This window comes from Oncorhynchus mykiss, chromosome 13 (assembly GCF_057628025.1).
Source record: "Oncorhynchus mykiss isolate SJ-2025 chromosome 13, ASM5762802v1, whole genome shotgun sequence".
In the NCBI taxonomy this organism is placed as follows: Eukaryota; Metazoa; Chordata; class Actinopteri; order Salmoniformes; family Salmonidae; genus Oncorhynchus; species Oncorhynchus mykiss.
The window spans coordinates 72,696,371-73,161,370 of record NC_143034.1 but is presented as its reverse complement, the minus strand read 5'-3'; the positions used below and the strand labels follow the sequence as shown (position 1 = coordinate 73,161,370).

At 43.0% G+C, this 465,000-nt stretch overlaps 23 protein-coding genes, 4 long non-coding RNA genes and 1 pseudogene across 61 annotated transcripts in view; 16 read left to right on the top strand and 12 right to left on the bottom strand.

Moving 5' to 3' along the window:
* Positions 1-9,547, top strand: part of LOC118936529 (protein tweety homolog 2-like) — a 77,878-nt gene extending 68,331 nt beyond the window's left edge. For all 3 annotated transcript variants that reach the window (XM_090197564.1, XM_090197566.1, XM_090197565.1), the window contains 2 exons: positions 517-595; positions 7,882-9,547. In XM_090197564.1, coding sequence (XP_090053690.1) covers positions 517-595; positions 7,882-7,965 — 163 coding nt within the window. In that variant the 3' untranslated portion in view covers positions 7,966-9,547. The remainder of the gene's footprint in view (positions 1-516; positions 596-7,881) is intronic.
* A 4,113-nt stretch (positions 9,548-13,660) lies between these two features.
* LOC118936511 (charged multivesicular body protein 6) lies at positions 13,661-24,700 on the top strand. 2 transcript variants are annotated; one of them, XM_090197563.1, is made up of 8 exons: positions 13,661-13,939; positions 14,380-14,489; positions 16,717-16,804; positions 19,533-19,619; positions 20,167-20,232; positions 20,382-20,462; positions 20,732-20,807; positions 21,391-24,700. In XM_090197563.1, the coding sequence occupies exons 1-8, from the start codon at positions 13,874-13,876 to the stop codon at positions 21,438-21,440; spliced, it is 624 nt and encodes a 207-aa protein (XP_090053689.1). In that variant the 5' UTR covers positions 13,661-13,873; the 3' UTR covers positions 21,441-24,700. The 2 variants fall into 2 exon arrangements, with proteins under 2 accessions (XP_090053689.1, XP_090053688.1); XM_090197562.1 differs by having other exon boundaries at positions 13,685-13,939; positions 20,732-20,813; positions 21,391-23,265.
* Positions 24,701-31,093: 6,393 nt separating this feature from the next.
* LOC110487480 (BAR/IMD domain-containing adapter protein 2) lies at positions 31,094-163,264 on the top strand. Of its 12 annotated transcripts, none has more exons than XR_016486096.1 (16): positions 31,094-31,465; positions 73,690-73,765; positions 78,995-79,081; positions 114,822-114,883; positions 115,973-116,044; positions 120,431-120,568; positions 131,406-131,558; positions 133,335-133,610; positions 141,377-141,544; positions 142,314-142,383; positions 142,656-142,857; positions 143,278-143,341; positions 147,907-148,060; positions 150,189-150,229; positions 158,901-158,943; positions 159,562-163,264. XR_016486096.1 is itself a non-coding variant. In XM_090197538.1 (16 exons), the coding sequence occupies exons 1-15, from the start codon at positions 31,394-31,396 to the stop codon at positions 158,926-158,928; spliced, it is 1,668 nt and encodes a 555-aa protein (XP_090053664.1). In that variant the 5' UTR covers positions 31,094-31,393; the 3' UTR covers positions 158,929-158,943; positions 159,562-163,264. The 12 variants fall into 12 exon arrangements, 8 of the variants coding, with proteins under 8 accessions (XP_090053664.1, XP_090053667.1, XP_090053662.1 ...); XR_016486095.1 differs by having other exon boundaries at positions 143,278-143,346; positions 158,901-159,463; XR_016486097.1 differs by having other exon boundaries at positions 158,901-159,463; positions 159,562-160,115.
* A 10,488-nt stretch (positions 163,265-173,752) lies between these two features.
* Positions 173,753-237,161, bottom strand: LOC118938354 (uncharacterized). 5 transcript variants are annotated; one of them, XM_090197552.1, is made up of 4 exons: positions 190,591-190,881; positions 177,270-177,600; positions 176,601-176,796; positions 173,753-175,455 (listed from the first exon to the last, which is right to left on the bottom strand). In XM_090197552.1, the coding sequence occupies exons 2-4, from the start codon at positions 177,273-177,275 to the stop codon at positions 174,242-174,244; spliced, it is 1,416 nt and encodes a 471-aa protein (XP_090053678.1). In that variant the 5' UTR covers positions 177,276-177,600; positions 190,591-190,881; the 3' UTR covers positions 173,753-174,241. The 5 variants fall into 5 exon arrangements, with proteins under 5 accessions (XP_090053678.1, XP_090053677.1, XP_090053676.1 ...); XM_090197551.1 differs by lacking the exon at positions 190,591-190,881 and adding an exon at positions 183,535-183,780; XM_090197550.1 differs by lacking the exons at positions 177,270-177,600; positions 190,591-190,881 and adding an exon at positions 237,072-237,161.
* Positions 192,730-197,334, bottom strand: LOC110485290 (uncharacterized). The gene is given in 4 exon segments (XM_090197558.1): positions 192,730-193,022; positions 193,024-193,970; positions 194,186-194,369; positions 196,932-197,334. Coding segments are annotated over 4 exon segments (1,212 nt in total). The 5' UTR covers positions 196,941-197,334; the 3' UTR covers positions 192,730-192,950.
* LOC110485287 (uncharacterized) lies at positions 202,898-217,905 on the bottom strand. 6 transcript variants are annotated; one of them, XM_090197533.1, is made up of 3 exons: positions 217,323-217,462; positions 213,282-213,459; positions 202,898-204,791 (listed from the first exon to the last, which is right to left on the bottom strand). In XM_090197533.1, the coding sequence occupies exons 1-3, from the start codon at positions 217,329-217,331 to the stop codon at positions 203,200-203,202; spliced, it is 1,779 nt and encodes a 592-aa protein (XP_090053659.1). In that variant the 5' UTR covers positions 217,332-217,462; the 3' UTR covers positions 202,898-203,199. The 6 variants fall into 6 exon arrangements, with proteins under 6 accessions (XP_090053659.1, XP_090053658.1, XP_036797842.2 ...); XM_036941947.2 differs by lacking the exons at positions 213,282-213,459; positions 217,323-217,462 and adding exons at positions 205,611-205,791; positions 208,909-209,202 and having other exon boundaries at positions 203,159-204,791; XM_036941948.2 differs by lacking the exons at positions 213,282-213,459; positions 217,323-217,462 and adding exons at positions 205,597-205,791; positions 208,909-209,199 and having other exon boundaries at positions 203,159-204,791.
* Positions 220,163-224,396, bottom strand: LOC118937796 (uncharacterized). Its single transcript, XR_005035224.2, has 2 exons — positions 222,127-224,396; positions 220,163-221,923 (listed from the first exon to the last, which is right to left on the bottom strand). It is a non-coding gene; the product is annotated as an uncharacterized LOC118937796 (long non-coding RNA).
* LOC110513420 (uncharacterized) lies at positions 224,964-424,080 on the bottom strand. Of its 3 annotated transcripts, none has more exons than XM_090197544.1 (3): positions 423,815-424,080; positions 416,560-416,737; positions 224,964-226,745 (listed from the first exon to the last, which is right to left on the bottom strand). In XM_090197544.1, exons 1-3 carry the CDS (start codon positions 423,824-423,826, stop codon positions 225,331-225,333), a joined length of 1,605 nt encoding a protein of 534 aa, XP_090053670.1. In that variant the 5' UTR covers positions 423,827-424,080; the 3' UTR covers positions 224,964-225,330. The 3 variants fall into 3 exon arrangements, with proteins under 3 accessions (XP_090053670.1, XP_090053669.1, XP_090053671.1); XM_090197545.1 differs by lacking the exon at positions 224,964-226,745 and adding an exon at positions 414,319-415,984; XM_090197543.1 differs by lacking the exons at positions 416,560-416,737; positions 423,815-424,080 and adding an exon at positions 227,582-228,978.
* On the bottom strand, positions 242,259-251,913 carry LOC110486629 (uncharacterized). 2 transcript variants are annotated; one of them, XM_090197560.1, is made up of 4 exons: positions 251,086-251,630; positions 246,742-246,922; positions 245,599-245,626; positions 242,259-245,562 (listed from the first exon to the last, which is right to left on the bottom strand). In XM_090197560.1, the coding sequence occupies exons 1-4, from the start codon at positions 251,092-251,094 to the stop codon at positions 244,692-244,694; spliced, it is 1,089 nt and encodes a 362-aa protein (XP_090053686.1). In that variant the 5' UTR covers positions 251,095-251,630; the 3' UTR covers positions 242,259-244,691. The 2 variants fall into 2 exon arrangements, with proteins under 2 accessions (XP_090053686.1, XP_090053685.1); XM_090197559.1 differs by having other exon boundaries at positions 242,259-245,626; positions 251,086-251,913.
* On the top strand, positions 256,603-264,331 carry LOC110511881 (uncharacterized). Its single transcript, XM_036939306.2, has 4 exons — positions 256,603-256,925; positions 257,115-257,151; positions 262,670-262,847; positions 263,211-264,331. Exons 2-4 carry the CDS (start codon positions 257,140-257,142, stop codon positions 264,200-264,202), a joined length of 1,182 nt encoding a protein of 393 aa, XP_036795201.2. The 5' UTR covers positions 256,603-256,925; positions 257,115-257,139; the 3' UTR covers positions 264,203-264,331.
* On the top strand, positions 269,750-278,206 carry LOC110511879 (uncharacterized). Of its 2 annotated transcripts, XM_090197557.1 has the most exons (3): positions 269,750-269,950; positions 275,937-276,114; positions 276,507-278,206. In XM_090197557.1, exons 1-3 carry the CDS (start codon positions 269,942-269,944, stop codon positions 277,655-277,657), a joined length of 1,338 nt encoding a protein of 445 aa, XP_090053683.1. In that variant the 5' UTR covers positions 269,750-269,941; the 3' UTR covers positions 277,658-278,206. The 2 variants fall into 2 exon arrangements, with proteins under 2 accessions (XP_090053683.1, XP_090053682.1); XM_090197556.1 differs by lacking the exon at positions 269,750-269,950 and having other exon boundaries at positions 275,910-276,114.
* On the bottom strand, positions 275,072-284,494 carry LOC149979007 (uncharacterized). Its single transcript, XR_016486100.1, has 2 exons — positions 284,318-284,494; positions 275,072-276,072 (listed from the first exon to the last, which is right to left on the bottom strand). It is a non-coding gene; the product is annotated as an uncharacterized LOC149979007 (long non-coding RNA).
* On the top strand, positions 286,694-304,502 carry LOC110485288 (uncharacterized). The gene is made up of 5 exons (XM_090194544.1): positions 286,694-286,898; positions 288,045-288,967; positions 296,698-296,760; positions 302,634-302,811; positions 303,209-304,502. Exons 1-5 carry the CDS (start codon positions 286,694-286,696, stop codon positions 304,477-304,479), a joined length of 2,640 nt encoding a protein of 879 aa, XP_090050670.1. The 3' UTR covers positions 304,480-304,502.
* On the top strand, positions 313,302-322,908 carry LOC110513423 (uncharacterized). Of its 2 annotated transcripts, XM_036939293.2 has the most exons (3): positions 313,302-313,818; positions 320,672-320,849; positions 321,234-322,908. In XM_036939293.2, the coding sequence occupies exons 1-3, from the start codon at positions 313,810-313,812 to the stop codon at positions 322,502-322,504; spliced, it is 1,458 nt and encodes a 485-aa protein (XP_036795188.2). In that variant the 5' UTR covers positions 313,302-313,809; the 3' UTR covers positions 322,505-322,908. The 2 variants fall into 2 exon arrangements, with proteins under 2 accessions (XP_036795188.2, XP_090053674.1); XM_090197548.1 differs by lacking the exon at positions 313,302-313,818 and having other exon boundaries at positions 320,630-320,849.
* Positions 327,200-337,576, top strand: LOC110485289 (uncharacterized). Its single transcript, XM_036941915.2, is given in 5 exon segments — positions 327,200-327,799; positions 332,896-333,073; positions 333,478-335,861; positions 335,863-335,940; positions 335,942-337,576. Coding segments are annotated over 5 exon segments (2,718 nt in total). The 5' UTR covers positions 327,200-327,790; the 3' UTR covers positions 336,011-337,576.
* LOC110511878 (uncharacterized) lies at positions 337,974-344,025 on the top strand. The gene is made up of 4 exons (XM_090197534.1): positions 337,974-338,039; positions 338,192-338,228; positions 341,085-341,265; positions 342,085-344,025. Exons 1-4 carry the CDS (start codon positions 338,029-338,031, stop codon positions 343,674-343,676), a joined length of 1,821 nt encoding a protein of 606 aa, XP_090053660.1. The 5' UTR covers positions 337,974-338,028; the 3' UTR covers positions 343,677-344,025.
* On the top strand, positions 350,233-354,766 carry LOC110487483 (uncharacterized). Its single transcript, XM_036941933.2, has 3 exons — positions 350,233-352,114; positions 353,867-354,039; positions 354,435-354,766. Exons 1-3 carry the CDS (start codon positions 352,106-352,108, stop codon positions 354,505-354,507), a joined length of 255 nt encoding a protein of 84 aa, XP_036797828.1. The 5' UTR covers positions 350,233-352,105; the 3' UTR covers positions 354,508-354,766.
* LOC149979006 (uncharacterized) lies at positions 354,766-355,998 on the top strand (annotated as a pseudogene).
* Positions 358,959-370,450, top strand: LOC110513422 (uncharacterized). Of its 2 annotated transcripts, XM_036941929.2 has the most exons (3): positions 358,959-359,241; positions 366,307-366,484; positions 366,848-370,450. In XM_036941929.2, the coding sequence occupies exons 1-3, from the start codon at positions 359,233-359,235 to the stop codon at positions 368,311-368,313; spliced, it is 1,653 nt and encodes a 550-aa protein (XP_036797824.2). In that variant the 5' UTR covers positions 358,959-359,232; the 3' UTR covers positions 368,314-370,450. The 2 variants fall into 2 exon arrangements, with proteins under 2 accessions (XP_036797824.2, XP_036797823.2); XM_036941928.2 differs by lacking the exon at positions 358,959-359,241 and having other exon boundaries at positions 366,265-366,484.
* LOC110513421 (uncharacterized) lies at positions 371,513-379,938 on the top strand. The gene is made up of 5 exons (XM_090194543.1): positions 371,513-371,738; positions 371,840-371,911; positions 379,071-379,262; positions 379,612-379,743; positions 379,930-379,938. Exons 1-5 carry the CDS (start codon positions 371,730-371,732, stop codon positions 379,936-379,938), a joined length of 414 nt encoding a protein of 137 aa, XP_090050669.1. The 5' UTR covers positions 371,513-371,729.
* LOC110513419 (uncharacterized) lies at positions 383,861-391,603 on the top strand. Of its 2 annotated transcripts, XM_036941930.2 has the most exons (3): positions 383,861-384,195; positions 388,383-388,560; positions 389,104-391,603. In XM_036941930.2, the coding sequence occupies exons 1-3, from the start codon at positions 384,187-384,189 to the stop codon at positions 389,853-389,855; spliced, it is 939 nt and encodes a 312-aa protein (XP_036797825.2). In that variant the 5' UTR covers positions 383,861-384,186; the 3' UTR covers positions 389,856-391,603. The 2 variants fall into 2 exon arrangements, with proteins under 2 accessions (XP_036797825.2, XP_090053687.1); XM_090197561.1 differs by lacking the exon at positions 383,861-384,195 and having other exon boundaries at positions 388,263-388,560.
* Positions 392,318-405,009, top strand: LOC149979005 (uncharacterized). The gene is made up of 2 exons (XR_016486101.1): positions 392,318-392,389; positions 404,827-405,009. It is a non-coding gene; the product is annotated as an uncharacterized LOC149979005 (long non-coding RNA).
* On the bottom strand, positions 402,313-411,180 carry LOC110516947 (uncharacterized). 2 transcript variants are annotated; one of them, XM_090197547.1, is made up of 3 exons: positions 410,545-411,180; positions 404,779-404,953; positions 402,313-404,363 (listed from the first exon to the last, which is right to left on the bottom strand). In XM_090197547.1, exons 1-3 carry the CDS (start codon positions 410,551-410,553, stop codon positions 403,039-403,041), a joined length of 1,509 nt encoding a protein of 502 aa, XP_090053673.1. In that variant the 5' UTR covers positions 410,554-411,180; the 3' UTR covers positions 402,313-403,038. The 2 variants fall into 2 exon arrangements, with proteins under 2 accessions (XP_090053673.1, XP_090053672.1); XM_090197546.1 differs by lacking the exon at positions 410,545-411,180 and having other exon boundaries at positions 404,779-404,980.
* A 5,309-nt stretch (positions 424,081-429,389) lies between the features above and the next one.
* On the bottom strand, positions 429,390-435,475 carry LOC110487474 (uncharacterized). The gene is made up of 4 exons (XM_036939304.2): positions 435,326-435,475; positions 434,879-434,915; positions 431,362-431,539; positions 429,390-430,754 (listed from the first exon to the last, which is right to left on the bottom strand). Exons 2-4 carry the CDS (start codon positions 434,885-434,887, stop codon positions 429,922-429,924), a joined length of 1,020 nt encoding a protein of 339 aa, XP_036795199.1. The 5' UTR covers positions 434,888-434,915; positions 435,326-435,475; the 3' UTR covers positions 429,390-429,921.
* On the top strand, positions 434,112-440,816 carry LOC149979004 (uncharacterized). The gene is made up of 2 exons (XR_016486099.1): positions 434,112-436,795; positions 436,835-440,816. It is a non-coding gene; the product is annotated as an uncharacterized LOC149979004 (long non-coding RNA).
* Positions 440,817-440,881: 65 nt separating this feature from the next.
* On the bottom strand, positions 440,882-457,156 carry LOC110487491 (uncharacterized). 3 transcript variants are annotated; one of them, XM_090197555.1, is made up of 4 exons: positions 450,853-450,953; positions 450,538-450,680; positions 445,841-446,036; positions 440,882-442,391 (listed from the first exon to the last, which is right to left on the bottom strand). In XM_090197555.1, exons 2-4 carry the CDS (start codon positions 450,544-450,546, stop codon positions 441,205-441,207), a joined length of 1,392 nt encoding a protein of 463 aa, XP_090053681.1. In that variant the 5' UTR covers positions 450,547-450,680; positions 450,853-450,953; the 3' UTR covers positions 440,882-441,204. The 3 variants fall into 3 exon arrangements, with proteins under 3 accessions (XP_090053681.1, XP_036797835.2, XP_090053680.1); XM_036941940.2 differs by lacking the exons at positions 450,538-450,680; positions 450,853-450,953 and adding an exon at positions 457,014-457,156; XM_090197554.1 differs by lacking the exons at positions 450,538-450,680; positions 450,853-450,953 and having other exon boundaries at positions 445,841-446,175.
* Positions 454,409-455,954, bottom strand: LOC118938485 (uncharacterized). Its single transcript, XM_090194542.1, has 3 exons — positions 455,946-455,954; positions 455,738-455,810; positions 454,409-455,644 (listed from the first exon to the last, which is right to left on the bottom strand). The coding sequence occupies exons 1-3, from the start codon at positions 455,952-455,954 to the stop codon at positions 454,950-454,952; spliced, it is 777 nt and encodes a 258-aa protein (XP_090050668.1). The 3' UTR covers positions 454,409-454,949.
* A 1,272-nt stretch (positions 457,157-458,428) lies between the features above and the next one.
* The window catches only part of LOC110485323 (serine/threonine-protein kinase LMTK1), an 84,494-nt gene continuing 77,922 nt past the window's right edge, over positions 458,429-465,000 (bottom strand). For both annotated transcript variants that reach the window (XM_090197528.1, XM_090197529.1), the window contains one exon: positions 458,429-463,230. In XM_090197528.1, the coding sequence (XP_090053654.1) occupies positions 463,202-463,230 (29 nt within the window). In that variant the 3' untranslated portion in view covers positions 458,429-463,201. The remainder of the gene's footprint in view (positions 463,231-465,000) is intronic.

Sequence of the window (465,000 nt, the reverse complement as noted above, 5' to 3'; positions counted from 1 at the left end):
TCCAGGTCTGCGTGTCCCTGTCCGTATCTGTGTCCAGGTCTGCGTGTCCCTGTCCGTATCTGTGTCCAGGTCTGCGTGTCCCTGTCCGTATCTGTGTCCAGGTCTGTGTGTCCCTGTCCGTATCTGTGTCCAGGTCTGCGTGTCCCTGTCCGTATCTGTGCCCATGTGTGTGTGTCTGGAATAAGCAGCACTGTGTTTGTTTTATCAGATAAGTTGACTCTCTCTCTGTTTCTCTTTCTCTCACTCTCACTCTTTCTCTCCCTCTCTCACTCCCTCGCTCACTCTCTCTGTCTCTCTCCTCTTTCTCTACATCCTCTCTCTCTCTCTCGCTCTCTCTCTCTCTCTCTCTCTCTCTCTCTCTCTCTCTCCAACCCCCCTCACTCTCTCTTTCTGTCTGTTTCTCTCTCTCTCTTTCTCTCTCCTCTCTCTCTACATCCTCTCTCTCTCTATCTCTCTCTCTCTCTCCACCCCCCCTCACTCTCTCTTTCTCCTCTTCACAATGTCTCTCTCCTATAGGAATCAGTCCATGCTGTTTGGAGGGAACCCTCGTTATGAGAACGTTCCTCTGATCGGGAGGGGATCCCCGCCACCCTCGGTGCGTTGGCCACTAACATTAGAGGCCAGGTCCCTCGTGTGATGATGTCACTGACATTAACATTAACAGCGCTCCGTTCTACTGAAGGACCACAGACACACTCATGTATAGAGTTACTGTGTGTAGAGCCAGAGACCAGACAGGTCCCCTTGTTAGATAATGGCATCAACACTAACACATATTGTACTGAAGGACCACAGACATTCTCCAAGACACCGTGCTGCCTTCACTGTGTCTACCGTACAGTATCCACAACCTGACAGAAACCTCCTGTGGGAGGCAGGTAGCCTAGCGGTTAAGAGTGTTGGGCCAGTAACCGTAAGGTCACTGGTTCAAATCTCTGAGCTGACTATTTGATGTGCCCTTGAGCAAGGCACTTAACCCTAATTGCTCCTGTAAATCTCTCTGGATAAGAGCGTCTGGTCCAGATAATTGGCCCAGTCCTAAATCGTCTCCTAAAACCTGCGCCCTATGCACTTGTGATCCACCTTGCTATCTGATAGGCTATCTGGACGTTGCGTCATATTGCTTATACCAATCAAATACTCTCAGATTTCCACTAGTGTTTATTTGTGGGGTTGGTTTGGGATTGGCCCTTCCACTGCACATTATGGTGAAAGACTGCTCTCTGCTGGTCATGGACTGAAATACCGACAAAACAGTACACGTTCTGCTCCCTTGTGCCATTAATTGGCCTGATGCTCTGATGCAGGCCTGCTAATGACCGTAGAGAGATGCTAGCCTGCTAATGACCGTAGAGAGATGCTAGCCTGCTAATGAGCGTAGAGAGGGGATAGCCTGCTAATGACCCTAGAGAGAGGCTAGCCTACTAATGACCCTAGAGAGACGCTAGCCTGCTAATGGCTGTAGAGAGAGGCTAGCCTGCTAATGGCCGTAGAGAGAGGCTAGCCTGCTAATGACCCTAGAGAGAGGCTAGCCTGCTAATGACCCTAGAGAGAGGCTAGCCTGCTAATGACCGTAGAGAGATGCTAGCCTGCTAATGACCCTAGGGAGAGGCTAACCTGCTACTGACCGTAGAGAGAGGATAGCCTGCTAATGACCGTAGAGAGATGCTAGCCTGCTAATGACTGTAGAGGGAGGCTAGCCTGCTAATGACCGTAGAGCGATGCTAGCCTGCTAATGACCGTAGAGAGAGGCTAGCCTGCTAATGACCGTAGAGAGATGCTAGCCTGCTAATGATCCCAGGGAGAGGCTAACCTGCTACTGACCGTAGAGAGAGGATAGCCTGCTAATGACCGTAGAGAGATGCTAGCCTGCTAATGACCGTAGAGAGATGCTAGCCTGCTAATGACCGTAGAGAGAGGCTAGCCTGCTAATGACCGTAGAGAGATGCTAGCCTGCTAATGACCCTAGAGAGATGCTACTGTAATGTTACAGTATGAACCGACTGGTAATGTTACAGTATGACCTGACTGGTCATGTTACAGTATGACCTGACTGGTAATGTTACAGTATGACCTGACTGGTAATGTTACAGTATGACCTGACTGGTCATGTTACAGTATGACCTGACTGGTCATGTTACAGTATGACCTGACTGGTAATGTTACAGTATGGTAATGTTACAGTATGACCTGACTGGTAATGTTACAGTATGACCTGACTGGTAATGTCAGTATGGCCTGACTGGTAATGTTACAGTATGACCTGACTGGTAATATCAGTATGGCCTGACTGGTAATGTTACAGTATGACCTGACTGGTAATGTTACAGTATGACCTGACTGGTAATGTTACAGTATGACCTGACTGGTAATGTTACAGTATGGCCTGACCGGTAATGTTACAGTATGACCTGACTGGTAATGTTACAGTATGGCCTGACTGGTAATGTTACAGTATGACCTGACTGGTAATGTTACAGTATGACCTGACTAGTAATGTTACAGTATGACCTGACTGGTAATGTTACAGTATGATCTGACTGGTAATGTTACAGTATGACCTTACTGGTAATGGTACAGTATGACCTGACTGGTAATGTTACAGTATGATCTTACTGGTAATGTTACAGTATGACCTTACTGGTAATGTTGCAGTATGACCTGACTGGTAATGTTAGTATGGCCTGACTGGTAATGTTACAGCATGACCTTACTGGTAATGTTACAGTATGACCTGACTGGTAATGTTACAGTATGATCTTACTGGTAATGTTACAGTATGGCCTGACTGGTAATGTTACAGTATGACCTGACTGGTAATGTTACAGTATGACCTGACTGGTAATGTTACAGTATGACCTGACTGGTCATGTTACAGTATGACCTGACTGGTCATGTTACAGTATGACCTGACTGGTAATGTTACAGTATGGTAATGTTACAGTATGACCTGACTGGTAATGTTACAGTATGACCTGACTGGTAATGTCAGTATGGCCTGACTGGTAATGTTACAGTATGACCTGACTGGTAATATCAGTATGGCCTGACTGGTAATGTTACAGTATGACCTGACTGGTAATGTTACAGTATGACCTGACTGGTAATGTTACAGTATGACCTGACTGGTAATGTTACAGTATGGCCTGACCGGTAATGTTACAGTATGACCTGACTGGTAATGTTACAGTATGGCCTGACTGGTAATGTTACAGTATGACCTGACTGGTAATGTTACAGTATGACCTGACTAGTAATGTTACAGTATGACCTGACTGGTAATGTTACAGTATGATCTGACTGGTAATGTTACAGTATGACCTTACTGGTAATGGTACAGTATGACCTGACTGGTAATGTTACAGTATGATCTTACTGGTAATGTTACAGTATGACCTTACTGGTAATGTTGCAGTATGACCTGACTGGTAATGTTAGTATGGCCTGACTGGTAATGTTACAGTATGACCTTACTGGTAATGTTACAGTATGACCTGACTGGTAATGTTACAGTATGATCTTACTGGTAATGTTACAGTATGGCCTGACTGGTAATGTTACAGTATGGCCTGACTGGTAATGTTACAGTATGGCCTGACTGGTAATGTTACAGTATGACCTGACTGGTAATGTTACAGTATGACCTGACTGGTAATGTTACAGTATGACCTGACTAGTAATGTTACAGTATGACCTGACTGGTAATGTTACAGTATGGCCTGACTGGTAATGTTACAGTATGACCTGACTGGTAATGTTACAGTATGGCCTGACTGGTAATGTTACAGTATGGCCTGACTGGTAATGTTACAGTATGGCCTGACTGGTAATGTTACAGTATGGCCTGACTGGTAATGTTACAGAATGACCTGACTGGTAATGTTACAGTATGACCTGACTGGTAATGTTACAATATGACCTGACTGGTAATGTTACAGTATGACCTGACTGGTAATGTTACAGTATGGTAATGTTACAGAATGACCTTACTGGTAATGTTACAGTATGACCTGACTGGTAATGTTACAGTATGACCTGACTGGTAATGTTACAGTATGGCCTGACTGGTAATGTTAAAGGATGTTGCTGTGAATCAGAACCATTGTTCTAGTGCTGCTGTGTGCAGGGAGAGAATCAAACTCTTCAGAGTCAGAACACTTAGTCTCTTCTTACACACAGACACGCGCGTGCAAGGGAGACTACAGAGCACTTAAGTCTGCACAGAATTCAAGACAAGAGCACTTCTTGTTCTACAGAACAACAAGTGCTGCATACCCTGCCATGAGAGGAGAGGCCCAGTGGTGGTGTTATTAGAACAGAACAGCTACAATGTCAGCCGCTGTTTAATAAATGATACCGCTAACACACAGGGTCAGTCTCTGGCATCGGGAAACAAGTGGGACTAGATGATACCGCTAACACACAGGGTCAGTCTCTGGCATCAGGAAACAAGTGGGACTAGATGATACCGCTAACACACAGGGTCAGTCTCTGGCATCAGGAAACAAGTGGGACTAGATGATACCGCTAACACACAGGGTCAAGTCTCTGGCATCAGGAAACAAGTGGGACTAGATGATACCGCTAACACACAGGGTCAGTCTCTGGCATCAGGAAACAAGTGGGACTAGATGATACCGCTAACACACAGGGTCAGTCTCTGGCATCAGGAAACAAGTGGGACTAGATGATACCGCTAACACACAGGGTCAAGTCTCTGGCATCAGGAAACAAGTGGGACTAGATGATACCGCTAACACACAGGGTCAGTCTCTGGCATCAGGAAACAAGTGGGACTAGATGATACCGCTAACACACAGGGTCAGTCTCTGGCATCAGGAAACAAGTGGGACGAGATGCTAGGAAGCTGTCTTTTAAACAGATCCAATTCAGATGTGGATTTATGTGGATCGATGGAACCTATTTATTCATGAAGCGTTATATATTCCACTGGATGTTTTTAAGCCGTTGATGTTTTTAAGCCGTTGATGTTTCTAAGCCGTTGATGTTTTTAAGCCGTTGTTTCTAAGCCGTTGCCAATATGCAGTTGTCCATCCTATATTGTAAAAAATATAATATTTTTGGTACGAATGACAGAGACGAAAACCTGTTTGTGTGCCAATCATACTGGCCTTTTGTTTTTTCTACATCTACCATATAGGGTATGGGCCAGAACCTAACATATCTCTTCATGCTGTCTTTAAGAACACTTTGACATTTTTACAATGCTAGCCAGACATCTTACTCATATTTTGCTTCTAACTTTATTTTTTATATTTTCTGTTACCCGCAGACATTTAGAAACAGTAAGTGTTCTGTTGTACACTACACACAACCTTACTGTACCTTTACACTCCCCTTCCTTTGTTAAGGAGGATACACTACACACAACCTTACTGTACCTTTACACTGCCTTTCCTTTGTTAAGGAGGATACACTACACACAACCTTACTGTGTACCTTTACACTCCCTTTCCTTTGTTAAGGAGGATACACTACACACAACCTTACTGTACCTTTACACTGCCTTTCCTTTGTTAAGGAGGATACACTACACACAACCTTACTGTACCTTTACACTCCCTTTCCTTTGTTAAGGAGGATACACTACACACAACCTTACTGTACCTTTACACTCCCTTTCCTTTGTTAAGGAGGATACACTACACACAACCTTACTGTACCTTTACACTCCCTTTCCTTTGTTAAGGAGGATACACTACACACAACCTTACTGTACCTTTACACTCCCTTTCCTTTGTTAAGGAGGATACACTACACACAACCTTACTGTACCTTTACACTCCCTTTCCTTTGTTAAGGAGGATACACTACACACAACCTTACTGTACCTTTACACTCCCTTTCCTTTGTTAAGGAGGATACACTACACACAACCTTACTGTACCTTTACACTCCCTTTCCTTTGTTAAGGAGGATACACTACACACAACCTTACTGTACCTTTACACTCCCTTTCCTTTGTTAAGGAGGATACACTACACACAACCTTACTGTACCTTTACACTGCCTTTCCTTTGTTAAGGAGGATACACTACACACAACCTTACTGTACCTTTACACTCCCTTTCCTTTGTTAAGGAGGATACACTACACACAACCTTACTGTACCTTTACACTGCCTTTCCTTTGTTAAGGAGGATACACTACACACAACCTTACTGTACCTTTACACTCCCTTTCCTTTGTTAAGGAGGATACACTACACACAACCTTACTGTACCTTTACACTGCCTTTCCTTTGTTAAGGAGGATACACTACACACAACCTTACTGTACCTTTACACTGCCTTTCCTTTGTTAAGGAGGATACACTACACACAACCTTACTGTACCTTTACACTCCCTCTCCTTTGTTAAGGAGGATACACTACACACAACCTTACTGTACCTTTACACTCCCTTTCCTTTGTTAAGGAGGATACACTACACACAACCTTACTGTGTACCTTTACACTCCCCTTCCTTTGTTAAGGAGGATACACTACACACAACCTTACTGTACCTTTACACTCCCTTTCCTTTGTTAAGGAGGATACACTACACACAACCTTACTGTACCTTTACACTCCCTTCCCTTTGTTAAGGAGGATACACTACACACAACCTTACTGTACCTTTACACTCCCTTTCCTTTGTTAAGGAGGATACACTACACACAACCTTACTGTACCTTTACACTCCCTCTCCTTTGTTAAGGAGGATACACTACACACAACCTTACTGTACCTTTACACTCCCTCTCCTTTGTTAAGGAGGATACACTACACACAACCTTACTGTACCTTTACACTCCCTTTCCTTTGTTAAGGAGGATACACTACACACAACCTTACTGTACCTTTACACTCCCTTTCCTTTGTTAAGGAGGATACACTACACACAACCTTACTGTACCTTTACACTCCCTCTCCTTTGTTAAGGAGGATACACTACACACAACCTTACTGTACCTTTACACTCCCTCTCCTTTGTTAAGGAGGATACACTACACACAACCTTACTGTACCTTTACACTCCCTTTCCTTTGTTAAGGAGGATACACTACACACAACCTTACTGTACCTTTACACTCCCTTTCCTTTGTTAAGGAGGATACACTACACACAACCTTACTGTGTACCTTTACACTCCCCTTCCTTTGTTAAGGAGGATACACTACACACAACCTTACTGTACCTTTACACTGCCTTTCCTTTGTTAAGGAGGATACACTACACACAACCTTACTGTACATTTACACTCCCTTTCCTTTGTTAAGGAGGATACACTACACACAACCTTACTGTACCTTTACACTGCCTTTCCTTTGTTGTACCGCTCTCATTCTCCTTCCGCCCGTCTAATAAGAGGTGGTTCTAAGTCTTACTTGTAATTCTTAGTTCTAGTTCTTAGTTCTAATTATTGCTTTTGTAACCCTACACCTCCGGAAGGAGACTGACCATTATTAACCCGTTATTAACCCACATTATTAGCTCGTTTGGTCCTGACCCCAATGTGACCTCTCTAAGCTCTGTGACCTCTAACCTCCGGTGATGTTGTGTCCTCAGTGTGTTAACCTGTGAGTGGAACTTTTCATGTGATGTGCCCTCCCGTCACTAACCCAAATCTCGGCCACACGCCCCTCACCTTTGACCTCTGCCTGCCCTTCACCCGTGACCTGTGTCCTGCCGACTTTAACTACCTTGTAGTTCAGAACACTGAGTCGCACGACTCTCTAACTTACCCACCACCTAGCACCTCCTAATCAAAACAAATGTCTGAAAATGTTTCAAAGTTTGATTGATTGATTTGATTGAAACAATTTTTCTTTCACACAGTTATGGGATCTAACGTGTGTTTTGTTCCTTCCTCCTGCAGTATTCTCCCAGAATGAGAACTACCTACCTGTCTATGACTGACGCACAGATCAGACACTTTGGGACAGACTTCCAGCAGGTATAGCCCCCAACTATGGCCTACCGGTCCCCCTCAGGAAGGGTCTGTCTGGGACTACCACTGTACTGAGGAAGCAGAGTTTACAGATCACCCTGTCCATGGATGTCTCACCCTGCTCTCTTGGCCATCTGTTACTTAAATGCAGGTGGTATGGGGTCAACAACGGCTCAGGAACACACTGACACTCTCAAAGTCCTGTACTGTACGTGTAGAAACCAGGAGACTACATAGAACCCTGAGTGTAAAGTGCACTTGCATCTCTCCCCAAACAAACCAACAATTCAGTTATGTGTTTTCTTCAAATGTGAGTGTTCGTCTCGAGCCAGATCAGAAGACATGATTGTTATGAACCAAGTTGAACGTTTATATATTGTCCTGTGAGTGACGTCACCTTTGATGGATTTCAGGGGACAGCAAATAACCAGATCGATTTCCTTCACAGCCATAAATGGTTATTACATGAACTGTCTTCAGTCTTCCCCAACCTGTCATCGCTATTACAAGCTGTCATCTAACCAGTCTAGCATTCAGCTCCTCTTACACTTGACGACACAGCTCTTGCACTTGACGACACAGCTCTTACACTTGACGACACAGCTCTTACACTTGACGACACAGCTCTTACACATTGACGACACAGCTCTTACACTTGACGACACAGCTCTTACACTTGACGACACAGCTCTTACACTTGACGACACAGCTCTTACACATTGACGACACAGCTCTTACACATTGACGACACAGCTCTTACACATTGACGACACAGCTCTTACACTCGACGACACAGCTCTTACACATTTGACACAACCCAAAGTCTTCATGATGTCTTCCGTCAGAGTGATGAGTCAAACTTGATGAAAACGGACCACGTATTTATTGTCACTTATCTTCCAGGTTATTCATTGATATCGAGGAATGGCGAATATAATGGACTTATTTTTTAAATGTGACTGGAAAACAGATCATTCATTGAAATTGTGATGATGTCTACACTCTTAGAGAAAAAGGTGCTGTCTAGAACCTAAATGGGTTCTTTGGCTGTCCACATAGGAGAGCCCTTTAAAGAACCGTTTATGGTTCCAAGTAGAACCCTTCTGGTTCCAGGTAGAACCTTTCGGGGCTCCATGTAGAACCCCAAAAGGATGGAACTCAAGTGTTCTACCTGGAACCGGAAAGGGTTCTACCTGGAACCAAAAAGGGTTCTACCTGGAACCGAAAGGGATTCTCCTATGGGGACTGCCGAAGAACCCTATTTAGAACCCTGTTTTCTAAGAGTGTAACTCTATATGTATGTGTAAGGGGGACTGAGGAGAAAGGATGCATGATGATGTTTCTAAAGCCTTTATTTCCTGTAACCTGTTTCTCTCTGTTCTCCTATGCTGTGTCATCCTGCATGCTGTGTCCTGCTCAATTCTAGCCTGGATCTCCGACTGAATATCAGTCCGTTTCATTATTGTGTCAGCGAATCATCAAAAGGAATAAAACAGCGATATTCAGTTTCGGTTCCATGCCAGTTCATTTCAGGACGACGCCGAGGGCTTTACCGTAGCTTGGCACCTACACTGAATATTGCTCTGGTTCACTATTGTGTCACTTGAATCTGTGGCTGTGTCCCAATAATCTCTCACTTGTTCACTTCCCTGCATGGAAAGGAAATGACTGTTCCACTAACCCGAGTCTACACCAATCCAATGCGTTGGAACTTGTAGGGAGTAGTGAATGAGTTCACACTTCAGGAGGATGGAGAGAGCATTGGGTTGCACCGTCTGAATTACAGCGATATTTCCTTTGGATTCTAGACTTATCGGCCTACTGCCTGTACATTAGCGTGTTAAACATTCCCTGGATTAGGATGAGAGGAAACCATCAACAACGGAAATGGTGTTGATGGTGAATTACTGGTAAGTATTATCACTGATGTGATGTTTATTGGATGTTTGTTTGTTTACCACGAGTTGGACATAACCTAACATATCTCTTCATGCTGTCTTAAAGAACACTTTGACATTTTTACAATCCCAACCAGACATATTACTCATATTTTGCTTCTAACTTTATTTTTGTTTGTTTGTTTACTACGAGTTGGACACAATCACAGTACTGCAGGGGCCCTCAACAGTCAGATAACCCATCACAGTACTGCAGGGGCCCTCAACAGTCAGATAACCCATCACAGTACTGCAGGGGCCCTCAACAGTCAGATAACCCATCACAGTACTGCAGGGGCCCTCAACAGTCAGATAACTCATCACAGTACTGCAGGGGCCCTCAACAGTCAGATAACCCATCACAGTACTGCAGGGGCCCTCAACAGTCAGATAACCCATCACAGTACTGCAGGGGCCCTCAACAGTCAGATAACCCATCACAGTACTGCAGGGGCCCTCAACAGTCAGATAACCCATCACAGTACTGCAGGGGCCCTCAACAGTCAGATAACCCATCACAGTACTGCAGGGGCCCTCAACAGTCAGATAACCCATCACAGTACTGCAGGGGCCCTCAACAGTCAGATAACCCATCACAGTACTGCAGGGGCCCTCAACAGTCAGATAACCCATCACAGTACTGCAGGGGCCCTCAACAGTCAGATAACCCATCACAGTACTGCAGGGGCCCTCAACAGTCAGATAACCCATCACAGTACTGCAGGGGCCCTCAACAGTCAGATAACCCATCACAGTACTGCAGGGGACCTCAACAGTCAGATAACCCATCACAGTACTGCAGGGGCCCTCAACAGTCAGATAACCCATCACAGTACTGCAGGGGCCCTCAACAGTCAGATAACCCATCACAGTACTGCAGGGGCCCTCAACAGTCGGATAACCCATCACAGTACTGCAGGGGCCCTCAACAGTCAGATAACCCATCACAGTACTGCAGGGGCCCTCAACAGTCAGATAACCCATCACAGTACTGCAGGGGCCCTCAACAGTCAGATAACCCATCACAGTACTGCAGGGGCCCTCAACAGTCAGATAACCCATCACAGTACTGCAGGGGCCCTCAACAGTCAGATAACCCATCACAGTACTGCAGGGGCCCTCAACAGTCGGATAACCCATCACAGTACTGCAGGGGCCCTCAACAGTCAGATAACCCATCACAGTACTGCAGGGGCCCTCAACAGTCAGATAACCCATCACAGTACTGCAGGGGCCCTCAACAGTCAGATAACCCATCACAGTACTGCAGGGGCCCTCAACAGTCAGATAACCCATCATTGTACTGCAGGGGCCCTCAACAGTCAGATAACCCATCATTGTACAGTGTGAATTCTTTGTTGTGGTCATGCTTTTCTTCTTTGTTTGGAACCTCTCAACTACTGTTTATTTTCTGCGTTTGTTGAAGTATTGGACCAGGTGTATCCATTACATTAAACAAATACATTTTAAAAAGCTTTCTGTTTGTCTATTTTGCACATATACAGTCATTTAGATATACAGTCATTTATAGATTACACAATATTATACTGCACAAATATTACATATGAGTAATTTACCAGACACTCTTATCCAGAGTGACTTATAGTACATTCATCTTAAGGTAGCTAGGTGACACAACCCTATATTACAGTCATAGTAAGTACAACTTTCCCTCAATAAAGCAGATATTAGCACAGTCACTGATAGTAAGAAAAGACAAATGCAGGTGAACCCAAACCTATTCCAGTCCAAATCAAGCACTGCGTAGTTAATGTATCTAGCCAAGTGGTAAAACAGGTGAACTGGCATGAAGCACAAAGACAAGCCAGTATCAAAAGTGGTGTAGTCTGACACCTAGTGGACAGGTTGATGTTATTGTGATAGCTGGCCCACTACCAGGTTGATGTTTTTGGGGTAGCCGAGCCGGCCCACTACCAGGTTGATGTTATTGTGGTAGCTGGCCCACTACCAGGTTGATGTTTTTGGGGTAGCTGAGCTGGCTCACTACCAGGTTGATGTTATTGGGGTAGCTGAGCCGGCCCACTACCAGGTTGATGTTCTTGGGGTACCAGAGCCGGCCCACTACCAGGTTGATGTTATTGGGGTACCAGAGCCGGCCCACTACCAGGTTGATGTTATTGGGGTACCAGAGCCGGCCCACTACCAGGTTGATGTTCTTGGGGTAGCCGAGCCGGCCCACTACCAGGTTGATGTTATTGGGGTACCAGAGCCGGCCCACTACCAGGTTGATGTTCTTGGGGTAGCTGAGCCGGACCACTACCAGGTTGATGTTATTGGGGTAGCTGAGCCGGCCCACTACCAGGTTGATGTTCTTGGGGTAGCTGAGCCGGCCCACTACCAGGTTGATGTTCTTGGGGTAGCCGAGCCGGCCCACTACCAGGTTGATGTTATTGGGGTACCAGAGCCGGCCCACTACCAGGTTGATGTTCTTGGGGTAGCTGAGCCGGACCACTACCAGGTTGATGTTCTTGGGGTAGCTGAGCCGGCCCACCACCAGGTTGATGTTCTTGGGGTAGCTGAGCCGGCCCACTACCAGGTTGATGTTCTTGGGGTAGCCGAGCCGGCCCACTACCAGGTTGATGTTATTGGGGTACCAGAGCCGGCCCACTACCAGGTTGATGTTCTTGGGGTAGCTGAGCCGGACCACTACCAGGTTGATGTTCTTGGGGTAGCTGAGCCGGCCCACCACCAGGTTGATGTTCTTGGGGTAGCTGAGCCGGCCCACTACCAGGTTGATGTTCTTGGGGTAGCCGAGCCGGCCCACTACCAGGTTGATGTTATTGGGGTACCAGAGCCGGCCCACTACCAGGTTGATGTTCTTGGGGTAGCTGAGCCGGACCACTACCAGGTTGATGTTCTTGGGGTAGCTGAGCCGGCCCACCACCAGGTTGATGTTCTTGGGGTAGCCGAGCCGGCCCACCACCAGGTTGATGTTCTTGGGGTAGCCGAGCCGGCCCACCACCAGGTTGATGTTCTTGGGGTAGCCGAGCCGGCCCACCACCAGGTTGATGTTCTTGGGGTAGCCGAGCCGGCCCACCACCAGGTTGATGTTCTTGGGGTAGCCGAGCCGGCCCACTACCAGGTTGATGTTATTGTGGTAGCTGGCCCACTACCAGGTTGATGTTATTGTGGTAGCTGGCCCACTACCAGGTTGATGTTCTTGGGGTAGCCGGCCCACCACCAGGTTGATGTTCTTGGGGTAGCCGGCTCGGGGAGGCTTTGTACTTGTTATTTATAGAAAAGCAGGAACCACTAGAAGCCGATACAAGCTTGTTCCTGCAAAAGCAGGAACCACAGTTATAGTTAAGGCACACATCATTCTAGATTTTAAGGTACACAGCATTATAGATTGTAAGGTACACAGCATTATAGATTGTAAGGTACACAGCATTATAGATTGTAAGGTACACAGCATTATAGATTGTAAGGTACACAGCATTATAGATTGTAAGTCACACAGCATTATAGATGTTAAGGCACTCAGCATTCTATATTTTAAGGCACTCACACACATAAGAGTTAAAAAGTGTCCCCACTACAACAAACAAATACTTAAATACATGTAATTTTGTCCTTAAAATATTTAATTGAAATACTGTAGAATGATGTTAATTCCTATGGAGGACTGCTCCTACGCAAGGTTTTTTCACCTTTTAATGGAGCGATTGGTGGTTGATCGGTTGCGCCACTGGGGAGTGACAATATAGCCGACAGGTGGTTTCAAAGGCTCTCATTGGCTGATACATAGCATGCGCAATCCAGGGTTTACCGACGTCATTGGAATAAATGGACCCGTCCCGGATGCCGTACTAAACCCGGACAGGATGTGGCTTTCAATTATGTTACCAGAATGTGTTAGCTAAGAACCACGACTTGTAAGCATAATGACAAAAATATGTTCCCCCAAGAAAAAATAGATTTTGTATCAAAGTAGAGGATCGTGGCGGGGATGTGGCTACGTTATGGGAAACGTTTTCGGGAGAAAGAGTCGCCCTTCTCGAGTTACAGAACAAGACCGAGCGATTCTGGTCAGTTGTTGTTGCTAGCCTGTTTCAATAGTAGAGATGCTAGCTAGTTTGCTGGCCTGGATTAACGTTAGCTAGCTGTCTGATCTACACACTAACTTGGTAACAATGCCTGCTAGCTAACGTTAGCTAGTTATCAACACCCAGGCGCGATCATGGGACAGTCGCAGTTGTTAAAACGATGACGTGACGTCTCAAAGTGATCAACAGTAGCTAACTAAATTAGATTAGCCAGTTGTGATCGCATCAGCAGTGTCTGAGCCTGCAAATGACAGGGTGTGACAGGTATTTATAGCTAACTAGCTAGGGACTGTAGCCAGCTAACTATTTTCATGGCAGAATTATATTGTAGGTAACTAGCTATCTACATGGTAAACAATGTTCAGAAAAGAGTGTATTGAGACGGTGTCTGGTTATCCCGTTGTGTATGTTCATCTCTCCAGCAACTGAAACAGCAGAGAGATAAACTGAAGCACTACCAGAAGAGAGTCACCCTGCAGCTGGAGAAGGAGAGGAGTCTGGCCAAGCAGCTGCTGAAGGATGGAAAGAAAGAGTGAGACTGGATACTTCACTTGTTCAGGCATCATCTAGGCTATAGCCAGGTCCCAGATGTGTTTGTTCTGTCTTGTTGTAATGGGGTGTTTCCAGGTTAAATGAAGACCGGCACGGTTGTTGATGAAGTCAGTGGATTAGTACATGTTGCAACAGGGACACGCCTCCAGCACAGAAGCAGAGCAAAATAACGAGCCGTTTCTGAGCCCTTACATCCATTTCTAATCACATATGTTCTCTAAACACATGACCAAAGATAAGGCAGTGACTCACACAGTCTGCAGATACAACAATAATAACCAGTGTCCTCAGAACTGGCACCTTTAGACTGGCTCCCACACTATCAGCACGTATAACTGGCTCCCACACTATCAGCACGTAGAACTGGCTCCCACACTATCAGCACGTAGAACTGGCTCCCACACTATCAGCACGTAGAACTGGCTCCCACACTATCAGCACATAGAACTGGCTCCCACACTATCAGCACATAGAACTGGCACATTTAGACTGGCTCCCACACTATCAGCACATAGAACTGGCACCTTTAGACTGGCTCCCACACTATCAGCACGTATAACTGGCTCCCACACTATCAGCCCGTACAACTGGCTCCCACACTATCAGCACGTAGAACTGGCTCCCACACTATCAGCACGTAGAACTGGCTCCCACACTATCAGCACATAGAACTGGCTCCCACACTATCAGCACATAGAACTGGCTCCCACACTATCAGCACGTAGAACTGGCACATTTAGACTGGCTCCCACACTATCAGCACATAGAACTGGCACCTTTAGACTGGCTCCCACACTATCAGCACGTATAACTGGCTCCCACACTATCAGCCCGTACAACTGGCTCCCACACTATCAGCACGTAGAACTGGCACCTTTAGACTGGCTCCCACACTATCAGCACGTATAACTGGCTCCCACACTATCAGCCCGTACAACTGGCTCCCACACTATCAGCACGTAGAACTGGCACCTTTAGACTGGCTCCCACACTATCAGCACGTAGAACTGGCTCCCACACTATCAGCACGTAGAACTGTCTCCCACACTATCAGCACGTAGAACTGACACCTTTAGACTGGCTCCCACACTATCAGCACGTAGAACTGGCACCTTTAGACTGGCTCCAACACTATCAGCACGTAGAACTGACACCTTTAGACTGGCTCCCACACTATCAGCACGTAGAACTGGCACCTTTAGACTGGCTCCAACACTATCAGCACATAGAACTGGCACCTTTAGACTGGCTCCCACACTATCAGCACGTAGAACTGTCTCCCACACTATCAGCACGTAGAACTGGCTCCCACACTATCAGCACGTAGAACTGGCTCCCACACTATCAGCACGTAGAACTGGCACCTTTAGACTGGCTCCCACACTATCAGCACGTAGAACTGGCACCTTTCGACTGGCTCCCACACTATCAGCACATAGAACTGGCACCTTTCGACTGGCTCCCACACTATCAGCACATAGAACTGGCACCTTTAGACTGGCTCCCACACTATCAGCACGTAGAACTGTCTCCCACACTATCAGCACGTAGAACTGGCTCCCACACTATCAGCACGTAGAACTGGCTCCCACACTATCAGCACGTAGAACTGGCACCTTTAGACTGGCTCCCACACTATCAGCACGTAGAACTGGCTCCCACACTATCAGCACGTAGAACTGTCTCCCACACTGTCAGCACGTAGAACTGGCACCTTTAGACTGGCTCCCACACTATCAGCACGTAGAACTGGCTCCCACACTATCAGCACGTAGAACTGGCACCTTTAGACTGGCTCCCACACTATCAGCACATAGAAATGGCACCTTTAGACTGGCTCCCACACTATCAGCACGTACAACTGGCTCCCACACTATCGGCACATAGAACTGGCCATAACATTCAACCTTGCACCAATACAATCCTGTGTATTACAGAATGGAAAAGTAGAATGCATTGTGTTAACCACTTAACTGCATATGAACGTTATTCATCTTAGATGTCCCATTACACTAGCAAACAGCTGGGACTACTAAGATGTATCAAGTCTAGTCAAATCACCAATGCATGCATATCACCAGAATCTAACTGTTGAATTGTGGACTGACTGAATCTGATCAATGCATGACTTTATGACAAGCAAAATAAACACTTGTAATGTTAGGGACTTGGTTTATTGTGCAGTGCGTTGTTCTTCCACTCCGTAGGAAGGCACTGGTTCTTCTCAAGAAGAAGCGTTATCAGGATCAACTGCTAGACAAGACTGAGAACCAGATATCAAACCTGGAACGCATGGTGAGGCTGAGGCTCTTCTTGGGTCCTATGGTTTCACTGACTTTTATAGAATGTAACTACATTGATGTCATGTTTTGCACAGCCAACCTCTCTTTTAAACGGTTTCCTGGCTGGGTATATCTTGGATGTTCTGTATGGTGAACACTATCTATCTTAGCGTACTGATGTGTTTTTACAGGTTCAGTGCTGGGTTCTCCTATCTTAACGTACTCATGTGTTTTTACAGGTTCAGTGCTGGGTTCTCCTATCTTAACGTTCCTCATGTGTTTTTACAGGTTCAGTGCTGGGTTCTCCTATCTTAACGTACTGATGTGTTTTTACAGGTTCAGTGCTGGGTTCTCCTATCTTAATGTACTGATGTGTTTTTACAGGTTCAGTGCTGGGTTCTCCTATCTTAACGTACTGATGTGTTTTTACAGGTCCAGTGCTGGGTTCTCCTATCTTAACGTACTCATGTGTTTTTACAGGTTCAGTGCTGGGTTCTCCTATCTTAACGTACTCATGTGTTTTTACAGGTTCAGTGCTGGGTTCTCCTATCTTAACGTACTGATGTGTTTTTACAGGTTCAGTGCTGGGTTCTCCTATCTTAACGTACTGATGTGTTTTTACAGGTTCAGTGCTGGGTTCTCCTATCTTAACGTACTGCTGTGTTTTTACAGGTTCAGTGCTGGGTTCTCCTATCTTAACGTACTCATGTGTTTTTACAGGTCCAGTGCTGGGTTCTCCTATCTTAACGTACTCATGTGTTTTTACAGGTTCAGTGCTGGGTTCTCCTATCTTAACGTACTGATGTGTTTTTACAGGTCCAGTGCTGGGTTCTCCTATCTTAACGTACTCATGTGTTTTTACAGGTTCAGTGCTGGGTTCTCCTATCTTAACGTACTCATGTGTTTTTACAGGTTCAGTGCTGGGTTCTCCTATCTTAACGTTCCTCATGTGTTTTTACAGGTTCAGTGCTGGGTTCTCCTATCTTAACGTACTCATGTGTTTTTACAGGTTCAGTGCTGGGTTCTCCTATCTTAACGTACTCATGTGTTTTTACAGGTTCAGTGCTGGGTTCTCCTATCTTAACGTTCCTCATGTGTTTTTACAGGTCCAGTGCTGGGTTCTCCTATCTTAACGTACTGATGTGTTTTTACAGGTCCAGTGCTGGGTTCTCCTATCTTAACGTACTCATGTGTTTTTACAGGTTCAGTGCTGGGTTCTCCTATCTTAACGTACTCATGTGTTTTTACAGGTTCAGTGCTGGGTTCTCCTATCTTAACGTACTGATGTGTTTTTACAGGTTCAGTGCTGGGTTCTCCTATCTTAACGTACTGATGTGTTTTTACAGGTTCAGTGCTGGGTTCTCCTATCTTAACGTACTCATGTGTTTTTACAGGTTCAGTGCTGGGTTCTCCTATCTTAACGTACTCATGTGTTTTTACAGGTTCAGTGCTGGGTTCTCCTATCTTAACGTACTGATGTGTTTTTACAGGTTCAGTGCTGGGTTCTCCTATCTTAACGTACTGATGTGTTTTTACAGGTTCAGTGCTGGGTTCTCCTATCTTAACGTACTCATGTGTTTTTACAGGTTCAGTGCTGGGTTCTCCTATCTTAACGTACTGATGTGTTTTTACAGGTTCAGTGCTGGGTTCTCCTATCTTAACGTACTCATGTGTTTTTACAGGTCCAGTGCTGGGTTCTCCTATCTTAACGTACTGATGTGTTTTTACAGGTCCAGTGCTGGGTTCTCCTATCTTAACGTACTCATGTGTTTTTACAGGTTCAGTGCTGGGTTCTCCTATCTTAACGTACTCATGTGTTTTTACAGGTTCAGTGCTGAGTTCTCCTATCTTAACGTACTGCTGTGTTTTTACAGGTTCAGTGCTGGGTTCTCCTATCTTAACGTACTCATGTGTTTTTACAGGTCCAGTGCTGGGTTCTCCTATCTTAACGTACTCATGTGTTTTTACAGGTTCAGTGCTGGGTTCTCCTATCTTAACGTACTCATGTGTTTTTACAGGTTCAGTGCTGGGTTCTCCTATCTTAACGTACTCATGTGTTTTTACAGGTTCAGTGCTGGGTTCTCCTATCTTAACGTACTGATGTGTTTTTACAGGTTCAGTGCTGGGTTCTCCTATCTTAACGTACTGATGTGTTTTTACAGGTTCAGTGCTGGGTTCTCCTATCTTAACGTACTGCTGTGTTTTTACAGGTTCAGTGCTGGGTTCTCCTATCTTAGCGTACTGATGTGTTTTTACAGGTTCAGTGCTGGGTTCTCCTATCTTAGCGTACTGATGTGTTTTTACAGGTTCAGTGCTGGGTTCTCCTATCTTAACGTACTGATGTGTTTTTACAGGTCCAGTGCTGGGTTCTCCTATCTTAACGTACTGATGTGTTTTTACAGGTTCAGTGCTGGGTTCTCCTATCTTAACGTACTCATGTGTTTTTACAGGTCCAGTGCTGGGTTCTCCTATCTTAATGTACTGATGTGTTTTTACAGGTTCAGTGCTGGGTTCTCCTATCTTAACGTACTGCTGTGTTTTTACAGGTCCAGTGCTGGGTTCTCCTATCTTAACGTACTGATGTGTTTTTACAGGTTCAGTGCTGGGTTCTCCTATCTTAATGTACTGATGTGTTTTTACAGGTTCAGTGCTGGGTTCTCCTATCTTAATGTACTGATGTGTTTTTACAGGTTCAGTGCTGGGTTCTCCTATCTTAACATGTAGTGTAAATGTTTTCACAGGTTCAAGACATTGAGTTTGTCCAGATCGAGATGAAAGTCATTGAGGGGCTGAAGGTTGGAAATGACTGTCTGAAGAGTATGCATGAGGTAGGTTATGGTTCGCTTCTTAGTCCAGGGTTTTCTATGGGTGGGAATCTGCTCTTCCTCAGAATACAAGTGAGTCACATGACAGACTAAGCACACATTCACAGTCACACACTCACGTGTGGTTAGGCATGCACACACACTCACACAGGTGTAAGACATTCAGCTCAGTGTCCTAAGTGTTAATAAATAAACCTTCTACTGGCATGTAACCTTTTATGTGATCTGCACCCCAGACGGTGTGTTAGCTAGCGTCACTGTGCACATTGTTTGAAGATTAAAGGATTAAGTTCCAAATCCCTGACTACAGCGAGCCTAGTGGTGTGACTGCTGCTCCGTATCCTGGGTTACTCTCTGTCTGTCTGTCTGTCTGTCTCTCTGTCTGGCCACAACCTGCTCAGTGAATTATTCTCTTTCAGAGAGACAATGTTTAATCTCTCTCTCACACACACACACACACACACACACACACACATAGAGACACGGAGAATAAGTAAACTAGAAGACTTTCTGCTCCTAACTTGACATTGTCCCTGTCTGGTCCTCTCAGGCCATGTCACTAGAGGACGTGGAGAGGATCATGGATGAGACCCAGGATGCTATAGAATACCAGAGGGTGAGTTTCTCTGTTCCCATGGTGTCATCAATCAATTGGATATACCCCTTTTTACAGTCCTAACTCTTCATCCATCCCAAGTACTTCAGTCTTCAGTGTAGTGTGTGTTGCTGCCCAGCTGACATGCTCTGCTCTGGTTGATCCTACAGCAAATAGATGAGCTGCTGTCAGGCTCCCTGACTCAGGAGGATGAGGATGCTGTGCTATCTGAGCTGGAGGCTATCACTCAGGTGTGTATCATACTGAGCTACATCAGTCTCCTCTGGCTGTTATCTGAGCTGGATACTATCACTCAGGTGTGTATCATACTGAGCTACATCAATCTCCTCTGGGTATAATACCAGGAGGAAGAGGAAGAGGGTGGTGAAACAACACCTGCCATGGAGGACCAAAACACTTCTGGTTTTCTTTTCCACCTGGTAGTTAATTACACTTAACTGGTTGACCTGATCAAGTCCTGTTTAACCTGTGTAACCGTTGGCTCCCTCTACTGCTGCAGGGAGAAGATGTAGAACTTCCAGAGGTCCCCACTGAGCCTCTACCAGAGGTCCCAGAACCAGCTGAGACCGAGCCAGGTAACGGTACTGTCTACCCTGTTACATTACCTCAATCATTATGATGGTAGTAGTACTGTCTACCCTGTTACATTACCTCAATCATTATGATGGTAGTAGTACTGTCTACCCTGTTACATTACCTCAATCATTATGATGGTAGTAGTACTGTCTTTACCCTGTTACATTACCTCAATCATTATGATGGTAGTAGTACTGTCTACCCTGTTACATTACCTCAATCATTATGATGGTAGTAGTACTGTCTACCCTGTTACATTACCTCAATCATTGTGATGGTAGTAGTACTGTCTTTACCCTGTTACATTACCTCAATCGTTGTGGTGGTAGTAGTACTGTCTACCCTGTTACATTACCTCAGTCATTATGATGGTAGTAGTACTGTCTACCCTGTTACATTACCTCAATCATTGTGGTAAGTATTGACAGTCTCACAGTAAAAGCTGATCTAGGAACAGTTTGGCCTTTTTAGGTAATTTATTAATAGGATTATATGGACAGAGGGACCTGATCCTAGATCAGCACTCTTACTCTGAGACACATTGTAGATACAGTCCCTGACCATGGTTTCTTTGTTCTCAAGAGAGAAGACCAGCAAGGAACAAGGAGAACAGAGAGATGCTGGCAGCATAGAGACAAGACTCAACAATATCAACAGTAGCTGTGGATGGAGCTAGTCCAACTGACTCAATAACAGTAGCAGCTGTGGATGGATCTAGTCCAACTGACTCAACAAGAACAATATCAACAGTAGCTGTGGATGGAGCTAGTCCAACTGACTCAATAACAGTAGCTGTGGATGTAGCTAGTCCAACTGACTCAATAACAACAACAGTAGCTGTGGATGGAGCTAGTCCAACTGACTCAATAACAGTAGCTGTGGATGTAGCTAGTCCAACTGACTCAATAACAACAACAGTAGCTGTGGATGGAGCTAGTCCAACTGACTCAATAACAGTAGCTGTGGATGTAGCTAGTCCAACTGACTCAATAACAACAACAGTAGCTGTGGATGGAGCTAGTCCAACTGACTCAACAACAGTAGCTGTGGATGGAGCTAGTCCAACTGACTCAATGACAGTAGCTGTGGATGTAGCTAGTCCAACTGACTCAATAACAACAACAGTAGCTGTGGATGGAGCTAGTCCAACTGACTCAACAACAGTAGCTGTGGATGGAGTTAGTCCAACTGACTCAACAACAACAATATCAACAGTAGCTGTGGATGGAGCTAGTCCAACTGACTCAATAACAGTAGCTGTGGATGTAGCTAGTCCAACTGACTCAACAACAACAGTAGCTGTGGAAGGAGTTAGTCCAACTGACTCAACAACAACAATACCAACAGTAGCTGTGGATGGAGCTAGTCCAACTGACTCAACAACAATATCAACAGTAGCTGTGGATGGAGCTAGTCCAACTGACTCAATAACAGTAGCAGCTGTGGATGGATCTAGTCCAACTGACTCAACAACAACAATATCAACAGTAGCTGTGGATGGAGCTAGTCTAGCTGACTCAATAACAGTAGCTGTGGATGTAGCTAGTCCAACTGACTCAATAACAACAACAGTGGCTGTGGATGGATCTAGTCCAACTGACTCAACAACAACAATATCAACAGTAGCTGTGGATGGAGCTAGTCCAACTGACTCAACAACAGCAACAGTAGCTATGGATGGAGCTAGTCCAACTAACACAACAACAACAACAGTAGCAGCAGTAGCTATGGATGGAGCTAGTCCAACTGACTCAATAACAACAACAGTAGCAACAGTAGCTATGGATGGAGCTAGTCCAACTGACTCAATAACAACAACAGTAGCAACAGTAGCTATGGATGGAGCTAGTCCAACTGACTCAATAATAACAACAACAGTAGCAACAGTAGCTATGGATGGAGCTAGTCCAACTAACTCAACAACATCAACAGTAGCTATGGATGGAGCTAGTCCAACTAACTCAACATCAACAGTAGCTATGGATGGAGCTAGTACAACTAACTCAACAACAACAGTAGCTATGGAGGGAGCTAGTACAACTAACTCAACAACAACAGTAGCTATGGAGGGAGCTAGTACAACTAACTCAACAACAACAACATCAACAGTAGCTATGGATGGAGCTAGTCCAACTGACTCAATAACAACAACAGTAGCAACAGTAGCTATGGATGGAGCTAGTCCAACTAACTCAATAACAACAACAGTAGCTATGGATGGAGCTAGTCCAACTAACTCAACAACATCAACAGTAGCTATGGATGGAGCTAGTCCAACTAACTCAACATCAACAGTAGCTATGGATGGAGCTAGTCCAACTAACTCAACATCAACAGTAGCTATGGATGGAGCTAGTACAACTAACTCAACAACAACAACATCAACAGTAGCTATGGATGGAGCTAGTCCAACTAACTCAACAACAACAACATCAACAGTAGCTATGGATGGAGCTAGTCCAACTAACTCAATAACAACATCAACAGTAGCTATGGAGGGAGCTAGTCCAAATAACTCAACAACAACAGTAGCTATGGAGGGAGCTAGTACAACTAACTCAACAACAACAACATCAACAGTAGCTATGGATGGAGCTAGTACAACTAACTCAACATCAACAGTAGCTATGGAGGGAGCTAGTACAACTAACTCAACATCAACAGTAGCTATGGAGGGAGCTAGTACAACTAACTCAACAACAACAGTAGCTATGGATGGAGCTAGTACAACTAACTCAACATCAACAGTAGCTATGGATGGAGCTAGTCCAACTAACTCAACAACAACAGTAGCTATGGATGGAGCTAGTACAACTAACTCAACATCAACAGTAGCTATGGAGGGAGCTAGTACAACTAACTCAATAACAACAACATCTACAGTAGCTATGGATGGAGCTAGTACAACTAACTCAACATCAACAGTAGCTATGGAGGGAGCTAGTACAACTAACTCAACATCAACAGTAGCTATGGAGGGAGCTAGTACAACTAACTCAACATCAACAGTAGCTATGGATGGAGCTAGTCCAACTAACTCAACATCAACAGTAGCTATGGATGGAGCTAGTACAACTAACTCAATAACAACATCAACAGTAGCTATGGATGGAGCTAGTACAACTAACTCAACATCAACAGTAGCTATGGATGGAGCTAGTACAACTAACTCAACATCAACAGTAGCTATGGATGGAGCTAGTACAACTAACTCAACATCAACAGTAGCTATGGAGGGAGCTAGTACAACTAACTCAATAACAACATCAACAGTAGCTATGGATGGAGCTAGTACAACTAACTCAACATCAACAGTAGCTATGGATGGAGCTAGTACAACTAACTCAACATCAACAGTAGCTATGGAGGGAGCTAGTACAACTAACTCAACATCAACAGTAGCTATGGAGGGAGCTAGTACAACTAACTCAACATCAACAGTAGCTATGGATGGAGCTAGTCCAACTAACTCAACAACAACATCAACAGTAGCTATGGAGGGAGCTAGTACAACTAACTCAACATCAACAGTAGCTATGGATGGAGCTAGTCCAACTAACTCAACATCAACAGTAGCTATGGAGGGAGCTAGTACAACTAACTCAACAACAACATCAACAGTAGCTATGGAGGGAGCTAGTACAACTAACTCAACAACAACAACATCAACAGTAGCTATGGATGGAGCTAGTCATCATGCTGGTCGCTCACTGCATGGAGGAGCAGAATCCATCCATCCAGACTCACTCTGCTGGTCTGTCCAGTCCCTGATCCCCCTCTGTCTCATAGAATGGAGTGCAGGTACAGAAGTACACATTCCTCTTCGTAAAAACTTTATTGTCCCAACGCTGAACAATATGATTTGTAGCAAAAACGGGAACAAATGTGTACACACACAGATGTGTACAAGCAGACACACACACACCACGAGGCCTAGGAGAACATTAGTGCTGAAGTCTCCTCTGGTTCCCGAGGCCTAGGAGAACATTAGTGCTGAAGTCTCCTCTGGTTCCCGAGGCCTAGGAGAACATTAGTGCTGAAGTCTCCTCTTGTTCCCGAGGCCTAGGAGAACATTAGTGCTGAAGTCTCCTCTGGTTCCCGAGGCCTAGGAGAACATTAGTGCTGAAGTCTCCTCTGGTCACTCTGTTTTTAATGATGAATTAAACACAAAAGGGAAAATGATTGCCGTCTCTCAGTATATGGTTTGGATTGATTGGTAGCATGTTGTCACTGTACAAATTCCTTTTGTAATTCACACGACTGATAAATGAAGTTAGACGTAACCGAAGATAATGTCATTTTAAAACCGTTGTTCTCCGTAATTAAAAGGCGGAGCTGTGGTTTACAGACAACTCTGTGTCTCGCTCTTTTCACCTCATCTCCTGTTGTACTCTGCTAGGTCGATAACAAGCGAAACACAGCACAACTAATTACACTATATGTCCACATTTTACTATTCATGCATCAGAAACACTATTTTAAAGTCATATTTGTTGTTTTTTAGCAACATGATGATGATCCCTTTTCATAGATGCTCACTGAAGACCATATTCAGTTTGTAGTATATAATCTCACCACAAGGTGGCACTAGACACCAGTGAGAGAGTTCTCAGAACCAGTTTGGAGTTTGTTTTTGGCAAAGAAAAGAGAGGCGCAATCCCAAATCAACCCCTAGAACCTATTCAGAGAGGAGTTGATTGGTATAAGCAGTATGGTGAAACTTGGTCCAGGAACAGGGCTGCCTACCCCTGAGCTAGCCTATCAGAGGGCACATTGGTCCAGGAACAGGGCTGCCTACCCCTGAGCTAGCCTATCAGAGGGCACATTGGTCCAGGAACAGGGTTGCCTACCCCTGGGCTAGCCTATCAGAGAGCACATTGGTCCAGGAACAGGGCTGCCTACCCCTGAGCTAGCATATCAGAGGGCACATTGGTCCAGGAACAGGGCTGCCTACCCCTGAGCTAGCCTATCATAGGGCACATTGGTCCAGGAACAGGGTTGCCTACCCCTGAGCTAGCCTATCAGAGGGCACATTGGTCCAGGAACAGGGTTGCCTACCCCTGAGCTAGCCTATCAGAGGGCACATTGGTCCAGGAACAGGGTTGCCTACCCCTGAGCTAGCCTATCAGAGGGCACATTGGTCCAGGAACAGGGCTGCCTACCCCTGAGCTAGCCTATCAGAGGGCACATTGGTCCAGGAACAGGGTTGCCTACCCCTGGGCTAGCCTATCAGAGGGCATATTGGTCCAGGAACAGGGTTGCCTACCCCTGAGCTAGCCTATCAGAGGGCACATTGGTCCAGGAACAGGGCTGCCTACCCCTGAGCTAGCCTATCAGAGGGCACATTGGTCCAGGAACAGGGTTGCCTACCCCTGGGCTAGCCTATCAGAGGGCACATTGGCCCAGGAACAGGGTTGCCTACCCCTGAGCTAGCCTATCAGAGGGCAAGTTGTAGCTATTACCATATTGCTCCACTCTAGGGGTCAATGTGGGTTTGGGCTGTGATGTGTGTGAGACGTTTTATCCAGGTGAGAGAGAGCCACTGCATTGTTTACAGCCAGAACTACACTAAACAGAATACTTGGAATGAACAATGAGCTAACACCAATTACCCACTCTGAACAACATCACCCATGGACGGTGCTATGGAAAACAATTAGTTTGGCCCCATGGGTTTCCTACCTTACATAATGCTATTGTATACAGCCCTCAAACTTAGCTCAGGACCTTGAAGCCAGTTCCACTACATTATTTACATTGTTCCCCTCTAATCAGGGACTGACTTAGACCTGGGATTACATTGTTCCCCTCTAATCAGGGACTGACTTAGACCTGGGACACCAAGTGGGTACAATTTAATTATCAGGTGGAACAGAAAACCAGCTGTCTCTGGACCTCATAGGGTAAGAGTTGTATACCCCTGGTATAGGGTACAACGTTTTCTATCCAAATATGTTTATGCAGATGGTTGAATATCGTTATTGTAGAGCATGTTTATATGACCAGAGGATAAGGTATTGTTGCTGTATTTAAAGAGGATACAATATGTTGGACCTGTCTGACAGTCAAACATTGGAACATGAAGCTATGACGTCATTGTGTGGGTTAGTAGAACTGTTCCCACAACAGTCCACTTACTGGCCTAGTCATGGTGAGGACAGGAGTATTGGCACTGGCATCTCTCTCCCACTCTCTGACTGACTACCTGTCTCTCTCTCTCTCTGAGCACTACACCACAGCTCTGTCTACCTGTCTCCCTCTCTGGGCAGTATACCACAGCTCTCTGTCTACCTGTCTCCCTCTCTGAGCAGTATACCGCAGCTCTGTATACCTGTCTCCCTCTCTGGGCAGTATACCACAGCTCTCTGTCTACTTGTCTCCCTCTCTGAGCAGTATACCACAGCTCTCTGCCTGTCTGTCTCCCTCTCTGAGCAGTATACCACAGCTCTCTGCCTGTCTGTCTCTCTCTCTCTGAGCAGTATACCACAGATCTCTGCCTGTCTGTCTCTCTCTCTGAGCAGTATACCACAGCTCTCTGCCTACCTGTCTCCCTCTCTGAGCAGTATACCACAGATCTCTGTCTACCCGTCTCCCTCTCTGAGCAGTATACCACAGCTCTCTGCCTACCTGTCTCCCTCTCTGAGCAGTATACCACAGCTCTCTGCCTACCTGTCTCCCTCTCTGAGCAGTATACCACAGCTCTCTGCCTGGCTGGCTGGAGCCCAAGTCAGATGTGGACTGGATTCCACCCACAAGGCTTCGGCCCACACCGCTGCTGCCCTGAAGCCAGAACTACAGACCTCCTACTGCTGGTGACTAGCTGATCAGGAACAGGAAGTCTAGTTTCCTGAAGCCAGAACTACAGACCTACTGCTGGTGACGAGCTGATCAGGAACAGGAAGTCTAGTTTCCTGAAGCCAGAACTACAGACCTCCTACTGCTGGTGACTAGCTGATCAGGAACAGGAAGTCTAGTTTCCTGAAGCCAGAACTACAGACCTCCTACTGCTGGTGACTAGCTGATCAGGAACAGGAAGTCTAGTTTCCTGAAGCCAGAACTACAGACCTCCTACTGCTGGTGACTAGCTGATCAGGAACAGGAAGTCTAGTTTCCTGAAGCCAGAACTACAGACCTACTGCTGGTGACTAGCTGATCAGGAACAGGAAGTCTAGTTTCCTGAAGCCAGAACTACAGACCTCCTACTGCTGGTGACGAGCTGATCAGGAACAGGAAGTCTAGTTTCCTGAAGCCAGAACTACAGACCTCCTACTGCTGGTGACGAGCTGATCAGGAACAGGAAGTCTAGTTTCCTGAAGCCAGAACTACAGACCTCCTACTGCTGGTCACTAGCTGATCAGGAAGTCTAGTTTCCTGAAGCCAGAACTACAGACCTCTTACTGCTGGTCACTAGCTGATCAGAAACAGGAAGTCTAGTTTCCTGAAGCCAGAACTACAGACCTCCTACTGCTGGTCACTAGCTGATCAGGAAGTCTAGTTTCCTGAAGCCAGAACTACAGACCTCTTACTGCTGGTCACTAGCTGATCAGGAACAGGAAGTCTAGTTTCCTGAAGCCAGAACGCACAGACCTCCTACTTCTGGTGACTAGCTGATCAGGAACAGGAAGTCTAGTTTCCTGAAGCCAGAACTACAGACCTCTTACTGCTGGTCACTAGCTGATCAGGAACAGGAAGTCTATTTTCCTGAAGCCAGAACTACAGACCTCCTACTGCTGGTCACTAGCTGATCAGGAACAGGAAGTCTAGTTTCCTGAAGCCAGAACTACAGACCTCCTACTGCTGGTGACTAGCTGATCAGGAACAGGAAGTCTAGTTTCCTGAAGCCAGAACTACAGACCTACTGCTGGTGACTAGCTGATCAGGAACAGGAAGTCTAGTTTCCTGAAGCCAGAACTACAGACCTCCTACTGCTGGTGACTAGCTGATCAGGAACAGGAAGTATAGTTTCCTGAAGCCAGAACTACAGACCTACTGCTGGTGACTAGCTGATCAGGAACAGGAAGTCTAGTTTCCTGAAGCCAGAACTACAGACCTCCTACTGCTGGTGACTAGCTGATCAGGAACAGGAAGTCTAGTTTCCTGAAGCCAGAACTACAGACCTCCTACTGCTGGTGACGAGCTGATCAGGAACAGGAAGTCTGGTTCACATGCCTGTGAAAGGTAGTCTTCTAATGTTGTGGACATCTTCCTTCCTAAACTACGCTGGCTCCTTGTATAATGGATAATCTCTCTATGTAAAAACCATTGTAGCCATAACGGTGGGTGTGTTCCACACAGCGGTATCCTCCACTTGTCACATTATGACACATCCAGGACACTTAATGAAAACATTCCCTGGTGTTATTTTCCAGCAGTAACTGACCGTATTAATTATACTTCCCCTGTGAGAAAAGGGCTCGTGTCCTTCACCAGGTCTTTGTTCAGTTTCGTACAGTCTGAATTGGTGTTACATGACTTATGACTTGTAGGTTTGGTATGTGAGGCTATTGATTTTGTTTAGTAACAAATATTTCCATGATGATAGTGATTTAAAAAATAGTAATCGTCATTCTTTGTTTTATTTATTTTTTGTGATGTTTAATTTCACTATATCACCTGAAGTGTAGATGCAGTCACCTGAAGTGTAGATGCAGTCACCTGAAGTGTAGATGCAGTCACCTGAAGTGTAGATGCAGTCATAGATGCAGTCACCTGAAGTGTAGATGCAGTCACCTGAAGTGTAGATGCAGTCACCTGAAGTGTAGATGCAGTCACCTAAAGTGTAGATGCAGTCACCTGAAGTGTAGATGCAGTCATAGATGCAGTCACCTGAAGTGTAGATGCAGTCACCTGAAGTGTAGATGCAGTCATAGATGCAGTCACCTGAAGTGTAGATGCAGTCACCTGAAGTGTAGATGCAGTCATAGATGCAGTCACCTGAAGTGTAGATGCAGTCATAGATGCAGTCACCTGAAGTGTAGATGCAGTCACCTGAAGTGTAGATGCAGTCATAGATGCAGTCACCTGAAGTGTAGATGCAGTCACCTGAAGTGTAGATGCAGTCACCTGAAGTGTAGATGCAGTCATAGATGCAGTCACCTGAAGTGTAGATGCAGTCACCTGAAGTGTAGATGCAGTAACCTGAAGTGTAGATGCAGTCACCTGAAGTGTAGATGCAGTCACCTGAAGTGTAGATGCAGTCACCTGAAATGTAGATGCAGTCATAGATGCAGTCACCTGAAGTGTAGATGCAGTCACCTGAAGTGTAGATGCAGTCATACAGTGCCTGTAGAAAGTCTACAGCCCCCTTGGATTTATTCACATTTTAATGTGTTACAAAGTGGGATTAAAAATTCTACTTTTTTGTTTTATGTCAGCAAGCTACACAAAACACACACAATGTTAAAGATGAATGAAAAATAAAACATCTTGATTAGATCAAATAAATAATTAAACGCCATCTACACACAGTACAACATAAAGTGAAAACATATTTGTAGAACATTTAGTAAATGTATTGAAAATGAAATACAGAAATATCTAATTTACATAAATATTCACACTGCTGAGTCAATACTTTGTAGAAGCACCATTGGCAGCGGCTACAGCTGTGAGGCTTTCTGGGTAAGTCTCATTAAAGCTCTCCACACCTGAATTGTGCAACATTTGCCCATTCTTTTTTTTCAATGTGTTAAGTCATTCCATAGATTTTCAAGCAGATTGTAACTTGGCCAATCGGGAACATTCACTGTCTTCTTGGTAAAATATTCCGCTGTAGATTTGGCCTTGTGTTTTAGGTTATTGTCCTGCTGAAAAGTGAATTCCTCTCCCAGTGTCTGGTGTAAAGCAGACTGAAGCAGGTTTTCCTCTAGGATTTTGCCTACGCTTAGCGCCATCCCATTTCTTTTCATCCTGAAAAATTGACCAGTATTTGCCGATGTCAAGCATACCCATAACACGATTCAGCCACTACCGTGCTTGAAAATAAGGAGGCAGTTACTCAGTGACGTGTTGTTGGATTTTCCTCAAACATAAGGCTTTGCATTCAGGCCAAAAGGTGTCTGTCTTTGCCTTGTTTGGACTTTCTATAGGCACTGTATATATTTATAAAATATTAAGCTTTATAGAACTATAATAAATCCTTGCCACCGTGCTTCTGCAACGCTTGCTGTTTGGGGTTTTAGGCTGGGTTTCTGTGTAAGCACTTTATAAATCATTTTGGCGTTATAAATAAATTTGATTTGAAATCAATGTCAGAAATTCAAATGAATAATGCAACTAGTTTAACATATTTGGGCAGAGAGAGAAGGGGAGAGGCGGTGTTTCAGAGAAGGCGGGTGGTGCTCTTGTAATTGGAAAAGCTCCGCGATGTGACAAGACGCTTTGGCGAACACCGCAGAGATTGATTGCGTGAGAGGGATTTGAGTGGGTGCAACCGACCAAGAGAATCTTCCGGTTACTGTCTTTCTTTCAGGCACACGTACCTTCGCGGTAAATCGCATCACATCGTCTCTTCGTTTAGGCTACTCTCTCTACCCATTCGGCGTATTTCACTCGGATAACTTCTCTCTAAAGGAAAATACTGTTTATGGTTTTGACCGAAGATTTCAAGATGTCTCGCACCGACGAGGTTCACCGCATAACGGAGAATGTCTACAAGGTAAGCTTCTACAACTATAAAAAGTTTGATGCCACAGGTTATTGACGGACGATATAGGCCTACTCATAATATAAGTTATGTAAATATTTTGGAATGTGTTTTTATTAGTGATTTAATAGCATTTTTGCCCTCCCCCATTCGGTGCGCATCTTGAACTGCGATTAGAATCTCTTCATTCGAAGAGAATTCCCGAGGGAGCGTTCGATGCTCTTTACTGAAGGTCTTCCCTGTTCAATTATATTGGCCTACTTTTCTGAATAAATGTACTTTTCAACATTACGACCTACTTCCCGAATGACATTCTGTGCGTTACCATACGTATTTTACAGTCAATAGCGACGCGTAGCTTTCATTTTGTTGCCGTCCGTGGGGCATCAGGTAGGACTACATCTCTACAGTAAAATCAGCGCTCCTCGGCGCAGCCGCACAATGTAGGCTACACACCACTGTTCAGACATGTCATACTGCGCTATGCTTCTGCCATAATAACTAGATCATGTTTGTAATACGTTCAGGCTCAGTATTATGTTGTGAGAGATAGTGAACATGTAATGGACAGGCTACATATGACACACACCGTGGCACAGTCACATTTAATCAATAGATTCATTACACATTAACTTATTTCAATGTATTTCATGTTGGCACCCTACTGTGTCCACTAGAACAGTGTGTGTGTGTGTGAGAGAGAAAGAGGGAGACATTCCTACACATTTGTGTTTGGTTGACAGGGCAGGAAGGAGGAGGAGGAGGTAGAGGTAGGGCAGCTAGCAGGCTGTGTTGTAACAGGTACTTCAAACATTTGCCCTGGGGATTTCAACATCACAAAACCTGTTCAGCAAAAATAAGCCTGGGCTGGAGCCTCTGTGTTAGTTTCATATTGGGACGAGCTTCTTTCCAGGCGTTCATATTCCATTGATGACCTAAGAGAACAGCCTCCCAACTGATCCACTAGGACCGCTAGATCTGTGCATTACTAGCTAGTTCAGGGTTTCTCAGTCGACCCTGGGGATTTTTATTTATTTATCTGTTATTTATAGAACTATATTAAATTCTAGCCACCGTGCTTCTACATCTGCATTACTTGCTGTGTGGGGGTTTAAGCTGGGTTTCTGTATCAGCACGTTGTGGCATCTGCTGATGTAAAAATGGCTTTATAAATACATACAAGTCAGAAATTCAAAAGAATAATGTAACTAGTTTAACATATTTGGGCAGAGAGAGAAGGGGGGCAGAGAGAGAAGGGGGGCAGAGAGAGAAGGGGGCGAGAGGAGGGAGAGGAGAGCGAGAGAAGGGGGAGAGAGGGGAGGGAGAGAGGGGAGAGGGGAGAGAGAGAAAGGGGAGGGAGAGAGGGGAGAGGGGAGAGAGAAAGGGGGGAGAAAGAGAGAAAGGGGGGGAGAGAGAGAGAAAGGGGGGAGAGCGAGAGGGAGAGAGAGAAGGAAGGGAGAGAAGGGGAGAGGTGTTTCAGAGAAGGCGGGTGTCCTGAGCCCCCCTGGGTGTATGTTTATTTTTTCCCCCCAGCACTACACAGCTGATTCAAATAACCAACTCTTCATCAAGCTTTGAATTTTTGAATCAGCTGTGTAGTGCTGGGGGGGGGGGGAAACAAAATGTTCACTGGGGTCAGGACCACCTTTAGGAAAGCCTCAACTAGTTGACACCTGACGGCTGAGATTTCAGATGGGACAGAACCTTCCTTTTACACTGCCTAGAGCCCCAGGCCTATAGGAAACAAACTGGCTTACAGAATATGGAAGGGCCTTGGGGTTTGGACCTGGAACAAGGTATTTTGTTGTAGTGGGGCGTCTGCACATATAAGCCTACAGAAATACCTGGACTAAAACACTCAGTTCAGTTGTAACCATTTTAAAGTATGCTAAGGGTCTCAACTACCACATGTTGGCTGGCCATAGGGCTCAAGTTGACTTCATTGCGCTTGGCAACCTTTTTAATGAAACACCTGGTGCATAGTTGTTGTGGAATGCTAACAAAACTCTCTGGTTATGAGGATACTAACAACTTCCTGTTACACATGGAATCACATCACTATGATTCTACACACACACAGCCTCCATGTTCTCCTCTCAGCTTTTCAAGGTGGAGAGACCATGGCAATGTTAGTAGGGCCCACCGTAGAAAAAGGGTTGGCAAAAGAAACCAAATCTTTGTTCTTTTTTGGTTATTGTTCAGTTTCTACCATCTATATTACAAAATCCTTCAAACCGTTTTCTCTCTACTGAACACCACCCAAGCCCCAACATCCAACTAACCACCCATTTGCCCTGTTCACTGCAGTGCACCGACTTCCACACACCCCCCCCTCTTCTCTCAGCCTTCACCAGGCACAGTTCTACACTGAAAGAAGGACATGTAGGATCCCAGAATAGGGCTGAGGGGAGCTGAGGTCTCTCTTGCTCTTCTTTTGGGAATCTGTCAGACGTCAGAAAGGAGGCCAGATGACGAGAGGCTGGGAGGGAGATGCTTCTTTAAGAGACCCTGAAGGAGGGAGGGAGGGAGGCGGGGAAGTGTTTGTTCTCTGGATGGATACACACCTGATACTGTTTGAGTCTCTATATGCACTTGATGAATCATTAGTCCTCCAGTGTTGATAATGATGCCTCCTGGCCCTGTGTAGTAGTACTGGCCAAGTGTAGTAGTAGTACTGGCCAAGTGTAGTAGTAGTGGCCCTGTGTAGTAGTAGTGGCCAAGTGTAGTAGTAGTACTGGCCCTGTGTAGTAGTAGTGGCCCTGTGTAGTAGTAGTGGCCAAGTGTAGTAGTAGTACTGGCCCTGTGTAGTAGTAGTGGCCCTGTGTAGTAGTACTGGCCAAGTGTAGTAGTACTGGCCAAGTGTGGTAGTAGTAGTACTGGCCAAGTGTAGTAGTAGTAGTACTGGCCAAGTGTAGTAGTAGTAGTACTGGCCAAGTGTAGTAGTAGTAGTACTGGCCAAGTGTAGTAGTAGTAGTACTGGCCAAGTGTAGTAGTAGTAGTACTGGCCAAGTGTAGTAGTAGTAGTACTGGCCAAGTGTAGTAGTGGCCAAGTGTAGTAGTAGTACTGGCCAAGTGTAGTAGTAGTGGCCCTGTGTAGTAGTAGTGGCCAAGTGTAGTAGTAGTACTGGCCCTGTGTAGTAGTAGTGGCCCTGTGTAGTAGTAGTGGCCAAGTGTAGTAGTAGTACTGGCCCTGTGTAGTAGTAGTGGCCCTGTGTAGTAGTACTGGCCAAGTGTAGTAGTACTGGCCAAGTGTGGTAGTAGTAGTACTGGCCAAGTGTAGTAGTAGTAGTACTGGCCAAGTGTAGTAGTAGTAGTACTGGCCAAGTGTAGTAGTAGTAGTAGTACTGGCCAAGTGTAGTAGTAGTAGTACTGGCCAAGTGTAGTAGTAGTAGTAGTACTGGCCAAGTGTAGTAGTAGTAGTAGTGGCCCTGTGTAGTAGTAGTAGTATTAGTGGCCCTGTGTTGTAGTAGTAGTAGTAGTAGTAGTAGTAGTACTGGCCCTGTGTAGTAGTAGTACTGGCCCTGTGTAGTAGTAGTACTGGCCCTGTGTAGTAGTAGTAGTACTGGCCCTGTGTAGTAGTAGTAGTAGTAGTAGTAGTGGCCCTGTGTAGTAGTAGTAGTGGCCCTGTGTAGTAGTAGTAGTGGCCCTGTGTAGTAGTACTGGCCCTGTGTAGTAGTAGTAGTGGCCCTGTGTAGTAGTAGTAGTAGTGGCCCTGTGTAGTAGTAGTAGTGGCCCTGTGTTGTAGTAGTAGTAGTAGTAGTGGCCCTGTGTTGTAGTAGTAGTAGTAGTACTGGCCCTGTGTTGTAGTAGTAGTAGTAGTAGTAGTAGTACTGGCCCTGTGTTGTAGTAGTAGTAGTAGTACTGGCCCTGTGTTGTAGTAGTAGTAGTACTGGCCCTGTGTTGTAGTAGTAGTAGTAGTACTGGCCCTGTGTTGTAGTACCATCCCTGTGTTGTTTTAGTAGTAGTAGTAGTAGTACTGGCCCTGTGTAGTAGTAGTAGTAGTACTGGCCCTGTGTTGTTGTAGTAGTAGTAGTAGTACTGGCCCTGTGTTGTAGTAGTAGTAGTAGTACTGGCCCTGTGTTGTAGTAGTACTGGCCCTGTGTTGTAGTAGTAGTAGTACTGGCCCTGTGTTGTAGTAGTACTGGCCCTGTGTTGTAGTAGTAGTAGTACTGGCCCTGTGTTGTAGTAGTAGTAGTAGTACTGGCCCTGTGTAGTAGTAGTAGTAGTAGTACTGGCCCTGTGTAGTACAAAGCTCTCCCTCGCCCTCCATTTGGCAAATCTGACCATAATTCTATCCTCCTGATTCCTGTTTACAAGCAAAAACTAAAGCAGGAAGTACCAGTGACTCGCTCAATACGGAAGTGGTCAGATGACGAGGATGCTACACTACAGGACTGTTTAGCTACCACAGACTGGAATATGTTCCGGGATTCATCCAATGGCATTGAGGAATACACCACCTCAGTCAAGTGCATTGATGACGTTGTCCCCACAGTGACTGAACATACATATCCCAACCAGAAACCCTGGATTACAGGAAACATCCGCATCAAGCTAAAGGCTAGAGCTGCTGCTTTCAAGGAGCGGGAGACTAATCCGGACGCCTATAAGAAATCCTGCTATGCCCTCAGACGAACCGTCAAACAAGCAAAGCATCAAAACAGGATTAAGATTTGAATCCTACTACACCGGCTCTGATGCTCGTCGGATGTGGCAGGGCTTGAAAACTATTACGGACTACAAAGGGAAACCCAGACGCGAGCTGCCCAGTGATGTGAGCCTACCAGACGAGCTAAATGCCTTTTATGCTCGCTTCGAGGCAAGCAACACTGAATCATGCACGAGAGCACCAGCTGTTTTGAATGACTGTGTGATAACGTTCTCGGCAGCCGATGTGAACAAAACCTTTAAACAGGTCAACATTCACAAAACCGCGGGGCCAGACGGATTACCAGGACGTGTACTCAAAGAATGCGCGGACCAACTGTCGAGTGTCTTCACTGACATTTTCAACCTCTCCCTGACCGAGTCTGTAATACCTACATGTTTTAAGCAGACCACCATAGTCCCTGTGCCCAAGGAAGCAAAGGTAACTTGCCTAAATGATTACCGCCCCGTGGCACTCACATCGGTAGCCATGAAGTGCTTTGAAAGGCTGGTCATGTCTCACATCAACAGCATCCTCCCGGACACCCTAGACCCACTCCAATTCACATACCGCCCCAACAGATCCACAGATGACGCAATCTCTATTGCACTCCACACGGCCCTTTCTCACCTGGACAAAAGCAACACCTATGTGAGAATGCTATTCATTGACTACAGTTCAGCGTTCAACACCATAGTGCCCTCAAAGCTCATCAATAAGCTGAGGACCCTGGGACTAAACACCTCCCTCAGAAACTGGATCCAGGACTTCCTGACAGGCTGCCATCAGGTGGTAAGAGTGGGCAACAACACATCTGCCATGCTGATCCTTAACACTGGGGCCCCTCAGAGGTGTGTACTTAGTCCCCTCCTGTATTCCCTGTTCACCCATGACTGCGTGGCAAAACACGACTCCAACACCATCATTAAGTTTGCTGACGACACAAGTGGGTAGGCCTAATCACCGACAATGATGAGACGGCCTATAGGGAGGAGGTCAGAGAACTGGCAGTGTGGTGCCAGGACAACAACCTCTCCCTCAATGTGAGCAAGACAACGGAGCTGTTGGTGGACTAGAGGAAAAGGTGGGCCGAACAGGCCCCCATTAACATTGACGGGCCTGTAGTGGAGCGGGTCGAGAGTTTCAAGTTCCTTAGTGTCCACATCACCAACAAACTATCATGGTCTAAACATACCAAGACAGTTGTGAAGAGGGCACGACAAAACCTTTTCCCCCTCAGGAGACCGAAAAGATTTGGCATGGGTCCTCAGATCCTCAAAAGGTTCTTCAGCTGCACCATCGAGAGCATCCTGACCGGTTGTATCACCGCCTGGTATGGCAACTGCCGGGCATCTGACCGTAAGGCACTACAGAGGGTAGTGTGAATGGCCCAGTACATCACTGGGGCCAAGCTTCCTGCCATCCAGGACCTATATAATAGGTGGTGTCAGAGGAAAGCCCATAAAATTGTCAGACTCCAGTCACTCAAGTCATAGACTGTTTTCTCTGCTACCGCACGGCAAGCAGTACCGGAGCGCCAAGTCTAGGACCAAAAGGATCCTCAACAGCTTCTACCCCCAAACCATTAGACTGCTGAACAATTCATAAAAATCACCACTGGACAATTTACATTGACCCCCCCCCCCCCCTTGTACACTGCTGCTACTCGCTGTTTGTTTGTTACCTATGCAGCGTCACTTCGCCCCCACCTACATATACAGATGACCTCAACTAGCCTGTACCCCTGCACACTGACTCTGTACCGGTGCCCCCTGTATATAACCTCCACACTGACTCTGTACCGGTACCCCCTGTATATAACCTCCACACTGACTCGGTACCGGTACCCCCTGTATATAACCTCCACACTGACTCAGTACCGGTGCCCCCTGTATATAACCTCCACACTGACTCAGTACCGGTGCCCCCTGTATATAACCTCCACACTGACTCAGTACCGGTGCCCCCTTTATATAGCCTTGTTATTTTTATTCTTACTGTGTTAGTTTTTATTATTACTTTTTATTCTAGCCCACTTGGTAAATATATTCTTCTTCTTGAACTGCACGGTTGGTTAAGGGCTTGTAAGTAAACATTTCACGGTAAGGTCTACACTGTTGGTTAAGGGCTTGTAAGTAAGGAATTCACGGTAAGGTCTACACTGTTGGTTAAGGGCTTGTAAGTAAGGAATTCACGGTAAGGTCTACACTGTTGGTTAAGGGCTTGTAAGTAAGGAATTCACGGTAAGGTCTACACTGTTGGTTAAGGGCTTGTAAGTAAGGAATTCACGGTAAGGTCTACACGGTTGGTTAAGGGCTTGTAAGTAAGGAATTCACGGTAAGGTCTACACTGTTGGTTAAGGGCTTGTAAGTGAACATTTCACGGTAAGGTCTACACGGTTGGTTAAGGGCTTGTAAGTAAACATTTCACGGTAAGGTCTACACTGTTGGTTAAGGGCTTGTCAGTCAGCATTTCACGGTAAGGTCTACACTGTTGGTTAAGGGCTTGTCAGTCAGCATTTCACGGTAAGGTCTACACTGTTGGTTAAGGGCTTGTCAGTCAGCATTTCACGGTAAGGTCTACACTGTTGGTTAAGGGCTTGTAAGTAAACATTTCACGGTAAGGTCTACACGGTTGGTTAAGGGCTTGTAAGTAAACATTTCACGGTAAGGTCTACACTGTTGGTTAAGGGCTTGTCAGTCAGCATTTCACGGTAAGGTCTACACTGTTGGTTAAGGGCTTGTCAGTCAGCATTTCACGGTAAGGTCTACACTGTTGGTTAAGGGCTTGTCAGTCAGCATTTCACGGTAAGGTCTACACGGTTGGTTAAGGGCTTGTAAGTAAACATTTCACGGTAAGGTCTACACGGTTGGTTAACGGCTTGTAAGTAAACATTTCACGGTAAGGTCTACACTGTTGGTTAAGGGCTTGTCAGTCAGCATTTCACGGTAAGGTCTACACTGTTGGTTAAGGGCTTGTCAGTCAGCATTTCACGGTAAGGTCTACACTGTTGGTTAAGGGCTTGTCAGTAAACATTTCACGGTAAGGTCTACACTTGTATTCGGCGCATGTGACAAATAAAGTTTGATTTGGTTGGCTCTGCTATGCCTAACTGTGGTGGTGTCACCGAACTGGCCGTGTTCGTGTCACCGACTGGCCGTGTCGCCTGACTTGATGACTGGCCGTGGCCAGTTTCCTGTCTCCTACTAGTCTGGGGTTTCCCCAAGCCTCATTGGTTGTTAGCAGGACTGGGGATTGATTGTGACATGGTTTAGGAGACATTTGAATCCTGCTGGGTCATTTCACTACAGAATGCATTAGTGCGGTCTTGTGCACGCGTGCCTAAACAGCCGGCGGCTGCACCGGGTGGAGGAGATGCCAACACGCTGTTGTGACTCACATGACACCACTGTGTGTGTCAGAGTACAGGGCAGGGTTTGTAAGCACAGCAGTGTGTGTGTGTGTGTGTGGGTTGAATCTCATTGTGGCACTGTTTGTTCAGTAAAGGGGCACTCCTTGGTTTGAGTCCCTACATGAGTACAGGGCAGGGTTTGTAAGCACAGCTGTGGGGGTGTTGGAATCTCACGCTCTTCCTCAGGGATGTGGCCCACAGACCCCCTTTTATAGTGGATTCATCTCCCAAAACATAATACAGTGGGGCAAAAAAGTATTTAGTCAGCCACCAGTTGTGCAAGTTCTCCCACTTAAAAAGATGAGAGGCCTGTAATTTTCATCATAGGTACACTTCAACTATGACAGACAAAATGAGGGGAAAAAAATTAAGAAAATCACATTGTAAGATTTTTAATGAATTTATTTGCAAATTGTGGTGGAAAATAAGTATTTGGTCAATAACAAAAGTTTATCTCAATACTTTGTTATATACCCTTTGTTGGCAATGACAGAGGTCAAACGTTTTCTGTAAGTCTTCACAAGGTTTCCACACACTGTTGCTGGTATTTTGGCCCGTTCCTCCATGCAGATGTCCTCTAGAGCAGTGATGTTTTGGGGCTGTTGCTGGGCAACACGGACTTTCAACTCCCTCCAAAGATTTTCTATGGGGTGGAGATCTGGAGACTGGCTAGGCCACTCCAGGACCTTGAAATGCTTCTTACGAAGCCACTCCTTCGTTGCCCGGGCGGTGTGTTCGGGATCATTGTCATGCTGAAAGACCCAGCCACGTTTCATCTTCAACGCCCTTTCTGATGGACAAGGTTTTCACTCAATATCTCACGATACATGGCCCCATTCATTATTTCCTTTACACCGACTGGCCGTGGCGGTGTCACCAGACTGGTCCCCCCGTGTGGTTCTGGGATTTTTGCTCACCGTTCTTGTGATCATTTTGACCCCACGGGGTGAGATCTTGCGTGGAGCCCCAGATCAAGGGAGATTATCAGTGGTCTTGTATGTCTTCCACTTCCTAATAATTGCTCCCACAGTTGATTTCTTCAAACCAAGCTGCTTACCTATTGCAGATTCAGTCTTGCCCAGCCTGGTGCAGGTCTACAATTTTGTTTCTGGTGTCCTTTGACAGCTCGTTGGTCTTGGCCATAGTGGAGTTTGGAGTGTGACTGTTTGAGGTTGTGGACAGGTGTCTTTTATACTGATAACAAGTTCAAACGGGTGCCATTAATACAGGTAACGAGTGGAGGACAGAGAAGCCTCTTAAAGAAGAAGTTACAGGTCTGTGACAGCCAGAAATCTTGCTTGTTTGTAGGTGACCAAATACTTATTTTCCACCATAATTTGCAAATAAATTCATAAAAAATCCTACAATGTGATTTTCTGGATTTATTTTTCTTCTCATTTTGTCTGTCATAGTTGAAGTGTGCCTACGATTAAAATTACAGGCCTCTCTTCTCTTTTTAAGTGGGAGAACTTGCACAATTGGTGGCTGACAAAATACTTTGTTGCCCCACTGTAAAACAAACTTTTATTTGTATTTACTCAGTCGGTTTCTCAACTTACTGTTGAGAGGTCAAAAGGGAGGTCAAAATAAAATGCTTATGTCACGAACAGTCCCTCAATGAGCCATGTCAGGTAACAAGTTTTGGATTGGTAAGTTAGTATAGCCAGCTTTCTAAAATTGTAGTAATTATGATCAAATTATCGACCGGGGAGCCCCCATAGATTTTTGTTAGTTACTCTCACTCAGATATCATAATAAAAACTAAACATGTTCTCTCTGCCCTCAGGGCAACATGTGTAGAATAGCATTATAAAACTAAACATATTCTCTCTGCCCTCAGGGCAACATGTGTAGAATAGCATTATAAAACTAAACATGTTCTCTCTGCCCTCAGGGCAACATGTGTAGAATAGCATTATAAAACTAAACATCTTCTCTCTGCCCTCAGGGCAACATGTGTAGAATAGCATTATAAAACTAAACATATTCTCTCTGCCCTCAGGGCAACATGTGTAGAATAGCATTATAAAACTAAACATGTTCTCTCTGCCCTCAGGGCAACATGTGTAGAATAGCATTATAAAACTAAACATGTTCTCTCTGCCCTCAGGGCAACATGTGTAGAATAGCATTATAAAACTAAACATGTTCTCTCTGCCCTCAGGGCAACATGTGTAGAATAGCATTATAAAACTAAACATCTTCTCTGCCCTCAGGGCAACATGTGTAGAATAGCATTATAAAACTAAACATCTTCTCTGCCCTCAGGGCAACATGTGTAGAATAGCATTATAAAACTAAACATCTTCTCTGCCCTCAGGGCAACATGTGTAGAATAGCATTATAAAACTAAACATCTTCTCTGCCCTCAGGGCAACATGTGTAGAATAGCATTATAAAACTAAACATCTTCTCTCTGCCCACAGGGCAAAATGTGTAGAATAGCAGCAAACTTGCTTTAAAACTGCAACATTTTCTCTACACCCGCATGGCAAAGTGTGTTGAATTTAAATTAACTTAAAACATCAGTCTCTTCTGTCAAGGGGGTGCTAAAATGTTATGTTCGCGGGTGGACTGTTTAGCTCCGGTCCCCTGGCTCTGACTGCATGTGTGGGTATGGACGTGAGTACTCAGACCCGTGAGCCACTGTGGCCCCTCATGATGAGTTCAGAGTTTGTGGCCCCCACTCCCATCAGTGACCATCCCTCTACTACCTGAAGGAGAGACAGGCCTCTGAACCCTACAGTGACTCAGTATGGTGACTCACCCTCCCTCTACTTTGTTTGCCTTAGTGGGATACAGACAGTTACACACACACAGAGAGAGAGAGGGCTTGAACAGCTCTAAACATGGAGCTCCAGAACCCGGTCATCCTGACACCCACAGGCTTAGTAAGGCTTTCTGAGATCAGGGCGTCTCCAGACTGACACTCGTAGCCTAGGTTTGGTGAGTGTGTGTGCATATAGCCTAGGTTTGGTGAGTGTGTGTGTGCATATAGCCTAGGTTTGGTGAGTGTGTGTGTGCATATAGCCTAGGTTTGGTGAGTGTGTGTGTGCATATAGCCTAGGTTTGGTGAGTGTGTGTGCATATAGCCTAGGTTTGGTGAGTGTGTGTGCATGTTTGCATACGTCTGATCTCCACCAGGCCAGCTTGTAATCTCGTGGGGCGGGGCTGGGGGCGGGGATGTGTGTGGGTGTGTGATATTACTAGGCAACTTGGTTGTTAGGACCAAGGAGGGCAGACAATGGGGAAAGTCAACACGACACAACACTGTGGCAGGGGGATGGGAGGGGAAAAGAGGGGCTGGCCTCAAACCCTCAGGCCCAATTCAGAGTTCACAGGCCATATGTATCAGTGTCTGAGTAGGACTGCTGATTTAGGATCAGTTTAGCCTTTTAGAAGACGATGAAGAACAACACATGGACGGGGTGGGGGCATGATCCTAGATCTGTAGCAAGCTTTGTGGCTTGGGTCTGGGGGGGGGAGGGGTGGACAGAGGGCTGACCTCATAGGCCCGAGTAAGGAGCTGCTCCTTAACCACAGACTGTCTGATTAACAGCCCACTAATCCTCATTTTAACAGTTAGGGGGATGTCACATCTGGACTGATCTTGGCTTCCAAATAAGAGGAGGGGGGGGGGGGGGCAGATGGTGAGGGAAGGAGAATAAGGGAGGAGGTGTTGGGAGGTGATAAGGAAACAGGAGACAAGGTGAGGAGGTGTTGGGAGAGGTGGGGAGAGAATAGAAGGGGAGGAGTCTAGGAGAGGTGGGGAGAGAATAGAAGGGGAGGAGTCTAGGAGAGGTGGGGAGAGAATAGAAGGGGAGGAGTCTAGGAGAGATGGGGAGAGAATAGAAGGGGAGGAGTCTAGGAGAGGTGGGGAGAGAATAGAAGGGGAGGAGTCTAGGAGAGGTGGGGAGAGAATAGAAGGGGAGGAGTCTAGGAGAGGTGGGGAGAGAATAGAAGGGGAGGAGTTGAAGAGAGGTTGAAACCCCCTGTCTGCCATGCTCTGGCTCCAGAATGTGTCAACTAGGACAGTTTCCATCTGAGCCACGTAAACATCTCTATATATGTCTCTGTGTGGTTTACAGGGATTGTGTAACAGTGGTTGTGTTCCTAACCAACCGACCGCACCCTGCCAGCCTGGCCAGTAGAGAGGAGAGAAGGGTGTGTCCCATCGTTACCTGCCCTCAGGTGTTCCCTCCTTCCATTCCCTTCCCAGCACCCCTCCCAAACTGTCAACACTACCACACTGCCAGTGGCAAGGAACACTCAGACACAATTATACCCGACTAACTTAATGGTAGGGTATAGTGACCGGTTAAATATGAGTTGACCAAGGGAAGAATGGAAGTGTGTGTGTGTTTGGGGGGGTGGGGCAGAGCACATGCTAAGCTGTCCTGAATAACTGGGCCTGCTGGGAACATACGTGGCCCCATTATTATAGGACGACTTGGGAGAATGATGATCTGCAACAGACAGCAGTAACAATACAGCCAGACTGGCCTGCTACTGGGCCTTTCTACACGTTATCAAACGTCCAGAGTCAAACCACAACTGATGCAAATCAAATGAAACATACAAATAACATGGCGTTCATCAAAAGACATGTTCATTACAGCCTGGAGGAGACTAGAATGTTCTCACTGGAAAACAATCAGGCAACCATTCATTACATTACCCATAGAATAGTCTAGGATAACTGTTGTAGGATAGGATAACTGTGTTGTAGGCTAGGTAGGATAACTGTGTTGTAGGCTAGGTAGGATAACTGTGTTGTAGGCTAGGTAGGATAACTGTGTTGTAGGCTAGGTAGGATAACTGTGTTGTAGGCTAGTCTAGGATAACTGTTGTAGGATAGGGTAGGATAACTGTTGTAGGCTAGGTAGGATAACTGTTGTAGGCTAGGTAGGATAACTGTTGTAGACTAGGTAGGATAACTGTTGTAGGCTAGGGTAGGTAGGATAACTGTGTTGTAGGCTAGGTAGAATAACTGTGTTGTAGGCTAGGTAGGATAACTGTGTTGTAGGCTAGGTAGGATAACTGTGTTGTAGGCTAGGTAGGATAACTGTGTTGTAGGATAACTGTGTTGTAGACTAGGTTGGATAACTGTGTTGTAGGGTAGTCTAGGAAGGATAACTGTTGTAGGCTATTCTAGTTAGGATGACTGTGTTGTAGGATGACTGTTGTAGGCTAGTCTAGGAAGGATCATTGTGTTGTAGTCTAGGGAGGATCATTGTATTGTAGACTAGGGAGGATCGTTGTGTTGTAGACTAGGGAGGATCGTTGTGTTGTAGACTAGGGAGGATCATTGTGTTGTAGACTAGGGAGGATCATTGTGTCGTAGTCTAGGGAGGATCATTGTGTTGTAGTCTAGGTAGAATAACTGTTGTAGAGTAGTCTAGGTAGGATCATTGTGTTGTAGTCTAGGTTGGATCATTGTGTTGTAGTCTAGGGAGGATCATTGTGTTGTAGTCTAGGGAGGATCATTGTGTTGTAGTCCAGGGAGGATCATTGTGTTGTAGTCTAGGGAGGATCATTGTGTTGTAGTCTAGGGAGGATCACTGTGTTGTAGTCTAGGGAGGATCATTGTGTTGTAGTCCAGGGAGGATCATTGTGTCGTAGTCCAGGGAGGATCATTGTGTTGTAGTCCAGGGAGGATCATTGTGTTGCAGACTAGGGAGGATCATTGTGTTGTAGGGTAGTCTAGGTAGGATCATTGTGTTGCAGACTAGGGAGGATCATTGTGTTGTAGTCTAGGGAGGATCATTGTGTTGTAGTCTAGGTAGGATCATTGTGTTGTAGGGTAGTCTAGGTAGGATCATTGTGTTGTAGGCTAGACTAGGGAGGATCATTGTGTTGTAGGCTAGACTAGGGAGGATCATTGTGTTGTAGGCTAGACTAGGGAGGATCATTGTGTTGTAGGCTAGACTAGGGAGGATCATTGTGTTGTAGGCTAGGTAGAATAACTGTTGTAGAGTAGTCTAGGTAGGATCATTGTGTTGTAGTCTTGGGAGGATCATTGTGTCGTAGACTAGTCTAGGGAGGATCATTGTGTCGGAGTCTAGGGAGGATCATTGTGTCGTAGACTAGTCTAGGGAGGATCATTGTGTCGTAGACTAGTCTAGGGAGGATCATTGTGTCAGACTAGTTTAGGGAGGATCATTGTGTCGTAGACTAGTCCAGGGAGGATCATTGTGTCGTAGACTAGTCTTGGGAGGATCATTGTGTCGTAGACTAGTCTAGGGAGGATCATTGTGTCAGACTAGTTTAGGGAGGATCATTGTGTCGGAGACTAGTCTAGGGAGGATCATTGTGTCGTAGACTAGTCCAGGGAGGATCATTGTGTCGTAGTCTCGGGAGGATCATTGTGTCGTAGACTAGTCTACGGAGGATCATTGTGTCGTAGACTAATCTACGGAGGATCATTGTGTCGTAGACTAGTCTTGGGAGGATCATTGTGTCGTAGACTAGTCTATTGAGGATCATTGTGTCGTAGACTACTCTAGGAGGATCATTGTGTCGTAGACTAGTCTAGAGAGGATCATTGTGTCGTAGACTAGTCTAGGGAGGATCATTGTGTCGTAGACTAGTCTAGAGAGGATCATTGTGTCGTAGACTAGTCTAGGGAGGATCATTGTGTCGTAGACTAGTCTAGGGAGGATCATTGTGTCGTAGACTACTCTAGGGAGGATCATTGTGTCGTAGACAAGTCTAGGGAGGATCATTGTGTCGTAGACTACTCTAGGGAGGATCATTGTGTCGTAGACTAGTCCAGGGAGGATCATTATGTCGTAGTCTAGGGAGGATCATTGTGTCGTAGACTAGTCTAGGGAGGATAACTGTGTCGTAGACTAGTCTTGGGAGGATCATTGTGTCGTAGACTAGTCTTGGGAGGATCATTGTGTCGTAGACTAGTCTAGGGAGGATCATTGTGTCGTAGACTAGTCTAGGGAGGATCATTGTGTCGTAGACTAGTCTAGGGAGGATCATTGTGTCGTAGACTAGTCTAGGGAGGATCATTGTGTCGTAGACTAGTCCAGGGAGGATCATTGTGTCGTAGACTAGTCCAGGGAGGATCATTGTGTCGTAGACTAGTCTAGGGAGGATCATTCTGTTCTAGACTAGTCCAGGGAGGATCATTGTATGTCTCGTGTTTTCACTGTTCTTTCTCTGCTGCCTTTCAGCTATTCCTATTGGTGGTTGTCTTCATATTGAAGAACCAAACACCTTCATATAGGGGAGGCACATGCAAGCAGATGAGGACCATTTTCCAGGATGGAAACAGTGTTATAGTACAGCCAGTTAAATAACCTATTACCCTGTCCTGTAAAACAACTGTAGCTTAGACCACCAGGCGAGAGAGAGACCACAGTTATCAGCTGAACATAACAGTGGAAGTCAGGACAGTAGCAGATGACACAACTGAGGGTTGTGACTACTTTGATTTCTGATTGTAGACAATTCAATAGCAGAAATTCCATTTAGATTTTTCTGAAATTCTGTTACTCGGTAACAGAATTTTGAGATTGAATTACTTAATTCAAAAACAAAATTGATATCAGTAAAAATTTTATATCTAACTTGTTACTGCTGTGAACTTTCATTATCGTCCCTCATGAGGGAGAGAAGTAGAAAATATCTGAAAGATGTTTGTTTTGGTAACGGAATTCCAAGGCAATGTTTCTTAAACTTAAAAATGATCCTAAACTAAATATGTGTTGAATATTAGTTGGCATGAATTTTTACTTCAACATTGTGTTTTGATGTTTTTTTTTATTTTTTATACCTTAAGACTTTTTCTGGTTGATATTTTCCTAAAACTCCTTTTCCATCTGTTTGGCAAGAAATCAAAGCCTTTGTTTATACATTGTTTTGTTGTTGAAAGGACACATTGTTGGAAAATAAATATAAATAAATAAATATATGCCTTAATTTCTAGAATATAGACTTTAATTTGACATGCTGCTATAAACGTCACATGTTGGTGCTCATGGGTCCTTTTACATGGAAATGCCCATCTGTCTATGTGCCTAACAGTCTGTCTGGTACTACTGTGGTACTGCTGTCCATCAGCCCAATCCCATTATCTGTGCTTCAGTTTCCCTTACTGACATCTCTATATAATATCTGTCTAGTATATCTTCTCTGTTTTTCATCAATTACTAATTTGACATACCAGGATAGAGATGTCTGTCTCTGTATCAGTGGTCTTATACTAAATCTCATTATTTGTTGTCTCGTTTCTATCTCCGACATTAGATCTCTCTCTAGCGATACATTCTCTTTTTTCTCTCATGGAAACATTTGTGACATTTCCCTCAGCAATTGCTGATGACTGCAGACAGGCACACAGAGAGAGAAATGATTAGTTTAGAGCCAGTGATAAGAGGACTTCCCTCCCTCTGCGCTCGGTTCCACAGATCTCTCATGTGGGAGAGGAGAACAGGTGGTTTCTTAGCAACAACATGCTGTTATGCGTTTCTGTCATTCAGCTGAGAAGAGAGAAGATACCGTGTCTATGGAGGTTTAGAGAGAGTGTGTTTCTGTCAGCATCCTCGTGCTTTGTATGTATTTGTGTGTGTGCTTACATGCGTGTGTGTGGAGTGTAAAGACCCTGAAGAGACTAATGAAAAGCAGTTTCATCTCTCTCTAAAATACTTTAGTGACAAAGAGCATATAAACTGGCACAATATCTATGTCCCAAACAGCATTATATTCCCTATGTAGTGCCCTGCTGTTGACCAGGGCCCAGGTAGTATATTCTCTATGTAGTGCCCTGCTGTTGACCAGGGCCCAGGTAGTATATTCCCTATGTAGTGCACTGCTGTTGACCAGGGCCCAGGTAGTATATTCCCTATGTAGTGCCCAGCTGTTGACCAGGGCCCAGGTAGTATATTCCCTATGTAGTGCCCTGCTGTTGACCAGGGCCCAGGTAGTATATTCCCTATGTAGTGCCCAGCTGTTGACCAGGGCCCAGGTAGTATATTCCCTATGTAGTGCCCAGCTGTTGACCAGGGCCCAGGTAGTATATTCTCTATGTAGTGCCCTGCTGTTGACCAGGGCCCAGGTAGTATATTCCCTATGTAGTGCCCAGCTGTTGACCAGGGCCCAGGTAGTATATTCTCTATGTAGTGCCCAGCTGTTGACCAGGGCCCAGGTAGTATATTCTCTATGTAGTGCCCTGCTGTTGACCAGGGCCCAGGTAGTATATTCCCTATGTAGTGCCCTGCTGTTGACCAGTGCCCAGGTAGTATATTCCCTATGTAGTGCCCAGCTGTTGACCAGGGCCCAGGTAGTATATTCCCTATGTAGTGCCCTGCTGTTGACCAGGGCCCAGGTAGTATATTCCCTATGTAGTGCCCTGCTGTTGACCAGGGCCCAGGTAGTATATTCCCTATGTAGTGCCCAGCTGTTGACCAGGGCCCAGGTAGTATATTCTCTATGTAGTGCCCTGCTGTTGACCAGGGCCCAGGTAGTATATTCCCTATGTAGTGCCCTGCTGTTGACCAGTGCCCAGGTAGTATATTCCCTATGTAGTGCCCAGCTGTTGACCAGGGCCCAGGTAGTATATTCCCTATGTAGTGCCCTGCTGTTGACCAGGGCCCAGGTAGTATATTCCCTATGTAGTGCCCTGCTGTTGACCAGGGCCCAGGTAGTATATTCCCTATGTAGTGCCCAGCTGTTGACCAGGGCCCAGGTAGTATATTCTCTATGTAGTGCCCAGCTGTTGACCAGGGCCCAGGTAGTATATTCTCTATGTAGTGCCCTGCTGTTGACCAGGGCCCAGGTAGTATATTCCCTATGTAGTGCCCTGCTGTTGACCAGGGCCCAGGTAGTATATTCCCTATGTAGTGCCCAGCTGTTGACCAGTGCCCATAGGGACAGTAAACAATGTATTGAAACTCTCCATCCCAAATGGCACCCTAATCCCTTTTCCCCATAGGACTCTGGTCAAAAGTAGTGCACTACATAGGGAATATACTACCTGGGCCCTGGTCAAAAGTAGTGCACTACATAGGGAATATACTACCTGGTAGGGCACTAAGGAATAGTGTGATTTGAGATGCAGCCGTTTCCTCTGTGGTCCAGTGGGTTGACAACTATATGTCTCTGTGGTCCTAGTGGGTTGACAACTATATGTCTCTGTGGTCCCAGTGGGTTGACAACTATATGTCTCTGTGGTCCCAGTGGGTTGACAACTATATGTCTCTGTGGTCCCAGTGGGTTGACAACTATATGTCTGTGGTCCAGTGGGTTGACAACTATATGTCTCTGTGGTCCAGTGGGTTGACAACTATATGTCTCTGTGGTCCCAGTGGGTTGACAACTATATGTCTCTGTGGTCCCAGTGGGTTGACAACTATATGTCTCTGTGGTCCAGTGGGTTGACAACTATATGTCTCTGTGTTCCAGTGGGTTGACAACTATATGTCTCTGTGGTCCCAGTGGGTTGACAACTATATGTCTCTGTGTTCCAGTGGGTTGACAACTATATGTCTCTGTGTTCCAGTGGGTTGACAACTATATGTCTCTGTGGTTCCAGTGGGTTGACAACTATATGTCTCTGTGGTCCAGTGGGTTGACAACTATATGTCTCTGTGGTCCCAGTGGGTTGACAACTATATGTCTCTGTGGTCTAGTGGGTTGACAACTATATGTCTCTGTGGTCCAGTGGGTTGACAACTATATGTCTCTGTGGTTCAGTGGGTTGACAACTATATGTCTCTGTGGTCCAGTGGGTTGACAACTATATGTCTCTGTGGTCCCAGTGGGTTGACAACTATATGTCTCTGTGGTCCCAGTGGGTTGACAACTATATGTCTCTGTGTTCCAGTGGGTTGACTCTGCGGTCCAGTGGGTTGACAACTATATGTCTCTGTGGTCCCAGTGGGTTGACAACTATATGTCTCTGTGGTCCCAGTGGGTTGACAACTATATGTCTCTGTGGTCCAGTGGGTTGACAACTATATGTCTCTGTGGTCCCAGTGGGTTGACAACTATATGTCTCTGTGGTCCCAGTGGGTTGACAACTATATGTCTCTGTGGTCCAGTGGGTTGACAACTATATGTCTCTGTGGTCCCAGTGGGTTGACAACTATATGTCTCTGTGGTCCAGTGGGTTGACAACTATATGTCTCTGTGGTCCCAGTGGGTTGACAACTATATGTCTCTGTGGTCCAGTGGGTTGACAACTATATGTCTCGGTGGTCCCAGTGGGTTGACAACTATATGTCTCTGTGGTCCCAGTGGGTTCACAACTATATGTCTCTGTGGTCCCAGTGGGTTCACAACTATATGTCTCTGTGGTCCCAGTGGGTTCACAACTATATGTCTCTGTGGTCCAGTTGGTTGACAACTATATGTCTCTGTGGTCCAGTGGGTTTTAAAACGACCCTGACAACTATATAAAGATGCCATCCATCATTGTATTATAGTTAACCTATAGCAATTCATCACCCATGTTGTCCTGTACTGTCAACCTATAGCAATTCATCACCCATCTCCTCCTGTACCGTCAACCTATAGTAAATCATCACCCATGTTGTCCTCTACTGTCAACCTATAGCAAATCCATCACCCATGTCATCCTCGCTCTGCAGAACATCTAATAGAGTCTGAAATTACTTGTACTAGTCCCCAGAATGTGTTTCTGAAATGAAGCAGCATTTCAGCCCCATTACACCGCCTTAGGCCTGGAATATTGCATCTGTCAGAGATATCATAACGTGTGTGTGTGTGTGTGTCAGAGTGCCTGTGTAACTGTGTGTTCCTTTGTGAGAGAAGCTGTGAGGACTAGATGATCCACACACCCACCTTCTCTCCTTCGGGGGCGGATGGCTTAGACATTTTCTCTTCCACTCTTTCTCTCTTTTCCTCTCTCTCTGTCTCCATCTCTTTCACTCCATCTCCCTCTCTCTTTCCCTTTTTTCTCTAAAGAAATGCTAGAATAGCTGCCTCTCTGTCGCATCTTTCTCTGCATAGGCAGAAACCCAAGGCTGCACTGCTTTGTCAAAGGGCCTCGCCAGGGTGACTAATCAGTCAATCCACAATGAAGCATTGAAGGGATATTAGTCAGTGTAAATCTGAGTTGTGTGTGGTGATGGAGGCAGAGAAACCAGTGTAAATCTGAGTTGTGTGTGGTGATGGAGGCAGAGAGACCAGTGTAAATCTGAGTTGTGTGTGGTGATGGAGGCAGAGAGACCAGTGTAAAGGGAGATATGACCGTCAGAGCTGAGACAACGGTCTAGTGTGTTGGGAGGGTTGTATGATACACACGTTTGAGAGAGCAGCCAGAGGTTAACGCGAAAGAGAAGAGAGGCATGGCTGGGCTAGTCTCTACTGCAATGAGGGGGTGGAAGACCTGGCCAGAGGGGGACAGAGAGAGGAGAAAGGGGAAAGATAAGTGGAAATGGTCCCTTATTACTGGTGAGAGATCTGGTCTGTAATTACCCAGAGAGTGAGAGTGGGGGAAGGAGAGAAACAGAGGATCAGGAAGTGGTGTGAGACCTCTCTCTCTCTGTCATCGTGGGAATGGTTTGTTCACCTGTTCCTGACATGACACATCTGTGGCTAGCTGTGGTCACACCCACCTACCCAGCCAGCCAACCTAGCAGCAGCTCACCTTTAGGCTGGCCTGGTCTGTGGCTGTTGCTAGCTAGCTGTGGTCTGTCTCTGGTCACACCCACCTACCCAGGCAAACTTGCAGTTCTCTTCCAGTTCACTGCAAGGCTTTTAATGGGCTTTTCTGTGGGTTTTGTCGCTAGGAAGCTGTGGTTACAGTCACACCTACCCAGTCCAACCAAGCAGAAGCTTCCAGGTGACTGCAAGGCTAACGTACAGTAGCAGGCGTGAAATAAACTAGATCCCCTACATACTGATTTTGAGAGAATAAAAACATCTGGGGAGGTTATCTTCTGCACTCTAGGCTAGCTTTCACCTGCTATAACAGGTCTGGCTGTTGGAGACTCTGCAGAGGCTAACTTTCACCTGCTATAACATGTCTGGCTGTTGGAGACTCTGCAGAGGCTAGCTTTCACCTGCTATAACAGGTCTGGCTGTTGGAGTCTCTGCAGAGGCTAGCTTTCACCTGCTATAACAGGTCTGGCTGTTGGAGACCCTGCAGAGGCTAGCTTTCACCTGCTATAACAGGTCTGGCTGTTGGAGACTCTGCAGAGGCTAGCTTTCACCTGCTATAACAGGTCTGGCTGTTGGAGACTCTGCAGAGGCTAGCTTTCACCTGCTATAACAGGTCTGGCTGTTGGAGACTCTGCAGAGGCTAGCTTTCACCTGCTATAACAGGTCTGGCTGTTGGAGACACTGCAGAGGCTAGCTTTCACCTGCTATAACAGGTCTGGCTGTTGGAGACTCTGCAGAGGCTAGCTTTCACCTGCTATAACATGTCTGGCTGTTGGAGACTCTGCAGAGGCTAGCTTTCACCTGCTATAACAGGTCTGGCTGTTGGAGACTCTGCAGAGGCTAGCTTTCACCTGCTATAACATGTATGGCTGTTGGAGACTCTGCAGAGGCTAGCTTTCACCTGCTATAACAGGTCTGGCTGTTGGAGACCCTGCAGAGGCTAGCTTTCACTTGTTTAACAGGTCTGGCTGTTGGAGACTCTGCAGAGGCTAGCTTTCACCTGCTATAACATGTCTGGCTGTTGGAGACTCTGCAGAGGCTAGCTTTCACCTGCTATAACATGTCTGGCTGTTGGAGACCCTGCAGAGGCTAGCTTTCACTTGTTTAACAGGTCTGGCTGTTGGAGACTCTGCAGAGGCTAGCTTTCACCTGTTTAACATGTCTGGCTGTTGGAGACTCTGCAGAGCCTAGCTTTCACCTGCTATAACATGTCTGGCTGTTGGAGACCCTGCAGAGGCTAGCTTTCACTTGTTTAACAGGTCTGTGGCTGTTGAAGACTCTGCAGAGGCTAGCTTTCACCTGCTATAACAGGTCTGGCTGTGCCAAAGGGCACACTAATACCCTACTTTTGACCAGAACCCTACATAGGGAATAGGGTGCAATTTGGGACGCATTCTGTTTTCCAGAGAGGGGTGTTTTGAACAAAAAAAAACTAATTTCTGAATGTCTTCAGTTGGTAACAGTTAGCAGCTCAGAGAGAGTGAATTAGGGACCAACTGGAGCCCATTAAGCAGCAGCCCTTACTGTCCAGATCACTGTTGCCATAGAAACCAACCAGCGCTTTGTTGTTGCTTTCTAACTGAGCACTGTGGTTGTTCCAGGAGGTGTGTGTGTGTGTGTGTGTGTGTGTGTGTGAGAAGGGTTAGTAGTACTCCATAAACAGGAGATCACACAGCCGTCCCCCTCTAGCCAACGATCATCTGGTAGTGAGTGTTGGTACTGCAGCCTGACAGTGGGAGGATGTTGAGGAGGGCTGTTTATGGCAGGAGAGAGGCTTCCTTCTCACTACCTGAGCCTCTAGCTAATAGATTACTATGAGAGAGAGAGAGAGAGAGAGATCTCTATCTCAGACTACCTGCCGGAGTCTAGCCAGATGGCTGCATGAGACATCTCTGTACTAATGGTCAAATAGTCGGAATCGGAATTTTAACCAATTATGAAGAGGCATTGTCTGCTAACTGTCTACTGATTGGTTGATCATGTCATTGGAAACACTTTAGCTTCCTTTATCTTTCTTACTACAAAACATAGAAATGCGCAGATGTTGGTGATGGAGATGATATGAATCTGCAGGCCTTTAGTTGCTGTCTCTCTCTCTCTCTCTACTCCTCTACATCTGCCTCCCTGCTCACCAAGCCTGTTCACTCCCAACACTGAGCTGCTGTCTGCCTCCCTGCTCACCAAGCCTGTTCACTCCCAACACTGAGCTGCTGTCTGCCTCCCTGCTCACCAAGCCTGTCCACTCCCAACACTGAGCTGCTGTCTGCCTCCCTGCTCACCAAGCCTGTTCACTCCCAACACTGAGCTGCTGTCTGCCTCCCTGCTCACCAAGCCTGTCCACTCCCAACACTGAGCTGCTGTCTGCCTCCCTGCTCACCAAGCCTGTTCACTCCCAACACTGAGCTGCTGTCTGCCTCCCTGCTCACCAAGCCTGTTCACTCCCAACACTGAGCTGCTGTCTGCCTCCCTGCTCACCAAGCCTGTCCACTCCCAACACTGAGCTGCTGTCTGCCTCCCTGCTCACCAAGCCTGTCCACTCCCAACACTGAGCTGCTGTCTGCCTCCCTGCTCACCAAGCCTGTTCACTCCCAACACTGAGCTGCTGTCTGCCTCCCTGCTCACCAAGCCTGTTCACTCCCAACACTGAGCTGCTGTCTGCCTCCCTGCTCACCAAGCCTGTCCACTCCCAACACTGAGCTGCTGTCTGCCTCCCTGCTCACCAAGCCTGTCCACTCCCAACACTGAGCTGCTGTCTGCCTCCCTGCTCACCAAGCCTGTTCACTCCCAACACTGAGCTGCTGTCTGCCTCCCTGCTCACCAAGCCTGTCCACTCCCAACACTGAGCTGCTGTCTGCCTCCCTGCTCACCAAGCCTGTCCACTCCCAACACTGAGCTGCTGTCTGCCTCCCTGCTCACCAAGCCTGTTCACTCCCAACACTGAGCTGCTGTCTGCCTCCCTGCTCACCAAGCCTGTTCACTCCCAACACTGAGCTGCTGTCTGCCTCCCTGCTCACCAAGCCTGTTCACTCCCAACACTGAGCTGCTGTCTGCCTCCCTGCTCACCAAGCCTGTTCACTCCCAACACTGAGCTGCTGTCTGCCTCCCTGCTCACCAAGCCTGTTCACTCCCAACACTGAGCTGCTGTCTGCCTCCCTGCTCACCAAGCCTGTTCACTCCCAACACTGAGCTGCTGTCTGCCTCCCTGCTCACCAAGCCTGTCCACTCCCAACACTGAGCTGCTGTCTGCCTCCCTGCTCACCAAGCCTGTCCACTCCCAACACTGAGCTGCTGTCTGCCTCCCTGCTCACCAAGCCTGTCCACCCCAAACACCCAGGACATGGAACAGCAGTATCTGACTGAATAATGTGTCAGGCAGGAGGAGGAATAACAGAACAGTTACTAATACAGGACCATGTCACAGGCAGGAGGTATAACAGAACAGTTACTAATACAGGACCATATCACAGGCAGGAGGAGGAATAACAGAACAGTTACTAATACAGGACCATGTCACAGACAGGAGGAGGAATAACAGAACAGTTACTAATACAGAACAGTTACTAATACAGAACAGTTACTAATACAGAACAGTTACTAATACAGAACAGTTACTAATACAGGACCATGTCACAGGACCTATATCATGTCACAGGCAGGAGGTATAACAGAACAGTTACTAATACAGGACCTATACCATGTCACAGGCAGGAGGAGGAATAACAGAACAGTTACTAATACAGGACCATGTCACAGGCAGGAGGAATAACAGAACAGTTAATAATACAGGACCTATACCATGTCACAGGCAGGAGGAGGAATAACAGAACAGTTACTAATACAGGACCATGTCACAGGCAGGAGGAATAACAGAACAGTTACTAATACAGGACCTATACCATGTCACAGGCAGGAGGAGGAATAACAGAACAGTTACTAATACAGGACCTATACCATGTCACAGGCAGGAGGAATAACAGAACAGTTACTAATACAGGACCATGTCACAGGCAGGAGGAGGAATAACAGAACAGTTACTAATACAGGACCTATACCATGTCACAGGCAGGAGGAGGAATAACAGAACAGTTACTAATACAGGACCATGTCACAGGCAGGAGGAATAACAGAACAGTTACTAATACAGGACCATGTCACAGGCAGGAGGAATAACAGAACAGTTACTAATACAGGACCTATACCATGTCACAGGCAGGAGGAGGAATAACAGAACAGTTACTAATACAGGACCATGTCACAGGCAGGAGGAATAACAGAACAGTTACTAATACAGGACCGGCTCCAGACAGGAGGAATAACAGAACAGTTACTAATACAGGACCAATACCATGTCACAGGCAGGAGGAGGTATAACAGAACAGTTACTAATACAGGACCATGTCACAGGCAGGAGGAGGAATAACAGAACAGTTACTAATACAGGACCATGTCACAGGCAGGAGGTATAACAGAACAGTTACTAATACAGGACCATGTCACAGGCAGGAGGTATAACAGAACAGTTACTAATACAGGACCATGTCACAGGCAGGAGGTATAACAGAACAGTTACTAATGCAGGACCATGTCACAGACAGGAGGAGGTATAACAGAACAGTTACTAATACAGGACCATGTCACAGGCAGGAGGTATAACAGAACAGTTACTAATACAGGACCATGTCACAGGCAGGAGGAATAACAGAACAGTTACTAATACAGGACCGGCTCCAGACAGGAGGAGGAATAACAGAACAGTTACTAATACAGGACCTATACCATGTCACAGACAGGAGGAATAACAGAACAGTTACTAATACAGGACCATGTCACAGGCAGGAGGTATAACAGAACAGTTACTAATACAGGACCATGTCACAGACAGGAGGAGGTATAACAGAACAGTTACTAATACAGGACCATGTCACAGGCAGGAGGTATAACAGAACAGTTACTAATACAGGACCATGTCACAGACAGGAGGAGGTATAACAGAACAGTTACTAATACAGGACCATGTCACAGACAGGAGGAGGAATAACAGAACAGTTACTAATACAGGACCATGTCACAGACAGGAGGAGGAATAACAGAACAGTTACTAATACAGGACCATGTCACAGACAGGAGGTATAACAGAACAGTTACTAATACAGGACCATGTCACAGACAGGAGGAGGTATAACAGAACAGTTACTAATACAGGACCATGTCACAGACAGGAGGAATAACAGAACAGTTACTAATACAGGACCATGTCACAGGCAGGAGGTATAACAGAACAGTTACTAATACAGGACCATGTCACAGACAGGAGGAGGAATAACAGAACAGTTACTAATACAGGACCATGTCACAGACAGGAGGTATAACAGAACAGTTACTAATACAGGACCATGTCACAGACAGGAGGTATAACAGAACAGTTACTAATACAGGACCATGTCACAGACAGGAGGTATAACAGAACAGTTACTAATACAGGACCATGTCACAGGCAGGAGGAGGAATAACAGAACAGTTACTAATACAGGACCTATACCATGTCACAGGAGGAGGAGGAATAACAGAACAGTTACTAATACAGGACCATGTCACAGACAGGAGGAGGTATAACAGAACAGTTACTAATACAGGACCATGTCACAGGCAGGAGGAATAACAGAACAGTTACTAATACAGGACCATGTCACAGGCAGGAGGAGGTATAACAGAACAGTTACTAATACAGGACCATGTCACAGACAGGAGGTATAACAGAACAGTTACTAATACAGGACCATGTCACAGACAGGAGGAGGTATAACAGAACAGTTACTAATACAGGACCATGTCACAGGCAGGAGGAATAACAGAACAGTTACTAATACAGGACCATGTCACAGGCAGGAGGAGGTATAACAGAACAGTTACTAATACAGGACCATGTCACAGACAGGAGGAATAACAGAACAGTTACTAATACAGGACCATGTCACAGGCAGGAGGAATAACAGAACAGTTACTAATACAGGACCATGTCACAGGCAGGAGGTATAACAGAACAGTTACTAATACAGGACCATGTCACAGGCAGGAGGAGGAATAACAGAACAGTTACTAATACAGGACCTATACCATGTCACAGGCAGGAGGAATAACAGAACAGTTACTAATACAGGACCATGTCACAGACAGGAGGTATAACAGAACAGTTACTAATACAGGACCTATACCATGTCACAGGCAGGAGGAATAACAGAACAGTTACTAATACAGGACCATGTCACAGGCAGGAGGAATAACAGAACAGTTACTAATACAGGACCATGTCACAGGCAGGAGGTATAACAGAACAGTTACTAATACAGGACCATGTCACAGGCAGGAGGAGGAATAACAGAACAGTTACTAATACAGGACCTATACCATGTCACAGGCAGGAGGTATAACAGAACAGTTACTAATACAGGACCATGTCACAGGCAGGAGGAGGAATAACAGAACAGTTACTAATACAGGACCTATACCATGTCACAGGCAGGAGGTATAACAGAACAGTTACTAATACAGGACCATGTCACAGGCAGGAGGTATAACAGAACAGTTACTAATACAGGACCATGTCACAGACAGGAGGAGGAATAACAGAACAGTTACTAATACAGGACCATGTCACAGACAGGAGGAGGTATAACAGAACAGTTACTAATACAGGACCATGTCACAGGCAGGAGGAGGTATAACAGAACAGTTACTAATACAGGACCATGTCACAGACAGGAGGTATAACAGAACAGTTACTAATACAGGACCATGTCACAGACAGGAGGAGGAATAACAGAACAGTTACTAATACAGGACCTATACCATGCCACAGACAGGAGGAATAACAGAACAGTTACTAATACAGGACCTATACCATGCCACAGACAGGAGGAATAACAGAACAGTTACTAATACAGGACCTATACCATGTCACAGGCAGGAGGAGGAATAACAGAACAGTTACTAATACAGGACCATGTCACAGGCAGGAGGAATAACAGAACAGTTACTAATACAGGACCATGTCACAGGCAGGAGGAGGAATAACAGAACAGTTACTAATACAGGACCATGTCACAGGCAGGAGGAGGTATAACAGAACAGTTACTAATACAGGACCATGTCACAGACAGGAGGAATAACAGAACAGTTACTAATACAGGACCATGTCACAGGCAGGAGGTATAACAGAACAGTTACTAATACAGGACCATGTCACAGGCAGGAGGAGGTATAACAGAACAGTTACTAATACAGGACCATGTCACAGACAGGAGGAATAACAGAACAGTTACTAATACAGGACCATGTCACAGGCAGGAGGAATAACAGAACAGTTACTAATACAGGACCATGTCACAGGCAGGAGGAGGTATAACAGAACAGTTACTAATACAGGACCATGTCACAGGCAGGAGGTATAACAGAACAGTTACTAATACAGGACCATGTCACAGACAGGAGGTATAACAGAACAGTTACTAATACAGGACCATGTCACAGACAGGAGGAGGAATAACAGAACAGTTACTAATACAGGACCATGTCACAGGCAGGAGGAGGTATAACAGAACAGTTACTAATACAGGACCATGTCACAGGCAGGAGGTATAACAGAACAGTTACTAATACAGGACCATGTCACAGACAGGAGGAGGAATAACAGAACAGTTACTAATACAGGACCATGTCACAGGCAGGAGGAATAACAGAACAGTTACTAATACAGGACCATGTCACAGACAGGAGGTATAACAGAACAGTTACTAATACAGGACCATGTCACAGACAGGAGGAGGTATAACAGAACAGTTACTAATACAGGACCATGTCACAGACAGGAGGTATAACAGAACAGTTACTAATACAGGACCATGTCACAGACAGGAGGAGGTATAACAGAACAGTTACTAATACAGGACCATGCCACAGACAGGAGGAGGAATAACAGAACAGTTACTAATACAGGACCATGTCACAGGCAGGAGGAGGAATAACAGAACAGTTACTAATACAGGACCATGTCACAGACAGGAGGTATAACAGAACAGTTACTAATACAGGACCATGTCACAGACAGGAGGTATAACAGAACAGTTACTAATACAGGACCATGTCACAGACAGGAGGTATAACAGAACAGTTACTAATACAGGCCCGGCTCCAGGCAGGAGGAGGTATAACAGAACAGTTACTAATACAGGACCATGTCACAGACAGCAGGAGGTATAACAGAACAGTTACTAATACAGGACCATGTCACAGGCAGGAGGAGGAATAACAGAACAGTTACTAATACAGGACCTATACCATGCCACAGACAGGAGGTATAACAGAACAGTTACTAATACAGGACCATGTCACAGGCAGGAGGAATAACAGAACAGTTACTAATACAGGACCATGTCACAGACAGGAGGAATAACAGAACAGTTACTAATACAGGACCATGTCACAGGCAGGAGGAGGAATAACAGAACAGTTACTAATACAGGACCTATACCATGTCACAGGCAGGAGGTATAACAGAACAGTTACTAATACAGGACCATGTCACAGGCAGGAGGTATAACAGAACAGTTACTAATACTGGCCCGGCTCCAGACAGGAGGTATAACAGAACAGTTACTAATACTGGCCCGGCTCCAGACAGGAGGTATAACAGAACAGTTACTAATACAGGCCCGGCTCCAGACAGGAGGTATAACAGAACAGTTACTAATACTGGCCCGGCTCCAGACAGGAGGTATAACAGAACAGTTACTAATACTGGCCCGGCTCCAGACAGGAGGTATAACAGAACAGTTACTAATACAGGCCCGGCTCCAGACAGGAGGTATAACAGAACAGTTACTAATACTGGCCCGGCTCCAGACAGGAGGAATAACAGAACAGTTACTAATACTGGCCCGGCTCCAGACAGGAGGTATAACAGAACAGTTACTAATACAGGCCCGGCTCCAGGCAGGAGGTATAACAGAACAGTTACTAATACAGGCCCGGCTCCAGGCAGGAGGTATAACAGAACAGTTACTAATACAGGCCCGGCTCCAGACACAAACAACATAAGTGGCCTATTTTTATTTTGAAGATCTCAGTCGAGGTCTCAACATCCCATCGAGAGTTAAAATAGTCGAATACACCAGGTGTAATTTCAAAATGTGGCCCTGACCTCCAGGGGTCCTCCATTGATAGTTTGTCACTCACTCAGATATCATATTAACATGACAGAAGTTCTGGAAAAATGTGTAGAATTGCAGGAAATTAACTTTAAAACGTGTTTTTCTTTCCGCTGTCAAAATGTTTTAATGTGAAGTGGTTGGGCCCCGCAACAAAATCTTCCCCATCGTCCCCTAAAGGCTAGTAGTCAACAACTTAGAGCCAGAAAATGGTCGATGAACGACCCTGTGCCATCCTTTATTAATGACCAATAGACATCAAATCAAAGTTTATTTGTCACGTGTGCCGAATACAACAACCTTATCGTGAAATGCTCACTTACAGGCTCTAACCAACAGTGTAGACCTCACAGTGAAATGCTTACTTACAGCCTCTAACCAACAGTGTAGACCTCACAGTGAAATGCTGACTTACAGGCTCTAACCAACAGTGTAGACCTCACAGTGAAATGCTTACTTACAGCCTCTAACCAACAGTGTAGACCTCACAGTGAAATGCTGACTAACCAACAGTGTAGACCTCACAGTGAAATGCTGACTTACAGGCTCTAACCAACAGTGTAGACCTCACAGTGAAATGCTTACTTACAGGCTCTAACCAACAGTGTAGACCTCACAGTGAAATGCTTACTTACAGCCTCTAACCAACAGTGTAGACCTCACAGTGAAATGCTGACTTACAGGCTCTAACCAACAGTGTAGACCTCACAGTGAAATGCTGACTTACAGCCTCTAACCAACAGTGTAGACCTCACAGTGAAATGCTGACTTACAGGCTCTAACCAACAGTGTAGACCTCACAGTGAAATGCTTACTTACAGGCTCAAACCAACAGTGTAGACCTTACAGTGAAATGCTGACTTACAGGCTCTAACCAATAGTGTAGACCTCACAGTGAAATGCTGACTTACAGGCTCTAACCAATAGTGTAGACCTCACAGTGAAATGCTTACTTACTGGCTCTAACCAACAGTGTAGACCTCACAGTGAAATGCTGACTTACAGGCTCTAACCAACAGTGTAGACCTCACAGTGAAATGCTTACTTACAGGCTCTAACCAACAGTGTAGACCTCACAGTGAAATGCTTACTTACACCCTCTAACCAACAGTGTAGACCTCACAGTGAAATGCTTACTTACAGCCTCTAACCAACAGTGTAGACCTCACAGTGTAATGCTTACTTACAGGCTCTAACCAACAGTGTAGACCTTACAGTGAAATGCTGACTTACAGGCTCTAACCAACAGTGTAGACCTCACAGTGAAATGCTTACTTACAGCCTCTAACCAACAGTGTAGACCTCACAGTGAAATGCTGACTTACAGGCTCTAACCAACAGTGTAGACCTCACAGTGAAATGCTGACTTACAGGCTCTAACCAACAGTGTAGACCTCACAGTGAAATGCTTACTTACAGCCTCTAACCAACAGTGTAGACCTCACAGTGAAATGCTTACTTACAGCCTCTAACCAACAGTGTAGACCTCACAGTGAAATGCTTACTTACAGGCTCTAACCAACAGTGTAGACCTCACAGTGAAATGCTTACTTACAGGCTCTAACCAACAGTGTAGACCTCACAGTGAAATGCTGACTTACAGGCTCTAACCAACAGTGTAGACCTCACAGTGAAATGCTTACTTACAGGCTCTAACCAACAGTGTAGACCTCACAGTGAAATGCTGACTTACAGGCTCTAACCAATAGTGTAGACCTCACAGTGAAATGCTGACTTACAGGCTCTAACCAACAGTGTAGACCTCACAGTGAAATGCTTACTTACTGGCTCTAACCAACAGTGTAGACCTCACAGTGAAATGCTTACTTACAGGCTCTAACCAACAGTGTAGACCTTACATCGAAATGCTGACTTACAGGCTCTAACCAACAGTGTAGACCTCACAGTGAAATGCTGACTTACAGGCTCTAACCAACAGTGTAGACCTCACAGTGAAATGCTGACTTACAGGCTCTAACCAACAGTGTAGACCTCACAGTGAAATGCTGACTTACAGGCTCTAACCAACAGTGTAGACCTCACAGTGAAATGCTGACTTACAGGCTCTAACCAACAGTGTAGACCTCACAGTGAAATGCTTACTTACAGCCTCTAACCAACAGTGTAGACCTCACAGTGAAATGCTGACTTATAGGCTCTAACCAACAGTGTAGACCTCACAGTGAAATGCTTACTTACAGCCTCTAACCAACCGTGTAGACCTCACAGTGAAATGCTTACTTACAGACTCTAACCAACAGTGTAGACCTCACAGTGAAATGCTTACTTACAGCCTCTAACCAACAGTGTAGACCTCACAGTGAAATGCTGACTTACAGACTCTAACCAACAGTGTAGACCTCACAGTGAAATGCTTACTAACAGGCTCTAACCAACAGTGTAGACCTCACAGTGAAATGCTTACTAACAGGCTCTAACCAACAGTGTAGACCTCACAGTGAAATGCTTACTTACAGCCTCTAACCAACAGTGTAGACCTCACAGTGAAATGCTGACGTACAGACTCTAACCAACAGTGTAGACCTCACAGTGAAATGCTTACTTACAGGCTCTAACCAACAGTGTAGACCTCACAGTGAAATGCTTACTTACAGGCTCTAACCAATAGTGTAGACCTCACAGTGAAATGCTTACTTACAGGCTCTAACCAACAGTGTAGACCTCACAGTGAAATGCTTACTTACAGGCTCTAACCAACAGTGTAGACCTCACAGTGAAATGCTGACTTACAGACTCTAACCAACAGTGTAGACCTCACAGTGAAATGCTTACTTACAGGCTCTAACCAACAGTGTAGACCTCACAGTGAAATGCTTACTTACAGGCTCTAACCAATAGTGTAGACCTCACAGTGAAATGCTTACTTACAGGCTCTAACCAACAGTGTAGACCTCACAGTGAAATGCTTACTTACAGCCTCTAACCAACAGTGTAGACCTCACAGTGAAATGCTTACTTACAGCCTCTAACCAATAGTGTAGACCTCACAGTGAAATGCTTACTTACAGGCTCTAACCAATAGTGTAGACCTCACAGTGAAATGCTTACTTACAGCCTCTAACTAACAGTGTAGAAAAGGTATTAGGTGAACAATAGGTAAGTTAAGAAATAAAACAACAGTAAAAAGACAGGCTATATACAGTAGCAAGGCTACTTTTTTTTTAATCAGCCTGACTAACACCGGTTAGTCAGGCTGATTGAGGTAGTATGTACATGTAGATATGGTTAAAGTGACTATGCAGATATGATGAACAGAGTAGCAGTAGAGGCTATATACAGTAGAGAGGCTATATACAGACACTGGTTATTCAGGCTGATTGAGGTAGTATGTACATGTAGATATGGTTAAAGTGACTATGCAGATATGATGAACAGAGTAGCAGTAGAGGCTATATACAGTAGAGAGGCTATATACAGACACTGGTTATTCAGGCTGATTGAGGTAGTATGTACATGTAGATATGGTTAAAGTGACTGCAGATATGATGAACAGAGAGTAGCAGTAGAAGAGGGGCTGGTGGGTGGCGGGACACAATGACAGATAGTCTGCTATGATATCAGAGGAACATTCCTCATAATCTAGGACTTTTTTTGAGCTTCTAGAATGAGTTTTCTTTGTGCCAACAACATGAAGAACTTGACTCTATCGCTTGCCTGGATGCTGATCCTTAATGGACAAATAGAATAGTCCCAAAACCGCAAATCCTTTCTCCCTGGCAGACTAGAGCAGACGCTCGTTAAAAGAAGTTGAAGGATTGCAGTGTTTTGAATCGAGGTCTGCAGGCTGCTAGTTTCTATAGTCCTTTGCGCTCCCTCTCTCCGAGGTCACCCGTCAGTGTGTCTGTACATGAGAGCCCCTGGGAGTGTTGAATTCATTATAGCAGCTCAGAGGGCTCAAATTAAAGGAGCCAATCAGAGGACGTATGAGAAAGAAATGGAACAGGCCAGATCAAATGTTTCAGTAAGAAAGAGGAGGCTGGAAGGAGAACCAGGGAGGGAGACCTTGTCTTTTCAGAGAACAATAAAGAAAGACTATCACACACACAAACACACGCACGCGCACACACACGTTTTAAGTGCTGTAAGGAGGTATGATGCTGGAGGGGGGAATGATGCTGTAAGGAGGTATGATGCTGTAAGGAGGTATGATGCTGGAGGGGGGAATGATGCTGTAAGGAGGTATGATGCTGTAAGGAGGTATGATGCTGGAGGGGGGACTGATGCTGTAAGGAGGTATGATGCTGGAGGGGGGAATGTTGCTGTAAGGAGGTATGATGCTGGAGGGGGGAATGATGCTGTAAGGAGGTATGATGCTGGAGGGGGGAATGATGCTGTAAGGAGGTATGATGCTGGAGGGGGGAATGATGCTGTAAGGAGGTATGATGCTGTAAGGAGGTATGATGCTGTAAGGAGGTATGATGCTGGAGGGGGGAATGATGCTGTAAGGAGGTATGATGCTGGAGGGGGGAATGATGCTGTAAGGAGGTATGATGCTGGAGGGGGGAATGATTCTGGAGGGGGGAATGATGCTGTAAGGAGGTATGATGCTGGAGGGGGGAATGATGCTGTAAGGAGGTATGATGCTGGAGGGGGGAATGATGCTGGAGGGGGGAATGATGCTGGAGGGGGGAATGATGCTGGAGGGGGGAATGATGCTGGAGGGGGAAGCAGAGGTATTTTATTTTGTTATTTCTTTGTAGAATAAAGAAGGATAAATGATTTCCACTTCCATCCCAGGCAAAATAAATACCTCCCAATATAAAGGAACCAGACAAAATGAGGTCAGGCTCTTAAAGATAAAGGACTCTTTGTACCTGTGGGACGTTCATCTAACTGTGATCAGTAGTTAATGACTCCATCCTCCTGTATCCACCCACTCTGTGATCAGTAGTTAATGACTCCATCCTCCTGTATTGACCCACTCTGTGATCAGTAGGTAATGACTCCATCCTCCTGTATTGACCCACTCTGTGATCAGTAGTTAATGACTCCATCCTCCTGTACCCACCCACTCTGTGATCAGTAGTTAATAACTCCATCCTCCTGTACCCACTCTGTGATCAGTAGTTAATGACTCCATCCTCCTGTATTGACCCACTCTGTGATCAGTAGGTAATGACTCCATCCTCCTGTATTGACCCACTCTGTGATCAGTAGTTAATGACTCCATCCTCCTGTACCCACCCACTCTGTGATCAGTAGTTAATAACTCCATCCTCCTGTACCCACTCTGTGATCAGTAGTTAATAACTCCATCCTCCTGTATTCACCCACTCTGTGATCAGTAGTTAATGACTCCATCCTCCTGTACCCACCCACTCTGTGATCAGTAGTTAATGACTCCATCCTCCTGTATCCACCCACTCTGTGATCAGTAGTTAATGACTCCATCCTCCTGTATCCACTCTGCACACCTGTCTTCTCACACACATTAGCCCACAGTCAAGGACGCACACACACACACACACACACACACACTCACCCCTCTATTCACCATCACAGCATCCCCACAGAGTTTATAATGACATGAAAATAAGTGATTCCTGTACATTGCAACCAGCTGATGAGGACCTGGGGAAATCACCTCAATCACAACTGACATGTAAAACAATGTACCCCCCCCCCCCCCCCCCCCCCCCCCCATCCAAGTGACTGACTCACACAGCAGTGTACACACGAACACACAGTAGTTGATCTGGTTCACAAGAAGCCCTCAAACCACTGATTTTATTTTGTGTGTGATGAACAGACATCATACTGTGTCTACAGCAGAACGTCAGCCTTTTTTAGTTTTTTGCAAGCTCTATTCTGAGCAAAGATTATGATTTGTTTAGTTTTTGGACTGTTAGGTTTGAATTTGTAAATACGTCATCACAGAGGAATGTATGGGGACCAGAGAGGACATGGCGATAATGAGAACCGTATGGCTAGTCTGTTAATCACATCAGCCAGGAGAGGGAGGAGAGACGGAGGTACCAAGACGTCTTTGTTTGAAGGAGATCACCTACTGTAGCCTGATTTCCTAAACACTATTCTGGTGTTCTTCCTCCTATCTGTCTTTACTGTAGGGGTGTGTGTTCTGTTTTTATTGTAGGGGTGTGTGTTCTGTCTTTACTGTAGGGGGGTGTGTTCTCTGTCTTTACTGTAGGGGGGTGTGTTCTCTGTCTTTACTGTAGGGGAGTGTGTTCTCTTGCTTCCTGTATGTGACTTAATTGGAGATGTTGATGTAGCACAGGTATGACCTGCTCCTGTAGACTCAGGAATAACCCTGACATACACACTTTCTTCTCAGTGCCCTTCTCAGTGCCCCATTTTCCAATTAGCTCACACAACAAGGAGAGAGAGAATGGAGTGAGAGAGAGGGAGACTTTTCAAAGTGTTTCTTACATGGACGTAATATGCGTGGTATGTTGTGCTACATCAACAGATCTAGTGTAGGCTGATACATAGTGTAAACTAACACTGTTGTTGTTCTGAACTGTGAGAGAGTCTAGTTTGACTGGACCCCCAGACACTCTCAAAGCCCCCAGCTGTCACACAGCCATGTTGAGATTCTCAACCCTCTTACTATGTACTTATGGAGTTGGTGCACCACCTGTGTGTCTGTCAATCAGGGCAGCACGCTTTAGTGGATGTTCTTTAAGGAGATCTGAATCCTGTCTTTATTATTTCATACAGTACAGCAGGAAATGGTGGTAGGGGAGACCGGGTGGTAGGGGAGACCGGGTGGTAGGGGAGACCGGGTGGTAGGGGAGACCGGGTGGTTGGGGAGGCGGAGTGGGTAGGGGAGGCGGAGTGGGTAGGGGAGGCGGGGTGGGTAGGGGAGGCGGGGTGGGTAGGGGAGGCCGGGTGGTAGGGGAGACCATGCCTTCTCTCTAGGAGGGTGGGTCACCTCTACCCCTTTGTGTCCCACAGCTGTGCCTTCTCTCTGAGAGCATGTGTGTGTCTCTGTGGGAGCATGTGTGTGTCTGTGGGAGCATGTGTGTCTCTCTGGGAGCATGTGTGTCTCTCTGGGAGCGTGTGTGTGTGTCTCTCTGGGAGCATGTGTGTGTGTCTCTGTGGGAGCATGTGTGTGTGTCTCTGTGGGAGCGTGTGTGTGTGTCTCTCTGGGAGCATGTGTGTGTGTCTCTCTGGGAGCATGTGTGTGTGTGTCTCTCTGGGAGCGTGTGTGTGTCTCTCTGGGAGTATGTGTGTGTCTCTGGGAGCGTGTGTGTGTGTCTCTCTGGGAGCGTGTGTGTGTGTCTCTCTGGGAGCGTGTGTGTGTCTCTGTGGGAGTATGTGTGTGTCTCTGTGGGAGCGTGTGTGTGTGTGTCTCTGTGGGAGTATGTGTGTGTCTCTGTGGGAGCGTGTGTGTGTCTCTGTGGGAGTATGTGTGTGTCTCTGTGGGAGCATGTGTGTGTGTGTGTCTCTCTGGGAGTATGTGTGTGTCTCTGGGAGTGTGTGTGTGTCTCTCTGGGAGCGTGTGTGTGTCTCTCTGGGAGCGTGTGTGTGTCTCTCTGGGAGCGTGTGTGTGTCTCTGAGAGCCAGCATGCTGCTGACCTGCTGGACTGTAGTGGACTCTGCTTTATGTAATCATCCTACCAGTCAACAACACTCTACCACTGTTTACAAAGCTGTGTGTCAGGTTTCCTCTCAATGCCTTACATAAGGACAGAGGACGGACAGAGGACGGACAGAGGACGGACAGAGGACGGACAGAGGACGGACAGAGGACGGACAGAGGACGGACAGAGGACGGACAGAGGACGGACAGAGGACGGACAGAGGACGGACAGAGGACGGACAGAGGACGGACAGAGGACGGACAGAGGACGGACAGAGGACGGACAGAGGACGGACAGAGGAATTAACATTAGCAGGTCCCCTGTGGGGAGTGTTGTGGTTTATCTTCCTCAGAGGGGAACTGTGTGGCACGTATTTTTGAGGGACTGGAGTATGTTGTTGTGATTGTGAGGTGATTTCCCCAGGTCCTCATCAGCTGCTTGCAATGTACTGGAATCACTTATTTTCATGTCATTATAAACTCAGCAAAAAAAGAAATGTCCTCTCACTGTCAACTGCATTTATTTTCAGCAAACTTAACATGTGTAAATATTTGTATGAACAAGATTCAACAACTGAGACATAAACTGAACAAGTTCCACAGACATGTGACTAACCGAAATTGAATAATGTGTTCCTGAACAAAGCGGGGGTCAAAATCCAAAGTAATAGTCAGTATCTGGTGGCCACCAGCTGCATTAAGCACTGCAGTGCATCTTCTCCTCATGGACTGCACCAGACTTGACAGTTCTTGCTGTGAGATTTCACCCCACTCTTCCACCAAGGTACCTGCAAGTTCCCGGACATTTCTTGGGGGAATGGCCTTAGCCCTCACCCTCCGATCCAAAAGGTCCCAGATGTGCTCAATGGGATTGAGATCCGGGCTCTTCGCTGGCCATGGGCAGAACACTGACATTCCTGTCTTGCAGGAAATCATGCACAGAACGAACAGTATGGCTGGTGGCATTGTCATGCTGGAGGGTCATGTCAGGATGAGCCTGCAGGAAGGGTACCACATGAGGGAGGAGGATGTCTTCCCTGTAACGCACAGCGTTGAGATTGCCTGCAATGACAACAAGCTCAGTCCGATGATGCTGTGACACACCGACCCAGACCATGACGGACCCTCCACCTCCAAATCGATCCCGCTCCAGAGTACAGGCCTCGGTGTAACGCTCATTCCTTTGCAGATAAACGCAAATCTGACCATCACCCCTGGTGAGACACAACCGCGACTCGTCAGTGAAGAGCCCTTTTTGCCAGTCCTGTTTGGTCCAGCGACCGTGGGTTTGTGCCCATGTGACGTTGTTGCCGGTGATGCCTGGTGAGGACCTGCCTTACAACAGGCCTACAAGTCCTCAGTCCAGCCTCTCTCAGCCTATTGTGGACAGTCTGTGTGTTCTACCTGCAGTATTATAATTCCATCTGTGTTCTACCTGCAGCATTATAATTCCATCTGTGTTCTACCTGCAGCAATATAATTCCATCTGTGTTCTACCTGCAGCATTATAATTCCATCTGTGTTCTACCTGCAGCATTATAATTCCATCTGTGTTCTACCTGCAGCATTACAATTCCATCTGTGTGTTCTACCTGCAGCATTATAATTCCGTCTGTGTGTTCTACCTGCAGCATTATAATTCTGTCTGTGTGTTCTACCTGCAGCGTTATAATTCCGTCTGTGTGTTCTACCTGCAGCGTTATAATTCCATCTGTGTTCTACCTGCAGCGTTATTATTCCATCTGTGTTCTACCTGCAGCAATATTCCTGCTTGCATGGAATAACAATATAGAGTATCAACCTTGATCTCCCTGTGAGGAGGATCCTTCACCTTACTGTAACATCTCGATGTCTCGGTCTACCTGAGACGATGATCATTCCCTGTAAGATGGTTCCCACTCTCTTTCCTGAACATCTGTTTTCTGCATGGAACCCACCTAAGCCTGCCTCTGGCTCTCCTTTTCATTGAATACATCAACCTTCATGTGCCTGTGAAGATGTCTGTTTGCCGTACTGTTAGATCTAGTGCTCTCAGGCAGGGCTGTGTTTCAGCAGCAGCAGTCGTTATCTTCCTATCTATTCTACTTCATGTGTTCTGTATAAGCACTTTGTGAAAAAGGGCATTATAAAATCAGTTAGATTGATACTCACTCTGACGCTCTCTGTCTGTGTGCATGTGTGTGCGCCTGCCTGTGTGTGTGCGCCTGTGTGTTAGAGGTCGACCAATTATGATTTTTCAACACCGATACCAATTATTGGAGGACCAAAAAAGCCGATACCGATTAATCGGCCAATTTATTTATTTGTAATAATGACAATTACAACAATACTGAATGAACACTTATTTGAACTTAATATAATACATCAATAAAATCAATTTAGCCTCAAATAAATAATGAAACATGTTCAATTTGGTTTAAATAATGCAAAAACAAAGTGTTGGAGAAGAACGTAAAAGTACAATATGTGCTATGTAAGAAAGCTAACGTTTCAGTTCCTTGCTCAGAACATGAGAACATATGAAAGCTGGTGGTTCCTTTTAACATGAGTCTTCAATATTCCCAGGTAAGAAGTTTTAGGTTGTAGTTATTATAGGAATTATAGGACTATTTCTCTCTATACCATTTGTATTTCATATACCTTTGGATGTTCTTATAGGCACTTTAGTATTGCCAGTGTAACAGTATAGCTTCCGTCCCTCTCCTCGCTCCTCCCTGGGCTCGAACCAGCAACACAACAACAACAGCCATCATCGAAGCAGCGTTACCCATGCAGAGCAAGGGGAACAACTACTAGAAGGCTCAGAGCGAGTGACGTTTGAAACGCTATTAGCGCGCGCTAACTAACCAGCCATTTCACTTCGGTTACACCAGCCTCATCTCGGGAGTTGATATGCTTGAAGTCATAAACAGCGCAATGCTTGACACACAACGAAGAGCTGCTGGCAAAACGCTGTTTGAATGAATGTTTACACGCCTGCTTCTGCCTACCACCGCTCAGTCAGATACTTAGATACTTGTATGCTTAGTCAGATTATATGCAACACAGGACACGCTAGATAATATCTAGTAATATCATCAACCATGTGTAGTTAACTAGTGATTATGATTGATTGTTTTTTATAAGATAAGTTTAATGCTAGCTAGCAACTTACCTTGGTTTACTGCATTCGCGTAACAGGCAGTCAGTCTCCTTGTGGAGTGCAACGAGAGAGGCAGGTCGTTATTGCGTTGGACGAGTTAACTGTAAGGTTGCATGATTGGATCCCCCGAGCTGACAAGGTGAAAATCTGTCATTCTGTCCCTGAACAAGGCAGTCAACCCTCTGTTCCTAGGCTGTCATTGAAAATAAGAATGTGTTCTTAACTGACTTGCCTAGTTAAATAAAGGTATACAAAAAAATCAGGCGCCCAAAAATACCGATTTCCGATTGTTATGAAAACTTGAAATCGGCCCTAATTAATCGGCCATACCGATTAATCGGTCGATCTCTAGTGTGCGCGTGTGTGTGTGTGTGTGTGTGTACCTGTCTGCGTGTGTGTGAGTGTCTGTTTGCTGCAGATGCTGATAACGCTGAGCCACCACTCCTGGCCCTGTACACTGTTTTGCTCCGTCCCGACAAGTCTCTCCTCCAGTCCGTTCCCCCCAGACCCAGTTTTACTGAACATTCAGAAAGTTTGGCAGAACCAGGAAGGTGACCTCTGGTGTCAGCCAATCAGTGCCCAGGGAACTGGTGTCAGCCAATCAGTGTCCAGGGAGGGAGTTAGTGGAACTGAAGAGCAACTGCACTGACCTTGGTTTAACAGGCTACACAGGGATGTAGGGAATCACAAATGACTTGCCAAACTGTAGTGGTTTACACATTATGGTGTGCAGATACTGAAGGATTTTTCACCCTGGAACACATTGGTACCATTGCAGGGTATTATAATTGGAGAAGTACAGCAGAGTAAGGTACAGTACAATGGACCTGCCAGCAGTATGGACAGGGACTGAGGAAGCAGGGGGACTGCTTGGAGTAGCTGTCTTTACACACCTGTCAGACTGGGACTGGACTAATTGGAAGAAACACTGGAAGGAGGATGAGAGGGAGAGGGAGGGAGGGAGGAGGAGGAGGTGTGGATAGGAGATGTCAAGCCTGCTCCATGTTTGTAGTAATGGTTGCATTGTCATTGTAGAGAGAAGACTGGGCATGTTATTCTGTGTATATATAGGGGACATTGTTATTCCTTATCCACACACACCTCTGTTTCCATCACAGAGGGGTTGTTGGCATCTTGGGGAGGAGGGGCTCGTTGTAATGACTGGAGATGAATGAGGGGATTCCGCTTGTTTGATGCCATCCCATTTACTCCGTTCCAGCTGTCCTCCTCTTAGCAGCCTCCACTGGTCTTTCCATGTAATACTATGCAGAAAGACCACGGCATTATTTCAGTCCTCTGCAGTCTCTCTCTTTCCACCTCCATAATCAATGGTCCTCCCTCTCCTCCATATTCCTCTCCTCCCCTGCTACAGTCATTGATAACAGAACATGTTGAAAAGCACTGTAGGTGGACTATTGATTCAACAGGGTTATTCTAGAAATTGAGAAGTGCTGTGTCCCTACGATTGTTTATTATGTATGTGGGCAAGCACACGCGTGTGTAGGCAAGCAAGTGGGCAAACCTGTGTGTGTGTGTGTGTATTTATGGGCACTCTAGTAGTATGCCAGCTTGTTCTACTGTCATTGTCTGTTTCTCCTCTAACAAACTCCCCTCCCTTCTCTCTCTTTCAGTCCATCATGGAACAGTTCAACCCCTGCTTGCGGAACTTCGTTGCCATGGGGAAGAGCTATGAGAAGGCCCTATCCAGTGAGTGTTCTATTCTTCTTCTCCTCTAATCTGGTTCTGTGGCCTGTTCTTCTCTTCTCTGTTTGTCATCTGTTCCTCACCTCGCTCTCTCTTTCTCCTGCTCTGACTCTCTCCCTCTCCTCTCCTTCCACTCCTCTCCCTCTCCTCTCCAGGTCTAGGCAGCCAGTCACCAGCCTCCTGCTCTCACTCTCTCCTCTCCTCCCACTCCTCTCCCTCTCCTCTACTTCCACTCCTCTCCCTCTCCTCTCCAGGTCTAGGCAGCCAGTCACCAGCCTCCTGCTCTCACTCTCTCCTCTCCTCCCACTCCTCTCCCTCTCCTCTCCTTCCACTCCTCTCCCTCTCCTCTCCAGGTCTAGGCAGCCAGTCACCAGCCTCCTGCTCTCACTCTCTCCTCTCCTCTCCTCCCACTCCTCTCCCTCTCCTCTCCAGGTCTAGGCAGCCAGTCACCAGTCTTCTTTGTGCCGTCTCATTTAAAGAAAGAGATGATATTTCTCATCCTGACACCGTAGCAGTCACACAGCCAGTCTTATCATCTGGTCTGCAACCTCTGGCACAGCCTCAGGAGTGAGGATGTTTCCCAAACGGTATCCTGTTCCCTACATAGTGCACTACTTTAGCTCAGAGGGAATAGGGTGTTGTTTGGGACTCAGACAGAGAGGTGTGTTGCAGAGCAGCAGTACACTCAACGCCTGGGTCCTAATCAGAGCAGAGCAGCAGTACAATCGACAGCTGGGTCCTAATCAGAGCAGAGATGGAGCACTGTGTACCTCTGGTGGAGTGATAGACAGTTCACTATAAAAGATCTGATAGACAATGGAAGTGTGTGTGTGTGTTAGCTCACTCTTTGGTTTTACTAAAGAGGTTTAGGAGAGCAGACGAGTACAGATGGACTTATCACACAGAGGACAGAGTGTAGTTGAACCTAACTTGCTCAGATATCTCTCACTTTGTACCGTAGGTCAGGTCTGTCAACACCCCCAATACACACCACTGACACAAGAACACATTAGCTGACAGAATAGTCTATCACTGTCTCCTCAACACTGAATATATCCAGATAACTTGGTGGGACAATAATACATGAAGGAGTCTGCCCTCTGCAGTGGGATAATGACCCATGAAGGAGTCTGCCCTCTGCAGTGGGATAATGACCCATGAAGGAGTCTGCCCTCTGCAGTGGGATAATAACCCATGAAGGAGTCTGCCCTCTGCTGTGGGTTGGTGGGTCAGGGGGGTGTAGCTCCTCCTCTGACTGGCTGATCTCTGACCACCCCCCCCCCCCCCCCCCCCCCTTCACCCCATGCCAGTTGATCTGTTCTTGGTAGGCTGGGCAGGTCTAATAGGGAGACCTGGAGGATTGGTCCAGGCCAGTTGATCTGTTCTTGGTAGGCTGGGCAGGTCTAATAGGGAGACCTGGAGGATTGGTCCAGGCCAGTTGATCTGTTCTTGGTAGGCTGGACAGGTCTAATAGGGAGACCTGGAGGATTGGCCCAGGCCAGTTGATCTGTTCTTGGTAGGCTGGGCAGGTCTAATAGGGAGACCTGGAGGATTGGTCCAGGCCAGTTAGGCCATTAAGAGGTGAGTGAAGAGGAGGGGGCGTGGGTGGACACATGCTGTAAACCCATATGGTCGTGTTAGTCAGTAGTAAGTAACTAAGCTTTAGTCTGAGCCTCAACGGTCCATAGGGCAGGAGCCTGTCTTGTTTTTGTAATGTGAGGCAGCTTGGTGTACAAGTTCACCCCCTGGAAAGGACTCTTCTGTTGGCTGGGGAATGGGGACTGGGGACTGGGGACTGGGGGCGGGACTGGGACTGGGGACTGGGACTGGGACTGGGGGCTGGGGCTATAGGAGTCCATTTAGAATTCTGCATGTCAAGGGAGTTGCATCATAACCCTGAGGTAGATGGTGTCCTCTCTCTAAGGTAGCTAGGAAGTGGTGGATCACTACCCTGTCTGACCCTTCTCTCCCCACCCACTGTCTGCTGCCCAGTTATAGACCCTAATCCTCTGGTCTGTCCCTCTTCATTACGTGGTTCCTGTCTGTCCCTCTACATTCTGTTGGTCCTGTCTGTCCCTCTACATTCTGTTGGTCCTGTCTGTCCCTCTACATTCTGTTGGTCCTGTCTGTCCCTCTACATTCTGTTGGTCCTGTCTGTCTCTCTACATTCTGTTGGTCCTGTCTGTCCCTCTACATTCTGTTGGTCCTGTCTGTCCCTCTACATTCTGTTGGTCCTGTCTGTCCCTCTACATTCTGTTGGTCCTGTCTGTCCCTCTACATTCTGTTGGTCCTGTCTGTCCCTCTACATTCTGTTGGTCCTGTCTGTCCCTCTACATTCTGTTGGTCCTGTCTGTCCCTCTACATTCTGTTGGTCCTGTCTGTCCCTCTACATTCTGTTGGTCCTGTCTGTCCCTCTACTTTCTGTTGGTCCTGTCTGTCCCTCTACATTCTGTTGGTCCTGTCTGTCCCTCTACATTCTGTTGGTCCTGTCTGTCCCTCTACATTCTGTTGGTCCTGTCTGTCCCTCTACATTCTGTTGGTCCTGTCTGTCCCTCTACATTCTGTTGGTCCTGTCTGTCCCTCTACATTCTGTTGATCCTGTCTGTCCCTCTACATTCTGTTGGTCCTGTCTGTCCCTCTACATTCTGTTGGTCCTGTCTGTCCCTCTACATTCTGTTGGTCCTGTCTGTCCCTCTCCATTACGTGGGTACTGTCTGTCCCTCTACATTCTGTTGGTCCTGTCTGTCCCTCTACATTCTGTTGGTCCTGTCTGTCCCTCTACATTCTGTTGGTCCTGTCTGTCCCTCTACATTCTGTTGGTCCTGTCTGTCCCTCTACATTCTGTTGGTCCTGTCTGTCCCTCTACATTCTGTTGGTCCTGTCTGTCCCTCTACATTCTGTTGGAAAGAAGTAAAGTAACTCATCTTATCTACTCCAACACACACACACTGCCCACTATTAGCTGTGTGTTGATGCGGGCGCGCACACACACACACACACACACACACACACACACACACACACACACACACACACTGCCCACTATTAGCTGTGTGTTGAAGAGGGCGTGCGCACACACACACACACACACACACACACACACACACACACTGCCCACTATTAGCTGTGTGTTGAAGAGGGCGTGCGCACACACACACACACACACACACACACACACACACACACACACACACACACACACACACACACTGCCCACTATTAGCTGTGTGTTGAAGAGGGCGTGCGCACACACACACACACACACACACTGCCCACTATTAGCTGTGTGTTGAAGAGGGCGTGCGCACACACACACACACACACACACACACACAAAACCCCCCCTGCAGACACAAATATATATTGACATTTATATCAACACTCCCACATAATCAGACTGAGCATTTCAGTGGCAAAAGGAAATAAAGTATTACATATATATATTGTTATTGTCATGAAATAAACAGAGATTTATTAGACACTCAGTGATGATACAAAAATCAAATGAAAACACTACATGGGGGCTTGAAACTAGAAAAGGCCTGTTACTAATCAATCACCCTTAAAGAGTTAACAAACCTACTCCATCCTCATCTGATCTCTACTGTCAATCAATACAGCTAATACCAACCAGTGCTCCAGCTCTTCCACAAGGCAGGCTGTAACTTCCAATCCAGAACAATCTGAACCCAGATCCCCCTACCGGCTGTGCTGGGCTGGGCTGGGCTGGATATGGCAAGTGAGGGGTTGTTCAGGCGGACCAGAGTTAGCCACCGCTGCCAGCCAATCAGTCAGCCAGTCAGCCAGCCAGCCAGTCAGCCAGCCAGTCAGCCAGCCAGTCAGCCAGCCAGTCAGCCAGTCAGCCAGTCAGTCAGCCAGTCAGTCAGCCAGTCAGCCAGTCAGTCAGCCAGTCAGTCAGCCAGTCAGTCAGCCAGTCAGTCAGCCAGTCAGTCAGCCAGTCAGCCAGCCAGTCAGTCAGTGATGATGGATAGTGGGCTGGTTTGTTCATGTTCAGTCAGACTCGGGGCCAGAGTTGGCCACTGCTTCTGTCAGCCTGTTTGGGGAGCAGCAGGTTGGCAGGCAACAGTGGTGTCTGACTTTGACCCACTCTGGTTCTCACTTCTCACAGACTGTCAGTCCCATGTGAGTGTTGACAGCCACAGCAGAGGTCTGGTCTAGGTTGAATCCAGCTAGCTGCACTAGACAGCCCATAATAACACGCTGTTCAGGATCCAGCTAGCTGCACTACACAGCCCATAATAACTAGTTGTTCAGGATCCAGCTAGCTGCACTACACAGCCCATAATAACTAGTTGTTCAGGATCCAGCTAGCTGCACTACACAGCCCATAATAACTAGTTGTTCAGGATCCAGCTAGCTGCACTACACAGCCCATAATAACACGCTGTTCAGGATCCAGCTAGCTGCACTACACAGCCCATAATAACTAGTTGTTCAGGATCCAGCTAGCTGCACTAGGACAGCCCATAATAACTAGTTGTTCAGGATCCAGCTAGCTGCACTAGGACAGCCCATAATAACTAGTTGTTCAGGATCCAGCTAGCTGCACTACACAGCCCATAATAACTAGTTGTTCAGGATCCAGCTAGCTGCACTAGGACAGCCCATAATAACTAGTTGTTCAGGATCCAGCTAGCTGCACTACACAGCCCATAATAACTAGTTGTTCAGGATCCAGCTAGCTGCACTAGGACAGCCCATAATAACTAGTTGTTCAGGATCCAGCTAGCTGCACTACACAGCCCATAATAACATGTTGTTCAGGATCCAGCTAACTGCACTAGACAGCCCATAATAACATGTTGTTCAGGATCCAGCTAGCTGCACTAGACAGCCCATAATAACATGTTGTTCAGGATCCAGCTAGCTGCACTAGGACAGCCCATAATAACATGTTGTTCAGGATCCAGCTAGCTACTGTAGCATTGTCCTCTCTCTCTCTCTCTCTCTCTCTCTCTCTCTCTCTCTCTCTCTCTCTCTCTCTCTCTCTCTCTCTCTACGAGACACACCATTACTACTGTAGCATTGTCCTCTCTCTACATGAGACACACCATTACTACTGTAGCATTGTCCTCTCTCTACATGAGACACACCATTACTCTCTATAGCATCGTCTTCTCTCTCGACGTGAGGATGTGTGCGAACACTTCTATGTGTGCATCTTTATAGGCCACGGACCCTGATCTCATGCTGTTCTTCCTCTGTCCCCAGATGTGACGTTTGCTGCTAAGGGCTACTTTGATGCCCTGGTGAGGATGGGAGAGCTAGCCAGTGAGAGCCAGGGATCCAAGGACATGGGTGAGTAGTAGCCAATCAGCTGTCAGGATGTTGGGTCCCGCCTGTCCATTGGACCTAAAGGGGTATTCAGTGCTGGCCAATGCTTGTCTTAGTGTTTGTACTGTAAGTCCGTTTGTCCGTGTCTATCAGCTGCTACATATCTCTTTCCCTTCTCTGGAACTAAAGGGGGCTGTTAACTGGGCTCTCCTGCTGGCCAACACACACACAGTCACTTCCTGTGTTTGTGTCACAGTAATGTCAGGTCTGTAGAGAGACGACCCAGTCTTTGTTTTCCACGCAGGCAGCGTTGTGGGGTCACTCCTACACTCTAAAATGAAAAGCTTCCTGGAAGATCCTTTAGGGGTTCTTCAAATTGAACTGTGGGGGAACCTCTCAGTTCCTCAAATATCCCCCTTAATGGTTCCTCAAAGAACCCCCTTAATGGTTCCTCAAAGAACCCCCTTAATGGTTCCTCAAATATCCCCCTTAATGGTTCCTCAAATATCCCCCTTAATGGTTCCTCAAATAACCCCCTTAATGGTTCCTCAAAGAACCCCCTTAATGGTTCCTCAAAGAACCCCTTTAATGGTTCCTCAAAGAACCCCTTTAATGGTTCCTCAAAGAACCCCTTTAATGGTTCCTCAAAGAACCCCCTTAATGGTTCCTCAAAGAACCCCCTTAATGGTTCCTCAAAGAACCCCCTTAATGGTTCCTCAAAGAACCCCTATAATGGTTCCTCAAAGAACCCCCTTAATGGTTCCTCAAAGAACCCCCTTAATGGTTCCTCAAAGAACCCCCTTAATGGTTCCTCAAAGAACCCCTTTAATGGTTCCTCAAAGAACCCCTTTAATGGTTCCTCAAAGAACCCCCTTAATGGTTCCTCAAAGAACCCCCTTAATGGTTCCTCAAAGAACCCCCTTAATGGTTCCTCAAAGAACCCCCTTAATGGTTCCTCAAAGAACCCCTATAATGGTTCCTCAAAGAACCCCCTTAATGGTTCCTCAAAGAACCCCCTTAACCCCCCTTCTTTTTTTTTTACCCACCACTATTATTATTACTAATATGCATAACAATAACAGAATATTTGAGTGTTATGATTGTAGTGTAGAAGCAGAATTAAAAAATGTAAATATGAGGTAAACTCCCAGCAGAACTCCAAGTTCAATCAGTTTCTCCTCTGGCATGTTAATGTGTTGATGTCCTTTGCCTCCACAGCCAGAATGATTTGTCAGTGCATGATGATGGAACAGGTTTCCAGTTCTATTCATCAGCGATGTAGGGAGGGTGAAGTCTGAGAAAACAAAAATATGAATTATACAGATGAGTAACAAAACGTGCACATGACTGTATTCAAACCTTGTTATTTGTAGTAAATGAAAACATTGTTCACTTTTGACTGGTTTTCATACACACGTCTTGTCCGTAACGTAGAGACCTCTGGGATCTTCGTTGAAGAGGTCAGAGAGGAGGAAGAGGACTGCTGCTAGAAGGTTTTAGAGAAACCATTCATGCAAATGTAATGATAATGTAATGCAGATCACATGTAGGTTATGTGACAAACCAATACCATTTGTACATATCTTTGTGTGCCTTCTCGTCAGTACTCAAATCAAATCAAATGTATTTATATAGCCCTTCGTACATCAGCTGATATCTCAAAGTGCTGTACAGAAACCCAGCCTAAAACCCCAAACAGCAAGCAATGCAGGTGTAGAAGCACGGTGGCTAGGAAAAACTCCCTAGAAAGGCCAAAACCTAGGAAGAAACCTAGAGAGGAACCAGGCTATGTGGGGTGGCCAGTCCTCTTCTGGCTGTGCCGGGTGGATATACTCCTACAGACACATAAGTGGGCCGTTCAGTCATCTGCACCTATAGCCTTCAACATATTCTTATTTCTTTGTTGATTAACATCCTTTGAAATGGGTCCATTTTCTGATTATAAAGAATTTTAAAAGGGAGAAAGTGCCCGACCAACGCAGGGAGAAAGTGCCCGACCAACGCAGGGAGAAAGTGCCCGACCAACGCAGGGAGAAAGTGCCCGACCAACGCAGGGAGAAAGTGCCCGACCAACGCAGGGAGAAAGTGCCCGACCAACGCAGGGAGAAAGTGCCCGACCAACGCAGGGAGAAAGTGCCCGACCAACGCAGGGAGAAAGTGCCCGACCAACGCAGGGAGAAAGTGCCCGACCAACGCAGGGAGAAAGTGCCCGACCAACGCAGGGAGAAAGTGCCCGACCAACGCAGGGAGAAAGTGCCCGACCAACACAGCCATTTGACAAATATGAAATGATAGATGATATCATCATAAAATAATATCAATTTAGATCAGACGAGCTGGAGGTCGACCGATTTATGATTTTTCATAGCAGATACTGATTATTGGAGGACCAAAAAAAGCCAATACCGATGAATCAGGCGTTTTATTCATTTATTATTCATATATATTTTTGTAATAATGACAATTACAACAATACTGAATGAACACTTTTATTTTAACTTAATATAATAGATACAAATCAATTTAGTCTCAAATAAATAATGAAGCATGTTCAATTTGGTTTAAATAATGCAAAAACAAAGTGTTGGAGAAGAAAGTAAAAGTGCAATATGTGCCATGTAAGAAAGCTGACGTTTCAGTTCCTTGCTCAGAACAAGAGAACATATGAAAGCTGGTGGTTCCTTTTAACATGAGTCTTCAATATTCCAAGGTAAGAAGTTTTAGGTTGTAGTTATTATAGGACTATTTCTCTCTATACCATTTGTATTTCATATACCTTTGACTATTGGATGTTCTTATAGGCACTTCAGTCTTGCCAGCCTAATCTCAGGAGTTGATAGGCTTGAAGTCATAAACAGCGCTGTGCATCCCAGCATTGCTAAGAGCTGCTGGCAAACCAGGAAAGTGCTGTTTGAATGAATGCTTACGAGCCTGCTGCTGCCTACCACCGCTCAGTCAGACTGCTATATCAAATCATAGACTTAATTATAATAAACACACAGATTACATTTTGGTCATTAATATGGTCAAATCCGGAAACTATCATTTTGAAAACAAAACGTTTATTCTTTCAGTGAAATACGGAACCGTTCCGTATTTTATCTAACGGGTGGCATCCATCAGTCTAAATATTACTGTTACATTGTACAACCTTCAATGTTATGTCATAATTATGTACAATTCTGGCAAATGAATTACGCTCTTTGTTAGGAAGGAGCCAGGCGGCCCAAACTGTTGCATATACCCTGACTCTCCTTGCAGAACGTAAGAGAAGTGACACAATTTCCCATGTTAATATTGCCTGCTAACATGTATTTCTTTTAACTAAATATGCAGGTTTAAAATACACTGCTCAAAAAAATAAAGGGAACACTAAAATAACACATCCTAGATCTGAATGAATGAAATATTCTTATTAAATAATTTTTTCTTTACATAGTTGAATGTGCTGACAACAAAATCACACAAAAATGATCAATGGAAGTCAAATTTATCAACCCATGGAGGTCTGGATTTGGAGTCACACTCAAAATTAAAGTGGAAAACCACACTACAGGCTGATCCAACTTTAATGTAATGTCCTTAAAACAAGTCAAAATGAGGCTCAGTAGTGTGTGTGGCCTCCACGTGCCTGTATGACCTCCCTACAATGCCTGGGCATGCTCCTGATGAGGTGGCGGATGGTCTCCTGAGGGATCTCCTCCCAGACCTGGACTAAAGCATCCGCCAACTCCTGGACAGTCTGTGGTGCAATGTGGCGTTGGTGGACGGAGTGAGACATGATGTCCCAGAAGTGCTCAATTGGATTCAGGTCTGGGGAACGGGCGGGCCAGTCCATAGCATCAATGCCTTCCTCTTGCAGGAACTGCAGACACACTCCAGCCACATGAGGTCTAGCATTGTCTTGCATTAGGAGGAACCCAGGGCCAACCACACCAGCATATGTGGGGTCTCACAAGGGGTCTGAGGATCTAATCTCGGTACCTAATGGCAGTCAGGCGACCTCTGGTGAGCACATGGAGGGATGTGCTTTGATTAGATTTTGCTGTGCTTTGATGTCACAGAAGTGTGATTGACTTGGAGTTACATTGTGTTGTTTAAGTGTTCCCTTTATTTTTTTGAGCAGTGTATATACTTGTGTGTTGATTTTAAGAAAGGCATTGATGTTTATGGTTAGGTTTAATGACCGTTCTTTTTTCGCGAATGCGCTTATTAAATCATCACCCGTTTGGTGAAGTAGGCTGTGATTCGATGATAAATTACCAGGCACCGCATCGATTATATGCAACGCAGGACAAGCTAGATAAACTAGTAATATCATCAACCATGTGTAGTTAACTAGTGATTATGTGAAGATTGTTTTTTATAAGATAAGTTTAATGCTAGCTAGTACCTTACCTTGGCTCCTTGTTGCACTCGCGTAACAGGTGGTCAGCCTGCCACGCAGTCTCCTCGTGGAGTGCAATGTAATCAGCGTCTAAATTTCAGATTACTGATTGTTATGAACTTGAAATCGACCCTAATTAATCGTCCATTCAGATGAATCGGTCGACCTCTAATACAAGCAGAAACCCTTAACTGGACATAGGATGTCACTTTTGACCAGGGCCCTATGGGTAATGAGGTGCCATTTTCAACTCGCACCTTGTCAACGTGGAGGAGACCGATGTATGATGAGGATAGAGAAGGAGAGAGAAAGAGGAGACCGATGTATGATGAGGATAGAGAAGGAGAGAGAAAGAGGAGACCGATGTATGATGAGGATAGAGAAGGAGCGAGAAAGAGGAGACCGATGTATGATGAGGATAGAGAAGGAGAGAGAAAGAGGAGACCGATGTATGATGAGGATAGAGAGAGAAAGAGGAGACCGATGTATGATGAGGATAGAGGAGGAGAGAGAAAGAGGAGACCGATGTATGATGAGGATAGAGAAGGAGAGAGAGAGGAGACCGATGTATGATGAGGATAGAGAAGGAGAGAGAAAGAGGAGACCGATGTATGATGAGGATAGAGAAGGAGAGAGAAAGAGGAGACCGATGTATGATGAGGATAGAGAAGGAGAGAGAAAGAGGAGACCGATGTATGATGAGGATAGAGAAGGAGAGAGAAAGAGGAGACCGATGTATGTTGAGGATAGAGAAGGAGAGAGAAAGAGGAGACCGATGTATGATGAGGATAGAGAAGGAGAGAGAAAGAGGAGACCGATGTATGATGAGGATAGAGGAGGAGAGAGAAAGAGGAGACCGATGTATGATGAGGATAGAGAAGGAGAGAGAAAGAGGAGACCGATGTATGATGAGGATAGAGGAGGAGAGAGAAAGAGGAGACCGATGTATGATGAGGATAGAGAAGGAGAGAGAAAGAGGAGACCGATGTATGATGAGGATAGAGAAGGAGAGAGAAAGAGGAGACCGATGTATGATGAGGATAGAGAAGGAGAGAGAGAGAGCGAAAGGCGACGTCCTCTGCAAATTAGATTTCAAAAAGTCATTTCATTTTGTGACAGACAGCAGCTTGGTGGATTTGATTCAGCTCAGAGGGTGTGTGTGTGTGTGTGTGTGTGTGTGTGTGTGTGTGTGTGTGTGTGTGTGTGTGTGTGTGTGTGAGTGTGTGTGTGCTTGCGTGTCTCCTTCCTTGTGTTCTGGTCCATTTATAAAGGTCTACAGATCCACAAGTTGACAGGAGCTGCTGCCCTCAGATACAATAGTTGCCGTGGCAACAGCTGGCGGTCCCGATGTTTTATCTCCACTCTGGGGACATCAGTCTCTGTGAAGACATCAGTGTCTGTGATAGGATTCTCCTCTCCTTGATCCATGAACAACAAGCTGTTTATTCTGACAGGTTTTCATGGCTCTGTTCTGTAGGGGTGTAGTAGGACAGCTGGGGGGTGTTCTGTAGTAGGACAGCTGGGGGGGGGGGGGTGTTCTGTAAGGTGCGTAGTTGGGGCTTCCCTGAGCTAATCAGTCAGCCAGAGGGAAAGACATGAAAGTGATGTGTGGATGTTTTATTCAGTAAAAGAGCTTTTCATTTAACATTTACACGTTAGTCATTTAGCAGACGCTCTTATCCAGAGAGACGTACAGTTAGTTCATCTTCTGAAGAGGGCTAGGTGAGACAACCACATATCTGTCATAGTAAGTACATTTTTCCTCAGTAGCTATCAGTACAGTCAGCTCTAGTGGGGGAAAGTGGGAGTGTTAGTTCATGAAAGGTATGTTTTTGTGGGGGAGGGTAAGGAGGGAGGGAGGGAGGGAGGGGGGGGGGGTTGCTGTGGGATTTTCCACACCACACACACAGCCCTGAGCCCTGAGAGGTTTCCCATTGACTTCAAGGTGTTAACATGTGTGGGAATCAGACCATATCTCATATCATTTACCCAGCTCAGACCCTCTACAGGAACACGATGTCTGTCCCATAGAGGTGTGTCTTTCTCCAGGATAGCTATGTGTGTGAAACCGATCCCCCTCTTCTCCATAGATTTTCTCAACAGATTAAACTATATATTTGAAATTATTAATTCCTGTGTGTGCGTGTGTGTGTGCGTGTGTGTGTGTGTGTGTGTGCGTGTGTGTGTGCGTGTGTGTGTGTGTGCGTGTGAAATCAGTGTGAATAATTCCAACACATCAACATGTTTTTGATAATAACACTACGTAACTGTTGTTCCAATTTCTACTCTTCCATACTACGTGTAGACCACACCCACTTTCCCCTGTAGTTGTAGCTCCCTCTAGGTAGACCACACCCACTTTCCCCTGTAGTTGTAACTCCCTCTAGGTAGACCACACCCACTTTCCCCTGTAGTTGTAACTCCCTCTAGGTAGACCACACCCACTTTCCCCTGTAGTTGTAGCTCCCTCTCTAGGTAGACCACACCCACTTTCCCCTGTAGTTGTAACTCCCTCTAGGTAGACCACACCCACTTTCCCCTGTAGTTGTAGCTCCCTCTCTAGGTAGACCACACCCACTTTCCCCTGTAGTTGTAGCTCCCTCTAGGTAGACCACACCTACTTTCCCCAGTAGTTGTAGCTCTCTCTCTAGGTAGACCACACCCACTTTCCCCTGTAGTTGTAGCTCCCTCTCTCTCTAGGTAGACCACACCCACTTTCCCCTGTAGTTGTAGCTCCCTCTCTCTAGGTAGACCACACCCACTTTCCCCTGTAGTTGTAGCTCCCTCTAGGTAGACCACACCCACTTTCCCCTGTAGTTGTAGCTCCCTCTCTAGGTTGACCACACCCACTTTCCCCTGTAGTTGTAGCTCCCTCTAGGTAGACCACACCCACTTTCCCCTGTAGTTGTAGCTCTCCCTCTAGGTAGACCACACCCACTTTCCACTGTAGTTGTAGCTCGCTCTCTCTTTAGGTAGACCACACCCACTTTCTCTTGTAGTTGTAGCTCTCTCTATGTAGACCACACCCACTTTCCCCTGTAGTTGTAGCTCTCTCTATGTAGACCACACCCACTTTCCCCTGTAGTTGTAGCTCTTTCTCTCTTTAGGTAGACCACACCCACATTCACTTGTAGTTGTATCTCTCCCTCCCTCTCTAGGTAGACCACACCCACTTTCTCCTGTAGTTGTAGCTCCATCTCTAGGTAGACCACACCCACTTTCTCTTGTAGTTGTATCTCTCCTCACTCTCTAGGTAGACCACACCCACTTTCCCCTGTAGTCTTAGCTCTCTCTAGGTAGACCACACCCACTTCCCCTGTAGTTGTAGCTCTCTCTCGGTAGAACACACCCACTTTCCCCTGTAGTTGTAGCTCTTTCTCTCTTTAGGTAGACCACACCCACATTCACTTGTAGTTGTACCTCTCCCTCTCTCTGGGTAGACCACACCCATTTCCCCCTCTAGTTGTAGCTCTCCCGCTCTCTAGGTAGACCACACCCACTTTCTCCTATAGCTGTAGCTCTCTTTCTCTAGGTAGACCACACCCACTTCCCCCTGTAGTTGTAGCTCTCCCCCTCTCTAGGTAGACCACACCCACTTTCTCCTCTAGTTTTAGCTTTCTCTCCAGGTAGACCACACCCACTTTCCCCTGTAGTTGTAGCTCTCTCTCTCTAGGTAGACCACACCCACTTTCCCCTGTTGTAGCTCTCTCTCTCTAGGTAGACCATACCCACTTTCTCCTGTAGTTGTAGCTCTCTCTCTCTCTCTCTCTAGGTAGACCACACCCACTTTCCCCTGTAGTTGTAGCTCTCTCTCTAGGTAGACCACACCCACTTTCTCCTGTAGTTGTAGCTCTCTCTCTAGGTAGACCACACCCATTTCCCCTGTAGTTGTAGCTCTCTCTAGGTAGACCACACCCACTTTCTCCTGTAGTTGTATCTCTCCTTCCCTCTCTAGGTAGACCACACCCACTTTCCCCTGTTGTTGTAGCTCTCTCTCTCTAGGGAGACACCCACAGTCAGAGGTGAGGCTCCTCATGCTAGGTGTTTCCTGTTCCACTGCTACAGGGGAGTAGAGCATCAACAAGGCCTGTAACAGCATGTTTGTTCTTCACTCTCTCTCTGGAGTGTCTGTGGCTGGTGTGTGTCCAGGTGTGTATGTGTGTGTTACGCTGTGGTACGTCGACTGCCTGGGGGTGATCTGTATTTTTCAGTGTGTGTTTAGTGGCTGTTAGTCTGTTAAAGCCATTGGGTTCATTATGAGACTGACTGTAAATGGTTCCACCTACACATCTGAGACGAGGCAGCTTTTACTGTCATCCTTTCTCTCTCCTCGCTGTCTCTCTCGCTGTCTCTCTCGCTGTCTCTCTCGCTGTCTCTCTCGCTGTCTCTCTCGCTGTCTCTCTCGCTGTCTCTCTCGCTGTCTCTCTCGCTGTCTCTGTCTCTCTCTCCTCTCTCCCTCCTCTCTCTCTCTCTGTCTCTCTCTCTGTCTCTCTGTCTGTCTCTCTCTCTGTCTCTCTCATTATGCTTGAAGCGTGTACTTAAACTGCTTTCAGAGATAATGTTCTGTCATTATGCTTAAAGCGTGTATTTGTCTTTGAGAGATAATGTTCTGTCATGCCATTTTATTATCAGAACATCAGATATTCCACAGGTTGATTCCGTACAGGTTTCATTACATTGACATTATATCATCATATAAACTATAGTCCTCAGCTAAAACATAAATCTATGATAAATCATAGAATAATGTGACTTTGTGTGTGTGTGTGTGGTGTGTTGTGTGTGTGTGTGTGTGTGTGTGTGTGTGTGACTATATAGTGTGTGAGACGTTTGTGTGTGTATTCCCTGTGCCAAAGGAGACTGTGGTTCCTCCACCCCCACACACTCATTCCCCTCCTCGGCTTGGTCTAATCATCCCGTCACTCTCCCTTCCTCCCACTCACACACGCCATCTTTCTCCTTTCTTTCTTTCCCTCCTCCCAACTCTCTCCTGCCCTCGCTCCCACATCTCTTCTTTCTTCTTCTCTCTCCCTCCCCCAGCTTTCTTCTCCTCCTCCCCAGGTTCTCCCTCTCTTCTCTCCCTCCTCTCTTCTCTCCCTCCTCTCTTCTCTCCCTCCTCTCTTCTCTCCCTCCTCTCTTATCCCCATACCCAGGTTCTCCCTCTTCTCTCTCTCTTCTCTCCCTCTCCAAGCTCCCTTCTCTCCCACATTTCTCTCCCTTTTTTTCTCCTCCTTCCATCCCTCTTCCATCCATGTCTTCCTCTCCTCCACTAACTCCCTCCTCTGTAGAAGTATATGCTTAACAGACACTTATAACAATGGTGGCTATTCCCATCCACATATCTCAGTCATAGTAAATACATGTTTCCTCAGTAAAGTAGCTTTCAGCCGAGTCGGAGCTAGTAAGAGGAGGGGAAACGGTCATGTTAAAATGCTGTGGGATTATTCAAGGTGCTCTTTGACGAGGTGGAGTTTCACTTGTTTTCACAAGATGGACTCTGCTGTTATTTATTATCAACTGAAGTGACACGCCATGTTTTAGTTTTATTTATTAGACTTTAGAAGCCAGCACAGAGCCTGTGGTTATGTCTCAAATAACACCCTATTCCCTATACAGTGCCCTACTTTTAACCAGGGCCCATAGGGTGCCATAGGGCTCAGGTTGAAAGTAGTGCACTATATAGGGTATAGGGTGTCATTTGGGACGCAATGTGTGTAATTTATGATGCTCAGTGAAATGCTGAGCTCCATTTCCACGGTATATCCCCCCTGCTCAGGTGAAGAGTTCAGAGCTCTTCTCTGCTCTGCTCTGCTCTGGGCTCGTCTCTCGGCCCTGCCAGCTGCCCTACATGGTTAGCCTCAGTTTCACTACATTCTGAAGCTATGAGACACACAGGATTAACCATACAAATAGAATTACTAGATTGGGTAATTAGCCTCTCAGTTGAGGGTACCTGTTCTAATAATACTATTTCTATGGGGTTCACCCCCTACATTGAGCCCTTTTTAAACTCCGACAATGGAGGTTTGATCTCATCCATTTGGTTTGAAGATCCAATGCAGATGTTTTGATCTCCATGTCTAATCATTTCTGGGTAACAATTAAGTATTTAATAGCTTCTTAGCAAAGAGAAATTTCACAAGCAAGAATTTTGCTCGGGCTGTGTGGGAGTGTTTTGAGTTGTGGAGGGGAAAATTAACTGTTATTGGCTGAGGTTTTGAACTGTCTTTTCTTATTGGTCTATTAACTCATTTACCCCATAGTGATGTCACCATGGAAGGCCAAAACTCCCTCCCACCAAACAGGCTGCTTTTTCAGGTGGTCTTTTCAAATGGCTCTTGTGCTAAAAGAGCATTCTAATTATTTGAACAATTTCACAGTATTTTTCCAACCTGTGTGGAAATATATATAAAACACAGGAAAAACTCAAATAAATGAACTGCACTGGGTCTTTTAATAAAGTTCTGTTTAAGGAAGGATTTGAAAGACGCTACACACACACAGCTAGAGGGATAGCTACAGTCTGCAGGGGACTAGGCCAGCTACAGTCTGCAGGGGACTAGGCCAGCTACAGTCTGCAGGGGACTAGGCCAGCTACAGTCTGTGGGGGGCTAGGCCAGCTACAGTCTGCGGGGAACTAGGCCAGCTACAGTCTGCGGGGGACTAGGCCAGCTACAGTCTGCAGGGGACTAGGCCAGCTACAGTCTGCAGGGGACTAGGCCAGCTACAGTCTGCGGGGGACTAGGCCAGCTACAGTCTGCGGGGGACTAGGCCAGCTACAGTCTGCGGGGGGCTAGGCCAGCTACAGTCTGCGGGGGGCTAGGCCAGCTACAGTCTGCGGGGGACTAGGCCAGCTACAGTCTGCGGGGGACTAGGCCAGCTACAGTCTGCGGGGGACTAGGCCAGCTACAGTCTGCGGGGGACTAGGCCAGCTACAGTCTGCGGGGGACTAGGCCAGCTACAGTCTGCGGGGGTCTAGGCCAGCTACAGTCTGCGGGGGACTAGGCCAGCTACAGTCTGCTGGGGACTAGGCCAGCTACAGTCTGCGGGGGACTAGGCCAGCTACAGTCTGCGGGCGACTAGGCCAGCTACAGTCTGCGGGCGACTAGGCCAGCTACAGTCTGCAGGGGACTAGGCCAGCTACAGCTCCACCTCAGTCCTCACATTCCAGGTCGACTAGTCAGAATACAACACAACTAGCAGACGCCTTGTTTCCCTCTTCACCAACTCCCATGACATTCTCTGTTTACTTTACCATCAGGGTCTAATCATGGAGGAATCAGCACACTGTTATGTACTGTGGGAAATCAGGGCTCAAGTACCGTAGCCTACCTAGTGGTTGGAGGGAGTAGCACGTAATCAACATCTAACATCCCTCAGTAATTACCAACCAGACCTGGGTTCAAATAATATTTGTTTTCTTTCAGTGTAGGATTGAGCCTACCTGATGTGATAGGACCAATGGAATAGTTCCCAAAGTGAAAGTGTCCTTCGGGAACTGGAACAGACAGGCTCAATAAAACCTGTCAAGTCATTTGAAAGAAAACAAATACTATTTGACACCTGACACCTTAAGTAGCATCTAACGGTGATTACCTTAGTAATGAAGAACACACACACACACTGTAATGAGGATGACACAGGGGAAATTAGGCATAAAAAGTGACTTAGCGTAATTGTTTTTTTTTAGGTTAATGGATAGGATGCAGCTACAGAGCCTTCAGAAAGTATTCACACCCCTTTACCCAGATCTTGTTGTGTTACAGCCTGAATTTAAAATGGATTCCATTTAGTTTTTGTGTCAGTGATCCATCCCTATTACTCCATAATGTCAAAGTGGAATTTTGTTTGTAGAGCATTTCTGAAATTCATAAAAAAAATGAAAAACTGAAATGTTTTGAGTGTAAGTATTCAACCCCTTTATGGCAAAAGCCTAGAGTTACAATGTGCTTAACAAATCACATGAGTTGTATGGACTCACTCTGTTTTCAATAATAGTGGTTAACATGATTTTTGAATGACTATCATTCTCTGTACCCTGCATATACAATTATCTGTGAGGTCCCTCAATTGAGGAGTGAATTTCAAGCACAGATTCAACCACAAAGACCAGGGAGGTTTTTTAAAAGCCTTGCAAAGAAGTGCACCAAATATCCCTTTGAGCACGGTGAAGTTATGAATTACACTTTGGATGATGTAGCAAAACACCCAGTCATTACAAAGATACAGGCGTCCTTCCTCCCTCAGTTGCCGGGGAGGAAGCTGCCCAGGGACTTCCCTATGAGGCCAATGGTGATTTTAATGGTTAGAGTTTAATGGTTGTGCTATTAGAACAGAGGATGGATAAACATTGTAGTTACTCCACAATATTAACCTAAATGACAGTGAAAAGGAAGACTGTACAGATAAAATGTATTGCTAAAAATGCATCCTGTTTACAACAAGGCACTTAATTTCTTTGCCACATTGTTGCAGTATTACTTTACTTTTTGTCCTGAATACAAAGTGTTATGTTTGGGGAAAATCCAACACATCACTGAGTACCGCTTCATATTTTCAAGCATGTTGGTGGGTGCATCATGTTATGGGTATGCTTGTCATTGGAAGGGCTAGGGAGTTTTTTAGGATAAAAAGAAACTGAATGCAGCTAAGCACAGGCAAAACCTGGTTGTTGTCTTTCCAACAGACACAAGGAGTTGAAATTCACTTTTCAGCAGGACAAAAACCTAAAAGACAAAGACAAATCTACACTGGGATGGCTTACCAAGATGACATTGCATGTTCGTGAGTGGCCTAGTTAAATTTTTGATTCAAATTGACTTGATCCATACATACTATGGCAAGACTTGTTCAGAGCTCCAATCGTTGATGGGGCCGACCAATCAGCTGCTTAGAATCCAGGAAGCCATTTCTTGAAATACACACATACAAACACATACCCAAACAAGCCCACCCCAAAACCTGCAAACTCCCAGTTTGCAACAACAAAAACCAACACGCATCCCCAGTTACATTGCCTTGCGAAAGTATTCGGCCCACTTGAACTTTGTGACCTTTTGCCACATTTCAGGCTTCAAACATAAAGATATAAAACTGTATTTTTTTGTGAAGAATCAACAACAAGTGGGACACAATCATGAAGTGGAATGACATTTATTTGATATTTCAAACTTTTTTAACAAATCAAAAACTGAAAAATTGGGCGTGCAAAATTATTCAGCCCCCTTAAGTTAATACTTTGTAGCGCCACCTTTTGCTGCGATTACAGCTGTAAGTCGCTTGGGGTATGTCTCTATCAGTTTTGCACATCGAGAGACTGAATTTTTTTCCCATTCCTCCTTGCAAAACAGCTCGGGCTCAGTGAGGTTGGATGGAGAGCATTTGTGAACAGCAGTTTTCAGTTCTTTCCACAGATTCTCGATTGGATTCAGGTCTGGACTTTGACTTGGCCATTCTAACACCTGGATATGTTTATTTTTGAACCATTCCATTGTAGATTTTGCTTTATGTTTTGGATCATTGTCTTGTTGGAAGACAAATCTCCGTCCCAGTCTCAGGTCTTTTGCAGACTCCATCAGGTTTTCTTCCAGAATGGTCCTGTATTCGGCTCCATCCATCTTCCCATCAATTTTAACCATCTTCCCTGTCCCTGCTGAAGAAAAGCAGGCCCAAACCATGATGCTGCCACCACCATGTTTGACAGTGGGGATGGTGTGTTCAGGGTGTTGAGCTGTGTTGCTTTTACGCCAAACATAACGTCTTGCATTGTTGCCAAAAAGTTCAATTTTGGTTTCATCTGACCAGAGCACCTTCTTCCACATGTTTGGTGTGTCTCCCAGGTGGCTTGTGGCAAACTTTAAACAACACTTTTTATGGATATCTTTAAGAAATGGCTTTCTTCTTGCCACTCTTCCATAAAGGCCAGATTTGTGCAATATACGACTGATTGTTGTCCTATGGACAGAGTCTCCCACCTCAGCTGTAGATCTCTGCAGTTCATCCAGAGTGATCATGGGCCTCTTGGCTGCATCTCTGATCAGTCTTCTCCTTGTATGAGCTGAAAGTTTAGAGGGACGGCCAGGTCTTGGTAGATTTGCAGTGGTCTGATACTCCTTCCATTTCAATATTATCGCTTGCACAGTGCTCCTTGGGATGTTTAAAGCTTGGGAAATCTTTTTGTATCCAAATCCGGCTTTAAACTTCTTCACAACAGTATCTCGGACCTGCCTGGTGTGTTCCTTGTTCTTCATGATGCTCTCTGCGCTTTTAACGGACCTCTGAGACTATCACAGTGCAGGTGCATTTATACGGAGACTTGATTACACACAGGTGGATTGTATTTATCATCATTAGTCATTTAGGTCAACATTGGATCATTCAGACATCCTCACTGAACTTCTGGAGAGAGTTTGCTGCACTGAAAGTAAAGGGGCTGAATAATTTTGCACGCCCAATTTTTCAGTTTTTGATTTGTTAAAAAAGTTTGAAATATCCAATAAATGTCGTTCCACTTCATGATTGTGTCCCACTTGTTGTTGATTCTTCACAAAAAAATACAGTTTTATATATTTATGTTTGAAGCCTGAAATGTGGCAAAAGGTCGCAAAGTTCAAGGTGGCCGAATACTTTCGCAAGGCACTGTACTAAACCCGTGATAGAGCGTCGGCAACCACAGTTACTAAACCCGTGATAGAGCGTCGGCAACCACAGTTACTAAACCCGTGATAGAGCGTCGGCAGCCACAGTTACTAAACCCGTGATAGAGCGTCGGCAACCACAGTTACTAAACCCATGATAGAGCGTCGCCAACCACAGTTACTAAACCCGTGATAGAGCGTCGGCAGCCACAGTTACTAAACCCGTGATAGAGCGTCGGCAACCACAGTTACTAAACCCATGATAGAGCGTCGCCAACCACAGTTACTAAACCCGTGATAGAGCGTCGCCAACCACAGTTACTAAACCCGTGATAGAGCGTCGGCAACCACAGTTACTAAACCCGTGATAGAGCGTCAGCAACCACATTTGCCGAACCCGTCACATCGTGAATCTGTACATTATATCCTTGTACAATCAAGTCCACCGCATAAGGCGGCGGTTCTGATTGTACATTTGCTTCAAAAACACCAAAGGATTATGGTCTGTGAAGACCAGTATAGGCAAGGCACTCTAGCCCACATATTCTTCAAAAAAATAGCAATAGCAAGGCTAGCAATAAAGCCAGCGTCTCTTGTTCAATGGTGGAGTACCTTGACTGACACGAGTTGAACTTACGGGAGAAGAAACTGACGGGCCGATCCACTCAGTCTTCATCTTCCTGTAAGAGAACCACACCCACCCCCACTATACTAGCATCTACCTCCAATTTAAAAGGTTTTTCAAAGTTGGGGCGGCAAGCACTGGGGCACTACAAAGTAGCGCTTTAGCGGACTCAAAAGCATAGTTACAGTCCTTGGACCACTTGAATGGTACCTTGGGACTAAGCAGAGAGGAAAGGGGAGATACTACTGTTGAGAAATTCTTACAGAATGTACGATAGTACCCTACCATCCTCAGGAATCTGCGCAACTGTCGGCGAGTCGTGGGAGCAGGAAAAGCAACAATTGCTTCCACTTTGCCAGTTACTGGGCGCACTTGACCTCGTCCCACCTGCTTCCCTAAGTAAGTCACAGTAGCCTTCCCAAACTCACACTTGGCCAAATTGAGGGTTAAAGAAGCATCCACCAACCTCTGAAACTTTTCAAATAGATTAATTAATCACCACATCGTCAAGGTCACATACCTCTTTCACTCCATCTACAGTCACATACCTCTTTTACTCCACCTACAGTCACATACCTCTTTACCTCCACCTACAGTCACATGCCTCTTTACCTCCACCTACAGTTACATACCTCTTTTACTCCACCTACAGTCACATCCCTCTTTCACTCCATCTACAGTCACATACCTCTTTTACTCCACCTACAGTCACATACCTCTTTACCTCCACCTACAGTCACATGCCTCTTTACCTCCACCTACAGTTACATACCTCTTTTACTCCACCTACAGTCACATACCTCTTTACCTCCACCTACAGTTACATACCTCTTTTACTCCACCTACAGTCACATACCTCTTTCACTCCACCTACAGTCACATACCTCTTTTACTCCACCTACAGTTACATACCTCTTTACCTCCACCTACAGTCACATACCTCTTTACCTCCACCTACAGTCACATGCCTCTTTCACTCCACCTACAGTCACATACCTCTTTCACTCCACCTACAGTCACATCCCTCTTTACCTCCACCTACAGTCACATACCTCTTTACCTCCACCTACAGTCACATGCCTCTTTACCTCCACCTACAGTCACATACCTCTTTCACTCCACCTACAGTCACATCCCTCTTTACCTCCACCTACAGTCACATACCTCTTTACCTCCACCTACAGTCACATACCTCTTTACCTCCACCTACAGTCACATGCCTCTTTACCTCCACCTACAGTTACATACCTCTTTTACTCCACCTACAGTCACATACCTCTTTCACTCCACCTACAGTCACATACCTCTTTCACTCCACCTACAGTCACATACCTCTTTTACTCCACCTACAGTTACATACCTCTTTTACTCCACCTACAGTCACATACCTCTTTACCTCCACCTACAGTTACATACCTCTTTACCTCCACCTACAGTCACATACCTCTTTACCTCCACCTACAGTTACATACCTCTTTACCTCCACCTACAGTCACATACCTCTTTACCTCCACCTACAGTCACATACCTCTTTACCTCCACCTACAGTCACATACCTCTTTACCTCCACCTACAGTTACATACCTCTTTACCTCCACCTACAGTTACATACCTCTTTCACTCCACCTACAGTCACATACCTCTTTACCTCCACCTACAGTTACATACCTCTTTTACTCCACCTACAGTCACATACCTCTTTACCTCCACCTACAGTTACATACCTCTTTACCTCCACCTACAGTCACATACCTCTTTACCTCCACCTACAGTCACATACCTCTTTACCTCCACCTACAGTTACATACCTCTTTTACTCCACCTACAGTTACATACCTCTTTTACTCCACCTACAGTCACATACCTCTTTACCTCCACGGGAGGTGAGTGTAGCAGGGTGTTGCGTTCCCTCCTCCAAGAGGTGTATGTATGTAACATGTAGCGATACGCTGGCGCACACACACACACACACACACACACGTTCGTGTGTAAATGGAGTTTATGGCTCTCGTTTATAACTACCAAGAGCAAACCATGACATCAGAACACACACACACTCTCACGCACGTGCGCTCACATACACAGTGCTAGCTAGCGGCAATTTTTCCAGTGTTCCAGTGTTCTGTCAGACCTCTCTCCCTCTACCACCTCGCTCTGTTAGAATGGGAGCAGGGAGCTCTTTTCTTAGCTCAGCTCTGCTCTTTTCTTAGCTCAGCTTCTCACTCCCAGAGGTCCCTGCCTGCCTGCCTGCACCTGCTCTATATAGGTGGCACGCAGTGCATGCTGGGAGACCAGTGGCTGACACAATCGCGCTCTCTCTCTCTCTCTTTCTCTCTCTCTCTCTCTCTCTCTCCGTTGCTTTATTGTATTAAAATTATCAGTAATAATGAACTAATATAAATAACAGCAGTATAATGATAGCAGTAAATTGTACTAGAATAACAGAGTAAATAACAGGGACAATAAAAGGTCAAACATGGAAAATGAACATGCTACTATTATTACCACTAAAACGAATGCTACCACCACTATTATTAACACTAATACTATAGCTATCCATACGACTACCATTACCACCAAATGTCATCACAATTACATCAGCACTGCAACTACCACCATCATTACTACTACTACCATTACCACCAACTGTCATCACAATTACCTCAGCACTGCAACTACCACCATCATTACTACTACTACCATTACCACCATCATTACTACTACTACTACTACTACTACTACTACTACTACCACCATTACCACCAACTGTCATCACAATTACCTCAGCACTGCAACTACCACCATCATTACTACCATTACGACTACCATTACCACCAACTGTCATCACAATTACATCAGCACTGCAACTACCACCATCATTACTACTACTACTACTACTACCATTACCACCAACTGTCCTCACAATTACATCAGCACTGCAACTACCACCACCATTACTACTACTACCATTACCACCAACTGTCATCACAATTACATCAGCACTGCAACTACCACCACTATTACTACTACTACCATTACCACCAACTGTCATCACAATTACATCAGTACTGCAACTACCACCATCATTACTACTACTACCATTACCACCATCATCATTACTACTACTACTACTACTACTACTACTACTACTACTACCACCATTACCACCAACTGTCATCACAATTACCTCAGCACTGCAACTACCACCATCATTACTACCATTACGACTACCATTACCACCAACTGTCATCACAATTACATCAGCACTGCAACTACCACCATCATTACGACTACCATTACCACCAACTGTCATCACAATTACATCAGCACTGCAACTACCACCATCATTACTACTACCATTACCATCAACTGTCATCACAATTACATCAGCACTGCAACTACCACCATCATTACTACTACTACCATTACCACCAACTGTCATCACAATTACATCAGCACTGCAACTACCACCATCATTACTACTACCATTACCACCAACTGTCATCACAATTACATCAGCACTGCAACTACCACCACCATTACTACTAATACTACTACTACCATTACCACCAACTGTCATCACAATTACATCAGCACTGCAACTACCACCACCATTACTACTAATACTACTACTACCATTACCACCAACTGTCATCACAATTACATCAGTACTGCAACTACCACCATCATTACTACTGCCATACCACCACCATTATCATCATCGTTACTACTACCATACCACCACCATTATCATCATCGTTACCACTACCATACCACCACCATTATCATCATCGTTACTACTACCATACCACCACCATTATCATCATCGTTACTACTACCATACCACCACCATTATCATCATCGTTACTACTACCATACCACCACCATTATCATCATCGTTACTACTACCATACCACCACCATTATCATCATCGTTACTACTACCATACCACCACCATTATCATCATCATTACTACTACCATACCACCACCATTATCATCATCGTTACTACTACCATACCACCACCATTATCATCATCGCTACTACTACCATACCACCACCATTATCATCATCGCTACTACTACCGTACCACCACCATTATCATCATCGTTACTACTACCATACCACCACCATTATCATCATCGTTACTACTACCATTACCACCAACTGTCATCACAATTACCTCAGTTCTGCAACTACCACCATCATTACTACTACTACCATTACCACCATCATTACTACTACTACTACTACTACTACTACTACTACCATTACCACCAACTGTCATCACAATTACCTCAGTACTGCAACTACCACCATCATTACTACTACTACTACCATTACCACCATCATTACTACTACTACTACTACTACCATTACCACCAACTGTCATCACAATTACATCAGCACTGCAACTACCACCACCATTACTACTACTACCATTACCACCAACTGTCATCACAATTACATCAGTACTGCAACTACCACCACCATTACTACTACTACTACTATTACCATTACCACCAACTGTCATCACAATTACGTCAGTAATGCAAATACCACCATTATTACTACTACCATTACCACCAACTGTCATCACAATTACATCAGTACTGCAACGACCACCATCATTACTACTGCCATACCACCACCATTATCATCATCGTTGCTACTACCATACCACCACCATTATCATCATCGTTACTACTACCATACCACCACCATTATCATCATCGTTACTACTGCCATACCACCACCATTATCATCATTGTTACTACTACCATACCACCACCATTATCATCATCGTTACTATTACCATACCACCACCATTATCATCATCGTTACTATTACCATACCACCACCATTCTCATCATCACACCTACTACTTGTCCCACTATTTGTAGTAATAATAGTAGAGTTTTCCTGCTTCCTATGCAGATGTTATTATTCAGTGTCTCTCAGGCTGTGTCGGGGCTAATACATATATGGCTGCTAGAGGAGCTGTTGCTCCGTCACACATTAGTATCTTTGTTTTTCCTCTGGGAGTAGTAAGATAACATGTTTAGTATTTTCTGAGAATAATGAATCTCTTGGTGAGGAATATTTCTCACTGTAGTGGAGAAAGTACATCTCTGTCTCTACCTCCCTTGGTGTGAGGTGACCACATCCTGTTTGGGTAGCCATGTCTTTTTATGTCTGCCGGTTTCTAAGGCCAATTGGTGGTCACTCAGCCTGTACTTGGTAAGGATCGCTCTCTGCTTCGTATCTCTGACAAGAGTGGTTGGTGATGGAAGATCCAGATCATCCGTATATAGCAGGTGTTTTACCTCCGTGCCAAACAGTGTCCTGGGGCTGCAGAATGGTACAACATGTCTGCTAATTCATTGATGAAAATGGTGAAGAGGTTTGGACTCAAACTGCAGCCTTGTCTCACACCTCACGGAAATAATGATGTTCTTTTGGGTTTTGATTTTGTGTGTGCAAGTATTGTATTAAGTCAGAAGCCTTTACCACCAAGCCCACTTTGGAGAATGTTGAACAACAGACCTTCGTGCCGAATGGAATGCTTTTTTAAAATTCAATAAAGCAAGCAAAGATTTTGCCCTCTCTTTTAGGAGGGTGGACGTGTTTATTAATTAGCGAGTGTAAGGTGTGTGTGTATATGGTCAGTAGTGCGGCGGTTGGGAGAGGGCGAGTTATGTGGTGAATCACTCCTCTCCCCTGCTCCCTGATACAGTCGTGATTACTGTGGTAGAGGGTGCTGGGGAAATTACAGGCTGTCTGATTTCCATTGTCTTCAGACTGGAGTTTGGTCACACGAGAGGGATATTTCGCTCTCTTTACTCTCTCCATCTCGTCATGATTAGCAGTATCCTCTTCCCTCTGCTGTTTCCATTGCCTCTGTAGTCTGAATCAGAGAAGTAGGATCCTCCTGGACAACGGATGACTCTGCTCCTCAGCTGACTGAGTTGGAAATGTTGCTGGAGGTCATTTCATAGAGACAATTCTCAAGTCTTTTGTTGTGTCGTTCTCGTCCTGCTTTGCACTAAGGTTACTATCCCCGTTTATCTCTGTCACGCTATTGAGTTTGACTGGGTCTGTCTTTCTATCTCTTTTTCTCTCAATCTTTTTCTCTCTCCTCAAACTCTCCACGCTCTCTCTCTACTCTCCAAAATCTCCTCTCCTCTCTTTCTACTCCTCTCTTTCTACCCTCCTCTCCTCCTCTCTTTCTACTCTCCTCTCGCTTCTCTCCTCTCCTCTCTCTCCTCTTTCTACTCTCCTCTTTCTACTCTCCTCTCTCCTCCTCTCTCCTCTCTCCTCCTCTCTCCTCTCTTTCTACTCTACTCTCTTTCTACTCTACTCTCATATCTCTCCTCTCTCCTCTCTCCTCTCTTTCTACTCTCCTCTCTACTCTCCTCTCACTCCTCTCCTCTCATGTCTTTCTACTCTGCTCTCTCCTCTCTCTCCTCTCTCCTCCTCTTCTCTCTTTCTACTCTCCTCTCTTTCTACTCTCCTCTCCCCTCTCTACTCTACTCTCCTCTCACTCCTCTCCTCTCTCTCCTCTCTTTCTACTCTCCTCCTCTCTCCTCTCTCCTCCTCTCTCCTCTCTCCTCTCTCCTCTCTTTCTACTCTACTCTCTTTCTACTCTACTCTCCTCTCACTCCTCTCCTCTCTCTCTACTCTCCTCTCTCTCCTCTCTCCTCTCTTTCTACTCTCCTCTCTACTCTCCTCTCACTCCTCTCCTCTCATGTCTTTCTACTCTCCGCTCTCTCCTCTCTCTCCTCTCTCCTCCTCTCTTCTCTCTTTCTACTCTCCTCTCTTTCTACTCTCCTCTCCCCTCTCTACTCTACTCTCCTCTCACTCCTCTCCTCTCCTCTCTCTCTTTACATTGCAAATCTCTGCTTCTCATTTAAATTTCAGCGTTGCTACTTTTCTCTCCAGACATCCCCTCTCAAAACCACTTATTATCACTGTACATTATTACAGCTCCACTCCACTGTCACACCTCTGCATATCAGTACCCATAGCAGGTTTAATTGACAGATCCCCACAGACAGACCCCCACAGACAGACACTCATGCGCACAGTGTTTTCTGTCACAATCAACATCACTGCAATGTATCTGTATGTCTCTCCGCACACTGCAGTACTCTACTCCATACACTTCAATACTCTACTCCGTACACTGCAATACTCCGTACACTGCAATACTCCGTACACTGCAACACTCCGTACACTGCAACACTCCGTACACTGCAATACTCCGTACACTGCAATACTCCGTACACTGCAACACTCCGTACACTGCAACACTCCGTACACTGCAATACTCCGTACACGGCAATACTCCGTACACTGCAACACTCCGTACACTGCAACACTCCGTACACTGCAATACTCCGTACACTGCAATACTCCATAAACTGCAATACTCCGTACACTGCAATACTCCATACACTGCAATACTCCATACACTGCAACACTCCGTACACTGCAATACTCCGTACACTGCAATACTCCGTACACTGCAATACTCCATAAACTGCAATACTCCGTACACTGCAATACTCCATACACTGCAATACTCCGTACACTGCAATACTCCGTACACTGCAATACTCCGTACACTGCAATACTCCATAAACTGCAATACTCCGTACACTGCAATACTCCATACACTGCAATACTCCGTACACTGCAATACTCCGTACACTGCAATACTCTGTACACTGCGATACTCTGTACACGGCAATACTCCATACACTGCAATACTCCGTACACTGCAATACTCCGTACACTGCAATACTCCGTACACTGCAATACTCCGTACACTGCAATACTCCGTACACTGCAATACTCCGTACACTGCAATACTCTGTACACTGCAATACTCTACTCCATACACTGCAATACTCCGTACACTGCAATACTCCGTACACTGCAATACTCCGTACACTGCAATACTCCGTACACTGCAATACTCCGTACACTTTAATACTCCATACACGGCAATGCGCTGTACACGGCAATACTCTACTCCATACACTGCAATACTCTGTACACTGCAATACTCCGTACACTGCAATACTCTGTACACGGCAATACTCCGTACACTGCAATACTCCGTACACTGCAATACTCTGTACACTGCAATACTCCATACACTGCAATACTCCGTACACTGCAATACTCTGTACACTGCAATACTCTGTACACTGCAATACTCCGTACACTGCAATACTCCGTACACTGCAATACTCTGTACACTGCAATACTCTGTACACTGCAATACTCCGCACACTGCAATACTCCGTACACTGCAATACTCCGTACACTGCAATACTCTGTACACTGCAATACTCCGTACACTGCAATACTCCGTACACTGCAATATTCCGTACACTGCAATACTCCGTGCACTGCAATACTCTACTCCATACACTGCAATACTCCGTACACTGCAATACTCTGTACACCGCAATACTCTGTACACTGCAATACTCTGTACACTGCAATACTCCGTACACTGCAATACTCCGTACACTGCAATACTCCGTACACTGCAATACTCCGTACACTGCAAAACTCTGTGCACTGCAATACTCTGTACACTGCAATACTCTGTACACTGCAATACTCTGTACACAGCAATACTCTGTGCACTGCAATACTCCGTACACTGCAATACTCCATACACGGCAATACTCTGTACACTGCAATACTCAGTACACTGCAATACTCCGTACACGGCAATACTCTGTACACGGCAATACTCTACTCCATACACTGCAATACTCCGTACACTGCAATACTCCATACACTGCAATACTCTGTACACTGCAATACGCTGTACACTGCAATACTCTGTACACTGCAATACTCTGTACACTGCAATACTCTGTACACTGCAATACTCTGTACACGGCAATGCTCTGTACACTGCAATACTCTGTACACTGCAATACTCTGTACACTGCAATACTCTGTACACTGCAATACTCTGTACACTGCAATACTCTGTACACTGCAATACTCTGTACACTGCAATACTCTGTACACCGCAATACTCTGTACACCGCAATACTCCACACTGACATCCTCCAGACTGACATCCTCCAGACTCTCTGAACTGTACTTCAGACTGCACACTCCAAACCCTGTCTATATTTCCACTAGATGTCCCTCAGTCCATCAGTCTCTGTATGAATGTATACAATCTGAAGGTTCTGTAACGCTGTACCCTCCTGAACAGACCCTACTGTCTCTGTATAAATGTCTATCTGAACGCCCTCCTAAACAGACCCTACTGTCTCTGTATAAATGTCTATCTAAACGCCCTCCTGAACAGATCCTACTGTCTCTGTATAAATGTCAATCTAAACGCCCTCCTGAACAGACCCTACTGTCTCTGTATAAATGTCTATCTAAACGCCCTCCTGAACAGACCCTACTGTCTCTGTATAAATGTCTATCTAAATGCCCTCCTGAACAGACCCTACTGTCTCTGCTGTTGTCCTACATGCAGGGGTGATGACGTCATGGTAGAACAAGTTACTGGGTCAGTAGGCTGTAGGGAGCAGCCGTGGCCTGGGACTACACAGACTCTGACAAACAAACACACAGAACTACACAGCCACCAGGCTCTGACAAACACACACACACACACACAGAGAACTACACAGCCACCAGGCTCTGACAAACACACACACACACACACAAGGAGAGAACTACACAGCCACCAGGCTCTGACACTTTTAGCACTGTGCTATCATGCCTCACACATAGACATACACTATATAGACAAAAGTATGTGGACACTCCTTCAAATGAGTGGATTTGGCTATTTCAGCCACACCTGTTGTTGACAGGTGTAAATGTTGCGCCCACCCATGCAATCTTTATAGACAAACATTGGCAGTAGAATGGCCTTAATGAAGAGCTCAGTGACTTTCAACGTGGCACCGTCCCAACAAGTCAGTTCGTCAAATTTCTGCCCTGCTAGGGGTTCCCCGGTCAACTGTAAGTGTAAGTTATCGAACACCTTTGGGATGAATTGGAACGCCGACTGCGAGCCAGGCCCAGTCACCCAACATCAGTGCCCGAACTCACTAATGCTCTTGTGGCTGAATTGAAGCAAGTCCCCACAGCAATGTTCCAACTTCTAGTGGAAAGTCTTCCCAGAAGAGTGTAGGCTGTTTTAGCAGCACAGGAGGGACCAACTCCATATTAATCCCCATGATTTTGGAATGAGATGTTCGACGAGCAGGTGTCCACATACTTTTGGTTGTGTAGTGCGTTGATCAACAAGCTTCCTCCACAGAGGCTGAGGTCACTGGGAGAAGAGTTTTAAGAAGACAGTTGGATAGAAAGAGATGGGCGGGCTGAATAGAGAACTAGGGAAGGAGACATGGTTCATAAATAGAGTTAATGTGTGGGGTGCATAGAGAACTAGGGAAGGAGACGTGGTTCATAAATAGAGTTAATGTGTGGGGTGCATAGAGAACTAGGGAAGGAGACATGGTTCATAAATAGAGTTAATGTGTGGGGTGCATAGAGAACTAGGGAAGGAGACGTGGTTCATAAATAGAGTTAATGTGTGGGGGCATAGAGAACTAGGGAAGGAGACATGGTTCATAAATAGAGTTAATGTGTGGGGTGCATAGAGAACTAGGGAAGGAGATGTGGTTCATAAATAGAGTTAATGTGTGGGGTGCATAGAGAACTAGGGAAGGAGACGTGGTTCATAAATAGAGGTAATGTGTGGGGTGCATAGAGAACTAGGGAAGGAGACATGGTTCATAAATAGAGTTAATGTGTGGGGTGCATAGAGAACTAGGGAAGGAGACGTGGTTCATAAATAGAGAGATAATGTGTGGGGTGCATAGAGAACTAGGGAAGGAGACGTGGTTCATAAATAGAGTTAATGTGTGGGGTGCATAGAGAACTAGGGAAGGAGACATGGTTCATAAATAGAGTTCATGTGTGGGGGTGCATAGACACGGATCATGTGGAAAATGAGCTCAAACCGCCTCTGCGTAAAGATTAGCTCTGTTTGTTGTAACATGCACCTGCACACACTGTCTGTCTCTGTCAGGGGTTTCAGCTGTTACCTGTATCACACATTATTAATCCTCCCATTATCAGTATTCATGTCGGTTTCCCCCTGAGGGATAGAGACTGTGTGCTAGGCACACACACACACACACACACACACACCTTAACACACCACTCCCTGATTGCATCAGTGTGCTGTGGGACAGGGTCACCTGAAGAGAGATTGCTGATGTCATATGAAGGAAAAGGTGTAGGAGAGGACAGTGTTAACAGTGTTTGTTAATAGCTACACACACACTTTCTTTTTTGAAACCGCTCCCATGGCAACGACCCTAGCATTATGCTGCTTCCGTGACAACCTATAGTGATTCCTGTCTGACCTTCACTGATTGATTCACAGCTTACGCTCCTCTCAGGCTCTCCTCTCCTCTCAGGCTCTCCTCTCCTCTCAGGCTCTCCTCTCCTCTCAGCCTCTCCTCTCCTCTCAGGCTCTCCTCTCAGGCTCTGCTCTCTTCTCCTCTCAGGCTCTCCTCTCCTCTCAGGCTCTCCTCTCCTCAGGTGTTTTCTGTCTGTGATGGTGATGACTACATATCAGTGTTGTAATGAGAAAGCTTCCATCCACTAACCGAGGGGATGTGGAAAGGGTCTGTGTTTACTCCACTGAACTCTGTTTATATCTGGGACTGTCAGACGTGCTCACTTGTTGCTCTGCAGGTGTGGACTAAAATAAGCTCACCTGCAGAGAGAGACACACACACACACACACACACACACACAGGCCTATTGTTCTCCATGTTGCTGTGGTTGGTGTTAGGATGGAGAGGGGTGTAATACACTGATACATCACTGTGGTATTTATTAGTGGGGGGGGTGTTCTCCTATCAACCCGTTTGTCATAGCAAAGCTGAGTGGTGATTAGCTGGTATGCGGACATCCTTGTTGAAGCTGCCAAACCTCTCCGGTTTCTGCTGGCTGCTGGTTTCTGTCACACACACACCATCATTGCACACAGCCTAGTCGAACAAAGTTTCCTAATAACGTCATATATTGATTCTATCTCAGGCTGTGAGTCCCAAATGACACCCTATTCCCTATATAGTGCACTACTTTAGACCAGAGCCCTATGGGCCTATAGACTATAGGGTGACATTTGAGACACATGAATCTGATTCTGTCTAGTAGTCTCTGCAGTAACCATGCCAACGTGTTTTTTTTTTGTTTGCCCGATTTTCTGTTTGATACAAGATAAAAGTTGTCATGGCAACAATGAACATTTCCATTGCAATGTCATGCTGGAAACATCCTCATGTTATCCCAGTGAATGACATCTGAGCAACTCCAGCATCATATCTCCACCTGCTTGACATCTGAGCAACTCCAGCATCATATCTCCACCTGCTTGACATCTGAACAACTCCAGCATCCTGCAACGTGTCTCCACCTGCTTGACATCTGAACAACTCCAGCATCATATCTCCACCTGCTTGACATCTGAGCAACTCCAGCATCATGCAGCGTGTCTCCACCTGCTTGACATCTGAACAACTCCAGCATCCTGCAACGTGTCTCCACCTGCTTGACATCTGAGCAACTCCAGCATCATATCTCCACCTGCTTGACATCTGAACAACTCCAGCATCATATCTCCACCTGCTTGACATCTGAACAACTCCAGCATCATGCAGCGTGTCTCCACCTGCTTGACATCTGAACAACTCCAGCATCATGCAGCGTGTCTCCACCTGCTTGACATCTGATAAACTCCAGCATTATGCAGCGTGTCTCCACCTGCTTGACATCTGATCAACTCCAGCATCATGCAGTGTGTCTCCATCTGAACAACTCCAGCATTATGCAGCGTGTCTCCACCTGCTTGACATCTGATCAACTCCAGCATCATGCAGTGTGTCTCCATCTGAACAACTCCAGCATCATGCAGCGTGTCTCCACCTGCTTGACATCTGATCAACTCCAGCATCATGCAGTGTGTCTCCATCTGAACAACTCCAGCATCATGCAGCGTGTCTCCACCTGCTTGACATCTGAACAACTCCAGCATCATGCAGCGTGTCTCCACCTGCTTGACATCTGAACAACTCCAGCATCATGCAGCGTGTCTCCACCTGCTTGACATCTGAACAACTCCAGCATCATGCAGCGTGTCTCCACCTGCTTGACATCTGTATTATTCATTCCTGCTTTATTCCAAAACATCATGCAACATATTTTCCCTTCATCCTATAGGTCTTCTGTTGTAAACAACGTGCCTGTTGAGGAAATCCTGGGTTGTACTCCGTAGGAAACTGGGGAGTACTGTGTGTGTGTGTGTGTGTGTGTGTGTGTGACAACGTTGTCATGGTGTCTGTATGGCCATCCCTCCAATTGCTACCCATTTGTTAATTGATCCAGCCACTAAGACGCGGCCAACAGAATGCCCGGTTCCCTAAGCCCCTGGGGGCTGTGATCAGGGGATCAGTATTATCTGTAATCAGCTTAGCAGGCCTGCCTGACAGGATGTTATGGCCTGCTCTTGTGCTTCTTGGATCGACAGACGATCAGTGTTGTAACACTCACTCAGGAAACATCTCCATAGTCTTAGAAACGCTTCCTCTGCTTCGACAGACAGACAGAGCGACAGACAGACAGAGCGACAGACAGACAGAGCGACAGACAGACAGAGCGACAGACAGACAGAGCGACAGACATCATCTCCTTCATCTGCCATCATCTGTGAAGAGGAGGTCTAGCACATGGTCTCTCAAACACACAATGAAGAAGAAAACATCAGTCTACCTGGTACACCATTCAATCTAATCAGTCTACCTGGTACACCATTCAATCTAATCAGTCTACCTGGTACACCATTCAATATAATCAGTCTACCTGGTACACCATTCAATCTAATCAGTCTACCTGGTACACCATTCAATCTAATCAGTCTACCTGGTACACCATTCAATCTAATCAGTCTACCTGTTACACCATTCAATCTAATCAGTCTACCTGGTACACCATTCAATCTAATCAGTCTACCTGGTACACCATTCAATCTAATCAGTCTACCTGGTACACCATTCAATCTAATCAGTCTACCTGGTACACCATTCAATCTAATCAGTCTACCTGGTACACCATTCAATCTAATCAGTCTACCTGGTACACCATTCAATCTAATCAGTCTACCTGGTACACCATTCAATCTAATCAGTCTACCTGGTACACCATTCAATCTAATCAGTCTACCTGGTACACCATTCAATCTAATCAGTCTACCTGGTACACCATTCAATCTAATCAGTCTACCTGGTACACCATTCAATCTAATCAGTCTACCTGGCACACCATTCAATCTAATCAGTCTACCTGGCACACCATTCAATCTAATCAGTCTACCTGGCACACCATTCAATCTAATCAGTCTACCTGGCACACCATTCAATCTAATCAGTCTACCTGGTACACCATTCAATCTAATCAGTCTACCTGGCACACCATTCAATCTAATCAGTCTACCTGGCACACCATTCAATCTAATCAGTCTACCTGGCACACCATTCAATCTAATCAGTCTACCTGGCACACCATTCAATCTAATCAGTCTACCTGGTACACTATTCAATCTAATCAGTCTACCTGAAATACAGTTTAGATTTCTGTTTATAAACCACAATATCAAGGCTCTAGGTTACAACTACAACTTAGCTAATCACATGAGTATGGACAGACAGTCAAAACATGCCCTGTTTCTGTGATTATATGTAACTGTTTTTACTTTCAGAGAACGAGTAGTTCTACTGTGTTCTCCCTCTACAGGGTTAGAATGAGTAGTTCTACTGTGTTCTCCCTCCCTCTATAGGGTTAGAATGAGTAGTTCTACTGTGTTCTCCCTCTACAGGGTTAGAATGAGTAGTTCTACTGTGTTCTCCCTCCCTCTACAGGGTTAGAATGAGTAGTTCTACTGTGTTCTCCCTCTACAGGGTTAGAATGACTAGTTCTACTGTGTTCTCCCTCTACAGGGTTAGAATGAGTAGTTCTACTGTGTTCTCCCTCTACAGGGTTAGAATGACTAGTTCTACTGTGTTCTCCCTCTACAGGGTTAGAATGACTAGTTCTACTGTGTTCTCCCTCTACAGGGTTAGAACGAGTAGTTCTGGTCTGATGAGATACAGACCATTCTAAACCCCACTGATACGTTCTGTCTGATGAGATACAGACCAGTCTAAACCCCACGGATACGTTCTGTCTGATGAGATACAGACCATTCTAAACCCCACGGATACGTTCTGTCTGATGAGATACAGACCAGTCTAAACCCCACTGATACGTTCTGTCTGATGAGATACAGACCAGTCTAAACCCCACTGATACGTTCTGTCTGATGAGATACAGACCAGTCTAAACCCCACTGATACGTTCTGTCTGATGAGATACAGACCAGTCTAAACCCCCACTGATACGTTCTGTCTGATGAGATACAGACCAGTCTAAACCCCACTGATACATTCTGTCTGATGAGATACAGACCATTCTAAACCCCACGGATACGTTCTGTCTGATGAGATACAGACCAGTCTAAACCCCACTGATACGTTCTGTCTGATGATACAGACCAGTCTAAACCCCACTGATACGTTCTGTCTGATGATACAGACCAGTCTAAACCCCACTGATACGTTCTGTCTGATGATACAGACCAGTCTAAACCCCACTGATACGTTCTGTCTGATGATACACAGACCAGTCTAAACCCCACTGATACGTTCTGTCTGATGAGATACAGACCAGTCTAAACCCCACTGATACGTTCTGTCTGATGATACAGACCAGTCTAAACCCCACTGATACGTTCTGTCTGATGATACAGACCAGTCTAAACCCCACTGATACGTTCTGTCTGATGAGATACAGACCAGTCTAAACCCCACTGATACGTTCTGTCTGATGAGATACAGACCAGTCTAAACCCCACTGATACATTCTGTCTGATGAGATACAGACCAGTCTAAACCCCACTGATACGTTATGTCTGATGAGATACAGACCAGTCTAAACCCTACTGATACGTTCTGTCTGATATACAGACCAGTCTAAACCCCACTGATACATTCTGTCTGATGAGATACAGACCAGTCTAAACCCCACTGATACGTTATGTCTGATGAGATACAGACCAGTCTAAACCCCACTGATACATTCTGTCTGATGAGATACAGACCAGTCTAAACCCCACTGATACATTCTGTCTGATGAGATACAGACCAGTCTAAACCCTACTGATACGTTCTGTCTGATATACAGACCAGTCTAAACCCCACTGATACATTCTGTCTGATGAGATACAGACCAGTCTAAACCCCACTGATACGTTCTGTCTGATGAGATACAGGCCAGTCTAAACCACACTGATAAAAACTCAGATCAATCAGCATCTTAACATTAGATCTGAGATGGTTCAGTCTTAACATTAGAACTGAGATGGATCAGAGTCTTAACATTAGAACTGAGATGGATCAGAGTCTTAACATGAGAACTGAGATGGACCAGAGTCTTAACATTAGAACTGAGATGGACCAGAGTCTTAACATTAGAACTGAGATGGACCAGAGTCTTAACATTAGAACTGAGATGGACCAGAGTCTTAACATTAGAACTGAGATGGACCAGAGTCTTAACATTAGAACTGAGATGGACCAGAGTCTTAACATTAGAACTGAGATGGACCAGAGTCTTTTTAACATTAGAACTGAGATGGTTCAGTCTTAACATTAGAACTGAGATGGACCAGAGTCTTAACATTAGAACTGAGATGGACCAGAGTCTTAACATTAGAACTGAGATGGATCAGAGTCTTAACATTAGAACTGAGATGGACCAGAGTCTTAACATGAGAACTGAGATGGACCAGAGTCTTAACATTAGAACTGAGATGGACCAGAGTCTTAACATTAGAACTGAGATGGACCAGAGTCTTAACATTAGAACTGAGATGGTTCAGAGTCTTAACATTAGAACTGAGATGGACCAGAGTCTTAACATTAGAACTGAGATGGCCCAGAGTCTTAACATTAGAACTGAGATGGTTCAGAGTCTTAACATGAGAACTGAGATGGACCAGAGTCTTTTTAACATTAGAACTGAGATGGACCAGAGTCTTAACATTAGAACTGAGATGGCCCAGAGTCTTAACATTAGAACTGAGATGGTTCAGAGTCTTAACATTAGAACTGAGATGGTTCAGAGTCTTAACATTAGAACTGAGATGGATCAGAGTCTTAACATTAGAACTGAGATGGACCAGAGTCTTAACATTAGAACTGAGATGGACCAGAGTCTTTTTAACATTAGAACTGAGATGGCCCAGAGTCTTAACATTAGAACTGAGATGGCCCAGAGTCTTAACATTAGAACTGAGATGGACCAGAGTCTTTTTAACATTAGAACTGAGATGGTTCAGTCTTAACATTAGAACTGAGATGGCTCAGAGTCTTAACATTAGAACTGAGATGGACCAGAGTCTTAACATTAGAACTGAGATGGACCAGAGTCTTAACATTAGAACTGAGATGGACCAGAGTCTTAACATCAGAACAGAGATGGTTCAGGCCCCATCTTCTTAACATCAGATGGTTCTGAGGACTTGATGGACGTTGTTCTCTGATTCCTTTGAGTTCTCTGATAGAACTTTAAGAATTTAAGTTTTGACAGATATCTAAGGTTTGAAGACTTAGACCCTTTAATGTTCTTTAGTAAAGGGTCATCAAACACAGAACTATAAGACTAGTTTTGACTTTGTGGTCGAGGTTCTTCACAAATATTTCACACATTTAATAAATGTGCTATTTGAAAATGTATTTCCATTGTAAATGGCTTTGCTTTAATCAGAAATGGACTTTGGGTCTGGCTATTTTACCCATGTGTATTTAGAGTAGAAACGTAGTCTAGTCCATAGTCCTCTGGTGTTAAAGGAGGGTTTGGACTTGGTAATGGGAACCTGTTTCCATCCTCTTTGTAATGTCTCTCTCTCTTCTTCTCTCTCTCTCTGTCTCTCTGTGTGTATTTCTGTCTCTCTCTGTGTATTTCTGTCTCTCTCTGTGTATTTCTGTCTCTCTCTGTGTATTTCTGTCTCTCTCTGTGTATTTCTGTCTCTCTGTGTGTATTTCTGTCTCTCTGTGTATTTCTGTCTCTCTCTGTGTATTTCTGTCTCTCTCTGTGTATTTCTGTCTCTCTGTGTGTATTTCTGTCTCTTCTCTGTGTATTTCTGTCTCTCTCTGTGTATTTCTGTCTCTTCTCTGTGTATTTCTGTCTCTCTCTGTGTATTTCTGTCTCTTCTCTGTGTATTTCTGTCTCTTCTCTGTGTATTTCTGTCTCTCTCTGTGTATTTCTGTCTCTTCTCTGTGTATTTCTGTCTCTCTCTGTGTATTTCTGTCTCAAGGTCTGTCCTTCTCAATCTAGATATTGTGTTCCTTTTCTTTACAATGCATTGCATAATCAGAAGAGGCAGCGTGTAGGTATATTAAAAACACCAGGACACATCGTCCGCTGGCTGCATGACTCTCCCTCTCCTTCTTTAGTTCTCTCTCTCTTACTCCTCTTTTGTTTGGAGATTAACTGTTGTTTTTTGTTTATTATTTGTCATATTGCCAATATAAAGATCAACCCACCAATATGTTTGATCTTCACATAAAACAGCACCAGTTATATAAAGTTTGAATAATCTATATTTTTTGCTTGTACCACTTTTTGAAGTTTCTTTCACTACAACTTCTTTAGAAGATGTCCTTCTCGTTTATTTGCATCATTTCCTTCCCTTCTCCTTTCCTTTCTGTCTTGTTTAATGTGTCATTGTATTTTATTTATCTGTTAAATGTGTTTCCTGTTGAGACATCCAAATGTTCCACCATGCACCATCCTGGCTACCAGTCTGTCCTCTGTCTGTTAGTGCGTCTGTTGTGTCGTTGTGTTGCTGCATGGGCTCTCTGCACACTGGGATCTCTCTTGCTCTCTCTCCTCTCTCCTGCTCTCTCTCTCTCTCCCCTCTCCTGCTCTCTCTCTCTGCCCCCTCTCCTGCTCTCTCTCTCTCTCCCCTCTCCTGCTCTCTCGCTCTCTCCCCTCTCCTGCTCTCTCTCTCTGCCCCATCTCCTGCTCTCTCTCTCTCTCTCTCCCCTCTCCTGCTCTCTCTCTCTCTCTCTCTCCTGCTCTCTCCTGCTCTCTCTCCTGCTCTCTCTCCTGCTCTCTCTCCCCCTCTCCTGCTCTCTCGCCCCCCTCTCCTGCTCTCTCTGCCCCCTCTCCTGCTCTCTCTCCCCCTCTCCTGCTCTCTCTCCCCCTCTCCTGCTCTCTCTCCCCCTCTCCTGCTCTCTCTGCCCCCTCTCCTGCTCTCTCCTGCTCTCTCCTGCTCTCTCCTGCTCTCTCCTGCTCTCTCCTGCTCTCTCTCCTGCTCTCTCTCCTGCTCTCTCTCCTGCTCTCTCTCCTGCTCTCTCTCCTGCTCTCTCTCCTGCTCTCTCTCCTGCTCTCTCTTGCTCTCTCTCCTGCTCTCTCTCCCCCCTCTCCTGCTCTCTCGCCCCCCTCTCCTGCTCTCTCGCCCCCCTCTCCTGCTCTCTCTCCCCCCTCTCCTGCTCTCTCTCCCCCCTCTCCTGCTCTCTCTCCCCCCTCTCCTGCTCTCTCTCCCCCTCTCCTGCTCTCTCTCTCCCCCCTCTCCTGCTCTCTCTCCCCCCTCTCCTGCTCTCTCTCCCCCCTCTCCTGCTCTCTCTCCCCCCTCTCCTGCTCTCTCTCCCCCCTCTCCTGCTCGCTCTCCCCCCTCTCCTGCTCGCTCGCTCTCCCCCCTCTCCTGCTCGCTCTCTCTCCCCCCTCTCCTGCTCGCTCTCTCTCCCCCCTCTCCTGCTCGCTCTCTCTCCCCCCTCTCCTGCTCGCTCTCTCTCCCCCCTCTCCTGCTCGCTCTCTCTCCCCCCTCTCCTGCTCTCTCTCGCCTCTCCTGCTCTCCTCTCACTCGCTCTCTCCTCCCACTCTCTGCCCTGTCTGTAGTGAGGGATGTTTGTTGACATCTGCTCTGTGTGTTTCTCTTTAGGGGACGTGCTGTTTCAGATGGCTGAGGTCCACAGACAGATCCAAGTACAGCTAGAGGAGATGGTGGGTATATGAACCTTCATAAGGAATTTATGACACAATCGTAAGCAGATTGCTAGAGGAGATGGTGTACTGTAGGAATAGAGGTCAAATAACTTTGATTTAAATGCTGAGCTGTAGTCTAAGAACAGCATTCTCATGTAGGTGTTCCTTCTGTCCAGGTGGGAAAGGGCAGTGTGGAGTAAAGTAGAGATTGTGTCATCTGTTGGGGAGGTACGCAAATTAGAGTGGGTCCCAGGGTGTCTGGGATGATGGTGTTGATGTGAGCCATGACAAGTCTTTCAAAGCAGTTCATGGCTACAGATGTGGGTGCTACGGGGCGATAGTCATTTAGACTAGTTACCGTGGTGTTCTTGGGCACAGGGACTATGGTGGTCAGTGAAGACACTTGCAAGCTGGTCAGCGCATGCGCCGAGTATGCAACATGGTAATCCGTCTGGCCCTGTTAATGTTAACCTGTTTCAAGGTCTTACTCACATTGGCTACGGCGAGTGTGATCACACAGTTGTCTGGAACAGCTGGTGCTCTCATGCATGATTAAGTGTTGCTTGCCTCGAAGCGAGCATAGAAGGTATTTAGCTCGTCTGGTAGGCTTGCGTCACCGGGCAGCTCGCGGCTGGGTTTCCCTTTGTAATGCGTGATAGTTTGTAAGCCCTGCCACAATAAAGACACGCCCCCTCCCCTGAGCGTACCTGAAGCTGCCGTTCTGTCCTGTTAATAAAGACACGCCCCCTCCCCTGAGCGTACCTGAAGCTGCCGTTCTGTCCTGTTAATAAAGACACGCCCCCTCCCCTGAGCGTACCTGAAGCTGCCGTTCTGTCCTGTTAATAAAGACACGCCCCCTCCCCTGAGCGTACCTGAAGCTGCCGTTCTGTCCTGCCGATGGATAGAAAAAACAGCTGTTGTAAAACCAGCGTTATAAGCATGTATTTGTGTTACTCTAAGGCTTCGAATATATGATGTTCCTCCTATATGATCACATGATCAGGATGAACACCTGGTCCTAACTCTGTTCTGTTGTGAGAGTGATGTCACCGTTTAACCCTGTGCTTCTCTGCACCCCTCAATCTCTCCATCTGTCCGTCCATGCAGCTGAAGTCTTTCCACAACGAGCTGCTGTCTGAGCTGGAGAAGAAGGTTGAGCTGGATGCTCGTTACCTGACGGTGAGCATCTGACCAAATGGCTGAAACACACACACACTAGGGCTGTGACGATATCCGTATAGCAATGGTTTTTCCATGCCAAAAAATGAAAACACAAAGCATATTTAACTCTTTGTTCCTTTTAAAAACCTGCTGTAGAATATTGTGTGCTGTAGCTTGGGGGGAAATACAGGACTCTGGATGACAACAGAATGATGTTTGTTTCCAACATGCGGGCTGTTTTCCTTAAGAAGTTTTAAATCCGCTTTGTTTTCTGTTTCCTTCCCAACATACTAACGATTATCATCCCGGCCCAAACACACACACACACTTTGTTTGAACAGCTACCCTTTCACCTACTGTCCCCCGTCAGCACCACATTTATTCATCACCACAGTTATTCAGCACCACAGTTATTCAGCACCACAGTTATTCAGCACCACAGTTATTCAGCACCACAGTTATTCAGCAACACAGTTATTCAGCAACACAGTTATTCAGCAACACAGTTATTCAGACCATGTCTGTCTTTCACCTACTGTCCCCCGTCAGCACCACAGTTATTCAGCACCACAGTTATTCAGCAACACAGTTATTCAGCAACACAGTTATTCAGCAACACAGTTATTCAGCAACACAGTTATTCAGACCATGTCTGTCTTTCACCTACTGTCCCCCATCAGCACCACAGTTATTCAGCACCACAGTTATTCAGCACCACAGTTATTCAGCACCACAGTTATTCAGCACCACAGTTATTCAGCACCACAGTTATTCAGCAACACAGTTATTCAGCACCACAGTTATTCAGCACCACAGTTATTCAGACCATATCTCTCTTTCACCTACTATCCCCCGTCAGCACCACAGTTATTCAGCACCACAGTTATTCAGCACCACAGTTATTCAGCACCACAGTTATTCAGACCATGTCTGTCTTTCACCTACTGTCCCCCATCAGCACCACAGTTATTCAGCACCACAGTTATTCAGCACCACAGTTATTCAGCACCACAGTTATTCAGCACCACAGTTATTCAGCACCACAGTTATTCAGATCATGTCTTTGCCAAAGTGTTTGGTGTTCTTACTCTGGACCTCCATTTAAACAGTACGGCTCCTTTTCCTGAAAATGAAGCTTTTGAGAAAACAACTCTTTAGAATATTTAGAAACGACATAAGCAACAAGCAAAGAGAGAATTATAACATGTCCTGCAGCATGCATTGAAGTCTGAAGCAGCAGGAGTGATATACTTAGAATGAGTGGGCTGTGAGCGGGCTGCAACCAGCCAACTCCATGTGGAGGAGCAGCAGTGTGGCTGTGCTGCAGGTTAGGGGGACGAGGTGGTGCTGTCATCATCATACACCATTGTACTAGCTGTAGAATTAGACTGTTGGGTATGCTAGTTATAGCATTAGACTTTGTTGGGTACGCTAGCTGTAGCATTAGCCTGTTGGGTACGCTAGTTATAGCATTAGACTGTTGGGTATGCTAGTTATAGTATTAGACTGTTGGGTATGCTAGTTATAGTATTAGACTGTTGGGTATGCTAGTTATAGCATTAGCCTGTTGGGTATGCTAGCTGTAGCATTAGCCTGTTGGGTACACTAGCTGTAGCATTAGCCTGTTGGGTATACTAGCTGTAGCATTAGCCTGTTGGGTATGCTATGCCAGGGTACCCCAATTGGCGGCCCGCAGGGTTTCTATCTGAGCCAAAAAAAAGTAGTGTGTGTATATATATATATATATATATATATAAATATTTTTATGTTCATTGTTGGAAAAACTGTAAGACTGTAAAAACACCAGAAAATCATCTCCAAGTGATTTTATTTTAGAAATCTGTTCCCCAAGTATTCCCATGCATAACAGAGACGTGATCGTATACAAACGTAAGCAAGGTTTCCGTCTGTTTCTCTGTGTGGACATCCAGGTTTCCCTCCAGCAGCCCTCTCCTCTCCATAGCTTGTTTGTCTCTGTTCCGTCCGGCAGTCTGTGGTCGGTCTTTCTTAGAATTCTATTATTATTTTTAAGTCCATTTTATTTATTCTCTCTGTCACACTGTTCTGTTGGCAACGGTGTGTAGCTCCCAGTGTGTACCACCCTATTCCCTATGTAGTGCACTACTGTTGACCAAAATCAATAGGGTTCTGGTTAAAAGTAGTACACTGTATAGGCAATAGGATGCCATTTTGGATACTGCCAGTGAGTGTTCTGGGAACTCTTATGAAACTGGGTTCAAACCGAACCCAGCCAATAGCTGATGTTAAATAGGCCTCATTCTGTAGTAACTGGAGGCTATACCCACAATGAATCTCTGTTTTTTTATTGCCGCTATAGACCCATCAGAGATGTTTCTGTTCCGTTACACTGATAAGAGATCAACGATCAATTGGTTCAGTAATCCTCTGATGCTTCTTTTTTTCAATAGGGAAACACACACACACACACACACACACACACACACAGAACACACTTTTCCTTTCTGAATGCCATCTGTCAAACAAGCCAGAGTCCTTATACATTATCACCCATCTCGAATGGCACCCTATTCCCTATTATAGTGCACTACTACCCTATGGAATTTCATTAAAAGTAGTGGACTATCTAGGCCCCTCAAACTCAACTCTGGACCTTGAAGCCAGTTACACAACTTTTTTTTATTCATTGTTTCCCTCTAATCAGGCACTGACTTAGACCTGGGACATCAAGTGGATCTAGTTAATTATCAGGTAGGACATAAAACCAGCTGGCTCTGGACCTCGTAGGGTAAGAGTTGAGTACCCCTGGAATAGGGGGCCATTTGGAACCTAGCCTTGTTCTGGGTATTACAATGGCATCAATTCACAGTAATGAATTCCTTTAAAAATGGCATCAGCGATAATAGCAATAGCTTTGCTTTGTGAATTATTCATGTTTCTTCATTTCAGGAAAAACAGACATTTTCCATCAGGAACTTGTTGTAGCTACACTACTCCCCATGGAGGAATCTCTCCTCTCTCTCTCTCTCTCTCTCTCTCTCTCTCTCTCTCTCTCTCTCTCTCTCTCTCTCTCTCTCTCTCTCTTTCTCTCTCTCCCCATGGAGGAATCTCTCTCTCTCTCTCTCTCTCTCTCTCTCTCTCTCTCTCACTCACTGACTTCTACTCAGACAAAATCCCACTAATTTATCAGGCCTGCATTTTTAGAGCATATTTTTGGTCTATCTGAAAAGGGGTAGGCGGTAAACAACATGAACAAATAAAAGCCACCTGAAGACCTCGTCCCTTTTCCCCACTACGAGACATGAAGGAGAGTCTGAGAAACCGGGTGGCGAAAGAGAATTCTACTTTTCACATTACACCCTTACCTTTCGTTGTGGCTTGGACCGCAGCTCAAATTGAGCGTCAGTATCACAGGAGCCACTAGCCAGTAAAGCACAAACAATTCAACAATGACACACTTTTATTCTAAAAACATATTACACTATTGAATAATGCAATATTTCACACGTCTGTACGTGCAGATAATTAAAGGGTTTATTGTCTCTTTTGTAGGCTACACGTTACGTTTTATCAAGACAAAAGCACAGTTGCTATAGCAGCAAGTCTTCAAGTACCGTTTGCCTGTCGGAAATGAACGATTCATCCTCTCAAACCAATATAAAGTACAATAGGCTTACTTTACAACAAACCAGGCTTCCTTGACTTATCTCTCTCTCTCTCTCTCCGTTTGAAAAATGATTACTTGACCAGCATTTTACAACCGCTCTCAATCACTCACAGATGTCAGGGCTTGGACACGTCCCTGAAATGCCAAACGGTTGAACAGGAAAACTTACCATAGATTACCAATCCGCTGGACAAAGTTCCCATATAGATTGCTAGTCAGAGACCAGTACAAAGTTTACATTATCTCTATCCATAAAACCTCTTCCTGAGCCCCCCTCTGTTCCACACGGTGTGATCCTGATTCAACTGGTCAGCTCATCATCAAGCCCTTGATGAGTTGAATCACATGTGTTAGTCATGGAATAGGCCAGATTACTGGATGTGGCTAGGGTGGGAGTGGGAGATAACGTGTTGAAGTTAATGTGAGGGAGGATCAGAACACACACACACACACACATCATGGTAATCCTGATGAACCCTCCCATAATGGTCTGTCTCCAGCACTGCCACATGATAGACAGCTGTTGAGATGTGCTCAGACAGTTAAGATGACAGGGCTTCAGGAGGCTAATAGATAGTACACACAGGGCCTTAGAGAGACAAGCTCTAAAAGGGCAACTTGTTACATACTCTATGACAGATCCATATAGGGGGGCATTGCCCCCTAGACACTGACCTAAGATAAACTCTAAAAGGGCAACTTGTTCTCCCCATTGCTGATAAACTAACTTTCTGTGTGCTCTCTCCTGCCCCCTTCAGGCTGCGTTGAAGAAGTACCAAGTGGAGCACAAGAGTAAGGGAGAGAGTCTGGAGAAGTGTCAGGCTGAACTGAAGAAGCTCCGCAGGAAGAGCCAGGGCAGCAAGAACCCCTCCAAGTACGGAGAGAAGGAGATGCAGGTCAGTCTCTATGGAAGGGCCGACAGGCTCGGACGGACGCACGGCTACACGCATGGATGCACGCACACGCGGACAGACACATGGACACACGGCTGCTCTCTTTCTCTCACACGGCTACTCACTCACTCACTCACACAAGCAAGGGATAAAGGGTTCAACACACACTTTTGCTCACCTCAGGTCCAGGTCTGTTTGTGCCATCTTAGCTAGCTTTAGATGAGTAGTTGGTTAACAGTCTGATGGCCTTGGAACTACAGCTCCACCAGGCTGATGGCTAGCTTTAGATGGTTAGTTGGTAGTACAGCTCCACCAGGCTGATGGCTAGCTTTAGATGGTTAGTTGGTAGTACAGCTCCACCAGGCTGATGGCTAGCTTTAGATGGTTAGTTGGTAGTACAGCTCCACCAGGCTGATGGCTAGCTTTAGATGGTTAGTTGGTAGTACAGCTCCACCAGGCTGATGGCTAGCTTTAGATGGTTAGTTGGTAATACAGCTCCACCAGGCTGATGGCTAGCTTTAGATGGTTAGTTGGTAGTACAGCTCCACCAGGCTGATGGCTAGCTTTAGATGGTTAGTTGGTAATACAGCTCCACCAGGCTGATGGCTAGCTTTAGATGGTTAGTTGGTAGTACAGCTCCACCAGGCTGATGGCTAGCTTTAGATGGTTAGTTGGTAGTACAGCTCCACCAGGCTGATGGCTAGCTTTAGATGGTTAGTTGGTAGTTCAGCTCCACCAGGCTGATGGCTAGCTTTAGATGGTTAGTTGGTAGTACAGCTCCACCAGGCTGATGGCTAGCTTTAGATGGTTAGTTGGTAGTACAGCTCCACCAGGCTGATGGCTAGCTTTAGATGGTTAGTTGGTAGTACAGCTCCACCAGGCTGATGGCTAGCTTTAGATGGTTAGTTGGTAGTACAGCTCCACCAGGCTGATGGCTAGCTTTAGATGCTGATTAGATGCACACAGGGACAGGACTGAGGGTGGAGAGTATTGGAGAACCGTGGACACGGTACTGCTCTGCCCTGAGTGTGGCAGGGGGAGAGAGGGCCCACAGGCACACACACACACAGGAAATAAGAAAACAAACTGTTTGCTAGTCCTGTTTTGAAACCATCACTCAGCTTTTTTTCTGTGTCTGTGTTACTCTGGCATGTATCAGTGATTGAATCACTCTGCTCAAGTCCCCTGTTACTGTAGCTCGGCCCACGGGGTTGGGCTGAACGCTGTGTAAAAACAGGCCTGGTAGCTGTAGCAGGTTTGCTCTTGTAAATGTGTGATTTCCAGAGTTAGTGTAAAACCTGCAGTGTAGTGAGGAGTAGCCAGACATAACTGTCAGAGTTAGTGTAAGACCTGCAGTGTAGTGAGGAGTAGCCAGACATAACTGTCAGAGTTAGTGTAAGACCTGCAGTGTAGTGAGCGGTAGCCAGACATAACTGTTAGTGTAAGACCTGCAGTGTAGTGAGGAGTAGCCAGACATAACTGTCAGAGTTAGTGTAAGACCTGCAGTGTAGTGAGGGGTAGCCAGACAGAACTGTCAGAGTTAGTGTAAGACCTGCAGTGTAGTGAGGCGTAGCCAGACATAACTGTCAGAGTTAGTGTAAGACCTGCAGTGTAGTGAGGAGTAGCCAGACATAACTGTCAGAGTTAGTGTAAGACCTGCAGTGTAGTGAGGAGTAGCCAGACATAACTGTTAGTGTAAGACCTGCAGTGTAGTGAGGGGTAGCCAGACAGAACTGTCAGAGTTAGTGTAAGACCTGCAGTGTAGTGAGGCGTAGCCAGACATAACTGTCAGAGTTAGTGTAAGACCTGCAGTGTAGTGAGGAGTAGCCAGACATAACTGTCAGAGTTAGTGTAAGACCTGCAGTGTGGTGAGGGGTAGCCAGACATAACTGTCAGAGTTAGGAGACATCCAGCTGATCCACACTAAAAGCTGGAGCCTGACTGCTGCTGTGAGACGGAATGCGGAAGCTGTTCAGGGACCATCAATAACATTTATTTAAATCAATCAAATGTATTTATAAAGCCCTTTTTACATCAGCCGATGTCACAAAGTGCTGTACAGAAACCCAGCCTAAAAAAACAAACAGCCAGCAATGCAGATGTAGAAGCACGGTGGCTAGAAAACACTCTCTAGAAAGGCAGGAACCTAGGTAGAAACATAGAGAGGAACCAGGCTCTGAGGGGTGGCAGTCCTCTTCTGGCTGTACTGGGTTGAGGTTATAACAGTACATGGCCAAGATGTTCAAATGTTCACAGATGACCAGCAGGGTCAAATAATAATAATCACAGTGGTTGTAGAGGGTGCAACAGGTCAGCACCTCAGGAGTAAATCGCAGTTGTCTTTTCAAAGCAGAGAGTTGATAACAGCAGGTCCGGGACAAGGTGATTGAGTAAAAAGCCCCCACACCACTAGAGGGATATCTTCAAACCACCAACTTACTACCCTGAGACAAGGCCGAGTACAGCCCATGAAGATCTCCCCCCACGGCACGAACCCGAGGGGGGCGCCAACCCGGACCGGAAGATCACATCAGCGATGCCCCCCTCCTAGGGGGAGCTTTTCATGTTTTGCTGGGCTCCCCTGTTACCTCTCCTGGATGCTCCAGCCCTTCCTCTGGTGACAGGGACAGTCTAGAAGTGTTAGATGTGGCTTGCCACTGTGTGACGTTGGGACGAGAAGCATTTCGCTACATGTGTATGTGACCAATAACATGTGATTTGATTTGATGAGGTTCTATCTATTCAAAGCATAGTTCGAAGATATTGAGCATCAAAGTTTTCAGATCCCAGATCTCAGATCTGTTTTGTAGTGACTTCTTCTTTCATAACCCATGAAGGTCCTCACCTTAAAGGTTCCTAAAGTGCAGAGTATCAAAACCCTGAGACATTTGTAAATATATCATTTTTAGAGGGGTGCAATTGCAGATAGAACCTTTAATGTTGAACCCAGATTGATATTTCAGAGCCGTAAGGTCCTATCTGACTGACACAGTCCAGTTTTTAGACGTGTTCAGTTTTTACTGGCAAAGACGTGTTGTTCTGATTGGTCCGTCTGTATTTGTTCAGGCTTTTGATTGGCTTGCATTGGGGTTTATGCAGATATAACTTTCTAGTCTAGTACTTTTTCAAGAACCATCTGTATATGTATATGGGACTAACTCCTATGGGACTAACTCCTATGGGACTAACTCCTATGGGACTAACTCCTATGGGACTAACTCCTATGGGACTAACTCTTATTTGACAAAAATGTCAGATTGAAGCTTAGTCTCAAGGTGTCGGTATTGTGTCTGTCAGAGTACCAGGGAGAGATTGTTGAGTACTGTGATGCATAGAGCATTATCTAACACTGTCTCCAGCCCAATTCCTTTAGCAGACTTATGTTACCTTGTAATATGTATTCTACTACCTCACCCACAGCATACCATGGGTCATCCTCAGTCAGTCCCATCCTCCCCTGAAAGCTCGATTCAGTGTATTTTATTAGGGAGTCAAACTCCGACCAAGTCCTCTTTATACAGATGAGCTCTGAATGACAAAAATACACACAGGAAATGCAAAACAAAAACAATGTCACAGAAAACAAACACATCGGGCGTGTCCCAATTCCCATACTTGCATTCTAAATAGTAGGCATTTTAGGTTTTCGAGAATAGAACGTTTTAGTAGTGTGAAATTTAAACAATCAGGTATGCTTCAAATGTGAGGATGTTATACTCATTTTGGCTTTTCATCTAGTAGAATTCACTGAGGAAGAGAACGGTCTTTCCAGACTGTTTGACAACAGCTGTTAATGAGATAAGAGGACATGATGCACCCGAATCAACCAATGGTGCATTAGGGTTACACATTCTCTGTATGGGTGAGCCTAGTATGTTGATTAAAAAAGTATGGCTTGGCTGTTTGCTTGTTGGGCCCACCTGCAGACAGGTCCCAACTCATCTAGCCTTGGTCCTAATAACACACGGTACCTTACCAGGGAGAGGAGAAAGCAATCTCCCTTCTCATTTTCACACTGCTCAATTTTCCTGATCATATCACGTACAGTATGGCTGTGGGCGAGGGAGGGAGGGAGGGAGAGAAGGAGGGGGGAGTCAACTCATTTGTGCTGGAGCCCCACTGGGACTAAGCAACTACAGCTTACAGTCCCCCTCACACACACGCCCCACAGGGACTACAGAACCGCAGCCTACAGTCCGACACAGACTCTTATACCGCCAACATTGAAACAGCAGCCAGCTACAGTAGTACCTCACCAGCCTGGGAACAGCAGCCAACTACAGTAGTACCTCACCAGCATGGGAACAGCAGCCAACTACAGTAGTACCTCACCAGCCTGGGAATAACAGCCAGCTACAGTAGTACCTCCCCAGTCTGGGAACAACAGCCAGCTACAGTAGTACCTCCCCAGCCTGGGAACAACAGCCAGCTACAGTAGTACCTCCCCAGCCTGGGAACAACAGCCAGCTACAGTAGTACCTCCCCAGCCTGGGAACAACAGCCAGCTACAGTAGTACCTCCCCAGCCTGGGAACAACAGCCAGCTACAGTGGTAACTCACCAGCCTGGGAACAACAGCCAGCTACAGTAGTACCTCCCCAGCCTGGGAACAACAGCCAGCTACAGTAGTACCTCCCCAGCCTGGGAACAACAGCCAGCTACAGTGGTAACTCACCAGCCTGGGGGGACTTTATCTAACATAGTAATGCTATCAGAAAAACTGATTAAAAGCTGATTGATTGGAATGAATCATTCTAACACATACCTTCTAACAGGGTTGTGAATGTTGAACGCTGATGTTGTTTTTCCTCATAATATAATACACACTAAACATGTGTTTAAGATGGCGGTGGGTGTGACAGAATGTTTTCTTCTCTTCTGCTGTGTCAGGGAAGTAAATGATGTGTGAGTGCAGTCTGGTGGAGGACAGGAATGGTTAGGTTCTCTGTGTTTGTTGTTCGCTCTCTGTCTTTTTCACCATCTCTTTCCCTCCTCCCTCCCCCTCCTACATCCCTGTGCTCAGTGCTTTTTCTTTGCCTTTTGTAGCAACACACACACATACACACACACACACACACACGCGCGCTGCTTAGTAGCCCTGTGATGTTAATGTTGCTAATGATCTCGTTATGTTGTTGACTAGAGTGGACCAAGGCTAGGTGCAGCAGGAAGGACCTTTAGATGAATATTACACTCCCCAACACCACACACACACACACCCCAACACCACACACACACACACCCCAACACCACACACACAAACACACACACCCCCAACACCACACACACAAACACACACACCCCAACACTACACACACACACACCCCAACACCACACACACACACCCCAACACCACACACACACACCCCAACACTACACACACACACACCCCAACACTACACACACACCCCCCAACACCACACACACACACCCCAACACTACACACACACACCCCAACACTACACACACACACCCCAACACTACACACACACACATCCCAACACCACACACACACACACACACACACACACACACACACACACACACCCCAACACCACACACACACACACACACACACACACACACACCCCAACACCACACACACACACACACCCCAACACCACACACATACACCCCAACACTACACACACACACACCCCAACACCACACACACACCCCCCAACACTACACACACCCCCCAACACTACACACACACACCAACACTACACACACACACCCCCCAACACTACACACACACACCCCCCAACACTACACACACACACCCCCCAACACCACACACACACACACCCCAACACCACACACCCCAACACCACACACACACACCCCAACACCACACACACACTCACCCCAACACCACACACACACACTCACCCCAACACCACACACACACACTCACCCCAACACCACACACACACACTCACCCCAACACCACACACACACTCACCCCAACACCACACACACACACACACCAACACCACACACACACACACACCCCAACACCACACACACACACCCCAACACCACACACACACACACACACACCCACACACACACACACACACCCCAACACCACACACACACACACACCCCAACACCACACACACACACACACACACCCCAACACCACACACACACACATACATACCCCAACACCACACACACATCCCAACACCACACACACCACACACACCTCGACGCCACACATGCGCACACCCCCGACGCTGTCCTAACCGATTGTATATACAGTTGAAGTCAGAAGTTTTCATACACTTAGGTTGGAGTCATTAAAACTTGTTTTTCAACCAGTCCACAAATTTCTTGTTGACAAACTATTGTTTTTGCAAGTCGGTTAGGATCTACTTTGTGCATGACACAAGAAAATGTTCCAACAATAGTTTACAGACAGATTATTTAACTTATAATTCACTGTATCACAATTCCAGTGGGTCAGAAGTTTACATACACTAAGTTGACTGTGCCTTTAAACAGCTTGGAAAATTCCAGAAAATAATATCATGGCTTTAAAAGCTTCTGATAGGCTAATTGACATCATTTGAGTCAATTGGAGGTGTACCTGTGGATGTATTTCAAGCCCTACCTTCAAACTCAGTGCCTCTTTGCTTGACATCATGGGAAAATCTAAAGAAATCAGCCAAGACCTCAGAAAAATATTGTAGACCTCCACAAGTCTGATTCATCCTTGGGAGCAATTTCCAAATGCCTGAAGGTACCACGCTCATCTGTATAAACAATAGTACGCAAGTATAAACACCATGGCACCACGCAGCCGTCATACCGCTCAGGAAGGAGACGTGTTCTGTATCCTAGAGATGAACATACTTTGGTGCGAAAAGTGCAAATCAATCCCAGAACAACAGCAAAGGACCTTGTGAAGATGCTGGAGGAAACAGGCACAAAAGTATCTATCCACAGTAAAAATGCGTCCTATATTGACATAACCTGAAAGGCCACTCAGCAAGGAAGAAGCCACTGCTCCAAAACTGCCAGACTACGGTTTGCAACTGCACACGGGGACAAAGATCGTACTTTTTGGAGAAATTCCTCTGGTCTGATGAAACAAAAATAGAACGCTTTGGCCATAATGACCATCATTATGTTTGGAAGAAAAAGGGGGTTGCTTGCAAGCCGAAGAACACCATCCCAACCGTGAGGGTTGGCAGCCTCATGTTGTGGGGGTGATTTGCTGCAGGATGGACTGATGCACTTCACAAAATACATGGCATCATGAGGATGGAAAATGATGTGGATATATTGAAGGAACATCTCAAGACATCAGTTAAAGCTTGGTCGCAACTGAGTCTTCCAAATGGTCAATGACCCCAAGCATACTTCCAAAGTTGTGGCAAAATGGCTTAAGGACAACAAAGTCAAGGCCATCACAAAGCCCTGACCTCAATCCTATAGAAAATGTGTGGGCAGAATTGAAAAAGCGTGTGTAAGCAAAGAGGCCTAGATCCTGACTCAGTTACACCAGCTCTGTCAGGAGGAATGGGCCAAAATTCACCCAACTTATTGTGGGAAGCTTGTCGAAGGCTACCCAAAACGTTTGACCCAAGTTAAACAATTTAAAGGCAATGCTACCAAATACTAATTGAGTGTATGTAAACGTCTGACCCACTGGGAATGTGATGAAATAAATAAAAGCTGAAATAAATAGAGATAATTATCATTCTGACGTGTGTGTGTGTGTGTGTGTGTGTGTGTGTGTGTGTGTGTGTGTGTGTACAGTGAAGAGGCGACTCTGGGATGCTGGCCTTCTCGGCAGAGTTCCTCTGTCCAGTGTCTGTGTTCTTTTGCCCATCTTAATGTTTTTATTTTTCTTGGCCAGTCTGAGAGATGGCTATTTCTTTGCAACTCTGCGTGGAAGGCCAGCATCGCGGAGTCGCCTCTTCATTGTTGACGTTGACACTGGTGTTTTGCGGGTACTATGTAATGAAGCTGCCAGTTGAGGACTTGTGTGGCACCTGTTTGTCAAAGTGTTCTGTGAAGGGAGCAGTGCACAGCGTTGTACGAGATCTTCAGTTTCTTGGCAAATTTCTCGCATGGAATAGCCTTCATTTCTCAGAACAAGAATAGACTGACGAGTTTCAGAGGAAAGTTCTTTGTGCTTTTCTTTAAAAAACAAGGACATTTCTAAGTGACCCCAAACTTTTGAACGGAAATGGATGGATGGATGGAGAGAGAGATAGATGGATAGGATGGTTGTGTGTGCAGGAATAAAGCACAGGAACAGCATCATGTACTGTTCATTATTTTATTAGTCTTTGATGCCCAGCACTTGTGTATACATGGGCCCATCACCTACACACAGTTCAGAAATGAACCGGCTGTAAGTATTAGTGGAGCTTCCTTGGTCTGGAATAATGGACTTGACTATTGATCTCCTACTCAATCATTAAGTTTGCCGATGATTCAACAGTTGTAGGCCTGATTTACTAACAGTGACAGCCTACAAGGAGGAGGTGAGAGCCCTGGTGGAGTGGTGCCGGGAAAACAGCCTCTCCCTTAATGTCAACAAAACAAAGGAGCTGATCGTTGACTTGCAGCGATGACACACCCCCATCCACATCGATGGGGCTGCTCTGGAGAGGGTGAAAAGCTTCAAGTTCCTCTGCTTGCACATCACTGACAATCTGAAATGGTCCACTCACACAGACAGTGTGGTGACGAAGGCGCAATAGCACCTCTTCAACCTCAGGAGCCTGAAGAAATGTCACAGGAAGGCAGAGAAGATCATCATGGACCTCAGCCACCACCTGAGCCTGACCTCAGCCACCACCTGAGCCAGGCAGGCCAAAGCTCCATCCCACCAAAACAGGCTGAAATGTCAGTCTTTTCAAACGTGCTGGTCCAGATACTGTCTTTTCTCTCCCTCGCTCTCTCGCTCTGCAGTATGTAGCGTGACTCATTCCACAGCAGTCTAACTTTTTCACGAAACAGAAATAACTAATAAAGAAGAGAATAAAACCATCTTCATCTTGTCAGACTTCTGTATTCCATTCTGTGCTGTAATGGTTCATTGAAATGGTTCCCATCACGACTACTGACTCGCTTTATTGCTCTACTCTGGCTAGGGGACACGGACACACAGACACACAGACACACAGACACACAGACACACACACACACACACACACACAGAGACAGGAATCTCTAGTCATGATCCATCTCAGGTTGTGTCTGCTCTGAGTTGTTGTAAAGGATAGTTGGTGTGTTTATCCTAATGCACAAGCTATTTCATCCAACTAAAGGAGTTTTGATGTTGTTCAGTTTCATCTGTCTGGTTTTGTTGATTCCAACGCAGTTGAAATTACAATGTACAGGTGTCCACTGTTAGTCAGTGGGGAAACAGCGCCCAGCGCTGGTGAAGATGTGTAACTGCTCTGTCTCAAACACAACCAAACAACCTAATGGAAGAAAACTGAACTCTCCTTTTTGTTGCAAAGGTTTTCCATTTGGAGTAAACATTTTCCATTACAAAACATTTTTTTCAAATTTTCGCTCTGGTCTTCGTCTAATGAATACACCCCAGAGCTCAGTGTATAGTGGCACATTTCAAATCTAATCAGCCTCGTTCCTTTCAGTTCTAATCAGCCTCGTTCCTTTCAAATCTAATCAGCCTCGTTCCTTTCAGTTCTAATCAGCCTCGCTCTAATCAGCCTTGTTCCTTTCAGTTCTAATCAGCCTCGTTCCTTTCGGTTCTAATCAGCCTCGTTCCTTTCAGTTCTAATCAGCCTCGTTCCTTTCGGTTCTAATCAGCCTCGTTCCTTTCAGTTCTAATCAGCCTCGCTCTAATCAGTCTCGTTCCTTTCGGTTCTAATCAGCCTCGTTCCTTTCAGCTCGAATCAGCCTTGTTCCTTTAAGTTCTAATCAGCCTCGTTCTAATCAGCCTCGTTCCTTTCGGTTCTAATCAGCCTCGTTCCTTTCGGTTCTAATCAGCCTCGTTCTAATCAGCCTCGACTGATGAAGCTACGGGAGAATAGGGTATTATGATTGAATATGATTGTTGTGAGATTTCTGTATTGTGTGTGGATCGAGAGTGAGAGAGCGGTCTCATTAGATACTGTCTGTCACTCACACTGTAGAGATATGATACAAGTCAATAACAATGGCTGACTGGCTGGGAGCTGCACTCTTGTCTGTGTCTGTGTGTGTGTGTGTTGGAACAGAGTCATATATCTGATCTCCAGTGTGTCGGAGATGAATAAACTCTCTTTCCCAGAATGAGTGTTCTCACATGGGAATGCCACTGTTATTATGAAGTTCATTATCAACACACAGACAGACCTGCCACTGTTATTACTGAGTTCATTATCAACACACAGACAGACCTGACACTGTTATTACGGAGTTCATTATCAACACACCGACAGACCTGACACTGTGATTACGGAGTTCATTATCAACACACAGACAGACCTGCCAGACTGTTATTACGGAGTTCATTATCAACACACAGACAGACCTGACACTGTTATTACGGAGTTCATTATCAACACACCGACAGACCTGCCACTGTTATTACGGAGTTCATTATCAACACACAGACAGGCCTGACACTGTTATTACTGAGTTCATTATCAACACACCGACAGACCTGACACTGTTATTACTGAGTTCATTATCAACACACCGACAGACCTGACACTGTTATTACGGAGTTCATTATCAACACACACAGGGGCACAATGGCTGTTTACAACACAGTTTACATGGACTTAGTGTTTTGTCCTAACATCTAAAGGTGTGTTTTGGAGGGCCACTGTCTCACCTCTTGTCTCCTCTGTTTTGTCCTGTAGTTTGTGGAGACCATCAGTAGTAAGCAGAGTGAACTGGACACCTTCATAGCAGAGGGCTACAAGACTGCTCTGTCTGAGGAGCGCAGGAGGTACTGTTTCCTGGTGGACAGACAGTGTGCTGTGGCCAAGAACAGCAGCGCCTACCACGGCAAGGTAAGGGTTAACACAACTGGCTCTGTGGGGTGGTTGTGTGTGTGTGGGGGGGGGGGGTTGTTGTCCATGTGGCAATGTAAAATGCATGGGTTTGGTATCTGTCTGTCTCAATGGCGTAATCAGTAATATTTTCTGATGTTTATAATGGTCATGTAACTGAATGATAAGCCTATACTTCTCTGTAATATAATGTATATGTATACAATATAAATATATATATATATATATATATATATATATATATATATATATTGTGTGTGTGTGTATATATGTGACCACAAGGTCTGTGACCTTGGCCTGGGGTCATCTCATCACAACTCTATTTGACAAAACCGATTAAGGTATCATCCCAAATGGCACCCTATTCCCTATGTAGTGCACTACATTAGACCAGGGCCCTCTTTGAAAGGTTACCATTTGGGACATAATATATGACAGGCTGTTAGGAGATGTTCTGGCTTCATGATAGATCCAGTTGATATAATATTCATAGTCTATTTCATTGCTGCATATGAATAATACCGTATTTCCTGAGAAACGTTATGGAGAGGAGGATATGTAAAGAGGTTGTACAGGTGTGGGTGGATGGGTGGGTGTTAGTGCAGCTGTTTTCTGGGATCACTAAGGAGGGAGGGTGTGTGTGTGTGTGTGTGGCGGACGGGGCGACAAGTACGTACAAACACACACACTGCTGCTGACCATTTCTAGAACATGGAGTCCAGTGGTTTAATCAGCATGGGGGTGTGTGTGTGTGGGAAGAGCTCAAAGGCTGTGCTGAAGAGTCCTCTCGGAGAGAGGGGAAAGAGAGAGATGCACAGAGAGAGAGAGACTGGAGAGAGTAAGAGAGACTGGCGAGAGAGTGAGAGTACAGCTGGCGCAGCGTAGCATCTAGGTTGTGGTCTGAGTCACCTGGGACTCATTGGTGCAGCCTGGTTGGTTCTACACACACACACACACACACACACACACACACACACACACACACACACACACACACACACACACAGGGACACACACACACACACGGACACACAGGGACACACACACACGGACACACAGGGACACACACACACACACACACACAGGGACACACACACACAGGGACAGGGACACAGACACACACACACACAGGGACACACAGGGACACACAGGGACACACAGGGAAGCTGCTCTGCTCTCTGGGATGAATGGGGCTTAATAGAGGCTGTCTCTTAAATGGCACCCTATTCCCTACATAGTGCACTAGTTTTGCCCAGAGCCCATACAAAGTAGGGTGGGAATAGAAAGCCATTTGGAACCCAGAGAGAGAGGGAATATAAGAGAGGAACAGAACAGGAATGTTGGAGGGAGAGTGAAAGTTACCATGAAAGATGACTGGAGATCTTCAAGGTGATGATGTGTGTTAGATCAGAAGAGCTTGGTGTGGCAGACGTTGTAGTCAAGATGACAATGATCTAAAGAAGTGGATCTTTAAATCTTAGTCATGTGTTATAGCTTCCATCTCTAGAGAAGTGGATCTCTAAATCTTAGTCGTGTGTTATAGCTTCCATCTCTAGAGAAGTAGATCTCTAAATCATAGTCATGTGTCATAGCTTCCATCTCTAGAGAAGTAGATCTCTAAATCATAGTCATGTGTCATAGCTTCCATCTCTAGAGAAGTAGATCTCTAAATTGTAGTCATGTGTTACAGCTTCCACGTGTTACACTAATCAATGACTGTTGTCTATAGACTCATCTGGTGTGTGTTGACTTATTGATTGATCTCTATCTGTCCAGGGTAAAGACCTGCTGACCCAGAAGATCCCAGTATGGCAGCAGGCTTGTTCAGACCCCAACAAGCTACCAGAGCGGGCCATGCTCCTAGCCCAGCAGATGGGCTCCGGGTCCAGCACGGGCACCGCTTCCCTGACCATGGGGGGCTCCAGCCCCCTGAACACCTCCAAGTCTAACCTGTCCAACCTGGTCATCTCTGACCCCATCCCCGGGGCTCAGCCACTCCCTGTCCCCCCAGAACTGGCTGTCTTCATGGGTGGTGGGCTGGGACACCAGGCGGTGAGTGGTGGGGCTGGGGCACCAGGCGGTGAGTGGTGGGGCTGGGGCACCAGGCGGTGAGTGGTGGGGCTGGGGCACCAGGCGGTGAGTGGTGGGGCTGGGGCACCAGGCGGTGAGTGGTGGGGCTGGGGCACCAGGCGGTGAGTGGTGGGGCTGGGGCACCAGGCGGTGAGTGGTGGGGCTGGGGCACCAGGCGGTGAGTGGTGGGGCTGGGGCACCAGGCGGTGAGTGGTGGGGCTGGGGCACCAGGCGGTGAGTGGTGGGGCTGGGGCACCAGGCGGTGAGTGGTGGGGCTGGGGCACCAGGCGGTGAGTGGTGGGGCTGGGGCACCAGGCGGTGAGTGGTGTGTCTGGGTGAGCGGGCTGGTAATGTTGATGTCTGGGGAAGGTTTCTCTCACTCTGTAGGTGTTGGGAATATTAATATTCAGCTGTGAATTGTATTGTTTTTTATTAGTTCCTACCAAGACAGCAGCTACTCTTCCTGGGGTTTATTATGGATCCCCATTAGTTCCTACCAAGACAGCAGCTACTCTTCCTGGGCTTTATTATGGATCCCCATTAGTTCCTGCCAAGACAGCAGCTACTCTTCCTGGGGTTTATTATGGATCCCCATTAGTTCCTGCCAAGGCAGCAGCTACTCTTCCTGGGGTTTATTATGGATCCCCTTTAGTTCCTGCCAAGGCAGCAGCTACTCTTCCTGGGGTTTATTATGGATCCCTATTAGTTCCTGACAAGGAAGCAGCTACTCTTCCTGGGGTTTATTATGGGTCCCCATTAGTTCCTGACAAGGAAGCAGCTACTCTTCCTGGGGTTTATTATGGGTCCCCATTAGTTCCTGCCAAGACAGCAGCTACTCTTCCTGGGGTTTATAGTGGATCCCCATTAGTTCCTACCAAGGCAGCTGCTACTCTTCCTGGGGTTTATTATGGATCCCTATTAGTTCCTACCAAGACAGCAGCTACTCTTCCTGGGGTCCAGCAACATTAAGACAGTTATATACAAAATAAGAGGTTTAATGCAATCAGAGCGGTAAAGGTGTCAGAGCGGTAAAGGTGTCAGAGCGGTAAAGGTGTCAGAGCGGTAAAGGTGTCAGAGCGGTAAAGGTGTCAGAGCGGGAAAGGTGTCAGAGCGGGAAAGGTGTCAGAGCGGGAAAGGTGTCAGAGCGGTAAAGGTGTCAGAGCGGTAAGCGGTAAAGGAGTCAGAGCAGTTAAAGGTGTCAGAGCGGTAAAGGTGTCAGAGCGGTAAAGGTGTCAGAGCGGTAAAGGTGTCAGAGCGGTAAAAGGTGTCAGAGCGGTAAAGGTGTCAGAGCGGTAAGCGGTAAAGGAGTCAGAGCAGTTAAAGGTGTCAAATATATGAAGCACATGGAAGCATACAATATCTTTGAAGACGACAGAACAGACTCTAACATAACTCTAGAAGTACATATCCTGAAGAAAATGTGGTGTGCACGCTAGCTTGTGAAGGATCAATTGATTGACTGATAGCCTGAACATGTGAAAGTTGGTTTTGGTGCCTATAGCTTATTTGGCCAAGGAGCAGGATCATTTTAAATACCTACCACTGTATTACTGTGGTTCTCATTCAAACCCATGTAAATGTAGGCACGTTTTAAATGCTTATATTTGAAAAATATATAAACCGTATTAAATCTGAATGCGTGCAAACTAAGTTGGGTCAGTCTGAACATCTCTGAACAAACATTAGTTTGACATTGATCTCTTAAACGGTTTAAGAGCAGAGTCAAATCCAAATACCTCCCATTCAAGCCTATGGAGCTTTTATTGACATTTTAAAAATGGTTTCATGAAGTATAAACTGAATGCAATGAATCTAATTGGGGTCAGTTTGGAGTTGACAGTTTAAACGGGGAAAGAGGAGATGAATCTAATTGGGGTCAGTTTGGAGTTGACAGTTTAAACGGGGAAAGAGGAGATGAATCTAATTGGGGTCAGTTTGGAGTTGACAGTTTAAACGGGGAAAGAGGAGATGAATCTAATTGGGGTCAGTTTGGAGTTGACAGTTTAAACGGGGAAAGAGGAGATGAATCTAATTGGGGTCAGTTTGGAGTTGACAGTTTAAACGGGGAAAGAGGAGATGAATCTAATTGGGGTCAGTTTGGAGTTGACAGTTTAAACGGGGAAAGAGGAGATGAATCTAATTGGGGTCAGTTTGGAGTTGACAGTTTAAACGGGGAAAGAGGAGATGAATCTAATTGGGGTCAGTTTGGAGTTGACAGTTTAAACGGGGAAAGAGGAGATGAATCTAATTGGGGTCAGTTTGGAGTTGACAGTTTAAACGGGGAAAGAGGAGATTAATCTAATTGGGGTCAGTTTGGAGTTGACAGTTTAAACGGGGAAAGAGGAGATGAATCTAATTGGGGTCAGTTTGGAGTTGACAGTTTAAACGGGGAAAGAGGAGATGAATCTAATTGGGGTCAGTTTGGAGTTGACAGTTTAAACGGGGAAAGAGGAGATGAATCTAATTGGGGTCAGTTTGGAGTTGACAGTTTAAACGGGGAAAGAGGAGATGAATCTAATTGGGGTCAGTTTGGAGTTGACAGTTTAAACGGGGAAAGAGGAGATGAATCTAATTGGGGTCAGTTTGGAGTTGACAGTTTAAACGGGGAAAGAGGAGATGAATCTAATTGGGGTCAGTTTGGAGTTGACAGTTTAAACGGGGAAAGAGGAGATGAATCTAATTGGGGTCAGTTTGGAGTTGACAGTTTAAACGGGGAAAGAGGAGATGAATCTAATTGGGGTCAGTTTGGAGTTGACAGTTTAAACGGGGAAAGAGGAGATGAATCTAATTGGGGTCAGTTTGGAGTTGACAGTTTAAACGGGGAAAGAGGAGATGAATCTAATTGGGGTCAGTTTGGAGTTGACAGTTTAAACGGGGAAAGAGGAGATGAATCTAATTGGGGTCAGTTTGGAGTTGACAGTTTAAACGGGGAAAGAGGAGATGAATCTAATTGGGGTCAGTTTGGAGTTGACAGTTTAAACGGGGAAAGAGGAGATTAATCTAATTGGGGTCAGTTTGGAGTTGACAGTTTAAACGGGGAAAGAGGAGATGAATCTAATTGGGGTCAGTTTGGAGTTGACAGTTTAAACGGGGAAAGAGGAGATGAATCTAATTGGGGTCAGTTTGGAGTTGACAGTTTAAACGGGGAAAGAGGAGATGAATCTAATTGGGGTCAGTTTGGAGTTGACAGTTTAAACGGGGAAAGAGGAGATGAATCTAATTGGGGTCAGTTTGGAGTTGACAGTTTAAACGGGGAAAGAGGAGATGAATCTAATTGGGGTCAGTTTGGAGTTGACAGTTTAAACGGGGAAAGAGGAGATGAATCTAATTGGGGTCAGTTTGGAGTTGACAGTTTAAACGGGGAAAGAGGAGATGAATCTAATTGGGGTCAGTTTGGAGTTGACAGTTTAAACGGGGAAAGAGGAGATGAATAGAAATGACATATTTTACCATTCAAGACTATGGCCCGTTTCCTCCCCATTTGAAATGCATTAGGAGCTCATTTAAATATTGTTCTAGTTTTAAAAAGTATCAATGCTACCCAAAATATTTCTTCAAGCAACCCGAGTTGGGGCAGTCTGGAAGTTGATTTAGTTTGAATAGTTTAAGTCGTTTAAGGGTTAATAATAATATGAGTATATAAGAAATGTAGAGAATACACACCTAATTACAACAAATGAATTGATACTCTTAATTTAAGCTTGGATTTCAGGCGAGTGTGTGTGTGTGTGTGAATAAATTGTCTCTGCTTCCTGAGTAAACAGACTAAATCAGCCTGTAGCCAGAGACTTCTGGCCCTCGGTGGGGAAACTAAACTACTCATTTACATATTACACTTTTAATGATGCAGCTTATTAATTAGGTATTAAACTCGTGTTGTAAGATGAGAAGTGGAGGCTTTACATATGACCTATGAACAACACCTCTGTCTGAATATTCATTCTCTAACTGGATCTTTGCCAAAAGCTTTTATCCATCATTTCACTTTCTGAATAAACCAACAGGAAGTCAGTCAACAAACTGGTTAAATCGTCTCTGTGCTCCATGGCAGAAGATGAAGAATGGCAGGAAATTACCTCTAAAAGTTCTCTCTGCTGTCAAGAGGGGGCCGCTAAAATGTTTTGCTCACAAAGTTGCTGCATGTGTGGGTGCGGAGGTGGGTGCGGGTGTGTTAGTGCGGGTGTGGGTGCAGGTACGGATGCGGGTACCCCCATCATATTTGATTTGGCCCCACCCCCATCATATTTGATTTGGCCCCACCCCCATCATATTTGATTTGGCCCCACCCCCATCAGATTTGATTTGGCCCCACCCCCATCATATTTGATTTGGCCCCACCCCCATCAGATTTGATTTGGCCCCACCCCCATCAGATTTGATTTGGCCCCACCCCCATCATATTTGATTTGGCCCCACCCCCATCAGATTTGATTTGGCCCCACCCCCATCAGATTTGATTTGGCCCCACCCCCATCAGATTTGATTTGGCCCCACCCCCATCAGATTTGATTTGGCCCCACCCCCATCAGATTTGATTTGGCCCCACCCCCATCAGATTTGATTTGGCCCCACTCCATCATATTTGATTTGGCCCCACCCCCATCATATTTGATTTGGCCCCACCCCCATCATATTTGATTTGGCCCCACCCCCATCAGATTTGATTTGGCCCCACCCCCATCAAAGTAGCCTGTCCCTGTTCTAGACGAAACATTGAACGCAAGACTGTATATGGATATACTGTAGCTTCTCCCACACACACTATAGATACCAGACTGTATATAGATATACTGTAGCTTCTCCTACACAACCTACACACACTATAGATACCAGACTGTATATGGATATACTGTAGCTTCTCCCACACACACTATAGATACCAGACTGTATATGGATATACTGTAGCTTCTCCCACACACACTATAGATACCAGACTGTATATGGATATACTGTAGCTTCTCCCACACACACTATAGATACCAGACTGTATATAGATATACTGTAGCTTCTCCTACACAACCTACACACACTATAGATACCAGACTGTATATGGATATACTGTAGCTTCTCCTACACAACCTACACACACTATAGATACCAGACTGTATATGGATATACTGTAGCTTCTCCCACACACACTATAGATACCAGACTGTATATAGATATACTGTAGCTTCTCCTACACAACCTACACACACTATAGATACCAGACTGTATATGGATATACTGTAGCTTCTCCCACACACACTATAGATACCAGACTGTATATTGATATACTGTAGCTTCTCCCACACACACTATAGATACCAGACTGTATATGGATATACTGTAGCTTCTCCCACACACACTATAGATACCAGACTGTATATTGATATACTGTAGCTTCTCCCACACACACTATAGATACCAGACTGTATATGGATATACTGTAGCTTCTCCCACACACACTATAGATACCAGACTGTATATTGATATACTGTAGCTTCTCCCACACACACTATAGATACCAGACTGTAAATGGATATACTGTAGCTTCTCCCACACAACCTACACACACTATAGATACCAGACTGTATATTGATATACTGTAGCTTCTCCAACACACACTATAGATACCAGACCGTATATGGATATACTGTAGCTTCTCCTACACAACCTACACACACTATAGATACCAGACTGTATATGGATATACTGTAGCTTCTCCTACACAACCTACACACACTATAGATACCAGACTGTATATGGATATACTGTAGCTTCTCCTACACAACCTACACACACTATAGATACCAGACTGTATATGGATATACTGTAGCTTCTCCAACACACACTATAGATACCAGACTGTATATGGATATACTGTAGCTTCTCCCACACACACTATAGATACCAGACTGTATATGGATATACTGTAGCTTCTCCCACACACACTATAGATACCAGACTGTATATGGATATACTGTAGCTTCTCCCACACACACTATAGATACCAGACTGTATATGGATATACTGTAGCTTCTCCCACACACACTATAGATACCAGACTGTATATGGATATACTGTAGCTTCTCCTACACACACTATAGATACCAGACTGTATATTGATATACTGTAGCTTCTCCCACACTCACTATAGATACCAGACCGTATATGGATATACTGTAGCTTCTCCCACACAACCTACACACACTATAGATACCAGACTGTATATTGATATACTGTAGCTTCTCCTACACAACCTACACACACTATAGATACCAGACTGTATATGGATATACTGTAGCTTCTCCTACACACACTATAGATACCAGACTGCATATGGATATACTGTAGCTTCTCCTACACAACCTACACACACTATAGATACCAGACTGTATATGGATATACTGTAGCTTCTCCCACACACACTATAGATACCAGACTGTATATGGATATACTGTAGCTTATCCTACACAACCTACGCACACTATAGATACCAGACTGTATATGGATATACTGTAGCTTCTCCTACACACACTATAGATACCAGACTGTATATGGATATACTGTAGCTTCTCCCACACACACTATAGATACCAGACTGTATATGGATATACTGTAGCTTCTCCTACACAACCTACACACACTATAGATACCAGACTGTATATTGATATACTGTAGCTTCTCCTACACAACCTACACACACTATAGATACCAGACTGTATATGGATATACTGTAGCTTCTCCTACACACACTATAGATACCAGACTGCATATGGATATACTGTAGCTTCTCCTACACAACCTACACACACTATAGATACCAGACTGTATATGGATATACTGTAGCTTCTCCCACACACACTATAGATACCAGACTGTATATGGATATACTGTAGCTTCTCCTACACAACCTACACACACTATAGATACCAGACTGTATATAGATATACTGTAGCTTCTCCCACACACACTATAGATACCAGACTGTATATGGATATACTGTAGCTTCTCCCACACACACTATAGATACCAGACTGTATATGGATATACTTTAGCTTCTCCCACACACACTATAGATACCAGACTGTATATGGATATACTGTAGCTTCTCCTACACACACTATAGATACCAGACTGTATATGGATATACTGTAGCTTCTCCTACACACACTATAGATACCAGACTGTATATGGATATACTGTAGCTTCTCCCACACACACTATAGATACCAGACTGTATATGGATATACTGTAGCTTCTCCTACACAACCTACACACACTATAGATACCAGACTGTATATAGATATACTGTAGCTTCTCCTACACACACTATAGATACCAGACTGTATATGGATATACTGTAGCTTCTCCCACACACACTATAGATACCAGACTGTATATGGATATACTGTAGCTTCTCCCACACACACTATAGATACCAGACTGCATATGGATATACTGTAGCTTCTCCTACACACACTATAGATACCAGACTGTATATGGATATACTGTAGCTTCTCCCACACACACTATAGATACCATACCATATATGAATGTATGTACAGTATACTACTATTGTTAATGTGTCATGTAGTGCACAGTTCCCCAACTGGTGGCCCGTCAAATTTACAGTCTACAAATGATCATGTTCCGGCCCACCGATCATGCGCTCAATCATTTTTTTGTTATTGCCTGCAGCTAAATCTAGTTGATGATCCCTGCTGTAGTGCATGTTTCTGAATGTATATATTCCATGTTTCCAGAGGCTGATTAGTTCAGATGGGATGTCCATGGTGAACGGTACGACAGGACTCCACGGAGAGGAAGAGTACTGGACAGAGGGGGGGGTGTCAGTCTCCCAGCTCCAAGGAAGACCCTCCTCCCCCCAGGCCCCTTCCCTACCCCAGGGACAGGCCCCCACCCAGAGACAGGTCAGCACAGAACACAGAATTACATGGATAGTATATACTGGTAGTATATTGTACAATTGCTTGGCGATGGGAATTTAAAATTGATATCCTCCAGGGATCCATCTTAGTGTCTGCTAATGCTAAAATGTTATGTAAATGTGTGTCTGTTAATATTCAAGTGGATGCAGATGATTCTGTAACTGTTGTTTCTACACTGGGTCAAAACAAGCAATGTGATTGGTTGAGAAGCGTTCTATGTGATTGGTGATCGCTTAGGTCACTTTGTTTTTGCCCATTCTAACGTTCAATTGAACAGTAACTGAATGCCTCGATGCCTGCCTGCCTGCTTTATAAAGCAAGCCACAGCTACGTGACTCACTGTCTGTAGGAGTGATCTATTTTCATGAACGGGGTAGTGTACCTAATAAACTGTCTACTGAGCACATATATATATATATATATATATATATGTATGTGTGTGTGTGTGTGTATATATATATGTGTGTGTGTATATATATATGTGTGTGTGTATATATATATGTGTGTGTGTGTGTATATATATATGTGTGTGTGTGTGTATATATATATATGTGTGTGTGTATATATATATATGTGTGTGTGTATATATATATATGTGTGTGTGTATATATATATACGTGTATGTGTATATATATATGCTCAGTAGACAGTTTATTATCTACACACACTGTATGTAGATAATATACAGGTCATGTAGATAATATACATGTCATGTAGTTAATATACAGGTAATGCATGTATCTCTATGCAGGTCAGTGAGCACTACTCCAATACCCTGCCCGTCCGCAGGCCCCAGCCTGCCAAGAACAAGACCTCTGTTGGTAAGAGAACTTAAGCTAACACTGCTAGTCTCTGGAAGATAACTGTATTCTGTTACGTTACTGTCTGGTAAGAGAACCGTATACTGCCAGCGTCACGTAAACAGGTTAATCTCCTCAAAGCAGATAGGAATAACAATGACGTTGTGAATCAGCTAGTCTTAGTAACCAAGTTAGCACCTAACATAGCATCTTCCTTAGTAAAAACTCTTCCAGGAGCCACATTGTGCTGTGTAGCGTGACACTGATGTCCCCCTTCTCCACCCTGGCCCCAGGTGAGACCCGTACCCTGCCCAGGTCTAGCTCCATGGCAGCGGGGCTGGAGAAGAACGGTCGTGCCCGTGTCCAGGCCATCTTCTCCCACGCGGCCGGAGACAACAGCACCCTGCTCAGCTTCTCTGAGGGAGACGTCATCACCCTGCTGGTCCCAGAGGCCCGTGACGGATGGCACTATGGGGAGAACGAGAAGAACAAGATGTAAGTGTCTGTCTGTCACAGAGACATGGAATGATAGCTTGTGTGTTCAGTAGTACATATCAATGGAGGCTGCTGAGGGGAGGACGGCTCATAATAATGTCTGGAACGGAGTCAATGGAATGGCATCAAACACATGGAAACCATGGAAACAATGTGTTTGATACCATTCCACTTACTCCGCTCCAGCCATTACAACGAGCCCGTCCTCCCCAATGAAGGTGTCACCAACCTCCTGTGCTGCATATTAACCGGTGGACTGACATTCAGAACTGAGGATTTAGTTAAAAGTCTTTGGTTAAACATCAATGCGTGATTTCCACGGAAGTCAGAGTTAACCGCAGATCTCAAGAGGATTCAGATCTAATGTAGTTTCCAGCGTGCGTCTTCATCTTAACTAATTTTACCTGTTTCCCCCCTCAGGCGTGGCTGGTTCCCCTTCTCTTACACACGGGTGCTGCCAGAGAGTGAGAAGGAGAAGCTCCAGGTGAAGTAAGTAGATAATATCCTAGCCAGTACTACACCATTCAGGTGAAGTAAGGAGATAATATCCTAGCCAGTACTATACCATTCAGGTGAAGGAAGGAGATAATATCCTAGCCAGTACTATACCATTCAGGTGAAGGAAGGAGATAATATCCTAGCCAGTACTATACCATTCAGGTGAAGGAAGGAGATAATATCCTAGCCAGTACTACACCATTCAGGTGAAGGAAGGAGATAATATCCTAGCCAGTACTACACCATTCAGGTGAAGGAAGGAGATAATATCCTAGCCAGTACTATACCATTCAGGTGAAGTAAGGAGATAATATCCTAGCCAGTACTACACCGTTCAGGTGAAGGAAGGAGATAATATCCTAGCCAGTACTATACCATTCAGGTGAAGTAAGGAGATAATATCCTAGCCAGTACTACACCGTTCAGGTGAAGTAAGGAGATAATATCCTAGCCAGTACTACACCATTCAGGTGAAGGAAGGAGATAATATCCTAGCCAGTACTATACCATTCAGGTGAAGTAAGGAGATAATATCCTAGCCAGTACTATACCATTCAGGTGAAGGAAGTAGATAATATCCTAGCCAGTACTACACCATTCAGGTGAAGGAAGTAGCTAATATCCTAGCCAGTACTACACCATTCAGGTGAAGTAAGTAGATAATATCATAGCCAGTACTATACCATTCAGGTGAAGGAAGTAGATAATGTCCTAGCCAGTACTACACCATTCAGGTGAAGGAAGGAGATAATATCCTAGCCAGTACTACACCATTCAGGTGAAGGAAGGAGATAATATCCTAGCCAGTACTACACCATTCAGGTGAAGGAAGGAGATAATATCCTAGCCAGTACTATACCATTCAGGTGAAGTAAGGAGATAATATCCTAGCCAGTACTACACCATTCAGGTGAAGGAAGGAGATAATATCCTAGCCAGTACTACACCATTCAGGTGAAGGAAGTAGATAATATCCTAGCCAGTACTACACCATTCAGGTGAAGGAAGTAGCTAATATCCTAGCCAGTACTACACCATTCAGGTGAAGTAAGTAGATAATATCATAGCCAGTACTATACCATTCAGGTGAAGGAAGTAGATAATGTCCTAGCCAGTACTACACCATTCAGGTGAAGGAAGGAGATAATATCCTAGCCAGTACTATACAGTTCAGGTGAAGGAAGGAGATAATATCCTAGCCAGTACTATACCATTCAGGTGAAGGAAGTAGATAATGTCCTAGCCAGTACTACACCATTCAGGTGAAGTAAGGAGATAATATCCTAGCCAGTACTGTACCATTCAGGTGAAGTAAGTAGATAATATCCTAGCCAGTACTGTACCATTCAGGTGAAGGAAGGAGATAATATCCTAGCCAGTACTGTACCATTCAGGTGAAGTAAGTAGATAATATCCTAGCCAGTACTGTACCATTCAGGTGAAGGAAGGAGATAATATCCTAGCCAGTACTATACCATTCAGGTGAAGTAAGTAGATAATATCCTAGCCAGTACTGTACCATTCAGGTGAAGGAAGGAGATAATATCCTAGCCAGTACTACACCATTCAGGTGAAGTAAGGAGATAATATCCTAGCCAGTACTGTACCATTCAGGTGAAGTAAGTAGATAATATCCTAGCCAGTACTATACCATTCAGGTGAAGTAAGGAGATAATATCCTAGCCAGTACTACACCATTCAGGTGAAGTAAGGAGATAATATCCTAGCCAGTACTACACCATTCAGGTGAAGTAAGTAGATAATATCCTAGCCAGTACTACACCATTCAGGTGAAGTAAGTAGCTAATATCCTAGCCAGTACAATACAGTTCAGGTGAAGGAAGGAGATAATATCCTAGCCAGTACTGTACCATTCAGGTGAAGTAAGTACATAATATCCTAGCCAGTACTACACCATTCAGGTGAAGGAAGGAGATAATATCCTAGCCAGTACTATACAGTTCAGGTGAAGGAAGGAGATAATATCCTAGCCAGTACTACACCGTTCAGGTGAAGGAAGGAGATAATATCCTAGCCAGTACTGTACCATTCAGGTGAAGTAAGGAGATAATATCCTAGCCAGTACTACACCATTCAGGTGAAGTAAGTAGATAATATCCTAGCCAGTACTACACCATTCAGGTGAAGTAAGTAGATACTATCCTAGCCAGTACTATACCATTCAGGTGAAGTAAGTAGATAATATCCTAGCCAGTACTGTACCATTCAGGTGAAGGAAGGAGATACTATCCTAGCCAGTACTACACCATTCAGGTGAAGTAAGGAGATAATATCCTAGCCAGTACTGTACCATTCAGGTGAAGTAAGTAGATAATATCCTAGCCAGTACTATACCATTCAGGTGAAGTAAGGAGATAATATCCTAGCCAGTACTACACCATTCAGGTGAAGTAAGGAGATAATATCCTAGCCAGTACTACACCATTCAGGTGAAGTAAGTAGATAATATCCTAGCCAGTACTACACCATTCAGGTGAAGTAAGTAGCTAATATCCTAGCCAGTACTATACAGTTCAGGTGAAGGAAGGAGATAATATCCTAGCCAGTACTGTACCATTCAGGTGAAGTAAGTACATAATATCCTAGCCAGTACTACACCATTCAGGTGAAGGAAGGAGATAATATCCTAGCCAGTACTATACAGTTCAGGTGAAGGAAGTAGATAATATCCTAGCCAGTACTGTATCATTCAGGTGAAGTAAGGAGATAATATCCTAGCCAGTACTACACCATTCAGGTGAAGTAAGTAGATAATATCCTAGCCAGTACTACACCATTCAGGTGAAGTAAGTAGATACTATCCTAGCCAGTACTGTACCATTCAGGTGAAGTAATTAGATAATATCCTAGCCAGTACTACACCATTCAGGTGAAGTAAGTAGATACTATCCTAGCCAGTACTGTACCATTCAGGTGAAGTAAGTAGATAATATCCTAGCCAGTACTACACCATTCAGGTGAAGGAAGGAGATAATATCCTAGCCAGTACTATACAGTTCAGGTGAAGGAAGGAGATAATATCCTAGCCAGTACTGTACCATTCAGGTGAAGTAAGGAGATAATATCCTAGCCAGTACTACACCATTCAGGTGAAGTAAGTAGATAATATCCTAGCCAGTACTACACCATTCAGGTGAAGTAAGTAGATACTATCCTAGCCAGTACTGTACCATTCAGGTGAAGTAATTAGATAATATCCTAGCCAGTACTACACCATTCAGGTGAAGTAAGTAGATACTATCCTAGCCAGTACTGTACCATTCAGGTGAAGTAAGTAGATAATATCCTAGCCAGTACTACACCATTCAGGTGAAGTAATTAGATAATATCCTAGCCAGTACTACACCATTCAGGTGAAGTAAGTAGATACTATCCTAGCCAGTACTGTACCATTCAGGTGAAGTAAGTAGATACTATCCTAGCCAGTACTGTACCATTCAGGTGAAGTAAGTAGATAATATCCTAACCAGTACTGTACCATTCAGGTGAAGTAAGTAGATAATATCCTAGCCAGTACTACACCATTCAGGTGAAGTAAGTAGATAATATCCTAGCCAGTACTGTACCATTCAGGTGAAGTAATTAGATACTATCCTAGCCAGTACTACACCATTCAGGTGAAGTAAGTAGATAATATCCTAGCCAGTACTGTACCATTCAGGTGAAGTAAGTAGATAATATCCTAGCCAGTACTATACCATTCAGGTGAAGGAAGGAGATAATATCCTAGCCAGTACTATACCATTCAGGTGAAGTAAGTAGATAATATCCTAGCCAGTACTATACCATTCAGGTGAAGGAAGGAGATAATATCCTAGCCAGTACTGTACCATTCAGGTGAAGTAAGTAGATAATATCCTAGCCAGTACTACACCATTCAGGTGAAGTAAGGAGATAATATCCTAGCCAGTACTGTACCATTCAGGTGAAGTAAGTAGATAATATCCTAGCCAGTACTATACCATTCAGGTGAAGTAAGTAGATACTATCCTAGCCAGTACTGTACCATTCAGGTGAAGTAAGTAGATAATATCCTAGCCAGTACTATACCATTTAGGCTGGAACAATAATATGATAATGTCAATTTAAAATATATATATATATATATTTCACCTTTATTTAACCAGGTAGGCTAGTTGAGAACAAGTTCTCATTTACAATTGCGACCTGTCCAAGATAAAGCAAAGCAGTTCGACACATACAACAACACAGAGTTACACATGGAGTAAAACAAACATACAGTCAATAATACAGTAGAAAAATAAGTCTATATACAATGTGAGCAAATGAGGTGAGATAAGGGAGGTAAAGGCAAAAAGGCCATGGTGGCAAAGTAAATACAATATAGCAAGTAAAACACTGGAATGGTAGATTTGCAATGGAAGAATGTGCAAAGTAGAGATAGAAATAATGGGGTGCAAAAGGAGCAAAATAAATGAATAAATACAATAGGAGGAGAGGTAGTTGTTCCATCTCTTCACGTTCAGTAAAGATTGATTTGATTGGCTGAATGATCGCTGTCCCCTCCAGTCTGCACCATGGGAAGAGCAGCAGTACCGGAAACCTGCTGGAGAGCGACATGTCTCTGCCCATGCCCGACTACGGCCTGACTGCCCGCCTGCTGGCACAGAGCCTGGCACAGAGCAGACCCAGGCCCTACAGCATGGCAGGCTTTACCACACAGGTCAGTGTTTGTGAGCGAACACGCAGTCGGACAGATGCTGACACACAGATGGATAGACGCTGACACACACCAGGCCACGGCCCTACACCATTTTCTCTACACAACTGAAACAGACAGCCATATACTTCTAAAGACACACGACAAACACAATCTCCCACTCAGAACACGCCCTCTTCCCAGTAATCCACTGTGGTTGATTCAGTCTGGAGAGTAGAGGTGTCTGGTCTGATTGGCTATCTGGAGGACTCCAGACAGAATCTCCCACTCAGAACACACCATCTTCCCAGTAATTCACTGTGGTTGATTCAGTCTGGAGAGTAGAGGTGTCTGGTCTGATTGGCTATCTGGAGGACTCCAGACAGAATCTCCCACTCAGAACACACCATCTTCCCAGTAATCCACTGTGGTTGATTCAGTCTGGAGAGTAGAGGTGTCTGGTCTGATTGGCTATCTGGAGGACTTCAGACAGAATCTTCCACTCAGAACACACCATCTTCCCAGTAATCCACTGTGGTTGATTCAGTCTGGAGAGTAGAGGTGTCTGGTCTGATTGGCTATCCGGAGGACTCCAGACAGAATCTCCCACTCAGAACACACCATCTTCCCAGTAATCCACTGTGGTTGATTCAATCTGGAGGGTAGAGGTGTCTGGTCTGATTGGCTATCTGGAGGACTCCAGACAGAATCTCCCACTCAGAACACACCATCTTCCCAGTAATCCACTGTGGTTGATTCAGTCTGGAGAGTAGAGGTGTCTGGTCTGATTGGCTATCTGGAGGACTCCAGACAGAATCTCACACTCTGAACACACCATCTTCCCAGTAATTCACTGTGGTTGATTCAGTCTGGAGAGTAGAGGTGTCTGGTCTGATTGGCTATCTGGAGGACTCCAGTCAGTTTGCTGTATTGTTCTGTTAACACTATGTACTGTAAGGAGTAATACTGCAGGAGAACACAGGGATATAGAGTAGGAATGTGGCTCTAGCGCCATCTGCTGGAGGTTCTCTATCAATAACTGCTTTTATACGAGAGTTTCTGACAGTACATCTATAAAATAGACACTGTGTGAATGATCATACACGACCATACTTGTAGCTCCCGAGTGGCGCAGCGGTCCGAGGCACTGCATCTCAGTGCTAGAGGCATCACTACAGATCCTGGTTCGATTCCAGACTATCCCAACCAGCTGTGATTGGGAATCCCATAGGGTGGCGCACAATTGGCCCAGCGTTGTTAGGGTTTGGCCTGGGGTAGGCCGTCATTGTAAATAATAATTTGTTCTTAACTGACTTTCCTAGTTAAAATGAATTTTAAAAATGTAAAATGAAAATACAGTTACTCACAGTAATTGATGTATCATTAGGCCATGCTAATGTTATCTTTGTAAGGTGTTAACTATTAACGGCAGGATTTGTGAGATTTAGGAATGAGCTGTGTGTTAAGGAGTGTTCTAATGTAGGAATGAACTGTGTGTTAAGGAGTGTTCTAATGTAGGAATGAACTGTGTGTTAAGGAGTGTTCTAATGTAGGAATGAACTGTGTGTTAAGGAGTGTTCTAATGTAGGAATAAACTGTGTGTTGTGGAGTGTTCTAATGTAGGAATGAACTGTGTGTTAAGGAGTGTTCTAATGTAGGAATGAACTGTGTGTTAAGGAGTGTTCTAATGTAGGAATGAACTGTGTGTTAAGGAGTGTTCTAATGTAGGAATGAACTGTGTGTTAAGGAGTGTTCTAATGTAGGAATGAACTGTGTGTTAAGGAGTGTTCTAATGTAGGAATGAACTGTGTGTTAAGGAGTGTTCTAATGTAGGAATGAACTGTGTGTTAAGGAGTGTTCTAATGTAGGAATGAACTGTGTGTTAAGGAGTGTTCTAATGTAGGAATGAACTGTGTGTTAAGGAGTGTTCTAATGTAGGAATGAACTGTGTGTTAAGGAGTGTTCTAATGTAGGAATGAACTGTGTGTTAAGGAGTGTTCTAATGTAGGAATGAACTGTGTGTTAAGGAGTGTTCTAATGTAGGAATGAACTGTGTGTTAAGGAGTGTTCTAATGTAGGAATGAACTGTGTGTTAAGGAGTGTTCTAATGTAGGAATGAACTGTGTCATGATAATGCTCTTTTCCATTTCAGCCTGCCCTTGAGGACTATGACAGTCGCTTTGCTGCTGCAAGGTAAGAACCTTATTATCAACCTCCCTGAACTACTGACCTGGTAGTTACACTGAGTGGTATGAATGACTGATCACCATGTAGTATGAATGTGAACTACTGTACTGACCTGGTAGTTACACTGAGTGGTATGAATGACTGATCACCATGTAGTATGAATGTGAACTACTGTACTGACCTGGTAGTTACACTGAGTGGTATGAATGACTGATCACCATGCAGTATGAATGTGAACTACTGTACTGACCTGGTAGTTACACTGAGTGGTATGAATGTGAACTACTGTACTGACCTGGTAGTTACACTGAGTGGTATGAATGTGAACTACTGTACTGACCTGGTAGTTACACTGAGTGGTATGAATGTGAACTACTGTACTGACCTGGTAGTTACACTGAGTGGTATGAATGACTGATCACCATGCAGTATGAATGTGAACTACTGTACTGACCTGGTAGTTACACTGAGTGGTATGAATGACTGATCACCATGCAGTATGAATGTGAACTACTGTACTGACCTGGTAGTTACACTGAGTGGTATGAATGACTGATCACCATGCAGTATGAATGTGAACTACTGTGGCGGGCCAGGCGCAGTGCGCGCTAACCAAAGTTGCCAGGTGCACGGTGTTTCCGTGTTGCTGGCTTCCGGGTTGGATGCGCACTGTGTCAAGAAGCAGTGCGGCTTGGTTGGTTGTGTATCGGAGAACGCATGACTTTCGACCTTCGTCTCTCCCGAGCCCGTACGGGAGTTGTAGTGATGAGACAAGATAGTAGCTACTAACAGTTGGATACCACGAAATTGGGGAGAAAAAGGGGGTACAAATTCAAATTTAAAAAAATAAATACACAGCACTGACTAGACTGGGATATGAGAGGAAAAATAAAACTACAATGAACAAAAATATAAGCGCAACATGAGTTACAGTTCATAAGGAAATCAGTCCATTGGAATAAGTTCATTAGGCCCTAGTCTATGGATTTCACATGACTGGGAATACAGATTATGCATCTGTTGGTCAGAGATACCTTAAACAAACAGTAGGGGAGTAGATCAGAAAACCAGTCAGTATCTGGTGTGAACATCATTTACCTCATGCAGTACGACATCACCTTCCCATAGAGTTGATCATCTGTTGGTCAGAGATACCTTAAACAAAACAGTAGGGGAGTAGATCAGAAAACCAGTCAGTATCTGGTGTGAACATCATTTACCTCATGCAGCACGACATCACCTTCCCATAGAGTTGATCATCTGTTGGTCAGAGATACCTTAAACAAAACAGTAGGGGAGTAGATCAGAAAACCAGTCAGTATCTGGTGTGAACATCATTTACCCCATGCAGTACGACATCACCTTCCCATAGAGTTGATCATCTGTTGGTCAGAGATACCTTAAACAAAACAGTAGGGGAGTAGATCAGAAAACCAGTCAGTATCTGGTGTGAACATCATTTACCCCATGCAGTACGACATCACCTTCCCATAGAGTTGATCATCTGTTGGTCAGAGATACCTTAAACAACACAGTAGGGGAGTAGATCAGAAAACCAGTCAGTATCTGGTGTGAACATCATTTACCTCATGCAGTACGACATCACCTTCCCATAGAGTTGATCAGGCTGTTGATTGAGGCCTGTGGAATAGCTGTGCAAAGTTGCTGGATATTGGCGGGACCCCTGGAACGCGCTGTCGTACACGTCGATCCAGAGCATCCCAAACCTGCTCAATGGATGACATGTTTGGTGCGTATGCAGGCCATGGAAGAACTGGCACATTTCCAGCCTCCAGGAATTGTGTACAGAACCTTGCGACATGGGGGCCGTACATTATCTTGCTGAAACACGAGGTGATGGCGGTGGATGAATGGAACAACAATCGGCCTCAGGATCTCGACATGGTATCTCTATGCATTCAATTTGCCATCGATTCAAATGCAATTTTGTTCGTTGTCCTTAGCTTATGCCTGCCCATACCATAACCCCTCCGCCACCATGGGGCACTCTGTTCACAACGTTGACATCAGCAAACCGCTCACCTACACAACATCGTGTCTGCAATCTGCCAGGTACAGTTGAAACCAGGACTCATCTGTGAAGAGCACACTTCTCCAGTGTGCCATTGGCCAGCGAAGTCTGTTACGATGCCTGTCAGGTCAAGACCCTAATTAGGACTACAAGTATGCATATGAGCTTCCCTGAGACTGTTTCTGACAGTTTTTGCAGAAGTTCTTCGATTGTGCAAAGCCTCGGTTTCATCAGCTGTCTGGGTTGGCTGGTCTCAGACGATCCCGCAGGTGAAGAAGCTGGATGTGGAGGTCCTGGGCTGGCGTGGTTACACGTGGTCTGTGGTTACACGTGGTCTGTGGTTACACGTGGTCTGTGGTTGTGAGGCCGGTTGGACGTACTGCCAAATACTCCAAAACGACATTGGACGCGGCTTATGGTAGAGAAATGAACATAAAATTCTCTGGCAACAGCTCTTGTGGACATTCCTGCAGTCAGCATGCCAATTTCACACTCCCTCAAAACTTTTGGGACATCTGTAGCATTGTGTTGTGTGACTGCACATTTTAGAGTGACCTTTTATTGTCAACAGCACAAGATGCACCTGTGTAATGATAAGGCTGTTTAATTAGCTTCTTGATATGCCACACCTGTCAGGTGGATGGATTATCCTGGCAAAAAGAAATGCTCACTAACAGGGAGGTAAACAAATTTGTGCACAGAATTTGAGAGAAATAAGCTGTTTTGTGCGTATGAAAAAATTGGGGGAACTTCTATTTCAGCTCATGAAACATGGGACCAACACTTTACATGTTGTGTTTATATTTTTGTTCAGTGTAGATCATTAAAGACCAATATTGCTTTGATGTGGAAGTTTAGCTGTTTAGTTTGAGTTCAAACTTGGAGACACTGCAGCTCTTCAGGCTTTGGATAAAAGTGTCTGCTAAATGGCATATATTATATAAGACCAGTCTTGGATGTCCAGCTCTGAGGAAGCTTTCATTTCTCCTCTTTTGGGGTCTTGCTTGCTTTTTCCTCAGACTCCATAGCTGCTATATTGACTTGTCATTTAATGACAACAGCATTTCATATAACTAGTGTCTAGAAGGTTTATTCTCCAACTGTTTCTGAGTCTATGTTTGTCTCTCAAACTGACTCTATCCCAAGTGGAATAGGGTTTCATTTGGGACAGAGTTAGTTTCTGTAATCCAATCAGAAGTCAGATCCACTGCTCTGGGAGGAGGGGTTAACCTAGGTTCATCCGAAGAGATTGATTTATTTCTGTCTGTCTGACAATGGGGAAGGTGTGTGTTTACTTGTATGTATGTGTCTTGTGACATATCGAATGACATCATTCTGACCTCATGTTGACATCACTGCTTGGTGAGGCTGGAGCTCTGATGAGCTCTGGTCTGGCGCTACAAGTGCTTCTACATAGAGTTTGATAGAGAGCTCTTTTTTGCATCTTTGCCATATTGGCTTCTGTGACAGCATTGGTAGCACCATTGAGGGATTTCTCCACTTGAAAGGAAAACTCCACCCAAAAGTGATCTTTTTGGTATTTGTTTCATTAGTACATTGTTGACGTAGTACCAAAAATGTTTTACTTGTCAACAATCAAGTTTTCAACATAAGTAACTTAAAAAAAACTGAAATCATACCCATCATATGATGCTGTATTTTATGGGGATGATTTCAGTTTTTTTTTAAGTTGCATATCTTGCTGACATGAACAACTTTTTGGGGACTATGCCAACAATGGACCAATGAAACAAATACCAAAAGATGGCTTTTGGGTGGAGTTTTCCTCTAAAAGAAATAAGGCAATTTCATCTTCTTCTTCTATTGACAGTCGGTTAACAAACTGAAATGATCAACACTGCCACCTGTAGTCTGTTGTCTGAACAGGTATAAATCCAAGGTTGGCTACATACAACCGCCTCCATTTATGATGTTTGTTCCGTAGTATCATTCATTGGCTGATCCCTCCTGATGACCTGGATAGAATTATGTGATCCTTCCATAATCAATAGGAAGTCCCACCCAGTTGACTACTTCAAAATGGTGAATGTCCTCAATGGAGCTGTCCATGCTAAAACAGGCTTCGTTGCACTTGAGCTGTCTATCCAAGTCTATGGTCGTTTCACATACTCCTTTTGTTCCTGAATATCTGATTCTGGGTCAGATCTTGTATTTATAGATCTAACAGGCCCAGGGTGTCTCCACCCTAGAGGCACTGAACTCATCTTACACCAGACCCCCACTGCCAACCAGATGACTTGGATTACCTCATCACAAATGGCCTCTAGGTTACTTGGATTGAATTTGCATATTGTTCAAAAAGACAAGTGATTCTGTGAAACATTTAAATATCAATACATTCCATTTCTTTACCCTTCAAAAGTTTGTTTTCTTTCTATCATCATTAATATTCAGATAGATATAGAGGCCTGGGTTGTGTTCATTAGGTTACCAAATGGAGGAAAACTGACAAACAAGTGGTACGAACCTGGACTTGTACAATAAGAAATGCAAATGTCTGTTGCAAAGCGTTTTGTGTGTCCTAATGAACATGACCCTGATGAAGGGAGTCCCATCTCGGTAACTATGGCAGCCAGGTGTGTTTTGGTGTGGGAGGTTTAGGTGGGAGGGAAGTACTTGCTACTCGTGTGTGTGTGTGTTTGAGATGGATGACACTGCAGTCTGACTGTGCAGAATCACTGATCTTAAACTAACTACTGATCACTACTCATTGTGTGATCAAGATGAGTGATTCTGTGCCTTGCCTTGTTCAAACTGATCCACTCAAAACACACTGATGGTACAGCACCCCTCTCCTCCCTACACCGCTCCGCCCAAATCCACCCCTGCCTGCCTGCCCTCCTTGCCTTGTGGCTGTCTTGTCCCTCCATCTTCTCTCGAAGTGTGTCTCTTCTCTTCCCACCTGGCAAGCTTCCTTTCTCTTTGTTCCTTGTTCCACAGTTCTGATCCCGATGGCAAATTGATTTCGACAGTGTGAGAACAGACAGACAGAGACAGCTCCCTACCGGATAGCACAGGGGCCGCCCCCTCTCTCCCCCCCCCCCCCCCCCCCCCCCCCTTTCAGTCTCTTCCCAACAATCTCACCCCTTAGTCTCTCCACCTCAATCTCACCCCTTAGTCTCTCCCTCTTAGTCTCCTCCCTGTCTCTCCCCCTTAGTCTCCTCCCTGTCTCTCCTCCCTGTCTCTCCCCCTCAGTCTCCTCCCTGTCTCTCCCCCTCAGTCTCCTCCCTGTCTCTCCCCGTTAGTCTCCTCCCTGTCTCTCCCCCTCAGTCTCCACCCTGTATCCCCCCTCCTCCCCCTTGCTTCCACGCACTCCTTCTCCAAGTGGAAGAGCTCCAAGTCTCATCCCTCCTTTCTGTCCTTTCTTCCTCTCCTTGATCCCTCCTTCACTCCTTCCTTCCTCGGGTCGGTGGCGGTGACAGTGGCGGTTGGTGGGTAGAGGATGAGGAGGGCGCTGAGAGGGAGAGCCAGGGAGAAGCCCGTCCACCAATCGGCTTGCAGCGTTTCCCACTCTGAACTCTAAACTTTGAACTTCTCTATCTAATCAATGTCCGTGCGAGAGACAAAATGGACACTACTAAACTCTCAATCTCAAACAAGAGACTGCCTTTGCCACTGCTTGTCTTTGACTTTCATGCATGTACATGGTTGTGTCATTTTGTTAAATCTGAAAAGACATGTTCCTGTACGGTACAAGTGCCAAAAAGATCAACATTGTATACAGTCATTGTACTTCACTCAGCCACTGAACTGGACAAAACTGCTTTTCTAAAGCACGTGGAATGACTCAACATGATAATGGAGACTTCGGATGTGTCAAATGGAACCCTATTCCCTATGTACATTTGCCCAGGGCCCATTCTATGGGGAATAGGTGCTGTTTGTGACGTAGCCTTTGTTTGCATTGAGGCTGTGCAGATATTCTGTCTGTTGTTCCTTTGATATACACTATGTGGCGCTGCACTCATTGCCTGGTGTGACCTGTCAATGCTGAAGTCGATTTGAGGCTTTTTTTCTCGACGGTGTCATTATGCCTTACTTCTGAAATGTTTTTTTTTTTTCTGTGGTAGTTTAAATGTGCAACTTAGGTTGTGGAATATAAATATCTTAGTTTAACTTGGACACCCCTTTCAAATTCGACGCAAGAATCAACTTTTTGTTTTTATCAACTTTTGTCTGGGGGATCATTACCATCCAGGACGAATTTCGTATTTTCCTCTTTTTATGATTTTTAAAATCAAGATGATTATTTTGTTAAAAATAGAAATAAATGTTTCACAGTGCAAAATAAATAATATATCTGGTTTCAAATTCAGATCACACTATATACATCCAGTCCTTTCTAGGACCTCCTCCAAGCCATCCCATGAGTGGTCAGTCTGAAATATTCACTTTCCTTCAAATAGTCCTTGATGGAGCTCCGTTTGGACCTTTTCTGACCCCTGAATATGCTCTTTCAGCAGTTGGGGCAGTCATCATTGACCCCTCTACAACCATTTGAACCTTCCATGACCTTTGTCTAATTTTCTCCACAACTGCTGTGATCTAGTTGAAAGAAAGTACAAAACAATATGTTTAATAATATGATTATCATCGTATGTCCTGAGTGATTATGTCCTTTTTTTGGTCTTCATTTCTTTGAAAAAATGCGTTAAGTGTTGTTGTAAAAAAGATTTCCAGAAAAATATAAAATATTAATTTGAATAATATAAAAAGTCATTATCTTTGAGCATGCTACGGCGCAATGATCAGAAAATGTGATACTATTGAACTTTGACATTGAATGTATGGTGACTTTTTACAAAAAAAGTATTCTAAATAAAACATATCTATATATTAATAAACAGTTTGTTCAGAGGAGAGATCTGTTCTGTCAAATTAATGACTTAAAAAAAAATATATATATTTGAAATGATTTAATTTAATATTTTTTTCTATTTTGATTGACATCAGTATGTTTTGGACCAGTACTGGCCAAACATATGAAGTATTGTCTGTTGTCATGGCGTCTGCATCGTCCACACCTCACCCCTCCCTGTCCACCTCATCCTCTATGCACTACCTCTGGCGTCCCATAGCAACCAAGCTCTGATCGCCACGTCATCATGATGTGATTTGAACCATTTGAGTGTCAGTGTGTGTGGTGAATGTGTGTGTTTGTGAATGGCACTATAGATGTGTTCCTCTCCTTTCCTTCCTACCTCCTTTCCCTTCCTGCCTTCTCTCCTTTCCTTCCTGCCTCCTCTCCTTTCCTTCCTGCCCCCTCTCCTTTCCTTCCTGCCCCCTCTCCTTTCCTTCCTGCCTCCTCTTCTCTCCTTCCTGCCCCCTCTCCTTTCCTTCCTGCCTCCTCTCCTTTCCTTCCTGCCTCCTCTCCTTTCCTTCCTGCCCCCTCTCCTTTCCTTCCTGCCCCCTCTCCTTTCCTTCCTGCCCCCTCTCCTTTCCTTCCTGCCTCCTCTCCTTTCCTTCCTGCCTCCTCTCCTTTCCTTCCTGCCTCATCTCCTTTCCTTCCTGCCTCCTCTCCTTTCCTTCCTGCCCCCTCTCCTTTCCTTCCTGCCCCCTCTCCTTTCCTTCCTGCCCCCTCTCCTTTCCTTCCTGCCCCCTCTCCTTTCCTTCCTGCCCCCTCTCCTTTCCTTCCTGCCCCCTCTCCTCTCCTTCCTGCCCCCTCTCCTTTCCTTCCTGCCTCCTCTCCTTTCCTTCCTGCCCCCTCTCCTTCTTCAGACAGTATTTCTCTAGTTTTGCTGCCATGTGAATATAATCCTGGTTTGTTTGAACTTCCAGTTGTATTAGGGTTATAGCCTGAAGCCATAGGACACATCCTAGTACCCCCTGTGTATAGTCCTAGTACCCCCTGTGTATAGTCCTAGTACCCCCTGTGTATAGTCCTAGTAACCCCTGTATATAGTCCTAGTAACCCCTGTATATAGTCCTAGTACCCCCTGTGTAAAGTCCTAGTACCCCCTGTGTAAAGTCCTAGTACCCTGGTTGTGGAGACCTGTAGTAGAGAAGGTGCTGTGCTATAGCAGCCACACAAGTCCCATTGACAGCTCTGTGGTTAGGCTTTTTACACATCATCTCTGCAGACAAACATCAGGCTGTGACTTGGCTAAGTTGAGGGCATGAAAATGTGTATTGTCAGTCTTCCATCGTTCTTCACAGATCCAGTCCAAAGAGCTGGTTTCCCAGACACAGATGAATCCTGTAGTCTTGGAACAAAAAATAATCATTTCTCAAGCAACCATGATTTTTAAACCAGGAATAGTTTGCCTCCCAAATGGAACCCTAATCCCTTTATAGTGCGCTACTTTTGATCAGGACTCTGGTCTAAAGTAGTGCACTATATAGAGAATAGGGTTCCGTTGTGGACATGTACCAGGTTTAATTTGTGCCTGGGAAATGAACCCTATATCAGTTAACGTATGTTCATCTGACATCAGACTAACTAGCTGTGCCAATGCCTTTAAGAACTGTGACCTCACTATGCATGACTTCACTATGAGAGATGAGCTTTATGCACCCTATTCCCTACATAGTACACTCAAACGTAGTGCACTACATAGGGAATACGGTGCAGTTTTTGGATGCACACTAAGGCAGTCAAACCCAAGGGTTTTCTTTACCTTCCAGTTTGGGTCCAGAAATGTCCCGGTTCTGAAAGAACAGGACGTCAGTAAGTCACCAGCCTCCATCGCCGCTCGCTCACTCACTCAGCCAACCAACTAATCACACTCTCTCTGGTTCTCTCGGCTGTCATTGGCTGTCTGGCTTCAGTAAGGTGCTGGACATCCCTGTTTTGTTTTTTCCTTTTCCAACCTTCGACCTCTCTGATTGGCTTTCCTTCCTGAGGCGGGGTTTCTTCCGGCCAATCCAGGAGGCCCTGGGTTGCAAAATAATGTTTTTCCATGGAGGTAAACGTGTCAGAAGACTCTAAGTCCTTCTAACCCTGCCTGTCTGTTCTGTACTCTCAGAGTAAATGTTTAACACTTCACTCCAATAATAAGCACTACAGCATTGTTTGTTCTCGCCTGCATGCTGGCTCTAACATTCACTTTATAAATAATAACTACAGACACACATTGAGAAACAAAAGTATTTAGTCAGTGGAGAATGGCTACTGTTATTGTACTTTCTGGTTTCTATAGGGGTCACTATAATCTACCAAACAGAAAACTGAAGATAAATACCTTAGGGTGGGTGATGAGTTGGGATTAAGGGTTTGACCTAAGTGTCTTCCATGTGTGTTCTATCCAGACTAAACATCTCTCTTCCTTGCTCCCTCTCTCCACAGTGACCGAGCCCTGGAGATTTACTTCAGACAACCCATCAATGATGACAGATCAGCCCCTATATTCTACTAGCATGGGGCCTTCACAGCACCCCTGTAGGTCCCTGGCCTCTCACCCTCCCCCCACAGCACCCCTGTAGGTCCCTGGCCTCTCACCCTCCCCTGACAGCACCCCTGTAGATCCCTGGCCTCTCACCCTCCCCTCACAGCACCCTGTAGGTCCCTGGCCTCTCACCCTCCCCTCACAGCACCCCTGTAGATCCCTGGCCTCTCACCCTCCCCTGACAGCACCCCTGTAGGTCCCTGGCTTCTCACCCTCCCCTGACAGCACCCCTGTAGGTCCCTGGCCTCTCACCCTCCCCTCACAGCACCCCTGTAGGTCCCTGGCCTCTCACCCTCCCCTCACAGCACCCCTATAGGTCCCTGGCCTCTCACCCTCCCCTCACAGCACCCCTATAGGTCCCTGGCCTCTCACCCTCCCCTCACAGCACCCCTGTAGGTTCCTGGCCTCTCACCCTCCCCTCACAGCACCCCTATAGGTTCCTGGCCTCTCACCCTCCCCTCACAGCACCCCTATAGGTTCCTGGCCTCTCACCCTCCCCTCACAGCACCCCTGTAGGTCCCTGGGGCTCCCTGGCCTCCGATCCTCCTCTCACAACCCCCCTGTAGGCACCTGGGGGTCCTTGGCCCCCACCACCTCCCCCTAACCAGCTTGTGTGTCCCTGGCCCTTCGCCCTCCTCTTAAGACCCCTGTAGGTCTCTGGCCTCTAGTCACAATACTGATAATAATGAACATATATTTTTCATTTCTATGTTCCTGTAACTTAAATAATGTACAGCAAACTGTCTTAAGAGGTTGAAGGTAAATATTGAGAGGGAGGACAACGTGTGGTATGTATATAGGTTATATTACAGTAAATTGATAGTTACACTGGATGTAGATGTACAGTATAACATAAGTACATTTGTAAATACTTTTTTCATTTAAAACTATTACTTGATATTTTAAACCAAGTCTGCCCAACGCTCTTCCTGAAGATCTACCATCCTGTAGGTTTTCAATCCAACCGTAATCAAACATACCTGATTCCACTAGTTAAGGTCTGGGTGACCTGCTAATAATTAGAATCAGGTGAGTGAGTGAAAAAGTACAGGCCGGTAGGTCTTCAGGAAGAGGGTTGGGCAGCCCTGCAGCAGGCCTATATGCTAGCCTGGAACTGCTGTCAACTAGGATGGGCGTTAGGGAGGCTCCACCACTACACTTACACTGCCTTGCAAAAGTGTTCACACCCCTCGGATTTCCTCACATTTAGTTTGTACTAAGTGGGATTAATAATAAATAAAATATTTTTTTGTTGTCAACCATCTACACAAAATACTAAAATCAAAGTGTTTTATTGATTTAATATGAATAGAGATTACATAACGAAAATATCGTTGTTGCGTAAGTATTGAGCTCCCTAAGTCAATACATGTGATTTAGGGGGCGATTTACATCTGTGTCTTCCTGGGTAAGTCTTTTAAAGCTTTACACACCTGGATCATGCAATATTAGCCCATTTATTATGTTTAAAGTTCTTCAAGCTCTGTCAAGAAGTCTCAACTATTGATTTAAGCAGATTTATGTCAAACTGTAACTTGGCCACTCAGGAACATTCACTGTCTTCTTGGTAAAATACTCCAGTGTAGATTTGGCCTTGTGTTGTAGGTTATTGTCCTGCTGAAAAGTGAATTCCTCTCCCAGTGACTGGTGTAAAGCAGACTGAAGACTCAAGGATTTTGCATGTGCATAGCTTCATCCCGTTTCTTTTTATCCTGGAAAACTGCCCAGTATTTGCCGACGTCAAGCATACCCATAACATGATGCAGCCACCACCATGCTTAAAAATAAGGAGGCGGTTAGTTACTCCGTGTTGTTGGATTTGCCCCAAATGTAAGGCTTTGCAGTGTTTTTTTTAAAGTATAACTTAGTGTGCCTTGTTGCATACAACATGCATGTTTTGGAATATTTTTATTCTGTATATTTGTGCTGTTCTTTTCAATCTGCCATTGTAAGTCATTATTGTGGAGTCTCTACAATGTTGTTGGGCCAACCTCAGTTTTCTCCCATCACAGCTTTTTTTTTTATTCTGCTCCGGTGCCAACTTGTGTTATTTGTTAAGCCAAACTAATTTAGGCCTGAACAAAGGGGCTATATTTTAGTTATCTACTTTAATTCATCTTCAAAATAATCTTCCACTTTGACATTGGTGTATTTTGAGTCGATCGTTGACCCCCAAAAAATACAATTTGAATCCCACTTTGTAACACAAAATGGGAAGAAATCCAAGGGGTGTGAATACTTTTGCAAGGCACCGTAGATAGTTCATGTCTTCTTGCAGATTAAAAGGTGTCGGTTTGTTACACCAATCCATTTGTACATATCATGTTTTTTCCATAATAGACCTCAGTATTCTTTGATGAAAACACTGTACATTTGACATTGAACATCCTATAGATGGACTACTAACTTACAGTATGAGCATTGAATGAAGGCTTGCAGAAACCCAGTCAGATATGCATATCACCAACTCTTTCTTGTTCAGTCCATACCGATCTTCTTTGCAGTGAAAGGAGGTACCTTACAGCAATGTGTCCTCCAGCTAAGGCAGGGGGTCGTTTAGCAGCTCATGGAAATGCATAGTGATGTACAATGAATGTGATCAAACACAACTGCAAACATTAGCTAATGCTTCTGTACAGGCCATAGACCACCATAGATAACACCATATTGTCTAGGAGTCGTGAAACAGTATGCCCAGTAACATGGGGACTGTGCCTTCTGTCTGCCTGTCGTTTCCTATGCAGCTTCAGGGTAAATCATCATCCTAAAACACTGCTATAAGCAAAGGGCACATGTATCACTTTTATCTGGCTATTGTTTGTTATATTGTTTCTTCAGAATGTCACAAATGTTATTTTCTTTGATTTAGACTTTTCTAAAATGTTTGATCAGTCTGCTAAGTAATTCTACTGTAAACAAAATGTTATTGTTGCTTGAATACGTTAAACTACTACTGTACTGTACTACATACTCTAATGGTAGAATACAAAAATGGAGAAATGCTATGAATTCCCTTCTACATTTTTTTTTCTTTTTAAAGTGAATATTATAACTTTATAATAAGATGTTAGCTAGCTACAGTAGAAATAATAGCTGATATGATTTGACGTTCAGATCTAGTTTCCCCACCTCAGAATAACAAAATAGAATGTTATTGTCATAGTGTGATCATGCTGACTCAGTATTATACACTGTAGGCCTATCTGAAACCACACCCTGTTCCCTTTAGTGCACTACTATTGGTCAGAGCCAATCTGGGCACTACGTAGGTAATAGGATGCCATTTTGGACACTTATTGATTGTCTTCAATAGGGGTCAGAGAATGGACAGTAGTCACGCTGGTTAGTGTGGAGGTATGAGAGAGAGAGAAACTGATATGAGTGTAAGAATCGGAGTCTCAACAGATACCACTGGTTGGATTCAACTTTAGACGACTGTTTGCGAACAGGTAAACCACTGGCTAGGCACACCAGAAGGGTTTCAAATACATTTTATACGGTTTTATAATATTTTCTCACTCTGTTCCTGTATCTGTATATCTGTACAAAAATGACCTTTGTACACATTCATGACCTTGTATGAAATAAAACAATTGGACACAAGAAGTGTGTGCTAACTACTGCTATTCATGTCAGAAACAAAGGATGATGACCTGGGTTGTGTTCAGTAGAGCATACCATGATCTTATGAAGAACTGGGTTGTGTTCAGTAGAGCACACCATGATGATCTGGGTTATGTTCAGTAGAGCACACCGCGACTATATGAAGAACTGGGTTGTGTTCAGTAGAGCACACCGCGACCATATGAAGAACTGGGTTGTGTTCAGTAGAGCACACCATGATGACCTGGGTTGTGTTCAGTAGAGCATACCATGATGACCTGGGTTGTGTTCAGTAGAGCATACATACCATGATGACCTGGGTTGTGTTCAGTAGAGCATACATACCATGATGACCTGGGTTGTGTTTAGTAGAGCATACCATGATGACCTGGGTTGTGTTTAGTAGAGCATACCATGATGACCTGGGTTGTGTTTAGTAGAGCATACCATGATGACCTGGGTTGTGTTCAGTAGAGCATACCATGATCGTATGATGACCTGGGTTGTGTTCAGTAGAGCATACCATGATGACCTGGGTTGTGTTCAGTAGAGCATACCATGATGACCTGGGTTGTGTTCAGTAGAGCACACCATGATGACCTGGGTTGTGTTCAGTAGAGCACACCATGATGACCTGGGTTGTGTTCAGTAGAGCACACCATGATGACCTGGGTTGTGTTCAGTAGAGCATACCATGATGACCTGGGTTGTGTTGAGTAGAGCATACCATGATGACCTGGGTTGTGTTCAGTAGAGCATACCATGATGACCTGGGTTGTGTTCAGTAGAGCATACCATGATGACCTGGGTTGTGTTCAGTAGAGCATACCATGATGACCTGGGTTGTGTTCAGTAGAGCATACCATGATGACCTGGGTTGTGTTCAGTAGAGCACACCATGATGACCTGGGTTATGTTCAGTAGAGCATACCATGATCGTATGATGACCTGGGTTGTGTTCAGTAGAGCATACCATGATGACCTGGGTTGTGTTCAGTAGAGCATACCATGATGACCTGGGTTGTGCTCAGTAGAGCATACCATGATGACCTGGGTTGTGTTCAGTAGAGCACACCATGATGACCTGGGTTGTGTTCAGTAGAGCACACCATGATGACCTGGGTTGTGTTCAGTAGAGCACACCATGATGACCTGGGTTGTGTTCAGTAGAGCACACCATGATGACCTGGGTTGTGTTCAGTAGAGCACACCATGATGACCTGGGTTGTGTTCAGTAGAGCATACCATGATGACCTGGGTTGTGTTCAGTAGAGCACACCATGATGACCTGGGTTGTGTTCAGTAGAGCATACCATGATGACCTGGGTTGTGTTCAGTAGAGCATACCATGATGACCTGGGTTGTGTTCAGTAGAGCATACCATGATGACCTGGGTTGTGTTCAGTAGAGCATACCATGATGACCTGGGTTGTGTTCAGTAGAGCATACCATGATGACCTGGGTTGTGTTCAGTAGAGCACACCATGATGACCTGGGTTATGTTCAGTAGAGCATACCATGATCGTATGATGACCTGGGTTGTGTTCAGTAGAGCATACCATGATGACCTGGGTTGTGTTCAGTAGAGCATACCATGATGACCTGGGTTGTGTTCAGTAGAGCATACCATGATGACCTGGGTTGTGTTCAGTAGAGCACACCATGATGACCTGGGTTGTGTTCAGTAGAGCACACCATGATGACCTGGGTTGTGTTCAGTAGAGCACACCATGATGACCTGGGTTGTGTTCAGTAGAGCACACCATGATGACCTGGGTTGTGTTCAGTAGAGCACACCATGATGACCTGGGTTGTGTTCAGTAGAGCACACCATGATGACCTGGGTTGTGTTCAGTAGAGCATACCATGATGACCTGGGTTGTGTTCAGTAGAGCACACCATGATGACCTGGGTTGTGTTCAGTAGAGCATACCATGATGACCTGGGTTGTGTTCAGTAGAGCACACCATGATGACCTGGGTTGTGTTCAGTAGAGCATACCATGATGACCTGGGTTGTGTTCAGTAGAGCATACCATGATGACCTGGGTTGTGTTCAGTAGAGCATACCATGATGACCTGGGTTGTGTTCAGTAGAGCATACCATGATGACCTGGGTTGTGTTCAGTAGAGCACACCATGATGACCTGGGTTGTGTTCAGTAGAGCATACCATGATGACCTGGGTTGTGTTCAGTAGAGCATACATACCATGATGACCTGGGTTGTGTTCAGTAGAGCACACCGGTAAAGTAGCAAGAAAACAAACTGCAACAGAATGAAATTGGGTGCTGCCTGACTTGTGAGCTGAAAGAGACCGTTGCATGGTGGCATTATACGTCCTCCCCCTTGAACATGTAACAGACAAAAAAGTTAAGTTGATAGAGCGAAGAGAAGTGGACTTATTTCAGATACCATATTGCTTAGCTTTCCTCAAAATGTACACACACACACACAGTTGAAGTCAGAAGTTTACATAAACCTTAAACACATTAACTCAGTTTTTCACAATTCCTGACATTTAATCCAGGTAAAAAATTACCTGTCAGTTAGGATCACCACTTTACTTTAATGTGAAATGTCAGAATGATTTATTTCAGCTTTTATTTCTTTCATCACATTCCCAGTGGGTCAAAAGTTTACAAACACTCAATTAGTATTTGGTAGCATTGCCTTTAAGTTGTTTCACTTGGGTCAAATGGTTCAGGTAGCCTTCCACAAGCTTCCCACAATAAGTTGGGTGAATTTTGTCCCATTCCACCTGACAGAGCTGGTGTAACTGAATCAGGTTTATAGGCCTCCTTGCACACACACGCTTTTTCAGTTCTGCCCACACATTTTCTGTAGGATTGAGGTCAGGGCTTTGTGATGGCCACTCCAATACCTTGATTGTGTTGTTCTTAAACCATTGTGCCACAACTTTGGAAGTATGCTTGGGGTCACTGTCCATTTGGAAGACCCATTTGCGACCAAGCTTTAACTTCCTGACTGATGAGATGTTGCTTCAATATATCCACATAAATTTCCTTCCTCGTGATGCCATCTATTTTGTGAAGTGCACCAGTCCCTCCTGCAGCAAACCACCCACACAACATGATGCTGTCATCTCCGTGCTTCATGGTTGGGATGGTGTTCTTTGGCTTGCAAGCCTCCCCCTTTTTCCTCCAAACATAATGATGGTCATTATGGCCAAACAGTTCTATTTTTCAGACCAGAGGATATTTCTCCAAAAAGTATGATCTTTGTCCCATGTGCAGTTGCAAACCGTAGTCTAGTTTTATTTATAGCGGTATTGGAGCAGTGGCTTCTTACTTGCTGAGCGGCCTTTCAGGTAATGTCAATATAGGACTCATTTTACTGTGGATAGATACTTTTGTACCTGTTTCCTCCAGCATCTTCACATGATCCTTTTGCTGCTGTTCTGGGATTGATTTGCACTTTTCTCACCAAAGTACGTTCATCTCTGAGACAGAACGTGTCTCCTTCCAGAGCGGTATGACGGCTGCGTGGTGCCATGGTGTTTATACTTGCGTACTATTGTTTCTACTGATGAACGTGGTACCTTCAGGCGTATGGAAATTGCTCCCAAGGATGAACCAGACATATGGAGGTCTACAATACAATTTTCTGAGGTCTTGGCGGAGTTCTTTTCATTTCCCCATGATTTCAAGCAAAGAGGCACTGAGTTTGAAGGTAGGCCTTGAAATACATCCACAGGTACACCTCCAATTGACTCAAATTATGTCAATTAGCCTATCAGAAGCTTCTAAAGCCATGATATCATTTTCTGGAATTCGCCAAGCTGTTTAAAGGCAGAGTCAACTTAGAGTATGTAAACTTCTGACCCACTGGAATTGTGATACAGTGAATTAAAAGTTAAACCATCTGCCCGTTAACAATTGTTGGAAAAATGACTTGTGTCATGCACAACATAGATGTCCTAACCGGCTTGCAAAAACTACAGTTTGTTAACAAGACATTTGTGGAGTGGTTGAAAAACGAGTTTTAATGACTCCAACCTAAGTGTATGTAAACTTCAACTGTATGTGTGTGTATAAACACACACACACACACACACACACACACACACACACACTGGGGAGAACAAGTATTTGATAACTTGCAAAATCGGCAGTGTTTCCTACTTACAAAGCATGTAGAGGTCCGTAGTTTTTATCATAGGTACACTTCAACTGTGAGAGACTGAATCTAAAACAAAAATCCAGAAAATCACGTTGTATGATTAAGTAATTAATTAGCATTTTATTGCATGACAAGTATTTGATCACCTACCAACCAGTAAGAATTCCGGCTCTCACAGACCTGTTAATTTTTCTTTAATAAGCCCTCCTGTTCTCCACTCATTACCTGTATTAACTGCATCTGTTTGAACTCGTTACCTGTATAAAAGACACCTGTCCACACACTCAAACAAACAGACTCCAACCTCTCCACAATGGCCAAGACCAGGGAGCTGTGTAAGGACATCAGGGATAAAATTGTAGACCTGCACAAGGCTGGGATGGACTACAGGACAATAGGCAAGCAGCTTGGTGAGAAGGCAACAATTGTTGGCTCAATTATTAGAATTATTAGAAAATGTAAGAAGTTCAAGATGACGGTCAATCACTCTCGGTCTGGGGCTCCATGCAAGATCTCACCTCGTGGGGCATCAATGATCATGAGGAAGGTGAGGGATCAGCCCAGAACTACACGGCAGGACCTGGTCAATGACCTGAAGAGAGCTGGGACCACAGTCTCAAAGAAAACCATTAGTAACACACTACGCCGTCATGGATTAAAATCCTGCAGCGCACACAAGGTCCCCCTGCTCAAGCCAGCGCATGTCCAGGCCCGTCTGAAGTTTGCCAATGACCATCTGGATGATCCAGAGGAGGAATGGGAGAAGGTCATGTGGTCTGATGAGACAAAAATAGAGCTTTTTGGTCTAAACTCCACTCGCCGTGTTTGGAGGAAGAAGAAAACCATCCCAATCGTGAAGCATGGAGGTGGAAACATCATTCTTTGGGGATGCTTTTCTGCAAAGGGGACAGGACGACTGCACCGTATTGAGGGGAGGATGGATGGGGCCATGTATCGTGAGATCTTGGCCAACAACCTTCCCTCAGTAAGAGCATTGAAGATGGGTCGTGGCTGGGTCTTCCAGCATGACAACGACCCGAAAAACACAGCCAGGGCAACTAAGGAGTGGCTCCGTAAGAAGTATCTCAAGGTCCTGGAGTGGCCTAGCCAGTCCCCAGACCTGAACCCAATAGAAAATCTTTGGAGGGAGCTGAAAGTCCGTATTGCCCAGCGACAGCCCCAAAACCTGAAGGATCTGGAGAAGGTCTGTATGGAGGAGTGGGACAAAAGCCCTGCTGCAGTGTGTGCAAACCTGGTCAAGAACTACAGGAAACGTATGATCTCTGTAATTGCAAACAAAGGTTTCTGTACCAAATACTTATGTCATGCAATAAAATGCTATTTAACTACTTTAAAATCATACAATGTAATTTTCTGGATTTTTGTTTTAGATTCCGTCTCTCACAGTTGAAGTGTACCTATAATAAAAAATTCCAGACCTCTACATGCTTTGTAAGTAGGAAAAACTGCCGATCTTGTTCTCCCCACTGTATACATATATTATATTCATACACACATATATACAGTATATCACAAAAGTGAGTACACCCCTCACATTTTTGTAAATATTTGAGTATATCTTTTCATGTGACAACACTGAAGAAATGACACTTTGCTACAATGTAAAGTAGTGAGTGTACAGCTTGTATAACAGTGTACATTTGCTATCCCCTCAAAATAACTCAACACACAGCCATTAATGTCTAAACCACTGGCAACAAAAGTGAGTACACCCCTAAGTGAAAATGTCCAAATTTGGCCCAATTAGCCATTTTCCCTCACCAGTGTCATGTGACTCATTAGTGTTACAGGGTCTCAGGTGTGAATGGGGAGCAGGTGTGTTAACTTTGGTGTCATCGCTCTCACACTCCCTCATACTGACTGGTCACTGGAAGTTCAACATGGCAAAGAACTCTTGAGGATCTGAACAAAAGAATGACCATGAACATGACCCCCTCCTCAGGACCATCTGTCAAAACGCCCAGAACATATTCTATAAGTTGTGATAGGAGACTGTGCCAGACATGCCGGAACCAACCCTATGAACTCTGTAACGTGTCTGTAACCAGTCTATAAGAGCTCTAACGGGACTGCCCTGAGGGAGATACCTTCAGAACGGTACTTTATGCATCCTAAGTTTGACTTTGACCTCTAGAGCATGCTGATAATAAACAATGATTCCTTTAAGATTGACTTTGAGTGTACACTACATGACCAAAGGTATTTGGACACTTGCTCGTCGAACATCTCACTCCAAAATCACTGGCATTAATATGGAGTTGGTCCCCCCTTTGCTGCTATAACAGACTACACTCTTCTGGGAAGACTTTCTACTAGAAGTTGGGATTGCAATTCAGCCACGAGCATTAGTGAGGTCGGGCAATTAGGCCTGGCTTGCAGTCTGCATTCCAATTCATCCCAAAGTTGTTCGATGGGGTTGAGATCAGGGCTCTGTCCATGTCAATCAAGTTCTTCCACACCGATCTCAACAAACCATTTCTATATGGACCTCGCTTTGTGCACAGGGTATTGTCATGCTGAAACAGGAAAAGGGCCTTCCTCAAACTTTTGCCACAAAGTTGGAAACAGAATCGTCTAGAATGTCATTGTATGCTGTAGTGTTAAGATTTTTCCTTCACTGGAATTAGGATTCTGTGTTATGCACTATAGCCCGTTACCATATATGTGATTGAATATTATCTGCTGTTGGCTTGTGTGGATGTATGTAGGTGTTATGCAACATAGCTGACTTGAAGCATTGTTAACAGTTTCAGGGCCATGGGCCTTTCTCATGATGGAAAAATACAGAATAACATAAAAACGGACACATACAGAACATAGTGTAGCAAACCACAGACTGTTTTTGTTAGAACTCAAACTTAACAATAACAGAAACCAGATGTGATAATGGTATCTAGGGAATTAGCGCATAGATACTCGACAAGTTACATCTATCAACTGCAGCGCCCGGGGGCTGGTACCAGCTCGTACGACAACAATCAACAATAGGCTGGGTGAGTCTAAACCACGCCCAGTCTCTACTCTGACAGGCCGGCTCGGAAGCAGGAACTTTTTCTGTCAGGGTATATTTATAATATCTTTGTCAAGAACAAGTCAGTTCTCTGTTTGCCCTGCGAGGTGGGACAGAGAGCCCGTATATACGGAAATTGCATTTACCACTTATTGCTTAGCTAATAAAAAATACATAGTATACAATCGGTGACTCATTGTCATATTTATCCTGATACCAGATTCGAATTGACGCAAATTTAACAGAACTCAGGGTTCTAGCCCGAACTATGAAAAACAGCCCCAGACAATTATTCCTCCTCCACCAAAATTGACACTTGACACTGTGCATTGGGGCAAGTAGCGTTCTCCTGGCATCCGCCAAACCCGCCAAACTCAGTCGGCAGCGAGTCTTATACCACTCCAGCCGACACTTGGCATTGCACATCGTGACCTTAAGCTTGTGTGCGGCAGCTCAGTTATGGAAACCCATTATCACTCACGTTGCACTTTCAGACCATTATTTTCTTGCTTTTCCCACCTCTTGGATTTTTGTGCTTCAGTACTCAATGGTCCCGTTCTGTGAGCTTGTGTGGCCTACCACTTTTCGATTGATCCGTTGTTTCTACTTAACAAAAACAGCACTTACAGTTGACCGGGGAAGCTCTAGCAGGGCAGAAGTTTGACAAACTGACTTGTTGGAAAGGTGGCATCCTATGATGGTGCCACTTTGAAAGTCACTGAGCTCTTCAGTAAGGCCACTCTACTGCCAATGCTTGTCTATGGAGATTGCATGGCGGTGTGCTCAATTTTATACACCCGTCAGTAACCGGTGTGGCTGAAATAGCCAAATCCAATCATTTGAAGTGGTGTCCACATAGTCAAGAATACGACATTGCTCGTCCTAATATTATATTTCTTAATTTGATTATTTTACTTTTAGATGTGTGTATTGTGAATGGTTAGATATTACTCTACTGTTGGAACTAGGAACACCAGCATTTCACTACACCTGCAATAAGATCTGCTAAGTTTATGTATGCGACCATGGGAGTAGCTAGCTAGCATTGGAAAACTATTACATTGCATGCATTCTAAAGGTAGCAGTGTGACAATTTGGTTTTGAACAGATGTAGCTAGCTAGCTAACTAGTTATGTTTTGCGGAAAAACTTAGGCCTAGCATTTGGACGTGAACTTGCTATCGTTAACTAGCTTTTGTGTCGATGTCAGCTGTTGTCTGATAGCTAGCTAGTTAATGGCTATAGTTATTTGTGTAAAAGACATTCCATAAACAATTACAGCTAGCTACCTTTTCCATTTCGTTAGCTAGCTCGAGCGTACTTGTGTTAACTAGCTAGCTAGAGGCTACCTAGCTAGCTTTCAGCGTACTTGTGTTAGCTAGCTAGCTACAGAGGCCAGCTGCTAAAAGAAGCCAACCTTAGCTAAAGCAACCAAGTTGCCAAGCAACCAAGTTGCTGACCTGGTTAGAACGCTGAGATTCGTCTGAAACGAAGTTAGTCTTGTCAGAATTGCTACACAAATGTAGCACATTGTTGGTTCTTAATGGACACGTACGTGTATTTGAGTTGTCACTGCATAGGTGATGTTGAAGTTGAAGTTGAAATGGTGCTTGAATAGTGGAGGCAGCGCCTGCTTTATTTGCGTAACTAATGCAATAGTTGTTAAGTAGTCCGAAAACGTAGGGAACATTAACTTGCTTGACTGTTCTGTAGGTCATGCAACATTTTTTGTGAACCTAACAAGACAGATGTTGCTCTCCGGTTTCATGATTTAACAAAGGTGTGGTTGAAATGATTCTGCCACTGTCTTCTTGTCAAGGCATATGAAGTAACAGGCTAGAACAAAAAAACGCAATTATCACAACACGTGGGTTGTAATATGGCTTCCCAGGTGATTTTTACCTACACACCACTACTGCAAGTTGTAGCTTTGCCCTCATTATTTCTCCATGGTTCTGACTTTACCTGCTCATTACCTTGTATCAATCTGTGTGCTTTAGGCTAGTAGGCTACTTTGCTGAAGGACAAAATATCCCACGTGTTTATTACCACCATTGTTTATTTTGTCCAGCTGTTCAAATGGAACGAATGGATATGGAAGACACCACAGTAGGAATACTGTTAATAAGTAAACCAAATTTACCCGATCTGTAGTTAGCTATTCTTTCTTCAGCGTTTAAAAGTGACAGTAAATATGTAGCTAGCCTACACTACAGTTACTTTCTATTGTTATTATTCTATTGATATTGTTCTCCTCCGGAGTGCTGGAACAAAGGAATGGCTGGGACCAATTTGCGCCCTAACGCACAGGTATTTTCTCGCGGCACTCACTCAATTCACTCCCAAAGGGCCAAAACTCGCGGGATTTGAACGATTAAACGCTCTACTGAATGAGGACATCTAGTGGAAGACGTAGAAAGTGTCCCCAGATCCATAGCTGGTTGGGAAGAGTGGTTGCGATCACGTCAAAGTTGCCCCAACTTTCATGACCACAAAACTAGTTTGGAAGAATGCCTGCCCTGTGAGTTCTGCTATACTTACAGACATAATTCCAACGGTTTTAGAAGCTTTAGAGTGTTTTCTATCCAATAATAATTATTATATGTATATATTAGCAATTTTTGACAGATTTTTTTTCAGTTTACTATGGGCACGCAATTCCTCCAAAGGGGGCAGTATTCTGCCTAGCCTTAAGAGGATTTATTAATTCATTAAGTTTAAATGTCTGATGTGGGTTAATCTTACTTCAGAAAGATCCTGGATAAGATTTGACCTGATCTATTAAAGTCAAAACATTTAACACCCTATTCACCAATAATCCTGTTATCGTCTACCTCTACCCCAGCGACACTTGGAACAACGTCCTCTTCGAGAGTCCAGGTAGTTGTATTGTCTGATGCCCAGTAAGTGAAGCCTATAAAATACCAGACTGATTACCGCTGCGCTAGATTTGTGTCGGTTGACAATTAGTGGAGGGTGGTATGTGCATTAACATTAGGATAGTAACACATTAAAACATTGGTTTAGGTGTTATTATATGATCAGTTGAAGTCATTGCGTTATTCATAAATGATTACTCACCTGATAACGTGAAATGGAAAATTATTACTATAATAATTCACTATTTTATCATTAACAATCAAGTTATTACATTAACCGTTGTTACAAGATAGCATACATAGTTCTTGCCTTGATCTCATGGATATTATTACTCAATGTATAATTGATTCATTTTAGGAACAAATCCATTTAGATATTATTAAAGTTATTGTTTAGAAGATAATGGCTAGAATTGATTGATCAATTGAATTCATGAGTTATTTTAATTGAAACTTTATTTAGCTAGGAAAGTCAGTTAAGAACAAATTCTTATTTAGAATGACAGCCTACCGGGGAACAGTGGGTTAACGGCCTTGTTCAGGGGCAGATTACAGATTTTTACCTTGTCAGTTTGGGATTCGATCCAGCAACCTTCCGGTTACTCGCCCAACGCTCTAACCACTAGGCTAACTGCCGCCCAATATACACCTATTGTTGAAACATTCTACATAGTGACATTTGAATAATAATAATAGTGTCATAAGTATATGAAAGAAGATACAATTATCAACATCCCCCCTCCCCCCACAGGTTCACTATGACATTTCCTATGATAACATTTATCCATATAGATCAATGTGTGATATTACATAGACACAGTGGAGACCTGATCCTAGATCAGAGCTGCATATTATGCTGCACAGAGGTTACCATGGTGATCCGACTGAGGCAACTGTTTAAGAATGGGAGATGGATATGACTGTTCACTAGATGTTTTCTATTGATCCTTTATTTAGGGATCTGGAACAGTCCGGATAGGAGGGAGATGAAATATGGCAAATTTGAGCTTTCTGGTGTTTTTTCATTTGCCCTAAACGAGCAAAGCTCTCTCCACATAGACAGACATAGGGTTTCTCTCCAGTGTGTGTTCGCTGGTGTGAAATTAGGGTCCCTGACTCAGCAAAGCTCTTTCCACAATGATCACAGCTATAAGGCTTCTCTCCAGTGTGTGTTCGCTGGTGTGTATTCAGGGTCCCTGACTCAGCAAAGATCTTTCCACAATGATCACAGCTATAAGGTTTCTCTCCAGTGTGTGTTCGCTGGTGTGCAGTCAGGGTGGAAGCTAAAGCAAAGCTCTTTCCACACTGATCACAGCTATAAGGCTTTTCTCCAGTGTGTGTTCGATGGTGTATAGTCAGGGTGGAAACTCGAGCAAAGCTCTTTCCACACTGATCACAGCTATATGGCTTCTCTCCAGTGTGTATGCGCTGGTGTTTATTCAGGGTGGAAGCTAAAGCAAAGCACTTTCCACACTGATCACATCTATAAGGCCTCTCTCCTGTGTGTACACGCTGGTGTATAGTTAGTTTATCTGATACAGCAAAGCTCTTCCCACACTGATCACAGCTATATGGCTTCTCTCCAGTGTGTATGCGCTGGTGTCTAATCAGGGTGGAAGCTACAGCAAAGCTCTTCCCACACTGATCACAGCTATAAGGCTTCTCTCCTGTGTGTACACGCTGGTGTATGGTTAGGGATCCTGCATTAACAAAGTTTTTCCCACAATCAAGGCAGGGGTAAGGCTTCTCCCCTTCATAAATTCTCAGATGATATTTAAAGGTGTTATATGCAGCAAAACTCTTCCCACAATGATCACAGCTGTAAGGCTTTTCTCCTGTGTGTGTTCGCTGGTGTGTAGTCAGGTTGGAAGCTCGAGCAAAGAACTTCCCACACTGATCACAGTGATAAGGCTTCTCTCCGGTGTGAATACGCAGGTGAATTATGAAGGACCTCCGTGTAGTGAAACTCTTCCCACAGTCAGAGCAGCTGTGGTGAGATTTCTTCCCTGTACGTCTGTGCTGGTGTTTGAGGTGTTCTGATTGGGAGACACTCTTCTCTGCCTCGTCAGCAACATGTTGTTGTTGAAGCTCCCCAGATGATAAGTCCCTCCCACTGAGAGAGCAACGGTGAGGAGAGTCCCCTGTGAAACAGACATTGAATAACTAGGTTTTGGAAATATGAGTCCATAAACAAATATCAACAATATATTACTCAGTGGATAGTTCATTAGGTACACTCCCCAGTTCATGAAAATAGGTCACTCCTACAGACAGTGAGTCACGTGGCTATGGCTTGCTATATAAAGCAGACAGACAGGCAGAGGCATTAAGTTACTGTTTGATTGAACATCAGAATGGGCAAAACAAGTGACCTAAGCGACTGTGCGTGGTAAGATCGTCGGTGCCAGGCGCGCCGGATCCAGAATCTCAGAAACAGCCGACCTCCTGGACTTTTCACACACGACAGTGTCTAGAGTTTACCAAGAATGGTGCGACAAACAAAAAACATCCAGTCAGTGGCAGTGCTGTGGGGGAAAACAGCTCGTTGATGAGAGAGGTCGAAGGAGAATTGCAAAAATCGTGCAAGCTAACAGGCGGGCCACAAATAGACAAGTAACAGCGCAGTACAACCGTGGTGTGCAGTGTGGCATCTTGGAACGAAAAACTCGCAGATCCTCGTCACTAATGGGCTATTTCAGCAGACGACTACACTGTTCCACTACTATCAGCTAAAAACAAGAAGAAGCTGCTCCAGTAAGAACGCAATAACCAACACTGGACAATTTAAGGAGTGGAAAGAAATCAAGGTTCCTTTTGCTTCATGCTGATAGCAGTCAGAATTTGGCATAAGTAGCATGAGTTCATGGACCCATCTGCCTGGTGTCAACAGTACAGGGTGGTGTACTGATGTGGGGGATGTTTTCCTGGCACACGTTTAGGTCCCTTGATACCAACTCAGCACCACAGTGTATCTGAACATTGTTGCTGACCAAACCCAACAGAGTATCTTGGGGATGAGATGGAACGGGCTGTTGGCAACATGAATGTGGCGCTGTCCAATCTGCAGCAACTGCGTGATGCCATCGCGTCAGCATGGACCAACATCATCCCCGTGGTACGTTGCAGAATCCACACGCCGGACAATTCAGGCTGTTTTGGAGGAAAAAGGGGGTCTGTTCCGGAACCAAACGGGTGTACCTAACATACTGGCCACTGAGTGTATATTGTTTATAAATCAATTAATAGAATTTGCAGAATGAGATTGTAGTATAATTCACACACCCACCATTGTTCTTACTTGATGAAATCAAATCTCCATCTCCCTCCTCGTGTCCTTCTCTCACAGTTCCACTCTGCCCTGGTGTTTTCCTGCAGTCGACCAGCCGCACAGACACCCTCTTCAGACCCAGCAGTAAGGAGCTACCAGGAGAGTTGTGACCAGGGGACTCCGGCAGGTTGGAGGGGGACGGACTAGCTCTGTCCTGGTGACCACAGAAAGAATTGTACATAGAATATCATTAGACCAAACAATTGATTACTTTAGTCTAAATCTCTGATTGATTGGTGCATCCTTATAATACATCCTTTCTCCTGAAGTGTGTAATCACTACTAATTCACTACTTTCCACAAAAGTAGTTTTTTTCCAAATAACTTTGGCACATTTTTCAAATGGAAGAGGTTTATTTTTTCACTCTTAAAACAAATGTCCAAACTGATAACTCTTAATGCCCCGGCTTATGTTCACAACCTATGAGAATAATTGGAGTTCACCCCTGAGATAATATTGATTGATGCAAGATGGTGCAGACAGAGATGGTCACCTCGCTTCGAGTCCTTAGGAAACTATGCATGTTTTTTTAAATGTATTTCTTACATTGTTACCCCCAAGAAATCTTAAGTCTTATTACATACAGCTGGGAATAACTATTGGATATAAGAGCGACGTCAACTTACCAACATTACGACCAGGAATACGACTTTCCCGAAGCGGATCCTTAGTTCGGACCACCACCCAGGACAGTGGATCTAATCCCAGAAGCCGACCCAAAACAATGTTGCCGCAGAAAAGGCGGACTGAGCGGCCTCCTGGTCAGGCGCCGTAGGCGTGTACTTTGCCCACCGTTTCCGAGTATACTACTCGCCAATGTCCAGTTGCCTTCCAGAGGGACATCAGAGATGGTAACATTCTGTTTCAAGGAAACATAGCTCTCTTGGGATATGTTGTCAGAGTCGGTTCAGCCACCGGGCTTCTTCATGCGCCGCACCGACAGAGATAAACACCTCTCTGGGAAGAGAAGGGCAGGGGTGTATGCTCCATGATAACGAATCATGGTGTAATCATAACAACATACAGGAACTCAAGTCCTTCTGCTCACCCAACATTGAATTCCTTACAATCAAATGCCGGCCAAATTATCACCCAAGAGAATTCTCATCAGTTATCGTCACAGCTGTGTATATACCCCATCAAGCAGACGATGGCCCTCAAGGAACTTCACTGGACACCATCTATTCTGGGGCGCATTTATTGTAGCTGGGGATTTTAGCAAATAAAATTTAAGAACAAGGCTACATAAATTCTATCAGCCTATTGCAGCACTGGCAATACACTCAACCCCTGCTACTCTAACTTCCACAATGCATACAAGGCCCTCCCTTTGGCAAATCCGACCACAACTCCATCTTGCTCCTACAGTCTTATAGGCAGAAACTCAAACAGGATGTACCTGTGACTAGAACCATTCAATGCATGTCTGTCCAATCAGAATTCACGCTTAAAGATTGTTTTGATCACGCGGATTGGGAAATGTTCCAGGCAGCCTCAGAACAACATCAATCTATACGCTGACTCGGTGAGTGAGTTTATAAGGAAGTGCATTGAAGATGTTGTACCCACTGTGACTTAAAACCTACCCTAACCAGAAACCGTGGATGGATGGCAGCATTTGGGCAAAACTGAAAGCGCGAACCACCGCATTTAACCACTGGGAATATGGCCGAATACAAACAGTGTAGTTATTCCCTCCGCAAGGCAATCAAACAAGCGAAATGTCGGTATAGAGACAAAGTGGAGTCGCAATTCAACGACTCAGACACGATGTGGCAGGGTCTACAGGCAATTACGGACTACAAAAAGAAAACCAGCTACGTCACAGACACCGACGTCTCGCTTCCAGACAAACTAAACACCTTCTTTGCCCGCTTTGAGGATAATACCGCGCCACAGTCGCGGCCCGCTAACAAGGACTGCCCCCCCCGTGGCTGGCGTGAGTAAGACATTTAAACGTGTTAACCCTCGCAAGGCTGCTGGCCCAGACGGCATCCCTAGCCGCGTCCTGGTGTGTTTACGGACATATTCAATCGCTCCCTATCCCAGTCTGCTGTCCCCACATGCTTCAAGATAGCCACCATTGTTCCTGTACCGAAGAAGGCAAAGATAACTGAACTAAATTACTACTGCCCGTAGCACTCACTTCTGTCATCATGAAGTGCTTTGAGAGACAAGGATCATATCACCTCCATGTTACCTGCCACTCTAGACCCACTTCATACCGCCCCAACTGGTCCACAGACGATGCAATCACCATCACACTGCCCTACTGTTGATTTGCACAGATTTTGATTAAAAGGAGCATAATAGAATCTATTCTGGATGCTTGAAACTGGGTTGTCCTGATGTTAGCAAGAAAGCATTTGCTCACTGCAGTGGACAACATGCAGTTTCCATTTGTATTGTTTTCTCAGCTACAGTTTGACTTGTGTCCTGTCTGACAGTGAAATATGGCTAGATCTTACCGTAGCTTGGACTACAGAGTAGCTAGCTAGTGTTGCAAAAGCCAAATTGCATTGCAAGGTAGTATTTTGACACTTTCCACACAGTTTGATGTTGGTTTTGAACTGATGTAGTTAGCCATCTATGTTTTGTGGAAATATTTAGCACTGGCTATCGTTAGTGAACTAGCTATCGTTATCTACCTTCTGTGTTGAGGTTATATGTTGTCTAGCTCTAGCTAGCTAATGGCTGAAGTTATTTGTGTAACAAATCTTCCATAAACAAATATAGCTAGCTACATTTATTTGCCTGTTAATTTGCTAGCTTTCAGCTGACTGGTGTTAGCTAGCTACTATTTACAGAGGCTGGACTTAGGACAAGCAAGCTAGCATTAGCTAATAGCAGCTGTACCCTACATTATTCATCTCATATGTATACGTATATACTGTACTCTATATCATCTACTGCATCTTTATGTAATACATGTATCACTAGCCACTTTAACTATGCCACTTTGTTTACATACTCATCTCATATGTATATACTGTACTCGATACCATCTACTGTATCTTGCCTATGCCGCTCTGTACAATCACTCATATCTTTATGTACATATTCTTTATCCCCTTATACACACAAGTGTAAGACAGTAGTTTTGGAATTGTTAGTTAGATTACTTGTTGGTTATTACTGCATTGTCGGAACTAGAAGCACAAGCATTTCGCTACACTCGCATTAACATCTGCTAACCATGTGACATAAATTTGATTTGTCTGTTTCCCCCTGTTCCCTTTCCTGCCCATTTGATAATGGGCCATTCTAAATCAGAACAAGATTAAATTGAGAATAGTCTGATGGGTGAAAATCTGACCACTTGATGTGAGAACAGCTGTACAGCCTGAGGCAAGGAACAGAGCACAAGCTTCTTTCTTCTTTTTGTAACTGCCTGAAATCATCAACAGGCTACAGTCACATTGTTCCATCCCATATATGTTTGGATTTCAAATACATTCTAGAAGGTTTATCAATTCAGTTCAATTTGCTTTATTGGCATGATGTAACAATGTACATATTGCCAAAGCCTATTTTGGATATTTACAATATAAAAAATATAAAAAATGAGAATCAAAATTGTCAACAGGACAACAGTAACAACAATAACCAAGGGTCAAAATAACCATACATTCAACAATAACAATAAGCATGCAGTAGAGGACATGTGTAGGTTGACTGGTCTGTCAGACACTGTCCGTCAACTTATGGCAGGCAGCGATGTAGTGCGCTGCCAACCCACAGCTCTCTGTGTCCTCTCCCAACAGGACGGGTAGCCTACTCTCATCAGAGGGGTCTTTAAAGCCTTGAATAAGGGTTTCAAAATTGGGGAAATGACGCACTAATTGTTTTATATTTTTTTACATTTTGTCAGGAAATGCAGCTCCGTCTCAGGTTCTGCTGTTGTGCAGTGGTTGCACAGCCTTCCCTCTACAGGGAGACAGGTTCTGCTGTTGTGCAGTGGTTGCACAGCCTTCCCTCTACAGGGAGACAGGTTCTGCTGTTGTGCAGTGGTTGCACAGCCTTCCCTCTACAGGGAGACAGGTTCTGCTGTTGTGCAGTGGTTGCACAGCCTTTCCTCTACAGGGAGACAGGTTCTGCTGTTGTGCAGTGGTTGCACAGCCTTTCCTCTACAGGGAGACAGGTTCTGCTGTTGTGCAGTAGTTGCACAGCCTTCCCTCTACAGGGAGACAGGTTCTGCTGTTGTGCAGTGGTTGCACAGCCTTTCCTCTACAGGGAGACAGGTTCTGCTGTTGTGCAGTGGTTGCACAGCCTTTCCTCTACAGGGAGACAGGTTCTGCTGTTGTGCAGTGGTTGCACAGCCTTTCCTCTACAGGGAGACAGGTTCTGCTGTTGTGCAGTGGTTGCACAGCCTTTCCTCTACAGGGAGACAGGTTCTGCTGTTGTGCAGTGGTTGCACAGCCTTTCCTCTACAGGGAGACAGGTTCTGCTGTTGTGCAGTGGTTGCACAGCCTTTCCTCTACAGGGAGACAGGTTCTGCTGTTGTGCAGTGGTTGCACAGCCTTTCCTCTACAGGGAGACAGGTTCTGCTGTTGTGCAGTGGTTGCACAACCTTTCCTCTACAGGGAGCCAGGTTCTGCTGTTGTGCAGTGGTTGCACAGCCTTTCCTCTACAGGGAGCCAGGTTTTCCTGTGTCTACCCTTCTCAATGGCAGGCTGTGTTCACTGAGCCTGTACTTTGTCAAGGTTTTGATCAGTAACTATGGTCAAATATTTAGCCACGGTGTACTGTCGATTTAGGGCCAGATAGCACTGCATTTTGTTTTGTGTTTGTGCTTGTTTTTCCCAATAAGCAATGTAGTTCTGTTTTGACTGTGTTTGTAATTTGGTTTATTCTGATTGATTGGATGTTCTGGTCCTGAGGCTTCAGTGTGTTAGCAGAACAGGTTTGTGAACTCAGCCCCAGGACCAGCTGGATGAGGGGACTGAGGCTTCAGTATGTTAGTAGAACAGGTTTGTGAACTCAGCCCCAGGACCAGCTGGATGAGGGGACTCTTTTCTTTGCTCAGCTCTTGGCATTTATCATTTACAACTAAAGTTGCCAAATAACTCCAAATGTAGCATATAGGACCGGTTTCAAATGAACACTTTTACGCTCAAGATGGCCACTTCATATTCGCTCCAGAATGGGAAAAATATCCTATTTTATTCAGCTAAAATCAATTATATTCTTCTTACTATAAAAATGATTTAAAGTAAAAGAATGACATGGGCCTTAAGTATATTTTGTCAGCTAAATGAACAAGCCTACAGCCTTTTCCAGCAGCATACCACACTGCGTCTGAAGCTAAGCAGCTTTGGTCCTAGTTGGTCCCTGGATGGAAGACTGGATACTGCTGGAAGTGGTGTTGGGAGGCCAGTAGGAGGCACTCTTTCCTCTGGTCTAAAAAAAATATCCCAATGCCCCAGGGAAGTGATTTGGGACATTGCCCTGTGTAGTGGGACATCAGCTGACTGGAGTAAGCTAGCTATTTACAGAGGCTAGCTGCTGGATTTTGGACAAGCAAGCTAATAGCAGCTGTATTGTTGATGACCAGTTTAGATAACCTCAGAATTTATAATTCTCAGAAATTCTACAAAAAAAGGAACTCATTGTTGGTTCCTAACGTAATGCATGGAATGTGCATGTGAGCCATACATTATGAATTGTAATCAAATCTGTTGCACCTACAAAACTTAGTCAATCCATTTTTTTATGGTAGCTATATGCTGGTTTTAATCTGATTTCTAGACATTGAGCTTGGTGGGTGCAGAAAATACTCTGAAAACTCACCCAGGGAAAGTTGGTTTTCTATTTCAGACATTCGCCAAAAGCCATTTAAAATGGCAAACTTCAATAACTAATGAATTGATCGTCACAGAAACAAAAATAGATATGGTGTATTCTATAAATGCATACTTTTACAACCTTTGTTTTGATCTGATATAAATACATAATCTATAAAATGCCATTTAAAGTGGCATAGATCAATAACTAATTTGATACAGGCCCTCTATCAAATCAAAACTGAAATTTCTACTCAAAGCAAAGGTTGTAAAAGTATACTGGACATTTATAGAATAAATCATACCTAGCTTGATGATTGTCATAATCAATGAAAACGTTGATTTATATAGATTTTATGTATCTATATCCAATTTAAACTGTAATGTTTACTCAAAAGGTTGTAAAAGTATGCTAGACATTTCTAGAATAAATCATATCAATTTGATGATTCTGTGGCAAACGGTGAATGAGATTTATACAATTTTAAATGGCTTTTGGAGAATGTCTGTCCGAATGTGTGAATATAAACTCCAACTTTCCCTTGGTGAAAACTCAATCGCTAAAGACCCTACTAGAAATCCGGTATATGGTACTCCGTAACCGCTGGACAGATCATGATGAAGTGGGGAGTGTGTTGTGTATCTCCAATCAAGCTAATTTGCGAGATTTCATCGACATTGGCGTCATAATGGCTTTGATATGATGGTAGGGAGATTTTAATTTATCATTGAGCTTCAACCAATGCATACTCAGCGTGACTACAACATAATGGAATAGAACTAAATAACATGAAAAATGTTGCAAAAGTGAGACGTAACATGCATGATTGGTGTGGCCTCTCAATGGGCAATACATATCATCAGCAATCCAGGGTTTATATACATCACTGGTGTAGCCCATGCTTAATTATTTCTCCATGGTTCTGACTTGACCTGCCGGTTGCGCATTGCGTGTATCAATCTGTGTTCGATTGGCTACTTTGATGAAATTACCACCATAGTTTATTTTGTCTAGCTGTTCAAATGGATGTGGAAGATCAAAGAAAATTAGACCTAGACGTTGTATACACCACAGTAAGGACACTGTTCATAAGTCAACCAAACTTACCCGATCCATCGTGGAAGCAATTCTTTCTTCAACGTTTCTTAAAATAAAAAACATGAAACTAAATGTGTACGGTAGTTACTTTGTCACGGCGTTCAGATAAAGAACAGTTAGACCAGCGCAATCAGACGTCCTTTTAAATATCAAAACTGGATTTAAGTCCTGACAAACAAACGTCTCATGTAGACTAATCTTACATCAGAAAGATCCTGTAGAATTGTATTTGGTTTGAAAACTAGATAGAGGATGATAACAAAGAACTTCCTGTTGATGCTTTTCGGCTTCTTCTGTGGTGTTTAAGAGGTGCCGCCACCTACTGTACATAGTCATCAACACCTCTCTTCAAATGGGTGAAGCAGTTTTGGGAGTGTCATTTATTGCTAGAAAATAACTGTTTGTATTGCCTCAAACATATTGTATGCTAAATTAATGGCAAAAATGTAGGCTATTTGTTGGTATATTCAATACATCATTCATCAATTTAAATTGTAAATTATTTGATGTATCACGTTTTTTGTCATCCTCAATGCTTGTAAATGCATTATGTCCACGCGTGGTTGTATTATTTTAAAATGGGCAAATACAATAAAAATCACAACAAATCATAAGATGTTTATATAAACAACTAAAATAGCTTGCAGCCTCTGACTGGCTGAGGTTTGCTGGAAGGTGGCAGGCTGAATATGAGATTAGAGAAATTCCGTGTTATTGTCTTTCAAATGAGCTCATGGCTAGATGGCCTTTTAGGGTTTATTTGTATTTATTATGGATCCCCATTAATTCCTGTCAAGGCAGCAGCTACTCTTCCTGGGGTTTATTATGGATCCCCATTAGTTCCTGCCAAGGCAGCAGCTACTCTTCCTGGGGTTTATTATGGATCCCCATTAGTTCCTACCAAGGCAGCAGCTACTCTTCCTGGGGTTTATTATGGATCCCCATTAGTTCCTGCCAAGGCAGCAGCTACTCTTCCTGGGGTTTATTATGGATCCCCATTAGTTCCTGCCAAGGCAGCAGCTACTCTTCCTGGGGTTTATTATGGATCCTCATTAGTACCTGCCAAGGCAGCAGCTACTCTTCCTGGGGTTTATTATGGATCCTCATTAGTTCCTGCCAAGGCAGCAGCTACTTTTCCTGGGGTTTATTATGGATCCCCATTAGTTCCTGCCAAGGCAGCAGCTACTCTTCCTGGGGTTTATTATGGATCCCCATTAGTTCCTGCCAAGGCAGCAGCTACTTTTCCTGGGGTTTATTATGGATCCCCATTAGTTCCTGCCAAGGCAGCAGCTACTCTTCCTGGGGTTTATAATGGATCCCCTTTAGTTCCTCCCAAGACAGCAGCTACTCTTCCTGGGGTTTATAATGGATCCCCTTTAGTTCCTCCCAAGGCAGCAGCTACTCTTCCTGGGGTCCAGCAACATTAAGGTAGTTATATACAATTTTAAATATTACAATCCATACCACTTTTCACAACACATTGTGTTCCCTCAAGCTACTTCTCTACTATCACATATCTACAATACAAAATCCATGTGTACTTGTGTGTGTCTTACGTGTACTTGTGTGTAGAGTGCGTGTTTTATGTGTATGTGCGTCTGTGGGTCTCTTCACAGTCCCTGCTGTTCCATAAAGTGTATTTGTATCTGTTTTTTAAATCTGATTCTACCGCTTGCATCTTGTACCTGATGTGAAATGGAGTTGCATGTAGTCATGGCTCTATGTAGTACTCTGCGCCTCCCATATTCTGTTCTGGACTTGGGGCCTGAAGAGACCTTTGGTGGCATGTGTTGTGGGGTTATGCATGGGTGTCGGAGCTGCCCTCCAAGACATCTACAGCACCCAATGTCAGTGATGCAAGAGGCGTCACTGCAGTCCCTGGTTCGAATCCAGGCTGCATCACATCCGGCTGTGATTGGGAGTCCCATAGGGCGGCGACACGATTGGCCCAGCGTCGTCCGGGTTTGGCCGGGGTTAAATAGTTAAATAAAGGTTAAATTTCTAGTAAATGTGTTACTATTCAACTACTGCTGTATATACACACTATTCAATCATAATTATTGTACAGATATAGTAGATATTCTATCCACACACTGTCCATGGAGTTGGTTCCCTCTTTGCTGCTATAACAGCATCCACTCTGCTGGGATGGCTTTCCACTAGATGTTGGAATATTGCTGTGGGGACTTGCTACAATTCAGCCATAAGATTATTAGTGAGGTCGGGTACTAAGGTTGGCCGATTAGGCCTGGCTACTGTCGTGGAATAATCAGAATTTGTTGGTAACATATGTAAGATGTTTTATATTCATCATATGTTTGTAAATTACTTCTCATCAAGAATGTTATTTTTGTATAATACTGTGGCAGGGTTTGCAGTATCTGTTCTATGTCAAGACTAAGTTGTTTGGGCTAGAGAGAGGGGAGAGGTCAAGCGTGTATCTCTTGGCTCCACAATGTGACACTGTGTGTCTCTGTGATCTTGTCAAGATAGGATTGGTTGTATTTAGAATTGGTTGTATCTAAATGACAATTTGATATATGCCTGTTGATATGGAGGATTGGTTGATGGTTCTGGGGTTTGAGTAAGGAGACAAAGTTGAACGATGAGTTATGTCTATGCTGTCTGACTATGTGTGTTTTTGCTATTAAAGGAACTCCGCTGCAATGAAAGGGGGCTCTCAGAGAATTCATGGCTAGACACTGAATTGCCTGAATTGCCTGAGAGTCACAGGGTTGTGATAGAGCTCATATAATTAAAGATGAACTTTGATAACTAACTCTGACTTGTGTGTGGTTTGCGCTCTTGATTTGGTAAATAGAGGAAATTTCCACGACACTACAGCTTGCATTGCAAATCATCCCAAAGGTGTTCGATGGAGTTGAGGTCAGGGCTCAGTGCTGGCCAGTCAAGTTCTTCCACACCGATCTCGACAAACCATTTCTGTATGGACTTCGCTTTGTGCACCGGGGCATTGCCATGCTGAAACAGGAAAAGGCCTTCACCAAACTTGCCACAAAGCTGGAAGAGCAAAATCATCTAGAATGTCATTGCATGCTGTAGCGTTAAGAATTCCCTTCACTGGAACTAAGGGGCCAAGCCCTGAACCATGAAAAACATCCCCAGACCATTATTCCTCCTCCACCAAACGTTACAGTTGGTACTATGCATTGGGGCAGGTAGCGTTTTCCTGGCATCCACCAAACCAGATTGGTCCATCGGCGGTGAGCCTTACACCACTACAAGCCGACACTTCGCATTGCACATGGTGATCTGAGGCTGCTCAGCTATGGAAACCCATTGCATGAAACTCCCGACGAACAGTTATTGTGCTGACATTGCGTCATTAACGTTCTTAATGTTGGAACTGAGAACTAACTATTTTTTACGCGCAACGCGCTTCAATACTCGGCGTTCCCATTCTGTGAGCCTGTGTGGCGTACCCCTTATCGATGGAGCCATTGTTGCTCTTAGACGTTTCTACTTCACAATAACAGTAACAGCGCTAACGGTTGTCCGGGGAAGCTCTAGCAGGGCAGACATTTTACAAAGTGACTTGTTGGAAAGGTGGCATCCTATTATGGTGCCACGTTGAAAGATCCTGAACTCTTCAGTAAGGCCATTCTACTGCCAATGCTTGTCTATGGAGGTTGCATGGCTGTGTGCTCAATTTTATACACCCGTCAGCAACGGGTGTGGCTGAAATATCCAAATCCAATCATTTGAAGGGGTGTCCACATACTTATGAATGTACTGTATTTATACTCTGGACTAATATTTATATTTCTTAATTCCATTCTTTTACTTTTAGATGTATGTAACGTTATTGTTGTGTATTGTTAGATGTTACTGCACTGTTGGAACTAGACACACAAGGATTTCACTACACCCTCAATAAGATCTGATAAGTATGTGTATAGACCAATACAATCTGATTTGATTTGTTTTCTCAGCTACAGTTTGAGTTATGTCCTGTCTGACAGTGAAAAATGGCAAGATCTTACCATAGCGTGGACTATGGAGGAGCTAGCTAGCGTTTGTGGTAGAAATTCCAACATTGTTATTCAAATTACCTTTTTAAATTAGAATGTATTATTCAATTAGTAATTTCACACTGTCTGTTGGCCTGAGAGGAGCCTCTGAGGCTTAATGCTGGCAGTTGATTTATGATGCCTTGGTGATAAAACCTAAACTACATTCCACTGCATGATTAGTGTCTATGTCAAATGCTGTTCTGTCTGCCAGAGCCAGGAAAACTCTCCCTCCAGTTTCTCTTCCCCACATCACAAATGGACACTGGACTTCATCTGTTGAGGGAAGGATCTTGTGTCCTATGCATGATCTTTTCTGTATAAACAAGCAGTAAATGTCCTAGAGACAGACATTTGGCGCCATGTAAATCTTGCCGTCTGTTGCTTTAAAGCACAATGTACCACTGTATTATTTCACATATCTTTTTCATGAGGACTCGGGAGGGCTATACAAAGTTGTAACCTTTGTAGAAATAAATATAAAAGCTTCTCCTTTGATTAGAATAATTACCACAACACGTTGAAAAAGTCCACTGCATTACATTGTTATAAGGTTGTTATAAGCAGCCTGACAATTTGGTTTGAACTGATGTAACTAGCACTTACCGTCAACCAATCATTTCCACGTTGAGCTAAACAGAGCTTTAGATCTCGCCAGCTTGTAGAATTAAAACAAAAAAATGAGTTACCTTTGGCTCGTTCATCCATCCCAATGGGAAAAATGTGGGTTTTGGAATAAATACCGAAAATAAGATAAGCACAGGCTAAGGAGATCTTATACGTTTGTTCTATGAGATAATAGCAGTCAGTTAATATGATCTTATGATTTATATGCTTTTTTTATAACATAAATTCTTCAACATTCACAAGAAGTGACGTTAACTGATAAAGATCGTAGAACGAAACCTATAAGATCTCCTAAACCTGTGTTTACGACAGACCTTATTTTTGGCATTTATCCAAACTCCCTATAAAAACGGCATAGGCTTTGACCTGTGAACCATGGCAAAATTAGTGCCGAAAATAGATGCCATTACTATTTCTCTACATGGTGGAAAAACAATTGGAACCATTTCCTTTTTTTGACCGCTAGGTTTTATGGGTATTATGACAAGAGGTCGACCGATCAGCATGGCCGATTTAATTAGGGCCGAAGTTTTCATAACAATCACACTTTGGTGCGAAAAGTGCAAATCAATCCCAGAACAACAGCAAAGGACCTTGTGTAGATGCTGGAGGAAACAGGTACAAAAGTATCTATATCCACATAACCTGAAAGGCCGCTCAGCAAGGAACTTGCCATAAAAAAGCAGACTACCGTTTGCAACTGAACATGGGGACAAAGATTGTACTTTTTGGAGAAATGGCCTCTGGTCTGATGAAACAAAAATATAAAGTTTTGGCCATCATGACCATCGTTATGTTTGGAGGAAAAAGGGGAGGCTTGCAAGCCGACGAACACCATCCCAAACGTGAAGCACGGGGGTGGCAGCATCATGTTGTGGGGGTGCTTTGCTGCAGGAGGGACTGGTGCACTTCACAAAATAGATGGCTTCATGAGGGTAGAAAATTACGTGGATATATTGAAGCAGCATCTCATGATATCAGTCAGGAAGTTAAAGCTTGGTCGCAAATGGGTCTTCCAAATAGACAATGACCCCAAGCATACTTCCAAAGTTGTGGCAAAATGTCTTAAGGACAAAAAAGTCAAGGTATTGGAGTGGCCATCACAAAGCCCTGACCTCAATCCTATAGAAAATTTGTGGGCAGAACTGAAAAAGCATGTGCGAGCAAGGAGGCCTATGACTCAGTTACACCAGCTCTGTCAAGTGGAATGGGACTAAATTCACCCAACTTATTGTGGGAAGCTTGTGGAAGGCTACCCGAAACGTTTGACCCACGTTAAACAAATTAAAGGCAATGCTACCAAATACTAATTGAGGGTATGTAAACTTCTGACCCACTGGGAATGTGATGAAAGAAATAAAAGCTGATAAATCCTTCTCTACTTTTATTCAGAAATTTCTCATTCTTAAATAAAGTGATGATCTTAAGTGACCTAAAACAGGGAATTTTTACTAGGATTAAACGTCAGGAATTGTGAAAGACTGAGTTCAAATGTATTTGGATAAGGTGGATGTAAACTTCCGACTTCAACTGTTTCAAAACAATCCAGATGTCTTTGTTCCAATGTTTTTTCAAGTTCTAATGTAAAAAACTATATCAGAACTATTTTCTTTTAGACATATGATATTGGGATTATTCTGAATATCACACATGGACATTTCCTATGGGCGGATATGGAATCATTCAATATCCTGTGAGAGGCCTATGTGGACATCTTATTTTCTCAATATGACGAAAAATACTGACAGTAGGCCTACATTGTATATTTTAAGCTCTAGACTGAGGTCCACATCAGGATCTTGATATGCTAAATAAGGACAATTTCTGATGCTTATTCGCGCGGAGGATATGCTCAATAATTTGACTAAAATTAACTCCATACCATTCTTCGACACTGGCTATCATTGTTGTATTACTTTCGCATAAAGACGCGCGCAAACACAAGCTAACAGCACCGTAACTGGTAGCCTAGCAACAAAAATCACCTATTTTCAATGGTCGTTTTCTTTATTTGGGCGCAACAAATTAGTGTGTAAGCGCTGTGTGATCGAAATGACATCTGGAGAAACAATTTGAGGTGTTCAAAGAAGTTAACCGGTGCCTTCAGAGCCTCTCAATGGCCAATATATAGCATCAGCAATCCAGGGTTTATATACATAATTGGTGTAGGCGATGCCTAATTATTTCTCCCTGGTTCTGACTTGACCTGCTTGTTGCGCATTGCCTTGTATCATCCATCTGTGTGCGATGAGCTAGTAGGCTACTTGGCTGAAATTACCACCATGGTTTCTTTTCTCCTGCTGTTCAAATCGAACTCATGGATGTGGAAGATCACACGTGAAAACTGGACCTAGACATTTTATACACAACAATAGGTATACTATTAATAAAAGTCAACCAAACGTACCCGATCCACCGTGGAAGCAAACGTTACTGTATTCTTTCTAAAAAATAAAAAACGACACTAAATGTGTATGTTACAGTTACTTTCTTTGTCACAGCGTTCAGATAAAGAAAAGCAAGACCACAACTTTATAAATACCAAAACTCCATTTCAGTTGTGACAAACGAACGTCTCATTTAGACTAATCTTACATTAGAAACATCCTGCAAATCCTGTGGAAATGTGTTTGGTTTGAAAACTAGATAGAGGATGGTAACAAAGTACTTCCTGTTGATGCTTTCCGGCTTCTTCTGTGGTGTTTAAAAGGTGCCGCCACCTACTGTACATAGTCATCAACACCTCTCTTCAAGTGGGTGAGGCGGTTTAGGGAGTCATTATGCTAGAAAATACTTTTGTATTATATCATGAATCTATTTAAACTGTACTGTAAACATGTTTCACTGTTTTAGAATCATCCTGAATGATAGTAAATGATTTATGTCCACGTGTGGTTGTATTGTTTTTATATTTGCAAATAAAATCTAAAATCACAAATCTAAGGTATTTATAGAAACAACAAAAACAGCTTGGTTAGAGAAATTCTTTGCTATTGTCTTTCAAATGAGCTCATGGTTAGATGCCTTTATAGGGCGTGACCACAGACCACAAGTGACCACAGAAATCAGAGGTTAGTTTGTTTAATATAGTTTGCAACCCGGAGTTTACACTTACAGCAATTTACAAACAAGACACTCAGTTCTCAAGATGGTGTTCTCTTTATATCCCCTACTATGGTTCACCCCGCCCCGCCCATCTCTTAACTTTAACACAATATAAACTAATAATTAATAGTTGCTAATACAAAGATGTTTCTGCTAGACGGAGTTCAGCTTATTGTTATTTGCAGATTCCCAATCCTCCTTTCTCTTGCCCGACCGAGCCCCTTGTCTCATTGACTATAAGAACTACAGATGAATTGTTAATTTTAAAATATTAAATCAATGTATGTCTATAAATTTTTTCCCAATCCTCCTTCCTCTTGCCCCCCCCTGTCTCATTTATTTTTTTCCTTTATTTAACCATGCAAGTCAGTTAGGAACAAATTCTTATTTTGAATGACGGCCTAGGAACAGTGGGTTAACTGCCTATTCAGGGGCAGTTAGACAGATTTGTACCTTGTCAGCTCGGGGGTTTGAACTTGCAACTTTCCGGTTACTAGTCCAACGCTCTAACCACTAGGCTACCCTGCCGCCCCATTGAATATAAGAACTACCGATGAATTGTTATTTCATATCATCAATGTATGTGTCTATAACTGTGTGCTTGTTTGTGTACGAGTACAAGGGCTTAGGTTTGTGTGTGTGGGTTTGTTATTGGTGGAGGGTGGTATGTGCATTAACATTGGCGAAGTAACACATTAAACATTGGTTTAGGTGTTATTACATGATCGGTTTAAGTAATTACGTTATTCATTAACAAAAGTTGTTACCTGATACCAATAACTTATTACATTAAGTGGAAAAGGTTATTAGACAACATTTTATCATATTAACCAACAAGATGTTACATTTACCGGCTTTATTACATTATAAATCTAAAAGTTATTACATAGATCTTGCCTTAAACTCATGGAAATAATTATCCAATATATTATGGATTAGATTTAGGATAATTTTAATCAATATAGATATATAAAATACACCATTTAAGTGATAACTTCTTGTTTAGAAGATAATGGATTGAATGTATTGATCAATTGAATACATGAATATACACCTATTGTTGAAATATTATTCTACATAATGACATTTAATAATAGTATCATGAGTACATGAAAGAAGATACAATTATCACCACCCCCCCCCCCCCCCCACACACACAAGTTCCCTATAACATTTCCTATGAGAACATTTATCCATTTAGATTAATGTGTGATATTACATAGACACAGGGGAGACCTGATCCTAGATCAGAGCTGCATATTATGCTGCACAGAGGTTACCATGGTGATCAGACTAAGGCAACTGTTTAAGAATGGGAGATGGATATGACTGTTTACTAGATGTTTTCTACTGATCCTGCATTGCTTGCTGTTTGGGGTTTTAGGCTGGGTTTCTGTACAGCACTTTGAGATATCAGCTGATGTAAGAAGGGCTATATAAATACATTTGATTTGATCCTTTTATTTAGGGATCTGGAAACGGTGCCAGAAGGGAGGGAGATGAAACACAGCTATAAGGCTTCTCTCCAGCGTGTATTCGCTGATGTGAATTCAGGTTATCTAATTACAGCAAGTTTGTGCTTTCTGTTTTTTTCTCATTGGCCCTAAATAAACAGAGCTCTTCCCACCTAGACAGACCAAAGGCTCCTTCTCCAGTGTGTCTTCACTGGTGTGAATAAAGGGTCCATAACTGACTGAAAAGCTTCCCACACTGATCACAGATATAAGGCTTCTTTCTCACCAGCGTGTGTTAGCTTGTGTGAATTCAGGGCTGAGGACTGAGTAAAGCTCTTTCCACAATGATCACAGATATAAGGCTTCTCTCCTGTGTGTATCCGCAGGTGTCTAGTTAGATTGTCTGATTGAGCAAAGCTCTTCCCACACTGGTAACAGCTATAAGGCTTCTCTCCTGTGTGTATTCGCTGGTGTCTAGTTAGTTTTTCTGATACAGCAAAGCTCTTTCCACACTGATCACAGCTATAAGGCTTCTCTCCAGTGTGTGTTCTCTGGTGTACAGTCAGGGTGGAAGCTAGAGCAAAGTTCTTCCCACATAGACAGACATAGGTTCTCTCTCCAGTGTGTGTTACCTGGTGTCTAATCAGGGAGGAAACTACAGCAAAGCTCTTTCCACACTGATCACAACTATAAGGTTTCTCTCCTGTGTGTATGCGCTGGTGTATAGTTAGTGTTTCTGATACAGCAAAGCTCTTCCCACACTGATCACAGCTATAAGGCTTCACCCCAGTGTGTATTAGCTGGTGTCTAGTCAGGGAGGGAAGTACAGCAAAGCTCTTCCCACACTGATCACAGCTATAAGGTTTCTCTCCTGTGTGTACACGCTGGTGTACAGTTAAGGCTCCTGCACTAACAAAGCTTTTCCCACAATCAAGACAGGGGTAAGGCTTCTCCCCTGTATGAATTCTTACATTAGATTTGAAGGTGTTAGATGCAGCAAAACTCTTCCCACACTGATCACAGTGAATAATGAAGCCACTCTGGCTTGTAAAACTCTTCCCACAGTCAGAGCAGCAGTGGTGAGGTTTCTTCCCTGTACGTCCCTGCTGGTGTTTCTTGAGATGTTCTGATCTGGAGAGACTCTTCTCTGTCTCCTCAGCAACATGTTGTTGAGGCTCCCCAGACGATAAGCCCCTCCCACTAAGAGAACGATGGTTAAGGGTGTCCCCTGTAAAATAAAGACCTTGAATAGTTAGTATTTGTATATGGACCCATATTTCCCTTATTGCCCTTATCATCAAACAATTTATTAGGTACATTCCCCTCCATACACGAAACTGGATCAACAATTTACTGGCCACTGAGTGTTTACTGTTTATCAATCAATTAACAGAAGATGCAGAATCAGGTTGTAGTCTAATCCACACCCCCCATTGTTCTTACTTGATGAAATCAGATCTCCATCTCCCTCCTCGTGTCCTTCTCTCACAGTTCCACTCTGCCCTGGTGTTTTCCTGCAGTCGACCAGCAGCACAGAAACCCTCTTCAGATCCAGCAGTAAGGCACTACCAGGAGAGTTGTGACCAGGGGACTCCGGCAGGGTGGAGGGGGACGGACTAGCTCTGTCCTGGTGACCACAGGAAGTATTGTACATAGAATATCATTAGACCAAACATTTGATTACTTTAGTCTAAATCTCTGATTGATGGCTGCATCCTTATAATACCTCCTTTCTCCTGAAGTGTGTAACCGTTGTTGTGGAATAATCTGAATTAGTTGGTAAAATAGATAAGATGTTTTATATTCATCATATGTTTGTAAATTACTTCTCATCAAGAATGTTATTTTTGTATAATACTGTGGCAGGGTTGCAGTATCTGTTCTATGTCAAGACTAAGTTGTTTGGGCTAGAGTGAGGGGAGAGGTCAAAGTATCACCATGTGTAAACATATATTTTGCTCCACTGTGTCTGTGTGCCAGTTCACACAGACACAGTGGCAGTGTCTGGAATCATTCTATCCTCTCCGTGAGCTTGTCCAGGATTGGTTGTATTTAGAGTTGGTTGTATCTAAATGACAATTTGATATATGCCTGTTGATATGGAGGATTGGTTCTGGGTTTGAGTAAGGAGACAAAGCTGAACGATTTATTATGTCTATGCTGTCTGACTATGTGTGTTCTTTGCTATTAAAGGATCTCAGTTGCAATGTAGTGGGGGCTCTCGGGGAATTCATTGAGAGACACTGAATTGCCTGAGAGTCACAGGGTTGTGATAAAGCTCATATAATTAAAGATGGACTTTGATAACTAACTCTGACATGATTTGGTAAATAGAGGAAATTTCCACGACACCGTTCACTACTTTCCACAAATGTCTTGTATATTTCACTTTGGCAAATTTTTCAAAATGGAATTGGAATATTTTTTACAAAAATGTAAAAACGTATAAAACTTGATGGTAGAACAAAGAGCAGAACAGAAACGAAAAGCTCCACCCCCTCTTTCAAGATGTAGATGTCACCTCCCCTTCCAACGTGTGAAAGATGGTAACACCTGCTAAATCATGTTGTTCAAATAACCAGTGATGAAAAACCTAAACACCAGAACTACTGCTGCTAGTTATCCCACTTGGAGCATGTTGAGAAAAATGTCAGTCTTATAGTTTCAGTATCCTTATACAGTACATACATAGAAGAAACCATCAGTTATGGGGGTATTGTAACATGTAGTAGAAACCTACAGTAAAAAGGTATGGGTGTAGCCTGGTGCAATTTCTGCCCCATGTAACATTGCTCAAGATCCACTTGTCTTATTACTGTAACAGCATCCACATTTAAAACCGTCAACATTCAGAACATGAGTGTAATAAACTGTAATTTACCACCCAAGTACTTCAGCAGTACATTGTACACTACATCATTTCTGTACGTAAACTTGACACTTTATAATTTTGCTTACGTAATTCAGTTTTTAGCAGTTTGATTAAATGATAGTTAAATGTATTGTTAACAAATGACAGGAACATCGTTGTACTTACAGTTACGAAAATCTACAACATACTTATGACAATTGTACCAAAGAGAGAAAAAAACAGTATTTGATTGGTGGAGTCATGTGATACTGGGAGTATCCACCATATGTTTCATAACAGCCATTTCCTTTCAAATCAGTGAAGAGAAGTGAGCAAGTGCACAGTTAGGGAGGAAGGAAAGATAACTAGGGATTCCTTAACATATTATGTAGGTAGAAGTGGAGCTAGCGTGAGGGCCATGGGTGCAACTGTTCCTGCAGATACACTCAATCCCAGTGAAAGTTGCACCCTTGGTTTTTGGTATCTTTTAGTTGTCACTAAATTAGATGATGTTGAAGTTGAAATGGTGCTTGAATAGTGGAGGCAGCGCCTGTTTTCTTTTTCGACTTGCGGTAACTCTAAATCAATAGTTGTTTAATATTCAGAAAACATTCACTTGCTCGACCATTCTGAAGGTCATGTAACTGTTACATGCAACATTAACCGGACATATGTTGCTCTCTGGTTTTATGATGTAACAAAGGTCTGGTTGAATGTATTCTGCCACTGTCTTCTTGTCTCAGCTGAGTCCAGGCATATGAACTAACACGTTATAACAACGCAATGATCACAACATGTAAAATAGCTATTTTTCTGGCTTTCTTCCCTGGTGATTTTTACCTACACACCACTACTGCAAGTTGTAACTTTGCCCTCATTATTTCTCCATGGTTCTGACTTTACCTGCTCGTTGCGCATTGCCTTGTATCAATCTGTGTGTTTTAGGCTAGTAGGCTACTTTGCTGAAGGACAAAATATCCCACGTGTTTATTACCACCATTGTTTATGAAACAGTATAACTTTAGACCGTCCCCTCGCCCATACCCGGGCGCGAACCAGGGACTCTCTGCACACCCACGAAGCATCGTTACCCACAAAAGCCGCGGCCCTTGCAGAGCAAGGGGAACCACTACTTTAATGTCTCAGAGCAAGTGACGTCACCGATTGAAACGCTATTTAGCGCACACACCGCTAACTAAGCTAGCCGTTTCACATCCGTTACATTTATTTTGTCCGGCTGTTCAAATGGAACGAATGGATATGGAAGATCAAAGATGATTAAACTAGACATGTTATACACCACAGTAGGAAAACTGTTAGTAAGTCGACATAACTTACCTGAACCATCGTTGAAGCCGTTCTTTCTTCAGCGTTTCTTCAAATAAAAAACGTGACAGTAAATCTGTAGCTAGCCTACACTAGTTACTTTCTTTGTTACCGCGTTCAGATAAAGCTAGACCAGAGCAAACGTTAATTTAAATATCAACACTCGACTAACGTTGACAAATATATGTCTGATGTAGCCTAATCTTACTTCAGAAAGATCCTGGATAAGATTGTAATCTATTAAAGTCAATAAAACGTCCAACACCCTATTCACCAAAAATACTGTTGTTGTCTACCTCTACCCCAGAGTCTGTTGGAACAACGTCCTCTTCGGGAGTCCAGATAGTTTTAATTGTCTGAGGCCCAGTAAGTGTAGCCTAAAAAATACCAAATTACAAGCTATACGTGCTGCGAACCATGCAGCATTTACAGCAATGCAACCTCCGAAGTAGTCAGTGTGTTACAAGCATTTCGCTACACCCGCTATAACATCTGCTAAACACAAGTATGTGACCAAAAAAAATGGATTGATTTATAATTCTTCCGCTTTACAGACCAGATCCAGAGATGTTGAGAAGGAAGTGGTCTTCTTCTTCTTTAGTGTTATGGCGGTCCGCAAAACAATGACTATAGGTGCACGGGGCGTGTAGTGTATCGGCTGTGTATCAGCCTACTATTCTGTAGTATGAATTCATTACACTTTGTGAAAAACCAACTAACCCTACACCCATTAAAACCTCATCATTATTCCACTACTTTGGCCCTCTAATTCAACACGAGGCCAGCATCCTGGGAGGACAGGATATTATCCTTCAAAACACCTTGTAAATATGCAGTAAAATATTATACACCCAAGTACTTCTCAACAGCTGCCACCACAACATCTATCCAATGTGATTTACATTCTATTCCTGCGGTACGGTTGACAACCATGGCCATGAACTTGGCCAAAACTTACTGAAGCATGTTATTCCTGTCACTCTCTATTGACCTCGGCCTAATTACAGGGATCCTCTCAGGATCCCTCACCCTGGACCCATCTTCCTCTACTACTCTCTTCACTGCCTCAGCATACAACACCTTCTGCACTACTGTGATCCTGGTAACCTCAACCTGTCTTTCTCTCACTGGACACATCTGATCTCCAGCACCATGTGTACCCCTACAGTTTATACACACAACGTTTTACATCAATACTACACATTCCTTTCTCTCAGGTCCTCCTGCACACTTCTCACATCTAGAAATATCCCTGATACACACTGCTGGAAGGAAGTAGTCAAGGAAGGGAGTTTGTGTTTATACAGGAAGTACCGCCCCCACTTACCGCCAACCAATAATTTCAACGTCGAGCTATACGAGCTCGCCAGCTTGTAGTCTTGAAACTCGGAAATGAGATACATTTGGCTCGTTCATCCATCCCAATGGGGAAAATGTTTGGTTTTGGAATAAATACCGAAAATAAGATAAGCACAGGCTTGAGATCTTATACGTTTTGTTCTATGAGATAATAGCAGTCAGTTAATATGAAGTTTATGAATTATGAACCCTTCTGTGCTTTTTTTGTCACAAATTCTTCAAAATTAACAAGAAGTGACGTCAGCTGATAAATATTGTAGAACAAAATCTAATAAGATCTCCTAAACCTGTGTTTACAACGGTCCTTATTTTCGGCATTTATCCAAACACCATACATAAACGCCATTACATTTTCCCCATAGGCTTTGTCCAATGAACCATGGCAAAATTAGTACCTATTGCTATTTCTCTCTTTAGAGCCCCACAGTGTACTCGTCATAATACCCATAAAACCTAGTGCTCGAACAGGGAAATGGTTCCAACTGTTTTCCACCATTCATTTTTCCCATAGGCTTACCCTGGGGAGACATTTTGATTACCATGTAACTCTCTCTCAGACAAGGTGACTTGATCAGTATAGTCAGCTATATTTACTCTCAAATGCTGATGCAAGGCAATGATCTTCGCCTTTTCCTAATGTGTATTTTGGTCCTGTGTCATCCAACCGACAACACATTACATTATCAAAGTATGTTTGTCTATTTTATGTTTCTATCTGAAAATATTTTTCACTCGTACAGTCTTCTGACGTTGACATCAGAGTCCTCTAAGACATGTAGTGACCTCTCTGAGGAGTGGTGGTCGGGGTGGAGGTGGTAGCCCATTATGGGGTGGGGGTCCAGTCGAGGGTTCTCCCCGCCTGAGGCAAGGCATTTTTTTAAAGGTCATTTTTACGATGTTTCAGAACCACATGTCAAACAAAGTTAAAAATGTATAATTTTCTTTTTAAAGCAATGACAGGTAATTCTGATATATTTCCTAGAGGTCAAATATCAACTTTCTGTCAATCTGAACATTCTGAAGATGTGTCTGATGGACAGCTATGAATCTAATATTCCCAATGATATATGATTAAAGGGTAAACATGAGTAATAACCTGATGTACTGTATGCTGACGTTGTCATAGGGGTTTTACCCAATGGGAAAATGGAAAGGGATGGAGGGATGAATAGAAATAGTGATAAACACACAGAAAGGTACCATTGCTGCAATGATAGAACACATTTTACACTTTAGGAACATATACATTGTCACCCCAAGTGAGCCTGAACAAGCCCCCTGGCTCATTGACAACAAGGTCTACAAATAAATTCTGTTAATTTTTTTAATCAATGTGTATTATTATTATTATAACTTTATTTCAACAAGGAACACGGACAGACCTCTTTTACAGCTGGGCCCTACGTATACATGTCTATACATACAGTTTAGGTACAATGATTAATAAACTAAACAAGACAAACAAAACCATCACAGATAACACACATTATTACATTCACACGCAGGTTATTCCCCTACCAGCAAAATAACTTGTATTACCCAAGTGTGTGTGTGTGTGTGTGTGTGAGAGAGTGATTGTACAGGTGTGTGTGAGAGAGTGATTGTACAGGTGTGTGTGTGTGTGAGAGAGAGAGAGTGACTGTACAGGTGTGTGTGTGTGTGTGTGTGAGAGAGTGATTGTACAGGTGTGTGTGTGTGTGTGAGAGAGTGATTGTACAGGTGTGTGTGTGTGTGTGTGTGTGTGTGATTGTACAGGTGTGTACATGTCAATAATTCCTTTATTTTACTTTTAGATGGGTGTATTGTTAGATATTACTGCACTGTTGGAGCTAGGAACACCAGCATTTACAATTGTATCTTTGTCAAATAAGCACCAAAAGGGGTCAAACAAAGCTAGCTAGATTACGGGAGTATCCGGAAACCCTGTGTCTGTCTGTCACAAAATGTAGGTGCTAACCTTTTGTGACAGCATGCCTTTTCCTTTTGGACTAAAACTATAAGAATATTCAGAGTTATGAAAACTGGTTGTTTTGCAAATGTTGAATTTATAATATGGTTACTAATAATGGAACAGCTAAATCAAAGTTTAAGTATAGAGACTTGACGATATTCTTGCAAAATTATGTATTATGAATGCAAACGTTTCCTTCAAGATTTGCACAAATGTACCTGGGTGACTTCACACTAAATGTCATGTAGAACGCTCAAACGTCAAGTTATCCGTCTGAAAATGTGCGCACACACTGCTTCCATCTTGTGGACACCATCGGAATTACAACCAGAGTGATGGCTAAAACTGGGACCTTTCTCTTGCATTTCAAAGATGGTGGTAGAAAAAAAACAGGTTGTTTTTTTCTTAGCATTTTCTTCTATCAGATCTATTGTGATATATTCTCATACATTCAATTCACATTTCCACAAAGTTCAAAGTGTTTCCTTTCAAATGGTACCAAGAATATGCATATTACTGCTACAGGCAGTTAGATTTGGGTATGTCATTTTGGCAAAAATTGAAAAAAAACCCTAAGAAGTTTTAATTAATGATTCCAACCTAAGTGTATGTAAACTTACGACTTCAACTGTACCAGTTTTATTACATTATAAATCTAAAAGTTATTACATAGAATGCATAGTTCTTGCCTTGACCTCATGGAAATTATTATCCAATGTATAATTGATTAAATTTAATAAATTACAGGATATCACACTTGAAAATAGGGGCCTTCATTCTCAGATATATTCACATTTTATAGGGCTTTTGGTTACCTTTTGTAAAGTGCTTGGTGATGCCAAATGTCTTTCTGACATGCTCCAATCAAGCTCTCTTGACCTAGCAAGGGCTGTGGATCTAGTAGGTGCCCTTACAGACACATTGCAGGACTACAGAGGATTGAGTGTGTTGAGGATTAGTGAAGTGGAGATGTTGTTTCCTACCTTCACCACCTGGGGGCGGCCCGTCAGGAAGTCCAGGACCCAATTGCACAGGGTGGGGTTGATGATGAGGGTTGAATGCTGAGCTGTAGTCAATGTGTTCATTCTTATTAGTATTCCTCTTGTTCAGATGGGACAGAGCGGTGTGATAGTATCGTCTGTATCGTCTGTGGACCTATCGGGGCGGTATTATTATGTTTTTTTTATTTTTTATTTTTTTATTTTACCCCTTTTTTCTCCCCAATTTCGCTACAACTCCCGTACGGGCTCGGGAGAGACGAAGGTTGAAAGTCATGCGTCCTCCGATACACAACCCAACCAGCCGCACTGCTTCTTAACACAGCGCGCCTCCAACCCGGAAGCCAGCCGCACCGGAGGATACACCGTTCACCTGGCAACCTTGGTTAGCGCGCACTTCGCCCGGCCCACAGGAGTTGCTGGTGCGCGATGAGACAAGGACATCCCTACCGACCAAGCCCTCCCTAACCCGGACGACGCTAGGCCAATTGTGCGTCGCCCCACGGACCTCCCGGTCGCGGCCGGTTACGACAGAGCCTGGGCGCGAACCTTATAAACTCACTCACCGAATCAGCGTATAAATCAATATTATTTTCTGAGGCTACCTGGTACATGTCCCAGTCCACACGATCAAAACAATGTTGAAGCATGAGTTACGCTTGGTCAGACCAGCGTTGAATAGTCCTCGTCAGGAGATACATCCTGTTTGAGTTTCTGCCTTTAGGAAGGCAGGAGCAAAATGGAGTCGTGGTCAGATTTGCCGAACGGAGGGCAGGGGAGGGCCTTGTATGCATCGCGGAAGTTAGAGTAGCAGTGATCCAGTGTATTGCCCTCACGAGTGCTACAATCAATATGCTGATAGAATTTAGGTAGCCGTGTTCTCAAATTTGCTTTGTTAATTGAAATACACAGCTACAATAAATGCAGCCTTAGGATATATCGTTTCCAGTTTGCAAAGAATCCAGTGAAGTTCCTTGAGGGTCGTCGTGGTATCGGCTTGAGGGGGGATATACATGGAGGTGACAATAACAGACAAGAATTATCTTGGGAGATAATACGGTTGGCATTTGATTGTGAGGAATTCTAGGTCAGCTGAACAAACGGACTTGAGTTCTTGTATGTTGTTACGATTACACCATGAGTCGTTAATCATGAAACAACCAACCTGCCCTTCATCTTCCCAGAGATGTTTATTTCTGTTAGCGTGACGCATAAAGAATCCCGGTGGCTGTACGGACTCCGACAACATATCCCGAGAGAGCCATGTTTCCGTGAAACCGAGTATGTTACAGTCCCTGATGTCTCTCTGGAAAGCAACCCTTGCCCTAATTGTGTCTACCTTGTTATCTAGAGACTGGACTTTAGTGAGTAATATACTCGGAAGCTGTGGGTGGTGTGCACACCACCGAATTCTGACCAGAAGGCCGCTCCGTCTACCACTTCTGCGGTGACGTTGTTTTGGGTCGGCCTCTGGAATCAGATCGAATGCCCTGGGTGGTGGTGCGAACAAAGGATCCACATCGGGAAAGTTGTATTCCTGGTCGAATTGTTGGTAAGTTGACGTAACTCTGATATCCAATAGTTCTTCCCGGCTGGACTAGAAGAGAGGCGACCCTTTCTGTTGGCACCATCTTGCTCACACAAGAAAACTATAACATTAAAGTGAACTCTTGTTTATAAGATATTGGATTGGATTTATTGATTAATTGAATACATGAATATACACCTATTGTTGAAACATTCTACATAATGAGATGTAATAATAGTATCATGAGTATATGAACGACGATACAATTATCAATATCCCCCCCCCCCCCCCCCCCACACACACAATATGACATTTTCTATGATAACATTTATCCATTTAGATCCCAATGTGTGATATTACAAAGACACAGGGGAGACCCTGTTTAAGAATGGGAGATGGATATGTTTTCTATAGAGCCTTTAATTTAGGGATCTATAACTGATGTCAGGTATAGGATGGAGATGAAATATGGCACGTTTTTGATTTCTGGTGTTTTTTAATTTGCCCTAAATGAGTAAAACTCTTTCCACATAGACAGACATAGGGTTTCTCTCTAGTGTGTGTTCGCTGGTGTGAATTCAGGGTCCCTAACTCAGCAAAGCTCTTTCCACACTGATCACAGCTATAAGGCTTCTCTCCAGTGTGTGTTCGCTGGTGTTTAGTCAGGGTGGAAGCTCGAGCAAAGCTCTTTCCACACTGATCACAGCTATAAGGCTTCTCTCCTGTGTGTGTTCGCTGGTGTATAGTTAGTTTATCTGATTGAGCAAAGCTCTTCCCACACTGATCACAGCTATATGGCTTCTCTCCAGTGTGTATGCGCTGATGTTTATTCAAGGTGGAAACCACAGCAAAGCTCTTTCCACACAGATTACAGCTATATGGCTTCTCTCCAGTGTGAATGCGCTGGTGTTTATTCAAGGTGGAAGCTACAGCAAAGCTCTTCCCACACTGATCACAGCTATAAGGCTTCTCTCCTGTGTGTACACTCTGGTGTATGGTTAGGGATCCTGCACTAGCAAAGTGTTTCCCACAATCAAGACAGGGGTAAGGCTTCTCCCCTGTATGAATTCTCAGATGATATTTGAAGGTGTAATATGTAGCAAAACTCTTCCCACATTGATCACAGCTGTAAGGCTTTTCTTCGGTGTGTGTTACCTGGTGTCTAGTTAGGTTGGAAGCTTGAGCAAACCTCTTCCCACATTGATCACAGCTGTAAGGCTTCTCTTCTGTGTGTGTTACCTGGTGTCTAGTTAGGTTGGAAGCTTGAGCAAACCTCTTCCCACATTGATCACAGCTGTAAGGCTTCTCTCCCGTGTGTGTTACCTGGTGTGCTGTCAGGTTGCCTGAGTGATTGAAGCTCTTCCCACACTGATCACAGCTGTAAGGCTTCTCTCCCGTGTGTGTTACCTGGTGTGCTGTCAGGTTGCCTGACTGATTGAAGCTCTTTCCACACTGACCACAGCTATAAGGCTTCTCTCCAGTGTGTGTTACCCGGTGTGTAGTCAGCTGTCCAGACCGAGCAAAGCTCTTCCCACACTGATCACAGCTATAAGGCTTCTCTCCAGTGTGTGTTACCTGGTGTGCTGTCAGGTTGCCTGAGTGATTGAAGCTCTTCCCACACTGATCACAGCTGTAAGGCTTCTCTCCCGTGTGTGTTACCTGGTGTGCTGTCAGGTTGCCTGGCTGATTGAAGCTCTTTCCACACTGACCACAGCTATAAGGCTTCTCTCCAGTGTGTGTTACCCGGTGTGTAGTCAGCTGTCCAGACCGAGCAAAGCTCTTCCCACACTGACAACAGCGATAAGGCTTCTCTCCGGTGTGAATACGCAGGTGAATTATGAAGGACCTCCGTGTAGTGAAACTCTTCCCACAGTCAGAGCAGCTGTGGTGAGATTTCTTCCCTGTACGTCTGTGCTGGTGTTTGAGGTGTTCTGATTGGGAGACACTCTTCTCTGCCTCGTCAGCAACATGTTGTTGTTGAAGCTCCCCAGATGATAAGTCCCTCCCGCTGAGAGAGCGACGGTTAGGAGAGTCCCCTGTGAAACAGACATTGAATAACTAAGTTTTGGAAATATGGGTCCATAAACAAACATCAACAATATATCATTATACACTCAGTGGACAGTTTATTAGGTACACTCCCCAGTTCATGAAAATAGGTCACTCCTACAGACAGTGAGTCACGTGGCTATGGCTTGCTATATAAAGCAGACAGACAGGCAGAGACATTAAGTTCCTGTTTGATTGAACATCAGAATGGGTAAAACAAGTGACCTAAGCGACTGAGCGAGGTATGATCGCCGGTGCCAGGCGCGCCGGATCCAGAATCTCAGAAACAGACACTCTCCTGGACTTTTCACACACGACAGTGTCCAGCGTTTACCAAGAATGGTGCCTCAAAAAAGCAAACATCCAGTCAGCAGCAGTCCTGTTGGTGAAAACAGCTCATTGACAAAAGAGGTCGCAGGAGAATGGCAAGAATCGTGCAAGCTGACAGGCGGGCCACAAACAGACAAATAACGGCACAGTGTATCTGAACATTGTTGCTGACCAAACCCAATAGAGTATCTTTGGGATGAGATGGAACGGGCTGTTGACAGGATGAATTAGCAGCAGTCTGCAGCAACTGCGTGTTGCCATTGCGTCAGCATGAACCAACATCCCCGTGGTACGTTTTTAAGACACCTTGTAGAATCCAGGCTCCGGATAATTCAGGCTGTTTTGGAGGCAAAGGCTGACCCGATCCGGTACTAGATTGGTGTACCTAATAAACTGAGTATATATTGTTTATCAATGAATTAACAGAAGTTGCAGAATCAGATTGTAGTTTCATCCACACACCCCATTGTTCTTACTTGATGAAATCAAATCTCCCTCCTCCTCGTGTCCTTCTCTCACAGTTCCACTCTGCCCTGGTGTTTTCCTGCAGTCGACCAGCCACACAGACACCCTCTTCAGATCCAGCAGTAAGGCGTTACCAGGAGAGTTGTGACCAGGGGACTCCGGCAGGGTGGAGGGGGACGGGCTAGCTCTGTCCTGGAGACCACAGGAAGTATTGTACATAGAACATCATCAGACGAAACATTTGATTATTGTATTCTATATCTGACTGGTGCATCCTTATAATACCTCCTTTCTCCTGAAGTGTGTAACCAACCGTTCACTACTTTCCACAAATGTACCATTTTTTTCCCTAATCACTTTTTCAAAATGGAAGTGGTCCTTGTAATGCCCCTCTGTCTTATGTTCAGAACCTTTGATTGAGCGTTCATTGGAGTTGAACACATCGTTCACCACTGAGTTAGTCTTGGTTAACCCAGAACTAATGTCTCACGTAATTGGTCAGCCGCTCTATTCAGTTCTGGGTTAATACGTTTTAGGAGAGTTGATGAAACGAGGAGGACGCCAACACCTGCCAAATCGTGATTTGTCAAAATAACCAGAGGAAAACCTAAACACCTGACCTACTGCTGCTCATTATGATGTATTTTCTTAACCTTTATTTAACTAGGCAAGTCAGTTAAGAACACATTTTTAGTTTCAATGACGGCCTAAGAACAGTGGGTTAACTGCCTTGTTCAGGGGCAGAACAACAGATTTTTACCTTGTCAGCTCGGGGACAAGGGGGTTATATCGGGGGTTATATCCTTCCTGTATGGCCCTGTCCGGGGGTGTCCTCGGATGGGGCCACAGTGTCTCCTGACCCCTCTTGTCTCAGCCTCCAGTATTTATGCTGCAGTAGTTTATGTGTCGGGGGGGGCTAGGGTCAGTTTGTTATATCTGGAGTACTTCTCCTGTCCTATTCGGTGTCCTGTGTGAATCTAAGTGTGCGTTCTCTAATTCTCTCCTTCTCTCTTTCTTTCTCTCTCTCAGAGGACCTGAGCCCTAGGACCATGCCCCAGGACTACCTGACATGATGACTCCTTGCTGTCCCCAGTCCACCTGGCCGTGCTGCTGCTCCAGTTTCAACTGTTCTGCCTTATTATTATTCGACCATGCTGGTCATTTATGAACATTTGAACATCTTGGCCATGTTCTGTTATAATCTCCACCCGGCACAGCCAGAAGAGGACTGGCCATCCCACATATGCTCTCTCTAATTCTCTCTTTCTTTCTCTCTCTCGGAGGACCTGAGCCCTAGGACCATGCCCCAGGAATACCTGACATGATGACTCCTTGCTGTCCCCAGTCCACCTGACCGTGCTGCTGCTCCAGTTTAAACTGTTCTGCCTTATTATTATTCGACCATGCTGGTCATTTATGAACATTTGAACATCTTGGCCATGTTCTGTTATAATCTCCACCCGGCACAGCCAGAAGAGGACTGGCCATCCCACATATGCTCTCTCTAATTCTCTCTTTCTTTCTCTCTCTCGGAGGACCTGAGCCCTAGGACCATGCCCCAGGAATACCTGACATGATGACTCCTTGCTGTCCCCAGTCCACCTGACCGTGCTGCTGCTCCAGTTTCAACTGTTCTGCCTTATTATTATTCGACCGTGCTGGTCATTTATGAACATTTGAACATCTTGGCCATGTTCTGTTATAATCTCCACCCGGCACAGCCAGAAGAGGACTGGCCACCCCACATAGCCTGGTTCCTCTCTAGGTTTCTTCCTAGGTTTTGGACTTTCTAGGGAGTTTTTCCTAGCCACCGTGCTTCTACACCTGCATTGCTTGCTGTTTTTTGGGTTTTAGGCTGGGTTTCTGTACAGCACTTTGAGATATCAGCTGATGTACGAAGGGCTATATAAATACATTTGATTTGATCAGTCAGGAAGTTAAAGCTTGGTCGCAAATGGGTCTTCCAAATGGACAATGACCCCAAGCATACTTCCAAAGTTGTGGCAAAATAGCTTAAGGACAACAAGTCAAGGTATTGGAGTGGCCATCACAAAGCGCTGACCTCAATCCTATAGAAAATTTGTGGGCAGAACTGAAAAAGTGTGTGCGAGCAAGGAGGCCAACAAACCTGATTCAGTTACACCAGCTCTGTCAGGTGGAATGGGCCAAAATTCACTCAACTTATTGTGGGAAGCTTGTGGAAGGCTACCTGAAACGTTTGACCCACGTTAAACAAGTTAAAGGCAATGCTACCAAATACTAATTGAGGGTATGTAAACTTCTGACCCACTGGGAATGTGATTAAATAAATAAAAGCTGATAAATCATTCTCTCTACTATTATTCTGAAATTTCACATTCTTAAATAAAGTGGTGATCCTAACTGACCTAAAACTGGGAATTTTTACTGGGATTAAATGTCAGGAATTGTGAAAGACTGAGTTCAAATGTATTTGGATAAGGTGGATGTAAACTTCCGACTTCAACTGTTTCAAAACAATCCAGATGTCTTTGTTCCAATGTTTTTTCAAGTTCTAATGTAAAAAACGATATATCAAAACTATTTTCTTTTAGACATATGATATTGTGATGACTCTGAATATCACACATGGACATTTCCTATGGGCGGATATGGAATCACTCAATATCCTGTGATAGGCCTATGTGGACATCTTATTTTCTCAATAGGACGACAAATAATGACAGTAGGCCTACATTGTATATTTTAAGCTCTAGACTGAGGTCCAATTCAGGGTCTTGATATGCTAAATAAGGACAATTTCTGATGCTTATTTGCGCGGAGGATATGCTCAAGAATTTGACTAAAATTAACTCCATATCATTCGTCGACACTGGCTATCATTGTTGTGTTACTTCCGCATAAAGACGCGCGCAAACACAAGCTAACAGCACCGTAACTGGTAGCCTAGCAACAGAAATCACCTATTTTTAATGGTCGTTTTCTTTATTTGGGCGCAACAAATTAGTGTATAAACCCTGTGTGATCGAACTGACATCTGAAGAAACAATTTGAGGTGTTCAAAGAAGTTAACCGATACATAATTGGTGTAGGCGATGCCTAATTATTTCTCCCTGGTTCTGACTTGACCTGCTTGTTGCGCATTGCCTTGTATCATCCATCTGTGTGCGATGAGCTAGTAGGCTACTTGGCTGAAATTACCACCATGGTTTCTTTTCTCCTGCTGTTCAAATCGAACTCATGGATGTGGAAGATCACACGTGAAAACTGGACATAGACATTTAAAACACCACCATAGGTATACTATTAATAAAAGTCAACCAAACTTACCCGGTCCATCGTGGAAGCTGACGTTACTGTATTCTTTATAAAAAATAAACAACGACACTAAATGTGTATGCTACAGTTACTTTCTTAGTCACAGCGTTCAGATAAAGAAAAGCTCGACCACAACTTTATAAATATGAAAACTACATTTAAGTTGTGACAAATGAACGTCTCATTTAGACTAATCTTACATTAGAAACATCCTGCAAAGCCTGTGGAAATGTGTTTGGTTTGAAAACTCGACAGAGGATGGTAACAAAGTACTTCCTGTTGATGCTTTCCGGCTTCTTCTGTGGTGTTTAAAAGGTGCCGCCACCTACTGTACATAGTCATCAACACCTCTCTTCAAGTGGGTGAGGCGGTTTAGGGAGTCATTATGCTAGAAAATACTTTTGTATTATATCATTAATCTATTTAAACTGTACATGTTTCACTGTTTTAGAATCATCCTGAATGATAGTGAATGCATTATGTCCACGTGTGGTTGTATTGTTTTTATATTTGCAAATAAAATCTAAAATCACAAATCTAAGGTATTTATAGAAACAACAAAAACAGCTTGGTTAGAGAAATTCTTTGCTGTTGTCTTTCAAATGAGCTCATGGCTAGATTCCTTTATAGGGCGTGACCACAGACCACAAGTGACCACAGAAATCAGAGGTTAGTTTGTTTAATATGGTTTGCAACCCGGAGTTTACACTTACAGCAATTTACAAACAAGACACTCAGTTCTTAAGATGGTGTTCTCTTTATATCCCCTACTATGGTTCACCCCTCGCAGGGTGACATCCCTTAACTTTAACACAATATAAACTAATCATTAAAAGTTGCTAATACAAAGATGTTTCTGCTAGGCGGAGTTCAGATTATTGTTATTTGCAGTTTCCCAATCCTCCTCCCCTGTCTCATTTATTTTTTTCCTTTATTTAACCACCAGTTAAGAACAAATTGTTATTTTCAATGACAGCCTAGGAACAGTGGGTTAACTGCCTGCTCAGGGGCAGTTAGACAGATTTGTACCTTCTCAGCTCGGGGGTTTGAACTTGCAACCTTCCGGTTACTAGTCCAACGCTCTAACCACTAGGCTACCCTGCCGCCCCATTGAATATAAGAACTACCGATGAATTGTTATTTCATTATTTATTTTTTTATCAATGTATGTGTCTATAACTGTGTGCTTGTTTGTGTAAGAGTACAAGAGCATAGGTTTGTGTGTGTGGGTTTGTTATTGGTGGAGGGTGGTATGTGCATTAACATTGGTGAAGTAACACATTGGTTTAGGTGTTATTACATGATCGGTTTAAGTTATTACGTTATTCATTAAAAAAAATTGTTACCTGATACCAATAACTTAGACAACATTTTATCATATTAACCAACAAGATATTACATTTACCAGCTTTATTACGTTATAAATCTAAAAGTTATTACATTAACCGTTGTTACAAGACACAGTATACATAGATCTTGTCTTGAACTCATGGAAATAATTATCCAATATATTATGGATTAGATTTAGGATCATTTTAATCAATTTAGATATATAAAATACACCATTTAAGTGATAACTTCTTGTTTAGAAGATAATTGGATTGAATGTATTGATCAATTGAATACATGAATATACACCTATTGTTGAAATATTATTCTACATAATGACATTTAATAATAATAGTATTATCATGAGTACATGAAAGAAGATACAAAATTATCAACCCCCCCCCACACACACACACACAAGTTCCCTATAACATTTCCTATGATAACATTTATCCATTTAGATCAATGTGTGATATTACATAGACACAGGGGAGACCTGATCCTAGATCAGAGCTGCATATTATGCTGCACAGAGGTTACCATGGTGATCAGACTAAGTCAACTGTTTAAGAATGGGAGATGGATATGACTGTTCACTAGATGTTTTCTACTGATCCTGCATTGCTTGCTGTTTGGGGTTTTAGGCTGGGTTTCTGTACAGCACTTTGAGATATCAGCTGATGTAAGAAGGGCTATAGAAATACATTTGATTTGATCCTTTTATTTAGGGATCTGGAACCGGTGCCAGAAGGAAGGGAGATGAAACACAGCTATAAGGCCCAAAATAAACAGAGCTTCACTGGTGTGAATAAAGGGTCCATAACTGACTGAAACGCTTCTCACACTGATCACAGCTATAAGGCTTCTTTCTCACCAGTGTGTGTTTGCTTGTGTGATTTCAGGGCTCCTGACTGATTAAAGCTCTTTCCACAATGATCACAGCTAATAAGATTTCTCTCCTGTGTGTGTTCGCTGGTGTCTAGTCAGGGTGGAACCTGCAGCAAAGCTCTTTCCACACTGATCACAGCTATAAGGCTTCTCTCCAGTGTGTGTTCGCTGGTGTGTAGACAGGGAGGAAAATACAGCAAAGCTCTTTCCACACTGATCACAGCTATACGGCTTCTCTCCAGTGTGTGTTCTGTGGTGTGCAGTCAGGTGGGAAGCTAGAGCAAAGCTCTTCCCACACTGATAACAGCTATACGGCTTCTCTCCAGTGTGTGTTCTGTGGTGTGTAGTCAGGGTGGAAGCTAGAGCAAAGCTCTTCCCACACTGATAACAGCTATAAGGCTTCTCTCCAGTGTGTATCCGCTGGTGTGAATACAGGTTATCTGATTGAGCAAAGCTCTTTCCACAATGATCACAGGTATAAGGCTTCTCTCCAGTGTGTATCCGCTGGTGTCTAGTTAGTTTTTCTGATTGAGCAAAGCTCTTTCCACAATGATCACATCTATAAGGTTTCTCTCCTGTGTGTATCCGCTGGTGTCTAGTTAGTTTTTCTGATACAGCAAAGCTCTTCCCACACTGATCACAGCTATAAGGCTTCACTCCAGAGTGAGTTCGCTGGTGTGTAATCAGGGTGGAAGCTACAGCAAAGCTCTTCCCACACTGACCACAGCTGTAAGGCTTTTCTCCAGTGTGAGTTCGCTGGTGTGTAGTCAGGGAGGAAACTATAACAAAGCTCTTCCCACACTGACCACAGCTGTAAGGCTTTTCTCCAGTGTGAGTTTGCTGGTGTGCAGTCAGGGAGGAAACTCCAGCAAAGCTCTTTCCACACTGACCACAGTTATAAGGCTTCTCTCCAGTGTGTATTCGCTGGTGTCTAGTTAGTCTATCTGATACAGCAAAGCTCTTCCCACACTGATCACAACTATAAGGCTTCTCTCCTGTGTGTGTTCGCTTGTGTGTAGTCAGGCTGCCTGAATGTTTGAAGCTCTTTCCACACTGATCACAGCTATAAGGTTTCTCTCCTGTGTGTGTTCGCTGGTGTATAATCAGGGCGGAAGCTGCAGCAAAGCTCTTCCCACACTGACCACAGCTATAAGGCTTCTCTCCAGTGTGAGTTTGCTGGTGTGCAGTCAGGGAGGAAACTCCAGCAAAGCTCTTTCCACATTGACCACAGTTATAAGGCTTCTCTCCAGTGTGTATTCGCTGGTGTCTAGTTAGTGTTTCTGATACAGCAAAGCTCTTCCCACACTGATCACAACTATAAGGCTTCTCTCCTGTGTGTGTTCGCTGGTGTGTAGTCAGGTTGCCTGAATGATTGAAGCTCTTCCCACACTGATCACAGCTATAAGGTTTCTCTCCTGTGTGTACACGCTGGTGTACAGTTAAGGCTCCTGCACTAACAAAGCTTTTCCCACAATCAAGGCAGGGGTAAGGCTTCTCCCCTGTATGAATTCTTACATTAGATTTGAAGGTGTTAGATGCAGCAAAACTCTTCCCACACTGATCACAGTGAATAATGAAGCCACTCTGGCTTGTGAAACTCTTCCCACAGTCAGAGCAGCAGTGGTGAGGTTTCTTCCCTGTATGTCCCTGCTGGTGTTTCGTGGGGTGTTCTAATCTGGAGAGACTCTTCTCTGTCTCGTCAGCAACAGGATGTTGTTGAGGCTCCCCAGATGATAAGCCCCTCCCGCTGAGAGAACAACAGTGTATGTCCCCTGTGAAACAAAGACATTGAATAACTAGGTTTTGGAAATACAGGTCTATAAATAGTATTATTTTTGTAAAAAGTATTTGTTATTTAGCAGACGCTCTTATCCAAAGCGACTTACAGGAGCAATCAGGGTTAAGTACCCTGCCCAAGAGCAGACAGATGGTTTTACCTTGTTGGCTCAGAGATTCAAACCAGCAACCTTGCGATTACTGGCCTTAACCACTAGGCTAACTGCCTCCCTCTTCAATAAATACACTATGGTCAGTTTATCAGGAACACCTCCATTCACAAAACTGGATCGACAATTTACAGGCCACTGAGTGTTTACTGTTTATCAATCAATTAACAGAAGTTGCAGAAGCAGATTGTGTCCCCCCCCCCCCCCCCCCATTGTTCTTACTTGATGAAATCAGATCTCCCTCCTCGTGTCCTTCTCTCACAGTTCCACTCTGCCCTGGTGTTTTCCTGCAGTCGACCAGCAGCACAGAAATCCTCTTCAGATCCAGCAGTAAGGCGCTACCAGGAGAGTTGTGACCAGGGGACTCCGGCAGGGTGGAGGGGGACGGACTAGCTCTGTCCTGGTGACCACAGGAAGTATTGTACATAGAATATCATTAGACCAAACATTTGATTAGTCTAAATCTCTGATTGATTGGTGCATCCTTATAATACCTCCTTTCTCCTGAAGTGTGTAACCGTTCACTACTTTCCACAAATGTCTTGTATATTTCACTTTGGCAAATGTTTCTAAATAGAATTGGAATATTTTTTACAAAATTTAAAAACGTATAAAACTTGATGGTAGAACAAAGAGCAGAACAGAAACGAAAAGTTCCACCCCCTCTTTCAAGATGTAGATGTCGCCTCCCCTTCCAACATGTGAAAGATGGTAACACCTGCTAAATCATGTTGTTCAAATAACCAGTGATGAAAAACCTAAACACCAGAACTACTGCTGCTAGTTATCCCACTTGGAGAATGTTGAGAAAAATGTCAGTCTCATAGTTTCAGTATCCATATACAGTACATACATAGAAGAAACCATCAGATATGGGGGTATTGTGGCATGTTGTGACGGCCCTGAATTTTTCTGAACCGTCTCAGTGCTTCTCCTTCCAATAGGGTGCTTTCCCTTTAATTGCCAATTAAATAGCCAGCATCAGCTGCGCAAAAGTGGGGTTGTGATGGAGACGTGAATGAGGATGTGTTCAACCCTCAGTTCTGAAGCTTCTCTATTCCGGTTGTTTTGTTGCGGTTAAACGTGTGTTTTGTAGCCTAATAGAGTTTACCCAGGATCGGATCCACTCTTTGTGTCCGTGGACTACACCTCTCCGTTTTTCGTGGCCTTTGTCCGCTGGAGATCTGTTGGCGGATTGGATTGTCTGACTGACCGACTGACTACAACCTTTTTGTATACGGTATTTCATTTGTTTTGATGTGAGGTATACTGTGATGATTTATGTAGTTAGTTGTAGTTGAGGACTTAGTAAGAGTTGATACGCTTTAAAGTTCTGTGGTAAAATAATTGTTATATTGATTGTATGATTAATACTGGGTTTACGCTACACTTGAATGAACGGACAAACATCGCGTGACTAAGGTCACGGGAGTTCCCTGAACTCCTTTACCGGGCTGGACTCTTTACGCCCGAGGTACAGGACATTTCTGGAGGAACCAGAACTCATTGTGATATTATTATATGTGTGTGTGTAATCATTGGTGTTGCTAATACAACCCACGCAAAAGAATATAGTTGTTTTTTGAAGTTCTTTCCAATGTTTTAAGGGTTTATGAAAAGTTGATTTCCATGACTTTAACATAAGTCCTTTGTATTGGGTGTAGACTTGACGGACCAGATGGGACTCATTCCCTCCCAAACCAAAAGGAGAAACCAATGTTTTCTCTGGTAGGCACAACCTACCTGGCACCCCTATAAATAATAACCTCAAGTCAAAACCGTTACATAAAAAATGGCACCCCAGATGGGACAGCTCAACATTGAGAACTAACCAAAGCAAATCTTTTGTGTGGAATTAAAACAATGGATTCACCCCAAGATAATGTGCTCATCCATGTCATACCTGTCAATGGGAATACACAGGGCCATTCTGACCATCAAGCTGACAATACAAATCATAATGTGAATGGAGATAATGGAGTTGATTTGGGCCAGAGCCCTAGGAATCTGAATGCTCGGTCTAGGCCACAGGAGGTCTAACCAGTTACTCACTTATTGACATGGATCTGTGTGGAAGTACTGAGCTAGCCCTCCCTCTGACACCCAACCTTCCTCCATTGTCTGGTTTATCTCCAGAGGTTGTAGTCTTACAACTTCAAGGTGACATCCTTGATATTCGTCGGACTCAACAACATCTCCAAACTCTTATCCACCATAATTTCCAATGTCTGAGGGAAGAGCAACAACAGAGTGCCATGGAATTCAGAAACTCACTGAGCACTCTAACCCACATGCTGACAGAGCTCAGTGAGAGTGGAAGACGGGAAATGACTGGTGCCATGGACAGGCAGTTTGACTACCAACAAAACCAACTCACTGCCACTCTCCAATGGCGCCTGCAACATCATCACACTGAGGTCTTCAAGGACGTTAATTCTGTTTTTTCTCCCATGGTTAACACTGTAGACCACTTGCAGACAGAACTCTCTAATTGTGTTAAAATGTTGGATGACGTGTCTGTGGACATGGCCTCCATTAGGCACAACTCCTTACACAGAGTTTCTCTGGTGTCCACTTCAGTTCAGACCACTGAGGGCCAAGCTGGCACCTCTGAACAGCCAAGACCAGAGTATCTGTGACTTTGCATACGGTTACCACTCCCTGTGCAGAAGGTGGAAACCTGGCATTGAGGAGGAAGAGGTAATTAAATTGATCTTGAAGAACATCAACCCACTACTAGCCAGTCAACTCCGAGAACGAGTCACCACTGTCGATGGACTGGTTCGCTTGGGACAGCAGTTTGAGAAGGACAGAGAATGCCAACACCAATATGACCAGAGAAAGAAACAGACACCCAAACAGTTACCCAAGACAGACTATCAACAACAGCCAGAGTCTCCAGCCAAGACCCCTCTCATGTTCTGTTGGAGATGTAGCCAAAAGGGACATTCTTCAGCTACATGTCCAAGACCGTATCAAGTAAACCCTTCCAGAAACCACAAATCACAACAGGCCAACACACCTAACTATTTTCACAGGAATCACCATCCTACTCTGGGTGCTTTAACCAGAGCTGAAACCCCAAGAGTCACTGCCTACGCCCCCCCATCGACATCCCCTTCCTTTCAGTTAATACCGCACCAACTGGTGTTACCCCTGTCCATAGGCCCATGGACAGGAAGAGCCATCTTGGATACCGGGTCATCCTACACACTGCTCAATGAGAAACTGTGGAAGGAGGTTAAAGACCCACAATACAACTTGAAGCCGTGGACAGAAAGTCCACTCTATCTGGCTGATGGTGAGGCTAGACGACCACTTGGATGGAGTGAGGTAGAGTTCCGCCTGTGTAACAGCTCCTATGTGATTCCTTCGGTTATCCTACAAACCAAGAACCTTGCTTTTCCTGTCGTGTTGGGAATTGATTTCATGTACTTCAGTGGTGTCCAGATTGATATAGTGGAGGAAGCACCTGTTTCCTTTTCGACTTGCGGTAACTCTAAATCAATAGTTGTTTAGTATTCAGAAAACATTCACTTGCTCGACCATTCTGAAGGTCATGTAACTGTTACATGCAACATTTTTTGTGAACTTAACAGGACAGATGTTGCTCTCTAGTTTTATGATGTAACAAAGGTCTGGTTGAATGTATTCTGCCACTGTCTTCTTGTCTCAGCTGAGTCAAGGCATATGAACTAACAGGTTATAACAACGCAATGATCACAACATGTAAAATAGCTATTTTTCTGGCTTTCTTCCCTAGTGATTTTTACCTACACACCACTACTGCAAGTTGTAACTTTGCCCTCATTATTTCTCCATGGTTCTGACTTTACCTGCTCGTTGCGCATTGCCTTGTATCAATCTGTGTGTTTTAGGCTAGTAGGCTACTTTGCTGAAGGACAAAATATCCCACGTGTTTATTACCACCATTGTTTATGAAACAGTATAACTTTAGACCGTCCCCTCGCCCATACCCGGGCGCGAACCAGGGACTCTCTGCACACCCACGAAGCATCGTTACCCACAAAAGCCGCGGCCCTAGCAGAGCAAGGGGAACCACTACTTCAATGTCTCAGAGCAAGTGACGTCACCGATTGAAACGCTATTTGGCGCACACACCACTGACTAAGCTAGCCGTTTCACATCCGTTACATTTATTTTGTTCAAATGGAACGAATGGATATGGAAGATCAAATATGATTAAACTAGACATGTTATACACCACAGTAGGAAAACTGTTAATAAGTCGACATAACTTACCCGATCCATCGTTGAAGCCGTTCTTTCTTCTGCGTTTCTTCAAATAAAAAACGTGACAGTAAATCTGTAGCTAGCCTACACTAGTTACTTTCTTTGTTACCGCGTTCAGATAAAGCTAGACCAGAGCAAACGTTAATTTAAATATCAACACTCGACTAACGTTGTGACAAATATATGTCTGATGTAGCCTAATCTTACTTCAGAAAGATCCTGGATAAGATTTGAATCTATTAAAGTAAATAAAACGTCCAACACCCTATTCACCAAAAATACTGTTGTTGTCTACCTCTACCCCAGAGTCTGTTGGAACAACGTCCTCTTCGGGAGTCCAGATAGTTTTAATTGTCTGAGGCCCAGTAAGTGTAGCCTAAAAAATACCAAATTACAAGCTATACGTGCTGCGAAGCATGCAGCATTTACAGCAATGCAACCTCCGAAGTAGTCAGTGTGTTACAAGCATTTCGCTACACCCGCTATAACATCTGCTAAACACAAGTATGTGACCAAAAAAAATGGATTGATTTATAATTCTTCCGCTTTACAGACCAGATCCAGAGATGTTGAGAAGGAAGTGGTCTTCTTCTTCTTTAGTGTTATGGCGGTCCGCAAAACAATGACTATTGGTGCACTTCCCCACCTAGTGTGTTGGCTGTGTATCAGCCTACTATTCTGTAGTATGAATTCATTACACTTTGTGAAAAACCAAATAACCCTACACCCATTAAAACCTCATCATTATTCCACTACTTTGGCCCTCTGATTCAACACCAGGCCATAAGCCTGGGAGGACAGGATATTATCCTTCAAAACACCTTGTAAATATGCATTAAAATATTATACACCCAAGTACTTCTCTACAGCTGCCACCACAACATCTATCCACTGTGTTTTACATTCTATTACTGTGGTACAGTTGACAACCATGGCCATGAACTTGGCCAAAACTTACTGAAGCATGTTATTCCTATCACTCTATTGACTTCAGCCTAATTAAAGGGATTCTCTCAGGATCCTTCACCCTGGACCCATCTTCCTCTACTACTCTCTTCCCTGCCTCAGCATACAACACCTTCTGCACTACTGTGATCCTGGTAACCTCAACCTGTCTTTCTCTCACTGGACACATCTGATCTCCAGCACCATGTGTATCCCTACAGTTTATACACAGAACTTTTTACATCAATACTACACATTCCTTTCTCTCAGGTCCTCCTGCACACTTCTCACATCTAGGAATCTCCATGATACACACTGCTGGAAGGAAGTAGTCAAGGAAGGGAGTTTGTGTTTATACAGGAAGTACCGCCCCCACTTACCGTCAACCAATCATTTCGATGTCGAGCTATATGAGCTCGCCGGCTTGTAGTCTTGAAACTCGGAAATGAGATACGTTTGGCTCGTTCATCCATCCCAATGGGGAAAATGTTTGGTTTTGGAATAAATACTGAAAATAAGATAAGTACAGGCTTGAGGTGATCTTATACGTTTGTTCTATGAGATAATAGCAGTCAGTTAATATGAACTTTATATACACTGCTCAAAAAAATAAAGGGAACACTTAAACAACACAATGTAACTCCAAGTCAATCACACTTCTGTGAAATCAAACTGTCCACTTAGGAAGCAACACTGATTGACAATACATTTCACATGCTGTTGTGCAAATGGAGTAGACAACAGGTGGAAATTATAGGCAATTACCAAGACACCCCCAATAAAGGAGTGGTTCTGCAGGTGGTGACCACAGACCACTTCTCAGTTCCTATGCTTCCTGGCTGATGTTTTGGTCACTTTTGAATGCTGGCGGTGATTTCACTCTAGTGGTAGCATGAGACAGTCTACAACTCGCACAAGTGGCTCAGGTAGTGCAGCTCATCCAGGATGGCACATCAATGCGAGCTGTGGCAATAAGGTTCTGTGTCTGTCAGCGTAGTGTCCAGAGCATGGAGGCGCTACCAGGAGACAGGCCAGTACATCAGGAGACGTGGAGGAGGCCGTAGGAGGGCAACAACCCAGCAGCAGGACCGCTACCTCCGCCTTTGTGCAAGGAGGAGCAGGAGGAGCACTGCCAGAGCCCTGCAAAACGACCTCCAGCAGGCCACAAATGTGCATGTGTCTGTTCAAACGGTCAGAAACAGACTCCATGAGGGTGGTATGAGGGCCCGACGTCCACAGGTGGGGGTTGTGCTTACGACAGCCCAACACCGTGCAGGACGTTTGGCATTTGCCAGAGAACCCCAAGATTGGCAAATTCGCCACTGGCGCCCTGTGCTCTTCACAGATGAAAGCAGGTTCACACTGAGCACATGTGACAGACGTGACAGAGTCTGGAGACGCCGTGGAGAACGTTCTGCTGCCTGCAACATCCTCCAGCATGACCGGTTTGGCGGTGGGTCAGTCATGGTGTGGGGTGGCATTTCTTTGGGGGGCCGCACAGCCCTCCATGTACTCGCCAGAGGTAGCCTGACTGCCAATAGGTACCGAGATGAGATCATCAGACCCCTTGTGAGACCATATGCTGGTGCGGTTAGCCCTGGGTTCCTCCTAATGCAAGACAATGCTAGACCTCATGTGGCTGGAGTGTGTCAGCAGTTCCTGCAAGAGGAAGGCATTGATGCTATGGACTGGCCTGCCCGTTCCCCAGACCTGAATCCAATTGAGCACATCTGGGACATCATGTCTCGTTCCATCCACCAACGCCACGTTGCACCACAGACTGTCCAGGAGTTGGCGGATGCTTTAGTCCAGGTCTGGGAGGAGATCCTTCAGGAGACCATCCGCCACCTCATCAGGAGCTGTCGTGGATAATTGTTTCAGAAATATAATACTCTCAGAAGAACTTTGTGAATTCAATGTAGACTTTAATACAAGTTATTAAGAGCCGTGCTGGTCCGCGGAACAGCCGCCCCTTCTTAGCACTGGCTCTGCTTTTATACATACATAGTATTTGTGTACATCACATATGTAAATAAAGTTACTCCCCCTTAGTTCGTCTGCCACCATTAAATTCATATTCTGAGTTCTTTGCTTGTTTACACCCAATAACGCTGATATCTGCTTTTGGTTAGGTTATAACGATGACAGAACTCTTTCCATGTTCTAAAAATAATGTATGTACTGCATGCTTATGTTTTACGTGTTAGTCATCAGTTATCTTGCCTACATCTTTCTTCCTGTATCCTGCTGATGATTTAATAAACTAAAACAAGACAAACAAAACCATCACAGATAACACAAAAAAATACAGCAGCAGATTGTTACACTTACACTACAGGTTATTCCCCTAACAGCAAAATAACTTGCATTACCCAAGTGTGTGTGTGTGTGTGTGAGAGAGTGATTGTACAGGTGTGTGTGTGTGTGTGTGAGAGAGTGATTGTACAGGTGTGTGTGTGAGAGAGAGAGAGTGATTGTACAGGTGTGTACATGTCAATAATTCCTTTATTTTACTTTTAGACGGGTGTATTGTTAGATATTACTGCACTGTTGGAGCTAGGAACACCAGCATTTACAATTGTATCTTTGTCAAACAAAGCTAGCTAGATTACGGGAGTATCCGGAAACCCTGTGTCTGTCTGTCACAAAATGTAGGTGCTAAACTTTTGCGACAGCTTGCCTTTTCCTTTTGGACAAAAACTATAAGAATATTCAGAGTTATGAAAACTGGTTGTTTTGCAAAATGTTGAATTTATAATATGGCTACTAATAATGGAAAAGCTATATCAAAGTTAAAGTATACAGACTTGACGATATTCTTGCAGAAAAAATGTATTATGAATGCAAACGTCTCCTTCTAGATTTGCACAAATGTACCTGGGTGACTTCACACTAAATGTCATGTAGAACGCTCATACTTCAAGTTATCCGTCTGAAACTGTGCGCACACACTGCTGCCATCTTGTGGACACCATCGGAATTACAACCAGAGTGATGGCTAAAACTGGGACCTTTCTCTTGCATTTCAAAGATGGTGGTAGAAAAAAACAGGTTGTTTTTTTCTTTGCATTTTCTTCTAACAGATCTATTGTGTTATATTCTCCTACATTCAATTCACATTTCCACAAAGTTCAAAGTGTTTCCTTTCAAATGGTACCAAGAATATGCATATCCCTGCTACAGGCAGTTAGATTTGGGTATGTCATTTAGTCGAAAATTGAAAAAAAGGGAGCTATCCCTAAGAAGTTTTAATTAATGACTCCAACCTCTGCAGACAGGCGAACGGGTTGCTATGGTGATGGTGGACCTCTGCAGACAGGCGAACAGGTTGCTATGGTGATGGTGGACCTCTGCAGACAGGCGAACAGGTTGCTATGGTGATGGTGGACCCCTGCAGACAGGCGAACAGGTTGCTATGGTGATGGTGGACCTCTGCAGACAGGCGAACAGGTTGCTATGGTGATGGTGGACCTCTGCAGACAGGCGAACAGGTTGCTATGGTGATGGTGGACCTCTGCAGACAGGCGAACAGGTTGCTCGGATGTGTTAGTGTCATGCAGGAAGCCACAGAAGTGGATAACAACAGCCTCCCTCGCAGTACAGTAGTATTTCCTGGCCTTGGCCTGCTGGACACCTCAGACATTTTGGGTATCAGCAGATTGAATCTGAAATACATAAAGAACAAAGACATACAAATAGACAATGAATTGCTGTCCAAAAAAAACTATATTAGATATGTCATTTTATCAGTACATAAAGCATTGAAACATGATGTTACCAATTGTAACCGTGTTTGTTGTAATTTACTGGAGATTGCATATTGATGATGACTTCTGGAGTACTTAGAATAGCAATCTAGAGCCACTACCTGTTCCAGACGCTGGACAAGCAAGCCCCTGGTACCGTCGCAGGAAGAGGTCCAGTGCACGCAATAGGTGTCCTTCCCCATCGGGTCCTGCCAATTCTGGTGGGCACCAGCGGTGTGTGCCCAAGAGCCTGGAAGCTGTTCACCAGGTTTGCCCTGTTCAGTGGACTGGTGTGGTAGAAGGTGTACAGTCGTGGCCAAAAGTTTTGAGAATGACACAAATATTAATTTCCACAAAGTTTGCTGCTTCAGTGTCTTTAGACATTTTTGTCAGATGTTACTATGGAATACTGAAGTATAATTACAAGCATTTCATAAGTGTCACAGGCTTTTATTGACAATTACATGAAGTTGATGCAAAGAGTCAATATTTGCAGTGTTGACCCTTCTTTTTCAAGACCTCTGCAATATGGTGCATAAACTCTTTGGCCTGCTTCTCATTTCTATTAGTTGAGCCCACAACGATTCCTTTTTTGTCATCCAAACCACAAAAATAAAGACATCAAATTAATTCAATAATAATTCAAAATACAATCATGTTATCCAATATAGCTATCAGTTGATTGTGCTAAATTAGCCTTCTAGCCTTTGTTTACTTAAGGGTCAACACTATAAGGCTGGTAAAGTAAATTGTGTCACAATGCTTCAAAATGTAAACAGCATCTGGAGGCAAACATTCAAATAGAATGTCACAGAGCCATAGGAAAGCATGGAGATCCGTGTCATCATCAGTAGGCCTATAATTTGGTTATTTATACACTATTTTGAGGTGAACCAAAGCTTATCAATAACTGAGAAATAACCTACAATACTGGACCACGTCTGCTAAATAGACTTGAAAAATCTAGCGACAAAAGTACTAGTCTAGCTACAAGAGTAACAACATTCACTTACTCGCACATCCACTCAAAGTCAGAAAGTGGTCTCACCTTCTTGCCAATGGCATGTACAGTCCTAAACAGTATCTTCATCTTTGTGCTGGTCTACTCTGACATTGCCATTATTGCCGTCACAGAGGGTGTCAAGAGGAGAGGCTCTGATTGAGCCTGGGACACTCGGCACGCAGGCAATGTGACATTGCTGTGTTCATGGTCACAAATGTTCTCCAGCTTCATCATTTTATTTCTGATAACAAATGAGTTGTTTCTGCTTTTATCTTCAGCACACTGGTGACACACAGAACAATTCATCACCACAGTCTCCGCATCTTACTGTAGCCAGCCTCTTGAAACACCTTTATCTCCAAACCTTTTCACCATTTCTCACAAAACTTCCTGTGATTCGTCCTCCTTTTCGTCAGTGGGTTTTCGTTTCAAAAGGTTGGGTCACTCCAGGTAAATATCTCCACATAATAGCTATTTATTGAACAGTAGCTAGCAGCAGACCCGTGGCAAGTGAGCGATGTCGAGTAGCTGATGTACCGTGTGGTAAACAGTGCCGTGAAACTAGAAGCACTAGAGACGGTCTGTGGTAGGCTGGCAAACATGAGTAATTCCCTTGAGCCATCATGCCAGATTTGATTGCATTACTATTTTGGTACAAACATTTACCCACCAGTGTGGCGGATAACATTCTGAGATTTACTCGCCAAATGAAAAATCTACCCACATTTGGCGCTTGGCGGGTGTTAATTTCAGAACCTGCTGCCATCTATCTACGGTTTCTGGTTGGGGTAGGTTAATAGTCACAGTAGGTTCAACATCTCCAATGCACTTCCTTATAAACTCACTCACCGAATCAGCGTATAAATCAATATTATTTTCTGAGGCTACCTGGTACATGTCCCAGTCCACACGATCAAAACAATCTTGAAGCGTGGGTTACGCTTGGTCAGACCAGTATTGAATAGTCCTCGTCAGGAGATACATCCTGTTTGAGTTTCTGCATATAGGAAGGCAGGAGCAAAATGGAGACGTGGTCAGATTTGCAGAACGGAGGGCAGGGGAGGGCCTTGTATGCATTGTGGAAGATAGAGTAGGAGTGATCCAGTGTATTGCCCTCACGAGTGCTACAATCAATATGCTGATAAAATTAGGGAGCCTTGTTCTCAAATTTGCTTTGTTAATTAAAATACCCAGCTACAATAAATGCAGCCTTAGGATATATCGTTTCCAGTTTGCAAAGAATCCAGTGAAGTTCCTTGAGGGTCGTCGTGGTATTGGCTTGAGGGGGGGATATACACGGCGGTGACAATAACAGACGAGAATTATCTTGGGAGATAACACGGTTGGCATTTGATTGTGAGGAATTCTAGGTCAGGTGAACAAAAGGACTTGAGTTCTTGTATGTTGTTACGATTACACCATGAGTCGTTAATCATGAAACAAACAACCTGCCCTTCATCTTCCCAGAGATGTTTATTTCTGTCAGCGTGACGCATAAAGAATCCCGGTGGCTGTACGGACTCCGACATCATATCCCGAGAGAGCCATGTTTCCGTGAAACCGAGTATGTTACAGTCCCTGATGTCTCTCTGGAAAGCAACCCTTGCCCTAATTTCGTCTACCTTGTTGTCTAGAGACTGGACTTTAGTGAGTAATATACTCGGAAACTGTGGGTGGTGTGCACGCCTCCGAATTCTGACCAGAAGGCCGCTCCGTCTACCACTTCTGCGGAGAAGTTGTTTTGGGTCGGCCTCTGGAATCAGATCGAATGCCCTGGGTGGTGGTGCGAACAAAGGATCCGCATCGGGAAAGTTGTATTCCTGGTCGAATTGTTGGTAAGTTGACGTCACTCTGATATCCAATAGTTCTTCCCGGCTGGACTAGAAGCGAGGCGACCCTTTCTGTTGACACCATATTGCTCACACAAGAAAACTATAACATTAAAGTGATATCTTGTTTATAAGATATTGGATTGAATTTATTGATGAATTGAATACATGAATATACACCTATTGTTGAAACATTCTACATAATGAGATGTAATAATAGTATCATGAGTATATGAAAGATACAATTATCAATATCCCCCCGCCCCCCCCCCCCCCCCACACAGGTTCACTATAACATTTTATATGATAACATTTATCCATTTAGATTCCAATGTGTGATATTACAAAGACACAGGGGAGACCTGATCCTAGATCAGAGCTGCATATTATGCTCCACAGAGGTTACCATGGTGATCAGACTAAGTCAACTGTTTAAGAATGGGAGATGGATATGTTTTCTATAGAGCCTTTAATTTAGGGATCTATAACTGATGTCAGGTATAGGATGGAGATGAAATATGGCACGTTTTTGATTTCTGGTGTTTTTTAATTTGCCCTAAAAGAGAAAAACTCTTTCCACATAGACAGACATAGGGTTTCTCTCTAGTGTGTGTTCGCTGGTGTGAATTCAGGGTCCCTAACTCAGCAAAGCTCTTTCCACACTGATCACAGCTATAAGGCTTCTCTCCAGTGTGTGTTCGCTGGTGTGAATTCAGGGTGGAAGCTCGAGCAAAGCTCTTTCCACACTGATCACAGCTATAAGGCCTCTCTCCTGTGTGTGTTCGCTGGTGTATAGTTAGTTTATCTGATAGAGCAAAGCTCTTCCCACACTGATCACAGCTATATGGCTTCTCTCCAGTGTGTATGCGCTGATGTTTATTCAAGGTGGAAATCACAGCAAAGCTCTTTCCACACAGATTACAGCTATATGGCTTCTCTCCAGTGTGAATGCGCTGGTGTATAATCAGGGTGTTAGCTACAGCAAAGCTCTTCCCACACTGATGACAGCAATAAGGCTTCTCTCCTGTGTGTACACTCTGGTGTATGGTTAGGGATCCTGCACTCGCAAAGTTTTTCCCACAATCAAGGCAGGGGTAAGGCTTCTCCCCTGTATGAATTCTCAGATGATATTTGAATGTGTAATATGTAGCAAACCTCTTCCCACATTGATCACAGCTGTATGGCTTTTCTTCAGTGTGTGTTACCTGGTGTCTAGTTAGGTTGGAAGCTTGAGCAAACCTCTTCCCACATTGATCACAGCTGTAAGGCTTCTCTTCTGTGTGTGTTAACTGGTGTCTAGTTAGGTTGGAAGCGTGAGCAAACCTCTTCCCACATTGATCACAGCTATAAGGCTTCTCTCCAGTGTGTGTTACCTGGTGTGCTGTCAGGTTGCCTGAGTGATTGAAGCTCTTCCCACACTGATCACAGCTGTAAGGCTTCTCTCCCGTGTGTGTTAGCTGGTGTGCTGTCAGGTTGCCTGCCTGATTAAAGCTCTTTCCACACTGACCACAGCTATAAGGCTTCTCTCCAGTGTGTGTTACCCGGTGTGTAGTCAGCTGTCCAGACCGAGCAAAGCTCTTCCCACACTGATCACAGCTATAAGGCTTCACTCCAGTATGTGTTAGCTGGTGTGTTGTCAGGTTGCCTGACTGATTGAAGCTCTTCCCACACTGATAACAGTGATAAGGCTTCTTTCCGGTGTGAATACGCAGGTGAATTATGAAGGACCTCCGTGTAGTGAAACTCTTCCCACAGTCAGAGCAGCTGTGGTGAGATTTCTTCCCTGTACGTCTGTGCTGGTGTTTGAGGTGTTCTGATTGGGAGACACTCTTCTCTGCCTCGTCAGCAACATGTTGTTGTTGAAGCTCCCCAGATGATAAGTCCCTCCCACTGAGTGGAGGAGAGTCCCCTGTGAAACAGACATTGAAACAGACATTGAATAACTCGGTTTTGGAAATATGGGTCCATAAACAAACATCAACAATATATCATTATACACTCAGTGGACAGTTTATTAGGTACACTTCCCAGTTCATGAAAATAGGTCACTCCTACAGACAGTGAGTCATGTGGCTATGGCTTGCTATATAAAGCAGACAGACAGGCAGAGACATTAAGTTCCTGTTTGATTGAACATCAGAATGGGCAAAACAAGTGACCTAAGCGACTGAGCGAGGTATGATCGCCGGTGCCAGGCGCGCCGGATCCAGAATCTCAGAAACAGCCGCCCTCCTGGACTTTTCACACACGACAGTGCCCAGAGTTTACCAAGAATGGTGCATCAAAAAAGCAAATATCCAGTCAGCAGCAGTCCTGTTGGTGAAAACAGCTCATGACGAGAGAGGTCACAGGAGAATGGCAAGAATCGTGCAAGCTGACAGGCGGGCCACAAACAGACAAATAACGGCACAGTGTATCTGAACATTGTTGCTGACCAAACCCAATAGAGTATCTTTGGGATGAGATGGAACGGGCTGTTGGCAGCATGAATGAGCAAGCCGTCTGCAGCAACTGCGTGTTGCCATTGCGTCAGCATGAACCAACATCCCTGTGGTACATTTCCGACACCTTGTAGAATCCACACTCCGGAGAATTCAGGCTGTTTTGGAGGCAAAGGCTGACCCGATCCGGTACTAGTTTGGTGTACCTAATAAACTGTCCAATGAGTATATATTGCATATCAATGACTTAACAGAAGTTGCAGAATCAGATTGTAGTTTCATCCACACACCCCATTGTTCTTACTTGATGAAATCAAATCTCCCTCCTCCTCGTGTCCTTCTCTCACAGTTCCACTCTGCCCTGCTGTTTTCCTGCAGTCGACCAGCCGCACAGACACCCTCTTCAGACCCAGCAGTAAGGAGCTACCAGGAGAGTTGTGACCAGGGGACTCTGGCAGGTTGGAGGGGGACGGACTAGCTCTGTCCTGGTGAACACAGGAAGTATTGTACATAGAATATCATTAGACCAAAAAATGTGATGACTTTAGTCTAAATCTCTGATTGATTGCTGCATCCTTAGAATACCCCATTTCTCCTGAAGAGTGCAATCGTTCACTACTTTCCACAAACGTACATATTTTTTCAAATCACCCAAGTATTTTAGCAGTGCATTGTACACCACACCATAATTTCAAATGGTAGCACAGTGACTCACTTTGCCCTACTGTATAGAAGTACACTGGCTGAAGAAGACTGGTGTAGTATTTACAGTCAAATCCATGAATTATTTGGTTTTAGCTTCCAACCTAAATTAAATTGATGTCAATTTATACCGTTTTTTTCAAACTGTACGTAAACTCGACACTATCCAATTTTGGTTTTGTGGTTCAGTTTTTAGCATTTTCATTAAATTATAGATAAATGTAAATCTTTTCAAAAGTAATTTATTGAAAATGGCCTAAGAATTTTTAAACAGATTTTTGTGCTTAGAGTTGTGAAAATTTACCACATCCTTGTGAAAATTCCACCAAAGAGAGAAAAAAAGGTATTGGATTGGTGGAGTCATGTGATAGTGGGAGAATCCACCATATGTTTTATACTAGTCATTTCCTTTCAAATCAGTTAAGGGAAGTGAACAAGTGCACAGTTAGGGAGGACGGAAAGACAATTAGGGATTCCTTAACATATTATCTAGGCAGAAGTAGAGCAAGCGTGAGGGCCAAGGGTGCAACACTAGAACCGCGATTTGCCACATCATTCAACAAAGTTCTGGCACACCATTGAGCGCTGCTGAAAAGCAGAGGTGCTACCGTGCCAGACGTGATGCTGATTAATCTGTTTGGGTGAGGGGGCAGCATTTTCACGTTCGTATGACAAGCGTTCCCAGCGTAAACTTCCTGCTACTCAGGCCCAGATGCTAATATATGCATAATATTAGTAGTATTGGACAGAAAACACTGAAGTTTCTAAAACTGTTTGAATGATGTCTGTGAGTATAACAGAACTCATATGGTAGGCGAAAACCTGAGAAAAATCCAACCAGGAAGTGGGAAATCTGGACCTAGTGATCACGCGTCATGGATTTGTGAACTCAAGGCGCGAACAACTTGGAGGTATTTGGACATAAATGGACTTTATCGAACTAAACAAACATTTGTGGAACTGCGATTCCTGGGAGTGCATTCTGATGAAGATCATCAAAGATAAGTGAATATTTATAATGCTATTTCTGACTTCTCTTGACTACACAACATGGCGGTTATCTGTTTGGCTTGTTTTGGTCTCTGAGTGCCATACTGAGATAATTGCATGGTTTACTTTTTCCGTAAAGCTTTTTTGAAATCTGACAAAGCGGTTGCATTAAGGAGAAGTATATCTATAATTCTGTGCATAATACTTGTATCTTTTATCAAAGTTTATTATGAGAATTTCTGTAAATTGATATGGCTGTTGGCTACACTAGTTCATTTAGCAGGCAAGATTTGCTTAGAATTCCGTGGCATTATTTTATAGTATGAAGAAAACAATTGAACATAGCTGTAGAAAAATAGAAAGGATATTTTCTTCAAGCGATTTGAAGGAGTGCGAACACATGCGGCCATTCTGTGTTGAGAGGTGAACAAAGAAAACAGGTACTTGTATACGCTTAAGTAAAGAAAAGGAACTATCTGCACAATGAACAGTGAAATAGGCTTGACAGGTATAATATGTAATAATTAAGGGTAACACTTTATAATAGCCATCATTAGTAAGTCATTTATATATATATTAATTACTGGGTCACGACCCTCAAATAAGTTGCTACTGTGAAAATCAATAATGAAAGTATCTATGGTTACAGTTAACGGCTGGCGCTGTCTATTTTGCTGCAGGTGAAATGGGTAAGTAACAATATATTTATATGTTTCTTTTAGGCAACATGACTTTGGGAGAAGAAAAGGAGCGTTGTCAAAGCAAAATGAAAACAGGGAGCTGCAGAAACTACAAGATCAGTCGAGGAAAGTCGAACAGCGAGCAGAGAAATACAGAAAGCGGCTCCAACGATCGAAAAAGGACCACCCATCTCCAAGATCCAAAGTCAACAAGTTGGTTCGGCAAATCTCGGGCACATCCCTAAGGAGAACCCTGTTGTTTCATACAGCAGTAGCTGAGGAAGTACATAACAAGTACACACATTCAAAGAGAGAGAGTGACAGACAAGTCATTGCAGGAATAGTCACCAGCAAAATCCTGAAGTACAGGTTGCAGAGATTGGCAGAGGAGGTTGTGGATACAACTGGTAAATTAAAATTACTAAGGGTACCAGAGGAAGAAGCACAAGGGGATTGCTGCCACGCTGAGATCAAGGGTGAGATGATTCTTTTTATGTGACGATGTCAGCAGGATCACAACAGGAAAAAAAGAAAAATATGACAAAAAAAAAGAAAGTGCAGAAAAGATGGTGGATTCAATGAAGACCCTCCATTTGAAGTTCCTAGATGAGCATTACCAACCTCCGTCTATCATACTCACTGTTCTGCACACTTCCCCTCCTACTGGGTTGTGCTTCCAACATTGGCAGATCGTGACACGTGCATTTGCAAACAACATGAGGCTTTATTTTTTGCCTAAAAGCTTCACCAGATGCACATCATCTACACATCCAATGTGGAGAGCCTGACGCATGCCATCACAAGCAAGGTATGTATGTATGTATGTATGTATGTATGTATGTATGTATGTATGTATGTATGTATGTATGTATGTATGTATGCATGTTCTGCACTGTATCGGCATCCAGACTGAAGTGACCACCTGCCATATGGCAACACCTGGAGCCCATCCTGAGGGAAATCCAAAAGAGATGCCCGGATGTTGGTTTTTTTTTGCGACGTTTCCTACACACAGTACAAGCAGAGTGGTAATTTTGACCTCTTTTGTACTGACATTTTCAAGAAGGGGTTTACAAGAGGAACCTGGACCTACTTCAAAGCCCCAGATGGTGTGGGTGGCACATTGAAGAGCAGGGCCAACAGGCTTGTCAGCCAAAGAGTTGATATCCCCCATGGCATTGTCCCTGTACCAAGCTCCGAGTGAGGGACAATCGAAGGTGAAATTGTTTTACATTCAGGAGCAAACTGTGGAGGATGCAGTGAAAGAAATGCCAGCTGACCTTCCAGCCGTATCGTCCACATTGAGGCACCACCAGGTGGTCACTCTTTCACCTGGGAAAATTCTCTATAGCGACGTCAGCTGCATGTGTTCTGCAACAGGGAATCTGGAGTGTGATTGTTTTTTGGCAAAGTGCTCCAGCTTTAATCCCACAGATGACCACACAGAAAACCCCCATACACAGCACACCAGAAGAAGCACACTAAGTTAACAAACAGATCACCGACCATTTCGAATCCCACTGTACCTTCTCCGCTATGCAATCTGATTTCCGAGCTGGTCATGGGTTCACCTCAGCCACGCTCAAGGTCCTAAACGATATCATAACCGCCATCAATAAAGGACAATACTGTGCAGTCGTCTTCATCGACCTGGCCAAGGCTTTCGACTCTGTCTGTCACCACATTCTTGTCTCAATAGCCTTGGTTTCTCAAATGACTGCCTCGCCTGGTTCACCAACTACTTCTCAGATTGATTTGACACACTGAACTCCGAGGGCCTGTTGTTCGGAGCTCTGGCAGTCTATGGGGGTGCCAAAGGTTCAATTCTAGGGACGACTCTTTTCTCTGTATAAAATGAATGATGTCGCTCTTGCTGCTGGTGATTCTCTGATCCACCTCTACGCAGACGACACTATTCTGAATACATCTGGCCCTTCTTTGGACACTGTGTTATTAACCCTCCAAACAAGCTTCAATGTCATATAACACTTCTTCCCTGGCCTCCAACTGCTCTTAAATGTAAGTAAAACTAAATGCATGCTCTTCAACCGATCGCTGCCCGCACCCGCCCGCCCGATTAGCGTCACTACTCTGAACGGTTCTGACTTAGAATATGTGGACAACTACAAATACCTAGGTGTCTGGTTAGACTGTAAACTCTCCTTCCAGACTCACATTAAGCATCTCCAATCCAAAATTATATCTAGAATCGGCTTCCTATTTTGCAACAAAGCCTCCTTCACTCATGCAGGCAAACATAACCTCGTAAAACTGACTATCCTTCCGATCCTTGACTTCGGCAAGGTAATTTACAAAATAGCCACCAACACTCTACTCAGCAAATTGGATTCAGTCTATCACAGTGCCATCCATTTTGTCATCAAAGCCCCATATACTACCCACCACTGCGACCTGTATGCTCTCGTTGGCTGGCCCTCGCTATATATTCGTCGCCAAACCCACTGGCTCCAGGTCATCTATAAGTCTTTGCTAGGTAAAGCCCCACCTTATCTCAGCTCACTGGTCACCATAGCAACACCAACCCGTAGCACGTGCTCCAGCAGGTATTTTTCACTGGTCATCCCCGAAGCCAACACCTACTTTGGCCGACTTTCCTTCCAGTTCTCTGCTGGAACAAATTGCAAAAATCACTGAAGCTGGAGACTTACCTCCCTGACTAACTTTAAGCATCAGCTGTCAGAGCAGCTTACCGATTACTGCACCTGTACACAGCTCATCTGTAAATAGCCCACACAACTACCTCATCCCCATGTTGTTATTTTTTTTTGCACCCCAGTATCTCCACTTGCACATCATCATCTGCACATCTATCACTCTAGTGTTAATGCTAAATTGTAATTATTTCACCACTAAGGCCTATTTATTGCCTTACCTCGCTAATCTTACTACATTTGCACACACTGTATATATATATTTTCTATTGTGTTATCCCACGTGTAACCCTGTTGTTTTTGTTGCACAGCTTTACTTTATCTTGGCCAGGTCGCAGTTGTAAATGAGAACTTGTTCTCAACTGGCCTACCTGGTTAAATAAAGGTGAAATAAAAAAAATATATTGGGATTACTCGGAATATCACACATGGACATTTCCTATGGTCGAATATGGAATCATTCAATATCCAGAGATATGTGACACCCTATTTTCTCTCTTCATGTTGATAAATACTGACTGTATACATTGCATATGTGTTTTCTCAGCACATTCAAGACATGAAGCTTCTCTTGGTTGAGGTCCATACATTGATCTCGATATGCTGAAAATAAGGAGGATTTCTGATGCAGTGTTCAGCAAAGGCTCAATAACGAAATCCATACTTTTCTTTAATGCACAAATCCTTTTTGGATTCCCTCCAGATATCATTCATGGTTTGGCCGGATATTGACTCATATATCCTGAGATAGGCTTATGTGGACATCTTATTTTCTCAATATGACGACACATACTGACAGTAGGCCTACATTGTATATTTTCTCAGAACATCCAACTCAGGGTCGGGCTGCCGTTTTATCGGCTCTTAACCAACCATGCTATTTTCTTTCCTTTTCTTGCGTTGTTCGTAACTTGTTTTGTACATAATGTTGATGCTACCTTCTCTTATGACCGAAAAGAGGGCATTCTGGGCATTCTGGGCATCAGTATTGGGATTACTCATCTCAAAGAAGAACTTCTCGTTCGATTCAATGAGTCGGACGCGAGGGATATACTACAGACACCCGACCAGGCCCAGATCCCTGTGATTTGCTGGAAAAGGAAACGTACGTTTTGCAGAAAGAGATCAGGATACCTTGTGAGGATCAGGCGACGAGTGGCTAATTTGCCCTTGTCTTCCATTCTGCTAGCTAACATTCAATCACTGGAAAATAAATGGAACGAACTGAAAGCACGTATATCCTACCAACGGGACATTAAAAACTGTAATATCTTATGTTTCCGAGTCATGGCTGAACGACAACATTAAGGACATACAGCTTGCGGGTTACACACTAAAATCGGCAGGACAGAAAGCAGCCTCTGGTAAGACAAGGTACGGGGTCCTATGCATTTTTTTGGTAGAGGTCGACCGATTAACCGGCATGGCCGATTAGTTAGGGCCGATTTTCATAAGAATCGGTAATCTGCATTTTCGGACACCGATTATGGCCAATTACATTGCATTCCATGAGGAAACTGCGTGGCAACCTGACCACCTGTTATGCGAGTACAGCAAGGAGCCACGGTAAGTTGCTAGCTAGCATTAAACTGATCTTCACAATCACTAGTTAAACTAGTAATATCGTGAACTATGTGTAGTTATCTAACTTGTCCTGTGTTTCATATAATCAAAGCGGTGCCTGTTAATTTATCATCAAATCACAGCCTACTTCACCAAACGGCAGATGATTTAACAAAAGCGCATTCGCAAAAAAGGAACAATCGTTGCACGAATGTACCTAAACATAAACATATTTTGCCTTAAAATCAATACACCGAAGTATATATTTTTTAAACCTGCATATTTAGTTAAATTCATGTTAGCAGGCAATATTAAACTAGGGAAATTGTGTCACTTCTCTTGCATTCATTGCATACAGTTTGGGCCGCCTGGCTCATTGCGAAGTTATTTGCCAGAATTGTACATAATTACGACATAACATTGAAGGTTGTGCGATGTAACAGTAATATTTAGTCTCAGGGTTGCCGCCCGTTCTATAAAATACAGAACGGCTCCGTATTTCACTGAAAGAATTAACGTTTTGTTTTCAAAATGATAGTTTCCGGATTTGACCATATTAATGACCAAAGGCTAGTATTTCTGTGTTTATTATATTATAATTAAGTCTATGATTTGATAGAGCAGTCTGATTGAGCGGTGGTAGGCAGCAGCAGGCTCGTAAGCATTCATTCAAACAGCACTTTCCTGGTTTGCCAGCAGCTCTTAGCAATGCTGGGATGCACAGCGCTGTTTATGACTTCAAGCCTATCAACTCCTGAGATTAGTATTGCCAGCCTAAAGTGCCTACTAGAACATTCAACAGTTAAAGGTATATGAAATACAAATGGTATAGAGAGAAATAGTTGAGGCTTCTTAAGTCCTATAATAACTACAACTTAAAATTTCTGAACTGGGAACATTGAAGAACTGGGAATATTGAACCACCAGCTTTCGTATGTTCTCATGTTCTGAGCAAGGAACTTAAAATGTTAGCTTTTTTACATGGAGCAGTCTGACTGAGCGATGGTAGGCAGCAGCAGGCTCGTAAGCATTCATTCAAACAGTACTTTACTGCGTTTGCCAGCAGCTCTTCGCTGTGCTTCAAGCATTGAGCTGTTTATGACTTCAAGCCTATCAACTCCAGAGATTAGGCTGACAATACTATAGTGCCTATTAGAACATTCAATAGTCAAAAGGTATATGAAATACAAATGGTATAGAGAGAAATAGTCCTATAATTCCTATAATAATTACAACCTAAAACTGCTTACCTGGGAATATTGATGTTAAAAGGAACCACCAGCTTTCATATGTTTTCATGTTCTGAGCAAGGAACTTAAACGTTAGCTTTCTTACATGGCACATTTTGCACTTTTACTTTCTTCTTCAACACAGTTTTTTCATTATTTAAACCAAATTGAACATGTTTCATTTATTTGAGACTAAATAGATTTTATTTATGTATTATATCAAGTTAAAATAAAAGAGTTCATTGTTCATTCAGTATTGTTGTAATTGTCATTATTACAAATATATATATTTAAAAAAAATACAATAAAATTACATTTTTTAACATATTTTACATATTTTTTTATTCCAAACAATGTTTTTGAAATAAAATACAAAAATGAGGCAAGCAAATGGGAATCTGTTAACCAAAGTATTATCTAATAGTGTACTATTTATTATTAAAGATTGGAGAGGAAGGAGAAGGAAAAATGAAGAGAGTAAAAAGAGTGAAGTGATGAGATTGCAGAAGATTGCGGTGGAAATTTGAAGAGAAGGAAAGGAAGAAAGAGCAGTAAGATGAGTGAAGAAAAGAGGAGGAGAAAGATTGGAGAGGAAGGAAAAGAGTAATAAGAGCAGACAGAGGAGGTACAATGGCTCTCCCCAAGAAACGGAATGAATGATATATGGACAGCAGCAAGAAATAGGTTCACTGTTCCTACCATCAAGGCCGTGCTTATTGTGAAGACAAACTTCCACCTCCCCTGCCAGGAGTTCATGGAGAAGCAGGCCAAAGGCAGAGAAATCCTTTAAGAAGATACATTCTTCTGAGAAATATACAGATTAGGTTGGTATAAATTATATTATGTAGTTACCAATCAGGTCGTTGTCTTATTTCTTTATTGTGTTAAGTAATTCACATATACTATTGCCTGTTTTTTTTCTTCAATTTTGCTCATGTTCACTTATGCTCTTATTCTACCCAGACTAGCAGGACCACTGAATGGCTGTTCAGATTGGACAGTTCTGTCTTGTCTGTAGTATAGTTGTTTTCTCTATCACAGTGTGCCTGTTAGACTAAATACATGAACCCGGAAGTGTCCCCCTTTTTTATTTCATAGATAATAACATTGGATATTTTAATGATATATTGACCGCCTTTATTTCATAGATAATAACATTGGATATTTTAATGATATGTTGACCGCCGAACTGGAAATGTCCCCGGTTTTAACTTCAGAAATCTGGTCTCCTTATTGTAAGTAACGTTAAGCATTTCACTGTAAAGTCTACAACCGTTGTATTCCCGCATGTGACATAACATTTGATTTGATAGGCCCGACTGTGGACCACATTAGGATTTTGATATGCTAAATAAGGACAATCTGATAGTTATTTGCGTTGAGAACATGCTCAGTAATTTGACTAATATTAACTCCATATCATTATTCGACACGAGCTATCATTGTTGTTTTACTTCCGCATAAAGACGCGGGAAAACACAAGCTAACAGCACCGTAACTGGTAGCCTAGCAACAATAATCACCTATTTTCAACTGTCCTTTTTTTATTTGGGCACCAAAAAATGTGTGTAAACGGTGTGTGTGGTCAAACTGGAGAAAAAGTGAGAAGGTGTTCAGAAAATACCTCAAAGAGGTTAACCGGTGGCTTCAAAGCCTCACAATGGCCAATACGTAGAATCAGCAATCCAGGGGTTATATACATAATTGGTGAAGGCGATGCCTAATTATTTCTCTCCATGGTTCGGATTTTACCAGCTGGTTGCGCATTGCCTTGTCATTGCCTTGCCTTTAATCTGTGCGCGATAGGCTAGTAGGCTACTTGGCTGAAATTACCACCACGGTTTCTTTTGTCCAGCTGTTCAAATCGAACTCATGGCTATTGAAAGGTCAAAGATGAAGACCTAGACATGTTATACACCACAGTAGGCATACTGTTAATAAAAGTCAAACAAACTTACCCGATCCATAGTGGAAGCTACTGTATTCGTTCTTCAACGTTTCAAATAACAAACAAGACAGTGAATGTGTACACTGCAGTTAATTTCCTTGTCGTAGCGTTCAAACAAATAAAAGCTAGATCACACCTAATTAATTATCAAAACTCGATTTCAAATTGGGACAAATAAACGTCTCGTGTAGACTAATTTTACATCCGAAAAGATCCAGCAAAAGCCTGTGGCTCTTTATTTGGTTTAAAAACGCAAGAGGACGGTAACAAAGCACTTCCTGTTGATGTTTTTCGGCTTCTTCTGTGGTGTTTAAATTGTACCGCCACCTACTGTACACACGTCAAACACTTTTCTACAAGTGGGTGATGTGGTTTAGGGATTAATTTATTGCTAGAAAATAACTGTTAGTATTGTCTCAAATATATAGTATGTTAAATTAATGTCAAAAATGTAGGTTGTTTTTGCTATAATCAATATATCATTAATCTATTTGAACTTTCAATTATTTTATCAGATTTTTGGTGTCATCCTCAATGATTGCAACTGTATTATGTCCACATGTGGTTGCATTATTTTAACATTTGCAAATAAAATCTAATTAAAATCACAACAATTCTAAGGTATTTATAGAAACAACAAAAACAACTTGCTGTCTATGGCTGGCTTTGGTTTGCTGTAAAGTGGCAGGCCGAATTTGAGATTAGTGAAATCCCTTGCTATCGTCTTTCAAATTAGACCATGGCTAGGTGGCTCGAGTTGGGCCTCTTTGCCTCTTCCTCTCTGACAACATTCTCTTCCAGAGTCCAGATATTGTTATTGGCTGAGGCCCAGTAAGAGTAGCCTCGTAAATAACAGACTGATTACCACTACGCTATCCGTGCAGTGAACCAGTAAAGCCAGTGACGATTTCAGCATGTAAATCTTGGTGGGGCAAACCTCAAACATTTTTGGGGATGCATGTCACCAAAGCAACAACAGAACACTAAACAATACATTTATTGCACTGTAACAGTGACAAATGGTGCCCACAAAGTATTAGGGCCTAGCTCTTACAAGCTCTTACAATATTCAATGACAACATTTATCTAAAACAGGCTATAGGCTAAACATACACCACCAAGTCAGAACAGTAGGCTAAGTTATGAGGGGAAAGTTACCAAATTATTAAGGTGAGGCACATGGGCCTAAGTGTATGTTGTGTAGTAATAGCTTACTACACAACATACACTTAGTATTACTTACTTAACTACAGTATACATATCTCCCTGGCATATTACATCATTTATGCAGCAGCATACAATACATTTTTGGACTCACCATGTGGCCCTGTGCTCACTTGAACAGGAAGGTGGTGCGACGGTCCTTCTTGTGGGCAAATTTTGTAACCAAAGTCTGGCATTCTCTGGATTTATGGTGCTTTCAAGACAACTTAAAACTCTGGGGAAAAAACAAAGGTTGAATCATGACGTCAGTGATTTTCAGGTCAGAGCTCTAGAGGCCCAAGTTCACTAAATGGAATTCCGAGTTGGATGACTGTTCAAACCGTATTTTCCCAGTCGAGCTCTCCCCAAAGATTTTTCTGTGACCTAACCTGTGTTCGAATACACATACTAACTAGAGGTCGACCGATTATGATTTTTCAACCCCGATTCCGATTTTTGGAGGACCAAAAAGGTTGATACAGATTACATCGGCCAATTTGTATTTATTTATTTGTAATAATGACAATTACAACAATACTGAATGAACACTTAACTTAATATAAAATATCAATAAAATCAATTTAGCCTCAAATAAATAATGAAACATGTTAAATTTGGTTAAAATAATGCAAAAACTAAGTTTTGGAGAAAAAAGTAAAAGTTCCTTGCTCAGAACATGAGAACATATGAAAGCTGGTGGTTCCTTTTAACATGAGTCTTCAATATTCCCAGGTAAGAAGTTTTAGATTGTAGTTATTATATTAGTTATAGGACTATTTCTCTCTATACCATTTGTATTTCATTAACCTTTGACTATTGGATGTTCTTATAGGCACTTTAGTATTGCCAGTGTAACAGTATAGCTTCCGTCCCTCTACTCGCTCCTCCCTGGGCTCGAACCAGGAACACATCGACAACAGCCACACTCGATGCAGCGTTACCCATGCAGAGCAAGGGAAACAACCACTCCAAGTCTCAGAGCGAGTGACGTTTGAAACGCTATTAGCACGTGCGAACTAGATAGCCATTTCACTTCAGTGACACCAGCCTCATGTCGGGAGTTGATAGGCTTGAAGTCATAAACAGCGCAATGCTTGACGCACAACGAAGAGCTGCTAGCAACTTACCTTGGCTTACTGCATTCGCGTAACAGGCAGTCATTCTCCTTGTGGAGTGCAATGAGAGGCAGGTCGTTATTGCGTTGGACTAGATAACTAAGGTTGCAAGACTGAGCTGACAAGGTGACAAGCTGTCGTTCTGCCCCTGAACGAGGCAGTTAACCCGCTGTTCCTAGGCCGTCATTGAAAATAAGAATGTGTTTTTAACTGTCTTGCCTCGTTAAATAAAGATTAAATAAAAGGTGAAAAAAAAATAATAATAAAAAATATTTAAAAAGTGGCAAAATCGGTGTCCAAAAATACCGATTTCCGATTATGAAAACTTGAAAACCGGCCCTAATTAATCGGTCGACCTCTAATACTAACCACACTAACCGTATTATTTGTGAGGTAAATGGAGTATGTAGTGTGCTTATTAGTCATAGTTAGTATGCCAAAAAGTCCTGGATGTCGTACTACATTCGCCAAAATACGAAGTATACAAGCAATGGACACCATTTCCGTACCTTTTGGGCGCACAATGAAAATTCAGAAAAAGGGCTTGGCTTCACAACGTTTTCAGGTTGGAAGAAAATATGCAGTCGAAGGCCGACGAGAGGGGATACAAATTCATTGCTAATTATGACAAATGTTGAGAAAATGTGCAACACAGCGTAACTAGAGAACATTACCAACCCCTATGTTCTGTATTTTCCGCTGGCTGTCCCACAACCACAGAAAGCACTGAGCTAGGCTTGAAACACCTGCATTTTGGAGCTGCCTTAATTAAGAAAGAAAGAAACATTTGTATGCAGCTTTATTAACTCAATTATTTATACATTTTTAAAAATAGTTTGCAAACTGATATGAAACATGTATTAATGCCAAAACAACGTGCAAAACAGCCAACAATTTTTTTCTTTACAAATATATCTATTTTCTGGCCCACATGCCCTGAATGACGGGTCATCATACAGCATTTAAGGCGATGCTTCCTCCACAGAAGTCAGGCATTCGGAAATGGTCTTCTTCGGTGTCATGGCATTTGCATGGTTGTGCATGCTGCCACCTACTCTGCAGTAGTGGGTGTTTCAATCATGTTACATGTTAAATACAAAAAAGAAAGAACATTTCACCACCAACCAAACCTACACCTATATACCACTATCTCATAATAAATATATATACCACTATCTCATACTAAATATATATACCACTATCTCATAATAAATGTGTGTGTGTATATATATATATATATATATATATATATATATATATATATATATATATATATATATATATATATATATAGTCGGAAGCTTACATACACTTAGGTTGGAGTCAATAAAACTCGTTTTTTAACCACTCCACAAATTTCTTGTGAACAAACTATAGTTTTGGCAACTCGGTTAGGACATATACTTTGTGCATGACACAAGTCATTTTTCCAACAATTGTTTACAGACAGATTATTTCACTTATAATTCACTGCATCACAATTTCAGTGGGTCAGAAGTTTACATACACTAAGTTGACTGTGCCTTTAAAAAACTTGGACAATTCCAGAAAATGATGTCATGGCTTTAGAAGCTTCTGATAGGCTAATTGACATCATTAGAGTTAATTGGAGGTATACCTGTGGATGTATTTCAAGGCCTACCTTCAAACTGAGTGCCTCTTTGCTTGACATCATGGGAAAATCAAAAGAAATCAGCCAAGACCTCAGAAGAAAATATTGTAGGCCTCAAATTTTGGTACCACGTTCACCTGTACAAACATTAGTATGCAAGTATAAACACCATGAGACCACGTAGCCGTCATACTGCTCAGGAAGGAGACACGTTCTGTCTCCTAGAGATGAACCTACTTTGGTGCGAAAAGTGCTAATCAATCCCAGAACAACAGCAAAATGAGTCCTATATCGACACAACCTGAAAGGCCGCTCAGCAAGGAAGAAGCCACTGCTCCAAAACTGCCATGAAATGTTTGTTTCAGTTTGCAACTGCACATGTGGACAAAGATTGTACTTTTTGGAGAAATGTTCTCTGGTCTAATGAAACAAAAATAGGACCGTTTGGCCATAATGACCATCGTTATGCTTGGAGTAAAAAGGGGGAGGCTTGCAAGCCGAAGAACACCATCCTAACCATGAAGCACGGGTGGCAGCATCATGTTGTGGGGGTGATTTGCTGCACGAGGTACAGGTGCACTTCACAAAATAGATGACATCATGAGGATGGGAAAATTATGCGGATATATTGAAGCAACGTCTCAAGACATCAGTCAGGAAGTTAAAGCTTGGTCGCAAATGGGTCTCCCAAATGGACAATGACCCCAAGCATACTTCCAAAGTTGTGGCAAAATGGCTTAAGGACAACAAAGTCAAAGTATTTTAGAGGCCATCACAAAGCCCTGACCTCAATCTCATAGATAATTTGTGGGCAGAACTGAAAAAGCATGTGCGAGCAAGGAGGCCTACAAACCTGACTCAGTTACACCAGCTCTGTCAGGAGGAATGGGCCAAAATTCACCCAACTTATTGTGGGAAGCTTGTGGAAGGCTACTGGAAACGTTTGACCCAATTTAAACAAATTAAAGGCAATGCTACAAAATACTAATTGAGTGAATGTAAACTTCTGACCCACTGGGAATGTGATGAAAGAAACAAAAGCTGAAATAAATCCTTCTCTACTATTATTCTGATATTTCACATTCTTAAAATAAAGTGGTGATCCTTATTGACCTAAGGCAGGGAATTTTTACTAGGATTAAATGTCAGGAATTGTGAAAAACTGAGTTTAAATGCATTTGGCTAAGGTGTACAGTGAGGGACAAAATATTTGATCCCCTGCTGATTTTGTATGTTTGCCCACTGACAAAGAAATTATCAATCTATCATTTTAATGGCAGGTTAATTTGAACAGTGAGACAGAATAACAAAACAATCCAGAAAAACGCATGTCAAAAATGTTATACAATTATTTTCATTTTAATGAGGGAAATAAGTATTTGACTCCCTCTCAACCAAAAAGATTTCTGGCTCCCAGGTGTCTTTTATACAGGTAACGAGCTGAGATTAGGAGCACACTCTTAAAGGGAGTGCTCCTAATCTCAGTTTGTTACCTGTATAAAAGACACCTGTCCACAGAAGCAATCAATCAGATTCCAAACTCTCCACCTTGGCCAAGACCAAAGAGCTCTCCAAGGATGTCAGGGACAAGATTGTAGACCTACACAAGGCCTTATTCAAGACCCTGTCTTTCAAAGATAATTTTAAAAACCCAAATAACTTTACACATCTTCATTGTAAAGGGTTTAAAACACTGTTTCCATGCTTTTCCAATTAACCATAAACAATTAATCAACATGCACCTGTGGAGCGTTCGTTAAGACACTTACAGCTTAGATGGTAGGCAATTAAGGTCAGTTATGAAAACTTAGGACACTAATGAGAGGCCTTTCTACTGACTCTGAAAGACACCAAAAGAAAGATGTCCAGGGTCCCTGCTCATCTGCGTGAACGTGCCTTAGGCATGCTGCAAGGAGGCATGAGGACTGCAGATGTGGTCAGGGAAATAAATTGCAATGACCATACTGTGAGACACCGAAGACAGCACTACAGGGAGACAGGACGGACAGCTGATCGTCCTCGCAGCGGCAGACCATGTGTAACAACACCTGCACAGGATCGGTACATCCGAACATCACACCTGCGAGACAGGTACAGGATGGCATCAACAACTGCCCAAGTTACACCAGGAATGCACAATCCCTCCATCAGTGCTCAGACTGTCCGCAATAGGCTGAGCGAGGCTGGACTGAGGGCTTGTAGGCCTGTTGTAAGGCAGGTCCTCACCAGGCATCACCAGAAACAATGTCTCCTATGGGCATAAACCCACCGTCGCTGGACCAGACAGGACTGGCAAAAAGTGCTCTTCACTTGCGAGTCGCGGTTTTGTCTCACCAGGGATGATGGTCGGATGCGCGTTAATTGTCAAAGGAATGAGCGTTACACCGAGACCTGTGCTCTGGAGAGGGATCGATTTGGAGGTGGAGGGTTCGTCATGGTCTGGGGCGGTTTGTCAAAGCATCATCGGATTGAACTTGTTGTCATTGCAGGCAATCTCAACGCTGTGCGTTACAGGGAAGACCTCCTCCTCCCTCATGTGGTACCCTTCCTGCAGGCTCATCCTGACATGACCCTCCAGCATGACAATGCCACCAGCCATACTGCTCGTTCTGTGTGTGATTTCCTGCAAGACTGGAATGTCAGTGTTCTGCCATGGTCAGCGAAGAGCCCGGATCTCAATCCCATTGAGCACGTCTGGGAGCTGTTGGATCGGAGGGTGAGGCCTAGGGCCATTCCCCACAGAAATGTCCGGGAACTTGCAGGTGCCTTGGTGGAAGAGTGGGGTAACATCTCACAGCAAGAACGGGCAAATCTGGTGCAGTCCATTAGGAGGAGATGCACTGCAGTACTTAGTGCACCTGGTATACCGGATACTGACTATACATTTTGATTTTGACCCCCCCCTCTGTTCAGGGACACATTATTCAATTTCTGTTAGTCACATGTCTGTGAAACTTGTTCAGTTTATGTCTCTATTTATCTTATGTTCATACAAATCTTTACACATGTTAAGTTTGCTGAAAATAAACGCAGTTGACAGTGTGAGGACGTTTCTTTTTTTGCTGAGTTCATTTATATTTCCTTCTCAAAACATCTATTAACTCTCCTGCAGTAAAATATTGTACAACCAGGTACTTCTCAGCAGCTGCCACCTACACATTAAAAACCCACTACCCCATTCCACTACTTTGACCCGATCTGCTCCTGCACCATGACAACGACCTGGGAGGACGGCACATCACCCTTCAACACACCATGCAACTCTTCTGAAGCCAAATCTCATATACCCAAATAACTCTCTGCAGCTGCCACCACAGCATCTATTTTCGGTGATTTACGTTCAATTTCTGGGGTACAAGATATTACATTACACATCTAAAAGTTATTGCATTAACCGGTGTTACAAGACAATATGCATAGTTCTTGCCTTGACCGATTATCCAATGTATCATTGATTAGTTTTATGAGCACACACACACACACACACACACACACACACACAGGTTGACTATGACATCTTCTATGATAACATTTATCCATTTAAATCCCATTGTGTGATATTACAGACACAGGTGAGACCTGATGCTAGATCAGAGCTGCATATTATGCTCCAGGTTACCATGGTGATCAAACTAAGTCAACTGTTTAACAATGGGAGATGGATATGCCTGTTCACTAGAAGTTTTTTTTAATCGTTTATTTAGGGATCTGGAACCGGTGCCGTATAGGAGGGAGATGAAATACGGCACGTTTTTGTTTTCTGGTGACTTTTCATTGTCCCTAACTGAGCAAAGCTCTTTCCACAAAGACAAACATAAGGTTTCTCTCCAGTGTGTGTTCGCTGGTGTCTACTCAGGGAGGAAGCTACGGCAAAGCTCTTTCCACACTGTTCACAGCTATAAGGTTTATTTCCAGTGTGTATGCGCCGGTGTGAAGTCAGAACGGAAGCTAGAGCAAAGCTCTTCCCACACTGATCACAGCTATAAGGCCTCTCTCCAGTGTGTATCCGCTTGTGTACAGTTAGGTTTCCTGCACTAACAAAGCTTTTCCCACAACGAAGGCAGGGGTAAGGCCTCTCGCCAGTATGAATTAACAAATGCGATTTTAAGGCACTAGATACAGCAAAACCCTTCCCACACTGAGAGCAGCAGTACGGTTTCTCTCCTGTATGGACTCTCAGATGAGATTTTAAGGCGGTAGATACAGTAAAACTCCTCCCACACTGAGAGCAGCAGTACGGTTTATCTCCTGTATGGATTCTCAGATGAGATTTTAAGGTGCCAGATAGAGCAAAACTCTTCCCACACTGTGAGCATCTGTAAGGTTTCTCTCCTGTATGGATTCTTTGGTGTTCTTTAAGACGCCCTGCAGAGATGTGCCTCTTCCCACACTGAGAGCAGAAGTACGGTCTCTCGCCGGTGTGAATCCGCTGGTGAATAATGAAGCAACTCCGGCTAGTGAAACTCTTCCCACAGTCAGAGCAGCAGTGGTGAGGTTTCTTCCCTATACATCTCTGCTGGTGTTTCTTGAAGTGTTCTGATCTCGAGAGACACTTCTCTGCCTCGTCAGCAACATGTGGTTGAAGGTGAGCAGATAAGCCCCTCCCACCGAGATAACCACGTTTAGGTGTGTCCCCTGTGAAACAAAGACATTGAATAACTAGGTTTATGAAATACGTGTCCATAAACAAAGAATGATCATCAATAAATACGGTACACTCAGTGACCAGTTTATTAGGTACACCGACAGACAGTGGGTCAAGTGGTTGTGGCTTGCTACCAAAAGCAGGCAGACAGGTAGAGACATTCAGTTACTGTTTGATTAAACGTTAGAATAGGCAAAACGAGTGACAAACAAAAGACAACGTCAGCGGCAGTCCTGTGGGTGAAAACAGCTCGTTGATAAGAGAGGTTGAAGGAGAATGGCAAGAATCGTGCCAGCTAACAGGCGGGCCACAAAAAAATAACGGCGCAGTACAACAGTGGTGTGCAGAACGGCATCACGGAACGCATAACTAGTCGATCCTCGTCACGGGTGGGCTATTACAGCAGAGAACCACACCGGGTTCCACTCCTATTAACTAAAAACGGCTCCAGAGGGTACACGATCAACACTGGACAATTGAGGATTGGAAAACAGTACTTGGTCCGACAAATCTCGGTTTTTGTTGCGTCATGCTGATGGCAGTCTGGATTTGGTGTGCAAAGCATGAGCCCATGGACCCATTCAGCCTGGCGGCGGTGTACTGGTGTGGGGAATGTCTTCCTGGCACATGTTAGGTACCTTGATACCAACTGAGCAACGATTTAACGCCACAGCCAATCTGAACATTGTTGCTGACCAAACCAAATAGAGTAACTTTGGGATGAGATGGAACGGACTGTTGGCAGCATGAATGTGACGCTGTCCAATCTGCAGCAACTGCGTGATGCCATCACGTCAGCATGGATCAACATCCCTCTGGAAAATTTCCGGCGCCTTGAAGAATCAATGCCCCGAAGAATTAAGGCTGTTCTGGAGGAAAAGGCAGCTCCGATCCAGTACAAGATGGATGTACCTAATAAACTGGCAAGGAGTGTATATTGTTTATCAATCAATTAACAGAAGTTTCAGAAGCAGAATGTAGCTCCGATCCAGTACAAGATGGATGTACCTAATAAACTGGCAAGGAGTGTATATTGTTTATCAATCAATTAACAGAAGTTTCAGAAGCAGAATGTAGTCTAATCCACATAGAACATTGTTCTTACTTGATGAAATCAAATCTCCATTTTCCTCGTGTCCACCTCTCGAAGATCCACTCTGCCCTGGTGTTTTCCTGCAGTCGATCAGCAATGAAGCCACCCTCTTCAGACCCTGCAGTAAGGCGCTACCGGGAGAGTTGCAACCCGGGGACTCTGGCAGTGTGGAGGGCGACGGGCTAGCTCTGTCCTGGTGACCAGAGGAAGTATTGTACATAGAATATAATTAGACCAAATATATATTTATTTGTATTACCCCCCATTTCATGATTTCCAATTGGTAATTAACAGTCTTGTCCCATCGCTGCAATTCCAGTACGGCCTCGGGAAAGGCGAAGGTCGAGAGCCATGTGTCCTCCTGAAATACAACCCTGCCAAGCAGCACTGCTTCTTGACACACTGCTCGCTTCACCCGTAAGCCAGCCACACCAGGGATTGAACCCGGTTCTGTAGCGATGCCTCTAGCACTGCAGTACCTTAGACAGCTGCCCCACTCAGGAGGCGAGACCAAATATTTCTGATTGGTTGGGTCTACTACTTCGACTATATAAAACCTTTTGTTGCTGCACCTACAACCTGTCACTACCTACAACAGCCTCCACTGTCACTACCTACAACAGCCTCCACTGTCACTACCTACAACAGCCTCCACTGTCACTACCTACAACAGCCTCCACTGTCACTACCTACAACAGCCTCCACTGTCACTACCTACAACAGCCTCCACTGTCACTACCTACAACAGCCTCCACTGTCACTACCTACAACAGCCTCCACTGTCACTACCTACAACAGCCTCCACTGTCACTACCTACAACAGCCTCCACTGTCACTACCTACAACAGCCTCCACTGTCACTACCTACAACAGCCTCCACTGTCACTACCTACAACAGCCTCCACTGTCACTACCTACAACAGCCTCCACTGTCACTACCTACAACAGCCTCCACTGTCACTACTTACAACATCTCCACTGTCACTACCTACAACAGCCTCCACTGTCACTACCTACAACAGCCTCCACTGTCACTACCTACAACAGCCTCCACTGTCACTACCTACAACAGCCTCCACTGTCACTACCCACAACAGCCTCCACTGTCACTACCCACAACAGCCTCCACTGTCACTACCTACAACAGCCTCCACTGTCACTACCTACAACAGCCTCCACTGTCACTACCTACAACAGCCTCCACTGTCACTACCTACAACAGCCTCCACTGTCACTACCTACAACAGCCTCCACTGTCACTACCTACAACAGCCTCCACTGTCACTACCTACAACAGCCTCCACTGTCACTACCTACAACAGCCTCCACTGTCACTACCTACAACAGCCTCCACTGTCACTACCTACAACATCTCCACTGTCACTACCCACAACAGACTCCACTGTCACTACCCACAACAGCCTCCACTGTCACTACCCACAACAGCCTCCACTGTCACTACCTACAACAGCCTCCACTGTCACTACCTACAACAGCCTCCACTGTCACTACCTACAACAGCCTCCACTGTCACTACCTACAACAGCCTCCACTGTCACTACCTACAACAGCCTCCACTGTCACTACCTACAACAGCCTCCACTGTCACTACCTACAACAGCCTCCACTGTCACTACCTACAACATCTCCACTGTCACTACCCACAACAGCCTCCACTGTCACTACCTACAACAGCCTCCACTGTCACTACCTACAACAGCCTCCACTGTCACTACCTACAACAGCCTCCACTGTCACTATCTACAACAGCCTCCACTGTCACTATCTACAACAGCCTCCACTGTCACTACCTACAACAGCCTCCACTGTCACTACCTACAACAGCCTCCACTCCCTCTTTGCCCCAGTATGTAGTCCCCAGTGTCCCTCTCCCTCCATCACCTGCAGCAGACACAGCCCTGAGCATGCCTCTCTCACACGTGACACCTGCACCACAGCATCTTATAGAGGAGATGATCAGCCTGGTGCGTCAGCATAGGGAGGAGATCCGGGAGCAGCAGTGTGCAATAAACAATGTTGAGGAGGACAACCAGACTCTCAGGATGGTAGCCTGCAGACTTAGAGAGGAGCTGTCCAGTACAGTCAACACTGGCCACATGCAGGACCTGTAGAAGAAGCTACATGAGCCAAGGCAGGCATTTCTCAGCCACCACTATCCACTCTACAAAGAGTTCCACAAACACCTTGGAACAGGACAACAGCTGAACCAGAACATACAAACCAATCCAACCAAACAATGCACCAACCCAGCTGACCCCCTCCATCCCCATCACATGGCTTGTAATTACTCCCATCAATCAAATGGCAAGCTTATATTAGAGAATCAACTTTTCCCAAATAAAATTCTGTCAAAGTTATGGTGCCCCACAACGGACAGAGCTACTGTGGCCCAGCTTGGCTCACTAAGCCATATCATCATTCATATGTGGACCAATGACCTGCATGCCCAACAGGAGAGGGTGACCACATCACTAAGGGGAGTGACAGAGATGGCCTCCACCATTTCCCCCCTTGCAAAGACAGTAACATCTACCCTGTTCCAGAGGAGAGATTTCCACCCTGCCACCATTGTTGCCAAGCAACAGAGATGCTGACCAGGTTAGAACTCTGAGATTTGGCTGAAATTAAGTTGGCATTTGCAGAAATAATTCACAAAGGTAGTCAATGGTTCCTAGTGGACATAAATGTGCACTTGAAAGTGATACATTATACATTTGATAAACTGTTGCACCTACCAAATGTTGTCAAACATTTTAAGTCCAATGGTCACTTTATGGAAGCAATAGTGCCGTTTTATTTGCAAGACTTTTAGCGAAGTAGGCGCAGAAAATACGGAACACTCACGACATGAATATAATGGAATCTATAACAATAAAAATAAATATTTGGGGAGAGGGACAGTGTAGTGAGATGAGCATCTCACAGTTACTTCTCAAAAAGAGTAATCATTTGAAAAGGGGCTATTAACTAGCTGGCCTGGGGCACCGTTGCCCATGAATAGAGGTTTACAAGGCTAGTGTGCAAGCATCTTAGCCAGGTCACAGAGGACAGAAAAAAAACTAAAAGCATGTACTTATTGACAGAGGAAGATGGCATTTGCATTTCTCTACCAGTTGGGTGAGTCAACATGGTTTTTTTTTCTACTTGCATGCACATGAATAGATGCATCATATTAAGCTTAGGTTGATCGGACTAAATCATGTTTTGGCAGGGGCGCATCTTTGGTTTCAGAAGTGGGTGGACATAATGATTACACAGTACGAACAGCCGGAGGGGTCCGCGTGGTCCTAAAGCACACATTTAGTATCACAGTACAATGATAAAACTCAGGGGGGGATAAAGTTTCAATTACAGAATGTGGTGGGGACATGTTCACTCCATCCCCAGTGAAAGTTGCGCCCCTGGTTTTTGGTATATTTTAGATTTCACTGTAGTAGACAAAGCATAGGTGATTAGATGATGTTGAAGTTGAAATGGTGCTTGAATATTGGAGGCAGCGCCTGTTTCCTTTTTGACCTGCGGTAACTCTAAATCAATAGTTGTTTAGTATTCTGAAAACGTTGGAAAATGTCATTTGCTTGACCATTCTGTAGGTCGTGTTACATGTTTGTTACATGTGTAACAGTATAGCTTTAGTCCGTCCTCTCGCGCATACCCAGGCTCGAACCAGGGACCCTCTGCACACAAACAGTCACCCACGACTGTTGTCTGTGTTCCCACCTCTCCACAAAAGCCGCGGCCCTTGCAGAGCAAGGGGAACCACTACTTCAAGGTCTCAAAGCGAGCGACTTCACCGATTGAAATGCTATTTGCGCGCACCCAGCTAACTTGCTAGCCGTTTCACATCCAACATGTTTTGTGAACTCAACTGGACTGATGTTCCTCTCCGGTTTTATGATTGAACAAAAGGTGTATTTGAATTTATTCAGCCACCTTCTTGTCTCGGTTGTGTCAAGGCATATGACCTTACAGGTTATAGAGCAAACAAAGCAATTATCACAACACATAGTTTGTAATATGGCTATTTTTCTGCCTTGGCTTCCCGGTGACTTTACCCCGGTGCCGCAAGTTGTAGCTTTGCCCTCATTATTTCGCCATGGTTCTGACTTTACCTGCTTGTTGCGCATTGTCTTGTATCAATCTGTGTGCTTTAGGCTAGTAGGCTACTTTGCTGAAGGACAAAATATCCCAAGTGTTTATTACCACCATTGTTTATTTTGTCCAGTTGTTCAAATGGAGCGAAGAGGTATGGAAGATCAACTACTGTTAAAACTAGGCCTCGACATGTTATACGCCACAGTATGAATACTGTTAATAAAAGTAAACCAAACTTACCCGATCCATCGTGGAAGCTATTCTTTCTTCAACGTTTCTTCAAATAAAAAAAAACGTGACAGTTCATCTGTAGCTAGTTGACACTACAGTTACTTTGTTTGTCACAGCTAGACCAAAGCAATCAAACGTCCTTTTAAATATCAACTCGATTAATCTAAAGTAATCTTACTTCAGAAAGATCTTGGATAAGATTTTACTGGTTCTATTAGAGTCAAGAAAACGTTCAACACCCTATTCACCAACAATCCTTATGTCTGTTTATCGTCTACCTCCACACGAGTCTGTTGGAACAACGTCCTCTTCAAGAGTCCAGATAATTTTAATTGCCTGAGGCCCAGTAAGTGTAGCCTATAAAATACCAGACTGATTACAGCAGCGCTATCCGTGCAGGGAACCAGTAAAACCTGATGTATGTTTAATCCAAAATCTGCAGGGGCCATGAAGCATTTACAACAATGCAACCTCCACAGTAGTCAGTGGATGTATACTTATTCCGCTTCACCGAGCCGAGCTGAGCTGTGAAGGAAGTGGTCTTCTTCTTCGTTAGTGTTATGGAGGTCCGCAAACTATTATTGGTGCATGCTGCCACTTAGTGTATTGGCTGTGCATCAGACTACTATTCTGTAGTAATAACTCCCTACACTTTGTGAAAAACAAACTAACCCTACACCCATTAAAACATAATCATTATTCCACTACTTTGGCCCTCTGATTCAACACCAGGCCAGCAGACTGGGAGGACAGGATATTATCCTTCAAAACACCTTGTAACTCTGCAGTAAAATATTATACACCCAAGTACTTCTCTACAGCTGCCACCACAACATCTATTCACTGTGTTTTACATTCTATTACTGTGGTACTGTTGACAACCATGGCTATTAAAACAAAACAAATCCTTCACCTTGGACCCATCTTCCTCTACTACTCCCTTCACTGCCTCAGCATACAGCACCTTCTGCACTACTGTGATCCTGGTAACCTCAACCTGTCTTTCTCTCACTGGACACATCTGATCTCCAGCACCATGTGTACCCCTACAGTTTATACACACAACTTTTTACATCAATACTACACATTCCTTTCTATCAGGTCCTCCTGCACACTTCTCACATCTAGGAATCTCCCTGATACACATTGCTGGAAGGAAGTTGTCAAGGAAGGGAATTCGTGTTTATACAGGAAGTACCTCACCAACGTAAACAAATCATGTCAATGTCGAGCTATATGAGCTCTTCAGCTTGTAGTCTTAAAACTCAGAAATTAGTTACCTTTGGCTCATTCAGCCATCCCAATGGGGAAAAAAATGGAAGTTTTGGGATAAACACTGAAAATAAGGTCAACACAGGCTGAGGAGATCTTATAGGTTTTTGTTCTATGAGATAATAGCAGTCAATTAATATGACCTTTATGAATATTGTAGTGTTTGTGATTTATATGCTTTTTTAGTTAAATAAATTCTTAAATTCACAAGTGACTTTAACTGATAAAGATTCTGGAACAAATCGAATAAGATCTCCCAAACCTGTGTTTACAACAGTCCTTAATTTCAGCATTTATCCAAACACCATACAAAAACACTGTTACATTTTCCCCACAGGCTTTGTCCAATGAACCATGGCAAAATTAGTACCTATTGCTATTTCTCTCCTTAGAGCCCCACAGTGTACTCGTCATAATACCCATAAAACCTAGTGCTCGAACAGGGAAATGGTTCCAACTGTTTTCCACCATTCATTTTTCCCATAGGGGATTTCCCATAGGCTTACCCTGGGGAGACATTTTGATTTCCATCTAACTCTCTCTCAGACAAGGTGACTTTTATCAATATAGTCTGCTCTTTTTAAATCTCAAATGTCACTAATGCTAATTAGTATGAAAGTAGACATGATGCCATGAAACAAATCCCTTATAAGCTCCTGCACATCATCTCTAGCCGACAACATCACTAACATGTGTTGTGACATTTTAAAACTTGCCCATGACAGGTCCCAGAATTGTCAATTTAAAGAAATGTAGCCAATTTATTCATTACTACAATTAGCTAATATTAGATAGTTAATCCAGAGATTCTTACCTTTAATGCTAGATCATTGATTGCAAGATATTAGCTCTTGTCACTTAGTCTTTTAATGAATGCATAACGGTAAACCTAGACACTTGCATCATATAGTATCTTGAGTGGTGACTCAAGGCTTGCTACCTTGGTTAGATTCATTGATACAATTATGGGCCTATAGCATTCACATAATATTGGAGTCAGAGTCTAAATGTTCTTCACTCTTCACCTTCTTCATGCAACAGTCCATACTTGATCCATTACTCTTTCATTTGCTTCAATGATCTTCACCTTTTCCTAGTGTATTTTGGCCCTGTTTTGTCCAACTGACAACACATTGCATTATCAAAGTATGTTTGTCCATTTCCTGTTTCTATCTGAAAATATGTTGCACTCTTACAGTCTTCTGACTTTGACATCAGAGTTCTCTGAGGCATGTGGTGACCTCTCTGAGGAGTGGTGGTCTGGGTGGAGTTGGTAGCCCATGATGGGGTGGGGGTCCGGTCAGGGGTTCTCCCCGCCCGAGGCCTGGACACATTTGAAAGGTAATTTTATGACATTATAAAACAGTAAAACATTCAGTGGCCAGTAAATTATCGATACAGTTTCGTTAAGGAGGTGAAAAATCTGTCTGTACCTTTTGAGCAAGGTACTAAACCCTAATTTTTTATTGTATTTGTTTATGGATCCATATTTCCAAAACCTATTTATTCAATGTCATTGTTTCACAGGGGACACTCCTAACCGTTGCTCTCTCAGTGGGAGGGACTTATCTGGGGAGCCTCAACAACATCATGTTGCTGACGAGACAAATAATCTCTCCAGATCAGAACATCTCAAGAAACACCAGCAGAGACGTACAGGGAAGAAACCTCACCACTGCTGCTCTGACTGTGGGAAGAGTTTCACTAGAAGGAGTGGCTTCATTATTCACCAGTGGATTCACACTGGAGAGAAACCTTACAGATGTTCAGTGTGGGAAGAGTTTCTCTGCTTCTAACACCTTCAAATCTCATCTGAGAATTCATACAGGGGAGAAGCCTTACCCCTGCCTTGATTGTGGGAAAAGCTTTGATAGTGTAGGAGCCCTAACCATACCCAAGCTAACACACGCAGGAGTGAAGCCTTATAGCTGTGATCAGTGTGGGAAGAGCTTCGCTGTTGCTTACAACCTGAATAGACACAATACAACACACGCTGGAGAGAAAGAAGCCTTATTGCTGTGATCAGTGTGGGAAGAGCTTCAGTCAATCAGGGAGCCTGAATTCACACCAGCGAACAAACCTTAGGTCTGTCTATGAACAGTCATATCCATCTCCCATTGTCAAACAGTTGCCTTAGTCTGATCACCATGGTAACCTCTGTGGAGCATACTATGCAGCTCTGATCTAGGATCAGGTCTCCCCTGTGTCTATGTAATATCACACATCGGGATCTAAGTGGATAAATGTTCTCATAGGAAATGTCATAGTGGACCTGTGGGGGGATGTTGATAATTGTATCTTCTTTCATGTACTCATGATACTATTATTATTAAATGTCATTATGTAGAATAATGTTTCAACAATAGGTGTATATTCATGTATTCAATTTAATATGAATTCAATCCATTATCTTCTAAATAGGAAGTTAATATAAAAATATAAAATTAAAGTGGTATCTAAATTGATTAAAATGATACTAAAACTAATCCATAATATATTGAATAATAATATTCATGAGGTCAAGGAAAGAACTATGTATGCTGTCTTGTAGCAACGGTTAATGTAATAACAGATTTATAATGTAATAAAACCAGTAAATGTAACATCTTGTTGGTTAATATGATAAAATGTTGAATTGTTATAGTAATAACTTTTTCCACTTAATGTAATAAGTTACATTATCAGTCAGGTGAGTAACGTAATAACTTAAACCGATCATGTAATAACACCTAAACCAATGTTTTATGTTACTACACTAATGTTAATGCACATACCACCCTCCACCAATTGCAAACCTACACACACACACTTGTACACAAACACTAATCTTCAAATTGTATTTGTCACATACACATATTTAGCAGATCGTGCCGACTGTATTGATAAAAGTTACCTTCTCTGAGAGAGATTTACACGGTTCTCAAAATGTCTCGCCAGGGTAAGCCTATTGGAAATCACCTATTGGGGAAAATGAAAGGTGGAAAACAATTGGACCCATTTCCCTGTTTGGCCACTAGGTTTTATGGGTATTATGACTCGTCCACGGTGGGGCTCTATAGAGGGAAATAGTAATGCCATCATTTTATAGGCACTAATTTTGCCATGGTTCGCTGGACAAAGCCTATGGGGAAATGAATGGTGTTTTTGTATAGTGTTTGGATAAATGCAGACAATAAGGTCTGTGGAAACACAGGTTTAGATGCTATACAATCTATCAGCGAATGTCACTTGTGAATTTTGACGTATTTAAGTAATTTAAAAAAGCACATCACAAAGGCTTCATAATTCATAAAGGTCATATTAACTGACTGCTATTATCTCATAGAACAAAAACGTACAAGATCTCCTCAGCCTGTGCTAACTTATTTTCGCCGTTAATTCCAAAACCCAAATTTTTCCCCAATAATTTTTCCCATTGGGATGGCTGAAGGAGCCAAAAGTAACTCATTTCCGAGTTTTAAGACTACAAGCTGAAGAGCTCATATTGCGCGACATTGACATGATTGGTTTACGGTAAGTGAGGCGGTACTTCCTGTATAAACACAAACTCCTTTCCTTGACAACTTCCTTCCAGCAGTGTGTATCAGGGAGATTTCTAGATGTGAGAAGTGTGCAGGAGGACCTGAGAGAAAGGAATGTGTAGTATTGATGTAAAACGTTGTGTGTATAAACGGTAGGGGTACACATGGAGCTGGAGATCAGATGTGTCCGGTGAGAGAAAGACAGGTTGAGGTTACCAGGATCACAGTAGTGCAGAAGGTGGTGTATGCTGAGGCAGTGAAGGGAGTAGTAGAGGAAGATGGGTCCAGGGTGAAGGATCCTAAGAGGATACCTGTGATTAGGCCGAGGTCAATAGAGAGTGATAAGAATAACATGCTTCAGTAAGATTCATTTTTTTGGTGTTCATGGCCATGGTTGTCAGGAATAGAATGTAAAACACAGTGGATAGATGTTGTGGTGGCAGCTGTTGAGAAGTACTTGGATGTACAATATTTTACTGCAGAGTTACAAGGCGTTTTGAACGATAATATCCCGTCCTCCCAGTCTGCTGGTCTGGTGTTGAATCAGAGGGCCAAAGTAGTGGAATAATGATGTTTAAATGGGTGTAGGGTTAGTTGGTTGGGCATTTTTTTCAAAGGTGTAATAATTTCCTTCTACAGAATAGAACAACAAAATAGTAAGCTGATAAACAGACAAATCAGTAGGTGGCGACATGCACTTATAACAATTGTATGCGAAGCGCTAGAATACAAAGAAGAAGAAGGCCGTTTCCTTTTTAACAGCCCTTGAATCGCTGGAAGTCTTGACTTCGACCACGGTTGCATTGCTGTAAATGGACACTGAAGACGTCGGATTGAACATACATCGGGTTTTACTGGTTCACTGCACGGATAGCGCTGCTGCAATCAGTCTGGTATTTTATAGGCGTCCATTACTGGGCCTTAGAGAATTACAACTATCTGGACTCTCGAAGAGGACGTTGTTCCAACAGACTCTCGGGTAGAGTTAGACGATAACAGATAACATGATTCTCGATTAATAGGGTGTTGAACATTTTATTGACTTTAATAGATCAGGTAAAATATTATCCAGGATCTTTCTAAACTAAGATTAGGCTACATCAGACACTTATTTGTCACCACTTAAGTTTTGATATTGATAATGACGTCTGATCGCTCTGGTCTGGCTGTTTTTTATCTGAATTCTGCAACAAAGAAAGTAACAGTAGTGTGGGATAGTTACAGATTTACTGTTTTTATTTGTAGAAACGCTGAAGAAAGAATAGCTTCAATGATGGATCGGGTAAGTTTAGTTTACTTTTATTAACAGTATGCCTAATGTGGTGTATAACATGTCTAGTTATCATCTTTGATCTTCCATACCCATTAGTTTAATTTGAACAACTGGACAAAATAAACCAATGGTAGCAATAAAACCCAGGGAATGTTGTCCTTCAGCAAAGTAGCCTACTAGCCTAAAGCGCACACATTGATACAAGACAATGCGCAACGAGCAGGTAAAGTCAGAACCATGGAGAAATAATGAGGCCAAGCTACACCTTGCAGTAGCGGTAAAATCACCAGGAAGCCAAGGCAGAAAAATAGCCGTATTTCAACCTGCGTGTTGTGATAATTGCGTTGTTTGCTCTATAACCTTTTAGTTAATATGCATTGACAAGACAGTGGCAGAATAAATTCAACCACACGTTTTGTTCAGTCATACATTTTGCATGTAACAAAGTTACATGACCTTATGCATGGTCAAGCCAGTTATTGTTTCCGACATTTTAAAACTACTAAATAACTATTGATTTATTTACCGCAAGTCGCAAAGAAAACGGGCTGCCTCCACTATTCCAGCATTACCTCAGGTGCACATTTCCGTTCATTTAAGAACCAATGATGTGCTTCCTTTTTGTGTCATTTCTGATACGAATTTATTTTCAACTTCATCTCAGAGTTCTAACCTGGTCAGCATCTCTGTTGCTTGGCAACAATACAGCTGCTATTAGCTAACGTTAGCTTGTTTGTCCAAAGTCCAGCAGCTAGCCTCTGTAGCTAGCTAACAGGCAATGAAAGGTGTAATTGTTTCTGGAAGGTTTGTTAAAAAATTGACTAAAGTTACCTAACAGACAAGAACAGCTTACGATAGCTAGTTCATGTCCAAACGGCAGTCCTACATTTTTCCACAAAACATAATTAGCTAGCTAACGTTACATCAGTTAAAAACAAAATTGTCACGCTGTTACCTTACAATGCAATACAATGAACTTTTGCAACTTGTAATTATTCTAATCAAAAGGAAAGACTTTTAGATTTCTACAAAACCATCCAACTTTATTATTAATTACGGCAGTAATGGAGCGTTAAGGGTCACCAGATGGTGTAGAGCAAAAAGCCCAAATAAGCAGGGTTAGGTTACTACTTTTTATAGTCCTCCTGAGTCCTCATAAGTAACAGATTTGTGAAATTATACAAGGGTACAGACAGTAACAGACAGCAAGATTTACATGGCGCCAGATGTCTGTCTCTAGGTCATTTACTGCTTGTTTATACAGAAATTATAATACAACATTGGACACTAGATCCTTCCCTCAACAGATGAAAGCGTCCATTTGCGATGTGGAAGAGAAACTGGAGGGAGAGTTCCCCTGGCCCTGGCAGACCAGCATTTCACACAGACACTAATCATGCAGTGGAATGTAGTTTAGGTTTTATCACCAAGGCATTGTAAATAAACTGCCAGCATTAAGCCTCAGAGGCTCCTCTCAGGCAACAGACAGTGTGAAAGTACTAATTGAAGAATATTCTAATAAAAGGTAATTTGAATAACAATGTTGTAATTTATACCAAACACTAGCTAGCTATGACATCGCCGAAGTCAAGGATCGGTAGGATAGTCAGTTTTAGGAGGGCATGTTTGGTGGCGTGAATAGGAAGCCGATTCTAGATTTAATTTTGGATTGGAAATGTTTAATATGAGTCTGGAAGTAAAGTTTACAGTCTAGCCAGACACCTAGGTGTTTGTAGTTGTCCACATATTCTAAGTCAGAACCGTCCAGAGTAGTGATGCTAGTCGGGCGGATGAACAGTTGAAGAGCATGCATTTAGCTTTACTAGCATTTAAGAGCAGTTGGAGGCCACGGAAGGAGTGTTGTATGGCATTGAAGCTCGTTTGCAGGTTTGTTAACACAGTCAGTTCTTGAAAAGATGTACGTAGAAAACAACGGCACAAGATGGCAGCTTCAGCAAGTCCCATTACTTTGTTTGTACCGATCCTCACGTTGAGAGCATAGCAGGAGGTACACATTCTTGTGGCCTTAGAGCTTGTGTTATTTGTTTATGTAACAGTAAAGACTTTACGCCCTCGCCCCGACCTGGGCGCGAACCAGGGACGCTCTGCACACATCAACAGTCACCCTTCGAAGCATCGTGACCCATCGCTCCACAAAAGCCGCGGCCCTTGCAGAGCAAGGGGAACCACTACTTCAAGGTCTCAGAGCAAGTGACGTCACCGATTGAAACGCCACTAGCGTGCACCACCGCTAACTAGCTAGCCATTTCACATCGGCTACATTTAGAAGGGACAAATGTATATAGAATGTTGTCATCTGCGTAGAGGTGGATCAGGGAATCACCCGCAGCAAGAATGACATCATTGATATATGCAGAGAAGAGAGTCAGCCCGAGAATTGAACCCTGTGGTACCCCCATAGAGACTGCCAGAGGTCTAGACAACAGGCCCTCCGTTTTGACACACTGAACTATCTGAGAAGTAGTTGGTGAACCAGGCGAGGCAGTCATTTGAGAAACCAAGGCTGTTGAGTCTGCCAATAAGAATACGGGGTACGCAACACAAGCTCACAGAATGGGACCGCCGAGTACTGAAGCGCGTAGCACGTAAAAATCGTTTGTCCTCAGTTCCAACATTTCATACTAAACTGCCTCTGGACGCAATGTCAGCATAATAACTGTTGGTCGGGAGTTTCATGAAATTGGTTTCCATAGCTGAGCAGCAGCACACAAGCCTAAGATCACCATGCGCAATGCGAAGCGTCGGCTGGAGCGGTGTAAGGCTCGCCGCCGACGGACAAATCTGGGTTTGGTGGATGCCAGGAGAATGCTACCTGCCCCAATGCATAGTGCCAACTGTAAAGTTTGGTGGAGGAGGAATAATTGTCTGGGACTGTTTTTCATGGTTCGGGCTAGGCCCCTTAGTTCCAGTGAAGGGAATTCTTAACGCTATAGCATACAATGACATTCTGCCCTTCCAACTTTGTGGTAACAGTTTGGGGAAGGCCCTTTCCTGTTTCCGCATGACAATGCTCCTGTGCACAAAGTGAGGTCAATACAGAAATGTTTTGTCGAGATTGGTGTGGAAGAACTTCACTGGCCCGCACAGAGCCCTGTCCTCAACCCCATCAAACACCTTTGGGAGGAATTAGAATCCAGACCCCGAGCCAGGCCTAAACGGCCAACATCAATGCCCAACCTCACTAATGTTCGTGGCTGAATTGAAGCAAGTCCCAACAGCAATGCGCCAACATCTAGTGGAAAGCCTTCCCAGCAGAGTGGAGGCTGTTATAGCAGCAAAAGGGGGACCAACTCCATATTAATGCCTGTGATTTTGTTAAGAGTTGTTCGACGAGCAGGTGTCCCTATACCTTTGGTCATGTAGTGTATTATGGGATAGTCGTGTAAATGCAACACAGGGACACTGAAAGTCAATCTTAAAATAATCATTGTTTATTATCAGCATGCTGGAGAGGTCAGTCAAACGTAGAAGTATAAAGTACCGTTCTGAAGGTATCTCCCTCAGGGCAGTCCCGTTAGATCTCTTATAGACTGGTTACAGACACGTTACATAGTCATAGTTCATAGGGTTGGTTCTGGCACGTGTCTGGGGTTGGTTCTGGCATGTCTGGCACCGCCTCCTGTCTTAACTTATAGAACTTATTCTGGGCCTTCTGACAGATGGTCCTGAGGAGGGGGTCATGTTGCCCCTCTTCATATCTTGACCAAGTACAGGCAGGAACCAAGGATTATTAGACAAGATGAACATTTTCAAGGCTGCTCTTCACATGATAACATTTTCCATCACAGGATGTATAGACATTATGTGGATGGAAAATGTACTATATCTGTAGAATACATAGGATCGAATAGTGTGTGGTGTGTGTGTATATATACAGAAATAGTTGAATAGCATGGCCTTGACTAGAATACAGTATATACATATGAAGTGGGTAACAGTATGTAAACATTATTCAAGTGACCAGTATTCCATGTCTACGTACATAGGGTAGCACAACCGGGTGGTAGTCAGCTAGTGACAAAGTTCAGGGCAGGGTACTGGGTGGACACCGGCTAGTGATGGCTTTTGTCATGATGTTGCCCTCTTTGGGTACAGCAAGCCCCATCCCCCTGCCTGCCTCCTTCAACTAGGCTGCTATGGTCAGAGAAGTCGTAAATTCCTTGAAGATATTATCTCCTCATGGCCACAGTATAGAGAGAGTGAATTTTCATAGAAAACAAAGGAATTTCTTCCACCTCACAGAACTTGAGGTCCGAACAACATTTATGTTCTGGAGAATGTATAAAAGATCGGTGAAGAATCCAGCTACGAACTGGTCCATTTGGTACAATTTTGTGGGGCTCATGGGAGACGGTGTGGCCACATTACCATAACGCTGTTTATATAATAGCCTCAGATATGAGGTTTACATCTAATTGTTTGTATAAGATGAATGAGTGAGGATGATACTGTTTGTAAAATTGTGTAATGTGATTTTGTACTTTTTATTGAAGGAAACTCCAATTCCCTTTGGAGTTTAACTAAATCAGAAGACCGCCCATGAGCCCAGTTAGGGTCGGGCATCCTGGGACAGCACTTTTCTGCAATTCCGAATAAAACCCCAACTTCGAGAAATTCTCAGTAGACCATGTTTTTCTCAATCACGAGAGGACAAAAAGGTTGCAGACAGGGAGAGGGGGATGGGGCTTGCTGTTCCCAAAGAGGGCAACGTCATGACAGTTGGATATTTGTCAACGGCCATTCCAGTGGTGTGGAGCTTGGGGTGGGTGAGGGGCTAATGCCCCCCAAACCCTGATTATATACATGTATAGGATAACATAACTCTGCAACGCTTTAGGCTAGAAACAAACTGTAAAAGGCAACAGAAAGCGGTGGCTCTATTGTTCATGGGGATAACTGTATACATTTACATTCATTTAATTCAGGGTGGAAGGTAAAACCAAATAATTGATGGATTTAGCTCTAAATACTACATCATTATGAGCAGCAGTAGTTCAGGTGTTTTGCTTTTTCCTCTGGTTATTACGACAAATCACGGTTTCGCAGGTGTTGGCATTCGCCAACATTTTGGAAAGGGGAGGGGACATTCGGCCCATATCTTGAGAGGGTGGAGCTCTTCCTTCTAGCATCTGTTAAGCTCTCATCCTAACACGTATGAACTCAGAACTAAATCGTGCGGCTGACCAATTACATGAGACATTAGTTCTGGGTTAACCAAGATTGGCTCAGGGGTGAAAGATGTGTTCAACTCCAATGAATACTCAAAGGTTCTGAACATAAGACAGGAGGCATTACAAGTGTACTACTTCCATTTAGAAAAATTAGAAGTGTTATACGTTTTTACATTTGTAAAAAAAATCTACCACTGACATTTGAAAAATTTGCTGAAGTGATTGAAGTGTAAAGTAGTGAACGATTACACACTTCAGGAGAAAGAAGGTATTATAAAGTAATCAAATGTTTGGTCTAATGATATTCTATGTACAATACTTTCTGTGGTCACCAGGACAGAGCTAGTCCGTCCCCCTCCAACCTGCCGGAGTCCCCTGGTCACAACTCTCCTGGTAGCGCCTTACTGCTGGATCTGAAGAGGGTGTCTGTGCGGCTGGTCGACTGCAGGAAAACAGCAGGGCAGAGTGGAACTGTGAGAGAAGGACACGAGGAGGGAGATTTGATATCATCAAGTAAGAACAATGGGGGGGGGTGGGGGGGTGGATGAGACCACAATATGATTCTGTAATTTCTGTTAATTGATTGATAAACAGTAAACACTCAGTGGCCAGTAAATTGTCGATCCAGTTTCGTGAACGGAGGGGGGTGTCCTTAATAAACGGGCCACTCCACTGAGTGTATATTGATGATCAGGGCCACTAATTGTAAGGTTGCTGGTTAGAATCTCTAGGTGAAAAATCTGTCCATGTGCCCTTGAGCAAGGTACTTAACCCTAATTGCTGCTGTAATTCTCTCTGGATCAGAGTGTCTGCGAAATAACAAACTTATTTATTCACACATATTTCCAAAACCGAATTATTCAATGTCTTTCACAGGGGACACCCCTAACTCTCGTTCTCTCAGTGGGAGGAGCTTATCATCTGGGGAGCCTCAGCCACATGATGTGGCTGAAGAGACAGAGAAGAGTCTCTCCAAATCAGAACATCTCAAGAAACACCAGCAGAGATGTACAGGGAAGAAACCTCACCACTGCTGCTCTGACTGTGGGAAGAATTTCACAAGCCGAAGTGGCTTCATTATTCACCAGCGGATTCACACAGGAAAGAAACCGCACTGCTGCTCTCAGTGTGGGAAGAGTTTCACTGCTTCTCAAACCTTAAAATATCATCTGAGAATTCATTCAGGGGAGAGGCCTTACCCCTGCCTTGATTGTGGGAAAAGCTTTGCTTTTTTGGGCGCCCTAAACATACACAAGCTAACACACACTGGAGTGAAGCCTTATAGCTGTGATCAATGTGGGAAGAGTTTCAGTCAGTCTGGCCACCTGACAACACACCAACTAACACACACTGGAGTGAAGCCTTTTAGCTGTGATCAGTGTGGGAAGAGCTTTGCTCTAACTTCCTCCCTGACTAGACACCAGCGTACACACACTGGAGAGAAACCTTATGTCTGTCTATGTGGGAAGAGCTTTGCTGTAGCTTCCAATCTGACTACACACCAGCGAACACACACCAGAGATAAGCCTTATAGTTGTTATCAGTGTGGAAAGAGCTTTGCTTCTTCAGAAACACTAATTATACACCAGCGCATACACACAGCAAAGAAACCTTTTTGCTGTGGTCAGTGTGGGAAGAGCTTTGCTGTAGCTTTCTCCCTGATTATACACCAGCGAACACACACTGGCGAGAAGCCTTATACCTGTGATCAGTGTGGGAAGAGCTTCAGTCAATCAGTACACCTGAATACACACCAGCGAACACACACTGGAGAGAAACCTTATACCTGTGATCAGTGTGGGAAGAGCTTCAGTCAATCAGGAAACCTAAATTCACACCAGCAAACACACACTGGAGAGAAACCTTAGATGTGTGGAAAGCTTTGTTCATTTAGGGCCTATGTGGAAAAACACCAGAAAACTGAAAATGTCTTGTATTTAATTTGCCTCCTATCTGACACCGGTTCCAGATCCCTAAATAAAAGGATCAATAGAAAACATCTAGTGAACAGTCATCTCTCCATCTCTTTCTTAAAACAGTTTATTTAGTCTGATCACCATTAACCTGTTTGGAACATACAGTTGAAGTCGGAAGTATACATACATCTTAGCCATAAAACATTTAAACTCAGTTGTTCACAATTCCTGACATTTAATCCTAGTAAAAATTCCCTGTCTTAGGTCAGTTAGGATCACCACTTTATTTTAAGAATGTGAAATGTCAGAATAATCGTAGAATGATTTATTTCAGCTTTTATTTCTTTCATCACATTCCCAGTGGGTCAGAAGGTTACATACACTCAATTAGTATTTGGTAGCATTGCCTTTAATTTGTTTAACGTGGGTCAAACGTTTTGGGTAGCCTTCCACAAGCTTCCCACAATAAGTTGGGTGAATTTTGGCCCATTCCTCCTGACAGAGCTGGTGTAACTGAGTCAGGTTTGTAGACCTCCTTGCTCGCACATGCTTTTTCAGTTCTGCCCACACATTTTCTATAGGATTGAAGTCAGGGCTTTGTGATGGCCACTCCAATACCTTGACTTTATTGTCCTTAAGCCATTTTGCCACAACTTTGGAAGTATGCTTGGGGTCATTGTCCATTTGGAAGACCTCCAACCTAAGTGTATGTAAACTTCCGACTTCAACTGTAGATGCAGTAAAGAAGTCAATCGAACTCGAGCAAAACAATGGAATTGCCATGGAAATGTGTGGGAGAAAAAGGCCATGGGGGAATAATCCAGAATCTCTTCATTGCTCCCCAGCAAAATTATCCTACGTTTAGACTATTGTTTATATGTGTATGTCACAATATATTGAGGTACAAATCAGAGTATAATGCTTGTATGCCAACCCCAACGAGCAAATGTTAATTTCATATTCCCCAGTCAACTGCATTACAGTTAAAAATGATTGACTACCACCACCAGATACTAGCTATGCTAACCGGAGTAAGCATTTAGAAGTCACTTTTAAACGTTATCCTGCAAAAACAGCCAAATATATCCAAATTGGACTTAAGTAACAACATTGTGAGCCTGTTACAATACATATAGTGCATTCGGAAAGTATTCAGACCCAGTGACGATTTTCCACATTTGGTTACATTACAGCCTTATTCTAAAATGTATGAAATACTCTTACAATTCAGTGTTTATCAATGAATTATCTGAGAGTCCTTACACATTGCAACAGATCCTTTATAGCAAAGACACACATAGCCAGACAGCATTGGCTATAAATTATCGTTCAGCTTTGTCTCCTAAACTATGTTATTTTCTCGCTCTCAGGACCATAAAACAAAACCTATCAACAGGCATATATCAAATACCCCCTCCTTGACAAGATCACAGAGACACAGTGACTGGCACACAGACATTGTGGAGCCAAGAGATAATTGATTTAAAAGATATGTTTACATATGAAGACAAGCTTGACCCCTCCCCTCTCTGCGGCCCAAGTAACTGACCCCATGTCAGAGAACAGATAACTGCAACCGGCCAACAGTATTATCCAAAAATAGACATTCTGATGAGAAGTAACTTACAAGCATATAATGAATATAAAACATCTTACCCATGTTACCAACAAATTCTGATTATTCCCCAACAGAGGGGGGAAATCAAGGGGTCTGAATTAAGGCTGACCCCAAATTAGTCGATTGTTTGGTTGTCAGACTGTTGGTTTTAGTCAAGTAGTAACGTGTGTCTCACACACATACATTTTCGGATCAAGCATGAGTAGGCTTTTAGTCTAGGCCTCCAATAGATTAGTTACCTGAGATGGGCTTTTAGTCTAGGCCTCCAATAGATTAGTTACCTGAGATAGGCGCAAATATATATATACTCCTCCCAAATTTTGTGACAATGTGGAGGGCTCTTTAGCTCCGTGTTGATGGTACATCCTGTAGAAAACAAACTCACTTCTTGCACTGTTTCGCGAAGAGCAAGAAGTATGAATTCCCTGACTTCTTCTGAGGTCGTATCACCATAAATGCTGCATGACCAATGCAGATGTCGGGTGGACCATAGAGCGCCCAGATGCACAATGTGCTTCTCTCTCCTGCCAATTTGTGCACATTCATTGTTTCATTCATGACTTCATTGTGTGAATTGTTTGCGTTTCATATCACTTCCCCATTACATATCACCAGTAGTGCATTCAAACGTTAATTCCTAATCTACAATGTTTGTTACTTTGGTTACAGTAATTTCTGTTAATACATTCAATATAATTATTACAGTCTTCCCGGTATTATTGTCGGAGTCGACAGATTGTTTGCAGACCGCACAACCTATGCTGCACTTGTGAGAAACAAGTTTTGGTTGATTTCATTCCATTTATGAGTTTTGTTATTTTAGTCAGTCTTTTGTTTGGAGCCTCCTGTCAATGTTGAGTAAGGACCCACATGCATAGAAGTAGGCCTATAGGCTACCTGGCCTGCGGGCAAATGTACATAAATGTGCCCATTTGGAGATCTGATAGTATTTCTGGTTGGCTTAACGCACCATCCCTAATGACCTGTTGAGCTACTCTAAGTAATGTTGTCTTCTTCACCTCAAACAGCAAGCAACCAAAGTCTGTTTTTACATCCATTGAGAATTTCAATAGTTAATCATTGTATTTGGAAAATCTTTCCAGCTCTCTCACTTTAAATAACCAGTGTGAAAAGATAAAATGCCATGCTCTGATCTAGTGGAAATGTCATCATAATAGGCCTACCTGATCACTTCTTATCAGTGCTTGACTTGGACTGAAACAGGTTCCGGTACTCATGCTGGTACTGTTTATATTTTGGTGCAGAAGCTCTGCAATACTTTTGAGCTAATATTCTACAAGACTAACAGAAGCTCAAGCAGTAGAACATTTTAAGGTGCCGGTACTCAGCTCCATTGAGCTCCTGCCGAAGTGTCTTATCCCTTGTGCAAATGACCTACAGCTGTGTCTATCCAGAGCTCATTGGAACAGGAAACTGAGGGTTCATCTCATCTTTTTCTTCGTGTTGCAAATTCGCTAGCATAAGCTTCGAGCCGGACCCAAGTTAATAGTTGATATAAGTTTGTTGCAGACAGGCCATATGTCGCCAATGTGATTCATAGGATATTTAATTTTTTAAAATCAGGATATTTTCTACCTGCAGGCTGCAATGTTTATTTTTTGGCTTTATGTAGGCTATTTTTACATAGTTGGCAATTGCAAAATAAGTTACTTTTTAGGTTTGTACCATTTATTAAGATTTGGCTAGGTTTGATTAACCACATGATAAATCTGCATATGAAAACCATCACTGGCACGCAGATCGGTAGAAATTGTAAGATATATTGGCATTCCACATGAGAAAGGTGCCAACTCCTCCTGAAGCCCATTACTGGCAACTTCAGGAGAGTAATGGCAGAATCGGAGAAAGCCAGCAGGAGCGGGAGGAGAATAGTTGGATCAGGTACGTTTTTTTTATCTAGATCTCTGGCGCCCTCGAGGCATTTGCCTTATTTCATCAAACCGTAAACTTAGATCATCAGATAAGCTCAGTGCATATAGTTAATTTTATTAAAACACATTGGGTGTGTCTATATGTAGAAAAATACACTTTGAAACATTTAGATCAATCAGTTGGTCAAAAGAACAGATGAATTTCGGTCTACAGAATTTTTTTTGTCGGGATAGCCCTACTCTGAATACTTTCCAGATGCTGTATATCATGACGATTTGACGAATATCCACTTTGTTAGATCAGATTTGTTGAACGGTCTTCATTCCATTGACTCCTTTACTGCATCTATAATATGCAGCTCTGATCTAGAAGCAGGTTTGCCATGTCCATGCAATATCACGCATTGGCATCTAAATGGATAAATGTTATATATTATATTGATTAAAAGTCACCTTGTCCGACAGAGATTAACATGGTTATAAAAAAATGTATTTCCAGGGTAGGCCTACATGAAACACAGCCCTTATTGTAAGTGTGTCTTAAATCTCCTATGGGAAAAATTAATGGTGGAAAAACAATTGGAACCATTTCCCTGTTTGACCACCATGTTTTATGGGTGTTATGACACGTCCACTGTGGGGCTCTAAAGCATGAAATGGTAATGGTATTTTTTTATAGGCACAAATGTTGCCATGATCCGAAGCCATTTTGGGGGGAGTGACGTTTTTGGATATATGCCAAATATAAAGGTCTGTGGGATACGTTTTGTTCTATGAGAGTCTTCATCAGCTAATGTAACTTTGAAGGATTTATGTAATAAATATTGTAATTGTAATTCTTTAAGGTCATTAACTGACTGATACTATCTCACAGGAGATAGAACAAAACCTAAGACTTATTTTCTGCATTTATTCCAAAAACCCTATTCTTTCTCCCATTTAATTTTACCAACGAGTCATAGGTAACTCATTTCCGGGATATAGGACTACAAGCTTCTTTTTTAAAAAGGACGACAAGCTCTATTGCTCTGTATAGTTCCACATAAATATGATTGGTTGATGGTAGGTGGGGGCTCTGGTCTAGCTGTTCTTTATCTGAACGCTGTAACAACGAAAGTAACTGTAGTGTAGGCTAGCTACAGATTTACTGTCACTAAGAAACGCTGAAGATTTAATAGCGTCAACAATAGATCGGGTAAATTGTGACGTATTAACAGTATTCCTACTGTGGTGTATAACATGTCTAGTTATCTTTGATCTTCCATATCCATTCGTTCCATTTGAACAGCTGGACAAAATAAATAATGGTGGTAATAAACACGTGGGATATTTTGTCCTTCATCAAAGTAGCCTACTAGCCTAAAGCACACAGATTGATACAAGACAATGCGCAACGAGCAGGTAAAGTGAGAACCATGGAGAAATAATGAGGGCAAAGCTACAACTTGCAGTAGTGGTGTGTTGGTAAAAATTTCCAGGGAAGAAAGCCAGAAAAATAGCCATTTTACATGTGGTGATAATTGCGTTGTTATAACCTGTTAGTTCATATGCCTTGACTCAGCTGAGACAAGAAGACAGTGGCAGAATACATTCAACCACACCTTTGTTACATCATAAAACCGGAATGCAACATATGTCCGGTTAATGTTGCATGTAACAGTTACATGACCTTCAGAATGGTCAAGCAAGTGAATGTTTCCGATGTTTTCGGACTACTTAACAACTATTGATTTAGAGTTACCGCAAGTCAAAGAAAATTGGCGCTGCCTCCACTATTCAAAAATAGCCTACATTTTTGCCATTAAGTTAACACTATATATTTGAGGGAATACCGTTATTTTCTAGCAATAAATGACACTCCCTAACCCGCTTCGGGCACTTGAAGTGTTGATGACTATGTGCGGTAGGTGGCGGCACCTCGTAAACACCTCAGCAGAAGCCGAAAAGCATCAACAGGAAGTTCTTTGTTACCGTCCTCTCTCGTTTTCAAATTAAAATAAATTCCACAGGATCGTTCTGATGTAAAATTTGTCTCCATTTAAATCCAGTTTTGATATGTAAAAGGACGTCTGATTGCGCTGGTCTAACTGTTCTTTATCTGAACGCCGTGACAAAGAAAGTAACTCTAGCGAACACATTTACTTTCATGGTTTTTTATTTGAAGAAAGAATCGCTTCCAAGATGGATCGGGTAAGTTTGGTTGACTGTTATCAACAGTTTCCCTACTGTGGTGTATACAACGTCTAGGTCTCGTTTCCTTTGACCTTCCACATCTATGCGTTCCCTTTGAACGTCTAGACAACATAAATCAGGGTGGTTATTTCAGCAAAGTAGCCCACTAGTCAATCGCACACATATTGATGATACAAGCAATGCGCAACCAGCAGGTCAAGTCAGAAGCGAAAATAAATAATTAAGCAGACTACACCAGTGATGAATATAAACTCTGTATTGCTGATGATATGTATTGACCATTGAGAGGCTATATCAGTGATGAATATAAACTCTGTATTGCTGATGATATGTATTGGCCATTGAGAGGCCACACCAGTGATGAATATAAACTCTGTATTGCTGATGATATGTATTGGCCATTGAGAGGCCACACCAGTGATGAATATAAACTCTGTATTGCTGATGCTATGTATTGGCCATTGAGAGGCTACACCAGTGATGAATATAAACTCTGTATTGCTGATGATATGTATTGGCCATTGAGAGGCCACACCAGTGATGTATATAAACTCTGTATTGCTGATGATATGTATTGGCCATTGAGAGGCCACACCAATCATGCATGTTACATCTCACTTTTGCAACATTTTCATACTTTATAGTTCTATTCCATTATGTTGTAGTCGCGCTGAGTATGCATTGGTTGAAGCTCAATGTCAAATTAACATTTCCCTACCATCATATCTAAGCCATTATGAAGCCAATCTCGTTGGAATCTCGCAAATCAACTTGACAACACTCCCCACCTCTCAGGAGCTGTCCAGCCGTTACGGAGTAACATATTCTTAACTTCTAACAGGGTCCTTAGCAATTGAGTTGTCAGAGTTTACTCCCACCTAGCTCAAATTATGTAAGTCAAATTAAAACGAGCAAAGAGCTACCATAAAGTGACCATTTGATTTAAATGTCGGATTGAGTAAATTTGTAAGTGCAACAGACTTGATTACTTATTGCTCTCACATGCATATTTCTGTCCATTAGGAACCAACAATGAGCTCCTTTTTGTAGCATTTCTGACATATTTTTAGCCGTATCTCAAGAGTTATCTAAACGGGTCAGCAACAGTTCTACAACATCACAGCTGCTATTAGCTAAAGTTAGCTTGCTTGTCCAAAGTCGAGCAGCTAGCCGCTGTAGCTAGCTAACACCAGTCAGTTGAATGCTAGCTAGCTAATGAACAGGCTAAGGTAGCTAGCTATATTTGTTTAAGTAAGGTCTGTTACACAACTTCAACCATTAGCTAGTTCTAGCCAGACAACAGCTGACTAACACAAGGTAGCTAACGTTAGTTCACTTCCAAACGTCAGTCCGAAATATTTTCAAAACATAGCTAGCTAACTACATCGGTTCAACAAACCAACACCAAACGTTGGGCAAATTGTCACGTTTGCTACCTTGCAATACAAGTAGGCTTTTCCAACACACTCTATAGTCGAAGCTACGGTAAGAGCTAGCCTATAGTCGAAGCTACGGTAAGAGCTAGCCATATTTCACTGTCAAGACAAGACAACTCAAACTGTAGCTGAGAAAACAAATGCACATTTAAACATGTGCAGTGAGCAAATGTATGCTGGCTAGTATCAGAACAAACTCCTCAGTTTCAAACATCCAGAAAACATCCATCCAGTATGCTCCTTCTCCTGTCTTCTTGACATTGTGATCCATATCTGTGCTGATCAACTCTGCCATTAGACAGGCTTGATTGTATTTACAGCTCCATCTGGACTCTCCCTCAACTTGAGACATCTGTGGCACATTGTTTTGTGTGGAAAAACGGCACATTTTAGGATGGCTTTTTATTGTCTAGCAGAAGGCGCAACTGTGTAATGATCATCCTGTTTAATCAGCTTTTTGATATGCCACACCTGTCAGGTGGATGCATTCTTGGCAAAGGAGAAATGCTCACTGACGGGGATGTAAACAAATTTGTGCACACAATTTGAAAGAAATAAACTTTTTGTGAGAATGGACAATTTCACTGAGTATACAAAACATTACACTTCTGTCATCATGAAGTGCTTTGAGGCTAGTTAAGGATCATATCACCTCCACCTTACCTGACACCCTAGACCCACTTCAATTTGCTTACCGCCCCAACAGATCCGCAGGCGATGTAATCGCCATGACAATGCCCTATCCCATTTGGACAAATCAAATCGAAAGTTTATTTGTCACGTGCGCCGAATACAACCGGTGTAGACCATACAATGAAATGCCTACTTACAGGCTCTAACCAAAAGTGCAAAAAAAGGTACAAGGTGAACAATGGGTAAGTAAGGAAACAAAACAACAGTAAAAAGACAGTGAAAAATAACAGTAGCGAGGCTACATACAGACACTGATTAGTCAAAGTGATTGAGGTAGTATGTACATGTAGATATGGTTAAAGTGACTATGCATATATGATGAGAGGAATACCTATGTAAGAATGCTGTTCATTGACTATAGATCAACCTTCTACACCATAGTACCCTCCAAACTCATTAAGCTCAGGGCCCTGGGTCTGAACCCTGACCTGTGCAACGGGACCCTGGACTTCCTGATGGGCTGCCCCCAGGTGGTGAAGGTAGGAAACAACACCTCCACTATGCTGATCCTCAACACTGGGCCCAATAAGGTTGCGTGCTCAGCCCCCTCCTGTACTCCCTGTTCACCCATGACTGGGTGGCCACGAACGCCTCCAACTCAATCATCAAGTATGCAGATGACAACAACAGTAGTAGGTCTGATTACCAACAAAGATGAGACAGCCTACAGAGAGGAGGTGAGGCCCCGGGTGGAGTGGTGTCAGGAAAATAACCCCTCCCTCAATAAAACAAAGGAGCTGATGGTGGACTTCAGGAGACAGCAGAGGGAGCACACCAGTATCCACATCAACGGGACCGCAGTGAAGAAGGTGAAAAGCTTCAAGTTCCTTTGTGTACACATCACTGACAATCTGAAGTGGTCCACCCACACAGACAGCGTGGTGAAGAAGGTGCAACAGCACCTCTTCAACCTCAGGAGGCTGCATAGATTCTGCTTGGCCCCTAAGACCGTCACAAACTTTTACAGATGCACCATTGAGAGCATCCTGTTGGGTTGCATCACCACAAGGACATCAACCACCCGAGCCACGGCCCATTCACTCCGCTATCATCCAGAAGGCGAGGTCAGTACAGGTGCATCAAAGCTGGGACCGAGAGATTGAAAAACTGCATCTATCTCAAGGCCATCAGTCTGTTAAATAGCCATCACTAGCTGGCTACCACCGTTACTCAACCCTGCACCTTAGATGCTCCTGCCCAATGTACATAGTCATGGAATCACTTGGTCACTTTAACAATGTTGACATACTGTTTTACTAATTTCATATGTACTGTATACTACTGTATTTCAATCAATGCCACTGACATTGCTTGTCCAGATATGCTATACATTTCTTAATTCCATTCATTATTTTAGATTTGTGTGTCTTGTTATGAGTTGTTGGATACTACTGCACTGTTGGAGTAGGACCACAAGCATTTCGCTAGATCTGCAATAACATCTGCTAAATATGTGTATGTGACCAATCAAATTTGATTTGATTAAGAACACCTGCTCTTTGGCTCAATCAAGCTAGTTGTCTTCTTGAAATCGAATCAAATTGTATTTGTCCCATGCGCCGAATACAACAACCTTACTTACAAGCCCTTAACCAACAATACAGTTTTTTAAGAAAAATAGATGTTTAGTAAAAAATAAAAATAACATAATTAAAGAGCAGCAGTAAAATAACAGTAGCGAGGCTACCGTTGAAGTCAGAAGTTTACATACACCTTATAGTAATAGTAGAGAGAAGGATTTATTTCAGCTTTTTTTTTTTTTTTTTTCATCACATTCCCAGTGGGTCAGAAGTTTATATACACTCAATTAGTATTTCGTAGCATTGCCTTTTAAATAATTTAACTTGGGTCAAACATTTCAGGTCGCCCTTCCACAAGCTTCCCACAATAAGTTGGTGGAATATTGGCCCATTCCTCTTGACAGAGCTGGTGTAACTGAGTCAGGTTTGTAGGCCTCCTTGCTCGCACATGCTTTTTCAGTTATGCCCACAAATGTTCTATATGTTCATTTGTAAAAAATTACAAATTAAATGGAAAAACATAACTCCCCTTTGACATTATGGGGTATTGTGTGTAGGCCAGGGACGACAAATCTCAATTGTATCAATTTTTAATTCAGGCTGTAACGCAACAAAATGTGGAAAGTCCTGGGGTGTGAATACTTTCTAAAGGCACTGTATATCAATGTTGCTATGTCTTAGTGTTAAATCATGTTTGAAAGTGTTAAAGCTGCAATATGTTTGTTTTTGGGAGAATTCACATAGCAATGTCAGTTATAGATCTGTCATTCACATTGAAAGCAAGTCTAAGAATCAGTAAATCTGTTCTGTGTGTGTTATTTCTATGCTTCCCATTTTTCTTTTGTTTTTCAGTCTTACTTTCGTTTTTGTGCACCAGCTACAAACATCTGAAAATACAATATTTTGGGTTATGGAAAATATATTTCACAGCGGTTTAGGTGGTACAACAAATCTCTACAGTGCACTTCTTAGCAATTTTAGCAACCAGGAAATGGTGGAGACATTTCTGCATAGGCGTTTAAATAATATTTGTAAGTGTTACATAAGGTTCTATAGTGTTACATCATGTTTTATTGTGTTACATCATGTTTTTTGGTAGGCTAGATACCATGTTAAGGAATTCCTAATTATCTTTCCTTCCAACGTCGTCACTTGCTCACTTCACTGATTTTGAAAGGAAATTATTTGTATAAAGCATATGGTGTGAACACCCACTAGCCCATGCTTCTACCAATCCAATGCCGTTAAGTTTTTTTTCCATCACTTTCTTGCATTTTTGAAGTATGTGGTACATTTTCACAGTTCTAAACACATGTTTCCAAAGGCCATTTACAATTAATTACATGAAAAAATATTTTCCAGTAATTTGTAAACAATACATTTAACTATAATTTAATCAAATTGCTCAAAACTTAACTACTAAACAAATTGTATAGTGTCAAGTTTAAGTACAGTTTGAGAATTGTATAAATTGACATTCTTTTAATTTATGTTGGAAGATCAAGCAAAGCAGTGTGACAACAACAACACAGTTACACATGGGATAAACAAAGTCAATAACACAATAGAAAAATCTGTACACAGTATGTGCAAATGAAGTAAGGAGGTAAGGCAATAAATAGGGCAATAGTGGTGAAGTAATTACAATTTAGCAATTTATACTGGAGTGATATGTGCAGATGAGGATGTGCAAGTAGAAATACTGGTGTGCAAAAGAGCAGAAAAATAAAAACAAATATGGGGATGAGGTAGGTAGTTGGTTGGATGGGCCATTTACAGATGGGCTGTGTAGAGCTGCAGCGATCGGTAAGCTTCTCTGACAGCTGACGCTTAAAGTTAGTGAGGTAAATGTAAGTCTCCAACTTCAGTGATTTTTGCATTTTGTTCCAGTCATTGGCAGCAGAGAACTGGAAGGAAAGGCAGCCAAAGTAGGTGTTGGCTTTGGGGATGACCAGTGAAATATACCTATGGTGCATAGTGATTTAGCAGGTGTTACAATCTTTCACATTTTGGAAGGGGAGGGGACATTCTTAAGATGGTGGAGCTCCTCTTTCCATAAACTCTTAAGCTCTCCTAACACGTATGAACTAAATTGAGCGGCTAATTTGTTCAACGCCAATGAATGCTCAATCAAAGGCTCTTAACATAAGAAGTTCCATTTGAAAAATTTGCCAAAGTGATTTAAAAAAAATACTAGACATTTGTGTAAAGTAGTGAACACACTTCAGGAGAACGGAGTTATAAGGATGCACCAATCAATCAGAGATTTAGACTAAAGTAATCAAATGTTTGGTCTAATGATATTCTATGTACAATTCTTCCTGTGGTCACCAGGACAGAGCTAGTCCGTCCCCCTCCACCCTGCCGGAGTCCACTGGATACAACTCTCCCGGTAGAGCCTTACTGCTGGGTCTGAAGAGGGTGTCTGTGTGGCTGGTCGACTGCAGGAAAACAGCAGGGCAGAGTGGAACTGTGAGAGAAGGACACGAGGAGGGAGATTTGATTTCATCAAGTAAGAACAATGGGGTGTGTGGATTAGACTACAATCTGCTCAATTGATTTATAAACAGTAAAACACTCAGTTGCTAGTTTATTGTCGATTGAATTTTGTGAACGGAGGGTGGTATACCTAATAAACTGGCCACTGAGTGTATTGATGATAAGAGAGGCAGGTAGTCTTGGTTTAGAGCATTGGGCCACAAATTGAAAGCTTGCCGGTTTGGATCTCTGAGCCGACTAGGTGGAAAATCTGTCTGCCCTTGAGTAAGGTACTTAACCCTAATTGGTCCTGTAAGTCACTCTGGATAAGAGCGTTGGCTAAAAAACATTATTTTAAATTGTTATAGTATTTGTTTATCGATCCATATTTCCAAAACCTAGTTATTCAATGTTTTTGTTTCACAGGGGACACCCCTAACCGCCGTTCCCACAGTGGGAGGGGCTTATCATCTGGGGCGCTTCAACCATATCATGTTGCTGACAAGACAGAGAAGAGTCTCTCCAGATCAGAACGTCTCAAGAAACACCAGCAGAGACGTATAGGAAAGAAACCTCACCACTGCTTCTCTGACTGTGGGAAGAGTTTTACAAGCCAGAGTGGCTTCATTATTCACACCGTAGTGAAACCGTACTGCTGCTCACAGTGTGGGAAGTGTTTCGCTGCTTCTAACACCTTCAAATCTCATCTGAGAATTCATAAAGGGGAGAGGCCTTACCCATGCCTTGATTGTGGGAAAAGATTTTCTTATTTGGGAGCCTTAAACATACACCTGCGAACACACACAGGAGAGAAGCCTTATAGCTGTGATCAGTGTGGAAAGAGCTTCAGTCAATCTGGGACCTTAAATTCACACCAGCGAACACATACTGGAGAGAAACCTTATAACTGTGATCGGTGTGGAAAGAGATTTGCTCAGTCAAGAGAGCTGACTAGACACCTGCGAACACACACAGGAGAGAAGCCTTATAGTTGTGATCAGTGTGGGAAGAGCTTTGCTCTATCAAAAGCCCTAACTATACACCAGCGTATACACACTGGAGAGAAGCCTTATAGCTGTGGTCAGTGTGGGAAAAGCTTCAATCAGTCTGGCAACCTGACAACACACAAGCTAACACACACTGGAGTGAAGCCTTATAGCTGTGGTCAGTGTGGGATGAACTTTGCTCGAGCTTCCACCCTGAATAGACACAAGCGAACACACACTGGGGAGAAGCCTTATAGCTGTGATCAGTGTGGGAAGAGCTTTGCTCTATCAGATAAACGAACTATACACCAGAGAACACACACTGGAGAGAAGCCTTATTGCTGTTATCAGTGTGGAAAGGGCTTTGCTGTAGCTTCCACCCTGATTAGACACTATCGAAAACACACTGGGGAGAAGCCTTATAGCTGTGATCAATGTGGTAAAAGCTTTGCTGTAGCTTCCACTCTGAATACACACCAGCGAACACACACTGGGGAGAAGCCTTATAGCTGTGATCAATGTGGTAAAAGCTTTGCTGTAGCTTACAACATGATTAGACACCACCGAACACACACTGCAGAGAAACATTAGATAGATATGCAGTGCAGGTAAGCCCTGTTGATCGCTGCCAACAAGCCATGTTGGGTGTGTCAAAGATCAGTGGTTGGCTAGCTAGGGGCTTCTAAAAAATGTACGTTAGCTAGAAAGCCACTGACTAACGTTAGTTGTGTGTAACGCACGTTACCTTCCTTACAGGTAAAAAGAAAACCATCATTGGACAGCATAATGACTGACATGTCATTATTGACAAGTCCTTTGTGAGCTAGCCAGCTAGATAACGTTAACTCGCCGTTCGTGTAGTCAGACTTGCTAACTTTAGCCCAGCACCAGGGCAACAGTAGTTAGTTAGCTAGCACGTCACCACGTAAATTGGACTACACGAATGTTGAGCTAATGTTAACTAACATAGCTAGCTAGCTAAACATTAGCTAAATATCCCTGCCTTGGTGGGCTAGCTAACATGTCACCACTTGGAAAAGTGTGATTACACAAACAGTGAGCTAACATTAACTAGTTGGCTAACTAGCTCACAAAGGACTTGTGGACTCGATGTTTTTCCAATACAAACTACAAAATCGGTTTTGTTCCAGAGTGCTTCTGTTGTACATGATTAGTCAAATGACCTGTGAAGTCAGTTAGACACGTCAGCAGGGATGGAAATTAAGCTATCTCAAGGCTAGTACTTTTCAGATTAGGCTAGTAGAAAAGGTGCCAAACTAGCCCGACACAGCAGTGAAATGTTGCCTTTACCAACAACGAATGCCACAGATTTAGGTCCCAAATGTGCCCCGGGTTAGTAGAAATTGCGGTCTGCTGGCCAGTGACCAAAATCCTTCAATTCCATCCCTGCATGTCAGTTATTTTCAGACGATCCCCTGTTGGTCCGTCTCAGTGACCTTGTGGCTGAGGGTTTTAACTTTCCTCTTGAGAATTAGAATCAGAAGTACAGTCATATAGCTCATTGCAAGACCTCACTTATTCGGGCAAATAGTACTCTTCACTGTCCTGATCATCTGCTCTGAACAAAAATATAAAACGCAACCATTTCAAAGATTTTACTGAGTTACAGTTCATGTAAATAAATCAGTAATTTAAATAAATTAATTCGGTCCTAATCTATGAATTTCACATGACTGAGAATACAGATATACATCTGTTGGTCACAGATACCTTAAAAAAAACCTAGGGGAGTGGATGAGAAAAACAGTCAGCATCTGGTGTGACCCGCATTTGCCTCATGCAACATGATTTGTTGCAAATTTGTTGTGGCCTGTGGAATGTTGTCCCACTTAGGGCTGTGGAATGTTGTCCCACTTAGGGCTGTGGAATGTTGTCCCACTTAGGGCTGTGGAATGTTGTCCCACTTAGGGCTGTGGAATGTTGTCCCACTTAGGGCTGTGACATTTTGTCATTCGGTTATTGTTATGCAGACTGCCAGTCTCACAGTTATTAACCATTAACACGAGCATGTTTAGCATCTCCAGGTCTCCACACATACAAGCTGCCGATTCACACCTTTGAAACATCTACATTAAAAAAGTCTAAAATCTATTTAATATACACCATCACAAAAAATCCATTATTTATTTTAGTCAGGACTAACAAAATATTATGATATGAAGAAAATGTATTTCAGAAGAACAGAATATGAGTTGGCCTGCTGTATATTATCTGGTTATGCTCCATGCCATAGTTTATTTAACCCTTATTTTACCAGGTAAATAGACTGAGAACATATTCTCATTTACAGCAACGATCTGGGGAATAGTTACAGGGCAGAGGAGGGGGGATGAATGAGCTATTTGGAAGCCGGGGATGATTAGGTGACTGTGATGATATGAGGTCCAGATTGGGAATTTAGCCAGGACACCAGGGTTAACACCCCTACTCTTACAATACGTGCCATGGGATATTTTCGTGACCAGATAGTCAGGACACCCGTTTAACGTCCAGTCCGTAAGACAGCACCCTATACAGGGCAATGTCCCAAATCACTGCTCTGGGGCATTGGGATAAAAAAATATAACCAGAGGAAAGAGTGCCTCCTAACTGGCCTTCCAACACCACTTCCAGCACCATCTGGTCTCCCATCCAGGACCAATCCTGCTTAGCTTCAGAAGCCAGCCAGCAGTGGGATGCAGGCTGGTATGCTTCCTGCAAAGGCTGTAGGCTTGTTCATTTAGCTGACAAAAGAGGCTTATAAGGCCCATGTCGTTATTTTATATTAAATTATTTTCATAGTAAGAAGAATACAATTGATCTTAGCTGAATAAAATAGGATATTTTTCCCATTCCAGAGCGAATATGAAGTGGCTTTGTTGAATGTAAAAGTGATCATTTGAAAAAAGGTCCTATACACTACTTTTAGAGTTATTTGGCAACTTTAGTTGTAAATGATAAACCTTATGTTATGATTTCAAAGACATTCTATATGGGCTGCATGATGCGATTGTAGCCTATTGATGATTTTGGGAAGTTACAAAAAAAAAAGAAGCTTGTGCTCTGTTCCTTGCCTCAGGCTGCACAGCTGGTCTTACATCAAGTGGTCAGATTTTCACCCATCAGACTATTCTCAATTTAATATTTTCTTTACTAATGTGTAAAATTGGTTCTGATTTAGAATGGCCCATTATCAAATGAACAGGAACAGGGGAAACAGACATGTCATCCTTACGCACTTGAATAGCAAATGGTGGCAGCACACCGACCAGATAGGCTACTTTCTTTCTTTTTTGCAGAGCATGTGCTTAATATGAGCAGCTGAGAAATACATATAAAAACACTTATTTCACTCCACACATCAACCACTGTTTGAGGAGCATGTGCTCTCTGCGCAACAGGAGTTATACCCCCCCCCCCCCCCCCCCCCCCCCCCAAACACTGTATGCCATGGGCTCTCCAACCCTGTTCCTGTAGCTACCCAATGCTTCATTTGGGAAAACAAGTGAAATCTGTTGGGGAACATCAAGAAGGACGAAGGCGCTCAGGAAATAAATAAAGAGAGAGGAGGAGATGGAAACATATGGGACTGAGATATTCTGAATAGCTAAAGGGAATTTTTATTTTATTTTTTTATTTCACCTTTATTTAACCAGGTAGGCTAGTTGAGAACAAGTTCTCATTTACAATTGCGACCTGGCCAAGATAAAGCAAAGCAGTTCGACACATGCAACGACACAGAGTTACACATGGAGTAAAACAAACATACAGTCAATAATACAGTAGAAACAAGTCTATATACGATGTGAGCAAATGAGGTGAGATAAGGGAGGTAAAGGCAAAAAGGCCATGGTGGCGAGGTAAATACAATGTGTCATCCTATTAAATAAAAATATGAATAGAAAAAAGTCCCTACTAAAAACAAATTCACTATAATTGTAGGCTAACTGTAAGCCGCCCTGCACTATCAATGAACCAACCGCATCGCCTAGGTCTATACATTTCCTCACAGATGTTGGAATGTAGCAAAAGGTAATCAGTTCATCTAGTATGCATAATAATACAATCCACACTCAAACACACAAGAGATCTTAAATGTTTATTTTTAACATTTATTTTCACGTTTGTCTGCCGTGTGTAATATGTGGTAGGCTAAGTATTGTATAAAGGCACAATCATCATTTTATACCGTTTTTTTGGGGGGGTGGGGGGGGGGGGGTTGGCTTGGACTCATAACTCTAATATGCATATAGATGTTTTGAAATAATCATCACCTTAAAGGCTGTCCATTTTGTTGTGTTGGGCTTTGAAACAACCTGCTGTTGAATTTCTTTCTTCAAATGTATTTTCACAGTGAAGTGAGTTTTAAAAGCATGATACTGTCTTGATGATAAGTGTTTGACATCAAATGCAATTGAAAATCACATCATAGTGGCAGGTCCTACAGGCTCTAGTTCTGTCACACCTGGACTACTGTTTAGTAGGGACCTCGGAAAATTTAAATTGGCTCAGAACAGGGCAGCATGGCTGGCCCTTAGATGTACATGGAGAGCTAACATTAATATGCATGTCAATCTCTCATGGCTCAAAGTGGAGGAGAGATTGTCTTCATCACTACTTGTTTTGTAAGAAGTTTTGACAAGCTGAATGTACCACATAACCCACTACACATGCCACCAAAGGTCTCTTCACAGTCCCCAAGTCCAGAACAGCTTATTGGAGTGGCACAGTACTACATAGAGCATTGGCTACATGGAACTCTATTCCACATCAGGTAACTGATACAAGCAGTAGAATCAGATAAAAAAAACAGATACAAATAAACCTTATGGAACAGCAGGGACTGTGAAGAGACACACAGGCACAGACGCACATACACATTAAACACGCACTCTACACACACGTACACATTGATTTTGCATTATAGATATGTGATAGTAGAGAAGTGGCCTGAGGGAACACAATGTGTTGTGAAAAGTGGTATGAATTGTCATGTAATATTTTAAATTGTATATAACTGCCTTAATGTTGCTTTACCCCAGGAAGAGTAGCTGCTGCCTTGGCAGGAAGTAATGGGGATCCATAATAAATAAACCATAGAAAGCCATCTTGCCGTTTGAAAGACAATAACAAGGAATTTCTCTAATCTCATATTCAGCCTGCCACCTTCCAGCAAACCACAGCCAGTCAGAGGCTGCAAGCTATTTTAGTTGTTTATATAAATACCTTAGGATTTGTGATTTTTATTGTATTTGCCAACAATAAGACCACACGTGGACAAAATGCATTTACTATCATTGACCAAGTGATGCATCTAATAATTTACAGTTTAAATAGATTAATTACATACTGATTATACCAAAAATCTACAAAGTCTACATTTGTCATTGATTTAACATACTATATATGAGGGAATACAAACAGTTATTTTCTAGCAATAAATTATACTCCCTGAACCGCCTCACCCGCTTGAAGGAAAGTGTTGACTATGTACAGTAGGTGGCGGCACCTCAAACACCACAGAAGAAGCTGAAAAGCATCAACAGGAAGTACTTTGTTACCGTCTATCGAGTTTTCAAACCAAATAAAATTCCACGGGGTCGTTCTGATGTAAAAATTAGTTTCAATGAGACGTTTGTTTGTGACAACTTAAATCCAGTTTTGATATTTAAAAGGACGTTTGATTGCGCTGTTCTTTATCTGAACGCTTTGATAAGGAACGTAACTCTACCGTACACCTTTACTTTCATGTTTTTTTATTTGAAGAAAGAATCGCTTCCAAAATGGATCGGGTAAGTTTGGTTGACTGTTATCAACAGTGTCCTTACTGTGGTGTATACAACGTCTAGGTCTCGTTTCCTTTGACCTTCCACATCTATGCGTTCCCGTTGAACGTCTAGACAACATAAATCAGGGTGGTTATTTCAGCAAAGTAGCCCACTAGTCAATCGCGCACACATTGATGATACAAGCAATGTTTAGCAGGTTAAGTCAGAACCATGGAGAAATAATTAAGCATAGACTACACCAGTGATTTATATAAACTCTGTATTGCTGATGATATGTATTGGCCATTGAGAGGCTACACCAGTGATTTATATAAACTCTGTATTGCTGATGCTATGTATTGGCCATTGAGAGGCTACACCAGTGATTTATATAAACTCTGTATTGCTGATGAAATGTATTGGCCATTGAGAGGCTACACCAGTGATTTATATAAACTCTGTATTGCTGATGAAATGTATTGGCCATTGAGAGGCTACACCAGTGATTTATATAAACTCTGTATTGCTGATGATATGTATTGGCCATTGAGAGGCTACACCAATGATGCATGTTACGTCTCACTTTTGCAACATTTTTCATATTATTTAGTTCTATTCCATTATGTTGTAGTCACGCTGAGTATGCATTGGTTGAAGCTCAATGATAAAGTACAATTTCCCTACCATCATATCAAAGCCATTATGACGCCAATGTCGATGAAATCTCGCAAATTAGCTTGATTGGATAAACACAACACACTCCCCACCTCATCATGATCTGTCCAGCCGTTACGGAGTACCATATACCGGATTTCTAGTAGGGTCTTTAGCAATTGAGTTTTCAGAGTATTTTCTACGCCCACATGCCTCAAGTCTAGAAGTCAGATTTAAAACAAGCATATAGCTACCATAAAGTGACCATGTCATTTAAAAAATGTCGGATTGACTAAATGTGTAGGTTCAACAGATTTTATTACATTTTATAAATAATCGCTCTCACAAGCATAATTCTGTCCATTAGGAACCAACAATGAGCTCCTTTTTTTATAGCATTTGACAATGCTGACATATTTCAGCCGAATCTCAGAGTTCTATCTGAACGAGTCAGAAACTGTTGTTCTGCAAAAACACAGCTGCTATTAGCTAACATTAGCTTGCTTGTCCAAAGTCCAACAGCTAGCCTCTGCAAATAGCTAACAGCTGAAAGCTAGCTAATGAACAGGCAAATAAATGTATCTAGCTATATTTGTTTACGGAAGATTTGTTACACAAATAACTTCAGCCATACTACCTTGCAATGCAATTTGGCTTTTACAACACTAGCTAGCTACTCTGTAGTCCAAGCTACGGTAAGATCTTGCCATATTTCACTGTCAGACAGGACACAAGTCAAACTGTAGCTGAGAAAACAATACGAATGCAAAGAGCATGTTGTCCACTGCAGTGAGCAAATGCTTGCCTGCTAACATCAGGACAAACTCACCAGTTCCGAACATCCAGAATAGATTCTATTATGCTCCTTCTCTCGTCTTCCTGACATTTTAATCCACATCTGTGTAGATCAACAGTGCCAAACGAACAACTGCCATTTGACCGGCTTGATTATTTTTCCAACTCTGATCTGGATGGTGGACTAGCCCACGTGTTGGATATTTGCACTGCCGTTCTAGTGGTGAGGCGCTAATGAGGGCAAGAAAATATGTTATGAAATATTTGTTTTTCTTCTGAATGACATGTATTGCTCGAAAGGTTTAAGGAAATACAGGCAGGCTCCACATTTCTACAAGAAAAAAAACGCCCGGTCAATGAATCATGATGGTCTTGCTTTCATAAACACTGAACAAAAATATAAATGCAACATGTAAAGTGTTGGTCCCATGTTTCATGAGCTGAAACAAAAGATCCCACAAAAAGCTTATTTCTCTATTTTTTTTTTTTTTTTTGCAGAAATGTGTTTACATCTCGGTTAGTGAGCCTTTCTCCTTTACAAGATAATCCATCCACTTGACAGGTGTGGCATATCAAGAAGTTGTTATAAAAGGCCACTCTAAAATGTGCGGTTTTGTCACACAAAACAATGCCACAGATGTCTCCTAGTTTTGAGTGAGCGTGTAATTGGCATGCTGACTGCAAGAATGTCGAGCAGCGCTGTTGGCAGAAAATGTACTGTTAATTTCTACCATATGCCGCCTCTAACGTTGTTTTAGAGAATTTGGCAGTACCTCCAACCAGGCCTGACAATTGCAGACCATGTGTATTTTGCGGGTGAGCGGCGTGCTGATGTCAACATTGTGAACAGAGTGCCCCATGGTGGCGGTGGGGTTATGTTATGGGCAGCCTTATCTACGGACAACAAACACCATTGCATTTAATCGATTGTCAATTTGAATGCACAAAAATACAGCGATGAGATCTTTAGGCCCATTGTGAAGACCTTTTTTTTTAAGGTAGCTGTAACCAACAGATGCATGTTTGTATTCTCAGTCGTGTGGGATCCATAGATTAGGGCCTAATGAAGTTATTTCAACTGAATCATTACCTCATGTGTACTAAAATATTTGAAATGGCGTTATGTACTTGTTCAGTGTCATTTTTTGGGGGCGGCAGGGTAGCCTAGTGGTTAGAGCGATGGACTAGTAACCGAAAGGTTGCAAGTTCGAATCCCCGAGCTGACAAGGCAGGTGTTACATGTTTTATAGTGTTACATCATATTTTATATGTAACACTATAAATATTTTATAGTGTTAAATAATGGTTTCTTTGTATCTGCAGGAACAGTCCTACATGGCCCTCACGCTAGCTCCACTTCTACCTACATAATATGTTAAGGAATCCCTAGTTATCTTTCCTTCCTCCCTAACTGTGTACTTGTTCACTTTCCTTCACTGATTTGAAAGGAAATGTATGTTATAAAACATATGGTGGAAACTCCCCCCTAGCACATGACTCTGCCAATTGTCTTTGGTGCAATTTTCACAAGTATGTGGTACATTTTCACAACTCTAAGCACAAAAATCTGTTTCAAAACTCTTAGGCCATTTTCAGTTGATTACTTTTGAAAATATCTTCCTGTTGTTTGTTAAGACATTATCTGAATGTTGTTGATACGCTGTAAACCAACAATTTTAGATGAGGATGCTGTTACAGTAACAAGTCACATAGAAAAGTGGATCTTGAACAATGTTGCATGGGGCAGAAATTTCACCAGGCTACACAATACCTTTCTACTGTAGGTGTCTACTACATGTTACAATACCCCCATATCTGATGGTTTCTTCTATGTATGTACTGTATAAGGATACTGAAACTATGAGACTGACATTTTTCTCAATATGCTCCAAGTGGGATAACTAGCAGCAGTAGTTCTGGTGTTTAGGTTTTTCATCACTGGTTATTTGAACAGATCATGATTTAGCAGGTGTTACCATCTTTCACATTTCGGAAGGGGAGGGGACATTCTTGAAAGAGCCTGGGGAGCTCCTCATTCCGGTTCCGCTCCTCGTTCTAACATCTCCTAATCTCTCCTAACGTGTATGAACCCAGAACTGAATAGAGCGGCTGACCATTTACGTGAGACTTTAGTTCTGGGTTAACCAAGACTAACTCAGGGGTGAAAGATGTGTTCAACTCCAATGAATGCTCAATCAAGGTTCTGAACATAAAATGGGGCATTACAAGTGTTATCAGTTTTGGCATTTGTACTAAGAGTAAAAAATATATAAACCACTTTCATTTGAAAAAATCTGTACATTTGTGGAAAGTAGTGAACAATTACACACTAAAAGAGAAAGGAGATATAAGGATGCACCAATCAGAGATTTAGACTAAACTAATCAAATGTATGGTCTAATGATATTCTATGTACAATTCTTCCTGTGGTCACCAGGACAGAGCTAGTCCGTCCCCCTCCAGCCTGCCGGAGTCCCCTGGTCGCAACTCTCCTGATATCGCCTTACTGCTGGGTCTGAAGAGCCTGTCTGTGCGGCTGGTCGACTGCAGGAAAACACCAGGGCAGAGTGGAACTTTGAGAGGGGGGCACGAGGAGGAAGACTTCATTTCACCGAGTAAGAACAATGGTGTGTGTGGATTAGACTGCAATCCGCTTCTGCAACTTCTGTTAATTGATTGATAAACAATATATACTCATTGGCCAGTTTATTATAGTTTATTTATCTAGTACCTGATCGGACCCCCCTTTTCCTCCAGAACATCCTGAATTCTTCAGGGTATGGATTCTACAAGGTGTCGGAAACATTCCCCGGTGATATTGGTCCATGCTGACGCAATGGAATCACACAGTTGCTGCAGATTGGACGGTGGCACATTCGTGCTGCCAACAGTCCGTTCCATCTCATCCCAAAGATACTCTATTGGGTTTAGTCAGCACTGTGGCGTTAAAATGTTGCTGAATTGGTATCAAGGGACCTAACTTGTGCCAGGAAAAACATTCCCCACACCAGTACACCATCACCAACATCCTGTATCATTGACAACCGGCTGTGCCATGAACTCATCCTGATTACACCCAGTCCTGACTCTTATCAGCATGACACAACAGGAACTGGGATTCGCCGGACCAGGTAATGTTTTTACACTCCTTAATTGTCCAGTGTTGGTGATTGCGTTCTTACTGGAGTAGCTTCTTCTTGTTTTTTAGCTGATAGTAGTGGAACAGTGTAGTCGTCTGCTTAAATAGCTCATCAGTGACGAGGATCGATGAGTTGTGCGTTCCAAGATGCCACACTGCACACCACGGTTGTACTGCGCCGTTATTTTTCTGTTTGCACAATTCTTGCCATTCTCCTTCGACCTCTCTCGCCAACAAGCTGTTTTCCCCCACAGCACTACCTCTGACTGGATGTTTTTTGTTTGTCGCACCGTTCTTGGTAAACCCTAGACACTGTCGTGCGTGAAAAGTCCAGGAGGTCGGACGTTTCTGAGATACTGGATCCAGCTCACTTGGCATCGAAACTCAGGTCGCTTACGTCACTTGTTTTGCCAATTCTAATGTTCAATCAAACAGGAACTGAATGCCTGTCTGCCTGCTTTATGTAGCAAGCCACAGCCGCGTGACACTGTCTGTAGGATTGGTCTATTTTCATGAACGGGGTAGTGTACCTAATAAACTGGCTACTGAGTGTATATTGATGGTGATATGTTTATGGACCCATATTTCCAAAAACTATTCATTCAATGTCTTTGTTTTGCAGGGGACACCCTAAACTATTGCTCTCTCAATGGTAGGGACTTATTTGGGGAGCCTCAACAACATGTTTGTGACAAGGTAGAGAAGAGTCTCTCCCGATCAGAACACCTCAAAAAGCACAGACGTACAGGGAAGAAACCTCACCACTGCTGCTCTGACTGTGGGAAGAGTTTCACTAGCAGGAGTGGTTTCATAATGCACCAACGGAGTCACACTGGAGAGAAACCGTACTGCTGCTCTCAGTGTGGGAAGAGTTTTGCTGCTTCTAACGCCTTCAAATCTCATCTGAGAATTCATACAGGAGAGAAACCTTACATATGCTCACAGTGTGGGAAGAGTTTTGCTGCTTCTAACACGTTCAAATCTCATCTGAGAATGCATACAGGGGAGAAGCCTTACCCCTGCCTTGATTGTGGTAAAAGCTTTGCTAACACGGGAATTCTAACCATACACCAGCGTGTACACACTGGAGAGAAGCCTTATAGCTGTAATCAGTGTGGGAAGAGCTTTGCTCGGTCAGGAGAGCTGACTACACACTTGGTAACACACACTGGAGAGAAGCCTTATGTCTGTCTATGTGGGAAGAGCTTTGCTCTATCAGGACACCTGAATAGACACCAGCGAACACACACTGGAGAGAAACCTTATAGCTGTGATCAGTGTGGGAAGAGCTTTGCGCTATCAGAACACCTGAATAGACACCAGCGAACACACACTGGAGAGAAACCTTATAGCTGTGATCAGTGTGGGAAGAGTTTCAGTCTATCATGGACCCTAAATACACACCAACGAACACACACCGGAGAGAAACCTTATGTCTGTCTATGTGGAAAGAGCTTTGCTCATTTAGGGCCAATGAAAAAACACCAGAAAGCAGAAATGTGCCATATTTCTTCTCCCTCCTATCTGACACTGGATCCAGATCACTAAATAAAGGATCAATAGAAAACATCTAGTGAACAGTCATATCCATCTCCTATTCTTAGACAGTTGCCTTAGTCTGATCACCATGGTAACCTCTGGAGCATAATATGCAGCTCTGATCTCGGATCAGGTCTCCCCTGTGTCTGTAATATCGCACATTGGGATTTGAATGGATAAATGTTATCATAGAATGTCATAGTCAACGTGTGTTTACGTACTCCTAAAACTAATCAATGACGCATTTAATAATAATATTCATGAGGTCAAGGTAAGATCTATGTGTACTGTGTCTTGTGACAACGGTTAATGTAATAACTTTTAGATTTATAATGTAATAAAACCGGTAAATGTAACATCTTGTTGGTTAATATGATACAATGTTAAATTGTTATAGTAATAACTTTTCTATTTAATGTACTTTATATGAAAAATGTAATAACTTCAACCGATCATGTAGTAACACCTAAACCAATGTTTAATGTGTTACTTCACTAATGTGTATACTATACACATACCACCCTCCACCAATTACAAACCCTCACACACAAACCTATGCACCTGTACTCACACACAAATACACAGTTTCATCATCAAGTTGTATTGGTCACATACACATATTTAGCAGATGTTATTGGTCACATACACATATTTAGCAGATGTTATTGGTCACATACACATATTTAGCAGATGTTATTGCAGATGTATGAATGCTTGTGTTCCTAGCTCCAACATTGCGGTAATATCTAACAATACACAAAAATACACACATCTAAAATTAAAAGAAAGGAGTTATTGAAATGTACACAACTTCACAATCACACAATTATATTTTATTTTACTGAATTAATCTGTAGGCCTTATGGTCAATGAGCCAGGGGGCTCAGTCGGGGTGAAAATGTCTCATAGACCTTAAAATAAAATGAATCACTGTGTCCCTGGAGTGTAAAATGTGTTCTATCATTGCAGCAATGGTACCTTTCTGTGTGTTTATCACTATTTCTATTCATCCCTCCATCCCTTTCAGTTTTCCCATAGGGTAAAACCCCTATGACAACGTCAGCATACAGTACATCAGGTTATTACTCATATTTACCCTTTAATCATATATCATTGGAAATATTAGATTCATAGCTGTCCATCGGACACATCTTCAGAATGTTCAGATTGACAGAAATTTAAACTTTTAAATCTAGGATGCATATCAGAATTGCCTGTCATTGCTTTAAAAATAAAAATGATACATTTTTAACTTGGTTTGACAAGTGGTTCTGAAACGCCATAAAAATTACCTTTAAAAAGTGGCCAGGCCTCGGACGGGGAGAACCCCAAACCGCACCCCCACCCCATCATTGGCTACCACCTCCACCCTGATCTCCACTCTTCAGAGGTCACTCTGAGGTCACTCCATGCCTCAGGACTTTGATGTCAACGTAAGAGCGAGAAAAATATTCAAATAGACAAACATACTTTGATAATGTAATGTATTTATCAGATGGATGAAACAGGACCAAAATACACATTTGGGAAATATGAAGATAAATAAAAGCAAATTAAAAAGAGTAAGGGACCAGGGTAGCCTAGTGGTTAGAGCATTGGACTAGTCTGTCGTTCTGCCCCATGAACAGGCAGTTAACCCAATGTTCCTAGGCCGTCATTGAAAATAAGAATTTGTTCTTAACTGACTTGCCTAGTTAAATAAAGGTAAAATAAAAAAAGTATGGACCATTGCCTGAAGAGTGAAGAACATTTTGACTCTGACTCCAATATTACATGAATGCCAAAGACCCATAATTGTATCAATGAATCTAGTCAAGGTAGAGAGCCTTCAGTCACCACTCAGAATACTATAATATGCAAGTGTCTAGGTTTACCACTTTGCATTCATTAAAACACTAAGTGACAAGAGCTAATATCTTGCAATCAATGGTCTAGCATTAAAGGTAAGAATCTCTGGATTAACTATCTAATGTAAGCTAAACGTAGTAATGAATAAATTGGCAAAATTTCTTTAAATTCCTTGACCGCTTCCTTCCAGCAGTGTGTATCAGGGAGATTCCTAGATGTGAGAAGTGTGCAGGAGGACCTGAGAGAAAGGAATGTGTAGTATTGATGTAAAACGTTGTGTGTGTGTAAACTGTAGGGGTACACATGGTGCTGGAGATCAGATGTGTCCAGTGAGAGAAAGACAGGTTGAGGTTACCAGGATCACAGTAGTGCAGAAGGTGTTGTATGCTGAGGCAGTGAAGAGAGTACTAGAGGAAGATGGGTCCAGGGTGAGGGATCCTGAGAGGATACCTGTGATTAGGCAGAGGTCAATAGAGAGTGATAGGAATAACATGCTTCAGTAAGTTTTGGCCAAGTCCATGGCCATGGTTGTCAACCGTACCGCAGGAATAGAATGTAAATCACAGTGGATAGATGTTGTGGTGGCAGCTGTTGAGAAGTACTTGGATGTATAATATTTTACTGCAGTTACAAGGTGTTTTGAAGGATAAAATCCCGTCCTCCCAGGCTGTTGGCCTGGTGTAGGATCAGAGGGCCAAAGAAGTGGAGTAATTATTAAGTTTTAATGGGTGTAGGGTTAGTTGGCTGGGCAATTTTTGTCACGAAGTGTAATGAAAATAGTAAGCTGATAAAAAAGACAAATCAGTAGGTGGCAGCATGCACCAATAATAATTGTATGCAAACCGCCATAATACCGAAGAAGAAGACGTTTTGTTGCTTTTCAACAGCCCTTCTCGCAGGAAGTGTGAATGCCCTAACATCTAGCACGGTTGCATTGCTGTAAAATTCCACTGCAGACGTCGGATTGAACATACATTGGGTTTCACTGGACGGATAGCGCTGCTGTAATCAGTCTGGTATTCTATAGGCTTCCTTTACTGGACCTTAGTTTTAATTGTCTATCTGGACTCTTGAAGAGGACGTTGTTCCAACAGACTCTCGGCTAGAGTTAGACGATAACGGACAACATGATTCTTGGTGAATAGGGCTTTAAACGTTTTTACTTTAATAGATCAGGTCAAATCTATGTGAGATTAGCCTACATCACATTTATTTGTCACCACTAAAGTTTTGATATTGAAAAGGACGTCTGATTGCTCTGGTCTAGCTGTTTTTTTAAAAACCTGAATTCTGCAACAAAGAAAGTAACTGTAGTGTAGGCTAGCTACAGATTTACTGTCATGTTTTTATTTGAAGAAAGAATAGCTTCCACGATGGCTCGGGTAAGTTTGGTTTACTTTTATTAACAATTTGCTTACTGTGGTGTATAACATGTCTAGGCCTAGTTGTCATCTTCTGACTTTCCATATCCATTCGTTTCATTTGAACAGCTGGACAAAATAAACAATTGTGGAAATAAAAACGAGGGATATTTTGTCTTAGCCTAAACCACACAGATTGATACAAGGCAATGGGCAGATTAAGTCAGAGCCATGGAGAAATGAGCCTACATCTTGCAGTAACGGTGTGTGGGTAAAGTCACCGGGAAGCCAAGGCAGAAAAATAGCCATGTTGTGATAATTGTGTTTGCTCTATAACCTGTTAGTTCATATGCCTTGACACAGCCGAAACAAGAATACAGTGGCAGAATAAATTCAATCACAACCTTTGTTCAATCATAAAACCGGTGAAACCCACAACATTTTGTATTTAACAAACAGTTACATGACCTACAGCATGTTCAAGCCAGTTATTGTTTCCGACATTTTCGAACTACTAAATAATTATTGATTTAGTTACCGCAAGTCACAAAGAAAACGGGCTGCCTGCACTACCTCAGGTGCACATTTCTGTCCATTAAGAACCAATGATGTCAAATCAAAGTTTTTGTCACGTGCGCCGAATACAACCGGTGTAGACCATACAATTAAATGCTTACTTACAGGCTCTAACCAATAGTGCAAAAGAACATATTAGGTGAACAATGGGTAAATAAAGAAATAAAACAGTAAAAAGACAGTTGAAAATAACAGTAGCAAGGCTATATACAGACACTGGTTAGTCAGGCTGATTTGAGGTAGTATGTTCATGTAGATATGGTTAAGTGACTATGCAGATATGATGAACAGAGAGTGGCAGTAGCGTAAAGGAGGGGTTGGTGGGTGGAGGGACACAATGCAGATAGTGTGGGTAGCCAATGTGCGGGAGCTTTGGTTGGTCAGGCCAATTGAGGTAGTATGTACATGAATGTATAGTTAAAGTGACTATGCATATTAGATAAAGAGAGTAGCAGCAGCGTAAAAGAGGGGTTGGGGGCACACAATGTAAATAGTCCAGGTTGCCATTTGATTACCTGTTCAGGAGTCTTATGGCTTTTGGGTAAAAACTGTTGAGAAGCCTTTTTGTCGTAGGCTTGGCACTCCGGTACTGCTTGCCATGCGGTAGCAGAGAGAACACTCTGACTGGGGTGGCTGGGGTCTTTGACCATTTTTATGGCCTTTTTCTGACAATGGCAGGCAGCTTTGCCCCAGTGATGTACTGGGCCGTACGCACTACCCTCTGAAATGCCTTACGGTCGGAGTCCGAGCAATTGCCGTGCCAGGCAGTGATGCAACCTGTCAGGATACTCTCGATGTTGCAGCTGTATAACCTTTTGAGGATCTGAGGACCCATGCCAAATCTTTTTAGTTTGCTGAGGGGAAATAGGCTTTGTCGTGCCCTCTTCACGACTGTCTTGGTGTGTTTGGACCATTCTAGTTTATTGATGTGGACACCAAGGAACTTGAAGCTCTCAACCTGCTCCATTACAGCCCCATCGATGAGAATGGGGACGTGCTCGGTCCTCCTTTTCCTGTAGTCCACAATCATCTCCTTAGTCTTGGTTACGTTGTGCTACCCTTTTTGTAGCATTTCTGATATTACTAATTTATTTTCAGCTACATCTCGGTTCTATCTAAACGGGTCAGCAACTTGGTTGCTTGGTAACAATACAGCTGCTATTAGCTAACGTTAGCTTGCTTGTCCAAAGTCCAGCAGCTAACCTCTGTAGCTAACGAACAGGCAAAGAAAGGTAACTAACTGTAATTGTTTATTGAAGGTTTGTTACACAAATGACTTCAGCCATTAGTTAGCCAGCAGACAAGAACTGCTGACAACAATAGCTAGTTCATGTCTAAACGGCAGTCCTAACGTTACATTTTTTTTCTTCCACAAAACATAATTAGCTAGCTACATCAGTTAAACAAAATGGTCATGCAGCTACTACCTTATAATGCATTCCATTGACTTTTTCAACATGTCGTGGTAATTATTCTAATCAAAAGGAGAGACTTTTATATTTCTACAAAAACATCCAACTTTATTAATAATTACTGCAGTAATGGAGGGTTAAGGGTCACCAGATGGTATAGAGCAAAAAGCCCAAATAAGCAGGGTTAGGTTACTACTTTTTATAGTCCTCCTGAGTGCTCATAAGTAACAGATTTGTGAAATTATACAAGGGTACAGACAGTAACAGACAGCGATATTTACATGGCGCCAAATGTCTGTCTCGGTCATTTACTGCTTGTTGTATTATAATTTATGTATAAACATGGGACACTGGGTCCTTCCCTCAACAGATGAAGTCCAGTGTCCATTTGTGATGTGGGGAAGAGAAACTGGAGGGAGAGTTTTCCTGGCTCTGGCAGACAGACCAGCATTTGACACAGACACTAATCATGCAGTGGAATGTAGTTTAGGTCTTATCACCAAGGCATCATAAATCAACTGCCAGCATTAAGCCTCAGAGGCTCCTCTCAGGCCAACAGACAGTGTGAAAGTACTAATTAAAAAATATTCTAAAAAAGGTAATTTGAGTAACAATGTTGACATTTCTACCACAAACGCTAGCTAGCTCCTCCATAGTCCAAGCTATGGTAAACGCTAGCTAGCTCCTCCATAGTCCACGCTATGGTAAGATCTTGCCATATTTCACTGTCAGACAGGACATAACTCAAACTGTAGCTGAGAAAACAAATCAAGTCAGATTGTATTGGTCCATACACATACTTATCAGATCTTATTGAGGGTGTAGTGAAATGCTTGTGTGTCTAGTTCCAACAGTGCAGTAACATCTAACAATACACAACAATAACGTTACATACATCTAAAAGTAAAATAATGGAATTAAGAAATATAAATATTAGTCCAGAGTATAAATACAGTACATTCATAAGTATGTGGACACCCCTTCAAATGATTGGATTTGGCTATTTCAGCCACACCCATTGCTGACAGGTGTATAAAATTGAGCACACAGCCATGCAATCTCCATAGACAAATATTGGCAGTAGAATGGCCTTACTGAAGACCTCAGTGACTTTCACCGTGGCATCACCATAGGATGCCACCGGTCCAACATGTCAGTATGCCACATTTCTGCCCTGCTAGAGCTTCCCCAGTTAACTGTAAATGCTGTTATTGTGACGTAGAAACATCGAGGATTAACACTCCATGGAGAACTGGTACGCCACACAATATCTGAGTCTGACCGCCGAGGACTAAAGCGTGTAGCCTGTAAAAATCATCTCTTTTGCAACCCTCCCTACCGAGTTCCAAACTGCCTCTGGACGCAACGTCAGCACAATAACTGTTCATCGGGAGTTTCATGAAATGGGTTTCAATAGCTGAGCAGCTGCACACAAGCCTAAGATCACTATGCGCAATGCCAAGCGTTGGCTGGAGTGGTGTAAGGCTCACCGCCGAATGACAAATCTGGGTTTGGCAGGGGGGAGAATGCTGCCTGCTGTAATACATATTGCCAACTGTGAAGTTTGGTGGAGGAGGAATAATTGGCAGGAACCAAGGATTATTTGACATTTAGAAGGCTGCTCTTCACATGATAACATTTTCCATCACAGGATGTAGAGACAGTATGTGGATATACTAAATATTCTACCTGTAGGATAGAATAGTGTGTGTGTGTGTGTGTGCGCGCACAGTGCTGTGAAAACGTATTTGCCCCCTTCCTGATTTCTTATTTTTTTGCACATTTGTCACACTTAAATGTTTCAGATCATCAAACAACTTAAAATATTACACAAATAACCCAAGTAAACACAAAATGCATTTTAAGTGATGATTTTATTTATTAAGGGAAAAAAGCTATGCGAACCTTCATGGCTTATGGCTTATGTGAAAAGCAATTGCCCCCTGTATTCTAACATCTGCTAATTTTTGTCACGAAGTGTAATGAAAATAGTAAGCTGATAAAAAAGACAAATCAGTAGGTGGCAGCATGCACCAATAATAATTGTATGCAAACCGCCATAATACCGAAGAAGAAGACGTTTTGTTGCTTTTCAACAGCCCTTCTCGCAGGAAGTGTGAATGCCCTAACATCTAGCACGGTTGCATTGCTGTAAAATTCCACTGAGGACGTCGGATTGAACATACATTGGGTTTTACTGGTTCGCTGCACGGATAGCGCTGCTGTAATCAGTCTGGTATTCTATAGGCTTCCTTTACTGGACCTTAGTTTTAATTGTCTATCTGGACTCTTGAAGAGGACGTTGTTCCAACAGACTCTCGGCTAGAGTTAGACGATAACAGACAACAGGATTCTTGGTGAATAGGGCTTTAAACGTTTTTACTTGAATAGATCAGGTCAAATCTATGTGAGATTAGCCTACATCACATTTATTTGTCACCACTAAAGTTTTGATATTGAAAAGGACGTCTGATTGCTCTGGTCTAGCTGTTTTTTTAAAAACCTGAATTCTGCAACAAAGAAAGTAACTGTAGTGTAGGCTAGCTACAGATTTACTGTCATGTTTTTATTTGAAGAAAGAATAGCTTCCACGATGGATCGGGTAAGTTTGGTTTACTTTTATTAACAATTTGCTTACTGTGGTGTATAACATGTTTAGGCCTAGTTGTCATCTTCTGACTTTCCATATCCATTCGTTTCATTTGAACAGCTGGACAAAATAAACAATTGTGGAAATAAAAACGAGGGATATTTTGTCTTAGCCTAAACCACACAGATTGATACAAGGCAATGGGCAGATTAAGTCAGAGCCATGGAGAAATGAGCCTACATCTTGCAGTAACGGTGTGTGGGTAAAGTCACTGGGAAGCCAAGGCAAATAGCCATGTTGTGATAATTGTGTTTGCTCTATAACCTGTTAGTTCATATGCCTTGACACAGCCGAAACAAGAATACAGTGGCAGAATAAATTCAATCACAACCTTTGTTCAATCATAAAACCGGTGAAACCCACAACATTTTGTATTTAACAGTTACATGACCTACAGCATGTTCAAGCCAATTAATGTTTCCGACATTTTCGAACTACTAAATAATTATTGATTTAGTTACTGCAAGTGTAACAGTACTCGTCTTGCGTTGTGTACAATCAGTCATCGACACGGAACTCCAACATGTAGCACCAGTCATGTAGCTTTATTCTGATAAGAACGACACAAAATTGCACGTCATGCAATGCACGTCTCACCATCCAACTCTGCACTCACGCACTGTACAAAATATATGAACCCCCCCACCAGACACAGTAAGTTGCTAGCTAATACTGGCGGGAATTCTCTACAACAAAATGCACAACAAATATTCTCCAAAAACCGCTGCATCTTATCGAATAACATTTACAAACAATTTGATATAAATTGTACATTTAAATTATCACTTGAGAGTATAAAAATCACTTTTGATGTACAGTGCTTTGCAACCAACAACTTACCGCTGGTTTGGTGCTTGTTCACTGGGACGATTCTAACTGGAACATCCCCCCTCGTAAGCAAGCTACGCAAACCAGCCAATAAGATGCCATGTTGAGTAGGTGAAGGCAAAACAAACTCAAACCAAAAACCCATTGGCTTAACAATAAAGTGGCAAGTGGAATCACCAATATAACCCTGTTACACAAGTCACAAAGAAAACGGGCTGCCTGCACTACCTCAGGTGCACATTTCTGTCCATTAAGAACCAATGATGTCAAATCAAAGTTTTTGTCACGTGCGCCGAATACAACCGGTGTAGACCATACAATTAAATGCTTACTTACAGGCTCTAACCAATAGTGCAAAAGAACATATTAGGTGAACAATGGGTAAATAAAGAAATAAAACAGTAAAAAGACAGTTGAAAATAACAGTAGCAAGGCTATATACAGACACTGGTTGCTTGGTAACAATACAGCTGCTATTAGCTAACGTTAGCTTGCTTGTCCAAAGTCCAGCAGCTAGCCTCTGTAGCTAACGAACAGGCAAAGAAAGGTAACTAACTAATTGTTTATGGAAGGTTTGTTACACAAATGACTTCAGCCATTAGTTAGGCAGCAGACAAGAACTGGTGACAACAATAGCTAGTTCATGTCTAAACGGCAGTCCTAACGTTTTTTTCTCCACAAAACATAATTAGCTAGCTACATCAGTTAAACAAAATTGTCATGCAGCTACTACCTTATAATGAATTCCATGGACTTTTTCAACATGTCGTGGTAATTATTCTAATCAAAAGGAGAGACTTAGTCCACAGTCCACGCTATGGTAAGATCTTGCCATATTTCACTGTCAGACAGGACATAACTCAAACTGTAGCTGAGAAAACAAATCAAGTCAGATTGTATTGGTCCATACACATACTTATCAGATCTTATTGAGGGTGTAGTGAAATGCTTGTGTGTCTAGTTCCAACAGTGCAGTAACATCTAACAATACACAACAATAACGTTACATACATCTAAAGGAATGGAATTCAGAAATATATAAATATTAGTCCAGATTATAAATACAGTACATTCATAAGTATGTGGACACCCCTTCAAATGATTGGATTTGGCTATTTCAGCCACACCCGTTGCTGACAGGTGAATAAAATTGAGCACACAGCCATGCAATCTCCATAGACAAATATTGGCAGTAGAATGGCCTTACTGAAGACCTCAGTGACTTTCACCGTGGCATCGCCATAGGATGCCACCGATCCAACATGTCAGTATGCCAAATTTCTGCCCTGCTAGAGCTTCCCCAGTTAACTGTAAGTGCTGTTATTGTGACGTAGAAACATCGAGGATTAACACTGGCTCCATGGAGAACTGGTACGCCACACAATATCTGAGTCTGACCGCCGAGGACTAAAGCGCCTGTAAAAATCATCTCCTTTGCAACCCTCCCTACCTAGTTCCACACTGCCTCTGGACGCAACGTCAGCACAATAACTGTTCATCGGGAGTTTCATGAAATGGCTTTCAATAGCTGAGCAGCTGCACACAAGTCTAAGATCACCATGCGCAATGCCAAGCGTCGGCTGGAGTGGTGTAAGGCTCACCGCCGAATGACAAATCTGGGTTTGGCAGGGGGGAGAATGCTGCCTGCTGTAATACATATTGCCAACTGTGAAGTTTGGTGGAGGAGGAATAATTGGCAGGAACCAAGGATTATTTAACATTTAGAAAATATGAACATTTTCAAGGCTGCTCTTCACATGATAACATTTTCCATCACAGGATGTATAGACATTATGTGGATGGAATATTTACTATATCTGTAGAATACGTAGGATCTAATAGTGTGTGTGTGCGCAGTGCTGTGAAAACGTATTTGCCCCCTTCCTGATTTCTTATTTTTTTGCACATTTGTCACACTTAAATGTTTCAGATCATCAAACAACTTTAAATATTACACAAATAACCAAGTAAACACAAAATGCATTTTAAGTGATGATTTTATTTATTAAGGGAAAAAAGCTATGCGAACCTTCATGGCTTATGTGAAAAAGCAATTGCCCCCTAAACCTAATAATTGGTTATGCCACCCTCGGCAGCAACAACCTGCAATCAAGCATTTGAGATAACTGGCAATGAGTCTTTCACATCGCTGTGGAGGAGTTTTGGCCTACTCTTCTTTGCAGAATTGTTTTAATTCAGCCACATTGGAGGGTTTTTTAGCATGAACCGCCTTTAAGGTCACGCCACAGCATCTCAATCGGATTCAAGTCCGGACTTTGAGTGGGCCACTCCAAAACCTTCATTTTTGTTTTTTTTAAGCCATTCAGAAATGGACTTCCTCTGATTTAGTTAAACTCCAAAGGGATTTGGAGTTTCCTTCATTAAACAGTCCAAAATCACATTACACAATTTCACAAACAGTATCATCCTCACTCATTCATCTTATACAACAATTAGATGTAAGTCTCATATCTGAGGCTATTGTATAAACAGCGTTATGGTAATGTGGCCGTATTGTTTCACAAAATTGTACCAAATGGACCAGTTCGTAGCTGGATTCTTCACCGATCTTTTATACATTCTCCAGAACATAAATGTTGTTCGGACCTCAAGTTCTGTGAGGTGGAAGAAATTCCTTTGTTCTCTCTATGAAAATTCACTCTCTCTCTCTATACTGTGGCCATGAGAAGATAATCTCCTCCAGGAATTTACGACCTCTCTGACCACAGCAGCCTAGTTGTAGGAGACAGAGAGAGGGGGATGGTGCTGGCAGGGGGATGGTGCTGGCAGGGGGGGTGGTGCTGGCACAGGGGGTGGTGCTGGCAGAGGGGGTGGTGCTGGCAGAGGGGGTGGTGCTGGCAGAGGGGGTGGTGCTGGCAGGGGGGGTGGTGCTGGCAGGGGGGGTGGTGCTGGCAGGGGGGGTGGTGCTGGCAGAGGGGGTGGTGCTGGCAGGGGGATGGTGCTGGTAGGGGGATGGTGCAGAGCTGTGTCCAAAGAGGGCAAAGTCATGACACTGCCATGGATGCTATTTTTGCCCAGTGTCTTTCTTAAGGTCAGTGTTCATGACTCAACCATAACTGAGGCAAGTGAGGCCTGCAGTTCTTTTAGATGTTGATGTGGGTCCTTTTGTGACCTCTTGGATGAGTCGTCGCTGCGCTCTTAGGGTAATTTTGGAAGGCTGGCCACTCCTGGGAAGGTACACCACTGTTCCAAATTCTCCATGTGTGAATAATGTCTCTCACCGTGGTTCGCTGGAGTCCCACAGCTTTAGAAATGGCTTTGTAACCCTTTCCAGACTGATAGATGTCAATGACTTTGTTTCTCATCTGTTCCCGAATTTCTTTGGATCGCGACATGATGTCTTGCTTTTTGAGATCTTTGACCTACTTCACTTTGTCAGACAGGTTCTATTGAAGTGATTTATTGATTCAACAGGTCTGGCAGTAATCAGGCCTGGGTGTGGCTCGTGAAATTTAACTCAGCTTTCCAATGTGATTAACCACAGTTAATTCATGATGTAACTAATGGGGGCAATTACTTTGTCACATAGGGCCATGAGAGTTCGGATAGCTTTTTTCCCTTAGTAAATAAAATGATCACTTAACCCAAGTAAACACAAAATGCAGTTTATCTTTGTATAATATTACAATTAGTTTGATCTGAAACATTTAAGTGTGACAAAAAAATAAGAAATCAGGAAGGGGGCAAATACTTTTTCACAGCACTGTATATATATATAGGACTAGTTGAATAGGATGGACTTCACTAGAATACAGTATATACAGGACTAGTTGAATAGGATGGACTTGACTAGAATACAGTATATACAGGACTAGTTGAATAGGATGGACTTCACTAGAATACAGTATATACAGGACTAGTTGAATAGGATGGACCTGACTAGAATACAGTATATACAGGACTAGTTGAATAGGATGGACTAGAATACAGTATATACAGGACTAGTTGAATAGGATGGACTAGAATACAGTATATACAGGACTAGTTGAATAGGATGGACCTGACTAGAATACAGTATATACATATGAAGTGGGTAAAACAGGATGTAAACATTATTAAAGTGACCAGTGTTCCATGTCTATGTACAAATCGCAGCAGTCTCTAAGGTGCATGGTAGCGCAACCGGGTGGTAGTCAGCTAGTGACAAGTTCAGGGCAGGGTACTGGGTGGAGGCCGGCTAGTGATGGCTATATAACAGTTTGATGGCCTTGAGAGAGAAGCTGTACTGACCTCGCCTTCTGGATGATAGTGGTGTGAACAGGCCGTGGCTCGGGTGGTTGATGAACGTGATGATCTTTTTGGCCAACCTGTGACATTGGGTGCTGTCAGTGTCTTGGAGGGCAGGCATTGTGCCCCGGTGATGCATTGGGCAGACCGCACCACCCTCTGGAGAGCCCTGAAGTTGTGAATGGTGCAGTTACCATACCAGGCGGTAATTCAGCCAGACAAGATGCTCTCAATGATGCATCTGTAAAAGTTTGTGGGTCTTAGGGGCCAAGCTGAATTTCTTCAGCCTCCTGAGGTTGAAGAGGTGCTGTTCAGTCTTCTTCACCACACTGTCTGTGTGGATGGAAATCTTGCTTGTTTGTAGGTGACCAAATACTTATTTTCCACCATAATTTGCAAATAAATTCATAAAAAATCCTACAATGTGATTTTCTGGATTTTTTTCCCCTCATTTTGTCTGTCATAGTTGAAGTGTACCTATGATGAAAATTACAGGCCCCTTTTTAAGTGGGAGAGCTTGCACAATTGGTGGCTGACTAAATACTTTTTTGCCCCACTGTATATATACCACTTCCATATGAAAAATCTGCCAAAGTGATTGAAAATGTTGTGGAAAGTAGTGATCAGTGATGCCCTTCAGGAGAAATGCGATATTACAAGTATGCACCAATCAATCAGAGATTCAGACTAAAGTAAGAAAATGTTTGGTCTAATGATATTCTATGTACAATACTTCCTGTGGTCACCAGGACAAAGCTAGTCCGTCCCCCTCCAACCTGCCGGAGTCCCCTGGTCACAACTCTCCTGGTAGCGCCTTACTGCTGGATCTGAAGAGGGTGTCTGTGTGGCTGGTCGACTGCAGGAAAACACCAGAGCAGAGTGGAACTGTGAGAGAAGGACAGGAGGAGGGAGATTTGATTTCATCAAGTAAGAACAATGGGGGGGGGGTGGATGAGACCACAATCTGCTTCTGCAACTTCTGTTAATTCATTCATAAACAGTAAACACTCAGTGGCCAGTAAATTATCGATTGTTTTGTGAATGGAGGGGGTGTACCTAATAAACTGACCAATGAGTGTATATTGATGATAAAGACAGCAGGTTGTCTAGTAGTTAAAAGCATTGGGCCACTAATCGAAAAGTTGCTTGTTAAAATCTCTGAGCCAACTAGGTAAAAAATCTGTCTGTGTGCCCTTGAGAAAGGTACAAAACCCTAAATGCTCCTGTAAGTCGCTCTAGAGAAAAGCTTCTGCTAAATAACAAAAAGAAAGTGTTTATGGACCCATATTTCCAAAACCTATTATTCAGTGTCTTTGTTTCACAGGTGACACCCCTAACCGTCGTTCTCTCAGTGGGAGGAGCTTATCATCTGGGGAGCCTCAACAACATGTTACTGACGTGACAGAGAAGAGTCTCTCCAGATCAGAACACCTCAAGAAACACCAGCAGAGATGTATAGGGAAGAAACCTCACCACTACTGCTCTGACTGTGGAAAGAGTTTCACTAGCAGGAGTGGCTTCATTATTCACCAGCGGATTCACACCCGAGAGAAACCGTACTGCTGCTCTCAGTGTGGGAAGTGTTTCACCTGTGCAGGAGGTCTTAAAGTACACCAAAGAATCCATACTGGAGATAAGCCTTACAGCTGCCCAGAATGTGGGAAGTGTTTTACTGCTTCTAACGCCTTCAAATATCATTTGCGAATTCATACAGGGGAGCGGCCTTACCCCTGCCTTGATTGTGGAAAGAGCTTCAACCAGTCATGCAACCTGACGACACACAAGCTAACACACACTGGAGTGAAGCCTTATAGCTGTGATCAGTGTGGGAAGAGCTTCAATCAGGCAGTCCACCTGACCACACACAAGCTAGCACACACTGGAGTGAAGCCTTACAGCTGTGATCAGTGTGGGAAGAGCTTTGCTGTAGCTTCCACACTGAATAGACACCAGGTAACACACACAGGAGTTAAGCCTTATAGCTGTGATCAGTGTGGGAAGAGCTTCTCTGTAGTTTCCTCCCTGATTAGACACCAGGCAACACACACTGGAGAGAGAACTTTTGTCTGTCTATGTGGGAAGAGCTTTGCTCTAGCTTCCACCCTGACTACACATCAGCGAACACATACTGGAGAGAAACCTTATAGTTGTGATCAGTGTGGGAAGAGCTTTGCTGTATCAGAAAAACTAACTATACACCAGCGAACACACACAGGAGAAAAGCCTTATAGCTGTGATCAGTGTGGGAAGAGCTTCAGTCAATCAGTACACCTGAATACACACCAGCGAACACACACAGGAGAGAATCCTTATAGCTGTGATCAGTGTGGGAAAAGCTTCAGTCAATCAGTACACCTGAATTCACACCAGCGAACACACACAGGAGAGAAACCTTACAGCTGTGAGCATTGTGAAAAGAGTTTCAGTCAATCAGGGAGCCTAAATTCACACCAGCGAACACACACTGGAGAGAAACCCTATGTCTGTTTTTGTGGGAAGAGCTTTGCTCATTTAGGGCCAATGAAAAAACATCAGAAAGCTAAAATGTGCCATATTTCCTCTCCCTCCTATCTGACACCGGTTCCAGATCCCTAAATAAAGGATCAATAGAAAACATATATTGAACAGTCATATCCATCTCTTTCTTGCTCTGCTTTCTTAACACTGTGAACAAGGCAGGTCCTACAGGCCCTAGTTTTGTCGCACCTTGACCACTGTTCAGTCGTGTGGTGAGATGCCACTAAAAAGGACTTAGGAAAATTTGCATTTGGCTCAGAACAGGGCAGCACGGCTGACCCTTAGATGTACACAGAGAGATAATATTAATAATATGCATATCAATCTCTCCTTGCTCAAAGTGGAGGAGAGATTGACTTCCTCACTGCTTGTATTTATGAGAGGTATTAACATGTTAAATGCACCGAGCTGTCTGTTTGAACTACTGGCACACAGCTCGGACACCAATGCATACCTTACAAGACATGCCACAAGAGGTCTCTTCACAGTCCGCAAGTCCAGAACAGACTATGGGAAGCGCACAGTACTACATAGAGACATGACTACATAGAACTCTATTCCACATCAAATAACTGATTCAGTAAAATTAGATTTAAAAAGCAGATTAAAGCAACACAAACACAGACACATGCATACATGCACACACGATAACATACACATGGATTTGGTACTGTAGATATGTGGCAGTGGTGGAGTAGGGCCCTGATGGCACACAGTGTGTTGTGAAATCTGTTAATATTTTGTAATAATTTTTTGAATTGTATAAACTGCCTTAATCTCATTTGTCTCGAGGCTTAAAAATCCCTTTTTAACCTGTCTCCTCCCCTTCATCTACATTGATTTGAAGTGGCTTTAACAAGTGACATCAATAAGTGATCACATCTTTCACTTGGATTCACCTGTTCAGTCTATGTAATGGAAAGAGCAGGTGATCCTAATGTTTTGTCCACTCAGTGTATGTCCATTAATATGTTATGAATATATCAAGTCATAAAAATGTTAATTCCTCACTACATGCAAATATGAACTGGCTAGCTACATTTTTGGGGTTGTAAGCAAATCACAATATCCAGAATTCATAGCGATTTCAGGACTTGGAGAACCGCCCTGTGAAGGTGTATCCAGTTGATGTGAGAAAAATGTATGTTTGTAGCCATCACTTTCAACTAGAGGATTTTGAAACAGAACTGAATTCTCAACTCTTTGGGTTGCCATGTCGGGTGAACGTTGAAAAGTGATTCTATTCTATCAAATTATTTTTTTCCTCTCTTTCATCTCAAAGATGAAGGCATCCAGTCAGCTAACATCAGCACAGCAGAAAAGAGGACAATCTGAGGTACCTAACGAACTACATTTGTATATCTAAACCAAAATCTTGCTATCTTTCCTGATACACTGGCTAGACATTCCAAAGCATATCAATGTAATTAGCCAGCTGTTATCTGACTATGTGATTTGTAACTTTGCAAGCTCGTTAGGTATTAGTAAGGAGGGGATTATGTGGGTGACTGACTGGTGTGGGGGGGGAGAGAAGCATCATCCTCAGTGACTTTTCAGAAGAAAAAAAATAAAAAACATTTTAAGTTATCCTTTTTAGATAAAAAACTATACTAAATATAATCATGTTACCAAGTAATGTATTAAAACATACTATTTTGCAATGAAGGTCTACAGTAGCCTCATCAGCACTCTGTAGGGTAGCACCATGGTGTAGCTGGAAGACAGCTAGCTTCCGTCCTCCTCTGGGTACAATGACTTCAATACAAAACCTAGGAGGCTCATGGTTCTCACCCCCATCCATAGACTTACACAGTAATTATGACAACTTCTGGAGGACGTCCTCCAACCTATCAGACCTCTTGCATGAACTGACATGGGGTCGTGTGTTTTTAATGAGTGTAGGGGCAGCTGCTGAAAAGTAGGGGCAGCTGCTGAAAAGTACCTGGGTGTACAAGATTTTACTGCAGAAGAGTTAATAGTTAATAGATGTTTTAAGATGTCAAATATATATATATATATATATATATATATATAAATGGTAGGGTTGGTTGGTGGTGCAATTAAATGTGTGTGTCACATGTTATGTGATTGAAAACACCTATCACTGTAGAGTAGTTCACTTTTTGGCCTATCCCTCTGTACTGGTATATCTCTACTCTCACCACTCCTCCCCCTTAACCCATCTTCCTCTACTTTCTTCACTGCCTCAACATATGACAACTTCTGCTCTACTCTAACCCTGGAAACCTCAACCTGCCTCTCTCACACAGGACATTTCTGATCCCCAGCTCCATGGGCACCCCTACAATTAACACATTCCACTACTTTCCCCAATGCTACACATTCCTTTGTCTCATGCCCTTCTGCACACTTCTCACACCTTGGACCCTCCCTACTACACACTGCTGCCACATAGGAACACCTTGGACCCTCCCTACTACACACTGCTGCCACATAGGAACACCTTGGACCCTCCCTACTACACACTGCTGCCACATAGGAACACCTTGGACCCTCCCTCCTACACACTACTGCCACATAGGAACACCTTGGAACCTCCCTCCTACACACTACTGCCACATAGGAACACCTCGGACCCTCCCTCCTACACACTGCTGCCACATAGGAACACCTTGGACCCTCCCTACTACACACTGCTGCCACATAGGAACACCTTTCTGCCCAACAGAAGTACAAACAATTATCACTAGACAACTTCTAGTTACCCCCTCCGATTCCACATGACCCAACTCTTTTTTCACCCACTGTGAAACCACAAATGGATCAGCCAAAAGGCAAGAGTCCACTTTTTCCATAAACTTCACTCCTACTGTCAGACTCTTCCTCATCCTCGGTCTCCGATAACTTTACTGCACCTTCCACTTCCGATACTTCACCCTCATTCACTTCCATTTCTTCTGTCTTCAGCTCCCTCTGCTTACACTTTCTACCATTCTTCTTTGACAAACCATCTCCCTTTTCCCCCCACCATTTTTATCTGACTCGAGCTCACCCTCTTCCCTCACTCTCTTAGACCTCTTCTCCCTCTTTTTCCCCACCATTTTTATCCAACTCGAGCTCACCCTCTTCCCTCACTCTCTTAGACCTCTTTCTCCCTCTCTTTTTCCCTCCATTCCTCCTCCATTTTCCAAGTACACATCTCCTTATGATAATACTGCCGCTCCATCCCTGACACCCATCTTGTACTTTCTCTAGGGACTCCCATTTTCCCCCTGACCCCACATTGACAAATTTAGATTTTTTTTTAGTGGATGTCTTTCTGGCTTCAAAACAAACACCACAGTCATTCGTTTTATGATTATTTCCAATCCCGTGTATCAAATGCTGGACCCACTCACCTGTTTAGCTAACCTTGCTTGCTACCATCTGTATATCTATAATCCCATTTATTAACGTTAATTGTTTTTGTAGTTAAAATAATTTATCGTCTCCAGTGTGTTGTTTTCACCTCTCTCCACTTTCCTCTCTCTCCACTTTCCTCTCTTCCTCTCTCTCCACTTTCCTCTCTTCCTCTCTCTCCACTTTCCTCTCTTCCTCTCTCTCCACTTTCCTCTCTTCCTCTCTCCACTTTCCTCTCTTCCTCTCTCCACTAAAAATCCAATTTTATTGGTCACATACACATGGTTGCAGATGTTAATGCGAGTGTAGAGAAATGCTTGTGCTTCTAGTTCTGACAGTGCAGTAACATCTAACAAGTAATCTAACAATTCCCCAACAACTACCTAACACACACAATTCTAAAGGGGTGAATGAGAATATGTACATATAAATATATAGATGAGCAATGGCCGAGCGGCATAGGTAAGGTGCAATAGATGGTATAAAATACAGTATACACATGTGATAGGAGTAATGTAAGATATGTAAACATTTATTAAAGTGGCATTGTTTAAAGTGACTAGTGATTGGGTCTCAATGTAGGCAGCAGCCTCTCGGAGTTAGTGATTGCTGTTTAGCAGTCTGATGGCCTTGAGATTGAAAACACTGTAAACTGATGAATTTAGATGAAGATGCTGTTACAGTAACAAGTCACATTGACAAGTGAATCTTGAGCAATGTTACATGGGGCAGAAATTGCACCAGGCTACACCAATACCTTTTTACTGTAGGCTTCTGCTACATGCCACAATACCCCCATATCTGATGGTTTCTTCTATGTATGTACTGTATAAGGATACTGAAACTATGAGACTGACATTTTTCTCAACATTCTCCAAGTGGGATAACTAGCAGCAGTAGTTCTGGTGTTTAGGTTTTTCATCACTGGTTATTTGAACAAGTCATGATTTCGCAGGTGTTACCATCTCTCACACGTTGGAAGGGGACATTCAGCCCGTATCATGAAAGAGCTCCTCGTTACGGATCTTCTCCTTGTTCTACCATCTGTTAAACCATCTGTTTACCTAATAAACTGGCCACTGAGTGTAGATTGATAAGGGTGGCAGGTAGTCTAGTGGTTAAGAGCGTTGGGCCACTAATCGAAAGGTTGCTGGTTCGAATCTTTGAGCCGACTAGGTGAAAAATCTGTCTGTGCACCTTGAGCAAGGTACTTAATAACCCTAATTGCTCCTGTAAGTAGCTCTGAATAAGAGCTTCTGCTAAATAACAAAACAGTTAAAAAACGTGTTATCGTATTTGTTTATGGACCCACATCTATTCAATGTCTTTGTTTCACAGGGGACTCTCCTAACCGTCGCGCTCTCAGTGGGAGGGGCTTATCATCTAGGGCGCTTCAACCACATCATGTTGTTGACGAGACAGAGAAGAGTGTCTCCAGATCAGAACACCTCAAGAAACACCAGCAGAGACGTATAGGGAAGAAACCTCACCACTGCTGCTCTGACTGTGGGAAGAGTTTCACAAGCCAGAGTGGCGTCATTATTCACCAGCGTATTCACACCCGAGAGAAATCGTACTGCTGCTCTCAGTCTGGGAGAGTTTCACCTGTCCAGGAAGTCTTAAAGTACAACAAAGAATCCGTACAGGAGAGAAGCCTTACAGATGCTCAGAGTGTGGGAAGAGTTTCCCTGCTTCTCAAACCTTAAAATTGCATCTGAGAATTCAAACAGGGGAGAGGCCTTGCCTTGATTGTGGGAAAAGCTTTGCTTACACACTGGAGTGAAGCCTTATAGCTGTGATCAGTGTGGGAAGAGCTTCAATCAGTCAGGCCACCTGACACACACAGGAGACACACAGGAGAAGCCTTATAGCTGTGATAAGTGTGGGAAGACTTATGCTGTGTCTATGTAATATCACACATTGATCTAAATGGATAAATGTTATCATAGAAAATGTTATAGTGAACCTGTGTGTTGGAGGGGGGGGTGATAATTATCTTCTTTCATATACTCATGATACTATTATTAAATGACATTATGTAGAATAATGTTTCAACAATAGGTGTATGTTCATGTATTCAATTGATCAATACATTCAATCCATTATCTTCTGAACAAGATGTTATGACTTTATATTTTTATAATAATATCTAAATTGATTAAAATGCTCCTTTTAAAATGATCAATAATACATTGGATAATAATATCCATGAGGTCCAGGTAATAACTATGCATACTGTCTCTTGTAACAATGGTTAATATAATAACTTTTAGATTTATGTAATAAAACTGGTAAATGTAATGTCTTGTTGGTTAATATGATAACATGTTGAATTGTAGTAATAAATTACTCCATTTAATGTAATAAGTTACATTATCAGGTGAGTTACAACTTGAATAATGTGAATAATGTAATAACACCTAAATAATAATAATGTAATAACACCTAAACCAATGTTTTATGTGTTACTTTGCCAATGTTAATGCACATACCACCCTCCACCAATTACAAACCTATGCACCTGTACTAACACACAAACCTATGCACCTGTACTCACACACAAACCTATGCACCTGTACTCACACACAAACCTATACACCTGTACTCACACACAAACCTATGCACCTGTACTCACACACAAACCTATGCACCTGTACTCACACACAAACCTATGCACCTGTACTCACACACAAACCTATGCACCTGTACTCACACACAAACCTATGCACCTGCACTCACACACAAACCTATGCACATGTACTCACACACAAACCTATGCACATGTACTCACACACAAACCTATGCACCTGTACTCACACACAAACCTATGCACCTGTACTCACACACAAACCTATGCACCTGTACTCACACACAAACCTATGCACCTGTACTCACACACAAACCTATGCACCTGTACTCACACACAAACCTATGCACCTGTACTCACACACAAACCTATGCACCTGTACTCACACAAACACACACTCTTGTCTTTGTCACATACACATGTTTAGCAGATGTTATTGCGTGTGTAGAAATGCTTGTGTTCCTAGCTCCAACAGTGCAGTAGTATCTAACTAAATGCTAGTGTTCCTAGCTCCAACAGTGCAGTTATATCTAACAAAATACAACAATACTCACAAATACAAAAGTAAAATAATGGAATTCTTAAAATGTACACACATATACATTCATACACACACATTGATCAACAAATAATCTGAATGAATCTGCAGGCCTTATAGTCAATGAGCCAGGGTGCTCGGTGGGGCTCACCTCGGGTTGAACATGTCTCATAGGGTTTTTTTGAAGGGCCATGTCCCTGGAGTTGAACATGTATTCTATCACAGCAGCAATGGTACCTTTCTGTGTGTTTATCACTATTTCTATTCATCCCTCCATCCCTTTCAGTTTTCCCATAGGGTAAAACCCCTATGACAACGTCAGCATACAGTACATCAGGTTATTACTCATGTTTACCCTTTAATCATATATCATTGGGAATATTAGATTCATAGCTGTCCATCAGACACATCTTCAGAATGTTCAGATTGACAGAAAGTTGATATTTGACCTCTAGTATACATATCAAAATGAGCTGTCATAGCTTTTAAAACAAAATTATACATTTAAACTTTGTTTGACAATTGATTCTGAAACGTCATAAATTACCTTTCAAAAAAGTGTCCAGGCCTCGGGCGGGGAGAACCCCTGACCGGACCCCCACCCCACGCCTCAGAGGACTCTGTTGTCAACGTCAGAAGACTGTATGAGTGAAAAATATGTTCAGACAGAAACATAAAATAGACAAAAATACTTTGATAATGTAATGTGTTGTCAGTTGGATGAAACAGGACCAAAATACACATTAGGAAAAGGAGAAGATCATTGAAGCAAATTAAAAAGAGTAAGGGATCAAGTATGGACTGTTGCCAGAAGAATGTGAAGAACATTTTGACTCTGACTCCAATATGATGTTAATGCTACAAGCCCATAATTGTATCAATGAATCTAACCAAGGTAGCAAGCCATGAGTCACCCCTCAGAATACTATAAGAGGCAAGTGTCTAGGTTTACCGTTATGCATTCATTAAAAGACTAAGGGACAACAGCTAATATCTTGCAATCAATGACCTTTTTAAAATGGACAATTCTGTGACCTGTCATGGGCAAGATTTGAAATGACAATAGCTAGCAAAGGTTAGCAAAGGTGTCAGCTGGAGATGATGTGCAGGAGCTTTTAAGGGTTTGTAGTTTTGCATGACGTCTACTTTTATCCTAATTAGCGTTTGCGAAATATGAGTGTAAATAGAGACGATTATATTGATAAAAGTCACCTTGTCCGAGAGAGATTGAAATGATTCTCAAAATGTCTCTCCAGGGTAAATCTATGAAAATCCCCTATGGGTAAAGTGAAATGGTGGAAAGCAATTGGAACCATTTCCTAGTTTGACCATTTGGTTTTAAGGGTATTATGACTCGTCCACTGTGGGGCTCTATAGAGAGAAATAGTAATGGCACCTTTCTATAGGCACTAATTTTGCCATGGTTCGCTGGACAAAGACTATGGGGAAAATTAATGGCGGTTTTGCATGGTTTTGGATAAATGCTGAAAATAAGGACTGTTGTAAACACAGGTTTAGTAGATCTTGTTCGTTTTGTTCATCAATCTTTATTAGCTAATGTCAATTATGCAATAAAAAAAGGATTTACATCACATAAAGGCTTCATTATTAATAAAGGTAATACTAACTGACTGCTATTATCTCATAGAACAAACGTATAAGATCTCCTTAGCCTGTGCTGACCCTATTTTTCCCATTAGGATGGCTGAACGAGCCAAAGGTAACTAATTGCATTGTTATAATTCTACAAGCTGGCGAGATCTGAAGCTCTGTTTAGCTCAACATTGACATGATTGGTTGACGGTAAGTGGGGGCGGTACTTCCTGTATAAACACAAACGTCGTCTCTTGACTACTTCCTTCCAGCAGTGATGAGTATTCTACAATGTTTGTACAATTCATCGTTGTCAAAGCCATGCTTAATTAATCCGTTAAAAGAGCAAGGAACAGTATGCAGTGCGACACAAAAAAGAAAAGAAAAAACACCAACAATTTTTGGGCGTTCATAGCCATGGTTGTCAACTGTACCGCAGGTGTAGAATGTAAAACACAGTGGATAGATGTTGTGATGGCAGCTGTAGAGAAGTACTTGGGTGTACAATATTTTACTGCAGAGTTATAATGTGTTTTGAACGATACTATCCTGTCCTCCCAGGCTGCTGGCCTGGTGTTGAATCAGAGGGCCAAAGTAGTGGAATAATTACGTTTTAATGGGTGTAGGTTTAGTTGGTTTTTCACAAAGTGCAATGAATTAATACTACAGAATAGTAGACTGATACACAGCCAATACACTTGCTGGAGGTATGAACCTATAACAATTGTTTATGGCGGACCGCCATAATACCAAAGAAGAAGAAGACCACTTCCTTCTCAACTGCTTCGAGGCTGCTCGGTGAAACGGAAGTATAAGTACATTGACAACTGCGGAGATTGCATTGCTGTTAAGTGCTGCATGACAACTGCAGACTTCGGATTGAACATACTTTGGGTTTTACTGGTTCGCTGCACGGATAGCGCAGCGGTAATCAGTCTGGTATTATATAGGCTACACTTACTGGGCCTCAGACATTTAAAACTATCTGGACTCCCGAAGAGGACGTTGTTCCAACAGACTCGTATAGAGTTAGACGATAACAGACAGCATGATTCTTGGTGAATAGGGTGTTGAACGTTTTCCTGACTTTAATAGATCAGGTAAGATCTTATCCAGGATCTTTCTGAAGTTAGGTTAGCCTACATCAGACATTTTATTGTCACAAATTAAATCTAGTTTTGATATTTAAAAGGACGTTTGATGGCTCTGGTATAGCTGTTCTTTATCTGAACGCTGTAACAAAGAAAGTAACTATAGTGGGGGCTAGCTACAGATTTACTGTCACGTTTTTTTTATTTGAAGAAATGTTGAAGAAAAAATAGCTTCAACGATGGATCGGGTAAGTTTAGTTTTATTTTACAGTATGCTTACTGTGGTGTATAACATGTCTAGGCCTATTTTCGTCATCTTTGATCATCCATTTACATTTGAACAGCTGGACAAATTAAACTATGATGGTAATTAAAAACTTGGGATATTTTGTTTGCTCTAACCTGTTCGTTCATATGCCTTGACACAGCCGTGACAAGTAGACAGTGGCAGAATAAATTCAGCCACACCTTTTTGTGTAATCATAAAACCGGAGTGCAACGTCTTTCCGGTGAAGTTAACCAAATATGTTGCATGTAACTAACAGTTACATGACCTACAGAATGGTCAAGCAAGTGAATGTTTCGGATGCTTTCAGACTACTCAACAACTATTGAATTATTGTTAACGCAAAGAAAACAAGGGCTGATTATTGGGACACTAAGGAGGCCTGCGTCTTGTGACCGGAGCGTACATGTAGGTATGTACGGCAGGACGAATTCGGAAAGATGGATCGGAGCAAGCCCATGTAATACTTTGTAGGTTAGCAATAAAACCTTGAAATCATCCCTTGCCTCCACTATTCAAGCACCATTTCAACATAATCTAATCATTCAATCAAATGTATTTATAAAGCCTTTTTTATATCAGCCGATGTCACAAAGTGCTGTACAGAAACCCAGCCTAAAACCCCAAACCGCAATTAATGCAGATGTAGAAGCACGGTGGCTAGAAAACACTCTCTACAAAGGCAGGAACCTAGGTAGAAACCTAGAGAGGAACCAGGCTCTGAGGGGTGGCCAGTCCTCTTCTGGCTGTGCCAGGTGGAGATTATAACAGTACATGGCCAAGATGTTCAAATGTTTATAGATGACCAGCAGGGACAAATAATAATAATCACAGTGGTTGTAGCGGGTGCAACAGGTCAAGCACCTCAGGAGTAAATGAGAGAGAGAGAGACCTGAGGCATGGTCTTAGGGCAGAGAGAACTTAAATTCACATGGGATAAAACAGAAGAAATACTCCAGATCTAACAAACTGACTCTTAGCCCCCTGACACATATACTGTTGCAGCATAAATACTGGAGTCTGAGATAGGAGGGGTCGGGAGACACTGTGACCCCATCCGACGATACCCCCAGACAGGGCCAAACAGGCAGGATTTAACCCCACCCACTTTACCAAAGCACAGCCCCCACACCACTAGATGGCTATCTTCCGCCACCATCCTACTACTCTGAGACAAGGCCTTGCATAGCCCACGAAGATCTCCCCCACAGCGCGAACCCGAGGGGGGCGCCAACCCGGACAGGAAGATCACATCAGTGACTCAATCCACTCAAGTGACGCACCCCTCCTAGGGAAGGCATGGAAGAACACCAGTAAGCCAGTGGCTCAGGTAATAGGGTTAGAGGCAGAGAATCCCAGTGGAAAGGGGAACTGGCCAGGCAGAGACAGCAAGGGCGATTCGTCGCTCCTTTCTGTTCACCTTCACACCCCTGGGCCAGACTACACTCAATCATATGACCCACTGAAGAGATGAGTCTTCAGTAAAGACTTAAAAAGGTCATGACCGAGTCTGCGTCTCTCACATGGGTAGGCAGACCATTCCATAAAAATGGAGCTCTTTTGGAGAAAGCCCTGCCTCCAGCTGTTTGCTTAGAAATTCTTGGGACACTAAGGAGGCCTGCGTCTTGTGACCGGAGCGTACATGTAGGTATGTACGGCAGGACGAATTCGGAAAGATGGATAGGAGCAAGCCCATGTAATACTTTGTAGGTTAGCAGTAAAACCTTAATCAGCCCTTGCCTTAGCAGGAAGCAGCCCTTGCCTTAACAGGAAGTAGCCCTTGCCTTAGCAGGAAGCAGCCCTTGCCTTAGCAGGAAGCAGCCCTTGCCTTAGCAGGAAGCAGCCCTTGCCTTAGCAGGAAGCAGCCCTTGCCTTAGCAGGAAGCAGCCCTTGCCTTAGCAGGAAGCAGCCCTTGCCTTAGCAGGAAGCAGCCCTTGCCTTAGCAGGAAGCAGCCCTTGCCTTAGCAGGAAGCAGCCCTTGCCTTAGCAGGAAGCAGCCCTTGCCTTAGCAGGAAGCAGCCCTTGCCTTAGCAGGAAGCAGCCCTTGCCTTAGCAGGAAGCAGCCCTTGCCTTAGCAGGAAGCAGCCCTTGCTTTGATAGGAAGCAGCCCTTGCCTTAGCAGGAAGCAGCCCTTGCTTTGATAGGAAGCCAGTGTGGAGGCTAGCACTGGAGTAATATAATTACATCTTTTGGTTCTAGTCAGGATTCTAGCAGCCGTGTTTAGCTCTAACTGAAGTTTATTTAGTGCTTTATCCGGGTAGCCGGAAAGTAGAGCATTGCAGTAGTCTAATCTAGAAGTGACAAAAGCATGGATACATTTTTCTGCATCATTTTTGGACAGAAAGTTTCAGATTTTGTGCGATGTTACGTAGATGGAAAAAAGCTGTCCTTGAAACAGTCTTGATATTTTTTCTAATCACCTATGCTTAGTCTACTACAGTGACAACTAAAATATACAAACAATCAGGAGCGCAACTTTCACTGGGGGCGGGGTGACATGACCCCCCCCCCACATTCTGAAATTGCTTTTTTGTCCCCCCCCCCACTCTTATACCCACTGCTATCAGCTACCTGTGGTGTCGCTGTGGAGCCAGGCTAGTAAAAATCACCCTCTGCCTTCTTCCTGTCGTGTAGCTGCTGAGCCAGGCTAGTAACCATCACCCTCTGCCTTCTTCCTGTGGTGTAGCTGCTGAGCCAGGCTAGTAACCATCACCCTCTGCCTTCTTCCTGTGGTGTAGCTGCTGAGCCAGGCTAGTAACCATCACCCTCTGTCTTCTTCCTGTGGTGTAGCTGCTGAGCCAGGCTAGTAACCATCACCCTCTGCCTTCTTCCTGTGGTGTAGCTGCTGAGCCAGGCTAGTAACCATCACCCTCTGTCTTCTTCCTGTGGTGTAGCTGTGGAGCCAGGCTAGTAACCATCACCCTCTGCCTTCTTCCTGTGGTGTAGCTGCTGAGCCAGGCTAGTAACCATCACCCTCTGTCTTCTTCCTGTGGTGTAGCTGCTGAGCCAGGCTAGTAACCTTGGACACAGGTCAATGTCAAACAGATGTTGCAGGAGCTTTGTGTGATCTACTCGATCAAAGGCTTTGGACATATCAGCAAGTAACACCCTCACCCTTGTTGGTATGTTTGGAGTCTGTAGTTGTCAGCCTGGAGTGTGTGGCTTTCACAAGGGCGGTAGTATCGCTGGAGTTTGGGAGGTAGGCATACTGATTAGTGCTCTCAGATATAAAACTGTTGGCTTGAGTTTTCTTTTAATGAAGGATTTTTCCAAGGCATGACGTTAGAGAGATGGGCCTCCAGTCACTCGTTGTACATGGGTTTGACACTTTAGGTATAGGACATCCTGATCACATGGACAGTGTTGATGAGATACACTGTTCTACCGAAGTGTTTTCTCATTTGCCCATGGTGGATGGTAGAGTAGTCCCACGAACAGAGTTGAAAATGAGCTGGGGAGTCGTTTAGGACGGAGCTGAAGCCACATACACTCAAATTCCTCTTTCTCCGGGTCAGTTCTTCTCTTTGCCTGCATACTGTGGTTCACATACATAGCCTCATCCCCTCCTCTCTGGACCTGTCATTTCTGAACAGCTGATAGTTGTATATGAAAAGAGATTAATCTGGGATATTTTCGTGGGCCCAAGTTTAAGTGACACATCCAATGTCTGCATTTACTGCAATGAAGAAGCAGATCAAATTCATCCACTTTGTTCATCAATGATCTTGAATTACAAACCAGCACATTCGGGGTCCTTGGGGCATCCTGGGGCGTATTTGTGACGTCACATAATTCAGTTAGAATATAGTCCATCTCACCCTGCTTCTTACGCGCATTATCCCGAGGCACTAAAGTTTGTGTCGGATATGTGGTGCCAGTGGAGGTGCATATTTTTTGTAAATCCGTAGAAAATGTGATGAGTATTCAACAACGTTTGTACAATTCATCGTTGTCAAAACCATGCTTAATCCGTTAAAAGAGCAAGGAACAGTATGCAGTGTGACACAAAACAATGAAAAAACAACACCAACAAGCATCTCAAACATTGTAACACGTTACTCTCGAGCAGCTGCCTGGAAGCGCCACAGCATTGAACTACATTAACTACATCAGTTCAAAACAAAATATGCTAGCTAGCTACTCCATAGTCCAAGCTGCGGTAAACGCTAGCTAGCTACTCCATAGTCCAAGCTATGGTAAACGCTAGCTAGCTACTCCATAGTCCAAGCTATGGTAAACGCTAGCTAGCTACTCCATAGTCCAAGCTATGGTAAACGCTAGCTAGCTACTCCATAGACCAAGCTATGGTAAACGCTAGCTAGCTACTCCATAGTCCAAGCTACGGTAAACGCTAGCCATATTTCACTGTCAGACAGGACACAACTCAAACTAGCTGAGAAAACAAATCAAATTGTATTGGTCCATACACATACTTATCAGATCTTATTGAGGGTGGAGTGAATTGATTGTGTTCCTAGTTCCAACAGTGCCGTAATATCTAATAATTCACAACAATAACATAATGGAATTCAGAAATCTGTTAATATTAGTCCAGATTATAAATACAGTACATTCATAAGTATGTGGACACCCCTTCAAATGATTGGATTTGGCTATTTCAGCCACACCCGTTGCTGACAGGTGTATAAAATTGAGCATACAGCCATTCAACCTCCATAGACACACATTGGCAGTAGAATGGCCTTACTGAAGAGATCAGTGACTTTCAACATGGTAACATCAAAGATGCCACCTTTCCAACAAGTCAGTATGTCAAATTTCTGCCCTGCTAGCGATTTCACCAGTCAACTGTAAGTGGTGTTATTGTGAAGTAGAAATGTCTAGGAGCAACAACAGCTCAATTGAGAAGTGGTAAACCACACAAGATCACAGAACGGGACCACCGAGTACTGAAGCGCGTAGCGCATAACAATTGTCTGTCCTCAGTTGCCACACTCCCAACCTAGTTCCAAACTGCCTCTAGACTCCATAGTCTAGACGTTGCGTCAGCACAATAACTGTTCGTCTGGAGTTTCATGAAATGGCTTTCCATAGCTGAGCAGCCGCACACAAGCCTAAGGTCACTATGTGCAATGCCAAGCGTCGGCTGGAGTGGTGTAAGGCTCACCGCCCGAATGACAAATCTGGGTTTGGCAGATGCCAGGAAAAGCTACCTGCTCCAATGCATAGTGCCAACTGTAAAGTTTTGGTGGAGGAGGAATACTTGTCTGGGGATGTTTTTCATGGTTCGGGCTAGGTCCCTTAGTTCCACATTTTAGACGATTCTGTGCTTCCAACTTTGTTAAGTTTGGGGAACGCCCTTTCCTGTTTCAGCATGACAATGCCCCGTGCACAAAGCCAGGTCCATACAGAAATAGTTTGTTGAGATTGGTGTGGAAGAACTTGACTGGCCTGCACAGATACTCCTGACCTCAACCCCATCGAACACCTTTGGGATGAATTGGAACGCAGACCGCAAGCCAGGCCTAATTGCCCTTCATCAGTGCCCAACCTCACTAATGCACTTGTGGCTGAATTGAAGCAAGTCCCCGCAGCAATGTTCCAACATCTAGTGGAAAGACTTCCCGGAAGTGGAGGCTGTATAGCAGCAAAGGGGAGACCAACTCCATATTAATGCTCATGATTTTGGAATGAGATGTTCGACGAGCAAGTGTCCAAATACCTATGGTCATGTAGTGTACACTCTAAGTCAATCTTAAATGAATCATTGTTTATTATCAGCATGCTCTAGAGGTCAAAGTCAAACTTAGGAAGCATAAAGTACTGTTCTGAAGGTATCTCCCTCAGGGCAGTACCACTACATCTCTTATAGACTGGTTACAGACACATAACATAGTCATAGTTCATAGGGTTGGTTCTGGCACGTGTCTGGCACCTCCTCCTGTCTTAACTTATAGAACATATTCTGGCTGTTCTGCCAGATGGTCCTAAGGAGAGGGTCATGCCAAATCTGTGCTTATCAACAGTGCCAAACTAACAACTCTGCCATTAGACAGGCTTGATTGTATTTACAGCTCTGATCTGGATGGTGGACTAGCCCTGTGTTGGATAATTGTCAACGGCCATTCCAGTGGAGTGGTGCTTGGGGAGGGGCTAATGCCCCCCAAACCCTGATTATATAAATGTATAGGATACATAACTCTGCAACACTTTAGACTAGAAACAGGCTGTTAAAGGCACCAAAGAGACGTGGCTCTATTGTTCATGGGGATAACTGTATACATTTACATTCATTTAATTCAGGGTGGAAGGTAAAACCAAATAATTGATGGATTTAGCTCTAAATACTACATCACTATGAGCAGCAGTAGTTCAGGTGTTTTGCTTTTTCCTCTGGTTAATATGACGAATAACGATTTTGCAGGTGTTGGTGTTCGCCGACTTTTTGGAGAGGGAAGGGTCTTCATTCCATTATCTGTTAAGCTCTCATCCTAACACGTATGAACTCAGAAGTAACTCGGCTGACCAATTTCGTGAGACATTAGTTCTGGGTTACCCAAGATTAACTCAGGGGTGAAAAACTTGTTCAACTCCAATGAATACTCAAAGGTTCTGAACATAAGACAGGAGGCATTACAAGTGTTATACGTTTTTACATTAGTAAAAAAATATACCACTTCCATTTGAGAAATGTCCCAAAGTGATTTGAAAACTGTACATTTGTGGAAAGTAGTGAACAGTTACACACTTCAGGAGAAAGGAGGTATTTATAAGGATGCACCAATCAGAGATTTAGACTAATCAAATGTTTGGTCGAATGATATTCTATGTACAATACTTCCTGTGGTCACCAGGACAGAGCTAGTCCGTCCCCCTCCACCCTGCCGGAGTCCCCTGGTCACAACTCTCCTGGTAGCGCCTTACTGCTGGGTCTGAAGAGGGTGTTTGTGCGGCTGGTCGACTGCAGGAAAACAACAGGGCAGAGTCGAACTGTGAGAGAAGGACACGAGGATGGAGATTTGATTTCATCAAGTAAGAACAATGGGGGGGGGGTGGATGAGACCACAATCTGCTTCTGCAACTTCTGTTTATTGATTTATAAACAGTAAAACGCTCAGGGGCTAGTTAATTGTCAATAGAATTTCATGAATGGAGGGTACCTAATAAACTGGGTGTATATTGATGATAACAGAGGCAGGTAGTCTTGTGTTTTAAGAGCGTTGGGCCACAAATTGAAAGGTTGCTTGTTTGGATCTCTGAGCCGACTTGGTAGAAAATCTGTCTGTGCCCTTGAGCAAGATACTAAACCCTAATTGCTCCTGTAAATCACTCTGGATAACATCGTCTGCTAAATAACACACTTGTTTATGGACCCATGTTTCCAAAACCTAGTTATTCAATGTCTTTGTTTCACAGGGGACACCCCTAACCGTCGTTCTCTCAGTGGCAGGTGCTTATCTTCTGGGGATCCTCAACCACATGTTGCTGACGAGACAGCGAAGTGTCTTTCCAGATCAGAACATCTCAAGAAACATCAGCAGAGGCGTACAGGGAAGAAACCTCACCACTGCTGCTCTGACTGTGGGAAGAGTTTCACAAACCGGAGTGACTTCATTATTCACCAGCGGATTCACACCGGAGAAAAACCGTACTGCTGCTCACAGTGTGGGAAGAGCTTCGCTGCTTCTAACACCTTAAAATCTCATCTGAGAATTCATACAGGGGAGAAGCCTTACCCCTGCCTTGATTGTGGGAAAAACTTTTCATATTTGGGAGCCCTAAACATACACAAGCTAACACACACTGGAGTGAAGCCTTATAGCTGTGATCAATGTGGGAAGAGCTATGCTGTATCAGATGCCCTAACTATACACCAGTGCATACACACAGGAGAGAAATCTTATATCTGTGATCAGTGTGGGAAGGGCTTCAGTCAATCAGGGCCCCTAAATTCACACCAGCGAACACACACAGGAGAGAAACCTTATAGCTGTGATCAGTGTGGGAAGAACTTTGCTCTAGCTTCCTCCCTGACTAGACACCATCGAACACACACTGGAGAGAGACCTTATGTCTGTCTATGTGGGAAGAGCTTTGCTCTAGCTTCCACCCTGAATACACACCAGCTAACACACACTGGAGAGAAGCCTTTTAGATGTGATAGGTGTGGGAAGAGCTTTGCTATAGCTTCCTCCCTGACTAGACACCATCGAACACACACTAGAGAGAAACCTTTTACCTGTGTTAAGTGTGGGAAGAGCTTCAGTCAATCAGGGACACTAAATTCACACCAGCGAACACACACTGGAGAGAAACCTTATAGATGTGCTCAGTGTGGCAAGAGCTTTGCTCAATCAGTACACCTGAATATACACCAGAGACAACACACAGGAGAGAAGCCTTTTAGCTGTGATCAGTGTGGGAAGAGCTTTGCTGTGTCAGAAAAACTTACTATACACCAGCGCATACACACAGGAGAGAAGCCTTATAGGTGTGATCAGTGTGGGAAGAGCTTCAGTCAATCAGGGACCCTAAATTCACACCAGCGAACACACACTGGAGTGAAACCCTATGTGTGTCTATGTAGGAAGAGCTTTGCTTATTTAGGGCAATTGAAAAAACACCAGAAAACTAAAACGTGCCGTATTTCCTCTCCCTCCTATCTGACACCGGTTCCAGTACACTAAAGAAAGGATCAGTAGGAAATATCTAGTGAACAGTCATATCCATCTCCCATTCTTAAACAGTTGATTTAGTCTGATCACCATGGTAACCTTTATGGAGCATAATATGCAGCTCTGATCTAGCATCAGGTCTCCCCTGTGTCTTTGTAATATCACACATTGATCTAAATGGATAAATGTTCTCATAGGAAATGTTATAGTGAACCTGTGAGGATGTTGATAATTGTATCTTCTTTCATACACTGCCCTTTGGCATTTTTCCTATTTTGTTGTATTACAACCTGTAATTTAAATTGATTTTTATTTGGATTTCATGTAATGGGCATACACAAAATAGTCCAAATTGGTGAAGTGAAATGAAAAATATTACTTGTTTAAAAAAAATCTAATAAATTAAACAAAAGTGGTGTGTGCTTATGTATTCACCCCCTTTGTTATGAAGCCTCTAAATATGATCTGGTACAACCAATTACCTTCAGAAGTCACATAATTAGCTAAATGAAGTAGACCTGTGTGCAATCTAAGTGTCTTTTATACAGGTAATGAGTTCAAACAGGTGCAGTTAATACATGTAATCAGTGGAGAACAGGGGGGGCTTCTTAAATTAAAACTGGTCTGTGAGAGCTGGAAATCTTACTAGTTGGTAGGTGATCAAATACTTATGTCAGGCAATAAAATGCTAATTAATTACTTAAAAATCATACAATGTGATTTTCTGGATTTTTGTTTTAGATTCCGTCTCTCACAGTTGAAGTGTACCTATGATAAAAAGTTACAGACCTCTACATGCTTTGTGAGTAGGAAAACCTGCAAAATCGGCAGTGTATCAAATACTTGTTCTCCCCACTGTATATATATATATATATATACACACCTGTTCTGAAAGGCCCCAGAGTCTGCAACACCACTAAGCAAGGGGCACCACCAAACAAGCAGCACTATGAAGATCAAGGAGCTCTCCAAACAGGTCCGGGACGAAGTTGTGGAGAAGTACAGATCAGGGTTGAGTTGTAAAAATTATATCTGAAACTTTGAACATCCAACGGAGCACCAGTAAATCCATAAAAAATGGAAATGGCCCTAAGCATACTGCTAAAGCAACACTCGAGTGGTTTAAGGGGGAAACATTTAAATGTCTTGGAATGGCCTAGTCAAAGCCCAGACCGCAATCCAATTGAGAATCTGTGGTATGACTTAAAGATTGATGTATACCAGTGGAATCCAACCAACTTGAAGGAGCTGGAGCAGTTTTGCCTTGAAGAATGAGCAAAAATAGAGACACCCCAAGAGACTTGCAGCTGTAATTGCTGCAAAAAAAGGGGGGGGGGGGGGGGATAATGTAGAATAATGTTTCAACAATAGGTACATATTCATGTATTCAATTGATCAATACATTCAATCCATTATCTTCTAAACAAGAAGTTATCACTTAAATGGTGTATTTTATATATCTATATTGATTAAAATGATCCTAAATCTAATCCATAATATATTGGATAATTTCCAAGGAGTTCAAGGTAATAACTATGCATACTGTCTTGTAACAACGGTAAATGTAATAGATTTATAATGTAATAAAACTGGTATGTGTAATATCTTGTTGGTTAATATGATAAAATGTTGAATTGTTGTAGTATAACTTTTTCCATTTAATGTAATAAGTTACTTTATCAGGTGAGTTACAACTTTAATGAATAATGTAATAACACCTAAACCAATGTTTTATGTGTTACCTCACTAATGTTAATGCACATACCACCCTCCACCAATTACAAACCTACACACACAATCCTATGCCCTTGTACTCGTACACAAACACACACTCTAATCATTGGTCACATACACATATTTAGCAGATGTTATTGCGGGTGTAGAAATGCTTGTGTTCCTAGCTCCAACAGTGCAGTAATATACAACAATACACACACATCTAAAAGTAAAAGATTAGAATTCTTGAAATATACACACCTGTACAATCAAATATATATATATATATATATATATATATATATATATATATATATATATATATATATATACAGACACATTGATAAAAAATAAACTTAATGAATCTGTAGACCTTATAGTCAATGAGCCAGGGTGCTCGGTTGTCTCACTTGGGGTGAAAATGTCTCAGTGATTTTTTTTGTCCTTGGAGTTGAAAATGTGTTCTATCATACACATCAGAATGACCTGTTATTTATTTTTAAAGAAAATTATACATTTGTAACTTGTTTTGACAAGTAGTTCTGAAACATCATAAAAATGACCTTGAAAAAGTGACCAGGCTTCGTGTGGGTAGCCCCCCGACCGTACCCCCACGCCATCATGTGCTACCACCTCCACCCTGATCACCACTTCTCCGAGAAGTCATTACACGTCTCAGAGGACTTTTCAGATAGAAACATAAAATAGACAAACATACTTTGATAATGTCATGTATTTATCAGATGGATGAAACAAGACCAAAATACACATTTGGAAAATGTGAAGATCATTGAAGCAAATTAAAAATAGTAAGGGATCAAGTATGGACCGTTGCCAGAAGAAGGTGAAGAGTGAAGAACATTTTGACTCTGACTCCAATATTACATGAACGCTAAAGACCCATAATTGTATCAATGAATCTAACCAAGGTAGAGAGCCTTCAGTCACCACTCAGAATACTATAAGAGGCAAGTGTCTAGGTTTACCATTATGCATTCATTAAAATACTAAGTGACAAGAGCTAATATCTTGAAATTCTGTTGTCAATTTGTTTACTGTAAAATAGCATTGTATCTGGTCAAACACCATTTTTTCTAAGGGTTGGTATAACAGCCTGATTGGTCGGCTATTTGAGCCAGTAAAGGGGCTTTACTCTTCTTGGGTAGCAGAATGACTTTAGCTTCTCTCCAGGCCTGAGGGCACATGCTCTCTTGTAGGGTTAAATTGAAGATATGGCAAATAGGAGTGGCAATATCGTCTGCTATTATCCTCAGTAATTTTCCATCTAGATTGTCAGACCCCGGTGGCTTGTCATTGTTGATAGACAATAATTTATTCACTTCTTCCACACTGATTTTATGGAATTCTAAAGTACAATTCTTGTCGGTCATAATTTAGTCCGATATACTTGGATGTGTCGTGTCAGTGTTTGTTGCTGACATGTCATCCCTTAGTTTTCTTATCTTGTAATTCAAGTGGTTTGCAATATCAGTGGGCTTTGTGATGAATGAGCCATCTCTATAAGCAAATCAAATGTTATTTGTCACATACACATGGTTAGCAGATGTTAATGCGAGTGTAGCGAAATGCTTGTGATACTGCATAGTTTCCTAGCAATGCAAAGCGAGGCGGCCATCTCTGTCGGCGCCGGAAGGTCTGTTGAAAACAGGTTTAGATGTTATGCGTTTCGTTCTACAATCTGTATCAGCTAACATCACTTCTTGTGAATTTTAAAGTATTTATGTAATAAAAAAGCACAACAATTGCAAATGCTTCATAATTCATAAAATTCACATTAACTGTCTGCTATTATCTCATAGAACAAAATGTACTGTATAAGATCTCCTTAGCCTGTGCTGACCTTATTTTTGGTGTTCCAAAATCTTCATTTTCCCCCATTAATTTTTCCCATTGGGATGGCTGAACGAGCCAAAGGTAACTAATGTCCGAGTTTCAAGACTACAAGCTGGCAAGCTTTAAAGCTCTGTATTAAATCGACATTGACATGATTGGTTGACGGTAAGTGTATCGGTGCTTCCCGTATAAACACAAACTCCCTTCCTTGACAACTTCCTTCCAGCAGTGTGTATCAGGGAGATTCCTAGATGTGAGAAGTGTGCAGGAGGACCTGAGAGAAAGGAATGTGTAGTATTGATGTAAAAAGTTGTGTGTATAAACTGTAGGGGTACACATGGTGCTGGAGATCAGATGTGTCCAGTGAGAGAAAGACAGGTTGAGGTTACCAGGATCACAGTAGTGTAGAAGGTGTTGTATGCTGATGCAGTGAAGAAAGTAGTAGAGGAAGATGGGTCCAGGGTGAGGGATCCTGAGAGCATCTCTGTGATTAGGCTGAGGTCACTAGAGGAAGATGGGTCCAGGGTGAGGGATCCTGAGAGCATCTCTGTAATTAGGCCGAGGTCAATAGAGTGAGATGGGTCCAGGGTGAAGGATCCTGAGAGGGTCTCTGTAATTAGGCCGAGGTCAATAGAGTGAGATGGGTCCAGGGTGAGGGATCCTGAGAGGATCCCTGTAATTAGGCCGAGGTCAATAGAGTGAGATGGGTCCAGGGTGAGGGATCCTGAGAGGGTCTCTGTAATTAGGCCGAGGTCAATAGAGAGTGACAGGAATAACATGCTTCAGTAAGTTTTGGCCAAGTTCATGGCCATGGTTGTCAACTGTACCACAGTAATAGAATGTAAAACACAGTGGATAGATGTTGTGGTGGCAGCTGTTGAGAAGTACTTGGGTGTATAATATTTTACTGCATATTTACAAGGTGTTTTGAAGGATAATATCCTGTCCTCCCAGGATGCTGGCCTGGTGTTGAATTAGAGGGCCAAAGTAGTGGAATAATGATGAGGTTTTAATGGGTGTAGGGTTAGTTGGTTTTTCACAAAGTGTAATGAATTCATACTACAGAATAGTAGGCTGATACACAGCCAATACACTAGGTGGGGAAGTGCACCAATAGTCATTGTTTTGCGGACCGCCATAACACTAAAGAAGAAGAAGACCACTTCCTTCTCAACATCTCTGGATCTGGTCTGTAAAGCGGAAGAATTATAAATCAATCCAATTTTATTGGTCACATACTTGTGTTTAGCAGATGTTATAGCGGGTGTAGCGAAATGCTTGTAACACACTGACTACTTCGGAGGTTGCATTGCTGTAAATGCTGCATGGTTCGCAGCACGTATAGCTTGTAATTTGGTATTTTTTAGGCCACACTTACTGGGCCTCAGACAATTAAAACTATCTGGAATCTCGGAAGAGGACGTTGTTCCAACAGACTCTGGGGTAGAGGTAGACAACAACAGTATTTTTGGTGAATAGGGTGTTGGACGTTTTATTGACTTTAATAGATTCAAATCATATCCAGGATATTTCTGAAGTAAGATTAGGCTACATCAGACATATATATTAGTCACAACGTTAGTCGAGTGTTGATATTTAAATTAACGTTTGTTCTGGTCCAGCTTTATCTGAACGCGGTAACAAAGAAAGTAACTAGTGTAGGCTAGCTACAGATTTACTGTCACGTTTTTTATTTGAAGAAACGCATTAGAAAGAACGGCTTCAACGATGGATCGGGTAAGTTATGTCGACTTATTAACAGTTTTCCTACTGTGGTGTATAACATGTCTAGTTTAATCATATTTGATCTTCCATATCCATTCGTTCCATTTGAACAGCCGGACAAAATAAATGTAACGGATGTGAAAGGGCTAGCTTAGTTAGCGGTGTGTGCGCCAAATAGCGTTTCAATCGGTGACGTCACTTGCTCTGAGACATTGAAGTAGTAGTTCCCCTTGCTCTGCTAGGGCCGCGGCTTTTGTGGGTAACGATGCTTCGTGGGTGTGCAGAGTCCCTGGTTCGCGCCCGGGTATGGGCGAGGGACGGTCTAAAGTTATACTGTTTCATAAACAATGGTGGTAATAAACACGTGGGATATTTTGTCCTTCAGCAAAGTAGCCTACTAGCCTAAAGCACACAGATTGACACAAGACAATGCGCAACGAGCAGGTAAAGTCAGAACCATGGAGAAATAATAAGGGCAAAGCTACAACTTGCAGTAGTGGTGTGTAGGTAAAAATCACCAGGGAAGAAAGCCAGAAAAATAGCCATATTACATGTTGTGATCATTGCGTTGTTATAACCTGTTAGTTCATATGCCTTGACTCAGCTGAGACAAGATGACAGTGGCAGAATACATTCAACCAGACCTTTGTTACATCATAAAACTAGAGAGCAACATCTGTCCTGTTAAATTCACAAAAAATGTTGCATGTAACAGTTGCATGACCTTCAGAATGGTCGAGCAAGTGAATTTTTTCTGAATACTAAACAGCTATTGATTTAGAGTTACCGCAAGTCGAAAAGGAAACAGGTGCTTCCTCCACTATATCAATCTGGACACCACTGAAGTACATGAAATCAATTCCCAACACGTCAGGAAAAGCAAGGTTCTTGGTTTGTAGGATAACCAAAGGAATCACATAGGAGCGGTTACACAGGCGGAACTCTACCTCACTCCATCCAAGTGGTCGTCTAGCCTCACCATCAGCCAGAGAGTGGACCTTCTGTCCACGGCTTCAAGTTGTATTGTGGGCCTTTAACCTCCTTCCACAGTTTCTCATTGAGCAGTGTGTAGGATGACCCGGTATCCAAGATGGCTCTTCCTGTCCATGGGCCTATGGACAGGGGTAACACCAGTTGGTGCGGTATTAACTGAAAGGAAGGGGATGTCGATGGGGGGGGGGGGGGCGTAGGCAGTGACTCTTGGGGTTTCAGCTCTGGTTAAAGCACCCAGAGTAGGATGGTGATTCCTGTGAAAATAGTTAGGTGTGTTGGCCTGTTGTGATTTCTAGTTTCTGGAAGGGTTTACTTGATACGGTCTTGGACATGTAGCTGAAGAATGTCCCTTTTGGCTACATCTCCAACAGAACATGAGAGGGGTCTTGGCTGGAGACTCTAGCTGTTGTTGATAGTCTGTCTTGGGTAACTGTTAGGGTGTCTGTTTCTTTCTCTGGTCATATTGCTGTTGGCATTCTCTGTCCTTCTCAAACTGCTGTCCCAAGCGAACCAGTCCATCGACAGTGGTGACTCGTTCTCGGGGGTTGACTGGCTAGTAGTGGGTTGATGTCATTAAATTGATCTTGAAGAACCTCTTCCTCCTCAATGCCAGGTTTCCACCTTCTGCACAGGGAGTGGTAACCGTATGCAAAGTCACGGATACTCTCTTTCTCGCTTTGCACTCGATTCCTGACTCTGTCTGCCAGCTCATCTGTGTAGTCCTCAGACAGAAATGCAGAGGAAAACTTGGCCTCAAAGTCAGCCCAGGAGGTAGTGGTGAGACGTGCCACATCCCACCAGTCGAGCTGTCCCATGCAACACAGTCCTCAATGTGGCAAGGAGTTCTTCGTCAGCCAAGGGATTGAGGGCAAGAAAGTCTCGACATCTTTCTAGATACATTAGCGGTTCAGGACTGTCATCTTTTTTTCCCCAAAGGTGGGAAATTGCAATTTAATGGGCATCGCCCCCACATGACGTCTACTCAATTCACCATGAACAAACGAGCTAGGAGGGATTGAGGAAGTAGGGGGGGGGGGGCGTTATCGGACAATGAAAATGAACACCAGGATGCATGGTGGATTGCATCCTGCAAGGGGTGGCTGCAGCATGGCCTGGTCTTGGCTGTTCAGAGGTGCCAGCTTGGCCCTCAGTGGTCTGAACTGAAGTGGACACCAGAGAAACTCTGTGTAAGGAGTTGTGCCTAATGGAGGCCATGTCCACAGACACGTCATCCAACATTTTAACACAATTAGAGAGTTCTGTCTGCAAGTGGTCTACAGTGTTAACCATGGGAGAAAAAAACAGAATTAACGTCCTTGAGGACCTCAGTGTGATGATGTTGCAGGCGCCATTGGAGAGTGGCAGTGAGTTGGTTTCGTTGGTAGTCAAACTGCCTGTCCATGGCACCAGTCATTTCCCGTCTTCCACTCTCACTGAGCTCTGTCAGCATGTGGGTTAGAGTGCTCAGTGAGTTTCTGAATTCCATGGCACTCTGTTGCTCTTCCCTCAGACATTTGAAATTATGGTGGATAAGAGTTTGGAGATGTTGTTGAGTCCGACGAATATCAAGGATGTCACCTTGAAGTTGTAAGACTACAACCTCTGGAGATAAACCAGACAATGGAGGAAGGTTGGGTGTCAGAGGGAGGGCTAGCTCAGTACTTCCACACAGATCCATGTCAATAAGTGAGTAACTGGTGTGGGAGAAATTAGGTACATATATGGATAAATATACTGTCCTATATAAAAGAGGGATGCATTTGCCATTCTGGTAAGGTACATTGTCTATTGTATAGGACAGGAAGCCAGAGTGGGGCCATGGGAGAGGGCAACACCTAGGGCAGCTGGACATACAAAGGTCAGAGGTTGTCTAAGGAGGGGGTCAGCCAAAGGACCAATTGATGGATTACAGACATCAATCACATCACAGGAGACAAGTCTGTTTGATCTTAGACAACCATATGAAGAGAAGGCGACCAGAACAGCTAGGCACCCTAAAGCTAAAGGAGATGAAAGACACCAAAAGGGACACATGGAGTTAATTACAGGGTATGAACACAGGCCACAGGAAAGGGGAATGTATAGTATTTTTAGTATAGCTGAGCATGCTAAAAACAGAAGAGACACATAGTCTGCTGACCCTAGATAACACACAAACAGGAGAACGCATTAAGCTGAGTGAAGGGTCAAAGCAAGGGTCTTGTCACCATTAGGATCTAATGGAAAGCAGATGGGGGCGTTATTGGGCTGAACAAGCAGGAAGCACGGATTGGGATGTAACTTCATTTGCATATGGGAGGGACTTATATGGTAGGTGTATAACTCAGAGTGAGGGCTCTGAAAAATTGTGTGTGTTCCGCGGACCGCTCCGGCTTATGATACTGTTGTATTAAAAGTCTATATTGATTTTCACAAAGTTCTTGGTTGTGTCATACTTGAACCGATTTGCCACTACACTGGTTAGACCTCCTGTGGCCTGTGGTCCAGACCGAGCATTCAGATTCCTAGGGCTCTGGCCCAAATCAACTCCATTATCTCCATTCACATTATGATTTGTATTGTCAGCTTGATGGTCAGAATGGCCCTGTGTATTCCCATTGACAGGTATGACATGGATGAGCACATTATCTTGGGGTGAATCCATTGTTTTAATTCCACACAAAAGATTTGCTTTGGTTAGTTCTCAATGTTGAGCGGTCCCATCTGGGGTGCCATTTTTTTATGTAACGGTTTTGACTTGAGGTTATTATTTATAGGGGTGCCAGGTAGGTTGTGCCTACCAGAGAAAACATTGGTTTCTCCTTTTGGTTTGGGAGGGAATGAGTCCCATCTGGTCCGTCAAGTCTACACCAATACAAAGGACTTATGTAAAAGTCAGGATGGAAATAAACTTTTCATAAACCCTTAAAACATTGGAAAGAACTTCAAAAAAAACTACTATATTCTTATGCGTGGGTTGTATTAGCAACACCAATGATTACACACACATATAATAATATCACAATGAGTTCTGGTTCCTCCAGAAATGTCCTGTACCTCGGGCGTAAAGAGTCCAGCCCGGTAAAGGAGTTCAGGGAACTCCCGTGACCTTAGTCACGCGATGTTTGTCCGTTCATTCAAGTGTAGCGTAAACCCAGTATTAATCATACAATCAATATAACAATTATTTTACCACAGAACTTTAAAGCGTATCAACTCTTACTAAGTCCTCAACTACAACTAACTACATAAATCATCACAGTATACCTCACATCAAAACAAATGAAATACCGTATACAAAAAGGTTGTAGTCAGTCGGTCAGTCAGACAATCCAATCCGCCAACAGATCTCCAGCGGAGAAAGGCCACGAAAAACGGAGAGGTGTAGTCCACGGACACAAAGAGTGGATCCGATCCTGGGTAAACTCTATTAGGCTACAAAACACACGTTTAACGGCAACAAAACAACCGGAATAGAGAAGCTTCAGAACTGAGGGTTGAACACATCCTCATTCCCGTCTCCATCACAACCCCACTTTTGCGCAGCTGATGCTGGCTATTTAATTGGCAATTAAAGGGAAAGCACCCTATTGGAAGGAGAAACACTGAGACGGTTCAGAAAAATTCAGGGCCGTCACAACATGCCACAATACCCCTATATCTGATGGTTTCTTCTATGTATGTACTGTATATGGATACTGAAACTATGAGACTGACATTTTTCTCAACATGCTCCAAGTGGGATAACTAGCAGCAGTAGTTCTGGTGTTTAGATTTTTCATCACTGGTTATTTGAACAACATGATTTAGCAGGTGTTACCATCTTTCACACCTTGGAAAGGGAGGCGACATCTACATCTTGAAAGAGGGGGTGGAGCTTTTCGTTTCTGTTCTGCTCTTTGTTCTACCGTCAAGTTTTATACGTTTTTAAATTTTGTAAAAAATATTCCAATTCTATTTTGAAAAATTTGCCAAAGTGAAATATACAAGACATTTGTGGAAAGTAGTGAACGGTTACACACTTCAGGAGAAAGGAGGTATTATAAGGATGCAGCCATCAATCAGAGATTTAGACTAAAGTAATCAAATGTTTGGTCTAATGATATTCTATGTACAATACTTCCTGTGGTCACCAGGACAGAGCTAGTCCGTCCCCCTCCACCCTGCCGGAGTCCCCTGGTCACAACTCTCCTGGTAGCGCCTTACTGCTGGATCTGAAGAGGGTTTCTGTGCTGCTGGTCGACTGCAGGAAAACAGCAGGGCAGAGTGGAACTGTGAGAGAAGGACAGGAGGAGGGAGATTTGATTTCATCAAGTAAGAACAATGGGGGGTGTGGATTAGACTACAATCTGCTTCTGCAACTTCTGTTAATTGATTGATAAACAGTAAACACTCAGTGGCCAGTAAATTGTCGCTCCAGTTTCATGAATGGAGGGGGTTGTACCTAAAAAACTGGCCAATGAGTGTATATTGATAAGGGCAGCAGGTAGGTTAGTGGTTTAGAGCGTTGGGCCACTAATAAAGGTTGCTGGTTCAAATCTCTGAGCCGACAAGGTAAAAAATCTGTCTGCTCTTGAGCAAGGTACTTAACCCTGATTGCTCCTGTAAGTCGCTTTGGATAAGAGCGTCTGCTAAATAACAAATACTTTTTACAAAAATAATACTATATATGGACCTGTATTTCAAAAACCTAGTTATTCAATGTCTTTGTTTCACAGGGGACATACACTGTTGTTCTCTCAGCGGGAGGGGCTTATCATCTGGGGAGCCTCAACATCCTGTTGCTGACGAGACAGAGAAGAGTCTCTCCAGATTAGAACACCCCAAGAAACACCAGCAGGGACATACAGGGAAGAAACCTCACCACTGCTGCTCTGACTGTGGGAAGAGTTTCACAAGCCAGAGTGGCTTCATTATTCACTGTGATCAGTGTGGGAAGAGTTTTGCTGCATCTAACACCTTCAAATCTAATGTAAGAATTCATACAGGGGAGAAGCCTTACCCCTGCCTTGATTGTGGGAAAAGCTTTGCTCGTGCAGGAACCTTAACTGTACACCAGCGTGTACACACTGGAGAGAAGCCTTATAGTTGTGATCAGTGTGGGAAGAGCTTCAATCAGTCAGGCAGCCTGACTACACACCAGCGTGTACACACAGGAGAGAAACCTTATAGTTGTGATCAGTGTGGGAAGAGCTTCAATCATTTAGGCAACCTGACTACACACCAGCGAACACACACAGGAGAGAAGCCTTATAGTTGTGATCAGTGTGGGAAGAGCTTTGCTGTATCAGAAACACTAACTAGACACCAGCGAATACACACTGGAGAGAAGCCTTATAACTGTGGTCAGTGTGGAAAGAGCTTTGCTGGAGTTTCGTCCCTGACTGCACACCAGCAAACTCACACTGGAGAAAAGCCTTACAGCTGTGATCAGTGTGGGAAGAGCTTTGTTATAGTTTCCTCCCTGATTACACACCAGCGAACTCACACTGGAGAAAAGCCTTACAGCTGTGGTCAGTGTGGGAAGAGCTTTGCTGTAGCTTCCACCCTGATTACACACCAGCGAACTCACACTGGAGTGAAGCCTTATAGCTGTGATCAGTGTGGGAAGAGCTTTGCTGCAGCTTCCGCCCTGATTATACACCAGCGAACTCACACTGGAGTGAAGCCTTATAGCTGTGATCAGTGTGGGAAGAGCTTTGCTGCAGCTTCCGCCCTGATTATACACCAGCGAACACACACAGGAGAGAAACCTTATAGCTGTGATCAGTGTGGGAAGAGCTTCAAACATTCAGGCAGCCTGACTACACACCAGCGAACACACACAGGAGTGAAGCCTTATAGCTGTGATCAGTGTGGAAAGAGCTTCAAACATTCAGGCAACCTAACTACACACGAGCGAACACACACAGGAGAGAAGCCTTATAGTTGTGATCAGTGTGGGAAGAGCTTTGCTGTATCAGATAGACTAACTAGACACCAGCGAATACACACTGGAGAGAAGCCTTATGACTGTGGTCAGTGTGGAAAGAGCTTTGCTAGAGTTTCCTCCCTGACTGCACACCAGCAAACTCACACTGGAGAAAAGCCTTACAGCTGTGATCAGTGTGGGAAGAGCTTTGTTATAGTTTCCTCCCTGACTGCACACCAGCGAACTCACACTGGAGAAAAGCCTTACAGCTGTGGTCAGTGTGGGAAGAGCTTTGCTGTAGCTTCCTCCCTGACTGCACACCAGCGAACTCACACTGGAGTGAAGCCTTATAGCTGTGATCAGTGTGGGAAGAGCTTTGCTGTATCAGAAAAACTAACTAGACACCAGCGGATACACACAGGAGAGAAACCTTATAGATGTGATCATTGTGGAAAGAGCTTTGCTCAATCACAAAAACTAACTAGACACCAGCGGATACACACAGGAGAGAAGCCTTATACCTGTGATCATTGTGGAAAGAGCTTTGCTCAATCAGATAACCTGTATTCACACCAGCGGATACACACTGGAGAGAAGCCTTATAGCTGTGATCAGTGTGGGAAGAGCTTTGCTCTAGCTTCCACCCTGACTAGACACCACAGAACACACACTGGAGAGAAGCCGTATAGCTGTTATCAGTGTGGGAAGAGCTTTGCTCTAGCTTCCCACCTGACTGCACACCACAGAATACACACAGGAGTGAAGCCTTATAGTTGTGATCAGTGTGGAAGGGGCTTTTCTCAATCAGTAACCTGGAATATACACCAGCGAACACACACAGGAGTGAAGCCTTATAGTTGTGATCAGTGTGGAAGGGGCTTTTCTCAATCAGTAACCTGGAATATACACCAGCGAACACACACAGGAGTGAAGCCTTATAGTTGTGATCAGTGTGGAAAGAGCTTTGCTGTATTTTCCTCCCTGTCTACACACCAGCGAACACACACTGGAGAGAAGCCTTATAGCTGTGATCAGTGTGGGAAGAGCTTTGCTGCAGGTTCCACCCTGACTAGACACCTGCGAACACACACAGGAGAGAAGCCTTATAGATGTGATCATTGTGGAAAGAGCTTTGCTCAATCACAAAAACTAACTAGACACCAGCGAACACACACTGGAGAGAAACCTTATTAGCTGTGATCATTGTGGAAAGAGCTTTAATCAGTCACTGGCCCTGAAATCACACAAGCAAACACACACTGGTGAGAAAGAAGCCTTATATCTGTGATCAGTGTGAGAAGCGTTTCAGTCAGTTATGGACCCTTTATTCACACCAGTGAAGCTCTGTTTATTTAGGGCCAATGAGAAAGAAACAGAAAGCACAAACTTGCTGTAATTAGATAACCTGAATTCACACCAGCGAATACACGCTGGAGAGAAGCCTTATAGCTGTGTTTCATCTCCCTCCTTTCTGGCACAGTTTCCAGATCCCTAAATAAACTATAAAATCAAATGTATTTATATAGCCCTTCTTACATCAGCTGATATCTCAAAGTGCTGTACAGAAACCCAGCCTAAAACCCCAAACAGCAAGCAATGCAGGATCAGTAGAAAACATCTAGTGAACAGTCATATCCATCTCCCATTCTTAAACAGTTGCCTCAGTCTGATCACCATGGTAACCTCTGTGCAGCATAATATGCAGCTCTGATCTAGGATCAGGTCTCCCCTGTGTCTATGTAATATCACACATTGATCTAAATGGATAAATGTTATCATAGGAAATGTTATAGGGAACTTGTGTGTGTGTGGGGGGGGGGGGGGGGGGGGGATAATTGTATCTTCTTTCATGTACTCATGATAATACTATTATTAAATGTCATTATGTAGAATAATGTTTCAACAATAGGTGTATATTCATGTATTCAATTGATCAATACATTCAATCCATTATCTTCTAAACAAGAAGTTATCACTTAAATGGTGTATTTTATATATCTATATTGATTAAAATGATCCTAAATCTAATCAATAATACATTGGATAATTATTTCCATGAGTTCAAGGCAAGGTCTATGCATACTGTGTCTTGTAACAACGGTTAATGTAATAACTTTTAGATTTATAATGTAATAAAGCCGGTAAATGTAACATCTTGTTGGTTAATATGATAAAATGTTGTCTAATAACCTTTTCCACTTAATGTAATAAGTTATTGGTATCAGGTTACAACTTTTTTTTATGAATAACGTAATAACTTAAACCGATCATGTAATAACACCTAAACCAATGTTTAATGTGTTACTTCACCAATGTTAATGCACATACCACCCTCCACCAATAACAAACCCACACACACAAACCTATGCCCTTGTACTTGTACACAAACAAGCACACAGTTATATGATAAAAAATAAATAAATGAAATAACAATTCATCGGTAGTTCTTATATTCAATGGGGCGGCAGGGTAGCCTAGTGGTTAGAGCGTTGCAAGTTCAAACCCCCGAGCTGACAAGGTACAAATCTGTCTAACTGCCCCTGAACAGGCAGTTAACCCACTGTTCCTAGGCCGTCATTGAAAATAAGAATTTGTTCTTAACTGACTTGCATGGTTAAATAAAGGAAAAAAATAAATGAGACAGGGGGCTCGGTTGGGCAAGAAGAAGGAGGATTGGGAAACTGCAAATAACAATCTGAACTCCGCCTAGCAGAAACATCTTTGAATTTGCAAATATTAATTATTAGTTTATATTGTAATAAAGTTAAGGGATGTCACCCTGCGAGGGGTGAACCATAGTAGGGGATATAAAGAGAACACCATCTTGAGAACTGAGTGTCTTGTTTGTAAATTGCTGTAAGTGTATACTCCGGGTTGCAAACCATATTAAACAAACTAACCTCTGATTCCTGTGGTCACTTGTGGTCTGTGGTCACGCCCTATAAAGGAATCTAGCCATGAGCTCATTTGAAAGACAACAGCAAAGAATTTCTCTAACCAAGCTGTTTTTGTTGTTTCTATAAATACCTTAGATTTGTGATTTTAGATTTTATTTGCAAATATAAAAACAATACAACCACACGTGGACATAATGCATTTACTATCATTCAGGATGATTCTAAAACAGTGAAACATGTACAGTTTAAATAGATTCATGATATAATACAAAAGTATTTTCTAGCATAATGACTCCCTAAACCGCCTCACCCACTTGAAGAGAGGTGTTGATGACTATGTACAGTAGGTGGCGGCACCTTTTAAACACCACAGAAGAAGCCGGAAAGCATCAACAGGAAGTACTTTGTTACCATCCTCTATCTAGTTTTCAAACCAAACACATTTCCACAGGATTTGCAGGATGTTTCTAATGTAAGATTAGTCTAAATGAGACGTTCGTTTGTCACAACTGAAATGGAGTTTTGATATTTATAAAGTTGTGGTCTAGCTTTTCTTTATCTGAACGCTGTGACTAAGAAAGTAACTGTAGCATACACATTTAGTGTCGTTTTAATTTTTTTTAGAAAGAATACAGTAACGTCAGCTTCCACGATGGATCAGGTAAGTTTGGTTGACTTGTATTAATAGTTTACCTATTGTGGTGTTTTAAATGTCTAGGTCCAGTTTTCACGTGTGATCCTCCACATCCATGAGTTCGATTTGAACAGCAGGACAAAAGAAACCACGGTGGTAATTTCAGCCAAGTAGCCTACTAGCTCATCGCACACAGATTGATGATACAAGGCAATGCTCAGCCGGCAGGTCAAGTCAGAACCAGGGAGAAATAATTAGGCATCGCCTACACCAATTATGTATCGGTTAACTTCTTTGAACACCTCAAATTGTTTCTTCAGATGTCAATTCGATCACACAGCGTTTATACACTAATTTGTTGCGCCCAAATAAAGAAAACGACCATTGAAAATAGGTGATTTTTGTTGCTAGGCTACCAGTTACGGTGCTTTTAGCTTGTGTTTGCGCGCGTCTTTATGCGGAAGTAACACAACAATGATAGCTAGTGTCGAAGAATGATATGGAGTTAATTTTAGTCAAATTATTGAGCATATCCTCCGCGCAAATAAGCATCAGAAATTGTCCTTATTTAGCATATCAAGACCCTGATGTGGACCTCAGTCTAGAGCTTAAAATATACAATGTAGGCCTACTGTCATTATTTGTCGTCCTATTGAGAAAATAAGATGTCCACATAGGCCTATCACAGGATATTGAATGATTCCATATCCGCCCATAGGAAATGTCCATGTGTGATATTCAGAGTAATCACAATATCATATGTCTAAAAGAAAATAGTTTTGATATATCGTTTTTTACATTAGAACTTGAAAAAACATTGGAACAACGACATCTGGATTGTTTTGAAACAGTTGAAGTCGGAAGTTTACATCCACCTTATCCAAATACATTTGAACTCAGTCTTTCACAATTCCTGACATTTAATCCCAGTAGAAATTCCCAGTTTTAGGTCAGTTAGGATCACCACTTTATTTAAGAATGTGAAATTTCAGAATAATAGTAGAGAGAATGATTTATCAGCTTTTCATCACATTCCCAGTGGGTCAGAAGTTTACATACCCTCAATTAGTATTTGGTAGCATTGCCTTTAACTTGTTTAACGTGGGTCAAACGTTTCGGGTAGCCTTCCACAAGCTTCCCACAATAAGTTGAGTGAATTTTGGCCCATTCCACCTGACAGAGCTGGTGTAACTGAATCAGGTTTGTTGGCCTCCTTGCTCGCACACACTTTTTCAGTTCTGCCCACAAATTTTCTATAGGATTGAGGTCAGCGCTTTGTGATGGCCACTCCAATACCTTGACTTGTTGTCCTTAAGCTATTTTGCCACAACTTTGGAAGTATGCTTGGGGTCATTGTCCATTTGGAAGACCCATTTGCGACCAAGCTTTAACTTCCTGACTGATCAAATCAAATGTATTTATATAGCCCTTCGTACATCAGCTGATATCTCAAAGTGCTGTACAGAAACCCAGCCTAAAACCCCAAAAACAGCAAGCAATGCAGATGTAGAAGCACGGTGGCTAGGAAAAACTCCCTAGAAAGTCCAAAACCTAGGAAGAAACCTAGAGAGGAACCAGGCTATGTGGGGTGGCCAGTCCTCTTCTGGCTGTGCCGGGTGGAGATTATAACAGAACATGGCCAAGATGTTCAAATGTTCATAAATGACCAGCATGGTCGAATAATAATAAGGCAGAACAGTTGAAACTGGAGCAGCAGCACGGTCAGGTGGACTGGGGACAGCAAGGAGTCATCATGTCAGGTATTCCTGGGGCATGGTCCTAGGGCTCAGGTCCTCCGAGAGAGAGAAAGAAAGAGAGAATTAGAGAGAGCATATGTGGGATGGCCAGTCCTCTTCTGGCTGTGCCGGGTGGAGATTATAACAGAACATGGCCAAGATGTTCAAATGTTCATAAATGACCAGCATGGTCGAATAATAATAAGGCAGAACAGTTGAAACTGGAGCAGCAGCACGGCCAGGTGGACTGGGGACAGCAAGGAGTCATCATGTCAGGTAGTCCTGGGGCATGGTCCTAGGGCTCAGGTCCTCTGAGAGAGAGAAAGAAAGAGAGAAGGAGAGAATTAGAGAACGCACACTTAGATTCACACAGGACACCGAATAGGACAGGAGAAGTACTCCAGATATAACAAACTGACCCTAGCCCCCCCCGACACATAAACTACTGCAGCATAAATACTGGAGGCTGAGACAGGAGGGGTCAGGAGACACTGTGGCCCCATCCGAGGACACCCCCGGACAGGGCCATACAGGAAGGATATAACCCCCGACATAACCCCCTTGTCCCCGAGCTGACAAGGTAAAAATCTGTTGTTCTGCCCCTGAACAGGCAGTTAATCCACTGTTCTTAGGCCGTCATTGAAACTAAAAATGTGTTCTTAACTGACTTGCCTGGTTAAATAAAGGTTAAGAAAATACATCATAATGAGCAGCAGTAGGTCAGGTGTTTAGGTTTTCCTCTGGTTATTTTGACAAATCACGATTTGGCAGGTGTTGGCGTCCTCCTCGTTTCATCATCTCTCCTAAAACGTATGAACCCAGAACTGAATAGAGCGGCTGACCAATTACGTGAGACATTAGTTCTGGGTTAACCAAGACTAACTCAGGGGTGAACGATGTGTTCAACTCCAATGAACGCTCAATCAAAGGTTCTGAACATAAGACAGAGGGGCATTACAAGGACCACTTCCATTTTGAAAAAGTGATTAGGAAAAAAAATGGTACATTTGTGGAAAGTAGTGAACGGTTGGTTACACACTTCAGGAGAAAGGAGGTATTATAAGGATGCACCAGTCAGATATAGAATACAATAATCAAATGTTTCGTCTGATGATGTTCTATGTACAATACTTCCTGTGGTCTCCAGGACAGAGCTAGCCCGTCCCCCTCCACCCTGCCGGAGTCCCCTGGTCACAACTCTCCTGGTAACGCCTTACTGCTGGATCTGAAGAGGGTGTCTGTGTGGCTGGTCGACTGCAGGAAAACACCAGGGCAGAGTGGAACTGTGAGAGAAGGACACGAGGAGGAGGGAGATTTGATTTCATCAAGTAAGAACAATGGGGTGTGTGGATGAAACTACAATCTGATTCTGCAACTTCTGTTAATTCATTGATAAACAATATATACTCAGTTTATTAGGTACACCAATCTAGTACCGGATCGGGTCAGCCTTTGCCTCCAAAACAGCCTGAATTCTCCGGAGTGTGGATTCTACAAGGTGTCGGAAAAACGTACCACGGGGATGTTGGTTCATGCTGACGCAATGGCAACACGCAGTTGCTGCAGATGGCTGCTCATTCATGCTGCCAACAGCCCGTTCCATCTCATCCCAAAGATACTCTATTGGGTTTGGTCAGCAACAATGTTCAGATACACTGTGCCGTTATTTGTCTGTTTGTGGCCCGCCTGTCAGCTTGCACGATTCTTGCCATTCTCCTGCGACCTCTTTTGTCAATGAGCTGTTTTCACCAACAGGACTGCTGCTGACTGGATGTTTGCTTTTTTGAGGCACCATTCTTGGTAAACGCTGGACACTGTCGTGTGTGAAAAGTACAGGAGAGTGTCTGTTTCTGAGATTCTGGATCCGGCGCGCCTGGCACCGGCGATCATACCTCGCTCAGTCGCTTAGGTCACTTGTTTTACCCATTCTGATGTTCAATCAAACAGGAACTTAATGTCTCTGCCTGTCTGTCTGCTTTATATAGCAAGCCATAGCCACGTGACTCACTGTCTGTAGGAGTGACCTATTTTCATGAACTGGGGAAAGTACCTAATAAACTGTCCACTGAGTGTATAATGATATATTGTTGATGTTTGTTTATGGACCCATATTTCCAAAACTTAGTTATTCAATGTCTGTTTCACAGGGGACTCTCCTAACCGTCGCTCTCTCAGCGGGAGGGACTTATCATCTGGGGAGCTTCAACAACAACATGTTGCTGACGAGGCAGAGAAGAGTGTCTCCCAATCAGAACACCTCAAACACCAGCACAGACGTACAGGGAAGAAATCTCACCACAGCTGCTCTGACTGTGGGAAGAGTTTCACTACACGGAGATCCTTCATAACTCACCTGCGTATTCACACCGGAGAGAAGCCTTATCACTGTGATCAGTGTGGGAAGAGCTTTGCTCGGTCTGGACAGCTGACTACACACCGGGTAACACACACTGGAGAGAAGCCTTATAGCTGTGGTCAGTGTGGAAAGAGCTTCAATCAGCCAGGCAACCTGACAGCACACCAGCTAACACACACGGGAGAGAAGCCTTACAGCTGTGATCAGTGTGGGAAGAGCTTCAATCACTCAGGCAACCTGACAGCACACCAGGTAACACACACTGGAGAGAAGCCTTATAGCTGTGATCAGTGTGGGAAGAGCTTTGCTCGGTCTGGACAGCTGACTACACACCGGGTAACACACACTGGAGAGAAGCCTTATAGCTGTGGTCAGTGTGGAAAGAGCTTCAATCAGTCAGGCAACCTGACAGCACACCAGGTAACACACACGGGAGAGAAGCCTTACAGCTGTGATCAGTGTGGGAAGAGCTTCAATCACTCAGGCAACCTGACAGCACACCAGGTAACACACACGGGAGAGAAGCCTTACAGCTGTGATCAATGTGGGAAGAGGTTTGCTCAAGATTCCAACCTAACTAGACACCAGGTAACACACACAGGAGAAAAGCCTTACAGCTGTGATCAATGTGGGAAGAGGTTTGCTCAAGCTTCCAACCTAACTAGACACCAGGTAACACACACAGGAGAAAAGCCTTACAGCTGTGATCAATGTGGGAAGAGTTTTGCTACATATTACACCTTCAAATATCATCTGAGAATTCATACAGGGGAGAAGCCTTACCCCTGTCTTGATTGTGGGAAACACTTTGCTAGTGCAGGATCCCTAACCATACACCAGAGTGTACACACAGGAGAGAAGCCTTATAGCTGTGATCAGTGTGGGAAGAGCTTTGCTGTAGCTTCCACCTTGAATAAACACCAGCGCATTCACACTGGAGAGAAGCCATATAGCTGTAATCTGTGTGGAAAGAGCTTTGCTGTGGTTTCCACCTTGAATAAACACCAGCGCATACACACTGGAGAGAAGCCATATAGCTGTGATCAGTGTGGGAAGAGCTTTGCTCAATCAGATAAACTAACTATACACCAGCGAACACACACAGGAGAGAAGCCTTATAGCTGTGATCAGTGTGGGAAGAGCTTTGCTCGAGCTTCCACCCTGACTAAACACCAGCGAACACACACTGGAGAGAAGCCTTATAGCTGTGATCAGTGTGGAAAGAGCTTTGCTGAGTCAGGGACCCTGAATTCACACCAGCGAACACACACTAGAGAGAAACCCTATGTCTGTCTATGTGGAAAGAGTTTTACTCATTTAGGGCAAATTAAAAAACACCAGAAATCAAAAACGTGCCATATTTCATCTCCATCCTATACCTGACAGCAGTTATAGATCCCTAAATTAAAGGCTCTATAGAAAACATATCCATCTCCCATTCTTAAACAGTTGACTTAGTCTGATCACCATGGTAACCTCTGTGGAGCATAATATGCAGCTCTGATCTAGGATCAGGTCTCCCCTGTGTCTTTGTAATATCACACATTGGGATCTAAATGGATAAATGTTATCATAGAAAATGTCATATTGTGTGGGGGGGGGTATTGATAATTGTATCGTCGTTCATATACTCATGATACTATTATTACATCTCATTATGTAGAATGTTTCAACAATAGGTGTATATTCATGTATTCAATTAATCAATAAATTCAATCCAATATCTTATAAACAAGAGTTCACTTTAATGTTATAGTTTTCTTGTGTGAGCAAGATGGTGCCAACAGGAGGGGTCGCCTCAATTCTAGTCCAGCCGGAAATAACTATTGGATATCAGAGTTACGTCAACTTACCAACAATTCGACCAGGAATACAACTTTCCCGATGTGGATCCTTTGTTCGCACCACCACCCAGGGCATTCGATCTGATTCCAGAGGCCGACCCAAAACAACGTCACCGCAGAAGTGGTAGACGGAGCGGCCTTCTGGTCAGAATTCGGAGGCGTGCACACCACCCACAGCTTCCGAGTATATTACTCACTAAAGTCCAGTCTCTAGACAACAAGGTAGACGAAATTAGGGCAAAGGTTGCTTTCCAGAGAGACATCAGGGACTGTAACATACTCGGTTTCACGGAAATATGGCTCTCTCGGGATATGTTGTCGGAGTCCGTACAGCCACCGGGATTCTTTATGCGTCACGCTAACAGAAATAAACATCTCTGGGAAGATGAAGGGCAGGTTGGTTGTTTCATGATTAACGACTCATGGTGTAATTGTAACAACATACAAGAACTCAAGTCCGTTTGTTCACCTGACCTAGAATTCCTCACAATCAAATGCCAACCGTTTTATCTCCCAAGATAATTCTCGTCTGTTATTGTCACCTCCATGTATATCCCCCCTCAAGCCGATACCACGACGACCCTCAAGGAACTTCACTGGATTCTTTGCAAACTGGAAACGATATATCCTAAGGCTGCATTTATTGTAGCTGTGTATTTCAATTAACAAAGCAAATTTGAGAACACGGCTACCTAAATTCTATCAGCATATTGATTGTAGCACTCGTGAGGGCAATACACTGGATCACTGCTACTCTAACTTCCGCGATGCATACAAGGCCCTCCCCTGCCCTCCGTTCGGCAAATCTGACCACGACTCCATTTTGCTCCTGCCTTCCTAAAGGCAGAAACTCAAACAAGATGTATCTCCTGACGAGGACTATTCAACGCTGGTCTGACCAAGCGTAACTCACGCTTCAACATTGTTTTGATCGCGTGGACTGGGACATGTACCAGGTAGCCTCAGAAAATAATATTGATTTATACGCTGATTCGGTGAGTGAGTTTATAAGGAAGTGCATTGGAGATGTTGTACCTACTGTGACTATTAAAACCTACCCCAACCAGAAACCGTAGATAGATGGCAGCAGGTTCTGAAATTAACACCCGCCAAGCGCCAAATGTGGGTAGATTTTTCATTTGGCGAGTAAATCTCAGAATGTTATCCGCCACACTTGCGGGTAAATGTTTGTATCAAAATAGTAATGTAATCAAATCTGGCATGATGGCTCAAGGGAATTACTCATGTTTGCCAGCCTACCACAGACCGTCTCTAGTGCTCTTAGTTTCGCGGCACTGTTTACCACACGGTACATCAGCTACTCGACATCGCTCACTTGCCACGGGTCTGCTGCTAGCATAATAGCTATTATGTGTCGACATTTACCTGGAGTGAGCCAACCTTTTGAAACAAAAACCCACTGACGAAAAGGAGGACGAATCACAGAAAGTTTTGTGAGAAATGAAGGTTTGGAGATAAAGGTGTTTCAAGAGGCTGGCTACAGTAAGATGCGGAGACTGTGGTGATGAATTGTTCTGTGTGCCACCAGTATGCTGAAGATAAAAGCAGAAACAACTCATTTGTTATCAGAAATGAAATGATGAAGCTGGAGAACATTTGTGACCATGAACACAGCAATGTCACATTGCCTGCGTGCCGAGTGTCCCAGGCTCAATCAGAGACTCTCCTCTTGACACCCTCTGTGACGGCAATAATGGCAATGTCAGAGCAGACCAGCACGAAGATGAAGATACTGTTTAGGACTGTACATGCCATTGGCAAGAAGATGAGACCACTTTCTGACTTTGAGTGGATGTGCGAGTAAGTGAAAGTTGTTACTCTTGTAGCTAGACTAGTACTTTGTAGCTAGATTTTTCAAGTCTATTTATCAGACGTGGTCCAGTATTGTAGGTTATTTCTCAGTTATTGATAAGCTTTGGTTCACCTCAAAATAGTGTATAAATAACCAAATTATAGGCCTACTGATTTTTTTTATTTTACTAGGCAAGTCAGTTAAGAACAAATTCTTATTTTCAATGACGGCCTAGGAACAGTGGGTTAACTGCCTTGTTCAGGGGCAGAACGACAGATTTTGTACCTTGTCAGCTCGGGGATTTCAACTTGCATAATTGTATTTTACCATTGTTGTTGCCCTGTTTGGACATCTATGTGCTCTTATTCATTGTCTCTGCTATGTTTTGTTTCTATCATTGTGTGCCCACTTTTTACAGCACCGCTGGTCAACTACATTTTTGAAATGTGCTCTACAAATTAACTTGATTGTATTCAACATAATAATACCGGCCTCCCGGGTGGCGCAGTGGTTAAGGGCGCCAGCTAGCAGCGCCAGCTGTGCCATCAGAGTCCCTGGGTTCGCGCCCAGGCTCTGTCGTAACCGGCCGCGACCGGGAGGTCCGTGGGGCGACGCACAATTGGCCTAGCGTCGTCCGGGTTAGGGAGGGCTTGGTCGGTAGGGATGTCCTTGTCTCATCGCGCACCAGCGACTCCTGTGGGCCGGGCGCAGTGCGCGCTAACCAAGGTTGCCAAGGTTGCCAGGTGAACGGTGTATCCTCCGGTGCGGCTGGCTTCCGGGTTGGAGGCGCGCTGTGTTAAGAAGCAGTGCGGCTGGTTGGGTTGTGTATCGGAGGACGCATGACTTTCAACCTTCGTCTCTCCCGAGCCCGTACGGGAGTTGTAGCGAAATTGGGGAGAAAAAAGGGGTAAAATAAAATTTTAAAAAAATACATAATAATACCGCCCCAATAGGTCCACAGACGATACAGACGATACTATCACACCGCTCTGTCCCATCTGAACAAGAGGAATACTAATAAGAATGAACACATTGACTACATGAATGCTCAGCATTCAACCCTCCAGACTCATCATCAACCCCACCCTGTGCAATTGGGTCCTGGACTTCCTGACGGGCCGCCCCCAGGTGGTGAAGGTAGGAAACAACATCTCCACTTCACTAATCCGCAACACACTCAATCCTCTGTAGTCCTGCAATGTGTCTGTAAGGGCACCTACTAGATCCACAGCCCTTGCTAGGTCAAGAGAGCTTGATTGGAGCATGTCAGAAAGACATTTGGCATCACCAAGCACTTTACAAAAGGTAACCAAAAGCCCTATAAAATGTGAATATATCTGAGAATGAAGGCCCCTATTTTCAAGTGTGATATCCTGTAATTTATTAAATTTAATAAATTATACATTGGATAATAATTTCCATGAGGTCAAGGCAAGAACTATGCATTCTATGTAATAACTTTTAGATTTATAATGTAATAAAACTGGTACAGTTGAAGTCGTAAGTTTACATACACTTAGGTTGGAGTCATTAATTAAAACTTCTTAGGGTTAGCCCCTTTTTTTCAATTTTTGCCAAAATGACATACCCAAATCTAACTGCCTGTAGCAGTAATATGCATATTCTTGGTACCATTTGAAAGGAAACACTGAACTTTGTGGAAATGTGAATTGAATGTATGAGAATATATCACAATAGATCTGATAGAAGAAAATGCTAAGAAAAAAACAACCTGTTTTTTTTCTACCACCATCTTCGAAATGCAAGAGAAAGGTCCCAGTTCTACCCATCACTCTGGTTGTAATTCTGATGGTGTCCACAAGATGGAAGCAGTGTGTGCGCACATTTTCAGACGGATAACTTGACGTTTGAGCGTTCTACATGACATTTAGTGTGAAGTCACCCAGGTACATTTGTGCAAATCTTGAAGGAGACGTTTGCATTCATAATACATAATTTTGCAAGAATATCATCAAATCTGTATACTTTAACTTTGATTTAGCTTTTCCATTATTAGTAGCCATATTATTAATTCAACATTTTGCAAAACAACCAGTTTTCATAACTCTGAATATTCTTGTAGTTTTTGTCCAAAAGGAAAAGGCATGCTGTCACAAAAGGTTAGCACCTACATTTTGTGACAGACAGACACAGGGTTTCCGGATACTCCCGTAATCTAGCTAGCTTTGTTTGACCCCTTTTGGTGCTTATTTGACAAAGATACAATTGTAAATGCTGGTGTTCCTAGCTCCAACAGTGCAGTAATATCTAACAATACACCCGTCTAAAAGTAAAATCATGGAATTATTGACATGTACACACCTGTACAATCACACACACACACACACACACACACACCTGTACAATCACTCTCTCACACACACACACACACACACCTGTACAATCACTCTCTCACACACACACACCTGTACAATCACTCTCTCACACACACACACACACCTGTACAATCACTCTCTCTCTCACACACACACACACACACACACACACACACACACACACACCTGTACAATCACTCTCTCTCTCACACACACACACACCTGTACAATCACTCTCTCTCACACACACACACCTGTACAATCACTCTCTCTCACACACACACACACACACACACACTTGGGTAATACAAGTTATTTTGCTGGTAGGGGAATAACCTGCGTGTGAATGTAATAATGTGTGTTACCTGTGATGGTTTTGTTTGTCTTGTTTAGTTTATTAATCATTGTACCTAAACTGTATGTATAGACATGTATACGTAGGGCCCAGCTGTAAAAGAGGTCTGTCCGTGTTCCTTGTTGAAATAAAGTTATAATAATACACATTGATTAAAAAAATTAACAGAAGTTATTTGTAGACCTTGTTGTCAATGAGCCAGGGGGCTTGTTCAGGCTCACTTGGGGTGACAATGTATATGTTCCTAGAGTGTAAAATGTGTTCTATCATTGCAGCAATGGTACCTTTCTGTGTGTTTATCACTATTTCTATTCATCCCTCCATCCCTTTCAGTTTTCCCATAGGGTAAAACCCCTATGACAACGTCAGCATACAGTACATCAGGTTATTACTCATGTTTACCCTTTAATCATATATCATTGGGAATATTAGAGTCATAGCTGTCCATCAGACACATCTTCAGAATGTTCAGATTGACAGAAAGTTGATATTTGACCTCTAGGAAATATATCAGAATTACCTGTCATTGCTTTAAAAAGAAAATTATACATTTTTAACTTTGTTTGACATGTGGTTCTGAAACATCGTAAAAATGACCTTTAAAAAAATGCCTTGCCTCAGGCGGGGAGAACCCTCGACTGGACCCCCACCCCATAATGGGCTACCACCTCCACCCCGACCACCACTCCTCAGAGAGGTCACTACATGTCTTAGAGGACTCTGATGTCAACGTCAGAAGACTGTACGAGTGAAAAATATTTTCAGATAGAAACATAAAATAGACAAACATACTTTGATAATGTAATGTGTTGTCGGTTGGATGACACAGGACCAAAATACACATTAGGAAAAGGTGAAGATCATTGCCTTGCATCAGCATTTGAGAATAAATATAGCTGACTATACTGATCAAGTCACCTTGTCTGAGAGAGAGTTACATGGAAATCAAAATGTCTCCCCAGGGTAAGCCTATGGGAAATCCCCTATGGGAAAAATGAATGGTGGAAAACAGTTGGAACCATTTCCCTGTTCGAGCACTAGGTTTTATGGGTATTATGACGAGTACACTGTGGGGCTCTAAGGAGAGAAATAGCAATAGGTACTAATTTTGCCATGGTTCATTGGACAAAGCCTATGGGGAAAATGTAATGGCGTTTATGTAGGGTGTTTGGATAAATGCCGAAAATATGGACCGTTGTAAACACAGGTTTAGGAGATCTTATTAGATTTTGTTCTACAATATTTATCAGCTAACGTCACTTCTTGTTAATTTTGAAGAATTTGTGACAAAAAAAGCACAGAAGGCTTCATAATTCATAAACTTCATATTAACTGACTGCTATTATCTCATAGAACAAACGTATAAGATCACCTCAAGCCTGTGCTTATCTTATTTTCGGTATTTATTCCAAAACAAAACATTTTCCCCATTGGGATGGATGAACGAGCCAAATGTATCTCATTTCCGAGTTTCAAGACTACAAGCTGGCGAGCTCGTATAGCTCGACATTGAAATGATTGGTTGACGGTAAGTGGGGGCGGTACTTCCTGTATAAACACAAACTCCCTTCCTTAACTACTTCCTTCCAGCAGTGTGTATCAGGGAGATTCCTAGATGTGAGAAGTGTGCAGGAGGACCTGAGAGAAAGGAATGTGTAGTATTGATGTAAAAAGTTGTGTGTATAAACTGTAGGGGTACACATGGTGCTGGAGATCAGATGTGTCCAGTGAGAGAAAGACAGGTTGAGGTTACCAGGATCACAGTAGTGCAGAAGGTGTTGTATGCTGATGCAGTGAAGAAAGTAGTAGAGGAAGATGGCTCCAGGGTGAAGGATCCTGAGAGGATCTCTGTGATTAGGCCGAGGTCAATAGAGAGTGACAGGAATAACATGCTTCAGTAAGTTTTGGCCAAGTTCATGGCCATGGTTGTCAACAGTACCACAGTAATAGAGTGTAAATCACAGTGGATAGATGATGTGGTGGCAGCTGTTGAGAAGTACTTGGGTGTACAATATTTTACTGCAGAGTTACAAGGTGTTTTGAAGGATAATATCCTGTCCTCCTAGGATGCTGGCCTGGTGTTGAATCAGAGGGCCAAAGTAGTGGAATATTGATGAGGTTTTAATGGGTGTTTGGTTAGTTGGTTTTTCACAGTGTTATGAACTAATACTACAGAATAGTAGGCTGATACACAGCCAATACACTAGGTGGGGGCGTGCACCTATAATCATTGTTTTGCTGACCGCCATAACACTAAAGAAGAAGACCACTTCCTTCTCAACATCTCTGGATCTGGTCTGTAAAGCGGAAGAATTATAAATCAATCCAATTTTATTGGTCACATACTTGTGTTTAGCAGATGTTATAGCGGGTGTAGCGAAAGGCTTGTAACACACTGACTACTTCGGAGGTTGCATTGCTGTAAATGCTGCATGGTTCGCAGCATGTATAGCTGTAATTTGTCTGATATTTTTTTAGGCTACACTTACTGGGCCTCAGACAATTAAAAATATCTGGAATCTCGGAAGAGGATGTTGTTCCAACAGACTGGGGTAGAGGTAGACTATAACGGATGTTAGAGTTGCGTCAATCGAATCTGGTATCAGGATAAATATGACAATGAGTCACCGATTGTATACTATGTACTTTTTATTAGCTAAGCAATAAGTGGTATATGCAATTTTCGTATATACGGGCTCTCTGTCACACCTCGCAGGGCAAACAGACAACTGACTTGTTCCTGACAAAGTTATTATAATATACTCTGACAGAAGTAGTTCCTGCTTCCGTGCCGGCCTCTCAGAGTAGAGACTGGGCGTGGTTTAAACTCACCCAGCCTATCGTAGATTGTTGGCGCAGAGCTGGTCCCAGCCCCCTAGGGCTCCAGCGGTCAGTCGTTGTAGTTGTGTAGAATATTCAGTTATCAGGCACCTGGCTCCTGTTATCTAACAAAAGACCGTTTGTCTCGCAACACTACGTTCTGAATGTGCCCCCCCCCCCAACTCATTGCACAGGTCCTGTCTTCATGTTATTCTGTATTTTTCCATCAAGAGAAAAGGCCATGGCACTGAAACTGTTAACAATGTCTCAAGTCAGCTATGTTGCATAACACACACACCCACACAAGCCAACAGCAGATAATATTCCACCACATATGATATGGTAACGGGCAATAGTGTATAACGCAGAACCTCACACAGACAACAGGATTGTTGGTGGTGTTGAACGTTTTATTGACTTTAATAGATTCAAATCTTATCCAGGATCTTTCTGAAGTAAGATTAGGCTACATCAGACATATATTTGTCACAACGTAAGTCGAGTGTTGATATTTATATTAACGTTTGCTCTGGTCTAGCTTTATCTGAACGCGGTAACAAAGAAAGTAACTAGTGTAGGCTAGCTACAGATTTACTGTCACGTTTTTTATTTGAAGAAACGCTGAAGAAAGAAAGGCTTCAACGATGGTTCAGGTAAGTTATGTCGACTTACTAACAGTTTTCCTACTGTGGTGTATAACATGTCTAGTTTAATCATCTTTGATCTTCCATATCCATTCGTTCCATTTGAACAGCTGGTCAAAATAAACAATGGTGGTAATAAACACGTGGGATATTTTGTCCTTCAGCAAAGTAGCCTACTATCCTAAAGCACACAGATTGATACAAGACAATGCGCAACGAGCAGGTCAAGTCAGAACCATGGATAAATAATTAATTGCAAAGTTACAACTTGCAGTAGCGGTGTGTAGGTAAAAATCACCTGGGAAGAAAGCCAGAAAAATAGCCATATTACATGTTATAATAATTGCGTTGTTATAACCTGTTAGTTCATATGCCTTGACTCAGCTGAGACAAGAAGACAGTGGCAGAATACATTCAACCAGACCTTTGTTACATCATAAAACTAGAGAGCAACATCTGTCCTGTTAAGTTCACAAGAAATGTTTCATGTAACAGTTACATGACCTTCAGAATGGTCGAGCAAGTGAATGTTTTCTGAATACTAAACAACTATTGATTTAGAGTTACCGCAAGTCGAAAAGGAAACAGGTGCTTCCTCCACTATTCAAGCACCATTTCAACTTCAACATCATCTAATTTAGTGACAACTAAAAGATACCAAAAACCAGGGGTGCAACTTTCACTGGGATTGAGTGTATCTGCAGGAACAGTTGCACCATGGCCCTCACGCTAGCTCCACTTCTACCTACATAATATGTTAAGGAATCCCTAGTTATCTTTCCTTCCTCCCTAACTGTGCACTTGTTCACTTCCCTTCACTGATTTGAAAGGAAATGGCTGTTATAAAACATATGGTGGATTCTCCCACTATCACATGACTCCACCAATCAAATACTGTTTTTTTCTCTCTTTGGTACAATTTTCATAAGTATGTTGTAGATTTTCGTAAATTTAAGTACAACGATGTTCATGTCATTTGTTAACCATCATTTAATCAAACTGCTAAAATCTGAATTACGTAAGCAAAATTATAAAGTGTCAAGTTTACGTACAGTATTAAAAAATATGAAATCAGAAATGATGTAGTGTACAATGTACTGCTGAAATACTTGGGTGGTAAATTACAGTTTATTACACTCATGTTCTGAATGTTGACGGTTTTAAATGTGGATGCTGTTACAGTAATAAGACAAGTGAATCTTGAGCAATGTTACATGGGGCAGAAATTGCACCAGGCTACACAATACCTTTTTACTGCAGGCTTCTGCTACATGTTACAATACCCCCATATCTGATGGTTTCTTCTATGTATGTCCTGTATATGGATACTGAAACTATGAGACTGACATTTTTCTCAACATGCTCCAAGTGGGATAACTAGCAGCAGTAGTTCTGGTGTTTAGGTTTTTCATCACTGGTTATTTGAACAACATGATTTAGCAGGTGTTACCATCTTTCACACGTTGGAAGGGGAGGCGACATCTACATCTTGAAAGAGGGGGTGGAGCTTTTCGTTTCTGTTCTGCTCTTTGTTCTACCATCAAGTTTTATACGTTTTTAAATTTTGTAAAAAATATTCCAATTCTATTTTGAAAAATTTGCCAAAGTGAAATATACAAGACATTTGTGGAAACTAGTGAACGGTTACACACTTCAGGAGAAAGGAGGTATTATAAGGATGCAGCCATCAATCAGAGATTTAGACTAATCAAATGTTTGGTCTACTGATATTCTATGTACAATACTTCCTGTGGTCACCAGGACAGAGCTAGCCCATCCCCCTCCACCCTGCCGGAGTCCCCTGGTCACAACTCTCCTGGTAGCTCCTTACTGCTGGGTCTGAAGAAGGTGTCTGTGAGGCTGGTCGACTGCAGGAAAACACCAGGGTGGAACTGTGAGAGAAGGACAGGAGGATGGAGATCTGATTTCATCAAGTAAGAACAATAGGGTGTGTGGATGAGAACACAATCTGCTTCTGCAACTTCTGTTAATTGATTGATAAACAGTAAACACTCAGTGGCCAGTAAATTGTCGATCCAGTTTTGTGAATGGAGGTGTTCCTAATAAACTGACCATAGTGTATTTATTGAAGAGGGAGGCAGTTAGCCTAGTGGTTAAGGCCAGTAATCGCAAGGTTGCTGGTTTGAATCTCTGAGCCAACAAGGTAAAACCATCTGTCTGCTCTTGGGCAAGGTACTTAACCCTGATTGCTCCTGTAAGTCGCTCTGGATAAGAGCGTCTGCTAAATAACAAATACTTTTTACAAAAATAATACTATATATGGACCTATATTTCCAAAACCTAGTTATTCAATGTCTTTGTTTCACAGGGGACATACACTGTTGTTCTCTCAGCGGGAGGGGCTTATCATCTGGGGAGCCTCAACAACATCCTGTTGCTGACGAGACAGAGAAGAGTCTCTCCAGATTAGAACACCCCAAGAAACACCAGCAGAGACGTACAGGGAAGAAACCTCACCACTGCTGCTCTGACGGTGGGAAGAGTTTCATAAGCCAGTGGCTTCATTATTCACTGTGATCAGTGTGGGAAGAGTTTTGCTGCATCTAACACCTTCAAATCTAATGTAAGAATTCATACAGGGGAGAAGCCTTACCCCTGCCTTGATTGTGGGAAAAGCTTTGTTCGTGCAGGAGCCTTAACCATACACCAGCGTGTACACACAGGAGAAACCTTATAGTTGTGATCAGTGTGGGAAGAGCTTCAATCAGTCAGGCAGCCTGACTACACACCAGCGTGTACACACAGGAGAGAAACCTTATAGTTGTGATCAGTGTGGGAAGAGCTTCAATCATTCAGGCAACCTGACTACACACCAGCGAACACACACAGGAGAGAAGCCTTATAGTTGTGATCAGTGTGGGAAGAGCTTTGCTGTATCAGAAACACTAACTAGACACCAGCGAATACACACTGGAGAGAAGCCTTATAACTGTGGTCAGTGTGGAAAGAGCTTTGCTGGAGTTTCGTCCCTGACTGCACACCAGCAAACTCACACTGGAGAAAAGCCTTACAGCTGTGGTCAGTGTGGGAAGAGCTTTGCTGTAGCTTCCACCCTGATTACACACCAGCGGACTCACACTGGAGTGAAGCCTTATGGCTGTGATCAGTGTGGGAAGAGCTTTGCTGCAGCTTCCGCCCTGATTATACACCAGCGAACACACACAGGAGAGAAACCTTATAGCTGTGATCAGTGTGGGAAGAGCTTCAAACATTCAGGCAGCCTGACTACACACCAGCGAACACACACAGGAGTGAAGCCTTATAGCTGTGATCAGTGTGGAAAGAGCTTCAAACATTCAGGCAACCTGACTACACACCAGCAAACACACACAGGAGAGAAGCCTTATAGCTGTTATCAGTGTGGGAAGAGCTTTGCTCTAGCTTCCCACCTGACTGCACACCACAGAATACACACAGGAGAGAAGCCTTATAGTTGTGATCAGTGTGGAAGGGGCTTTTCTCAATCAGTAACCCGGAATATACACCAGCGAACACACACAGTAGAGAAGCCTTATAGCTGTGTTCAGTTTGGAAAGAGCTTTGCTGTATTTTCCTCCCTGTCTACACACCAGCGAACACACACTGGGGAGAAGCCTTATAGCTGTGATCAGTGTGGAAAGAGCTTCAATCAGGCATGCAACCTGACTAAACACCAGCGAACACACACTGGAGAGAAAGAAGCCTTATATCTGTGATCAGTGTGGGAAGCGTTTCAGTCAGTTATGGACCCTTTATTCACACCAGTGAACACACACTGGAGAAGGAATCTTATGTCTGTCTAGGTGGGAAGAGCTCTGTTTATTTAGGGCCAATGAGAAAACACCAGAAAACACAAACATGCTGTATTTCATCTTCCTCCCATCTGGCACCGGTTCCAGATCCCTAAATAAAGGATCAGTAGAAAACATCTAGTGAACAGTCGTATCCATCTCCCATTCTTAACTCTTTGGGATAGCGGGATGCCTCGTCAACATCCGGTGAAATTGCAGATCGCGAAATTCAAAATGACAGAAATAGAACTACTAACATTCATGAAAATACATGTATCATACATCAAAATAAAGCTTAACTTCTTTTTAATCCAGCCACTGCGTCAGATTTCAAAAAGGCTTTACGGCGAAAGCAGACCACCATCTGAGGACAGTGCCCCACATACAAAAGCATGAAAAACAATTTCAAGCCAAGTAGAGGAGTCAAGAAAGTCAGAAATAGCGATAAAATGAATCACTTACCTTTGAAGATCTTCAGCTGGTTGCAATCATAAGAGTCCCAGAAACATCACAAATGGTCCTTTTGTTCGATAAAGTCCTTTATATTAAAAAAAGTTAGTTTAGCTGGCGCGCTTGACTCAGTAATCCACCGGTTTCCCTCGTTGAAAAATGCAAACAAAAGTTCTAAAAGCTATTGGCAAACTTTGTCGAAACTAGTCAAACAACGTGTCTATATCATCCTCAGGTTGTCTGAAATGTAAATAAACTATAATATTTCATACGGAAAGGACTGTGTTCAATTTGAACATCAAATTAGCAAGAGCGTACCTTCCTCATTGCGCGCAAAACCACTGATGTGACCCTAGCAGTCACCAGACTCTAAGTCAAAATACTAATTCATTTTTCAAAACAATAGCCTCAAAACCTTGAATAAAGACAGTTGACAGCTAGTAGAAGCAATATCAATTGCAATCTGGTGGATGGACATAGGGGTTTTCTATAGCTTTACAAAATAAAAGCCTGTGATTGAATTTCTTTTTTTTCTGGTTGGATTTTCTTTGTGTTTTTGCCAGCCATGTCAGTTCTGTTTTCCTCACAGACATTATTTTGACAGTTTTGGAAACTTTAGAGTGTTTGGGCCTGAGAAAGTGGGCCTGAGCAACAGGCAGTTTACTTTGGGCACGTTTTTCATTCAAACGTCTCAATACTGCCCCCGTTCCCATAAAGGTTAAACAGTTGCCTTAGTCTGATCACCATGGTAACCTCTGTGGAGCATAATATGCAGCTCTGATCTAGCATCAGGTCTCCACTGTGTCTATGTAATATCACACATTGGGCTCTAAATGGATAAATGTTATGATAACATGTCATAGTGAACCTGTGTGTGGGGGAAATGATTAATACATTCAATCCATTATCTTCTAAACAAGAAGTTATCACTTAAATTGTATATTTTATAAATCTATATTGATTTCAAATGCTCCTTATTACATTTATAATGTAATAAAACTGGTAAATGTAATATCTTGTTGGTTAATGATAAAATGTTGAATTGTTGTCGTAATAACTTTTCCACTTACTGTAATAAGTTACGTTACCAGTCAGGTGAGCAACAACTTTTTAAATGAATAACATAATGACTTTAACCGATCATGTAATAACACCTAAACCAATGTTTAATGTGTTACTACACTAATGTTAATGCACATACCACCCTCCACCAATTTCAAACCCACACACACACACCTATGCCCTTGTATTCACACACAAATACACACACAAGCACACAGTTAGACACACATTGATAAAGAAAAAATAATAATGAATGAATCTGTATTTTGAATTGTCAATGAGACAGGGGGCTCGGTCGGGCAAGAGGAAGAAGGATTGGGAAACTAATTGCAAGTAATAATAACCTGAACTCCGCCTAGCAGAAAAATCTTTGTATTAGCAACTATTACTTATTAGTTTATATTGTATTAAAGTTAAGGGGTGAACCATAGTAGGGGATAAAAAGGGAAAACAGGATCTTGAGAACTGAGTGTCTTGTTTGTAAATTGCTGTAAGTGTAAACTTCGGGTTGCAAACTATATTAAACAAACTAACCTCTGATCAAAGAAGTTTCCTGTGGCCACTTGTATGAACATATACAGAAAGTGTAAGGAATATCTGCCCTGTTATCACTATTTCTATTCATTACGGAATAGTAGGCTGATAAATAGGCAAATCATTTGGAGTCGTGCATCTATAAAAATTGTTTGCAGACCGTCATAATAGCAAAGAAGAAGAAGACCCCTTCCTTCACAACAGCTCTGCTCGGTGAAATGCAGCAAGAATGAATGCCCTGACTTCTGCCAAGGTTGCATCGCCGTAAATGCTGTATGGCCACTGCAGACGTCGGATTGAACATACATCGGACTTTACTGTTACACCACAAGGATGGCGCAGCGCTAATCGGTATTTTATTTACGAGGCCACTCTTACTGGGCCTCAGCCAATAAAAAAATATGTGGACGCTCAAAGAGAACGTTGCCAGAGAAGAAGAGGCAAAGAGAGAGGCCCAACTCGAGGGAAAATCTGTCGCCCTCCAGCAGGTGGCGTTTTTTCCCCGCTCCACCAGGCAAGGAGTTTTTGTGTGGAGGTCAATGAAAATGTGATGATTTTGGTCAATCAAAAAACGAATGGCTTATGTGAGGTTTATTTGATCAATATAAGTTTCTTAGTCTGCACCCCTAAGTCCGCTATAAGCCCTTGGCGGGACGCTTTTGCGTCTTCCATTCAGAGAACCGCTACACGCCCTATAAAGGCATCTAGCCATGAGCTCATTTGAAAGACAATAGCAAAGAATTTCTCTAACCAAGCTGTTTTTGTTGTTTCTATAAATACCTTAGATTTGTGATTTTAGATTTTATTTGCAAATATAAAAACAATACAACCACACGTGGACATAATGCATTTACTATCATTCAGGATGATTCTAAAACAGTGAAACATGTACAGTTTAAATAGATTAATGATATAATACAAAAGTATTTTCTAGCATAATGACTCCCTAAACCGCCTCACCCACTTGAAGAGAGGTGTTGATGACTATGTACAGTAGGTGGCGGCACCTTTTAAACACCACAGAAGAAGCCAGAAAGCATCAACAGGAAGTACTTTGTTACCATCCTCTATCTAGTTTTCAAACCAAATACATTTCCACAGGATTTTTCTAATGTAAGATTAGTCTAAATGAGACGTTCATTTGTCACAACTTAAATGGAGTTTTGATATTTATAAAGTTGTGGTCGAGCTTTTCTTTATCTGAACGTTGTGACAAAGAAAGTAACTAGCATACACATTTAGTGTCGTTGTTTATTTTTTCGAAAGAATAAGGTAACGTTAGCTTCCACGATGGATCGGGTAAGTTTGGTTGACTTTTATTAATAGTTTACCTATGGTGGTGTTTTAAATGTCTATGTCCAGTTTTCACGTGTGATCCTCCACATCCATGAGTTCGATTTGAACAGCAGGAGAAAAGAAACCATGGTGGTAATTTCAGCCAAGTAGCCTACTAGCTCATCGCACACAGATGGATGATACAAGGCAATGCTCAACCGGCAGGTCAAGTCAGAAACAGGGAGAAATAATTAGGAATCGCCTACACCAATTATGTATATAAACCCTGGATTGCTGATGCTATATATTTGCCACTGAGAGGCTTTGAAGGCACAGGTTAACTACTTTGAACACCTCAAATTGTTTATCCAGATGTCAGTTCGACCACACAGCGTTTACACACTAATTTGTTGCGCCCAAATAAAGAAAACGACCATTGAAAATAGGTGATTTTTGTTGCTAGGCTACCAGTTAAAGTGCTGTTAGTTTGTGTTTGCGCGCGTCTTTATGCGGAAGTAACACAACAATGATAGCCAGTGTCGAAGAATGATATGGAGTTCATTTTAGTCAAATTATTGAGCATATCCTCCGCGCGAGTAAGCATCAGAAATTGTCCTTATTTAGCATATCAAGATCCTGATGTGGACCTCAGTCTAGAGCTTAAAATATACAATGTAGGCCTACTGTCAGTATTTGTCGTCATATTGAGAAAATAAGATGTCCACATAGGCCTATCACAGGATATTGAATGATTCCATATCCGCCCATAGGAAATGTCCATGTGTGATATTCAGAGTCATCCCAATATCATCTGTTTAAAAGAAAATAGTTTTGATATAGTTTTTTACATTAGAACTTGAAAAAACATTGGAACAAAGACATCTGGATTGTTTTGATACAGTTGAAGTCGGAAGTTTACATACACCTTATCCAAATACATTTGAACTCAGTCTTTCACAATTCCTGACATTTAATCCTAGTAAAAATTCCCTGTTTTAGGTCAGTTAGGATCACCACTTTATTTAAGAATGTGAAATTTCAGAATAGTAGTAGAGATAATGATTTATCAGCTTTTATTTATTTAATCGCATTCCCAGTGTGTCAGATGTTTACATACACTCAATTAGTATTTGGTAGCATTGCCTTTAACTTGTTTAACGTGGGTTAAACGTTTTGGGTAGCCTTGCACAAGCTTCCCACAATAAGTTGGGTGAATTTTGTCCCATTCCACCTGACAGAGCTGGTGTAACAGAGTCATAGGCCTCCTTGCTCGCACATGCTTTTTCAGTTCTGCCCACAAATATTCTATAGAATTGAGGTCAGGGCTTTGTTATGGCCACTCCAATACCTTGACTTTATTGTCCTTAAGCCATTTTGCCACAACTTTGGAAGTATGCTTGGGGTCATTGTCCATTTGGAAGACCCATTTGCGACCAAGCTTTAACTTCCTGACTGATATCTTGAGATGCTGCTTCAATATATCCACATCATTTTCTATCCTCATGATGCCAACTATTTTGTGAAGTGCACCAGTCCCTCCTGCAGCAAAGCACCCCCACAACATGATGCTGCCACCCCCGTGCTTTCGTCGGCTTGCAAGCGTCCCCCTTTTTCCTCCAAACATAACGATGGTCATGAAACAAAAATATAAAGTTTTGGCCCTCATCAGACCAGAGACAATTCTAGTTCAATCCTTGTCCCCGTGTGCAGTTACAAACCGTAGTCTGGCTTTTTTTATGGCGGTTTTGGAGCAGTGGCTTCTTCCTTGCTGAGCAGCCTTTCAAGTTATGTCGATATTGGACTCACACACACGTTTAAAACCAAAGTCCCTGCCAAAAACAATGTAGTCCCATCAACCTAAGCTAAATATGTCTATCCATGGTGCTGATTTCTGTGTGTGCGTACAAATAAAATGAAAAAAAAACGTGTTGTGTGTCCCAACTTATGTTCCCTGAACGGTCTTGGACTCTGTCATACACGCTTACACGCTTTTCGTTTTTTTTTGTTTGTCCAAGGCTACCTGGCTAAGATGCTTGCAATGATGCGCCAGGCCAGCTAGTTAATTGCCCCTTTTCAAATTATGACTATTTTTGAAGTAATTGTGACATGCTCATCTTACTACACACGGGCAAAAAAAATGTATTTGGACAATTATTATTTTCTATTTTATTGTTTTAGATTCCCTTATATTGTCGTCGTGAGTGTTCAGTATTTTCTGTGTCTACTTTGCTAAAAATTATTGTGTCAGATTCAAATGGCACTATAGCTTCCATAAAGTGATGATGGGAATTAAAAAGTTTGAATAACAGATTCAACTGAGTCGAACAGATTTGATTACATTTGATCATTTATTACTCTCACGTGCACATTTCTGTCCATTAAGACCCAACAATGTGTTACCTTTTTGTAGCATTTCTGACAATGCTAACATCTTTTCAGCCAAATCTATCTAACCTGGTCAGCAACTTGGATGCTTGGCAACAATACTACAGCTATTAGCTAACATTAGCTTGTCCAAAGTCCAGCTAGCCTCTGTAGCTAGCTAACACCAGTCAACTGAAAGCTGCTAGCTAGCTAACCTACAGGCAAAGAAAGGTAGCTAGCTGTAATGGTTTATGGAAGGTTTGTTACACAAACAACAACTTCATCCATTGTCCTGATCCAGACAACAATCGCTGACATTGACACAGAAGCTGGCTAACGATAGCTAGTTCACATACAAATGACAGTCCTATATTTTTGCAGAAAACATAGCTGATCCGTTCAAAACCAAATTGACACGCTGCTACCTTACAATGCAATAGACTTTTGCAACGCTAGCTAGCTACTCCATAGACCAAGCTATATTTAGAGCTAGCCATATTTCACTGTCCGGCAGGACACCACTCAAGGTGTAGCTGAGAAAACAAATAGACATGTAAAACAGCATGTTGTGGATTGCAGTGAGCAAATGCATGCTGGGTAGTATCAGAACAAACTCAGTTTCAAACATCCTGAATAAATTAAAATAGCCTCCTGTCTTTACAATTTTAATCCAAACCTGTGCAGATAAACAGTGCCAAACTAAGAACTTTGCCAATTGACTGGCTTGATTATTTTTACAGCTCTGATCTGGATGCTGGACTTGCCCATGTGTTGGATATTTGTCAACAACTCTGCCATGCACGGCCATTCCAGTGGTGCAGCACTAGGGGTGGGGGCAAATGGGGGCAAGAGAATATGTTAGGAAATGTAAAACATCTTTCTCAGTAGCTTGCATTGCTAAAACAAAGGTTTAAGGAAATACAGGCAGGCACCACATTGCTACAAGACAAAATCAGTCGGTCAACTAATCATGATGGTCTTGTAAGTATTAAAGCAGTGTGTTAACTTAATTTAAACTCAATAAATAAATCATTTTGAAGAGCCTGGTCCTTCCCCCACCAGCAGCCAACCAGCAGTGTAGCTGCCAGTCCCAGGGGTCCCCTCAAGGAGTTATACTGACAGACACCTGTAGGATACATTGCTTTATAAAATGAGCAACAACCACTCAGACCAATTCCAGGATTTAATTTAATCATATGTTTTGTAGTGTTAAATATGTCATTATAGTGTTGCATGTTTTATAGAGTTTAAAAAATGTTTATGGTGTTACATAATATTTTATAGTGTTAAATAATGGTAGGTCTACATCATGTTTCTTTGTATCTGCAGGAACAGTTGCACCCATGGCCCTCACGCTAGCTCCACTTCTACCTACATAATATGGAATCCCTAGTTATCTTTCCTTCCTCCCTAACTGTGCACTTGTTGACTTTCCTTCCCTGATTTGAAAGGAAATGGCTGTTATAAAACATATGGTGGATTCTCCCACTATCACATGACTCCACCAATCCAATGCCATTTTTTTCTCTCTCATTGGTACAATTTTCATAAGTATGTTGTAGATTTTCGTTACTGTAAGTACAACGATGTTCCTGTCATTTGTTGATAATACATTGAACTATCATTTAATCAAACTACTAAAAACTGAATTACGAAAGCAAAATTATAAAGTGTCAAGTGGACAATGTGGATCCTCCACATCCATGAGTTCGATTTGAACAGCAGGACAAAAGAAACCATGGTGGTAATTTCAGCCAAGTAGCCTACTAGCTCATCGCACACAGATGGATGATACAAGGCAATGCGCAACAAGCAGGTCAAGTCAGAACCAGGGAGAAATAATTAGGCATCGCCTACACCAATTATGTATCGGTTAACTTCTTTGAACACCTCAAATTGTTTCTTCAGATGTCAATTCGATCACACAGCGTTTATACACTAATTTGTTGCGCCCAAATAAAGAAAACGACCATTGAAAATAGGTGATTTTTGTTGCTAGGCTACCAGTTACGGTGCTGTTAGCTTGTGTTTGCGCGCGTCTTTATGCGGAAGTAACACAACAATGATAGCTAGTGTCGAAGAATGATATGGAGTTAATTTTAGTCAAATTATTGAGCATATCCTCCGCGCAAATAAGCATCAGAAATTGTCCTTATTTAGCATATCAAGACCCTGATGTGGACCTCAGTCTAGAGCTTAAAATATACAATGTAGGCCTACTGTCAGTATTTGTCGTCCTATTGAGAAAATAAGATGTCCACATAGGCCTATCACAGGATATTGAATGATTCCATATCTGCCCATAGGAAATGTCCATGTGTGATATTCAGAGTCATCCCAATATCATATGTCTAAAGAAAATAGTTTTGATATATCGTTTTTTACATTAGAACTTGAAAAAACATTGGAACAACGACATCTGGATTGTTTTGAAACAGTTGAAGTCGGAAGTTTACATCCACCTTATCCAAATACATTTGAACTCAGTCTTTCACAATTCCTGACATTTAATCCCAGTAGAAATTCCCAGTTTTAGGTCAGTTAGGATCACCACTTTATTTAAGAATGTGAAATTTCAGAATAATAGTAGAGAGAATGATTTATCAGCTTTTCATCACATTCCCAGTGGGTCAGAAGTTTACATACCCTCAATTAGTATTTGGTAGCATTGCCTTTAACTTGTTTAACGTGGGTCAAACGTTTCGGGTAGCCTTCCACAAGCTTCCCACAATAAGTTGAGTGAATTTTGGCCCATTCCACCTGACAGAGCTGGTGTAACTGAATCAGGTTTGTTGGCCTCCTTGCTCGCACACACTTTTTCAGTTCTGCCCACAAATTTTCTATAGGATTGAGGTCAGCGCTTTGTGATGGCCACTCCAATACCTTGACTTGTTGTCCTTTAGCTATTTTGCCACAACTTTGGAAGTATGCTTGGGGTCATTGTCTGTTTGGAAGACCCATTTTCGACCAAGTTTTAACTTTAACTGATCAAATCAAATCCAATTTATTTATATAGCCCTTCGTACATCAGCTGATATCTCAAAGTGCTGTACAGAAACCCAGCCTAAAACCCAAAAAACAGCAAGCAATGCAGGTGTAGAAGCACGGTGGCTAGGAAAAACTCCCTAGAAAGGCCAAAACCTAGGAAGAAACCTAGAGAGGAACCAGGCTATGTGGGGTGGCCAGTCCTCTTCTGGCTGTGCCGGGTGGAGATTATAACAGAACATGGCCAAGATGTTCAAATGTTCATAAATGACCAGCATGGTCGAATAATAATAAGGCAGAACAGTTGAAACTGGAGCAGCAGCACGGTCAGGTGGACTGGGGACAGCAAGGAGTCATCATGTCAGGTATTCCTGGGGCATGGTCCTAGGGCTCAGGTCCTCTGAGAGAGAGAAAGAAAGAGAGAATTAGAGAGAGCATATGTGGGATGGCCAGTCCTCTTCTGGCTGTGCCGGGTGGAGATTATAACAGAACATGGCCAAGATGTTCAAATGTTCATAAATGACCAGCATGGTCGAATAATAATAAGGCAGAACAGTTTAAACTGGAGCAGCAGCACGGTCAGGTGGACTGGGGACAGCAAGGAGTCATCATGTCAGGTATTCCTGGGGCATGGTCCTAGGGCTCAGGTCCTCCGAGAGAGAGAAAGAAAGAGAGAATTAGAGAGAGCATATGTGGGATGGCCAGTCCTCTTCTGGCTGTGCCGGGTGGAGATTATAACAGAACATGGCCAAGATGTTCAAATGTTCATAAATGACCAGCATGGTCGAATAATAATAAGGCAGAACAGTTGAAACTGGAGCAGCAGCACGGCCAGGTGGACTGGGGACAGCAAGGAGTCATCATGTCAGGTAGTCCTGGGGCATGGTCCTAGGGCTCAGGTCCTCTGAGAGAGAGAAAGAAAGAGAGAAGGAGAGAATTAGAGAACGCACACTTAGATTCACACAGGACACCGAATAGGACAGGAGAAGTACTCCAGATATAACAAACTGACCCTAGCCCCCCCGACACATAAACTACTGCAGCATAAATACTGGAGGCTGAGACAGGAGGGGTCAGGAGACACTGTGGCCCCATCCGAGGACACCCCCGGACAGGGCCATACAGGAAGGATATAACCCCCGACATAACCCCCTTGTCCCCGAGCTGACAAGGTAAAAATCTGTTGTTCTGCCCCTGAACAAGGCAGTTAATCCACTGTTCCTAGGCCGTCATTGAAACTAAAAATGTGTTCTTAACTGACTTGCCTAGTTAAATAAAGGTTAAGAAAATACATCATAATGAGCAGCAGTAGGTCAGGTGTTTAGGTTTTCCTCTGGTTATTTTGACAAATCACGATTTGGCAGGTGTTGGCGTCCTCCTCGTTTCATCATCTCTCCTAAAACGTATGAACCCAGAACTGAATAGAGCGGCTGACCAATTACGTGAGACATTAGTTCTGGGTTAACCAAGACTAACTCAGGGGTGAACGATGTGTTCAACTCCAATGAACGCTCAATCAAAGGTTCTGAACATAAGACAGAGGGGCATTACAAGGACCACTTCCATTTTGAAAAAGTGATTAGGAAAAAAAATTGTACATTTGTGGAAAGTAGTGAACGGTTGGTTACACACTTCAGGAGAAAGGAGGTATTATAAGGATGCACCAGTCAGATATAGAATACAATAATCAAATGTTTCGTCTGATGATGTTCTATGTACAATACTTCCTGTGGTCTCCAGGACAGAGCTAGCCCGTCCCCCTCCACCCTGCCGGAGTCCCCTGGTCACAACTCTCCTGGTAACGCCTTACTGCTGGATCTGAAGAAGGTGTCTGTGTGGCTGGTCGACTGCAGGAAAACAGCAGGGCAGAGTGGAACTGTGAGAGAAGGACACGAGGAGGGAGATTTGATTTCATCAAGTAAGAACAATGGGGTGTGTGGATTAGACTACAATCTGATTCTACAACTTCTGTTAATTGATTGATAAACAGGAAACACTCAGTGGCCAGTAAATTGTCGCTCCAGTTTCATGAATGGAGGGGGTTGTACCTAATAAACTGGCCAATGAGTGTATATTGATAAGGGCAGCAGGTAGGTTAGTGGTTTAAAGCGTTGGGCCACTAATAAAGGTTGCTGGTTCAAATCTATGAGCCAACAAGGTGAAAAATCTGTCTGCTCTTGAGCAAGGTACTTAACCCTAATTGCTCCTGTAAGTCTGCTAAATAGTATGTGTTTATGGACTCATATTGACAACCCAGTTATTCAATGTCTTTGTTTCACAGGGGACACCCCTAAGTGTTGTTCTCTCAGTGGGAGGGGCTTATCATCTGGGGAGCCTCAACAACATCCTGTTGCTGACGAGACAGAGAAGAGTCTCTCCAGATCAGAACATCTCAAGAAACACCAGCAGAGACGTACAGGGAAGAAACCTCACCACTGCTGCTCTGACTTTGGGAAGAGTTTCACAAGCCAGAGTGGCTTCATTATTCAGTGTGGGAAGAGTTTTGCTTCTTCTAACACCTTCAAATCTAATGTAAGAATTCATACAGGGGAGAAGCCTTACCCCTGCCTTGATTGTGGGAAAAGCTTTGTTCGTGCAGGAGCCTTAACCAGACACCAGCGGACACACACTGGAGTGAAGCCTTATAGCTGTGATCAGTGTGGGAAGAGCTTCAATCAGTCAGTCAACCTGACTACACACCAGCGAACACACTCTGGAGAGAAGCCTTATAGCTGTGATCAGTGTGGGAAGAGCTTTGTTCAGTCAGTCCACCTGACCACACACCAGCGAACACACAGTGGAGAGAAGCCTTATAGCTGTGATCAGTGTGGGAAGAGCTTCAATCAGTCAGTCCACCTGACTAGACACCAGCGAACACACTCTGGAGAGAAGCCTTATAGCTGTGATCAGTGTGGAAAGAGCTTTGCTGTATCAGAAAAACTAACCATACACCAGCGAACACACACTGGAGAGAAGCCTTACAGCTGTGATCAGTGTGGGAAGAGCTTTGCTGTATCAGAAAAACTAACCATACACCAGCGAACACACACTGGAGAGAAGCCTTACAGCTGTGATCAGTGTGGAAGGGGCTTTTCTCAATCAGTAACCCGGAATAAACACCAGCGAATACACACAGGAGAGAAGCCGTATAGCTGTGATCAGTGTGGAAAGAGCTTTGCTGTATCAGAAAAACTAACTATACACCAGCGAATACACACAGGAGAGAAGCCTTATAGCTGTGATCACTGTGGGAAGAGCTTTGCTGTAGTTTCCTCCCTGATTAGACACCAGGTAACACACACTGGAGTGAGAACTTATGTCTGTCTATGTGGGAAGAGCTTTGGTCTAGCTTCCTCCCTTACTATACACCAGCGAACACACACTGGAGAGAAGCCTTATAGCTGTGATCATTGTGGAAGGGGCTTTTCTCAATCAGTAAACCGGAATAAACACCAACGAACACACACAGGAGAGAAGCCTTATAGCTGTGATCAGTGTGGGAAGAGCTTTGCTGCAGGTTTCACCCTGACTGCACACCAGCGAACACACACAGGAGAGAAGCCTTACAGCTGTGATCATTGTGGAAAGAGCTTTGCTCTAGCTTCCACCCTGACTGCACACCAGCGAACACACACTGGGGAGAAGCCTTATAGCTGTAATCAGTGTGGAAAGCGCTTCAATCAGGCATGCAACCTGACTAAACACCAGCGAACACACACTGGAGAGAAAGAATCCTTATATCTGTGATCAGTGTGGGAAGCTTTTCAGTCAGTTATGGACCCTTTATTCACACCAGTGAACACACACTGGCGAAGGAACCTTATGTCTGTCTAGGTGGGAAGAGCTCTGTTTATTTAGGGCCAATGAGAAAACACCAGAAAACACAAACATGCTGTATTTCATCTTCCTCCCATCTGGCACCGGTTCCAGATCCCTAAATAAAGGATCAGTAGAAAACATCTAGTGAACAGTCGTATCCATCTCCCATTCTTAACTCTTTGGGATAGCGGGATGCCTCGTCAACATCCGGTGAAATTGCAGATCGCGAAATTCAAAATGACAGAAATAGAACTACTAACATTCATGAAAATACATGTATCATACATCAAAATAAAGCTTAACTTCTTTTTAATCCAGCCACTGCGTCAGATTTCAAAAAGGCTTTACGGCGAAAGCAGACCACCATCTGAGGACAGTGCCCCACATACAAAAGCATGAAAAACAATTTCAAGCCAAGTAGAGGAGTCAAGAAAGTCAGAAATAGCGATAAAATGAATCACTTACCTTTGAAGATCTTCAGCTGGTTGCAATCATAAGAGTCCCAGAAACATCACAAATGGTCCTTTTGTTCGATAAAGTCCTTTATATTAAAAAAAGTTAGTTTAGCTGACGCGCTTGACTCAGTAATCCACCAGTTTCCCTCGTTGAAAAATGCAAACAAAAGTTCTAAAAGTTATTGGCAAACTTTGTCGAAACTAGTCAAACAACGTGTCTATATCATCCTCAGGTTGTCTGAAATGTAAATAAACTATAATATTTCATACGGAAAGGACTGTGTTCAATTTGAACATCAAATTAGCAAGAGCGTACCTTCCTCATTGCGCGCAAAACCACTGATGTGACCCTAGCAGTCACCAGACTCTAAGTCAAAATACTAATTCATTTTTCAAAACAATAGCCTCAAAACCTTGAATAAAGACAGTTGACAGCTAGTAGAAGCTATATCAATTGCAATCTGGTGGATGGACATAGGGGTTTTCTATAGCTTTACAAAATAAAAGCCTGTGATTTGAATTTCTTTTTTTTCTGGTTGGATTTTCTTTGTGTTTTTGCCAGCCATGTCAGTTCTGTTTTCCTCACAGACATTATTTTGACAGTTTTGGAAACTTTAGAGTGTTTGGGCCTGAGAAAGTGGGCCTGAGCAACAGGCAGTTTACTTTGGGCACGTTTTTCATTCAAACGTCTCAATACTGCCCCCGTTCCCATAAAGGTTAAACAGTTGCCTTAGTCTGATCACCATGGTAACCTCTGTGGAGCATAATATGCAGCTCTGATCTAGCATCAGGTCTCCACTGTGTCTATGTAATATCACACATTGGGCTCTAAATGGATAAATGTTATGATAACATGTCATAGTGAACCTGTGTGTGGGGGAAATGATTAATACATTCAATCCATTATCTTCTAAACAAGAAGTTATCACTTAAATTGTATATTTTATAAATCTATATTGATTTCAAATGCTCCTTATTACATTTATAATGTAATAAAACTGGTAAATGTAATATCTTGTTGGTTAATGATAAAATGTTGAATTGTTGTCGTAATAACTTTTCCACTTACTGTAATAAGTTACGTTACCAGTCAGGTGAGTAACAACTTTTTAAATGAATAACATAATGACTTTAACCGATCATGTAATAACACCTAAACCAATGTTTAATGTGTTACTACACTAATGTTAATGCACATACCACCCTCCACCAATTTCAAACCCACACACACACACACACCTATGCCCTTGTACTCACACACAAATACACACACAAGCACACAGTTAGACACACATTGATAAAGAAAAAATAATAATGAATGAATCTGTATTTTGAATTGTCAATGAGACAGGGGGCTCGGTCGGGCAAGAGGAAGAAGGATTGGGAAACTAATTGCAAGTAATAATAACCTGAACTCCGCCTAGCAGAAAAATCTTTGTATTAGCAACTATTACTTATTAGTTTATATTGTATTAAAGTTAAGGGGTGAACCATAGTAGGGGATAAAAAGGGAAAACAGGATCTTGAGAACTGAGTGTCTTGTTTGTAAATTGCTGTAAGTGTAAACTTCGGGTTGCAAACTATATTAAACAAACTAACCTCTGATCAAAGAAGTTTCCTGTGGCCACTTGTATGAACATATACAGAAAGTGTAAGGAATATCTGCCCTGTTATCACTATTTCTATTCATTACGGAATAGTAGGCTGATAAATAGGCAAATCATTTGGAGTCGTGCATCTATAAAAATTGTTTGCAGACCGTCATAATAGCAAAGAAGAAGAAGACCCCTTCCTTCACAACAGCTCTGCTCGGTGAAATGCAGCAAGAATGAATGCCCTGACTTCTGCCAAGGTTGCATCGCCGTAAATGCTGTATGGCCACTGCAGACGTCGGATTGAACATACATCGGACTTTACTGTTACACCACAAGGATGGCGCAGCGCTAATCGGTATTTTATTTACGAGGCCACTCTTACTGGGCCTCAGCCAATAAAAAAATATGTGGACGCTCAAAGAGAACGTTGCCAGAGAAGAAGAGGCAAAGAGAGAGGCCCAACTCGAGGGAAAATCTGTCGCCCTCCAGCAGGTGGCGTTTTTTCCCCGCTCCACCAGGCAAGGAGTTTTTGTGTGGAGGTCAATGAAAATGTGATGATTTTGGTCAATCAAAAAACGAATGGCTTATGTGAGGTTTATTTGATCAATATAAGTTTCTTAGTCTGCACCCCTAAGTCCGCTATAAGCCCTTGGCGGGACGCTTTTGCGTCTTCCATTCAGAGAACCGCTACACGCCCTATAAAGGCATCTAGCCATGAGCTCATTTGAAAGACAATAGCAAAGAATTTCTCTAACCAAGCTGTTTTTGTTGTTTCTATAAATACCTTAGATTTGTGATTTTAGATTTTATTTGCAAATATAAAAACAATACAACCACACGTGGACATAATGCATTTACTATCATTCAGGATGATTCTAAAACAGTGAAACATGTACAGTTTAAATAGATTCCTGATATAATACAAAAGTATTTTCTAGCATAATGACTCCCTAAACCGCCTCACCCACTTGAAGAGAGGTGTTGATGACTATATACAGTAGGTGGCGGCACCTTTTAAACACCACAGAAGAAGCTGAAAAGCATCAACAGGAAGTACTTTGTTACCATCCTCTATCTAGTTTTCAAACCAAACACATTTCCACAGGATTTGCAGGATGTTTCTAATGTAAGATTAGTCTAAATGAGACGTTCATTTGTCACAACTGAAATGGAGTTTTGATATTTATAAAGTTGTGGTCGAGCTTTTCTTTATCTGAACGTTGTGACAAAGAAAGTAACTAGCATACACATTTAGTGTCGTTGTTTATTTTTTTAGAAAGAATAAGCTTCCACGATGGACCGGGTAAGTTTGGTTGACTTGTATTAATAGTTTACCTATTGTGGTGTTTTAAATGTCTAGGTCCAGTTTTCACGTTTACCTATTGTGGTGTTTTAAATGTCTAGGTCCAGTTTTCACGTGTGATCCTCCACATCCATGAGTTCGATTTGAACAGCAGGAGAAAAGAAACCACGGTGGTAATTTCAGCCAAGTAGCCTACTAGCTCATCGCACACAGATGGATGATACAAGGCAATGCTCAACCGGCAGGTCAAGTCAGAACCAGGGAGAAATAATTAGGAATCGCCTTCACCAATGATGTATATAAACCCTGGATTGCTGATGCTATATATTTGCCACTGAGAGGCTTTGAAGGCACAGGTTAACTACTTTGAACACCTCAAATTGTTTATCCAGATGTCAGTTCGACCACGCAGCGTTTACACACTAATTTGTTGCGCCCAAATAAAGAAAACGACCATTGAAAATAGGTGATTTTTGTTGCTAGGCTACCAGTTACGGTGCTTTTAGCTTGTGTTTGCGCGCGTCTTTATGCGGAAGTAAAGTAACAATGATAGCTAGTGTCGAAGAATGATATGGAGTTAATTTTAGTCAAATTATTGAGCATATCCTCCGCGCGAGTAAGCATCATAAATTGTCCTTATTTAGCATATCAAGACCCTGATGTGGACCTCAGTCTAGAGCTTAAAATATACAATGTAGGCCTACTGTCAGTATTTGTCGTCATATTGAGAAAATAAGATGTCCACATAGGCCTATCACAGGATATTGAATGATTCCATATCTGCCCATAGGAAATGTCCATGTGTGATATTCAGAATAATCCCAATATCATCTGTCTAAAAGAAAATAGTTTTGATATAGTTTTTTACATTAGAACTTGAAAAAACACTGGAACAAAGACATCTGGATTGTTTTGAAACAGTTGAAGTCGGAAGTTTACATCAACCTTATCCAAATACATTTGAACTCAGTCTTTCACAATTCCTGACATTTAATCCTAGTAAAAATTCCCTGTTTTAGGTCAGTTGGGATCACCACTTTATTTAAGAATGTGAAATTTCAGAATAGTAGTAGAGAGAATGATTTATCAGCTTTTATTTATTTAATCGCATTCCCAGTGGGTCAGAAGTTTACATACTAATTGAGTGTATTTGGTAGCATTGCCTTTAACTTGTTTAACGTGGGTCAAACGTTTTGGGTAGCCTTCCACAAGCTTCCCACAATAAATTGGGTGAATTTTGTCCCATTCCACCTGACAGAGCTGACTTAGTCATAGGCCTCCTTGCTCACACATGCTTTTTCAGTTCTGCCCACAAATATTCTATAGAATTGAGGTCAGGGCTTTGTTATGGCCACTCCAATACCTTGACTTTATTGTCCTTAAGCCATTTTGCCACAACTTTGGAAGTATGCTTGGGGTCATTGTCCATTTGGAAGACCCATTTGCGACCAAGCTTTAACTGATATCTTGAGATGCTGCTTCAATATATCCACATAATTTTCTATCCGCATGATGCCAACTATTTTGTGAAGTGCACCAGTCCCTCCTGCAGCAAAGCACCCCCACATGCTGCCACCCCCGTGCTTCACGGTTTGGATGGTGTTCGTCGGCTTGCAAGAGTCCCCCTTTTTCCTCCAAACATAACGATGGTCATGAAACAAAAATATAAAGTTTTGGCCCTCATCAGACCAGAGACAATTCTAGTTCAATCCTTGTCCCCGTGTGCAGTTACAAACCGTAGTCTGGCTTTTTTATGGCGGTTTTGGAGCAGTGGCTTCTTCCTTGCTGAGCAGCCTTTCAAGTTATGTCGATATTGGACTCACACACACGTTTAAAACCAAAGTCCCTGCCAAAAACAATGTAGTCCCATCAACCTAAGCTAAATATGTCTATCCATGGTGCTGATTTCTGTGTGTGCGTACAAATAAAATAAAAAAAACGTGTTGTGTGTCCCAACTTATGTTCCCTGGACGGTCTTGGACTCTGTCATACACGCTTACACGCGTACACGCTTTTCGTTTTTTTTTGTTTGTCCAAGGCTACCTGGCTAAGATGCTTGCAATGATGCGCCAGGCCAGCTAGTTAATTGCCCCTTTTCAAATTATGACTATTTTTGAAGTAATTGTGACATGCTCATCTTACTACACACGGGCAAAAAAAATGTATTTGGACAATTATTATTTTCTATTTTATTGTTTTAGATTCCCTTATATTGTCGTCGTGAGTGTTCAGTATTTTCTGTGTCTACTTTGCTAAAAATTATTGTGTCAGATTCAAATGGCACTATAGCTTCCATAAAGTGATGATGGGAATTAAAAAGTTTGAATAAACTGAGTCGAACAGATTTGATTACATTTGATCATTTATTACTCTCACGTGCACATTTCTGTCCATTAAGACCCAACAATGTGCTACCTTTTTGTAGCATTTCTGACAATGCTAACATCTTTTCAGCCAAATCTATCTAACCTGGTCAGCAACTTGGATGCTTGGCAACAATACTACAGCTATTAGCTAACATTAGCTTGTCCAAAGTCCAGCTAGCCTCTGTAGCTAGCTAACACCAGTCAACTGAAAGCTGCTAGCTAGCTAACCTACAGGCAAAGAAAGGTAGCTAGCTGTAATGGTTTATGGAAGGTTTGTTACACAAACAACAACTTCATCCATTGTCCTGATCCAGACAACAATCGCTGACATTGACACAGAAGCTGGCTAACGATAGCTAGTTCACATCCAAATGACAGTCCTATATTTTTGCAGAAAACATAGCTGATCCGTTCAAAACCAAATAGACACGCTGCTACCTTACAATGCAATAGACTTTTGCACCGCTAGCTAGCTACTCCATAGACCAAGCTATATTTAGAGCTAGCCATATTTCACTGTCCGGCAGGACACCACTCAAGGTGTAGCTGAGAAAACAAATAGACATGTAAAACAGCATGTTGTGGACTGCAGTGAGCAAATGCATGCTGGGTAGTATCAGAACAAACTCAGTTTCAAACATCCTGAATCAATTAAAATAGTATCCTTCTCCTGTCTTCTTTACAATTTTAATCCAAACCTGTGCAGATAAACAGTGCCAAACTAAGAACTTTGGCAATTGACTGGCTTGATTATTTTTACAGCTCCGATCTGGATGCTGGACTTGCCCATGTGTTGGATATTTGGCAACAACTCTGCCATGCACGGCCATTCCAGTGGTGCAGCACTGGGGGTGGGGGCAAGAGAATATGTTAGGAAATTTAAAAAATCTTTCTCAGTAGCTTGCATTGCTAAAACAAAGGTTTAAGGAAATACAGGCAGGCACCACATTGCTACAAGACAAAATCTGTCGGTCAACTAATCATGATGGTCTTGTAAGTATTAAAGCAGTGTGTTAACTTAATTTAAACTCAATAAATAAATCATTTTGAAGAGCCTGGTCCTTCCCCCACCAGCAGCCAACCAGCAGTGTAGCTGCCAGTCCCAGGGGTCCCCTCAAGGAGTTATACTGACAGACACCTGTAGGATACATTGCTTTATAAAATGAGCAACAACCACTCAGACCAATTCCAGGATTTAATTTAATCATATGTTTTGTAGTGTTAAATATGTCATTATAGTGTTGCATGTTTTATAGAGTTTAAAAAATCTTTATAGTGTTAAATAATGGTAGGTCTACATCATGTTTCTTTGTATCTGCAGGAACAGTTGCACCCATGGCCCTCACGCTAGCTCCACTTCTACCTACATAATATGGAATCCCTAGTTATCTTTCCTTCCTCCCTAACTGTGCACTTGTTGACTTTCCTTCCCTGATTTGAAAGGAAATGGCTGTTATAAAACATATGGTGGATTCTCCCACTATCACATGACTCCACCAATCCAATGCCATTTTTTTCTCTCTCATTGGTACAATTTTCATAAGTATGTTGTAGATTTTCGTTACTGTAAGTACAACGATGTTCCTGTCATTTGTTGATAATACATTGAACTATCATTTAATCAAACTACTAAAAACTGAATTACGAAAGCAAAATTATAAAGTGTCAAGTGGACAATGTGGATCCTCCACATCCATGAGTTCGATTTGAACAGCAGGAGAAAAGAAACCACGGTGGTAATTTCAGCCAAGTAGCCTACTAGCTCATCGCACACAGATGGATGATACAAGGCAATGCTCAACCGTCAGGTCAAGTCAGAAACGGAGAAATAATTAGGCATCGCCTACACAAATTATGTATCGGTTAACTTCTTTGAACACCTCAAATTGTTTCTTCAGATGTCAATTCGATCACACAGCGTTTATACACTAATTTGTTGCGCCCAAATAAAGAAAACGACCATTGAAAATAGGTGATTTTTGTTGCTAGGCTACCAGTTACGGTGCTTTTAGCTTGTGTTTGCGCGCGTCTTTATGCGGAAGTAACACAACAATGATAGCTAGTGTCGAAGAATGATATGGAGTTAATTTTAGTCAAATTATTGAGCATATCCTCCGCGCAAATAAGCATCAGAAATTGTCCTTATTTAGCATATCAAGACCCTGATGTGGACCTCAGTCTAGAGCTTAAAATATACAATGTAGGCCTACTGTCATTATTTGTCGTCCTATTGAGAAAATAAGATGTCCACATAGGCCTATCACAGGATATTGAATGATTCCATATCCGCCCATAGGAAATGTCCATGTGTGATATTCAGAGTCATCACAATATCATATGTCTAAAAGAAAATAGTTGTGATATAGTTTTTTACATTAGAACTTGAAAAAACATTGGAACAACGACATCTGGATTGTTTTGAAACAGTTGAAGTCGGAAGTTTACATCCACCTTATCCAAATACATTTGAACTCAGTCTTTCACAATTCCTGACATTTAATCCCAGTAGAAATTCCCAGTTTTAGGTCAGTTAGGATCACCACTTTATTTAAGAATGTGAAATTTCAGAATAATAGTAGAGAGAATGATTTATCAGCTTTTCATCACATTCCCAGTGGGTCAGAAGTTTACATACCCTCAATTAGTATTTGGTAGCATTGCCTTTAACTTGTTTAACGTGGGTCAAACGTTTCGGGTAGCCTTCCACAAGCTTCCCACAATAAGTTGAGTGAATTTTGGCCCATTCCACCTGACAGAGCTGGTGTAACTGAATCAGGTTTGTTGGCCTCCTTGCTCGCACACACTTTTTCAGTTCTGCCCACAAATTTTCTATAGGATTGAGGTCAGCACTTTGTGATGGCCACTCCAATACCTTGACTTGTTGTCCTTAAGCTATTTTGCCACAACTTTGGAAGTATGCTTGGGGTCATTGTCCGTTTGGAAGACCCATTTTCGACCAAGTTTTAACTTTAACTGATCAAATCAAATCCAATTTATTTATATAGCCCTTCGTACATCAGCTGATATCTCAAAGTGCTGTACAGAAACCCAGCCTAAAACCCAAAAAACAGCAAGCAATGCAGGTGTAGAAGCACGGTGGCTAGGAAAAACTCCCTAGAAAGGCCAAAACCTAGGAAGAAACCTAGAGAGGAACCAGGCTATGTGGGGTGGCCAGTCCTCTTCTGGCTGTGCCGGGTGGAGATTATAACAGAACATGGCCAAGATGTTCAAATGTTCATAAATGACCAGCATGGTCGAATAATAATAAGGCAGAACAGTTGAAACTGGAGCAGCAGCACGGTCAGGTGGACTGGGGACAGCAAGGAGTCATCATGTCAGGTATTCCTGGGGCATGGTCCTAGGGCTCAGGTCCTCCGAGAGAGAGAAAGAAAGAGAGAATTAGAGAGAGCATATGTGGGATGGCCAGTCCTCTTCTGGCTGTGCCGGGTGGAGATTATAACAGAACATGGCCAAGATGTTCAAATGTTCATAAATGACCAGCATGGTCGAATAATAATAAGGCAGAACAGTTTAAACTGGAGCAGCAGCACGGTCAGGTGGACTGGGGACAGCAAGGAGTCATCATGTCAGGTATTCCTGGGGCATGGTCCTAGGGCTCAGGTCCTCCGAGAGAGAGAAAGAAAGAGAGAATTAGAGAGAGCATATGTGGGATGGCCAGTCCTCTTCTGGCTGTGCCGGGTGGAGATTATAACAGAACATGGCCAAGATGTTCAAATGTTCATAAATGACCAGCATGGTCGAATAATAATAAGGCAGAACAGTTTAAACTGGAGCAGCAGCACGGTCAGGTGGACTGGGGACAGCAAGGAGTCAGCATGTCAGGTATTCCTGGGGCATGGTCCTAGGGCTCAGGTCCTCCAAGAGAGAGAAAGAAAGAGAGAATTAGAGAGAGCATATGTGGGATGGCCAGTCCTCTTCTGGCTGTGCCGGGTGGAGATTATAACAGAACATGGCCAAGATGTTCAAATGTTCATAAATGACCAGCATGGTCGAATAATAATAAGGCAGAACAGTTGAAACTGGAGCAGCAGCACAGCCAGGTGGACTGGGGACAGCAAGGAGTCATCATGTCAGGTAGTCCTGGGGCATGGTCCTAGGGCTCAGGTCCTCTGCGAGAGAGAAAGAAAGAGAGAAGGAGAGAATTAGAGAACGCACACTTAGATTCACACAGGACACCGAATAGGACAGGAGAAGTACTCCAGATATAACAAACTGACCCTAGCCCCCCCGACACATAAACTACTGCAGCATAAATACTGGAGGCTGAGACAGGAGGGGTCAGGAGACACTGTGGCCCCATCCGAGGACACCCCCGGACAGGGCCATACAGGAAGGATATAACCCCCGACATAACCCCCTTGTCCCCGAGCTGACAAGGTAAAAATCTGTTGTTCTGCCCCTGAACAAGGCAGTTAATCCACTGTTCCTAGGCCGTCATTGAAACTAAAAATGTGTTCTTAACTGACTTGCCTAGTTAAATAAAGGTTAAGAAAATACATCATAATGAGCAGCAGTAGGTCAGGTGTTTAGGTTTTCCTCTGGTTATTTTGACAAATCACGATTTGGCAGGTGTTGGCGTCCTCCTCGTTTCATCATCTCTCCTAAAACGTATGAACCCAGAACTGAATAGAGCGGCTGACCAATTACGTGAGACATTAGTTCTGGGTTAACCAAGACTAACTCAGGGGTGAACGATGTGTTCAACTCCAATGAACGCTCAATCAAAGGTTCTGAACATAAGACAGAGGGGCATTACAAGGACCACTTCCATTTTGAAAAAGTGATTAGGAAAAAAAATGGTACATTTGTGGAAAGTAGTGAACGGTTGGTTACACACTTCAGGAGAAAGGAGGTATTATAAGGATGCACCAGTCAGATATAGAATACAATAATCAAATGTTTCGTCTGATGATGTTCTATGTACAATACTTCCTGTGGTCTCCAGGACAGAGCTAGCCCGTCCCCCTCCACCCTGCCGGAGTCCCCTGGTCACAACTCTCCTGGTAACGCCTTACTGCTGGATCTGAAGAAGGTGTCTGTGTGGCTGGTCGACTGCAGGAAAACAGCAGGGCAGAGTGGAACTGTGAGAGAAGGACACGAGGAGGGAGATTTGATTTCATCAAGTAAGAACAATGGGGTGTGTGGATTAGACTACAATCTGATTCTACAACTTCTGTTAATTGATTGATAAACAGGAAACACTCAGTGGCCAGTAAATTGTCGCTCCAGTTTCATGAATGGAGGGGGTTGTACCTAATAAACTGGCCAATGAGTGTATATTGATAAGGGCAGCAGGTAGGTTAGTGGTTTAAAGCGTTGGGCCACTAATAAAGGTTGCTGGTTCAAATCTATGAGCCGACAAGGTGAAAAATCTGTCTGCTCTTGAGCAAGGTACTTAACCCTAATTGCTCCTGTAAGTCTGCTAAATAGTATGTGTTTATGGACTCATATTGACAACCCAGTTATTCAATGTCTTTGTTTCACAGGGGACACCCCTAAGTGTTGTTCTCTCAGTGGGAGGGGCTTATCATCTGGGGAGCCTCAACAACATCCTGTTGCTGACGAGACAGAGAAGAGTCTCTCCAGATCAGAACATCTCAAGAAACACCAGCAGAGACGTACAGGGAAGAAACCTCACCACTGCTGCTCTGACTTTGGGAAGAGTTTCACAAGCCAGAGTGGCTTCATTATTCAGTGTGGGAAGAGTTTTGCTTCTTCTAACACCTTCAAATCTAATGTAAGAATTCATACAGGGGAGAAGCCTTACCCCTGCCTTGATTGTGGGAAAAGCTTTGTTCGTGCAGGAGCCTTAACCAGACACCAGCGGACACACACTGGAGTGAAGCCTTATAGCTGTGATCAGTGTGGGAAGAGCTTCAATCAGTCAGTCAACCTGACTACACACCAGCGAACACACTCTGGAGAGAAGCCTTATAGCTGTGATCAGTGTGGGAAGAGCTTTGTTCAGTCAGTCCACCTGACCACACACCAGCGAACACACAGTGGAGAGAAGCCTTATAGCTGTGATCAGTGTGGGAAGAGCTTCAATCAGTCAGTCCACCTGACTAGACACCAGCGAACACACTCTGGAGAGAAGCCTTATAGCTGTGATCAGTGTGGAAAGAGCTTTGCTGTATCAGAAAAACTAACCATACACCAGCGAACACACACTGGAGAGAAGCCTTACAGCTGTGATCAGTGTGGGAAGAGCTTTGTTCAGTCAGTCCACCTGACCACACACCAGCGAACACACAGTGGAGAGAAGCCTTATAGCTGTGATCAGTGTGGAAGGGGCTTTTCTCAATCAGTAACCCGGAATAAACACCAGCGAATACACACAGGAGAGAAGCCGTATAGCTGTGATCAGTGTGGAAAGAGCTTTGCTGTATCAGAAAAACTAACTATACACCAGCGAATACACACAGGAGAGAAGCCTTATAGCTGTGATCACTGTGGGAAGAGCTTTGCTGTAGTTTCCTCCCTGATTAGACACCAGGTAACACACACTGGAGTGAGAACTTATGTCTGTCTATGTGGGAAGAGCTTTGGTCTAGCTTCCTCCCTTACTATACACCAGCGAACACACACTGGAGAGAAGCCTTATAGCTGTGATCATTGTGGAAGGGGCTTTTCTCAATCAGTAACCCGGAATAAACACCAACGAACACACACAGGAGAGAAGCCTTATAGCTGTGATCAGTGTGGGAAGAGCTTTGCTACAGGTTCCACCCTGACTACACACCAGCGAACACACACTGGGGAGAAGCCTTATAGCTGTGATCAGTGTGGGAAGAGCTTTGCTGCAGGTTCCACCCTGACTAAACACCAGCGAACACACACTGGAGAGAAAGAAGCCTTATATCTGTGATCAGTGTGGGAAGCTTTTCAGTCAGTTATGGACCCTTTATTCACACCAGTGAACACACACTGGCGAAGGAACCTTATGTCTGTCTAGGTGGGAAGAGCTCTGTTTATTTAGGGCCAATGAGAAAACACCAGAAAACACAAACATGCTGTATTTCATCTTCCTCCCATCTGGCACCGGTTCCAGATCCCTAAATAAAGGATCAGTAGAAAACATCTAGTGAACAGTCGTATCCATCTCCCATTCTTAACTCTTTGGGATAGCGGGATGCCTCGTCAACATCCGGTGAAATTGCAGATCGCGAAATTCAAAATGACAGAAATAGAACTACTAACATTCATGAAAATACATGTATCATACATCAAAATAAAGCTTAACTTCTTTTTAATCCAGCCACTGCGTCAGATTTCAAAAAGGTTTTACGGCGAAAGCAGACCACCATCTGAGGACAGTGCCCCACATACAAAAGCATGAAAAACAATTTCAAGCCAAGTAGAGGAGTCAAGAAAGTCAGAAATAGCGATAAAATGAATCACTTACCTTTGAAGATCTTCAGCTGGTTGCAATCATAAGAGTCCCAGAAACATCACAAATGGTCCTTTTGTTCGATAAAGTCCTTTTATTAAAAAAAGTTAGTTTAGCTGGCGCGCTTTACTCAGTAATCCACCGGTTTCCCTCGTTGAAAAATGCAAACAAAAGTTCTAAAAGCTATTGGCAAACTTTGTCGAAACTAGTCAAACAACGTGTCTATATCATCCTCAGGTTGTCTGAAATGTAAATAAACTATAATATTTCATATGGAAAGCCTGTGATTGAATTTCTTTTTTTTCTGGTTGGATTTTCTTTGTGTTTTTGCCAGCCATGTCAGTTCTGTTTTCCTCACAGACATTATTTTGACAGTTTTGGAAACTTTAGAGTGTTTGGGCCTGAGAAAGTGGGCCTGAGAAACAGGCAGTTTACTTGCACGTTTTTCATTCAAACGTCTCAATACTGCCCCCGTTCCCATAAAGGTTAAACAGTTGCCTTAGTCTGATCACCATGGTAACCTCTGTGGAGCATAATATGCAGCTCTGATCTAGCATCAGGTCTCCACTGTGTCTATGTAATATCACACATTGGGCTCTAAATGGATAAATGTTATGATAACATGTCATAGTGAACCTGTGTGTGGGGGAAATGATTAATACATTCAATCCATTATCTTCTAAACAAGAAGTTATCACTTAAATTGTATATTTTATAAATCTATATTGATTTCAAATGCTCCTTATTACATTTATAATGTAATAAAACTGGTAAATGTAATATCTTGTTGGTTAATGATAAAATGTTGAATTGTTGTCGTAATAACTTTTCCACTTACTGTAATAAGTTACGTTACCAGTCAGGTGAGTAACAACTTTTTAAATGAATAACATAATGACTTTAACCGATCATGTAATAACACCTAAACCAATGTTTAATGTGTTACTACACTAATGTTAATGCACATACCACCCTCCACCAATTTCAAACCCACACACACACACACCTATGCCCTTGTACTCACACACAAATACACACAAGCACACAGTTAGACACACATTGATAAAGAAAAAATAATAATGAATGAATCTGTATTTCGAATTGTCAATGAGACAGGGGGCTCGGTCGGGCAAGAGGAAGAAGGATTGGGAAACTAATTGCAAGTAATAATAACCTGAACTCCGCCTAGCAGAAAAATCTTTGTATTAGCAACTATTACTTATTAGTTTATATTGTATTAAAGTTAAGGGGTGAACCATAGTAGGGGATAAAAAGGGAAAACAGGATCTTGAGAACTGAGTGTCTTGTTTGTAAATTGCTGTAAGTGTAAACTCCGGGTTGCAAACTATATTAAACAAACTAACCTCTGATCAAAGAAGTTTCCTGTGGTCACTTTTATGAACATATACAGAAAGTGTAAGGAATATCTGCCCTGTTATCACTATTTCTATTCATTACGGAATAGTAGGCTGATAAATAGGCAAATCATTTGGAGTCGTGCATCTATAAAAATTGTTTGCAGACCGTCATAATAGCAAAGAAGAAGAAGACCCCTTCCTTCACAACAGCTCTGCTCGGTGAAATGCAGCAATAATGAATGCCCTGACTTCTGCCAAGGTTGCATCGCCGTAAATGCTGTATGGCCTCTGCAGACGTCGGATTGAACATACATCGGACTTTACTGTTACACCACAAGGATGGCGCAGCGCTAATCGGTATTTTATTTACGAGGCCACTCTTACTGGGCCTCAGCCAATAAAAAAATATGTGGACGCTCAAAGAGAACGTTGCCAGAGAAGAAGAGGCAAAGAGAGAGGCCCAACTCGAGGGAAAATCTGTCGTCCTCCAGCAGGTGGCGTTTTTTCCCCGCTCCACCAGGCAAGGAGTTTTTGTGTGGAGGTCAATGAAAATGTGATGATTTTGGTCAATCAAAAAACGAATGGCTTATGTGAGGTTTATTTGATCAATATAAGTTTCTTAGTCTGCACCCCTAAGTCCGCTATAAGCCCTTGGCGGGACGCTTTTGCGTCTTCCATTCAGAGAACCGCTACACGCCCTATAAAGGCATCTAGCCATGAGCTCATTTGAAAGACAATAGCAAAGAATTTCTCTAACCAAGCTGTTTTTGTTGTTTCTATAAATACCTTAGATTTGTGATTTTAGATTTTATTTGCAAATATAAAAACAATACAACCACACGTGGACATAATGCATTTACTATCATTCAGGATGATACTAAAACAGTGAAACATGTAATTTACAGTTTAAATAGATTCATGATATAATACAAACAGTTATTTTCTAGCATAATGACTCCCTAAACCGCCTCACCCACTTGAAGAGAGGTGTTGATGACTATGTACAGTAGGTGGCGGCACCTTTTAAACACCACAGAAGAAGCCGGAAAGCATCAACAGGAAGTACTTTGTTACCATCCTCTATCTAGTTTTCAAACCAAACACATTTCCACATCCTTTCCCAGGATGTTTCTAATGTAAGATTAGTCTAAATGAGACGTTCATTTGTCACAACTGAAATGGAGTTTTGATATTTATAAAGTTGTGGTCGAGCTTTTCTTTATCTGAACGTTGTGACAAAGAAAGTAACTAGCATACACATTTAGTGTCGTTGTTTATTTTTTCGAAAGAATAAGGTAACGTTAGCTTCCACGATGGATCGGGTAAGTTTGGTTGACTTTTATTAATAGTATACCTATGGTGGTGTTTTAAATGTCTATGTCCAGTTTTCACGTGTGATCCTCCACATACATGAGTTCGATTTGAACAGCAGGAGAAAATAAACCATGGTGGTAATTGTTATGGGTGTAAGATGGCACAGTGATGCCATCTGTTGGTAAATGTTCATTACTGCAACTCTTGTGTTTTACCGGGGTGCTTGAGATACCCGGATGCGTTGTGATGTACTGAACAAGACTGGTTACTCGCATCAATGCCTCTGTCTCGTCATTTAGCATTCAAACAGTAATTTCAGCCAAGTAGCCTACTAGCTCATCGCACACAGATAGATGATACAAGGCAATGCTCAACCGGCAGGTCAAGTCAGAACCAGGGAGAAATAATTAGGCATCGCCTACACCAATTATGTATCGGTTAACTTCTTTGAACACCTCAAATTGTTTCTTCAGATGTCAATTCGATCACACAGCGTTTATACACTAATTTGTTGCGCCCAAATAAAGAAAACGACCATTGAAAATAGGTGATTTTTGTTGCTAGGCTACCATTTAAAGTGCTGTTAGTTTGTGTTTGCGCGCGTCTTTATGCGGAAGTAACACAACAATGATAGCCAGTGTCGAAGAATGATATGGAGTTAATTTTAGTCAAATTATTGAGCATATCCTCCGCGCGAGTAAGCATCAAAAATTGTCCTTATTTAGCATATCAAGATCCTGATGTGGACCTCAGTCTAGAGCTTAAAATATACAATGTAGGCCTACTGTCAGTATTTTTCGTCATATTGAGAAAATAAGATGTCCACATAGGCCTATCACAGGATATTGAATGATTCCATATCCGCCCATAGGAAATGTCCATGTGTGATATTCAGAGTAATCCCAATATCATCTGTTTAAAAGAAAATAGTTGTGATATAGTTTTTTACATTAGAACTTGAAAAAACATTGGAACAAAGACATCTGGATTGTTTTGATACAGTTGAAGTCGGAAGTTTACATACACCTTATCCAAATACATTTGAACTCAGTCTTTCACAATTCCTGACATTTAATCCTAGTAAAAATTCCCTGTTTTAGGTCAGTTAGGATCACCACTTTATTTAAGAATGTGAAATTTCAGAATAGTAGTAGAGATAATGATTTATCAGCTTTTATTTATTTAATCGCATTCCCAGTGGGTCAGAAGTTTACATACACTCAATTAGTATTTGGTAGCATTGCCTTTAACTTGTTTAACGTGGGTTAAACGTTTTGGGTAGCCTTCCACAAGCTTCCCACAATAAGTTGGGTGAATTTTGTCCCATTCCACCTGACAGAGCTGGTGTAACTGAGTCATAGGCCTCCTTGCTCGCACATGCTTTTTCAGTTCTGCCCACAAATATTCTATAGAATTGAGGTCAGGGCTTTGTTATGGCCACTCCAATACCTTGACTTTATTGTCCTTAAGCCATTTTGCCACAACTTTGGAAGTATGCTTGGGGTCATTGTCCATTTGGAAGACCCATTTGCGACCAAGCTTTAACTTCCTGACTGATATCTTGAGATGCTGCTTCAATATATCCACATAATTTTCTATCCTCATGATGCCAACTATTTTGTGAAGTGCACCAGTCCCTCCTGCAGCAAAGCACCCCCACAACATGATGCTGCCACCCCCGTGCTTTCGTCGGCTTGCAAGCGTCCCCCTTTTTCCTCCAAACATAACGATGGTCATGAAACAAAAATATAAAGTTTTTAAAGTCATCAGACCAGAGACAATTCTAGTTCAATCCTTGTCCCCGTGTGCAGTTACAAACCGTAGTCTGGCTTTTTTTTATGGCGGTTTTGGAGCAGTGGCTTCTTCCTTGCTGAGCAGCCTTTCAAGTTATGTCGATATTGGACTCACACACACGTTTAAAACCAAAGTCCCTGCCAAAAACAATGTAGTCCCATCAACCTAAGCTAAATATGTCTATCCATGGTGCTGATTTCTGTGTGTGCGTACAAATAAAATGAAAACGTGTTGTGTGTCCCAACTTATGTTCCCTGAACGGTCTTGGACTCTGTCGTACACGCGTACAGACAACGATCGCTGACATTGACACAGAAGCTGGCTAACGATAGCTAGTTCACATCCAAATGACAGTCCTACATTTTTGCAGAAAACATAGCTGATCCGTTCAAAACCAAATTGACACGCTGCTACCTTACAATGCAATAGACTTTTGCACCGCTAGCTAGCTACTCCATAGACCAAGCTATATTTAGAGCTAGCCATATTTCACTGTCCGGCAGGACACCACTCAAGCTGTAGCTGAGAAAACAAATAGACATGTAAACAGCATGTTGTGGACTGCAGTGAGAAAATGCATGCTGGCTAGTATCAGAACAAACTCAGTTTCAAACATCCTGAATAAATTAAAATAGTCTCCTTCTCCTGTCTTCTTTACAATTTTAATCCAAACCTGTGCAGATAAAGTGCCAAACTAAGAACTTTCCCAATTGACTGGCTTGATTATTTTCCCAGCTCCGATCTGGATGCTGGACTTGCCCATGTGTTGGATATCTGTGGGGGGCAAGAGAATATGTTATGAAATAAAAAAAAAATATTTCTCAGTAGCTTGCATTGCTAAAACAAAGGTTTAAGGAAATACAGGCAGGCACCACATTGCTACAAGACAAAATCATTTGGTCAATTAATCACGATGGTCTTGTAAGTATTAAAGCAGTGTGTTAACTTAATTTAAACTCAATAAATAAATCATTTTGAAGAGCCTGGTCCTTCCCCCCACCAGCAGCCAACCAGCAGTGTAGCTACCAGTCCCAGGGGTCCCCTCAAGGAGTTATACTGACAGACACCCGTAGGATACATTGCTTTATAAAATAAGCAACAACCACTCAGACCAATTCCAGGATTTAATTTAATAATATGTTTTGTAGTGTTAAATATGTCATTATAGTGTTGCATGTTTTATAGAGTTTAAAAAATGTTTATGGTGTTACATAATATTTTATAGTGTTAAATAATGGTAGGTCTACATCATGTTTCTTTGTATCTGCAGGAACAGTTGCACCCATGGCCCTCACGCTAGCTCCACTTCTACCTACATAATATGTTAAGGAATCCCTAGTTATCTTTCCTTCCTCCCTAACTGTGCACTTGTTCACTTCCCTTCACTGATTTGAAAGGAAATGGCTGTTATAAAACATATGGTGGATTCTCCCACTATCACATGACTCCACCAATCCAATGACATTTTTTTCTCTCTCATTGGTACAATTTTCATAAGTATGTTGTAGATTTTCGTTACTGTAAGTACAACGATGTTCCTGTCATTTGTTAACATTACATTTAACTATCATTTAATCAAACTACTAAAAACTGAATTACGAAAGCAAAATTATAAAGTGTCAAGTGGACAATGTACTGCTGAAATACTTGGGTGTTAAATTACATTTTATTCCACTCATTATCTGAATGTTGTTGATTTTTAGATGTGGCTGCTGTTACAGTAACAAGTCACATAGAAAAGTGGATCTTGAGCAATGTTACATGGAGCAGAAATTGCACCAGGCTACACAATACCTTTTTACTGTAGGTGTCTACTACATGTTACAATACCCCTATATCTGATGGTTTATTCTATGTATGTACTGTATAAGGATACTGAAACTATGAGACTGACATTTTTCTCAACATTCTCCAAGTGGGATAACTAGCAGCAGTAGTTCTGGTGTTTAGGTTTTTCATCACTGGTTATTTGAACAAACCATGATTTAGCAGGTGTTAGTTACCATCTTTCACAGGGGACGTTTGGCCCTTATCAAGAGGGAGGAACTCCTCATTCTGGTTCTGCTCCTCGTTCTAGCATCTCCTAATCTCTTAACTCGGGTGAAAGATGTGTTCAACTCCAATGAATGCTCAATCAAGGTTCTGAACATAAAATGGGGCATTACAAGTGTCATCAGTTTTGGCATTTGTACTAAGAGTAAAAAAATATATAAACCACTTTCATTTGAAAAATGTGTGATTTGAAAAAATATGTACGTTTGTGGAAAGTAGTGAACGATTACACACTTCAGGAGAAATGGGGTACTATAAGGATGCAGCCATCAATCAGAGATTTAGACTAAAGTCATCACATTTTTTGGTCTAATGATATTCTATGTACAATACTTTCTGTGGTCACCAGGACAGAGCTAGTCCGTCCCCCTCCAACCTGCCAGAGTCCCCTGGTCACAACTCTCCTGGTAGCGCCTTACTGCTGGATCTGAAGAGGGTGTTTGTGCAGCTGGTCGACTGCAGGAAAACAGCAGGGCAGAGTGGAACTGTGAGAGAAGGACACGAGGAGGGAGATTTGATTTCATCAAGTAAGAACAATGGGGTGTGTGGATGAAACTACAATCTGATTCTGCAACTTCTGTTAATTCATTGATAAACAATATATACTCAGTTTATTAGGTACACCAATCTAGTACCGGATCGGGCCAGCCTTTGCCTCCAAAACAGCCTGAATTCTCCGGAGCCTGGACTGCTGCTGACTGGATGTTTGCTTTTTTGATGCACCATTCTTGGTAAACGCTGGATACTTTCGTGTGTGAAAGGTCCAGGAGAGGGGCTGTTTCTGAGATTCTGGATCTGGCGTGCCTGGCACCGGCGATCATACCTCGCTTAGATCACTTGTTTTTCCCATTCTGATGTTCAATCAAACAGGAACTTAATGTCTCTGCCTGTCTGTCTGCTTTGTATAGCAAGCCATAGCCACGTGACTCACTGTCTGTAGGAGTGACCTATTTTCATGAACTGGGGAGTGTACCTAATAAACTGTCCACTGAGTGTATAATGATATATTGTTGATGTTTGTTTATGGACCCATATTTCCAAAACTTAGTTATTCAATGTCTGTTTCACAGGGGACTTTCCTAACCGTCGCTCTCTCAGTGGGAGGGACTTATCATCTGGGGAGCTTCAACAACAACATGTTGCTGACGAGGCAGAGAAGAGTGTCTCCCAATCAGAACACCTCAAACACCAGCACAGACGTACAGGGAAGAAATCTCACCACAGCTGCTCTGACTGTGGGAAGAGTTTCACTACACGAAGATCCTTCATAACTCACCTGCGTATTCACACCGGAGAGAAGCCTTATCACTGTTATCAGTGTGGGAAGAGCTTCAATCAGTCAGGCAACCTGACAGCACACCAGGTAACACACACTGGAGAGAAGCCTTACAGCTGTGATCAGTGTGGGAAGAGTTTTGCTGTATCAGGACACCTGAATAGACACCAGCTAACACACACTGGAGAGAAGCCTTATAGCTGTGGTCAGTGTGGAAAGAGCTTCAATCAGTCAGGCAACCTGACAGCACACCAGCTAACACATACTGGAGTGAAGCCTTATAGCTGTGATCAGTGTGGGAAGAGCTTTGCTCGGTCTCGAGAGCTGACAACACACCAGGTAACACACACTGGAGTGAAGCCTTATAGCTGTGATCAGTGTGGGAAGAGCTTTGCTCAAGATTCCAACCTAACTAGACACCAGGTAACGCATACAGGAGAAAAGCCTTACAGCTGTGATCAATGTGGGAAGAGCTTTGCTCAAGCTTCCAACCTAACTACACACCAGCGAACACACACAGGAGAAAAGCCTGTGATCAGTGTGTGATCAGCTGTGATCAGTGTGGAAAGAGCTTTGCTACATATAACACCTTCAAATATCATCTGAGAATTTATGAAGGGGAGAAGCCTTACCCCTGCCTTGATTGTGGGAAAAACTTTGCTAGTGCAGGAGCCCTAACCATACACCAGCGTGTACACACAGGAGAGAAGCCTTATAGCTGTGATCAGTGTGGGAAGAGCTTTGCTGTAGCTTCCACCCTGATTATACACCAGCGCATTCACACTGGAGAGAAGCCATATAGCTGTGATCAGTGTGGAAAGAGCTTTGCTGTGGTTTCCACCTTGAATAAACACTATCGCATACACACTGGAGAGAGAACTTATGTCTGTCTATGTGGAAAGAACTTTGCTCGAGCTTCCACCCTGATTATACACCAGCGAACACACACTGGAGAGAAGCCTTATAGTTGTGATCAGTGTGGAAAGAGCTTTGCTGAGTCAGGGACCCTGAATTCACACCAGCGAACACACACTAGAGAGAAACCCTATGTCTGTCTATGTGGAGAGAGCTTTACTCATTTAGGGAATATTAGAAAACACCAGAAAGCAAAAATGTGCCATATTTCAACTCCCTCCTATTTGACACCATTTCCAGATCCCTAAATAAAGGATCAATAGAAAACATCTAGTGAACAGTCATATCCATCTCCCATTCTTAAACAGTTGACTTAGTCTGATCACCATGGTAACCTCTGTGCAGCATAATATGCAGCTCTGATCTAGGATCAGGTCTCCCCTGTGTCTATGTAATATCACACATTGATCTAAATGGATAAATGTTATCATTGGAAATGTCATAGTGAACCTGTGGGGGGATGTCGATAATTATCTTCTTTCATGTACTCATGATAATACTATTATTATTAAATGTCATTATGTAGAATAATGTTTCAACAATAGGTGTATATTCATGTATTCAATTAATCAATACATTCAATCCAATTATCTTCTAAACCAGAAGTTATCACTTAAATGGTGTATTTTATAAATCTATATTGATTAAAATGATCCTAAATCTAATCCATGATATATTGGATAATTATTTCCATGAGTTCAAGGCAAGATCTATGTATACTGTGTCTTGTATCAACGGTTAATGTAATAACTTTTAAATTTATAATGTAATAAAACTGGTAAATGTAACATCTTGTTGGTTAATATGATAAAATGTTGTCTAATAACCTTTTCCACTTAATGTAATAAGTTATTGGTATCAGGTTACAACTTTTTAAAATTAATAACGTAATAACTTACTTGTAATAACACCTAAACCAATGTTTAATGTTTACTTCACCAATGTTAATGCACATACCACCCTCCACCAATTTCAAACCCACACACACAAACCTATGCCCTTGTACTCTAACACGAACAAGCACGCAGTTATAGACACATACATTGAAAAAATTTAATAATAATAATAACAATTCATCTGTAGTTCTTATAGTCAATGAGACAGGGGGCTCGGTCGGGCAAGAGAAAGGAGGATTGGGAATCTGCAAATAACAATAAGCTGAACTCCGTCTAGCAGAAACATCTTTGTATTAGCAACTATTAATGATTAGTTTATATTGTGTTAAAGTTAAGAGATGTCACCCTGGGCGGGGTGAACCATAGTAGGGGATATAAAGAGAAAACACCATCTTGAGAACTGAGTGTCTTGTTTGTAAATTGCTGTAAGTGTAAACTCCGGGTTGCAAACTATATTAAACAAACTAACCTCTGATCAAAGAAGTTTCCTGTGGTCACTTGTATGAACATATGCAGAAAGTGTAAGGAATTTCTGCCCTGTTGTTACTATTTCTATTCATTACAGAATTTCTCTAACCAAGATGTTTTTGTTGTTTCTATAAATACCTTAGATTTGTGATTTTTGATTTTATTTGCAAATATAAAAACAATACAACCACACGTGGACATAATGCATTTACTATCATTCAGGATGATTCTAAAACAGTGAAACATGTACAGTTTAAATAGATTCATGATATAATACAAAAGTATTTTCTAGCATAATGACTCCCTAAACCGCCTCACCCACTTGAAGAGAGGTGTTGATGACTATGTACAGTAGGTGGCGGCACCTTTTAAACACCACAGAAGAAGCCGGAAAGCATCAACAGGAAGTACTTTGTTACCATCCTCTATCTAGTTTTCAAACCAAACACATTTCCACATCCTTTCCCAGGATGTTTCTAATGTAAGATTAGTCTAAATGAGACGTTTATTTGTCACAACTTCAATGTAGTTTTGATATTTATAAAGTTGTGGTCGAGCTTTTCTTTATCTGAACGCTGTGACTAAGAAAGTAACTGTAGCATACACATTTAGTGTCGTTTTTTCTTATTTTTTAGAAAGAATACAGTAACGTCAGCTTCCACGGTGGATTGTGTACATTTGGTTGACTTTTATTAATAGTATCCCTATTGTGGTGTTTTAAATGTCTAGGTCCAGTTTTCACGTGTGATCTTCCACATCCATGAGTTCGATTTGAACAGCAGGAGAAAAGAAACCATGGTGGTAATTTCAGCCAAGTAGCCTACTAGCTCATCGCACACAGATTGATGAAACAAGGCAATGCTCAACCGGCAGGTCAAGTCAGAACCAGGGAGAAATAATTAGGAATCGCCTTCACCAATTATGTATATAAACCCTGGATTGCTGATGCTATATATTGGCCATTGAGGCTTTGAAGGCACCGGTTAACTTCTTTGAACACCTCAAATTGTTTCTCCAGATGTCAGTTCGACCACACAGCGTTTATACACTACTTTGTTGCGCCCAAATAAAGAACACGACCATTGAAAATAGGTGATTTTTGTTGCTAGGCTACCAGTTACGGTGCTTTTAGCTTGTGTTTGCGCGCGTCTTTATGCGGAAGTAACACAACAATGATAGCTAGTGGCAATGATATGGAGTTCATATTAGTAAAATTATTGAGCATATCCTCCGCGCAAATAAGCATCAGAAATTGTCCTTATTTAGCATATCAAGACCCTGATGTGGACCTCAGTCTAGAGCTTAAAATATACAATGTAGGCCTACTGTCAGTATTTGTCGTCATATTGAGAAAATAAGATGTCCACATAGGCCTATCACAGGATATTGAATGATTCCATATCCGCCCATAGGAAATGTCCATGTGTGATATTCAGAGTCATCACAATAACATCTGTCTAAAAGAAAATAGTTCTGATATTGTTTTTTACATTAGAACTTGAAAAAACACTGGAACAAAGACATCTGGATTGTTTTGAAACAGTTGAAGTCGGAAGTTTACATCCACCTTATCCAAATACATTTGAACTCAGTCTTTCACAATTCCTGACATTTAATCCTAGTAAAAATTCCCTGTTTTAGGTCAGTTGGGATCACCACTTTATTTAAGAATGTGAAATTTCAGAATAAAAGTAGAGCGAATGATTTATCAGCTTTTAATTATTTCATCACATTCCCAGTGGGTCAGAAGTTTACATACACTCAATTAGTATTTGTTAGCATTGCCTTTAATTTGTTTAACGTGGGTCAAACGTTTCGGGTAGCCTTCCACAAGCTTCCCACAATAACTTGTGTGAATTTTGTCCCATTTCACCTGACAGAGCTGGTGTAACTGAGTCAGGTTTGTAGGCCTCCTTGTTCGCACACGTTTTTTCAGTTCTGCCCACAAATTTTCTATAGGATTGAGGTCAGGGCTTTGTGATGGCCACTCCAATACCTTAATTTTGTTATCCTTAAACCATTTTGCCACAACTTTGGAAGTTTGCTTGGGGTCATTGTCTATTTGGAAGACCCATTTGCGACCAAGCTTTAACTGATATCTTGAGATGCTGCTTCAATATATCCACGTAATTTTCTATCCTCATGATGCCAACTATTTTGTGAAGTGCACCAGTCCCTCCTGCAGCAAAGCACCCCCACAACATGATGCTGCCACCCCCGGTGCTTCACGGTTGGGATGGTGTTTTTCGGCTTGCAAGCCTCCCCTTTTTCCTCCATACATAACGATTGTCAGTATGGCCAAACAGTTCTATTTTTGTTTCATCAGACCAGAGGACATTTCTCCAAAAAAGTACAATATTTGTCCTCATGTGCAGTTGCAAACCATAGTCTGGCTTTTTTTTTGGCAGTTTTGTAGCAGTGGCTTCTTCCTTGCTGAGCGGCCTTTCAGGTTATGTCGATATAGGACTCTTTTTACTGTGGATATAGATACTCTTGTACCTGTTTCCTCCAGCATCTTCACGAGGTCCTTTGCTGTTGTTCTAGGATTCATTTGCACTTTCCGCACCAAAGTACGTTCATCTCTAGGAGACAGAACGCGTCTCCTTCCTGAGCGGTATGAAGGCTGCGTGGTCCCATGGTGTTTATACTTGCGTACTATGTAAACGTCTGACCTACTAGAATTGTGATACAGTGAATTAATCTGTCTGTAAACAATTGTTGGAAAAATTACTTGTGTCATGCACAAAGTAGATGTCCTAACTGACTTGCCAAAACTATACTTTGTTAACAACAAATGTGTGGAGTGGTTGAAAAACAAGTTTTAATGACTCCAACCAAAGTGTATGTAACCTTCCGACTTCAACTGTATATATCCTAACTTCACTTTACAAGGTTCTCTTCAAGAGTCCAGATATTTTTATTGGCTGAGGCCCAGTAAGGTTAGCCTCGTAAATACCGGACTGATTACCGCTGTGCTAGATTTGTGTTTGGTGGAGGGTGGTATGTGCATTAACATTAGTAAAGTAACACATTAAAACATTGATTTCGGTGTTTTTACATGATCGGTTGAAGTTATTACATTATTCATCACAAAAGTTGTTACTCACCGGACTGATAATGTAACTTATTACATTAAATGGAAAAAGTTATACTATAACAATTCCACATTTTATCATATTAACCAACAAGACATTACATTTACCAGTTTTATTACATTGTAAATCGAAAAGTTATTACATTAACCGTTGTTACAAGACACAGCATACAGAGTTCATGCCTGGGCCTCATGGATATTATTATCCAAAATAATATTGATTAGTTTTAGGAACATAAGTCAATTTAGATTTGTTTATTATTATAATAAAAATATAACATTGAAGTGATATATTCATGTTTAGAATACAATGGATTGAATTTATTGATCAATTGAATACATGAATATATACCTATTGTTGAAACCTTATTCCGCGTGAGATTTAATGACAATAGTATCATGAGTATATGAAAGAAGATTATCCCCCCACACACAGGTTCACTGTGACATCTTCTATGATAACATTTATCCACTCAAATCACAAATGTGTGATATTACATAGACACAGGGGAGACCTGATTCTAGATCAGAGCTGCATATTATGCTCCACAGAGGTTACCATGGTGATCAGACTGGGTCAACTGTTTAAGAATGGGAGATGGATATGACTTTTTCACTAGATGTTTTCTATTGATCCATTATTTAGGGATCTGGAACGGTCCGGGATAGGAGGGAGATGAAATATGTCATGCTTGTGTTTTCTCATTGGCCCTAAATGAACGAAGCTCTTCCCACGTACAGTACCAGTCAAAAGTTTGGACACACCTACCCATTCAAGGTTGTTGTTTTAAACGATTTTCTACATTGTAGAATAATAAAGAATCAAATCAAACTTAATTTGTCACATGCGCCGAAAACAAGTGCAGACCTGGCCATCAAATGCTTACTTACAAGCCCTTAACCAACAGTGCAGTTCAAGAAGATGAACTAAAGTAAACATTAATAAAAAGTAACACAACAACATAACAGTAACAAGGCTACAGGGGTGTACCAGTACCGAGTCAGTGTGGAGGCTATATACAGGGGGTACCGGTACCGAGTCAGTGTGGGGGCTATATACAGGGGGTACCAGTACCGAGTCAGTGTGGAGGCTATATACAGGGGGTACCAGTACCGAGTCAGTGTGGGGGCTATATACAGGGGGTACCGGTACCGAGTCAGTGTGGGGGTTATATACAGGGGGTACAGGTACAGAGTCAGTGTGGAGGCTATATACAGGGGGTACCAGTACCGAGTCAGTGTGGAGGTTATATACAGGGGGTACCGGTACCGAGTCAGTGTGGGGGTTATATACAGGGGGTACAGGTACAGAGTCAGTGTGGAGGCTATATACAGGGGGTACCAGTACCGAGTCAGTGTGGAGGTTATATACAGGGGGTACCGGTACCGAGTCAGTGTGGGGGCTATATACAGGGGGTACCAGTACCGAGTCAGTGTGGAGGCTATATACAGGGGGTACCGGTACCGAGTCAGTGTGGAGGTTATATACAGGGGTGTACCGGTACAGAGTCAGTGTGGAGGTTATATACAGGGGGTACTGGTACCGAGTCAGTGTGGGGGCTATATACAGGGGGTACCGGTACCGAGTCAGTGTGGGGGCTATATACAGGGGGTACCAGTACCGAGTCAGTGTGGAGGCTATATACAGGGGGTACCGGTACCGAGTCAGTGTGGAGGTTATATACAGGGGTGTACCGGTACAGAGTCAGTGTGGAGGTTATATACAGGGGGTACCGGTACCGAGTCAGTGTGGAGGTTATATACAGGGGTGTACCGGTACAGAGTCAGTGTGGAGGTTATATACAGGGGTGTACCAGTACCGAGTCAGTGTGGGGGCTATATACAGGGGGTACCAGTACCGAGTCAGTGTGGGGGCTATATACAGGGGGTACCAGTACCGAGTCAGTGTGGGGGCTATATACAGGGGGTACCGGTACAGAGTCAGTGTGGGGGCTATATACAGGGGGTACCGGTACCGAGTCAGTGTGGAGGCTATATACAGGGGGTACCAGTACCGAGTCAGTGTGGAGGTTATATACAGGGGGTACCGGTACCGAGTCAGTGTGGGGGCTATATACAGGGGTGTACCGGTACCGAGTCAGTGTGGAGGCTATATACAGGGGGTACCAGTACCGAGTCAGTGTGGGGGCTATATACAGGGGGTACCGGTACCGAGTCAGTGTGGGGGCTATATACAGGGGGTACCGGTACCGAGTCAGTGTGGGGGCTATATACAGGGGGTACCAGTACCGAGTCAGTGTGGGGGCTATATACAGGGGGTACCGGTACCGAGTCAGTGTGGGGGCTATATACAGGGGGTACCGGTACCGAGTCAGTGTGGAGGTTATATACAGGGGTACCGGTACCGAGTCAGTGTGGAGGTTATATACAGGGGGTACCGGTACCGAGTCAGTGTGGGGGCTATATACAGGGGGTACCAGTACCGAGTCAGTGTGGGGGCTATATACAGGGGGTACCGGTACCGAGTCAGTGTGGGGGCTATATACAGGGGGTACCGGTACCGAGTCAGTGTGGGGGCTATATACAGGGGGTACCGGTACCGAGTCAGTGTGGAGGTTATATACAGGGGGTACCGGTACCGAGTCAGTGTGGGGGCTATATACAGGGGTGTACCGGTACCGAGTCAGTGTGGAGGTTATATACAGGGGGTACCGATACCGAGTCAGTGTGGAGGTTATATACAGGGGGTACCGGTACCGAGTCAGTGTGGAGGTTATATACAGGGGGTACCGGTACCGAGTCAGTGTGGAGGTTATATACAGGGGGTACCGGTACCGAGTCAGTGTGGAGGTTATATACAGGGGGCACCGGTACCGAGTCAGTGTGGAGGTTATATACAGGGGGTACCGGTACCGAGTCAGTGTGGAGGTTATATACAGGGGGTACCGGTACCGAGTCAGTGTGGAGGTTATATACAGGGGGTACCGGTACCGAGTCAGTGTGGAGGTTATATACAGGGGGTACCGGTACCGAGTCAGTGTGGAGGTTATATACAGGGGGTACCGGTACCGAGTCAGTGTGGAGGTTATATACAGGGGGTACCGGTACCAAGTCAGTGTGGAGGTTATATACAGGGGGTACCGGTACCGAGTCAGTGTGGAGGTTATATACAGGGGGTACCGGTACCGAGTCAGTGTGGAGGCTATATACAGGGGGTACCGGTACCGAGTCAGTGTGGAGGTTATATACAGGGGGTACCGGTACCGAGTCAATGTGGAGGTTATATACAGGGGGTACCGGTACCGAGTCAGTGTGGAGGTTATATACAGGGGGTACCGGTACCGAGTCAGTGTGGAGGCTATATACAGGGGGTACTGGTACTGAGTCAGTGTGGAGGTTATATACAGGGGGTACCGGTACCGAGTCAGTGTGGAGGTTATATACAGGGGTACCGGTACCGAGTCAGTGTGGAGGTTATATACAGGGGGTACCGGTACCGAGTCAGTGTGGGGGCTATATACAGGGGGTACCGGTACCGAGTCAGTGTGGAGGCTATATAAAGGGGGTACCAGTACCGAGTCAGTGTGGGGGCTATATACAGGGGGTACCGGTACCGAGTCAGCGTGCAGGGGTGCAGGTTAGAGGTAATTTGTACATGTAGGTCGGGGTGAAGTGACTATACATAGATAATAAACAGCAAGTAGCAGCAGTGTACAAAACAAATGGAGGGGGGGGGGGGGGTCAATGTAATAGATGGGTGGCCATTTGATTAATTGTTCAGCAGCCTTACGGCTTGGGGGTAGAAGCTGTTAAGGAGCCTTTTGGTCTTAGACTTGGCGCTCCGGTACTGTTTGCCGTGCGGTAGCAGAGAAAATAGTCTATGACTTGGGTGGCTGGAGTTTGACAATTTTATGGGCTATCCTCTGACACCACCTATTATATAGGTTCTGGATGGCAGGAAGCTTGGCCCCGTTGATGTACTGGGCCGTACGCACTACCCTCTGTAGCGCCTTACGGTCAGAAATGCCGAGCAGTTGCCATACCAGGCGGTGATGCAACAGTTCAGGATGCTCTCGATGGTGCAGCTGTAGAACCTTTTGAGGATCTGAGGACCCATGCCAAATCTTTTCAGTCTCCTGAGGGGGAATAGGATTTGTTGTGCCCTCATCACAACTTGGTGTGTTTGGACCATGATAGAGCTTTGGTGATGTGGACACCAAGGTACTTGAAACTCTTAACCCGCTCCACTACAGCCCCGTTGATGTTAATGGGGGCCTGTTCGGCCCTCCTTTTCCTGTAGTCCATGATCAGCTACTTTGTCTTGCTCACATTGTGGGAGAAGTTGCTGTCCTGGCACCACACTGCCAGTTCTTTGACCTCCTCCCTATAGTTTGTCTCCTTGTTGATCAGGACTACCACTGTTGTGTCGTCAGCAAACTTAATGATGGAGTTGGAGTCATGTTTGGCCGCGCAGTCGTGGAAGAACAGGGAGTACAGGAGGGGACTAAGTACACACCCCTGAGGGCCCCGTGTTGAGGATCAGCGTGGCGGACGTGTTGTTGCCTACCCTTACCACCTGGGGTTAGCACATCAGGAAGTCCAGGATCCAGTTGCAGAGGGAGGCGTTTAGTCCCAGGGTCCTTAGCTTAGTGACAAGCTTCATGGGCACTATGGTGTTGAACTCTGAGCTGTAGTCAATGAACAGCATTCTCACATCGGTGTTCCTTTTGTCCAGGTGGGAAAAGGCAGTGTGGAGTACGATTGAGATTGCATCATCTGTGGATCTGTTGGGACGATATGCGAATTGGAGTGGATCTAGGGTATCCAGGAGGATGCTGTTGATGTGAGCCATGACCAGCCTTTCAAAGCACTTCATGGCTACCGATGTGAGTGCTACGGGGTGGTAATAATTTAGGTAGGTTACCTTTGATTCCTTGGGCACAGGGACTATGGTGGTCTGCTTGAAACATGTAGGTATTACAGACTCAGTCAAGGAGAGGATGAAAATGTCAGTGAAGACACTTGCCAGGTGGTCCACGCATGCTTTGAGTACACGTCCTGGTAATTCATCTCGCCCCGCGGTTTTGTGAATGTTGACCTGTTTAAAGGTCTTGCTGACATCGTCTACCGAGAGCATTTTCACATAGTCATCCACAACAGCTGGTGCTCTCATGTATGCTTCAGTGTTACTTGCCTCGAAGCGAGCATAAAAAGCATTTATCTCATCTGGTAGGCCCGCATCACTGGGCAGCTCACGTCTGGGTTTCCATTTGTAGTCCGTAAGAGTTTAAGCCCTGCCACATCCGACGAGCATCAGAGCAGGTGTAGTAGGATTCAATCTTAATCCTTTATTGACGCTTTGCTTGTTTGACGGTTCGTCTGAGGGCATCACCGGATTTCTTATAGGCTTCCAGATTAGCGTCCCGCTCCTTGAAAGCTGCAGCTCTAGCCTTTAGCTCAATTCAGATGTTGCCTGTAATCCATGGCTTCTGGTTGGGATATGTACGTACAGTCACTGTGGGAACGACGTCGTCAATGCACTTATTGATGAAGCTGATGGAGGTGGTATACTCCAATGCCATTGGATGAATCCTGGAACATATTCTAGTCTGTGCTAACAAAACAGTCCTGTAGCGTAGCATCCGCTTCACCTGACCACTTCCGTATTGATCTAGTCACTGGTACATCCTGCTTTAGTTTTTGCTTGTAAGCAGGAATCAGAAGGATATAATTATGGTCAGATTTGCCAAATGGAGGGCGGGGGAGAGCTTTGTACGCACCTCTGTGTGTGAAGTAAAGGTGTTCTAGAGTTTTTTTCCCTCTGGTTGCACATGTGACATGCTGGTAAAAGTTTGCCTACATTAAAGTCCCTGGCCACTAGGAGCGTTGTTTCTGGGTGAGCATTTTCTTGTTTGCTTATGGCCTTATAGAGTTGTTTTTTTGCGGTCTTAGTGCCAGCATCGGTCTGTGGTGGTAAATAGATGGCTACGAATAATATAGATGAGAAATCTCTTGGTAGATAGTGTGGTCTACAGCTTATCATAAGGTATTCTACCTCAGGCGAGCAATAACTCTAAACTTCTTTAATATTAGACATCACGCACCAGCTGTTATTGACAAAAAAACACACACCACCACCCCTAGTCTTACCAGACGTAGCTTCTCTGATCTGCCGGTGCATTGAAAATCCCTCCAGCTCTATATTATCTGTGTTGTCGTTCAGCCACGACTCGGTGAAACATAAGATATTACAGTTCTTAATGTCCTGTCGGTAGGATAATCGTAGGACATCAATTTTATTTTCCAACGATTGCATGCCAGCAAATAGAATTGATCGCAGTGGAAGTTTACTCGCTTCCCTACAGATTCTTAAGAGGCACCCCGTTATGCGTCCTCTTTTCCTCCGCCTCTTCTTCACGCAAATGATGGGGAAATGGGCCTGTTCCCGGGAGAGCAGTATATCTTTCTTGTGTGACTTGTTAAAGGAAAAAGCTTCTTCCAGTTCGTGGTGGGTAATCCCAGTTCTGATGTCCAGAAGTTATTTTTTGGTCATAAGAGATGGTAGAAGTAACATTATGTACAAAATAAGTTTAAAAAATAAGTTACAAATGCAAAAAAAAATAACAAAATAGCATAATTGGTTACGGGCATGTAAAACGTCAGCCATCTTTTTCGGCGCCATCTTAACAAGAAGACCTCAAAACTATGAAATAACACATATAGAATCATGTAGTAACCAAAAAAAAGTGTTAAACAAATCAAAACATATTTGAGATTCTTCAAAGTAGCCACCCTTTGCCTTGATGAAAGCTTTGCACATTCTTGGCATTCTCTCAACTTGGTTCATGAGGTAGTCACCTGGATGCGTTTGAGCCAATCAGTTGTGTTGTGACAAGGTAGGGGTGGTATTCAAAAGATAGCCCTATTTGGCCTCCCGGGTGGCGCGGTGGTTAAGGGTGCTGTACTGTAGCGCCAGCTGTGCCATCAGAGTCCCTGGGTTCGCGCCCAGGCTCTGTCGTAACCGGCCGCGACCGGGAGGTCCGTGGGGCGACGCACGATTGGCCTAGCGTCGTCCGGGTTAGGGAGGGATCTCCTTGTCTCATCGCGCACCAGCGATTACTGTGGCGGGCCGGGCGCAGTGCGCGCTAGCCAAGGTTGCCAGGTGCACGGTGTAGCCTCCGACACATTGGTGTAGCCTCCGACACATTGGTGCGGCTGGCTTCCGGGTTGGAGGCGCGCTGTGTTAAGAAGCAGTACGGCTGGTTGGGTTGTGTATCGGAGGAGGCATGACATTCAGCCTTCGTCTCTCCCGAGCCCGTACGGGAGTTGTAGCAATGAGACAAGATAGTAGCTACTACAACAATTGGATACCACGAAAATGGGGAGAAAAATGGGTAAAATTCAAAAAAAAAAAAAAGATAGCCCTATTTGGCAAAATACCAAGTCCATAGGGTGGCAAGAACAGCTCAAATAAGAAAAGTGTATACGGTCTGTCGCAAAAACCATCAAGCACTATGATGAGCGCTCTCATGAGGACCGCCACAGGAAAGGAAGACCCAGATTCACGTCTGCTGCAGAGTAAAAGCTCATTAGAGTTACCAGGCTCAGAAATGACTGCCCAAATAAATGCTTCACATAGTTCAAGTAACAGACACATCTCAACATCAACTGTTTTTGTATTTTTTTATTTAAAACTTTAATTTAACCTTCTCTGTTCAGAGGAGACTGCGTGAAATCAGGCCTTCATGGTCGACATGCTGCAAAGAAACCACTAATAAAGGACACCAATAGGATGAACAGACTTGCTTGGGCCAAGAAACACGAGCAATGGACATTAGACGAGTTGAAATCAATCAGATTTAAGCGCAAGTTTTAGCGAACTTTCAAAGTTCTTGAAATATTCCATATTGACTGACCATGTCTTAAAGTAATGATGTACTGTTGTTTCTCTTTGCTTATCTGAGCTGTTCTTGCCCTAATATGGACTTGGTCTTTTACCAAATAGGGCTAACTTCTGTATACCACCCCTACCATGTCACAACACAACTGATTGGCTCAAAGGCATTAAGAAGGAAAGAAATACCACAAATGAACTTCTAACAAGGCACACCTGTTAATTGAAATGCATTCCAGGTGACTACCTCATGAAGCTGGTTGAGAGAATGCCAAGAGTGTGCAAAACTGTCATCAAGGCAAAGGGTGGCTACTTTGAAGAATCTTAAATATATTTTGAATTATTTAACATTTTTCTTGGTTACTACATGATTCCATATGTGTTATGTCAATAGTTTTTATGTTTTCACTATTATTCTACAATGTAGAAAATAAAAAAAATTAAGAAAAACCCTGGAATGTGTAGGTGTGTCCAAACTTTTGACTGGTACTGTATGTCTATCTAATGTTTTTCTCCAGTGTGTGTTAGCTGGTGTGTTTTCAGGTTTAATGATTGACTGAAGCTCTTTCCACAATGATCACAGCTGTAAGGCTTCTCTCCGGTGTGTGTTCGCTGGTGTGTATTCAGGTGTACTGATTGACTGAAGCTCTTTCCACACTGGTCACATCTGTAAGGCTTCTCTCCTGTGTGTGTTCGCTGGTGTGTATTCAGGTGTACTGATTGACTGAAGCTCTTGCCACACTGATAACAGCTATAGGGCTTCTCTCCAGTGTGTGTTCGCTGGTGTGTAGTCAGGGTGGAAGCTAGAGCAAAGCTCTTCCCACATAGACAGACATAAGTTTTCTCTCCAGTGTGTGTTTGATGGTGTCTAATCAGGGAGGAAACTACAGCAAAGCTCTTCCCACACTGATCACAGCTATAAGGCTTCTCTCCACTGTGTGTTAGCTGGTGTCTATTCAGGGTGGAAGCTACAGCAAAGCTCTTCCCACACTGATCACAGCGATAAGGCTTCTCACCTGTGTGTGTTCGCTGGTGTATAGTTAGTTTTTCTGATAGAGCAAAGCTCTTTCCACACTGATAACAGCTATAAGGCTTCTCTCCAGTGTGTGTTCGATGGTGTCTAATCAGGGAGGAAACTACAGCAAAGCTCTTCCCACACTGATCACAGCTATAAGGCTTCTCTCCTGTGTGTGTTCGCTGGTGTATAGTTAGTTTTTCTGATACAGCAAAGCTCTTTCCACACTGATAACAGCTATAAGGCTTCTCTCCAGTGTGTGTTCGATGGTGTCTAATCAGGGAGGAAACTACAGCAAAGCTTTTCCCACACTGTTCACAGCTATAAGGCTTCTCTCCAGTGTGTGTAACCTGGTGTCTACTCAGGGTGGAAGCTACAGCAAAGCTCTTTCCACACTGATCACAGATAAAAGGCTTCACTCCAGTTTGTGTTAGCTGGTGTGTAGTCAGGTTGCTTGACTGATTGAAGCTCTTTCCACCATCAAGGCACGGGTAAGGCCTCTCCCCTGCATGAATTTGCAGATGAGATTGGAAGGCGTTAGAAGCAGTGAAACTCTTCCCGCACTGAGAGCAGCAGTACGGTTTCTCCCGGGTGTGAATCCACTGGTGAATAATGAAATCACTCCTGCTAGTAAAACTCTTCCCACAGTCAGAGCAGCAGTGTTGAGGTTTCTTCCCTATACATCTCTGCTGGTGTTTCTTGGGGTGTTCTGGTCTATAGAGACACTTCTCTGTCTCGTCAGCAACACAATGTTGTTGAGGCTCCGCAGATGACAAGCCCCTCCAACTGAGAGAATGGTTAGTGCTGTCCCCTGTGAAACAAAGACATTGAATAACTATGTTTTGGAAATATAGGTCCATAAAAAAATACTATATTTACAATTTTAAAAATGTGTTTGTTATATAGCAGACTCTCTTCTCCAGTGCAACTTACAGGAGCAATTAGGGTTAAGTACCTTGCTCAAGGGCACAGAAAGATTTTTCACCTTGTCGGCTCAGAGATTTGAACCAGCAACCTTTATTAGTGGCCCAACGCTCTTAACCACTAACCTACTTGCTGCCCTTATCAATATACACTCATTGGCCAGTTTATTAGGTACAACCCCCTCCATTCATGAAACTGGATCGACAATTTACTGGCCACTGAGTGTTTACTGTTTATCAATGAATTAACAAAAGTTGCAGAATCAGATTTGTAGTCTCATCCACACACCACATTGTTCTTACTTGATGAAATCAAATCTTCATCTCCCTCCTCGTGTCCTTCTCTCACAGTTCCTGGTGTTTTCCTGCAGTCGACCAGCAACACAGACACCCTCTTCAGATCCAGCAGTAAGGCGCTACCAGGAGAATTGTGACCAGGGGACTCCGGCAGGTTGGAGGGGGATGGACTAGGTCTGTCCTGGTGACCACAGGAAGCATTGTACATAGAATATCATTAAACCAAACATTTGATTACTTTAGTCTAAATCTCTGATTGATTGGTGCATACTTGTAATATCGCATTTCTCCTGAAGTGTGTCACTGATCACTACTTTCCACAACATTTTCAATCACTTTGCCAAATATTTCCGATGGAAATGGTTTTTATATATATTTTTTTTACAAATGTCAAAACTGATAACACTTGGAATGCCCCGTCTTATGTTCAGAATGTTTGATTGAGCATTCATTGGAGTTGAACATCTTTCACCAGAGTTAATCATAGTTAAATTCTGGGTTAGGTGTCACATAATTAGTCAACTGCTCGCTTAAGTTCTGGGTTCATAAGTGGAGAGATTAAGAGATGGTTGAACAAGGAGAAGAACCGGAATGAGAAGCTCCACCCCCTCTTTCAAGATACGGGCTGAATGTCCCCACCCCTTCCAACATCAGAATTGTTTCAGAATTCTTATACAGTACATATGTAACAGTATAACTTTAGACCATCCCCTCGACCACACCCGGGCGCGAACCAGGGACCCTCTGCACACATCAACAACTGACACCCACGAAGCATCGTTACCCATCGCTCAACAAAAGCCGCGGCCCTTGCAGAGCAAGGGGAACCACTACTTCAAGGTCTCAGAGCAAGTGACGTCACCGATTGAAACGCTATTTAGCGCGCATCACCGCTAACTAAGCTAGCTGTTTCACATCCGTTACACATACATAGAAGAAACCATCAGTTATGGGGGTATTGTGGCATGTAGTAGAAACCTACAGTAAAAAGGTATGGGTGTAGCCTGGTGCAATTTCTGCTCCATGTAACATTGCTCAAGATCCACTTTTCTATGTGACTTGTTACTGTAACAGCATCCTCATCTAAAAATCAACAACATTCAGATAATGAGTGGAATAAACTGTAATTTAACACCCAAGTATTTCAGCAGTACATTGTACACTACACCATTATTACAAATTTCATTTTTATATATACTGTTCGTAAACTTGACACTTTATAATTTTGGTTTTGTAGATCAGTTTTTAGCAGTTTGATTAAATTATAGTAAAATGTATTAACAAATGACAGGAAATATTTTCAAAAGTAATCAATTGAAAATGGCCTAAGTGTTTTGAAACATATTTTTGTGCTTCGAGTTGTGAAAATGTACCATTGGATTGGGCTAGTCATGGGCTAGTCATGGGCTAGTCATGGGCTAGTCATGGGCTAGTCATGGGCTAGTCATGGGCTAGTGGGAGTGAAGGAAAGTGAACAAGTGCACAGTTAGGGAGGAAGGAAAGATAACTAGGGATTCCTTAACATATTATGTAGGCAGAGGCGGCGCTAGCGTGAGGGCCATGGGTGCAACTGTTCCTGCAGATCAATAAAATACAAAGAAAAATGATGTGAACATCCCTTTATTTAACACTATAAGCATTATTTAACACTATAAGCATTATTTAACACTATAAGCATTATTTAACACTAAGCATTATTTAACACTATAAGCATTATTTAACACTATAAGCATTATTTAACACTATAAGCATTATTTAACACTATAAGCATTATTTAACACTAAGCATTATTTAACACTATAAGCATTATTTAACACTAAGCATTATTTAACACTATAAGCATTATTTAACACTATAAGCATTATTTAACACTATAAGCATTATTTAACACTATAAGCATTATTTAACACTATAAGCATTATTTAACACTATAAGCATTATTTAACACTATAAGCATTATTTAACACTATAAGCATTATTTAACACTATAAGCATTATTTAACACTAAGCATTATTTAACACTATAAGCATTATTTAACACTATAAGCATTATTTAACACTATAAGCATTATTTAACACTATAAGCATTATTTAACACTAAGCATTATTTAACACTAAGCATTATTTAACACTATAAGCATTATTTAACACTAAGCATTATTTAACACTATAAGCATTATTTAACACTATAAGCATTATTTAACACTAAGCATTATTTAACACTATAAGCATTATTTAACACTAAGCATTATTTAACACTATAAGCATTATTTAACACTATAAGCATTATTTAACACTATAAGCATTATTTAACACTATAAGCATTATTTAACACTAAAAGCATTATTTAACACTAAGCATTATTTAACACTATAAGCATTATTTAACACTATAAGCATTATTTAACACTAAGCATTATTTAACACTATAAGCATTATTTAACACTATAAGCATTATTTAACACTATAAGCATTATTTAACACTATAAGCATTATTTAACACTAAAAGCATTATTTAACACTAAGCATTATTTAACACTATAAGCATTATTTAACACTATAAGCATTATTTAACACTAAGCATTATTTAACACTATAAGCATTATTTAACACTATAAGCATTATTTAACACTAAGCATTATTTAACACTAAGCATTATTTAACACTATAAGCATTATTTAACACTATAAGCATTATTTAACACTAAGCATTATTTAACACTATAAGCATTATTTAACACTATAAGCATTATTTAACACTAAGCATTATTTAACACTATAAGCATTATTTAACACTATAAGCATTATTTAACACTAAGCATTATTTAACACTATAAGCATTATTTAACACTATAAGCATTATTTAACACTAAGCATTATTTAACACTATAAGCATTATTTAACACTATAAGCATTATTTAACACTATAAGCATTATTTAACACTATAAGCAAATTTATATGATTGAATTAAATCCTGGAATTGGTCTAGGGGGTTGTTGCTTATTTTATAAAGCAATGTACCCTACTGTCAGTATACCTCCTTGAGGGGTCCCCTGGGACTGGTAGCTACGCTGCTGGTGGGGGAAGGAACAGGGTATTTATTTAGTAAGTAATTTATTAAGTGTTAATAGTTTAAATTAAGTTAACACACTGCCAGGACTTGAGGTAGGCCTACTTTAGAAGAATCCAACAACTGATGCATTTTGTAGTTTTAGTAATTTTACATGGTCTAACATATCTGTATATCTGTATATCTGTAAACAAAACATTCCAAAGAACAGAATAGCATATTCTGAGTTTAAAGGTAGTTTCAGAGATATGATGTAGGCTATATGCACAAAGTAAACAGCATAGTGAGTCAATAACATGGACTTAATAAAGGCAGAACTAGTCACTTTAAATAACGCCGTTTTAATAATGTTTACATATCTTTCATTACTCATCTCATATGTAATATAGTGTATTCTATACCATCTACTGCATCTGGCCTATGCCGCACGGCCATCGCTCATCCATATATTTATATGTACATATTCTTATCCATCCCTTTACATTTGTGTATAAGGTAGTTGTTGTGAATGTGTTAGATATTACTGCATTGTCGAAATTTGAAGCACAAGCACTTCGCTACACTCTTAGTAACATCTGCTAACCATGTGTATGGGACCAATAAAATGTCCTTTTATTTTATTTCCGCAATAACCAAGAACGTTGAACCGCGAGGCTAAACTTCTCCAATGTTTTGGTCCCATGGCTACCATGCTGGAAGAGCATGAAGCATACCCTTTGCACAGATACTGTGAGTGACTGTGTGAGAGCGAAGTCTTGCATCTCGCTCATTGCAATATCTGCGGTGCTGCTTGTGGCATCGTTTTGATGAGTCTATCTTTAATGTAGCTTATTTTACAGTCACTATGCAATTTAGTATTCATTCTTATAGTAAGAATGAAAAACAAAAAACAACATTTTAAGTGAAAAGTAGACATTGGTTAATAAGTTAATAACACATTTGTATTTACAATGATAGCCTACCGTGGAACGGTGGGTTAACTGCCTTGATCAGGGGCAGAACAACAGATTTTTACCATGTCATCTAGGGGATTCGATCCAGCAACCTTTCGGTTACCGGCCCAACGCTCTAACCACTAGGCTACGTGCCTCCCTAATACATGTCATTTAAATAAAAAAAAATGTATATATATATATATATATATATATATATATATATATATATATATAATTCATTACAGATTTTCTAGGCAAGGAGAGAGCATCTTAGCCAGGTAGCCTAGGACAATAAAACAACTAAAAGCTTGTACTGTATGAGACCGTTCAGGGAACATGAAAGAGGAGGATGGCAATTGGCATTTCTCTACAAGTTGGGTGAGACAGGTTTTTTCCTACCTGTACGTACACACACAAATTAGTACTGTGGATAGACGCATCATATTTAGGTTGATCGGACTAAATCATTTTCGGCAGGGTTTGGTTTACAAGTGGGGGGGCATTATTATTATTGATTTTTTTATCCAGTCCTATAAATACTCCAAACAGCCTACTCGACCTCTCGGAGGTGTACGCATGGTCCTAAAGCACACCCTTAACACATTTAGTATTACATTGCAATGATAAAACTAGGGGGGACAAAGATGCAATTACAGAATGTGGTGGGGACATGTTCACTCCATCCCCAGTGAAAGTTGCGCCCCTGGTTTTTGGTGTATTTTAGTTGTCACTGTAGTAGACTAAGCAGAAGTGATTAGATGATGTTGAAATGAAGCTTGAATAGTGGAGGCAGCGCCTGTTTCCTTTTCGACTTGCTGTAACTCTAAATCAATAGTTGTTTAGTATTCAGAAAACATTCACTTGCTCGACCATTCTGAAGGTCATGTAACTGTTACATGCAACATTTCTTGTGAACTTAACAGGACAGATGTTGCTCTCTAGTTTTATGATGTAACAAAGGTCTGGTTGAATGTATTCTGCCACTGTCTTCTTGTCTCAGCTGAGTCAAGGCATATGAACTAACAGGTTATAACAACGCAATTAACACAACATGTAATATGGCTATTTTTCTGGATTTCTTCCCTGGTCATTTTACCCACACACCGCTACTGCAAGGTGTAGGCTTGGCCTCATTATTTCACCAAGGTAAAGTTGGTTTGTCAAAAGCCATTTTTAAAGTGGTATAAATCAATAACTAATTAACTGTCACAGAAACATAAAACTATATATTATTTATTCTATAAATGTCTAGCACACTTTTACAACCTTTGTTTTGGGGAAAAATTCCAGTTTTGATTTGATAGAGGGCATGTAGTCTATCAAATTTACATTTCTATCATATCAAAACTGGAATTTCTACTCCAAGCAAAGGTTGTAAAATTATGCTAGACATTTAATTAATAAATCATACCTAGTTTATGTGACAAACGGTGAAATAATTATTGATTTTTACCATTTTAAATGGCTTTTGGCGAATGTCTGTTGAATGTCCGAATGTGTGAATATAAAACCAACTTTACCTTGGCCTCATTATTTCTCCATGGTTTCTGACTTTAGCTTCTCGTTGGCTTGTATTAAACTGTGTGCGATAGGCTAGTAGGCTACTTTTCTGAAGGACAAAATATGACGTGTTTATTACCACCATTGTTTATTTTGTCCAGTTGTTCAAATGGAACGAATGAATATGGAAGATCAAAGATGATGACTAGACCTAGACATGTTATACACCACAGTAGGAATATTGTTAATAAAATTAAACCAAACTTACCCGATCCATCGTGGAAGCTATTCTTTCTTCAGCGTTTCTTCAAATAAAAAACGTGACAGTTAATCTGTAGCTAGCCCACACTAGTTACCTTGTTTGTCACAGCATTCAGATAAACAGCTAGACCAGAGCAATCAGGCGTCCTTTAAAATATCACAATTCGACTTAAACTGTGACAAATAAATGTCTGATGTAGGCTAACCTTACTTCAGAAAGATCCTGGATAATATTTAAATATATTAAAGTCAATAAAACGTTCAACACCCTATTCACCAATAATCCTGTTGTCTGTTATCGTCTACCTCTACCCGAGATCTACTTGAAACAACGTCCTCTTGGAGAGTCCAGATAGTTTAATTGTCTGAGGCCCAGTAATGGACGCCTATAAAATACCAGACTGATTACAGCAGCGCTATCCGTGCAGCGAACCAGAAAAACCTGGTGTATGTTCAAACCGATGTCTGCAGTGTCCATTCAGCATTTACAACAATGCAACCTCCGCAGTAGTCAGTGCATTACAATCATTTCGCTACACCAGCAATAAAATATGTATGTGACCAATAACATTTGATTTGATTTATAATTCTTCCGCTTCACGGAGCAGACCAGCGCCGTTGAGAAGGAAGTGGTCTTCTTCTTTAGTGTTAGGGCGGTCCGCAAACAATGACTATAGGTGCACGTCCCCACCTAGTGTATTGGCTGTGTATCAGCCTACTATTCTGTATTATTAATTCATAACACTGTGAAAAACTAACTAACCCTGCACCCATTAAAACCTCATCATTATTCCACAACTTTGGCCCTCTGATTCAACACCAGGCTACCAGCCTGGGAGGACGGGATATTATCCTTCAAAACACCTTGTAACTCTTCTGAAGTAAAATATTGTACACCCAAGTACTTCTCAACAGCTGCCTCTGCAACATCTATCCACTGTGATTTACATTCTATTCCTGCGGTACGGTTGACAACCATGGCCATGAACACCCAAAAAATAAAAAAATACTGAAGCATGTTATTCTTATCACTCTCTATTGACCTCCGCCTAATCACAGGGACCCTCTCAGGATCCTTCACCCTGGACCCATCTTCCTCTACTTCTACTACTTACTTCACTGCCTCATCATACAACACCTTCTGCACTACTGTGATCCTGGTAACCTCAACCTGTCTTTCTCTCACCGGACACATCTGATCTCCAGCACCATGTGTACCCCTACAGTTTATACACACAACTTTTTACATCAATACTACACATTCCTTTCTTTCAGGTCCTCCTGCACATTTCTCACATCATGGATGCTGGAAGGAAGTAATCAAGGAAGGGAATTCGTGTTTATACAGGAAGTACCCCTCCTACACTTACCAATCATGTCAATGTCAAGCTATAAAGAGCTTTAAAGCTCGCCAGTTTGTAGTTTTAAAACTCGGAAATTAGTTTCCTTTGGCTCGTTCAGCCATCCCAATAGGAAACATTTATGGGGGAAAATTGGCGTTTTGGAATAAACACAGAAAATAGTTAGCACAGCCTAAGGAGACCTCATACGTTTTGTTCTATGAGATAATAGCAGTCAGTTAATATGACCTTTATGAATTATGAAGCCTTTGTGATGTGCTTTTTTAAATTACTTAAATACGTCAAAATTCACAAGAAGTGACGTTCGCCGATAGATTGTATAACAAAACATATAACATCTAAACCTGTGTTTACAACAGACCTTATTTTCGGCATTCATCCAAAAACACCATTAATTTCCCCATAGGCTTTGTCCAGCGAACCATGGCAAAATTAGTGCCTATAAAAATATGGCATTACTCTTTCTCTCTATAGAGCCCCACCGTGGACGAGACATAATACCCACAAAACCTAGTGGCCAAACAGGGAAATGGTTCAATTGTTTTCCAACATTCATTTTTCCCCCATAGGTGATTTCCAATAAGCTTACCCTGACGAGACATTTCACACCTCTTTCTGCAGCAACCAGTGATCCGGGTCAACAGTATAAACATTACGTCCGTCCCCTCGCCCCGACCTGGGCGCGAACCAGGTCGGTCTGCACACGTCAACAGTCACCCTCGAAGCATCGTTACCCAACGCTCCACAAAAGCCACTATTTCAAGTGATGTCACAGATTGAAACGCCACTAGCGCGCACCACCGCTAATGCACATCTCTTGCTGACACCTATTGTGTAATTTTAAAACTTGCCCATGACAGGTCACAGAATTGTCAATTTAAAGAAATTCAGACAATTTATTCAATACTACATTTAGCTAACATTAGATAGTTAACCCAGAGATGCTTATGTTTAATACTAGATCATTGATTGCAGGATATTAGCTTGTCACTTAGCCTTTTAATAAATTGATAACAGTAAACCTAGATAGTTGTATCTCATAGTACTCCGAGTGGTGACTCAAGACTCGCGTGAAAATAAAAGAGAGCCGCACACTCTAGGAACTCAGATGCAAAAATGTAATTACCGGTGTCTGTAATCATGGCCAAGAGTGGCCTAATATCATTGGTTAATTCTCAAATATTAAAATGGCATACAAAGAACAACATACAAACAACAAATGGATAGCATACGATCATAGATTCATTTTAGACTACACAAGCTTACAAACAATTACAATGGCAAAGTCACAATAATCACAAGAATGGCTTCAGATCAAAGTCTACGTTGAGACCGAAGGGAACAAGGGTCTTTAAGTTAAAGATCCAGGCAGCCTCTCGTTTTAACAAAAAATTATTAAGGTCACCCCCTCTCCTAGGGAGGGTGACATGTTCGATGCCAATATAACGCAGAGACGAAATCGAGTGGCCTGCCTCCAAGAAGTGGGCCGCAACTGGGTAAGTCAAGTTTTTGCACCTAATGGTGCTACGATGCTCTGAGATACTTACTTACTTTTATTTCGCACTTTGTTTTACCCACATAATTTTTACCACAAGGACAAGTTATAAGACAAATAACTGCCTTAGTGGAGCATGTGATAACACCGTTGATTGGGATCTGTTTCCCTGTTTGTGGGTAGCCAGATAACAGATGGCTAATTACATTGATATGCTTTGGAATGTCTAGCCAGCGTATCAGGAAAGCAAGCAAGACTTTAGTTTAGATAAACAAATGTTGTTCGCTAGCTAGCTAGGTCGCTAGCTACCTTACATCAGACATCCTCTACGCTGATGTTGGCTTATTGGATGCTACCAAAAAAATGTAATGGGATGAATAGAAATAGTGATAGCACACAGAAAGCTGCAATTATAGAACCCATTTTCAACTCTTGGGACATTGACCTTAAAAATGTTCACCCCAAGTGAGCCCCCTGACTCATTGACTATAAGGCCTACAGATTAATTCAGGTATTTTTTTTTTTATCAATGTGTGCTTGTGTGTGTTAGTGTATGAGCACAGGTGCATAGGTTTGTGTTTGTGGGTTTGCAATTAGTGGAGGGCAGTATGTGCATTAACATAAGTGAAGTAACACATAAAATATTGGTTTAGGTGTTACGATATTCATTTAAAAAGTTGTTTCTCACCTGATAACTTTTTCCACTTAATGTAATAAGTTACGTTATCATATTAAGCAAGAAGATATTACATTTACCGGTTTTATTACATTATAAATCTAAAAGTTAGTACATTAACCGTTGTTACAAGACACAGTACACATAGTTCTTACCTGGACCTCATGGATATTATTATCCAATGTATTATTGATTCGTTTTAGGAATATTTTAATCAATATAGATATATAAAATATACAGTTTAAGTGATAACTTCTTGTTTAGAAGTTTATTGATCAATTGAATACATGAATATACACCTATTTAATAATATCATGAGTATATGAAAATATACAATTATCAACATCACCCCCTCCCCCCACACACACGGGTTCACTGACATTTCCTATGATAACATTTATCCATTTAGATGTGTAATATTACAGAGACACAGGGGAGACCTGATCCTAGATCAGAGCTGCATATTATGCTCTAAAGGTTACCATGGTGATCAGACTAAGGCAACTGTTTAAGAATGGGAGATGGATATGACTGTTCACTAGATGTTTTCTATTGATCCTTTATTTATGGATCTGGAACCGGTGACAGATAGGAGGGAGAGGAAATACGGCACATTTTAGCTTTATATAACATATAACATATAACATCTCTCTCTGGTGTTTTCTCATATTCCCTAAATGAGCAAAGCGCTTCCTACATAGACAAACATAGGGTTTCTCTCTAGTGTGTGTTCGCTGGTGTGAAATCAGGCTCCCTGATTGACTGAAGCTCTTTCCACAGTTATCACATCTGTAAGGCTTCTTTCCAGTGTGTGTTCGATGGTGTCGATTCAGGGTGGAAGCTGCAGCAAAGCTCTTCCCACACTGATCACAGCTGTAAGGTTTCTCTCCAGTGTGTGTCAGTTGGTGTGTTGTCAGGTGGACTGACTGATTGAAGCTCTTCCAACACTGATCACAGCTATAAGGCTTCTCTCCTGTGTGTGTTCGCTGGTGTCTAGTTAGTTTTTCTGATACAGCAAAGCTCTTCCCACACTGATAACAGCTATAAGGCTTCTCTCCAGTGTGTGTTCGCTGATGTATAGTTCGTTTTTCTGATACAGCAAAGCTCTTCCCACACTGATCACAGCTATAAGGCTTCTCTCCAGTGTGTGTTCGCTGGTGTGCAGTCAGGGTGGAAGCTAGAGCAAAGCTCTTCCCACATAGACAGACATAGGTTCTCTCTCCAGTGTGTGTTACCTGGTGTCTAGTTAGGGAGGAAGCTACAGCAAAGCTCTTCCCACAGTGATCACAGCTGTAAGGTTTCTCTCCAGTGTGTGTTACCTGGTGTCTAGTCAGGGAGGAAGCTACAGCAAAGCTATTCCCACACTGATCACAGCTATAAGGTTTCTCTCCAGTGTGTGTTCGCTGGTGTGTAGTCAGGTGGACTGACTTATTGAAGCTCTTCCCACACTGATCACAGCTATAAGGCTTCACTCCAGTGTGTATTAGCTGGTGTGTAGTCAGGTGGACTGACTTATTGAAGCTCTTTCCACACTGATCACAGCTATAAGGCTTCTCTCCAGTGTGTACTCGCTGGTGTACAGTTAAGGCTCCTGCACTAACAAAGCTTTTCCCACAATCAAGACAGGGATAAGGCTTCTCCCCTGTATGAATTCTTACATTAGATTTCAAGGTGTTAGATGCAGCAAAACTCTTCCCACACTGATCACAGTGAATAATGAAGCCACTCTGGTTTGTGAAACTCTTCCCACAGTCAGAGCAGCAGTGGTGAGGTTTCTTCCCTGTACGTCTCTGCTGGTGTTTCTTGAGATGTTCTGATCTGGAGACACTCTTCTCTGTCTCGTCAGCAACAGGATGTTGAGGCTCCCCAGATGATAAGCCCCTCCCACTAAGAGAACAACAGTACGGGGTGTCCCCTGTAAAATAAAGACATTGAATAGTTAGTATTTGTTTATGGACCCATATTTTCAAAACCTATAACTTTTTTTGTTGTTATTTAGCAGGTGCTCTTATAAAGAGCAATTTACAGGAGCAATTAGGGTTAAGTACCTTGCTCAAGGGTTAGTAGCCTAGTGGTTAGAGCGTTGGACTAGTAACCGGAAGGTTGCAAGTTCAAATCCCCAAGCTGACATGGTACAAATCTGTCGTTCTGCCCCTGAACAGGCAGTTAACCCACTGTTCCTAGGCCGTCATTGAAAATAAGAGTTTGTTCTTAACTGACTTGCCTCGTTAAATAAAGGTTAAATATAAAAAGGGCACAGACAGATTTTTCACCTTGTCGGCTCAGAGATTCGAACCAGCAACCTTTTGATTAGTGGCCCAACGCTCTTAACCACTAGGCTACCTGCCGCCCTCATCATCAATATACACTCAGTGGAGTGGCCAGTTTATTAGGCACACACCCCTCCATACATGTATACTGTTAATCAATGAATTAACAGAAGTTGCAGAAGCAGATTGTAGTCTGATCCACACCCCCCATTGTTCTTACTTGATGAAATCAGATCTCCCTCCTCGTGTCCTTCTCTCACAGTTCCACTCTGCCCTGGTATTTTCCTGCAGTCGACCAGCCGCACAAACACCCTCTTAAGACCCAGCAGTAAGAAGCTACCAGGAGAGTTGTGACCAGGGGATTCCGGCAGGGTGGAGGGGGACGGACTAGCTCTGTCCTAGTGACCACAGGAAGTATTGTACATAGAATATCATTAGACCAAACATTTGATTACTTTAGTCTAAATCTCTGATTGATTGGTGCATCCTAATAATACCTCCTTTCTCCTGAAGTGTGTAATCGTTCACTACTTTCCACAAATGTATAACAATTCTAATGCCCCGTCTTATGTTCAGAAGCTTTGATTGAGCATTCATTGGAGTTGAACACATCTTTCACCCCTGAGTTAATCTTGGTTTACACAAAACTAATGTCTCATGAATTGGTCAACCGCTCAATTTAGTTCTGGGTTCATACGTGATAAGAAGAGAGCTTAAGAGACGCTGGAACAAGGAGCTCCACCCTCTCTTTCAAGATACAGGCCGAATATCCCCTCCCCTTTCCAAAATTCAGAGGACGCCAACACCTGCGAAAACGTGATTTGTCATAATAACCAGAGGAAAAACCAAAACACCTAAACTACTGCTGCTCATTATTATGTACTATTTAAAGCCAAATCCATCAATTTGTTTTTACTTTCCCCCGAAATTAAATGAATATCAATTTATACAGTTATCCCCATGTACAATAGAGCCACGTCTTTCTGGTGCCATTTACAGCTTGTTTCTAGCCTAAAGTGTTGCAGAGTTATTCTGATGTTTTTCTGGTGCTAACAAGCATGCAATGAACAACGTGCTGTTTACATCTATATTTGCTCACCCTTCGGAAAATCAGATCACGACTCAATCCTACGCATTTTACAGATATTCCAGTAATTCTATACACATACTGTCCATAATGTCTATACATCCTGTGATGGAAAATGTTATCATGTGAAGAACAGTCTTCAAAATGTTCATAGTGTTATAAATAATCCTTCTAATCCTAATAATCCTGCCTGTACTTGGTAAAAATATGAAGGGGGGCAACATGACCCCCTCCTCAGGACCATCTGGCAGAACGGCCAGAATATGTTCTATAAGTTATGATAGAGATGAGACTGTGCCAGACATGCCGGAACCAACCCTATGAACTCTGTAACGTGTCTGTAACCAGTATATAAGAGATCTAACGGGACTGCCCTGAGGGAGATACCTTCAGAACGGTACTTTATGCATCCTAAGTTTGACTTTGACCTCTAGAGCATGCTGATAATAAACAATGATTCATTTAAGATTGACTTAGAGTGTCCCTGTGTAGGATGTACACGACTATCTCATCACATCTACTACAAGACCAAAAGTATGTGGACACCTGCTCGTCAAACATCTCATTCCAAATGCATGTGGTACCCCCTTTGCTGCTATAACAGCCTCCACTCTTCTGGGAAGGCTTTCCAATTAAGGTTGGAACATTGCTGCAGGGACTTGCTTCAATTCAGCCACAAGAGCATTCGTGAGGTCGGGCACTGATGTTAGCCGATTAGGCCTGGCTCGCAGTCGGCATTGCAATTCATCCCAAAGGTGTTTGATGGGGTTGAGGTCAGGGCTCTGTGCAGGCCAGTCAAGTTCTTCCACAACAATCTTGACAAACTATTGCTGTATGGAACTTGTTTTTTGCAAGGGGGGCATTGTCATGCTGAAACAGGAAAGGGCCTTCTGCAAACTGTTACCACAAAGTTGGAAGCACAGAATGGTCTAGAATGTCATTGTTTGCTGTAGCGTTAAGATTTCCCTTCACTAGAATTAATGGACAGAACCATGACAAACAGCTCCAGACAATAATTTCTCTTACACCAAACTTTACCGTTGGCACTATGCATTGGGGCAGGTAGCGTTCTCCTGACATCTGCCAAACCAAGATTTGTCCGTCGGCAGCGAGCCTTACACGGAATCCAAACCAGCTGCGTGCGTGCACCATCGTGCGCTATCGTGCATAAATGCATTTTGTCCCCCTACACCAAACGCGATCATGACACACAGGTTAAAATATCAAAACAAACTCTGAACCAATTACATTAATTTGGGGACAGGTCGAAAAGCATTACATGTATGGCAATTTAGCTAGTTCGCTTGCACTTGCTAGCTAATTTGTCCTGGGATATAAACATTGAGTTGTTATTTTACCTGAAATGCACAAGGTCTTCTACTCCGACAATTAATCCACACATAAAACAGCCAACCGAATAATTTCTAGTCATCTCTCCTCCTTCCAGGCCTTTTCATCTTTGAACTTATAAAAAAAATCCCTGATTGGCATCTACACTTTTACCACGACAACCGGCAAAACACTTCAAAACACTTTGTCTTTCAATCACCCATGTGAGTATAACCAATGAGGAAATGGCACGTGGGTACCTGCTTCTATAAACCAATGAGGAGATGGGAGAGGCAGGACTTTCAGCGCGATCTGCGTCAGAAATAGGAATTACTTCTATTTTAGCCCTTGGCAACGCAACGCAGACGCTCGTGGGCGCGAGCAGTGTGGGGGCAATAATTGAATAACATGGATTTCGACATTTATTTTGCGACGCTCGCGCACACGATGTGTCCGGTCTGGTCAGCATGTTACACCACTCCAGCCGAGACTTGGCATTGCGCAGTGGCGGATTTAGGTATGGGCCCAATCATTTTTTTGGAATGATGACACATGCGCGATCGGTTTTCTATCGCTCATTTGCACGTCACGTCAATGATATCATGTCACCGTGTGGGACTGTGGGTCAATTAACCTTGTCGGAGTGGGCGCCCTGATTCTAGGTTGGGAGCTAGGCAGGCTACTGCCTGGGAAGGTCTCCCACTCAGAAGTACGAGATGGAGAAGTGGGACAGGGGTAGGTTGACCTCAGGTCTCCCCACTGGAAGCCCGAGGTAGGGGGAGTGGGGGATTAGTCAAATCAGTCACACTATGAAATGCTACCAAATAAACCACAATTAATTCATAATACTGTTAATATATAGTTTCACAGACATAGTTGCATTTTTTTCTGGTTTGCGAAATCGTTAAGAATAATATAAAACAGTGTTTAAGTGCAAATTAAGGGGCACTTCTGAAATATTTTGGAGCACCCTCTGGCATTGGCCAGGATGAGGTGCTATCTACCTTCTCAGCCACACAGGCCTCTTCAGAAATTATCTCGGAGCCTCAGGATGAGGAGCCGCCCACCTGCTCAGCCACACAGGTGTCTCCACAAATATTGTCTGAGGATGAAGACCCATTTGCTTCCACTTCTCCCCAGCAGGATTCTTCAGGTGGGTTTGTGTGCACGCACATGTGTGTGCATCCCTGCGTAACAAACAGAATAAATAATCTCCCTTTCGCAAAGTTTTAAGTTTCCATATTGTTGGTAACAATTATGATTTTATTATTACTGGGTATGTATGTGGGATGTTCCACCACTATAAATGTTGTGAATAACATGCGTAAACTAATGCCCATGTGCTCTCCTTTAGAAACGCCTGTAGCAGCATCCCACCAAATTCTGCTGCTGAGGATGAATCACTGTCTACAGACCCTGCTGCTGAGGATGAATCACTGTCTACAGATCCTGCTGGTGAGGATGAATTACTGTCTACAGATCCTGCTGCTGAGGATGAATCACTGTCTACAGATCCTGCTGCTGAGGATGAACCACTGTCTACAGATCCTGCTGCTGAGGATGAATCACTGTCTACAGACCCTGCTGGTGAGGATGAATCACTGTCTACAGACCCTGCTGCTGAGGATGAATCACTGTCTACAGACCCTGCTGCTGAGGATGAACCACTGTCTACAGACCCTGCTGCTGAGGATGAACCACTGTCTACAGACCCTGCTGCTGAGGATGAACCACTGTCTACAGATCCTGCTGCTGAGGATGAACCACTGTCTACAGATCCTGCTGCTGAGGATGAATCACTGTCTACAGACCCTGCTGGTGAGGATGAATCACTGTCTACAGACCCTGCTGCTGAGGATGAATTACTGTCTACAGACCCTGCTGGTGAGGATGAATCACTGTCTACAGATCCTGCTGCTGAGGATGAATCACTGTCTACAGACCCTGCTGACTGACAGAATTCAGACACAGCTTGTTTGCACAGGACCAAGTGAGGTACCACCTAACTTTGTTTCCCCAGGGAATGAGAGTGAAGGAAGATGTTGCCACCACCAGTATTTCAGGAAGACCTTGGTGAGTGGTGAAAAAAATCCCTAGAAGTTGTCTGGTGTATTCTGAAAAAACAACAACAGCCATTTCTGCTGCAAACTCTGTTCTAAGAAGAAAATTAATTTGGGAAACTCAGGACTTGTGACGTTCGTCATAAAGATGAGACCAAGACGCAGCATGAGTAGAGTTCCACGTAATATTTAATAACTGAAACTCAACTAACAAAACAACAAACAATCGAACGAAACGTGAAGCTATACGAATAGGGCAGACAGGCAACTAAACATAGAACAAGATCCCACAAACACCAAAGGGAAATGGCTACCTAAATATGATTCCCCAATCTGAGACAACGATAAACAGCTGCCTCTGATTGGGAACCATATCAGGCCACCATAGACATACCAATCACCTAGACCTACAAAAAACCCTAAACAATACAAAAACTAGTGTACCCACCCTAGTCACGCCCTGACCTAACCAAGATATCTCTGTTTTCTTTATATTTAAGGTCAGGGCGTGACAGTACCCCCCAAAAAAGTTTGGGACTCCCGGCCGCAAACCTGAACCTATAGGGGAGGGTCCGGGTGGGCATCTACCCTTGGTGGTGGCTCCGGTTCTGGATGCAGCCCCCCCTCTTTACGCTGATCCCTCCGCCTTTGTAGAACCGGACTGTGGACCGGCGCCGGAGACCCCAGACCTCAGAATTTGTCTTACTCTTCCAGTGACCGTAGCTGAAGCAGAGGAGCTTTCAAAGCTGAAAGCTTTGTATGGCTCGCCCAGGGAGCCATACAAGCTCGAACCGCGACTGGCTCAAGGTGATCTTAGGCTTGTGTGCGGCTGCTCAGCTATGGAAACCCATTTCATGAAACTCCTGACGAACAGTTGTGCCGACATTGCGTTCAGAGGCCGTTTGGAACTCGGTAGGGAGTGTTGCAACCGAGGACAGATGATTTTAACGCGTTACGCACTTCAGTACTCAGCGTTCCCGTTCTGTGAGCTTGTGTGGCGTACTCCTCGATTGAGCCATTGTTGCTCCTAGACTTTTCCACTTAATAACAATAACAGCACTTACAGTTGACCGGGGAAGCTCTAGCAGGGCAGATATTTGACAAACTGACTTGTAGGAAAGGTGGTGGTGCCACGTTGAAAGTCACTGAGGTCTTCAGTAAGGCCATTCTACTGTCAATGTTTGTCTATGGAGATTGCATGGCGATGTGCTCATTTTTATACACCTGTCAGCAACAGGTGTGGCTGAAATAGCCAAATCCAATAATTTGAAGGGGTGTCCACATACTTATGAATGTACTGTATTTATACTCTGGACTAATATTTATATATTTCTTAAATCATTTTTTTTTACTTTTAGATGTATGTAACATTATTGTTGTGGATTATTAGATATTACGGCACTGTTGGAACTAGGAACACAAGCATTTCGCTACACCTGCAATAAGATCTGCTAAGTATATGTATGCGACCAATAAAATCTGATTTGATTTGTTTTCTCAGCAAGATTGAGTTGTGTCCTGTCTGACAGTGAAATATGGCTAGTGTTTACCGTAGCTATGGAGTAGCTAGCTAGCGTTTACCGTAGCTTGGACTATGGAGTAGCTAGCGTTGCAGAAGACCATTGCATTCTAAGGTATTCTAAGGCAGCAGTGTGGCATTTAAAAAAAACGGATGTACATTTTGCCACAAAACATAGCTACGAGCGGCATTTGGACGTGAACTTGCTATCGTTAGCTAGCTTTTCTGTCGATGTTCAGCTGTTGTCTGCTAGCAAGCTAATGGCTTTAGTTATTTGTGTAACAAACCTTCCATCAACAATTACAGATAGCTACATTTATTTGCCTTTTCGTTAGATAGCTAGCTACAGAGGCTAACTTTAGCGAATAGCAACTGTATTGTTGCCAAGCATCCAAGTTGCTGACCAGGTTAGATAGAACTATAGATAAGTTAGTTAGTTAGATTTGTCTGAAACTTAGTTGGCATTGCCAGAAATGCTACAAAAAGGTATTAATGGACAGAAATGTGCATGCGAGAGAGATACATTATAAATGTAATAAAAACTGTTGCATCTACAAAAGGTAGTCAAACAAACATTTAAGTCCAATGGTCACTTTATGGAAGCTAGTGCCGTTTTAATCCGCTGCAATCATTTTTACCAAATCGGCGCAGAAAATACTGAACAACTCACGACTACAATATAATGGAATATAAAACAAAATAATTTTTGTGGTGGTCATTTATCTTAGCAAGGAAGCCAAAGACAACAAAAACTAAAAGTGTGTACTGTATGACTGACTCATAGACCGTTCAGGGAACATGAAAGATGAGGACGGCATTTCTCCACAAGTTAAGGTGAGTCAACATGTTTTTTTCTACTCGCAATGTACACACAGAAATCAGTACCATGGATAGACGCATCATATTTAGCCTACGTTTATCTAACTAAATCGTTTTTGGCAGGGGTGCAACATTTAGTAGTCCGAAAACGTTGGAAACATTAACTTGCTGTATCATTCTGTAGGTTGTAACTGTGAACTTAACAGGACAGATGTTGCTCTCTAGTTTTATGATGTAACAAAGGTCTGGTTGAATGTATTCTGCCACTGTCTTCTTGTCTCAGCTGTGTCAAGGCTTATGAACTAACAGGTTATATAACAAACAACGCAGGTAGTAATATGGCTATTTTTCTTGCTTGGCTTGTCTGACGCTTTTACCCACGCACCACTACTGCAAGTTGTAGCTTTGCCCTCATTATTTCTCCATGGTTCTGACTTTACCTGCTTGTTGCGCATTGCCTTGTATCAATCTGTGTGTTTTAGGCTAGTAGGCTAATTTGCTGAAGGACAAAATATCCCAAGTGTTTATTACCACCATTGTTTATTTTGTCCAGCTGTTCAAATGGAACGAATAGACATGGAAGATCAAAGATGATGAAAAATAGGCCTTGACATTTCATACACCACAGAAAACAGATTGTTCATAAGTCAACCAAACTTACCCGATCCATCATGGAAACAACTGTATTCTTTCTTTAACGTTTCTTCAAATATAAACATGACAGTAAGAGTTACGATACAGTTACTTTCTTTGTCACAGCGTTCAGATAAAGAAAAGCTAGAACACACCTTTTTAAATATAAAACTCGATTTAAATTGTGACAAATAAACGTCTAATTTAGACTAATCTTACATTAGAAACATCCTGGGAAAGGATGTGGAAATGTGTTTGGTTTGAAAACTAGATAGAGGATGGTAACAAAGTACTTCCTGTTGATGCTTTCCGGCTTCTTCTGTGGTGTTTAAAATGTGCCGCCACCTACTGTTCTTAGTCATCAACACCTCTCTTCAAGTGGGTGAGGCGGTTTAGGGAGTCATTTATTGTTAGGATATAACTGCTGTATTGCCTCAAATATATATATAGTATGTTAAATTCATGTCAAAACATAAATTGGCATAATCAATATCATTAATCTATTTAAACTTTAAATTATTATTTGTATCACGTCTTTTGTGTCATCCTCAATGATTGCAAATGCATTATGTCCATGTGTGGTTGTATTGTTTTTACATTTGCAAGTTACAACAAATTAAAATCAAAACAAATCTAAGGTATGTATAGAAACAACAGAAATAGCTTGCAGCCTCCGCCTGGCTGTGGTTTGCTGGAAGGTGGCAGGCTGAATTTGAGATTAGAGAAATTCCTTGCTATCGTCTTTCAAATTAGCTCATGGCTAGATGGCTTTCTAGCGCTTATAGCGGTCCTTAATGGAAGACGCAAAAGCGACCTGCCAAAAGCTTGTAGCAGTCCTGTGAGTGCAGGCTAAGAAACTTCAATCAAATAAGCCATTCGTTTTTGATGACCAAATTCAACACTCTCATTGACCTCCATACAAAAACTCCTTGCTTGGTGGGCGAAAAAAACTGACAAACACCACCTGCTGGAGGGAGACAGATTTTCCCTTGAGTTGGGCCTCTCACTTTGCCTCTTCCTCTCTGACAACGTTCTCTTCCAGAGTCCAGCTGTGGTTATTGGCTGAGGCCCATTAAGAGTAGCCTCGTAAATAACATACTGATTACCGATGAGCGATCGGTGCAGTGAACCAGTTAAGTCTGATTTATGTTCAATCAGACTTCTGCAGTGGCCATACACAATGGCCATTTTAGCATGTAAATCTTGGTGGGGCAAAGCCTACGTTTTTTGAGGGGGATGAATGCCAGCAAGGCAACAACACAACACTAAACAATACATTAATTGCACTATAACAGTGACAACTGGTTCCCACAAACTATTAAGGCCTACATAAAGCTGTCCCAGCAGAAGAGCTTTCTTTTCAGCACCATGGAGTGAATCCTTGTCATGCTACACCTGGCTATCAGCAGAGCCTTGTCGGGCAGCGAAACATTTCATTCAGCCTCATTTACCTCCTTAAAAAAAAAAAGAATGCTGATATGGCTGACTTGCAAATGTGGTTTCTACTGACAATTGAGATGTACAAACTATGGCATAATCAATCAAATGTATTTATTAAGCCCTTCTTACATCAGCTGATGTCACAAAGACCTGTACAGAAACCCAAGGGGAATGATGGGGAACAATGAGCAGATAAGAGGCAATCAAATTTTGATTAAGACGATGAGCAACATAGTAGTAGTCAACGTAAACATGGGCGTAGTCACATAACTATTTGTTTAGCACTTCTAAAATGAACAGGAACAGAATTCAGAACATGCGCCGTTCTTACAGTATCATCCCTGTACACCAAGTCAGAATCATAGGATAAATAAAGGGGGCATATAAGCAGACAATGAAAGCTTTTACAATATTTGATGATATTTCTCTGAAAACTGGCTATAGGCTACATGTCAGAACAGTAGGCTAAGTTATGAGGGGGTAAGGGATCAAATTATTAGGGTAAAGCACATGGGCTACTAACAGCTTACTACACAACATACATTTAGTATTACTTTCTTAGCTACAGTATACATATCTCCCTGGCATATTGTTGCTGAGCATATTATATTATCATTTATGCAGCAGCATACAATAAATTTTTGGACTCACTTTGTGCTATGCTCACTTGAACAGGAAGGTGGCATGGGCAAATTGTGTTATCAAAGTCTGTCTTCCTCTGGATTTATGATACTTTCAAGTCAACTGAAAACTGGGGAAAAAACAAGGTTGTATCTTGACGTCAGTGATCTTCAGATCGGAACTCTAGAAAAAGAGGCCAGAGTTTCTGACTTGGAATTCCGAGGTGGATGACCATTCAACACGTATTTTCCCGGTCTGAGCTTGCGTTTTTCCGAGTTCCCAGTTGTCTTGAACTCATTGAAGTCTGACATTTCCCAGTTCAGTTTCCAGTTGTTTTAAACGCGGCAGAAGTCCTGCTGGATTGACAGCATGGCCAATATATTCAACAGTTTCTGGCCCACGATGTTGTGTGTATGTTTATCCTTTTAAGCTTGGAAAAGAGACCAGGCTTGGACCACACACCCTCTCCACTGAATAGTAGGCTAGTGATTGCTTTGCAACGCTTGCAGTTATACACTGATTCCTTTCAAACCACTCATTGTTGAATTTGCGATTTCCAACTTGTTGTGTAATGTTTATGTCCAATGGCTGATGAGCACCGATACGTATTATCTATAATTTTTCTTCACTCTGCGGTCCGACTCATCCCAAACCATCTCAATTTGGTTGAGGTCTGGGGATTGTGGAGGCCAGGTCATCTGATGCAGCACTCCATCACTCTCCTTCTTGGTAAAATAGCCCTTACACAGCCTGGAGGTTTGTTGGGTCATTGTCCTGTTGAAAAACAAATGATAGTCCCACTAAGCCCTAACCAGATGGGATAGCATACCGCTGCAGAATGCGGTGGTAGCCATGCTGGTTAAGTGTGCCTTGAATTCTAAATAAATAAATAAGTGTCACTAGCAAAGCACCCCCACACCATAACACCTCCTCCATGCGTCACGGTGGGAAATACACATGCGGAGATGTTTTAATCAATTACTTTGTAATGTGATTATATTTACTATAGTTTCATCTAAAAAGGATAACTTCAATGTTTTACAATTTAAATGTTTCTGAAAAATCACTGAGGAGGGTCCTCCCCTTCCTCCGGAGGAGCCTCCACTGATACACACCCCCAACAGACACCAGTTAGTCACCCAGATAATCCCCTCCTTACTAATACCTAACAAGCTCAAAAACTAACAAATCACAAAGCCAGATAACAGCTGGCTAATTACATTGATATGCTTTGGAATGTCTAGCCAGCGTATCAGGAAAGATAGCAAGATTTTGGTTTAGATATACAAATGTAGTTTACTAGCTAGCTAGTTTGTTAGCGACCTTACATCCGATTTGTCCTCTTTTCTGCTGCTCTGATGTTGGCTGACTGGATGCCTTCATCTTTGAAATGAAGAGGAAAAAAAAGAGGTAAAACATTATTTGATAGAAGAGCATCACTTCTCAATGTTGGACGACATGGCAACCCAATGAGTTGAGACTTCAGGTCCGTTTTCAAAATCCTCTGGTTCAAAGTTGTGGCTACAAACAAACATTTAGATATTTCTCACATCAACTGGATAAACCTTCACAGGGCGGTTCTCCAAGTCCTGAAATCGCTATGAATTCTGGATATTGTGATTTGCTTACAACCAGAAAATGTAGCAAGCCCGTTTCTACAAGTGAGATACAGAAACACTCATAGTTACATGTAGTGAGGAATTTCAACATTTTTATGACACAATATATTCATAACATATTAATGGACATACACTGAGTGGACAAAACATTATGATCACCTGCTCTTTCCATTACATAGACTGAACAGGTGAATCCAAGTGAAAGTTGTGATCACTTATGGATGTCACTTGTTAAAGCCACTTCAAATCAATGTAGATGAAGGGGAGGAGACAGGTTAAAAGGGGATTTTTAAGCCTCGAGACAAATGAGACATGTATTGTGTATGTGTGCCATTGATGTTGAATGTGCAAGAAAAACATATTGAAGTGCCTTTGAACAGAGTATGGTAGTAGGTGCCAGGAGCACCGGTTTGTCTCAAGAACTGCAACCTAAAGGACATTCAGCAAACTTGACACAACTGTGGGAAGCATTGAGTCAACATGGGCCAGCATCCCTGTGGAACACTTTTGACACCTTGTGGAGTCCATTCAAAAAATACATTGAGGGTTTTCTAAGGGCAAAGGGGGGTGGGGGCAACTCAACATTAGGAAAGTGTTCTTAATATTTTGTGCACTCAGTGTATACAGGTAAGTCTGTATTCTAAAGGTCGAAGATCAAAGTTCTGTTGATCTGAATGGACAGCTGTGAATCTAAGCTTTCCAATGAGCTATGATTAAAGGGTAAACATGAGTAATAACCTGTATGCTGACATTGTCATAGGGTAAAACCCCAATGGGAAAACTGAATGGGATGGAGGGATGAATAGAAAGAGTGATAACACACAGAAAGCTACCATTGATGCAATGATAGAACACATTTTACTCCAGGGACATAGACCTTAAAACAAATCTATGAGACATTTTCACCCCAATTGAGACAACCGATCACCCTGGCTCATTGACTATAAGGCCTACAGATACATTCTGTTTATTTTTTATCATTATGTATGTATATATATATAAAATTGTACAGGCGTGTATATTTCAATTATGACGTTATTTTACTTTTAGAAGTGTGTGTATTGTTAGATATTACTGCACTGTTCAAGCTAGGAACACAAGCATTTCCACACCGGCAATAACATCTGCTAAATATATGCATGTGACCAATACGATTTGAAGATTAGAGTGCATGTTTGTGTGTGTCACGCCCAGACTTTAGATATCCCTGTTTTTCTATATATTTTGGTTAGGTCAGGGTGTGTCTAGAATGGGTACTCTAGTTTTGTTCTTCTAGGGTTTTTGTATGTCTATGTTGGCCTGATATGGTTCCCAATCAGAGACAGCTGTTTATCGTGGCCTCTGATTGGGGATCATATTTAGGTCGCCATTTCCCTTTTGTGTTTGTGGGATCTTGTCTACATTGAGTTGCCTGAGTGCACACCAGTAGCTTCACATTTCATTTATGCTTTATTGAGTTTCTCTTTATTAAAAATGTGGAACTCTATTCACGCCTGGTCTACTCATTACGACGAACGTGACAGTGTGAGTACAGGTGAATAGGTTTGTAATTGGTGGAGGGTGGTATGTGCATTAACGTTAGTGTAGTAACACATAAAACATTAGTTTAGGTGTTATATGATCAGGTTGAAGTCATTATGTTATTCATTTAAAAATGTGTTACTCACCTGATAACGTAACTTATTACATTAAGTGGAAAAAATCATACTATAACAAATTATCATATTAACCAGGAAGATATTACATTTACTGGTTTTATTACATTATAAATCTAAAAGTTATTACATGAACTATTGTTACAAGACAGCATACATAGTTCTTTCCTTGACCTCATGAATATTATTATTCAATGCCTCATTGATTAGTTTTAGGATCCTTTTAATGAATGTAGATATACATTTAAAAAATGAAAGTGATAAGTTCTTGTTTAGAAGATAATTTATTTAAAAATGAATATACACCTATTGTTGAAACATTATTCTACATGAAGACATTATAATAGTATCATGTGTATGAAAGATACAATTATCAACACACCCCCCCCCCCCCACACAGGTTCACTATAACATTTTATATGATAACATTTATCCATTTAGATCCCAATGTGTGATATTACATAGACACGGGGGAGACCTGATCCTAGATCAGAGCTGCATATTATGCTGCACAGAGGTTACCATGGTGATCAGACTAAGGCAACTGTTTAAGAATGGGAGATGGATATGATTGTTCACTAGATGTTTTCTATTGGTCCTTTATTTATGGGTCTGAAACCAGTGCTGGAAGAGAGGGAGAGGAAATACAGCATGTTTTTGTTTGATGGTGGTTTTTCTCTTTCATTGGCCCTAAATAAAAAAGCTCTTCCCACCTAGACAGACATAAGGTTCCTTCTCCAGTGTGTGTTCACTGGTGTGAATAAAGGGTCCATAACTGACTGAAACGCTTCCCACACTGATCACAGATATAAGGCTTCTTTCTCTCCAGTGTGTGTTAGCTTGTGTTTAGTCAGGGAGAAAGTTTGAGAAAAGCTCTTTCCACACTGATCACAGCTATAAGGTTTCTCTCCAGTGTGTGTTCGCTGGTGTCTAGTCAGGGTGGAAGCTCGAGCAAAGCCTTTTCCACATAGACAGACGTAAGGTCTCTCTCCAGTGTGTGTTAGCTTGTGTGTAGTCAGCTCTCCTGACTGATTGAATCTCTTCCCACATTGATCACAGCTATAAGGCCTCTGGCCAGTGTGTGTTCGCTGGTGTGTAGTCAGCTCTCCTGACTGATTGAATCTCTTCCCACATTGATCACAGCTATAAGGCCTCTCTCCAGTGTGTGTTCGCTGGTGTGTAGTCAGGTGGCCTGACTGATTGAATCTCTTCCTACACTGATCACAGCTGTAAGGTTTCTCTCCAGTGTGTAAACGCTTGTGTATGGTCAGGCCTCCTGAATTAGCAAAGCTTTTCCCACAATCAAGGCAGGGGTAAGGCCTCTCCCCTGTATGAATTTTCAGATGATATTTTAAGGCATTAGATGCAGTAAAACCCCTCCCACACTGAGAGCAGCAGTACGGTTTCTCTCCAGTGTGAATCTGCTGGTGAATTAAGGACCTCAGTCTAGTAAAATTCTTCCCAAAGTCAGAGTAACAGTGGTGAGGTTTCTTCACTGTATTTCTCTGCTGGTGTATCTTGAGGTGATCTGATCTGGAGAGACACTTCTCTGCCTCTTCAGCAACATGATGTTGTTGAGGCTCCCCAGATGATAAGTACCTTCCATTGAAAGAGCGATGGTTATGGGAGTCCCCTTTGAAACAAAAGACATTGAGTAACTAGGTTTTGGAAATATGGGTCCATAAACATATAATATAGCAACATACACTCAGCGGACAGTTTATTCGGTCCACCCCCCCTTTCACAAAAATTGATCGCTCCTACATACAGTGGGTCATGTGGCGGTGAGTCCATTGACCCATCCAGCCTGGTGTCAACGGTACAGGCGGTGATCTGGTGTGGAGAATGTTTTCCAGGCACACTTTAGGTCCCTTGATACCAATTGAGCATTGATTGAACGCTACAACGTATCTGAACATTGTTGCTGAGCAAACCCAATAGAGTATCTTTGGGACGAGATGGAACGGGCTGTTGGCAGCATGAATGTGTAGCCGTCCAATCTGCAGCAACTGCGTAATGCCATCGCGTTAGAATGGACCAACATCTCTGGGGAACGTTTGACACCTTGTAGAACCAATGCACCAAAGAATTCCGGCTGTTCTGGAGGCAAAGGAGGGTCCGACCCAGTACTAGATGGGTGACCTAATAAACTAGTAACTGAGTGTATATATTTTTTTATCAAATCAACAGAAGTTGCAGAATCAGATTGTAGTCTAATCCACACACCCCATTGTTCTTACTTGATGAAATCAAATCTCCATCCTCGTGTCCTTCTCTCACAGCTCCACTCTGCCCTGCTGTTTTCCTGCAGTCGACCAGCCGCACCGACACCCTCTTCAGACCCAACAGTAAAGCGCTACCGGAAGAGTTGCAACCCGGGGACTCTGGCAGGGTGGAGGGGGACGGACTAGCTCTATCCTGGTAAACACAGGAAGTATTGTACATAGAATATCATTAGACCAAACGTTCGATTACTTTAGTCTAAATCTCTGATTGACAGGAGGTATTATAAGGATGCACCATTCTCCTGAAGTGTGTCATCGTTCACTACTTTACACATATGTACAGTTTCTCAATCACGTCGGCCAATTTTTCAAATGGAAGTGGTATATATTTTTGTAATATCCAGTCTGATGTTCAGAACCTTTGATTCAACATTCAGTGGAGTTGAACACATCTTTCACCCTGAGTTAATGATGGTTAACACAGAATTTAAGTGTCACGTAATTGGTCAGTCACTCGATTAAATTCTGGGTTCATACATATTGGGAGAGATTAGGAGATGCTAGAACGAGGAGCAGAACCGGAATGAAGAGCTCCCCAGTCTCTCTCGAAATGTGAAAGATGGTAACACCTGCTAAATCATGATATGTTCAAATAACCAGTGATGAAAAACCTAAACACCAGAACTATTGCTGCTAGTTATCCCACTTGGAGCATGTTGAGAAAATGTTAGTCTCATAGTTTCAGTATCCATATACAGTACATACATAGAAGAAACCATCAGTTATGGGGGTATTGTAACATGTAGTAGAAACCTACAGTAAAAAGGTATTGTGTAGCCTGGTGCAATTTCTGCCCCATGCAACATTGCTCAAGATCCACTTTATGTGACTTGTTACTGTAACAGCATCCTCATCTAAAAATCAACAGCTTACAGTGTATCAACAACATTCAGATAATGAATGGAATAAACTAATTTATTTTAGTACAAAAAAAAAAAAACGTAAACTACACACTATATAATTCTGGTTTCGTAGTTCAGTTTTTAGCAGTTTAAAAACAAATGACAGGAAAATATTTTTAAGCTTGAAACAGATTTTTGTGCTTAGAGTTGTGAAAATTGTACCAAAGAGAAACACAATTAGATTGGAGTCATGGCTAGTGGGTGTATCCACGATATGTTTTATACCAGTCATTTAATTTCCAATCAGTGAAGGGAAGTGAATAAGTGCACAGTTAGGGAGGAAGGAAAGATAACTAGGGATTCCTTAACATATTATGTAGGCAGAAGGAGATCTAGCGTGAGGGCCATGGGTTTGATGTTAGCCTACCATTATTTAGCCCTATAAAACATTAACGCTATACAATATGGTCAATTTATATGATTAAATTAAATCCTGAAATTGGTCTAGGCGGTTGTTGCTTATTTTATAAAGCAATGTACCCTACAGATGTCTGTGACTATACCTCCTTGAGGGGACCCCTGGGACTGGTAGCTACACAACTGGTGGGAGAAGGACCAGGTTCTTCAAAATTATTCATTTATTTAGTAAGTTATTTATTAAGTTAATAGTTTAAATTAAGTTAACACACAGCCGGGACTTGAGGTAGCTATACAATAAGAATCCAACAATGATGCATGTTGTCTACATTTTAAAAAGTCTAATACATCTGTAGGCAGGAATTAAGAAACATTAGGAAACGGGAAACATTCCAAAGAACAGAATAGCATATTCTGAGTTTAAACGTAGATTCAGCGATATGATGTAGGCTATATGCACAAAGTAAACAGCTACATTACCGAAATCACCAAAAACGTTGAAGTGCGAGGCTAAACTAGCTAGCTTGCTTTCAGCTGACTGTTGTTAACAAGCGAGCTACAGAGGCTAGCTGCTGGACTTTGGACAAGCAAGCTAAGTTTATATAGCAGCTGTACAGTTTCCAAGTTGCTGACCCGTTCAGATAGAACTCTGAGATTTGCCTGAAAAGAAATGAGCCATATCAGAAAAGCTACAAAAAGGTCGCACATCGTTGGTTCTTAGTGGACTGAAATGTGCACGCAACATGTAATAAAACCGGTTGCAGATACAAAGTTAAATGTTTAAGTCCAATGGTCACTTTATGGAAGCTATGGTGCTGTTTTAATCCTATGAAAGAATTTCAGCTAAATAGGCACAGGAAATACTGAAAACCCACGACTATAATATAATGGAATATAACACAACATATAAAATAATAATTGCCCCAATGAAATGTTTTACCAGTGCATAGCGCGATGCGCATCTCAGTTACTTCTCAGGAAGATTAATAATTTCGAAAATTGGTTATTAACTAGCTGGCCTGGCGCATCCTTGACTATGAATGGAAATTAGGCTAGGCGAGCAAGTATTCTAGCCAGGTAGCCTAGGACAACAAAACATACAAGATCCTTGACTATGAATGGAAATTAGGCTAGGCGAGCAAGTATTCTAGCCAGGTAACCTAGGACAACAAAAAATACAAGATCCTTGACTATGAATGGAAATTAGGCTAGGCGAGCAAGTATTCTAGCCAGGTAACCTAGGACAACAAAAAATACAAGATCCTTGACTATGAATGGAAATTAGGCTAGGCGAGCAAGTATTCTAGCCAGGTAACCTAGGACAACAAAAAATACAAGATCCTTGACTATGAATGGAAATTAGGCTAGGCGAGCAAACATTCTAGCCAGGTAACTTAGGACAACAAAAAATACAAGATCCTTGACTATGAATGGAAATTAGGCTAGGCGAGCAAACATTCTAGCCAGGTAACCTAGGACAACAAAAAATACAAGCGTGACAGAGACATAGACCGTTCAGCGAACATGAAAGAGGAGGATGGCATTAGCGTTTCTCTACAAATTGGGTGCGTGAACATGTTTTTTTCTACTTGCACTCACACACAGATATCAGTACCATGGATAGACATATTTAGCTTAGGTTGATCGGACTAAATCGCTGTTGGTATCTTTTAGTTGTCAATTTAGTAGACTAGGTATTGGTGATTAGATGATGTTGAAGTTGAAATGGTGCTTAAATAGTGGAGGCAGCCTCTGTTTTCTTTGCGACTTGAGGTAACTCTAAATCAATATTTGTTTACAAGTCCGATTTTTATTTTATTTAAATAGGCAAGTAAATTACAAGCAAAATATTTTGTGCTCTCCGTCTCTGCCTTCTTGTATCGGCTGTGTCCAGGCATATGAACTAACAGCATCAAACAACACAATCACAACACGTAGGTTGTAATGGCATAGGTTTCTGGATTGGCTTCCATGTAAAAACATTCTGGCTTATTTCTCCATGGTTCTGACTTTACCTGCTCGTTGCGCATTGCCTTGTATCAATCTGTGTGCTTTAGGCTAGTAGGCTACTTCGCTGAAGGACAAAATATCCCAAGTGTTTATTACCATCATTGTTTTTGTCCAGCTGTTCAAATGGAATGAATGATATGGAAGATCGAAGATAAACTAGGCCAATACATTTTATACTGTTAATAAAAGTAAACCAAACGTACCCGATCCATCGTCGAAGCTATTCTTTCTTCAACGTTTCTTCAAATAAAATAAAAAATGACAGTAAATGTGTACCGTACAATAGTTATTCTTTGTCATAACATGCATATAAAGAACAGCTAGACCAGAGCAATCAAACGTAATTTTAAATATCACAACTCGACTTAAATTGTGACAAATAAATGTCTGATGTAGGCTAATCTTACTTCAGGAAGATCATGGATAATATTTTACATTATCTATTAGAGTCAATAACACGTTCAACACCCTATCCACCAATATTCCTGTTGTCTGTTCGTCTAACTCTACCCGAGAGTCTGTTGGAACAACGTCCCCTTCGAAAGTCCAGATAGTTAATTGTCTGAGGCCCAGTAAGTGTAGCCTAAAAAATACCAGACAAATTACAAGCTATACATACAAGCTAGCCTTGTAAATACAAGACGGATTACCGCTGCGCTATCCGTGCAACGAACCAGTAAAACCCGATGTATGTTCAATCCGACGTCTGCAGCGGCCATGCAGCATTTACAGCAATGCAACCTCCGCAGTAGTCGGTGCATTCATACTTCTTCCGCTTCACGCAGCAGACTCAAAGCTGTGGTGAAGGAAGTGGTATTCTTCTTCTTTGGCATTATGGCGGTCCGCATACAATTGTAATAGATGCATGCAGCTAAATACTGTATTGGCTGTGTATCAGCCTACTACTCTGTCGTCTGAATTCATTACGCTTTGGGAAAAAACAACTAACTAGTGCTGCACAGGGGTGGAAAAAATACCTAATCGTCATACTTGAGTAAAAGATATCTTAATAGAAAATGACTAAAGTAAACGTTGGAAGTCACCCAGTAAAATACTACTTAAGTACTTTACACCACTGACCCTACACCCATTAAAACCTCATTATCCCGCAACTTTGGCCCTCCTCTCAGGATCCCTCACCCTGGACCCATCTTCCTCTAGTACTCTCTTGACTGCCTCAGCATACAACACCTTCTGCACTACTGTGATCCTGGTAACCTCAACCTGTCTTTCTCTCACTGGACACATCTGATCTCCAGCACCATGTGTACCCCTACAGTTTATACACACAACTTTTTACATCAATACTACACATTCCTTTCTATCAGGTCCTCCTGCACACTTCCCACATCTAGGAATCTCCCTGATACACATTGCTGGAAGGAAGTAGTCAAGGAAGTGACTTTGTGTTTATACAGGATGTACCACCTCCCACCTACCATCAACCAATCATGTCAATGTGGAGATACAGTGGCAAGAGAAAGTATGTGAACCCGTTGGAATTACCTGTATTTCTGCATAAATTGGTCATACAATTTGATCTTCATCTAAGTCAACAATAGACAGTCTGCTTAAACTAATAACACACAAACAATTATACATTTTCATGTCTTTATTGAACACACAGTGTGAACATTCACAGGGTGGGAAAAGTATTTAATAACTGGTTGACCCTCCTTTGGCAGCAATAACCTCAACAAAATGTTTTCTGTAGTTGTGGATCAGACCTGCAAAACAGTCAGGAGGAATTGTAGACCATTCCTCTTTACAAAACTGTTTCAGTTCAGCAATATTCTTGGGATGTCTGGTGTGAACCGCTCTCGAGGTCATGCCACAGCATCTCAATCAGATTGAGGTCAGAACTCCGACTGAGCCACTCCAGAAGGCGTATTTTCTTCTGTTGAAGCCATTCTGTTGATTTACTTCTGTGTTCTGGGTCATTGTCCTATTGCATCACCCAACATTATTCTCTTGCAAAATGTTTTGGCAAAATTAATTCCCAAGTTCTGTTGATGATAGCAAGCCTTCCAGGCCCTGAGGCAGCAAAGCAGCCCCAAATCATGATGCTCCCTCCAAATCAAATCAAAGTTTGTCACGTGCACCGAATACAACAGGTGTAGGTAGTCCTTTCAGTGAAATGCTGAATACAACAGGTGTAGGTAGACCTTTCAGTGAAATGCTGAATACAACAGGTGTAGGTAGACCTTTCAGTGAAATGCCTACTTACAGGCTCTAACCAGCAGTGCAATTTCATAAATAAATAAATAAATATATATAATTATAAAAAGGTATTAGGTGAAAAATAGGTAAGTAATGAAATAAAAACAACAGTACAAAGACAGTGAAATTACAGTAGCGAGGCCATTATACAGTAGGGAGGCCATATACAGTAGCGAGGCTATATACAGGCACCGGTTAGTCGGGCTAATTGAGGTAGTATGTACATGTAGATATGGTTAAAAGTGACTATGCAGATATGATAAAACAGAGAGTAGCAGTTAAAGTTAGGATGAGGTTTTGATGTTGGTGTGCTGTCCCTTTTTTTTTCTCTACATAATGTTGTGTGTTCCTTCCAAACAACCCAACTTTAGTTTAATCTATCCACAGAATATTTTGCCAGTAGCGCTGTGGAACATCCAGGTGCTCTTTTGCGAAATTTAGACGTGCAGCAATGGTTTATTTGGACAGCAGAGGCTTCTTCCATGGTGACCTCCCACGAACGGCTTTCTTGTTTAGTGTTTTACATATTATTGACTCGTCAGAGACGTTAGCATGCTCCAGAGTTTTCTGTAAGTCTTTAGCTGACACTCTAGGATTCCTCTTAACCTCATTGGACATTCTGGCAGCGCTCTTGCAGTCATCTTTGCAGGACGGCCACTCCAAGGGAGAGTGGAAACAGTGCTGAACTTTCTCCATTTATAGACAATTTGTCTATACTGGTTGACCATATGACTGATGCATATCAAGGCTTTTAAAGATACTTTTGTAACCCTTTCCAGCTTTATGCAAGTCAACAATTCTTAATCTTAGGTCTTCTGAGATCTTTTGTTCGAGGCATGGTTCACATTAGGCAATGCTTATTGTGAATAGCAAACTCACATTTTTTTGATATGTTTTTTTATAGGGCAGCTCTCTCTCTTGGATTTATGTAACAAAAACGCTTTCTAAATTCACAAAAAGTTACATTAGCTGATGAAGACTCAAAACAAAACAGAAACAGCGCCAAAACCTGTTTCCCATAGACCTTATTTTTGGCATTTAGCCAAAAACGCCATACAATTTCCCCATGGCTTTGTTCAAAGAACCATGGCAAAATTAGTGCCTATAAAAAGATGCCATCACTATTTCTCTCTATAGAGCCCGACCGTGGACGTGTCATAATACCCATAAAACCTAGTGGTCAAGCAGGGAAAAGGTTCCAATATTTTTCCACCATTACATTTTTCCTATAGGAGATTTTAGAAACACTTAAAATAAGGGCTGTGTAGGCTTACCCTGGCAAGACATGTAAATCGCTCTCAGACAAGGTGACTTTTAATCAATATAATATATAACATTTATCGCTTTAGGCCACAATGTGTGCATGGACACAGGGGAAACCTGCTCCTAGATCAGAGCTGCATGTTATAGATGCAGTAAAGGAGTCAATGGAATGAAGACCGTTCAACAAATCTGATCTAACAAAGTGGATATTCGTCAAATCGTCATGATATACAGCATCTGGAAAGTATTCAGAGTAGGGCTATCCCGACAAAAAAAATTCTGTAGACCGAAATTAATTTCTTCTTTTAACCAATCCATTTGATCTAAATGTTTCAGTGTATGTTTTTATTTATAGACATTTATAAACACAATGCGTTTTAATAAAATCAACTATATGCGCTGAGCTTGTCTGATGCTTTAAGCTTACGGTTTGATGAAATAAGGCAAATGCCTCAAGAGGGCACCAGAGATCTAGATAACCAGAAGAAGGAAAAACGTAACCTGACCCAACCATTCTTCTCCCGCTCCAGCTGGCTTTCTCCGATTCTGCCATTACTCTCCTGAAGTTACTAGTAATAGGCTACAAAAGGAGTTCGCAACCTTTCATGTGGAATGACAATTTCTTACCATTTCTACTGATCTGTGTGCCAGTTATGGTTTTCATATGCACATTTTTGTGAAACAGTTTCCTTTAAATTTATAATAACGTCTACATCTCAATCATTTTCAAATGGTTAATCCAATTTCTAGCCAAATCTAAAAATGGTACAAACCTAAAAAGTAACTTCCATTGCCAACATAAAGCCAACGAATAAAAACCTTTCAGCCTGCAGGTAGAAAACATCCTGATAAAATGAAATATCCTATAAATCACATTGACTACATACAAATGGCCTGTCTGCAACAAACTTGAAACATTGTATCAACTATTAAGGGTCCGGCCTGAAACTTGTGCTAGCGAACTTGCAACATTTTATAAAATATTCTGGACCCTCAGTTTCCTGTGCCAATGAGCTCTGGACAGACACAGCTGTAGGCCATTTGCACAAGGGATAAGAAACTTGAGCAGGAGCTCAATGGAGTACCAGCACCTCAAATGTTCAACTGCTAAAGCTCCTGTTTGTCTTGTAGAACATTATCTCAAAAGTATTGTGGTGTTTCTGCACCAAAATATAAAACAGTACCAGCACCCAAAATGAGTACCGGAACCTGTTTCAGTCCAAGTCAAGCACTGATAAGTGATCAGCCTATTTTTGACGTTTCCACTGGATCAGAGCATGACATTTTTCCCTTTCACACTATGTGGTTATTGAAAAAGGGAGATCGCTGGAAAGATTTTAAATACAAAATGCGTAACTATTGTAATTCTCAAACAGACTTTGTTTGCTTGCCGGTTGAGGTGAAGAAAACATTACTTTGAGGAGATCAACAGGTCATTAGTGATGGTGTGTTAAGCCAATCAGAAATACTATCTCCAAAATGGGCACATTTATATACACACATTTGCCCGCAGGCCAGGTAGCCTACAGGCCTACTTCTATGCATGCGGGTCCTTACTCAACATTGACAGGAGGCTCCAAACAAAAGACTAACTAAAATGACAAAACTCATAAATGGAATGAAATCAACCAAAACTCGTTTCTCTCAAGTGCAGCATTGGTTGTGCGGTCTGCAAACACCGTGTCGACTCCAACAATAATACCGGGAAGACCGGAATAATTATGTTGAATGCAATTAACAGAAATTACTGTAACCAAAGTAACAAACATTGTAGATTAGGAATTAACGTTTGAATGTACTACTGGTGATATGTAATGGGGAAGTGATATCAAACACAAACAATTCACACAATAAAGTTATGAAACAATGAATGTGCACAAATTGGCAGGAGAGAGAAGCACATTGTGCATCTGGGCGCTCTATGGTCAATCCAACATCTGCATTGGCCATGCAGCATTTATGGTGATACGACCTCAGTAGAAGTCAGGGAATTCATACCTCTTGCGCTTCGCAAAGCAGTGCAGAGGTGTTTGTTTTTTCTACAGGATGTGTACCCCCCCACACACATTTTTACATTACAGCCTTATTCTGAAATGGAATAGTCTTGGTGGTTCCAAACATCTTCCATTTCAGAATGATGGAGGCCACTGTGTACTTGGGGACCTTCAATGCTGCAGAAATGTTTTGGTTCCTTCCCCAGATCTGTGCCTCGACACAATCCTGCATCGGAGCTCTACGGACAATTCCTTCAACCTCATGGCTTGGTTTTTGCTCTGACATGAACGGCCAACTGTGGGACCTTATATAGACCGTTGTGTGCACTTCCTAATCATGTCCAATCAACTGAATTTACCACAGGTAGACTCCAAACCAGTTGTAGAAACATCTCAATGGAAACAGGATGCACCGGAGCTCAATTTTGAGTCTCATAGAAAGGGGTCTGAATACTTATGTAAATAAGGTATGCATCTTTTTTTCTTCTTTTAAAAAAAAAATACATTTGCTAAAATTCCTAAACTTTCCCCTTTGTCATTATTGGGTAGTGTGTGTAGATTGAGGGGACTTAAGTCCGATTTGGATATATTTGGCTGTTTTCGCAGGTAACATTTAAAAGTTGAGAAGTGACTTCTAAATGCCAACTCCAGTTAGTATAAGCTGGTTAGCATAGCTAGCATACAGACATCGGTGGTGGTAGTCAATTATTTTTTAACTAATGCAGTTGATTGGGGAAACTAACATTTATTGTTAGGGTTGACATCCATACAAGCATTACACTCTGATTTGTACCTCAATATATTGTGACATACACATATAAACAATAGTCTAAACGTAGGATAATTTTGCTGGGGGGCAATGAAGAGATTCAGAATTATTCATCCATGGCCTTTTCTTTCCATGGCAATTCCATTGTTTTGCTCGAGTTCAATTGACTTCTTTACCGCATCTATGTTCCAAACAGGTTACCGTGGTGATCAGACTAAGTCAACCGTTTAAGAATGAGCGATGGATATGACGGTTCACTAGATGTTTTCTACTGATCCATTATTTAGGGATCTGGAACCGGTGTCAGATAGGAGGGAGTTGAAAGACACGTTTGTGCTTTCTGGTGTTTTTTCATTGGCCCTAAATGAACAAATATCTTTCCACATACACAGATATAAGGGTTCTCTCCAGTGTGTGTTCGCTGGTGTCTAGTCAGGTTCCCTGACTGACTAAAACTCTTCCCACACTGATCACAGCTATAAAGCCTCTGTCCAGTGTGTATTCGCTGGTGTCTAATCAGGTTCCCTGACTGACTAAAACTCTTCCCACACTGATCACAACTATAAGGCCGCTTTCCAGTGTGTGTTCGCTGGTGTGTAATCAGATCTCTTGACTGACTAAAACTCTTACCACACTGATCACAGCTGTGAGGTGTCTCTCCAGTGTGTGTTCGCTGGTGTGTAGACAGGTTGGAAGCTCGAGCAAAGCTCTTCCCACACTGATCACAGCTATAAGGCTTCTCTCCAGTGTGTGTTCGCTGGTGTCTAGTCAGGGACGAAGCGAGAGCAAAGCTCTTGCCACATTGATCACATTTATAAGGCTTCTCTCCAGTGTGTGTTCGCTGATGTGTAGTCAGGTCTCCTGACTGAGTGAAGCTCTTCCCACACTGATAACAGACATAAGGTTTCTCTCCAGTGTGTATGCGCCGGTGTATAGTTAGATTTTCTGAAAGAGAAAAGCACTTTCCACACTGATCACAGCTATAAGGCTTCTCTCCAGTGTGTACACGCTTGTGTATGGTTAGGGTTCCTGCATTAGCAAAGCTTTTCCCACAATCAAGGCAGGGATAAGGCTTCTCCCCTGTATGTATTCTCAGATGAGATTTTAAGGTGTTAGAAGCAGCGAAACTCTTCCCACACTGTGAACATCTGTACGGATTCTCTCCTGTATGGATTCTATGGTGTAACTTAAGACCTCCTGGACAGGTGAAACTCTTCCCACACTGAGAGCAGCAGTATGGTTTCTCTCCGGTGTGAATCCGCTGGTGAATAATGAAGCCACTCCTTCTAGTGAAACTCTTCCCACAGTCAGAGCAGCAGTGGTGAGGTTTCTTCCCTGAACCTCTCTGCTGGGGTTTCCTGAGTTGTTCTGATCTGTAGAGACTCTTTTTTGCCTCGTCAGCAACATGATGTTGAGGCTCCCCAGATGATAAGCCCCTCCCACTGAGAGAATGATGGTTAGGGGTGTCCCCTGTGAAGCAAAGACATTGAATAACTAGGTTTTGCAATGCATTAACAAATACGACCCTCAGTATAAACATAACTGCCAAAATCAAAGGAAACACTTGAGGAAATTAGGGTTCTGGCGGCTCTTATGGTGTTGGGTAAATTTTCCTGGCATGCTTTAGGTCCACTCAACCACTTAGAGGGCAAGTTAAACGCCAATAAATGCAGAGCCATTGAGTGTTCACCTTCAACCTATGGTTGATGACAATGCCCCCATCCACAGGGCATGAGTGTTCACTGAATGATTTAATGAGCATAAAAAAACATAGTTATTACTTTAACTACTGTTCCCTGAAGGAGGGAAATAAGGTACAGCTATAGGGAGTTCACGTACTAGCGCCCTCTACTGAGGAACATTAGAATCACGCTTGACAAGGCCAATGAACACCGTGCCGCACCAGAAGTCTCACCTTCTCATGTGATAAAACTAAGGTACGGAGTCATTCCTTCAATTCAGTACCGCTCCTAATCTGAACATTGCGGTGTGAGGACAAACAACGGTTGTACCTTGTTTGCCTCTTTCATTGAACATTAGTTCTAGTCATAACTGTAGGTTCCCTTTTAGTCAGGAAACTCAGGGGATCTGAAATCACGACCCAACCCAACACCAAATGAAATGGCCCACGGCAGACCACCTAGGGTTCCAACCCAACAACAAACCTGTGGCATCTGCAAGTTCAAACCCCCGAGCTGACAAGGCACAAAAATGTCGTTCTGCCCCTGAACAGGCAGTTAACACACTGTTCCTAGGCCTTCATTGAAAATAAGAATTTGTTCTTAACGGACTTGCCTAGTTAAATTAAGGTAAAATGTGCGATTGGTTCTGAACTTGTAGACCTTAAAATGCCTGTCTAAAATGGGACAAATTGGGTGGGTCTAAAATCTAGGGATGTTTCTCTCTCATTGTGATAGGTGCGCGGGATCTACTGCTTTCCCCACTCCGCAGAGGGACCAGCTTTCACTTTACCTTCAGGAGTAAAATGGAGCCTGTGCCAAGCAGACTGACGCTGTTCTTGAGGGAACAGGAGCAGACTTGGGTGTAGATCCGGAAGTCAGGGCAGCCAGCTAACTGCCGGGCCTTTGTCTGCAAATCCTCTCGAAGACAGTCCTGCCTTGGCAGAAGAATACTTCAGAGGAAGGAAGCCGCGACGCACCGTGTCCTGCATAGATGCCAAGGCCGAGCCAAACAACCCCGTAGGAGAAAGTGTCTCTGCCTGTCCAGCTGGTCTCTCTCCGGCACCTAAGACAAAGTCAACCAGAGGTGGCGCTCTTCCACCACTGAAGCCCCTATGCTTCTCCCGAATGCTGAAATCGGCCATAGTAGGACTCTCAGTTAGGAGCTATGTGTGGGGATCCCCACAGCCAGGGCTGCCAATAACTCAGTTTGGTAAATCTGCAGCATTGTGACCATGTTCAGGGACTGGGTCCTGGTACACCTTGTCAAGCTGCAACCCTGAAAAATAACGATACTTATTTGGGAGGGATGTGTTGGGAATTAGCCATCCCTTTGTTAGCCAATGAGGCTAGGTAGACAGCTAGCTTCCCATCCAATGGAGGCATTGTGACAAGCCCTGCCCCCTCCATACCCATGAAGTGCAAATACCCATGCAGCATAAGCTTGGCTGAATGCAGCTGAGTCCGAGGTGTGTCCGAAGCAGGGTTGAGGTTCTGGTGACGCTACGCAATGCACTTCCAAGTTGCTCGGCTTCAGACGCAATCGTTGGGCAAGTGTGGGAATTAATGATTCAGCGTCTGTGCCACCAGTAAATACAGGTAGTAGTGTTAAACCTCCTTCACAGTCCCCGCAGACAAACTATTTTCTCATGGCTTCTGGGAAAAATATATTTTGGCATGCTCAACCGGTGTCGCTCATTCAGCCGATAGAGACTTAACTGGTGTTCTCCACTAAGCAACGAGTGGGAGTTAGAGCCTTCTCAGGTCTCTCCTCCACCCGTTACAGGGTCTGAGCTGCCGAAGCATCCCATCATTAGCTCTGACAAATTGAAAACCCTAGTCATTGATGACTCTATTCCCCACAATATCAGACTTAAAAAAATAATTATCCAACGATCACCCCCCTGGTGAACAATGTATGATCGTTGGATAATTATTTTTTTCAGGGCTACCGACGTAAAGGCTCATCTGAATATGGAGCTAGGCATCAACGATGTTGGGATGAAACAGTCTGGTTACCAAGTGTAACATAACTTCAGCGTGTAACTTAGCTAAAAAGATGTGTTGGCATCAAGTAATTGTCTCTGGCCCCCTCCCAGAACCGGCCAGACACCACGTCGCCAACCAAACAGGAGCCCTGCACGATGCCAAAAGAGATATCAGCTGGCTCTATATCACTACACTGGGAGGATAGCGCCATCTGATCCCACCACGAGCCCAGGTCCACCCCTGCATCCCGCAACTCAGACTCCGCCAAGGTACAGGCGCCCAGGGGAGGAAAATCACACTCGTTACCACAAAGCCTTCTATGGAAGGCGACACGTTTCTCTAAAGTGCTTAAACGCAGCCGGCAACAGTGGTCCCATGAGCCAGATCAATCCAGGGCAGCCCGAGCAGCCATCCAGCAGAGACATACAAGACTAAACTCGTGAGTATTATTCAAAGACATGGTGAAACCGCATGATTGTGGGCAAGGTCGTGAACTCAAACCCGGCTTAACAACCTTCATAGACTCGTTTGTACTAGCCATCTTCCTTACAACCAGTTAGCCACGCTAAAAAGCCACAAGAATAACTAGCAAACATTTTGGTAAGAAATTTCACAAAACTAGTTACCAAACTTTAACGCACAACTTCCAGAAGGATAAGCATAGTTAGTGGGACAGTTCAGTTTTAATAAATCCTGAAATTGCATTCCAATCTTTGTTTAGAAGAAATGTGTGAGATCGTTCTGCTCAGCTGGAGATGAAGACAGGAAGAAATTGAAGGAATGACTCCGTGCCTTGGTAGGCGGGGACTCCACTGAAGCACAGGGTATATTGGCCTCGTCAGGCGTGACTAATGTTCTTCATTAGAGTTGCACTAGCGCTCAAACTGTCCACAGCTGTATTGGGCCAAGTTTCCTGACTGAAAGGGAACAATGCAAATCATACGTTTGTTACCAGATCTCAACCAAATGGAACACTTATGAGATTTCAGGGGCGCGAACCTCAGACAGCGTTTTCCACCACCATCTATAAAAACACCAAATCCTTGACTTTCTCGTGGAAGAATGGTGTCGCATCCCTCCGATAGAGTTAGACACTTGTAGAAACTATGCCAAGCCACATTTAAGCTGTTCTGGTCTATTAAGGCACTATGTTGGTGTATCTTTTGGTAGTTACCTGTATATATATTGTTTATTAATCAATGAGCAGTTAGAGAAGCAGATTATAGTTTAATCAACACACATTGTTCTTACTTGATGAAATCAAATCTCCATCTTCTTCCTTCTCATCCTCCTCGTGTCCTTCTCTCACAGTTCCACTCTTCCCTGGTGTTTTCCTGCAGTCGACCAGCCTCACAAACACCCTCTTCAGACCCAGCAGTAAGGCGCTACCAGGAGAGTTGTGACCAGGGCACCCCGGCAGGGTGGAGGGGGACGGGCTAGCTCTGTCCTGGTGACCACCCAAAGTATTGTACATAGAATATCATTAGACCAAACATTTTATTACTTTAGTGTTTAGTCTAAATCTCTCTACAACACTGTTCCAAAAATGCAATTGAGAAAAACTGTAATGGCACTTACTAATGAAGTTTGTAGTATTGACTGTCCCCATAAGACATTTTACCACTATAGCCGAGTTTACCATAGTCAAATCTAATTGTATTGGTCATACGCGCCGAATACAACAGGTGTAGAAGTCAGAAGTTTATATAAACGAGTTTTAATGACTCCAACCTAAGTGTTTCAACCACTCCAAATGTCTTGTTAACAAACTATAGTTTTGGCCAGTCAGTCATCTACTTTGTGCATGAAAAGTCATTTTTCCAAAAATTGTTTACAGACAGATTATTTCACTTATATTCACTGTATCACAATTCCAGTGGGTCAGAAGTTTACATACACTAAGTTGACTGTGCCTTTTAAACAGCATGGAAAATTCCAGAAAATTGTCATGGCCTTATAAGCTTCTGTTAGGCTAATTGACATCATTTGAGTAAAATGGCGGTGTACCTGTGGATGTATTTCAAGGCCTACCTTCAATCTCAGTGCCTCTTTGCTTGACATCATGGGAAAATCAAAAGTAATCATTCAAGACCTCAGAAAAAAAACTGTAGACCTCCACAAGTCTGGTTCATCCTTGGAAGCAATTTCCAATTGAAGGTACCACGTTCATCGGTACAAACAATAGTATGCAAGTATAAAGACCATGGGACCACGCAGCCGTCATACCGCTCAGGAAAGAGACACGTTCGGTGTCCAAGAGATGAACGTACTTTGGTGCAAAAAGTGCAAATCAATCCCAGAGCAACAGCAAAGGACCTTGTGAAGATGCTGGAGGAAACAGGTACAAAAGTATCTATATCCACAGTAAAACGAGTCCTATATCGATATAACCTGAAACGCCGCTGGGCAAGGAAGAAGCAACTGCTCCAAAACCACCATAAAAAAAGCCAGACTACGGATTGCAACTGCACATAGGGACAAAGATTGTACTTTTTGGAGAAATGTCCTCTGGTCTGATGAAACAAAAATAGAACTGTTTGGCCATAATGACCATCATTATGTTTGGAGGAAAAAGGGGGAGGCTTGCAAGCCGAAGAACACCATCCCAAACGCGAAGCACGGGGGTGGTGGCATCATGTTGTGGGGGTACTTTGCTGCAGGAGGGACTGGTGCACTTCATAAAATAGATGGCATCATGAGGGAAAAGTATGTGGATATATTGAAGCAACATCTCAAGACATCCGTCTGGAAGTCAAAGCTTGGTCGCAAATGGGTCTTCCAAATGAACAATGACCTCAAGCATACTTCCAAAGTTGTGGGAAAATGGCTTAAGGACAACAAAGTCAAGGTATTGGAGTGGCCATCACAAAGCCCTGACCTCAATCCCAGAGAAAAATTGTTGGCAGAACTGAAAATGCATGTGCGAGAAAGGAGGCCTACAAACCTGACTCAGTTACACCAGCTCTGTCAGGAGGAATGGACCAAATTCACCCAACTGCTTGTGGGAAGCTTGTGGAAGGCTACCCGAAACATTTGAGGGTTTCTGGCATGATGGTGTTGATGTGAGCCATGACCAGCCTTTCAAAGCACTTCATAGCTACAGACGTGAGTGCTACAGGTTGGTAGTCATTTAGGCAAGTTACCTTAGTTCCTGTGCCCAAGAACACTATGTTGGTCTGCTTAAAACATGTTGGTCTGCTTAAAACATGTTGGTATTAAAGACTCGGACAGGGAGAGGTTGAAAATGTCAGTGAAGACACTTGCCAGTTGGTCAGAGCATGCTCGCAGTACACGTCCTGGTAATCTGTCTGGCCTTGCGGCCTTGTAAATGTTGACCTGTTTAAAAGGTCTTCGGAGGGCATAGCGGAATTTCTTATAAGGTTCTGGGTTCCAGTCCCACTCCTTGAAAGCGGCAGCTCTAGCCTTTAGCTCAGTGCAGATGTTGCCTGCACTGAGCTAAAGGCTAGAGCTGCCGCTTTCAAGGAGTGGGACTGGAACCCAGAACCTTATAAGAAATTCCGCGGCTTGTAATCCATGGCTTCTGGTTTGGGTACGTACGTAGTCACTGTGGGGACGACGTCGTCGATTTACTTATTGATGAAGACAATGACTGATGTGGTGTACTCCTCAATGCCATCGGAAGAATCCCGGAACATATTCCAGTCTGTGATAGCAAAATAGTCCTGTAGTTTAGCATCTGCTTCATCTAACCACTTTTTTATTGACTTCCTGCTTTCATTTTTGCTTGTAAGCAGGAATCAGGAGGATAGAATTATGGTCAGATGTGTGGAGTAAAGGTGTGTGTGGAGTAAAGGTGGTCTAGATTTTTTTCTCCCTCTGGTTGCATATTTAACATGCTGATAGAAATTTGGTAAAACAGAAGTTTCCCTGCATTAAATTCCCCGGCCACTAGGAGTGCCGCCTGTGGATGAGCATTTTCCTGTATGCTTATGGCGGAATACAGCTCATTGAGTGTGGTCTTAGTGCCAGCATCAGCCTGCGGTGGTATGTAGTCAGCTACCAAAAATACAGATGAAAACTCTAGGTAGGTAGAGTACCTCATGATATGCTCTAGACCACACTAACTCAGGCGAGCAAAACCTCAAGGCTTCCTTAGATGTCATGCACCAGCTGTTGTTTACAAATATACATAGTCCATCACCTCCTGTCTTACCAGACACCTGCTGTACTATCCTGCTGATACAGCGTATAACCAGCCAAGCTGTATGTTGATAATGTCGTCATTCAGCCACGACTCCGTGAAGCATAAGATATTACAGTTTTGAATGTCCCGTTGGTAGTTTAATCTTCCTTGTAGGTCGTTGATTTTATTTTCCAATGATTGCACATTAGCTAGTAGAACGGAAGGCAGATGGGGTTTATTCGATCGCCTACGAATTCTCAGAAGGCAACCCACTTTTTCTCTGTCTTCTTTTCACGCAAATGACGGGGATTTGAGCAAGTTCCCGGGAAAGCAGTATGTTCTTCATGTCGGGATCATCGGACCCGTTAAAGAAAACAAGAAGCTAATATTCACTGTTCTGATGTCCAGAAGTTATTTATTTTCAGTCAAAAGAGACGGTAGCAGCAACATTATGTACATAATACGTTTTTTTTAAATAGTTCAACTGTAATCGCACATACTACAGAAGTTTTTAGTATTAACTGTCCCATAAGACATTGTACCACTATAGCCTAGTTACAAATAAATGTATGTGTACTATAATAACTTTGGAAATAGTGGCATGTTTTTATCCATATTACTGTAGGGGGAGTGTGTTGAGCCGGCCTTGTTTCTAGGATACCATACACAAAATGAATAATTTGACCAAATATTTAGGAAGAGGTCATTTCATGGAGTCTGTGAAGAAAGAAAACACATGAAAAAAAGTGGAAAGCAAGTTGGGTCCAAAAAAACTGAATTTGGCGTAGAGGTTTAATGGTGCTTGTATCTTAACCAAAGTTGACAATTTTAAGATTGTTCTATACATCAGTTGGGGTCTTAATAAGCGTTGAGTTCCTAAACCAGGCATTAAAATGCATCCTTGTAGCTGTGTGGGCTAATAGCTGTGTGGGCTAATGTAGTCAACATGTTGGCCTTGGGTAAGTTGAGCCAATGGCACTTTGAGCAAATGGAAGTGTTTTCTTCCCAGGTGTAATGCCAGGCATTATCGCTGGGATATGAGGTAACAACAGGGCTTAGTCTATGCTAAGTGTTTCAAAAGTACAATGTTTGTGTTAGGTGTTAAACCTGTGTTAAATAATTGTGTTGTTCCTCAAGCAAGGAAGGGGCCGATGACATCAGTAAAGTGTGTACTTCACTGTATCTACAGTTGGGATATTGCTTTTCAACAATAACATTTATTTAAAAAAATATTTAAAAAAATTAAAATCACCGGAGGACTACTTTAAAGTGTGGGAGAGTGGGGTAAGTTTAGCAATGTTTTACATTCAGCATCACTACTTCAAGGGAAATAGTATTCTTTCTATATTTTTCAGCAATTTTTACGGTATAGCCAATTTAGACTTTTATGGTTGTCACCTCTTCCTACATATTTGGTCACACAATTGTGTGCACAGTTTCCTATAAACAAGGGGTGGCTCAACTTTACAATTATATTTGACCATTTTTACTCCAGTAATTTATAAATAAAATAATGTACTTTTTACTCAATACATTTTCCCTGACAACAAAAAGTACTAGTTACATTTCGAATGCTCCCCGGATAGTATATTTAAGACCAGATACTTTTACTCGGTGACTTTCACTTTTAGCCGAGTCATTTCTACAAAGATATCTTTACTCAAGTATGAGAATTTAGTACATTAGCTGTTCAAATAGAACGCATGGAAGTGGACGATCAAATGTGAAAACTAGGCCTAGATATTTCAAACACCACACTGACCACAGTAGGTCTATATTGCTAACAAAAGGCAACCAAACTTACCCGATACATTGTTGACGCTATTCTTCCTTCAACGTTTCTTCAAGAAATGTGTACGCTATAGTTACGTTGTTTGTCACAGCGTTCAGATAACTTTTATGGCATTGTCGCAGGCGATTCCAGTCTCAAGTCTACAACTGAAACAGCTAGATCAGAGCAATCAAACGTCTATTTAAATATCAAAACTGGATTCAAATGTATGTAGGCTAATCTTACTTCAGTAAGATCCTGGATAAGATTTTACCTGAGCTATAAAAGTCAAGAAAACATTCAACAACATCCCATTCACCAATAATCATGTTTTCTGCTATTGTCTACCTGAAAGCCACTTGGAACAAAGATCTCTTCGAGAGTCCAGCCAGAGAGAACAATGACATAGATATTTCACTGGAGGTATAAATGTGAAGCATCCGGTTGGCGTTTCCACTCACTACCAAATATGGTGGTGAGAGGAAGCCCAGTGGCTGGCAGTGAGAGAAGATGGAGCGAGATGGATTTTGGCCGTCATTTTGCTCATTTGATCTCAATGCAGTTTTTTGTTTCCAAAACTAAAATATGTTACGAACAGATAGGACTAACTTTGAAAGACTTTACCGTTTGCAAAAGTTTTTAAAAAGTGCGTTGTTTAGGAGTGCATGGAATTTAGTTATTGCACACGCGCACTTATGAGTAGGCGTTCCATAACCGAAATATGCAAATACATGCTAGAACCAGCCAATGTTAGCTCTGCCCATCTTTTGCTTGTTCCATTTGCTCACATTGGAAACAACAGGCTGTGGTCTATCTTGGGTTAGTTATAAAAACCATTGGTCCAACGTGAAGTCCTTCTTCAATAGTATTTATGGAGGTCTGCAAACAAACGTTAGAGGTGCATGTTGCCACCTACTGTACAATCCATTATACTTGGTGAACCCTTATGAAAAACAGAACACTCCCTGCAATTCTTCCACGGTAAAATCATGTAATCCCAAGTACTTTTCTGCAGCTGCCACCACAACATAATTTATGTGACTTCAATTCAATTTTTGCGGTACAGTTGATAGCAATGGTTATGAACACAAAGAAACCAACCTTACTGAAACACATATTATTGCTAATCACTCTCGAGGATCCCTCGCCCTGTACCCATCCTCCTCTGCTACTCAAATCAAATCACATTTTATTGGTCACTTGTTCCAAACAGAAAAGGTGTAGACTTTACAGTGAAATGCTTACTTACGAGCCCATTCCTAACAATGAAGGGTTAAAAAAAATGTAAGATAAATATTTGCGAAATAAAAAAGGAGACACTTTCACACTATTCAAATATGCTGCTGCTTCTCTGTTTATTATGTCCTGATGGCCTAGTCCCTTTTACCCCTACTACATGTACATACTGCTTAACCTCAATCACATGTTCCCCTGCACATTGCCTCGGTACTGCTACTCTGTTCATTATGTCCTGATGGCCTAGTCCATTTTACCCCTACTACATGTACATACTGCTTTACCTCAATCACATGTTCCCCTGCACATTGCCTCGGTACTGCTACTCTGTTCATTATGTCCTGATGGCCTAGTCCCTTTTACCCCTACTACATGTACATACTGCTTTACCTCAATCACATGTTCCCCTGCACATTGCCTCGGTACTGCTACTCTGTTCATTATGTCCTGATGGCCTAGTCCCTTTTACCCCTACTACATGTACATACTGCTTTACCTCAATCACATGTTCCCCTGCACATTGCCTCGGTACTGCTACTCTGTTCATTATGTCCTGATGGCCTAGTCCCTTTTACCCCTACTACATGTACATACTGCTTTACCTCAATCACATGTTCCCCTGCACATTGCCTTGGTACTGCTACTCTGTTTATTATGTCCTGATGGCCTAGTCCCTTTTACCCCTACTACATGTACATACTGCTTTACCTCAATCACATGTTCCCCTGCACATTGCCTCGGTACTGCTACTCTGTTCATTATGTCCTGATGGCCTAGTCCCTTTTACCCCTACTACATGTACATACTGCATTACCTCAATCACATGTTCCCCTGCCTCAGTACATTGCCTCGGTACTGCTACTCCTTGTATATAGCCCTATTATTGTGTTACTATGTGTGGGGCCCATTTGCATGTGTGTTTTGTGTGTGTGAGTGAATGTAGTGTGTGTGTTGGCGTGAGTGTGTGGGTAGTCTAGTGAATGTGTGGGTAGTCTAGTGAGTGTGTGGGTAGTCTAGTGAGTGTGTGGGTAGTCTAGTGAGTGTGTAGGTAGTCTAGTGAGTGTGTAGGTAGTCTAGTGAGTGTGTGGGTAGTCTAGTGAGTGTGTGGGTAGTCTAGTGAGTGTGTAGGTAGTCTAGTGAGTGTGTAGGTAGTCTAGTGAGTGTGTGGGTAGTCTAGTGAGTGTGTGGTTGTCTAGTGAGTGTGTGGTTGTCTAGTGAGTGTGTGGGTAGTCTAGTGTGTGTGGGTAGTCTAGTGAGTGTGTAGGTAGTCTAGTGAGTGTGTAGGTAGTTTAGTGAGTGTGCGGTTGTCTAGTGAGTGTGTGGGTAGTCTAGTGAGTGTGTGGGTAGTCTAGTGAGTGTGTGGGTAGCCTAGTGAGTGTGTGGGTAGTCTAGTGAGTGTGCATAGAGTAAGTGCAATTTGGTTGTTGTTGATATAAATAATTAAGGAGGTCGACTTTTAGTGCCTTCAGAAAGTATTCAGACCCCTTGACTTTTTCCACTTCGTTATGTAACAGCCTTATTCTAAAATTGATTAAATACATTTTCCCCCTCATCAATCTACTGCATAATGGCAAAGTTAAATCAGGTTTGACATTTTTTTTGAGGGAAATGTAATAAAAATATACAACAGAAATACCTTATTTGCATCATAAGTATTCAGCACCCTTTACTCTAAGACTCAACATTGAGCTCAGGTGCATCCCGTTTCCGTTGATCATCCTGGAGATGTTTCTACAATCTGATTGGAATCCACCTGTGGTAAATTTGATTGATTGGACATGATTTGGAAAGGCAGACTCTGTAGATCTCTGAAACAGGATTGTGTGGAGGCACATATCTGGGGAAGGGTACCAAAACATTTCTGCAGCATTGAAGATCCCCAAGAACACAGTGGATAGAAGAAGTCTGGAACCACCAAGACTCTTCCTAGAGCTGGCCGCTTGGCCAAACTGACCAATCAGGGGAGAAGGGCCTTGGTCAGGGAGGTGACCAAGAACCTGATGGTCACAGACAGAGCTTCAGAGTTTCTCTGTGGAGATGGGAGAACCTTCCAGAAGGACAACCATCTCTGCAGCACTCCACCAATCAGGCCTGTATGGTAGAGTGGCCAGACGGAAGCCATTCCTCAGTAAAAGCACATGACAATCCGCTTGGACTTAGACCATGAGAAACAAGATTCTCTGGTCTGATGAAACCAAGATTGAACTTTTTGCCCTGAATGCTAAGCGTCACGTCTGGAGGAAACATGACACCATCCCTACGGGGATGTGTTGTTTTGGCATCATGCTGTGGGGTTGGTTTTTCAGCGGCAGGGCCTGGAAGACTAGTCAGGATCGAGGGAAAGATGAATGGAGCAAAGTACAGAGAGAACCTTGATGAAAATCTTCTCCAGAGTGCTCATCTGTCAGGTGGATGCACTATCTTGGCAAAGGAGAAATGCTCCCTGATAGGCATGTAAACACATTTCTGCACAAAAATGATGTGTGCACATGTAACATTTATGGGACCTTTTATTTCAGCGCATGAAACATGGGACCAATACTTTACTTTTTGCGTTTATATTGTTTTTCATGGATATAATTATGTAATGCATAATTTCTTAAAGTTTTAGGAGCATTTTAATACATTTAGTGAATAAATAATTAAGTGTAAAAATAAGCAGAAGTTGTTCAGAAGATAATGGATTGAATTTATTGATCAATTGAATACATACTACTGTTGAAACATTATTCTACATGTATTTTATTTAACCTTTATTTAACTAGGCAAGTCAGTTAAGAACAAATTCTTATTTACAATGACGGCGTACACCCGCCAAACTTGGACGACGCTTGGCCATTTGTGCGCCACTCTATGGGACTCCCAATCACGTGTGATACAGTCTGGATTCGAACCAGGTTGTCTGTAGTGATGCCTCGTGGTCGAAGACTGAGATGGTCTTAGAACACTGCTCCACTTTATTCCACTTTTATCTGGAACTGGATAGGAGGGAGATGAAATATGGCATATTGTTGCTTTATGGTGTTTTTTCATTGATCTTTCCACAGACAGACATAAGGTTTCTCTCCAGTGTGTGTTCGCTGGTGTGAATTCAGTGTCCCTGATTGACTGAATCTCTTCCCACACTGATCACAGCTATAAGGCTTCTTTCCAGTGTGTGTTCGCTGGTGTCTATTCAGGGGGGAAGCTCGAGCAAATCTCTTTCCACACTAATTCCAACTATAAGGCTTCTCTCCAGTGTGTGTTCGCTGGTGTCTATTCAGGGGGGAAGCTCGAGCAAAGCTCTTTCCACACTGATCACATCTATAAGGCTTCACTCCAGTGTGTGTTTTCTGGTGTGTAGTCAGCTCTCCTGACCGAGCAAAGCATTTCCCACACCGATCACAACTATAAGGTTTCTCTCCACTGTGTATCCGCTGGTGTATAGTTAGTTTTTCTGAAACAGAAAAGCACTTTCCACACAGATGACAGCTATAAGGCTTCTCTCCAGTGTGTACACGCTGGTGTATAGTTATGGCTCCTGCACTAACAAAACCTTTCCCACAATCAAGGCAGGGGTAAGGCCTCTCCCCTGTATGAATTCTCAGATGAAATTTTAAGGTGTGAGAAGCAGTGAAACTCTTCCCACACTGTGAGCATCTGTAAGGTTTCTCTCCTGTATTGCTTCTTCTGTGTACTTTAAGACACCCTGGACACGTGAAACTCTTCCCACACTGAGAGCAGCTATACGGTTTCTCTCCCGTATGGATTCTCAGGTGATATTTTAAAGTGTTAGATGCAGCAAAACTCTTTCCACACTGAGAGCAGTAGTACGGTTTCTCTCCTGTATGGATTCTTAGATTATATTTTAAGGTGTTAGATGCAGCAAAAGAGTTCCCGCATTGAGGGCAGCGGTATGGTTTCCCTCAGGTGTGATTCCGCTGGTGAATTAAGGACCTTTGTGTAGTGAATCGCTTCCCAAAGTCAGAGCAGTAGTGGTGAGGTTTATTCCCTGTACGTCTCTGCTGGGGTTTCTTGAGATGTTCTGATCTGGTGAGATTATTCTCTGTCTCGTCAGCATCATGATGATACTGAGAGAAACAAAGACATTGAATAACTAGGTTTTGGAAATATGGGTCCCTAAACAAATATTATCATAAATATACAGTATATTTTGTATCTATCAATTAACAGAAGTTGCAGAAGCAGATTGTAGTCTAATCCACACACCCCATTGTTCTTACTTGATGAAATCAAATCTCCATCTCCTTCCTTCTCGTGTCCCCCTCTTGAAGTTCTACTCTGCCCTGGTGTTTTCCTGCAGTCGACCAGCCACACAGACACCCTCTTCAGATTTAGCAGTAAGGCCTACTGGGAGAGTTACGACCCTGGCACTCTGGCAGGGTGGAGGGGGATGAGCTAGCTCTGTCCTGGTGAACGCAGGAGGTATTGTACATAGAAAATAATTTCAGCACTTTGGAAGTGGTATATATATTTTTTACTCTTAGTACAAATGTCAAAACTGATAACACTTGTAATGTCTTATGTTCAGAACCTTTGATTGAGCATTCAGTGGAGTTGACCACAACTCTCACCACTGAGCTAATCTTGATTAATCCAGAACTAAAGTCTCACGTAATTGGTCAGCTGCTCGACGAAGTTCTGGGTTCATACGTGTTAGGAGGAGAGATTAGGAGATGTAGAACAAGGAGCAGAACCGCAACGAGGAGCTCCACCCTCTCAAAATACGGGCCTTGACACACTGCCGGGACTTGAGGTAGGCCTATACAAACAGTCTAATACATATTTAGGAAGGAATCAAGAAATATTAGTAAAAGAAAAAACATTCAAAAGAGTCAAAATAACAGAATAGCATATTCTGAGTTTAAAGGTAGACTCCGCGATATGAAGTAGGCTAGATGCACAAAGTAAACAGCATAGTGGGTGAATTGCCGCAATTACCCAGAGCATTGTGTGCGATAGGCTAGAAGGTTACTTTGTTGAAGGACAAAATATCCCAACAAGTTAATTACCGCCATGGTTTACTTTGTCCAGCTTTAATTACCGCCATGATTTATTTTGTCCAGCTGTTCAAATGTAACGCATTGATGTGGAAGATGAAAGATTATGAAAACTAGACCAATACATTTTATACAGTAGAGCTATAGGCTACTGTTAGTTAACCAAACTCACTTTTTATACCACACAGCAGAGATATAATGTTAAAAGTTAACTGAACGTATAATTGTATACAGCTGAGCTATTCACTACTGTTAAAAAGCAGCCAAACTTACCAAATTCATCAAGGAAGCTACTGTTTCTTCACATGACAAGAAATGTGTAGGCAACAGTTATTCCTTTGTCATAGCGTTCAGATAAACATTATACCAGAGCAATCAAACATCTAATTAAATATCAGAAAACGATTTAAATTGTGACAAATAAACGTCTCATGTAGGCTGACCTTACTTCAGAAAAATTATTTGCAAAGAGATTACCTGATCTATAAGTCAAGAAAACGTTCAACACCCTTTTCAAGAATCCTGTTGTCTGCTACCGCCTACTTTTACCCAAGAGCCACTTGGAACACAACGTTCTCTTCTTCTTCTTCGATGGGGTTTAACGGCGGTTGGTATCCAATGTTAATGGCACATTATCGCCACCAGCTGGTAGTGGCATTGAAAAAAAAAAAACATGGGATATGGGAAAAATGATATCATACCAAATAAAACACGTCAACTAAGAACCAATCCCACTTATTCAATCACAGTCCACTCCAAAATGCATCCATACACAGGCTCAGGGTTCCGTGATGGCCATACATTCACTGACTCAGCACAGCCCCCCGCCCAAAAAACGTTCTGCGGCATTCACGATTCATTCCAATGTTCTTAGATTTCTTCTCCGCTTGTGCTGTACAGTTTCTGACCATTGCAAAGTCCCCCTTTTTACCATGTAGCATTTCACTATTCCTCGGTTGATGAGAACCCTTCACTGGTCTTGGTTGCTCTACTACCATTGTTTATTCCCCATCCTTCCAATTCTCTCACTGCCTCCAGATAGGAGACACACTGGACACTACTTACCCTTGCCACCTCATTCTCCTTCACCCTAACAGGACACTACTTACCCTTACCACCACATTCTCCTTCACCCTAACAGGACACTACTTACCCTTGTCACCTCATTCTCCTTCACCCTAACAGGACACTCCAGGAATTCAGGCACATGTTCACCTCCACAGTTGCAGCATTTCCATTAATTTGGCATACAATACTCTTCCCTTCTGCACACACTTGACAAATGACCAAATCTTTTACATGTATGACACTGCTTGTGCACTAAAGCTCTTACAGGTTATCTCATGAATCCTAACTTTATATGAGAAGGGAGAGACTCTTCATCATAGAACAGTAGCAAGGATGAAGTTCATTTATTTTCTCTATGAGGACAATGTGCTGCCCGGCAGTGGCGGATCACCTGGGGCCTCTGGTCAAGGAGTGTTTCACTGATTCCCAGGTTGCTAAAGACGACAAGCGTGTTGACAAATTACCCAATGTTCATGATACTTTTCTGGTCCAACAATGTGAGGGTGCAAAAACATACAAAGTGGGAATGCAGCTGATTAATTTGCTCAACTGCTCAGGCACCTATAATCACATTAATTAATTACAGCAAACGAAGCAATACATGTGACAGACACAAGAGGGGAAAAAAAACTGTCTTGATTTATTTGTCTTGAATTCTACTTTAGCACGACAGCCATGAAACTGAGACATAGGTCTTGAGGAATGGAACTAGCCTGGATGCCAGTTGCTTTCTGCTCTCTTACCAACACCTTGTGGAATTGCTATGTCAAATGTTTGGCTTGACAATGAGTTGGAAAGAGCAGATCTGGGACCAGGCTAGAATGGATCTATAGAGTGATGATGATTTAGTATTTGGTATTTGATTAGAATCCCCATTAGCTGTTGCAAAAGCAGCAGCTACTCTTCCTGGGGTCCATGATGGTGTTACTACTGGTGTACGGACCAACCCATCTCACCTACTCAACTCTCAACTAATATCAATTGTCTATTTAGCTTAGCCATTGGTTATTGTTGTCCTTTCTCTTTGGCAAATGGCCAACGTGCATAAAGATGGCAGAATTCAGATATGGCATAATTGTTTTAGCACTATCTACTGTGTTTCAAAACTATGGCGCCCGACATGTTTTAGTGTGCCATTAAATCAGCTTTTAGGACCTTTTAGGATTTTCAAAATGGCCACCACCTTGAAGCTAAAATCGGGATCATGTATATTGTGCTAATGACAAAAGCAATGTACAATACGGCAAACACAGGGAAAACAAGGAATTTGTGGTAAGTGCAATGTTTACGCACCGCCACTATTTAGACAAGCCGACATGGACTGGTTGAGGACTTATGCTCCACAGAGAGCGAAGAGGAGCGGGTGAGTAACTCCACAATCTGGCTGCAGTGGATTACTTTAAAGTGGTGTCTGAAATACAATGGCAGCAGGGTATGTGCAAAGTTCTAGACTGATCCAATAAACCATTGCATTACTGTTCAAAATGTTGTATCAAGTCTGCCCAAATGTGTCTAATTGGTTTATTGATACATTTTCAAGTACAAAACTGTGCACTCTCCTCAAAGAATAGCATGGTATTCTTTCACTGTTACTGTAAATTGGACAGTGCAGTTAGATTAACAGGAATTTCAGCTTTCTGGCCATATCAGATATGTCTATGTCCTGGGAAATCTTCCTGTTACTTCAAATGTCATGCTAATCACATTAGCTGAATCGTTCCATTGTAGGGACACCGATCCCATAGAGGTTTTAAAGTTGTGACTGAAATGGCCCATATTCCCTATATAAGTGCACAAATATGAGTATTTTTCTTAGAGCACTATACAGAGAATATGATGCCATTTCAGAAACATACTCATATTGGTAGATAAGAAATACTAGGGGAAAAGTTTCTCTTCTTGCAAAATGTGAAAAACTTAAAAGGCAGGCAGAGAGAGAGAAAAAATAGAGTTGGCCCTTTTAGTGACTCAGGAGAATCAGGGCAGTGTATGTATCAAATGTCTTAGAGAATGAGTACTGATCTAGGATCAGGTCCTGCCTGTGTGATCTTATTTATTGCGATCTAAAAGGCCAAACTGATCCTAAGTCAGCACTCCTGCTTTGAGACGCTTGATACATGGCCCCGGAAGGAGAGGAGAGGGTACAGCAGTAGTAAAACCAAGTCAAATGATCTTGAAACATGTTGATAACATTCATACATTATTATGTGAGATGTGTCAATCTGTAACCGTCCTGTTGCAATGTCTGTACACCTTGAACACCTGTACAGATAACCATCTCTTACATGTAATAAAATAGACCTGCATTAGATGGTGTAGGTAGACCGGTGACAATCACAGCTTCATGACAGATATAGTATAGACATGTAGTTGAATTGAAAGGCGCTCTTGCATTTAAACATACAGGGCTGGTTTCCCAGACACAGAATAAGTCCTGGTCTCAAAACCTATTTTAATGGTGATTCTCTATTGAAAGTGTTTGTTAGTCCAGGACTACGATTCATCTGTGTCCAGGAAAACCGTCCAGAAGAGATATTATGACCAAACCAGTTTGGCTGTGGCTTCACCTGGGTGGCGTCCCAAATGCTCTATGGGCCCTGGTCAAAAGTAGTCTACTATAAAGGGCCCATTGGGTCCTGGTCAAAAGTAGTGCACTATAAAGGGAATAGGGTGCCATTTTAGGATGCAAATCTCTTTCTTCTATTCATCCCTCTTTTCTCTCCCTCCGTCACATTCCACTCACTGTATCGCTGGTTAAATGAAACGTGAGCAAAGCTACTGTATGAATCATTACATGGGCTAGACAGTAATGTATAATGCTTTATAGCGTCCTTTATAATGCATTATAATACACTAATAATGTTTTGTTACCAACTGACCCTTGAGTTTCCAGGGACAGACACAAACAGGGATCCTGGGTCACGTTCATTAGGGCACTTAACGGAAAAGGTTTTGCAATGAAAAACGTTAATGAGCGTGTCTTATTGGACAAGTCGGACAAGTGGGCAGCAGGTAGCCTAGTGGTTAGAGCCAGTAACCGAAAGGTTGCTGGATCGAATCCCCGAGCTGATAAGGTCAAATCTGTCATTCTGTCCCTGAACGAGGCAGTTCCTCGGTAGGCTTTCATTGTAAATAAGAATTTGTTCTTAACTGACTTGCCTAGTTAAATATATATATATAATTTTAAGTCCAGATAGTTTCACCCTCATTTCAGTACTTTCCCCCCTATTCATACCTAAGGAACATGACCCTCATGGATCTATGCTGTAACAGATCCACTACATTAACATGACAAACAGTGTTCTCCGCCTTATATTTCAGTAATGTAGACCCAACACAGGGGTGACCTGAAACGTAAATGCAGGTACAGTAGATGTATTTTCAACATTGATCTATAGGTGGTGCTACTAACAGGCTCCTACAACGCTCGGCTGAAATGGCACTCTTATCAGGTTTTGTTCAGTACGAAAAAATGTGTTCCAATTTTCACGGCTTCAAACCCTAAATACATCTACTTTAGAGCTTCTCAACTGGCCTAATAATTCTAATAGAGGAAGTGCATGTTGAACAGATGTGGAGGTCTTCATTGACCAGAGAGAGAGAGGACCCTTACCAAAAAATATTGCCATTAGAGTGCAGTATAACTGCAGTTTGCTGCAAAGACAGCAAACTGAACCTAACTAACCTAATAACTGAGGTTCAACTGCAGTATAACTGAGGTTCAACTGCAGTATAACTGAGGTTCAACTGCAGTATAACTGAGGTTCAACTGCAGTATAACTGAGGTTCAACTGCGGTATAACTGAGGTTCAACTGCGGTATAACTGAGGTTCAACTGCGGTATAACTGAGGTTCAACTGCAGTACACTGCAGTTATTCTGTAAGTACTGCATCCAGAATACCACAGTTGACTGCAGTTACTGCACTTTTACTGCAGTTTCAAAACGGCAACCTTTTTTTGTAAGGAGAGGAGTAACTAACGTTACAAAGAACTGTGAAACAGACACATACCAGTGTTACCAAGTTGTAAGCAGAGCCATATATATTATAACATACATAGATTTCAACAGGGCTCTGGCTCTAATGATTTGTTATGTAAGGGATAATCAACCAGAGACTATGCGTTCTATGGAAGGTGTGGAAGGTGTGTTCCAGCTGACTTTCCACTTTTCCAGTATGCATAGAGCCCCAAGTTGATTATCCCTTTTATACCAGGGCTATAATTGAACACATTTGCTGCTAGAAATGTGTTAATTCGCCAGTAGAAATGTGTTTAACATCCACTGAAGTAGCTAGCAAGTTTACTAGACAGCGACAGTGGTTGCCTTGGTAACCAAACAAACAGACTTGCTAGTTTAGCGAACCAAACCATCAGTCCTAGCTCGACATTATGAAAATCGAATTCAAACAGGCCAATAATGTTTTCAATTGAACTTTTGCTTTCAAAAGCAACTCAAACATATAATATGTAAGAACGAACCTTTCTATCGTGCAAATATACCGTGAGTTATACGGAAATAATGCACGCTCTAGAATGCCCTTCAAGCCAATCAGAAACACATATTCAATGCTATGGTATAACATCATAATAATACATTTTTTTATCCCTGAACTAAAACATCAGCAAGACCGTCCACCTTCCTGTGGCTTTGTCAAGGGGGCACAGTAAGTTCCGCAGTACCCCCACCCCTATTCCTCTGTCATTTGTAAAGGGGGGGGGGGTTGTCTTCATCTTTGAACCCCCACAGAGAGCAGCTTCCTGTGGGGCGGTCATCAACCATTATTCAATGGCTCCAGGGAAGCACTGTAACACTGTTCTAGAAGACCCAACCAGCCGATGAGCAAGCAGATGGAGGACCAAAGCAGCCAATGAGAGAGCAGCAATGAGACCAAGTCTGTCATTTTTTTCTCTTTTTCTCTTTTTCCCTTTTCCCCAAATGACTTGACGCTACTGAACGTCAATGGTGATTTGAGCAAAGAAGTTATTAATAATTGTCATAAGTGTAGATGTTATATATCTCTAAGACATCTATATTATCAGTCACATATGGACGGCTCGGTTGTGGTCCTCTCGGGACTCTGTCATCATTCCTACAGCTAGTCTCTCCGTCTCTCTCTGGAGTAATAATACAAAGTTAGAGAAGGAACCATTTAAGGTGTTTGTCTGCATCCCAAATGGCACCCTGTTCCCTATGTTTTCCACTATTGTTGACCAGGGCACATAGGGACTAGGCTGTCATTTGGAATGTAGATGTTGTGTCACTACGATACAAGGCATTGGCTCATACAGGGTCATCAGGTTCTTGAGATCCCAGGTCTGAACACCTGGTAGTCGTACTAGGAGAGGAGGTATACTCCTTCCTGTCATGGAGAAGACCCCTTCAATCCTTCTTTCACTGCCTCTCTCCATCTTCACTGCTCCCTGTGAGACAAGAGAAGAGGATTCGTTAGCGCAGATGTGACGTTTTCCCTTTTCACACTGTCGTGTCGACCTGAGCTGTACTGACCTGGTAACATAGTGTCCAGGCTAGCTGTACTGACCTGGTAACATAGTGTCCAGGCTAGCTGTACTGACCTGGTAACATAGTGTCCAGGCTAGCTGTACTGACCTGGTAACATAGTGTCCAGGCTAGCTGTACTGACCTGGTAACATAGTGTCCAGGCTAGCTGTACTGACCTGGTAACATAGTGTCCAGGCTAGCTGTACTGACCTGGTAACATAGTGTCCAGGCTAGCTGTACTGACCTGGTAACATAGTGTCCAGGCTAGCTGTACTGACCTGGTAACATAGTGTCCAGGCTAGCTGTACTGAGCTGGTTACGTAGTGTCCAGGCTAGCTGTACTGACCTGGTAACATAGTGTCCAGGCTAGCTGTACTGACCTGGTAACATAGTGTCCAGGCTAGCTGTACTGACCTGGTAACATAGTGTCCAGGCTAGCTGTACTGACCTGGTAACATAGTGTCCAGGCTAGCTGTACTGACCTGGTAACATAGTGTCCAGGCTAGCTGTACTGACCTGGTAACATAGTGTCCAGGCTAGCTGTACTGAGCTGGTTACGTAGTGTCCAGGCTAGTCCTGTTCACAACACTGAGCCCAGGCTAGCTGTACTGAGCTGGTTACGTAGAGTCCTGTTCACAACACTGAGCCCAGCCTAGCTGTACTGAGCTGGTGTTGTTATGCATCCACCATAGCTGCTGGAGTGGACAATGTACTGTCAAAAGAAAGAGCAGCACAGTACAGCTAGCCTGGGCTCAGTACAACTAGCCTGGGCTCAGTGTTGTGAACAGGACACTATGTTACCAGCTCAGTACAGCTAGCCTGGGCTCAGTGTTGTGAACAGGACACTATGTTACCAGCTCAGTACAGCTAGCCTGGGCTCAGTACAACTAGCCTGGGCTCAGTGTTGTGAACAGGACACTATGTTACCAGCTCAGTACAGCTAGCCTGGGCTCAGTGTTGTGAACAGGACACTATGTTACCAGCTCAGTACAACTAGCCTGGGCTCAGTGTTGTGAACAGGACACTATGTTACCAGCTCAGTACAGCTAGCCTGGGCTCAGTACAACTAGCCTGGGCTCAGTGTTGTGAACAGGACACTATGTTACCAGCTCAGTACAGCTAGCCTGGGCTCAGTGTTGTGAACAGGACACTATGTTACCAGCTCAGTACAACTAGCCTGGGCTCAGTGTTGTGAACAGGACACTATGTTACCAGCTCAGTACAGCTAGCCTGGGCTCAGTACAACTAGCCTGGGCTCAGTGTTGTGAACAGGACTCTATGTTACCAGCTCAGTACAGCTAGCCTGGGCTCAGTGTTGTGAACAGGACTCTATGTTACCAGCTCAGTACAGCTAGCCTGGGCTCAGTGTTGTGAACAGGACTCTATGTTACCAGCTCAGTACAGCTAGCCTGGGCTCAGTACAACTAGCCTGGGCTCAGTGTTGTGAACAGGACACTATGTTACCAGCTCAGTACAGCTAGCCTGGGCTCAGTATTGTGAACAGGACTCTCCGTAACCAGCTCAGTACAGCTAGCCTGGGCTCAGTGTTGTGAACAGGACTCTACGTAACCAGCTCAGTACAGCTAGCCTGGGCTCAGTGTTGTGAACAGGACACTATGTTACCAGGTCCGTACAGCTAGCCTGGACACTATGTTACCAGGTCAGTACAGCTAGCCTGGACACTATGTTAC

What these genes read in the sequence shown, in the direction of transcription:
- LOC110513420 (XM_090197543.1), bottom strand. Translation starts at nt 227,789, where the DNA reads ATGTACAATACTTCCTGTGTTCACCAGGACAGAGCTAGTCCGTCCCCC. An exon ending in GGGAGATTTGATTTCATCAA is followed by an intron (nt 226,746 to 227,581) that starts GTAAGAACAATG and finishes TCTGTTTCACAG; the next exon opens with GGGACTCTCCTCCACTCAGT.
- LOC118938354 (XM_090197549.1), bottom strand. Translation starts at nt 183,588, where the DNA reads ATGTTTTTTATTTTAAGAAACGTTGAAGAAAGAATTGCTTCCACGATG. An exon ending in TTGCTTCCACGATGGATCGG is followed by an intron (nt 176,797 to 183,534) that starts GTAAGTTTGGTT and finishes TGTGGTCACCAG; the next exon opens with GACAGAGCTAGTCCGTCCCC. An exon ending in TTCATCAAGTAAGAACAATG is followed by an intron (nt 175,456 to 176,600) that starts GTGGGTGTGTGA and finishes TCTGTTTCACAG; the next exon opens with GGGACTCTCCTCACCGTTGC.
- LOC118938485 (XM_090194542.1), bottom strand. An exon ending in CAAGAAACCCCAGCAGAGAC is followed by an intron (nt 455,645 to 455,737) that starts GTACAGGGAATA and finishes ATCACACCTGAG; the next exon opens with GGAAACCATACCGCTGCCCT.
- LOC110485288 (XM_090194544.1), top strand. Translation starts at nt 286,694, where the DNA reads ATGTACAATTCTTCCTGTGGTCACCAGGACAGAGCTAGTCCGTCCCCC. An exon ending in GGAAGACTTCATTTCACCGA is followed by an intron (nt 286,899 to 288,044) that starts GTAAGAACAATG and finishes TTTGTTTTGCAG; the next exon opens with GGGACACCCTAAACTATTGC. An exon ending in GGGAGATTTGATTTCATCAA is followed by an intron (nt 302,812 to 303,208) that starts GTAAGAACAATG and finishes TTTGTTTCACAG; the next exon opens with GTGACACCCCTAACCGTCGT.
- LOC110485287 (XM_090197530.1), bottom strand. Translation starts at nt 213,486, where the DNA reads ATGTACAATACTTCCTGTGGTCACCAGGACAGAGCTAGTCCGTCCCCC. An exon ending in GGGAGATCTGATTTCATCAA is followed by an intron (nt 212,886 to 213,281) that starts GTAAGAACAATG and finishes TTTGTTTCACAG; the next exon opens with GGGACATACACTGTTGTTCT.
- LOC110516947 (XM_090197546.1), bottom strand. Translation starts at nt 404,980, where the DNA reads ATGTACAATGCTTCCTGTGGTCACCAGGACAGACCTAGTCCATCCCCC. An exon ending in TGAAGATTTGATTTCATCAA is followed by an intron (nt 404,364 to 404,778) that starts GTAAGAACAATG and finishes TTTGTTTCACAG; the next exon opens with GGGACAGCACTAACCATTCT.
- LOC110486629 (XM_090197559.1), bottom strand. An exon ending in TGGAGATTTGATTTCATCAA is followed by an intron (nt 245,627 to 246,741) that starts GTAAGAACAATG and finishes TTTGTTTCACAG; the next exon opens with GGGACACACCTAAACGTGGT.
- LOC110511878 (XM_090197534.1), top strand. An exon ending in CAGCTTCCACGATGGATCAG is followed by an intron (nt 338,229 to 341,084) that starts GTAAGTTTGGTT and finishes TGTGGTCTCCAG; the next exon opens with GACAGAGCTAGCCCGTCCCC. An exon ending in GGGAGATTTGATTTCATCAA is followed by an intron (nt 341,266 to 342,084) that starts GTAAGAACAATG and finishes TCTGTTTCACAG; the next exon opens with GGGACTCTCCTAACCGTCGC.
- LOC110511881 (XM_036939306.2), top strand. An exon ending in GGGAGATTTGATATCATCAA is followed by an intron (nt 262,848 to 263,210) that starts GTAAGAACAATG and finishes TGTCTTTCACAG; the next exon opens with GGGACACCCCTAACTCTCGT.
- LOC110487480 (XM_090197535.1), top strand. Translation starts at nt 31,394, where the DNA reads ATGGTTTTGACCGAAGATTTCAAGATGTCTCGCACCGACGAGGTTCAC. An exon ending in GTGGGCTGGGACACCAGGCG is followed by an intron (nt 133,611 to 141,376) that starts GTGAGTGGTGGG and finishes CCATGTTTCCAG; the next exon opens with AGGCTGATTAGTTCAGATGG. An exon ending in TGGCAGGCTTTACCACACAG is followed by an intron (nt 148,061 to 150,188) that starts GTCAGTGTTTGT and finishes TTTCCATTTCAG; the next exon opens with CCTGCCCTTGAGGACTATGA.
- LOC110511879 (XM_090197556.1), top strand. Translation starts at nt 275,910, where the DNA reads ATGTACAATTCTTCCTGTGGTCACCAGGACAGAGCTAGTCCGTCCCCC. An exon ending in GGGAGATTTGATTTCATCAA is followed by an intron (nt 276,115 to 276,506) that starts GTAAGAACAATG and finishes TTTGTTTCACAG; the next exon opens with GGGACACCCCTAACCGCCGT.
- LOC118936511 (XM_090197562.1), top strand. Translation starts at nt 13,874, where the DNA reads ATGGGAAACGTTTTCGGGAGAAAGAGTCGCCCTTCTCGAGTTACAGAA. An exon ending in GTCTGAAGAGTATGCATGAG is followed by an intron (nt 19,620 to 20,166) that starts GTAGGTTATGGT and finishes TGGTCCTCTCAG; the next exon opens with GCCATGTCACTAGAGGACGT. An exon ending in AGCTGGAGGCTATCACTCAG is followed by an intron (nt 20,463 to 20,731) that starts GTGTGTATCATA and finishes CTACTGCTGCAG; the next exon opens with GGAGAAGATGTAGAACTTCC.
- LOC110487474 (XM_036939304.2), bottom strand. An exon ending in TGGAGATTTGATTTCATCAA is followed by an intron (nt 430,755 to 431,361) that starts GTAAGAACAATG and finishes TTTGTTTCAAAG; the next exon opens with GGGACTCCCATAACCATCGC.
- LOC110487483 (XM_036941933.2), top strand. An exon ending in TGGAGATCTGATTTCATCAA is followed by an intron (nt 354,040 to 354,434) that starts GTAAGAACAATA and finishes TTTGTTTCACAG; the next exon opens with GGGACATACACTGTTGTTCT.
- LOC110513423 (XM_090197548.1), top strand. Translation starts at nt 320,645, where the DNA reads ATGTACAATACTTCCTGTGGTCACCAGGACAGAGCTAGTCCGTCCCCC. An exon ending in TGGAGATTTGATTTCATCAA is followed by an intron (nt 320,850 to 321,233) that starts GTAAGAACAATG and finishes TTTGTTTCACAG; the next exon opens with GGGACACCCCTAACCGTCGT.
- LOC110513421 (XM_090194543.1), top strand. An exon ending in GGAGAAAAGAAACCACGGTG is followed by an intron (nt 371,912 to 379,070) that starts GTAATTTCAGCC and finishes TGTGGTCTCCAG; the next exon opens with GACAGAGCTAGCCCGTCCCC. An exon ending in CATCAAGTAAGAACAATGGG is followed by an intron (nt 379,263 to 379,611) that starts GTGTGTGGATTA and finishes TTTGTTTCACAG; the next exon opens with GGGACACCCCTAAGTGTTGT.
- LOC110513422 (XM_036941928.2), top strand. Translation starts at nt 366,280, where the DNA reads ATGTACAATACTTCCTGTGGTCTCCAGGACAGAGCTAGCCCGTCCCCC. An exon ending in GGGAGATTTGATTTCATCAA is followed by an intron (nt 366,485 to 366,847) that starts GTAAGAACAATG and finishes TTTGTTTCACAG; the next exon opens with GGGACACCCCTAAGTGTTGT.
- LOC110513419 (XM_090197561.1), top strand. Translation starts at nt 388,356, where the DNA reads ATGTACAATACTTTCTGTGGTCACCAGGACAGAGCTAGTCCGTCCCCC. An exon ending in GGGAGATTTGATTTCATCAA is followed by an intron (nt 388,561 to 389,103) that starts GTAAGAACAATG and finishes TCTGTTTCACAG; the next exon opens with GGGACTTTCCTAACCGTCGC.
- LOC110487491 (XM_090197554.1), bottom strand. Translation starts at nt 446,063, where the DNA reads ATGTACAATACTTTGGGTGGTCACCAGGACAGAGCTAGCCCGTCCCCC. An exon ending in TGGAGATTTGATTTCATCAA is followed by an intron (nt 442,392 to 445,840) that starts GTAAGAACAATG and finishes TTTGCTTCACAG; the next exon opens with GGGACACCCCTAACCATCAT.